The 576,716-nt window shown below is 34.8% G+C and overlaps 1 protein-coding gene across 1 annotated transcript; it reads right to left on the bottom strand.

Moving 5' to 3' along the window:
• Positions 1–211,020: 211,020 nt before the first annotated feature.
• Positions 211,021–478,701, bottom strand: LOC145687581 (putative receptor-type tyrosine-protein phosphatase mosPTP-1). Its single transcript, XM_081761045.1, has 3 exons — positions 477,927–478,701; positions 211,119–211,457; positions 211,021–211,058 (listed from the first exon to the last, which is right to left on the bottom strand). The coding sequence occupies exons 1-3, from the start codon at positions 478,003–478,005 to the stop codon at positions 211,021–211,023; spliced, it is 456 nt and encodes a 151-aa protein (XP_081617171.1). The 5' UTR covers positions 478,006–478,701.
• Positions 478,702–576,716: the final 98,015 nt, after the last annotated feature.

Here is a 576,716-nt window from a genome sequence, read left to right as displayed (position 1 = left end):
CACACAATCCGAACTTTTCTGAAAGAAGAATTGAATTTTCAACCATAGAAATTACATTACTGCCAAGTTCTTGCAATAGTATCAGTAGAAGATTGTCGCAAACATACCCAACCGTTTATTATTATTATTATTATTATTATTATTATTATTATTATTATTATTATTATTATTATTATTATTGTTTAAATAGTTGATAATGGTGGTGTATATCTATCAGTTTAGCAATGCATAACAATTCTACCATTCTAAGAAAGAAAATGTTTTCCGGTTCATAAAGAAATTGTTAAGTATTTTTAAGAAGTTATAAACAATTTTAAATAGGGATTTAATTAACGCTGATCTTGTATATTGAACTTTATGATTAGTTATAAATTAGTATTAAAGAGTACCTGTAGTATCTACACAAATTAATCAATATTTTCTCATGAAGTGAATAAAATTTGGAATTGATATTACGACGCATTTGACATCATGTATACTACGCATCATCCATGTTCATAATATATATGTTGTAAATATAAAATGACGTAGTTGTTATTCATATTGTAAGAGTTTTTGGTAGGTAGAGCTAGGTTAATAAAATCGAGGTCCGAAATCGACTCTCACTACTGGTTTTATTTTACACAATTCTCTAATATAACAGTATTTACAGAAAATACTACGAAAGTGCTTTTCCTCTAATTTATCAGACACAAATTAGGTAGTCCTTGAGATTAAGGTCATGGACAGGATCTCCCGAGCCCTGAAGCAGGGTAAGCAACTGTGCTAAAAATCCGAACAGGGCCTCGAAGTAGGCTAAGCCAGCAGGAAAGGAATAGTCAAGACTAGAGGATTTGGGGGTAGGTTACTATTAATTTTGTATCCAAGGCAAGCAGTAGGAGGGACACCAGAGAATTGGTAATGGTCCGTTGGTTGCCATTCAATTTATAGACGTCCAGAGCAGCGGTGGCACTGCTGCTGTCCTGTCGTCATGTGCTTTGTAGGAGGTGCCAGTGGTCCGTCGTCTGCTCCTCGTAGTATTTCCACGTGGTGTGTAGTAAATCCATGCGATGATGATTACAAACAAGATTATCATTTTTTGTATACATAAGCACGCGGTACATTAAAATATACATTATCATAACTTAAAACCTAAACACAACGTATCAATAACATAAGAACACTGAAAAAAGTATGGACAATAGGAAGTATGTTAACATTATGCAACTTAAAATAAGACATATATACGACAGCAACAAAGGAAGTCGAATTAGCAATTTTCTGAGGACATTTTTCTCCTAAAACGAGTAAGTCCCTAAATCATTCTATACTGAGATACACCGTTTATAACATTGGAAAGCGACACTCCAAGTTCCCTTTAAATGTTCTAAGAAAATTTGTGGACAGTGGTGTTGCCACATCTTTGTACATTTTCATATCAGTTTATGCACGAAAGAAGTGATCTGTCATTCACTTGCGCCTGCTTAGCCAAAGCACTTTACCACACGACAGCGTGGTGTCACAATCTGTGTTTAATTGACCTCGCTCTTATGTCATTGATTGTGTTCTACACTTTCAGGTCAATCTACAGCCGTGGTGGCGGTATAGTTGGTAAAGAGTTTCTCTACCAAGTGGGCGATTCAGATTCGATCCGTGATGAAAATGCGACTTCTTTTGTAGTTCTACCCTTGCTAAAATCTGGAGCAGGGATCACTCGCCGTCTGCAAATGGGTACCCGGATAAATCTGGAGTAAAGGAGGCTGAACGATGGCCCTGTCTACTTTACTTCATATATGACCGACGTCTCGAAAGTGCAGAGCCTTATCTCCAATCAACCCTTGGACTTCGTTTGGTATGCCCTGAAAAAAATCTCAAGTTTATGTTAACTCTCTGTTCACAAATTGAACAGCTCGGGTTATTATAATGGTCATTGCTACTTCCGAATAAATTTAATTATTATGTGAAATGGTTTGCGATCCAATAACACAAGAGTACGCATGTAGTGTGATTTCGGAAATGCTCCTGCAGATGACAGACGAATCTTGGTATACATGTCATTGGTACATGTCATTGCATTGAATTGCATGGTAATGGTCAACATTCTTCTCAAATTTAATCGAAAGTTGCAAATGTAACCTAATATTATGTTCGCCCAAGCCACTCAATTTAACTGTGTGAAAAAAAGCATGTTATGAGATCACGTTATTCACAAAGTGAACTACTTGCATTCATATTTTGTTTCCTCAGGCGCATATAAGCTGCAAATGCGGAGTTATTTCTCATTCTTGTACTTGACATATCTAAAATATAAACACCCGTTGTTTCTTTCGACGCTATCTTACGCAACCAACGCTGAACAAAACTTTATGATTAATCCTAAAATTAAAAAAAAAAAAATGAAATTATTTTTCAGACATAAAACTTGAAATGGAATATATTATTTATCACTTTGTACAGACTCTGCCAAAGGGTTGTAAGAAATAAAAGTAAGTTCATAGCTGAAAGCAAATGTCAAGCACCAAACATATAGCGCAGTAATCTTCTTGTTATGAAAGTTAAGCCATGAAACTTAGGGTTTCCGTCATTATTGCTCATAAAACAAGCTATAGTGTATAAGTAGTCGCAATGAAGCAACGACCCACTTCACTGGCAATTACTTATACGAGATCCTAATGCTGATTAACGCGAAACTAGAGAACTCGGACAAAACATTACTGCGTTACTCCTCTTGTGCTTCCATCTTTCGTACATTTACATGCATGCCCTAACAAACCATCTGTTACCACACACCCTCATGCATTCCCCTCCAATAAACTGCGTCCACAACTACAGGAATCCAATTCATAATTAATGGTTTTGCGTGCACTGCTGGTGATGCCAACACCAGACCTACAAGCCTGGGGGATTTTCAGCAACTAATGTCTACAATTAAAGTGCGTGCTTTGCTGTTCTTGACGGGTGTAAACAAATCTAGTAATGAGAAATCTCACAATAATATTAATACTTACGTGCGTAATCCTGGAGGTAACATGATTTTTTTTCTCTTTATTTTAATATCGATTCAGTTGTGTAGCAAAAGCATGCTAAATAGCTTCCTCGTGGTTCTATAGTTAGCGTACGCGTCTTTGTCGAGTGAGATCGGGATCAGATCCCTGTGGTAGATCACTGAGTTCGGATTATCAAAAATTTCGGATTACTAAGAAATGCTAAAAATACTACCCGAAAGCTTAAAACACGTACATAAATTTACTAACAGTAGTTATCACTGCCCATCACTTCTCTGTAGAAAAATGTAGCCTTCTCTGCGATAATGTCGCCACTTAGCATGCTATTTTTGGCCTTCTTCTGCACTATCCATATGCAAAGTGTTTGTTCAACATCGACATTTTCAGCCGATCTCAAAGTTTGTCGCTTTCCCGGACCACATTCCGCACGAGAACAGTGAGAGATTATCTATCTTACATTTGATGTCAAAAACTGTCGATTTTCCAACACCGTATTCTGAAGCAAGTTTTCCTAAGTTTTCTCTATGGTAAAGTCGCTTGATAATCTCGCACTTGTCTTCTGAGTAACATGTTTCCTTTTCGACAACATCCTGGCAACGCACGTCTGAATCCACTCAACTACCGTACGAATTGTACACCCCTGAATATGGACTGACCTGACTAATCTCGACAGCTTTGTTTGCAATTGTTTACGGTTGCATTGTTGTGACATGAAAATCTAAAAAAACAGCACAGACGACGACTAAAGGTCGTTCGGAGTACCGTTCATGCGGGTTAACGATTTTTTTTTTTTTTTTTTTTTTTTTTACTGTAATAACAGCCTATGATTATGCTCAAATACTGAGGAAGACGATTATATTCAGGGTTAGGATTTTTAGACATACACTTCTATTATTGAACCGAAAGCAGTCTGTCGGAAACTGCCTGATGCGACACATGTTATCTTCAGTTGAGAATCTAATTAATTCTACAGTACTTGATGTTCTTTTGCCACTTTTTGGGTCCTTTATCTCTTTATTTCCTTAACCAGTTCACAAACTTTTTTTCCCGTCTTTCCTCTTCTTTCGCTGGTAATTTCGAACACGTTCTATTGATTGAGCGTTCTGTTTTTTGTGTGATAATCTTGACGAGATCGAACATTTTTCGCTCTTTCTGAATCCAAATAATGCAGGTGCTCATTACCCAGAAGAGATTTGTGATGTGTTTGCTTGTTTCCTAATTGAAGTTTAATGTTTCATTTTGGCGCCGATGCTACATGATATGTGAAAATTTACCATTTTTCTTTTGCTTGTTTATTCATAAGTGAAATGAAATAATGAAATGCATCTTCCCACAATCATAGATAATGTTATTGTGCAACAGAAAATACGAGCCTGAAGAATTTTCAGTGTTGCTATTCATAGGAATTACAGGGTCGCCAGAATAACAACGTTCCTAAAATCTAAGTTAAGGCAGCTATTAGATGAACGATCTCAACTGCATTTGGTTGCGTATCATGTTGTTTTGGTTTCTTGTGAACTACTTTTTTAAATAACATCATTATTTAGTTTTAATAATTGTATGTTAAAACTATTTTGTTTATTACAAACTAAATAAAACTATTATTTAAAAAGTAATTCACATGAAACCAAAACAACATGATAGGCAACCAAATGCAGTTGAGATCGTTCATCTAATAGCTGCCTTAACTTAGATTTTAGGAACGTTGTTATTCTGGCGACACTGTAATTCCTATGGATAGCAACACTGAAAATTCTTCAGGCTCATATTTTCTGTTGCACAATAACATTATCTATGATTGAGGCAAGTTGCATTTCATTATCTCCTTTCACTTATAAAAAAAAGAACAAGCAAAAGAAAAATTGTAAATTCTGTTTTATTTTTAGTAAGGCAAGGTCTTAAGGTGGAACTCGAACCATCGTAATGTGTTTATTTTATCAAGGTTCTTCATACGGAAGTAGAACCTGAGACCCCGTGGACCATAACGCACGCGAGCTACTCACTATATCAGAGGGAAGAAGACTTCATATATTTGCACACATTAACTACTTTGAATCTACGGCTACAAACATATCACAGTTGTCAGCAACATATTCTGAGTTGTTATTTCTCGTTAGATACTAATTTTTTCCCAAGTCTTTGTGTATGAGGAAAAATAATAGTATCTACAAAGACGTTTCGTCTGCAAATAGAAAAAGACGAAAAAGCTTACATATAATGAGTGTGTAGTTCATACGTATTTTCAATTCGATTAAAAAAGCATTTGTCAAACCAGGAAGGAGTACATTTTAGATGAACGACGGTGACTTTTTGATATATTATATCTAACTGTATTACCTCTGTCAATGAGATTTGCTGATGACATAGCACTGATAGCTGAGAACAAAGAAGACTTGCACAAATCACTTTCAAACTTGAACGACCAACTGAAAAGAACATGCACAATGCAGATAAATAAAAATAAAACCAAAGTGATAAAGTGCACAAAAGCAGGACAGGGTCACACGTATGGCTAGAGGGAGAGAAAACCATAGGCATTAAGATGTTCCCCTATTTAGGAAGTCTAATATCCTCTGACGGAAGAAGTGCAAAGAACGTAAGTTCAATTATAGCACAGGCTAAACATATATCCAGTAGGAAAAGAGGACTGCTGGCATCAAGAATATGCGATTTTTTTAAGAATCTGGTATGGAACGTGTCGTTTTACGGATCAGAGACATGGATATTGAGAAAAGCTGAAATATCCAAACTGGAAGCATTTGAAATATGGTGTTGACGCAGAATTCTGCGCATATCATGGACCGAAAGGAAAAGGGACGAAGACGTACTAAAAGAAGCTAATGAAGGACGACATATCACGAAGATAATAGAGAAAAGAAGAAACAGTATGCTTGGCCATTTTATTCGGCACTCCGATAGGATCACCGTGTTTATAGAGGGATAAGCAGAAGGAAAACAGGAAGAGGAAGACCAAGGATATAATACCTAGATACAGTTACGAAGAAGAGGCCTTATCAAAGTATAAACTAGCTTTCACAAGGGAGATAAAAGTTTTAAAATTTCCATGTTGCTCGCCAAGCTATGGTCGAGGTGAGAAAGAAGACATATGTGATTACAATTATAAACTGTAAATAAACATTTTCATTTCTATAACAGAGGGTATTATCGTCAATTAATAAATATCAGATATGATGTTAATATAAATGGAATTTTAAGAGATAGGGTAAAACAATAAATTAGTTTATTGTTTTCTTAGGAAACTCTCAAATAATGTATTTTTCTTTTCAATTAACTTGATCTATAATGCTTATGTATATTATTTTATTAACTTATAGTCTAGTAAAGCTGATATTTATACTATTTCAAAATCATCCCTATCGCATTTGGTTTGATGTAATGAAAAGCATGTTTCCGCAAAATTACCTGTCACAATCTAAAAGGGCGACAACAAATATCGAATTCACCAAGTTTCTTGGAACGTAGCATCGTTTATAGTAGAGTATCGTGACAGGTATTGCGTGATAATCGATCCAGGACTGCCTTCCATGCGTGTGTTACTTATAATTGACGCGATCATAGAGTCAAGGTAGCTAACATGCTAAACTCGCGTGAGGTACATGTTTTAAAAAATTATGGTTCTATTTTGTCCCACGAAAGAGATTATTGTTTCTTTCCTCTTTCTTTTTTTTACTTGCTTCTCTGGTTCCTGAGCATCTTCTTTCGTTCATGTTCTTGCAGAGTTCGTCTCAGGCATGAAATAATTAACATCGTATTACAGGCAGTGCTCTTGATTGGAATACTCAATAATGAATGTGTATATCTTGCTCATAATCACGTTCTACGAACGTGATATCCATGTTCGCTGAAGGTCAATTCAAATTTAGTACGTGTAATATTAATAATAATAATAAAAAATAAATTTACATGATTGTAGTTTTTATTGCATGGAAACTCAAAACATATTTTGCGTTAACATAATTATAATTATACTAAGATTCCTTGCTTGGTTCAGTTGCATATAAGAACTTTCCGCTTAACTCCTTGTTTCTGGAAGATACAACTTTAGGACCTAGTTCACTATTTCCTGAAAACAGTTCTTTTGCAGATAAATATTAGAGTAGTCGTGATAAATATATCACGACTTTAAAACAAAACGCTTTTTGTTAATATTAGTTACAGGTTGACAAGTAACATCCATACTCACACATTTAATACGAGTTTTGTACTATTAAATAAGATAATTGTCAGTTGTTTTTCATACATTATGGCAATAAATTAACTTTTAAGATCTATACTTCAGAAAAAAAAAATATTCTATTGTAATTTACAACTTGGATGAACAAGTTATTTCAGTATGAATCCAATAATAAATTAAAACAGAATATTGAGCTTAAAATGAAATATTTTGATAAATAGTATACATCAGAACTACAAATATTTTAATTAAATAAGTAAATAAATAAATATACAATAAAAGTTGAAAGTAATATACAGTGAATACTGTATACACATTTTAATGTATATTATGTTTTTCTTGTTTGTTTTTTTGTCAGAAAATGACATATTGAGTACATGACCGGTTATATACTAGAAGCAAGAAGATGAAAAAATAAGTGAGATTTGTGGTTGGTTTCCAAACCATCGGTAAAACATCGAATATCTATCCCACACAACAATCTATCAACGGATTCGCTTCGCTTACCTGCTAATCGATGGCTGCGTTTTACAACACCAACACTTTCATAGATGTGCTAGCCAACATAGAGCTAGATTCTTCTCAATTATCGATCACTAAAACGAAAGGCGTTTAAATGCCACTTCCGCATAGTCCTTTGTAGTTGTCTGGCAGCAGAAACCAATATGCTGAAGTAGGTTTTCACTCTATTTCTGCTTTATATACTCCCTTTGGTTCAAATACAGCACGGCGACTTGGTTAAGTGGTTGTATCTATATACATTCGCTCGTTTGTAACTGTATGTAAACTGGATCATTTTGCTAGCTGCAATTGGTGACGTTATATTTCCTTAAAATTTAATTATATAATTTCCTGAATATTTTCTGCATGCATAATGAAAAGCAATAAGAACAATGAATTCCAAATGCAGTAGCATAAAACTGACAAAATAAATCACGTATAATTTATAATGTATGTAATCCACATCCAACAACCGATACATTTTACGATGTGTTTTACGTGCTTTATTTGATGCACAATTTCTGTAACAGAATGTAAAGTTTGTTTTAAACACACTTGGTGCCACATCACCGAGTCCAACAGAGTTATTTGGCAATGATTGGCGGATGCCACCGACATCGATCTGAGTCATTGAATCTGCTGTTGTATAATCCATGTAGTATGAAGCAAGCACCTGAAATAACTTTTACATTGTGATGTCAAAGTTGCAATGATACTTAATTGAATTCACCTATTAAAATCATATTCAAATGTCCTACTGTAAGGATATGAAGGTAAATTCCCGACCCGCTGTTACCTCTATAAGGAAAAATAAAGTGAATTCAAGAAACATGTGCACAGCAAAATACACAACTCTTGTTTCTCTTGACTGGCTACACTTCGCGAGTCCTTGTCGTCATATGGGTTAAATTGTCTTAATTATGTGCAGTTGACATTCTTTCTAAAATGAAGCAACCCAATTACGCTGACAATACTCCTGTTAAACATCCGTAATTTATTTGATGTATACTATAGAGAAAGACGACTTCAAGAAGTTATTGACCATTCTTATGAGACAAAGTTGTTAAGAATCACAAATATACACTTATACAATAAATCATTGTTTATACACATTATTTCATACGAAAGGTTGTGCACATAACAATTTATAGCAGACAATGATACATGCGCTTGTTCACCATAGAAACATATAGAACATGCTTATTTTATTTTCTTACAATACACTGTATTTGTATAAAGAGCACGAGTCCTCAGTTATTTATACATGAGAGCTTTATTTTAACACATAAAAGAGTTCCCAATACTATATTGCTAGTTTTGATAGGAATACTAGGTTAAGGAATTAAAAGTTGATTACCAGGTGTTCATATTCTTTCGGGATCCGTTACTCAACTTAGCATCTGCAGAGGACTCGACCGAATTAATAAAAAATACAATAAATCAAATTATATATACGAAAACCCAATGCACATTTTAAAGCATTAAATATGTTCAAGCCTGAATCAAATATAGTCTTCATATATATACGCTTTTTAGTCTGCGAATAAACGGCGTTCTATTATATATAATTATTACCTTCAAAATGCGTTTTAAAGAAAAAAAATCGAATGTTGAAAAGAAGATTGTGTTCTGGATTTGAGTAACAAAAATAAATACTGAAGAGGATGAAAAATAGCAGTGTATGCGTAGGAAACAATGCCAGATGAAATAGTAGATGGGAAACAAATGAATAAAATATAATGTACATATATTGGATTATATTGAAGATGACTAGCCCTGTTCTTTTATAGCAAATGAAAGAGATTGATGGAAGAAGGTGGCACAGATGAAGCCTCTCAACTTCAGGGAAGAACTGTCAATGATGGCAGAATCCTGTTGATGGTGATTATGAAAAATTTACAAACACATATTTGAAATTGTAAATCTTTATATCTAATACTGTTAATGTTTCCTCCTCTTCTTCTTTTTTAGTAAATGAATTTCATTTAACAGTGAAACTATATTAGACTATCAAATTATGATGATTTAACGTAAAAACAAAGTGAAAGAACTTTCACTTCCTTGACATCGCAGTGGCTCAGTGATATAGTGCTCACCTTTGGTGCACGGGGTCCCAGGTTCAATTCGAATTCGTGGCAAGTGAACTTCGCGGTAGATAAAAAATCGTGTATGTGAGTTTACTCGGAGCTATGTTGTTTCCCACCATTTTCTTCATCAAACCATTATCACCATCTCTCTCAGGTTCGGACGCATTTGAATTGTGTCGTCTGTTTAAACTGTTAAGAGTTGTTTCACCCATGCCGGGAGTAAGGTATTGGGACAAGTGGAATGCAATTCGATCATGTGCAAAAGAGTTGCTAACTATCGGACGAGGAACATACGAAATTACAAAGCTTTCCTAAACGTGATTAACAATGACCTTATTTTATGACATTTATAATGTTAAGCTATACAACTACGCTGGCTTAATAAAGTAACTTTTTTTCTGAACATTCCTTCTTGGCTGCAAACGTATTGTATTAAATATGTAACTGGAAAACGTAATTGAATAAATTCATCTTCTTCAAGACGTAATAATGGAGAATAATATTTTTAATGATCAGCATACGCTTTAAATTAACATTTTGAATTATTACATGTACTACATACATCTATAGTTTGCGTTTACAAAATAATAGGCGCACATAAGTTCAAAAATTATCTAGCAGACACACTTGCATCACAAAAGTTGTATAAAGTAATGCAAGACAATTGCACAGTACTGGCTATAATAATAATAATAATAATAATAATAATAATAATAATAATAATAATAATAATAATAATAATAATAATAATAAAAACAATAACACTAATAATAGACCTCCCCGTTGGTCCAGCGGCTAGGAACAAGCAACAAGTAATTGGACTTGCTACTTACCAATTATTTTGCAAATTTTCCTGTCTAAAGTAAGGGAATATTGCAAATTATTGGAGTGCTTGTAAAGAATTGTTTCCGGTTAAATTACAGACTTTGAGTGGAAGAAATGAAAAGTCATAAAATTATATTCACGTGCAAATCGATGCAAGAATTGTTTCGTTCCCATTTCAAAGTAGCGTGCATGGTTTCAAGTACTAAATTAACTTCAATTGTCTTTGCCATGCACACGAGTGGACAACCTGCAGAAAGCTACTTGAGTTTAATGTGCACAATTCTCTGTTTTGTGTTTGGAACTTTATATATATATATATATATATATATATATATATATATATATATATATATATATATATGATCAACAAACAAAAATAAACAGCTTTGCAATCACAAATGAACAATTTCGTAATTTCGTTGTCATAGCGATGCTCTTTATGTTGTTTAATAATTTCGAGTTTTTCAGGGCATTTTGCTTTTGACTGACGTTTTCTTTTTTTTTTCATGTGTACTTTAACATGGAATAATTCAATTACGTACTAAATTGGTGAAAATGTGTGATGTAAACAACATCAACAATAATGCAAAACAACATTATAAATAATTTACTGATAATCATTTCACAATCACTCACGATATATCTACATTTAAACATGCAGAAGCATATTCTGATCATTATATGCCTAATATTAAAGATACAAGAAACACAGTAATGTAACTTATATATAATAAGCTATTTCCTTTATTTCGATACAGGGTCTCTCAGTGAAGAATACGCATATTACAGTAGCAGTGCTCTGAAACTACAATACATACAATTGAACGTTAGCAATAGCAATGGGCAGTTATTCAAGCACCATTACTACATTGATAATTTCATTTTTCACGGTCAACTAAGCACAATAACGAATATTATTGCATCCTTCCCAAAACACGCAATTTCAGATTCATTACAGTATGATTCAGCGAAACTCAGAAATATTACTGTAAATTTGTTGAAGTATTAAAATAAACATGATGTCCAATGTCTGCATAATTAAGGGTAACTTCCTAGAATCACATTTTATTTATTGGTGGATGATCTAATGCAAATATGGAGGATGACAAAAAGTTGCTTCAGGCCACGTACGTAATAGAAAAGACGTAGTGCGACTGCGGCGACAAAACTGCGATTATGGAAAAATGTCGTTGGCTTCTTTCGAAAAAAAGGCAGGAGAAACAGAAAGACAGCTTATCCACCAAACATTCGCAAGAAAGAAACAAATGAACACGGAGCTGTAAATAGTGTGCCAAATTTCTACGTTACATTATACTAACGAGTTAATTACCTCTTTTTGTTTATTTATCAAACTCTGAAGCCAAGCTATATTGGAATTAGCAACTGATAACAGCGCGAAAGGAAGAGGAAAGAAATCGGTCATTTAAAGATATCATTGCAGTATTGGACTGGGAGAACTGAGGGGGAAACTCTGGTTGGCCGGCAAACGGGTTCGAACCCGGAACCTGATTACGAAACAAAATATTCAACACTTAAAAAGAATCATCCCAAGCGGGACCCTTGTCTCCATATTAGTTTAACTAATATTATTTAAGTTCCTACTTAATCCAATAGTACGACAGGGACACGAACGCAGAAACCGTGACGACTATTCAAAGCGTTAATGCTACTCAGAAGGAATGAAGTGTCGATGAGTTTCACCTCATGATCGTCAAGCTAACGTTTTAGAGTGCTCAATTAGTCCACACCATCTCTAGCCTTATGGTAGACTGGATAATAGTGCCTAGACCACCGATTAGCAACGCCATTGTTTATAACTTTCTAGAACAATTCTGAATTCAAAGAGCATTTCATTTTCCTAATAATGCATGCCAAAACCGAGTATGGTAGACTTTTATACTGGATCGAACCCAATGTCTTATGCACAAATTGCTAGGCTACATAGCAGCATCCAAATATATTTTGTGTCAATCATTTTATGAATATATTCAATAAATCCAAACTCTTAATTTTATATACATATATTTTATAACGCAACACGACAAAAATTGTTTATCGATTTAAAACTTTTATTTTTACAATTATTAAATTAATTTATCATCCGCTTTAGAATCACGATCCGCTAAGACTATTCACTCTTTTGTATCACTGAATAATATCGTGTGTTGCGCCGTTTACAGTAATTAATATACGTCAATGACATGCACATAACCTATTTTCTGTAAATATACGTGAGAACAATGTCTCTGATATGAGTCTTTCGCTGCTGCTCACGAGAACACGGGAACTTGCCTAAAAGCAGATCGATCGAGTTCGTGTGACAGTGAGCCAGGCTTCCAAAGCTTTTTATAACTACTTCCTTGTCTCGAACTGAAAACGAGGTTCTGCTATTATCAAACGGGGGATCTATTACGAACGCCTAAGACAAGAAACGTGTTATTCTTGTTACGGAATTCCCACTAATAGCAATGAAAACTATGTCGAAAGTACCACGATCAGAACCTGTAGTTTCTAATGACACATAACTTCTAACTACAGTACGAGAAAAAAAAAGAGAGAGAGAGGGTGTGAGCGGGGTAATAACGAAAAAAAAAAATAATTTTATTTTGTACGCATTCCATGGATGTAAAAAAATATCTAAACATATAGCCGTTATCTTCAGAAAATTTTAAACTTATCCCACTAGTTTTACTGTTACAACTTACGAACATGATGCAATTCCTCTGTATTATATGAATCTTTATCTTTCATCTCTCTCTCTTTTTTTGAAAAGAAAACATGCATGAAATAAAACTTTTTCAAAGAAAAAATACAAAGTTCAACAATTTCTTCACTTTTTCCAAGTACTGTAGTTCAAGGTACCGCAAGAGTCAATAAAAATTGTTTTGTTCTTTCGTAGATTCAGAAGTTTCAACATATCTAATAAAATAATTTATTGTTCGAATAAAGGCTTTGATATAAATATATCCATATGCAAATATAAAATTTTATGCACTTCATTTAACCTTTTAACAAAACCTTATATCATAAATGTGTGTTCTAGCTTTGCAAACTGTACATACATTGGGGAGAGCCTCGTAATTTTGGTTTACTTTAGGTATGTGGAACTCTGAACGCACAGAAAGAGGACTGTCACAGAGGACATGAGCTGTGCAAAATATTCCTTTTTATTTATTTATTTACTAGCATTTCCCAATACAATCCCAATATATGTACTGCTAAAATCTGTTAATCGTGTGATCAAAAGAAAATTATGAACACAAGAATATTATAATCAAAATATTTACTTGCCAATTTAACATAGAACTTTACCCTTTATTTCCACACAAGTTATTCAATACTAGGTGCTACATATAATTTATGCAGTGGCTGCTTCCGAATATGAATGAACAAGCCTACTCCTCTTACTCTTCAGATTTAAACCACTTCGTGTGTGAAAAACAGCCCTCACACACATTATATGTGCTACCAAATAACAACATCTTTCTCCTGCAGAAATCAAATATGTTTGGATGATTTATCTTTCGAGTGACTCACGATGGTTTGATGGCGGTAGAGAGTTCACCTCTCGTGTGAGAGATCTTTGGTTTTCTGGATTTTCTAGTTTCTTCCAGTATTATCATTCCTCAATATTTCCGAAATTATTTGTATTAATTTGTCATTCTTCTTAGAATGTATGAAATCATGGAATGTAAAGTGAAACACTGTAGTTCATTCCCATTTTCATCTGTGGAATGAACACATGCGTTTTGCTGCATGGTTTCATGCTCTCACGTGGGAAACGGAAACTATCATTGTGGTTGTTATTAACAGCTCTGCTAAGTAAAAAACGTATTATGCCGAATATTCGAAATTGGGAAACATTTTCAATGCAGTTTTCCAGAATAAATAGAGGAAATAATGTTGCAATGGGTGACTTCACGGACCGAACGATAGGTTTTGCTGGTCAGATAATATTCAAAAAATAACTATTAACTTGGCTTATTCTCCACTTCTTGATTACCCATATTTCTACATAATTTCAGAATTTATTGCACCACCACTTTGAAGAAACACATATTCCTATGAGTTACAAGATAATGTCACGAAACAGTCAACAAAATGTTCAACTTTACTTTGATAAATTGTTTTCCTACTTTATCAAACCGTTTAACTTTCTGAGAAGAGAACTGATGTTCAGTAATAGACCACCCACTTCTACTGCATATATTGTATCCTTACTTTCTTATTCTTTGGTTCTTCAATTACCATTCGCTTCATTAGTTTTATCTATTGCACAAATAGTCGGATGCCTATGTTTAATTTATCTAAGCTATTTTTCATAGTATTTTCATTTTTTTTTTAAATAACTTGGTTTATCTGTACAGACCAAAACTTTCATGTATCAAACCACAAATAATCATGTTATAAAACTCAAAAAACTGGAAGAAGTTGAATTTATTTCGGGAGGAGATATTTTATATGCATAACACGTCTAAAGATTATGTTTAAAAAAATGGTGAATCAATTGTTCTGTGTATGTAAGATAGCAATTTAGGTTGAATATAGTTTTCGAATGTGAGAAAGTAATTTTAGTAGGTCTCGAGATAGTACACAAAACACATATGTACTATATATATATATATATATATATATATATATATATATATATATATATATATATATATATATATATATATATATAGATTGTATATTGTTGTATATAATATAAACTATTATTACTCTTCAAGTTGACTAGACGACTTCAAAGTTTGAAATTTAAGGTTGTATCTGTTTTCTAAAGTTAACAATAACTAATTATTAAAATATGCAAATAACAAGAAAATATTATCATTATTATTATTTTTTTTAATAATAATTTTTCTCAGTCAAGTAATGCGTATGAATGAAGCAGAAACGTCAAGTTCCTAACTGAAACTTTGGTGTAAATAAATGTACTGATACATTACATCAAATAATGTTTATACGTGCGCTTGATGGCTTTACGTTTGTAGTTAATATATTCCCTAACTTCGTATTTACTTTCTCATAGCATGCACTAACAATTTTGATAAAATACAGCAATAGACTCAAAAATATAACGATATAAGAAACGATGTATATCTTATCAGGTAACACTTTATTTGAATTAACTTTGTATGGTTCTTATAAAACTTTTTATTTGTGCTCGTTACATTTATAAATGTGCATAGGCTACGGAAAAGAAAAATCTACAATACCACCAGCACTCGTCCAACGATCACAATATGGATTAAATATATGGTCGCCCAATATTACTAATACTATTACTGCTACTACTACGTTGATAATAATAATGTCTAGGCAAAAACAATTACTTCTCTATGAACTTTCAAAAGTCCAAAATAGCCCTTGATTGTTCCTATACTCAATCTACACTTTAAAGAAATCACGTCTCATATAACATCGCTACTGAAAGGGATGGCAAACTCAAAATAAAATGAAATAAAATAAAAGTTACTAAATGTATAAGGATATTTACTTCGGTCAAACATTGAAATTTCATGAACGTAAAAGCACCATGTTCTACTAGAATCATATTTTATCATAAGGATTCATATTCTAGGAGAACTTAAAGCTAGTTTGAAGCGAATTATGAGTGCGTAACCATTTAAAATTTTACTTCAATTTGTGGATCTAAATTGAAGTTAATCATCTGCAAATGCTTAAGCATATTTCTAAAAGAAAAGTACTGGCCACAAGTGAGATGAATTGAAAGTTGATTACCATTGTTGGAACAAAATAGTTCATCTATTTTTTTTTTATTTTATAGTCTAATAAATCCAGTAATTCCTGCTAACCGTTAGTAGATCTTATATGCATTAAGCTGATTTGAACAAATGTGTTAATGTATTGTTATTGCTGTAATTGTTCAGTTCTCCTTCTTCTTACGAAGCTATGCAAGGAGGAAAGCATATATATATATATATATATATATATATATATATATATATATATATATATATATATATATATATATATATATATATGCGTTTAAATTTCATTTCATCCTTTCAATTCCAGCATTGCCACTTTCGACGCGAAATACTTCTCGTTGATGGGTTCGTGTTACCTATTCAGGTGGCTGATGATGTATCCATTGTGTTCCATAATTGAGTTGCTCCGGTTTCGTATGACTCAGTAAGTTCGTGAGAATAAGTAAGTACATATATAGTAGTGTGTGTTTGTAGCCTTCTCCAGGCCATTGATCACCAAGAAACTTCCAAGCTCCTTAGCTGCCCTTCCGGGAGTGACTGCAGTACAAATTTCAAAATGCAAGTCTTCTGCAGCTGGAATTTCTCTTAAATGTGTTTGTTTTACATCCATTTTCTACCAACTTTCATGCTGCACTTCTACTTGTTTGCTTATGTAAAGTTAAAAAAAATGTTTACGACATACCGATGTTTCTATATACATTAACTTCATGTTATGTCTTTATGCATTCATTATTGGCTAAGTAATTCAGCAAATGCCACGAAAAAAGCAGTAGGTGGCTACCTGTTGGAGCTGAGTGGTCATTTATATTTAGTATTGTAAGTAGGTATATGTGAATTTAACTACAGATTTATTTTCTGTTTGCCCTTTTTGGACAAATAGTTGGCTTACAGTGTTTACCTGCGTTGACATCACCTGGTTCTACATTGTTTCGGCTATCTACATTGAAGACAAACTGGACAAGTAGTTCGAATCAATCCTTAAATAGTAAGTGTTGTTTCATTATGGCTAGTATTGAACAATAAACTGATGTTTTTGCTAGTTTTTAGGTGTAAGAATGCGTTATATGAAGTGCACTTATCAAACACTAGAAGACGATCAGTTTCCTTCATCATCAACCGCAGCACCGCTTGTAAAAAAAAAAAAAAAAAAAAAAAAAATCATGCATCAAAAAATTGCAATGAAACATTAAATACGGGAAGAATTGCAATATTGTAAAACCAAATGTAAACCATACAAAAAGCAGATAATGGGAAAATTTATTAGGACAGAAAAATAATAACCGGTAAACAAGCACGTGATAGTATGCTGAACATCAAAATAATAAGCAAATAAAAAGAATGTTACCTAACAGATATCACAATACCAAACACAACAAACCCGTAGAAAGCAGGTAAGGAAAACAAGCAGAAAAAATGCAAACTAGTTCAAAACATAAAACAACAGTGGAAGACCAAAAATGTGAGGATAATGCCAATAGTAATATTAGAAACGGGAGTGCCCGCCATGCACTGAAAAATGCTTTTGAAACCATTTGAATTGAAGAAAATATAATAAGAATGATACAGAAAAGCGTAATATTGGACACATGCAAAATTGTAATGAACTTGCTGCAAACCACAGAATAAAAAGAAAGCAGAGGAAAATAATGTACTTGGATGATCTGCATATTAATATATCGCATTATCAGATGATATGTGCATAAAATTCATAATAATAATAAAATAAATTAACAGATTAATTAATTTCCAAATAGCAACTGAACTTAACTAATACATATGGTGTTGTCATCCTTCTTAAACTATTTTTCTTAATCATTAGGACACTTCATAGGTATACAAGTTTCAATCTAGAACCATAGTTTTGATGCTCACAAGGTCACGGAAGTCGTTAAATGTTTTATGGGATATAACAAGAAGTTTAATACGCTTGAAACGTTTGATGTTGATGTGTGGAAAATGAAATTTACACCACATTGATCCGTCACGATGTTCTCTAAAAGGAAGTGGCTCATTGACTATCGCAAAAGATTGAACTGGGAAGATAACAATTTACGACAAAGAGTAAGTTATTGTTACTATAGCATAATAAAACACAACGAAAAATAAGATTATTATTCTAAGATTAAAATAATAGCTATAATAACAAACGAATATCAGAAAGTCGTTTGACTACGAATACACTAGAAGTAATTTATTATATGTTGGGAAATACATTCTAACAAAATTTAATCGTGTTAGTTATTTAAAGCTGCAATATAGTAGATGTCATGAATATAAACAATATTGGAGTTATCTGAAATTAAATTTCTTCATAAGGTTTGTGTAATACCTTAACTAATTTGTACACGCGGTTGCAGTTAGCAGGGAATAATTAACCTTTAAATTTATTTCTAAATCCTGTAAATAACGACAAACTTCCTGTGACACGTAAATTAATGGAGAAAGCATTTACCATCATCATTTATGATGATCATATCTTTAACATGAGGTAGAGTTTTTACTAATCCTATCTCTCTCGTAACGTTATATTTGGGCTTTAAAAATGCTAAGAGATCACGTAGGGCTCAAGAGAAAGCAGACGTTTCTTCCTCTTTGTAGAACAATCACGTTCAAAGCGAATACGAAAAGAATGTAACTTTTCTAAAGGAACACCGTGCACAGAGACCAGAGTTTAGAAAAAAAATGCGGTAATAAAACACGATGTACCCTACTTCAACTCCTCTTCGAATTTCCGTTATAGTATTAAATTTTAGATTTTCTGTTGAGTGAATGGGTAAAAGAAGGAAAACAACACTTAAATAGTTTATGTAACTAGAAATGTGAAACTTGACTGTGGACAAGGCGCATCATCATAAATGTATCACATTACTAGATATAAAATTATATTAGAGAAAGTAACTTAATTAATGTCGTTCCTTGGCCTAAATTTACTCCGGCACCTAGTCTATTGCTTTCATTTATGTATTTTAAAAATAAATTGAATCAATAGTTAACTTGCATAACCAGTTTTAAAGATTAGAGTTACAATAGGGTTATTAAGTTTACTACGAGAGATATAACTGCCACCATTATCCATGTGATTTCTACTGCCAACGTGTTGCCATTATAACAAATGATTTCCAATTGTATAGCAAAAAAGCCATTATCACCTACATGGTGCACTCTGTGTAAGATACGTTCCAAGTCGAGACATAATCAAAAATTTTCATTAGCATACATTTTAAATGTTAATTGTGTAATGCTTTAATGTTATTAGGTGACTAAAAGATTGCAATGCAAAATAATTTCATTTATTTAACAACAATCTAAAACGAAAATGTCCGGTATCTAAATTCCTCATATAATGCGTTTCATTGCGTAAAGTAAGAATTTTAGTTTGGACCTTAGTTTCGTATTTGATCTTATCAAAACAAATGAATAATTCATGTGAATATGTCTACGCGAGTGGAATATGTCAATGCATAAATTAATCAAAATTAATCATAACTGATACATAAAATATTACGCACTAAAATGAATGCAGCGAATAAAAAGTGCCACTTGATACATTTTCAACTATCGTGGTTATTTTACTGCATTTGCATGAATCATATGTAACGCTCTTGGTGGCAATTCCATCATTGTATGACGATTGTGGCTATCTGCACAGACGTAATTATTTAATTGGTTACACACATGCCAAACAACCAACATTTTATGCAATATGTAATTTCCATATACCTCCAAATTGCCTGCACAGTTTAAAAAAAAAAATAATGCTAACGTTTATTTTCAATAGTTTGGCTATATAATGCGTGCTTTCATTAGAATCTCCCGAAACCCGAATCTCCCACAAAAATGACGAGAACCACTCTTGTTGTATCATATATTGTACACAAAGATTTATGTGGCACTTTATGCGATTAAGAAGCGTTATTTCAAATCAAAGAAGAGGAAAGGAAAATTCAGCAATAGTAAAATATGCATTTCGAGAAGACTTATAGTGTTATTATTACTTGAACTCAATATTCAAAAATCAACACAAGCGTTAAACATTTTGAAACTTATTAATATATAAATGATCATACCAGTAATAAGGAAAGTTTTAGCAAATTAGAAAAGAGCTATTCAAAATGCTATAATGCACTGGATAGTTCGATATGTCCTACGTGATAGCATATCGTCCGACTAATGTTAAGAAATAAATATTTACATACGAGGCGTTGGATGGCGAAGTGGCGTAATTCATACCAAGCCATAGGCTAAATGATGGCACCACAAAGAATTGATTTGTTCCCCTTTTTGTATATCAATTCTAATAGTAAGTCTCAGCATATCACAATGTCTGAAAACTGACTTACGCCACTTTGCCATCGAACGCTTCATATATATTTGCATGTTTGCAAATATATTCTCGAAGCTCGTGCACGGTCTTAATTAATCTGATTAAAAATCCGAATTTTCTTGAGGACGTTTAGATAAAAAAAAAAACTTATGAAAAAAGCAACAATTTTGACCAAATTGGAAAAAAAAATAGTAAAATAAATAAACAAATAATAAAACAAGCGAGTTTCGGATGCATTAAATAAACAACGGAAGACTTGCAAACTATAGGAATCCATTTTTCTGAACATAAACTGACACTTTATTTTACTTCAGCTTTAGGTAGATGGGTAAGTGTGGAAACCAAATTTATTCTAGAACACTGAAACTATATCGCAAAATAATTTCTTGTTATTTCTTAATTATTTTTGATCTGTGGCTATCCAATGTTGAAACAAGAGGCTGATATTCCTATCACTCTTAGCTTCGATAGAGGGATAATAGTGGAGACGAATAACATTGGAACATTAAATATGCTTAAAATAAAATTTGTTCACTATCTGTTACTGTTTATCTTCTACAGTATTGAATACTGAAACCGAAAATGATAAATTTATGTCACTTCCCGTTTCAGTAGAGGGATCGTTGTGTGGGAAGAGGATTAAAAAAACGACAAATCCTTATAACAAAAAGAAAGTGTTGCTATGTATTAACGTGTTGCTATGTATTAACGTATACTGAAACTGGACGGAAGCGGTACTAGATTTCTACTACTGCCGGTTTCAACAAACGGATAGAAGTGGTGGTGAAATACACTTTTTTTGGTACAGCCAACTCGCATTTAAAAGAATCTCGCTATTTATGACCGTTTTCGCTCTGTTACCTGTCAGCAGAAGGACGGTCGGAATATAGGTTCATTATATAAGATTTTTTTTTTTGTTTTAATTATCATGTATAGCAATATTAAAATTATAAAAGCTGTTCGAACGAAAGCTTTGAACATCATAGGTGTACAGTAGATAAACAGTACTACAATTATTTCAACTTTGAACTTAAGAGTAGTTGCACAGGTGCAAAAAAAAAAAAAAATCTTTTAAGAGTGCGTATTGAGCAATCCAAAGTTTACTGAGCAAAGCTATGTACTGTTCTAATCAATAAATCAAACTATACAACACGCAATGTTTTCTTCATAAAAAATAAAAATAAAACAGTATCTAACATTAAGAAGAAAAAAAAACTTACTTCTCTCTTGAAAAATGTCTCCTTCGATTGATTTCAATGACCCTCTTTTCAGACGTTATAGATAAGCCATGTTTTATTTTTTTTTATTTATACTTCCTTTGCTTCTAGGCTTGTATTTTTATCCTAGTGCTTTTTTCCCTTTGCTCTGCGCTCTCGTTTCCTGCTCTAAATCTCCGGTATAATATGAAGGCAAATCAATGTAAACACAAACAAGACATGGAGTCCGCTTTCAGATATTTTCTGCGAAGCCGATGGTAAAGAAAGAGATCTTTTTGATACACTCCTACGAATATGAAACCCTTAAGCTGAAACCGAAAACTCGAACGAGCGAATACTGTACAGATACAATGTACAACCCAGACAGATACATAGATAGAAAAAATCTTGATATTTCTATTATATTATACGATATTGAATTACGGAATACGATTCTTGGACAAACTGTTCATTTTACTTTTATTTATTTCTTTATTATTTGTGTATATATGTATATAACAAATAATAGACTAATGTTAAGATCCGTCTGTTCAAGTCAATGATCATCCCTTGCAAGCTTGATTAATCGTCTCCCTATACGATTTGTTAGAGAATTATTTTAATAATCAATAATAATAATAATACACTTTAATAATATAATGAGAACAGCTGAATCAAAATTCCGCACTTTGTCATATAATTCAATGATACTTAAAAAATGCAATTTAATGAAATTAGAAAACAAAAGAAAATATGCTCGGTAAATATGAAATGAGTGAATTAAAAAAAAAATGTAAACAATAAGTCAGGGTATATTCTGAATTCCATTGTGAAGTCAAGGATATATATATATATTACCATAAGTATATAAAAATTATGTGTATATTACACATCCGGAGTTGTTTAAAACGCGTTTTCTGTTGGTTGGTTGAAATACTGTTTTAAAACTTGTACAGTACAATATACCGGAACTTTTAATTGATTGTTTTCGGATAACTTCACTAACAGTTAAGTATATTTTCCACAAGCTTTGCATCAAGCATTTTTTTCTATCTTCAAGTGATTCGAGTGTAACATATATTCTCAAGTAGCATGATATGTTTCAATAGTAATATAAATCTAACTTAAGCAAAGCATTCTAACGAAGCTTATATTATTATTATTATTATTATTATTATTATTATTATTATTATTATCGGGTGAAATCATGGTATATAACTTTATCTCCTCTTTTACAATTTTGGACCAGCTAAATACACAAAATTTAAAGTTTGCTACTTACATTGATATACTAAAACATTTGAAGATATGTTGTCACTTGTTATTGGCAGTAGTATCTAAATAATCTGCCCATAATAATGATAATAATGATAATGTAACTATTAATAGCAGCTTAAAATCGTTATTTCTGAAATTTTATCAAAAATATTTTTTAAAGAAATCTGATTTTCTGAGGTGTGACTCGCTTCGTCATATGTGAATTCGTTTGTGCTTTTCTGTAATAATAATAATAATAATAATAATAATAATAATAATAATAATAATAATAATAATAATAATAATAATAATAAACATTGACACACGCAGCATTTAAAATAACGGACACAAACTCTTGGTTAAGTTACCTAATAGCACATTCTTAATTAATATGCGAAAATTATATATATATATATATATATATATATATATATATATATATATATATATATATATATATATATATAATTCGGTAAACATTTCTGCAGTATATTACAATTAATGTAAAATGTACACTTTAAGAACGTAAGCCATAGATCTCATTCCCATTACCTTCTTATTTCTAAGACAAATATGTATCTGCAGAGAGAATATAAACATATTTGGCGTAGCTTTCAAGTATTAATTAATAGGAATTCATTGTGCGTCGCATCAAGTTTAATAGCTGTGTAGGAAAAGGTGTAAAATATTTGAGTAAAATAAGTGAAATAATAAAACCGCGTTTTAAAATATGTGACAGAACACGCAGACAAAATATGTTTAATTTATATATTTTCCAATTCAGTGCAAACACATTAAAGTGTAAATCTAAAATCGATATTAGTTGTAAAATAAAAATCAGTTACATGCATTAATATGACAATCATAAAGTTTAGAATCTCAGGCGAAATTCTTCATTACCAAGTATCCAAGACAACAAATTTCAATTTTCCATATGTTTTCCTCAGCAGCAGGTTAAGTTTAGTTGATTTTGAGTTTAGCGTCCCTTTCAGCAGCGAGGCTATATGAGACGGGACCTACTGATTGACGTGGAATCCGAACCACATATCCTCAGCTGCTAGTTTCAAGAATTACCAATATATTACCAAATATATCACACCAAGAACGTAACATTTCTGCTGCTTATAAAATGATTATCCAACTATATAAAAACAACTAGCATTTTCTTAATATTTCAATATTCAGAATTTCATTTGACATCCATGTTTCCATTTATATAGGTAATTAAGTCGTCCTTCAAACTACGAATTAAATTTTGTTTAATGACACATCCGAAGCTACCATTATGGTGCGTTTTTATATATTCGAGATTTTATTTTCTCATTTCCTTACTTCTTCTTCTTCTTCTTCTTCTTCTTAATTATTATTATTATTATTATTATTATTATTATTATTATTATTATTATTATTATTATTATTCAGTCAAAGTAGAGATAAGCTACGTGCACAATCTCAAGATCGATACTTTTCTTGATCGATCGTACCCATGGCAGATGAGTGTCGTCGATGTTTTACTTGGCAGATCCTCATTACTTTTTCATATCCAGTGTCAGTGCATGCGTACCTTCCTCATTTATGCGACACGCGTAGAGGCATCCTATTTCATATATCCCCTACGAATGTAACAAGGTTCCACGGAGCGACAAGGTATTTTTCAGCTTTCCTTTCTTGATTTACATACGCGAATCAAGGTGTCGCTGCTGGCGTCTGTATACATAAACACTTTCTCTTTTTCCGGCAAAGTATAGCATACAGTGATTCTTCTATTCTTTTAGTTCTGAAAACGAATTTTATCCTTGAAAATTGTGAACTGATGGAAATCAAACATTAGATCACACAAGCACTTTCTCTTAAGGATATATTCCTTTAAGAAGAGTTTCAGGATATAGTCTACTCATAATATTCGCGGATGTATGAAATATTATTTTATAGAAACATAAAATAAACATTTATACATGTAACATGCATAACATTACACAGTTCTGATTTAACTGCTAAATATACTCCTGCTGGCAACATACCTGAATGTTTTGAGTTTTAAGAGTTCCTTTTAGCACAGAGGTGATATGAAACGTGGATCTACAGTTTAAGGTGGAGCCCAAACCACTGTGAAGCGTTCAGATTTGAAAGATCTCCCACCAGGAATTGAACCTGGGACCCCATTAGCTACCCACTAGACCAACTGGGAAATCTGAGAAGACAATGGGTCACATATAAACAATGTTTGCCACCCTGCGATGCGTTATTCTCCATATACGGAATGCAATAATTATACACCAATAATATTTAAGAAACCATGTTAAAGATAAAGCTACTACACTCATTGAGCAACTCGGCGGTCTATGGGAGCATTCGAATCCCATACTAATCTGTAGGTTCAAGTCTTATATAACTTCACTGCTGAAAGGGCTAAATTCAACATTAAGTCTAATTCGCTGATCAATACAACTTAACTTTAGAATATACGTAGAACATTATTATATTCACTATATTTTATGTTTTGATTTACCCTTAGAAGAGTTTGATGTTATAAGAACAGATTATTGTGACACACATCTAATATATGTAAACTAAAGAGTTTGTTTCTCTATATGTCTGTGTGCGGCCTGGGTTCCAGACGAGTGGACCAAGAGTTATCAAATTTGAGTCACAGGTACCTTAGTCCAGGCCCCAGACCAAGACGAAGTGTTTCTTTTTTTTTTCATTAAATTTCGAACCAGAGTGGTCTCAGGGGGCGTTCACTACATGTAAAAGTAGTAAAAAATGACCGATATTAGTGTCTAATTTATCGTTTTCGCGGTCGCTGAGGTCAATTGTGACACTTCCATTAGCAAAGACTTTCAAATTCAGCTACCATTGTATGCAGGCCAGGGTTCACCTGCGGGGCGGAGGCTACCGAAACATGTAAAAATAATCCAAAATGACCGATATTAGTGCCAAATCTGTAGTTTTCACGATCGCTGAAATAAATGGTGTTACTCCAACAGGCATTGGCTTCCAAATACAGTCCCCATGCGAAGAGCAGATATTTCAGCTGGTACAAAATAAAATAGGTATTTATTTACAATTTTCTGATGGACATTAAACCAACTGCGGGACTATAATTTGTGAACGGTTCTGGTCGACCAGATGACACATATTGTCACACCATATAGTGTACAATACGTAGACAGCACATAGACTTCAAACATTTGTTTTGTATTTCTGACCAATCACTTTATATTCTATCAACTTGCGAATTTGTTTCCACGATGCTTCTCGGATGGATAATGCAATAATTAGAACTGTAATAAGTTGATATTAGAGGGTAGCATCGAATATGAAATTTTAATGCATGTGTTGATAGATTCAATATAGAAGAAAGCAATAATACGATATGAATATTTTGCATTGCAAATATTCAACAAGATCATTCCGAACTGATGCATTAGGACCTTACTCTTCATTGAATACAAAGTTTTTTTTTTTGGTATGACAATATGCAGGCAACACACCACAAGCAATTAAATTGCATTACACTACCCTTTCATAAGTATCCCAGCATATATATATATATAATGAAGATATATCGCTTCAGTGAGGAAGGCAGGGACAGGCATGCTTATATGATGAGTACATGAGCTATGAGTTGGTCTATTGATTATTAAAAGCGCAAAAGACATTTGGGAGACGAAGGAGGGTAGGTGAGTGAGGAAACAGGAATTTAAGCTATTCGGGGAGAAATGTTCCCTCAAGCATCTCGATTCTCTAGTGCTTCGGTACGCTCAGAAGAAATTGACTTCTTTCATTGACATCAATAGCATAGCCGAGAAGTTCACCAGCATCAGTTCGTTTGCGTCACGAATCATAACGAGAGAACAAGGCCTAAAGCGAAGTAACTTCTTACTTCTGAAAGAAACTCAGATAAGTAACCTCAACGTACTCGTTACTTCATATATATAACTACGACTAAAGCTATATAATATTCTGTAGAATCCATTGATTTGCTATTTCGTGAACATTTGAAAAGAACATTTTTTTCTTCAAAAAATAACAAATTTGGCTTTATATAAAAGTATGCGTCTGAGATACTCTATATTGCCAACCAATCATTGTGTCAGAAATTGTGAAAGGTTTAGATACAGTATTTCGTAGCATATAGTAGTTACTGTATAGAAACCTTTCACAATTTCTTATATAATGATTGGTTGGTATTATAGATTGGTTGGTAATAATGATTGGTTGGTAACATTACTTGCTATTCCCTACTGTTTATATTATATGGCAATAAGTATCGAAACCGGAAATGGTTAATTTAAACCATTTACGGTTTGAATAAAAGGTTAACAGATGGGAAAGAACATAATCTTGGGACGCTCTATATATTCCAATAAAACATATGTGGATATCTCTTACCGTTTTTGCTCTATGAAAATCCGTATTGCAACCGGAAGCAGTACAAAATTTGATTCGAACGATATCCGTTATTTAAATAACGAATTATTATTCACGTAATTGTTCGAATATTGAAAAGGAAAATTCGAACAAGAGATGAAAAATATTCAAATATGTATTCAAATAAAATATTCGAATAACTTTAACAAAACTTGTTTTTATTTACTGCATATACAATTAATAAACAGCCCCATCTGTTGTTACTATTACTGTGATTTCAAAATTATGTTATCAATTTTGCTATTTCGTTTGTTTGTTCTCGTACTATGATAAGTATTGAGCCACACTATACATATATTTTTAGATAGTATATTGTACGGTTGACTTCAGTTTGGTACGTCCATATACTCTATTTTCTTTTTCAACCATTTGTATATTTTCAATTCTTTGAGACCATATATTTGCTTGAAGCTAGTTAAAAAATGAAGTTTGAAATAATTTTCAAACTTAGAATACAAGAAGGGTAATTATGATACAGTAAAGTAGTACAATCAACACACATTTCTTCTTAGTTCTACCACAAATTTTCCACTTTACACAACTAATTGGATTTCGCTGTCTTAAATCAAACAATGCATAAACTTTAGCATATGCATATACTTACAACTGAGTAAGTTGTCTTTGAATTTTTCAAGAGACTATTATATATTGTTCAAGAATCCCTTCATTACACATTCATGCAGCAATAATCTTAACATTTTAAATTCAAGCACTACAATGCTGTATTTATTTTGTTTACGCTCGTGGAAGAAAAATGAAATCACTTTGAGGTAATTCTAGCTTTTCAATTAATGGAGTTGTTAGATATTTAGTGAAGACAATATGCTAACTAAGCGTAGAGCTGGTAGGTCATTATCATCAGGGCATTTATTTGGGGTATCTTTCCAGCTCGGAGATTAGTTGGAACGCAGAACTTTGCCTTACATAGAATGCGAACAATATGAACTTATAATCGGAGCCGTATAGAGATAAAGGCGAAGCTACAATCAATTCTCGGGACTCATGTTACACACACTTGTATTAAATATTGAGATAAGTAGACAACCGCATATGAGTTTTTGACTTTGTGGACTAAACTGCGTCCAGAGAAACAATATCAGCTATGTATCGCCAAATGTCTCTGAATATTTCAGCAAAAAAAAAAAAAAAGAAAAAAAAAACGAAAATGGAAGCGCATAATAAAGTGAAGTTGTTGAAAGCATATGGATGAAGTATAGACCTATATACAGCCTACTTTCACTAATCCGATATGTATCAGACCATATGGTGCTGGATTCCCGAAATTGCCGGATAACCGGAAGGTTTCATACACTCGCTAGTCCGGTAGCATCGGCCCATCTAGATACATAATGACTGTTCCGCCCTCAAGAATTCCATCATAAAACACCGAATTGCTGGATGAACCGAAGTAGGCACGCCCGGATTATAGAGCATGTACTATACTTAAAACTTGGTAGTATATATATCTTAAAGAGGTCCAGTCACAAGTACTGCAATAATAATAAATTGCTAAATATCAAAATAGACAATCACTATGGTATGTTGATAGATGACGAAGCACAGTTATACAGTATAACTATTTCAACTTGAGTCAACCGTATACTTTCTAAATCATGTGGCATATATTGAATAAATAGGAGTAAAATTACAAGGGGTTGAAAATCAACATTTTTTTTGAAAAGCATTATTAAAAAAAGTATTTAGATACATAATGTAACTAAGCATTTGTTTGGTTTTCAATATACGAATAAATCATTTTGTCATTTAAAGATACTTGATATCCGAACCCGTTCCGAATATATTACAGATATTGGCAAAGTTTCTGTCAGTGCCAAAATTGTGAAAATTTACTATAATTATAACTACCAGAAGCTATTGTTACAATGGTGCAGAAGCAAAGGAAAACGTCAATGATATAAACATTTTCCACAAATGCATCATTTAAGCAATTTTACAAATTTTATCAATGCTTAACGTACCTCCCGAACGGGTTAAGATATCAAATCGCTGTAAACGGCAACATAATTTATTTGTCCACTTAAAACAGAATAAATATTTAGACACACTAATGATCTAAGCACATTTTCGACGTAAAACCTTTAAAAAATCAACCTCTTGTAATCATAAATATTTACTCAAAATACGTCATATGATTACCATGGTATCCCACGCTAAGGTACTTTGGATATGTGTTAGCCCGTATGTCTCAGTTTAATTAATGTGATAATGTAAATTTAAAAGTGTGAGACACTGCATCATCCCTAGCTTCCAACACTGAATAATAAACGTGTTATTGTAAGTTTTCGCTTAGCATGATTATTTGACATGTGGAATGAAATGGTTGGTATCTGAAATAATAATAATAATAATAATAATAATAATAATAATAATAATAATAATAATAATAATAATAATAATAATAATAATAACAATAATAATAATAATAATAATAATAATAATTTTGCCACTAATTTCCATCTGTTCAGATTGTGACGTTTGTCGAACGATTTCAATATGTTCACACAAAATTTACGCTTTAGATTAGAATGTTGCACTATTGTCTACTGAAACCACTCATATAACTCTGTTATTACATGTGTGAAACTCTCATGCATTTTCATTTTACCAAATTATCTTCTAAGGATGATACTGTTTACGTGACAAAATTAGGGAGACAGACAGGTGACTTACGACTATCTCTTGTGCAGCCTTCGTGTTGATCGTTTCGGACGAATTATCACCTTCGCAACCACAAAAAAATACTCATGGCACACAAAGTTGCACTTCGTAGTCGTTCGCTGTCTGTGGCCTTGAGTCGTGCAATGACTATCGAAATGAGGTGGTAGGATGGTGTTACCTGATTTTGATGTTGCCTGTTATACTATGCTGCTACTTCCAGTTGCTTCATTCCAGCTGCATGAAGGAAAACCATTTTAAATTTTCCCTGCAATGAATGAATTTTAGTTCCTGAAAACACACGTATCACAAAGACAACCGATAGACGAAAACTACGTTTAACTATTCCAGAGAGGTAGCATTGGACAAGACACGGACGGGCAATCGCATTGCATAGACACACAATACCAATTGATTCATAATTTGTTCACCACTGCACTGTGATGATAACGATTAAACTTTATAAGACGCGTAACCTTTGCACACACTGCGACCTTTCCAAATTTGTTCAATTGTCTCACAGATTACCATTTAATCGGATTTACCGGCCCTCAGTTTCTTCTTGAGTTTGAAACTAAAATGTTACGATCCACTGCTCTGACGGTAATTTCCCATTACCTTGAGGAATGTTAAATGTTTTGAAACAAAATAGTGACCAGTAGTTCAGGTGAATGAGTCCTCCATGCGAATATCCATTGTACTGAACAGATGTAGAAAGTGATGCGGATGTAGAGCTCCCAACTTTCTTAACCTTGGTCATATTGAAGGTGTGTGGTAGAAGTGTTGCTAAGCCCTTCTTTCATTCTCCAGGCTTGCTCGGAGGTGCACATATTATTTAGAGTCTGAGTGGGCATATACTCAGTAGATGCAGAGACGACGTATAATTTATCCGGTTCCGATCACCCCGTTAATGTAACTCACGTTCCTCACCTTGCAGCCATATGCCTGGGCACCGAGACCGGCGCTGACAACATATTTATTCATGAACGTATTAAATGGTCAAGATATGCCAAGCTGCTAGTTTTAGTTTATATCAGATACAAACTCAGGTGGTTCCTAAAGAAGATAACAACTTTCATTTTTTTTTATCCTTGACCGGAATTGATTCCTTGGGATAACACTAAAATTTGGTTGATAAGCATACAATTTGATGCAGAGTGAAATGTCGAAAACTTCATGTTTCTTTCTATCATTGATCCCAAGATAGCGGAGGTGTAACAGAGGATGTATGACATACATCCATATATAAACAATAGCAATAGCGTAGTGTAGGGACCGATAATAAAATAGCATTTTTATTTACTCATTCATTTATTTATTTGCAATTCAAATACATTAGTTTCAGGAACATGTAATTTCGATGTCAGTACATTGTTTCATGCTTGACGGAATTCCAGTAATACCTGTAGTAAGGGTACTATACTTTTAATGCTACTATAATGAAAGTAATATTATTAGTAGCAGTAGTACGTAGCAATATAATATAATAGTTACAATAATACGTAGTAGTAACTGTATTGTTTTAACGAATTTATAAATATTTCTTTTTCCAAACCATTTTTCAATTTGCTACTGAAATTCATTGTTCTACGTCCGCCTGTCCCTGCACCCCATGAGGATAATAACGACAACCAAGATTTGTAGTATTATTGTATCTTCCCTGCGACATAATCATTGATTGTTTTACGTTCAATGACTGTGTGAACTACTTCTACTGTAACACTATGACTGGCAAATAGGGATGCACACAAGACAGTATTTCATACTGTCCTCTTTTCGAAAATGTGCTGTAAAAGTGATGTCCCGACTTGAAAACATGTGAGTTATATTTCTCTATCGGAGAAGCTATGTCTCGACTCGAATTTTGTCAGGAAAATCGTATCTCATTTCGTCTCGTGCGCATCGCTATTTTATTTTCCAATTACCACTGGGGAGATTATCAGTGTACAGCCAAAACCGCTGTTCCTATTTAAAAAAAAATCAGTATTTAAATTGATAATCTATAATTTAAAACAACTTTGTTCACTTTACATTTTTTATCTGTACTTATAACAAAGTTGGTGTAAGGCAGGGGGCTTTTGTTACAACCTGTATATATATAATTGTCTGATGTTGAACGCGAGCGTGTGACAGTAGCTCTCACGTAGCCAACTAATATTGTTGTCCACGATACGCGAGTTAGGAAAATCTCGTCTCGAAAACGTACTCTCAATACTCTTTCTGGTTTCGAAAAGTGTATATTTATGTTTTAGAAGACACCTTTCTCGTTCCCTACATTATCAAGAAAATCCTGTATCGTTTAGTCTCATGAGAAACACCACCGAGTATTCTTGCACTTGGTCTTGCGTTTGAGCCCTATATAATTGCAAGCGATTCGAATTAATGCTATATATTTAGTGTTCCTGGTGAAAAGAGCGTTACATATAAACTAACAAGAAACACACAAATAATACAAGGTTTATCAAAGGTCCAGAGCCACAGGCTAACCTCGTTACGAACAAAGGTACGAAAAAAATGGAAAGATATGGCAGTTCTCAGTCCAAAACAGTGGATTTTTTTTCAATCGCATCAGCCGTTTGGGCCCCACACTAGTAAATTTTTGTATGCTAAACGATAATAATAATAATAATAATAATAATAATAATAATAATAATAATAATAATAATAACGTTGTCAGAGCAGGAAATTATTTTTTCTCTTTCAACTACTTACTTTCAGCAACTTCCATCCGTCGTTTCTTTATTTTTTGTACCTTTACTCATAATAGAGTTCACCTATGACCCCTCATTTTTGATACCTCTAGTGCATGTAGGAATATTATAAAGTCGTGTTGGGGAATATAATTAATTAGTTTGTGTGTGCCCCTTGAACTCGATGTGATTTTTTCCAGATATAGATTTCTTTATCACTATGATGGAGATGGGAATTTAAACACTCCAGTTGACATATTATAATTTTTTCAGTGCCTGAACAGGAAATCGTTTATTGCAAGACTTCTATGATAAGTACGAACTCCAAATATAGGATAGTTTAACGACGTTTTTCTTCCTCTTTTTAAAGTGCCGTTTCTATTATGATGGTAAATTGTAAAAATATTGTTAAATACTTCCTATCAATAACGTGTTGCTATTATTGGCATACATATCTATATATATGTGTGTGTGTGTGCTGGATAATGATCTTGAAAAACAATGCTTACAGAAAATATGAAACATGTCTATATAATTATTCTATTTCTAATTCTTCCACATAAACTTTTAAAACTGGAGGCAAATACCCCAGGTTCATTGTACTTTTAGTAAGGAGCTTCACTTGCGCGGAAGGCAACTGCTTTTCACTCCTCAATTTGATACTGTATGTTTCAAGAGGTGAAGCTCTATTGATATTGGTGGATAAGTTTCCCCTAACCAAACGTTACTTGGCACTTCTTTTTTAGGGTCTCATTTAATGCGATACATTTCTACAAATATAAAATTACTTAATGGAAAGACGTGAAAGCAAACGCAAGTAAGTAACTTTTCGGAATATCTTCTGAGTTAAGAAATTAAATCCTACGCTACTGTATACATATTAGGAAAAACAAATATCCTTGATATTTAGAAATAAGTCTTTGCAGGAGATGTTGACAACAAGTTTAATGAAATTATTTTTGTTGGCATGAACAGAACAAATATGAACTAGAAACTAAGTGAAAGTGCTTTTGATGAATGCGTTGTATTTGCTAGAATGTTGAGAAAGGAAATAATCTTTCATTGATACACGCTGTTAGTAAAACAAATAAATACAAATAACCGTCATAGATCGCTAATTAACGGTCAACAACACTGTACTATTCAAAACAAAAGTAGTATTTATGTTACAAAGTGTCCAAATATGCAATATATATGGTACTATTTCTGTTCTCTCCCTACTAACGTTATTGTCAACGAAGTTTAAGTATGATGTTTAAGTTGCAACACCAAAATACTATAGCAACAGCTTATCCTTAATAATAATAAAAAAGAGCTAGCGACAAAATATGTTTGCCCATCAGAAGCAATATTTACATGTTTACATTGATGCTACTAAAATTTTGAATAATTGATAATTTGAAAATATGAACAATAAGACATGAGTATTTTATTTTCGAATACTGGAATAATTTATTAGATAATTGTTCGAACAATTAAATATATAATTATTCGAACAAATATTATGATAATTATTAATGCAATTATTCAAATAATTAAATGCTGGATACGCATTTTCGAATAATGATACATTACAATGTTCACATTGCTTTTTACTTCTAGGACTAATGCTCACACAGGATTGCACTCAACTATTAGCTGGTGACCGATTGGAGTCCAAGAACACTGCTCGCGAGATTGGAGAGATAGATTTGTATGCATAGAAAGAAGTGATTCCCCCCCAAAAAAAATGCCATCTTTTGATGAACATTTCTGCAGGTACAGCTGATTCATTAACAAAACCTAATAAACTTAACACTGCTATGATTTTTACTCTCAACTCGGACTTATTTTTTCGTAATTCTAGCAGTATGCAAAAGTAATTTACATTGCTTTGTAGCAACTGCTGGCATTGTACGTACTAGGTATGGCCAAGTTAGAAATTTTTACTTTCCGGAATCCGGAATGTAAAATCGGAGAAATTCCGGATTTCGGTAAAAGTCAGGAATTCGGGAAAAATCGGATTTCAGAAAATTTCCGATTTCGGAAAATTTTGGCCATCCCTACATTGTAATAGCCATGAATTCACGAATAAGATGTCACAAAACCATCGAATGCACTACCGACATTCTTGTTTGGTTGTTACCAGTATTTTTTTTAAATCAACATCAGAGTACCTAACAGCTCTCTCTCCCCTCCGTGTGATTTACTAAGAAGGGCATCAGCTAACTGTGACGTCAGAGATCATTAAGTTAGAAATGAATGCCACATATCTGCATTTGTCAATAACTTTAGAACGAATTAATAAATTTGAATGCTGTACTTTGTATCGTATAAAGTGTTATTTATATCAAAGAAAACTTTAGTGAATTATACATACTTGTTTTGAAGGCATGACCACCCAAAGAGTAGGGTAAATGGGCAATTATTCCTCTGGATTTTCGCAGTGAGTTCATTTAATGGAAATACGTCTCAAATGTATTATATTTGCTTACTCACACACTATGAATTCAATATATTTAAATTAAACTCCACAGTATTAAATCAGATTTACTATAATTAATGAAGTTGCATACAAAATGCGCATGTTTTACATGATTTATTATTTGCATGCACGCTTGAATGTCGGTCTTTTACCCAGGGGCGTCATTTACGGGGGGGGGGGCAGGGAGGGGCATTTGCCCGCCTGAGTTTGAGATGTATATAGTTTTTATCAATAGAATAGTAGTAAGTCAGTGAAAAACGCAAAATTTTACTTATATCAAGGTGTCTTCCCCCCCAAGCAAAATCTGAAATGACGCTCCTGCTTTTACCCTCTTCCTTTAACAATCCTTGGGAACACAACTGATTGAAGTTATTAATAAAAGTTTGTGGACGGCGTGTATACCCATTTTTGCCGGTGCCTAAAAATGAATGAATGAATGAATGAATGAATGGGGATCAATGGGGACGTCGGCAACGAGAGCCTAAAATGAAATAAAATCTTGTTTTACGTCCCACGTTTGTGCTCGCTGGGCTAAGAAGACGGTGATGATGAAAAATGAATGAAACGGTGGAATGAAGAAAGCGAGAGGAAATGGGAAAACCCCGAGAAAACCCACACACACAGTGTTTGTTCACCACAAAATTCACTTCGCGGGAGCTGGGATCGAACCAGAGGTGAACGCTCTATCAACGACCAACCGAAGCCCCTGCAGGTGACTAAATTTTCTGCTTTCATTAGTTTTTATGCTATGATTCTAAAATAGGGCATTAAACACGGAGTTTCTTTAGATTGTTTTGCATATAGACATGGTATATAATATAACTGCGCATACGATATGCGAAATAATTTAAACATTTTTGATATCATGATTATTACTTTCTTTTGTTTTTCCTTATTTGTTTAGGCTGTCCAATAAAAAAGGTGATCTCCATGAATCGAACCCGAAACCATGTGTTCAAAACAAGTATTACAATCGTCATACTATTATTGAACCACTTTCTGTATCTTGTTTGAAATTTCTACTTCCCAAGCATTTTCATGAACGGTACTCAAGTTCCTATGGCGCTATGAACCCTGCAAACACCTACTCTGTAACCTGATCGGGATACTAAAAGTGGAACATTAAAGAATCAACTATGAGTGACTGTCGCTTTGGTAGTGACACGAAACTCTAACGATCTATAAGCCAAACAAACAATGAATGTGATTATTACTAGCGCTCTGTTGTATGCGACTTTCAATAGAAGGATATATTACGTAGATCTAATTTCTTTCCATGAATATATAAACTCATAAAACCATAATTGATATTGTAGGCTAACCTATTTAATGCTACCATGTTATTGTGAAAACCGATGTGGATTTCATTTTTGATTAAATTTTAAGGTTTAGCATACATGAATGTACATAAAAGTATATTCAATAAGAAACAATTTACTTTGAAAATTGCTATTATAAGCCATAAAAATGCAAAATATAAAGCACCTTCTTATGAACTATGAAACTATATGGATTTATGGTTGGTTTTTCAATTTGAAACTTGTTCAGAACCTTCTTGTGTCACAGGCTTAATCAAAATCTTGCTTCAATAATAGAGACTTACAAAATTAAGGATTACAAACTGTCAGAAGTCATTTTAAGCTTTCCTCCACTTTATCCCAACATCATTTCATCACTTTTATACGAACCAAGGAAATTCTTGCGCCCTTTAGCGCTTCAAAGAATATTGCAGGGATGCTCTAAGAAAAGTCAGCTTCAAGGTTTTCAGAATGTCGCATCTAGCAAACAATAGAAGATGTAAGTCAAGTCTCTTGGATGTGAAAGTGTGGGGGATCACTCCTCAGATCCTTCGAGTGAACGACCGGAAGACAGAATAAGAAGAAGCTGACAGTAGAGCAGATCTTTCGGGTGAGGATTTAGAAAACCGGAAGGCAAGCGAGGTTGGTCTCCACAAACTCTTTCAAATCACTCAAGACGTTACTTAAAGAAGATGACTCCTCATCTGGAGTGGAAATACAACGGAGTGAGACAGAGTGAGCGCTGACTTGTTAGTTGAAGAAAAGGGAATGATGGGGAATCTGCCTTAACAACTACGCCCAGGAAAATTAAAGTCGAGTATCAACTAAAGGAAAGGATTGGAACTGATTGTTTTCAAGGCATTTGTCAAGATTTTGTAACAATTGGGAGACTAAAGAGAGTTATCCACAGGAACTCTCATCTATTTAATGAAAAGGTTGGCTTGTTTCCTAAATTACTATTTTGAAGTAGATAGTCTTATAATTCAAAGTGTTTTCTTTTTAAATTTATTTTGATGCTATAAATTATACGAAGTTGATTGAAAACCACCCGTACAAGAAAGTTTTTCGAAATAAGATAATTAAATATTTAAATATAATTAATATACGTGTTTGTCAATAGTTAAAAGAAAGAAAAGAAAAAAAATAGGCAATATATGACATAATTTCTCAAACATTTTTATTTCAACTAATGGCGACTTACATTATCCAGATTGTCCTAGGGACAAAAAATATAATGAATATATTATAATGTGTTTGGATGATGGATCTAGATCATGTGTCTAAATAACGTATCCGATGAATTCAATGCTAATTGCTAAAATAGTAATACACAATAGTAATAACAAGTGTTTACTTTGTTCAGGTTTTACTTTATTAGAGGAGCTAGAGTGTAGAGCATTCTCATACAATGACTCGAACATATTACATCAGTTTATTTATATATATTTTTAAAAAGCTTAACATTAACATTTTGCTAGTTTCAATAGAAGAAAATAATTAACTGAAGGTTGAAATATAAAGAAAAAGACACATGAATGTGCAATTTCTAAACTGTTTTATTAAAAAAAAAAAAAAAAAAAAAAGCTCAAGTATACTGCATGATAAGCAATTCAATTGTATTCCATTTTTAGGTCTCTTTCGGACTATTGTTGTATATAAGAGGGTCATAAGAGTAGACTTCAATACCCACTTGTGGTCCGTGGATCATAGTCTGAGAAACGCTGGAATATAATTATACAGAAACCAGCGTGAAACTGTAGTTCATAAAGTCGGATTCATCTTTAATACCTTACTGAATAGAGAGCACATTCAATATAAATAGATGAAAATTAATACATTGCATTTCTCACACAAAAATACACGTATTTCACATATCTATATATGACGATCAACCAACTGCTTCGAGCTTCCACGAGCATTCACTAAGAGAGCATTATAATTCGTTCCGCCCAATATCACTCTCCTGGAATTGTCATTTCACTCTTTAAAAATATATATTTTTTTAATCCGTGTATAATACTACCTCTATCTTCATTGAAAAGTAATGGAGTAGGCAGTAGTAAACTATCTTCCCTACAGGAATTATCTAGTAGTGGTGATTCCACAATGCAACTTAAGTTTGAAACACCGAACATAACAAACAATATTCCGAGAAACGTAATATAGAAACAACGAATTCATTCACAGAGCAACCCAACAGTAATGACAAAACAAATATATTAATTACAATACCATGTAATATCTGCTGTCAAAATACATCTAGAAAATAATCCAATTCTAGCCAAGTCACTCGATCTGAGTGACACAAAACATGTTCCACAAACTGGAAACAATAATACCAAATTAGCCAGTTATGCAGTTTATAAACTACATGATAAATTATATGACTTACAATATGAATTTGTCTCACGTTGCATTGCTTTAAATTATGTAAGCCAAGCTATCATGTTCACTAAAGACGCAATACATTTTCTGCAGTGAAAAAGTTAATTTCCATTTATGTTAACACCTGTCACCATCGAGTAGCAAAACATGCTACTAAAGAACCTTTGCTTCGTAACAAAAGCAGAACTATTGACAGTGGGTAAATAGCAATTATTTATCTCTAATGTAATAAAAGTGATTCTTTAGATAACTCTATGTTCATTATCATCTCCCATGTAAATTAAATTTTAATTACTCTATGGGATACGAAACTGTTTAAAATTATATTACTTACTCACATTGGGATATCACCTGTTACGGTTTTGTACTTAGAGCCTCATATTCATGTTAAATTAGGAATAATATCTAAGCTGGACTATGTTCCAGAAAATGATGATAAACTAATTGAGAGATAAACTTGGATAATTTTGCTACTTTTAGGAAACAAACATAATGATGACCATGTTAGTGTAAATTATTTTCTGAGAAAATACACAAGGCATGTTACAGAAAACAATATCAAAATAAACTATGACATATATGCTACAATCAAATGATTTAAGCTAAAGCTGGACGTCTTCATACTGATAATGCAAAGATACCGAAGCTATCTAATTTAGTTCTCTTACAATACATTCTGCTTTCATTTAGCAACAAACTTTTCTGTTTTGGGATTTTACCTTAGTTACACCCTTTTAACGAAGTAATGCTTGTCCACACGATCAGTAGAACAACGACAGGATAGAATTTCAACGCGGCTCAATAACTGAATCATTTCTGGAATTATTGATTTTCAGTTCCAGATTTATTATTTTTTCCCTAACACTTTATTTATGTGATGCAACGCACTGTCCAAGAAGCGAGTGCGACGATAACACGTTATGTTGATGCTTAAGTACGAGATTTCAAATTGAAGATAATATCATTACTTATTCAGTGCCACTGACTGCACAACTCATACTAAAGTTCTAGGTAATTACCAGATGAGGTGATCGCATGCAAGATAAATATTAAATTATCTTTATCCCTATATTCAATATCCGGAGATGATATCAGAGATCAATGTTAATAAGACTTCTTAACAGAAATACTGTAAAATACTGGTGTGTTTGCTCCTAACGAGATTCACTACCACATTTCATGAACTCAATATCTCATCAAGTTTAATTAAAATGTTGGTTTCCATGCTTATTCCTGGATCTAAGCCTCTTATGTTTTTCTCAATTTGCCGAGTATATGCTCTTCCCACCCGAAACCGCAAGACCGTAGCTCATCATATATACAATGTAGTTAAGTTTATCCACACCAAAGAAATGCCTGGCTCACTGGGCTGCAAAAAATAATGAAATTTAGTGCAAGCGATATCTCATCACACGAAAGGACACGAAAATTTCCAGCTTCTCTTCTGAGAAAATATGGACGAAACTCAATTTAACACTATATATTACTAAGAATAAACACACTGCAACAACTAAATTAGTGGAAACACACATAGTAAATAATAAAAAGTGGAACCTACTTTAAATTGATCGTTACAAATAATGATTTTACATGGACCTTGAACTTGACACTACACGAACTCACACACTGTATAATGAAAATAAACTGCACACAGTCTGGGATACCGAGTGCAATATATTCAAAATGATATAACAAAGGAAAATATGTGCTAATACATAATTATAAAACAGTTATTTACATTAGTATAACTTGCTTAAACATACAATTATAAGGTCTCTATTGCAGAATCTAAAACGAAAATTAATAGAACGTTAGACAATTTAGAAAAAAAAATAGAACCCTACTCAGACAACGAAATAGCACACACACACACACACACACACACACACACACACATATATATATATATATATATATATATATATATATATATATAGGGTGTTTCAAAACAACACCGACAACTTTTGGGAGGTGATTCCTGACCCCAACATACTACAAAAAGTATAGACCAACCTGGGTGCACAAATGCTTCCTTTCGGAGTTATAGGCTGCCTACAACATAAAAAAAAAAACATAACTTTAAAGGTCCATAGCTCCAAAACTATGGGAGTTGCCGTAGTCGGGTCAAGAGGTATCGTTGCCATATTCGCGTTAATGTTATCTCTCCAAGACCTAGGTCGTAACCTTATCTCCTGTCACCCCATACTTTATTCTGGCTGAGGGATGTACATGTCACACACTATTTACATTGCTAAGTTCAGATTCGGCCATCCTGACAGTGGTCAGGTTTTCCCTCAGTACCACAAGGCCTATGTCTGAATGGTATACTTACTGAGATGGACCTGGATTAGCCCCTACATATCTCAATTCTCATTCCTACCGGCGTAGTGTTTTGGTGCCCACATGAACCCAAACTTGTTCGAGTTCTTGCTAGTGTTGCTAAGAGACGAGAACGTTTCCTGTCTCGTCTTATTTCAAAACCGAGACGAGACAACGAGACAAGACTGACCTACTATTCTCGTTTACTTGGTCCACTCGTACAACACATGTTCGAGTTCTTGCACCCTATTTTCATCTTTGTGAAATAAATGTTATGAAGCATGTACTTGAAATACAAAAGCAAATAAATAAATAAACGGTGTAGATTAGGAAAGCAGTTCGTGTTTAGTATTCAGGTAAAGTCTGTTAATTCGCAAAAAGAAATAATGAGGATATGTAGGTAGAAAACCTGCGAGGCTCTAACTTTACAATAGAGAACCCACTAGAAATAAACTACTGTGCGTTTCTTTTTTTTTAATCAGCTCATAGCATTTTCGACAATGTATTTTCTAAACAATTTTCCAGTAAAGGTTAACCCTAAGAGGACATAAATGTTATGTCTATAAAAACAGTGTTTTCTTGTCAAAATTCCATGCAAACGGCATAAAACTTATTATTCAGTTATTTCTCGTAAAACTTATTTATTATCCAGTTATTCCTAGAGTGTTATCAACAAATTGCGTACAATTGCATAAGACATATATAAACTTAGCTATATATAGTGAAAGCCACACGTCTGAAAACCACGCATCAAACTTTGCAAGCTGGTCATTGCAAGCTATTATTGAACCTACTACGGTTTACGCTAAGGTGAAGCTGGTGGGCTATAGTCGAAATACGTCCATAGGGAGGAAGCAAATTTGCGATGGTACGTATACGCGTAAGCAAATTAAGGGTTCACTCGAGCAGACAGTTCTACCAAATGGAAAATTTATAGGTAAAATAAGACCTGAAATATTTTCCATGAAGGAATCAACAAAAAAATCAAAATTGACATAGCTTTCCCATATAACGCAAGTAACACAGGCTGGAAGCAAAGCACCAGAACAGCATACAACTGGTGATGACGAGACGAAGCAAAGAAACCAGTGAAGTCTTACCACAGTTGCTATTCCACAAGATCAGGCGTTTGGAGGTCACACACTTTCTCGTATATTAGGTTTACGTTTTTTCAAATGTTTTGCTGATAATATTGGCGAGAAACAGTTTGTATCATCACTAAAGACGTCAGTGGACAGAGTTACAGCTGGACGAAGCACTAAATCCTGGGTCGTGCCATACTTAGTAGAAAGAAGACCTGTCGCTGGATCATGAAGTACTACTGTCGTATATGAAACGAGAGATGAGGGTGGTGTTCCTGGGGGTCGGGGGAGCATGGCACCCCGTCAACAAAATCACTGGAATCTGAGGATTGCTTAGCTGTTAATGTTTAAGCGGATGAGTCAATTGATGAGCGTCGGGATTTGTAGCACTAACAGTGGATGTCAAGGGCACAGGTCGTTCGGGTGCATTGTGTGTAGTTTTCGTAACTTGACGCAGATCTGTCACTACGGATGTGTCCCCTTCCAGCCGCATGGATCGGGCAGGACGTCGCCGCTGTTTACACATGGAGATAAGATGGTCGAGTGATCCACAAGCGTGGCAAGTTTGTAACTGTCCTGGATAGGAGTAATCGAGTAGGGATATGTTTTCTTTAACGTCATCGAAAAAAAAAATCCTGTTACCACTATAAAGGTGTGTAGGGAGCACAGTTTTGGGTTGCATCTATCTAGGCGTTCTCACAACTACAAATGGCCTGGACCCCAAGAAATGGAATTAAAGCACTTACGGGGGGGGGGTACTTTTGTAAGTGGCTCTACATTGATCTTTTGCACTCAATTTAACAGTTCTATAACAAACATACGAAAATATTGAATACAAATTGAATTTAGTTTTTTTTTTGTGCCATAATAAGTCTCAATACATATTATCACGCAAGAATAATACAATATATTAACAAATATGGTCATTTCTATACTCGAACAGTACATAATAGTATTCCGAATAGTACAGCGCGTGTGCTTTGGTTCGCGTGGTCTTGGGCTCAGGGGTAAAAGTACGACTGAAAAGGTAGGGGGGCTGTAGGTAGTGGTATGACGTCACGCCGTCTCCCTGCCTATTGTTGCCCTTTGTAATTTCTTAGCAATTGGGAGGACATCGTACATTTTTTTGGTGGTGGGGGACGGCGTTCCCCCGCACTTTTACCCCTGCCTGGGCTTGATTTTCGATGAATTGTATTCTAAGCTGCAGGTACACATCTCACATAGCTTAAATGATACACTAAACTTAGATTAAAGAAACAAAATGTAAGCTGTTCACTAGCGGCGAGCAGCCTCCCAGAAATAATAATAATAATAATAATAATAATAATAATAATAATAATAATAATAATAATAATAATAATAATAATAATAATAATAATAATAATAATAATATTATTATTATTATTATTATTATTATTATTATTATATACGCTCATTTTAACCTCTACTTAATAAATATGTTTGAAGAAATTTTATGAATGACAATTTTGATCTTCATTTTCTAATTTATTAACTAGTTTCAGTTACATAAACAACTGCTAAATGTCATACAACTTGTATCAGCAAGACTGGAGACACAATTGCGTTTAATGATCACTTCCTGTACCTACAAATATACTATGCAAGCATTTTCATTCAAAAAATAATACTAAAAGAAATAAAAGGAAAAAAAATGAAATAAATATTATGGTGACACACAGAGTAAAAATTTTGACTTTTTTAAAAAACTCAATCATAATTTCGAACATAATATATTTAGTAATTTCTAATTTCAGTTTAAAATCAACTGCATACAAACCTTATGAGACATTATTCAGACGAAGTCCTCCGAGAGAAAGCACCAACTTTATGTGTGCGTTTGATACCCAGAAGTGTGAGAGGCGTGTCGCCACGTTTGGCCTAATCCTCGTTTCGCCTAACCAATTATCTGACACTTTTATGACAGATAAATGATAAGATTTTTGTCCGCCATTTTAGGCGAAAAAAGGATCCTCGTTTGGCCTAATCCTCGTTACGCCTAAAATGGCGAACAATAAGAAAAAATCGTGGAAATTCAACTAGAATGAAATTATATAAGAGAAAATTCCCTAGTATATAAAGAATTAAGAAATGCAAAATATATAGATTAATATTATATTAACTATTTTCGAGGAGTTAGGATTACCAAAACTTCTTTATGTATTTACTAGGACCATGGATATATACGAATATATATGAGTAGGTGAATAGCAAAACCCGTTAAATTCACATTTTAAAATTTGTGACAAATCGAGAAAAACTGTTTAAACACATCATAACTGTAAAATAACATTAGAAACTAGAGAACATTAAAAAATTAAGAATAATGTGAGTGTTGGTCTGTCGAAAGCTGTATAATCACACTAATCTGTGTATTGCGTTATTGAAGAAAATAGTTTGGATTTAACAGGTTTTGCGTATGTAAATGGAAATAACAACTTTTGCATCTGGACGAGCGGCCATTTTTGTTGAGGCTCAAGATACAAAACCTATCAAAAAGAAAGGGAATCAGAGTCAGAAATCAGTATTATGCCTACTAAAATATTGGGGGGAGGGGAATGTATTATCAACTATACATTGCACAAGATTGACACAAATGAATATGGATACATAAATGCTACGTTAATTTTGTTCTAAATTGAAAACAATGGGTCCAAATGTGCAAAAAATTGTATTATGTAACCTCCTCTCTATCATCATCTACTAAATGGAAATCCATATCGTCGTCGTCCTCTGGTGCATCACCATTTTCTTGGTTTTCTATTCCTCAAAAACCTCTTTGTAAACGTGAGCTTTGAGCTGCTTTCAATCGTCAAACCCTTCGTAACTACAAGCGGAGTTAATTACACCTATCCGTATATTTTCTAAACTGAATGACTATATTTTGGAAGAGTTTGTAACCTTTTATGGACTAACGTAGGGTGAATATTAATTTGCCAATTATCCCAATATATGAATTTGAAATATAACAAAACAAAATGTGCAAATTTTGAGTTTGAGCAAAACAGTGGCAGAAAGAGAATCAGAAATGGTAAATAAGTGGCAAAATTTTTTAACATGTTGTACCAGAAGCATGTTATAATTTTGAATGATAATTGACACAATACATTTTAAGAAAGAGGTTCTGCCGAAGCTGAAGAGACCGTTTAGAGGAGAACCTAATCCAACAATGTTCTGTTCAAAGTAAAGAGTTACCCTGAAATACAAAACAAACGAGTTTTAACCATAGATAGTCCACTCACCTTGTCTTTTTGGCTACATTTCGTTTCCAGTTTTTCATGTGTCTTGTACGTTTTCTAGACAATTTTGGTGTTGTCTGATAACAAAATTATGATCATCGCTGCTTAGAGTATCGTTTTCTTTCGATTTTGCGCGCATTTGTCTAGTAATTATTAAAGAAAAGCAAATAAGCACAGAAAAGTTTACGAACAGTTAGGTTAAGAGACGTATAGTGTCTCCATTTTCATTCCAGGGTGCGCAGTGGCTCAGTAGTAGAGTGTTCACCTCCAGTGCTTGGGGTCCCTGGTTCGATCCCAGCTCGCGCCATGTGGACTTTGTGGTGGACAAACACCGTGCACGTGGGTTTTCTCGGGGTTCTCCCGTTTCCTCCCACTTTCTTCATTCCACCATTTCATTCATTTCTCATCATCACCGTCTCCTTTAGCCTAACCGGCATAACCGTGGGACGTAAAACTAAAGATTTCATTTTCTTTTTTTTTTTTCAATTTTCAGTCCCAAAAAAAAAAAATAATAATGAAAGCACACACTTCAAATTCTGCCAAATAAAATTTCGAATGATTTACGAAGAGTTGCAATAAATATTCAGATTATTAAACTAATCCTATACATTACGAAACCTCAAATTGTTTCAAATATTGAATTAACCGGGTTTGATTCTGCTTTTCTCATTAGGTTATTTGCAGATTTGGGATTTAACAGTTTATGAAACTAAATATGGAAGAGGGATGTTTAATGTTTTACACTGGCAACAGAATGCCAGTGTGAGTGGACCATAAAAACGAGTAGCATGGTGCGATGCATGGTTGACAAAAACCATGTTAAAAAAAAAACAATAAACTCGTTTTTTTTTTTTTTTTTTTTTTTGGTTTTTTGTTTAATTAATTTGCTTTATGTATTTATATCACATATGGAGAGAAATAAGTTTGTTTCATCTTGGTGTTGTTATGCAACAACCGGGTTATGCTGGAAGAGGTCACATAAGCTTAAAGCGAAATCAAACCGCTTCTGGGCTTACATCCGAGAGAAATTGTCCTCCATTTGAACTCGAAACCGGGACTAATTGACCACAAATGCTATATGTCTGCCGACTCACTCATACAGAATTACATTGGACAATTTCAAAATGCTGCAGAGTACAGAAGAGCTAATCTAGTCCAAGTTAGTTCATTACGACTTTTATTAGTCCAAGATAGAGAAATACAACGAGGAGAAGAAGAAATAGACTTAATTTGCATATCTGTGAGAAAAGTGAATAAAGATACGAATTATTTGAGTCCACTTTGGCTCTGACCCATTTATACATAAATAAATAGCAAAGATACTTCTGATTTCAATAAATGCCTCTCGTGGGATTTGTATGAACCCTCCTCTCCCCAAAAAACTACAGCATTTCGATGTATTTTATCAATAGTAAACATTATGAAAACGAAACAATATTTAGAATTTTTCTTTGATTGAAATTGCATAACACTAATAACAAACTATTAAAAAATCACAAAAGAAGCATTCATAAACTTATAAAAAAATACAAAAGTTGCTTTTGTAGTATAATCTTTTTGAGTAATGAATGGGAAATTTAGGTCTGAATATAATACGAATAATATACGGGAATGAAACGTGATAACTCATAAATGTGTTATACGGGAATGAAACGTGATAACTCATAAATGTGTGTTCATCAAGATTTTACGAACACTTACACTTTTACGAACATTTTTCGTTTTTTTGGTTTAAACCAGTTTTTTTTTTTTTAACAGCTCGTTTAAACCAGCAAACCCTGTGCGATGAGTCTCGATTTCAATCTCATCACGCCGACAGTGGTCTATAATTTGGTGCCAGCCCAACGAAATTATGTCAGGTTGGAATTGTAGAAGATAACGGAGACCATGTTCATTTATAGTGTTTTTCTGTAAGCAATGTTTTGGACCTTTGATACCTACTATTCACCCGCATTGTATCGACGTACGAAGATCACCAGAGTCAACTATATCTTTATTTCTGTCATACGAGTGGAAATGGAGTGTACCAGCAGGCTAACTACCCTCGTAACAGATCCCGGTTGGCCACTATCTGTTTGGAGGAGCATTCAACTTTTTCCTGCTGAAACAACCACCGAGAAGCCCGGATTTCAATCTCATTGTGCATCTCAGAGACTTATGCTATGGACATTCCCGGTAGTATGTGAAACGAGTGGAAATTGAACTCAAGTTGTAATTTCAAAAGTAATAATAAGAAATGAAATATATTTTTCTTCTTTCTTTGTCAGTAACACATTGAGATGTTTGAATTGTGGAATTATCCAAAGAGCAATTTGTCAGCGGAGCGATTTGTCACAAATCACTCATTGCGATCACAATTGTCCATGGTTAAGTTATGAACAAATTTAGGGATCTTTTGTCAGATCTAGCTCGAAATAGTTACAAATTTCATACGAATTGTAATTACAATAGAATCACAATCGGATCTCTTATAATGCATTAACAGTTTCAAAAAAGCGTTGAAACTGGAAGGAAATCGTCTGAAAGATCAGCAAAACCTACAATAAAATAACTTTTGCACCTACATAGGAAGAAACACACAAACTATATTTCCTTTAACGTACCGATTAGCAGTACCATTTGACAATATCAGATATTTGGAAACAAACTGCAAACTAAAAGTTACTTTTGAACAGCACTCACCTTTAAACAAAATTAATAACACGTGTAAATTTTTGTGTTTCTCTCATCTCAAATGTAGTCACTATACACCCTGTGGGGGCATTAATATTCTCAAAATGGAACGGAAAAGTAACTGTACAATTTTCGAAACATTTTTCCGAAAGCAAATAGTCCTATTACAAATTAGTTATGGGAAAACTAATTTGTATTTCTCAGTTCTTCACATAGTAGGAAATATTTGTTTTTCAAAAAATTTCCCTTCAGTTTTATCTCCGCGATTTTTTTTATAGTCCACCATTTTAGGCAAAACGAGGATTAGGCCAAACGAGTATCCTTATTTCGCCTAAAATGGCGGACATAAAGCTTATCTTTTATCTGTCATAAAAGTGTCAGATAATTGGTTAGGCGAAACGAGGATTAGGCCAAACGATGCAAGATCGTGAGAGGTTAGGATCTCATATAACACAGTCGCTCTCATCTTATATAGCCCCAAATGTTAGGATAGGATATTATATTCCAAGGAAGCAAAACAAACAAACAAACAAAAAAATGAAGAAGATCTTGCCACGTACTGTACATGCTAATAGCCTCTCGTTTGTAAGATACTATTTTGAGTACACCATTTTCAGTTCATATTATATATATATGGTCGGATTTAGGGGGATGCGTCGGAGCACGTAAACCCCTTCTTTGTACATATACACTATCTAAAATGTGAAACTAGCTGTGAAAAAAGCAATACTTTCCGAAACTTTCTGCCATCATGTTTCCGTTTGGGGTTAAAAGAGAGCAGAGCTTTACAAAAGCAATAGTTTAAGTCAATTTTCTAAAGCTTGAAGGAAAAAGATTGACGAAGCAAAATAATGTAACATTTCTCAAGTAAGGAAGAAAAGGTGAGCCAGGAGGAGAGAACATTTTTTTTTTCCTGCATAACACTTGCGACCCTCTTTAAAATAGTCCTCCCTCCGTTCTATGCATCAGCATTGTCAGGAGTAAAGAATATTGTCACGTCACTTTGAGGAGTTTCAGTGTGATTGGTTATTTTGAGAATTGTTGGTGCACCCCCTCATACAATAATGGATCCGGCCCTATATATATATATATATATATATATATATATATATATATATATATATATATATATATATATATATATATAATAGCATAAACATGTTTCGTGCTACTCTGTGGAACATGCATTATTGAGTGCCATAACACAATAAAACTATCTAGCCTCGCATTGCAATGCCATCGCATTTGAACTGGAAAATACTTTTCTTTTAAATAGTTCCTCATAGAGAAATCACACGGATTTATATCTAGGCTCAAAGCTGGCCAAAATAAATATCCATTATATTGGAACGAATATTGACTGAAAGTCGCACTTCCCCCCAAAAAAAAAGTGTTCAAAAGGTCCGATACAATATTAGCTATACGAAGGGTAGTTCCAACTTGCATCAATCATCGAGTGTCAATCAGAAGATAAGTTGAGAGTAGTTGGGGTGAAAAAGCATTTTGAATTATACCATTATACCATCGAGTTAACTGCATCGTCAAAAATGAAAGAAATAAGAAAATAGAAAAGAATGAAAATATAAAACAACAGCCTTAATTGTTTTTTTTTTTGTAAAGCTACCCATGGTTTAACAGTGTACCTAGGCTGTTCTTTTTGTGAACAAGTTTTTTTTTTTTTTTTTTGGTCTAAAGTCGAGTTCTATGCATAAGAAAACAGGCCTTGTCTGAAAATAATGTCGTGTAAAAAAGATCGTATTTTCCTATTGACAAATTAGCTGTATTTTCCATTTATTATGTTCGGATAATACAGTATAATAATACATTATAATACAGTATAATGCAGTTTGTGTAATACAATAATTTTATACTGATGTAGTTTGAAATATTTGAACTGATTGGCAGAAAATATTCATTTCCTATGAAATACATCGTGTAGGCTTCCCTGGTGCACTTGCCATGTAAATTCAATGAGCAAGAATGTTTTCCAGGGTCAGGATTGGGGCAAAGCGAAAATGTACCTCTTTTCTCAGCTCTCGCACGTACAGTACAGAAGGGGGTAGTGTTTCCTCCCGAAACCCATCGAGTTTTCAAATCAGTTCGAACGAAATATTGGTTGAGTACTTTTAATGGTTCTCATTTATGTGTATAGCAGGAAAATCTTAACTTGCTGTACTGTAGAAAAAATGAAAGTGGTAAGTCATGGCTACTTGCTGACATAAATATACCTTTGCTTGACCATGTCTAGTGATAAGCACCTCACCGATATTTTCAAGAACGACTGAACGTGCTTGTTTACTGCTAAGCGTCTACTACATTTTCTTTTTTTTCTTTATTTTTTTTAATGTTTCATCTAAATTTCAAAGTGTCGATTATTCGTGAATCATCCTGTATAACATGAATCGCCGATGATAGCAAGAGAGCAATACTGTACGAAGAGTCATCTTTCTCCTTGTTTTCAACAACAGGCCGTGTTTATGAATGATAAACGAAGTAATGCATCCTATGGATCTCCTATGTTAAATATGGTGGCGCAGTTTTACAAGATGATATCGCGCAAATGCAAAGCCGTATCTGTTCAGGTATGGCTCGTGGACTATGAGAATAAACTTGAACATATCCTTTGTCTTTCTCAATCTCCCTACTTCAACACTACTCAAAAAAATATGACCAATTTTAAAGCTGAAACATATGTCCTCCTCAATCATGATTGATAGAACTAACTTACATACTACATTCTCCACTGTTAAAGTTGAAATAATTCACGGGTTATATCTATCAATTCAGCAGCAAATAATCTTGCATACGAGATGAAAAATACATTTTTAATTCGAAACGAAACGAAACAGATTATATTTGTCGTCTCGTTTTCGAGACAAGATGATACTTTTTACGAGCCTCGTGGGTAACACTAATTCACCCTCCCAAGTTTAAGATCTCAAACACTATTTTGCTGCTGCGTGATGCATAGTATGAAAAATATAAATTGATAAATGTGTGTAATGTTAAAATGAAGAGCATTTATCAGCGTTTAAAGATACGCAATACATTACACAATACACTCGGATAATAAGTACGGTTTTAATGTTGTTACTTCACTCCCACCCTTGACCTTTCGCTACGCAAAATAATTAAGATAACTTCTAAATGTAATGAAGAAAAACATCACAAAACACATAAACAAGACAGGAAACATCGATAATGTATTTTTAAAACATACGAGACGACACAACTTTTGCCTCGTCTCATGGGACACACCACCAAGTAATACAAATTGCACTGCAGGCGAATCCTGTATTAACAAGTTGAATTTTGTTAAGATGTTCCATTATTTTGACAACAATATATACATATATATATATATATATATATATATATATATATATATATATATATATATATATATATATATATATATATATATGTGTGTGTGTGTGTGTGTGTGTGTGTGTGCGTGTGCTAAGAGCTATCAGAGAAACGAAAGCACTCATCACTGGATTTTTTTCCTTTCATTTTCGAAAGTCAAAGTAGATGCAGACCTTAAAGTTAGGAAAATTCAATTCCACATTCAAAGCATTAGACCTTACATCTCTCCAATAACTCTCAAAATGTGCCTCTCTTTCTTTCGATACCCGGAAGAAAATTCATGCAAAGCAAAAGTAAGATTCTATTCCGTTCCTTGTCTGTCTTCTTAGACAACAAAGCTTATGAAAAAATGAATGGAGGAAGAAGTGAAATGAGGAAACTCTACGGAGAAGCTCCACCACTACAGCTAGTAACCAAGCCGGAAACTACGTTTACAATATGGCGGTGAAGAATAAATCAATTTTAATTAATGACGCCCGGCTCCCAGCGTTAGGATTCTCCTCGTTTGTTCCAGGTCTTGACTGGCAGTCTGGCTAAAAAGCTTTCTGTTGTACTGGCAGTGTGAGGGAATCGTTGTCGTCAGGGCATTACCAACTTCAATCCTCAGAACGTCGTTTAGAATCAGAAAAGAACTCTCGCTTATCGCATGCAAATCTTGAACATAGACGCAAAAGTTAGCACAATCTTACATTAAGACATTTTTAGGTATTAGTTCAACGTATCAACGTTAATGTTATTCCTGGGAAATCTGCGTATGGATGAAGTGTTTTCTTTCCCTTTTAAATGAAGTATGGTAACTTTACTAGTATGGTAATTCATTGTGTAAACACATTCAACAATTGTTTTAGTCAACCATATAAGCTTTCTGATATTAGAATTGTTTCCGGCACCGTAACAGTACGGACAATTCAGTAATATTTTTTTTCTATCCCTTCCTTTATCGAGTGTGTTAAAAATGATTTGTTTATTTTTTGAAGTTTGCTTTTAGAAGAATTGTTTGTATTGATTCTATTTCAAATTGTTTACTGCACTTAACACGCCACTATTATACGTATATGCCAGTCATAAACTATAGAAATTTGCTAACGAATTATATACCTCATATATGATATAGTTTATTTTCGAGGATTGCTACTACTAATTTAGGTATTCTGCCAAACAACAACAACAACATATATATTAAAAATATATATATATATATATATATATATATATATATATATAGATATAGATAGATAGATAGATAGATATATATATATATATATATATATATATATATATATATATATATATATATATATATATATATAGATATAGATATAGATATATATATATTAAATCCCAACTATATATAAATCTGCATGAACTGATATAAACTAAAGAGGTACCTCCGGTTGACATGGAAAGTTGAAATGTGTAATGATCGAGCTTTCCGGGACTAACACACACAGAAAAAATGGATATTTTTAATTGTTAGGTTGTCTAAAGGGAGGATGAAGAAGTTCCCCATGCTATTTAAGCGGACTCTTTCTCTGGACCTATAATCTGATGTTTTAGGTATGCACTTGTAATTTGAATAAAAATTTGAAATTCGGTATACTTGTACGTTTTCGTTAGGGTTACCTAAGTAAATCACCGAAATTGATTTCCAACTGTAGAATGGTTTTATGGGAAAGTGAAAAATCTTCCCCATGTTATTTATATGGGACACATCTCACACCCCAAACTTGATGGGCACTTCCTGTAGGGCTACAATGATAAAATTCGACATGATAGTAGCTTTTCGTGACTAACCTTTGCCAAAAGTGATTTTTTTTTATTTTGTATGGGGTCTAAAGGAGCGATGAAGCAATTACTTATGTTATCTTAAAAAGAGCCTAGAGCCGCTTTTGGAGTCATAATCTCATATTTTAGATACTTGGAATTGGAATAGAAACTTGAAATTCGGCATGCTTATACGTTTTTGTTAGGGTTACCCAAGTAAATAATCAAATATAAAAATTTCCGGGAGTAGAGTGGTATTATGGGGAACTGAAAAAAAAAAAATCTTTCCCGTGTTATTTATATGGGATATCTATATCCTTAAATGTTTAGGCACTTCTGGCAGGATTAGAATGATGAAATTTCGTATGGCTGTAGTCTTTTGAGACTAACCGACAGAAAACGTGCCAAAATTTAATATTTTTAATTTTTAAGGGGTCTAAAAGAAGATTAAGAAATCACCATTTTATTTAAATTGTCGTTTTCTTGGGATACAAGATTTTATCTTTTAGATAGTTAAAATACGAAAAAGAAATTTGAAACATGGTAGAATTGTGGCTTTAAGAAGTGCGATACCATAGACCGAGTAAACGCGACGGTCTGGGGCCAAGCTCCTTAACTGACGAGATTACGGAAATCTCAAGAGAAAAATGCACGAAATTTACTCTTGAAACAAAGGCTGATATGTAAGACACGCGAGACCATAGTCGGAGCAAATGCAGGGGCCTTGGGACTGATCCTTATTTAGCCAAAGGCTAGTATAATATACAGGGTGTAACATAAATTGGTCAAAAGCGACGAAGTGATGGCGGACATCCAAATAAGTAAAAATGTTCCTAAAAACATGGGTCCGATTTCGCTTCGTTTCCGAGATACAGAGTGTTCAAATATCGAGTCCCTCCAATGGCTCACTATGGAAAAGTGAATGGAAATGCTCAATATTATAGGAGCAATACAATCAAGTGGAATTATGAATGTGCAAATACATTTACACTAACATAGAAAATGAAACTAATCAACATTTAAGGTTATTGGGTTGTCAGTGTTGCCAACTTGGTACAGAATGTTATGTTTTTAAATAGCACTAGACGTCGACACGTTATCATATAATTGCTGACATCAAAATGTTCCTAATCATGGGGCAGATTCCGCTTCGTTTTCGAAAGACAAGCCGTCCAAGTGTATTTCATGTATTAATATAAGAAACAATAACTGCACAATATGTTCGTCAGCGAAGTACCGTAAGAAAAGAAAACTGATAATAGCTTTGTTGTACTTCCAAGTATTATATGGATTTTGTAGGGTCACTTATGAGACAATAATTGAGGCTGTCTCGTCTGGAAAGGAGTCGTGGAAATGATGTCTCACATCGAAATTTTCGTTTCTATTGAAAGAGCTCTGTCTCGTCTCGCAATTTGTCAGACAATCTATCTATCTATCTATCTATCTATCTATATATATATCTATATATATATCTATATATATATATATATATATATATATATATATATATATATATATATATGACCAATCTCATCTCGTGAACATCCTTAGTTGTTAGATCGTGATGCCAGACGGTTGGAAAATCTTGATCGTAGCCTGGGGTGATATATTCCAAGTTCAAAGTACTTTTTTTTTTTAGGTAGATCTAGAAGTCATTCCTGTTATGTTGAACTACCAGGTTCGTTAAGCCACAGAATTACTTAGTTGTGTAAACTATCATATTAAAAACATAAGAAATAGATAATATGAGCAAGATAACTTCCTTAGAGTAAAAAATAACTTTCTTGGAAGTGGCTAACGGAATACCGAATAAAAACGTGATGCATTAAACCCTTATCCAGGCAACCGGGGCCTCCCAGGCCCAGTAGCTTCATTTTTCTAAAATTTCTCAATAATTATACATATTTCGAAGACATAAAATACTAAATTCTTCTGTCTTTCGTCGAAGTTAAAATCATGAACATATCGAGTTGGTAAAGCTATTTTTTTTAATTTGAAAATCTTTTCCTGACGTAACCGGGCAACCGGGGCCTAGGAGGCCCCGTATAACTTTAGTGAAATTCCTGTCAAATATTAGATCAAATTCCTGTCAAATATTAGATTGTCACATAATTATATATTGAACGCGTGACTATTGTAACCTTTAGTCGGAACAGTATGCGGCAACAGACATTGAATTTTGAGTGTTCTGCACTTAAAATATATACTGGGCCTGACAGGCCCCGGTTGCCCGTTTACGTTACAAAAATGTCTTGCCCGGATAAGGGTTAAAATTACATAATTGCATCAGCATGATAGCCAAAATATATGCTACGTTTACGTTTTATTATTAGTAGCTTTTTCCCCAAACATTTGACTCCTCTGTTAAGCATACCAAAATATTTGCCTAAATGTTTATATAACCCGTAACTATTGAATGCTTTGTAGTTTGCAGAATATGGTTGCAATTAGTGTGACGGACAGACGAAAATGTATTCACTTTTTGTATTAGACCCATTCCATGAAAAGATGAGCATGAATATTGTTGCATACCATACAAGAGCTTACGAAGAAAATAAACAGTTCGCTTGGACAAAAGTTACGAAAAAAATATTTACGGAAATTATTGTATAATTGGAATCGCCCGAAAGACTAGACAATACACAGGCCTAACATTCATTAAGGATGGTTGGAATTTAGGATCTTTTTTTTTTTAGTATTAAGGCTACAAAATACTTAAACTTACAGTTTAATATGAAACTGGAACCACCATAATGCGTTCAAATTTTCAAGGCTCTTGTATCCAAGACCTCATGTAGAAATTGCTCGAGCACTAGCTAATAGGTCAGCGGGCAAGGTTAAACAGAATTTCTGGAAGAAGCATCACTTTTACGACAACTTTTGATACTTTAAAATTAATATTCAATAGTATTACGTCACATTTGTTGATTGATATAACCTTTTGTTTTATAAACGTCTAAAATCATCCAGTTGCAGAGGTACTTCAAGAAAATTAATGAGAAAATAATTTTAAAAATTAATCACTATTTAAACTGATCATTATAATTGGTAAATCATAGCTTAAATGCGTAATTGTTCTACAAGTGTTTTTTTTTCTCGATAAATACTACTTCAAATTAAATTCATGAACTAACAATACCATTCAATCTCTGAAAACATTATAGCAAAATAAAATCTACTCACTTAATTCAAATAAACTCATACTTTGTTGTTGTGCAATACAGTTATAGTTGTTCTCTCATTCTATAGAACAAATATAGAAGTAGGAAAGGGACAAAAAATTAAAAATAAATAAAACATATATACAAAAAAACTACAAAATATAAAGTAATTTTTCTAATGGATACAATAATAATACAACACACTGAAAACAAACGTATGACACAATGAATGTGAATAGCAATTGATGCCGTCAACGTTCTTCCATTCTGGTTTTGTTTTTGTTTTTGAAATTTATCCAAGTATTGTAATTGAAAAACGTTGGTTGCGGTACATAACCCTGAAATAAGATTTAAAATGTTTGGATTATATATAATGATGTTTGGATTATATATAATATATAACCTCTACATCTGGGTATATACATAGTCATTGATTGACTGCATCTATTGTACCTGTTATAACACAGACATTTGAGTAAGTCATTCACAAATCTCGTTAGTCCTTTTCTTGAACAAATTTGTAAGACAAACGTCCTCCTCAACATTATTTGCGTAAAAAAAAAAAAAAAAAAAAAAAAAAAACACTTAAATGTATAACATATGCTCTTTGTAGAAATTAAGCTCACCAAAACAATATAGTCCATATGTTGTAATACTGATTGTTACGCTTTCAGAATAAAGCTAGTACTTCTACCGAAGTTATATTCTACTTGATAAAGGGGGGATTTCCTCGTTAGGGCAGAACATTTTCATTAAATGATGGAACTTTATAGCTCTCTGAAAGTTACAGCTTTTATATATATATATTACAAAATACACAAAGTTTCATGAACAACAATAGTATTAGAGTCATCAAGACGAAGAATGGGAAAGGCTATTCTGCCTAAGTAATTACTGTTTGACCTGGAATTTTGACAGCCACTCAAGGCTCAAACAAAGTAAAATAACAAAAGGTTTCCTGTCATTTTCTCTTGAACTAATCAAATGCCACGATGTAAGTAAATGTTATCTTATGAGGGAATATCACCGGTTCTAAGCAATTTAGTTCAAAGTGATAAGTAATTATGAGACAGGTTTGCAAGTTCTATGCTAACCAGATTATCACAAGGGACACTCATGGAGAACTGTGAAATGCTGAAATTGGTGCAGGAACGGGGGAGGACAACATAACACAAATTGTCTGTAGACATAGCTAAAATCACACTCAAATCGTAAGACAACAAGAAGAAGATTTGAATTATTAAATAGTAATTTCCAGTTTGTATTTCTGCCAATACAACTGAGCTCCGGTTATCAAAAACCTCTATCGTCGCTGCCAGACTACTTGTTGATTTTTTCCTGGCACAACACATAAAATGCATAGTCCAAATAGAAGTAATTCTAAGTACCAAATTATAAAGTGTAATTAATTATTCTGTATGATCTTTTGCTTTCTCATAGAATTCTTAATATCTTTTTGATTAGGGCTTCTCAACCAAGTTGTCACCACGACCGCTCATTCATCGCACCAAAACCATCAGCCCCCTAGGTAATACGAGGTTTGTAATAAGCTTTTGATTCTTGCTGTTTATTGTAGGTGAAGACTACTGTACTCACAACAGACTCAAGTTTCGCACTAGCCTTCATTTTGAATAATATTTCAACAAGCAGTTCTTGTTATATTTACTTTTTCCTTTCTTATTTCAATATGCAGTTTTTTTTAACCTTTAACTCCTCTATATTCCAATTGTTCTAAACGGTTGTTTATTCGTTTATTATTATTTAACACATACTTGAAGTAATTATCGAAATGTAATATGTTCACCAACATAAGAAATTCAAATAGATCCAAATTACGTTTATCCTTTTCACCAGCCTTCACGTCCCATGTATTCTCTCACGATTACACTACAGGTCATGACCCCCAGGTTTAAAAATCTAGATTTAGGTAAATCCCGAAAATATACCTTTTAAAATTTAATATTAAGTGTCAATCAGAAACACATTAATTACTTGGAAAAAGAGAAAAGTATTGAAACTGCTCTCAATAATTTATCATAGTTGGAATAGTGGCAAGAAGGCAATGGCTTTTGAAGCCATGTTCAAGTTCAAACATAACGAAATACAAATAGTTTTAATGTACTAGTTATGAGAGGAGTTATAACCATTTGGACACAATTTTAAACTTAATGGATATAAGAAAGGGAACAAGAGTTTCACAGATATCGCGAGAAAACCAGCAATGAAAAATAAAAATCGGATGGATATTACTATTAGTTTCTTTATTTCTTTTCCTTTTTTAAGTTCCATTGAAGTCAAGCATTTTCTTTCCTATACCAAAAGTATGTAGACCACTAGCATATGTTTCTCTTCTTCCTGGTTTTCCTTGTACTTTCTTCCCCTACTCGTTCTGAATATATTTTCCCTCAGTGTCATGCTTTTTTGCTCAATTATTTCAAATTATTTTATGTTTTTTATATGTTATTCCTAGCACCTTATCATAGGGTGTTATTTCGTTTCACTCAGACGATGTCCAAGTTCTCCCATATATAAAATTCCCTCTAGCATTTCCTCATTTACTACAATTTATAGTCATTGACTCATATATATATATATCCTTCAGTACTTCAATTTCATAACAGTCTTTTTCTTACACTTCCATCAAAATATACTAGTATAATGTTCAAAAGTCTTCCTTAGAATAATAAACACTATTTTTCTCCAAAAATAATTTCATCAATTGAATTCGTGACTGGAAGATGATAATATTAAAAAAATAAGCAAATAAACAAAGGATGACATTCAGCGATAACAATTTTGATATAACAAAATATCTAATCTATCCAATATATATACAGTGGCGGATCCAGGATATGATCATGGGAGGGGCTAAACCATAGTTTGCTGCTTTATCCAGTGTAAAGCAGGATTGAAGTCCAATTTATCAGCGTATACCTGAGCATGAAGGAAACAGATGTTCTAGCCCCTATAGCCCTTCCTTGAATCCTCTCCTCTCTCTCTCTCTCTCTCTCTCTCTCTCTCTCTCTCTATATATATATATATATATATATATATATATATATATATATATATATATATATATACAGGGTGGGCCATTTTAATTAATCCACGGAAATATCTGAAAAATGATAAAACATAGAAGAAATGTTTCAAGTACACGTCATATATTGCTAAGAGGGAAAACCAATTCCGCCAAAAGTACCCCTCCCCGCCCCCCCTAAATGGGGGTAATGGGGGGTAACTTTGAAATGTCAAATAGGAACATGGGTCGAGTAATACCTCGTTCGAAAGGTCTTGGAAAACTAAGTAACGCTGTACCAAAATATGTTCCATATTGTGCACCGGTTTCAAAATGGCCGCCATAATATAGTTCGGAAACTCCAGTACCCGTAGTGTGAAAACCATGGAAGGTAAATGAATGGAACAAAATTGAAATACGTAAATATCATAGGGCATATCAAATGATTTAATCCCTGTGATCCCAGTGGCCTCCCTAAAGGGGTTTTGGGGACTAACTTCAAAATTTCAAATAGTAACATGAGTCGAGTGGTACCTCGTTCGATAAATCTTGCAAAATCTAACATATTGCAGGAGGAAACGATTGATGTGAAATGACAGTGTTCTCAAAAGGCCGCCGAAACATAGTATCCGTTTCAGAGAAAAGGTTTAGTACCCGTAGTATGAAAGCGATTGGAGATAAATCAACAAAAGAAAAACTGGAGTAGCTAACTGACGTAAGGCACATCGAGAGGTGTTGTCGGGGTGACTCCAAGAGCCAACTGAAAGGTATCCGGGGCCAACTTGAAAATTTCAAATAGCAGCTTGAAGCGAGTAACATCACGTTATAGACAAATTAATATCAAACAGCTTCTGTAAGAAAATTTTCGACATGAGACACCGTTTTCAAAATGATCGCAAAGACATGGTGACTGTGTCTAAGAAAACGTCTAGTGCCCATAGTATGAATACGGTTAGACATAAATGAAAATAACGAAAATTAAATAGGAAAACCACGGAGGCGTTCCAAGGCTCGAGAATAATACAACAGAGATAAGAATATTAGAGTAAAATTGCCATAATGTATAGAGAGAAATCCAAGTCCTGCAAAATAATCTCTCCCTGCGCTCTGTATGTGAGTGGGGTGGAAAGTAAAGTGAAAATTCAAACGAGAACTCTACTTTAATTCGTAAATTAAGGCTAACCTTACAAATAGGTATGGTGTGGTTGAAACATTTGTTTGTAAGGATGACGCTGTAGTGACTTAAAAATGAGAAACTTTTATGCAATGCGTGCTGGTTATTCAGAAAGCATTTCGGGGATATACGTACACACCGTTTCGTCCCTCAAGCTTACAATATGACATGAATGCTAATAGTTAATCAAAATGTAACTGTGGCCATCCGCGTTAACTTAGTGCACCAATTCTCTATGCATGAAGTCTGCTTTCCAAACAGCATTGGGTAGGTCAAGCGTACGCCCGAACCGTTGTCCGGTCGGACATTGAAATTTTGAAGTTAGCACACAAGACCGCTTCAGAGAGGCCACTGGGATCACAGGGATTAAATCATTTGATATGCCCTATGATATTTACGTATTTCAATTTTGTTCCATTCATTTACCTTCCATGGTTTTCATACTACGGGTACTGGAGTTTCCGAACCATATCATGGCGGCCATTTTGAAACTGGTGCACAATATCAAACATCTTTTGGTACAGCGTTACTTAGTTTTCCAAGACCTTTCGAACGAGGTATTACTCGACCCATGTTCCCATTTGACATTTCAAAGTTACCCCCCGTTACCCCCATTTAAGGGGGGCGGGGAGGGGTACTTTTGGCGGAATTGGTTTTCCCCCTTAGCAATATATAACGTGTACTTCAAAAATTTCTTCTATGTTTTATCATTTTTCATATATTTCCGTGGATTAATTAAAATGGCCCACCCTGTATATATTGTTGATTATACATATTTGTGTAAGCAACATTATTTCCGATAAGTGCTTTTGTTTGCGTTTTCCAAAGGTAAGGTGATGGGGGATGCTATGTTTTCCCCATGTACTGATTCAATTATTATATGTTACATTGAACAAGTATTTCCAGTATACAGGGGTTGGACAAAAATCTAAGAAAAAAACACTTCATACAGGACACGTAAGTTTGGCCCTCTACTGTAAAACACGTGTTACGGTTGCCGATCATTTTTTGTTTTCAATGTGTCATGTGGACCATCCTCTTCCCTCAGCAGTATTCAGTTCACATGTGAGTGTCGTAGTGTGAAAGTGTTGCGGTAAAATGTGCAACCTCACAGACTTCCAAAGAGGAATGATCGTTGGTGTACTTCTGGTTGGAGCTTCAGTGGCAACAATGGCTAACATTGTAGGGGTATCGAAACACACTGTGTCCAATGTCAAGAGGGCATACACAATTCATGGGCAAACGACGTCTGCAAAGCACAACAGTGGTCGAAAGAAAATCTTGTCAGATAGGGATCGGAGGGCATTAAAAAGGATTATAGCAGCTAAAAAAGACCACTGCAATGAAAATTACGTCTGAACTCAATTCCGGCCTAGAGAGCCCGGTTTCATCGAAAATAGTGCGACGAGAACTTCATAAAATGAAAATTCATGGCAGGGCCGCTATCGCCAAACCCCTGGTCACAGCAGTAAATGCGAAGAGGCGTATCCAGTGGTGCAAGAACCACAAGACATAGATAGACTCGTGCAGTGGAAACACGTAATGTGGTCCGATGGCTCGACCTTCACCTTGCTTCCAACAACCGGTCGTGTTTACGTATAAAGAACGCCGTCGCAGGCCTATGATACAGACGGTCTGCTCCCAACAGTAAAGCATAGGGGTGGTTCTGTTTCAGTATGGGCAGTGATATCGTGGTTTTCTGCAGATCCCATCATAACCCTGGATGGAATGATGAATGCTAAGACGTATGAGGCCATTCTGGGGGACCAGGTTCTACCCTTGGCCCAAATATTGTTCCCTGATGGTGGTGGAATCTACCAAGATGAATTGGCACCCTGACACGCTGCAAAAACGATGAAAACATGGTTTGAGAAGCATGACCAGGAGCTCTTATACCTCCCCTGGGTCCTACAATCACCAAATTTTACATCATTGAGCCATTTTGGTCTGAGTTAGAAAGGCGTGTTCGGTCTCATTACCCTCCAACAGCATCCGTTAAGGAACTGGAGCATGTTTTGGAGGAAAAAAAATGGTACAAAATTCCACACATCACGATTCAGAAGCTGTATAAGTCCATTTCATGTTGGATCCAAGCTGTTTTGCACGCAAAAGGAGGCCCCACACCATACTAGGTATGATTTTCACACGTTTGCAAACGTTTTAGATTTATTTGGCCAACCCTTGTATATATTTCTTTATTACGTCCAAAATATGTCCCTTCTTCACCTTTTCTCCATTTTGTGTTCAATATATATATGATCGTAGATTGGGAATAGATCATTCTTCCATTCTTCCTCTACATTACTTATAATCTTAACTGGAATATCGTTTTCCACGCTACATTTTGTTAACAACGTTGTTGAAATTACTTATCAATATTGCAAACCTTTCTCATCCTATTTTATTCCTCGTCGAGTTCTGTGGTGGTTATACGGTCAGCGTACGTACATTGGGCGCGGTAAACCCGGGTTCGATTATCTGTGGGAGCCTATATGTTTCGGATCCCACGTTAAACTCTAGGTTCATGCCTTGTGTAGTTTTGGTGTCGAGTAGAACGTTAAATGTCTTCTTGACACTTTCGAAACTTTTTTTTTTTTTTTTTTTTTGTAAAATCCATCCTTCCAATTCTTCAGTTTTTAATTTGTGGTTTTCTACTTTGTATTCTACTTCAATTTTTGTAACTCATTATTCACTTCAGACAATATAAATGAAGTGATAAAATATATAATCAAGATGAGTTATTCCGCGTTACTAAAACTATTTCAAATACTGTTTATCATCATATTTTTTTTTTCTAGTGAAAATTTGGAGATCCATTTTTTTTCATGCGCTTATTGAACCACGTACTCATTATGATTGATGAGTTTTTGTTGATGACATTTGATCAACTATTTCCTTTCGTATGTCTTTCTCTAGGATAATATTTACCGACTGTATTACTTGATTTTCTTTTCTAAAAACAGCACATATAAAATAACGAGAATTATACCTGTCATACTTTATTTATTTTGATCTGTTTCATCGTTCATTCTATTTTCTCGTAAGGTTTAATTATGGTCGCATATATTATTAATTGCATCCAATAAATTTTGAGTACATATTTTATCTTGCCAGTAAACGTTAGTGATGCTTGTAACCATTGTGATGCTAAGTATATATATTTATTGTGAATGCGCTCGATTGGCTAATATTCACAATATATAATTTATTCGGTAAATACATCAAAAACAAACATCTTGAGAAATATCTCGGAATTTTTTTTACTTTGTATATCAGTGTGTGCTTGCTAGTAATTTCTTAATTTACAATATTCGTGTTTGTAATTTTATTTTTTGTTCGGAAAACGAAATACGCGTACTGCCTTTCTCCGTTCTCTAGCGTTGCTACAAACTATTTCTCCACTGATATTTTCTAAGAATTTGTCGTCACAGTTGAAAAGCAGAGGCATTACTTCTCTCATGATAAACATTCTTATGTCAACTAGCCATTATCATGACATATGCACATGCTTAAAAAATGGACTATCCACTTAAACGAGGAAAAAAGGTTCTTAGCGAGAATTACAGTGTTTTTGCACGCAACATTTTCACATGTGAAACGGTTCATTATTTAGTTAGATACAAATTATATATGTTAACACGTTCTAGTTATTACAATAAGAATGAAATATGAGTACGTATTCTTTCCTTTAAAGTTAGAAGCTAAACAGAAACTGTTTAGATCAATTATTTCTCAAGAGAACGCAATGAGTATGTGGAAAACGACATGCAATTCTTCCTTCCTACCAAAGTAAATATACCGTCACACCACACGGACTGTTTGCTTTACTGAATCGTCTATGTAACATTACACATGCAAAGCACAAAGAACAGAATAAAATGCTCTCGTTTCTGATAAAGCACATATGAGTGATAGTTGCTGAGTCCTCTACTGTCACTTTCGAACAACAATATACTATATTCGCCATAATATAATCATTATAAATTAAAATATATACTTGAATAGAGTAACTCATATTTCATAACGTTGTTTTCAGATAGGTTTAATCTTTTCTTTCAGACCACAGTATGAATGTCCTGAGCAAAAAGGTATGTTGAAATCATAACTGGCGTGTTTCAGTTTGAAGTCGTCTCTCGAGTGACGAAACGTTTCGTCTTGACATTCAGTTCCTAAATGATTCAAGACTTCTTTCTATATATATATATATATATATATATATATATATATATATATATATATATATATATATATATATATATATATATATATATAACGAAACATTGTTTCTACATTTTGTATCTTTCATTAGCATTTCTTCGCGTAACTTATGTTTTAGTTACACATTTAAAAAGAAATACATTTTTTAATGTTAGTTGTCAATTGAAATGGAACGCACCCGATAAATAACATGAAAAAACAAAAAAACAAAAAAAACAACAACAACAAAAATACGATGCAAGGAAAGAAAATCATTGAAACAATAAAACGAAGAGATACTACTTACTTCCCTTGAAACTAGGAAATATATCAAACACATTATTATTTATCTCAAATAAACTTCATACGTACTTTACGAATATAGCCTAAATTAACTAAACATATTATCACGAACAATTTCGTGATATCAGTAAGTAATTTCTTCATCTTATCCAACACGATAGGGTGAAAATGAAAGAAACTTCTAATAAGGATGTTCACCACTCTTTGGATAATCAAACAATAATGCACTATACAGGGTGTATCAAAACAACACCGACAAAGTCTGGGAGATGATTCCAGACACCAAGATAAGACAAAAAAGTATAGATGAACGTGGGTCCACAAATGCTTCCTTTCGGAGTTATGGGCTGCCGAAAATATGAAAAAAAAATGAATTTTAAAAGTTCATAGCTCCAAAACTATGAGACCTACCGTAGTCGGTTCAAGACTTCACTTAAGAATTAATATGTACCCTATCCCAAAATCCATCTTTCAGAATCCTGTGGTACGTCCACACCATTTTTATAGAGGTAGTTGGTGAGTACTTCGAATTGTATGACCGTAGCCAAACTCCCTCTATAAAAAAATGTTGTATGAGTATCTTAGGATTCTCAAACATAGGTTTTTAGATAGGGCACATACTAGTTCCTAAGTGAAGGCTTGACTGATTACGGTAGAGCCCGTAGTTTTGGAGCCATGGACATTTAAATTTCATTTTTTTTCATGTTTTCAGCAGCCTATGACAACTCCGATAGGAGGCATTTGTGCACCCAGATTGGTCTATACTTTTCATCTTATCTTCGTGTCAGGAATCACTTCCCAAACGTTGCCGGTGTTGTTCTGAAACATCCTGCATACAATCTGCTATTTAACGGTTCATATTCTTCTTATACTGCACATGAGTTAACAAGAGAAAACAAACTGTCCAAGTATAATAATTAAAAAAATAATAATATCAGATTGTCAATAAACGATATATATACACTGAACGCTACAAGAAATTTTTCTCAAAATCAATGCATGATAATTCACATTCAACAATGTCATTTTATTCATCTCAATATGATCTATTGATTTGTATATGCATATCTTTTCTTGAAGAATATCTCACAGATAAACATAATTAAAACTAATCGTAAAATTGAGGTTGTCGTTAGCAAGAGAAAAAAGAAAAAGAAAAACGGTTGCGATCGAAAGTATGTGTCGTTCCAATATCTTGTTATATTGGCAGTGAGAACTTGAAATTTCCACCCTTTTATATAAAAACATAGAAAAAAAAATATTTAAAATTTAAACGCAGCATTCAGATAAAATGTATACTGTAAGTTAAACTTTAAGTTCATAATAAAATAAAACTTTAAGTTCAGATCTGCAACAGTTCTGAATTATTTCGCTAAATAAGTAGGCTCAAATCTGCTGCCATCTATGTTCACATTTATGCTTTATATATAAATACCGCAATTTGCTATGCCTCATGGTTACCGGAATATGAGGAAGTAAAGAGCGACATTATAGGTACGTGGGACTAGAGTACTAGACAGCACAATTTAAAATAATAATAATAATAATAATAATAATAATAATAATAATAATAATAATAATAATAATAATAATAAAATTCTGTCCTTTATTCAAAGTGAATGCAAAAAGAAGAAGAAGACGCTAACAACACGAACACTACCTTGCCGCGGAAAGTTAAAAGGTCAACGTCACGTGGTTTTTGAGAGCAACTGAATATCGAACGCGAGCTGTCTTTTACTTCAATTTAAAGAAAAATGTCTGGCAAGTGAAGCTAGGGTTGCTTGAACTGCAGCTTGTGATAAACAAGAATAAGCTTTTGTGTAAAATCGAAAGCAAAATAAAATCAAATAAAAGCGACATGCAAGCTTGCAGTAAGCAAGCATGCTATCTGGGCTTCCTTATGCTCTGTCGTCAAAGTGATACGATAAAAAAGAGAAAAAAATCCCAGTGCTAAACCTCATCTATGTTGAAAATTTGATCGAGATCGGTTGGGTGATTCAAGAGTTATTAAGTATTGTTTATTTTTTTTCTGTCTCGCGTCCTCCACCTCCCCTAAGTTCTACCGTCAAAGCGAATATCTAAAAGCACTCCCATGTCAGAACCGCATGTACCTCAAAAAATTGATCGAGATCGGTCGGGCGGCTCAAGAGATTAAGAGTCACAAACATAGTCACTTTCTGTTTTATAATATAGGATTATAGAGTAGCCTTTGGATAGCTGGGGACTCCACCCCCATTCTCCCGCCTTTTGTCGGCCTACGGCCTAGGCTTTCATGTATCCACCTTTACATCAAGAGTAAATATATTGCATTTGCTCTTAAAATTTCCTGAATTTGGCCCAGCTGGGGGGGGGCTTCACCCCTAACCCCCGCGTTTACTCGACCTACGGCCTCACGCCTCTTAAACTCACAATTGTATCAAATTTCAAGTTTCTTTTCGTATTACAACTATTCAAAATATATGATGTAGTCAGGAGAACACCCATTTAAATATCATAGGAATTTCTTCATCCCATCTTAAGAAGCTTTAAAAACTAAAATCATTCACTCTTGGCAATTTTCCTGTGGGTTAGTCAGTGGTGCCCACCCCCCTTATGTCCAAGACGCACCCCCCCAATTGTCTATCCGTAGGTGTTCTTCCATGAAAAAATCTTCTTTTCGATTTATTTTACCCCCCCAATCAAACATATTTATATAGATTTTAACCCCCCAAATATTTCAATGACGCAGTTTGCGTCATAGCCCCCCCTTGTGGGCACCCCTGGGTTAGTTCCGGAAAGCTACAATCACACCAAATTTCAACTTTCCATGTCAACCGGAATTACCCCTTTATTTTATGTCAGTTCATGTAGTTTTTATATATAGTTAAGATATGACAAGAATTGTGGCATTGGTTGCGGAAGTGCTTGCTGATCAGTACAGTAGCGAGTAGGACAAAATAACCTGAATCATCTGTAAAGAAAGCACATCTCATCTCCTAAATCTGAACAAAATTTGCCACAAAATATATATATTCCAAACCAATGTTGAAATGTTGCACTGTATCTATAGTAATAAAATGTTATCAGTAAGAAAAACAAACAGGAAGCATTTTGAAATAAGATAAAGGCCAAAGTGAGCGTGGCGAAATAAGATAAGCAAAAATGAAATGAAATGAAATGAAATGTCTAAGTTTTACGTCCTACGGTTATGCCGGTTAGGCTAAAGGAGTCGGTGATGATGAGAGGTGAGTGAAACGGTGGAATGAAGAAAGTGGAAGGAAACGGGAGAACCCCGAGAAAACCCACGAGCACGGTGTTTGTCTACCACAAAGTCCACACGACGCGAGCTCGGATCGAACCAGGGACCCCAAGCTCCGGAGGTGAACGCTCTACCACTGAGCCACCGCACGAAATAAGAGTCATTAAAATTGTCAATATGATAAAGTTTGTTTTAAAGGTTGAACACTCATGCTCTTGGACAAGCGTAGTCATGGTAAAAGTAAAAATATATGAACCCTTGTTATATGACGCTCTTCGGCTCTTTAAATCCTCGATTAAAGCTATATGGTCCTTGATCGACTATTTCATATACATAGCAATGCAGTTACAACATTTTTTGTGTGTAAATTCAGTGTCATTTTCTCCAATTTTAACGTTTTTTTTTTTCAAGATTAAGGCCATACATATTATAAGGCCAATGTATTATATACCTGATCCAAATCACATTTGTCATCAATGAGCGTTCAGCCAAGGACTGTGCAGATAACAAATACTTGTGCTAGTAATTCATAATTCGAGAGCCTCTAATTGATCTTTCTGCTGTTCCTGATAATACGGTTTATTAAAGTGGCTTCATTGTGTGATTCACTCTCCATATTAACTATTTATGTATAGCACATTCTGAAAACAACACACATGCAATACAGAATGTACACAACAAAGTCAACGCAAATGGCAATGAGGATATGAAAATATTGAAAGTCACCATCTATCTCAATTATACATTGCATTCACACTCAATTTGCCGCTACAAATATAAAATAAGCCCAAAGAGTAAAGAATAATGCACAATAGGTAAGAGCACTCGAACTAATCAGCACGGTGGAAAATAAACTGCGAACATAGAAAAACTATAACAAAATACTTTGGTTTGAGTAATATTTACCTGTACCTTGGGCAGAAAGTACTCATACATGTGCACTATACTTAGTAGAATGTTCATTTCATATTAACAAAAGAAGAATGTTTTTAATATATGTAAGTGATTATTATGGGATAGTTGTTGATATGGACATGTTTTATGGTTACCTAGTCAGTGAGTTTGTGTGCTTGAAAAGTTAAGAAAATGATATTATAAGTTATATCAAATAATAAATCAGTTTAGCACCGTTCATAGACTTTGTCATTCTTATTAAAAAGGTGAGATTAATGGTACATAATTATCAAAGCTAATATTTTCATGCCAAAGAAATACTACCACTTCGAATTTTTATCTCAGCAAACGAACCAGGTTTACGACTATCTTTTTGATAAGTCGTTGTAAAAATTTTGGTGCCGAAACCCGGGACTTTGTAAATTCAATTCCCGAAGAAGAGTAAGGTTGAATTTACTTTTATACTACAGTTAATGAATACGAACTTAACCATATTGCGAAGTGGTAAAGTGATCATAAGAAAAATGGACAACGAAACAATGCAGCAGGAATCAAATACTAGTGACAAAGGTGAAACTAGTGTAACACCAGGATTGACATCGGAGGATCGATTCTTATTAGCTTTACAGCGACAATTAATGCAGATGTCTACCGAGATAAAGCAGACCATAGAACAGAAGTTCAACGAATTTAACAAGACCATGGAACAGAAGTTCAACGAATCTAACCAGACCATGGAACAGAAGTTCAACGAATCTAACAAGACCATGGAACAGAAGATAGAATTGAGGTTTGACGAAGCTCACAAGCAATATGAAGAAAGTTGTCCGGAGAGTACTGATGAGCGAAACATAGATGGTGTGACGACACAGCACGTCATGGATAGGAACTATCACTCAACAAGAACAAGGAATGAGAAAAAGAAGGTAAAGTTAAGTGTTAAGATGAGTGAAATTCGAGCTATGAGCAAATTCAGTGGTAAGTGTAATGAAAATGACTTTTTGCTGGCAAATAGAGATGCCACTCTTAGAAATCAACACTTCAATCCTCGATTGCACAAATCTGTTGTAGAGTTTGTTGTAAATGTCTACAACGAATTAAAAGTTGTTAATCCATTACAATCGGAATCGAGAATAATAGCATCGATTCGAAATTTGCTTCCATTTAAATTGCAACAGATCTTATTTTCCACACAGTGTATGAGTTTCAGCCATTTATTGATGCTTGTCCAATGCTACGAAACTCAATACCATGCTATGAATCAACAAGCCGGAATGGGTAAAATTAAGAATAATTCAGATCATTTGGTGCCTGTTCGGAATTTAGATATCCGAAGTGTGAATGATATGAAACCTAACCTAAGCCGAGTATACTCTAGCAATCAAAATGAGCAAAATAGACAAGGTTATGTAGGGAATCCGCCTAACCTAATTAATCGTAGCAATTCATATGTTAGACCATATAGTCAAAATAGGTTTAAAAATAGACGTAATGTATGGCGAAATTCTAGAAATACAGCGAACTATGTGGATAGACGTAATTGGAGATCAAGAGATGGCACTTCATATCAAAATCAAAATCACGATGAAAGACATGTACAACATAATGTAGAACCTAATCATGATTGTGTGGTACAATGCACTTTATTAGATTCATATGCAAGTACGAATGTAACATGATTACCGTCAATGAAATTAGGTTAAACCCATATTAGTTATAGATTCTTGTGAATTTTCATTTTAAAGTTTATGTGTTAATATCAATAATGAAAACGATTCTTAAAAATACTTGAAATGCTTAAATAGAGTTTTAAGTAGACTGGAAAATTGATTTTCAAATGATTTTTATTCTTTCTTGTTAATGTGAAGAATCATAATTCGATTCATAAATGATTAAAAGCAAAGATTATTTATATTAGATTGATTTGTGTTGAAAACTTAATTGTCAAAGATTATGTTAAGTAGAAGATCTATTCTATAAAATTAATTATTCAACGACTACCTTGAATGAAATTCTTCTTTATTATAACATCTTAGTGCTACGATGTATACCTTTAAATGCAACATCTAACTTATTTATTATATAATGCGCTCGAACTATTTGTAACCCACGTTTGTCCTTTACGATTTTTGAAATCGCACCCGTCGACGACTAATTAAATAAGCGACGATATTTTTTTAATAAGAAAATGTAATAATAATATAATGGATAATAATGAAATAAATATAATTAATGTAATTAAAGATAAATATTGATGAAATGAAAGATTTGTTTAATGTATATGTGAAATGTAATGAATAGATATAAAAGGTGCGATCAAAATATGATGGACATATGCTATGTAAGAACACTAATGTAAACGGATCAGTGGTTCTTGAAGATAAAAGCCAAGCAAACTCATGACTTTTATATTCAGTCCCTTTGTCGAGCGACATTTTTATATAACAAAATACTTTGGTTTGAGTAATATTTACCTGTACCTTGGGCAGAAAGTACTCATACATGTGCACTATACTTAGTAGAATGTTCATTTCATATTAACAAAAGAAGAATGTTTTTAATATATGTAAGTGATTATTATGGGATAGTTGTTGATATGGACATGTTTTATGGTTACCTAGTCAGTGAGTTTGTGTGCTTGAAAAGTTAAGAAAATGATATTATAAGTTATATCAAATAATAAATCAGTTTAGCACCGTTCATAGACTTTGTCATTCTTATTAAAAAGGTGAGATTAATGGTACATAATTATCAAAGCTAATATTTTCATGCCAAAGAAATACTACCACTTCGAATTTTTATCTCAGCAAACGAACCAGGTTTACGACTATCTTTTTGATAAGTCGTTGTAAAACATATCTAAATCAAAATCCAAAAGCCGTAGAAGAAATTACTCACAAAATCCCTCAAATGAAGTGTTCATAATCATACTGAGATTTCCACCATAACTTCCATGGACATTTCAAATAGCAACCGAAACAACGTAAAGACAATTTTCCCATTTAGAACTCAACATACTAAGATCTACTTCCGGTAAGATGCCCATCATACGCATATATAAAGAAAACACATAGCCATACTTATCGATAAACTGCTAAACTACATTAACCTACACAGACAGTCTAAGAACATATGAATTGATGGTCAGCAGAACACTAGCTATTCCAACACGTATATCCAGGTGTAAAATGTCAAGACAGCCAGAGCCCATGATCTGTCAGTTTGATGGATCCTCATCGATTTGTTGACACACAAAAAAAAAAAAGTTTAACTAAGCTACAACACAATTTTAAATAGAGCGCTGGCTAAAATAACAAAATCTAGATACCCTCCAATCCCCGTAATAAGCAAATAGACAATATGACTAACTGCTTGACTGAATTCAAGCACTGCTCATATAAATTATCCTGATAGTAGGTTTACTTTCATGCTCACTAGTTGAATGATGCCCTGCTTACTACTACTACTACTACTACTACTACTATTATTATTATTATTATTATTATTATTATTGAAATGAAATTAAATGAAATCTTAAGTTTTACGTCCCACGGTTATGCCAGCTAGGCTAAAGGAGACGGTGATTATGATAAATGAATGAAATGGTGGAACGAAGAAAGTGGGAGCGAACGGAAGAACCCCGAGAAAACCCACACAAATGGTATTTGCCCACCACAAAGTTCACTTGGCGGGAGAAATATTATTATTAATATTTTAGTAGTAGTAGTAGTAGTAGTAGCAGCATTAGTAGTAGTAGTAGTAGTAGTAGTAGTAAAATTTTGAACATATCAATACATACTGTATTTCAAGTTTATTCTTAGATTGTTCGCTTCGAGACTTGTTTGTTTCTTTATATGATCGTTTGCAACTAACGCAGTACTCACAGTGCCTAGATTATTGAGAGGAATATACGAATTACACTTTTAATGTCCGAACTTTTTCTCTGTACGGAAGAGTGCCAAATTAGCAAGTGTTTCATTACTAACGAACGGACATGAACGTATCATCCGGACATCCGAATCAAGCCTAGTCCACTCAGTAAACATAACACATATATGTTCATGCTCAAAAAATTAGGTGCCATGGACAACGGAGTAAATCCCTAGGGCCCATTAACCCTGTTAATATAAAAAAAATCGTAGATTCGCAGTGAAATTCCTACTGCATCAACATTGTTCATCCAAAATCCATGACTTATAGCTCATTTTCTTCAGCATGAAACAAGCTTTCCAGAGGTGCTATGTACTGTGGCACATAACGTACTTTGACATTCAAGTACGGTATGTGAGAATGTCGAGAAAATTTCCTCCACAAATCCTTGCCATCAATTTTGGACCCTTCTGGAGTGGTCTAGGTTAAAAGCACACAATCCAAATGCATCTCAAAAAATACTAAAGGGAATAAGAAATGTGTGTTCCAAGTTTTGTATTGATAGACGGAACATATATGAGGGACAATTTGTATACCACTATCCGTTTTCTCCTATAGATATTCGGTCTATCAATACAAAATTTGGTGCACACATTTCTTATCCCATATAGTATTTTTTCGAGATACATTTGGATTCTGTTATTTTACACGAGACCACCCCAGAGGGGTCCAAAGTTGATGAGAGGGATTTCTCGAGGAATTTCTCCAACATTCTCCCAATTTTCTCTGTTCAAGTACGTTATGGACCCAATGCATAACACATTTGTCAAACTTAATTCAAGCTAAAAAAAAAAAAGAACTATAACGCATGACTTTCCAATGTACAATGTCGATGCAATAGCTATTTCACTATTAGTCTACGATTTTCTTTATAGTAACATAGCTAATGGGCCCCTAGGACTTACTCCGTTGTTCATAGCACCCAGTTTTTTGTAAATGAACATATTTTATGTATATCGAAAGGACTAGGTTTGATTCGGATGTCCGGATGACACTTTCATGTCCGCTCCTTGTGAGATTTGGGTACTTCCGTGTTCATATTGACTTTACTTTCGTGATACTGCAAATATACTTTCGTATAATTTAAAACATAGGCACTATATATATATAGCTACAAATTCTATATAATATAATACAAATTGAACACAAATGCATTTACAATACAGTACATGAACATATACACAACATTTTGTATTGTTTACTCAACGCGAGTATTTTGAAACGCATGCAACTAACATTTTAATTTTGCATATTGTTGATATAGCTTCACAATACAGTTCCCATGAAAACAACACACTTAAAAATGTGTGTATGGTCAATTTAGAAAGACTGGTAATTATATTATTAAAATGCCATCCAAACCACTACCCGCATTTAAATCCGAATTGATATTGCACCTCCATCACTCTTTCAAGTTGTAATCACACGCAAATCGAAAACAAAGATTTTGTTTTCTTTTCAGAGAGATTTAGAACTTTCAGTGAATTTGACTACAACTAATGCATTGTTTATACATTTGTCTTGGCACCAGCGTTCATCATTTGGCAGCTATGATCGTTAACTTAATTCTTTGCAAGTTGCGTAAGATATAAACAAAAGATGAAATGCTTTCTCTTTCTAAGTATAATGTGTATTTTACTCACAAATCGTACACGATAAATACAAAACAAATTGAAACGATAAGTACTAACAAATTTAACACTATCAAGTAGTTGAAAACACAATCGAATCATTTCAACCGAAATAAATGAGAATTTCACGTAAAAATGATTTCACTTCTTTTGCAACCGAATGACTCCTTATAGCCCCCTCCCAGGAAGAAAAAAAGGAAAGGTTATATGTAGCAAAATAAAATGGAGTGATAACAAAATAATAATAATAATAATAATAATAATAATAATAATAATAATAATAATAATAATAAAAGCCAACTTCACTTAAATATTTTGCCGAGGTAACTTTTTCCTCTATTGATATGAGAAAATTATTAAACATGACGGTAATTGGCACTAAAATTGCATAGCAGTGTTTGAGGGAAACTCAATTTTCTGAACTTATATTACGGTTTGTCTTCTCTCTAGGCAACCTCGTCTTCCATTTTCTCTTTCAATGTCTCGGCAAAGGAACTGTGGAATACTTCATCACGTTTCTTATATTGATTTATATATATATATATATATTATTTGTAGAAAAAAGAACAATTGTTTATTTCTTTTTTACTTCTTCAGCAGTCAGCCTGTTTGTTGATAGTTCATTTTCTCTCGATCATTACTCGAATGATGCCTTAAATGATTTTTATGTATATTTTCCATTTTGACATTTCAATCCACTTTGCTTAGATGATGTTCATTTCAAATATTATAAAATAAGATGTAGTTTTGTTTTCGTCGTTCTAGCATATCGTTGTTATACATTTTCAGAAAAACGGTAAAAGAAACCACATATTTTTACTTTGTGGCCCATTAGTAGAAGCGATCCATCCATTTGATACCAAAACCTGGACAATGAAAATGTGATTTGTGTGTGTGTGTGTATGCGTGTGTGTGGCATATATCTCCTTTGCAGTATGCAACTCAAATGCTCACATACGTCAAGTTGGTTGTATAAATTTTAACTCTGACTATTTTATTTTTATTTGTTTTCAAGAGCACGAGTTTACATTCATAATGAGTTGCATTAGATCCCAACTTGAATTTCAACCGAAAATGTAATCAAAATAATGTATACCCTACACTGAGAAGAAAAAAACAATAGTGACTAGTATAAATATAAAGTACATTTCAGCAAAAATGCATAGCTTCGTATTGAGAACTTGGAACATCAACGAAAATACATTGATTATTTATCTTCCCTTCTATGTGCACATTTCCCTTCTTTCAGGGACAGAGAATTGTCACTGCCACTGTCTCATGAATAAGACAAGGAAGCCGGAATACGTGAAGATTCAACATATGTTCTGTAATGTCCCCACTAATTTTAAAGTCATTTAGTTGGGAAAAATGTTTTTATGCCCCATATAATGTGATTATGGTTAATAAGTTTTCTTATAAGCTTTGTGTAACACTTTCCTTACTAATCTATTGTTCATGTTCAACTGTATTCCAAATTTAAAACTTGTACGATTGGGTGTGTAGGTGAGAATACGATCGCAATAATAATAATAATTATAATAATAATAATAATCATAATAATGCGTAGTGAACAGTGGATAACGAAGTTTCATTTCCCGATCTATACTACCGAGTGCCAGAGCTAGGATTCATTCTAAGGGTCATGTTATTCCCAGACCCCTGTGTAACTTGAAACTGCATTTAGTTTCCTAAATACTCCACCTTAACCGAATTCTAAAGATTTAGTGCATTATATATACAGAGTGGTAAGAAACTATTTGAACAAACCTCGGGAGCTGATTCCTGACACGGAAACGAGCAGGAAAATCATCTGGAACTTTGGTCAGTGAGGGATAGAGGGATAGTGAGGGAAAAAGAAAACGCGACGTAGAGAATACGTTTCAGAACATGACACTCGAAGTCATACCTGCTCGATTGGAAAATGTATGTTTCAAATCTCCGCAAGATGTGTGTAAGGGATTCCCCAAGGTAACCTAAGGATCTCCTATTACCTGGCAAGTAGTTTACGTTCCTTTGAGGAATACGTTAATGATGATAATGATGATCTGCCCTCTAAACTTGAAATTCCCAATTTCCATTAATGCTTTCTTCATTTTAAGTAAAAATCAGTGTAAATATTGAATAATTGGGAGTGACATACTACATTATTGCCTAGTTCCTCTTCCAATCTCCAAACTATTAGTTTTTTCTCCTTTATTCAAGCGTAACTTCATTTGTTGTCCTATGTATACGCTGCATATAAGTCGTCGGTATCTCCAATTGACCCCAATTTATTTAAGTATTTGTACATGTTTCGTCCAATTGACCAGATTCTGACATAATTCTTATCAATTCAATAGCATCTCTGGTGTCCTTTCTTTTCTGGTATATAAATTCATCTTCCTCTAGCATCTCTTTTATCTTACTTTCCAGCCGCGTTTTCAATATGCGTGCAATAATCTTTGCAGTGTGGGAAATAAGGCTAATAGTTCTGTGATCACTGCACTTCCTTGCGTGTTTATTATTATTATTATTATTATTATTATTATTATTATTATTATTATTATTATTATTATTATTATTATTATTATTATTATTTATTGGGTAATGCAATCATTGTAATATTCAAGGAAATATTTGGCTCATCCTCTACTGAGGTAGATATTATTAATGAGTAATGTCAGTGCTTTCATTGTATTGTCTCCGACCGCAAATTTGCTAGCATGTCGTCGTTTCTTGTGACCTTTCTCTTTCGCATGTCTTTGATTGCTTGTACTACTTCACTTTTCAATATGCTGGGTCATTTTTCTTCAGCATCCACCTCTTCCTCTCCTTCAATTGCAATAGCTTTGGGGCGGTTATTCTGATCACACAGATCTATTATGTCTTCCTCCCAAATTATTTAATGGTCAGTGATTACATGGTCCTATTGATATTCGATTCCAAACGTGCGTATACTTTTGAAGAAATAATGGAACCGGTGATTACTTCTCCTTTACGTTTAGGGTGTATTTTTTAGGTGTTTACCTTTTTTAAAAATGTGAATCCAAGATGTAAAGGTGAGGGGTATCCAGGTTACAGGGGTTCAAATAAGTAGAAATAATAGCTCATTTTTTTTTCTGATTCCAAAACAAAGAATGTTCATGTTGAAGTGTTTCCCTGTATATGTGATTGTGTGTCGAATTATTATTATTATTTTTCTACATAGCTAGTTTTAAACGGGATTGCATCAGGCTTCCTTATCCTGGCCTTATTGATCTTAAATGAGCCTTGTCCAGGGCAACCAAGAATATCACAACATCTGTCTAAACTTATATTAAGTGCACTGTAGTATCATTCGCCTGATTAAATTTAGAAAACCCCAGTGGCCGAAAGATCATTGGAAGTAACATAACATGTGCAGATATAATGCCAGTAATAAAGAGAACATCGCATTTTAAGTGTTAAATGTTAATGGACTATGTTAAATCACTTTAATTTTAATTTTCTGGAAACCGCCACTTTAAGTAAATTAGATCTCTCATTTCTTTATAAGCACGTAATTTTTCCGGAAAGATTAACCATTTATTTTGATTGCTATGTACATCATATTAATTTGTACGAAATACAATTATTGATAATAATGTAAGTTCTGTTAGTTAGTAACTGAGATCAATATTGCAGCGCAATTAAAACAACAATTTCTTAAGTTCCTCAGGTAGCAATTTCGCAATAATAGATAGCAACGACCTCCAAAATATTCATAAAACGTTTTTAAAGTAGAATGTTTATCGTGAATTTGAAAGAAACACTAATATACTTTTTTTAGTATGTCTGGAAACAGGTATGACTTCAAAACGATTATTGATGCGAAAATAAGCCACAATATGAACTAGGCTGCCACTGCAAGCAACAACAGTTGCATATGCATCCGTTCAAACCAGAGTGAAGCAGATGGGTCCGCGCGGGGAACGGGCAAAAAGCGACGTAGGGTATACACGTAAAAGAAGAAATTACAGTCGTTACTAATATTAGGATTAAATACGTCTATCTCTTCTACTAAAGCTGGAAGTGGTAGAAAAAATACTAGAACATCCAGTTTCAATATTAACCGAGAAAATATAACGTTATGTAATTTAAACTCTTTCAAGTAATGTAACGTGACACTGTTACGTGTTTCTTTGTTTGTTTGTTTTTGCCCATATTACATTGTGATATTTTGTCGTTTGTCGTGGATGGTGAAATCATCTCTTCCTTTCCCGGTACGATACACAACATTTTTGGTCTTAACCGAGCCCTGAGGCAATTTAACATCTACTGGTTAGACCTAAGACTTAATGAGCTGCAGTATGGCAACTTGGACATTACGACAACAATGACCGTATGCTGAGTTTTTATCATCCAACTAAATGCTGTTATGCACGATACTTGCTATCAAGCACCCACGCAGGAATTTATTTTGGGTAGGATTCAATGCTTTCGAGGAGTCCAAATTGAACAGGAGGAGAAATTGTGTGAAAATTTGTAAAATTTACCCTAAAATTAGACTAACTTTAGATAAACGTTGGGGTTTCGAGAGGTATGTGTCCTCAGAACCAAACTCTGCTTACGTCTCTACTTGTTTTAATATATTTTGGAGGTATTATCTGCATCTTTCAAATATATTTTTTTTCCTGTGCATGGTCTTGATGGGAATGGAAAATTCACCGACTAAGGTAACGGAATAATGGATACTAAAGGACCTACCGTAGTCGGGTCAAGACCTCACTTAGGAGCTAATATGTACGCTAACTAAAAATAGATATTTCAAATCCTGCGGCACTCACGCAACAATTTTTGTAGAGTAAGTTTGGCTACGGACATATAATTTGAAGTACTCATCAACTACCTATATAAAAATTGTCGCGTGAGTATCGCAGGATTCTGAATTATGTATTTTTGGATAGCGTACATATTAGTTCCTCAGTGAAGTCTTGATCCGACTACAGTAGGCCCCATAATATCGGAGCTGTGGACCTTTACAATTATTTTTTGTGTATGTCCTCTGTACTTTTTGTCTTATCTTGGTGTCAGGAATCACCTCCCAAACGTTGTCGGTGTTGTTTCGAAGCACCCTATATAGGGCCGCCGCTTACGAGAATTGCTAAACGGATCTTAAAAATAAAATCTACTTGTACTGCATAAACAAGACTTACAATTCTTCAGAATTATCAGTTTCAATTTCTAGATGCGAGATATATCACTATCTTCTCGTCTTTCTTTATTGTTTGTTACTCTCAGCCCTTACTAAACCTAGTACATGCTTCCTTTTACATGAACAATGCCTTCTTAGCCTGAAGTGCACAAATGAATTTGCAATGAAGGAATGACCATTCATTGTTTTAAATATTATTTTGCTTAGTTCTCTCTCTTATTCATAATTATAGTATTGCCATCCTGCTCCTAATTCCCAACTTCCAATTATCATATATTTATTGTGTGAGACTCCTGGTTTGATCTCACCTTGAAGGACCATCGAACCAACAATAAGCCTGAGTGATATTCCGTACGCCGAGATCCCACGGTTGTGAACTGTAAATTAGAGCACCTGCACTTTAAAAAAAAGTGCCACTGCAACGAAATATTTATGTGGATTGCCATTTTTTTCGTGTTTCTCACATACAATTGAAATTTAGCATGACATTTATAGCATTAATATAAGTATTTAGAAAGATATTTTACTATTATTACCAGTATTATATTTCATGGTACATTAAAAAAAAGAAAGAAAGAAACTTCAAAATGTTCAAAGGGGTTCGAGATGGCAACTGCTGCGTAAGTTATATAACGCTAAGACACATATATACATACACATCTCTCAAGCTGTATTTTTTCTTGGAGCATGATATAGCCTTACATAAGTATCAGCGTCTACCAGACTAAATGAAAGTTGTACGAATAATGACAACTCATTCATCAATCCAGTAGGAAATAGCCAATAAAGGCTGAAACATACTCGAAATAATTTTCAATATGACTGTTGTGTAATAACCTACATAAGTCATATTTACGCATCTGCTGGGAAGGAACTTGGAACTGATGACTCGAAGTAAACGCTTGATGAGAGTTCGTAGAGCAAAACTAATGGTTCAAAGTTGAGCTACGATGTTGCCTCAGAGTTAAGATTTTGATTATCCATAACTGCTGAAAGAGGCTCCGTAGTATAATACTTTGATCTGTAGAATAATGTTGTGTGATCTGTGAACGTCATTTTCTGAACACACACACACACACACACACACACACACACACACACACATATATATATATATATATATATATATATATATATATATATATATATATATATATATATATATATATATATATATAACACTTTAGACTGAGTGGTTAATATGTGCAAAGCCCTGTTTGATAAGTTTGCCCTGTTTTAACTTACTGAAATATGCACTGAAAGAATTGAAGCTGATTGATAAACAAATAAATTGTAGAGACGAATCTTAAACTTCTGCTGGCGACTATACACACAATATATATATATATATATATATATATATATATATATATATATATATATATATATAACGGAAACAAATATTACAGTAGAGGCTCCTAGATTGAGCTCTTCCTAGTAAGCTCTTAACCCTGGTTCTAATCATGGTTATCTTCATGACTCTCTCTCACGGAGATGTTTATGTACCTCACACACTGTTATCGTAACTAGAATCAGAATGTGTCATCATGAAATGCCTACACCAAAGATCCGTTTCAAGAAGAGGCTTTTTTCATCTCAGCGTCAATCAGCTCTACGGGCTCTTGATGACATCGTTTGCTGGTGCTCATTACTCAACACACGCACACACAGTAACGTAGTTCAACCGGAAATTGCAGAGATTGAATGGCCTTTGCCTCTTTCAAGAAACTTGTTAGAAGTACTTCCAAGAAAAAAAGAAATGTGACTATTATCAATTATACAATATAGGTTGTCCTAAAACTCAGGCGTTTCAACGAAGATAAAAATGTTTAAAGAGTATCCTGATTCATCAGGAACTGATGCTTAAATATAAGAATGTTCGACACTGTCCTGATGTATATACAGAGTGTCTCAAAAATCCCCTGACATAGAGTAATTCTGTTATTATCAGAGTAACAGCAAAATATAAGAGGGTAAACCTTCTCCAAATACGATATTTTTAGTCTAAACAGAAGGGTTAAAAAATCGAACAAGCCGTTTGCGCTGTACACTCTTTATGCGACCAAACTTAAATGAAAATGCAACTTTGCTATTTACCTGGACCCAGAACAAGTGAATGAAGTTAATGTCTTTTACACTAACGTACCGATAGCCAGCCCCTATTTCAAACCAGTACCGGACTGGACACGTTGGCTACTTGGGGATCGCTAAAGTCCTGAGGCCTCATGGGCCCCACAGGAATCACGAGGTGCATGAGCTGTGGGGCTTGGTCTTAATTTCGCGATCGCAAATGCTTTGTTGAGTATTCCTATCAAAAAAGTTGCGGAAGCGTAAATTCGTTTTTACGAAAAAAGTCTTCTCGGGTCCCCCTTGCTCATATTAGTACGACCCCGCGAGCCACTAAAACTTTGTACTTAGCAAAGGTCCCCTCTATTCCGTACAGAAAACATGATTTTGTCACTTATGTTTTGCAATTGACTTGTTAAGTTTATATATATGGACCTTTATGTACCCGCGCCAAGGGCCTTCAACTTGGCCAGTCCGAAACTGTTTCAAACATGCCAACATTTGCCATACTCTTACAAAATGTATCCACCTCCCCCAACCCTTGTATTAATGACAACGTTGCTTTTTCTTTTAGCATTGGACGCATAAAGAGTGCACAGCCATAATGATTCGTCCATTATTTTTGAAGTTCCTTCACTTTACATTGAAAACATCATATTTGTAGACGGTTTTCCTCTTATAAATTTTTGTGGCTCGGATAATAACAGATATAGGCTATGTCCAGGGACTTTTGAGACACCCTATATATATATATATATATATATATATAATGATTTTTCTACGGAATCTGATTGGGAAATGCATTAATTTTGCAAATAATATAGCTCAAAATGCAGTAAGCTTAACTCTCTTTCAGAAAATTTGTGTTGACTTAAATACAAGCAAACGAATATTTTATTTTTACAGCACACAAACTTGCTTTAATATACTAAAGCAATCAGATATCGTTCTAAATTACAATTTTGAATATTTTTTGAAGTTATTATTTAGTGCATTAAGCCATTTTTTAAACATAATTATAATCTAAAACCTCAGAGTGATTATTTTTATATTGTGTGTCTGTAGTGGTAATAAATAAAAATCTGCAGCTACACATACAAAATCTTATTTTAAAAAATGTCATTTTTTAACGTACAGTTTTTTCTTCCTCTTATAATGTATTTCACTTCCAATAACAGGAAAATAATTGTAGTTGCTCATCATTTGAGGGTCTAATCTACTTTGATGTGCGTCTTTCCTTTCCTGCATACCAGGATAGTAAGCGTAACATTGTTCACGAATATTCCTTAGGAAATGAAATTCTAGTGCCGAAATCCAGTAAACTGCATGGCTTCAGTTAATACTCAAACAACTAAGACTGATGCTTAGTGAGATTCAGATATCTCATTTAGTTGCTCAGTCCAGAAAAGTAGATTTTAAAAAAAGAAGGTATGAGAGTAGTTAATTCACCTGTCCTACAGGATATAATTCTTCTAGCGTTGAATCAGGACTAAATCTGGAGTTCAGATCATGATGTATTTTTATAGCGCATGGAACGTTGGGATATTCAATATTAGGTTTTACTATTTTAGAATGTTTCCTCTCTTTTTTTCTTGTTAGGTAGTAATATTATTATTATTATTATTATTATTATTATTATTATTATTATTATTATTATTATTATTATTATTATTATTATTATTATTATGCAGAAAATATATAATTTCTCCTATACACTTGCAATTATTTTCAAACCCTAAAATTAAGAGTTTTTTACAATAACAATAATAATATTAAAAATCTATGTTACCTAATTTTGTTGTCGAGGGTCATAACATAATAACATATTAATATTCGCTAGTGTGACGTACCCCTTACCGTGTTTTATATAGTTTAAATAGTTACGCATCATTGAAAGCGCTTTTTTTATTTACTTACTTTTTTTAGTTGCCTATAATACTACTTTTCTTAGTTGTTGAATCACATAAGGTATAGACAATTTACTTTCGTCAGAACTATTCATCAGACTATTCGTCAGAATACTTCCTTGGGGTAGAGATTGACGCACTTGTTGACACCGTATATCCACATTTTCATGTACATTCATTAATTTATATATTAATGTAATTAATTAAATAAGTGTGGTAACAGATACAAACAATTATGTGGAAATACCAGCTCTATAAAAAAATAAATAATAAAAAAAAAAAATTCCAGTATAAAATGAATTTTAAAAGTTTACTATAAAACGTTGAGTCATGAAGCATGTTCGTGTCCATATTCGTTAATAGGATGCAACGTTGACTTACTTTGATTTCATTTCTATGGCAAGAACCTTGTTGACTAGTATTATCAAAGTATTTGTGAAATATGAATGTTGAAGAAAACGGGATATCAACGACAAAAAAGAACAGAAGCACGATATTGTTTATAACAAATATATATGACGTGCAATTGAACCAACCATCCCTCACACGAGGGGTGAGGCAATATACCTCCCTTATTAAAACTATGCGTTGAGAAAAAAAACATATACATATTCCTCGTAGATATGTGATAACCTACGCGCACCTTTGGCGTGGGAGACCCAGGTTTAGTTCTTAGCGGGAGCTCGTGTGGTTCGAATTCCACGTTAAACTGTAGATCCATGTCTCATATAGTCTCACTGATGAACGGGACGCTAAATTCAAACCAACTCCATGCGAAATAATTGTTGAAGATATATATATATATAGAGCGAGAGAGAGAGATAGATAGATATAGATAATTAACTCTATTCCCGACGATGTGATTTGCAGTGGTCTGCTCCGTAAATCGTGATCAGAGGTATTGTGCTGAAATAGTGTATTCCAGGCATTGCACTCTCGGTTGAAATAGGCATATTGTGATATAGTATTTCAATAAATTATATATATTGTTTAATATGCCTTGAATTGAATATTCTGCAAACTTGGTTAGAAATGTCAATGCCATTAAAATACAACATGGAAATAGGTTGTATTTTGTTGAATCTTGATTTAATCATATCTCGGAAGCTACTTATCTCAATGAATTTGAAGCACATCATTAATAATAATAAAAAATTATGTAGATAGATTGACTTAAGTTTTGTTTAATTAAAACAACATATTATTTCTCCTCCATTTAGCAACGACGACAAACTTCGTGGTGAAGAGTTATATGGACACTAGTTATCTATTCCAGAAGTTTGACTTGTCCAAACCCTCTGATCATTCTTTTCATCTTCTCGTGTTCTGTTTCCCCCTGCCTTCTTCCCTTTGTTGAGTTGCTGCTTCCACACAAACAAACTGTCTGTGCCACAGACATTTGTGATTTCAGAAAGACCACAAACGCTAAATGATGGTGCTTTGTATTTTACACACATTTTCTCTCTTACTCACTCACTTACTTCTTTTTCTCTATCTAGCGCTGGTGTGCTTATTTTGATTGGATACTAGTATCCACAACTCGACGTTTATAGCTTTATTGCCAAATTGGTTTCGAACACTTTGCATGTAGTTTCTTCGACATTCGTCCTCTCCGATCTCTTCAAAACCAACTCGAGGAGAACCAATCAGATTTTGCTAACATGGAATGATGAGTCAGAAAGCTTTAATGTGGCGCCAGGCCGAATCCTTTCTATTCTCGCTTTCCACTCTTTGTTTCCCCACCATGCCCGTGCATCGATTTTCCTCAGTTACTTCAGGTCCATCGGCAAAGAGATTCAATCTGATACCGAGTTATTTTTCACGGTTCGTGATATTGTAGTTGTGTTGCCAGCCGAAGCACGCTTGTTAGGCCAAGAGACCCTCTACATATCTTTCAAACTAGATTTTTACACGACAGCGATAATGTTTAAAATAAAAGAAGAAAAAAAAAAGTTAACCGAAGTAAATTTTAACTCTTGGGAAATGATTTCTCTCCCGATTCTTAAAGTCAATACCTATATACAGTCATTTATCGAGCAAAAGAGCACATCTCTGCTATTGCAATTTTTCACGATAACGGGTGGTCAAGTATCATATATGACTCAGTGTCTATTTCACTGCAGGGCCATCTATTACTGAAACAGAAAAAAAATACATGTATATTGTTTGCTTGAAAATATAAATGGATCTTCTGTGTAAAATCCACTGATGTATATCTTGTTTTATCATTTTGTTTTTGTATGCATTTAGTAAGGTACAATGCTACATAGCAACCAGTACAATTCGCCTATCAATTACAAACATGAAGTCCTGATTCAAATTACTAACATAACAATCCCTATGACAAACACATCAGAGTTAAAATCAGTCATGTTTAGTATGTTTAACAACATTATGATGCTAAAAGCAACTAAAGCAGAAGTTATTTCACACTCACAAATCATCGTAATTATTGCAAAAAAAAGTTTGATGAAATTGTACATTCAATTTTTATACTCAACTCAAGGGAACAATCGACACAAATAGCGATCAAGGAGAGAAAGCAATGAACAACGTTGTTCATGTAATGATCACAGATATATTATCTTACTTGCATTGATATACTATTATTGAGGTAAAGCGATTTGCAGTAAGTATATAAATAACTAACAGACAACTAACGTCAACAAACGTCGCAAAACAAATTCAACAAACATGAGTTTGTATTGATACTGTGCATTTTGTCCGAAAAATTCTGAAAAATCAGTCACGTGCTCAGTCTTTTGAAAATTAATGTATATATTTTTAAAAAATGGTGACAAAGTTATTGTGGTAAAATAGTGCTGCACCCCTGGAGATTGGAAAGGAGTAAAACTTGTAAATTATCAAAAATGGCCGATATTAGTGTCAGATCCATAAATTGCGGGGTCACCGATATGAATAATACTATTTATGATGCAGTTTGCGTCTAAATTCAGCCTTTATCGATAGACGAGTTGAAAAATAAAATGTCCAGAGGTGGCCTCGCGTAGCGTAGTCCCTAACGCTCTAGCCTTCGGTTCGATTCCCGGTGGGGGCACTCGGTCGAAAAAGTGTAAAGCGCTTTTTCAGACCAGCCATCCTGAATGCGGTTTTCCTGGGTTTTCCTCATTCACACCAGGCAAATGCCGGGGTGGTATCTAACTTATAGGTCCCAGGACGCTTCCTTCATTCCCCTATCATTTCTTCCTTCCTTTTCCCCGAATTGTGTGCTCGCCGAGGGACGTCATCTCTCAAACGTAAATGGTTAAATGGCCTTAGATGATAAAAGCCCAGAAATCTAAATCCTAAATCCCTAAAATGTCCAAAATGACCGAGACTGGTGTCGAATGTATAGTTGTCAGGGTCGATAACCGATCAATTCGTAATTTTATATGGCTTTCTTTTCGGAGGGGCTTTCAATACACAGAGGATTAAAATAGTGCTCCGTGAAGATTAGTAGCACACACTGAGCACAATCGGAGTTAGCTTCCGGAAGAGGGAATTTCCCTCCCGGAGTGTCTAGTATATACACACATTTATCTACTGTAAATTGTACTCAATCAGTTGTCTCCATACGAACTATGCTAAACTGGTTAGTACACATCTTGATAAAATGTATGTACAGTATTACAACAAAACAATATATTGTTCTAGCAAGTTATTTCTTACATTTATTTTATTACTTTATACATTATTTGATATGCACAAGCAGGTTTCATTCATGTACCTTCTAATATTCATAGAAACTTTGTTACTGACTTTGTAAGTTGTATCGAATGTTATGAATATATATATATATATATATATATATATATATATATATATATATATATATATATATATATATATATATATATATATTCGGGTGGTCCTTAATTTTCGATTTCCGAATTTCTTTGCTCCCAACTCCTAAATTGATTCCATGTAGGACTAGATTAACCCATGAAAAAAATTGCTCAATTGAAAAATATTTAGCCAACCCCCGAGCGACTTAAACACCTGATTACATATACAATGTATAGTATATGGCAAAAGTTTGGAATATACTCTTGTAAATTTGAAACGACTGGATGAAAAGGGATCATATTTTGGATAAAGATAATGGAGGTAGATCCACACCTGAAACTGAGTAGTACCATGATGGCAGCTATCTTGGATTCAGACCCAAAATTTTAAATAGAAACAGGGTTGAGTGACATATCGTTTTCGGGCAGCTTTTCACCACAAATACACATGTGTCTTTATTTTTAACTTATCTCTGATCGTGTAATAGTTATTACCTTTGGAATATAAATGCGCGTGTGCGTATTTTCTGTAACGATGCTAGAATGCACTAATGTCGAAAGTATTAAGGTGTGGGTACTCCAGCTGTAAGTAGCATAGAAAAGGTTGACAGACTAGCGATATTTGTAACTTTTAACGGCAAAGAATAATTATTGAGTATCACTGAAGTACCATCATCTGCAGGAGAAGCACAAGCAACAGCTTTTTTAACGAAGCAGTGAAGAAATGGGGCGTAGAACACAAAATGCAAGCGTTATGCTTCGCTACAACTGCAGGCTACACCGGCAGAATAAATGTCGCTTGTACAAACCTTAAGAAGAAGTTTGATCGTGATTTACTGTACCTACCGTGCCTACATCACCATTTCAGCCTGATGTGGTTTGCAAGATTTATGCGATTCTGGTCATCCATCGACAAAAGTAATCACCTAACTGGGTTAGATGTTGTTACGGAAGATGTCCGTGTCAGTATGCTGAAATTTATACAACAGATACGACAGAAACGCCACAAAGGCTATGATGTTTCTCTATGGTGTTTATCTTGTTGATCTATGAGATGGCTATGATCATCCTAGGCAGCACCTTCCACAAGGAGTTTCATTTCGCATTCCTGGAGCTGTAAGCCATGTTCGGTGGATGGCAAAAGTTATGCATCACACACCCGGTGGAAGAGTGTTACAACTAAAAAATGGAAATTTTGAATTATCATCGCTCAAAAGAGAATTGAGAGAAGCGAGCTCTACCTGGCGGTATTTCGCAGAAACGTAACTAAACAAATTAAACCCTAGTCGGCAGAAATACCAGTATTTTAGGAAGTGATTTTCATAGAGTAACAAGCTTTAAGAGTTGTGTTCACATAAACGTGTAGTTTTGACTTGCAACAGTCTTCCACCGGGTGTGCGATATGTGGATTCCGATATCAATTTGAACTGACGAGAAAATAGAATAAATGAATCAAGAGGTTATGTATTTTCCTTGTCCGAATTTATTCGCACTTTTTTTTAACAGAAATTAATCGAATATAAAGAAGTAGAACCAGAAATTAGTAATTGTAATGGGAAAAGATTCGCTAACTATTTATGGTATTTGCCACCAAAAACTGCAGCATTCACATTGTTTAATGATGAAGTACCGCAACACGTAACGAAAAAGGTGTTTCTAATATAACGGAGAGTACATAATAATTTGATGTACAAAATCAAAAAATGAAATGAAATCTTTGAGTTTTACATCCCGCGGTTATGCCGGTTAGGCTAAAGGAGACGGTGATGATGAGTAATGAATGAAATGGTGGAATGAAGAAAGTGGGAGGAAACGGGAGAACCCCGAGAAAACCCACGAGCACGGTGTTTGTCCACCACAAAGTTCACTTGGCGGGGGCTGGGATCGAACCCGGGACCCCAAGCACCAGAGGTGAACGCTCTACCACTGAGCCACCGTGCCCCCCGTACAAAATCAAGTAAAGCGATAGTTTATAAATAGTGGAGAATTCAACAGTTTTAAAGAAAAAGAATTCTCGGACTTCGTTTCAGCAGATTTTCTATAGATACAAATTTTCTAGAAACATGCCATCTACTTGGAAACAAGATGCCAACTTTCAATGTGTGTTTGGGGTATTGAAAGAAATTAATTATGTTGGTGAACGATGTGGCAGAGAGAGGTGTGAAACTGATAAAATAATACGGGAGCATTCTAAGGACGTGAAAGAAAAAAAAAACAATAAATATACTGCAGATGGTCAGTGAACGCAGGAAAGAGTATCCAGGTGATAAAAAATGGTTTAATTAGGTAAAATAATTAGTTAACCACAACCTTCAGCTTTTATTATTATTGCCATTTTAAAGCTTTATTAAGTATGTATTTTTACGTACTTCATGTAAATAATTTTAACGTAGGCTGATGTGCATTGGGACGGAATGTGCTATTATACAATAACATATATAATTGTTTTCTTAATACTTTTATGCGCCTCTTTTTAAATACTTTTGTAAAATTTGAGAAAAGACAATACTGAAAGATATGAAACTGTTATTGTAAAGATAATGACCATTATATGGTCAAAGATAGGTCGAAAACAAAGACCGATGTGTATTTGTGGTAAAAAGCTACTCTGCAACTATGTCACACAATCCCATTTCTATTTAAAATTTTGGGTCTGAATCCAAAATGGCGGACTTCAGGATGGCCGCCATTGTTTTACTACTCAGTTTTAGGTGTGGATTTATCTCCTCTACATTTATCGAAAATATGATCCCTTTCCCTTCAGCCGTTTCAAAGTTACAAGGGTCTATTCCAAATTTTTGCCATATACTATGTATTTATTATAAATGCATTCAAAAGTTTAGGTCACTTGGGGGTCGGATAAATATTTTTCAATTGAGTCCGTTTTTTCGTAGATTAATTTGGTTCCATATGAAACCAATTTAGGTGTTGAGAGCAAAGAAATTCGAAACAAAAATTTTCTCCATATAATTAAGGACCATCTTTATATATAGGCCTATATATAGTTTTGCACTACTTTGTATTCATTAAGATCAACTTTCTACGGACCATACGCATATAAATAAAATACTAGCAATATTTAGTCGTCCTCCTATCAGATGGGATAATAGGAACGCCTTAACCATATCATGGAATTTAGTAAGAAGGAAATATTACATAATTCCCTGAATTTCCAATAAAACTGATTCGCGGTGGAAACTCTTTTAGGTATGTTTCATCTGACTCATACGTACGCATAGTTAAACTGGCGTGTTACACCACCATAGCTGTCAGAGTGAGACGTCAGGAGCACCGGAACAGCTATATTAACACTCAACTTAATCACAGCCAACTCCAGATGGCGATGTAATATATCAGATTAACTACTCCAAGTTAACCAATTTTACTTCTTAAAAAAGAGAAAATAAAGCTTCAAGAATTAGGGTCCTGCAGGTGAGACAGATAAAGAGATATTTCCCTAAACCACGCACGCAAATGTCTCGGATCAAGCGTAACTGTAAGGATAAGCGTTGGACAGAGATTCGTGACAGAAACAAAGGAAAATATAAATTACCATTGTGTGTTGTTCACAGATAATGCGTAGTATTTAAGCTATAATTTTTGTTAGTAAGACGTGCAAGATTTCAAGTGCTTGATAACTTGTACAATAAAAGTGATAAAGAGTAAGAAATGTGGTTAGAACAGTCTCGAAATGGAACATTTTTGAAACCTAAATAACACACAACAGGACACAGGTAAACTAGCCACTTCCGTTCATATATCTAGCCACGGTGTGAAGAATGCATTGCATTTTATAGCTATTTCATTTTCTGAACAGCACACACACATGCATACACTATATATATAACTCCACCCCCAAGACGAAAAAAAAAGCACAATATGAATCTATTGTGATCATTATACTATCTAACAAACTCACCACTAGTTAAACCTGGTCTGGAAGAAAGTATCCAGATCCAAGCATATTTTTATTGAAGTACTTCCGTATCCAATAAGTAATCTCAGGATGTCCAAGGAACCTTTTCAAAATCCCTTTTATAGCAATGCATTAATGTGGGAAGAATGTAGCACTCATACTTATGAAGCCCATTACATATACAGCACAAGCATCAAATGCCACAAAATCGAGAAGGATTTCATATAAGACATATATCGATAATACAATATGACCATCCAAAATAAATATATAATAATAATAATAATAACAACAACAACAACAACAACAACAACAACAACAACAACAATAATAATAATAATAATAATAATAATAATAATAATAATAATAATAATAATAATAATAATAATAATAATAATACTTATATCTGTTAGCTTAATAAAAAAAAATGCCTTGTCATTAGCGAAGCAGTCAAAACTATTGAGTTCAATTGATCAAAAGTTGAATAAAAGTCACAAGGGACTTACTTATCAAACTATGTTTTGTAAAATGATAATTTTAATCAAAAGAAACCTCGCAACTACGAGTATATTACGCACATTATTACCACTACGAGCGTAATATTAAAAGATGCTTCGCTAAGTCGCTTCATGCACTAAACAAATACAAAGTCTGAAGAATTGCTTCCTAAAGTATATAGCAATAAATAAGTGAATAATAAAATAAAATCATTGAGTTAATTTTCCCGCACTGCAATACATATTTTAGTAATTGTCTTTCTGCTTTATTTGCTTTGGAACTTAACGTGCCTTTCCAGAATTGTGTTTACATGAGATATTAGCCTACAGTTTCAACGTAGAATTCCAATTCCACACACCCGATCAGGAATCGATCGCGGTTCAGCCGAGCCAGATGATGGAACTTCAACCATTTTGTAGTATAATTATGAAAATACCAGAATATGAGATGATAAAATACTAATAGCCTATAGTAACTTCTCTGCAGCTACAGTTTACAAGTTCACTCACGGACAAAACATGTTCTCTACGAAGTGATGAAATATATTATTTATTTATTTATTTATTTATTTATTATGTATCACATACAAACTATAATATTCATTCATGTCTCTTTTACGCATATCATTGATGGGGTATGAGAACACACACACACACACACAAAAAAAAAACTGCTCTGGTATTCTTAACACTTTTCTACGTGTGTATTATTTAAATCTTTAGATTCAAATTTATACCACAAAATTGTTTAAAAGTACAACGCATACACCAATGATACAAATAAGCTTATTGAATAGACACAATCATGAACAATACTCCCATTGTTTTCAGGGAAAATAATTTTGAAATTGCACAGTCATGCTAAGAAAATAAAATAATAATAAAAAAACGTTTGATTTCAAAGCTCTATAGTACTATAAAACACAACACAAAGAAAAGCATTATTATTTGCTCAACGAGATATTTTTTCCTAGTTTTTGTAGAAGCTCCGGACATAAGTGGAGATATTATGAAAAGAAACTGTGTGTTAGCATTGATTTTTTTTTTTTAATTTTATCTATTTGCTAATCATTTTTAAAGCATGATTATGTCTTTGCTATAATAAGTATGCAAGTGAAAACTCCATCTAATAATTATTTCCATTTTATACACTATCTTTTATTAACAATTTCAAAACAATTTACCAATTTCAGTATAATTTTAGATAATGCACACATAATTGCGTACTTATCTTCAGTCCAACAAAACACTTCTGAAAAGCATAAATTGAATGCGATAGGAGTACACAATCATAGAATCATACGCACCACAAACAACATACAGATAGAGAGAGAGAGATGGGCAAACATTATTTCTAGAAATTCACGAAACAGAGAAATTAATTTGTACCGTCAAACGCTGTCTTATATGTATTTCTATCCATTTTTAAGGTAATTCTTTAGAGAAAACGCTCACTGAAGCAACTAGTAATCACTATTGGTTTACAGTCGGAAATGCATCTGTGTTTGGAATCATGCAAACGTGTAGACTACTGTCAATGACCACGATGAGTAGTTTCAGAAAAAAAAAAAGTTTTTTTTTTTTTTTTTTTGTAATTAACCACGAAAAGAGAACCCAATTGTATTATGTGCGTGCAGTCGTCAGTAATATACGCATATATTCATGTGGATAATGACTATGGAACGAATAAATCAATTTGAATAGTTTTCTTTCCCATAAAAAAGAAACATGCAATTGTTTAAACGTCTGCAAAATATTAAGTTCTCTATCACACTGACTGCTGTTTTTCATATAGCAGTACTTCTCCTTTAAAAGATCGACATTTTAATCCACTAGGATCATACATATTTCACGTCCTGAATTAATTTCGCCTTCATCTCTGAATGTAAAATTCGTTTTGTTTTTAACCTGTCGTGATCCTCGAGTGGAAAATGTGATGGACGGATAGGAGAGGACCCTCAATACTTGCAGTTTCCAAAGCTTACTGTAAACCGTTGTGTTGGGTTTTCTGCCCTAGTGTAAGCGATGTATTACGTAGATCAAAGCTATGATGCCAGGTCGCTTCTGAGTGCTGACATTTTTGGCATGTTGCACTTCCAAGTGAGGCTGGTGATATTTTTCGTTAAGCATTAGTTGTAGAGGATAGACCTATATTATTCATATAATATATGCGTATATTAATTAAAACAAGAATCGATTATGATTTTGATTGCTAGGATAGCCGGCTATCTAACAACAAAGAACAGAATATATCATTCATACAACTGTAAAATATTTACATATACATTATTTGATACTTCGTTGAAGTGCGATTGGTTACTGGAACTTTTATTCTTACGTAATGCTGAAATTAAGTAGAACGATAACAACTATTCAAGATAAGATAAGATATGACTTTTAAAAAATCAGATACTTCATATTTCATATATAATTAAAAAATAAATAAAATCTTTAAGTTTACCGTCCCACGTTTATGCTGGTTAGGCTAAAGGAGACGGTGATAATGAGAGATGAGTGAAGAAAGTGGAAGGAAACGAGAGAACCCCGAGAAAATTCACGAGCACGGTGTTTGTCCACCAAAAAATATACACGGCGCGAGCTGGGATCGAACCAGGGACTCCAAGCACCGGAGGTGAACGCTCTACCACTTAGCCACCGCGCCCCCTTATTTTCAAAATGATATTAAATATAATAGTCTACAATTGTTTTGTTTTCAAATAACGATTACAATAAATACCGGTACTACATCTATATTGCACACATCCGTCTAATACATATCATATCCATAACTAAAAGAAAAAGGAAAATCCTAGCAAGTTACTGAAGATAAAATTTACGTAGTGTGGTGCCTTTCAATTGATGGAAAATAGTTTAAATAGAGTTTGTAATGAAAATTTAGTTCCAGGCTTTTATACGAGTTTTAGGTTATATCTTGTGAGACCACTTAAATACATATTGCTAGCGTAAATGTGCTTATTTTACAGGGTGCGACACGTAAAACCGGCCCGTTGTAATATTCATTATTGGGCCCATATTCTTTGAGACGACAGTGAACAGTGACGTGTATATGGGAATCCTGGAGGAGTTTTATACACACTTGACCGAAGAGGAGCGTCAGTTATGTTACTTTCAGCAGGACGGTGCAACATGCCACACATCAGCTGCATCATTGTCCCTTGTGCATGAGATGTTTACACCAGAGAGGACAATCAGCAAAGGCTTGTGGCCTCCTCGGTCACCAGACTTGTCCACGTGTGACTTTTACTTATGGGGACTGTTAAAGGGAAGAGTATACGAAACAAATCCACACACAATTGAAGAACTCAAGACCAGGATCCAGGATGTCACCAATAGCATTACAACACAAGAACTGACAAGGGTATATATGAATCTCCTCAATCGTGCTCACATGTGTGTTGAAGTGGGCGGAGGACACTTTCAGCACCGGCTGTGAAGGCTGCTGTGAAGGTGAGTAGTCATATTCAATACATTACATTTCATTTTATGTGTTCACTTTACGGGCCGGTTTTACGTGCCGCACTCTCTATATTATTATTATTATTGTTATTATTATTATTATTATTATTATTATTATTATTATTATTATTAGTAGTAGTAGTAGTAGTAGTAGTAGTAGTAGTAGTAGTAGTAGTAGCAGCAGCAGCAGTAGTAGTAGTATTTGTGTACATAAAATTATAATGCCTTTTTAAAGACCAATGTATCGTTTTAACAAAACAGAAGTTATTTTCAGTGCAACGTATATGTATATTTATAAACTACAAACCCCGCGTACTCAACCAATGAACTACTACACAACAAAAGGTTGCAACAAAATGACTGACGAGAAATAAAAGTTACAGCTTATCAATACGAAATATGACATATACCCTTATTCAGGCCCGTAGCCAGCCTCCAAATTTAGGGGGAGCTAAATGTAAATTAGGGTGGGGGCACACAGAGAGAGACACAGATTATACAATATATATATATATATATATATATATATATATATATATATATATATAATGTCTGTCCCTGTGTGTGATGATGAATAATTTCTTATGCTCTTAAAACTAAAACTACAGCGTGAAGGACTTATTATTAACATTTTCCCCTATAGCGTTAGTACAACTGTACCTGAAAGCTAGAATACTGTGTGTCTCCTTTTTATTTTATTTGTTATGGCAACAAAATATTTCTTCCGTTTTCTCATCTTCAAGGAAATAAAAAAAAAAAATATTTGTTAAAAAAATAGTTGGCCGAACGAACCAATCATTAAAATTTCCAAAGAATTAGTACAGGAAATACGTTTTTTTTAATTTTTGATGACTGAAAAAATATTTGTGAAACTTGAAAACATCTAGAGAGTAATGAGATTTAATACTATCTTCAAATCGATTCTACAGAGAAGGGTCTCAGAATCTTAAATCAATATTTTGAAATACATGTGGCCTAAACAAATATATGCATATTGGAAAAGTGAAATTAACATTTTACCTGTATTATTATTTACATCTCCTTAGATATGAAACTTTATATTTCTTTAAATATCACTCGCTTTATTTTACACTTGTACTTCTAAACATTTTTTGATCTTTTTTTTTTTTATGGTGATGTTCGAAAGAAATAATTATATGTTTATGGGTTTTTGCTATCTACAAATTTATAAATTTCATAAGATTAGGAAACACAAACACAACACGCATATATACACTCCTCATGTTGGCACACTATAATAGAAACAAGTTGTACATTTGAACAATCACTAACAACACTATCACAGTATAAGTCTCCTTGTTTTGGATGCTGCCAATCTTAAAACAATTGTGTCCAGATCGAGGTTTCTGGTAATGTCCTTGTAACTCAGCAAAACAAGATCGGCACGGTGCAGTTAATGTACAACTCCTTTTGAAAAAATGCCCTAACAAAGAAGGAATTCCTCTCACCTGAAGTAGTTCTATATAAAGGTTGACCGGCTTCAGGGCAGAAATTTAGTAAAGAAAATATTCAAATTTACAAACGTATAATTTCTAATTGCTTTCTTTTTAGTAACTGAAAAAATACTTTTTGCATAACAGCTGTGAGTTCCATTTTATCACAACACATTTCAATTTTTAGACGTCGTGGACCACGTAGCCAAGTCACGCGGACCCCTGGGGTCCGCGGACTCCAGTTTGAGAACCACTGTTTTAGACTCTTTGGAACATACTATCAAAAATCATTTAGGATGATTGCTACTAAAGTCATGTTTAAGTAAAAATAATCTGTTATGATCTGGTACTCGAGCATTCAAATAAGAAATAACTCCAAAAAAGTTCCCTGTTCTAGCGCAGTTACCTTCTTTCTCGAAACGAAATTGATAAGAGAAGTAACAGTTCATTAAATTTTCTTTGTATAGTACAATTCATATCAAAGTATACATGAAATTCTTCTTTACATTGTACAAATAAGAATTCGAGATCAGTTGCTCCCGTAGGTACTAAAATGTTTAAGTTAAGAACTAATTACTTAAAGAGCTATTTACTTATTTCTATTGAAGATATATCTTCTTCAAAATGAATCTACCTTAACAAATTGTTACTTTCGTGGGCTACCCCGTAGCCTCATGGGTACAGCGCTCGCCTTCGGCTCGTCTGGTTTCGGGTTCAAACCGTACTGGGAGTCCTCGGATTCAAACCGATAGTGATTTGGATGTTACTTTAAGCTATAGGTCCCGTTTCTTTATAGCCTCTTTGCTGAAGAGAGACACTAAACTCCCCAACGCACCCTGTTTTAAGTCAAAGGTGAAATTTCAAATTTATAAAGCATTATACATATTATCATCTAATAAGGTTCAATTTTTAATTGAACATTCTGTTTTTCCTATAAGTGCAACTACTACCTCCGTTTAGTCCACTGCATTTTTTGTTTACATACCAGAAGATTGCAAGGTATTCATTTACAAAATAGTAACTTTGCATGATTAGGCTTACGTCTAATGATCTGCTTGAACATTTGATTCTGGCACCAAAAATTGGCAACAATTATTAAATTATTTTAATATAAGTATCTAATTATTTACCCCCGATAAAGATTAAGTGAATCGAACTTATCTTTAGTTTAAAGATATATTATGCTAAGTTATTTAACAAATAGTCAAGTTGCTGCTACACTACAATTCTCATTTTTCAAGTGAACTTCGGTGCATCTTCAGAAACCAGCATCGACCAACTTTCAATTACAACCACACGTTCAACTCACAACATAACAAGAGTAAATACAATTCAGAAAAGGAAACTTTTCTTACTCCGTTATCACGTGACATAAAACGTAGTAAAAATCCCCCACTCCTCTCTCTCTCCATGTCCAATATACATAAAACAAACCCATACACCTGTGTGATTTAGAGCGAAACAGTTGTGACCCCTTGTTGAGGGATGCTGTCTTTTCAATCTCTCGCATATTAACCGAAAGCCAATGACTCACAGCAAAAGGATGTTTTCAGTTGCAAATTCCAAAAAGAACAGGAAGAAGTAAACTCTTCGTCCGCAGATTAAGGTAAAAGTATGTTGTTTCTGAACACAAATACATGTTTGCCGATAGAATAACCATAAATTATTTTTCTCCTGCAGCGAAGGTCGTTTGCACATGGAGTATTATTTGGAAATACAATTTCTTCCAACATTTCAGTCAGTGTTCGAATTAAACTTTCGAACGAGAGGGGGATGCTTATGTATTGTTGCTGTAAATGTAGAAGGCGAAAATTTATGTTACTTCTGTGATACGAGCCGGACATAAATTTTTACCGAAGGGGAATTTACCCGGCATCCCCCGTTAATTCGAACTATAATTTTAGTTAGGGGGGCTGCAAAAAATTTAGGGGGGGCTGAGCCCGCCCTAGCCCCCCCGTAACTACGGGCCTGCCCTTATTTGAAATGTTGAAATGGTCTAAATGTGGTGTTTTTACCTTTTTTTTTTTTTTTTAAGATCTTGGCGTAAGCAGAATCGAGTTGATAACTTCACTTCAGGTGTATGGGTGTATGTATACGGCACATTATTTCTTAGTAATTACTAGCGGAATCTGAACCAAATTTCCACGACAAATAACCCATGACCACTTCAATAATAAAAAAAAAATGTTATATTTGGTGAGCAGGCTTGGCCAAGGACAAGACTGACTTGGGTCGGCTAGACTTGACTCGCCCTGTGTGTAGTACTTTATTTTTCAGTAACTACGTCTATATCTGAAGGAAAAAGATCGCTATACTTTGTATCCAAGCTTGTTCGGCCCTTGTACGCGGTACTTTATTTCCCTGTGCTATTGGCCGGATCTGAACCAAATTTGGAAAACACGTAGCCCATGGTCTATCCTATATTTTATTGTCAGGCTCGGCTCATCTCGTATTATGTAACTTGATTTATTTTTCGGTAAATACTGGCCAGATCTTTTTTTTCTACAAAATTCGGTGGACAAGTAGCCCATCGTCCAGAAACTAAAGATCACTATATTTGGTGGAGGGAGTCAACTCAACAACAGAGACTGTGTCTCACATCCTTGCACGCTGGGAGCTTATGGGTTCAGGAGTTTGATTCAACAACCAAAGTTCTTTAATATATTTATCATGCATGTACGTGTGTCTGTTCGTTCAGGAGACAAAACATTTCAAAAAATAATTGACGGGTCACCGTAATTTTTGGCCAGGACATAAATGTCCAAATTTGGAATCGAGTTTGTTAATGGAGGTGATCCTTACATTTGATTCCAAGATATGGACAGTCAGAAGTATGTTCCCCAAACACCGTGCACGTGGGTTTTCTCAGGGCTCTCCCGTCTCCTCCCACTTTCTTCATTCCACCATTTTATTAATTTCTCATCTTCACCGTCTCATTTAGCCTAACCAGCATAACCGTGGGACGTAAAACATGTTCCTCCACGTATCTAAATGACCCTTTGTAGTATGGAACCCAGCCGTACATATATGTCAATTTGGTTTTGTAGCATTGAAATTAAACTTCTTCACATGATGCAAGCCGCAGTGGCTCAGTGGTAGAGCGTTCGCCTCTGGTGCATGGGGCCCCGAGTTCAAACCCTGCTCCCACCAAGTGAACTATGTGCTGGACAAACACCGTGTGCGTGGGTTTCCTCGGGGTTCTCCCGTTTACTCCCACTTTATTCATTCCACCATTTCATTCATTGCTCATCATCACCGTCTCCTTTAACCCAGCCGGCATAACCGTGGGACGTAAGCGTCAAAAATTTCATTTCATTTTTCTTTCAAATGATCAGCACCTGAAACTGTTAAACTTATTAAAAAATGTATTTACCTAAATTGTCGTGATGTAAGAACAATTCTCCCGGGAAAACTTTCAAAACAGGGGGTGGGTGAAAGCGGTACTTCCAACATATTGGTGGTCCACATTCAGCAGGATTGGAGAATGCTCCAGGTCTCCCGGACCACCCCCTGGCATCATCGCTGGTCGTAATAATAGCGACAATTATTGAAGTAAATTGTTTTATTGTCATAACTTGAAACATAGCCTATATTTGTTTGTTTATTTATTGAAGTTCAGTATCTCTTCTCTCTGCACCGAGGCTTCGTGAGACGTGGACCTAGAGTAAAATGCATTCATATTTCAGTGCTTCCCAACCGGAAATCGAAACGGATTCCTCGCACACCTAAGGTTCATGTGTTAGCCACTAGACCAGCAGGGAGGGCTCCAGTGAATATGCTCACTACACGCTAGTGTGAGTGTTATACAGCCTCTTAAATTTGTCAATATTGTATTGTTAGCTGGAAATGTTATAAGACACTGTTTTAAGATGATAATATTGGCGTTGATTTTGGAAGGTGAATGCAATATTGTTCGGATTATTTCATTAAAAGAAAGTTCACATTCAAAGCAACATACAATGTAGGTTCTGCAAGTGATTTGTAAATATAAGATTGTTCATGTCGGTGAGGACTAGAACACTTTTTTTTTTTTTTTTATGGTAATTTGCTCTCAGAGTGCAGCTGAAAACGTCCGTATCAAGTTTGTTAGGTTTGATTTGTATTGAAATTCAGACTGGTCAATTAATTAGAAGAAAAGTGTAAAATAAAATTGTGCGATATCCTAAAATTGTTACATATGCAAATACAACATGTTTTGTTCAACTTGAAGAGTACGGACTATGCTGAACAATAGTATAGTAACAAATATAATGTTTATTGCTACCTCCAATAAAAAATAGCGTATATTGTGTTTATCCGCCATAAAGCTCATTCAATCTCAGACGGAATTTAAGGCTAGTAAATTCCGTGAACTAGTAAATAACGCATGAACCAGTAAATAATATATTACAACTTATACACAAATCTGTGCACTTACTATTATAAACACAATTCATGCATTACTTGCTATTTTGTCAATAAGAAAAAAAAAGACGGCTTGATATTAGAAAGCTCACTTCCAGTTTCAGTTCGACTCATGGTCGTGTACTTCTGTGGTAACAACATTACGGTCGTACGTTTTCTTTGATAATTATTCTGTTGCATGCAATTAACCTCACTTCAACAATTGTGTAATCATCGGCTTGTACTTATCGTTCGTCTCCGCTTACTTACAGGACCTATCGTGGTACATTAGCTAATATGTCAACTTACTCTTCAGTCAGCAATTTTGCATTATATGTGTATTCCAAAATTAAGTGATTACTTGATTTTATGCTAAGTCGATGATAAAATGGGGATTCGAACCACTACTTAATGAAGTGAAGCATAAGATCAGCTGCACCGAAAACTCCTAAGTTTGAACAGAAGCATGCATTATATAGGTGTATACTTTGGAATCGTGACAATATATATATCACATGTGTGTTTCTAAATTTATGATTAGACAATTATCAAACATGATCAGCGCATAATTCAGGATTTAACTGTAAGTATCAACTCAGTTTCTATCAGCGCACGCGTTGCAAATGTAGGATATAAGCTAAACAAATGAATGGAGTTCTGCTAGAAGACTTTATATGGCGCATTCCCAATGTCTTCATTTATTTTCTTCCATGCTTTACATTTCAAACAATCGTAAAGCTACTGAATTGTGTGCTATAGACATACAAAATTCTGGACTGTTGCAGGCTCAACTCCTTCAGTAACCCTAGGAAGGTAGTTTTGAAAATGTAACAAAAAACAAATGTGTCATAAATTTGAACTGATGTCCTTTTAACAAAACTCGACTCAAACGCAAAACCCATTTCATTACTACTTTTTTTTTCTGGACTTCTTGGAAAGAGTAGAACGAATCCCGCGTAACTTTTCCTACACTAGGGAAAATAGTCATATTCGTGCTACATATAGACAGATGTAGGTACCAAGCATACATCAAGCATACAAACACATACATTTGATATGTGATTGTAAAATAAATGCGTAAATAAATCCCAATTGCACCACTCTAGACTTCTGTGGGACGTATGGTTCCCACTTGGAGCAAAAAAGTTAAAAGTTTATTTACTTAGGTGTACTTAGAATATAAATATATCAATATATACAAACACTGCCTGATCATTTAAGCTGGAAAATCAAAAGATTGCCTGATTAATTAAGGATTAAATGAGTGGTCCGGGGAAAGATAATGGTATTCGCGACTTCCGGCAAAATTGAGTCATTAGGTAGAATACGTTGGGGCCGAACCACAGAGCAGTATGTAGGTTGTTTAATTTCTGAATTATACATGCAGAAGGCAGGGTAATCTTGTTTAGCATGTGCCATTGTATTGCATTGCATCGGGATGTTGAACTTGCAGTTCCAGTTTTCACGAAAATTAGAAAATGGTGCATGCAATCGCCTTTCACCAAGTCTCTAAAATACAGTTGGTATGGTCCTAAAAAGTTGCTGAAACAAAGAGTATTCAAAGATTAAATACGAAAAGAAAATAAAGTAGTATTTTCCGTACACTCCTCAGACGATACGTTGTCTGTACAGAAGTTATGTCTACACGTAGTGCAAATAAAGACATTTCACCAGTTAAATACAGGCTCAAAAGAAGAAGCAGATTTAAAATAGTTATTTGTATTGAACGACAGTATATATATATATATATATATATATATATATATATATATATATATATATATATATATATATATGCATCACTAGATAGAGAAATATTCAATGTCTTAACCCCTACCTAGCAGGACCATTTAATGCCTACACCCCCGACATGGTTATTTTACGAAAAAAGTAGCGACACCCCAAGGGAATTCGTTTTGTGGGTTGAAGTATAAACATGGTGTTCACGTTGAATGCATGAAATAGATTTTTGGCTTTATCTATCTTCCTTCATTAAAAATAAACATTTGAAATCTGCTCCTTATTTTTGAATAATTCTACAGCAAACACAACAAGAAATTCTAATATTCGAAGCTGGGCTCGATCTGTTTCATTTGAATAAGGTTATCAATAAAGAAATATTATCGCAATTTGAACTTGTAAGTAAAAAAAAAAAAAAAAAAAAAAAAAGTTGAATAATTATAATTTGAATATTTATTTCAATATGATGATAGACAAACCCCGATATTTTGCCATGCTATTATTGAATTTTTACAATTACACAATTCTAGTAAAAAGTAATAAATTTAAGAACCAATCAATGTTTATAAATTCTGGAACGATCATGTTAATTATGGTAAATATCGTAAGTGTTTAATTATTATAAATATGAAGCTTCAATGAATTTGCACTAATGACTTCCACTACCATTAATGTATATGATAAAATGCTAAAATTTCGCTCCTTGGGTTTGACATTACTATTTGCAATGCGAGAGAGATAAATACTGACTGCACAGCTTGACACTTGATGTTCAACTTTGTCCTTACGTAAACAAAATACACATAGAACCAAACTTTGTGCAATGATATAATTTTTATGAAATCCACATGGACAGACTTTTGATTGCGATACAAACACATACACACTGCTCAGTGTACGAAGAGTAGGGCGTACATGTGAGTTGTGGAAACACGAAAAGTGAGGTCACTAATTACCTATCAGGACAACTACAAACGGCCCGCAGCTGGGGACCAACATCTATTAACACGAACAGCATTAACAGAACGCTTTCTCGAGTTACATATAGATGTAACGTACAGATTATTAGAAGCCCTTCCAATGACAAAAAAAGTTGAAAATTAAACCCGAATGAAAAAAAGAGAGCTAGATAACATGAAATGAAATATGTTTGAAAGCATCAAACAGAAATCGGAACGGACCGAAGTTAGAGAAAGGTGTTTCAAACATAATCCTGATTATACCTTCGCACGTAAATAAATACAATCAAGGTACAAAAACGAAAGCTTCATAGTTCGTTAATTATTTTTAAAATATTTAATGCAAGTTAATATTTTTGAGACAAACTTGAACACAATAAGTAATACAAGGCTGAAGAAAACTATATATACTGCAATGAAAACTATGAACACGGTACTGAGTAATACATATATATCTTAAGAGGTGTTTAAAACCTGGTTCAAGAAGGTAGGCTGAGATGATTTGGACATGTAAACAAAACTTAGGAATACTTAGTTCATCGAGTGGATGCTATAGAACTGAATGGAAAACGAACATAGAGAGATTATGTGAAGAACAATATGATGCAGTGTGGTGTTACAGCGGATATATAGATATATGGAAAACAGCGATCCGGAAAGTCGACTACAAGTAACTGGGAAAAAAAGATGCAGAACAATTTGTTTAGAACCTTCTTCTAACCCTGGTTTAGAAAGGCAAAAATGTAGATGAGGATATAACTGACTGTGAGTATACAGTTACTATGTATGATAAAGTATTGGTATCTAAGGAACTTACATCCATCTCTAAATTCGCTTTCCAGCTTCAACTAACTATTTATTAATAATATAACGTTCCGAGCCAGCATCGTTGCGTGTATATATATATTAGGGATGGCCAAAATTTTCCGGAATCCGGATTCCGGAAATTTTGTTTTCCGGAATCGGAAAATTTACTTTCCGGAATTCGGAAAAATCCCGGATTTCGGAAAAATTCCGGAATTCGGAAAAAATTCGGAATTCGGAAAAATTCCGGAATTCAGAAAAATTCCGGAATTCAGGAAAAATCCGGAATTCGGAAAAATTCCGACATTCGGAAAAAATCCGGAATTTTTCCGATTTTACTTTCCGGATTCCGGAAAGTAAAAATTCTGGAATTGGCAATCCCTAGCTAGTAGCTGTTAAAAGAGAAACACAATAATGAATATATATACTGTATTAGTTTTTTGTAGTTGAATATGTCTTTATCACTTACGTAGACAATTGCTGCTGCAGTTATTTAGTACTTTATGAGAAAGGTCTTATTTTCACACACAAAAAAGTCGCCGGTATGTCTCAAACATTATCGCGTTCCCACCTGAAGCTGCTCCAAAGCACTGAAAACTACTTTTTAACCAGGCGAAAGGCAGTGAAGGAAAAGAAATCTCAACAATTATTCTAATAACATTCGCTTATTGTCAACATACCTACAGTGAGCGCAGAAAGTGTTCGTACACCGTGCATACTTTATATTGAAAACAGCTAGCATGAGAACGGGAGGTGGAAAATATATATATAACCAGAATTAAGACTACACATTCATACATTTTATTTCTATATACAAGGGAAAGGCCAAACAAACACAATCACTGTTTTGTTCAGAAGAAAAGAGAGAATTCCTTTTTTGTAAACGCAAAAAGTCACCGTACACTTATGCTTGAATCAATGCTTATAAAGTATATTACGTTATTTAACATTTTGTGGGATTACCCTGTGCGTTAATGATTGTCTGTAGTCTTCGTGGCATTGATTTTACCTGTATTAGTTCGTAGTTCTGTAGCTTCGGGACTGATTATGTCCCATTCTTCTTGAAAGCTCTTCTCAGGCCTTCTTTAGTAGAGAAGCTGTGCCTTCTGATTCTTGTCTCCAGAACAGACCATAGATGTTCTATGGGGTTCATGTCTGGAGATTGGGAAGGTGTGCGAAGCTGTTTCAAGGTATTATAGAGTAGCCACAATCGAGTATTTTCCGCTGTATGTTTGGAGTTGTTGCCTTGCTGAACAATAAATTGTTTTCTGCGCACTAGTATGGAGATTTTCCTTTAATATGTTAATATACACTTTGTGGATCATCACTCCATCGATAAGGTGGAGACGACCCACTCCTGAGGCACTCATACAACCCCAGACGAGCACGGACTTACTTTAGGGATGAGATTTTGAGGATTCATCTGTGTATTCACCTTGCGCCATACCATACGCCTCCCATTGGACTCGATAAAATTAAATTTACTTTCGTCCGAAAATATGACCCTATTCCAGAAAGAAGCCTGATCCCTTATCTTTATACTCTTTTTCAAACTTTAGTCTCTTTATACGATTTGTCTGGTTCACCCAGAACATTTTCCTGGCTATCCGACCATGATACCCTGCAAATATTCCGCACTGTACTGGCTGATACTTTAATACCGCGTGTTTCCAGATCCGTTGCCAATTGCACAGCACTACTTTTTGGAACCTTTTTTCTTTCCTTAATAATGTAACGTTTATCTTCTTCACTCAACACCTTGGTCTTCCAGTTTTTTTTTTTTTTTTTTTTTTTTTGTTTTGTTTTGTTTCGCACAGTGATAGAAACATTATTATATACATCGCAATTATTGTTTGTACTGTTGAACGAAGCCTGTCTGCAAGGTTTGCTATCTTTCTCAAAGACTTACCCTTCTTATGCAATTTAATAATTACTTTTCTTGTCTCCTCATTTGTTTCTGTTCGGTTGCTTCCCATTTTGACAGCCCACCGTGCAGTTTTTTCACTCCTATTCACAACTAAACTCATTCTGTTACTCATCATGCTATACAGAGGTGTATACTCAGGTGAATACTAGTGAACCCCAGTTGTGGTATCTTTGTTTGGTATTCGTACGTCAGATGTACGATCACTTTTTGCGTCTACTCTATACACTTTCTACGGAATTTATTTACTTTCTGACCATTAAACTTGTCTTTGTGGTTCTTTATTGATATATTCATAAAGCTTAGTTTTCATTATTCATATTGTGTGTGTTATTACACTTCTTAAATTTTCTGTTTCTTTTTCGCAGGCATTCTCGTTTCAATAGCATAGGTGTACGAACACTTTCTGCGCTCACTGTATGTACAGTAAATACAAATTTATAAGTTTTGACTTTACGAAGTATACAATGTAATTGTTCAATAATTAACATAAGCAGGCATTCATTAATTTATATTAATATAATAATTAATAAAACTAATAGGCGGGTGATTGATGACTCAGTGGTAGAGTTTACATCTATGGTATTCTAACCCAGGACATGTGGGTTTTCGATGGCTAATTTTGTGTTCGAAAATTTTCCCGGTGGTAGGCCTACTCTTGGTTCCCTTTCTTATATTTGTTCCATCATCACTCATTAACGAATTTAGTTTATCAAAACTCTATAGCCATATATTCATTCTGTCCGTCAGTGAAACAAACAGTCTCAAGAACTATCTGATGGATTACCATCAATTTTGGCCACTATGTACAGAGTCAATAGTTAAGAATCGAGTTCCCTGATGAATGTAATTTTCAAACCGGAAGCGGTACAAATCAACCATTTCCGATTTAACGTTAATTATATAGTAAATATGGTAATAGATAGCGAGAAGCGGTTTCCAGTAATCGACATATATAACATTCATGTAGATAGAATGTTACCCAATTTGTGCATCTGCTGAAAATAATGAGCTTAGGTATTTAGAGATCATTTTCCGCTTTAGAAAATGTGTGCTTGGTAAAAAAATGTAGAGAATTAGCTGAGTCAGGCACGTAGCTAGAATATGGTAATAGGAAGGGGGGGTCTGTCACGAAATACTGTGGTTATTTACCAGGGGCTCAATCATTCTAAACTATTTTATTGGCAACATATATTGGTTCGTTTAGCCAATATTTCTAATGGGGGGATGATATGAAATACTGTGGTTACACACCAGGGGCTCGATCAATCTAAATATTTTACTGACAACATACCCATATTGATTGGTTAGGACAATAAAATGAGGATATATTAGTAAGTATTTTAATAAGAAGCCATGAAGAAATCTCGAGTAAAAGAATATAAAAAAGTATTGAAAAAGATATAGTCTTCCGAGGTCATTCGAACGGTGTCGAGAATTTTGCGGCTTGTAAATTTGCGCCCTACCTCAAGAACAGGGAAAATTGCGCCTGCGATGTGCCTCCACTGGGAAGTTTGAGCCCTGCGAAATAAAAGAACCTATTTGAGCTTACGCATTTGCTCGGAAGGGATGACATTACAGCATAAACAATCCTCCTCCCACAACCATGCCATTTGTGATTTATTTTCATTGTGCCTATATAAGGGGAGAATAAACTTCAATATAAGCCAAAAGAACACAACGGATCAACGCAATCACTGCTTCTTCCAGAGATGATTTTGGGAGAACACTGGCCTCCCCAGAGCTCTCAGAGTGCCCCCTCCGAGGAGACCAAAATAATACGTCTATAATATAATAATAAATAGAATAGTACCAGCAGTAACCCCCCTCCGGAATACTAAGTGTGCCCCCCGGAACATTTTTTCTGAAAGAACGACTGAACGCAATTGTGTGTTTGAAGTGTAATTCCAGCAAGTAAACACACTGTACATAGTTTTCTTGATAATATTACTGAACTGATTTTACATTCACTTTACATTTTCTTTTCTATATTTTGTGTCCTGAAAAGCCAAACAACTCGCAAGGATTGTAAACAGATATATTTGGGTAGAGCCAAACAGCCTTTTGTAGATTATATTATATTCTTTGATTATATTAATAAATAATTATATATCAGTCATTTATACTTTTATTGTAAATTTTGTAGTATAATGAAAAATTGTATTTGTATGGATTGCCCTTTAGTGAACTAAAATTGTATTTTTTTCATTTGTTCGGAATATTATAACGGATGGAGTAACTCACTGAGACGATGAGAAGCAAGCCTAGTTCAAGTATGAGTGGAAGTTACTTTACACAATACAAAAATAAGTTGAATTGTAGGGCGCTAATATCCCAGTGCAAATATATAGCCGGCGCATTTTCCCCTCTTTTTGGGGTAGGGCGCAAACATCCCAGTGCAAATATATTGCGAGCGCATTTTTTTCCTATTTTTGTGGTAGGGCGCAAATTTCCCGGGCGCAAAATTCTCGCATTCAAGGAAAATATAATGTCCGTAAAGTTGACAAGCCACTTATGTCAGACTCCAATTTCGACTTTAAACGTCGCTAGTGCTACGTTAGTGTTCGATAGTGACGCAAATCGTTAGTACTCCACAGATAACGTGTGCTTTTTAAATAATGGATATAAGTCTTTTAACTGCATGCCAACACGCCCACTTCTAAGAATCATCTCAAAAATGAGGTTAATCGTTAGAGCAAGTAAGTGTTCATTAGTGCCATTAACATTAACGTTAATGCCTCCATCGTACGGCCCTTTGAGTAATAATAACATTACGCTCTTTGCTAGTCTCAATGCGTCCCTATATTCTCGCCAACATTCTGACGTGCCCAAGTTAGTTACTTTTTTTTTTTTGCAACTATTGTTTATCTGTTATTGTTTATTGTTTATGGCTAGTCTGCAGAGTAGTCCTTACATTAATATGCCATTGTCCTTGATAATCATTGCGTATTTACAAGCAGTTTGTTATTACTGTTAGAAGATATCAAAAAACAACAGATAAAATCTACTACTTAACGGTTCATATTTTTCTTTTACAGTACATAAACGATTAATAATAATAATAATAATAATAATAATAATAATAATAATAATAATAATAATAAGACTATTCCAGCATAAAAGTTATCAATTGCATCACACTGGCAACAAGCGACGCATATTTTAACTTCATAAAAATTCGTTTCTCACGATTTTCTGGAAAACTACGTATGATAACATCTTCATTATATCAAGTTGTTTATCTCAGTGTGATATATGTCTTACCTCTGGACAATATCACAGTAAAACAAAAATTAAATATTAGGAGTACATCGTACGTTTGGACTACATCTCATTAACCATGGGAAGATTGAGTAGTGTATACTTTAAGATGTAAGTTTCAGCTTAACTTGCATCATACATTCTTAGGAGTACAAAAAGGAAATTTGTTCATTTGCATTTGAACAAAATTCTTAGGATTACAAAAAGAAAAAATATTTTTTCCAAATTCCGGAATTTTTCTGAATTCCGGATTTTTTCCGAATTCCGGAATTTTTCCGAAATTCGGAATTTTTTCGAATTCCGGAATTTTTCCGAATTCCGGAATTTTTCCAAAATCCGGAATTTTTCCAAAATCCGGATTTTTTCCGAAATCTGGAATTTTTCCGAAATCCGGAATTTTTCGATTTTACTTTCCGGATTCCGGAAAGTAAAAATTCCGGAATTGGCCATCCCTAATATATATATACATATATATATATATATATATATATATATATATATATATATATACACGTTCTATGCAGACTGACGGAGAAAACTTCCACCAGGAATCAAACCCAGGATTATATACAAGCTATGCTATTGCGACTACTGCAATATTCAATTAATTAATACATCAGAATATAACTCATGCATTGAGGTACAGCATACATTTTAATTTATATTTTGCCTTTATATCAACGAAATAGCGACAACTTTAAATTGTATGGGAATAATTATTTCATTGTACTACATTTTTAAATAATGCACATACAAGTATTATTTGCATTTTAAGGCTGTGGGGAAAGCATCTTTTTTTTTACATTGGTATTTTTTTTTCTTACAGTGTAATGTTACAAAGTCTCTTTTCACATGCTTAGAGGAACTTGAAAATAAGTCATAAACAAAATGTTATCGTTGATAACGATCACTTTCTATTAATTTAATAAGGCTTTGTACTTTTCTAGTATATATGCTTTAGCTAAAAGAAGTGCATGCTTATAAAGTCATTTAGCTCTTTTGCAAAATAATTATATATTATTGTATTCGCATACATTAATCGATTTACGAAATATTATATATACGAGCACTTACAGAATACAATTGAATAAATAATATATATATATATATATATATATATATATATATATATATATATAGATAGATAGATAGATAGATACATATATAGATATAAGTAGTGATTATAGTAGTGTAAACTCGAGCACAATAGAAACTCATATTAAGGGTAAAATAAATATGTGACATACTCTTCACTACATCCTTCAACTTAGAAATGCTAGAAGCAATGTTTAAAAAAAATCAGGCAAACAATGTTAAAATCTGAACTTTAAGTACATTTCACTATAAAGGAAATCAGTTTTGATACCGAAAATTGTACTTAGAACGGGATTTGGATGCAGAGTTTCCATACCATGACGAATTATTGTCATATAGTCATTCAGGGGATGACCGACAGTTGGGGAATACCGACACTTCTAATCTTAAAGCTCTGTCAATTCTACCTGGAGGTGAAAGAGTTGGCTTAATCAGTACTAAGTGAAACTGTGGGGTGTATGGAATGTATATCTGTAAATGTTTAAAAATGAGTAGAATAATTTGACGAGAAAGGTCTAAGTTTATGCGGTAAGGTGTGCGAGATATGTGAGAAGTGAAGGGTCACTTTGAGTATGTTTTGTTAAGCTCTTGTTTAGAAGTAAAATTGTATATTTCAGCACTCATAGTGGACAACATACATTTGAAAGTTGTGCAATCACAGGTAGCTGGTTCATCAGCGTGCAGTGTTCTAACTTGCAAAAAAAAAAGAATATATATATATATATAGTTAAGTGCAACATATACATTCGGGGTACTTTCGACACTCACATTTGGGTCACTTTCAACAAATGTTTTCCCTCCCTTTCGTTGTGATTTGTAATAACTATATATCAAAAATACTACATTAGTACTAACATATATAAAATAAAATATATGTGCCCCTTTTCCATTGCATGAGATGCTCCTGGAATTTGAACATAATGCCAATAGCCATAGATGCCGTAAAGAATGCAATGCTTCTTGTTACTGCTTCAAGAGTTTTGTAGTTCCTCGGATACGTTACGTGACAGATTATTGAAAGTTAACTGCAAGAAACATTTTGGTGAGCATACAACATTTACTGAAGAAGACGAACACGCACTAGAAGAAAAGTTAATTATATTAGACGGGTATGGGTTCATCCAAGAAAATGAGATGTGGTACTGTAAAGCGAGAGACAATAGTGCCGAACTTTTAACATATGCACAGAAAAATAGTAAGATAGAAAAATCAAAATGTAGTGACACATAAAAGAATGTAGACCTAAAAAGGTTACAAAACACAGTAACAAAAGTGAGAAAACTCAAAAAGAAAATTATTGTCATATCTGCCGAGGTTAGTTTACGGCAAAAACAATTTCGCTGATGAGTTCAATGTACAGAATATTTTTATAGGTTTAACGAGGACTGTATTCTTCATCCAGACGTCTCATTCTTTGTGTGCCAACAATGCGAAATCTCAGACAAATATGAGAACAATGTTTGTTATTTTCTATATATAAAGCTAACGCTAATATTTTAATCTATAACCACACTTTCGGTAACATATGATTAACATAAATTAACAAATACTTTATCATGAAGTACATGCTTTTTTTCTGCTCTCTGCACTACCTGACACTTAGTACATTATTTAAAAAAAAATATTGTTTCATATATTTCTTGTAACTGGACACATTTTGTGATTATTCTTTCCCTCATTTGTAATTCAGTAGTATTTTAAAAATATTTTCAGGAGCAGTAAATAAAGGTATTATACATTCCTAAACTTATAGATTCCCGTGTTTGTTTAAACTCCATGAACTACTTTACGTACGCTGTGGAATTATTATTGACACTATCATAGTACATAAGGTTTTAATGTTGATGTCGGTATTACACCAACAACTTGTCGGTCTTCCCCACAGCGTTGGGGACGCCCGACATTTCTTCATCGTTCATTTCGATTGTGCCTCCACAGCCACACATTGCCTTTGCGTAACCTATATTGCGTGTGCAAACTAGTTGAAATAATATACTCAATCATGACGTATGGCAAGATAGCCCTCCCAATTTAGAAAATTGAAACAATGACAAACAATGACTAGGTCATTCGTTTGCACTACGTTTGTACCGTTTGTACCGAAAATATTTTCGTTTGTACCATTTTCCTTATAGGGTTACTTGAGAGGTCGAATGGGGGGCTATCTTGGCGCCAAGATAGCCCCCCGTATCACAGCACAAAAAAATGGAATACACCATTCGAAAGCAAATCGTTTGTACCGTTTGTACCGAAAAAGGTTTTGTTTGTACCCTGATAGTTTTCGAGAAACAGGGGATGATATTTGGCGGGGCTATTTTGGCGCCAAGATAGCCCCCCGTATCACAGCACAAAAATTTGAAATACACCATTCGAAAGCAAATCGTTAGTACCGTTTGTACCGAAAAAAGTTTTGTTTGTACTCTGACAGTTTTCGAGAAACAGGGGATGATATTTGGGGCGGGGGCTATCTTCGCGCCAAGATAGTCCCCCCGTATCACAGCACAAAAATTTGGAATATACCATTCGAAAGCAAATCGTTTGTACCGTTTGTACCGAAAAAAGTTTTGTTTGTACCCTGATAGTTTTCGAGAAAAAGGGGATGATATTTTGGGCGGGGGGATATCTTGGCACGATGATAGCCCTCCGTATCACAGCACAAAAAATTGAAATACACCATTCGAAAGCAAATCGTATGTACCGTTTGTACCGAAAAAAGTTTTGTTTGTACCCTGATAGTTTTCGAGAAACAGGGGTTTGGTATGTTGGGGAGGGAGGCTATCTTGGCGCCAAGATAGCCCCACAGGTATCACAGCAAAAAAAAAAAAAAATGAAATGCACTATTCGAAAGCTAATCGTTTGTACTGTTTGTACCGAAAAAAAATTTTTGTTTGTACGCTGATAGTTTTCGAGAAACAGGGGATGAGATTTGGGGGCTATCTTGTACGCAAGATATGCCCCCTAATGTGTACTTTTTCCTCCCAAATGCCATTCACTCTTTCTTGAAAATTAACAGGGTACAAACAAAACGTTTTTCGGTACAAACGGTACAAACGATTTGCTTTCGAATGGTGTATTCCAATTTTTTGTGCTGTGATACGGGGGGCCTATCTTGGCGCCAAGATAGCCTCCCACCCAAAAATATCTCTCCCCTGTTTTTCGAAAACTATCGGAGTACAAACAAAACTTTTTTCGGTACAAACGGTACAAATGATTTGCTTTCGAATGGTGTATTAATTTTTTTTGCTGTGATACTGGCGGGGGGCTATCTTGGCGCCAAGTTAGCCCCCCGCCCAAAATATCATCCCCTGTTTCTCGAAAACTATCAGAGTACAAACAAAACGTTTTTCGGTACAAACGGTACAAACGATTTGCTTTCGAATGGTGTATTCCAATTTTTTGTGCTGTGATACAGGGGGGCTATCTTGGCGCCAAGATAGCCCCCCGCCCCAAATATCATCCCCTGTTTTTCGAAAACTATCGGAGTACAAACAAAACTTTTTTCGGTACAAACGGTACAAATGATTTGCTTTCGAATGGTGTATTAATTTTTTTTGCTGTGATACTGGCGGGGGGCTATCTTGGCGCCAAGTTAGCCCCCCGCCCAAAATATCATCCCCTGTTTCTCGAAAACTATCAGAGTACAAACAAAACGTTTTTCGGTACAAACGGTACAAACGATTTGCTTTCGAATGGTGTATTCCATTTTTTTGTGCTGTGATACGGGGGGGCTATCTTGGCGCCAAGATATCCCCCGCCCCAAATATCATCCCTTATTTTTCGAAAACTATCAGAGTACAAACAAAACTTTTTTCGGTACAAACGGTACAAACGATTTGCTTTCGAATGATGTATTCCAATTTTTTGTGCTGTGATACGGGGGGGCTATCTTGGCGCCAAGATAGCCCCCCCAATATCATCCCCTGTTTCTCGAAAACTATCAGAGCACAAACAAAACGTTTTTCGGTACAAACGGTACTAACGATTTGCTTTCGAATGGTGTATTTCAAATTTTTGTGCTGTGATACGGGGGGGCTATGTTGGCGCCAAGATAGCCCTCCCAAATAAATCCCTTGTTTCTCGAAAACTATCAGGGTACAAACAAAACCTTTTTCGGTACAAACGGTACAAACGATTTGTTTTCGAATGGTGTATTCCAATTTTTTGTGCTGTGATACGGGGGGGCTATCTTGGCGCCAAGATAGCCCCCGCAGTTGACCTCTCAAGTAACCCTATAAGGAAAATGGTACAAACGAAAATATTTTTGGTACAAACGGTACAAACGTAGTGCATACGAATGACCTAGTCATTGTTTCAATTTTCTAAAGTGGGGGGCTATCTTGCCATACGTTAATCATGGGCTATAATTTGTTTCTTTAATAATTCATTGCTTTGCACATTGCTTTTGTGTAACCTGTATCGTATCTGCCAACTAGCTGAAATAATATACTTAATCTTGGGTTATAATTCGTTTCTTCAATAATCATTACAATCTTGTAGTAACGTTAATGTCCTTGGGGTGTCGGTGTTGTCCCAAATGACCATATAAATAATAAATTGATTGAATTATTTTAGGTAGTTAACACTTAAGTAAGAAGTTTCAATTTAATGCCTTATAAAGGATTACACTTGAGAGACCATGCAACATTTTTGTTAAAACATAGAAAATGCAAATATAAAAATATAAATGCACACAGATTTCTGCTGAGTGTGTGCATATGTTAAACTCGAAGAAAATTGAAAGTAGGATCAATATATATATATATATATATATATATATATATATATATATATATATATATATATATATATATATATATATATATATAATGGAAAAATGATAACCAGTAATCACAAAGAAATGTAACAAAGCTTCATTTGTCCTTGTGCCTGGAAAATATCCTTTGTACTCCTAATATGATTATGAAACATTTAAGTTTAGAAATTATGCAATTTATTCTTAAGACATAAATGATGTCTCGAAACATTTTTTTTTTAAATTACTCAGTTAAAACAGTGCGACTTGTCAGTTCCAATTTGAAATGTTTCAGCCCAACTCAAGATATGTCAGCATACTTCAAACTGAATCTTTACGTTTCACGATAATCTTCGAAGATTTCACATCACATAATATATTAATCTATGTATCTACATATCTACTTATAAATATGTCTATCTATGTGTGTGCTTGTATACGTATATGTATATAAAACATACAACAATGAAACTTTGATTTATAACTTTCTGTCATGCACGAAGTTATGCATACTTTGTTTTAACCACGAATAGCAACTTTAGATGTATAGTAATATTCGACCAGATTGCTTTAACGCATAGTAGTAGACTATATATATATATATATATATATATATATATATATATATATATATATATATATATATATATATATATATATATATAGAGAGAGAGAGAGAGAGAGAGAGAGAGAGAGAGAGGAAAGTTTGGTATTGTGGAATATTGTTTTTATTTTCAGTGATACAAGGGACATGAAGTATGCTGTGGTGCTCACACGTTACATTCTCTGAGTTTGACCAAGCATTTTCAAAATAATGATAGAATTTAAGGTCATGCAAAAGTGGAGGGTAATGTGGAATAGTATTCCACATTATCCTCCACCCGTTCCAAATGAATATTGATATTACAATCTATATTTTCATGACTACTGAGATAGAACATCGACAAAGCAAGTATGGGACGTAAACTGGTGCGTTTGTTCAAAAGGAGTACATATGAACATGCAATGTAAAAACTGAGCTTGAAAACAGAAGAAAACAATACTCAAAACAATAAACGAATTGTGAAGAAGAACACGTACAATACTGCATGGTGTGTGGAATTTACGAGCAGTTATCACAAATGAAGTTCACTCTGTTTCCTCCAGTGCACTCAGTATGACACCATTGATTACACGAGAGACACTGAATCCATTGCTCACCTGAACTATCTTCGGAAATTTTCCCATAGCAGTAAGCGCATTGAGCATTTGTACTTTTGGTAGGATCACTATCATGACAGTCATCGGGCTCTTCATTCCGAGTTGCAAATGAGACTTCTCGCTGTTCGGATGGAGATAACAAATGTCTGCCCCTCAATGGACCTTTAGTAGGCTTAAGACTCGTCTGTTATTTCCTCCTACAAGGTGATGATGTTATCACTAAGGCCCGGATTTTTATGTTTTTACATATTTTTTCCTTTGTATGTACGCTGGTGAAAATATGAAATGTTCGCAAATTACGAAGTAAGAAGCCATATAAACCAAAATCACTTTACATATTTTTACATATTTTGAAGTCTGTTACATATTTTCCGTCTACTGTACATATTTTTAAATAAATTCAGTTTTCTGGCTCCTTTTCGCTAATTTTCTTTAAATAATACGCAAATAAAAATAGGCCTATATATGTAATAGTAACACAAAAAGTACTTTATTTAAATATCTGTATTTTTTCTCTCACTTTGTTCAACCGATTTGCATTGAGGGAAAGCTGGGTTAAACCAAATCGTACACTCTACAATATGAAAAAAAAAAAAAACGTCGTCAGTTACCGCTTCCAATCCTGAAAAAAAAATCTGTTTTCTTATATATAAATAAAGAAAACAATATAAGGATTTTTGTGCTTATCGCCTTTGCAAGCAGACGCCACTCGGTTGAGTGCCGACAAAACAAACTAAAACGCATACAGTTGGCTGGCTTTCTTACCTTTTTTTGTATGTGCAACCTCTACGGAAATACAAGAAACTCAACTTTGTGCAGGGAGAAACAGGTGCGAAAATTGCCCGAAAGTTCCAGTCAGTTTTGAAGAGGAATCCAGGATACCTAACATTGAGGACTGCATGCAGGATATTGGATGGAGAAGGAACGGAGGCACCTGAGGAAACCAGTCCTGGAAAATGTCATTTGCTGAAGTTCGCGCCTGTCATTTCCTGCGACGTGGAAAGGTCTTTCTCAGCCTATAAAGGGATCCTGACTGACCAACGACTCTCTTTAGCTCCTGAACAATTGGAAAAATATGTAGTGGTTCATTGAGCATCAGCAAAGTAAGCGCTTTTTTTTCTAAGATTTTTTTTCATCATATACAATAATGTGGTTTTCATTTTTTCTGAGACAATTTCATTTGTTACTAGTAAAAGCTTGAAGTATCTGTGGCAAGTTAGAGATTTTTTCGAATACCATCATATAAAATACTTAGTGGTTCATGGTGCGCTCCGAAAGTAAGCGCTCGTTATTTTAAATATTTTTTTCTCTTTTGATATTCAATAATGATTTTCATTTCTCCGCGAGACAGTTTTATTTGTTCTTAGTGAAAATTTGAACGTATCAGTGACAAGTTAGTGACAAAGTTTTTCCATTGCGTAAAATTATTTAGTGGTTCATTGTTCGTCCCAAAAGTAAGTGCCTTTTGTTTAAATAAATATTTTTTTTGTGTTTATATGTTCAATAATGTGATTTTTTAACTTCTTTATACATATTTTCATTTGTTTCTTCTGAAAATTTGTACGTATCTGTAGGAAGTTATTTACACTTGTTAAGCTTTTATTACATAAATATGTTACAGTATATTAATTAGCTAAGAAAATAGCACAGACACAAAATAAACACGAAAAAATATTTTTACATATTTTCATATTTTTAACATATTTCTTACATATTTCATTGATGTTTGCTACATATTAATGTACATATTTCGGTACTTTGGACTACATAAAAATCCGGGCCTTAGTTATCACAGCTGCTTCTGACTTGGGTCTGCTTCGAGTTCAGCTGCGTCTCGTTAATGAGGGTGCCGGTGAAATAGCTTGTGGCGAAACTGAAAAAAACTCGCTTGGATGTGTCCCTATGTGTGTTAACGCAAATGAATTGTATAGAACGACAGGAAGATTTGTTCGTGGCGTAGATGGAATGTCAAGGGAAACTGCTCCTGAGGTAGATGGAATGGCCCCAGAAACTATTGTTGGAAGCTGGCGGGAATCTTCGAACGGCTGTTTTGCCATACTTGTCATAAAGGGTCATCTCATTTACTTGTTAGGGTGCCACTATTGCTAATCTATGACTGAAGAAATCACAAATTAATTGATTTCAGTTTATTTACTTAAAGAACAATATAATAAATCATGCATACAATGAAAATGCCAAAATATTCGCTCCCGGTGCTGAAAGGAAAAATTAACGGGTAACGTGGAATAGTATTCCACATTGTCTTCCCTACAAGTATTCCACTATGTCTGATCTCCGCCATTTTGGTATTTTAATCCCACACTTTCAACTGATTGGCAGAATCCACATCAAACATTATTGCTTTCTTAAGCCCGGACAGAGTAGTGCAGGATACTTTCTTTAGACGTCACCCACTACCACCGTTGCAACACTGGTATTCCTCATTACCCGACTTCTCTCTCTCTCTCTCTCTGTATATATATATATATATATATATATATATATATATATATATATATATATATATATATATATATATATATATATATATATATAGAGAGAGAGAGAGAGAGAGAGAGATAAAACTTGAAGCATCATATATATAACTACAGATTGTAATAAATGAATACATTCAAAGACAGAACTTGCTCCTCGAACTCTAAATCCTTATCAAAAAATGCATTATTCCCTACATCTTAATGTTCTGACTGAATTTATAACTTAACATTGATATCGAAACAGAGGCGAAACTGTTAATACGGCAATTAATTCATATTATATTCACAAAAGTAATTCTTGAAACACTGAATTTGTGTCAACAAAATTTAAATAAATAAAAGCAAGCTTTTCGAAATTTCATGCCATCTTTGTTCTATGGAGACAAGTATTGAAATCGGAAGTATTTGCAAATTTCAACAAATTCTAGTTTCAACAGAGGTTGTGGACGATGAGAGTATATTGTCTTGAGATTCTGAACCGATTCTCTAAAACTGCTTCTGGCTACTATTACCGTTCTTGTTCCATGTCTATCAAATATGAAACCGGAAATTGTTCATTTTGGTGCTTAGGATTGGAACAGAGGGTTAACGAATGATATGTGTCTTTTCTTGGGACGCTGAATCGATTAAAAAAAATCGTATCTCTTACAGTTTTTGATTTGTGGAAATCAACATAAAAAACAAATGTACTATTAAATTTTAACTACTTCTGTTTTGCGTAGAGTTCTGTGGTTGTGACAGCAGCTGATTTGAGACGCAAAAACGGTTGAAAGAAAAAAAAAAGGATTGTTGCTGAACTTTGAAACTGGGAATGATTGATTTCTACAAGTTTTGGTTTGAATAGAGGTTTAACAGATGAGATGAAACTCATTATTGGAACGCTGAGCTGACTGTAACAGATACTCACTATATCGTACCGTTTTTACTCTGATACCTGTCGACAGATAGGCTGCGGACGTACAAAATTGTTCTATAAGATTTCTGGGTCTTATGCATAACACAATTTTAAAGTCTAACATGAAGACCACGAGATCGCAAGTCGTGCTGATAGCGTACAGAGCAAGTTTTAGGAGTCCCAATTTTACGGAAATTACAGCTTGACATCCAAATTTGGTTATGGGCTTTTCCTAAGCGAAAATCAATAAACCCACTTAAATTAAGTGCTTCTTTGCCATTGGCAAATCTTTTTCTTTGCTTCTTTCCCTCTTTTCTGCTAAGGAACTAATATTATAAGACGAAAATTGAACAGAAATAAGAGGGAAATGCATATACATATGAGGATTCGTATACATCTCGACGACATATAATTTGCTTCTATAAGACTACTCCTAAGTGACCATGAAGACGTAGAAAAAAATCTCAGGAAGATTTGGTGAATATATGGGACACAAAAAGAAACATCAAAATGAATAGTACATCAAAGTATAAGATAGAAAAGAAAGTAATATTATGAAATCTTTGAAAAGGAAAATTAAGCCGATAAAAAAGTGCAATTTATTTTCTCAACGACAACATTATATGAAGGGATATATATATATATATATATATATATATATATATATATATATATATATATATATATATATATATATATATATATATATATATATATAAACATTTTTCCCCCTACGACTATATAGCAGCAGCTAATATTTTGTAGTCAGTATTTGAAACATATAGGAACAAGTTTACAAAAATGCATCAAACCAGTGATAATACGATATGAATTTTTTTTTTACTAAACTTAAAAAAAAAAAAAAACTTGGTTCGCCTCATTTAAGCCCGGTTCAAGGCAAACCAATGTCATCCGTAGTCCTAGAAAAAATACCTTGTCACAGGCATACAAGGTATACCAAAAGTACAGTGCCCTAAGCCAACGCTATTATAAATAATGATAAGAAAAAAAAAAAAAACAATAAAGTTGACGGGAATATGTGGTTTTAAATCTAAAGTGGTGGAATTATTTCCAACCACCAACGTTTGCCGGGCTTCACACTAGTAAGACGTGCCTATGCTAAATGAAAGAAAGAACGTTGCCAGTTCAGTAGGATGTTTCATTAGACCCTCACCATAACAATAATACAGCATTCTTGGGAAACGGAATAATATTGACGTCGGTTGACCGAACTTTTCTTCCCTTGGTCCCTCGCTCGGGCGCCATGGTTCAGGGGTGCAAAGGAACGCCCCTCACAATTTTGGCAAGGATATAATTTGGGCACCACACTGGTAAGGCACCATATATTAAATTAAAAAGCTACGCTCACATTTCAGCGGACTTCTTGAACATAAGTGGTCGCAAATATGAGACGGGAAACATGGACAGTGTTACGTGAGGAAACGAAATCAGCTCGAATACGTAATAGCAGGTCATAACTTGGCCTAATTTTGAACCCAATAGTCCTTGGCCCCATGTGTTTTTTTACCCACGGGAACGAGATGGACCACCCAAACTTACAGAGGTGCTATTCTATAATACTAACACGTTAGTTTTGGCAATTCCAAAATTTAATGGGGTTTTCTAGGCACCCTCTGAAATTTAGGGGCTGAGTTAAGGTACCCTTGTCAAAACTTATATAGGGTGGTCTTATACAACGGAGGCCACAGCCCATTTGCAGAACCCATGGCCCCTGAGCCAGGAAACCTTGCGCACAAAAGTTAGGTCAAGTCACGCTCATACTACTACGGGGGGATGCGGTGGCTCAGTGGTAGAGCGTTCATCTCTGGTGTTTGGGGTCCAAGGTTCGATCCCAGCCCCCGCCAAGTGAACTTTGTGGTGGACAAACACCGTGTGCGTGGGTTTCCTCGGGGTTCTCTCGTTTCCTCCCACTTTCTTCATTCCAACATTTTATTCATTACTCATCATCACCGTCTCCTTTAGCCTAACCGGCATAACCGTGAGACGTAAAACTCAAAGATTTCATTTCATTTTTCATACTACTACGGATTCCAGACGTTTTAGTTCACTCACATAACCATGTCACGTTTCCCATACAATATTTGCAAACACTTTTCTCCTATTCGAACAATCTGTTAAACGAAAATGTCGCTTTTTAATTTAATACATTGTATTATACCAGTGGGGTGTCCAAACGGCTGCTGCGATTGAAAAGTAAATCGTCTATTTTTCGCATGATTGTAGCCTTCCGGGACTAACCCACAGTAGTTTTCAAGGGATCTAAAGGGGAATGAAGAAATTCTCATGTTATTTAAATTGATGTTTTCTTGGGATACAAAATCTTCTCTTTTAGATAATTAAGATAGGAAAAGAAACATGAAACTTGGTAGAATTGTGGGCTTAAGAGGTGCGAGTAAATCTGTGGGACAAGGAACGAAGCCCCCAGCTGGATCAAATTCGGGAAATGTTAAAAGCAAATGCACGAAATTCACTCCTGATGCAAAGGCTGACACATAAGAGACGAGAGGCCGTAGGCTGAGTCAACACGGGGTCTAGGGGCGTACCCCCAGCTGGCCAAAGGCTAGTTAACTATACTAAAAGTAAAGCTATAAGTAAATGCAACTTTAAATTCAGCCTTGCAACTATTTTGTATGTAATTCACAAGGTACTTTACTTAGAACGTTTTGTGGCGAAGGAACGCTTTTTCTAGTGTCAGTATTACTTATTTTTTTTTAATTTCAAAAAATGGTTTATGTACTAAATACTATGAACTGAGAGTAATTCATGTCCGTGTCCGTGTTTAAGGGTGTCGATTAAAAGGAAGATTTTGTCTCGTAAGGAAGATATACTTTCGCCTGTACAGGAAAATACAAAAGAATATTATGGAGACATCCATTATTGAGAATTATTTATCAAAGGAGGTTTCATTGTATTTGTTTCCTTCGCTTGTGACAACTTTGTATTCGATTTAAAATATTTTTTTTTTCGAGTGCATAACTAGTGATCAATTGGCCACAGTGGGTATCTGTTAATTAAGCAGAATCCTTGTGTATGTACAGAAAATTAAAATGAAGGGGAGTGGTATCAAGCGGAAGATTACAATAATATCCAACCTGTTACATATTTCCCTGCTGAAGGGAAGAGAACATTAAGTGCACCTGTTAAACATGCCATTATGACATCGCTGTCACATTCCTTTTATCTATGTTTCTTGTTTTAATTGCAATGATGCCAACCTCATTCTTAACACACAATCGTGCCTCAACAAAAATAATCCCAGCTAAGATAAACGACAGTGTTTTTAGACGAGAGGGGAAAAAAGTTTATTCTTGTGTCACAGAATATCATTAACTATTACAAACAAGGACAGAAAGATAAAAAAGCGGTAAAATAAGAGGTGAAAAAAGTTGTCTTAACCAGTGAAGAAAAACTGAAAGTTATTTTTCTTTAATTTAATGAAAACAAAAATGATTAAAGCCAACGCACACTTACAAGTATTAACATTTGTAGTTGTGCACACTATATCATTACAAATACAGCATATATATAATTGTATACACCAAGTAGAAAGTGCTTTCCATAACGATAATACTAATAATATGAATTAAAGCTTTAGAGAAAAAAGGCTATATACATATTTGCAGAGAATTAATCATGAACTTCTTCACATTTTCATAACATAATGATTTGCAGATCAAGATGCAGACAATTAAATGTTCACCAAGTTTTGGAAATATTATGTATGTCTCTATACAATAAGAAACAAATATCGGAGATCGTCATCTACTGTTTTTATAAGGTTGGGCCGCGGTGGCTCAATGGTAAAGCGTTGACCTCTGGTGCATGGGGTCCGTGATTTGATCTCAGCTCGCGCCAAGTGAATTTTGTGGTGGACAAACACTCTGTACATAGGTTTCCTCGGGATTCTCCCTTTCCTCCTACTTTTTTCATTTCATTTATTTCACCACCGTCTCCCTTAGCCTAGCCGGCATAACCGTAGGACGTAAAACGGAAGATTTGTTTAAATAATAATATAATGCGTTGTTAATATTTGCTGGGAATCTAAATGGATTCATGAATCTTCTCGGCATTTGGACATTTCTTTTATTTGTTTGCTTTATTTCATTCTTTTTTTTTTCAATATAGTGTCATGGCTTTGGAAAATTCCCAATAATATAGTTCATAAGGATCTCGTTTTCTCTGTAAGAGGTAAGATTTGATTACCGCAATATGCTATCATTTTCTTATGTAAATAAAACAGTGTAATGGCCATTTTGGTTAAAAGAAGGAACTAGTTTCAAGCGGAACATGAAATATGCAAAATAAATTCTGAATAATTATTTATTTGGTATATCCACTGAGTATTTAATGCTTACATTAAATATTGAGATATAAATGTGTTTTGGTGCTCTGTTTGTTTGCGCTTACATGAAAAAAAAAAAAACATTGAAAAATATTACAATTCCTTTCGTTTCATTAGTTTTATCCCCGTAGTAACTAAATCCAGCAGAGCTCAAGGAAGCTTTTTTTTTTCTAATGTATATTTTCTTCGGAATAACCTTAATATGAATTATACACTGTATTTACCACTTTTCTTTCAGTTCCAATACTATTACCATTACTACTAAAGCAGGAAAACTACTACTACTACTACTACTACTACTACTACTACTACTACTACTACTACTACTACTACTACTACTAATAATAATAATAATAATAATAATAATAATAATAACGATAATAATAATTCCTCTCGGATATCATGTTGTTCGGATTCAACATTAATAAAAATTTATTTGAATAAGCCTGTTATTGCATCACATTGATCAATATACATAATAAAAGTAAGTGTGGTTTGTTCGTGCGTGCCACAAAGGCTCCGAAATCAAGACCCGGAACCCCATGAGAGTTATATGGTATTGTAGCTCTGTATCTTCCATCGATGAAGAAGGTTTCGGTTTGGACCAGCAGGGGCCCTAGAGGGAGAAAACGCCCTAGCAACGGTGTTACTATGCAAAAAAAAAAAAGTTAAATTTTAACAACAATGCGTGCCTTTCTTTATTTTCGATTTCAATATTGCTTTTCTTTCTACGCAAAACGTTATTGATCGAATGTTCTAGAACTATCAACAATCTTGGAAAAATGTTACAGACTCTTGTATGAGTTTCCCAAAAGTTCGAGAATGTTCTAGAATTTTCAGGATGCTCTAGAACCTTCTAGAATGGTCCATAATATTCTTAGGTTCGAAAATGTTCTAGAATGTGCAACATTATGAAGGTACACATTAAGAATACGGGGTCATTTTTATTAAAGCTTGCAGGTAGCATTATCATTATCCTCAGGTTCTCCTCAACCTATGGAATATTTTGAAAGGGAAATAGTGGGATTATGTCTAGATGATGGGAGTCAGACAACATAACCTACCTTAACCTAACCTAACCGAATCTGAGCTACTACTACTACTATTTGTACTACTACTAGCACTACTTGCTTCTACTACTAACTACCACTGTTTGTACTACCACTACTACTAGCACTGACAACAAAAACTACTACTACTATTGGTTCTACTATTACTACTGCTACCACCATTACTATCAACTACTACTATTACTATTTGTATTACTACTACTACTTCTACTAATGGCTGCCTCCCATATCTAAACACAATTATCTCTGTGGCGCCCCCTGAAGTTTACCTGTTCCAGTTTGAGTATCGCCATGCACCAACACAAGAAGAGTCTGTATAGAGTGGCGACACTATTTCCACAAAGAAACGTGTTTCAGAGTTACGGTAAGAATTACTTATTCAGAAGCATAATTAACTAAAATTACAGATTACTGAGAAACAACTTTTCTGGGAGGTACATTGACAGGAAATTAAATAGGGTCTACATGTCAGTTTCATCTTCAAATTATTAATGCTCTTTGGCACCAGCGTGCTCAAATAGCACTAAATAAAGTTAACAGGCAACGATGGACCGGAGTCTGAGCCATTACATTTATTTACAAATTTGTTTAAAATAAGATATAATGTCTACAGACATCGTTGAAAATGCAATGATGGTTTCAGAATTATCACAAAGTACCTAAAATACCCGTTCCTTGCACAAGGAAAATACGTTTATAGGAAATGAGTTACTCTCTATAAAGTAGAAATTAAATATATGCCAGATAAGTTTTTAAAATATAAGATCGAATCAGGGAAAAGTAAAATTGACAGACAGTTAATTGTATGCCAGTGATATATTTAAAACGTAACAAGTGAAAGTAAATTGTTAAATGTAAAACTTAGTGATCAGTGCATTAAATGGAATTTAAAAGTGTTAAGTAATAATAACGTTAAACAGAATGCCGAAACATAAAAGAGGAGGCAATCTTGTCAATTGTGACTCTAAAAGAAGGAAGCAGAAATAACAGCGAAGAAATGAAACAGATGAGCAGCACGAAGCACGTTTAGCATCAGAACGGAAGAGAATGAATACATCAAGAAAGAGCTAAACATATGCACAACGAGAAAAAAATAAAGGAGAAGATCGAGTGAGACACGCAGCAAGCAGACACAGATAAACTGCTGAAGAAATAAGATTACAAAACGAACTAAGTAGAATTACAATGAGTGTAGTTCGTGAAAGACAACGATCGCAGGCGCATGAACACAACATTAGTGTTCAAAATTATATCTTATAAACATAATTATCCCGTGCGAAGAACGGCCATTTCAGCTAGTGCTTAATAGATGTCACTGTATGTGCTATCACTAGCGTTAATATCTGTCGCTACCTGTGGGATTGTTGTATATAAATACATTCTTAAGCAATTGCATGGAATTATTGAGTTTGGGGTGGTTGCTGCTCAAACTCAACAATTAAATAAAAGGGTGTACGGAGAAAAATGGGCTGATTGCAACTTTTGCCAAAAAACTGATATGAATGCTACATGTTGGTGCTAGTTTGTACTTCTAAATGCACTATGGATATTGAAAAAAAAGTGACTCCTTGCAGAGAAACTTACACAAAAAAAAGCTGTATAAGGAAAAAAGGCGCCCACCAACATTATAAATTGCTTCTTCTGACAAAAATGGAGTGTTGATTTGCCCCTTCCTTCCGTTTACCCTTCTGTAAACAATTATAACGTACAATTAAACACGATTTTAACCAATAGTGCACACCAGGCCGAAGGCTTGGATGGAACTAATAATAATACTACTACTACTACTACTACTAATAATAATAATAATAATAATAATAATAATAATAATAATAATCAGATTTTGATATCGTTCAATATCATTACTGGCTACATAGTTACGTTAAAAGCATTATATATATATATATATATATATATATATATATATATATATATATATATATATATATATATATATAACATGACGTTATGTAACATAAATAACATGTGTTAACATCGATTCGTGAGATTTAATTTTTTTAACTCTCATATTTTAGTTTAAAAAAACAGAATACAAAACAAAAAGCAATTACTTCTCAAGGTTAATCAAATAAGTGGGGGAACTCACTGTCCCCTTTGCATGATGATACATTCTTTTTTCTCTCTCTCTCTCTCTCTCTCTTTATGTGTTCCTCAAACCCTCTTCTCTTAAAACACAGAGCAGGAAAGAAAGAAAGATCGTCTTTGCTTTAAGTTTTACTTACATCACGATCGAAATTCCAGGTTCCGAAAAAAAAAAAAAAAAAAAGGAACACTAAAATCTCTGAAGCGAATCCAGCGACTTTCCTTCAGCAGGCGAAAAGCAAAGTCTCGCATTCAACCCGAGACTCCGTTCTGGGATTTGAATTCACTTAAATAAATTACTTACGTTTCAGGTGTTTATTTTCACTTTCCTACGGTTGTACACTACAATCGGCTTAAGAAAAATGAATTCCCCTTGACACAGTTTATAGCGCCAGTATCTTGCGATTCGGTTTGGGATACGTTTGGGTTCAATTTGTTGTAAATTAAAGACAATGTGGTTGTGTTAAAAATACATTGTTTCCAAATTAATTGAAACATAATAATGTGTTAACAGAACAGGTGTATATATATATATAATCATGCTGGAAAATGTCCTCATTCGTAAACCATTTTCACTGAACAATAGTTTAATTAGTCCGTAAGTGCATATTGCTGTACCAACTTAAAATTCAATGTTTATGAAAAAGAAAAACGATTTGTAGTTATGAGTTTAATAGTGTTAGTTTGTTATACTAATCTCTTGTAGAGAGTGTATTGTTAGTAAGCGATTAATTAAACTAATAGACATAAAATAGTTATGCATGTGAGTCAATTTGCAATATATTTGTGAATAAGGACATATAGTAGCTACAGATTTATGAATATATAGACTAAATATAGTTACCATGTAGGGTTGCGCAAGAGACAATACGACACACCGTTTTTGGGATAAGATTCGAGACGAGACAGAGCTCTTCCAATATATACGAATGCATTTTTCGAGACGATATATCAATTTCACGACATATTTTTGTGATCTCACGACACAACTTCAAATATTTTCGCGTGCGCATTCCTGTTGCTACGTTGGACTTTGCCATGAGGAAATTGACTGTCGTGAGACTCCAAGTTACTCCAGCAAATAGCTGGCCAAACGTATGAATTTTATTAATATGGTTGATTGACTGAATATATGTAGGACGCGTCAAAAGTCGCAAGGGAACAAGCGAACAACTGAGTATGACAAGTGATATTGGATAAAGGGCCGTAACTTTTGGAATGTATGTCGTGGATTAAAGTCGAATGTTTTAAAAGGGAAGAGGGACATGTTGCATATTAAATAACACTAGCTCGAGCTTATAAACGCTTTTTTTTTTGTCAATGTTGGACAGTTCGGGGTTGTAAAGGACCAAAGGTGGAGAATGACAACCTCTCTCTATTGCAGGTGATCTAAACTGGGTTACATTGACACTGTCAAAATTTCCCTTTGTTGCGGGTGATCTAAATGGGTTACATTGAAACCGACATAATTTATGTTTATGATCTAAAATGAATCACATTGACACTGATAGAATCTATTTTGTTGCAGGTGTTCTAAAATGGATCTGAGAAAGGCATAGAAGGTGGATATCATCCTTATATTCTGGGAACGCAGCTACCGAGGAATTGCAGATGACTACAACAGATGGCACCTAGAAAGAGGGCCGGTATACTACAACACCGCCACGCACGCGACATTACATTTTACATCCAATTTGTTGAGAAGCGGAAGTGACGTTTGAGTATGATGTCATACCCATGAGATAAAAAGATACGTAAAATTCGAAAAACGTCTGAGAAAAGTAGCCGCCTATATAAAAATGTCCCTTATGCATGAGTCCTTCTTCGTTAATTTACCTGTAAAATAATAAAAAAATAGTATCCTCATATATTTTTTAATCTCCATTTGAGGTGTTCGGTTAGCTGGAACTTATGTATCCTTCTAGAATGTGTTGTGACCTTACGCTCATCGATAACGTGTGTCCACCTTGTACTAGTCTTAGTCGATTGATTTACAGTTTGCTGTTCGTTTCAGTCTCCAAGCCATATGAGACGTGAACCTATAATTTAATGAGGGATCTGAGCTATATGAACTGGTGGCGTGTTGTTTGCCACAGTGTTGTTTGCCACGACTCGATTTTTGTGTTGTTTGCCACGATTTTGCGACAATCTTTGCATTCTGATCTTATCAGATCTGATTATCGTGAAGATACACATACCATTGGAGTGAAAGGAAGAATTACCAGGCACTTTCGTTTTTGATTCCATGGGACAAGTGGTAAGTGTTCTCGCCTTCGGAACGAGAGAGGTTTCATTAGACTCGCTGCTGAAAGAGAACATTAAGCTCCAAACAAATGAACACAAAATATCATTAATATCACAATAGCTTAGTAAATTGATAGTTCTATAATTGGATTTTCTCTTTTAACGGATTTCTTAATATCATCTCCTGTTACATAATGTTCTGTTTTTCGTTATGCTACGCGACTAAAGAACTGGATGTTATATCATTAAAAAAATGAAATGAAATATGTCCGTTTTACGTCATACACTGAAAAAAAAGGACTAGGATTTCCGTGTGGATACATCGTATTTACGCGGGTACGCTCCTTAAGTAATGCAATTTCATGTATAAAAGTACAGCAGGTGGGAACACCATGCCAACTCTGGAGTTCGGCGTCGAACTAGACTCGCTGTGATTGGATAATTTCATTCACATGATTGATTTCGTGTTAAAAACTATTATTCTCGTAAGGTAGGGAGTCACAGATTTAGAAAGAACCAAGAGGGGACACTCGTAGGAAGGTAGTAACAACATTATATACCTAAGTTACCACCGTCGGAATGGGTATGGCGTTAATTCTAGATTTGAAATGGAGGTCCCAGAATACAAAATTTTCGCTGGACGGTGGTGTAGATCGTACTACTGATGAAACAACATTACTTAATGTGGTGACGCGCGTAACCTGGTAAAAACAGCATTTACATGCCGACTGGATTATGCATTTTTTTCCGTGTACGATTATGCCGTGTAAACTAAATTATATGATGTTGATGATGATGATGAGAATGAATAAAAATAGTGTATTACATAAAGTGGGAGGAAACAGGGGAACCACGAGAAAACTCACGCACACGGTATTTGCCGACCACAAAGCCCACTTCGCGCGAGCTGAAATCTGACCAGAGATCCTGATAGTAGGCTATGAAACAACAGCAAGCAAATATATGTAGAAAACCTCAATAAAAAAACAAATGTAAACGGAAGATCACACTTCAAACTGATGAAATGGAAATATGTCCTGGCATTACTATCAACGCGTAACAATATTCTTCTGAATTTTTCAAACTATGCTTAAATATAAATATATCTCAATTGAAGAAATGCAATGAAATCTTTGAGTTTTACGTCCCATGCTTATTCCGGTTAGGCTAAAGAAGATGGTGAAGATGAGAAATGAATAAAATGGTGGGATGAAAAAGTGGGAGGAAAAGGAAGAAACCCGAGAAAACCCACGAACACGGTATTTGTCCAGCACAAAGTTCACACGGCACGGCTGGGCTCGAATCAGGGACCCAAAGCAATGGAGGTGAACGCTCTACCACTGAGCACCGCGCCCCTATATCTCAATAGAATTAGCCTATAAAACTCATTAAAACATAAATTAATAAGCAATCGAAAAAAATGAAAATGAAATGAAATCTTTGACTTTTACGTCCCAAGGTTATGCCGGTTAGGCTAAAGGAGACGGTGATTATGAGAGATGAGTGAAATGGTGGAATGAAGAAAGCAGGAGGAAACGGGAGAACCCCGAGAAAAACCACGAGCAAGTTGTTTGTCCACCATAAAGTCCACACGGTTCCAGCTGGATCGAACCAGTGACCCCAAGACCGGAGGTGAACGCTCTACCACTGAGCCACTTCAGGAATTAACCCGGGACCCCTTCACCAAACGCGCATCGTTAGCCACTAGATTAGCACATAACCTACTCCGTAATGCTATATGATAGTCAAATCTCTTTAAGCCTAGGAACACACATCTGTATCATAGTACACCAAACATAGCCTAATATGAACTAATCTAATCTACATAAGTCTCAACTAACGTTATGTTTTGTAAGCTGGCAAGGGTTAACGGGATTTGTGCTGGGATGTGATGTAAAATCTATATTAATTTCAAACAGATGTTTCTTAGGCATTCTTCGGATGTAAAATTTAAATATTTAATTTCATTCTTTTTGTGCAGTGTTCGAAGTGGGAATAAACAATCAGTGCCGGTATGTTTTATTACGATTTTGACTCGACATACCGGCTATCTAAATGTTGAAATGCAGTGAGGGTATGTTGCCTGAAAGATTGCATTTATATTTACATAATGACTGAAAACCATTGAAAAAAATTCTCTGTAGAAATGGGATAGGGGTTATGGAGAGACTTTCAACTCCCGCCAAAAACTCTCTGAAACAAATAAAAAAAAAACAATCCAATTATGTTCTATTATAGAAAACACGAAAATGCTCAAACACCGAATGAGAATAAGAATAATCTCTTGCTGGAGAACTCTCCGTCCGCCCACTCGTATTAACCTCCCCCAGAAAATCCGCCCCGCAGAGCAGACAACCCAAAATCGGCACATGCCCAAAACGGCATTTATTTGCATTAACTTGTTTCGCTACCACTTGATGCCATATGGCGTCATTCATAGCTATTGCTGTGTGCCATTAACGCCATTTGGCGTCAACAGGTAGTTCTCATTGTAGACATTCTCTGTAAAATAGCACACAGGTATTAGAAGTCTGTACGGGCTCGGTCCGAGCCTTCGGGTCTATAAAGCATATATCACTTCGAACCCGGGCCGCGCACAGGCAGTACATTTATAAATATACAGACATATTTCTCGGGCCTAACTTTGTAAATATACTGTACAACAATATTTATTGGGCAGTTCTTTCTGGGAAAATTTTAAAGCACAACTGCATAATTAAACTTGTAATTGATGTAAATAAAAATACAATTTTGCGTTAACGAATAAGTTTCTGTAATTCCTGCTTATTTCGGATTCAATGGATTATCACACAAGCTCAGGCCGGACTCGGACCTAAATGCTAAAACATATTTCGAACTCGGGTCGGGCCTCAAATTATAAATTCACGGGCCGGCCGGGGCCAGGCTAAAAATTCCGGCCCGTGGAGACCTCTAGCAGACATAGAGCTTTTATATTCTGGTGGCACAAAGGATTGGCTTGGTCATTTTCTGTAGTGTGCTTGATTGTCGCTAGATGTAGCTAGTTTGTTGCAAAAGGCTAAATGTTGCAAAAAGTGTAGGAGGCAGATTGGGTTTTGGATACTGAAATCAAGGTGACAGCGTTAGAGTGCAGACAAGAAGACACACGCGTATACATGCCATTGGAATGTGGAGTAAGGCAATCGTCCGTGATCCGAATATTGCAAACTATCAGTGGTATACTTACAAGCTTCACATGCTACACAAACTTAACGAGAATGACCCTGATCGGCGGTAGGAGTTCTGCATGTGTGCCACCGAACAGGAACAAAATCCCACGCTTCCCAACTTTATCCTGTTCAACGATGGTTTGTGCTTCACTTTGGACGGGGAAGTCATTCGACATAACTGTCGATACAGGTGTGATGCAAATCCGCACTGAGTTGACCCGAGTAGAGAACACAGACCAGAAAAGGTAATGATGTGTTGTGGCATATTTGACACCCGCATCATTGGGCTATTTTTCATTAACAATACCTTAACGCCGCAACAGTACCTGCTGCTGCTGCTGCAGGACCTTGTATTTCCTTCCATACTGAATGCTGATAGTAGTGTTCCACCTTGTTTTCAGCATGATGGAGTTTCCCACACTATGGAGTTCATGTATATGAATGGATAGATGCACAACTTCCAGTGAAATGGATTGGTCGCCTAGATCCCCTAACACCCCTTAATTTTTATCGCTCGGAATATCTTAAGCAGATTGTGTATGCTGAGAGAATCCGCTGTTTGAGATGATAAGGCTGTCCAAGGATTCTAACTCACTCTTTATACTATTTATGCTCAATCATAATTTCAGTATTGGTGCTTTGATGATGATGATGAATTGATTTTAGTTTAGCGTCCCTTTAAGCAGCGAGGCTATATTAGACGTGGACCTACTGATTAACGTGGAATCCGAACCACATGAGCTCCCGCCGGGAATCGAACCCGGGTCTTCCACGCCAAAGGCGCGTAAGCTAACCACTTAGCCACGAGGGAACTCGATTATTATTATTATTATTATTATTATTATTATTATTATTATTATTATTATTATTATTATTATTATTATTCCAAAGCATGTTGTTGTCTGCGCAAACTTTATAAGAATTTAATGATAGTTTTCGCAACTAGATCATGAAACTCTTCAATGCCTGACAGTGTTCATACAGTAATTGTGTGCATCATCACACATAAATTCGATAAAATCGTGTCGACTTTTATGATTCGTTTGGTTCAAAAGTGCAGAAACAGTGGTAAGCTCTTCATCATGTAACCAACGTAACACGATAATAGGAATGGGGAAAGTGTAAGTGTAGGATATGAATACGGAGAATGTTTGTGGACCAATCACAGTGACATCACCGTCTAGAATTTTACGCCCATAACATGTTATACATCAGTTTACTAGCAATTTATTTGTAGATATTGAATGACACTACTATTTTTGCTCTAGCGGTAGTCATTACGAAGTAATAATTACTTATTTTTTGGTATCGCTGTTGGTGACTTACTGCCTCCAACCATGCAAAAAGCATCAATGTCGTACTGACCTCAGGATAATGAAAGAGCAGAGTGATTCCTATAAACGATTTTAGCCGCGCCATTATACTGAAAGGACTCCCATCAGCAATGATATTGTGCTAAAGTTTTTGAAGAAACTGAAAAAAAAATCGGATCTGAGACAGATTGACCCAACACTGGTAGACCACACATTGCAACAGATGAGGCAACAAATTGTGGCATTGTTGACATCTATCAGTAAAAAGTCGAAAAAGATGCACGTGTAGTGTATCCCGTGAAATAAGTATTAGACACACATCATGTCATGAATAACACCCTTACACGCTGCAACTTTACACCACCTTACAGACAATGATCCAGATCGTCGTCTTGAATCTGCTCAATGGACTACAGAGAAGCTACGACATTTTTTTTTTTTTCTGATGAGAAAATGTTACGTGTCGGACAAAGTTAACGAACGGAACGTGCGGTACTGGTTTGACAGTAATCCCGGCAACGCGATAGTGTAATGCGGAGGGCACGCTTTGTGGACCCGTGCTTTATCGACGGGACCCTAACTGCGATGCGTTATCAGCAGGGGCGGATTACGGCTTTGGGGGTCCTGGAGCTGACTATTTCAAGGGGACCCCTATGTTACGAAAAATTTCACCACACATTTTCTTGGCTCCCTTCCAGAGCCTCATAAGCTTATCGAAACACTGAGAACTATGTTGTAATATTTAATGTGCTCCAAGTTTACAATAATTAGTTTAACTATTCATTATTAACAGTTAAATGTTCATATACTCTAATGCACCTCACAAATGCCTAATACAAGCCAAATGTTCAACAGTCCCTGCAAAATAATAATAATAATAATAATAATAATAATAATAATAATAATAATAATAATAATAATAATAATAATAATAACAACATAGTAAAAGGAGAAAAAAATATATACAAATAGGTAAAGCTGTACAAGGCTATATTGTTATAAACGTTTTCTTCCTATATTTTTGCTCTGCAAATGATTCTTTATGTCATTAAACGACATTGAAGTGACAGTGATATATCAAAGAAATTGTAACAAGAAGCGAATACTTCGGTTTGTAATAGAGGCCCCAAAATAGCTCACTCCCTCACAAAATAAGTACCGCCAAGACATTTGTGGAAGAAGACTTAACTCCAGCGATACCGCGAGCAGGGAAAAATAGCATAGGTCTGAAGCCTATAATATAGCAAGTTGATTCCTATATTCTAGTATTAAAGAGAGGGATATTTAGGGGCCCTCTAAGGCTGGGGCCGTGGAGCCTAGGCTTCATTGGCTCCACCCTTTATCCGCTTCTGGTTATCAGCGCATATTAAAAGACATCTTGCTGTCGGAGGATGGGTCTTTCCCTAAGCTCTTCCAGGATGACGGCGCTCCATTCCATCACAGTACCTCTTTCCGCGACAGTACCTCGATCAGCAGTCTGCTAATACGTGCATATATTGCTCGGCAAGGTCATGTGGAATAGCCACATCGTTCCCCTGGCATGATCTCACTGGAATACTACGTTTGGAACCATGTAAACTATGTTCTGTATATGGTAACGAACGAATTGTCGACATGCGTTCCAGCATTACAACTGGCACATTACGAAAGGTTTTACTTGACGGGGAACTCAGAATGCATGTGATAATTGGACGAAATAATACTGCAACAGTGAATGGTCCTTGTCGTATGCCTAGCCTCTATTGTTGGTGACCAACAAGGTAACACTCATAACGTCGTAACAGGTAGAGCTAGAGCACAAATACGTAAAATCCAATTACGTAAACGACAATTACGTAACATTCAAGATTACAGACGTCATTGCGATGTGGCCTCAAACATTTCTCTACGTTCCCATTCTTCACATATTTTGTTTTTACGGTTAGAACTAGTTTCCATACTAATTTTATGGGAGTGCTAATTTGTTTGGCTTGTCATAGACTTCATTATGTGTACGTGTTGTGTGCTGAAATAACGGCGATAACGAAGATAACCATCTCGTGGAAGATCTAAAAAAAGAATCAAGAAAACATCGAGTAAATACAGGGCGCAAAACAGAGGAACTTACTGTATATTCACAACAGATTGATTTTTTTCTACTGTGGGTGTATTTTGATAAGTTTTGCTTCCTCGTTGAATATTTTTTGACGTCTTCATAGTTTTCGAAGGCTATGCAGGAACTGTTTAAAAGTGCAGGAACTGGCAGCTTATTTTCAGTTTGTTTTCCATAGACAGGTGTGTGTGATGGACTTTCTATCCGTATTTTTGTTTGAGTTTATTTTGTTTGATTCTGGTGTTTTCACATATTTATGATGCAACTATCAGAAGTTGAATACTTTTTGAGTCACGGTATACTGCTCAAATATCGTTGAAGACAGGGCGCGATGGCTCATACGTTCGTGAAATTTTCGTGCAAGTAACATCGTATTTCGCTCGCTGACCGTTTATGTTGTAACACACAATAAGTTGCGAAATTAGTTTGCGTACTGTGTTCATTCTCAATGAGATATTTATGTTTTTCTTAGTGTTTCGGATATATAATATATATATATATATTCGAAGTGACTTTTGTGGTCGTGGTACGACGAAAATTCAACATGAGTTGTTTGCGTGAGACTACCTTACGCATCAATTTTGGTCAAGTAAGTCAGAAGCCTACTTCAATTTTTATCCATGAATGGATACGAAACACATTCAAATTAACAATTGATCAAATCCATAGTATAGAACTGGACTACATAAGAAAACAACTGTATATTAAACTAGTCAACAAGGTGCTGTGTGAACGAATTCTTGCTTCAACTAATGGTGAGGTCAAATCAAACGATAGTGACAATGAACATTTACTTCTTATTGATCTCTCTGACAACAGTTTTACATTCGTTAAAGTGTCTTTGTGCCCCACGGAACTTAGTAACCAACTGTTAACTCGAGTTTTTTTCTCATTGTGGTGAAATACAGTCAATCATAGACGGACAGTATTCTGCGGACCATGTGTATGTCGCCCGTACTAGACGTAAATTAATTCAAATGAAGGCTAAACAAAATATTCCTTCATTTATTACAGTGTGTGGTTTAAGACTATTTTGTAGTTACTCAGAACAAATCCAAACTTGCGCGTTCTGCAATTCACAGGACCATTTTATCAAGAGTGTCCCCGCAAAAAAGTTCCACAATTCAAAGTTAATCCGCAAGTTAGAAGCTTCCAACCGCCACCGCTCCGTATACCTCATAATCTTCCGCACGAAAAAGATGCTTTGCATACTGATAACTCCACGGAATTTCCTCTGCTTACTTCTGCTCGCCCTGGTGCTTCTTCAAGTCATGATGTTCCAGCAGTTGAAACATCCCACGATCCTGATATTCGCCCCGACCCACCTATGGAAGAAGTTCGTTCTACTGATCTGGAAGTTCTTGCCCCTTTGGACACTGCTGCAGTACCCTCATCTAATTCTGATCCCAAGGCCCAGGAAAATTTCCAGGAAGGACAGTTTGCTCAGGTAGGTGACCAACCGTCAGTTCAGAATTTAAAAGTTGATCCGAGTGCTCTCATGGACCATGATAATCAATCTGACGTGCACTTTGTAGCAGACTCAAACATCGCCATTGACAGGAATGCACTACCCCTTACCAGTGAATCTGCTAGTGAATCTGATCTCAGTGCCACTGTATACGAAAAACGTAAACTTTCCAAACTAAAGACAAATGTTAGTGGAGTTTCAAAAAATTCTAAACGAGGCCGTACTTCCGATGTTGCCCAAGTTTCAGGTGCCCGAACCCGGGCCACTTTGAAAAAGTTGAAAGCTGGTACCCCCGTTGGGACGACTTATAATTATCTTCCTTGTTACATTGTGGTCTATATTTCAGCCATTTATGCAGTGTTTACCATTTCGCTTCACTCTTTTTTTATGTTTATTGTTATGTATAGTTTAGTTTCACCACCATTAACTTAAATGGATTTACATCTCCTGTTAAACAAGAAGCATTAAGAGACTTTATTTACAAAGCAGATATTGATGTGTTGTTCGCTCAAGAAGTGGCCCTTCAAGATTATGGTTCTCTTTCAAACCATACGTGCTATTCTCGTTTTACGGATAATGGGCTAGGTACAGCTATCATCTACCGTAGTTATCTATAGTTTAAGGCCGTTACTGATCACCCAAATGAACGAATCTCCGGTGGGATGCTTCAACGCATCAAATTATGTGATATATACGTGTCGTATGGGTCTCACAAAAAGCGAGAGAGAAAGGTATTCTTCAATATGCACAGGCTCTATTTAATGGTACCAACCCTTGTATATTAAGTGGAGATTATAATTCCGTTTTACAGCCTATTGACCAGACTCCAAACTTTAACTTCTCTCCTGAACTCCAGCGAATAGTAGACACACATAATCTGGTTGGTGTGGTGTCACTTTCGACCCACTGCTCCAGGTCACTCATTTCATACATCAAAATCATCCAGTCGCTTGTATAGTGTCAACGTAAGTCGCTCACTAATTGCACAAGTACGAGATGTTACCCTCTAACATGTCTGTTTTAGTGATCACTATGCTCTTATTATGAGAATAACCCTACCAGTGTCATTTTTTTTTTTTTTAGAAATAATCCCCTGGCATTCTAACACTTATATTCTTAAGGTACCTGAATATCAGCATTTAATTCGAGGGGAATGGTGGATCTTGTTTCCGTCAATATCACGCTATCAGGACAAACTTTTGTATTTTTGGGACAAGCGAGTTAAACCTAGATTTCGATCCATAAGTAAGCAATATTGTATCCAAAGGAACCAGGCATATAATACTCCATACAACTATTACTCGTGCCTACTCAAAGAATACATGCAAGAGCAATTGCAAGGCCACATGGTCAGGCCTCAAATACAATAAATCAAAGCCCATATATTGTCATTGCATAAACAATGAATGCGTGTTTTTTTTTTTTTTTTTTTTTGTTCGCAGCAAAATTGTCCCGGCTGATGACACGGAACAGACCAGCATTGTACAAATTAAAAAAAAGCGACACAGAGGCAAACAAAAGTTGATCTCATCCATTAAGAGCAAGGATGACCAAATTTATGAAGGTTTGTAAGTACTCCCCCAATTTGTTCAGAAATATGTATATATATAAAAAAACTGTATTCAGCACCTCAGGTAACGAATGTGGATGAATCTCTTTTAGACTTTATCCATTCAATACTAAATGTTAATGCTTAAGAGTATCTAAACAGTTCCTTTATCATCGATGAAGTTGAGACCTTCATTAGATTAGGAAAACGTGGCAAATCTACTGGAACTGACTCTCTTCGTTTAGAATTGTATCTTAGTTTCATTGACATTCTTGCTCCCTTACTCACGGATCTCTTCAATGAATATCGAGAACATTTTACTTTTCTAGAATCTCGCTCTACGGGTATTACTGTTTTAATACCTGTAAATGCCTAACTCTACGTCTATTGATAATTACCGCCCAATCAGTCTTTTATGTGCAGATTTAAAAATCTTAACCATATGTCTAGCGCTTCGTATGAACCATTATATGGGAGAGTTACTTAGTTCCTGTCAATACGGTCGTGGACGCCATGCGTTACTTTATGAAGCTTTAACTAACATAAGATATTTTATAGCCTATCACGACACTGCCCCCCCCACTCATGTGATCATTCTATCCACCGTTTTTCACAATCTTTTGACAGGGTATCACACGACTATCTCTTTAAAGTCCTACACAAATTTGGATTTAATGGCACTTTTCTGTCCATGCTTCAGGGAGTGTATCACAACAGAATTACGAAATTAAAAATTAATGATGGTTTAAGCTCCGTTATCCCTTTGCGTACTGGAATTATTCAAGATGACACCATATCAAATATTCTATTCACTCTCTCAATCGCGCCTCTAATATACGCGGCGCACACCAAACTCAATGGCATCAAAATTTACCACGCTTCTATTTCAGTTACGAGCTACTAAGATTATGTACACTTCTATGTGAACAGTATTTCCAGTCTCGATTCTTTTAGACGCGTATCAAAGTATTTCAGGAGCAAGATTAACTAAACAAAAAACAAAGCTCCTCTATATGCATCCAACATACCAGGATCAATACAGTGCGTAATACACGGCTGTTAATTTCGTCAAAATCCTGGGTATTGAATGGTTCAATAACATAAAACAAACCATTACTTTCAATTATGATATACTAGTACACAAACTACGCGGTCTTCTAATACGACATAAAGTTCGCAATATGAACATGATCAGTAGAAATTTCTTTCTCAAACAAATAAAATTTTCAGCCTTCTGTGGTTGGTTTGACCTATTTTTCCACTCCCTCTACAAACATACAAATTCCTCACGAGTTAAGCTTTGTTCTTTCTGTGGCATAATAAAATGCTTCGCGTTTCTCGTGAGCAACTCGTGCTACCTCCAGCACAAGACGGAATCGCATTTCAAGACATATTGCTCCAAGCTCAGACACTACTATTGAAACGAACCATCTGCATGTTCGCGAACGATAAGAATAGTGTATCTAGTAATGTTATATCTGCTTGTTTAGCTTGTGTCAACCACGAAACAGCTATTAATATTTTTTTTTTCTTGGGGCCATAAATTCCCACACCTGCGAAAACCAGTTCTTGATATAGCCTATGGGCTGATTACCCGAAGCAACTTATACCTCATGCCTGTTAGAGCAATTTATCGCGTTGTGTGCAGACACAACATTTCGTTTCTCCTCATATTCAATTGAAAGAGCCACAACTTCACTGGCCTTATATTTGGCGAAATATTAACGCTTCTTTCTTAACTACTCAACTGAAATCGATCTGGTATTACATTGTAAACAACAAATACGAGAAGCTAGACCTGCTCTTTAACTTAGGAATAGTGGATCTCAATATATGTTTTCACTGCAATAACAAAGATACTCTTGCGCATCGCTTACAATTTTGTCCAGATATTAAAAATATCTGGCAGCATTTTAGCCTACTTATAAGTAAAGCCACATTGTCACGTTACAAGAACTTGTAGCTGTCATAAAAAAATATTGAAACCCGATCTTTCTATTTACTCTTTACATGTTACAACTTCTTGAAGGCAAGAAAGGTTTCTCCACTAATGCAGCACTGCACTCTAGTGGACATACAGTGAACCTCCTCATTAAAAACGTGTATTTTAGCGCACTTCCCCTCCCTGCCCAAAAGAATCCGTTGTTTCGGAAGCGGCGAAGTTGTTTTTTTTTCTTTTTATGTCAGTGGGAGGGCGATAGCAGGTAGCAAGCAAGGCGTCCCAAAAAGTTTCGCATCGTTCAACTCCTTGCAATATGAAAAAAAAAAAACGTTTTATGACCCTTTCTAGACTATTTATACACGGTAAAATATGGTGGTGTTTCAAGATTTTTTTTTTTTCAAAATGAAAGCTTCAAGTTCTTCTAACGTGACAATGTGACTTAAGATTTGTCGCTCGTCTCCTTTAGCCTAATTGGTGTAAACGTGGGACGTAAAACTTATAGGATTTCATTCCATTTTTTTCAAATATTATTATTCTGATAAACTTATAATTTTCGATCATGTACGTATGACTTTAAGGCGAAGTTTTAAATACATATATTGAATATTTTTTTTTCAATTCGCAACATTATTAGTAACCATCATGCACTACTTTTGCACTAACACTAAAAGTTCCACAATTTTATGAAGTATGTGTAGCCCGCATACAGCGATTTCAACAATGTTCCTTGTCTGGGTTATATGTACACAAATGATCACAGTTCCGTTCCAATATGATATAGAATTTGGTAGATATCAACAAAAACAATAATAAACCATAACAAGAAGTCCACAGGAATGCTCTCTTATTCTCGTAATCAAGTTAGTCAATAGCAGTAGACAATTCAATATTAGGCAGCTGACATATTGGAGTGCAAGCTAAATTTAGTGAAAGCAAGCTAAAACAGAAAAAAAATCGAATATATATAAGAAAGGTACAACAATAAACTTCCTGTTGTATATTCAAAGGGATTAGTTCCTCAAAGAAGGGTCACATTGGATGAAAAAAGACACATTTGTAGCAAATTGTTCTCTCAGTCGAAGTTTGTTTTTAGATTTACCTTATACAATTTCATACAACTGACTTACTTCGCAAAAGGAACTAAACAAAAATGAAAACAGAAAAAAAATAAAAAACTGAGTCAGCAAAGATGATTCGAATTTTCTAACATCAAATTTAGTCCCTCTTCTACTGGATTACGCCCGAAGATAAGAAAGACGGAAAAAGGAACAGGGAAACAAAAGAAAGCAGTGCACGAGTAGACCTATGCTTCATGTATGAATAATGCGAAATCCGGTTCCTTTGAAAAGCTAAGTTGGCAAGTTGAATGGGTAAACCCCCGTCCTCTCATTCTTCCTAATGGCAGCTCATTTTTTCTCTTCTTATTCTTTTCTTAGGGCATTCGATGAAATATTAACCTAGATAGGTCAGCATCGTATTCTGATATATGTCTTCGGATCCTATCGCGTAATAGGAGAGAAAGTTCTTTCAAAAGCAAAATTACAACCGGACCTTGAAGTCAGTTACCCATTTGGGTTCGATTCTTTATATATCGAAGCATTTCGAGTGTAAGGAAGTATTTCAGGAGAGAAACTATTAAATTATATTGACTTCTTAATTGCATTCATAAACCAACCATACGTTGTTAGTGCAAGTTAGGTTTCAAACAAACAAATAATTAAAAAAAAAAACTCTTACTGGGTCAAACTTTCTGGGTTCAATAAGCTTTAATTAAATTTGTTATGCATACACATTCAATTCATATATGGAATTATGACATTTATATGTTTATTTTCATTAAATGTCGTCTTGTTATCATATATGAGGATGAGATATTTAACGCATATTGGTAGGTATATACGGTAAAAAGTTTCACTGCCGTGGAAGCATAACTTTTTTACTGGATTGTGCCACGTTACCAGCCAATCCTCTACGTATCAGAGATAGGCATCCTTATTAATTTTGCTCTCACGAGTGCCGCCCTCACTGTCACTTAGTACATAATTGTGAGGGCAAGTGAGGTGAGATATCGTTTGACTGTGAGGATGTAAATTCTGTTTCGAGGGCGAGTCCGAGTGAGGGCATACATATTATTTGAGCGCGTGAATGAGAAAACATGGTTGAAAGTTAGATTAAATTAGATGTGTTACGTTCGTATGATCGTTATGTAGTGTATGGAAATATACAAATTGTACAGGACATGTAAGTCGAATACATAAAAGAAAAAAAATCTAATCGTTATATTGTGATGATAAATATATTTTAATAAATGACAAACCTACATGTATATTGAATCCAAATTGACGTCTTGTACTGTTAAATAGAGTAGTATATCTGCTCAGTTAATATATTTTTCAGTTTACGTGAAAACAAAATGTTATGCTGTATGATCTCTTTTTTGTTTACTTTATTTGGGAGTCGGTTACATTATGAGTGCTATTTGAGTGAGGGTATCAATATTATTAAATGATGAGTACATGTCAATAGGAGTGAGTTGGGTGTAAGCGAGGATATCAATAATATCTGAGTATGGATGTTGCTGAAAACATCAATAATATTTGAAAATGGGGCTTACGAGTGTGTGTGTGTGTGTGTGTGTGTATATATGTGCATGTGCGTGTGTGTGCCAGGATTAGTGAAAAAATAAGATATTATTATTATTATTATTATTATTATTATTATTATTATTATTATTATTATTATTATTATTATTATTATTATTATTATTATTATTATAGTTTAAGGTCACTGGATAGTGCATTGGCACATATTGAGACGATATTTATGATAATGAGTGCAACAGTGGAATGGAATATGCAGTATTTGCAAGTAGTAAAATTACTGCATTAACAGGAATCAGAAAATATAATAAATGATGTAATATAAATAAAAGAAAGAAAAAACACCGACAAGACCATAACAACTTTAATGTAATATTTTGCTATTCCATGTCTTTAATAAAAGAAAACCCACCACTCTCCCGCAACTTCCTACAAATACTTCATTTCTCTCCTTTGTGTACAGCTTTGGCGTGGATTTAAAGCATTAGTCTTATTGATGAATGTGCCTTGAACTATTGTGTATTCTGCCCTCCCCTTTTTTTCTGTCCTTGTTTCCCTTGTTTTCCATTTGTTATTCTTCCCAGCGCTAGATTAAGCTGCGACTTTTCTCTTAAGAATAATGGCAGAATAACAATGCCTCCTCTGGTCATTTTCCTTTTTCATAACTATTTTATTTATTCCGAGAAACCACTCTTGAGACGATCCAGAAACGAATTATATGCATCTTTGCAACGTTCAGTACAATAATGGAATATTATTGCAGGCAGACATTTTGAGGATAGTAATCTAAATGTATGTAAAATCAAGTATAATCATTATAAATTCTGCAAATTTTGCATTATTCCTATAGTGTTCCTAAAAAAAGTGGCAATCTCGTAAAAAATAACGTAAAGGAAGTCAGTGATAATAATGTTGTATAGTATATGATCATGAGTGAATTATGCAATATAACAGTGTTTCTCAACCGGTGTGTTGCAAAATTTTGTAAAGTAATGCACCGACTAGAAACATATTCGAGACAAACTGTACCTGTCAACACCTCCAACGGTAGCAACAATGCCCAGTAATATATATAGTCACTACTTTATGGAAATTTATAGTCGTATACTATTATTAGTGTCTTATCAAGTGGGAGTACGGCGTTTAACTCACTTGCACAAGATATGCAAAAACAAATATTTGCTGTAATAAGATATACAGTATATACAAAAATCATGTTTGCTTTAAAATAATATAAAATGGAATGCTTGAATTCTCTCCTGACTAAACTGTGTACATCACTGACTAATTTAGTTTATACTAGCATCAATTACCCGCTTCGCTGGGTAAAATAAAGAACAAAAATAGTAATATGTTACGATAGTCAGTCAGTTTTTGCTATTAATAGAGCACTCCTTGATATTGGCCATTTATGAAGATTTTTAAACACAAACAAACTATTTGCTGAGCAAAACAATATATTCACATAATAAACTACATACGTGTTACAGTTTCGCCAACTAACACTTTGGCTTCATCAGACACTATGAGATACAGGAGAAATGTAGTCTTATATACAAACAACACCTGAGATATTTTGCTTCTGATTGGCTCCTGGCAGCAGCCAATCCCCTTCAAGTATTCCGATTTGTATATTCCTATACTGACTCTTTCTATCTGTTGTAAATTACACACAAACAAAACAGGAGTGACGATCTTAGCACAACTAATCTAAACTAAGAATAAATTAACATAAATAATTAAATAATTATATATCTATCTATCTATCTATCTATATATATCTATATATATATATATATATATATATATATATATATATATAGATAGATAGATAGATAGATAGATAGATAGATAGATAACTAATATTGACTAATAAGTACATAAACACCTGTAACACAATCAATATATATACAAAAACCATAATATATATGTGTATTCAATTCTCATACTTTAAGCTTCATTAACAACCTATTCCAATGTTGGTCGATGATCAGTCGTGAGTTCCACTTCATGACTTTATTACCCTCCATTTCTATAAATCGTGTCTCCTTCCATTTCCTAAGTATGCTTCTTTCCTCTTGGCCTAGAATGTTTATATATTCCCTTTCCTCCCCATGTTGCGGGAAAAAGAATCGGAAGTGTCATTGTTCATCTCAGCATCCCAGAAAAATATGAATTCGACACTGATATTGGTCGTTTTGATTATACACAGCTAGTGTTGTAAATAAAAAATACGTTCGTATTTTTCCAGAAATTTGCGTTTTTTTTTAAAGAAAACAAAACGTTTCGTCTCGTTTTTTTTCTTAATTTCGTTTTCTTTTTTTTTTTTCAAATGGTCATTTATAATGCATCTTACGTCTATTTAAGTATGAAATATTTTTATGTACGCAATGTCACCGTAAAATGCAACATAAATTAAACGCTAGATACTGATAGGCTAGAAATATTTTACAATTTATATGAACAGCATACCTACTAACAATTCGGGTTTCAGCAGTTTTCATCAATATCAACTAAGAAATAAAAGTAGAAATGACATTTTATTTTTTTCGTGAAAGCAGGCCTTTAGTAAGTACGAAAATAATGTCACGAACAGTATAAAATTCAAATAACTTGTCTAAAGGTAAAAACTAATACTAATTTGCCTACTAGTATTTTTCTAAATATCATATTATATATATATATATATATATATATATATATATATATATATATATATATATATATATATATATATATATATATATAATATTCAGAGCCGGCTCTACCATATGTGCAACACGTGCGTTTGCATGGAGAGGAAAGTTTGGAGGGTCCGGCAAAATCTGTCGTAAGTATATTGTTTAAATTAAATATTTCTTGTTGGAAATAGACTTCATGATGATGGTAGTTACATTTACTAAGCTGACCTTCTATTTGAATACAACATTCATAAATTATGTTTAGGTCGCATTAGTTAAATGTCACATGGACAATGCTAAAGCAAATGGTCAAATAAATCCGAACATAAATTGCTTAATTTTTGTCAAATGCAAGAATCCAATTCTCGAATAGTAGCGAATATCTATACCATTTATTTAGTTATCACAGTTTTGATATGACAACTAGTCTTGTTCTTGTCACAAACTAGTTCCTCATCATTTAAGATAGAAACAAGTTTTTTTATGTTAACAGATGTAGAACAAAAATTGAGAAATAAAGATAAAATAGCTAGTTGCACTGGCATTTCAAACTCATACATTGAGATTGAAGCTCGATATTGAATTCTATAAAAAAAATGAATACTATCTTTCCTTTGCAGGTGTATTTGCTTTATCTTTCGCTAGCATAATATAGTAAAATTTAAAGGAAAAAAAAAACAGACACAACAATATTTTATTTTTAATAAGTATTTAAGCTTTTCTGAATGCGACTGCACTTACCCTCCCCTTCGGTGATCATGCTGGATACTTAAAATGCATACTTAAAATCATGACTTTTAAGATATATTCTTTCTGGAGAAAGGGGAGGCGGCAAATTGTGCCATTGCACGGGGCGGCAAATTGCCTAGGGCCAGCCCTGATGATATGTATATACAAGGCATTAATATTGGATGACACAATTTGAAGTAATCCAGGGTTTTTCAAAATTAATATTAGGGTTTTGAAACTTCGTAATATCTGTTAGAATTAACTCACAATTATAAATATTATATCAAATGAAAGAGCAACTCAAACAGTTTTGTACGCATGGATGCACATGCATCGTTTCTTGTGTCTGTCGTTAGAAAGAGCAAGTAGCAAAGATGGAGACTAGAGAGCAGAAAGCTTTTTGTGTTTAATAAAGACTGAATCTGTAATTATAGTGCAACTGCCTGTGTCAGAGCCGTGCCGTGGTGGGACGAGCGGGACGACGGCCCCTGGCGACGAAGAAAGGGGGGAGAAAAAAGGAAAACAGATAGACAAATTGCTTAGAATATATGTGTGAAGGCACCGTCGTATAATCTCGCCCCGGGCGCTGATTTTCCTGCATTGCCCTGGTCTGTTTGAAGAATATTAAGAAGACGCTTGCAACTGCGTTCTTATCGTTTTCAGTTGCTACAGGTCTAAAGCCTACAGACTAATGTTTACGTGCCAATTTCACAAGTGATTTCACAAGTGAAATATTGCTGCATAACAATGAAGATTTTTTTTTTTTTGATCGTGTCGTCTTCAGTGATAAATCGATATTTCACCTAATATGAACACTCATAATGTTCGCATCTGGCGGTCAGCAAATCTTCAAGAGATGGTACAATTGAAACGAGACTCCCCTAAATTGAATGTGTTTTGTGCCATAAGGCGAAAATTTATGGGCCTTTCTCGCCTATCCACTATATGTGTGCCGTGTGACGAATGAATCTCACATCGAACACTTGTAGCAAAGACTGTTTGAGGTACTCTTTTACTTGATGTATTGCTTATATTTGTACGTAAAATTTAATAAGTACTAAGAAGACTTAAATCCTCGATATTCATTTCGAAACACCCTGCATTTCTCACCAACAGTGTTGGAAATAAGATGTAAAAAGGAGAGAAAATTTTCCCTATAAAGTTACTGTTTACAACAACGATATTATCAGTCGAGACTATAACTACTACAACAACACGAGTTAGTAGTCAAAAAAATGTAATCAAATGTACACTCGTAACCCTTTCGGACCCAGGTGGTCATGGCCACAGGTGTCTTTTTTAATCCGCTTCTGTGTGGACACTAATTAAGATATCGGGATATTATTTTTGCCAAATATGGTTGGACGATAGTTTATCACATTAATTTCTTTTTCTTCTGGGTGTCGAATTTCATTCTCAAATCTCACCCCAGTCAAAAATTCGAGAATTTTCGAATGTCCTTTACTTCTTTTTTTCCCTGTAGCTTCTTTCGTTGTAGAGAGCTTAATACTTGCCAGGTAGATGCCTCGGATGGATACCTAATTGTTTACATCAATAGGACGGGCCTGTGCGCTGTGTTGCCAATTAGAGAAATTAAAATTTCCCTAAATTTATGCAAAAGAATCGAAATTTTTGTTTATAAATCCGTACTTGTACGTCCGAGTGCAAGTCAACTTATGTCAGTCGAAGATTTGTCCTTACAGAAATAACGCAGGTACAGATCGCTACAATGAGGTAACTGGGGGGCGCACGAAAAATTCGTATTTAAGTTCTAACCCTTGATTTTTCTAGGTTTTCCCTACTTTTCTGTTTACCGTAATATATTTTTGGTAATTAGAAGCTTTGTTCCATCACTATACTTAAATATCGCCATGATACGTGTAGGATATATTAGTGGTGTACCAATGTTTAATTTAAGATAGTTTGCGTCTGTCTGATAGCAGTGTTGCAGGCTACAGAAAAAATTAATTCCAGATTTTAGGGGGAAATTTTGGGAAAATTATAGGTTTTGTCTCTATTATTTCCCTCTTGTTGCCTACATCGGAACAAATGTATCAGTATCTGAAAGTCTTGTCTTTCCCTACACAACGCACTATAGAAAGTTTTAATAGGATAATTGAATTTTGAATTGAATTTCAGTTTAGCGTCCCTTTCAGCAGCGAGGCTATATGAGACGTGGACCTACTGATTAACGTGGAATCCGAACCACATGAGCTCCCGCCGGGAATCGAACCCGGGTCTCCCGCGCCAAAGGCGCGTATGCTAACCGCTTAGCCAGGGAGGAGCTCCCAAAGTTTTAATAGGATAATTAGGGGAAGTACAGTTGAGGTTTGCAGTAGACCTTGTTATCTAATTGGAAACATAACTGTGGTTTTCTTTTTTAGGTAGAATGAGATACTATTATTATTAACATGTTTACTTTATTAGATATCGTTACAATACTTGTAGGATGGATTAGAGGGGCGCCAAAGTTTATTTTAAGATAGTTTGTATGAGTCTGATTGTAGCGTTGCCAGCTGCAGAAAATTTTAATTCCAGATTTACTGGGCAAATTTAGGAAAAAATCCATTTTTTGTTTATATTATTTGCCTCTTGTTGGCTATATTCGAACAAACGTACAAGTGTCTAAAATCCTCGCCCTTAGCGCACACAGCGCACCACAAAAAGTTTCTCTAGAATAAGTAGGGGAAGTACAGTTGAGGTTTGCCATGTTCTGTAAATTGTATGAAAATGGTTAATTTCTGACGTAGAATGATATATATATATATATATATATATATATATATATATATATATATATAAATTTTGTGCTTACTTTGTTAAATATCGCCACAATACCTGTAGAATATATTCTTGAGGTGCAAATATATATTTTCAGATAGTTTTCTTCTGTATGATGGCAGTGTTTTCAGCAAAAACAATTAATTCCCAATTTTAGATGAAACAATCAGAAACATTCCCTTTTCCCCCTATTATTTCCCTCTTGGTGGCCACATTGAAACAAATGTACCACTACCTGAAAGCTTCCTGTTTGGCGTACAGAACGAATCATAAAACGTTTCAATAGGATAATTAGAGAAGCTGCAGCTCCGGCATATCTGTTGATTTTTGCTTCTGAGGTGTAAAAAGTGTCAAAACTTCATGTGCATGATGACAGAGATTTTTTTCTTTCCCTTTTGAATGGAAGCCAGCGACCTCAGGATATCACTGTACCTTGTCAACACACCAGATAATTTTCAGATGACTTGAACCCATATGGCAGCAGTGGTGCTAGATACAAAAAAAAATTAAAAAAATGAAATTATGTTACGGAATGTTTTGTAAATTTTCACCCCTACATTTCCCTCAATAATTTCCTACCTGTTGGCAACACTGCAATGCAACTTCCACCAAAAAATAGTCGCATCCACTTTCTAAAAAACAAGGCCTAAACCATATCAATCGAATGAATAGTTTTTGAGCAATAAGTCAGTAACTGAAAATGTAGGAAAACGACAAAAAATGACCTGGGTCCGAAATGAAGAATCACACAATTTTGCTCGTATATGTACAAGGAAACAAACGATTTGTAAGTTACGAGTGCTTCGACTCAACCCGAACCTTATATATGTTGAAAGCTAGATCAAGATAGGTCTGGTAGTTCAAGAGTTATTAAGTTTTATTTATTTTTTTATATATATATTTCTCCCCTCCCCTCCCAAAGCTCTACCGTTAAAGTGATATGACAAAAACCACCTCAGGTCCGAATCTCATCTATGTTGAAAATTTGGTTAAGATCGGTCTGGTGGTTTAAACGTGATGAAGTCACTAAGACAGTCATTTTTATTTTTATATTTATTGATTTTTGTATATCTCCCCCTCCACCTCCTACCCTACGTGGCTTCGTCAAAGTGAAATGATTAAAATCATGCCAGTCCTAAATCTTATCTACATTGAAAATTTGATCAAGATCGGTCGGTTTCTTCAAGAGTTATTAAGTTGTATTTATTTTTATGTCCCCTCCACCCCCTAACCCAAGTTTTACCGTCAAAGTAAATAGAAAAAAAAAAAACTCCCAGGCCAGAACTGCATCTACGTTGAAAATTTGATCGAGATCGGTCGGGCGGTTCAAGAGATTAAGAGTCACAAACGTAGTCACTTTCAATTTCATAATATAGATTATTTTAATAATAAAAAACAAGTTTTTCACAATATTGTAAGCGTACACTAAAATATGTACTCAGTCGAGAAAGGTTTAGAACCACTGTCATAACGTACTGTTTGTCAATATTAATTCGTGAGCTCCCTCATGATTTTTTTTTTATAAAAGGAATACATGGGTTCATTTCCTGGCGAAGAATCATGTGATTCGGATTCTAGGTTAAGCTGTAAGCCCATGTTTCCTATAGCATGGGTGGTTAACGGGATACTAAATTCCAACTCAGCCAAGGATATACGAGGGGGGACCCAAAAGAAACTGGATTGAAAGAGCGCTGCCGTTCCTAGGCGTAGTAGAGTGTTCTCCTGCTAGGTGAGTTTAGTAGAGACCTTCCCAGATCAGTTGGCCAAGCGGCGTCTGCGTAGGAGGTTAACGTTTGATCGTATTATTGTTTTTTTCTAAACTGTTCTCGTTTGCCGCCTGCGAAATCGTTATGGCAGATTCAAAGGAACAAGGAATGCGTTTGCTTCCTACTTGGAAAATTGGAAACGAAAACTTACCAAATGTTTGAACAGGCTTTCAAGAAGGATTCTATGAACAGCACACACGCTTTTAAGTGTTTTGGGCGCTTTAAGTGTGGTGAGATGAGTGTTGAAGATCATACTCGTTCTGGGTGCTCTTCATCATTTCGAAACGACGAAAATATCGAACAAATCTGCCCCAAAATCAGCGGGGATCATCGTTTCATGATCGATTATATTTCAAAACAGGCAGGAGTGAGTTGGAGCTCGTGCCAGTGTGAGGTTTTGCAAATGAGACATGCTGCCGCTAAGTTTGTTTCTCGCCTATTCAATTTTGTAAAAATGAAAGAATTGTGTAAAAAAAAAAAACTAATAAATTATATTTTTTTTAGAACGAAAGTCCGGTTTCCATTGGGTCCTCCCTCCCAAAATTCTGCCTGAAATGTTCCCCGGGCAAAATTTCGGTAAGACAAATGATCCCGAAATAAGACACAAACATGACATTTCTCAACAAAAATTTACGTGACCGCTGCATAAATGGCTATCCATTATTTTGATATAATAATAATAATAATAATAATAATAATAATAATAATAATAATAATAATAATAATAATAATAATAATAATAATAATAATAATAATAATAATAAATACAATAACTAGTTGCATGCGATTATGGTGGAAGATAGCCGCATACAGACATTTTAATATACCGATTTCATCACCTTGCATTTTAACAAAACTGTTGCATTATTTTTCACACCTTGCTTTGGTTTGTCTGCGGTAAAGAGACAGAAAAGTAAGGTTGATTGCTAATTGAGACAGGACAAGAGCTGTTTGTTACCCCCTCTCCCCTTCACTCTTGCCAACAGCAAGTAATCCATCATGGTGCGTGTGGAGAGGGTCAGGTCACGTCAACCTGTCACTTGGCCCCGTTCTGGACCAACGAAACCATACAGTTTTCCGGCATGCCACGAGTTCAAGTGATGACAGGATATCCACACATATAGCACACAAAATATCGTTTAAGCAAGCAAGAAAAAAAAAAATACTCTTCAAGGCAACCATATAATTTTCCTCGTAATTTCAAAAGAATGCATATATTTTGTGTAAAAATTAAAAGAAGAAAAAAAAAAACATGAAACGATCACGCAACTCTCGATGCAATTTTGTTATTCAATTTTGTATCTCAAAATATTACAATATTTATTTCCTGATACATTATCAGCGACACGTTTTTTTTTCTGATAGGTTAATAATAATAATAATAATAATAATAATAATAATAATAATAATAATAATAATAATAATAATAATAATAATCATAAATTCCAAGGTAGCAGAGTAGTTAACAAGCATTCACTTAGTTTAAAATTTGACTCTCGGCAGATGCCAAGTTTTCTTTTTTTTTTCTGGCTTAGCATCTTGAGGAAATGAAGGACTACTTAATATACGACAAACGTTTGATTAGTAAACCCATAAAAAATGCACTATGAACCAATGTGTTGACTATGCATTTTCTAGTTGAATAGCCACATAAAATATCAGTGATTTTATTTATTTATTTTATGTGAACGAACATATATATTTACACATCCTTACGAAAGGAATGTTATACTATTGTTGTTAGCAAAGAAGAGTATTTGTTTGTAGATAGTACGACAAATGGCAATAACATTTCAGTCATATTTTCACAACTGTAGTATTTGCGCACATGCATTTTCATACCCAAGAAACCTGGGGTCACATTTCGTAATGGTTTACGTCCATGCAACGCAAAATCTGAGTTTGTATTTGCGATACTAAGCATAACAGTCATAATTGATGTCCATATGCTTTGCATTGTGTTACACTCCGCAAATTTTGCAAAGGCTGGTAATGTTCTCTGGTAGCGCACCTCTCTTTAAAAGTTATTTTTGCTCAATAGTATTTGCAAGGAAGATCTCAACCAGGTAACGAAAAAAAAATAATTTATACTTACGGTAAACAATACATGGATGTGACTGGTAGATTGGATATGATATTAGCGTCCCGTTCAGCACCGATGCTATATCAGACGTGGACCAACATTTTAAAGTAGGATCTGAACTTCATGGGACACATCCGAAAATTCAACCCTAGTCTCCGTCACCGAAGTTTGAATGCAAGAGCCTTTCTATTTTAAGTGTGTCCCTGCTGGCGCTGCTGTCGATGTGTGTTCTTCTGTACCTCCCTCGAAAGAGGAGGGACAGGTTGGTGTGACCTAGATCCTTGAATGGTTGTATGCGGACAGGGTTGCAACATTGAATTACTTTGCGGACTTCACTGTACACTGCCTTGTTAGCCATACTATGTAGCCTACGATCTTCACTAGCAAAGGCCAAACGACTGGATGAGAAATTGTCAACAGAGCCGAGACCATTCACTTCTTTTCCCAAAGCAAAGGTTTGCAACGTAAGAGGGCGGCGGGCAAGGAGACGAAGTATGTTTCACATACTTTCCGAGGGCACACTTCAAATAGAAAGGCTCTAGCCATATAGTCCCGAGGGAGTGCAATACGAATGTGGCATGAAGGACCTTCAAACTAAGATAAGTAACCAGGTGTTTTCATTTTTATCTTTTTTTTTAATTATTTAATCTCCCATGAGTATGTCCCAAGGCTTAAGGAGACGGTGATGATGAGAATGATGATGATGGTGAAATGAAAAACGTGAGAATACAGAAACGGAAGAACATCGAAAAAATTTACGCACACAATGTTTGTCTACCACAAATCATACTTGGCGAAGCTAGGATTAAACAAAGCCCCCCCCCCTACACACGGGACAAGCGAGTGCTGCGCCACTGAGTTACCGTTCCTTCAAAAAGTAAATATCCTGGTAATTTGAAGTGAAATTAAATTTCTAGTTTCATATCCCACATTTAAGCTCTGTAGCCTAAAGGAGAAGTGATATTAATTAAAAAAAAAAAAAAAAAACGACTACGGAATATTTGATAGAATGATAATGTAGGAAGAAACGGGATAATTCCAAGAAAACTCACGGATAAAATGCTGACCACCTCAAACTCAAGTGTCCTGTGATCAAACCAGACACTCCTTGCAGTAGAGGTGAGAGTTATACCACTGAGTCATTGTGCAATATATAAGGTATTGCAAAATGCACGCTACAACGCTTGGGAGATAATTCTACTTATGTAAACAATAAATAAATCAGAAAACATTTGCTTGAAATAACTTTGTTTGAGTGATACAGACTGCTAAAAGGAGAGAATATTATATTTTGAACTAAATATAGCCAAAGCTGCTAGCTATTGAATAGAGGCATCATACTATCGTCTTATCCAAAAATGCGTGATTAAGAACATTTTACTACTGGCACAACGTATTCCTCCACAACAAATGTAGAATTCCTGAATATCCAACTAGGAAAGGTACGTTCGACTCATGATGTATGGACGATGTCCACGTAGTTAAAACAATTTGTTGACAGAGCATCGATATCTTGAACAGAACCAATATAATGAAGTATTTGTTGTTATTGTTGATGTGCACAATTGCATAACTACAATACGTAATGGCTGTATCAGATAAAATGAAATTAAATCAAATCTTTAGTTTAACGTCCCACAAACATATTGTGGGCTAAATTAGCCATGCTGTCAATGAAAAAAATGAAATCTTTGAGTTTTACGTCCCACGGTTATGCCGGTTAGGCTAAAGGGGACGGTGTTTATGAGAAATGAAGAAAGTGGGAGGAAACGGGAGAATCCCGAGAAAACCCACGCACACGGTATTTGTCCACCACAGAGTTCACTTGGCGGGAGCAGGGTTTGAACCCGGGACCCCATGCACCAGAGGTGAACGCTCTACCACTGAGCCAACGCGGCCCCCTCTCAATGAAAGTTAGTGATTATGGTAACATGGGCGGAATTAGAATACGAGAGGGAACGGGAGTCCCCTGCCCCCAAAAATCTAGTACCATATTTATGTTGTATTAGAAGAGAAGAAAGGAGGCATCAGAAAAAAAAGAAGGGATTAGGTTGCAGTTATATAATAAGATGTAGTTTATATATCAGAATCTCTCAAAAATTCACAATGTGAGGACTCGCTTAAGGTGTGAAATTTTGTTCATAACCTCTTAATTAAAAATAAGGTAATGCGTCTTGCAAGCAGTCTTCGAAATGGAATCTAAGGGGAAAAGATGGGGCATTTCTACAATAACGAGTTTTATGTTATTATTATTATTATTATTATTATTATTATTATTATTATTATTATTATTATTATTATTATTATTACTTCACAAAATGCAATATGTGATTATTTACCTTAGTTATAGACTGTATATACATTCTTAAACACAAATAATGGGTCGCGTGTTTCAGCATTTTGAAAAATTCCGCTCTTTGGGGAAGGAAACGTGCTTATTACTATCATTACCAAACTGTCATTTCTATATTGAGAAAGTGACTATTACGGTTATTGGCTGAAGCTTAAGATCTGAAAATCGTTAAATAAACTGGAAGTCGGTTCAATACTTCACTTAGGAAATAATATGTGCACTGTCCAAAAAATCCATGTTTCAGAATCCTAAGGTACTCATGCGACAATTTTTATAGAGGGAGTTCGGCTGCGGGAACATAATCTGAGGTACTAATCAACTACCTCTACAAGTTGTTTGCGGAAGTACTGCAGGCTTGTGGAACATGAATATTTGAATAGGGCACATACTAGTCCCTAGATTAATTCTTGACTCGACCACAGTGTGTCCCATAGTTTGGAACTATGGACCTTTAAATTTCATTTTTTTTGTGTGTGTGTTTTATGCAGCCTATAACCCCGAAAGGAAGCATATGTACACCTAGGTCGTTCTATACTTTGTGTGTGTGTGTGTTATCTTGGTGTCAGGAATCACCTCCCAAACGTTGTCGGTGTTGTTTTGAACTGCCCTGTATATACTTCTGCTAATGGGAGGTAAGATGAATTAAAATGTATTGCCCTGAACATATTATGCCGCCCAAATACGAAAATTTAATGAGATTAAACTCGGCATATAAGCTTCTGAATTAAAATATTGGTACATGCAGCATCGTTTTTTTTTTTTTTTTTTTAATTATCATTTTAAGAGGAAAGAGGTATATTGTATTATTTCAGCCTTGCGATCGCATTGAAACCGATGTTGTCTGTTGTTTGCGATCGTACCACAGAAATTAGCTTAAAACTTTGAAATTAATTTTGGAACAAACTTAGCATCTACCTAGATCTCGGTTTCAATCACAATTTTGATTAGAGAGCGTATCTTAAAGAGAATGGGTTTCAAAATTAATATATATATATATATATATATATATATATATATATATATATATATATATATATATATATATATATATATATATATATATATATATATTGGGATCATCACACTAAACTTCTCGCTCAATTTTATTAAATTAAATCACGTAATGCTATGATTATGACTGAAACACTAACTAGTGAAATGTGAACAAAATTATAGGAAAAATTCTCGAAGGAAACTTTTACTGAAGAAAAATCATCCCCAAGTAAACCACCCCTAGTGAATAATAAATAATGTACGCAATATTATGGGCTATTGATGAAATATTTATTTATCAAATATGATGAAAATCGTTTGCGTGGCTTTCGAATAAAATTTTCGTAAAGAAATTCACACCCAAGAATAAACAACCCCTTGTTGACTGATTCATGAAAAATGTTATATCGCACATTGTGGTGTTAATGGAATATTTCATCAATAAATGTGAACATGATTGACTGAGACTTTTATTTATTTATTTATAAAGAAACTCGTCCGAAACCTCACCCTGAAGAGAGAACTAATACTTGCGGATTATTTTCAGGATAAAGAAAATAATTCAACCTTATTAGGTTGTTAATGAAAATTTATTTACGAAGTGTGAATAAAATTGCATGAGTTGTTTTTGAATCGACCGAAAAAATATCATTCCTAAGAATAAACCACGTCTAGCGTATTTTGAAAGTACAAATGATGTATGCAACTTTGTTAGCTTAGTAACGAGTTTGTTTATTTATTTATGCATTTTATGAAATATGAAGAACATCGCCTAAGACTATTTTCAATAGAGTTGATTTGAAGTTTAGCGTCCCGTTCTGCAGCGAGGCTATATGATACAAGAACTACTGATTAATGTGGAATCAGAACCACATAAACACTCATCGGGAATAGTCTCTTTTCAGAAAACGGTTCAAAAAGAGAGAGAGAGAAAAAAAACTCGCTTCCAAGAGCAAATTGTGAATATTTTCAGATTGCATATTGCAGCCTTACTAACGAATTATTATTATTATTATTATTATTATTATTATTATTATTATTATTATTATTATTATTATTATTATTATTATTATTAGTAGTAGTAGTAGTAGTAGTAGTAGTAGTAGTAGTAGTAGTAGTAGTATTTGTGAAATACGAACAAAATCGCTTGAGTTGTCCTTAAGAAAATAGTTTTGAAAGAACTCATCCGTAAGATGAAACTTACCTTTTTTTGACTTTGTATTCACAGAAATGGCTTACACTACAATACTGAGATGCCAATTGAATGTTGATATATCAACTTTAAACAAAATCGTTAGAGTTGTTATCGAGAAAATCACAATTTCATGTTTTCAAACTTTTGTAAACTATCCTTAGAGTTAGTTTTGGTGGTAGGAAGATAATTCGAAAAACGTCTTTAGGGAAACTAAGTTTAAAATTTGGTGCGGGTATACTGAATGGCATCTTCCAGGCCTGTAAACACATTGACACTGAGGCGAACAGGTGGATAGAGGAACATACGAACAGACAAGCAGACATCGAAAGTCAATTTCTCGATAGGTATTTTTCGTGTAAATCTGCTATAATCTTAAAAAAATATATCGTGAATGTAAGCAATGGGATACAATAAAATTGATTCATTGTAGTTTTTGTGATGTCTTGTACCGGGTGGCAATACGCTTGTATTTATATACAAGCTGCAGAGCAATGAATGTTATTCCAGTTAAGTGCTGAAATAAGATGTTTAAAGAAATATCGTGATATCACAGGAATACCAAAATACTCTTACGAGTTTGCCTGACATTCACTTCGTTACACATCAAGTTGCATGTGCATTTAACTTGTATACATGTTAAAAAAGTCATGCTTTTTTGTACTCAAGAATGATCAATATGTATCTTTTTGTGTTCTTATTTGCACTAATTTTACAAAATAAATAAATTTGCCAATTTATCACTATATTACTTCATTTTACCATATTTTATTAAAGTTGACAAATATTTTGCTATATAGGGCGTTTAAAGCACAATGAAATAAATTTCAATTATCAAAGATGTGAGTCAAAGATATATAAAGTTTGCACAGTACTCCAAAGTACATGGAAAGTTATTGTTTAACATTATAAGGGTTATTAACAACACCTGGACATAACACCTTTAGGCTTTAAATTGAGATTCAGATATAAATTTTTAATGTGAAATATGTTCGAAATGAGCAAAATTTCCTTCATTCACCTGTGCACTGAACGCGCCTTATTCACACCGAGAATACATTTCTTAGTAATAGCGGTTTGAAATGTTAATCAGTGAGGAAATACAAGTTAATAATGAAAACACATTTCCGAAACGTAAGAAAGTGCACTTGAACATTTCTGAAGGTAACTTAATGTTTAAGAAACTGTTTTTAAGACCGTATAGCGAAGAGTTCACAGTGATTTCCTGATGCATGCAACGGTATGAAACTAGTTCCAAATCCACCGTCGACAACCGTCCAGAAGAGGAACGTAAAAATCAATCTTCCTCATTCATCTGAACTTGTATCTTCAAATTCCAATGCAATGAAGTGTAAATGTACTGTACTTGTTTGTGTTTTCCTTGTCTGAGAACACCACAAAACGTAGTCAACAAATTCTTCGTTTCTAAACATCAAACTAAGAAGTGCTATTGCTGTTCCTTTTATTTATTTTTTTTATTTTATTTTTTTTTTCACTTTTACTGTCATCTGTCCAACGAGTTACGGAAACAAAGCAAAGCGAACAGAAATCCTTTTCAAGCAGAAGTAGTGTCAGATTAGGATTTTATGCAGCTAAGAACTTTTTTTCTTTTTTCACTTTGTTCCGAATGTGTAACATGAAATGCGCTCTTCATGTGGGGAGAAATGCGCTGAGTGCCTTCAATTCGATGGATTCTGAGCTCTCTTCTCCAGGGATAAAATCTACATACAACAACAGCTAGAAGCTCGAAACCTCGATACAACGCGTACGAAGAAAAATGGAAACTGTAGAGGTATTTTTATCTCATTCTTTCTGACAACAATGATAGGACGCGGAAAGAAACACGCATCTTCAGCGTCTTTTGTTTCAATCTCCCTCCACGTAGTGGATCTCACACCTTACTAGGGAAGTCACTTCGGCAAAGCGTTTTCAATAGAATGATATCCAACTTTCTCTGACATCTTGCTTACTGCTTCACGTGTTCCCGTGATCAAGGTAATCTTGAACTGATTTTTTAAAAATAAAACAATATATGATTTTTGTATAAATGATTAATGGTTGTCTAACAGTTCGTCTTTTTTTTTTTTTTTTTTAAAGTTCATATAAATATAATACGACATTCTTAATCAGAAAATTTCACTGATAAGTTGGCACTTACATCTAAATCGCATAACAAAAATGCCGTATAATACGTATAAAAGGTACAGACCACTGTACTAATCTTTCTTCGTGTCATTCCTTAAACCATTACTTCTGCTACGCTATAGAGCTGTTAATGGAATATTTATTAATAATAGATTAACAAGATTGTCCGAATCACTGTAGATAAAATATCCCGAAAGAAACTCACTACCAAGAGTAAACTACATCTACTTTTGTTTCTGTCATGTGTAAAATTTACCCCACATAGTACGGTTAATAATGAAATGCTTATTCACGGCATACAAACAAAATTACATTAGTCTGTTTTGAGAATATTCTCTGAAAAAAAAATCTACTACAATAGTAAATTACCCCATCTGGATTGTTTTTGATGAGAAATGGTTTATACTGTATTGGAATGTGTCAATGAATGCATTTATTAAAAAAAAAAAAAAAATACCTGACGCCGTGGAGTGGCATTTGAGTTCAATGTCCAGTTCAGCAGCAAGGCTATATGAGACGAGATCTACTGATTAATGTGGAATCCGAACCACATGAGCTCCCGTCGGGTATAGAACCAAGATCTCCCACGCCAAAGGCGCGTACGCCAACGACTTGGCCACGAAGGAGCTCTACCTGACGTCGTATAACGACCGATTCCCAGGTAATCAAGGCGTTCTACTGTTCCCATTAATAACTACTTACTAATTATCCCTTTAGAAAAATCAATCATTCAACGACTATAAAACTAAGCATTTTGCAGACCAAATATGCATATGCACTCAGTTGTAACGTATATGCAACATACAACTTTTGAGTAAAGCGTGTTTAAAAGTAATTATGGATTGTTAATACATATTTCTCAAAATTTTATTGTAAATTTTAAATATTACTGTAATAGTGCATTGAATTATCACAATCTGTGATATTAAAATTAAATGTTATAAAATTAGATATACTACTTAAAATGTTATATTTGTGCGAACATTTAAAAGCGTCTTTTTTAAATAGTTTGCATCTATAGCATTACAAAAATTTGTTGATAGGCGTAGTTACAAGTTTTTTTGTTTGGGGGGGGATTACACAATTTTACGCAGCGTTGCAAACTTCAATGCTTTCTGATTTTCACATCAACTGAAAATATTATATGTAATTAGATGATGTACTTATCTAACAAGGGACATCACCCAGTTGTCCGGCTCCGATTTCAATGAAATTTTTGTTGCTGATAGAGGACATGTATTCATTACTTGTGATGGCAGAAATTTTTGCCATCGTGCATGTTTTATATTTTTAAATAATTTTTAAAGGTTGTGATGTGGTTAATAGAGATTACTGCAGAACTCCCTTACTGCACTTTGTAAACGGAGTGTTAATGAAAGAACAACCATGTAAATACGTATAGGGTCTACGGGGAAGTCGTATGGTACGTATGACCTTGACGGCAGCCATCTTGAAATCCGCCATTTTGAATTAAGGTCAAGTTTTTTAAATGTGAATAGGGTAATATGATACATGATTTCGGGCAAGAATTTAATCTGGAAGACAATGGTGAAGTTAGTTTTAAAATGCGCTCATTTGGTAAAAAGTTACAGGCATATTAATTGTTTATACTTACTATGTGCCTAAGTCCCTTACCTCTGCTTCTATCCCGCGTATTAATGATAATAAGTGGATAAAGGTTTCTGTAATACATATTAAGCCTAGAGGGAAGTGATACGATAAGAGTATCATTGACGGCAGCCATCTTGAAATCCGCCATTTTGAATTAAAGCGAAGTTTTGAAAAATGAAAACCATAGCATGTGGCACAAAATTTTAATAGTAAATTTTCCCCAAAAGTCAATGGTATGCTTATTTTTGTTCTATAGTTAATCAGTATGAATTTATGACTCTTCTAATGTGCACGAAACGTCCATTATTCGATCTTTCAAATTGGCAACACTCCTAATTTGCATCGCATGTTTTAAGATTCCAACTGGCACTTTGCAATTGTTTCCATGGCTCATGTTTTCTAAATTTATTACATTTTTTTAAGTGTGGCGATTTGTCAGTTCATGAATAGTGTTGGGATATGCATCCAGCAATCTTTCTGAATTTTGAAGATTTGCCATGTAATTTATTAATTTCATAGGCGATATAATTATTTATTTCATAGGCAATATAATACAGGTGAAAATTAGGAGTGTTTCCAATTTGAAAGATCGAATATTGGACGTTTCGTGCACAATAGAAGAGTCATAAATTCATACTGATTAACTATAGAACAAAAATAAGCATACCATTGACTTTTGGGGAAAATTTACTATTAAAATTTTGTGCCACATGCTATGGTTTTCATTTTTCAAAACTTCACTTTAATTCAAAATGGCGGATTTCAAGATGGCTGCCGTCAAGGACATACGTACCATACGACTTCCCCCTAGGCCCTATACGTATCTACATGGTTGTTCTTTCATTAATACTCCATTTAGAAAGGGTAGTAAGGGAGTTCTGCAGTAATCTCTATTAACCACATCACAACCTTTAAAAATTAATAAAAAATAGAAAACATGCACGATGGCAAAAATTTCTGTCATCACAAGTAATAAATACATGTCCTCTATCAGCAATAAAAATTTCATTGAAATCGGAGCCGGACAATTGGGTGATGTCCCTTGTAAGCAGTTTTTTTTTTTTTTTTTTTTTGTAATAAAGATTTGTGAAAATGCCAAACTTTCAATCTTGTACAAGTTTGTTCGCACTCATTCTAAATCCGTTATGTTATGATAATAATATTTCGTATATGTGTTGTCCCGTCTGCCTCATTTACGTTATCACTGACGTACAGACCACCAAAATTTTGATTTTATGATACTGTAGGTTCTCGGTTTGTAACACTGTATGAAGAGTGCGTTTTTCTTATTTTCATTTACATGTAAATTTGAAATGTTTAATAATCTGACATAGTGTTATTAAAATAACTTTATGGCGGGTTGGCAACATTGTTAACCTTGTGTTGTCACACAATACTCCAAACAATGCAACGCTGCCTATAACTGTATAGTACAAAATTTTAGTGTTTGTCATCAGTTAGTTTAACAGTTACAAGGTTGTGTCAATATTAATGACCCCCCTCCCTCTCTCTCTCTCTCTCTCTCTCTCTCTCTCTCTCTATATATATATATATATATATATATATATATATATATATATATCAAGTATCTGATGTACGCTAACTGCACCGAAAATATCAGCAGATCAAGAAGTACCGCAGCCAAAGAAGCATTCAACAAGAAAAGATCACTCCTAACTAAAAGTCTTAATATTGGACTAATAATAAGTTGATCAGGTGCGATACATGGCATTTTGGACTGTACTATGGTTTTAGATACTTAGGCATTACGGAAGTAGAGAATATATATTTAGAGAGCTTCGAAATGTGGCGTTGGAGGAAAATGGACAGAGAGAGCAACAAACGAAGCTATTAAAAAAAGTACAGGAGAAAAGAGGACGCTTTTAGCCAGTATCCTTCATAGGAAGGCCAATTGGATTACACACATTTCGCGAAGAAGTTGTCTTCTTCGCACCGCCAAGAAGAAAATCTGCAAGGAAAGCGAAAAATAATAATAAGAAGAGCAAAACCGATCGATGATTTGAATAATGGAAGAAAATATTGGTATCTTTTAAGAGGAAGCTAAAGATCAAGAAACGTGGAATACATATTTCGAGAAAAAAAATGCTCACTGGTCCGAGGACCTACCGAAATGCGAAATACTTAATAAGAGTAATAAGAAGTGAAATCTTTAAATTTTATGTCCCACGGTTATGACGGCTAGGCTAAAGGAGACGGTGGTGATGAGAAATGAATGAAATGGTGGAATGAGTACGAGGAAACCTACGCATACCGTGTCTGTCCACCACAAAGCTCACTTGGCGAGAGCTTGCATCGAATCCAGAATCCCATGATCCAGAGTTGAACACTCTACCACTGAACCACCGCGGCTCCAATAATAACACTGCTTTGAATTTTCAGAAAAAAAAAATCCGATGATTTTGGTTTGAGTGGCGTTTTCTTATAATTTTGAGGCGCTGATTACGAATATAACATCAACTTTCCTCCATCACGTCACGTTTCCCTGGAAGTGCGGAGGCATGTTCATATCAATACTTGCAAACTGTATTATAATATAGAATACATAACATACAGGGTGGCACAAAGTAGGTATACAGTCCCGTACTGATCGGTCACGACATTTTATATAATTTACTTATTGTTATCCGTACAGGTATTGATTTAATTTCTAACTTATTTGTTCTTAATTTATTTTCACTTATACCTTAAACTCGAAACAAACCAAAGCAAATGAATTCATTATATTAATAAAATGTCTTTCTTCATCGATGCTGGTCTGTATACCTACTTTTGGGCCACTCTGTATATTCTTCATGTGCATACAGTGGCTTCAAAATGACAAAAGTAACTAAATACACACAAGTGCAAACACATACGATAGTTTACCCAAATATGTACAATCATAAACAAAATTAAGCATAGGTTGGAAGTACACTGGCGTCCAAAAATATAGCATAATTACGAAAAATGGGAAAACGTGGGAACACATAATGGGAACAGCGGAATACAGCCGTCATAAAACAGTGCGATCAGAACTGACTTTGCCACACAGAATAAAGCGTGCTGAAATTTATGTAAGGGCTGCTGAATGGAGGGAAGAGAAATGCCCGAAGAAAAGCTGATAAAAGCACATCACACCACAGTCGATTGATGAGTCGTGTGCAAAGCAGACATGTTGCCAATAGTGTTAGTGTGTCGTGAAGGCTTCAACATACCACAAGGACCCATATTAGACCCTGTCTTGCGGGACAGGATAATCGGACGCCTGGAAGCTGAGCAAATACAAACGGAGGTGTCCAGAACACTGAATGTAACACAAAGTGTGATCTCACGGCTGTGGCACAGTTTCAAACCACCGGCAACATCGCACGTGCACCAATTCCGGGTCGCCCAAGAGTCACAACCCCTCGACAGGACTGGTATTTGTCGGTAAGAGCACGTCGGAATCAGTCGATGTCAGCACAGCAATTATCATCAGAGCTTGCGGCTGCTACAGGAGCACGTGTTTCAAGAAAAAATGTGTACCGGCGACTGCATGAGGTTGGTCTTTACGCAAGACGCCCCATCGTATGTGTCTCTCTCTCTCGTGTGCAGATCAGAGCCCGCTTGAGTTGGAGCCAAGAACACAGGCACTGGGCCATGGAAGAGTGGGGTCACGTTCTGTTCTCCGATGAGTCGCGATTCAGCTTGCAGTCAGATTCTCGACGGACACTGATATGGAGAGAACAGGTGACGCGCTACAACCCACAGAACATCATTGAAAGGGACCAATTTGCTGGTGGGGGTGTGATGGTTTGGGCAGGCATTATGCTGAATGGCCGTACTGACCGACATGTCTTTCAAGGCGGGAGTTTGACTGGCCGGAGTTACCGTGATGAGGTGCTGGAACCGTATGTGAGACGGTTTCGGGGTGCAGTTGGACCATCATTCATATTCATGGATGACAACGCACGTTGTCATCGGCCAGGTGTGGTGGAAGATTTTTTTTTTTTTGAGGAGGAAGATATTCGACGCACGCCGTGGCCTGCACGGTCCCCAGACATGAATCCAATAGAACACGTCTGGGATGCATTGGGAAGTTAGATTGCAGCCCGACAGCCCCCACCACGAACGATTCCGGACCTGTGTACTGCCCTTCGGACGGAGTGGTCAAGGATACCGATGGACCTCATGAACGAAGTGATATAAACCATGGAACGACGTTGTGCAGCATGTGTAGTCACGCAGGGTGACCACACGCCTTACTGATGCTCTTGACCCACCACAAACTCATTTGTCTTCACGCCACACACATTGGGTTAATTGCAACTATGGTGAGTTTTGTCAAATAACGGTGTTGGGACTGTGTCTTGTATGTCTTCTTCTTCCCTTGCACACATTTTTCACGCAGGTGTCCACGTTTTGGATGCCTATCATCAGTCAGGTCCATGTGGACTAGGATTATGCTATCTTTGGGCTGTGGACTAGGATTATGCTATCATTTTGGACACCAGTGTATAAGAAATGATAACTTCAACCTATACTTAATATTGTTTTTGCCTGTAAGATTAATCATGCAAAAGCCTGCTACTTATGAAACAATTTCCTTCATTTTGTCATTTGTCCAAGAGTTACAACGCCCGTATTTGCTCCTTTTCAGTAGCCATCAGTACTCGGCCATCATATTACCTGTCCAACCACCTTGATAACTCTCTAATATTCTTTAAGTCTTGGTGAATATATATAATGTATGTATGTATGTATGTATGTATGTGTGTGTGTGTGTGTGTGTGTGTGTGTTTCCTGCGCTTTCGGCATCTAGGGTCACGCTAGCCCGTCACGTTTGAGGGATGATGTCCCTCGGCGAACACACTATACGGAGAAAGGGAAGGAAAGAATCGTCCTGGGGTCTATATGTTAGGTCTCGCACCGGCGTTTGATTGATGTAAATAAGGAAAATCCAGGAAAACTTCACGGCTGGCCTAAAAAAGCTTTTTCCACTTTTTCGACCGAGTGCCCAAACAGTGATTTGAACTTGGGACCGCTTGCACTGAAAGCGAGCGCATTAGCGACTGCGCTACGCGGGACCACGTGTGTGCTTCTTTATAATGACAACTAAATTTGCATAATCTACAAGTTATATTTAACTTAGGGTTTTCACTCCAGGGACAGCTCGACCCGGATTAGAATCCCGGCAGCTGCTCACGTGGATCAGATTCCACATTAATCACTAGGTCCACGTCTCATAGTCTCGCTGCTGAAAGGAATGCTAAGTTAAAATCAACTCAACTCTAGGGACTGCTCTAGATCATTGTGTTATAGTCTACATGCCAAAGTGTGTACTTCATATGTTAAACGCATGTTTATATTCAGACACGTAAATATGATGTAAGAAATATCGAACTTTCTCAACTACAATATACATATGTGTACATCAAAATCAGTGCAACTATTTTATGCACTTAGCTGTATCATGTTTTGTATGACACACATATACTTTTATATCACTTCCTGTTCTTTTTGGTCTGGCTGTGTAATAGACAAGACAATTAGACGTTCTTAACACATTGACTGCCACAATGTAACTAAACATTTATCTTTCTATGAAATGCTAATTAAATGTACAGTTCATTTATATAATATCAACGAATTAAAGCTGAGTCTTTTTTTTTTTTTAATTTATTTTTAGCTGTACGCCACGGCTGTTTAACAGCTATATAGTTTTGATTGTACTGTGTACGAATTTTTTTGCACATAAGGGACAAAATAAGGATATTGCTTGTGCATGGAATAGCATACACGCAGCTAAGAAGCAGGACATATGCATGACAGACAATGCATTAATTTGTTTAAACTCTAAAACCTCTGATTGGCGGGCATCGATGATAAATGATCATATGCTCATAAGAGAGAGGTATCCGTTACAAAGAAGTTACACTATTTTAGATTATTGAAAGCTTATTTAGTAATTGTATGCATTACGTGGTAATTAAATTTGTATTAAGTAGATAAAGCACAACAATGATGACGGTTTATGGATTTGTTGGGGGGAGTGCATTAGTTGTCGGCTGTGTACATCCTTCAGGCAATAGTATATGCTCGTAATTTGTTGCACGGCTTACTGCACTGTATCACTAAATTATTTTGAAACTGATGAAATTATATCTTAAATGCGAATGAACTGAATATAATTGTTGCCCGTTGTGAAGAAGTTACTAACGAGTTTTAAAAATAGTTGACTGTCAGTGTCCATATCTGATAATGTCCGTAATAAGGGAAGGTTCACTATCATGACTTTTTTTTTTTTTTTTTTTTGCCAGGACAAAAATTATATATGTCCATATTATGAATATGTCCGTCAAGAAACGTTTCACTGCATTACTCTAATCCGCTCTCTTCTCTCCTTGTGTATGCAGAGGAGACATAATAGTGTTTAAACTAGTGTTTGTGATACATATTGTGCTAAATAGAGTCGTAAAATAAGCCAAATAAGCAATATGGTTGCCTGGTCCGGCGAACTTGCAAATCCTACATTATAGTGGAACATTCTACAATTACTCTCACATTACTCCTACACGAAAAGACAAAAAAAAGTGATGAAAAAAAGACCAGAAAACAATCAACTGTGACTTTTAATTAAAATTCCGTCCAGACATTTACTTAGTGACTGAGGTAAAATCATTGGAAAATAGCTGCATGAAGGCCAAATCGGAAATCAAAGCGAGCTGTGGTATGATGGTGCAGAAGTAGCTTAGAAGTCTCTCTCTCTCTCTCTCTCTCTCTCTCTGTGCCATTATGTTCGTTGAAAAACAAGGATTGGGATCATCTGGTCAGGTTTAGAGTAGATGGTATAAGCTTTGCTTGCTACATTAGTGTCCCTCATTTGTGAGACTCGATCCCTATGCGCTAATCTTGCTCATTCGACTGAGATAGTGGCAGAAATCGTGGTTACGTCATCTAACCAACAAGGCGATGGTAATGGATATCGGGATAAATGACAGGAACTCCAAGTCCTGGGATCAATGTCCGAAAGGGCTTTAGGTTTCTACCTTACTTTGCTCCCAATCGATTCCGATACCAGAGGTAGAGTGATGAGAAATGTCACCGTTCTCGATCTGACAGGCAGTTCGTCACTCTGTGAGGAGAACGAGCAACCTTTCATTTTTTCCTTGTTCCCCACAGCATTGCTTTCATTAAAAAAGAAGGAAAAAAACTACTGAAAGTAATACTTACATCAAAGGAAGCACGTTGCTTCAGGCTGCCCATTACTCTAATAAACGTAATTGGTTGTGATGTTTAAAAAGGGAGAAACAAATAGAGAGCGCTGAAAGCGATCCAATGTTAGTATCATGTAGAAACAATAAAATAAAGCTTTTATATTAGCTGGAAGCATTGCTCATGCTATGAATGCCGTTCAACTCAAAGTTTTTAATAACATGAGCCAATGACAATGTATAGAATAAGTGAAACTGCTTACCTACAGAACATACATTGTGTTTTAACATTGGATGCGAAACGTTCAGCCATTCAATTAGGGCATCAATGACATCAAATACTGCTTCTTCATATAGCCGAACGAAATATTTATACAAGTTGTAATATATAGTTAGAATCCAACATCGGCCACACTGATAATAACTTGATTTATGTTTAAACATTAAAGTGAAAATGTAAATACTATCTCAAATATTAGTGTGATATCTTAAGAACTGTATACATAATTAGCTAAAATGCCCGTTCTTTGAAGAAGAAGAAGACGTTTATGAAAAACATATGAACTCCCTGCCCCATTAGGACAAGAATTTCAGTGAAATTGTAATTATGAAAAATCCTTTTTTTCGCATAAATGTTGAACTTATCGACCTGCTTAAGATACGCCCGATTTAATTCCAAATTCCGGATTTTTTTTTTTTTTTTTTTTTTTTTACGAAATACGGAAAGTGAAATTTCCGGATGGCGGAAAAATTTGGTCATCCTCAGTATATTCCAATGTGACGAAACATACGAAAATGACCTCCTCCCCTTAAAACCAAATTTTGGGAAAAGTTGAATCAGGTACTCGCGTATTTGTAATGAGGAGTTTATATACATATTTGCATCTTCCTAACTTGTGGAGCTCAGGATATGCTCTAGCTTTCGCATTAATTTTGAACCAGACATTCCTTTACGATACGCTCCTTAATCAAAGTGGTGATTAAACCTACCTTGAGATAAATACTGAGTATGTTCCAAATTTTAATTCGAAGTTTCCAGCCTTTTTACTGTGATGCGATCATAAACAACATACGACATTACTTTCAATGAGGAGGGAAAAAACTACTATAAAATTAATATCTCCTCTGAAAGTGGCAATTCATAGTACTACTACTACTACTAATACTACTACTACTACTACTACTACTACTACTACTACTACTACTACTAATAATAATAATAATAATAATAATAATAATAATAATAATAACAATAATAATAATAACAATAATAATAACATGTCACGTGACCGTCTCTATTTTAATGAAGATTTCATATGTCGAGCTCTATATCTCTAAATTCAGGGATTTATGTAGCACTCTATCCTGGGCAAAACATTGAATACCCTTTTCCTTCCGTAGCATACCGGTACGAATTAAAAAACATAAAAAATAGATTAAAAAATAATTTAAGAATCGTAGTAATTGCTCTTGTAACAAAATGAGTTTTCTGTCGAAATCTCATGTTTGTATATATCAATAAGGTCTCAACTTTCAATGAACCACTTACACTCTTCCATACGCATCTACCATAACACAGAAGGTTTAAACTTTGATTATCTGTTAGTTACCTTATGAAGAAACTTATACGCCACAACGGGGCAAATTTCCAACTCACAATATTAAATAAGCGTCACATAAAACCAACCAATTCCTTCTCCTAGTTAAGTGCTTCAGTGTGTGTACTATGTACGGGTAAATTAAATAATGACATATTTTGATTCGTCATTTATGAGACGTTCACGATATTGGTGGGTGGCAAAATTGAAAGCATGGTGATCCTGCTATTATTTGAAAACTAGCTACACTATAAGGTGATTTAGTTTGGAATTTATTAAGCATTGATGGACGTCACAAAACATGCATATAACACTCTATGTTTTTATTTCTTTCTGTTCACAAATCAATAAGAAATCCCTGGTGCAGGATTATCGTTCGTAAAAGAGCCACCCTACTTAAATGAAACTGTTCAGCGAGGGGAAAAAATAATTTTTTGAGTGCACACTGAATTTAATAAAGCACGATCATTACAATTAATTTTGGGTTCAATGAAAAGTTACATACTGCTGTAAACTGAACACTGCGCATATATATATATATGTGTGTGTGTGTGTATGTGTGTGTGTGTGTGTGTGTCGCATAGTACTAAAACCACACTATTTAATCAACAACAATTTTCATGTGTAGGGATTGTTTCCAGTGTCCGTTTTCAGGGGTTTATTTCAAATTCTAACAAACTAGAGGATGAATACGGTTATGTTTTTTTTCTATACTTCTGACGCACTTGTCAATACAGACCGCTAACTACACTTTGTTACTTATGTACATGCTCGATGAAAGTCAGCCTGTCACGCTGAGTTGAATGTTGATTGATTAGCTAGTATAAATTCCTGACACAGCGGTAGATAGATCAACCTATACTACAAGGCTACGAAAGATTGAAAGTGGCAGTGTTTCCTTACAAAAAAAAAAAAAAAAAGAAAAAGAAAAGAAAAAGAAAAAAAAAAAAGAAAAAAAAGTGCTCTGAAAACACATGTCACAGATTCAAGCTTGCAGAGTCTACTATTTGATGGTTTAAATATTATGTGAGTCTTTAGCTTTATTATTTAAATAACGAATGCTTATCTCCTGGAGTTTTGTGTATTGTTGCTAACTTAAGATTAAGTGTTTAAGAAAAATACATAGCATTTGTAGTTTGTTAGTTTAAAGTGTCATTCTTGTTTTGAAATATTTAAATTGTTGCCTTGAGTAAATGGTTTTTAACCATTGTATTACAATGTGTGTAGAATGAACTAGTGGTTGTACTAAACTGTCTCTATTTAGTTCCAGATCTTACCTAACACATGTCCTGATTTATATTAAATTGATATTGACTTGCAATCAATTTTTAATAACTAAATGGTCTTGAAAATAGCGTGGTATAACTAAACTTCATTAGTGCCAAACAAGCAGAATAATCATTGTGAACTGATGGGTAATATTTTCCGAACCTGGGATTGATTTCTCGATATCATTACGATATTACACTATACAAAAAGTACTACAGTGTGTTCGACTACGCATAGTAATTTTCAGCATCTCAATTTATACCACTATCATATAGTTTATTGCTACAATCGTGAATTAAACATAAAAGATAAAACGTACTGTTACGCGATGGATGGTGTCAATGTCTGCTTTTCTTCATTTTTTTTTCCAAGTTATATTTCCTTCCGACAAGCCCATTTCGTGTGTGAATATTGATAGGCCAACAAATATATTTGGCATTATTTCTGCTCTTGTCTTCCCTAATTTATTAATATTCCACTAGTACGGATTAAGCAGCAATGGGAACCTCGACATTCCAGCATAACTCTGGAACGCCAGAAGCAAGTTCAACCGAACTTGGTACGTACATTATTTACAGATTATGTGGGTAAGACCCCTGTAGCACACACAGAATATTGGGAAGGGGTAATTTATAAAAATGACCGAAAATGAACATTTCGAATTCATTTTTTTGGGAATCGCTGAGGTAATCAGTGAAATTCCCTATGCCGTTTAAATACAAGTTCAGTCCCTATGTGTACCTATTGCGGGAAGGATGAGATACAAACTGATCAAAAACAACCGATATTAGTGTGGAATCAACAGTTTTAGGGGTTGCAAACCTAATTGATAAGAGTATCGATGCTGTTTACGTCCAAGTTGAGCAAACACTGGAGCAAGTATCCCTGGAACCGCTAATATGTGTGGAAAGGGTTAACATGTAAATATAATTTAAAATAATTATTAGTGGTGAATTAATAGTTTACAGTATATTAGTTTAATAGTGACACTTCTGATGCTATTCAAGCCCCGTTCAGACAACATTAGCATCGTTATAAAGAGATGACAAGAAAATAATAGAAAACAACATATACTACTCTCGAATTCATAGTTTTTCGGATCACTGAGATCAATGATCACACCGATCAATAATTTGATACTGATAAATTCCCAATTCAGCCTTATCGGCATCAGGAGTGAGAAAGAGTGAAAAATGAAATATCTAAAATGACTGACATTGCTGCCGAATCCATAGTTTTTCCTTCTTTTTCTATCTGTTCATTTCTGATTAGCTAAGCTGTTAAGTGACAAAGCCGATGACATTTAAACTCAAGTTTAAACAATAGCTGGCAACTTAGCTGCCTCGGGAATTTACAGAGGCAACGCCGAAAAAAAATGTATTCTACTCGTATTTTCATGTTTTGACAGAGGCAACGCTGAAACCGTTGGATGTTGTTATTTATATCACTAAGTTCCTTATTTTCTGACAGGACTAAGGGGAATGGAGTTATTCTACGATATTTATTCTACTATTTCAAGGGTATTCAAATATTTGCCATATGCCTATTATCCCCGTGGCAAGAGCCCAATTTCAGGTAGTATATACAGTATATATATATATATACTGATGATGATATAAATTTGTCCCGTTATACTTGGCCGATTTCAACCTCTCAAACAATGAAATAATCATTAAATAAAATATAAAACATATTGTATCAAAACAGCAAAAATAAATAAATAAATACATAAATAAAGATAATTGATTGTCTCGAAGGGTCGATATTATAATAAATCATATTTTCTAACTGTCGAATATACTGGAAAAGAAAGTTCAACATTTCCATGCAATGGAATGCAATGTTACAGGCCAAAAGAAAATTTACTTTGCCATCTGAATGTAAATTTCCGAAATTAAACTATTTGCATAGCGTTTAATAACTCAATTTTAGAGGAGGTGGCACTTACCATTGTATTCCCCCGAGCCGCTCAATTACTGCCAAAGTTATCATGAAAATAAAGTTTCGTTAATATATCATATGAACATGTCAAATTTAGTTGAAGGCAGATTTTAAATATTTTTATAAAACGAATTTCACTCTGAAATAAGCACTTCAAAAGGAAATGCCAAGTTTCATTAAAACATAAATATTAAGGAACTTATCGTAGAACATGCATATATACTAAGGTGCTCCCTATTTTTGGAGTTCCTTTTTTCAGCGACCTTAAATTTTGAATGCATTTAGGCTTGTACAATATGAGACAAAAGTACCTTGTAAGTTTAGAACGGCTAAAGACAGACACAATATTTTGATAAGGGTAATGAAGAAAGAACGAATCTATTATAGTACAATGTGTTCATTGCGTCATCTTGGATCAGCCTCCAAAATGTTTAATAGTACGAGGTCCTGTGACATTTTTGGGGTGTTTTCCCACAAACACGAGTCTGACGTTATTCCAATCCTATCTCTAATAATTTAATAGTTATTCTCTTCACGATGTATGCTTATTAGCGTACAATTGTCTTCCCAAATTGCATGGCACATTCTTTGTCTCGTTCTGTATATTGTAAATGCATTCGATTAATATCATTCAATTGAACTATTTCTCATGGGTTGTTTTGGTTTGAAATTGAACCATTGCAGGAGGTAAGACAAAAAAAGAAAGAAAAAAAAAACGGAAGTCGAATAATAAGTACAACTATAATATACGAGGCGTATTTCAAAAGTAAGGTCCGTTTAATGATTTAAAAAAAAGAAAAAAAATGCTCGTGCGGAACAGGATTTATTGCCTAAAATTGGTGGCTACATAGCTACTTCACTTTTCTACATAATCACCATGCAGTTCCAAATATTTTCGTAACGCTGCAGTTCCGTAAACTATCTGCATAGAAGTTTGCCGCTTGAGATTGGAACCAGGTGGCAAAGGCAGTCTTGAGATCCTCGTCGTTTTCAAACCGTTGTCCACCAATCCACCGTTTCCATTCAAAAAGATGAAATAATTACTGGGGGCAAGGTCGGGACTGTACGGAGGGTGATCAAATAGGTCCCAACGAAACTCTTGAGTCATCTTTACGACGGAAGCCGTGTACGGACGTGTGTTGTTGTGAAACAAAGATGATTTCGGACGACAGTTTCCCGCGGCATCGATTTTGAATCTCACATCGCAGTTTGGTGAGCGTGTCGCAGTACACGTCAGCTGTAACTGTTGTCCCACGTTCCAAAGTATCAACCAACAGGTCACTCTTGTCGTTTCAAAAGGCGGTAGCCACCAGTTTGCGACTCGAGTGCGGCGATTGCTTAAAATGTCTTTATTTTTTTTTTTTTATTATTATTATTATTATTATTATTATTATTATTATTATTATTATTATTATTATTATTATTATTATTATTTGGTTTGGGGGAAGCTGAATGGCGCCACTGCATGGACTGTTGTTTGAAGAAAAATGAAATGAAATCTTTGAGTTTTACGTCCCACGGTGACTGTTGTTTGGATTCGGCGTTGGTGTACGAGATCTACATCTCGTTGTCCGTCACAATATGGGAAAACAAATCATATCCTTGTTGTCGATAACGATCCAAACACTGTCGGGCACTGTACATTAGTTGTTCTTTCTGCTGGTCCGTTAGCATTTTCGGCATCCACCTTGCACTCAATTTGCAATATCAAAACATTTCTGTGACAATCCTGTAGATGGTGGTTCGTGCAACGTGGGGAAGGTCATTAGCTAGAGCACTGATCGTCAATCGCCGATCAATTCGCAGGATTTGGTTCACTTGCTCCACGAGGTCATCGGTCTGAACACTAGGCCTGCCACTCCGGTCTTCATCGTGCACGTTGGTGCGGCCATTTTGAAACTGATAACACCATTTCTGAACCTTTTCTGCACTGATTGCTGTAGGTCCATACACTAGGCACAAATCCCGATGGGTATCAGCAGCATAACTTCCTTTTGCAAGTAACAATCGTATACACTTCACGCACTTCACAAGTAGCGAGAGAAACAACTCTCGCGGTCATTTTGATCTGCCTTCCACGGCTGCCAAACTCCTACTGACTCAATATAACCATTGTGGTGGCTTCGTGAATTGTCCTTCGTTGGCGCTGCATGCATGAAATTCTGTTCCGGCCTACCCTCATTTCACTATAAGTTGACAGCCTTTACTTTTCGAATACGCCTCGTATGTATGCATGCTAAGTCTAAACATGTTTATGCTTAACTCAATAGTGTTATAACAAAACGATTTTCCACTAAGTTATACATTATATCAATGTAAAGATGTACTAAGGAAATTATTTTCCATGATAGCTTTCGTTAAAATAAACGAACAAATATAAATTTCTTTGATGTTTCTTAACCACTCATATTGTTTGGGATTGAAACTAATGCAAATACGAAGGGTGAATTTACCTTATCTTCAAATAAATATTCAAAATAAATTTTGTAAAGGAAAAAAAAAAACTGTGTTTACGTTAGTTTTTCTTGAGACTGCAATTAGTCTCATTATCTGAACCTGAAATTACTCAAGGTAAGGTATGAATAACCCCACCGTATAAAAAGTATACCAATAAATTTCCTTTTAAAAATAGTACATTTTATCTAATATATGTTGTTCTTTCTTTGAGGCTTCGCAATTGAGTTCATCGACTAGAGTCAACATTTTCAAGGAAATGAATTCTTCCGATCGATAACAAGTGTACCATATAGGGGAGAGTTCCCGAAGTTGGACCGGTTCCTAGATTGGACCGCCTTATATTTTGAAAAGTAGATATATTTGAAATATAAGAGATAGCTACACTGTTTGCAGATAAGGGAAGGAACACTTTGTTTACAGTTTCTCGCCACCTGCACGCAGTAAAGTTGAGAACGGCGAACGTGTATGTTATGCAGATCTGTTAGTGCTGGGATCGCAAGTGAACTTACATCATTAACAGGTAACTATCAAGGTTTTAAACTATACACGCGTCAAATGTGTTGTATTAACTACAAAGTAATGCATGTGCTGTAATATTTCAATGTAATAGAAAATTGGAGAACACGTCTTTTTGTTTCATCGTAGCAGTTGCCCAGTTTGAACCAGTATGTGTTGCCTGGATTGGACCGGTTCATTGTAGACAAACATTTTAAAATAATTTCGTGTAGAGTCTAAGAATAATTTAAAATAAATTGTATTACCTTGGGTAACTGCAAATATATTAAAGACGTGTTTCTCCATTATTTCAGCTCAAGAATGGCCCAAAGAGGACAATATGGGCATTGGACGGAAGAGGAATTACAAATGGCCATTGCTGCTTTTCGAAATGGAGATTATGGTTTAAATGAATGCAGCAGAGTATATGGAGTTCCTAAAGCCACGATTAGACGGCATGCTCTTCAGAAAAATAGTATCGTTAATAGAACCAAGGGACTAGGAAGGCAGGCTACCTTCAACCCAGACATGGAGAGGACTCTTGTGGAGCACATGATAGCATTAGAAGAGTGTTTCTTTGGACTGACGATTGCAGAAGTTCGGCGATTAGCGTTTGACTTAGCAGAAAAATGTGGTGTTTCTCACACGTTCAATCGGGAGAAAGGTTTGGCTGGAGAAAAGTGGTTCTATGGATTTATGAAAAGAAATCCTGACCTTTCTGTGCGCCGACCAGAAGCTACCTCATTACAAAGAGCAAAGGGATTTAACAGAGAAAATGTAGGACATTTTTTGATCTTTTGGAATGCAATGTGGACCAATTCCAAATCACAGCAGAGAGAATTTACAACGTGGATGAATCAGGATTCACTACTGTCCAGAAACATCTACCGAAAATAGTTGCTAAAAAAGGAAAACGTCAGGTAGGTGCTGATACAACTGGCGAGCGCGGAGTGAATACTAGAATGGTATGTGCAGTGAGTGCGGCAGGTGTCTATATACCCCCCATGATAATATTTAAAGCCAAAAAGTGGAATAGTGATTTTGAGATTGATGCCCCTGCAGGAAGCATTGTCAAGATTTCGGATACAGGATACATAAACTCTGATTTGTTTGTGGTATGGCTTGAACATTTTAGAAAGAATACAAACTGCAATAAAGAAAATAAAGTTTTTCTTTTGCTTGATGGACATACCACACATAGCAAGAACCTAGCGGCTTGGGAATTTGTAAGAGATAACGGCATTATTTTAGTGCAGCTATCTGGTCATACTACGCACCGTTTGCAACCGCTTGATGTTGCATTCTTTAGACCCATGCAAACGTATTTCGTCTAAACTCAACAGAAGTTCTTAAACACCTACAAAGGACATCAAATCAAACAATCAAATATCCCAGCTCTTTTGAATGAAGCATACGACAGAGCAGCTACAGTCGCTAATGCCCACAGTGCATTTCGTGCAGGGGGGATTTGGCCGGTTAATCGTCACGTTTTTGCAGACCATCTATTTGCTCCATCCAATACTTTCTATTCTGATGGCAGTTCTCAACCAGGATGTGGGTTTCCCAAAGAAGATCGTACAAAACAACAAAGGAAGTTATCAGCCATGCGAAGTTTAGAGTCAGAGCTCGAATCAGAGGACGATAGTGATGATGACAAGGATTATGTGCCACCTACGAAGAAACTAAAGAACTTCAAAAAGACCTTATTACAGATATCCCCTTTACCAAAGGCAATAGATCAACCAGGACCAGCCGGATCGCGAAGAGGCCAAAGTAAAGCACAGAAGGCTGTTGTAATCACAAGTAGTGCTTACAAACTAGAGCTTGAAGATTCAGCCGCGAGAAGAAACAAGATGATACAGAGGAAGAAGCAGTTGTTTCGAATCAATGAGAAGCAAAGCAGTTGGTTTTGCTCCCTATGTAAGAAAAACAGGCAAGAAGATATGATTCAGTGCTAGAAATGCCGCCGTTGGATCCACACTCGTTGTGCAAAGGTGAAACAAAGTAAAAAAAATATACTATTGTTCAACATGTAACGTTCCTCCCACTTCTTAAATACGCAAAGCAGATGCAACTTTTCATTTTGCACACAATAGCAAATTGTGTTAAGACTTATTTCAGTTTCGTATTTGAGCAGTGAATATTATTTTCATTTTTTTTTATTTCTTCATTACGTAAGGGTTCTGTAAAGGTAATAAATTTATCCTAACATTTATATTAATTGCACAAGTACTTCTGCGTTTCAATTGTCAAGTATTTTCTTTCTTGTTTGAGAGTAAATTTATTTTATTCGTTAAAGTCTCTGCGAGGTCCATTCTAAGAAATGCGTGGTTCAACGTAGGAAACTAGTTTCCTTAAATGGACCGATGTCAATAATTTAATGTTTTTGTAATAAATATGTCAATAATGAGTTTTTTTGTTACAGTATTCACATCATTTTAAAGCAGATACAATATATTTTGAAATTAAAACATCATTCTCTTATTTAATTGTGTATTGTCTAGTTTATATGGTAAATAGTGGTAACTGGTTCAAACTAGGAAACTCTCCCCTATATTTCCTATATTTACCCGATTATTATGGAAGATGGTACTGTCTTATTTGAGGGTTCTCAGCAGTAAAATCCTAAAAATACATAAATAAATAACACTTTCGCTCACTTCCACATTGCATGGTATCAATAGTTAAACCTTAAACGGTTGAAATGTGTTTTCTATTATGTTGGGTTGTAGTAAATTTCTGGATTGACGTTTTACGCTGATTTGAAACCTTCATCATTGGTTCTTGCTAAAGTGTTTGTTGCTCTTACAAGCAAAGGTGAATATGGCCTATAAAGTTAGTTCGGCATGTTTTCATGTGAGTAAGGGAAACGGAGTTATCCCGTTTACATGCGAGAATTGAGGTAACAGAAAAACAGGGATTTTAGTTTTTATGATTTCACTTGGCTATTTCTCCTTATTTACAAGTCACAAAATACTCCCTTCACTCATATGAAATGGCAGTGAATTCGTGTTGAATGATACTGGAGAATTTATTTGTTATTTAATCGGAAAGGTGTTTTGATAGGATTCACCTTATCCAACAACTCCCATACATTTATCTGAGCCAATTTTGTTTATTTCTCACATATTGACAAGGTTTTCTTCTTTATCTTTAATGCGCCCACAAAACAAAACCAATCTAGAAATAAAAGCTTAACATCATGAAGGATCCTATAACTCTAAGTACAACATACATACGTCCTCTCACGACTCATTTCTAGTATAATAAACTTAAGTGTTCTAGTTACTTACATTTCCTTGTTATAGAGACTCACTGTAGTCGAGTTTAAAATGCGTATACTTGTTGAAATATAATCTTTTGGAAGCTGAAAGTAACTTCAAATGCACAGTGTACTGAATTATGCAAATTAACATACGCAAAATGTGGACTGGGTTATGTGAGGTAAACAAGTTATGAGTTGGGAAATTTAATTGAACATTTATTAGAAGGAACGACGAAATCACTTAACTAATATATCAATAATTATTTCCAGTTTTCTATTCTCATTCCATTGATTATTAAGTTGGCTACCCATTCAAAAATTTCGGTTTGTTCACAACAAGCAACCCCAGAGCAGTCACACCCGCGATCCACTTAACCTGTTGTCTTAGATAGATCCAGGACCCACAGTGACCTGGTCAGTCCCGTGATCCAGAGAAAAGTAGTTTGAACCTTACATATTCGAAGACAATGAAACATCAAAATAAGATGGAGAATATGTCCACTTTTTAATGCAATTCGATCAAGTATAATTATTTCTCTCCTCAATACAATTATCTTTCTTAATCTATGTGTGTATGTATGTAAAAACACTACACTGGAAAATAACTACAAGTTACAGCGGAATACGACTGAGTGATAATCAATCAAGTATAGCCTAGTTCAAAAATATTGACCACCCACCTTGATTTAAAATAACATATTCTGGCAATTGCACGACAAAAAATTCGAATACTTCGAGTTTAAATATAGATTTCAACTGGTGAAAAAAAAATCACATTTGTTGAATTTGATTCCAACTGTGGGTTAGAACACCTATCTTTCCAAAGAGAGTTAGGTGCACATATTTCCCGAACAAAATTGAAGAAAGACATGCTAAACTCTTAAAAGTATATTATACAAGTATTCAATTAGGAAGAAAAAGGAAAATAATTAAAAAAAATAAGAAAACAATTCTACGACACATAGACAATTCTTTTTAAGTTTATGAGAAACTCACATACGCGTACTCCACAAACTCTGCCACAACTAGAACAGCATGTATTGGAAAGGGAAAGATAATCACCGCAGTTTATTTTTATTTGTAGAACTTTTTTTAATCAGTTTCTGGCCGAAATCTTTTTTTTTTTTTAATTTACAAACTTCGGTGTTACCATATTTCTAGAAAGGTAACCGTTCTACTGAGGGAAAAGATTTCTGAGAAAAATTAGTGGTCGCTGGTCGGGAGAAGCGATGTTTCTAATACACGGTCTTATGGATATCTTCAGTTCCATTAAAAATCAGTCGAGATGAGAGATAATCATTCAGATACGTCTCACTAAACATTTGTTTCATGGTATATTTTTTATGTATAATTTAATATAATGCATTTTAACTTTTTTCTAGACCACGAAGCAACGTCTCTAATGGAGGTACAGTCTAATTCAAGCTAATTATTTAAAATGGAGAACAATTCATTATTTTCTATCGACAAATGCTACGAGAAGTTTGAACTAACGTGATCCTTTTAGTATACAAGTATATTTTCATTATATAATCTTTCTCTACGAAATGTAACAGGTAGAATGTTAGCACTAATAAGTGTTCAGCTGTTATAACTGTCTGAATGATTTCGAAAAGAAAATGCTAATACGATTTTCTTTATGGGATATTCACCTCATTCAGTACGGTGTTCGTTGGAAAAGTGAAACGAACCGTGAAGCACGTTTTCTTCCTTATGCTATTTGAGTTGAATCTTGAAAAGTTCTTAACATCCTTTACAAGAGATATTTGTTTCTTTAACGGATTAGTTACTTTTAGAATCCCACACAAGTTTGGTTCAATTGTGTTTCAAAATATTGTAGATCAATCAGAGAGACAGAGAATGGAAGATAACAAAACATATAAGGGTCAGTTCTTTAATAAATTAATTCCTAAGTACTGTTTGATCATAGTTTAATTTTCGATTGTTACTTTGAATTGAAGAAAACTAATCAAATATTTTCAACTTACTCATTTAAGGGGAAAAATAGAGTTATCCTTTGAAGTGTAGCTATATGTAACTCATACAGATTTTCTCGTATAGGGCCTACGTATACGAGATTGGCTAAGATTGCTCCACACATTATTGAGTTACGCTGGAATTTGTTTTCATAAACCGACATCCATATATATATATATATATATATATATATATATATATATATATATATATATATATAATAATTCGCTTAGTGGAGTTCAAATTCGGAAATTTACGACTGCGAATATACAGTATTAATCGTAAATATGTATGTACTATCTTGATATACTAGGTTAATATTTACCAAAATTACTACTGGCATACTTAAAACTGAAATTAAAGTATTAGATTTGCAGGCTAAAATGTAGAATTTTAAAACCACCTTCAAAAGTTTAAAATTTAAGCCGAAATATTTAATTTATTTTTAAACCGTAAATTGCACAGGGTTTCAAACAACTTTGATAAATTAATTTTCATCGAATATGCCCCCGTGTAATACAAGCTCCCATGTTTTCATACGCTTAAGAATATTTTCTTTAAAAAAAACAAGTTTACATATTTTTGAATGTCAACTTTTCTTTAGAACAAATATAATGTTTGAAAATTAAAAAGTAACTATTATTTCTTCAAATAATGAAGATTCAGTTCACGGAGCTTTATTTGTTGATATTTTTAAAAGCATGCTCTTTCTTAATATATTCTAATTAACTGTTTAATCCTCTCTCTTTCACTTGAACATTATGTGAAGGAAGCTCTTTAACAGATGACAAGAACCACAATTGGATATACGTGCTTAAGCAAAGGCATGTTTCGCTTATTCCATCAGAAGAACAATTTGATCTAAAGTACTTTGGGAGCTGGTCAAGTTGTGGCCTGGAAGATGGTCCCAAAGCGAGCCACGGAGTGGATGGGTAATTAACCCTGTTAATTCTGCAGCATACAACGAAGTTCTTTCCGCTCCAAGAACACAGGCTCAGGAAGGCATGTAACATCAGAAGAACACGCCCGAAATGTTTTTAAAAGGTTACTTTTTTAAATCAAAAAGTATTCAAAAATGTTAAAAGAATTAAAAAAAAAAACAAAAAAAACTCTACAATGGGATGAAAAATAATCACACAATGTATACTTGCATTAAAGAGAGAGAATACGTTAAACTACACCCATGTATCTATTCTTACTGATTTAGTCGTTAGCTTGCATGCCTTTCGCGCACGATATCTCAAGTTCGATTCTCGGTGGGAGAGTATCGAATACGCGACCGTAGCACAGCTTGATACAGATGACACTTTAACATTGAAGTATCGTCTTATATAACATCACTGATGGCAAAGAACATAAATGGAAACCAATCAGTGTGTATATATTATAGCAATAGTCAACAAACACACACACACACATACACACACACACACACACACATATATATATATATATATATATATATATATATATATATATATATATATATATATATATATATATATATATATATATATATAGAGAGAGAGAGAGAGAGAGAGAGAGAGAGAGAGAGAGAGAGAGAGAGATTAAGCATGATTCCTAGTGGGCAGATAATTGTCGCAACTTCTAATTGAATGATATGAATTTGACCATTTGTGCCTATTGATTCCAAGCAATGTAAATTAACTTTGCCCCATCTTAAAATATAATAATAATAATAATAATAATAATAATAATAATAATAATAATAATAATAATAATAATAAGTATTTATTGATAGAAGTGACCACAGCCAAAGCCATAAGTAGTCACAAATATACAAATAATATACAATGGAGGTTTACATCATAGTAAATACAAGATACAACAAACTAAACAAAATAAAAAAAAAGAAATGGTATATGAACATATTTCATTCAAATACAAAATTGTATGTTATACGTGAACTTAATACAAGCTTAGATAACAAAGTAAAATTTTGATTATTATGTCCATTCACATGTCTATTAAATTGGAAACTGCGATGTAATGAATAACAAAGCAAAAAATAAAAAAAAGAATGAACACTAATAAATTAAAGCACAATTTCATAAGATTATATATAACAAATAACATGATTAGATAAAAATAAACGTACGTCAAACGAAAGACATTTGGAATATCATAGACTATATACCAGACGGAACAATAGTGTATTGATATATTTACTTTATAATACATTCTAAATATTGTATTTTTTTTAATAAAACAAAATTTGTATTGAATAGTTCGATTCTTAGAATTTTTGTTTGTTTATATTCTCCACACTAATAGATAGTGGAGTACCAATTAATTTGTTATTAGATAAAATAGATCGATAGTCCCTGGAGTTATGCCAAGAACTCTCATATATGGATGTTCAATTAGGTTGACCCTAGAATTATTACATCTTGAATAATAATAATTGAGTTTTGTTTCGTAGTTATGAAACTACGGTTACTTTCCCAGCTGTGCGAATTCAATATAGCTATAACGTCAAGATGCAGTACAAGGAGAGTGAGACATAGAACATGTAAAGTAGAGAATCTCTACTATACCCGATCTTAATAGAGAAATACACAATAAGACAGTATATATTCTTAAGACGCCCAATCGATTCAAAAATATAAGGTACGGGCCACCACACTAAACACAGTTATGTTATGCTGCAGCTACTATTAATGAAACACTTTCCTGTGAAATACGATCATATATACTACGTTTTCGGAAACTTCACCTAAAGAAAGTTTATTACAAGTGTAAATTATCCTTCGCAGATATCTTCATAAGACCTAGTTTATGCAACATGATAGAGTTGTTAGTGAAATTGAAATGTATATTTATGAAATGCTTTAAAAAAGTTTTGAGGAATTCGTAAAAAAAAATGCTCCTCATATACTTTCAGAACAAATCAGTTATGCCATGTTGTTACGCTATTAATGAAATATGAACAAAATCGCCCAAAAAAACAATGCACCCCAATAATAAACTACTCGTACACAATTTCAAGAAAGATAAGTCATTTCATATATTAAAGTTATTAATGCTTTATTTATTTATGAAATATCTTAATTTCAGCAAAATCACCAGAGTCGTTTCTGAGAAAATCTTTCGATAGAAATAACAACAAAGTAAAAAAGAAAAAAAAACGCATATCGTATACATATATTAGCCCTTCTAAATTTTCCCCACACAAATAATATGCCACAATACAGGGCTGCTAATGAAATGTTGATATATGAAATATAAACAAAGTCGTTAAAGTTGTTTTGGAAAAAGACTACAATAAAAAATAAACCATCCTCTAAAGTACTCTTAATTTTGAGGGTAGGAACAACAAAAATAAAAAAAAAAACATCTAGGGGATAATTTAAGAATTTTAATCTAAAATTTCCTGCGGATACGTTGAACTTTACAACCTCTAGGTGAGTGAATACATTTAGGCTGAGACGAACGGACAGACGGACAGCCAGCCATAAATCCAAAAACGTTTTTTCGGCTTGCAGCACATGCAAATCCGTCGGAATCTCGAATTTAATTTCTTTTGACGATCAGAACACCTCTCTCGTTGTCGCTCGAGTTTTCTTTCTTTCTTTTTTTTTAATGCTTAACACTGTGTATTACCGTTTTTCTCCTCACTGTAATCAATATTGAAAGCCGAAATCGTTGGTTGTTTCCACTTGCAGTTTAAATAGATGGTTAATGTAGGCGACGGAACCTATTCTTGTGATGCTGAATCAATTCTGAAATGCCGCTTCCAAATATATCTTACCGTTTTTCAGTGGCGGCTGGTACTATAAAGTATGTTGCATGGTTGTGCAACCGGATATTTCTTTAATACTAAAGATATTTTTAAGTATTAAAGTAGTGTATCAGTAAAAAATAAACCTTTGCTCTTGAGTGCAAAACAGTATTGATGTATTTCTAAAAAAATAAATAAATAAATAAATAAATAAAACTGAAAGAAAGAGAGTGATATGCAAATCCAGTGGCAGCAAGCGTTGCCACTGGAAACAGTAACATTGAGCATATGGCAGCGAGCTCCTATCTCTTAGCATGAGGAAGTGGATTTATTCTTGCATCGCTGCTATCCTCCCGTATTACGCGTTTCCAGTTGCTATTTTGTTGCAACTGGTATATAGTCAGCTTCTGTAGTAGTTACGAATTCCTCCGTTTGACAGCGCTTGACTCAATTGATAGGTTGAGTGAGGTATAGACGCTTGGAAGAAAGAAGCTATTCACCAAACAGAAACTCGCAAATAGCAAATACGCGTCTGGTGGTAGCAGGGGCGGATCCAAGCTGAATATTTGGGGGAGGGCAGTCGTTCAAAGTCAATAGATTTTATTTTACATTTATAACACAAAGGTAAAAATTCTTGGGATAGATTTTATTTTTAAAATATAATATATATATATATATATATATATATATATCCTATTCTGGGGGGAAGGGAGCGATCGAGACTCGAAGAAGAGAATGTCTTACCACTGGTCTAATTCCTAGCTGTGTGTCGCTCGTGCACATGATCCCGTGCTCAATTTCCGGCGGAGAGCATAAAAAAATAATCCCAAATTATTCACTTTCAATATTCATCTGTCTTCTTTAGCCTAAATTGCTGGAATGTTAAACTATTATTTTTTTTTCATTTTCGAAGGAAAAAAATCTTATATTTTATGCTTCTTTATAATAGAACAACAGACAAAAATACGTTGTTACTGAAAATGAACTCTTTGTCCCTTATATTCATACAAAGAAATGCTAACAAAATGCATATTGTCGGAGGAGAGAGGTGTTTCTGTACCTTAAAGAAAATAAAGCGGAAAATATTTGCAGTAGCGATGCTTTCTATTCAGAAAAACTTGGCGAGCAGCATTTCAGATTTCAATGAAGTCATAGAAGAATTTGAAGCTCGAAAAGAGCGAAGAAAGACCTTCCATTCTAAAATAATGCATAGTTTACTTAATTAAATAATTTTGTTTAACTGTGTGCATGAATATATGCAATTTTCTTGCTTTTTTCTTATTTTTGGGTTAACGATATTATTCATGGCTTACAGCACATGCTATATATTCGATTTATCTCTTGTTCAATAACATGAATGTATAAGTTTTTGTATATAAATAGTGTATAAACGTACATTGATAGTGGTTGTTTGAAAAAAGAATAATTTATATATTAAATCAATATTAGAGAATACACTTTAATCAATAAATATACAAATGGAGTTTATAAGGACTTTAGTCTTCATATTTCCTGAATATTTTTTTGGCTAAGACTCAAGAATGCTGGGGGAGGGGAAAACTTGCGCGTAACTACATACCTTTGATATTGCAACATTGCAACCGGTACTTCTACTGGCCACGAACCGCTACTGCCGTTTTTGCACAATGAAAAGAAATATTGAAATCAGAAGAACTTGCAAATTTGAATTATTTCCGGTATTACTGGAGTGTAACAGGCGCGTATAGGATGTTTTATTGCGACGGTTTATCTATTCCATAAATCTGTTTTTCGTTATATATTGCTTCCGTTTTTATATTTTTTTTTTGGTTAATAACAATCAATTTCAAAACTGGAAATGATTGACTTTTAAAACAGCCATTTTCAAAATAGATTTATTTTTGGGACGCTGAGTCGATTCCGGAAAACCACTTGTCGAGATATATATATATATATATATATATATATATATATATATATATATATATATATATATATATATATTATTGATAATAATCATCATAATAGTAATAATAATAATGCCTATCTTGACAACACTTGTTTCTTGTATTGTTATAAATGTTTTACAGTATCGAAATACCGAAATAGTAGCTATAATATCAAAGCTAGCTAAACAAGAAGAAATACATAAATTAAGTGCGCGCATTATATAATTAATCCATTATTGTGCTGTATCTCACCTCCATAAAATATTGCTTATTTTTTCCACTTCTAATAGCTGCTAAATATAAAATTTTATATTTATTATTTTTAAAGAACATAGATGCTTTTATCGTAAGCTATTTCATCTCATAGTGAATTGTTGTTACACAAATGGGGAGGTATATTTCAATTTCCCATCTATTTATTACTAACACATATATCTGAGAAATCAGAGATTTCTAAAAACATGGATAAGTCCCACATCTGATCATGCGCATGGACATATTGGGAATTGCTGTGGTATCCATTTTTTTTCATTATATTTTCTTGTACTTGTTTAACCTCAACCTCACATTAGAAGTTGAGCTAATATCTGCTTAAGGATACAAAATTACTACATGCAACTGGTATAAAGTGAAACGAGCCAATTAATAGTTGTGCAGATATAGCATACACACCATTTTATTTATTCATTTATTTGTTTAAACCAATATTACACACACACACACACACCTACACACACACACACACACACACATATATATATATATATATATATATATATATATATATATATATATATATATATATGATTTCCTTGTTAACAAAAACAATACCCGTACTATGACATACGAGATAGTAGAGAATGCATATTATTTTCAAGAAATTATCTAATAATATTACGTAACAACACAACTACTTTATAATAATAATAATAATAATAATAGTGGCGTAAACAGACCATCAAAGTATATCTCATAACTTTCCTACGAGGTAATTGTAAATATATACTTTTAAAGTATTTATTTAGAACGAAAAAAAAATACTGTTTCTTCTCTTCAGTGCCTAACAATTTCCATTAAAAATATTTCTTTCTGTCTGCACCAGAGAGCTTCGAGAAATTCTACGTGCAGAATGGCCTGAGACGAGATAGTACATTATATATATATATATATATATATATATATAAGGTTATTATGAAATATTTCACTATCTTCACTTGACAAGTGAGAAGGTGTAGCATAAATAACATCTGACATTTCAATATATTTATCTGCAGGTTGTACGTCATTCACGAAGAAACTAAAGAAAGTAACTACAGAAGAATGGAACAGGTGTCGGTTTTGTGGTAAAAAGAGAAGCCCCGTGTGCCTTTGATTGATGCAAGTGTGCTGTACAATAAATATATGTACATTAGTGATGAGATATTAGGTTTCTCACCGTACAGAAATACATTCTTGGTTCTTTCGTTTTAGAATATGAATACAACAAGAGTTAGTAATGGAAAACACGCTGTGTTTGTATCTACTAGGCTAGTCTTTGGTTGTGCATTTTCATAATTGAAATTTATCATGTCATTTGATAGCCATTACTTATTTCTCACAATTCGCATTGTGAATAAACTTTATTACTCTCAATAAGAACTTCGATAAAGATGTCTCAGTGATGATTTACTGAATTAAACAAATACACAAAACAAATAAAATAAAGCATAAGTATTGACGTTCCAATGATTTTCAGATTTTTAATGTCACGATTATTTTACGGTAGAGCCAGTTTGGTTTGATCTTTAAGTTTATTTCCTAAGTAAACGTTTCCTAAGTAGACTATTTCTGACACACATATTTGAACTTCCTCTACCGCCCTTAGAATACGTTATTCGGAAAACTAATTTCTCAAAAAAAAAAAAAAAAAAAAAAAAAAAAAGGCCGTGTCACAATCATGGTCTGGATGATGTAGGAGAAGTTAGCTGTCAAACGTTTTTACATTTCGAATATATATGTAAGGTTATCAAGTTAAAATAAAGGATATCATTTCAAAAGCTGCGAACGCAAATGCATTTACAGTTGAACTTTGAATAGCCAATTGTATGTCCTGCTAGCAGTTGCTGATAAACTATTTAAAATTACAGTGCTCTGCAAAACAGATTTAATTTTAAAATAGTAGAAAGAGAGAAATAAGATATTTCAAGAACAAAAAGCTCATTGAAACAGATTAAAAAAAGAACAAATACGACAATAGGTGCAGCATTTCAATTTGTATGTTAAGTGGCTCAAGCACCAGTTCTTACCCATCTTTCCGCTCGTTAGACAAGATAAAAAACTACTTATATACAATCAATAAAAAATGACGGAAGCAAATATGCATAATGCTACCTGCTCCGTAAAAGAAAACACCTTGAACGTTGTGGCTCAGTAACCATAACTAGAACGATCATTATTGTAGTATAAAGTGGCCATACCTCAGTGCGTTAATTAGAAATTAATGTTTGCGGATTCTTGGGAACATTAGAGACAACTGCTGTCCTCACAATATGCAATAATTCAACGCAAAAGGGGCTTGGACAGCAATAAGCATTGTGAACTTTGAACTCATAAGCACATAATATCCATCTCTTCATGGTTATTACGTAATTAAGTAAAATGTTGTGTCTATGAGGGAAGTTACGTGCCTTTCTGCATTGTCCCCTTTTATTCTTTCATTTACTTATTTATTGATTTTTACATTTAGCTACCCAATCATGTATCACTTCAAAAAGCCTATAAGTTACCAAAAGTGTTTTTTTCTTCTTTATAAAACACAATTTAACTTTTAACTTTACTCTCGGAAATACTATTGGCACATATTGGTACTGAGAGTAAGTGATGTTTTGAGATTGCCCTTTGAAAGAACCAACTCCAGAGGATTATTCCTATGTACACACAAGCAGATGTTAATATGGATCATGAAAACTACTTTGCAATATCCTGTGATACCATTGTGACTTTGGAAAACAATTTATTACCTTACTTCAGTAAGTATAGTACATATTTTTTTTTATATTTATATACGCACGTTCATAAATTTCTTTACAACGTATTGAAATTTAACTTCACACATGTTTGTTCACTGGTAGATCATTATGTTTAATGCATGCGAAAGAAAGAAAGATAAATAATAACATAACTCAGATTTTCTTGTACTTCTTCTTTATCCGTATGTTTATTTTCATTATTATTATTATTATTATTATTATTATTATTATTATTATTATTATTATTATTATTATTATTATTATTAAACTTTTAGGAAATCCTTTTCAAGACGACAGTAAGCTAAAATCTTGAGCCTCGTTAACCTTTAGACAAATTCGTTCCTGATCGTATCTTCGGATATACGAAAACACTCCGTATACATTTGTAAAAATTAATACAGTTTTTTTTTATGATTTTGACTCTCTTTCTAAACATTCTTTTGAATAGTGGTTAACGTCTAAATGTACCTAAACTTCTGATGTGTCTAATTGATATACGTTGAGAAAAGATTTTCGAATGTAGCTACGATATTTACGACATTATCGCCACTCAAGCTCCCTGGTGGCTAAGCGCTTAGCATACTCGCTTTTTGCGTGAGAGACCCATGTTTGATTCCTAGCAAGAGCTCATGTGGTTTGAGTACCACGTTAAAATGCAGGTTCACATCTCATATAGTCTTGCTGACATGGGCCCTAAAACTCAAATAAAATAAAATTACCGGCACCTAAGTGGATGACACTTATTAACCTGTTTTAGATATTTCTCGACACTTGGCCAGACATATCCATTTTTTTTTTTTCGATGGGACTTTTTAAACAAAAAAATAGCATTTGCCATAATGTAATTATACATAATAAAGTAAATTTTAAATAAAATGAAATGAAGACTTAGGATCAAAATAGGGAGCCCACACACAACAATCGCACATTTTACTGCTGAGCCACTGAGCCTTACAGTGGTTAACTGAATCGCAGAATGCTACAATGCCCTTTTGTTTCCAGTAGTGTCCTTGTATTAAATCCTTAAATTTAAGGTAATTTAAGCCAGCGAACAGTGCTCACGATTTTGGACATACCTGCAAAGTGGATTACCATTTGTATACTCTTAACATGACCTTATCATTAGCTCAAACTAAAGTTATGGACTAAATTGCATTAGCTTCGTCGTGATTACTTATATCACGGTAAACGAAACACAATGTATTCTAAACTAACTAACGTTGAAATTCCATGAACCACTTACAGGTCTTGTTGCTTTAAAGGGTGATTTTTATTCAATCTTAATATTTCGCATTTTAGGCGGTTTACAATTATAAACGGAGGCGTTTGTCGATCTATGCTCATTTTTATTTATTTACTTATTTTCAATTTCATTTGATATAAGTAATCACTTCCTGGATATTGGTCACTGAATTTCTAAACTTGCTGTGCCGCTTAAAATATAGCAATCATGCTGCGTTTCCCAACCGTGTCCCAGATGTGTTGCAAAATATAACCTAATTTTGTTTATGAAGTGTTTGGCAAGAAGTATTTTAAATACGTCCTAATAGAACACTGTTTTGATTTAACTATTTTCATATACGCGCAGAATATTTTTAAACACTTGCTGACCATTTTCCCCACTAAATGCGTTATGAAAATGTTTAAACTTTGTTTTATTTTCATTTTTTACAATGTAAAACTTGAATACCTACCTCTGAAAAGAAAACAAATATACAGGAATGTGATTGTTGTTCAAAAATGTATTTTCAAGCCAATGGAAATGTTCTGTGATTAATTTTTAAACAAGAGATTGAGAGTTCAATATTTGAGTTGATTTTTTATTTATTTTTTTTTTCAAGTCATTCAGGTAAATGTTCAGATCACACATTTACTGGTACCTTACCACCGTATACTTCTTGATCATCCAATGGATTCAAAATTACGACACTTACAGCTTGAAAACCAAATTTTCGTACTTTTATTGCACAGATAGTTACACAATTTAATAGTGTTATTTACTGGGCATTCCAAAATATGTTATAAGTTTATATTATTTTAATGCCAGAGCTGAGATAAAACTATTTAATACGCTGAAGTTGCAGTGTATGCATTACTACTACTACTATTACTATTTGCTACTACTAACAATATAATTCCCTGTGATATCCTTGTGGTTAAATTTACTAATATTAGTGGTAATGTAAGGTGGAATCATTTAAACCACATAATCCACTATCCCAAGGATACATGGGTGTTATGAATGCAACAGCTCTGTCACTGCCTTCATAAACATTGCAATATGACGACACGATGTACGCGAAAGTAAATTTCTGCAACATTGCAAAAACATAAATCTCATAACAGAGTGCAAAAGTATGTTATCTAGCCCCCTAGAGGGAAATTTCGGTGAGACAGTACTTCGTTACAATGATAAATACATATGCATACAATGCATCATTGGCTCAATTATTGACTCTCCCATCTTGTCTAACATACTCTGGATATTACTAAACGCCCTTCCCACCTCAATAAAAGGGCGAATGTATGAAAGTTTTCTTACTCTGATTTTCATGTTAAATTTGGTTAGAGATCATAAAAGTATTCAGTTTCAGCGCATCCATTATAACGAACAGTAAGCTGAGAAGCATCACCCACATTTGGTAGCGAACATGTATTACTGATACGATGACAGAACAATGCAATTTTATGGCCTCCATGGGAACGCACGTTCATTAACAATGGAATTCGTCAATTCGCATGGGCATCCATATTCAATCCACACACACTCATGCAAACCAAAAATAATAAGTTTGAAATAAACGCGCATGCTTGTATGATTATTCTTCTACTAAGCACGTTCGTTCAAAAATAATTATGTGTGTTTGAGCTTGGAAACCTTACACTCGCTAAACGAGTGTGCAAACACTTAATCAAAGAACAAGACGGAGACTTTTTTTTTTAAGCCGAAGTGGTTTGGAGTTGACTTTTTCTTCCCTTTCTATTAGCTTAGTGTAGACAGTTAATAGAGGTCTTAAAGTGATTAAAAATAGTCATGAATTTCTTAATGGTTCAGAACGGCCAACACACTAAAACTTCAACACGTTGCTTAAGTGGTATATTTACACAGTCTCGCTCGGCGATCTTCACAAAAAGACAATTAAACTGTGTCAAGAAACAAGAATTAGTAATTTTATTGAGAGTATTAGATCTTAATGATTTACGTATCTCATAACGTTTCTTTAAAAAAAAACATCCAATTATGGCAGCAATTCAACAGAAACTGCATAAATGCTATGTTACAACGTTTCACTTCGTCTATAGCATCTACATAACTGCATCAAAATCAAAATCATTAGAAATTATTACTTAATAACTTCTAGACAGTTTCTAAATTTGCTGAATATATTGTAGAAGTCAGTCACATATCAAATATATATATATATATATATATATATATATATATATATATATATATATATATATATATATATATATATAGTTTAACTATTTTTCTAACTTGATAGTCCAGTATCAAATTAGTGAACTGCATTGTCTCATATATTGTTATCAATATAATATGATAATATTAATGCCTCATAGTAAACACGAATAACATAAACATGATTCAAGCACTAACGAAACCACGTTATTCACGTGAAAATGCAATGTGCGGATCCATTTTTCAAAGCCTGAGACAAAGGTGGGTACCACTCTAGTTTTAAAAGGTTCACTAGTTGGTACATTATCTCTATATTGTAGTTGTATTTTAAGATTTTTTTAACAATAGTTATGAGTAACGCAGACATAGTACAAGGGATAATTCATGACCACTGACATGGTACAAGGGAACATTTAAATACTAGTATCAACAAAACTTTTCAGGAAAGGTTTGAGTTTACGGCAAAACAACAGTCTCAATTTTTAATTATGCATGCTAATGTTCGTTCCGTTTTACCTAAAATAGATTAAATACGTTTACTAATGTTAGAACCACAGTGTGCTATTTTTATAGTTAGTGAAACGTGGCTTGACAATGCAACTGATACAAGGCTCATTAATATACCTGGCTACTCCGTTCTTCGGCAAGACAGAGAGCATCATGCTGGAGGAATTTTAAGGTATTATCTTGAAAATTTGGATGTAAAACTGTTTGAGATACCTAACACAGATCAAGTAGAATGCCTTACGGTAATGGTGAAAATAAATTCGCTACGCATAATTACCGTATCAATGTATAGACCACCAAATATCCCCTACACCAAATTGTATATTCTTGAGGATCTGATTACACATGTATATCCACAAGTTGATTGTCTTTATATACTAGGTGACCTTAATTGTGATCAGATCTATCTTGACAAAGCCGAAACAAAATATTTGAACCGTATCCTGGATATGTTTGGGCTTGTCCAACTCATTAAAGAACCAACCAGAATAACAGAGTTCGGTGAATAATTACTCGATCTCATTACTGATAAAATTGACATGATAGCATCAAGTGGCGTTAGTCCACCCATTGGATCATCCGATCACTGGGTGACACATGCTATCCTGAACATTAAAAAAAAAAACGCCAAGAAAGTCATTTGATATTATTCGTTATCGCAACTTTAATATATTTAATCACGACGCATTTCTACAAAATGCTGAAGCCTTGAACTGGAAACAAATTGAATATCAGGAATCTATAAATGTTAAAGTTATTTTTTCAGACTCCTTTAAAACATCTGTTTGATCAGTACGCTAAAGCTTTGAATAACAAATTGCCTTATGTGTCTACTAATACAAAGCTGCTAATGAAAATACGCGATAGTGCGCTCCGCAGGTTCAAACGCACTAAGTTGCAGAACACTGGGATGAGTACAAAGAGCTCCGTAATTTTACTACGGCAGTTATTCAACAAGAAAAGATTGCGTATTTTTACTTTCGTATAAATAACGCTAAAACAATAAAGACACTTGGCGGACGTTACATAATTTGGGAATAGGTGGAAAAAGTTCATCGTCAACCTCCCTGAAGAACTAAATTGCCCTGATGTCATAAATCGTCGTATTGCTAGGGTTTCCGATATCTCAGTAACAAGTAACGATACATTTGATAAACAAATAAATCGGTACAGTTCACTGAAACACACTGCTTGTGGAACTCCTTTCATGTTAAGACCTGTTCATGAACCTGAAGTTAGAAGAGCAATTGTTAACATTAAATCCAATGCAGCGGGCTTTGATGAAATAACCCCACATATGCTTAAAATAGCTTTACCTGTTATTACATCTCTCTTAACTAATATTGTGAACTACTCTTTATCGAATGGTAAATTCCCTGATCCCTGGAAACTAGCTAAAATTCTGCCACTACCAAAGAAGTCTTGTATTAAATCAACTAGTGACCTTTGGCCAATAAGTATATTGCCAGTTCTTTCAAAGGTAATTGAAAAGTTAGTGCTTCAGAAAATGATTTCATATATTGATAGCTCTGGCATACTTCCATGCGAACAATCTGGGTTTCGTAAATTTCACAGCACTTCTACTGCTTTGTTAGGTATTAAAGACAATGTGCTTCATGAACTAAATGACAAATATGTGGTCATACTAGTCTTATTAGACCTCTGAAAGGCATTTGACCTTGTACAGCATGGTGTTCTTTGCAAAAATGAAATACTATAACTTTTCAGTAAACACCATAAAATGGTTCGAATCCTATCTACATAAGATAAGACAGCAAGTTACCTTACGTAGTTCCTCTCATTATAAAATTTCTGAAGCTGCTGTGTTTGATAGAGGTGTTCCACAAGGCTCAATTTTAGGGCCAGTTTTGTTCACCTTATACACTGCAGATCTGGTATTTGTTGTACAGCATTCAAAGATGTGCTGTTACGCAGACGACACTTAATTGTTTATAAAAGCCTTGCCTCAGGACTTGCACAAGTTGTTCGACTCATTAATCAAGATCTTAAGGCTATCAGTAACTGGTGTATTGATAACGGTCTTATTATTAATCCCTTAAAATGTACTTATACTATTCTAGGTTCCGCTAATCAACTTAATAAAATTGCTTCTTACAAATTAGAATTACAAGTAATGGACTCAAACATGCGTTAAAAGTCTTGCAATACAAATTGACGATAAACTTTCTATGAATAATCACGTTTCTAATCAGTGTTCAAAAGCTCTAGGAATACTAAGAAACTTGTATAAAATACGAGACTCTCTGTCCAAAGATACCAAGCTACTCCTGACACAAACGCTGATACTGTCTTTGATTATTGTGATGTTGCGTATGGCCCACTTCTAACAAAAAACAATGCCATCCTGATCCAAAAGGTACAAAATTAATGCATTCGCTTCTGTTACAACATACGAAAATTTGATCATATTTTTTCATATTCTGAACAGCAATAGCATGCTAACAATGTCCAGAAGACAACATTTGCATTATTGCTCTCTCGTTTTTTTTTTTTTTTTTTTTTTTTTTTTTTAAAAAAGCAGGTCCCGCGTATTTGTACAAGAAACTCACTGCTAGGTCAACTACACCAAAATAAATACGTTTGATATCCCACACCATAGACTCAAGCAAACCACTGCGGCATTTTCAGTATTAGCACCAATGTCATGGAATGCTGTACCAAATATAGTAAAAGAAGCTAAAACATTTAATTCTTTCAAGAAAATGTTAAAAATTTATTTACTCAGTCAACAAAATTTAAGTTCAGGTACCCATGATTTGTATTCTATCGCTTGAACCACGTAAATGAAATCAGATTTGACTTGGTACATATTCTCTATTAAATAATCATGCATTGTAAAAATATTTCATCACCCTCCTCCCTGCATTGTGAATCAGAAGCATAGCTTATTTTGTCTCTATGTTATTGATCGGTATGTGTTTGTTTTATGTTTGTATTTGTATGTTTTTCTTTCTTTCTTCAGTGGTGCCCACCCCCCTTATGTCCATGACGCACCCCCCAATTGTCTATCCATAGGTGTTCTTCCATGAAAAAAATCTTTTCGATTAATTTTACAACCCCCTCAAACATATTTATATAGGTTTTTAACCCCCTCCGAATATTTCAATGACGCAGTTTGCGTCATAGCCGCCCCCCTTGTGGGCACCCCTGCTTTCTTCACTTGTCGTACTTGTGCATGTGTGTGTACGTATGCGTTATGTTAAAAGTACCACTTTTTTCTTTTCTTCTTTATCATCTTACTGTATATCTGTTTTTTTTTTTTTTTTTTTTTTTTTTTTGTATATAACCGTATCTTTTGACTCAATTGATTGTATGTTTTTGTATAACTCAATGTATTTCCTTGACAAGGGTTAGGTGGTAGAGCAGCAATATGCTGAACCTGGCCCGCTCGAATAAAGCCTTTTTCAATTCAATTCAATTCAATTCAATTCAAGAGTTCCGTAATTCAGAACTTTAAATTCATTGATTATTAGAACATACGTGGGTACAAAGGCGCCGATTCCAGGGGGCGGGGGCCTGGGACCTCATAGCTCATGTGGGCCCCCGCCTTATATTTATGAATATACAATATTTGAAATAATTTGAATGCAATTTGTCTTAAAAAATCTCATATATGCCTTTTGCATCTCAATGCCCCCCCCCCCAAATTTACAGATAAATCGGCGCCCTTGCGTTGGTAAGTCAAAATTATTCGCAATGTATTTATAACTTTTCTTACATTGCTACCTCTGTCCTCGTTTTTATTTTGTCATGGTACGAAAAATTGATTCTAATTCCTCCATTTGTCTTCCTTTTGTTGTAGATAGATCATGGTCGTTCCATTACAAGTTTGCACCAAAGAGGAACAACGAGCAGTGATCCGGTTTTGTGGCCAGAAAGTATATCAAATGCCACATTTCATCAGAGACTTTCGGTACAGTATGTCTTGTCACAACGAAGTGTCTATGAATAGATTTAATCATCCAAATCATCCTTCCTCATACATAACAATTGTATGACCATTTTTTTTTAATCCATTCGTAGACACTACGTAGCGGCAAAATACTGTTCCCGTATTGTGTCGAAAGTCTACTATTTTTTGCGGCCCCTGATACACTTTCCGACCACAAAAACTGGATCACTGTTCGTTGTTCCTCTTTGGTGCACACTTTTGATGCAGCGGTCATGATCTATCTACAACAAAAGGAGGACAAATGGAGGAATTAGCACCAAACTCTCATAGCATGACTACAACAGCACAAAAGTAAAATAAGGAGGAAAAAGGTCAATATGAACAATATACAAAACGTTGTAGCTATATTGAGGATAATTTTTGACCTATCCTCGTAGTATTTTGAACATTAAAATTCGTAGCTTGATTTACTAATACAGTAAAACCTGTCTTCAACGGACCCTTTATTAAACGGAAAATTGTCTTAAACGGAAATATTTCACGGTCCCATGAATTTTGGAGAACAAAACGTGTAAAATCCCTTCATTAAGCGGAAACTGTGTTACGCGGACAACGGAAAGAAAAATAAACATTTAACGGAAAATTCTGAGTTCCGGACTACAGCGTTTAGAAGATGTTTAGGCATTCTGTGAGACATATACATTACACTGTCTGCGATAAAATGTTCGTTCATTTGTTAAATATTTCTGGATAGTGTTGACCTTCCCCAACCACTACTCATATTCACCCCCATAAATTGTTCTTAATCCCCGCAACTTAATCAAGAATCATACGGAATGTCGGAAAGAAGAAAATGAGATAGAGGAAGAAGACTAATGCGATACCGAGTTCCAAGAAGAGTGTAGAATAAATGCATATCAAGATTCTCTCATAAGTTTAAAGGAACTGCAAAAATTTGCCTTACGAAAAAAATGATTCTGATTCACTTAGTATAATTTCTCAGGCTAAAGTGTATGCGGAAAGTCAAGCAGCCAAGCAGCAATGTACACAGAAAACCCTGCTTAGCTATTAGAAAAATAAAGAAAACGTGTGCATAGCATATTTTGTATTCATTTTAATTTTTTGTGTGTTTATTCGTAGAAGAAAGAATTACTGTAATCGAACAATGTACTTACATCAATATATTTTCTCAGTGTGCCCCTTTATAAGCATGTATTTTTTTTAAAGAAAGGAAATGTCTACCTCCACTAAACGGAAACCTGACTTTAACGGAAATTTTTGCAAGTCCCGCTCGATTTCGCTAAAGACAGGTTTCACTCTATTTGTTTGTTTTTACTGTGCTATATTATTATTATTATTATTATTATTATTATTATTATTATTATTATTATTATTATTATTATTATTATTATTCAGTTGGATGCAAATTATTGTCATTTATGTTAAAAGTAAAATAACAAAATTATTTCATTTTATTCAGTAATATATGTCACATGGCTGGTACACACTGTCTTGATGTTTCAGTTTACTTTGTGCTTTGTAGAACCGCTCCTTTACGAAATTCAAAATATGATTTTGCGAACCTAGAGTTTAATTTACGAGCGGAGACGTCTAAGAATTGACAGAGGGGAAGGCATAACTTAAACAAATATCAGTATTACACTATAAATTGGACCATCTTACAGCAAAAAAAAAAAAAAAAAAAAAAAAACCTTTTACATTATTCAGAGTTATTAACTTTTATTATCTCATCAGTATATTTCTGAGTTAGTTTTTATTATGTGTTAAATCATGTTTACGTATTTATTTATTTATGCGAATTTCCGCGTGCTACTGATACGATTGCTACGATAAAATATTTCATCAATGAAACTTGCTTTACAATTTTTAAGAGAAAAACGAGCTCCACCTTATAATGGTAACAACTCATCTAGCTATATTTTCTGATAATGGAAAGGTAGTTTTCAGAACTAAAATGAACACGAAATGAGACATTTGAGTTTAACGTCCCATGAATGTGCCCTTTAGCCTAAAGAAACGGATCATTAAAATAAGTGAATAGTTACATAATTATTGGCGCAATAATAATGTCGAAGGAAAAGAGAGTTTTCCGGAAAAAATACGGACATTATGGTGTCCAATATAAATTTACTTGATGGGTATTGAAGCAGGTACTCCACACACGAAGGTAAACACTGAGCCGCCATACCCCCGGCGGCAATGGGGAAACACTAAAATTATATAAACAAATTACTCCCAACATAGTTCTTTTATTTTCATCATATTGAAAGTTCTATAGATATTTTTCTGTGACGTGGCAGTGTGATTTTCTTTTATTGTTAGTGTCATGTTTAATTTATGACTTCTCGTACTCCATCAGCAAACAGCTCATAATTCTATCAGAAAACTACACTTATGCTCGCGTGACTAATAAAAACCTCACCGAGTAGCCTTTGCATGCTCTACCTTGGAAATATATAACAAATAAAAGCAAATTTGAAGCAAAAATGCAGTGAATAACTCTTTGAATTTCTTATGAAATTGGTTTCAGAATTGAGATTTCATGACGAACCATATATTTTTTTTTCTAAAACACTGTCGAAAACAAGGAACAAAAACGAATGTGTCTTCTACTGAACTGTACAAAATAAGCAAAATAAAGGCCAACCTTTACAAATACGAACAATTGTTGTAAAAATAATTCAATCACATATACACTTGTGATTGCGCATATACCAATTTTATGCGTGTTAGTGGGTAAATCATATTATATAAAATCAGGAAATATATCACACCAATGTTAATTGAGTAATTCGTTTACTTCATTTCAAGATTATTATTATGTTTGTACGTATTTCTTTATTATTATTATTATTATTATTATTATTATTATTATTATTATTATTATTATTATTATTATTATTTTGTTGTGTAACATTCATAACAAATCGTCAAACTTAAGAGACTGATGTTAAAACCCTGTCCAAAAAGAAATTGAATATATACCGTGTATTCTGAAACTCGTGCTTCTGTTCAGTTGGGAGTGATGTTTGAGGGTAAAAGAAGATGTGTCTCGTAAAATCATAATGGTGTATCACATTTTCTAACTTTCGCGTAAACTGGGGAGAAGGTTGACCATTCCCATGGAATTCAATGCATTGACACATACCAAACAAGCCAAAATTAAACTTAAAAAAAAAAAAAAAAACTACTGTTATATTGTTCAATCCCAACCATTGCACCTAATGACAAATTTTACCGGAGACGGCGTTTACCATTGTGTTCGCCCGATCCGCTCATATAAAAAGATATTTTCCTTCCAATTAAGGATATAAAATGAGAAAATAAATAAATAAACAAACAAAAATGTATGGGTCACCGTACGAAACATTTTCCACTCCAATTTCTTAAACTCACGTCTTGCTACAGTTATTAATTCAATGTTTAATTATGAAGTATGTACAATAGGGTGAAGCGATTAGTTTTTTTTCGAAATGCGAATTTGGATAGAAAGCAAAAGTTGCATCATATCATAATACTTTACCATAGAACATTTCAGCTCTCTGAAATAATTTTTAGCCGCGGCGCAAGGGGCCTTAAGTTTGCGAGTTTGTAAATCAATTTCCACTTACTACGTAAGTATTTGGAAGATCTTCGCTGGAAGCAGACAGTAAGTTTTAGTGTAGATAGAGAGCAAAAGATGCATCCTGAATCAGTAGATAACAACAATAACTTTTGTCACTAAAATTATTTTAGCTGGGGCGCAGTTGCCTGAAATTTGGGAATAATTAGATGAAAAGTGATCAACTACAGAAGGCGTATAAGCAGTTTGCTAGTTTGCCATTAAGAAGTTTTTTTTTTTTCTATTTAGTAACAGTCTTTTTCTGGCATAATGAACTTGTTGGTGGTACTGTCACTAGTATAATAGTTTGGTGCGTGGAGATAAGAGGGTACAGAACGAAATCAGGGCGCGCGCTCGTGGAGGTGCTAAAGTCTTGTGCAACTGTTTGGCAGCCTGACGATTTTTATTTGTGTGTTGTACGAGTGCTTGGGACACGTGTTTCTTTGCTACGTTAGTGATTTGATTAGTTTTGCGCTTTCGCAGTTACTGATGGGTTTATTATTTACCACTGTATTGCAACCTAGCATCTGGTGGTTTTGTTTTGTGCTATAAAGAATAAAGATGTCAAAAATCAACCAGGTAGAATATGTCAAGAGCAAAAGAGATGTTTCGTAGTGCAAAAAATCGCGACTGGAGAACGCTTTCAACTTACGAGGACGTTGTGGTATGCTATTTATTTACGCGTCAGCAGCTGAAGGGGCGGAAGTAAAGAACCAGCAGTTAATTTGATTTCCAGGAAGGTGGCGGAAAAGGTGCAAGACATTTGGTAACGTGTTTCAATTCCTGTTGTTTCGCTCGGCCGTGTATCTATAGTGATCAACAGTTACCATAGGAAACTGAAAAATATTTTTAAAATTGGCAGTAAGAGGGAACATGAAAGAAGAAATAAATTACAAGAATTGAAGAAACAGGACAATAAACAGTTTGATATAGCAGTTAGCAAGTGCTTAGATTTCACGGTGTGTTGTTGTACAAGACACTCAAGATGCCTGAATTGGAGAGAGTGTTTTATCAGACCAAAGATAAGTAGAAAAATGGTAATCGGTAGTATTGATGTTGCTTGGACAAAGAAAGAGAAGAAAGGAAAGCCAAAAAGCAACTGGGGTCAAACTTTCAACCAAAGCAGTACCAGTTGCATTATTGAATCTTTAGACTCCTCGTCATCTTTGGAAACAAGAAACGAAGGCAATAAAGAACTAGGGATGGGCAAAACAGGTTTTTATAAAAACCGAAAACCGGTTTCTATAAAAACCGAAACCCGCAAAACCGAACTTTCGGTTTTCTTCAAAACCGGTTCGGTTTTTCACCGAAACCGATTTCGGTTTTCTCCAAAACCGGTTCGGTTTTCACCAAACTGGTTTCGGTGAAAACTTACCGAAAACACATAAAACTATTTCTGTGGAAATGGATTCGTTTTCCGGGGAACAACGAAACACCATTCTGGTCAGAAATAGAACAAATTTTGAAAAAAAAACGGAATCGGTTTTGAAGAAAACCGAAACCGGACTAGGTAAAAAAACGAACCAGTTTTGGAGAAAAACGATAACCGGTTTCGGTGAAAAACCGAACCGGTTTTGGAGAAAACGGTAACCGGTTTCGGTGAAAAACCCAACCGGTTTTGAAGAAAACCGAAACCGTTTTTTTCTAAAAACCGGTTTTTGTGCCCACCACTATAAAGAACACGCTAAAGCTGGATGATATCCTGATTTTAGTTGGAATTATCCTTTAAAGACAAGAAAGCAATCACAGATTAGATGTATGGAAATGAGAACATTCCTCCCAACATTAGCAAAAGTAAAGGAGAAAACCGGCGTGACTGGAAGAAAAATTGCAGCTATTGCTACTGAAGTTCTGAAATATTTTAATATTGTGAGTCCAGAGCAGCTGCAAGACATAATTCATAGAAGTAAAATACAAAGAGAGGTTGCGAAAAATCGTAAAAGTGTAAGAACTAAAGTGAATGTTAATAAAAGGAAACCTCGTACCATATATTTTGATAAGAAGAAAGGCCAAACACTCGTAATGTCCGGCTCCGGAAGTCATAGAGATATGAAGAGGAAAGGACATTATTCTGTCCTTGAAGAGCCGGGTAACAAATTTCTCAGCCATGCCTCTTTGACCGTTTCAGCATCAACAAAGAATATTGCTAGTTCCATCTGCCGCGAATTACAAGAGAATAATGTGGACTTATCATATATGGTAGTTATCGCCTCCGATGGTACTAATACTAATGTTGGGTAAAAATGATGATGATTAGAGTGCTCGAAAGCCATTTAGAGAAGCCCTTGCAGTGGTGCATACGTTTATTGCATATCAGTGAACTGCTACTTCGTCATTTACTGAAAGAAATCAAGGATGTAACTATTTGTACTTTTTCTGGTCCTATAAGTAGATCATTGAAACAAATCCAGTGTGCAGCTTCGGAAAGATTGTTTTTTTCAGAACTCCCTACATACCTAACGTGCGTCATCTCAGTTATGATCAAAGATATTTGTATGGAATATGTCAGTCTGTCATAAGAGGAGGCTGTGATAAAAACCTAGCAGATAAGAAACCTAGGAAACTTGCGCATGTTCGCTGGTTAACAATGGCTCGCGTCTATATATATCAACGCCAAATTCTTCAGTGGAGCTCTAAACTCTCGTTAAGTTCGTAGTAAAAGTATATGCACCAGTGTGGTTCAGCATAAAACTCAAACCTCTTGTCAAATACGGAGCTAAACATTTGTTCTTAACCATACGACTTTCGCGATGTTCGCAAGGACTATAGAAGACTTCTGTCAATAAAGTAATTTCCAGAAATGCATTCTATGCGAATCCTAAAAATATTATTATCACCATGATTGGTGACTACAGATCAGCTACGCGAATCCTTGCTGCTGATAAAATCCTCCAATTCAGGAAACAATGTTAACGTTGTGAAACTCGTTCCTTCCAAGTGCCACTATTAAACTTCACACAGAAATGATAAACTAAAATAGGTGTAAGAACAGAACTGCCAATACTGACTCATATTACAGATGATAAACTGCGAGAAGTTTGTTCTTGAGAAAGTATTCTACAAGTGTTGATATCCCTGAGTTTCCATGTTATACACAAGCAGTGGAAAGATTATTGGAAATACTTAGTGAAGGTTCTTCGTCAGTATGTGGGCCACGAGAGATTTCTTTATTCGTTTCAAATTGACTTGAGAAAATACATGACTACTTTTCAGATAAAGTCGCAGTATTTTGCTTGAAGATGTGAATGAAATTGAAGAGAAGGCTGATATATATATATATATATATATATATATATATATATATATATATATATATATATATATATATATATATATATAGCAAATAAAACTAGCGCAAAGAAAACTAGCCCTAGGAAATTTGCGCATTCTTGCTGGTTAACAATGGCTTGCAGACTTTTGCGTCTATATATATCAACGCCAAATTCTTCAAAGGAGCTCAAAACTCTCGCAAAGTTCGTAGTAAAAGTATATGCACCAGTATAGTTCAGAATAAAACTGAAACCTCTTGCCAAATAAGGAGCAAAAATTTCTTCTTGACATGCATTGTATGCGAATCCTGAAAATATTCTTATTACCATGATTGATAACGAAAGATCAGCTATGCGAATCCTTGCTGCCGATAAAATCCTCTAATCTAGAAAACAATGTAAACGTTCTGAAATTCGTTCCTTCGAAGTGCCACTATTAAACTTCGAGGCTAGTAATTACACAGAAGCGATAAACTGAAATGAGTGTAACAACAGAACCGCTGATACTGACTCATATGACAGATGACAAATTGCGAGAAATTTGTTCTTCAGAAAATACCTAGGTATACTTGTTGATATCTCCATGTCATACGCAAGCAGGGGAAAGATTAGTGAAAATAGTTAGTGAAGCTTTGTCAGTATATGGGCCACCAGAAATTTTTTATTCGTTCCAAAGTTGACTTGAGAAAATACATGACTACAGTATTTTGCTTGAAGACGTGAATGTAATTTATGAAACATTCAACCTAATGGTGGTGGTTGGGTGGGATGGAACTCGAGGGCAGCCACCACCTCGTGGTGACTTCTGGGTTGATGTAGCCTGTAACGTAGAATATGAACTTCGATAACCTTAGAAATCCATTTGGACAGGACAACGAATCTTAACACCTTCAAATTATAGTCTCCTTCAAGCGAAGAGTCGCCTAATAATTACGCAAATGAACAATAATCGTGTATTTATTTTTTAATATATAAAACGTATGGCCCATTGTGCCCCTGCTAAAGACTATTTTAGAGAATTGAAATTTCTGGTGGTAGAGTGCTACAATATGATGCAACTTTTGCCCTATATCCGAATTCGAATTTTTAAAAAAAATATAAAAAAATGAGCTCTTTTCACTAATTAAAAAATCTATCAAACTTAAGGCCCATTGCGCCCCGGCTAAAAATTATTTTAGAGAAATTAAATTTAGCATGGTAAAGTACTACGATATGAAACAACTTTTTCCCCCTATCCAAAATAGAATTTCGAAAAAAAATGTCCCCTTTCCCCTCCGCCCTAATGTACAAGGTCCTATTCGTTTCTGAGAAAAACGAAAAAAAAAAAAAAAAAAACTCATCCCAAGAGTAAACTATCCTTTATGAACTTTCTTCAGGACAAAAGATTTATGTAATGTTCCCAGAATAACGATGAAATATTGATTTATGAAATATGGAAAAAACGACTATTGGTTTTAGAAAATCATCCGAAAAAAACTGCACATTTTTGTTGATTTCCTTTCTGAACAAACAAGTTATGTCACAATGTCAGGTTGCTAATGAAATATTTATTTACGCAATATGAACAAAATCGACTGAGTCATTTCTTTAAAAGAAAACTGTCCGCGAGGAAATCACTCAAAAGAGTGAACTACACTTTGTGATATTCTTTTTTAAAGATAAAGAAGCTATGTCATATTGTCAGGTTGGTAATGAAACAGTTATGTATGAAATACAAAGATGTGTGAGTCGCTTTTGAGAAATTCGTTCAAAAAACAACTCGCCTCGAGGGAAAACTACTTTTTTTTTCGTTTCTGAAGAAAAGATTTGTATTACAGTATAGGTTTGTAAATTAAGTACTAATGTATGAAATTTAAACAAAGTTGTTAAGAGATGTTTTCCAGCAAATCACAAATAGCAATTTTCTCTCTTGAGTGAACTACTCTTAGTTCTGACAAGTAAACCTTACGTTTGGGTGAATCGAGTTGCTGACTGAGATACATATGAGAAAGTAGTACTAAATGTGGTCAGTATTTCAGTGAAGTTGTAGGTGCGAAGCTCCAGGGGTTTAGGAGATACAGCTACCAGAACATCACATGGAAGTATAGAATATTCTTCATACAGTTGGAGGTAAAAGCCCTGTAAGACCTCTTGCAACGACAAAAGGGGAATAACAAATATATGGGTACATATTAGGACTAGGGGGAAGTCATATAGTAAGGGTATACCTGACGGCGGCCATCTTGAAATCCGCCATTTTGAATTAAGGTAAAGTTTTTAAAATAGGAATAGGGTCATGTGATACATGATTTAAGGCTCAAATTTAATCAGAAGAACAATGGTGACGTTAATTTTGATTTACGCGCAATTGGTAAAAAGTTACAGGGAAATTAAATATTGTTGCAGCATATGTATTAGTCCTTTACCCCACCTTGTAAATTTTGTGTTAATGATAATAATTAAATAAAAAGCAGGTGGATAAATATTAGGTCTATGGTAAGAGTTGAATTGATGGTTGCCATGTTCAAATCCGCCATTTTGAATCAGACAAAAGTTTTAAACAAAACGCATAACATTGACACCTTATTAATACCAAATTTTAACATAAATCCAACGGTATAACAATATTTGCTTTATCATTAACCAGCATTCTAGCCCGAAGTCATCTACTGCATTACTCTATTCCCATTTAATTTTGTGCTGGTTAATAATAAAGCAAAAAATTGTTGTACCGTTAGATTTTTGGTAAAATTTGGTATTAATAAGGTATCACTGTTATGCGTTTTGTTTAAAACTTTTGTCTGATTCAAAATGGCGGATTTGAACATGGCCGCCATCAAGGCAACTCTTACCATAGACCTAATATTTATCCACCTGCTTTTTATTTAATTAGTATCATTAACACAAAATTTACAAGGTGGGGAAAAGGACTAATACATATGCTGCAACAATATTTAATTTCCCTGTAACTTTTTACCAATTGCGCGTAAATCAAAATTAACGTCACCATTGTTCTTCTGATTAAATTTGAGCCTTAAATCATGTATCACATGACCCTATTCCTATTTTAAAAACTTTACCTTAATTCAAAATGGCGGATTTCAAGATGGCCGCCGTCAGGTATACCCTTACTATATGACTTCCCCCTAGTCCTAATATGTACCCATATATTTGTTATTCCCCTTTTGTCGTTGCAAGAGGTCTTACAGGGCTTTTACCTCCAACTGTATGAAGAATATTCTATACTTCCATGTGATGTTCTGGTAGCTGTATCTCCTAAACCCCTGGAGCTTCGCACCTACAACTTCACTGAAATACTGACCACATTTAGTACTACTTTCTCATATGTATCTCAGTCAGCAACTCGATTCACCCAAACGTAAGGTTTACTTGTGAGAGTATCAAGTAAATTACACAAATCTCCTAGATAATCTTATGGAATACTTAAGTTTGAAAATTGGCACGAATACGTCGAACACTATGGTCTCTAGGCACATGGACATTTTTACATGGGGGGAACTAACGGTCAATTACACAAAATAACTTTTTCGACATGTAGAGGTCATGTAAATCCATACGTGTAAACCCATTGGAATATGGAATTCGATTTATAACGATCGATCACCACTTATTTTCCCTATTGCCGCTCGAAAATAAAAGAAATGAATGAATTATTTTTCGCGTACTGATTCATTTTAAATGTGGGTACATTTTAAGCACCAATCTCACGAACCTGACTAATTTATTGCGAATGTCACTGTTACAAAGGGAAAAAATAGAAGAAGCGTCCTCTTATCTATTGCAAATTAACCCTGCTCTACACTAACCCTGCACGATGATATTAATTGGTTAGTTTGGAATTTAATCCGCCTCTTCAAACTCAAAAACTCTATGATAAGCGAACTGCAGCTTACTGTAGGGTTCAAATCATATGAACATCGGTTGGTATTTGATCCAGATCCCGCACAAAGATGATGTATACACTAACCATATAAACGTGACAGACATTTCGGAAAAGTGAGTTTATTTGCCTTAATACATAAATTAAGCAGAAGTTGTACGAGTAATAACAACCCATTCTTCAATCGAGAATTGAATGGGCAATGAAGAATGCTCAAAAACAGACAACTAGCCCATTAAGATGACCGAAACAATTTCCAGATATCTCCAAAATAGCCGCTGTATCATTACTCGTTTAAGTAACTTTTACTCTGTTTATACATACATAAAACACACGCGCACACTCCCATCTAGCCACGCACACAATTTCAGATATAACAAGTTGGACATTTGGTTGATTATTCTAGTGAATGAGTGGCATTTTAGCACCACATAGACGTCAGTTTAACTTCTTGAATATTCATCTTTCTTTGAATATGGATCTACAAAATTAAATTCAAATGCACACACAAACATGAATAACAAAACATTCCCGTACTTACCTTCAACGATGAGCTTAACAATTGATTCGGGCTTTGGCCTATTATTAACAAGACAACTGTATTCTCCACTGTCATCAGCAGTAACCGGATGGAAATGAAGTGCATAAGTGTCAGGTAACAGAGTCATTCTGTTTCTGTTCTCCCAGACTGTGGTGCTTTCGCTCGAATATTCGACAAGTTTCACTTCCGACCCCGTACTTAAAACTGATCTTTGAGCGCAGCCTTTGCACCGCCATTCTAGCATCAACACTAAGGAATGTTCAGTCACACCTGGGCAAGGAATCGTTACGTTTGAACCCGCCTCTGTGTATACGTTCTCCACCGAAACGGCTGTTACATCTGCAAGGAAGAAAATATGAATAAAATCAATGACAATTTTAATTATCATGAATATTATTAACTATTTGTACATAGTTAAAAGTCCATTATTTTAATTTAACTAAAAAAGTTGGAAAATTAGTTATAACATTATATTTCTTGTCATGCAGCGTGACAAATGCACTCTATCAAACAATTATTTACATTATTCATTGCATCGAATGTTTTATCCTCGATTTCGAAGTTAATCTAAAACTCTAAAGAGGATCGCAGTCACTATTTACATGCTACAACTGCATGTTAAAAAATTTTGGGGCAATTCTCATTTTGGGGGGGAATCCTTCCCTAACATAAATAGATAAGCTACTGAAGCCAGATTTTTATATATAATTATAAAGCTGGGTTCATATTCATTCATTAACTGAATAGATTTATGTGGAGCACATCTACAGTTTTGGGAACAAACAAAAATATAAGGAACATAATTCCTGAGATTCATTAAATATGACAGTCCAACAATAATCACAATATTTTCAAAATAACTGAAGTGTCCCTTTACTTAGATAAAGAATGACACTGTAGATACAATTTAAGTTCACATTCAGCCCCGATTAGCACCCAAAGATGGAACTATGACGTGTAAAAGTAACTGAAAATGGCTGATACTGGTCTTGAATTCATAGTTTTTGGGATCGCTGAAATGAATTCTGATTGTCTCAATGCCGTTTAAGTCCAAGTTAATCCCCATTTGCTGAGGGTAGGGTGGGAGAGGGAAAAACATAATGTAAAAAATGACTGAGATTTGTGTCGAATTCATAGTTTTCGGGTTCGGGAAAACGTCTGGCTTGTTTGAAATGACTACTGCAAGATAGTTAGTACCCACTTGGAAGTGTTTTCTTAATTCATATCAATTTGATTAAATACATACTCTGTGCTGGTACGGTGTTTCAATATTTATAATAAAAGTAAAGTATTTTCAGTATTTTTTTCATTACACTTTCATTGAAAATAAATATTCTAAGGGACAGTGTATTTCAACTACTATAACCGTAAAACTAAGCCCTGGCCTGTTTCCTTCCTCATCATTTTCTCACGATTGTTAAATTTTCCAGTATAAAAAGACCATGGCAGCTTTAATTTTATGTCTTCTGCTCTAGTATGATTTTTTAAATGTTTATTATGTCAGGTTTTCTTGCATGACCGGAAGTCAAATCCATGTTTTAATTAAAACATCGAACTAATATAAGTATGCATATAATAGTCAATTGATATACTCGGATCATGTTCCGAAGAAATATGGACCAATATGTGTTCGTTCCCAGCAACTGTCAGCCAATATATAAAACTGCCCTTTGAAGTATACGTCATAGAAAAATATAATTTTAAGTTCACTTAGTTCTATTTCACTAGTGGATTAGTTACTGTTTTATTCATTTATTGATTGCAAAAGATCTATTAGTTAAAAGGGGATCCGAATCACACTCGGTATGTTTTATCCAAAACAAATATCGAACCCAAGATGGAGCACGGAATCGCACATACAGAAAGAAAGAGCGTTAACGTGGGCATGATAGCTACAGCTCACAGATGATGAGAAGAACCCTAGCAGAAGTAATGTGACCTAGGTATGGGCTTGCCTACTTTTCGCGCGGGGGTTTTAAATGACATCATGGAATAGCACACATATAACTTTACTCGGAGTAGCAGATGACATCTAAGTATAGACCACACCTCAAAAACCGAAAATGGAATTGACCGTGTCATTGAACTTTCCCCGCTTCCCCTGTTTTAGGGTTCTTCTCGTTATCTGTGAGCTGTACAACTCTCTTCTACTGTGTCATTTGCTATGTGCTGTCGTCAACAAAAGTTAACTCATTTTCTGTGCATAAGCGATCTTTTTTTGTCAAATAGTGTATTATTTTCTTTTTCTTTTGTTGATGACTTAAAATGCATAAACACTTTGTTATTATTATTATTATTATTATTATTATTATTATTATTATTATTATTATTATTATTATTATTATTATTATTATTATTATTACTCTAGTAATGTCTTACTGCTCATATACCGTAGTATACACATAAAGTCAGCAGGTACTCTTTGCTTGAATTGCAAAATCCAAGACAGAACTCACAGACCTTATTTACGTGTATTTATTTTTCTCCACAAAAAATAGAGAAAGAAAGAGAGACTAGTCATACTTTTTTTTTTTGCTATTTTTAATCTATTATTATTTCACATTCACATTTCTCGAAAGATAAACTTGTTTACTCTTATACTTTTCGCTACCATAATATTTTCGTACTTCCAATGTTTACAATATTTTGATAGTTCTCGATATATTGACTAAGTTCCGATATGTTGTGGAAATCGATTTTTGATATCAAAATACAGATACTGTACAATTTTGTGGAATTCGAGACAATAAAAGAGTGTGTCCATGGTTTAGAACCGCATTGCGTACTGAAACCGGACCACACCTACAGAAAATACAAATGCATACACGCATATCTAGAAATTATCAAGTACATGCAGTTCAGTCAGTGGCGTACGCAGAGGAGGGTTTCAGGTTTTAACCACCGTCAACAAGGTATTATTTAAAAAAAACGCATTTATGATATTAAAATTACACACAAAATTCCTCAAAAGATATGCATTAGGGAACTAAAACCTCAGTTATGAAATTATATGCACGCCACTGAGTTCAATTAATCTTGATACTAAGGACTTCAGTATTTTACAATCAAAACTGATAATAATTCGCTTCAACTAATGTAAGCAATATTTATTTCTTACATATAATGCGTTATATGTTTTCAAAATATTACTCTTTCTGTTTTTATAGTAAACTGGGAGGTTTGTATTGTGCAGGCATATCATATGAAATATATATATATATATATATGGAGGCACGGTGGCTCAGTAGTAGAGCGAGTACACCTCATTCGAGGGGTTCCTGTTTCGGTTTCCACGGGGTATTCTCATTTCGAACCACATTCTCATTTTACCAATTATTCCATCATCATTCATTTGCTTTAATCATCGTCTCCCTGGGAGCCAAGAGCATATTTGTGGGACGTAAAACTGAAATATTAGTTTTTTTTTCCACTATCAATCTGATTCTTATGAATAATTTGACCCTCAGAGTTCATTGTCAACAACAACAACAACAAAAAGGAACTAAAAATACAGAAAACATTTTCCAAAATAACTACATGCTATGTAACTGAGTACATTAAGAGAGTAATGGGTTATGCAATGGTTCAGCCTGTTCCGCAAATATATTAATTAATATTATTGTTTGCGGACGTCGTAAACAAAACGAAACAAAAACTCATAAATGTCTCATGTAAAACAACATATATTTACTTCAGAGCAATGTAATATTTTATGGATAACATAATATATTTTATAACGCATAAATCCGTTCATAAACCACAAGAAAATAAATAAAACAAATAATTTTATGATAATAGCATAAATTGTAGCAAGTAAAACAAAGTAAGGAAAATACACTTAGACCCTAAACTTATATGCAACTATGTACGCTGATATTATGAAGCAATATGCACCTTATTACAGAATTATTTATGAAATATTTCGCACACACACACACACACAAGAAGAAAACACACTTCAACAGCAATATATTAAATCTACTTTGAAAAGTATTATATATATATATATATATATATATATATATATATATATATATGTGTGTGTGTGTGTGTGTGTGTGTGTGCGTTGCACAATACTAATTGCACAAGAAGCAACACCTAATATTATATTTTGATTTATTTCTTACTTAATTTACATAAATACTGGAAGTATATAAATTGAGTTATTTCAATGTCAGAGGAGCATATTAATAGATTTTCATATGGAGAAATTGCATGTATGTAGTCTCGGCTGCGTAAAGGAGGCCCGTATGTCTAAATAATCGAATACGAAATATATTTACATAAAAATGTCTACTTTTTTTCAGAAAAAGTGTGAAGCACCAGAGAGTATCGAACTACCGTATACTTATTTCTTAACAAATCCTATATAAAAATGACAATAGGTGCACAAATACTTCAATATTGAGCTAACCGAGTTTGTTCTAACTATTCTGTAGACCTGGAATCAACTGTCTTACGAAAAATCGTTAGATGGTTACGATCATCAAGTAAAATTACATTTGTATGCATTTTTTTCTTTTTCTTTTTCTTTTTTTTTTCTAAATCTACGGGCTAGTTAACTATCAATGTTTAGTTATGCAGAATACAGTCACATACTTGATGGAATTGTGTTATTTGAACTCCCGATTGGTTGGCTTTCTTGATTAATTAAAAGTTTTTTGTTAAAGAAACAATAAATACAGAAATGATGTAATCCAATCGTGATTGGTAACTCCTGTACACAAAAAGGAATCAAGCCACACTATTTGCGATATTTTTCAGATCTTATTTAAAGAAAAAGCTATAAACTAACTTATGTGCAGTTTTGATCATACAACATTTAAAAGATTGAAGTGTTGCTTTTCTTTAGTTTTGTTTAACATGACAGTACAATTAATGTTGCTGGTTCACAAATTACAGCAACACTCCTAAGTATTGATAATGGAACATGGAATATCATTTATTAAACATAGAAAACCATCAAAGTAACGTGCATGCACGCTATCTGAACACACTATGACCTTTTCACTTTCGATCTTTAGTCATTGTTCGTGTCAACAGTTAGGAAAACGATAACGAGTGTCATCGATAGCTCCTTCTCTCCCCCAACGAATACTATTCCCCTCCATCACTTTGGGATGCATATGTATGTACGTTTGTATGTCTGCTTCCGACAGTCATACACATGTTACACTCGTATTACCCCTCGCATTCATGTGGCATGGTGCGCCGAAAAGCATCAGGATATCCTGTGTGGGACGATCAATGACCAATGCGGAAATATTTAACATAGTGTTCATGAAAATTTCAGCAAACGTTGCGACTTACGCAAGAACAGTGAAGTTCCCTATACCGGAGAATACACTTGAAATGAGTTTAATAAACGGGCAATTACATTCTGTTTCTGCAGAATTATATTAAGCGCATCCAGTGTTAACTAGTTGAAGTGAAATGTGAATAATAGTTCCTTACTGTGACATATGAATATTGAAAAGTTCAGCTTTAGATCTCACACATTCAGTTTTAAAACAACATATATGCTGCTCATTTGGTTGATTAGAGTTTAATCTATCTTTCCAGCACCCGCACTATACAAGATAGGGCTTAGTGTTTAAACTGGGATCCAGACTGCTATTGAATTATTATCCAAGCGGAAATCGATCGCCAAACTAGCAACACAAAATGCATACGCCATAGCTAGTCCGATACGAATGGGTACTCACAGCATAATGTTCTAGGCATATATATCGATTCCATACATACATGCAAATACAATTTTAAAAAGTAGGGCACACGGTGGATCAGTGGTAGAGCGCTTACCTCTGGTGTGTGAAGTCCCTGATTCGATCCCCGGTCAATTAAGTTTGTGATGGACAACATGTCCGTGGGTTTTCTCGGGGTACTCCCGTTTCCTTGCACTTTCTCATTCCGCCATTTTTCCATTTTAATTCACTTGCTTTGACCATCGTCTCCTTTAGCTGAAATGTCATAAACGTAAGACGTTATACTGAAAAATTCCATTTCTTGAAGACAAACATGTATTGCTAATTAGTTTTGCATCGTCCATTAGTTTCATTTTTTTTTTTTTTTTTTTAATTTCTGTGGTTCTTTCTTGAAGACAAAACATTTTTTGCTAAATAAATAATATAATCCAGTTATGAACTTTAAGGGGTTATGATACGCATTTCAACCGATCGACACATCACAGGGAAAACCAACACAGACACAAGTCCGAACTGCTGATTAACCACCAAACACCGACATACACTGAAGGATTATCTTAACTAGACCTATATATAAAACTACATGAGCTGACAAATTATTGAGCACTTCCTGTAGGGATACAATGATTAAATTTGGCATGGCTGTACCTTTCCGGAACTAACCGACAGGAAAATTGCCAAAAGTGAATATATATATATATATATATATATATATATATATATATATATATATATATATATATATATATATATATATATATATATATATATATATATATATATATATATATATATAATTTTTAGGGGGTCTAAAGAGGGGATGAAGAATTTCCCCATGCTATTTAAATGGGCCTTTTTTAGGACTTATAATTTAATACAGTGAAACCTCCCTTAACGGACACCTCTATGATAGGGACAGATTTTTTGTCCCGGCAAAAATTTATGTTCTCTTACGGAACAAAACCCTCCCTTTTACGTACACTCTGAGATACGGACGCAGACAGTCCTTTTTTCCCCAAACGTTTCAACAACCTCTTCATAACGGACAGGAATTATTCTCAGTTCTGCGATATATTACAGTAGACAGAAAAGTCTTTTCCCAACAGGTGTATCTATCATGAGTCTAGACCGGTGAACCATCAAACAGAAAAGCTTCAAGCTGAAATTGAAATTATTTTTTCTGCCCTCAATACACTACTTTCTGTTGGAAATCATAGAAAACCTTCAATAAGTAATAACACTCATGTAGGGTCAGCCGTGTGGCCAAGAATTCTATACGAAAAATATTCCCTTCCCTAACAAATTTAGTCCTTTTTCCTCTGGGCCTTGATTTTTTTCCCGACAATTTCATAGATAACAAAACAAACGCTGTTTGCTTTACAGTAACATTTTCAACGAACAATATTTCCTCTTACTTTTCCAAAAAAAGTAACATTTTTCTTTTACTTATGATACTGGAACAAGTCTGGGTTGGAGTTTTCCAGGCATCCTTTTTCACTTTTCCTAAGAGGATATTCTTTGTGACTGGGGCTGAGTCAATAAACATATGTAATCACAATAACTTGCTTTTTCATCCATTCCGCCAGTACACATACATACATACACACATTTCTTTTTTTTTTTCTGCAACCGTACTAAGAATTTTCAGAGGACACTTGCTAATGAGTTTAACCGGTTAGTTGATTCCTAACGCATCTTTTGAGAAGGTCCTGAGAATTTGAAATATATTAAAAACGCTTTCCCTTCCACTTTCCCCTCCTATGTAGGAATAAAATTATTACCATACACGCATTATCTTTTGCAATATACGAATATATTAACACATCCCCAGCAATAATACTATTTAACAGAAATCAATTTCTTCTTCATCCCTCCCAGTAATTCAAATACATACCAAATAGAGTATTTTCATATTGAATTTTACGTAGTTATGCTCATACATAATGTATTTACTGTATATTACTGCATACAGTTACCGTTTCGAGAAATTAAATTACTGTAACCTCTCTGTAACGTACACCTCTCAGTAACGGACACCTCTCAGTAACGGACAAAAAATCATGTCCCATTGGTGTCCTTTATTGAGAGGTTTCACTGTATTTTAGGTACTTAGAACTGGAATAAAAACTTGAAATTCGGTATGCTTGTACATTTTTGTTAGCACTACCTAAGTAAATCAGTAAAAATAAAAATATCCAACTTTAGAGTGGTTTTATAGGGAACTAAAAAATCTTTCTCATGTTATTTATATGGAACACTTCTACACCCCCAAATTATTGAGCACTTTCTGTAGGGTTACAATGATTAAATTTGACATGATTGTAGATTTTCGAGACTAACCGACAGAAAAATTGCCAAAAATGAATATTTTTAATTTTTAGGGGATCTAGAGAAGAGGTGAAGAAATTCCCCATGCTATTTAAATGGGCCTCTTTTTGGACCTATAATCTCATATTTTAGGTACTTGGAATTGAAATAAAAACTTGAAATTTGGTATGCTTGTACGTTTTTGTTAGCGTTAACTAAGTAAATCGCTAAAATACAAATTTCCAACTGTAGAGTGGTTTTATGAGGAACTGAAAAATCTTCCCATGCTATTTACATGGGAAATCTTCTACACCCCAAAATGTTTACGGACTTCCGACAGGACTAGAATGATGAAATTTCGTAAGAGTGTAGCCTTCCGAGACTAACGTACAGGAAAATTGCCAAAAGTGAATATTCTTTAATTTTTAAGGGGTCTAAAGGGGGGAGAAGAAATCCCCATGTTATTTAAATGGGCGTTTTCTTAGGATACAAAATATTATCTTTTGCATAGTTGAAATACGAAAAAAAAAAAACTTGAAATTTGGTAGAATTGTGGATTTAAGAGATGCGAGGCCGTAGGCCGAGCAAACGCGGGGGCCTAGGGGCGGAGCCCCCAGCTAGCCAAAGGCTAGTTTAGAATTATATGAGCGGCTCAAGGAAAGACGTAAACGCCACTTCCGGTGAAGATGAGTTACTAGGTGGAATAGGTTGGGGATCGGGACACATAACATTGATTTGCTTGTTTAATTTAGCGTCCTTTTCAGGAGTGAGACTATATGAGACATTTAACTACTTATTAACGTGGAATACGAACCGTATGAGCTCCCGGCGGAAATTGAGCCCGGCTTCCCCACAGCAAAGGCGCGTACGATAACCGTTTAGCCACGAGAGAGCCCTCGGAACACAGAACAGCATGCAAAAATATTAATTTCGGAAACTATAGATGGAAAGTGAAGCTTGTTTTTGTGTCATTAAATTGCGTTCATGACAATGCTGAACGTTATTTTCCTCGAAATTTAGAAAATGTAGCATGCTATTGTCTTCCACCGAGCCGCTCATATATGCAATTGAAGAAACTTGTTGCAAGTGGCATATCAATGATGGCAAAATTCTTACAAAGGTTATTATGACGGAAGTTATTATTATTGTTGTCATTATATTATTATTATTATTATTATTATTATTATTATTATTATTATTATTATTATTATTATTATTATTATTATTATTATTATTATTAAAATAATGTAAAGCCGAGGTCGATGGAGGGTTTTCTTGAGTCGAATCACAGACAATGACTGAATTCAAAGTTTATGGTTTTCCCATCTTTAAAAATTAGAAGCTAATATTCATTAGTTAATACTTACGTGCCAACTTATATTACTGATGTACAGACATTTTCTGATTTTAATAAATATCCGTTGATAAATATGTATGAAATCCACAGCGACTGTGATTCACGTATTGATTTTAAAAAAAAATATTTTGTTATGTAGATATTTTTCTTATTACTTTCCTCTTAAGAAAATGTTCACCCGTCTCCGTTTCTCAGTTATCTGGACAAATCCACAAAATGTGTTATTTTTCTCAAGATGGTTCTGCCATCCAATTTTATAAATATAACACTGTTGAGGTTTTATTCTTTTATTTTCCCCCTATCAGTTCATAAATGCGTTAAAACATGACGTTACAAGTTTCTTTGGCAATGTTTCATTTTCAAGAAAAGGAAGATCGATGCTACTTCTACAGTCGTAACATTTCCTAAAACTAGCAAACCGTAAAGTGGGGTCTGAAAGGCTTTTTAAAACATCCTTAATCTTACCGATTTAAGATGGCTGTGTTGGAGAAGGAAGTGCCGCGCTTGCGTTTTCAACCGATTGCTGTGATGTGCTTTATTTTTCTTCTTACTTTTTAAAGGTGTTTTGTGAAGCTGCAGTAGCACAGGATGAGTTTTCTCGTTAATCATCTTGGGTGTCAGCAGACAGCCTGGCTGACTGACGCCTGATTTCTATCGAGTAGTTGAGCAGAGAGAGAGGAGCAAAGAGTTGGGTCCTGTTTGCCCTCTGCAGCTTGCGCGACGAAATCTCACCAAGGAATTCACGGAGGTTGGTCTACTTGAGATCGCTCAACAGTCACTACCTCGAGATCGAAGAAAATGCCCATAGTAGCTTGTAAGGAGACATGTAAAGAATACAATCATAATCAGCCTGATACTAAGATTCTTTTTTTTTACTTTGTTCGTTTGCAAAAAAAAAAAAAAAAAAATGTTGGTTACTGTTGCTCCTGGGAATGATAAACACAATTTTCTAAATGTTTTTTTATCTAAATTTATGTTGGGATCTCCTTTGACGTTTAGGAGTATACGATAAGGAAGTACGTGCGTTAGGAGTTGAAGCTTCATTCATGTTAGAATAGATTTGATGTGAAGTCAATTTTCCCAAAATTCTTCACTCCGTCTCCGCCATTGATTGTCAGGGAAAGTATTTGATTAATAAACCTTATTTTATACATACATAAATTTGAGCTAATTCAGGTTCATGTCACTAGTAATATTGAGGTATGTAATGATCGCTTTTTTTCAGTCCGATTTTTTTTAAAGTCTAAAATAAATATTTAGTTTATTCCATCATTCGTTTGTAAATCAATGCTGATACTGTTTACAAACTATGTAAGAAAGGTCATTCCTCTCTTCCTAAGACCCTCCTCGAAAAACAAAGCATAATTTTCATTGAATATACATAAGTCAACATCTGAAATTTAAGAAATAACACGCTGCGTTTAGCGAATATTTATAAATGTTGTTATAAAAAAAACTAATATCTCCCCAGTATCCTCTGTAACCTTAGATGTTTTTATGTTAGGTTTAAAACATCGAAATAGGCTTAAACACAAACTATTTGCTGAGCAAAACAATATATTCACATTAAAAAAAAGAATACTTACGTGTTAATGTGAATATATTGTTTTGATCAGCAAATAGTTTGTTTGTGTTTAAGTATATACAAAGCAAAGCTTCTACTTATGGAAAATATTAAATTGGCTACAAATACCGTACATAAATATAAGATAATAAAAACAGTTTTGTCGCTTTTTCACCCACCACTTTTGAACGTCGATATGTCACCTAACACGTACCTGGAAAATCAGAAATAGTCTCCATCAACATAGACGACCTTCTGCCAACGTTCTGGAAGGCCATGGACTCCATCGCGCTGAACTTGGTGGGCCGTGAAGCGATGGAGGTATCAAGTGCATTTTGGACCTCTACTTGGGATTAGAATTGGCGTCATGGTGATTGTCCAAGAAACTGAAAAGGTGATAGTCGTACGGTGCACTACCTTGGGGAGTATAGTGGATGCAATTGTGTTTCCCAGCCAAGGCGTAGAATGGTGTCCCGGATCATCGTAGCCATGTGGGGCTTCGTGTTGTCCTTTGCGATTTATAAATGCTAGCTGCAGAGTTTTGAGTTTTTCTTGAATATGGCTCAACTGCTGAAAGTACACAGTTGCATTAATGTTCTTACTAACTGGTAGCAGTTCCCGATGCATGATGCCGCGAGCACTCCACCAAACACACAGGAAGACTTTCTTCTGGTGCATTGCTGGTTTCGGTCGTTTTAGAACCGGTTCAAGGGATGTTAACCAATGATGACGACGCCGTGGAACTTCGTACATGATCCACTTCTCATCACATGTCCCGAAATGGCTCTTTCCTCGGACGAGACAGCAAAGAAACACGGTGTCCGCTCGCGTTGCCTTCTGGTCCGGAGTCAAATCATGTGGGACCCATCGACCCAACTTCTAGTGCTTCCCAAGTTGATGGAGGTGCTGCCGACTGGATTCTCCACTCGCACTGAATTGTAGTTCCAGTTCCTCACATGTCTGACCACTTCGTCTCAATTGCTGCCTGAATATCTTCATTTTGTACATGTGTTGGTCTTCCGGCAAGTGGTACGTCTTCGAGGGTTTCGTCACCGTCCTTAAACGTGTTAAACTATCACTGCCCTGTTCGCGTAGTCACGATGCCCTCACCGAAGGCTTGGCATGTCTTCTGTCCCGCTATGTTCAAGAACTTCGTCTTAAAAAGTTCGTTACTGAATTTTCTATGTCTGTGAATCACTCTTATTTGAGATTTTCCATTTCAATTTTGAACCCTCCATTCGATAGGGCATCAAAAAACTATCTGAGAAAGTGATGGAATATTTCGTGTCACTCTTACCGTTTCAGATATTAGCAAAAAAAAATCCGGATTCCGAAGATATTAGGAGCAATATATCATGAACCATAAGTTATAGAGAGATGATATTGACATTGGTCAATACCTAGGAGAATGGTGAACATTTTTGTATTAAATAGTAACTAGTGGCCACTGGCCAACTGGACACCGATCTCTAGATATAGGCCAAAAAGATCGTATTTCGGGAGATTTAAGGAGCCATATCTCGGGAACCTTAAGTCATAGAGAGATGATATTTTGAGTTGCGAGAAACAGAAGAAGGTGCAGATTTACTTTTACATGTAGAAACAATCACATTTATCCTTCCCGCTCTATCCCTCCTTTCTTTTAAGTTCTTTCTGGCAATGCTCTTGGGACATTATCAGCTGCATTTTTTTAGGTTTGTTTTTGTGGTGACTGAAAATCATAAGAATTGAAAGAGAGACTGATAATAAAAATACTTAACTTCCATTATTCTCAATAAGGAACCTCTAAAAAATTTAATGTAAGGTAAATTTACTAGACTAGTATACAAATTCTTGCATCCGAAGAAAACTCATGTCAAAAGTAAACTATTCTTGTGAATATTTTCATACAGAACATCCGGTTTGAAAATAATAATAATAATAATAATAATAATAATAATAATAATAATAATAATAATAATAATAATAATAATAATAATAATAAACTCATTCCTAAGAATAAAATACCCCTTGTTGATTGTTTCATGAAATATGACTTGTCCTATGCAATATGAACAAAATTGTCTGACACTTTTGAAAAAATCACCGCCTGCAAAATAATAATAATAATAATAATAATAATAATAATAATAATAATAATAATAATAATAATAATAATAATAATAATAATAATAATAAACTATCCCTTGTGGAATATTTCAGGAGTAATTACTTATGTCACATTATCAGATTAATAATGATATATTTATTTATGAAATATAGACAAAATCTTCTCCCTCTCTCTCTTTTTTTTTAAGAAAATCACACGAATGGATGAATCGGCATGAGACATCCTTTGCAAATGTCTATGACCACATACTGATCTGATATTTTATGAATAAATGATATATGCCATATTGTCTGGTTAGAAATGAAATATAAAATAAGAACAAAATCGCCTGTGTCACTTTTGAGAAAATCACTTGAGAAAACACCACCAAGAGCAGACTACCCCTTATAGATATCTTTCAGAATAAACGAACTATGTTATATTGTCAAGTTAGTAACGCAATATTTATTTATGTCATGTGAACAAAATCGCTTGTTTTTTTTTCTTTACTTTCTTTCTTGCTTTTTTTTTAAATCGCCAAGTAACATATCACTCCCAAAAGTAAAATATTCCTTGTGAATATTTTAAGACAAATCTGGTTCGCAATATTGTCAGGTAGCTAACGAAATATTTATTTATGCAATATGATCAAAATCACCTACATCGTTTCCGAGAAAATCGTTCAAAAAAAAAAAAAAAACTTACCTCTAACACTAAACTACCCCTTATGGATTTTTCCCAGACAAATTACTGATACCACAATATATGGGCTGCTAATTAAATATGATAAAAGAAATTTAAAGAGTACTGTTAGAGCCTTTTGGAGAAAATTGCAATTTTCACTTCCAATAAACCACCTTAATTTTGGGGATACAAAATAAATCAAAAAGGTCCCCCACAAAATATTGTAGAAAAGTTTAAAATATAGTGTTGGTACGCTAAACGGTACACCATCTAGGCAAGTGAAAACATTTACATCGGGACGAACGGGCGCACAAGAATAGACGGGCATATATTGAAAAATTACTTTTTCAGTATAGGAGCTATAAAATATTAAATCCTTTGAAATCTCGAATTAGATTTTTTTTTCTTTTTACAATCATCATGTTTTCCTCTCTTGTATCATCCGAAAGTTACAAAAGAAAAAAAAACTACGTGTAAGATAAAGTAAGTTAGGTCAAAGAAGGAACTTCTGTAAAATTATTATAAATAATTATTAACTGTTTTTTTTTGTTTTATTTTATTTCTTTCCGAACAATGCTACTAATGTAAACGGAGAAAACAAACTGAAATCCTAGCTACATTGAAAAGTCAGACGAAAGTTTTCTAATAAAAATGAGTATTATTCTCTAAGTCTCACGAAATGAAAAACTCCACTTAAATGTATTTTCCGTATTTCTTCACTGAAAAAGAAGAGAAAGGAAGGAAGGTACTGTGAGAAATAAATCACAGAAAGGACACCCATTTTCGTCCAGAAACTAATCTCGAGATTAAATCAAGTCCAACAATTTAGTATCTTATTACGAAAGGCAGAGAAGGACTACATACACAGTAAAATGACTATTTAGAGCGGTTAAATCCTGGTATTAATCAAGGTTGGGTGAGTCAGGTTGGGTGGTGTTGCCATGGGGATGCCCTGCTATCAGTACTCGGCCAGGCAACGAAAATCCCTCAGAAGAAGCTCTTCGCGGTTAGGCCTCCGTTTGACAAAACCTAAAAGTGGCTTTTTTCTTCTGTTTTTATTTCAGCTACATACTGTATACGCTTTGCTTCGTTTTAACCTCTTGAGTTCTAATACTCGTTTCGCTTGGCATATAATTTATGAATTGAGAACTCCGCACAGATGAACTCGATGCTACCGAAGAGGAAAGGGTGTTATAGGATGGCTAATGCTTAGTACCATTACCCCAGGTCTATTGTTTCGCTACACATAACTAATGCACTTTTGTAAATGTTACCTCTATATCCACTACAATCTAACACCAACTCAAAACGCACGCTCTTTCCACCTATTTGCTTATAAACTAATAATCCTGAGTTCCCTTTCGTTGGATTGCACAGCTGTAGCTGGCTTCAATTTGAAATATGCTCTAACGATGTTTGGGAAACGAATCCAAGATGAGTGTTCTCTTCAGAATATACCAATAAATACTTAATCAAAACACGAGTGTGATTCCGAACACGTTGGATCATTCCAAAGCAACAAGTTCAGAGAAAAGCCAATCAAGATACGTCAAACTACATGAAAATCTACTACTTGGACAGCAATTGATTGAAAAACTGGACTGTGCGAACCTTCTTTGACCACTCACCACATCCGTGTAGCCTGATTTCTTACGCAAATTTTTTGCAGCAGAACATCTGACACAGACCAAACAGCACTGTTTTAGAAGTCAAAATAAAATCGAAAATGTTATATGATTACGTACGTTCCGAGGACTCAACGAGTCGCTGGGGAATCAAAATTTCACTATGTGGTAACATCACAGATTAACTTCGAAACATTATTATTACTCTACGAATCCATCAAGTAGTTATATTGATTGCTACAGTAATAAGTGATGCTAGTGTCAAACTATATCGACTTTAACTGGCATCTGGAAAGAATCGATATAACTATTGTATTGATAGATCTTGGGAAATCTACTCTGTGTTTCTCTTTATCTGCGACGTAGCCACACAGTGAAATTCAGTCTCCAGACGAGAACCTAAAAGATATATATATATATATGTCGGGTGTTCAGAAAGTAACTATGCGTTGCCATGGTGTTGTGTGCAAAGTCATGACAAAAACGTGTGCAACTGTGTCCTCAAGTACAAGGGAATCACTTCCAGCATCTCTTATAACTTCCATGACATTAAAGTTTAGCTTCGAGTTAATTGAGTTATTTTCAGTTGTTTAAAGTGGTTTATGGAAAATAAAATACGGCAAGTTATGAACTGCAAAGTTACTTTCTTAACACTCTGTGTATATATTTTTCATTTTGACTTGTAGAATAGTGCCATGTGGTCCGTGGGCGCCACTTTTAGAAAACCATATATATATATATATATATATATATATATATATATATATATATATATATATATATATATATATATATATATATATATATATATATATATATCTTTTGGATGGACCAGAACAAGTCTGTATACTAACAATATGTCAATTTGAACTTACTGTTTAGGTAACAGTACTGTGAGCAGTATGCTGTGTGTACGCAGTACTTTCAGCCAAGAAGTCCTTCTCACTGGCCTTGTGGCTAACGCGTGCGAATTTGGTGCACGTGGTTCCAGGTAAGTTTTCCGGTGGAAGAGCATTTAACGGCTGTTTGGATTACACCTTAAAACATAGATCCACACCTCATATAGAATTGGTACTGAAAAGGGTCGGTAAACTTCGACGAAGAAAATCAGCTGCTTTAATGGCAACCATGTGTCAGGCTCTAATACATGACCAAGAATGAGTTGAATATATGTTTTTACATGAGCCACTGGTAAAATCCAAATACGTAAGCTATTTGAAAACCTAACTTTTTTGTCTTAAACACAGCGGTCAACAACGTTCAAGTTATTATTATTATTATTATTATTATTATTATTATTATTATTATTATTATTATTATTATTATTATACAAGTTAAGTATATGCTGTGCAAGTTACCTTTATTTGATATGCTCAAGGAAGTGTGACTGAAACGACGCTTACTATATCTTGGTTCGCCGATTTGAATTGCTTCTGCTATCAAGAACCAAGCAGTTGGAAGTATTTCAAAATGCATCCTAACTTTTCCAGTTTTCCAACATTTTGTTTATCCGCTTCCGAGCCATTAGATCTTCGAATAGCGCAAACCAGGACTTTATATCACATCAGAAGAACTCGCAGGATTTTGTGGATGGTCCCCTTACTTGGATAAAACTGAAACGTTCAAAGAATACTAAAAGAGATCTGCTTTGAGAGAACCAGAACTGTCCTTAGTGATTGTTTAAAGAATATTATGCTGCCTGCCACCTTCTATGTTTTGTGTTATACATTTGTATTTTGTTAGCTGGTCTATGCTCTTTCAGGGTGAGGGTTTGTACAGTATGGTAGATAAATGTCGCAACCTCTTGTATTGATCAGCACTGATAAAATTATAACTACAAAATTACCAAACTATAAAATGTTGTTAATAATTTGGATACCTATTACCTATGTTCAATACAATTATATATACAACTGAAATCGACCATGTTTGTGTCTTCATTACTTTCGAACCACGAGATCGATCTCGATCACATTTGCCACCAGATGAGGTTCCGGTCTGGGATGGTTTCTATCATTTCATTTTCACGGTGCAACTTAGGGGAGGAGAATATTTAAAAATGATCGAAAATGACCGATATTAGTGCCGAATTCATAGTTTTCGGTGTCGCTGAGATGAATAGTGACACTTCAGACACAGTTTAAATCACAACTCAGCACTTTGTGTCCAAAATGAAATGCATTGTTCCGGTAGTTCTGTTAATAACCTATAAATACAGCAAATTCCACATCTTAATCTTGTTGTACAGCTATGAATAAATAATTACCGCATTACAATTTAAGTACTTCTGAATGCCACTGCAAATCATAAATCACCTCTTCCAAGAATATGTTCAGTGTCAGATTACACCATTTAGATGTTTATTCTCATTAATTTTGTAACTCTGATTAGAATTAATTAGTCAGTTGTATATCAGTAATTGATGCAAATAATCATCAATGCATTTTTTGCACATTTAACGAAGTTAAATGATAGGAAGGAAATAGCGTAGATAATACACTGTAAATATTTAGTTCATTCCATTGGTTTGGCGTTTAACGTCGCTTTCAGAACAAGTATTATGCAAGATGTGGACCTAATAGTGAACAGAAAATCCGGATCGCACAAGAAAGTACAGGGATTTTAACCTGAGTCTCTAATATCAAAAGAACGTTTGCTCACCACGTAGACATGAAAAATATCATATATAAATCGCTCATTTAGATTGTAGAAGAATACATACTGCAAGCAAATGGATTAACTTGGAAACACAACAAACCGGATTAATTGCATTAAACAAAATGACTGCGTAAAATGTGCAGAGCCCAGATAGTCAATGGCGTTATCTGGATAGTGATGTGCAATTTCCAATTGCTTGGGAAAATTGTCGCATACATGCTATTACTGTGAAACTAACCATACTTCTCAAATAGTACCATTGTAGCCCCGTGTAGAGCAGTTGCTAACGCTCTCGGTTTCAGGTTTGATTCCCGGTGGAGGCACTCAGATGAGAAAGTGTAAAAAGCTTTTTTTTCCAGGCCAGCCATCGAGATGAGGTTTTCCTGCACTTTGCCACCAAGCAGGGGTGTTATTTAGGGGGAGGGAGGGAAATTGCCTCTCCTGAGTGTGATATATATATATATATATATATATATATATATATATATATATATATATATATATATATATATAGGGGATAAAACAATCTAAACACACTTCATACAGGACACGTAAGTTTGGCCCTCCACTGTACAACACTAGTTGCGGTTGCCGATCGTTTTTTTTTATTTAAATATGTCATGCGGACCATCCTCTTCCGTCAGCAGTAACCAGTTCACCTGTGAGTGTCGTGGTGTGAAAATGGTGCGTTAAAATGGGCGACCTGACAGACTTCCAAAGAGGTATAATCGTTTGTGCCCGTCTGGTTGAAGCTTCAGTGGCAACAGTGGCGAACAATGTGGGGGTATGGCACTGTGTCCAATGTCACGAGGGCATACACAATTCATGGGCAAGCGACGTCTGCAAAGCATAGCAGTGGTCCAGAGACAATCCCGTCAGATAAGGATCGGATGACATTAAAACGGATTATAACAGCTAAAAAGAAGACCACTGCAATGAAAATTACGTCTGAACTCAATTCCGGCCTACAGAACCCGGTTTCATCGAAAAAAGTGCGACGAGAACTTCATAAAATGAAAATTTATGGCAGGGCCTCTATCGCAAAACCCCTGGTCACAGCAGTAAATGCGAAGAGGTGTATCCAGTGGTGCAAGGACCACAACGCGTGGACTCATGAGCAGTGGAAACACGTAATGTGGTCCGATGAATCAACCTTCAACTTGCTTCTAACAACCGATCGTGTTTACGCATGGAGAACACCGTCGGAGGCCTATGGTACAGACTGTCTGTTCCCAACTGTAAAGCATAGGGGTGATTCTGTTACAGTATGGACAATTATATCGTGGTTTTCTGCAGGTCCCATCATAGCCCTGCATGGAACCATGCATGCTAAGGCGCATAAGGCCTTTTTTGGGGACCAGATTCTACCCTTGAACCAAATATTGTTCCCTGACGGTGATGGCATCTACCAAGATGATTTGGTACCCTGTCACGCTCCTAAAACGGTGAAATCATGGTTTGAGGAGCATGAGCAGGAGCTCTCACACCTCCCCTGGGTCCCACAATCACCAGATCTGAACATCATTGAGCCCTTGTGGTCTGAGTTAGAAAGGCGTGTTTGGTCTCATTACCCTCCACCAGGACCCCTTAAGAAACTGGAGCATGTTTTGGAGGAACAATGGTACAAAATTCCACACACTACGATTCAGGAGCTGTATACGCCCATTCCGCGTCGGATCCAAGCTGTTTTGGACGCAAAAGGAGGCCCCACACGATATTAGGTATGACTTTCACACTTTTGCAAACGTTTTAGAATTTTTGTCTAACCCCTATCTCTCTCTCTCTCTCTCTCTCTCTCTCTCTCTCTCTCTCTCTCTATATATATATATATATATATATATATATATATATATATATATATATATATATATTACCAATATAATAGTAATAAATCAGTGAGAAAAAACGCGAAATATTACTTATAGTAAGGGGTCTTGCATCCTCCCAAGCAAAATCTGAAATGACGCTCCTGACACCAGGCAAATGCCTAAGGGTGACACTTAACATGTAGGTCCCAGACTGCTTCTTTCCTTGCCAATCCTATCTTCATTCAATTTCCTGGATAGTGTGCTCACCGAGGAAAGTCATCCCTCAAACGTGACGGGCTAACATGGTAATATATGCCGAAAGTCCAGAAATATATATATAAAAAAAAATAAATCTTAAATGAAAGAATAGTATTATAATAATAAACTTATATAATTTTAGATTTGATGTTAATCATGATTATCTATCTATCTATCTATCTATCTATCTATCTATCTATATATATATATATATATATATATATGGAATAATTATGTTTCCATAATACAAATAATAAATCAACTTATAGCCTAAATTAGACGTTATGATTTTGTTTCTACACTAATGCCATATGTGCGGCAATGCTATAGAGTTGGAACATGTGCATTCCTGTCCAAAATAGCATTATTCATCTGGGTTAAAAAACACATATTTGTTTTCATGAAGTGCTTAAAAAACATTTTACGAATTTTTGGTATAAACAAAATTATGTATTCCTTTATCTTCCTCTATGCATAATAAAAAACATAAAACGTATAAATTTCTGACATTTAGCACTATTCCTAGTCAATTTTATGTTGGTTCACATACCAAGTCACCCTTGAGATTATAAGAGACCTATTGATACTTTATTCCTCAATTTATATTGTTTAGATTATAGTGGATATCTATCTATCTTTCGAGATATATACTTGTATATATATATATATATATATATATATATATATGAATATACCAGCATAAAGTGAAAATTTATTCTTCTTTTCGACCTTCATTTGATATTTCCCTGAAAAGTCAATGGCACTGTATATATTTGGCATCTCGGCAGAACATAATGATATGCACCACTCCGGTGAAATTGAGTTGTTAGATAGAATATGCTGGCATCGAACCACAAAACAGCATATGTGTAGCTTAATTTGGAAATATAGCTGCAAATAGCAGGGAAAGCTTGTTTAGTAAGTGTCATTGCATTAAATTGCATAGAAATGTTGAACCTTCTTTCTTAGTTTACTCACGTTAGATCATGTGATATATCATTATGTTCCCCGAACCGCTCATATATATCATGTGATCAGAATCAAACTTGACATGATGGCTGACTCTGGCCTCCTGTATACGTTTGTGAAATATTATGGTATCCAGATTTTTGGCTCCTAAAGTTAAAAGTGAAATAAATAAATAAATAAATAAATAAATGATTTATTTTTTTTACGATTACGCGTAAGTATTAATAGTCAGCTTCGCTACAGCCAGAAAACTAAATGAGTACTATCAGTAATATTATATATTGCAGAAAAATATTATTCATTGATTTGCAGGGTTTCTCAACTTGGGGTTCGCGACCCTTAAGTGGTCACGAGAGGGCTTCGTGTGGTCTCGAAGATAAGCGCAAGATGTATATATACAGTAATTAGAATCGAATACTGGGGAAATATATATTTTTTTAAATATTGTTTTGAATTTTGTTCTGACAGACATATTTTGTTATTTTTATATACTCTTAAGAACAACAAAAAATAGGTCTACTGAACATTTTCAACAGGTGCAGAGTTGTTTAAAAATCAATTTAAATGAAATAGGTAGGATATGCAACTAATGAGGACTGCATTTTGATATACCAGAAGAAATACATATGCAACAAATCCGGCTTATTGAAACAGAATTAAAATTGAAAGCTTATGGAATACCTGAACATGGTGTGATTTCAGTAGTATGGCAACACATGTCTCAATCTTCGTGACGCACATTATCCCGTCACTTAAAATACTCAATAACATTTAACAATTGTCCGTTTTTTTTGTTTTTTTTTTAACGAAATTAGAGATCATTTTATTTTATTTTTTTTTATAATATGACCCAAAATTAAGAGAGATGAGAAGTTTTAAAATTTTCAAACGACTTCTATTTTGAAATAGTATGACGGACCGGATTCGATATTTGTAATGTGAATGAATTGACCAAATTTGGTCTTAATCCGTTTGCTTTTAGGGAAGTTATTGTATCCACTATATGTACAAAAAATGAATTCTACTCTTACAGAAATGCATAAATATAGTGAGATCTCCGCAATTGGTATGTTAAAAATCTCACACAAGTTTATTACAAACCAGAAATTATAAGGAGGTCGCTGGCAAGAATATGTGATAAAAAGGGGGTAGCAATAGAAATTATGATGAGAACCACTGTTTTAATGCATATCAATCTCAAGTTTGATTATGTATATAAGAAATATCAGTCTTGGGAACGTTAACAAGATATAAATAAAATGCCCAGAAATAGCAATTATGCACTGTACGGTAACCAAGACAAAAGAACTATATTTAATCTAAAATGAGTAAACATTATCTAGAAGGAAATAAAACAACCCTTCTATCTTCTTCGATTTCCGGAAAGCTTTTTGAAATCTGTATGTTACGTGACGATTTTGAATAAAAGAATAAGGGGGGGAGGGGAGAAGAAATACAAGTATTTCTCAAACTCGCTATCAAAACCGTGAGTTCAACAGTATAGTAGGTAGATACCAATGAAACGCACGACACAACAAATACTGGAAGCTTCAGGGGCAACTAAATATAGTGTGTTGTGTAATTCCGACAAAGAAGTCATGACCTCTTCCATCAAGTCAGTGATCGAATCTTGTGAATGTTTTCCGACAATATCCACAATGTGATATATTTTCGAAAGGTTTTGATATTGTTATGCTTTGTTTCGTTTAGTATTTTCCTCTCTTTTCTTGTGCTTTCAATACTCTCCGCCTCAAAGTTAAGCTTGCTTGCATGGATGCAGGCAAAGAATAGAAACCTGGTTTGAGAGATGCAGTTACTTTCTTGACAGCATCATCCATCACAAAACGCTACGACTTTCCTATTACGAACAGCAATATTCGGCAACAGACCTGAAAGATGGAGGGTTAGATGGGGAAAGACTGAGATATTGATCAAACAGCCAATACTCACATAGCTGTCAATTGAGAAAAATCGAATACAAGAAGTTTAAGATGTTTCGAGGTCACTTTGGTAGCAGTCGGGTCATATAAATAAAATGATATTTGATACGAAGATTTATGTGTCGTCTTTTCGCTTAAGGTAAAAAAACTTTGTTAAGTGTCCAACAACTGCGAAAAACAGCAGAATGGGGTAATAATAATACTAAAATGTAGAAAATTCTTTCAGGTTGTCATGAGTCCAGCGTCCGATCTGAGAGACCTTATATAAATATTCAAACATAAACACTGTCAAAAGGAAAAATGAAAGAAATTTGTCTTTAATGTATACTATAATGTACTTTAATGTATATATATAAGCGAAAATCGAAAATATAATTTACGTCACGCGTATTAAATACAACTCAACTAATAAAACGAAAGCGCATTCATCACGCATGATTTGTTTTCGTTTCTTTGAGAGAATAAAAAAATGTCAAATTGAATAATAACGTACAGCGTCTATATATTATTAAGCAGCACGTTTACATTCACATAGCCAAGTGCAAAAAAAGTATATATGGGTGGTTATAAAAAGTATTTAAATTGCATTGAGGGACATATCTAATACTAAATATAGTGCTCCTACTTATCTAACAAATAAGATCACTACTGCGTTGCTACATCTCAAAACACATTCACAGTAAACTATGCACGATGATTACCTACCGCTGTGTTCGGTAACGTTAATTATATATATATAGTCATTGCATGATTATTTAGAATGTTTCAAAGTGCACTCAGTAAATTGAGAACGAATACAATTTTGTTTTAAATAGAGTTCTCCAAAACTGCGCACATTGCACTGCCTTTGGGAACTAAAGAGTAGTATGTCTTAACAAAAAAATAGATAAAATTACAACTTATTTATAGAACAAAATTACATCATACATGGTTCCAGTTTAATTTCAGTCAGGTAACGCAGTTGTCAAATAAGTAACAACAACATACTTTCCGCATTACATTGGAAACGTCTCTAGAAATACTCCAAGCAACTTTCGTATTAATTACGTTGTGAGAACGGAATTACCTCATGGACTGCAAACGTTCGATTGATTGTAAGATGGGTAGTCTAATGAAGACAAGTCCCATGGTATGTGAATTGGTAACATTGGCCCTTGTTACGGGTACCGACATGGGGGGGACCCCGTAAAGTACAGCCCCAGCTCTTATGTGCACACTAGTCGTTTATTGAAATTATCGGAAGCAATGCATTCGATGCGTATGTTCGTTGAACATCAGAAATAGAGACAAGCAAAGAACAACAGAGACACTGCGGTGCACTCACTGACTACTGAAAGAGTTTGAGGACGCAACATTTATCATGGCTGCTGTGTACGACGAACACGTCCACGTGCTCTGGAATTGTCTTAGCGATTCCGAGAAGGATGTGCACCATTGTAAGATGACGCTAGGCTAGACAGAGACAATTGCATACTCTTGATTGTGTTTGTGCTAGGGTAGAAGTCCCATCCAAGCAAACCGAATACTGCGGAATAATTTCGACCACCGTGGAATAATTTCGAGGATACTAGTTTGCATCAGACGATGACGTGTGCGAGTGGACCAAGATGTAGTTCTATCATCAGCCCAAAGCTTCTTCAAACATGATGTTGATTATAGTATAATCTCCCTGTGAGATCAATCCATTAAAAACTGCAAATAGTCCTATTGAAGTAATACAAGTTTATTGGAGCGTTTTGGCATCTGACCAGTTATGATTTGATTATCTCTCATAAGTAAATAAATTGAAATGGTAAAGTTATGGTGGTACTTACAAGTACTTACAATTTTGGAAGTATGTACATTATATTTAACATAGCGATCGATTAATTACAGGATGAAAGATGTATAACGAAACTTAAGCTAACTCGAACTTCAGCTTGAAACGAAAAAAAAGAAGAAGAAGATAAGCAGCGATACCTTCTGCACGTAATGTGAGAGGCAATTTCCTATTATGAATTAATCGATTATCAGCACATAAGGTAAGAGAAATAGGAAATTTGTCATTAGGCTCTAAGATGTTACATTTTAAGAAAAAAGGGGAAAAAATCGCAATCCATTCAGGTAAACTGGAGAAAGTTGGAAAATCTACTCTCCAACTGAATAAACAGTCTCAACGTGCGAAATCTCACACTACAATCAGCAACACCATAACACCGGAACTAGGTAACGTGCTTATCGCTCTGAAAAGAAGATTATCCAGCAAACGATTACAACAAAACGGAAGAAAAGAAGAAAATAATACAAAAGTATTTCTCAGGTAAGATTTTGTTATTATTATTATTATTATTATTATTATTATTATTATTATTATTATTATTATTATTATTATTATTATTATGCAATAATTGTAATTCGTTTGAATTTATTTCCTTACTCTGTTCTAACGAAGAAGTAAGAGACATCTCGTTAGCATTTCAAAATTCCTCTAATAGCCCACAAGATGAAATAATAAGTCAATTTTAAACTTTCATGAACCCATGCACAAGCGCAAGAAATACATAGGGTTAGCCTGAGACCACAACTCAATGCTGACAAGAGGCTGACTTCGCCGCGAATAAATGAATTTAGTCCAAGGCTTTATCACAATTCTCCAGACCAGATTTAAAAGGAAAAGGAAAAAAAAAAGAAACGGAAAGACCGAAGTTTCGCATTAAGCCGTAGCTTCACACAAGAATAATAATAAAAAATAATAAAAAATAGCTTGTTCTCAAAATATCACGCCTAGTTTGATTTTTTTTTAAATATACTTTCTATTAGATATAACGCATTACTCGTTGCAATGTTACTATCATTACTTGTACAATGTTTGTAAAGTAGATTACTAGTTATATCCATGCGATTCAAGGATTTAGTACTAAATATGATAGTAGGTACATACATTTCCACATGTGTGTATGCATTATTATTATTTAAGAAAACATATATCTGATTCTTTGAAGTATAGATCCTGTTTACCCTCTAAGATCAAATTCATTCGAAATGTGAATCTTCATCTTATGGATCTTCGCAATGCTCCTAATAACTTATTTGAACTTTAGTACATGTACATATTGCCTGCCATAAGTAACATAAATTTATGCACTGTACGAAATGTCTTCGAAGCAACAATTCATCATATTTAACATAATGTTGTATGAAATAAATTTCCTACTTCCCAATGTTCAACGTTATTACACTTTTGAAAATGTATCTTTATTGCAAATACAAAAAAAAAAAAAAAAATGTTTCTCAAATTTAGAAGAATGATTCATTTCATAGCAATATGCACAGGCCTAATTGCATTGAGACATCCATAGCTACATTCAAACGACTTCTTAATGGAGAAACAAAATACAAAGGGAAAAAAATATATTAATACAACAGCACTGGCATTGTATTATCTGTTTTTTTTTAAATTATTATTTTTATATATTTTGCAGTCTACACTCCAAAATTATCATTGCACATTATGTTAGTAATTTACAAAAAAAAAATAAAATGAAAAGAAATAGAAGAAATGAAGTGAAAATATTAATCTGACAGTGAGATACGAAACTACACGTACTCTGGCCGAAAATCATATTCTAATTTTCCGTACCAGTGGAGGTAATGTTACGTTATTCTTCATCTAGCCATAACAAAGGTATATATATATATATATATATATATATATATATATATATATATATATATATACAGGGTGGTTCACTAATGTTGGACAGCCCTGAATAAATCGTAAACCAGAAGAGATATTAGCAAGAATGTGGTGGATCCAGATACTTGCGGAAGGAGGACGTCTTATGAGGTATCACACAATGTTACCAGCTCAACAGTGTTGCCAGCACAGTACAAAGTTGCATTTTTTAATGGATCATATAGGAGTTTATGCCATCAAAAGAATTGGTACACCATGTGAATACCAACAAGCGAAACCACACTTGTCAGTGTTGCCAAATAAGGAAGTTCTAAAGCTTCAAAGATCAAGAAATTAAAGTGTCCGTAGAGCAAAACTAGCAAAAAGGCAAGAAAAATAATACTACGGAATGGAAAGGAGTAACCAAAAGAGTAAACCAGATAATGCACAGCAACCAGTGAGTAGCAGGGTTGCCGCAGCAAAGGGGAGAAAAATGAAAATGTTGCAGTTGCCATAAGAGGAAAAATGTTCATATGACGTAGTGCTGGAAACACCATAGAAAATCTATGTAAGCTTCAAGAATCCGAATAGCGTTTGTTCGAAAGCGATATCTCTAACCATTCCCAAGATACACCAAAGGTGTGCCTGGTTTGCAACACTGCATAATAATTCCCTCGCCCTCCAAACTATAGGAACGAGTAATGAAAATGACACACCCAACAAAATGTAGGAACTACACTGGTCTAATTGTCAAATAGAAGGCAATTATACCTTTATGTTTACAAGAACATATGATGAAGTGTGGGATTTTCCCCTTAACTCGCATGGGACACGGAGACATCATTGTCACGCATCGTCCGTGACAATATGCACATTATGGCACACAAACCAGATCAGCTGCTGCTGTGATGTAGTGGTTAACGATTCAGGCTACGACGTAGGTCGTTGGTTCGATCCCGTTCAGGGCTACTATTCTTGTTCTTTCAACAAGCACTATAAATACGTTGCATAGAGGTGATTTACTATGAAACGTTTTAGTGACGTTCCCTGGCTTCGCGTTAGGATGTAGTTGATTGCACACATAAGAATTCCAAAGTATACAAAGAATAATAATTACATGGTTGTAGCAGTGAACCATGGTTTTGAATAATAATAATAATAATAATAATAATAATAATAATAATAATAATAATAATAATAATAATAATAATAATAATAATAATAATAATAATAATAATAATAATAGTGGTAGTAACAGTAGTACGGAAACTTGAAGTAATATTTTTTTTCACATATTCAAAGTTTCGGACCTAAAAGTAGCACGTTACTTTCGAAGTAAAGTAACACTTACTTTCTTGGGGCAAGTAACGCGTTACATTTTAGTAAAGTTACTTGTAACGCGTTACATTTCTGCAAAGTAAATTACACAACACTGGGAACTAGAGACTCTGTAGTACGATCCATGAGCACGTTGTATGCACGAGGGGTAGAAAGAGATAGAACCGAATCCTGGAACATCAAGAAAAATGTTTGCAACGTGTAATGCAATGAGAAGTTCCACTGGATGAATGCTGGCGTGATACCTTGAGCAAAGACCCATGTCCCATTCAGTGTTCTGATATACTAGTAACTCCCTATAAACAAACCATGCCGTTTGTAACACTGGTGACTCTTATCACAACCGGTTACATACAATTGACAATTAAAACACTGTTCACATTACGCCTATTCAGTGGAGCTCTGCATTCATTTCTTATATCCAACATTTGACCTCAATCCCTCTACTCGTTTTAAAATTAGCATGGTATTTCTAGACATTTTCTACGTTCTATTTCCGCAATTTGCCCTTATGTATCTCACACTATCTATACAGCCTGCCACTAAACACTCTCTTTTTCTATGTTTCTTTAGATACTGGATCCAGTGTTAGCAATCATCTTCACCAATTGAATTTACCAATCGAAATAGTCCCCTGTCTGTGTTAGTGTGCACCCATATGGCAAGGGGTTCCACTTTGGGTCTATGATCAACAGAGTTCGTGCTGAAGAACATTGTACCTATTGTTCTTATTTGAGTTTAATTTTATTTTCATTATTATTATTATTATTATTATTATTATTATTATTATTATTATTATTATTATTATTGCGGGAGATACTCCCATTTTCTCGTAAATCCTCATTAGGTCAATTCTTCTAAAATCATTACGTGCTATTAATGTATGTCTCACACATACTATGACTGTGAGTCCTGAACATGTAGATGTAATGATTATGCTTAATTTGCTTTTATCCACTAAACTCAGCCTCAAATCTAGTTCTGTAACCACGTACAACACACCAAAAATCCTTCGCCATCTTGATTTTGTTCAAAATTTTGTTTGATGGTATTTCGACGGCATTCTGTTATTTGGTGGTACGTTCTGCTATGAATCGCACCCTCTGTTGTAACGGAATATCCGGGACCTCACACTTTCTCTGGGGGACTCCCTTGCACCGCCACTGAAAGATTCAGAGTCATGTATTTTTGGATATAGCAGATTGCAAATCTAAGACGATAACATGCCATCTCTGCTCAGTAGCTAATAGTTTTTGAGATATTCGCCCCCCAAAGTTCATTTTCCCACGGTTTTGGACAGTCCTAGCTTCGAAAAAATTCACTTTTGACCAGGGGTCCATACGGACTTTCCCCCCTTGTTTTGATGTGCGGAATCATCTGTTTCAGGTGGTTGGTCTAGTTCATTTGGATCTGAAGTTTATGACAGCACGCTCTATATCTCTGCACATTTCGTTTGTTAGTGCAGAATATATACTGTATAACCAACATATTACTCCCCACATTTCATATTTATGTCTTTCTAAATCAAAGTCTACTATATCTTAATTCAATCAACTTCACCGATTACCCTGGGGTCGCAGTGGCTCAGTGGTAGGCGTTCACCTCTGGTGCATGGGATTCCAGGTTCGATCCCAGCTCGCGCTAACTGAACCTTGTAGTGGACAAATTCCGTGCGCTAGGGTTCTCTGGGGTTCCTCCGTTTCCTCTAAATTTATTCACTTCACCATTCCATTCATTTCTCATAATCACCGCCTCCTTAAGCCTAGCCGGCATAACGTGGGACGTAAAAGTTAAAGATTTCATTTTTTATTATTTTTGTCCACCGATTACCCGATGGGGGACGCTGATTTTGGAACAACCTTCCGGGTAATGACGAAACTTTGATTAAAAGAATAGCTAAACTTGATAATGTTTATTTTTTTTAATGACAATAGGCGGATGAAGCTGTAAAATCGAAAAACATTTGGCATATACACGCTTAGTCTCCAACCATTATTTGTAGTTTAAGAAACAAAGATAATGCGAAATAGTTATGTAGAGGCATTCATGGATAACTAAAGTTGTTTAATTAGTTTAACGTCCCATGATTATGCACAAAGACTAAGATAGATTGTGATAATGAGTTGGGCGATATTAATGGTGGAATAAAGAAAATAGGAAGAAATGGGAGAACCCCGAGAAAACTCACGCACACAGTGCTTCTTCATCACAAAGTTCACTTGTCGGGAGCTTGGATCGAACTAAATACACTATGAATCAGAAGAGAGTGTAGAGCCAAAATACAGGCAGATCCAATAAGTTTCGCATATGATTTTAAGATATAATCTTAACAACAATAGTTGTCCCGTTTGGAAATTCAGTATTTAGTGTAGGTACTTTCAGGGGGTTTAACTAATCGATATTTTATGCTCATGACTGGCTCGTTTTGCACGATAGATGATAATAACATACATTAATACTATATCCAACTCGCTACTGACATCCTAATTAAACATAAATCAATCACTCAATCGATACTAATATATCCAAGTATGTTACATATTACATGACAATCAACTATGTTGTATGTTACATATGACAACATATGCTAACATTATATCACAGTGATTGGTCATTACATACATTTATACTTACCCATCAAAGTCGAACCTCCGACTCAGAGCACCAAAAAAGCCCGTTGATACTTGCTATTAAACAATATAAATATTTATTCTTCCTTACAGTTATGGATCAGTAGTTGGAACATAGTATAGTATTTCAACAGTTTGGAAGTTGAGGACAAATTCAAATAATCAATTAAAATATACTGTTTAGCTGAATGAATATAAAAAATGGAAACGGATGATGAGAGAATTTGCGAGATAGTTCCAAGTGGGAAAAATCCAATCATAAGATGTATGGACTAGTGCGCACACAAGTTTCCAGGTATTTGGATAAAACCTACAACCCATAATCTTAATATCCAAGTTTATTTATTTATTTATTTGTGTTATATGATTAATAGTCTCTAATTTTCTATTAAAAGATTGAGTTATAAATATTGCAATATACATGCATGTATTGCCTTATAATGAAGGCGGGTTGGCATTTAAAGTATAGTCCCTCGTGTTGGACTGTTTGCAGACACCTTCTTCTCAGTTCATCGGTTCCATGTCGATTCCATATCTTGTTATTAGAGGCAAGTAAATCAGCACTTTTTTTTATCCGCATCCTGCTGGTTGGCGAAGTATCTTGAGTGTATATATATATATATATACTCAAAATATATAGTAATACGAGGGAAAAAGGTCAGAACTATATGTCAGATGTGCTACAAGTTTGATACGATCTGCATTTTTTCTTTGTGTTATCCTGTTGCAGCACAGTGCAGGTTACATCAGATCCAACTATTCGAATATATGTTGGCATTGACCGTAGGAACGAACACCAAGTGAAATACTCATGGTAGTTTCATCACACACAGAGCACGACTTTATGCTCGAATCGGCCCTGTTCTACGACTGGTTCTGGAAGTTAGCCCTGCTCAACCGCTGTTTTTAAACGTTCGGAGTAAAAAAAAAAAATCGTTGCACGTGGCAATCTCTTTCAGATAGTGCACGTCACCCAAATTTTGATAGCAGCTGTTGGCACTAATCCACTCTCCCCTGAACTGTAATTGGGGTCAATTATTGTGGCACAATGAGGCAACTCCTATTGGCTTCGTAAAAGTGACCCACTACAGTGGGCTGTGACATGGCGAATTGGTTTCACCATCATCGTTTCCTGGTGGATGGATTTCCTCAATGGCGTGTCTACGACCTCAGAATATGGTTACCCTGGAGTGAGAATTGCATATAAAACATATTTACCACCTGCAAGAAATTTCTGGAACCAATGGGTTGTACTGTGGTTCACTGGATATTTATTCTTCTTTCACATGACAAATGTCTTGGGTTGCTGCCGTAACGTTATGCCGGAATTGGAACTCATACAGTAAGAGTTGTTCATCGGACGTTATTGAGTATTCGTCGTCACTGCCAGTAAAAACTGACTGAAGCTACTCGCGGAGTGGCAGCATTAGTGTTAAAGAATCCACTGGCCACACTACCTGTTGGGCCACTTTACCCTTGTATTTATGTTCAATTGCGGCAAACACACTTGCCTGCTATTTGGGTGGTGGAAATGTTGCAAAATTTATAATTCAACCTTGTACATTACGCTATTCTATGATTTCGATGAAGTTATATTCATATACGAACTACGGCGTTTCTTATATACATTATATAAACGATATTTAACTTGACTGATAGTAATAACAAGCTTTATTTATACCCTAGTGCTAGGAACAGCAATCAGCCAAACTCTGACCAAATTATGAACTAGTGTGTAGGTGATTTGCAGTTAATCGTCCCTTTCATCACGGGAATATAGGAGACGTTAATATGCAACCTAACCTGTGATTAAAAATACATGACCCCTTCCGGTAGTCGAACCCAGATCTCCCATGCCAAAGGTGTGTACTCTAACTATATAGCCACAAGGAGATCACCATAAATTAGTATGTTCGAAAGTACAATAAGTAAGAAAAATAAAAGAAAAAGGATAATAATATTAGCTTACTTATAGCCTCGAATCAATCATAACTTAGAGTTTGACCTCCTATAATATATACAGTTGTTGGGGCCGTGGTGGCTCAGTGGTAGAGCGTTCACCTCTGGTGCCAGGGGTCTCGGGTTCAAATCCTGCTCCCGGCAAGTGAACTTTGTGGTGGATAAACACCGTGTGCGTGGGTTTTCTCGGGGTTCTCCCGTTTCCTCCCACTTTCTTCATTCCACCATTTCATTCATTACTCATAATCACCGTCTCCTTTAGCATAACCGTGGGACGTAAAACTCAAAATTTCATTTTATTTCATATACATTGTTTCGTGTAAATACATGAAAGTATAGTTATCGTAACACTAATTTTGTTAATATTATTTTTTTCAGTTGTACTTTCTTAGCAATCTACCTGAAGTAGATCTACGATGACTATACGAAATTTATTATATTGTCCAAACCTTGTGCATATTAATACTGCTGCTACTACTACTATATTACTACTACTACTACTACTATTATTAATAATAATAATAATAATAATAATAATAATAATAATAATAATAATAATAATTTGGAAATGTATTTATTATCCAAAACAGATTTAAAAACTTGACTTTCACGTTGGAATTTGCACGCAGAATTGGAGGTCTGACAACACGAAATAAGTACGATTTTCTACTATGCATCTCCCTTCACTATTTTTTTTCTGTTTTCATTATTCATTCCGAGCACAACCATGCGACCTACAGGCTATTTGTAGTCAGCCAGCGGAGCTTGGCATGGTTTTCGTGGTATCAAAGAATAAATTGGAAATATTATCAGAAAACCAGGAGGAAAAATCCGCATTTCGTGTATCCCTAGTCTTTTAGATGTAATAAAAGAGTGATACAAATTCTCTGCTTTGCAACGGATGGGAATTTTCTTTGGCTTTTCCATCTTTCCTTTCCAAGAGGAAAACAAGTGCTTTCATGAAAAACTAATGAAGCTTAGGCTTCTTTCATTATGTGTTAACGTGTTGAATCTTAACAAGCAATCAGACGTCCAAAGAGTGTATACTCGTTTACAGCCATTGGCATCAATTCCCACAGGCGTGGAACCAAAATGTAGGTGTGTGTCTATGTATGTGTCTAGTAGGCATTGATTTCTGCGAGAGTTTTAACAGGAGACGAATCATGATAGAATTCATGCACTTCTAAAAATGGCTCCCTAACTCTTTGTACCGTTCAGCCAAATTCATAACTGTATTTCATAGGGTGGAATGTCCTTGTTTAGCAACTTCTTGAGGAACTGAGAACTTAATGTGTTGTTTATGGATTTAATTTTTACGGACACTGTACTGGAATTGCTCTATTCACTTGAAATTTAAATGACTTGAAGGAAGTAATTCGATTTTGAACGAAACAGTACACTTTAGAAAAATGTTTCCGCCAATAAAAGCAAGCAATACCCTCCCTGTTGGCCTAGTGGCTAGCTCACGTGCTTTTAGTGTTCGCCGTTTCGGATTCAATTTCCAATACGAAAGCATTGACCGTGTGCGTGTTTTTTTTCGGGGTTCTCCCGTTTTCTCCCACTTCCATCATTCCACCATTTCATTCATTTCTCATAATCACTGTCTCATTTAACCTAGCCGGCATAACCGTGGGACGTAAAACTTAAAAAAAAAGAAAAGAAAAAAGCATTGGAACTTGAACTTACTATCATGATCGGATTACACTCTTACTTATAGATTTATATCTCATATAGCCTTTGTGTTGAAAAGAGATTCTAAACTAGAATAAAGAAATAATCATTTATCTAAGTTGTGTATCCGCGTTTACGTTCAAAAATGTCTACACGCCTTGGAGTAGTTTGTTGGGTATAAGCTAGCGTCTGTTTCAAAACTGAGGCTACGTTAGACATAAATTCACAGTTTAACGTGGGACCTGAACAACATGATTTTCTACCCACAAATTGAACTTGTCTCTCCCACGTCATAGACGCATACTTGCTTGTATTTGTGTTATATATTTATATACGAAAAAGCACCAATAACCTAGTTGTTTCACTAATACACAGGCATTTATTTAAAACCATTTTAGTGTTTTATAGCAGTATGACTTGTGATTGTTTCAACATGAACTCATCACTGACAGAATTATTTAAAACAATGTAGAGTGATTTTGAAGTAGAACTAATCGTCAACATATAGCAGCATAGTTCACATATCGTTCTAATGCATTTTGAAGAGAATGACGATATTCGTAACAACTCAGTCACTTTCAAGATATAGGTGTTAGATTTTCGCCTCAAAACAGATTGTTTATTTTTATTGTTGATATTATTCTTTTAGGAAAAGAAGAACATGAATATAACTTTTTTGTGTGTATAATGTATTTCTACTTGAAAATAGTATTTTTCTCCAGCCTTTCAGAGGATTACGCCCTCTCATTGATGTTATTATTATACAAAATATAATTTTGAAAAGTATGAGATAGGCTAATGGAAGTTTCGTTATTGACAGCAGTATTTGCATTCCTGCTTATAAGGAAGTTATATCTTCATCATTTTTGTCTTTATGCATTTTCATTAATTGTATGTTCATGTTGAAGTACACAAAATGAACTGTGCAATGTAAATGCCAAAAAAGCGAATATATTTTCAGTTTGGTTTGAGTTTATACCACAGAGCTTAATATTATTTGTGTTTGCAATTTAATATCAGGTGTGATCCACACACGCCTCCAATTGGACTCAGACCAAAACCAGGCAAATAGGTACGGCATTTGACTACTCGAGTATATGTATACATGCACCGAACTAGAAACATTTCATATTTCACAAACAAGTACTACATCACTGAATCACGGTGGTCTTATCGACATACGGCTCCCTCCATTCATGTGTGCCAAATAAAACAGAATGTGGATGTTCCTCTTTATATGTTTTGCGCAAAACAGACAGGAGAGGAAAAAAATAAATTTGATTCTGTTCACTTTAAAACGAAGACAATTTCGTACCTCTTTCCAATAAACTGAAATGAATGACACTTTCCGCTATTGCCGTTGCTTATTCGGAAACAGGGAGAACAAAATTGTCTATTACTCGAAAATGAATCACACTCACAGATCTGGAAGTGATTTTTTTTTTTTTAGCGGTAAAATGAGCAAATCTACGTTCATCTTTCCCCTTCGTAGGTATCTGTTCAATGCAATGTTGAGTTCGTTTTCAAAAGATAAGGAGGGAGTTGCTGATATATTGAAGATGAGTCTGTTATATGATGCAATAAACACTCAAGGTAAACGGGGGGAAACTGCAGCTTCCTCTGATGTTGAATCAAGATCAATTCATTCCCTCTGTGTCTCTCACACGACTTCTGAATGAGCATCGGTCCCCTTCTCTCATCTACAAAAGCCCGTGCTGACAAGATAATTCCATTCGATCCTAGGGCAAATGGTAACCGCACTTCTAAAGCAGACAATCCAAATATATCAGTTGGTTATAGGATCAACAACATCCCTTTTTTCTATGCCTAGGTACTTCTTTTACAAACTTTCGGTTTTCTTCTTTCAAATATAGTGCATACTACGCAAATGTAATGCATACAATTTCACAATATGCAAAGATACAATATAGAAACAAACACACACACACGCATATATATATATATATATATATATATATATATATATATATATATATATATATATATATATATATATATAAAATAGTGAGTTGTGAAGTGCATATTTGTAGAGCTCAAATGTCTGATGTTCTAAGCCGACATTCTCTCGTTAGGACTGCAGCGAAAATCAGAAACATTAATTGAATCTGTATCATACCAAGACTTGACGACATGTTATTTGAAGTTTCTTGCTAAAGTAACAATTACTTGGTGTATTGGATTAAGGCTCAAACCATACTTTGCTCAGTCTTTCTGATGGAAGGTTTGATTCAAGGAACTTCAATAAAAATAGATGATATTGGGTTCAAAAATCGTGATTTCTAATAATACACACCAATAATCAAGAAAATAAGTTACACGACAATTTTAAAAGTAAATTTGTTTTGTTTAACAAACTTAGTCACTTTTCTCAGTGTATATATTAGGATTACACTAATGGGTCTTATAAAGTTGCAGCGGCGTACACAGAAGTTCCTTAAAAGTGAGTTCTAGCTACCAAGTTCATATAATTCAAATTGTTTGTATATACATATTAATACGACATATGCGTATTTTTGTATATCTTCTTGCTCCAGGAAAGTTAGAACCCCGAAAGTAGTATGTCCTTGGCGACGATGAGTCACTCGCTTTTACTATGTTATATAATAGTATAGATATAGCTGAAGTGCTAATTAAATTACATGTATGTATTCAACAAAACATGCTGTAGCTCTACTCGCATCTGCAGGATATTAATGCTAAAGTCTTTTATTCTACAATATATAACTTTTATTTAAAAAAAACAATCATAAACAGTTTTCTTCTTCAGTAAATTCAGAAACGAGATCTGTCAGTAAATATTTGCTGACTTTTCATCCTGACATTCCCTATCACCTGGTAAAAAAAAAAAAAAAAAAATTACAAAGTTATTTCTTAAATATGCTGTGTCATTTATTTATTTATTTATTTATTTATTTATTTATTTATTTATTTACTTATTTACTTATTTGATATTTTCAAAGAATTATATTTTTTTTTCATTTTTGTTTAAATGTAAATTATACTAATTGTCGCGGACAAACGGAAGTCGTTTTTAAATATATTTTTAAATTAATTAAAAGCATTATTCTATAATTTAATTAAAATATAAATTGTTCTCTCTACCCTTTTAAAATAGCTTTTTTTCTTTCTTTAGGTGAAATACCTCATAAAACTGCCTTTAAAAATATGTTTCACTTGTTAGTAAATCATTTTCTTGTATGCATCTGTATACTTGTTGACAAACATTACGCTGACCATTAATGGACAATAAGGACACAGTAAAATACATTGACTCAAGATTTTATATGCTTAAGGTCAAGACAACACGTTTTAACGATCAAATATATTTCTGTTTGCTTTGTACAAATGGGCAATTTCTTCCTGCTCCTCAATCAATATGTTGATTTTAACGCCGACACTGTCGATAACATGTAGGGTAACGGTGAGGAGGAAAGAGAGAAGAAAATGTATACTGTGTAAACATGAGGTGATAAATAAATGATGTGGAACGATTGACATCGAACAACTTCTCTTTCATTGCATTGAGGAGTGTCTACCAACGGGACTCGCACGATATGATTAAATTAAACGAGTCAAAGCGACAGCTTTTTGTAGGTAGCTGCTAAACAAGTCAGTTTATTTTAAAGCATAGCAGTGCATGGACAGCAGGTTGATTGCTGCTTTTCTTTTCTCTGGAGCAATCAATGTTTAAATCAGATGAATTTATTATTATTTGTACTGGCAATCATATTATTTATTCCACATACGTTAAATTGAAATTGTTAATTTTTAATAAGTAGGCATATTTTGTTAAATAAATTAAATCCAGATGGATGTGTTGATTTAAATTTAGACATATCGACAAGATGATTTATTATTATTATTATTATTATTATTATTATTATTATTATTATTATTATTATTATTATTATTATTATTATTATTATTATTAAGTATTCTGCCTTTCGGCAGGTTCTGGGACTAATGAGGATTTTTTTTTTTCAATTTTAGATTTTGTCCTGGAAATGTTTCTTCCAGTTTTGTCGATCTTCAGCTTTCTCTTTTAACTCCCAATATTTTCTCCTATCTTTCAAATCATCGATCAGCTGTGTTCTTCTTCTTCCTATTCCTTGCTTCCCTTCCATCTTTCCTTCTATAGTGGTGTGAAGATGACAATTTCTTCGCAAGACCTGTCCAATCCAATTGGCCTTTCTACGAAGTATGGTGACTAGAAATGTCCTCTTTTCTTCTATCCGTTTTAAAACATCTTCGTTTGTTGCTCTCTCTGTCCATTTTATCTTCTCCATCTTCCTCCAACACCACATTTCGAAGCTCTCCAAATGCTTTATCTCTAACTTCCGTAATGTCCAACTCTCTGAACCATACACTCCAATGCTCCATATATAGCACCTGACCAACTTCTTCTTAAGTCCAATATTGAGCCTGCTAGTTAAGAGTGATATTTTCTTATTGAATGCTTCTTTAGCTATGGCAATTCTTGACCTAATCTCTTTGGTGCAGTAAGCGTCCCTCGTCAAAATACTTCCCAGATACTTAAAATTATCGACCTCTTCAAGTTATCTTTGTTCTACTCTGATTCGTAAGGGCATGTTTCGACGGGATATTCTCATGGCTTTCGACTTTTCGATGTTAATTTCCATTCCATACACTTTTCCAGTGTCAACTATTTTGTCAATGATCTCCTGTAGTCCTCCTTCGGTTTTAGCTATTATAACTGTATCATCTGCATACCTGATCTTGTTAATGATCTGCCCTCCAATCTTGAAATCTCCAATTCCCATTAATGCTTCCTTCTTTAAACATTCACTGTAAATGTTGAATAATTGGGGCGACAAACTACATCCTTGTCTGACTCCTCTTCCAACCTCCACACTATTGTTTTCTCCTTTATGCAAGCGCAACTTCACTCGTTGTTCTATGTACAGGTTTCGAATGAGTCGTCGATCTCTCCAGTTGACTCCAAATTCTTTAAGTATTTTCAGAAGTTTCGTCCAATTGACTCGATCGAAAGCTTTTCGCCAGTCAATGAAGCACAAACACAACTCTTCCTTTGCATCAATAATTCTTTATGATATAATTCTCATCAATCCAATAGCATCTCTGGTGCCTTTTCCTTTCTAGACTCCAAACTGATCTTCTTCCAACCTCTCATCTATCTTACTTTCCAGCCGCCTGTTCAGTATGCGTGCAATGATATTTCCAGTGTGGGGAATCAGGCTAATGGTTCTGTAATTGCTGCACTTCTTTGCTTGCTTTTTCTTGGGCAATGCAATCATTATAACGCCAAGAAAATCATTTGGCCATTCTCCACTCAGGTAGATCTTGTTAATAAGTGAAGTCAGTGCTTTCATTGCGTTGTCTCCTAACCCCTTGAGCAAATCTACTGGTATGTCGTCTTCTCCAGTGGCCTTTCTCCTTATCATGTCTTTGATTACTTATACTACTTCACTTTTCAATATACTGGGTTCTTTTTCAGAATCATCCACCTCTTCCTCTTCTTCGATCGCAATATCTTTGGGGTGCTTCTTCTGATCATACAGATCTTTTATGTATTCCTCCCAAATTCTAGGATTCTTTGATAGTCAGTGGTTACGTTACCTTCTTGATCTTCGATGCCGAACGTTTGTATACTTTTGTTAGCTTTCCTTCCTATTTGTTGTGCTTTCTGGTACATCAGATCATATCTGTCGCGCCGTTGAAGTTTCATTATTTCTTCACATAAATGTTCCATGTACTTTTCTTTGGCTTTGCCTGTCTCTCTTCTCAATTCATTATTCATCCTTCTGTATTCCCTGATGTCCGTGTTTTTCGCCCTTATGAGTTCTTCCATCTTCTTAAGCATTGCTTCAGTTATCCATGCTTTTCTCGGTGCTCTTTCAATCCTACCAATGTTATTGTGGAGTGTGTCAAGTAGAACTTTTCCCAACCATTCTCTATATTGTCAACCACATCGCTCATTGCACATCATTTTTCTTCAATGTCTTCTCTCACATCATCATCGATATTTCTTAGTCGCTCTAATTTCCATTTTTGATTTCTCTTCCCATTTTTCTTGATCGAATTTAACCAGGTTTGCACTTCCGCCACCAGGAGATTGTGATCCGACTCAATGTCCGCTCCTGGCAATGTCTTTACGTCTCGTACACTATTACTGAAGCGTTACTTCACAAGAACATAATCGATTTGGTAGCGTTTTCTATTTCCTGGACTTTTCCACGTGTACAGCTTGTTTTTTTTCTTTTCTTAAACCACATGTTCATGACCAACAGATCATGTTCCCTACATAAATCGATAAGCGTTTGACCTCGTTCGTTTTTTCTACCTAGTCCAAACGGTTCTACTACCTTATTCGCAGCTCCTTCTCCTACTACGCTGTTGAAGTCTCCCATTACTACGGCGTTGACCTTACCTCTTCCTTCCTGATGCAATATGTCACTAATCTTATCGTACATTACTTCTACTTCATTATCATTATGACCGGTTTTTTTGGCATATATACTAGTATTATCACAATATCCACTGGTTTCACATGTAGTTTTACAAACATCAAGTGGTCACTGCAGTATTCCACTTTGGTTACACTTCTTGCTACTTCGTTCTTCATTACTATCACGACTCCATTCTCGCCCTTATTGCCACCCGAATAGTATATTCTGTAATTTCCCGATATTATCTCATCTTTCCCTGGCCATCTCACTTCACTCAAGCCCACTATGTCCACTTTACATTTGCCCATTTCCATTTTTTATATTTTCAAGTTTTCCCTCACGTCCTAGTATTCGTACGTTCCAGGTTCCTGTGCTGAAATTAAAGTTATTATTATTTTCTCCCCTGATGATTCTTCCCGGAGCAGTCCCCACCCGGAGATCCGAACGGGGCACTATTTTACCTCCGGAATTTTTTACCTCAGGAAGAACCATCATATTTATTTATTCTCCTCCTTCGTCCCTTCTGGGAAAAATATAATGAGGTAGTATTTTCATTTCCTTTCCCCATCCCCATGGCGTTGACCATCTAGTGGTTCATCCTCCTTTTAGGACAGTTTCCCGTCCTAAGGACAAGAAGGTACCCTGACCCGCTCATCCGCCCTCCGAGAAGGCCGTTGACACTTGGTAGAAGCTGACTCCTTATCCCGTGTTCCATAATTCAGGAACTACAAATCTGCGCAGGAAACTGTTTTACATGCTTACTAAATAAATCGAGGTCTATCAAATTATTCCACGTTTGATCAATTTTGGAGTTTTTTTTTTTTTTTTTTTTAGATGACATACAATACATACCATTATTGTGAATCAGAGATACTCGGGAGTATATAGCTTATCTCTGGTGCTAGGGTAACCCTGATTCAATCCCAAGCGAAATGGATTTGTAGCGGACAGCACAGTGTGAGTATTTTTTTTAAAACTTTTCCCGTATCCTATGATCATTCATTTTCATGACTTATTTGTCTCTATTGACCTAACTATAATAATTGATAAACGTAAATCTAGACAGTTCATTTTATCTTATGTTTTTTTTTATTTCATTTAAATAAAAGTCAAGTGAAGGATGATTTAAAAAAATGTCCGTTGTTCGAGGACTATATCACATTGAAATACGACGATTAATACTTATATACTAATATAAACTTCAATATATAAATAGTATGCATTATAAACGCCATACAACTCTGCCAGTTGTCACTTACAAGGACTGAAAAAAAAATCGGGTCTTCAAGATATATTCTGCAATATGATTCCACGACTGCAAAACATATTCAGTGATTCGTTATTACTTAGCAATCCTTTTTCAACATCAATATTGTACGCTACATGGTTCCTTCCGTAGTTTTACCTAAGATTTGAACCACACGCACCTCCACCGGAGTTGAATACACGACAATTCGCACAAAAAGCACGAGATAATGTATCTATTTGACTTTTCGTTCTAGTTCCTTAGCAAACGTGTATGCACAGATACAGGGTTAAAAAAAAAAAAAAAGTGTGAGGCCGACTATTTCATAATCTGTAGAAGTTAGGTTCGTGTACCTCAACTACGTATATTTCTATCATCAGAAATGTATAATAAAACACGCGTAATATTATGAATGGCGCAACTGAGAACGATATCGAACATAAATAGTGGATAAATCCATATTTCTTTTGTATTATTTTAAATATTATATAAACATTAGTGAATGGCAGTGACACTTAATCATATCCTCAGAGACTGGAAACAAAATTGTTAGGTTGCAAACAAGTGATTGAAAAACAAAATAAAAGTACATACAGAAAATGTATAAAGCTAACCCTATTCAACTAAGGCATGATAAAACACTGCTTTGTACTTTTGATATAGTTTAGATAATATATTAATGAATGAAAGGGGGAAATATGTGAAGAGGTGGCTTATATATATAAAAAATACTCTACGGATAAAATCTGGCTCATATTCAGTAGGAAGTTCCGCAAAACATCTAATAGGAATGCATTGCAGAGCACGTGCAAAGTGACCCACTTAACTTTGTATGCAAACAGAAAAGAAATCAGCGTATGCTGGCTGGGAACTGTTGGGACTCCAAATACTGTATCGTAGTCATGAATACAAATACACTTGAGTACATAGTTGCATCACATTTATAGTACAGCAGGGAGCTATTATACTTCGTTAGACATTTTTCAAGTGGATGACCTAACTAGAGATGTGGTGTTCAGAATAAAAATAATAATGACGTCAAAAAGATATAAATAGAGAATGAATAATCTAAAAAAAAAAAAAACGAGATGGCTTATATATGTACTTGCAGACACTTTGGTCTTTGATCACCAAGCCACAAGAAACTACCTTCCCCGTGGTTCATTAATCCCTATGACCCCTACTATAATAGCAGCCCTTATCACTTTTCTTTTGATTTCAAACAGTTCTGTAGACCACGACATTCATGAACCCTCAGTGACAACTATTGCTTTAAGAATAGAGACGGTCACATATCAAATCTCTACATATTTTAAGTCATTCTATCACAGCCCTCACAATATTACATGGAAACAAAATAAGCCTCTACAGAGAAGCAAATTCATTGTCATGTGGTACAGAGGATGTCCATATTTAATGTTTCCTGCTTTGCTCGTATTAAGGAAAGTTTATCATACTAGGAGAGGTACATTCAAAACCGTTTACTTTAATGTGGTTGAAAAGCCTGAGGATGCGCTTCTCAAGCGCAAATAATGGATGGTGAAAGTGGTTTGAATCTTGGATTGCTGAGAGACTTCATTATGATGGAAACTCTACGAGAAACAGAGTAGGAGGATTACAGAAAGAGTGAGAGGCATGACCCCCGAAAAAAGAAATCAAGTCTCTATGCAATTTTCTCTTCGCTGAGGCCATTCTCTCAGCACTGGATCACTCAAGGGAAATGTGAACACATTAAGCAGATCTCAGCAGGTTATTTGTTTCTAAACTTCGAAAATTCAGAGTGGATGAATACTTGTGAGACTATGCTAAAAGAGTTACATTCTCATTCTTAGAGAAATGAAAGGGAAAGTAAAAGAAAATGACACTATGTTTTTATCTTCAGACATATTCTACTACTCCAACAGATGGAGAAACGACACAGAAATGAAGGCAAATGATGAATATGATTGATGATGAATGCTTCTAAAACGAAACTCAGGAAGAGAGAAAACACACTTGTGAAACACAGTGCACGATTTGCGACAAGATATGTACTTCATTAGAAGCAGCAGCAAACTCAAGCCTTAGGATCCTATGTATCCTAATGAGGCTAAAAGTGCTAGTAGAGCGAGGACATGATTTGTATTACAAGAAAAAAAAGGGGGAAGAAGAAGCGGAAAGAAATAAAAAAAAGAGTGGTTATGTTAGGGGATATAAATGCACACAGACAATAATTTGGAAGAAAGATCTTATAGGGGAGAGAACGGGGTAGGTCGAATTGAGGATGAATAAGAATGGCGGTAGCAAACGAAGGGACGCTGGAGGGCAAAAAAGAACAAAGAGTAAAACTGAAATGAAGGGAAGCTGCCACGGGAGTGACGCTCAAAGGATAGAAAGAAAAGGAGGATCGTGCAAACACACGAGGAAGATTACTTATTAGATACACCTCTTTATAACCACACAGTGCTCCCTACATGTACACACACAGAAAGAGAGAATGCTAGGGAGGGACACTAATAGAAAGACCAGATTAAAGTGTTCTGAGCTAAGTGTGTATGGACATTACAGTTATGAAACTACATTAGAAGTGTACAGGCTGATTAATGATTTTTTCTAAGTAACATTAAAATTATCGTCCAATTAAGCTTAATTGAAAAATGCGATTACCCTTCGAGATTCATTCGGTATGACATCAAAATAAAATTTATGAACTAACGATTTAGTTTAGTCATGACATATGAACTCTGACTCAGTTATCAAAAAAAAAAAAAAAAAAAAAAAAGGAAAAAGAAACGAAAGGAAAAGAAGAAAAATAAATAAATAAATAAAGATGTATATGTAGTGAAGCACTTGCAGTTTTACAATTTTAGAAATTCTTGGATTTGTATTTACTGTAGTGTTCCCGTGTATACAGGGTGTTTCAAAGCAACACCAAAAACGTTTGAGAGATGATTCATAACACCAAGATAGACAAAAAGCATAGACCATCCTGGGTTTACAAATGCTTTCTTTCGATGTTATAGGCTGCCGAAAACATAAACAAAAAAAAAAATCAAATTGAAAGCTCCATAGCTCCAAAGCTATGGGACCTATCGTAGTCGGATCAAAATTTCACACACAAACTAATATGTGTGCTATCCAAAAATACATATTTGAGAAGCCTAATATACTCACGAAGCATTTTTTTTTCAGAGGGAGTTTGGCTACGGACATATAGTTTGAAGTACTCTCCAACTACCTCTGTAAAAATTATTTCGGAAGTACCACGGGATTCCGAAACTTATATATTTGGATATGGCCCGTACTAGTTCCTAAGTGAAGTCTTCACCCGACTACGGTAGGTCCCATAGTTTTGGAGATATTGAACTTTAAAGTTTTTCTTCTCATGTTTTAGGCAGCCTATAACTCCGAAAGAAAGAACTTGTGCACCCGGGATGGTCCATACTTTTTGTTCTATCTTGGTATCACAAATCACCTCCAGTGTGCTATCGGTGTTGCTTTGAAACACCCTGTATATTTTATTATTCCCATTCTCCTCTCATTTCCTTCTGCTAAGAGAATATCAATTAATACTCTTCCTTTCTCTATTCTGTCAATATGATCTACCTACTGCAAACACTTGAATTTTATGCGCGTTACTACTGTGTATAAGCAAATATGCAACCCTTGTATAATTCATTATTATATATGTTCGGTATGCGTTTTCATATATTGTCAACGTTTCATATAAATTTTTAAGCACTTTTCACTTTCATTCGGAGCTTTCCGGCAGTTGTATTTACTCCTTATGCTTTTATATATATATATATATATATATATATATATATATATATATATATATATATATATATATATATATAGGGTGGTAGGAAACTCCATCGACAAAATTCGGGACTTGATTCCCGACACCGAAACAAGAAAAAGGTCATTTTGCACTTTTCTCTAGGACACACAGTTCCGGAGCTACATGATGCCGAAAACGTGACAAAATACATTTTAGAGCGTTATATATCCTCTATTTCAAAAGATAGAGGCAATGCGGCATGCTCACCTCAAAGGAACGAAACCTGCTCTATTCAAAGATGGGTATATGGCAATCGTGAAATCAGTGCACAAGGGATTCCCCAAAGGAGGTAGAGACTCGCGGATAAAGCATTAGGTAAAAATACGTCAAAATAGGCGTGAATGGATAGGTTTCCCACCTGGTAACCATAATTTAGTTGTACCATGCCGTGATCTCAAACAGAAACGAAATCGTGGACACGTCATATTCACTATGTGTGGTTGCATAAGGGTTTTCACCACAGCGAAAATTAAACTACCGCTAATTTTATAGTTTTTCTGTAATATGTTCAAAATGAATACAAATATTGGGAAAGCAAAAACATAGTGCGCTAGATATTATGTCTCTGCAAGTGATACCGTCACCACAACTCACTTATTTGCTTTCCATTTGCAACTGCCGAAAGATTTAGCATTTTTTTTTTTTTTTTGCGGCACACCCAAAGAAAATATGTGAGTTGTGATAACGGTATCACATGCAGAATATTATCTAGTGCACTATGTGTTTGTTTTTCCCATAATGTTATTTGTTTCCAAGATATTATACATATTGTAGAGATATTGGATTTCCCTAATATTTTTAATATTCAGTATATAAACAAATCAAGATTTAAAAACGATATTATTTTTTATTTTTTTTTTCTTTCTTTATTTTCTGTGGATGATGAGAGACAGACACAACTTGGAATAATAAGACAGTCAGCAAACATTTCAAAATTCTCTTTAGTAGACGATTCCTCATTCTTCATTCTTGGTAAATTTATGTAACTTATGTAATCTGATGTAACCAAAGCGTTCTGTAACTGTTGACAAATTATTAAATAAGTCGAGAATTCCATTTACCTTGCACTTTCCTGAATCCTACACGTGCGTACTTTGGATGTTTTTCCGTAATTTCGTCGGCCATCTTCCTACTTTGTTTCATATAAAAACGTCCCAGGACCCGGAAGAGGGGAGTAGCACTCGAGAAGCGGTGAAGTACACGAGGAGCGGTAAAGTTCACGAGGAGCGAGTGTGAGCAACGACAGGAGAGACCTATACCAAGTTCCTCGCCAATTCGACACAGAAGCCGAGACATGGAGACCACCAGTCGACGACCAGGAACGGAGGTACGGAATACACATCCAAGGTCCTAAACGTCCAAACAACCTTCCTTTTCTTTCTTCCTAAACAAACTCTCGACTCTCTTTTTTTTTTTTTAAAATATTTGTTTTTATTTATTTCTACCCACATGCCCTATAAACTAAAAACGCTCGTCGTCTTCTCAGTTACCTCTCAATTCTACCAGTGAGCTATATTTCCCAAGTTAACGATAATAGTTTCCTTTCTTTCTTCAAAACGACGACGAAAGCATTCCTACCGAATGCACAAGCGTAAGATGATGGAGATGCTGATCTTTTTTCTCGCATCAGCGTAAGAAGGTGATCAATGCTAGTTGTCTTTCAAACTTCTAAACTGTTTTCTCTTCATTTTTTAGGCTTTTTAGAATCACCTCCAACTTCCCCGCCACCAACCCTCTATGAAACTAGTTTTGTTCTCTTTTGTTTTTTATTTTTTGAGCAATCTTTCTTATGCTATTCTATAATTACCTTTCTTTTTCTCTCCTTTTCGGAGAGTGGTGGAGCCCCAATACCTCTTGTGTATGTTTTATGTGTTGTATTTAGTTTTTAGTGTAGGTATAGCATATTTAAGGTCTTGACTTGTGCCCAATAGTTTTATTACTTGTGTTATATGTTGCGAAGACTAGCGGACGAATTTTTGATACCTTTAGAGGATATTTTTAACTTAAGTGATACTGTCTATTTCGATCCCGCGGCCTGTTCGTCTCCTAAATCGACTAAATTTACACGTAATTATTTAGAGCAACTTAAAAAGAAGCTAGAATTTTCGGAATCATTTTCGGATATTTCTCCTGATTCTTTAGACGTAACTGTTCGTGGTTCTAGTTCTAGCAGTATGGCAACAGGAGGAAACGATCCACCTCCGTCCATGCACGGCACGATTGTGAAACCAGAGCCTTTTTATGCCCGGTTGGGTGACGATGTAAACACGTACATCAGACGCTATGAGACCATCGCTAGCATTAATTCATGGGATGGTATGAGACGAAAATTGGTGCTGGGGAGCCTACTCCGTGGCCCCGCTAAAAACTGGTTTGCTGGCATAGAAAGAAAGCCAGAATTTGCCCAAATGACTTACGACCAGTTCAAGCAAGCTTTTATAAACGCTTTTAAGGACAATTTGGTGCCACAATTATCTGAAGCTCAGATGCGAGCCCGTGATCAGAATGAATCAGAATCCGTTCTAGAGTACGTTTATGCGAAGCAGGATTTGATTTTACGCGCAGACCCGACTGCCAATGAAAAGAAACAATTACAATTTATTGTGGAAGGACTTTTACCCGATTACTTTAAAGTTGTAGTACGAAAGGAGTACAACACGGTCAGTGACCTTCTGAACGACCTAATTATCGAGGAAAGGACTAAATTGTTATTGAAGCGTAAGGAATTAGAGAAATTCTTGAAAAAGAATTCTGCTGTTTTGCAGTCGTCTTTATTTTCTCCGACTAGCATAGATGCTAATACTCAGAATAATGCTGAAGTAAGGGTTCAAAGTTCGATTACTGCTCAACCGTATAATACACAGTCAGCATACTTGCAAAACCAGCAGACTCAACAGAACCAACCGGTAATCGACCCGTTGACTGACATACAGCAACAACTGTCAAAGTTGACGCTGCAGATTTCAGCCTTAGCTCCTTCAACAAATTGTGAAAGAAGCGATGATTTTCAATATAGGAAAAAGCAGTTTAATCAGCCGAAAAATGTAGGTCAGGATTACCAAGGAAAACGGAACGGTAATCAAAACAACAGAAGTCAGAATAATAATGCTGATACTAATAAAAAGTCCAGCAGTGATTTTGCGTCCTCAAGTAATAGTAATTCTTCGCCAGGTCAGGGTTCGACTCCGGATAGAGGCCAAATTATTTGTTACAAATGCAAATTACCGAATCATATTGCGAGATATTGTCGTATGCCTTCTTTAAACACGCAGACAGAGTAGATGGTCGGGACGAATCTACTCAAGGTTCCGTTATAGTCCCTATAGTGTCCTTTAACGAATTGCCTCATGTGTCAGCTTTAATGAACGGGAAAGTCGTAGAACTGATGATTGACAGCGGCAGCCAGATCAGTTGTCTGGGGGAAAATTTGGTCCCGGAAAATGCTAAACGTTTCCGTATTAATACTAGACTTCGGGGAGTAACAGGGAAGTTTATACAAGTTTCTGAGATAGCTTTATTAAAATTTAGGATTGGTAAAAACTGGTTTACTCATGTATTCAGAGTTATTCCAAATTTTGATTATGGGCCTTTGATTGGCGCCGATTTTTTGGAAAAGCACAGGGCTGTTTTAGATTACAATAAGCAAAATTTAACTCTTTTTCGATTCGGACGCCCTCCTTCAAAAACGTTACCTCCGAGGAATTTAGAAGTCAATTTGTCAAAAGTCTTAACATCCAGGCTTGCGCAGGGATCTCGGGCTATTTTTAGAGTATTGGAAAACACGATTTTACCACCTCGCTCGCATACTCTGGTGAAGCTACGCAGTTGTTGGGATATTTTGGGGAAGAAGTTATTATTGTCGCCCTCTCGCCGGATAGAAGAAATACTGGACATTTTTATTCCATGTGCGATAGTGAATGGAGGATGCCCCGTGGTGTATGTTACGAATCCCACCATTAAGGAGATCAAACTGCGACAAGGTACACATATTGGGGATGCTGAAGATTTTGAGGAGGTCCCAGAGGAGCCTGAGGAGAGGAGTTTTTCGTCGGTAGAAGAGGACCTACCGTCCCCGGAGAAGATGGAGCTGTCCAGGCGACTTTGTGACCCTAGTCGTGTCGACGTCAACCCCGAGCTACCTCCAGAAGACAAAGAAAGATTCTACAGTCTCATACGAGAATTTCCTGATGTTTGGAGTTGGTCTGAGGAGGACATAGGACTCGCACGAGGTTACCGTCATGAAATTCGTCTATCCGATCCCACACCCGTGAATAAGACGCCCTACTCAGTGCCCTATCATCTCCGTGGAATACTCAAGCAGCAGTTAGACACGATGCTTCGTCAAGGGATTCTGAGGGAAAAAATCTCGCCCTGGAACCACCCCATCTTGCTGATTAGGAAGCGTAATAATCAGTTCCGATTCGTAAGTGATCTGAGGGGTCTAAATCAGCAGTCCCATCCTTCGAACTTTGCGACACCGTCGGTGGATGACATAATCAATCGTATGGCAGGACATCTCCTTTATACTTCGAGTGATTTGACCAAAGGATTCTTCCAAATTCCGATTACAGAGGAGTCGAAAGAGTGTACAGGCTTCTCGATACCAGGCATGTCAAGTTATCAATATTGTGTCCTACCTATGGGACACATTTCTTCCGCAGCAGCGCTTAATAGACTGGTCAAATTGACGTTAGCAGGCGTTCCAAGTACAAATATTATGCATTATGTGGACGACTTCTACATTATCGCGTCATCTGTAGACGAGATGGTGCATTGGTGCAAGGTCCTTTTTGAAAAACTTAGAGAACGGGGACTAAAATTGTCTCCCGAGAAGACAAAGATCGCACATTATTCTTTGATAGTGTTGGGACATCGTTTATCAAAATTTGGAGTACAAGTGTCAGATCGAATGTTAGCCACGATTCAGAATTTCCAACGTCCACGCACGAAGAAGAATTTAAAAAGTTTTTTAGGGGTGTGCTCCTTTTTGCGAAGGTATGTTAAGGATTTCTCGGAAATCGCTTATCCTCTTCAAACTCTGCTTCGAAAAGACCAAGATTTTAAGTGGGGAACCCAGCAACAAGAATCTTTTGAAGCTCTGAAAAAAGCAATTTTGGAAGCCCCAACATTGATGGCATACAAACCAGAGAGGGATCTACATATCTACACCGATGCGTGTAAGAAGGGCCTCGCAGCTGTAGCAAAACAACCTATTTCAGACGATCCTGAAGCTGAACTAGTACCGATCGCATATGCCAGTCGAGCAGTTGGACCTTCAGAAAAAAATTTGTCAGTGTACCATTTGGAACTCTTGGCTCTGCTGTATGCACTGCGATCTTTCAGATATTTCGTGGTGGGTCGACATTTCTATCTTCATACGGACTCCAAAGCTATTACGTTTCTTCGCCACAGTAAGAACCTGACAGGTAAATTAGCACGCTGGATGTCTGAGATTGATTGTTACGATTTTACGATCGCCCACGTGAAAGGTACCGACAACATAGAAGCCGACAGTTTGAGTCGCTTTGTTAAGCATAGTCGCGACAAGGAAGATGAAGAAGAGAGTGCCTCTGACCCGAGAATTTTCCTAATCGAAGACATGGACCTCATTGATATCGCAAAAGAACAGCGAGAAGATGCAGTACTGAAGAAAATTATTGATCACTTGGAGGATCAAGCAGAAAAGGATCCAGCCTATGAAAGGCAGGCATCGTATTTTGTTTTGAAGAATAATGTAGCATACAAAGTGAATAAGACACCATTCGGTAAAGTCTATTTGTTAGCAGTACCATCGAAATTGCGAGACATTGTATTTGAGAAACTGCATTGTGGGAAACTGGGTGCGTGCCATGGTGGATTTTCGAAAACATACAACCTTTTATTAAAGTCTGTCTATTTCCCCAATATGAAAAAATTTGTGTATGATAAGTGCCAATCTTGTGTAACTTGTCAATTGCTAAAAAAGAGGAGTGGAAAACAGTTCGGTAGTCTTCAGACACATCCTAGCGTTCATCCTTTCTTTAGAATCTATGTGGATCTTGGTGGGACCTACCCTAGTAATAATATCTTACGCCACAAATTTCTAATTATAGTCATAGATGAAGGAACTCGTTTTTGTATTACTGGTTCTCTACCAGATGCTTCTGCAGCTTCTGTTAGTGCTTTCATATATGACAACGTCATATTGAAGTATGGGATACCAACTCAAATCTGTTGTGATAGAGGTGTTGCATTTACCAGTCAATTATTTAAGGAGTTATGTAAAATACTGGGGACTCAAATACATTTCGCTGACGTTCAAGGGCATTTTTCTATTGGGAGTGTAGAAATCGCAGTAAGAAATATAGAACAGCAATTGAAGATCGCCTTAGACAAAACTGACCAATCACGTTGGATTGAACTTCTACCAGAAGTAACCTTTGCCTATAACGTCACGTGCAATTTGAGCATGAAGTATTCTCCTTTCGAACTCCTCCACGGCTTTTCTCCTCGGTTGTTGCATTCCGCCATGTTGGGTACGGAATGTCAATTTTCAGAAAACGAAGACAGATTGGAACGAATGAAGTATATACGCGAAAAAGCCCAAGAAAATTTGTACAACCGACATCTGACGTCCAAGAAGTCTTACGACAAGAAGCGAATACAACAAGAATTCAAGCAGGGTGAAGCGGTTTGGATTTTTGATCTGTCTAGAAAACGAGGACAATGTGCTGCTTTCTCGGGAAAGTATTTTGGACCTGGTCAAATTGTGTCCAAAAAACATGACAACAGCTATTATGTTAAGTTTCGAACACCTAGAGGACAGATTAAGATAGACTCATTTTCTATAGACCGGCTTAAGAAGTATTATCCACCTGAGAAGGGAATATCTAAGGACTTGCAAAAGTTAGAGAATCAGGACGCACAAATATTGGGTGAAGGAGTCCAGGAAAAGGATTTTCAGCAGCAGGAGGAGTCCACTTCTTTTTTGATGGAGTATCAGGAAGAGGAAAGCACGGGGGAAGCGGATTCATTGTTCATTCGAGATGTGAAATTGATGACCGAAATTCCGTCGTGGGACGAGACCGGACCCGACACCAAATCGATGGCTGATGTTGAAAAACCGAAGTTTGCCGTCAACGAGGAAATTAACCGGAAAGTGGCTTTGTATTATGGGTCTATTACGTCACTGGCAGGACAAGCGATCGTAAATTCATCCAACACCCAGTTGCAACCAAGAGGAGGTGTAGACTTGATGGTACAGTCTTTGGCGGGAAGTGAAATGAGGCAGGAGTGCAAGAAAATTGGTCACTTGAACCCAGGTAATGCCGTATTAACCTCAGGATATAATCTACCTGTAGATTATGTTATACATGTATCTGCACCCGATGATAAAAATGCTAAGCGCCTAAAGATGTGTTATGAGAAATCCCTACAGTTGGCTATGGACAATGACATAACGACCATTGCCTTTCCAAATATAGCTACAGGAGTATTTAACTACCCGAAATTAGAGGCTGCAAGAATTGCTTTGAACGTAGTAAGGGAATATCTCGAGGAGTACCTCGATTATTTTGAAAAAATAATTTTTGTTCAATTCGATAAACAAAATCAAATTATTTACGAAAAAGTGATGCACGAATATTTCCCGAAATGAGTTTTTTGTCCTTTACAAGAGCATAAAATTTATATAATGTACTTAACCTAGAGATTAGTTTATTACTGGCCTAACAGGGAGTTATTTCTATGTTAATTTGCAGTATGTTAGTACAACCTTTTACCACCAAAAAAAAAAAAATCCTGTGTCCATTATTCTGTTAAAGTGCAGGTCCAGAGGAAGTATTAAACCATCTCTCAAAAACAGTTTTTGCTATGACTTGTCTACCTCCATTGTTGAAAATAAAATTAGGTGAAGTACTGAGATGAACTAGTAGGCATTCCACTTACCTAGAAAAGAAGGAAACATTGAAATTAGTAACGCAATTTAACAGGAACATATATACTTAGGCTAACAGAGATAATAATCAATAGAACATGTGAAAATTTTAAATTTCTCATTATATTTAATTTGTGTTTCAGATAACCTATTTTGTTTTAAGCTGCATTATCCTATCTTTCTCTTTCCCACATGTGACGTCTAATAACACCGAATTCCAAATAACATCTGGTTTATTTTTCCGTAAACTCCCAAATGTTATTTTGTACCAACACTCATTACCGATATCTTTTAATTTGACATTTTCCTTTCCGCATGATGTTAAGGTTTCTTCTCTTTTTGAAGCTCTGCTTTGCAACGAAAATGACACTCTAGCTCCAGATGTCTGCGAAGCTGCAAAAGACTTACATGATCTGAAAGTCCACATTAACGATTATTTTTTAAAGCCTCCAAATCCACGATTTCATCGATTATCAACCAGATCTCCACGTGCACTGTTAGGGTTCATTGGGAAAGCATTGAATTGGTGTTGTGACGTAGCTGACAGTTCTTCTATTGATTCGATAAATAAGAAGGAATTTCATTTGGAACAAACTGTACTGGGTTTACAAAAACAATTGTTAAAAAACAATTTATATATTCAAAACACAACTTCAGAATTTTTAAGTTTTCAAGATCAGATACAGGATAATTTTCAAAAAATTAGAAACTTTTCGGCAAAAATATTGGATCAAGAACATGATCTGGGAGATCATCTTAATAAGCTTGCAAATCGAGTACATAAAGAGGTCATTTCGTTCATTCAAGAATTTTATTCGATTTCAACGCAGTTTGTACAGTTTCTACAAATTTTTAAATATGATCTGACAATTCAGATGTGTACAGATGCTAGGCTGAACCCTAATATAATTCCTTATAAAGTGTTGCACGCACATTTATCTGAATTTGAGAATATCATTTTGAAAAATGGATATAAGTTAGCCATAGATAAGTCGTTATTGGAGATGTATTATTCTATTAATGTTTTGACTTGTTCAATCACCGACACGTACATTTATCTACAGATGAAAATTCCGATCGTTGAAATACAGCCTTCGTTTGAGTTATATGATGTGCAGCCACTTCCGTTTGCTGTATACAACCAAACTTGTACCGTTGATATCCAGCCTTTAGTTATGGTAGTTCAAGATAAAAAAGATCTTATACCAATAACAGGAACAAGCCTACTTGCTTGTCATTATAGCCAATCAAAGTTATGTAAGATACCTACACACACTGTGACACGTTCTCGTTTAATAAATTGTGCTCACGCAGCTTTCGTTGCCAGTACAGTCAGGGAAATATTACACAACTGTGACCATACGTGCTATGATTCGAAAGAGGCACAGATTATAGACATTGGATCGCATGAGTTTGTTTTAATACACCCACCAGAATTTCTAACTTTGAAGACTAGAGAAAATGTGTCTACCATTCGAGTTCCAGAAGAAGCCAGATTATACGGAGCCCTTAAAATTCGAATACCATGCAATACTAAATTAATTGTGGAGAGAAATCTTTTCGTCAGATCGGATTTTCCGTGTCTCGACAATGATCTTACAGAACCTGTATTTTTACATCTTTTTCCGAGCCAGCTAGTCTCTAATGATCTGATGCTATTACGATCTACGTATAAAGGGAATGAATTTTTTAATGTTTCATCTTTACTTAACGATGTTTGGAGTTCTTCAATCCGACATATGAATATATCAGCATTTACGATAATTGACCAGACGCCCATTAAGATGCCTATCTATAAGCATGAATATTTTATACCAGGAATTATTATTATTTGGAATATCATCATCACTCTTCTACTTATTTATTTGCTAAGAGAACATGGGATTTTCAATTTTATATGGTTTTGTAGAAAATGTAGTGCGTCTACGGAATTTTCTTTGCAAGAATTGAGCTACTTTTTAGACATTGTGCAAACCGTTATTGCAATTGTAAGTCTAATTTTGCTCTATAGAGTTATGAAAAGTTTAATGAAAAAAATTGGTGATGATACGCCACTGCAGATGAAGAGTTTTGAGAATAGATGTAACGAGAGGATTGAAGAAAGAGATCAAGAACCTGAAGTGACCCCAGAAAAGTTCACCACTTCGAACAGAAATGAGGATGCACATTCAGTGTCAGAATTGAGTTTACCTCCTCCTCCGGAAGAATTGATAGTTAATGACGGAAGTTTTGGTACAGAGATTATAGTACCACCTTCTACCGTCCTGGAATTAAGGAATTCTAACGTAAAATCTTCGTACATTTCCAACTACATAGTGTATTCTTAAAAGCGGATACGGAAACTGAGACGTCGAGTAATTCACGCATTTTGTGAAACAGCATCTAGAAGAAGATATTAGAACGTATATACGCACGACCATATAAAATTGAGAATCATTACCGGACATACCTATTTTTATGAATTTAGAGACCTTCTTCCCCCCCACAATTTTTATTTCCAACATAATTTTACTAACACAATCGAGTATTGGGCGATAAAACCCAATCCAACCTCTAGTTACCTTAAATTCCCAACCTAATCAGGAAATGGGTTAGGTTTATGTTGGAAATAATGAGCCCCCCGGCCCCCTTTAGAATATGATATTAAGGAAATTGTATTTAAGATTTTAATAGGAAATTGTTTAGATATTTTGGGCATTTGGTCAGATCATGAATATGAAGTACTTATACTAATACTAATTCTTTCTTTTTCTTCTTTTTTTATGTTTCTCTATTGTCCTAATTTTTCTGATGCCTCCTACCCACCTCTACTGAAATACTACGATCACTCTCAGACTTTCATAAAAATCACCCTCACAGTCCTCAAATAACGACACTTCCTTTATTTATCTTCCCTGATTTTTTTTTTTTTTTTTTACGATACCTTGATATTCTTACCTGAGTTGCCAACCCTGTTTCTCACCGGAAGTAAGTCTTCGGACAATAACCTTACCGCATTTCACTCTAATTTTCCTTACTTTCAAATCTTCTCCACAATTCCATTATTTCGTAAAACCAACCCCCCCGAGACGCCACTGGATTCACGTTTAGGTACCTTGACTTTGAAATCGCCTTTCAAAAGCCTAATAATTGTTATCTTAATCAAATCTTACTTTCCCAATATCATTATCCTTGTTTTTGAACTCTTGTGCCCCCCCCCCCCCAAATTAAAAACAGCCATTATAACTTGTCATTCGTTTTGCTTTTATCCTTCTGTTTGTAAACAAACATCGGCCATTACTATACCGAGAGCCTTTGCGAAAACTCCCATCCCTCCGTCATAGCGTCATGGCAGCCATCTTGAAAATTTTCATGTTTACATTTTCCCACGGCTTAGAGACTGTGTTCCTTTGCCATATTTTCGCTACAATTCCTATTTCTTTATATTATAACATCTATAATTTCACTTTTTGCCCCTTCTGATACACACCCTTTCTTAATCTTCATCCTAGATACACATATACAGAGTCACATGTTTCTGATAACTTCAATCACTATTCCTTTTTTCCTTTAATATTTTTTTTTATATAAAAAAAATTTATCTCCCCACAACCCCTTTCCGTACCTCAATGCAGCATTACACCACTAAGAAGAAGAGGATTTATGGACATCAAGAGATATCGACGCTCAGATTTGAACCTCACGATTTGCCCACCAACCGACGCAAGGAATGATATGTTGCTGAACGTTTTTTTCTCTCACTTTTTGTTCACACTAATTTTTTTGATGCACGTAAAACTCACCTTATCACACGTCACGGACATAAATACTGCAAATATAAATATATTATAATTATACATCTTCAAGAAGCTCACAGCCACACCCCATCACGCCCAGCGTCATCTATCCAGCCAAGCCGATAACATCTGCCATCTGGTGACAGCTACTTCAACTTCACTACGTCCTTTGCATATGGTCAACGACCAAGCTGGAGTAGATTATCTTGCAGCTGAGACTCTGCCGATTCAGCATTCTACAGTTTCAAGTTCAATGTTATAAACAAGACCATGTGCTTCAGTATCTTAACGATTACGTCAACTATTTAAATGGGAGAAAAGACAGGAACTATCCAAGACATTGAAAGATGATGCTTTCAAATTGACAAATTAACTTTCTTGTGTGTTTATTCTTCAAATATTGATTGATTGATTGGTTTAGTGCTACATTTTATTATCTGTTAACGCTAGTGATTTAAGTGTTTTTTTTTAGTGATGTGTGATTAATTATTTTTTTATATGTATTTAACATACATAAAGATATACAGTGCGTTCAATAAGTAATTGGACCTGAAACGACAGCGTTCCTCTTTTCGTCGTTCAGTAAGATTTAGTGGCGGGAATGTAGAGATATTGGATTTCCCTAATATTTTTAATATTCAGTATATAAACAAATCAAGATTTAAAAACGATATTATTTTTTATTTTTTTTTCTTTCTTTATTTTCTGTGGATGATGAGAGACAGACACAACTTGGAATAATAAGACAGTCAGCAAACATTTCAAAATTCTCTTTAGTAGACGATTCCTCATTCTTCATTCTTGGTAAATTTATGTAACTTATGTAATCTGATGTAACCAAAGCGTTCTGTAACTGTTGACAAATTATTAAATAAGTCGAGAATTCCATTTACCTTGCACTTTCCTGAATCCTACACGTGCGTACTTTGGATGTTTTTCCGTAATTTCGTCGGCCATCTTCCTACTTTGTTTCATATAAAAACGTCCCAGGACCCGGAAGAGGGGAGTAGCACTCGAGAAGCGGTGAAGTACACGAGGAGCGGTAAAGTTCACGAGGAGCGAGTGTGAGCAACGACAGGAGAGACCTATACCAAGTTCCTCGCCAATTCGACACAGAAGCCGAGACATGGAGACCACCAGTCGACGACCAGGAACGGAGGTACGGAATACACATCCAAGGTCCTAAACGTCCAAACAACCTTCCTTTTCTTTCTTCCTAAACAAACTCTCGACTCTCTTTTTTTTTTTTTTAAATATTTGTTTTTATTTATTTCTACCCACATGCCCTATAAACTAAAAACGCTCGTCGTCTTCTCAGTTACCTCTCAATTCTACCAGTGAGCTATATTTCCCAAGTTAATGATAATAGTTTCCTTTCTTTCTTCAAAACGACGACGAAAGCATTCCTACCGAATGCACAAGCGTAAGAATATATATAAAAAGCTTTAAAATTAGCGGTAGTTTCATTTTGCTGTGGTGAAGATCCATAACCAACAGGTACTGATGGTAACCAACGATGCAGTGGTATTAATTATTCTATGCTATTTCCAGGAATACTATGTTATTTCCATGATATAAGCCGGCGATAAGCTTTTACGTGAGGGTGATTTCCCCTGCACTCCCTCGTTTATTCGAACACTGCTGACAGCGAAACATTGACTATTTTAGGGAACGTTGCACGGTCACAAACAGAGGGCCATATCTACCATACGGCTAAACCACACTACATACGTACTTCGTTGATTTGCCTCGAGAGGACCGCCAAGTTGCCAGTCCAGGTCATTCCGATGCAAAAGGAATTAGCACTGAAGAAACACTGAGTGCGCAACCAACAAACAATACATCACCACTGAACAGACCCACCTTGTCTGTTAAAGTCATCCGTGCAGTTGAAGTGGGCAGCTACTATGTTGTGTGTTGTGAATCACGTTCATAGTGTAGTGTGTTGTGGCAATAGGCCATCACACCAATCAGGAACAGGCCGAGATGATTTTTGTGTATGGAGAAGCACTTGGAAATGGTAGGCAGGCAGCCCGATTATACAACGATCGATATCCCAATAGACGCCAACTGCATCACACAACATTTGCAACGCTGTTTCGTCCTTTGTGTGAGACAGGAACGTTTCACCCTGCCATGTATGATACGGAAAGACCACGTGAGGAACGCACTCTGCATGTAGGGGTGTTCGATAAGGCTGAGGACCTATCGAACTTCGAGAGTGAAAATTTATCGAATTGTCATCGGTTACTCGAAACCGTTCGAGCATTTGAAATTAACGAAGTTTCGGGTATTATCGAAATTTCGAGTATTATCGAAGTTTCGGGTATTATCGAAAGTTCGGGTATTATCGACATTTCGAGTATTATCGAAGTTTCGGGTATTATCGACATTTCGAGTATTATCAAAGTTTCGGGTAGTATCGAAAGTTCGAGTATTATCGAAGTTTCGGGTAGTATCGAAATTTCGAGTATTATCGAAGTTTCGGGTATTATCAAAAGTAGTGATGGGCAGTTCTGTTTCTTTACCTCACCTAACCACCAGCTTCACCTTCTTGAAGCCAAACTAGTCAAACACCTTTTTTTTTTTTCATCTGATAAGTTATTGCAAAGTTGTATTTGTGAGGAGGAAGGAAAGCGTACAGCGAGGGATTGCTTTTTCGTCCGACACACACACACACACACACACCTACACACATACACACACGCACACATAGGAAGTTCAATTTCTTCCTGAATTTTATCTCTTGTTTGTTATTTGCTGACAGATATTGTATATTGTATCAATATTGTCAGACATACAGTCTTAAACGTACAAATAGGGTAATTTGCTCTTCATACGGTATAGTATACGCCCACCACCTCAACCATATTAATCGCGTACGGTGTTGCTAAAATGTAGCAAAATTTTATTTTTAAGCCAAATGTGTTATCTTCTGTCGTGTTTGCTTTCTGTTAATGGCCACTAGTTCACACATTGCCGCAATCAGATATGTTGATGCTTTGGGCGCAAACTTCCCCTTTAGCCTTTCAGTGAAATAAATGTTAGTCAAATCAGTGGTGATTTCAGGGGGTTGTTCAGGAGGAATATTCCCCCACAAACATATCTCTGATCATGTTCACCGTGACTTACCAGTATTTTTGCTACTTTCACCCTCCGTGTATTCAAAATCTCCCGGGGCAGGATTACCATAATTTCTGTATATTTTTAAGAATGTTGTGTGTTTATTGAGAAGTTAAGAAAAGTCTAATCTCAAGTTCCAAAAATGCTTATGCTCATTTTCTATAGTTAAAATATATTTTTATATTATTGTCTTAATTATTTTCCTGAGTAAAGTATTCTTGCGAAGAACACCTTATCGCTATTATATATATGTATATTATAAATTATATATATATATATATATATATTATAAATATCAGCACAAGACTGAAATACAAGCCAAGCACTTGACCAAACATAGCGAAATTTCCCAGTCTTCCATTTCCCCTAACATTTCGGGCATTAGTTAATCTCAGACAATTTTCCGGACACAGGCTTGAATCTAGGACGTATGGTAAGCCTACCGGGGGAAACCTTGAAATCATTACTAAGTTTAATGAAGATGAAAAACGGAAATAAATCTATTTCCCCGACAGTGAATATACAGTGTAGGATATGTTCTATACAGTCGGTACATTATGATGAATCCACACACTAACTGATCCAGAAGTGTCGTTTGGTGGAGGCAGATTGCTTCCTGGACGAATAATGTAGGTTTTTAAAACGTAAGAGTTTTGCATCAATTCAGAATAACGTGGTGCATTATTTTATACAGAGTGTTTCAAAACAACACCGCCAACGTTTGGAAGGCGATTTCTGGGATAGGTTTGCCATATTACCTGATTTTAGCGGATACCACCAGATTTTCAGGTCTTATATTCGTCTCCCGCTTAACCATCTCTTAATCACGTAAAACCTCTCGCTTTTTTAGATTGGAGAAAAATCTAAGACGACTTTGTTGATAAAGTGTTGTTATATTCAACGTAAATCGCTACATTTCTTTGTCAATCTCAATCGCGAATGGGCAGATGACAGAAACAAGATGAACGTAGAAACTGCCAAATTATTACTACTGGTTTTGTACAATATGAAAGACTATCATGCGTAGAATTTTATGATAAGATTTTATGCAATCGAGATTTTTTTTTAAAAGTTAAAGGGAATGAAAAATGTAAAAACTTTTGGCATAATCATACACATTTTGGTTCAACCCACGAATACTAATATATGATCTCATGGGTGCGTATTTCTTTGATAACATTATATCAAGTTCAACCAAACAAGTCTATGTTGTTACGTAATCTATATGTTCAACTAGTTTTTATATATTCAGAGATGATTGCAAATTGAACTACGGTATCCTTAGCATTTTGTTTAGATTAGATTCATTATTAGTATTTTTCTTTTAAAAATTTTATACTGTATTTCATATATTATGAAACTGTGGTAATTTCGTATGTTAGCATGATTTCAAGTAGCAATCTTTGAAAATGATTAGAAATTTTATAAGAGATGGACCAAGACTCCTAAATATGTTTTAGCTTTCTTACGATAAAAGTTTAGAAATTATTTTGTATTTCTTAGAGAGAAAACCGTATGAGCATCTGCCATATATCGCTTGCTTTTTTAAAAAAAACAACTTGTCTTAAAGATATCCTTATAAGAAATATATTACTGTAATACTTACTCTACAATTCGAGACTTACATTTGTTGAACTTAATAAAACATTAAAGGCAAAAACTAAATTTGCTTTACTTTAGTTTTGTTAGAAAAGTACATTGGAAATGTCACTTAACACAGAAATCACTAAAAAATGTCAGAAGGATCGTTAGTATTTGTAATACACAAGTTCACATCAGTACTTACGGTTTAGAATCCCCCGCTTTTCTAATTTCAAAATATGGCAACCCAAAGTTATCGTCGGATGCCACATACAGACAGACAGGACGGCCTCTAATAGGGAGCTTTGTACCCAAAATTCTCAAGGTTTGTTTCACGAGAATCTCAAATACTCGAAGTCATCCGAGCGCCAGATAGTAAATTTTTCGAAACGGGAGTTTGATAAGTCTTCAGCCTTATCGAATTTCCTTACCTCTACCTATATCAGTAGCTGTCTCTATACAGAACTTTAAATTAAACCCTCGAAATCAATGTAAAATTATTTTTCTGCCTGCCCCGTTATTGGTGCAATCGGCAAAGTGACTATTAGTAGACTAATGTCGTCTTGGATTCCAATTCCATTCGGGTGATGCACGTTTTCTTTTCCTTTTTCTCTCTTCTGACAGACTGCTTAAACCTTGTACAGATCTGTGGGGAAAAAACTTTTCCTTCACTTCATTGCTAAGGAGAGAAGTTTTAAAATGAACTCCCTGCATATATGTAATACATATTATATACAAATATGATAACTTCGAATGCATTGTTTCTTCCGAACACTCCGATAATCCCAAACTTTTCAAAATATTCAAGCGACTCGACAAATGCGATCATATTGATATACTTCTGTATTTGCTGCTTTCAAACAATACGAGACTCTCGAACAGTTCGAGTGTCTTGAAGTTCTCTAATGTTTGTTACATTTCGAGTGCCTCGAACACTTCGAGAGTCCCGAACATTTCGGGAGTCTCGAACATTTCGAGAGTCTCGATCATTTCGAGAGTCCCGAACATTTCGAGAGTCTCGAATATTTCGGGAGTCTCGAAAGTTCGATAATTCGATAAAATTAAAATTCTTTATCGATGGAACGGTTTTGAAATTTTATCGAATTGTTATCGATTATTCGATTATCGGAACAGCCCTATCTGCATGCCGAAGAATGTATTTTGCGACATGTGCTCGATGACCCGAGTGTAACTTCCAGGGACCTTGCCCGTCAGCATAATGTTAGTCATGAGAGAGTGTTGTCGATCCTTCATACCAACATTTTTTTTTACCCCTATCATTTGCAACGGGTACAGGGTCTATCGCCAGGGGATTTTCCTCCCAGGCTGAACTTTTGTAATCTGGTTCTCCATTTGGTGGCAACAACTGTCGGGTTTCTCTCCTCCATTTTTTCACAGATGAAGCCCAATTTGGAAGGGATGGTATCCAGAATTTTCGTAATAGTCATCTGTGGTCTGTGGATAACCCACATGGAATGGTACAGGCCCGCCACCAGCAATAGTTTCGTATCAACGTTTTGGCAGGGATTCTGGGTGACCATCTCATTGGACCAGTTGTTCTTCCACAACGACTCGCTGGGCCTATATATTTGAACTTCTTGCGCGAGATACTTCCTAAACTTCTGGAGGATGTGCCGTTGGTCTTACGACAACGTATGTGGTATATGCTCAATAGTGACCCGGCGCATTTCTGTCGCCCCGTGCGTGATTTATTGAATATTGTTTTCCCGGGCAAGTGGATCGGCAGTGGCGGTCCTATGTCATGGCCTGTCAGGTCGCCGGATTTAAACCCTCTGGATTTCTATTTATGGGGGCATCTCAAAACTGTTGTTTATGCTACTCCGGTACCTGATATCCAAACGTTAGAACAACGCGTCCGAGCCGCTTGTGACGCTTTGAGGGAAGAACTAGACACGTTTCGACGTGTGCGCCGGTCTGTGCGACGACGTCTCAATGCCTGTGTTCAGAGTGGTGGACGTCATTTTGAGCATATTATTTAGTCTTGCCAAAGGTAAGACTGTTGTAAGACTTCTGAAACCTTTAGTGTCATTCTTTGTGATACTTATTCATCACGGAAACCAGTACGGGCTGTAGTGTATCATCCTTGAAAATACAGTCCATGTTTGCCTTTACGCATGCTTATTTTTGTCCATGTCTCCCATGCCGCAGTTGCCTACTCGGTACGGCCTGCAGCGATTCTCAGCCCTGCAATGTCTGCGTACTCTGCTTATTGCGGAACCGCTGCACCAACACCCATGTCTGGCGGTGTTCCCTTGAATTGGTCCCCGACGCTGCAATGGGGAATCCCCACTTTTCCAGCTCTCACCCCAGAGTTCGTACGTAAGCCATACGTAACACGTCATAGTACATACGCCTGTGACCTACAGTCTTGTTATGCAATTACACATATCTAATATGACGTGTCCATCAATTCGTCTCTGTTTGAGATCTCGACATGGTTACAATTAATTATGGTTACCAGGTGGGAAACCTACACATTCACGCCTATTTCGACGTATCTTTACCTGACAATTTATCCGGGAGTTTCCACGCTCCTTTAGGGAATCCCTTGTTCACTGATTTCACGATTGCGACATACCCATCTTTGAATAGAGCAGGTTTCGTTCCTTTGAAGTGAGCATGCCGCATTGCCTCTATATTTCGAAATAGATGAGATATAACGCTCTAAAGTGTATTTTGCCACGTTTTCGGCATCATGTAGCTCCGGAACTGTGTCCTAGAGAAAATTGCAAAATGTTTTTTTTTTTTTTTTTTCCCTTGTTTCGGTGTCGGGAATCAAGTCCCGAATTTTGTCGGTGGAGTTTCCTACCACCCTGTATATATATATATATATATATATATATATATATACCTCTTTGAGAAGAAGATACCATTAATAACTCGCCATTCTTTCACATTTACACAATAGACACGCATATGCTATTATTATTATTATTATTATTATTATTATTATTATTATTATTATTATTATTATTATTATTATTAGTATTAGTATTAGTATTAGTATTATTATTATTATTGTTATTGTTATAGGATGCTACTTTATTGAAACATGGGTTTTGACAGTGTGTGGAGTTAGAACCATACATTATATGAAATGTACCAAAATTACTCATAATAAAACAAGCAAACAAACAAAAAAATTGTGCAGAAGTCCATTAGTTAATTTACGTTTATATGGGCACAAATGATTAAACAAAGTGAATAAAGACAACTTCGAAGAAAAATTAAGATTAATCTCAGATACTTTTATGCAATAGTACAGTTATAAATTCGCAACAGTTTTCATCAAATTAGAGAACAAAGCGAACGATTTGGTTTGATTATTTTAATGTGTGGCATGATATATTTATTTTTAAAAAAATCAATATGTGTATTTCATTTTTTCATTATAAGCATTTTTAATCTGTTGTGAGTATTAAACAAAAGGTTGTTAAACACATGTCATACGAACCCGATTTGGGAAAGCGAGATATCATTTCGGGTTTAGACCCCATTTGCTCCCCTCTTCGTTGCTAGGCGCTTCTGCAAAGTACATTGTATATTATGTTTACAATTATAACTATTCTCTTGACTTCAGTGCTCGTCTCTTTTTGACATTATTGTGCTTCTAAGATAGACATATGCATTGACTTCCGAATTTGTGTGAATCGATATTAAGATGTGGTTTAAGTCTTTTCCGGACTATTTTGTTCTCAGACACAACCGTTTTTTTTTTAAAAAAAAACTTATTTTCTTCTCGTGACGTTAGTGCTATTTGTTGGTTGTTCCAGAGATGAAAAAAACAGGAGGGTTTTCAAATGTTTTTTTTTCCTATGAAACTATGCGATTTTTCTTTTGAAACAAGCGAGATCTTTTGCTGTTTTTTGACTCTTTTTTATTTTATTAGTTCAAGTAATATTTTTTCTTCCTGTAGTGCTTTTTTCAATTAAAACAGCCTTTACAACATTCATTACTTATTTGTTATTATATGTTCAATACGCGGTTGTCTATCTTTATTGATTTTCTGAGTCATATTTCATTGGTGTTCAGCAAGCGCAAACTATGCAACCCAAAATAACCAGATATGTTATGTTGGTTGCCTAATCAACTTACAAAGTGCTTGAAAGTTATACATTTCGATATGCATTCTGCTATAACAATATATTTTCTTTATGCGTTTACTTCTGCAGTATCAAATTGCTGGGTAGATGTCATGATTGTATTAGAATAGTGAAAACAGAGTCTAGTGTCAATATCAGCAAAAACAATGTGGTTTGGATGTTAAGAGAAGGAAAGAAAAGGTTTAGTGAAGAAAATGCAAGTAACAAATATGCACCTTTTGTGCTTTCCGTATGTTTTTGACGCTCTCTGAGACTCTCTGTCCAACCTATGCCACTAGACGAAAACTGTGTAGTAGAAAACAAGAGATGGAGTGGGTCAAGTTTCCTGAGTGGGTCAGTGGGTCGTGGGTCAACAGCATGTTACCCACTGCGACCCAACACCCACCATGACCCACCGCAACCCACCAGCCACCGTGACCCACAGAAACCCACCACCTACCGTGACCCACTGTGACCCACCACTCATCATGACCCACTGCGACCCACCGATTCAGTCTGATCTACCGACCCACTCTGCTCACTGCATTGTAGACAGTATTTTCTGAAAAAAAAATGGTAAATTTGTCTTCGTTTTACTTTCAAGACCTTCATTTCCCTTCCTTTCCACTTGTTTCTGTCTACTTATCTGAGGTGAGTATATCTAACCAAATGATAAAATAACTTCAAGCACTTTTGAATATTGGTATTTGTGATTGTAATAATAGCAATAGGGCTTATACGACTACTTGGCTTTCAAACCTGTGAGTTTTTAGAGGAGCTAACTACTGGAAAAAATACATTTTTGAATCGCTGTAATATATAGAGTAAATTATTATATAAAAAGTTGAATATAGCTGTGTGTGCCTGATCATCATGGTCAAATTGCAAAGTCAAATGAAATTACATTTGGTATATAGTTAGGCCTTAACCCAAACTGGAATGTTATATTGCTTTTATTATAATACATAATGTCCTAAGGAAGTAGTGATTGTCCGATTTTTTGCGAAAAAAAAATTAGTATCTCGCAAGCCGTTAATTTTACGGAGCTAAAACTCAGTGTATAACTCATTATTGGAAATAAACAGAATGTGTCCTAGCATTTTTAAAATTTTCCTCTATGGATGGGGGCACTAATTATGGGGGGGAAATAATTATACAATAATAATTTAATTGTAATTCATCGTAATTTGGCCCATGGCAAACAGCAGTGTGGTAATTGAAGGGGAAGAAGGAGGAAAATTCATATTCCCCTTTGAACACTCTCCAGGAACCTCGTTCCATTTCGCTTTCTAAAGGGGAGGAAACTTAGTAATGGCATCAAACCTTCATGTGTAATTACAAAAATTAAATTTATAAACAAATAAGAAATCGTCAGTTTATCAGGCGTTAATTGACAATTTATGCACAAAAATTCCCTATTGAAGGTGTGGTAGATGAAGTTTCTGTTATCCATGAGTCGACATTGCCAACTGACATGGTCGATATGGGAAAGATGTATGGTGATAGAGAGAAGATACTTCTTGCTGAGTATTTCAAAACTGAGCGAGAAAAAATCGTTATCAGACTTAAGTCTAACAAGCAGATTGTCGATGAGGAGTTGCAGAATCGGGTAGAAGTATTATCAATTTTCACGACAGAGTGCGAACGGGGATTTCCCCTTATGAATTTACGGATGACTGATATTAGAAATAGACAAAGTGCTGAAACATTGTCTAACTTGTTGTTTATCAATGTTAATGGCCCACCGCTAGACAAGCTCAAAGTAGACGAGCTAGTTATTTCTTGGCTGAAGGATGGATATTATTCAGCAGCGGATGATTTACCACGAAAAAGTTCTGGAGGCCAAAAGGAAATAAACCCGATTTCAGATTTTTTTTTTTAAAGGTGGCAAATTACGAGTTATGGAAAATGTATTACTAATGGCTTATTTGTCTTATTCAACTTTGCATGCATTTTTTATGTCTCTTCTTTGCTTTAGGTAAACTACTTTGAATAAATATTCATAATAATTGCACTTATGCATATTTGTAAGTTAAGTTTAATGTGATACTTTAGTGATTACAGAAATTACAATTATGAGCATACTTTATGGAGATGCTCTCACAGAGGGTACTCGAGCATCTTTACACACTATGAAAAACTGATTTTTCAAGTCTTTTGTGAGAAAAATACTGTGAACTGAGAAACCATAACCTTTTCCATGTTGTACAGGGGTATTTTCCTGTGAATAGAATTTTCTTTTGGAATGCTTTGAAAAATTAACGCTTGCAAGAATACTTTCTTAGGACAAGTATATGTTAGGCACACACTAATTTCCCCCCACCTCGAAGTGCTTCAATTTCCTCACTGATAAACATTTTAACATTTGATATTGTAAAGGTCAGATCCACCGTTATTGTAACAGAGTGGTGCTTGAGCGATTGACTAGAAATTCAAACTCCAATTCAGTACAGAAGAAGCCGTGTATCGTGTTCAGAGGTGATGACAATGGATTTTGGTGAGTCAGAGTAGGTCACAGTGGATTAGAGTGGGTCATGGTGGGTGGTGGGTCAGAATGGGTCATATTGGGTGGTGGATCACGGTGGGTGGTGGGTCAGTGGGTCGTGGGTCAAGTTTTCATTGACACACGCCAACTCTGGTAGAAAACTTAACTCCATTGATACCATGACATCGGCTTGCGCTATTCGCTAATTTACACATTTAAAGAATGTCAATATTATTGTTGTCGATTCAATATGGTGCTAATTGGCATCAACATGTATTTTAGGGTTAATTAATAACCTAACAATATGGTATAAGTTAAATGTTCTGAAGTAACATACGAATAGTTTATTCTTTCTTTTTCCGGGGTTTTCTCATAAAAATAAAGATCAGGTGATTTCGGTCGTAATTCATAAATGAATATTTCATTAATAACCTGAAAATACGGCACAACTCGCTTGTATTAAATGTAATCCACGATAATCACTCTTGGGTGATTTTTTCGGATTATTTTTTGAAAATGAACTTAGGCAATTTTGTTTTCAAATTTCATTAAAAAAAAAAAAAGTTTCATTAATAACTGTGCAACACAGAATAAAGTATTTCCTACGAAAAGAAAGTCCATAAAGAGTGGTTTTCGGGTAATCTTTTCTCCGGAAAGAAATGTTATAATATTCTCCATATTTCACGAAAAATATTGTTAGTAACTGCAGTATAACATAGTTTAAGTGATTTGGGAGATAAATTGTGCAGTGGACCGTACCTTTTTATTTTAATAATGTTCATATACAGTTGATATCCACTTTTCCTTACACTGTGCTCCTGTATATTGAATGGTTTGTAGTTAGTGAATTTTAATGAGTTTCTTTTTTTTTTTCTAAATTGTTTCCAGTATTTTAAAATATACGAAATAAAACAAATACTTTAATATAACTTTCATGATTAAACTTCATTAGATGAATTGTTCTTAATGCACTTTTATCTAATAAAATTGCAATTGCAATATGCATTGATATGGACATAATATGGAGTACAAAATAATAATTATTGTAAAAAAAAAAAAAAATAAAAGTGTCGTGAAATTCCTGCAAGACGTGGTCAAGCTTTAGTCGCAAACTTAGATAAACAAGGAACTTAATGCGTGGAATATAGAACAGTTCTGATCACTGAACGAGTCAAGTCATATTAAGACAAAGCACGTCATGTATTTCTTGGTATTCGACTTATCACGCAACCTTAAAAAAGTCCATTTAGGAGGTAGTTATATTGTGTGAATGACGGTGAAGAAATATACTATATTCATATTCTTTCAGAAAAGGGTGATACCATTATAAGAATACTGCGTAAACTAATTAAACATAAGTACACTATGATCATTCCACACTGAAATACTGAAATATAAATTACTCTAACATATATATATATATATATATATATATATATATATATATATATATATATATATATATATATATATCCTGAATTGAGGGGGAAAAATAAACCAATAATTGCCCATTGAAGTATGTTTTGAATGAAGTATAATGTTTATAGTACACAGTTCATATTGTCCCTGACACGTATTGATGGATTGTGTCTAAGACTTCGGGATTGTTGGAACCACCCGAATGTCATAAACAATTACTAATAACAGCGTCATCTCATACTCACTATTTTCTAAGCGGTTAGTGAACGCGTCTTTGGCATGGGAGAGCCGCGTTCGATTCCCGGTGGGAACTCATGTGGTTCGGATTCCACGTTAATCAGTAGGTACACGTCTCATTTAGTATCGCTACTTAACGGAATTTTAAACTCAAAATCAACTCAACTATTTTCTTAAATCTTGGTATCAAAGATGTTCAAACTATAATAATTAACACAATCATAAGTGAAATATTCCACAAAAATGCATAAAAGATAGCCTAAATAAAATAATAGCTAATATATATATATATATATATATATATATATATATATATATATATATATATATATATATATATGAATTAATTCGTGCGGTTGGTACGCACACATTGAAGCTGTGGTACAAACACAAAATACATAAATACCTTAAGAAAAATATTGTCCATCGCTAGCCACCACTTTCGCCCATCTGTCAGGCAATGTACGGATTCCGTGGCGAAAGAAGTCCTCATCCTTGGAAGCGATCCAGTCAGAGACCCATGTTTCGATATCTTCTGAAGAAGTAAACCGCTGTCCAATCAAATCGTTGTTCATGCAATCGAACAAGTAGTAGTCCGAAGGAGCAACGTCTGGTGAATACGGCGGGTGGGGTAAAACTTCCCATCCGACATTTTCTAAATAGGTTTTGACCGGTTTTGCGACATGTGGGCGAGCGTTATCATGTTGAACAATAAGTTTATCATGTCTGTTCTCCCATTCTGGTCGTGTTCTGGCCAGAGCTTGCTTCAAACGCATTAATTGTCGTCGATAACGTTCTCCATTCATAGTTTCACCCGGTTGCAGCAGCTCATAGTACACCACACCTTTCATATCCCACCATATGCACAGCATAACTTTTGCACAGTGAATATCTCGTTTTGGTTGTGATGGACCTGGTTCACCTGGTTTCACCCAGGCCTTTTTTCGTTTAGGGTTCTCGTAATGGATCCACTTCTCATCACCCGTAATAATTCGATGCAGAAACCCCTTTCTGCTCTGTCGTTGAAGCAGCAATTCGCAAATGGTTTTTCGTCTTTCAACGTCTCTGTCTTTAAATTCATGTGGAACCCAATGTGACATCCTTTGAATCATTCCCATGGCTTTCAAGCGTTTGGAGACTGTCGTTTGATCAACGCCTAATGCTGCTGCAAGTTGTTCCTGCGTTTGACACGAATCCTGCTCGAGCAATGCTGTCAATTCTTCGTCTTGAAATTTTTTTGGCTGTCCAGCTCGCTCTTGGTCTGCCAAGCCGAAATCACCACTTCTAAACCGTGCAAACCACATATGACACGTTCGCTCAGCTAGAGCATGGTCACCATACACTTCCACCAAAATACGATGACTTTCAGTCGCACTTTTCTGCATGTTAAAGTAATGCAGCAGGACACCCCGCAAAAACACTTTATCAGGCACAAATTGCGCCATGTTCACTTAACTACAAACTGGTGTTGTTGACGCTTTAATCCACTGCCCTATACTACGAACGATACGCGATGACAGGGGTTTGCAACACATGTGTGGATACACGGAACTGTGGGACGCTCCGTTCGTTGCGCCATCTCTTGTCCACCCGCACGAATTAATTCCTAGACCAAATATAATACCAAGATTATCATTTAAAAAGTGGGGTATTGGGACTAGAAGAAAGTATGAGTACATGGATAACTAATGCAAACCAAAACTGACCATGGAAAGCAGGCAAAACGATACAACTTAACAGTTTTAATATGCAAGAACCAAATTATATTGAGTCCATGATTTAAATGGTTGTGCTCTTTATATAAGGGAGATTATAAGTGAAAATGCATAAGTACGCAAAGCTAAAGCAACAATAAATAAACAAATACAATGAAGAAGGCCTATAAATACAGTGAATGTGCGGCATCAAACCCATATGGTCCAATGTGGTATCGAAAGTGAAACAAAGAGTTCAATTGATGTTTCACGATTATGCCCTTCAGGCTAAATAATAAGAAGGACCAACATGTCATGAATGACCTAACTAAAGGGGACAAGGATACTCAGGCTCCCTTTGAACATTGCTGATCCACCTATAATACCGAAACTGTTGTCGATGAAAGGTTATTTCAATTCTCAGAGGTAACCAATTAGCAACATAGTCCAGTTACGCCAACGTAGGTCATACGCATTGTTTTGACGAACAATCTACTGTGGATTCTTCATTTTATATATATAAAAAATAGAAAAAAAAGAACGAACCATAAATTTCATAGCAGGTCTCTGAATGGAAATGTTACATCTTTTTTTTTTCTATCAAAAAAAATAAAATAAATATATGTAACGCAAGCAGAAAGAATTAGTAAAATACATGAATATTCCTACATTTTGCAGAAAATACATCAATTTGATTCCCGGTAAGAGAATGAACGATTCGAATCTAACAGTAAGTGTAGCTCAATATCATGTGTACATTCAGTGTTCAAGTGGGTTGTTGAGCTTCAAAACAACTAAAACAACATGTTGCAAATATAAACAGAAAGGAAACTTCTCAATAAAGTATGCATCTATGAGCAAAATATTGGCAGTTGTTCATTATGCAATATATATATATATATATATATATATATATATATATATAGAGAGAGAGAGAGAGAGAGAGAGAGAGGAGAGACTGGTTCTTTATGCAGATATTTGATGACTGTGAACAATTAATTTATAATGAAGGATAATGGTAATAAGGGATAGAGCGACACTATATACAGAGAGAGGTAGATGAATAGAGAGGATCTGAGAAAAAAGAACGGCATTACCAAAATGTCCACATCTGCATGAGCAATCAATTAAATACAACAGTGAACACGATGTGCAGCTATATGGATCTGCATTGCGATCAAGCACATACGCATTCAAAGAGAATGCAAAGTGCTTTACCAATACTAGTCAACATCACAGGTTTCACGTCCCCCATGATTGATGCACAAACTGACAATTTTCAACCTACGCAAGCACAATCCAGAAAACAATAGGCAAGTCGTAGGGGGAAATGAATTTCATATTAGACACCTCCCAGCTGTAGTGTATCGCTAATAGAGAACATGCCGATACAATATTAAAATAGGATGCAAAACGAAAGAAAGAAAATCAAAATGGCATTTCAATGAGCCACATCCACTGCTCAAAAGAAAGAAATAATAATAATAATAGCAATAAAAATATACTCATAAAAGTAATAATAAAACAAATGCTTTGCTAAAGTAATTTTCTTTTCATCTGGCTTGCATATCAATTTTTGTTTCTTAGCAATTCACGCATTCCTATATTTATGTCGTTCACGTTTGCTAATTGGATCCAATTAAGTCGCTTTGCTTCATTTCGAATAATTATTGTCAAAATTAAATTTGATCACTTCTACGTAACCCCAATGACTAAAAACGACTCTCTAATATACACTAAGTTAATTTCTTGTTAATATAGTGACAAGTAAAAGCGCCAAGTTCATAGTTTATATTTGTTCAATTCTCTAACATAAGTGTGCTAGAATATTACAGACCAATTCATTTATCAACTTGTACATCACCTTTTGCATTTAGTATAGCAAACAAAAAAACTCCTCTGTCTGTAACAATAATATGCGAATTTCAAAACATTTAAGGGTTATAGGTTTATTTGTTAAGACATTATGCAATTGTTGTTTTCTTTCGCCATTAGTTCTATCTTGTAATTTATGTTTTGCTAGAGATCCGAACGGATGCTGTCGATAGTGAAATAAATTGTGAAAGCTCAGCAGAAATCATAAGAAATGCATTTGTCATGAATGTATAGGTATGCTTAGTTTAGCAATTCATATATAAACTATGAGAAAGTATATATGTATTTTTTTTCAAAGTTGTAGGATTTGAATTCCAATGGTTCAAGTTGTAAATGTGAAATGTTTTGTAAATAGACTTTATTTTGTAAAAAAAAAAATAAAATAAAAAAAATAATGTACATGGTATAATTTTTTACATAACTAGCTATTGCATAATAGATAGTAGTAAGAGTTTCAAATTGATAAATTCAAATACATTCAAATGTGTTCTACCGTCGAACTTAACATCAAACTCGTGTCTGTAGATATGATGATACGAGGACATTAGTTTGAGAACCAGAACATAAGCTAAATTGACACGATAAACTATTACTTCAGTCGTATCGTTGATAAACTAGTATTTATTGTTTGCACATGTTTGTCTACAAGAGAAATTATCTATTATCTTCAGCATTGTACGCGCAATTTTCGTAGAGAGGGTTGGTCTAGTTTCCGCACAAATCAACATGCAATCATTGAATTACCGCATCACATGAATGGCTAAAAAAATTGATTCCGGTTCACTCAAGATGTTATGGCATTTACATAGCATCGTGGCGACATGTGGTAAGGTATACTTCAATGGAAAGGCAACAAACTGTAAGGTAGCCACACCAACAATAATAACACTGAGAGTATATGCGCTAATCACATAGCAATATGATCAACGCATAAAAGCTAGCAGTCAATGATGTAAGAGCTCTCACCTAGATATAATGTTGCTCATGAGATGAGTCGAGTCAGAATGTCCATTTCGTCATACGAGACGGGACAAAGCTCTTCCGATAAAAATTGATCACTTTGCTAGATGAATCATTTTCATGACATCTTTTCCACAGGGAACAGCCTCAACTCCTGGCTCATAAGCAACTTTAGGCTTATTATTATTATTATTATTATTATTATTATTATTATTATTATTATTATTATTATTATTATTATTATTATTATTATTATTATTATTATTATTATTATTATTGCATCACATCTTCTCTACTGGGACAGGAGAACATCCCCCGGCGACTTACTTTCCTTCCATTTTAGAATTCTATTCAGATCACTTGTGCTTTAGGCCTGATCATTGTATTTTATTTCGGGAGACCCTGGTTCGATTTTAGAGTTGGCAAAGCAATTGTAGTTCAGATATTATGACGAACTGTCTTCCACCCAGAAATTTCAAGGAAAATCATAGTAAATTTCAAATGACAAAAGCAAATCGAGCTTTAACATTTGTTTTCTTAACAATGCAATATCTTTACTGCTAGGCTAAAAAAAGGCTATTTTACTTGGTGGTGTGAGGTTCACACATTGAAATAATTGATATATTCGTGCTTTCAGAGACGGAATTTATCTCCATCTTAATTCAAGACGCTCGACAACTATCTGGCAAATGTTTCTTCAACTGAAAATGCTGCAATCCCACTGAACATCAAATATCCAAAACTAATTAATATCCAAGGCTAATATATATATATATATATATATATATATATATATATATATATATATATATATATATATATATATATATATATTAAGAAAGAACTTAAATAAAGATCGATCTAAGTGGTGCAAAATATCTAGGTCAATACGTCATTTCATAAAGACAACAACCTGTAGCGCATAAGGTGTTGTCTCCGAACATTCTGTCTGTTTATCTGTAATGAAATTGTTTAGTACAAAGAACAAGTTGTAACCGCTATTATGATCATTTTGTTTATTTTATAGGAGAGCATACTTTGATATGTTGTCACATAATTTGTACCACCTACTTTAGTCAGATACAGCAACCAATTTGTCATGTTCAGTCTTCCAAGAGTCATGCAAGCGTCTACACGCACCATTAAACAACAACAAAAAAAAGTCAATTGATAAACGACAAAACAAGAACACACATGCTAGTAATTTTGGAGCACACTACACAGAAGTGCTTTTGGTATATGGTCTGTGGAAAATATTGAACAGTATTTTGAAGATATGCGGTATAGAGATAATTATAATTTTCTATTATGCGTGCTTCATACCATGGACATTTAATCTGCAGTGATTTCATAATATTACGTAACACACTGCAAATCATATTTAAGTCTCATAGTTGAACTCTGCTTCCAGCACAAATGACAATTTATAATTCAGCATACCATGTTAACGCTAACGCAATGAATTTTTAAAGTCAATCTACAAAAGATGACGTACGCGTATACAGATATACGTCACTAAATACACTTTCTAAAACAGCTAAACGTTATAGAATTATTTCCATATTCTGAATGTAAAGACTGATATGGAATAAATAAATCGCTTAAATAGTACCGTATTAAATGTGTTTTACTGTATTACTTGTTTACTGTTGAGACCTCTGCATGTTTGGATATGTGTGCAAATTAACGTCTCGTAGACTCATCGATATTTTATGTGAATGTAAAAGAGCATTTTCTAACTGCAACTAGGCAAATCATGACATTACATCTTCAAGCAACTGTACAATATATAGCTTAATATCACATAATTCTATTTATATTACCTCTCTCTCTCTCTCTCTCTCTCTCTATATATATATATATATATATATATATATATATATATATATATATATATATATATATATATATATATATATATATACGCCGGGTGTTCAAAAAATTGCACCCACTGACCACAGAGCACTATTCAGCAGGTCAAACTAAAACAAAAACGTTATATGACGGTATGCCTTCCGGGGCCTCCTTCAGTCCCTATGGGGAATCAAAATGTTACAATGTTGCAACGTCGCAGATTAACTTGGAACAATTAGCATTACTCTACGAATACATCAAGCAGTTAAATCGATTGTTACACATTTCTCGACTTCTTTTATGAACGCTCTTTTTTTTCTTTTTTTTTATGAGAGTAACATATTTTATATCATCTTGCTGCATCTTTGATTTGACAAGTTTTGTGAAGTTCAAATAATCAATTACAATGCTGACAGGTACGGTGAACTTCTGTATCTATAAAACACTAAATTATGCACAACGGAGAAAGGGGAAAAATAAATAGATTCCAGTACTGTAAGAGAACTCAACAAAAAGAAAAGATGGAATAATTTTAACATTCCGCTTTTCTTAACGAAGACAAATGAACGCTCGCTCGTCATCAAGAGGGGAAAACTAATAGCTTAGCAGGCTTTCTGTATTATAGCCTTCAACAATTGATTATAATGCAAGAAACAGTAATTTATGGAGTTACATATTCAACACTAACTTTTGCTTTGCTCGGCGACACTGAAGAAATATAGAAAGCTCTTTCAAGATCACCTTAACATATTCAGAGTGAAAAAGTTTTCCGTTCTAGAAAGAAAGTTCAGAATCTTCAAAATCCTTCTACAATTCTTAGGTAAGGAACTTCTTAACATCTTTTGAATATACATTACAGAACTTGAGAGTTTAGCGCAATATTCGCATTGCTAAAATCACAGAAACACAGCTAGATTCTCAGAATATAAACTATTTTCTTTTCTTTATTTTATATAATTCTCTCTTTCGTAATTTTGCTTTGTATATTGAAAACGAATATTATTTAGTACTAGAACTCTTGAAGATTATTCATCATGGAGCATTCGTTGAAAACGCTTTTATATACGTCTTTCTTATTTACTTCATTTGCAAATGAAGAAAGATTTAGTCTGACATCTGTGCCTGATTAGCGCATGAGGAGACTACAAATGAATTGAAATTATTTTATATAAGCCATGAATATTGGATATCAAGAGCATAATCAGAAACATTCGCATACGAAAACCAGAGAGTAATTGATTATTATTATTATTATTATTATTATTATTATTATTATTATTATTATTATTATTATTATTATTAAATTGTATTCATTCAAAAAAAATGAAGCGTGTTCCACCAATTTCTTACATACCATTTCCGTTTCATCTAAAGAAATGCTTGGTCGTTTGTGGAAGTAATAATAATAATAATAATAATAATAATAATAATAATAATAATAATAATAATAATAATAATAATAATAATAATTTAGTTAATTAATTAATTAATAAAAAATGCTAGTTACAAACTAGTCCAGGCTAATCTTTTATAATATCAATAAGCAATACGTTTGTTTTCTTTTCCATTCCAATCATAACAGAACATACTTATAGAAAGCATAAACCATATTTTTTAGTAAGTTTGAATGTAATGTATTTTTTTTTAACATTGCACTATCTCAAAAGTGTGTTAATTCGTTTTCGTAACTAACAACAATAAGAAAGAAATAGCATAGAATAAAAGGAAAACACAATAATCAACAATTGTGCATTCGCTATGCGAATTACCGGTAAGGACGACATAAACTTGTGTGTAAAATGTACTGGTCAACCCCAGTTAGCTTTCCTCGTAGATCAATAGACTTATTACAATATAACTAAGTTGCAATTTTGCGTTATGCTTAGAATTGTACATGAATTCTTAAAGTGTTCGGTTGTAAATATAAAACACTTAAAAGTGAGATAGGAGCTGACTTTTCACAAGTTTGCTTACGGAAGCTATCACATTATAATGTGCATGAAAAGTAGAACACAAATAAGTTCAAGTTCAATAGAAACCCATTATTTTTTTTCTTTTTTTTTTTTTTCAAATGCTCCTTAGTTGTTGCACGAAAACTAAATCACACTGCTTTGAATTCAAATGAAAACTGAAGCTTCTAGTTTTACGTCCCAGAATTTTGTCCCATAGGCAAAAGAAGACGAAAGTTTAATGAAAATTGATGATTATGAAATAATTGAGAGCATAAAAATGTGGGAGGAAACGGTTAACTCCAAGCTAACCAACGGACACGATGTTGTCCACTATAAACACACATGACTTGGATTTGAATAATGAACATCTCGTATCCGAGATGAGGCTGACTCTGCCACTGAATCACCATACCGCCCAAATTCCTTAAATTTAGTTCAGAATGCAATATTAGTTCTTACTTCTTCCACAATGGAGAAAGAAATCCCACTCTAGGCGTATGTAAAGACTCGGGTATGCAATTTATTCGCACAACCAAAATAGAAATGGATTACTCAAATTATATCTAAATGCGTCAGCATTGCAAACACATGTTTTTGACAGGGTTCTCGAGTCAATTATTTGTCTATATGTCAGCTTTATGTTGACGTTCTCAGGCAAGCCTAAACACTTTAATTTCGGGAGATCATTTGCCAAACAGCATGCATAAATGTATTGGCAGTGTTAATATTTTAACCTCATTAGCAGTTACTGTTTCAGTATATAACATTTAGAGGGAAGTATTAGACTGAATACTGCATGGACAGAACAATATCTCTCAGGTATGTATAATTCGTCAAAGGAACGTAAATATACGATGCAAAATGTACGTGAACAATAATGAGATAATTAGCGAAATTTTCACATAAATTATCAAATTGTTAAAAATAAATAGCATCCCAAAAGAGCACTAGTACCTACCGTAAGTTCAAATGACCCAGAAACAACGCACAGGTTTACCAAACGACAGTTGAGCTCCGTATTACTAAAACTAAATGTATGTCATTTGTTTGAACCAGAACGTCTCGAAGATTTGTTTAGGCAATTAATGGATAGATAAAAGTCTAAATTGACAAATGCAATTTGTGTGAGCACTTCCCATATATCACTGTTTTACTATTTGGTTAAAGCGAGTTTACATCATACTCCAAGTTCTTCCCACATGCATGGCGGATTATTGTTATAATAAATGAAATGAATTGTCAACAGCTCAGACATATTGCAAGAATAAACGATTATGGATGAATATAATTCCTTCACTGGATACCAACAGACAAGAAATGACCTAGAAAACGTCCAAATACAAGACAGTATGACAAAACCAAGAAATAGTGCGGAATAGTGTCAAAGAAGAATTACCAACCAATGTATATGGTTGCGAAGGATAGTTGGAGATGCATTCATCCAACCAGTAACGCACGCAGAAGTTTGTCAAGCGGGAGGGTTCAACCTTCCAAGTTAATACCTAGGTATATTTTTAGGTATCTGTCTACATATATTAATAATTTAAACTATAATGATGATGATAATAATAATAATAATAATAATAATAATAATAATAATAATAATAATAATAATAATAATAATGATGATGATGATAATAATAATAATAATACGCAAAGTTTTGTTCAAGGAAGGTTAAGCCCAAAATTTTCCCTTGTGTATGCCACTACATCCAACACTGATAAATAATGATTGACTAGGATGTACTTCTGTATAGTTTTATTCTTCCAGTTTTGACGATTTGCTTCTAATGTAAACACTTAACTTACAAATCTTACTTCGTACAACATCATTGACCGTGTGCGCCAACGAAGTTCAAACGAGCGTTCATGTGAACAAGTTTGAAACTGAACTTCCAAACTTCAAAATAGTTCAAGAAATTTTGTTCCCTCAGTGAAAATCTAAGTTCAGAGCTGTAGACTAACCGAGATGAGCAAAGCTCAACCCCGAAAATCGGTCATTTCAGATCAATATTGAAACCAGAAGTTGTAGTGAATTTCAACCAATACTTGTTGTATTAGAATGTTATGAACAAAGAAGTAATGCATTCTTTGGACGCTTAATCAGTTGAACAAAACTACTTATCTCTATCTATTACCCTCTCTGGTCTACAGGGATCAACGTTAAAACCGGAATTTGGGCATTTCTGATCCCAGTGTCGGATCACGAAATGAACTCGGTTTCTAACTTTTGACCCTCTACATTCTAATCTAATTTGGGTAGTTCTCGAGATTTTTCCACCCTGAGGGACAGGCATGATAAATATCTAAAGAAGTTTTGGTAAACCAAATTCAAATAGATATATGTATAGATGTGTGTGTGATTAAAAAATTAAAACAGTTATGGCACTGTTAATAGATCTGTTCTTCCTAAAAGCGAATTAATTAGCTATTAAGATGTTTCATCTTTCCAGAAAAGGTACTAATCTGTTATACATACATTTTTCTCCAAAAGTTTGTAAAAGGCATGTCGAATAGAGACAGGGCGACAGTTTCTTGGGTCAGTGGTTGGTTGCCTTTTGCGCATAAGTCTTGTTTTTGAAGTTTAAGATCTTGAAATTTCCCTGCTTCATCAGATAAATCCAATCCCATTTAACTCAAAGATATAATGAAATATTCGATACATGTTTTAAGCAATAATATGGAACATTATTTGGCTCAAACGAGTTTTTCGTTTTCATTCTATTTTCTTTTTGCATAACTGACCTGATTTCAGACTCTGCAGTGTGTCCTAAGTATACACAACTTTAACATGTATACACAACTTTATGCTAAGTGCTGGATACTATTTGAATATAACTAAAGAATATTTGATAAGTAGAACATTTATTGACTATATTTGCAATATAGTATTTATTTGTTATTTCCTGATCATTGCGAATTATTGTTTATTCGAATTATTATGTGCACATTTTTATTGTTTGAATATTAAAATATTCATTTACTTTGATGCTGTTCGTATATTTGACAATTGCATAAAACTGTTTCTTTTTCATCAGTAACTATGCCACGTGTTATCTAGTTATATTCTGTTTTATTATTATTATTATTATTATTATTATTATTATTATTATTATTATTATTATTATTATTATTATTATTATTATTATTATTATTAACACATTTCCGATATTTTGATATAAAGGTTATATACTTATTTGCACTGTATTATGGTCGGTCAGGCAAACGCTTAAATAAACAACACCTCATATCATCCAGACCCTATCATCGTTCTCGACATTCAAGTATAATTATTTAATTTCACTATGACTAACTGCATTACACGTTGTGTGTAAATAGAAATTGTTGGTTATGATCTAGGAATTTTTCTCTAAAAAAAATACTCATTAATATTTCGTTAAGGAAAGGAACTACACTTTTCGTGTATGAGCAAGTGAAATTAAATTAGACTTTCATAACTCAGTTTTACGACAAATGCTCATTTAAATGGCCGTAATTAGTGCGTGACCTCTCATCACGTAAATGCATTTTGATGAAAACGAAAATTGAAATGAAATGGCGATTAGTAAATATGAAATAGATGTTCACATAAGAAGGCATACTTGTTCGGATAATGTTTCGAATCTTTTTGGGAAGAAATATAATATAAAATGTGCTGCAAAAAGAGGAGATTATTAACATTTATTGTTAGGTGCTATTGAGTTCTTCAGCTTAAATTAAGGGAACAATTGCTAGCAACGATTTATATAAATATGCCGGTAACTTCTAAGTTTTTAAATGATAATTACGATATTCATTTTCAGTAACTGACGGATATAGCTGTTATTTATATTTGACATTTAAAAATAATGAAATGAAACGTTTAGCACTTTGTGAGATATTTATGACAAAGCAAGAAGCGAGGTAATAACTTGCGTGTCCAAGTACACCTTAATTGTGGGCAATTTAACTGTTGACGAGATACGTCAAAAATTATTACGGTTAAGCGTTCGTTCCACTGTTTTCGTGATGTAAAAATTGGCATTAAACATGTTTCAAATTATTATAATGTCTGTGTGTGGTACGTACAATAAGCTCATTAATGCATTTCCCTTTACTTAAATCTAAGTGAGCCATTACACATTATATACTTAATTAGTTTCGAATTTCAGCGACAATGCACTGGTGCATATCTTATTCTCAAAATGTTTATGACAAAATCATAAAATATTATCTAAAGGATTTCAATAGCTGTTATAAGGATTTCATTCCCACGTATTGGTATATATATACAGTGAAACCTCTACTAACGGACACCTCTATAAAGCGGACACCTCCCATAACGGACAAATTTTGTAATCCCCAAACACTGTTATAGGAAAAAGCATATTGGCAAACCTCTCTAAAGCGGACACTCCCTAGTACGGACACGGACAGTCTTTACTGTATTTTATAGGTATTATTTACCTCCATATTACGGACACTTTCTCTGCAAACAAGTTGAAAATTATAGTATGAATACATTTTTTGTAACGCATACGTGTATCTGCAATGAAGGACATGAGAGTGTGACAAAATTTACCTCCTCAACTGTCTGCTCAGCAACCCAGAGGAAAGGTGTCCGTTTAACAACACTCTCATGTCCTTTGCTTGCATTTCACTTTCACCCAACCTGTTTTAGACATAAAAGTGATTGACAGTTGCCACCGTTTGGGATGACAAGTCATTTTACTGTCCCGCTGGAATCTAACCAAGCAGAAGAGAAGTTTGGTATTTTTTGACCGAGGTAGGCATATTGTCTCAAAAAAGTCATTACTGGACTGCAAGTGACTCACAAATTAAAGCAACATACCGAAAACGTAGTAAGTAGCGATAAGTGTAAAATACAGAGAATTATAACATCTTATTTCCATGTTCTGCCTCTAACATAGAGTATTGAATGGCGCAATATAATGCAGGTACAGTAACGTTTGGTAATATTCATAAACACATGATTCATGCAAAAGTATTTTTTTTTCTAATTGCATAGTACTTTGTACTAATTTACGTAAAAAGATATTGACCCTCTCTAAGGCGGACACCTCTCTATAGCGGACAATTTTTGATTCCCCACGGCTGTCCGCTTTAGAGAGGTTTCACTGTATATATATATATATATATATATATATATATATATATATATATATATATATATATATATATATATATATTAAAAATGGAAAGATACAGTAGCATATCAAGATTATGGAGAAGCCATCCTGGGTTTCAGAACGGGATTGCAGAAACATCTTATATAGTATGACGTATGCTTTACCTTTTCTTTTATTGTATGATGCGGATAGCTGTAATTAGCCACACTCATTTTAGTATTTTAGAATATTTAGGATATGTTCCGGGTCTCCCCTCTTAACATGATAAACTGCTACTTCTAAACATATGTTTTTTTATGGTATATATATTCATTAAACATTATATTAAATAAAATGATTCAATAAATTCATTTTTTTTTAATATAATTAGGCTGTACCGAAAATTCGGCGCTTTTCGTTCACATAGTGTGAATTTGGCTTTATCTTGGATACTTTATGTGTTAAGCGAGGATGGGCATAAGTGCATCCCCAGAGTGGAACGCGTGAAATGCATTCTTTGGCAGGGTAGAAAGCATCAAATTAACATTTTTTTAATTATTTAGAGTAAATCTACTAGTTTTGGACGTAGTAAAACGATTTCGTTAGGCCCTGACTTTGGGAGAAATATCAAGGGTCAACTTTGGTAAAACTAATTTTGGGAATATAATTTCACCTGATAGGTACCATGCAGTTGGGTAGAACTTCCGTTTCTGATAAAAACATTCAGCTAGATCATAACTTAGGGAAGGAAGCGAAAATTTAGGATAATTCATTCCGAGCCTAATTATTTCGCCTCGCAATTTCCATAAAATGGGAGGCGAATCTTTCGTTGTCAGTGCTAGAAAAAATATGTAAATAGATCTCTCGGTCAGAAAAAAAATAAGTTGTTCTGGAGCGAATTTAGCAGTACTACCTGGACCTTTAATGAACTCGAACATACAACGAGTTCCTTGTGTCAGAAACAAAAATGTATACGGTCGAATATTTTAATTTACCTTCGTATATTCCTGTGTGAGTGATAAATGCATTTTTTTTGTTTAATTTTGTAACTACCCTGATTGTTTCCAAGCTATGTGAATTTATCGTGGGAAACATTGCGTTCGATTTTTTTTTCATTCCTCCACACTTCATAATTTAACCTTTGGAAGAAACACGATAAAAACCCCAACCTGAACAAACCTGATTCGCAGTCGATATATCAGATATTACTATAATTTATGTTCATGCCGACATAACTGAAGTAATGGGGTATATTCACAGACCATCTTACGTGGAAGCAAAATGATCAGAAACTTTTTTTTTTTTTTTTTTACACAAGTCACTCAGTACTTATACGCACGACTTAATTGATCCACAATCGTTAAGTTGAATTTGTAATCTGCCTCTTATAGCCTACAGAGCATAAGCTTAAAACGTTGAACTATTTCATTAAAATACACAATTCTATGGTATCAGTTTCTAAGATTTCTCACATACCTTCAATGAACCTAATTACATGCAAAGAGCACACGAATTATTTTACCAAGTAAACCTAGAAACTTTGCAAATACAAACTCTATATATATTCATAAGGTTGATACAAGTATGTCTGTATTTAAAATCCAAATAACCATACCCAAATATGAATTATTTTCTTTTTAATTTACGTTAGAATTTTAGCAATTAAGTGTGCAAAACTGATTTTCATGTATACACGTGGAACACACTGATCTTTTCCTAATAACACGTCAGCATGCAAACTACTGTATAAACAATATCCTCTCTTTTTTTTTAATACCACGAGAAAAAACTATTGGACATCCAACATTCAAACAAAACGAAAACAAAGTCATTACAAATATTATACACTTATAAATCGAGCAATTCCCTTTTATTAAAAGTACACATCAGAACTTTAAAAAAAATGTTAGTCATTAGTTGGTGGATCATCTTCCACAGAAACTCTAATTAGTTCCGGGAAAAGTAGGATGATTATTAATTTAGATTCCATAGCTTCCTCCAGGTATATATATATAATACATACCTGGAAAACTTACAACACGTGTCCATTATTTCCGCTAGCACTATTGACTTATAATAAAATGAACTTTACACCTAAATATCAATATAATTTTCCTTTAAAGAAAAAAAATCTCTCAAGAGACAAAAGCACGATTTTTGCATCAACTTCTACTTTCCACAACCAGGTAAAGTAATCTGGGCCGCTTTTGAAATTCATATTTAATGCGACATTTATGAGTTGCACATCTCGTGTTCCGACCCAGAACATCCGAAACTTCGTTAGCTTCTAGTCCATCTTTCGACCTCTCTCTATATTTTGCGGTCTTCTTTTCTTTCTTTTTCTTCCCTTCTCCTTTATATTCTACAAAGAGATGAGTTGAAAATAACCTCTTCTGTTATCCTGTGTGCTCCTGAAGAAGGTGAATACTTACAGTTAAGAAATTATATTTAACAACAAGTTTGTAGGAAGCAAAATGATAAATCATATTGGCAAATTTCCGCTATTCATAAAGCATAGTTATAGTTCAATTATGATACAATTTTTCTCGTTCGACAAAAAAAAAAAATGCTTTTACAAATGAATCGGTTTGAAACGCATGAATAAAGTTCGAAGAAATTAGCGGGTTAGCTCCCGAAGGGATATATATATATATATATATATATATATATATATATATATATATATATATATATATATATATATATATATATATATATATATATATAAATGTAGCTGCATGACATGCAAAAGCATCAACATGTGCTTTATTTCAAATGAATATATTACTTGTTTCTACGTATTCATATATTTTGCTTTTGCTTTTTTTCTGTTCATTTTTCTTTGAAAAAATAACATGAAATAATTAAAAAGACTTCCCACGGAAACGCGCTTTAATCTAAAGAAGACGGATAGTTATTCAAAGTACAATTCAGGTACAATTAGTTGAATGACAATGTAGAATGGAGCGGTAGTGCATCGATGAAATCTACGAACACAAAAGTATTCACCACAAAAACTCGGAGCAGGCAGTAATCCGCATGCTTGAATGAGCGATCTCTTTAGGTAGTGGCGCGCGCTTAGCGTATTTTGTCATTAGTTGTATTTTTCTTTTTTTGCTTAAATTTTTAGATTTTGATCATACATAAAGATGGATCCAAAATGATCTCAGTATGCCTTAACAATGCATTAATTACCATAATATATAGCATCTATTGTGGACGATTTTATTTGGAAAGAATCAATTGTAATTCGTCTCACCTTTAGTGTTGCTAACTCACATGAAAAAAAAAATCATTGGAGAATCGTTGTCAAACCATTTTGTCGTTTGAGAAAGATGGACTGAAATGCTCATTATATCACACACGCATACACCTCTACTTGTTGCTCTTATTTAAGATACTAAATTATTTATATTTTATTCCACATGAGGAAGTAGCCAAAATTTGGAAAACAAGAAAGAACAAAAATAAATTTAAAATGATATAAAAATATTTTGCTGATTCATTACGAAATGTAGTGCAGTGTACGAAAGTACAATAATTCGTGTATCACCTTTTAAAACGCGATCAGGTTAAATGAGCATTTAAGAGATGTGAAAGCTGAATGTCTGATGTCAGAATTGTCAAAATATCCAAATAAATCATAAATATGTAAACATTTTATAATATGGATAAAAAGCATCATAAGTTATGTACCCTCATTCATCGGGAACAGCGAAATTCATATTTAATATATTACATGCATGTTAGATTGTTTGTTCTTTTATAGAATGAAACCGTTTCTTAGAATTTGATGGATGAGTTTTCGATAGAGTCGTCATAGCCTCGCGACTGATAATTGGTATATGGTATCATATTTTCTTTTGGATATCAAATGAAAGGATAAGATGATATGATCGAAAACACACTTTATGTTGTGTTTTTGTTATGCATAACAAATCAAATACAGGAATACATTGCATATTCAATAAGTAAATGATCAATAGTTTTCAACTTCTTAAAGGATGGTCAATTGCTTCTTTCAAACATTAACTCGTCTCTAATAATAATAATAAAAATAGAAATAGCTTATGTTGAATGGAGACCGTAAGTACAGGTTCACATTTTTTTTTTAAATCTCCTAGTGACCTCCCTTGCTGCTACATAATTATAGTGCTCGCATTCGACGCGGGAGACCCGGGTTCGATTTCGAGCAGGAACTCATGTGTCATTATAGCAAGTTACGCTTTCGGTCAACGTCTCATAAAGCCTTGCTGTTGAAAAATACGCTAAACTACAATTCATCCGCCCAAACACAGATCTTTTAGTGGGACCACTAAGCCATCAGAGCGTAACTTTCCAAAACATTATGTTGAGTTGCAGCTAGTAGAAATGTTAGAGTTTGTTGTGGGAAACTGTAGCTTTTGGGTCATTAATGTGAACTATTTGATAAGCAGAAGACGAAAATAATTATGGCCAGTTACGATTAGTTGTAATTTACAATCGCAGAGAAATTCAACCTATGGGTCTGCCTTTCTTCCTGTTGATGCATGTCTACGTTTATATACTAGTTCAAAGATTCAGGACAGAAAGAAATGGGTCCTGCTATTACAATCCCATGTCATTTCAATTTTAATTTTCTTGCTTCATTCCTTCAATGTATTATTATTATTATTATTATTATTATTATTATTATTATTATTATTATTATTATTATTATTATTATTATTATTATTATTATTATTATTATTATTATTATTATGTGTAAAGACAAGATTATGTATGAACATTTTTTTTTGTTTAATCCCTTACGTTGTAGACTGCATTGTTTGCAAAGGCTGCATAGCTTGACGAAAAAGAATTTAGCTTAAACATTTCACAATTTTGACATCATGTTCGTTCAATGTTGCAGTTTACCATCCGTGAGTAGACATTTTCTAAGAGAATGAGTATAGGGCTCAGATGGCATTACAGTTTCCTTCTGACGATAATTCAATTTCTCCTGTGACAACGCCCCTTCTTATTCGCATGCCTTACATTTATAAAAGATCGATGCCAAGCTTCAAAGTTCTCAATTTCACAAAATAAAGTCTTTCTTTTTAATGCATATGATACAAACGGCTATGCTTACACAAAGCTCACCGTTAAGCATTAGCACTTTGGAGCTGGTAGACTAAATAACACAACAAAATATATTTTTGAAAGTAGAATTTATAAATAATAATAATAATAATAAAAACTAATAGTTGTTGAACATATTTAAGATATACATTTTGAGCTATTCGCACACCATTCCACAGATGAAATACTATAGTGAAATACAATAAGAAAATGTCTATCATATTATTTTCGATTAGGTGTTATTTTTGTTGCGAGATCTAGTGCGTACGCAAAGAGGAGCTTCTTTTCTGGGTTTAACCCCGTACACGACACAAGGAAAATAGTTTTAACTTATAAGTAAGGTATGAAAATAACTACCTCAAAACGATATGAACTTGAACCCCAGTTGATGAAATTCTGTGTACGCCACTGGTTAGGTCTCTCTCTCTCTCTTTTTTTTTTCAAATTTGGGATGTTTCGTGTGTAAGCACACAAGGGTATACACCACGCTGAGACATAGATATATGATGAAACTTATCATAAACGATCAAACTTTACAGTTGACGTGAGCATGCAAAGCACCCTCCCGTATTTGAATGCGGAATTAACTAATTTTCCAATAAAACATTGACGTGTATAACTTCCAGCCTTTTTTCAGTAGTATGAATAAGGATTGCTTTGTTCCTTCGTTTCCTTCCCTTTACATACAAAATTTACCACGGTTGTTGGCGTAGTCTTGCAACCCGTCTCTCTTGGAGGAGATATAGTGTGGTTGGGGACAACGTGCACTGCGAGCGTTGATGCTGCACAATAGTGCACTGCTCTGGATTCAAGCCCTTCTCCACTTTCGCACTCACGTTAGCAGTACGTTTCGGGCTACATAACCTTGATGTTCCAAAAGGACACACAAACCCAACCAACAGAATAAACACGCACAGCAGACTTATCTTGTCATTGCGACATAAATTTAAGAACTATTGGAGTTTAACTTTTCTTCAAGTGAATCAAATTCAAGCATTTACAAACATACGGGAGAAAATGCTTAATCAATATTTAAAATAGTTTATATATATACGAAAATAAGCTGGTAGGGACTCTAGATAGATGAAGTAACCTTTGATTAGCAGTGGGCTCCGCCCCCAGACCCCCATTTTTAATCGACTACCTGCCTTGTATATCTTATGTATCAGCCTTTGCATCAACAATGAATTCCGTGCACTTGCTCTTCATACTTCTTGAATTCGCCCCTACACACCTGCCTTTAATGAGCCTACAGCCTCACACTTCTTAAATTCACAATTCTACCGAATTTCAAGTTTCTTTTCGAATCTCAATTGTCTAAAAGATAAGCTTTTGTATTTTTTTAAAAAAAAACGCTCATTTAAATAGAATGATATTTTATTCATCCCCCTTTAGAACCCTTAACATAGAATGAGAATCTCTTCATCCCTCTTTAGAACCCTTAAAAATTTATATATATATATATATATATATATATATATATATATATATATATATATATATATATATATATATATATATATATATTCATTTTTGTAATTTTCCTATAGGTTAGTCTCGGAAGGCTACAATCATGCCAAATTTCATCATTCTAATCCTGTCGAAAGTGCCTAAACGTTTTGGGGCGTGGAAGACGTCTCTTATAAATAACATGGGAAATATTTTTCAGTTCCCTATAAAACCACTCTGCAGTTGTGAATATTTATGTTTGATGATTTACTTAAGTAACGATAACAAAAACGTACAATCATATCAAATCTCACGTTTTTATTCAAATTACAAGTACCTAAAATGTAAGATTATAAGTCCGAGAAAGCAGCATTTTAACAGAATGGGTAACTTCTTCATCGACCCTTTAGACTCTCTAAGAATTACAAATATTCACTTTTGGCAATGCTTCTGTCGGTTAGTCCCGAAAAACTACAGTCATGTCAAATTTAATCATTGGAGCCCTGCAAGAAATGTCCAATAGTTTTGGGGTGTAAACTGTTTTCCGCATAAATAACATGGGCAAGATTTTTCAGCTCCTCATAAAACCACTCTAAGTTATTATTATTTTTGTTTTTACTTTTAGTAATTTACTTAGGTAATGCTAACAGAAACGTACAAGCATACCTCATTTCAGGGTTTTATTCCGATTCCAAGTACCTAAAACACGAGATTATATGTTCAAAGAAATGCTTATATAAATAACATACGTAACTTCTTCATCGCCCCTTTAGACTCTCTATGAATTAAAAATATTCACTTTTGCCATTTTTTTTTCTGTCGGTTAGTCCCGAAACACTACAATCGTGCCAAATTTCAACTTTCCACGTCAACCGTAAGTACATCTTTATTTTATGTCTGTTCTTGTAGTTTTATATTAATTAGGGTAGGATATGGTAGGGTAGATAGATACACCAGGGTTATTCAAATTTATCTTCCACATTACAGATTTTAATAACTCACGTTTTTAAAAGCATGCATTCATTAAACGTTTCAAATTGCAGATACATTCAAAATATTTTAGTGTCTGGCGAAAAAGATGCATTAGTTGCGCAGCTCGTTGCTAGGGTGACAGTGACACAAGATGACAGTAGATGAATACAGAAAAGCTTTTGATGTGCTAAATTTTCATAGTAGCAAGTCTGTTATTAGTGTCCAAAGAAGTTTTTGAACTAAGTTTGGAGGAAAAAAAAAGAAACAAGCTAACGAGCACAGTATTCATAAATGGTACTTCAATTTTAAAGCAAGAGATGGTCCAGCTGCCCATCGGTAAATGCGGAAACATTGGAGAGTGTTGGGACCAGTTCCACCATAAGTATATAGAAATCAACGGTGAAAGCAAGCAGAGAATTGCAAATATCGCAGCTTGCCATGTGGAGAATTATCCTTAAGCGACTGAAAATTTATGCACGACGATCGACATTGTTGCATGCCTTGAATCCTAGCGACAAAGAGAAGAAACTTGAGCGATGCAAAACCTGATGTAAGCTGATAAATTCCTGGAATAGTTAGTGTTTAATAAAGAAATCACTTTCCACATTTTTGGTACAGTGAACAAACAAAATATGCGAGTTTGGGTTTTGGAAAACTGTCATGTGTATGAGTGAATGTGTTTCGCGGGGTAGGCCAAGGGGAAGAATACGGCTATTTTTCTTTGATGGGGATACTGTCACAGGACTTTCGTACCTGCACATGATGCAGATATGGCTATTCCCACAGCTAGCAGAGGAACATCATGGTTTTGTTTTTCAATGGGATAGGGCACCACCACATTTTGATAGATACATAGGAAGTGAGCTAACAAAAATGGATTGGACGTGCAGGTCATAGAGACGAAGAGCTTCTTTCTTGGCCTCCACGTTCCCCTGACCTTAATCCGTGCAACTTCTTTCAGTGGGATTTTGCGAAGGAAAAATATACAAGCCATCCCTACTGGCCACTATAAATCTTCAAGCACGCATTACAGACGCTGTGTTATCCGTTGATCGCGAAATGTTAAGACGTGTTTGGAAGGAATTAGACTACAAACTTGATGTGTGTCGGGTAACAATAACAGATATGCAAAATATATATATACATATATATACATATATATATATATATATATATATATATATATATATATATATATATATATATATATATATATATATTGATAGATTTCTTTATTTGATACCAATTTCACCTTTTGGAGAGCTCTCATATTCAGCGTTAATATTAGAGAAATTGACAGAAACATGATAACTGTTTATGTCTTACTCATTGGCAGCTTGTGAAAGAGGCACATCGTTAAATACAATTTTATCACTACAATATATATATATATTTTTAAAAGTACCTAATGTCCTATTTTCTGTGTACAATAACTAGGACAGTAGGTAAGTTTGTTTTCTTCAACTTGTAGCAATGACATTGTAAAGTTTACCCATGATACTTCCCTCATGAGTTCACACTATTCGAGATCGTGCTACAATCTCAAAATATTCTGAAGTTCATTTCATTTTGGTAAACAGTAGCCCCTTTCCTATTTCACCCTCTCTTTCATTATATTCATGCATGAGATATATGTATTCTTATATTCAATGCCTCTAGACATCCTCAGTTCCCATGTTAATTCACACCAGTGGACATAAATTACATATTTCAGCGAACAACATCCGTTGCACTTCGCTGATACTTCTTTTTGTCATGTTACCTGCGGCTATTTTGTTTCATGCGAATTTCTACCACCTACTTCACCTTCAAATGGCCTTCCTTCTTGTCTCAACACTTCTTATATAGTTCTCATGGAAGTCTCCTGGATCCCATTTTCCTGAAGCTGGGAGCCGAAACTGGTCGCAAGTGGATCGTATAGCAGACTTGGAAAAATGAAGTGAGACTGGGGGATTGATATATATACATAGTAATAGGAATCGCACGATAAGGAAGTCTTTTTTTTTTGGGGGGGTCGCTATGGGAGAAATGTGAGGGCCAATGAACGATGTTTTTTGGTTGCCTACTCTTTCCCTGGTTTTAGCTGTCTTGGTTGTCAACGCTATGCCACAACAGTAGAAAAGTATTTCTTCACATCTCGAAGACAGAAACGGAAAGAAAAGAAAATAAAATGGGACAGCTTCAACGACTAACTTCATCTAGAAGCTTTACTGCCGATTCAGACGCTATCTCTCCAATGGTCGCCAGCTGAGATAGTGGTAAGTTAAAAAAAAAAGTGTTGAAGAATACAGCTAGTCGTGCTCCTTCGTGTTGGTAAACAATATTACTTGGTATATATATATATATATATATATATATATATATATATATATAAAATCTTCTTAGGAAAGATTTCTTTGGTGTTACTATCCTGGTGAAAAATATAATACTGTAGAAAAAAAAATCAATACTGTAATAATGCTCCGTATAAATATTTTATTTACTCTTGGTCAACTTAGAAACTGCTCTTGCATATATTTATATATTTGAAGAGATAAGTTTTTGCTTGGCGTTTCAGTGAAATGCAAGTTGTCTTTGTATTTATAATCCATTCTTAACATAAAATATTACAATATAGGCATTGCATCAATACTCATCAACTAAAGTAACAATCATAAACATATATATGCTTGAATTAATATTGAACTTAGTACTAACTAACTACGCCTATGGCCTATGGAACCCAGAGATTCAATGCCATGTTCACGAGAGCTCTCCATTAAATTCTGCCCTTAGCCAATGGAATCCAGTTTCTACTTTAAATCCTTATTTCTGCCAGATCCACCTTAATATTGTCCTTCCATTTGCACCTAGATCTTCCTAATAATCGTTTTTCAACTGGGACTTATTTACTACAATACTTTTTTCAATATTCTTTAAGCAAAGAAATAATTAATCACAAAAAAAAAAAAAAACTCTTTAAAATGCTTTTGATAAATCACATGAAGAGGGTAGCTTGTTTGTTAGCATTATAATTTTCACGAGTGTGCAATCTAGTAAACATAATTCTCATTGTATGTATTTGCACACAAATTCGCAACCAGCTAATAAACAAGATAATTTCAATGAAACAGTAGAACGATGATAACAACATAAATATCTATAAGTTTTACGTACTCTGGCTTGACTATTTAGAAGTAACTACATCAGAAACAATAACAAATTCAAATTCATAAAACAGAACAACAACAGCGGGAAAAAATACTTTGCACTACTGTGATTTAACCGAGTCTACCTGAAACACATCATTTTCCCTGAACACTAATGCTGAACATCATTATATTAAAGAATGGTTCTACCATGGATAGCCATGTTGGACATGAACGGATTGTAATAAAACGAAAAGTTATATCACTCTCCAACGTTTATGTTTTGCATGCATGATGTAGCTTCGCATAAAATTTTACTAGCTCATAATCAACATGTTTAAGAAAACAAGACGTTTAGCCAATGACTAGTTTGTTCAGCATTGAGGTCATTTGTGTTTGAGTATGAGGTGAGAAGGGAATTCTAGGCTTAGACTGAAGGAACAGGAAAAAAAAAAGTTGAAAAAAGAAATTAGGAAGGCATGTTATGTTTTAGTAGCTTCATAGCACACATTGCACATTATTCTTCTTCCTTTAAATCTTCATTTGTCAGTGTTCTGTAATGTAATACGATTTTTTTTCTTATGAGAGACTGCTTATATGGCAGTGGAACTACCAGCAGATGCACTTGGAGATTTACTTTAGCATATGCATTTGCTATACGAGGTAGTTTAGCTGGGATTCTATACATATATAGTACATTAGTTTATTTGACAGTTTGAGCTAAGTCGAGAGTTTTAATGAGGAATTTATTTATTTATTTCAATATCAGTTCAGTAGCAGAGTTTTGTTAAATTTAGTGATATAAATGTTGAGGTTAACATACCGTTAGAATCCCATATTTTGCACTTAGTTTGTTATAATCGCTTGTCATCAGCGGTGAGATGGAACAATCATATTTCTGTTACAACTATTACGTTTGTCTTTTCGGACTGTAAACAGTGAAGATTCAAAACTTAGAGCAGAGTGAATTGTGTTACGTATATTTTTAATTTCTTCGTCTGTAAGATTAGTATTTTTGATGGTTTGTTTCAGTAGAAAAAAAAAAGTAATTAATATAATTATTTCATTTATATGGACTAAGTGCTTTCTTACATGATTAGCAACATTGATACCAATATATTTTGTACTTCTCCTTGAATGAATATAAATACTTTTGACATTGATAAATTTGTTCAAATATGTGTTTGACTCTGAAAATTTGAATATATTATTTGTAATTGCATTTTATTTGACTTAGTAACTTATATGACTTGAAAAAATATAGTACCAGGTGATGAACTGATTTACTTGTTTTTTTTTTCTGTTTCTAATCTGAACTGATATAATCCTCATTTGCATTTTGATATTATTAGACAGAATTGGCGTACCATTTCCATATAAAACATATAGTGCATATATCATGGTGAATCCTTGCAATAAATTTAAAAAATATATATATATTGGAAGATGAATTGTTATTTATTTTACTGCTATTACTTATCAAAGAAATCATCATTCAAATAGTAGTTGCAAAGTTAATTAAAGGCAATTTGAAGTTCAGGTGGCCATGCCATACAAATCAGAATGCTCCAGTGGGGTTATATATATATAACAACTATTTTATGTGTTTTTCCGCATATTATTACAATATTATTAGATTGTTGAATTGCATTGATTGTTGTATTTAGAAATTATTGTTATTATTATTATTATTATTATTATTATTATTATTATTATTATTACTATTATTATGTTTAACATTAACTGCTTGTGTAATCGATGTTAATTTTGGTAACTAACACTCCTTCTCCTCAATTTTTAAAGTAATGTAATTAATCCACTCATAGTATATATTGATGTTCGTTTTCCTAGCTTTAATTTTAGTATTGTGCATGATTATGTCCAATATACACCATGTATAAGTGTATATTATGTGCATAGTTTGGTTGAGTTTAATTCAGCTTATTTGGCTACACAGATTACTGCATCTCATTCCGTGCGAGTGGTTGTATTGTTCCTAGGAGTAATCTCTTCATCTTTAAGAATTCTTGTATTTCAATTGCCATAATATATTGCAGTAAGAAATCATTATTTGTTGGATGAACGCGTTATATGTTTTCGTCTAATAAATCGTAGTTGTGGTTGACTAAGTTGTCATAATCGAACTATATGTTCACATATATCTATTTGTTGGAGCCTGCGATTCTGATGTGTTGTAATGTGCTGAAGCAATGATATTTAGAGCAAAAAAAAAAATCACTTTTTATAGGGAAAAAAATCCACACTGGTCATACCAACATTTATCACGTTAGTTGGGGTTCTTTGACACACTTTACCAAATAACTTATCAGATGATCCCGCTTCTAGCTAAGCTACGGGAAATAAACGTTATACACTAGTACATTTCTCCAATATTCTCACACTAACAACGTGCAAAACAACGATTATTCGTTCTTTCCAATCTCAACGTTGAGACGGGTAAGTTTATGATAACATTTATGACGAAGAATAAACATGCACGTTTACTAAATTTTCGTGGTTAGACATCTAAAATAGCAATTCATGCATGCCTCTAAATTTGACTAATGCAAATGTAAAAATAAAAGAATATGACGTGTGAACTACTTCAATTAATTCAACCATATCCTAGCAAATAGTTATCTTGACAAGAAAGCGTAGAAGTTTTACGTGTATAATAAACTCATACATCAACGTAATGTAAGACATTTGTACGTGCACTTCTGGATGTTGTGTATGTATTTAGATTTTCTTGAAGTTTCTCATGAAGATAACCAATTCTGCAAAAGAGTAAACAAACTCATTAGCTTTGTTCCGCAATGAGAAATTCACGGTGAAAACTAGTTGAAACACCTATGAGATGAAAGAGATATAAAGGTGGTATGAGGTTTAGTCCTTGTTGGCTCGCTTTATTCTAATATAGTGACGAAGTAACTTTGCAAATGAGTTTCCACTGACTTTTACAAGAAAAAACAATGATGTCAACACGAATTTATATAGTGTTATCAACTTTGTTGTGATTTTACACCTACATAATTTCTACAAGTGTCGTGAGTTGAAGTTTCACGAAAAGGAGGAATCACCACCCCTTGTAATTTGTTTATTATACATTTCAACATAAATAAAGGCAAATGATCTGGCCGCTGACGACCCCACTAAATCCCCAATCAATCAACGTTGATATATATTTGTTATTATTATTATTATTATTATTATTATTATTATTATTATTATTATTATTATTATTATTATTATTATTATTATTATTATTATTATTATTATTATTGAGAACATTATTTCAGAATATATTTTCAAACAAAAATATATCTATACGGTAATAGCGGTGTTTGTGAACAAAAAAAAAAACTTCAGATCCAAATTAAAAGTGACTATATTTGTGATTATTATTCTCTTGAACCACCTAACCCAGCGTTTACCAACCGGTGTGCCGCGGCACACTGGTGTGCCGTGAATGGGCTGCTGGTGTGCCGCGAGGAATCGAAACAAAATTATTAATTTTATAGCAATCAAATTGCAAAACGTAGGGAAAATTGTATATTTGTATTTCACATTACTATGCACCTCTACTATGAATCTACAATTTTAAGTTGCATACCGGGTTACTGTTCTGTACATTTCTAATGTTCAAGAAAGTATGTGTTATAATTGTTATGATCATTCTTGCTTCTTTATTGTTGCAGACTATTTCGTAACTTCAAAATTTAAAATATCATTCAATCCATTCGACAAATTACCTATATTTGTGTTTTAAAAGTAAAAGATTTGTTTGTTCGTTATTTAGTGATATTCCTTCTTAGTAAAATGTTGGATACAGTTTTTAAGCAGAAAGCGTATTTTTAGAAACCTGAGTCCAATATTTCATTGCAATTGTTTTCTGTTTTTAAATTAGAATGAAAAATAAGCATAGTGATTTACCAAGGGGGAAAAACAGTGAAAGAGCTTTCTTCTCTGGAAGGAGATCAATAATCACAGAAAAAAAAATACAACTGTGCTTTATTTTTAAAATAATAATATCTATGTGTGTGCCGCGAGAATCCAGGTAACACCCGTAGTGTGCCGCAAGTTGAAAAAGGTTGGGAAACGCTGACCAAACCGATATCCATCAAATTTCTGACGTAGATGCAATTCTAGCCTGGGAGTGTTTTTAGCTATTCACTTTGACAATAGAACTTAGGGGAGGGGGAGGCAGGCGAATTAAAAAAAAAATACAACTTAATAATTCTTGAACCAAACGACAAATCTCGAACAAATTTTCAACATAGATGACGTTCGTGCCTGGGACGGAACAACGTAGGGGATGGGGAGGAAGGGGAGATATACAAAAATCTATAAATATAAAAATAACAGTGACTATAAAAGTGAATATAACAATAAAAGACAAGACGGCTTTTCTATTCTTGAACCAAACTAAAAATAAAAGACGGCTTTTCTATTCTTGAACCAAACGACAAACGTCGATGGATCCGTAGGGGAAGAACGTAGGGGATGGAGAGAAGGGGGAGATATACAAAAATCTATAAATATAAAAATAACAGTGACTATAAAAGTGAATATAAAAATAAAAGACGGCTTTTCTATTCTTGAACCAAACAACAAATCTCGATCAAATTTTCAACATAGATGACGTTCGTGCCTGGGACGGAACAAAGTAGGGGATGGGGAGGAGGGGGAGATATACAAAAATCTATAAATATAAAAATAACAGTGACTATAAAAGTGAATATATATATAAAAAAAATACGGCTTTTCTATTCTTGAACCAAACGACAAATCTCGATCAAATTTTCAACATAGATGACGTTCGTGCCTGGGACGGAACAACGTAGGGGATGGGGAGGAGAGGGAGATATACAAAAAATATATAAATATAAAAATAACAGTGACTATAAAAGTGAATATAACTATAAAATAAATATAAAAATAAATGTTCCTGAGTTAATAACTCTTGAACCACCTGATCGATCTCAATCAAATTTTCACCCTAGATGAAGTTCGAACATGAGAAGTTTTATATTATTATTATTATTATTATTATTATTATTATTATTATTATTATTATTATTATTATTATTATTATTATTATTATTATTATTATTATTATTATTATTATTTCATTTTGACGGTAGAACTTAGGGAAGGTGAGGGAGGAGGTTAAATATATGAAAATGAGTAAAACTTTATAGCTCTTGAACCACCTGACAGATCTCGATGAAATTTTCAACAAACATAAATACATTTAATATTGTATCATATTCAATCATTCAGACAACAATAGTGTCATGCGCTTGCGCAGGACATGCGGGTTTGCTAGTTTTAATTTATTCTACTAATAAAAAAATGATTTAAAAATTAGTAAAAAAAATATTCAACATATATTAAATCATGTGTAGTAGTTAAAATCAGAATGTATGAATTTATGATTAAATTAAATTAAACCTCAAAAAAGAATAGCAAATTAAGGAAGTAATCATAGGAATAAAAAGAAAATGTTAGACATAAGTGTAAATTGATTACGCGTTTGCTTAAATAACATTTACCAACATATTTATTAGGATTAGGAATAAGATTTCTGAGCTTTCAGCATTTATGGCCATGCTAGCTCGTGGGTGTGAGATATAACGTCTTTCGGCTATCGCACTATATGAGGAAGGGAAAGAAGAAATGATTCGGGAAGGGAGAAAGCGCCGTCAGACCTGTACGTTAGGTGCCATGCCAGTATTTGCTAGGCTTGAATGAGGAGAAAATCCAGAAAAAAACATCACGCAGGATGGCTGGCCTGAAAGAAGTTTTTACATTTTTTCGACCGAGTGTCCCCATCTGGAATCAAACCCGGGATGTCTCACACCAAAGACAAAGCGTTAGCGGGGCCACACCAACATATCTGTGTGTAAGTTTCAGTAGCGTACACAGGATTTCATATCCTTTCCCAATTCCCAAGTTCATATCGTTTTAGGACTATCTTAATATGATAAATATCTATTTTTTTTTTTCATTATGTCCTTCTCGAGAAGCACGAAACCTCTTTTATGTGTACATTACTGTCAGAGTTACCAACAAGGGGAGATGAGACGATATCGTAACTACCCGGGACGATATCAAATCAATATATATCAAGTTTTGTGCGTGCTATTACTTATAGTGGTTCAAAAATGTACGCTACAATAGTGAGAAGTTTATTCCCTTCCCCATTTAAAATGATAAGGTAATAATAATAATAATAATAATAATAATAATAATAATAATAATAATAATAATAATAATAAAGTTAAGACAAACATCTGCAGAAATTTGTTGCCTGGCATGATACCAATAGCAATTATTGTTGAAACAGTAAGTTTTATGCAATGAATCAGATTGCAGAATTTTTTTTTTTTTTGAGACAGTCATATTGAATTCCTACAGATAAGTATTATACACATATACAGGGACGTAAATAAGTGCCCCATACCCCGCATTGCGGGGGCCTCAAGCCATAAGGAGCCCCAAATCAGAAAGTTGGACGTAGAGAAGGGGACCCACTCCACGCTGTCTGCGGGGAGGCCCCTAAACCTTTAGTTACGCCACTGCAATATCCACATACCAGTGCCATTTAATTTCTGCAAAAGTTTGGAACGAAAATTGTGTATCGTATGCATAAAATCCAAGATGATAGGCTTCACGACGATATACATCATTTAGATTTGTCCTCAAGCGTTTCCATCCATCCCAGTTCCGAACCAACATTGTTAATTTCGTTATATTTCACAGCTTTTACTACTTATTAGGGTGTTTCCAAGAGTTTGAACCACCCTAGAAAAAATGAAAAATAGATATGGCACAAACTTCCCTCAAATTTGAAGTATCATTATCTCAAATGATTGCGATTCTTAATTTGCTTAGCTTTTGTGTGAAGTTGAAAAAAAAATGTATGAAGTATATTACACTAACAACATCAGCATAAACTGGTCCTTATTGATGGTCCTAAAGACTTGGAAAGTTATTTGGGGAAACATCGCAGTTGAAGGTACACATTCACCAGAAGGCCATTGTATCATTTATCCACCCATGTTAAAGAAAAAGAAAAGGTGAAATTTTCAGCTGGCTCTCCTGAAATGTTCATGATTTTGAGCTGTACCACTTTTCCATTAAAACTAATAGCTAACTCCAGTAAAATCTAATTTAAACCTTTAATAAGTTTTCAATATAACCGTTTGCTAATACTAACATTTCCACATAAACTGAACAGAGAGCCTAAATTGGCGAGCATATTTAACCAGCATATATATGTAATACATATGTCCAGTGAATACATACATATTGACTCGGTCCCATTTGGAGTAACTACAGTACATACGCGTTTTCACAATTCATACGCGTACGTACTTTTCTTTGTTTATTTAATTTCTTAACTAAACTAAGTGACCTGTCTCTTCGATACATGCAAACTTCTTACACATTTTCTCAGATGACAATGCATTGATTTAACAAACCAAGGTGATGTCACCAGTAATAAAAGTAAAATAAAAAAATAATAATAATAAATTAAAAAAAAAGTTGAACATAAGCAATATATTGTTCTGCATGCGAGTCTGCAAACGAACAAGGTAGCAAAACGGCTCATTTAAATTTGGTCGAAAGCCAGGAGTTTTATAACATTTTATCATGTAAGGTCGCGTGATTCTCAGCGAGAAGGGAAGTGACAACGTTAATTTCATTTACGAAGTAAATATTCCTAACTTGTCCGTTGTCACAGAAGCAGAAGTCGCTTCACACTTCTTCTGTATATGGATCATAAATTAGCAGCTCCCTAGATGTGATTATTTTCAACATATCACTTGCATAATGTTTGCACAACAACCAAAAAGCTTGTAACTTCCTAACACCACTAAATTGTATCGTAACTTATTTATGAAATACCGTCAGATAATGTTAGAATGCCATCTCAGAATAAAGTATAATACTATGACTAATGATTTTGTTGAGCTTCGTTTTAGAGCTAGCAATTAAGAGAGTTTTTTTTTAAATTTATTTATTGCTTTCGATCCATTCTTCTTCGCACCACTTTTACTGTAATTCAATTTTACAACAATGGTTTAACTATAATGGTTTTCAACCCAATAATTTAAACGTTTAAGAAGAAGGGGTGCAGCGGAACAATTGAATACCAATAACATACTTCAATTTGAAATAGGAACTCAACAAAGTTGTTGTCTTTCAGAAATGTTATTCGCAGTGTGCCAATTATATTAACGATATTGAAAGGATAAAATAAAGAACGAAAGGAGACAAAGGTATGAGCGTGCAATAATTCAAACTGAGACAAAACGCCCTATCCTTCTTCATCACATACACACATACAGGATGTTTCACAATAACACCGACAACGTTTGGGAGGTGATTCCTGACACCAAAGTAAGACAAAAGTATAGACCAATCTGGGTGCATAAATGCTTCCTTTCGGAGTTATAGGCTGCTGAAAACATGAAAAAAAAATAAATAAACGTCCACAGCTCCAAAACTATGGGAACCACTGTAGTCGGTCAAGACTTTAGTTAGAAAATAATACGAGCCCTATCCAAATATCCATGTTTCAGAATCGCACTTCCGCAACAAGTTTTATAGAGGTAGTTGGTGAGTACTTCAGATTATATGCCCGTCACCAAACTGCCTCTATAAAAATTGTGTGTCGCCGTAAAAGATTTTATATAATCATCTTTGCTAAATACTAGTCCATTGTACAAAAATAATTTGCAATATTAGGACAATGTATAAGATATATGAGCATTTGACTTTCACAAATATATTCTATATAAATCGATTATCATTATACATGTATTAATCGCACTAGTACTCAACAAACTGTACATCCCGTTAAACCGTTCAAGGCCTTAAATATCAAATCTGCGTATATTTGTATATGAAATATTTGCTGTATTTAGTTGCTGACTTTCTCTTTATTGTCACAACATTCATATTTATTGCGTTAAGTCACTAATTTTTACCCAGAGTTCGTCCAATTCCCTGTGATAATTATCACTCTATGAACTAGTTTGTTTGGATTTTTATTTATTTATTTTTTTTTAAATATTAACACTTTCACAACAGTTTGTTTTCAGATAGTACCTAGGCTCTAAAAAAAGAAAGAAAGAAAGAAAACTTTAGCGAAAGCATTTTTTACTAGATGATATTTTTAATACGCTCTTATTATCCTAATGAAATGAGGGAAACTGCCACGTTAAGGATTTATTTTCACCCGAAACACAAACTTCAAAAATCATTTTCATTGCAGCAGTCTTTCACAAATAATGCAAATAGAAGATAAAGCAAGGAAGCATCATTTTTAATACAATCTAAAATATTTCTGGTATCTGCTCTTGACTTCATTTATATTATTACGCATTCGTGTTATCATCATTACACAAACAAGAGGGATGTATTGTTTGTTGGCCCATCTAAAGGTAGTATACCCATGGTCATCAACCAGTGAATAGGCCGGGCTGGGTGGAAGCAGCCGCGTATCATATCATGGGAATCTCCAGGGAGCGGCTTGTTGCAATCTCTCAACGGTTCCAAGCCGTCGCTTCCACTCCACGCCTGCTTTTCAAGCTGGTCCCCAGCGTTTCGTGTCACACGACATTCTGTAGATGAAATTGTAGCTATGAGACAAAATATTTCACAGCTACGAAACACATATGTAAACCACCAGAGTGAAATACAACTCATTTTGGAGGATGACAAATACAGACGATGATAACATCTCTGGAAGCAAAATTATTCTTCAATTATTACGTTACAATGATTCTTGGCTGATATGAAAAATACATTTGAAAGGGATTAAAATAAATACGTGGAAGAGTGAGAAAATACACTGAATTCGTTTCCTGTAAAATATGCAATTCTCAAAGTATCACTAGATTGAATTGAATTGACTTTGAGTTTAACGTCCCGTTCAGCAACAAGGCTATATGAGACGTGGACCTACTGATTAACGTGGAATCCGAAGCAGATGAGCTCCCGCCGGGAACCGAAATCGGGTCCCCCACGCCAAAGGCGGAAAGTATCACTAGAGTTCTATAGATAATAATAATAATAATAATAATAATAATAATAATAATAATAATAATAATAATAATAATAATAATAATAATAATAATAATACAGCCCTTATCTTAATAATAAGCACAAAGCACGTTGATATCCATTTTCAAATAATTAAATTGAAGCAATACAGTTTAAGATGCAATGAAGTAGTCACAATGCATTACTGTAGACATACACAAATATTAACTCATTGCATTCCAGGTGTCATTTCAATATTTACGTGCTGTAATACCGGCTTCATTTACTATTAAAAGACTGTTATGACTGTTATAGCCTATAGGACATAATTACTGTGCGTGCGTGAGGAGAGCATTCACATTACTTATATATATATAACATTTATTAACATTGTGGAACATTTGGACTGAAAAGTGACAATCCTGATGTTGCGTCTGGTTGGCAACACTGGCCGGAGATCAAAGACAGAGTTCTTCCTTTTCTTATCTCTAAATAAATCTTGAAGTTGCTAATTGTTTGTCATCAAAACAAACACATGTATGTTGTAATTGAATGCTCCCTTAGGCCTGCCATTTACTGAGACAACACATTTTGTGTGTGTGTGTGTGTGTGTATTTTCTGTCAATAAGGTGCTGTCACCTAAAGAAATATAGCAGAAATAACTCTTGATTTGCATCCATTAACAAGCTTCATCATCTCCAGGATTAATACGATCGTTAGTAATGAATTCGTTTTCATGACATCCACATGAATGTCAGTGGTACGAAAGGAGTTAATGCTCAAATTTAAAAACAATGAACGGTCCTTGCAATATTTTCAAACAACTAAATTGAAACAACGCAGTTTTTGAGTTGCAATTACATCGTCACAAAAGTTTCAAATCTGTGAATTGCCTGCATACCAACTGCATCTATTAGCGTCATACAGTGAGGCAACACACTGTATTTGTCCTTCAAAAATAAGGTTCTTCTGGGTGCATTTTTAAAATGTTTTATACAATTGCATGAGATCTAAATATTTTATATTTTGTCTTGGTTGATGCGGTGTATAAATCTTAAATTTGCACTTCTTACGGACTTTCTGAAATGAGTAATAAGTAACCAAAGGCCAGAGCGTTAGCGATTACACTACGCGGAGGCACCACTAACCACTAATAGCAGTAAATAGACATATATACTCTTCAACACACACAATTTCCTTATCGAAAATATTAAATTACTGCGTGCGCAAAACCCTTATAAGTTGGTATAGTCTTGCGTGGGATTTCGAAGTATGGTATCCCGTATCCGGGGACGCGGCAGAAGTCCTAAATGGCAGAAGTCCTAAAATGCAGAAGTTCTAAACGGCATTAGACCTAAAATGGACAAGTCCTAAAAATTATTTCGCGGCACAAGTCCTAAATGGCAGAAGTCCTAAAGTGCAGAAGTCCTAAAGTGCAGAAGTCCTAAAATGCAGAAGTCCTAAAGTGCAGAAGTCCTAAAATGCAGAAGTCCTAAAAGGCAGAAGTCCTAAAAATCATACCGAGGCAGAAGTCCTAAAGTGCAGAAGTCCTAAAAATCTCTTGTGGCGCTACCATCGCGTCCGTAAGAAGAATACTGTCAATCTGTTAGTCAAGTTTTAGATATACTGTTTCATATTACAGAGCCTTAGTTCTTACAAGTTATTTGTATAAATACATATTCTATCGTTCTGAAATAATAAATAAATAAATAAATAAATAAATAAATGAAGCCTATTGTCCTTTCTTACTCTTTCCATGATATATTTCTATGTTGACAAAATTTTAACTTTCTACCAAATGTGATTCCCAGATCTTTCATAATGTCTGTTTTTCTCTATTTCCACACCATTGACTTCATATTAGTAACATAATTTTGTGTTTTAGTTATGTACGTCATAAATTTTGCTTTCCTTGTGTTGTTTTGAAGTAAATTATTTTTACACATATATTTCTTGTACAGAAGTCTTTCTGTAGCAAATAATTGTCATATTCGTAATTAACTACTCCTGGGATACGGCTGTTTCGGTGTAGGGCGTTTTGGTGCAGGGCGTTTCGGTGTACGGATTGCTCGGTGTAAGGACGTTCGCCGGTTAAGGTCAGGCTGGTTCGGTGTAAAAGTTCTAATGTTTACACCGAAACGTCCACTCTTCAAAATGAAAATTATTCGTTAGGGAGAAATAAATTCACGAAGTAGAATATATAAATTAATAAATAAAATAAAAATTAAATGTTTCTGTAATTGGCAAGGGTTACTTATTTATAGTGAGTCCCCTCGCTTCACTCTATGTCAGAACTTCTTATATCCTCAAATGTTATAATTATTAATTGATTGGGAAAACGTTTTACGGTAATGATATATAGTAAAAAAGTGTGTGATGCATAAACATTGTGTACACCACACACACCTTATTACGGCAATAACTGTGCACAAATCGCAAAATGCTGCACAATCTTTGAAAGAAAATTTTCAAACACAGATGTTTTTTCTTCCAATAACCGCTTTTATATCATGCATACCCAATAAGATTAGCAAATCTAGGAAAAGAAAACTGATTATGAATTAGTGATGAGATCTTAATTATATTATTACGGAGATGTAAATTCATGTTATAGTTGTAGAGAAGGACAGTGTCAGAAAAATGTCTCAAGAAAAATTTTAACGGCCTAAAGAACACAACAAGAGGCTGAATCCTACCAGTTGTTCCTGCAGAAATTGTTTCTATTATGAGTTACTCTTTTGTTCTTAAACGTGTTTAATAATTACAGCAAATGAAGGATGTTTATAATAGAATGTGAAAGAATACAGTTTTAAAAGAATTAAACTACGTCAACATGTTAAAATAATTAAAAGAACCTAATTAATTAGCCACTTTGTACTCTCATTTGCTTAACTGGAATAACCGAGGCCTAAAGGAAAAGAGTTTTCTGCCCAAATCTTATAAGCAGTGGAATATTTTAATATTATAGAAATTGACCCTCCTTCCCCTTAGAAGTGTAATTTTCAAGATACTGAAACATATAGTATTTTATTACTTTTAGTTAAAAGTTCAAATACCGAGTTTCACGCATCTAGCTTAAACAAATCCTTCCTTAATTTATTTACATATTTTCTGAGTAAGTAATGGGGAATTCGAACATTAAAAAAGTGCTCCCTTTGCTATTTCCTTTTTATGTGTTCAACTTTCAGTTTTTTTAACAGGAAAGATTATATGCCAAGTTTCATTTTACTAGCTTCAGAAACTTGCGAGATACACTACCCTTTAAAAAAAATCTTGCCCCACCCGTTTTACGATACTTATTTCCAAAAATTCTTTCTTATGTCCTGCTTTCATAAGAAAATTATATTTTATAATTAAAATTTAACGACTCTACTTGTAGTAGTATGCCCAAAAAATCACTCATCTTTACTCTTTTATATAAGAGTACAGAAGATAAATACAGTCAAACAAATGGATTTCCATGAACAGTTTCCGATTTCTTATAACTACCTGATTCGTACATTTCCCACAAGCTGTGATTTTAAATTTACGCTCTGTCAAGGTCCAGGTTTCAAAAAGGAACTAACTGGAAATATAATAATATTATGTATTTGTGTACATGTGTAATATGTATAAATTTATTGTCTTATTGAAGCTTTCGTAATCTGGAAATAAACTTTTGATTTGCTTTTAATATATAAAAATCATGCTCCCCTAGAAAAATTTGCAGGCTACACCCCTAAATGACTATGTAGTAATTTCTGCAAAAATGGCACAGGACCTAAAATTTAGGTCTAATGCCTATATTTTTAGGACTTGTGCCATTTAAGACTTATTAATGTCACCCACTGTATTGCATAATAAATGTTCTTTGCTCAATTTTAAATTTATTGCGTTCTTTATGTATACAGTTGGTATTTAATGTTCACTCGTGAAATGTCTAGTGTGCTTTTGTCCTAATTAAGTAAACTTTGGTGGATTTTTGTCCTACTCTTAATAAAATACGCTCCGCACAGTATATATTGCAATTCTGAATGTTTGCTTGGTTTCAGAAGTCTGGTAAAATATTCTTTTTAAACATTTTTTTTATTATTTATATATTTATTTATTCTTGTTTTAGGAATTTGTCTTGGGATTCTCGTATCTCCATTCGAAAGAAACGAATTTCTTAACAAATTACGTAATTAATTCTTAGAATGAAATAGGTTGTATTATGTAATTCGTGTATAAGTGCAGAACAGATAGTGATAAGAACGATCTTAGTAGTACAAATATAGCTGTTACTGTTGGAATTAGATACGTTCGTAACATTATTGCCAACTAGTTGCTGCATCGTCCCAATTTCGTGTGGTGGTGGCGAATTTCAGAACTAAAGCAAGTGAATGATAAAGGCACACGTCCTAAATGGCAGAAGTCCTAAACGGCAGAAGTCCTAAAAGGCAGAAGTCCTAAAGTGCAGAAGTCCTAAAATGCAGAAGTCCTAAAGTGCAGAAGTCCTAAAATGCAGAAGTCCTAAAGTGCAGAAGTCCTAAAATGCAGAAGTCCTAAAGTGCAGAAGTCCTAAAATTTAGGTCTAGTGCCCATATTTTTAGGACTTCTGCACTTTAGGACTTCTGGATGTCACCCTGGTATCCTTCTTTGTCTTAGTCTTGGTCTTGGTCTTGCATGCAAGACCAATACCAAAACTCTTGTGTTCATCACTATCTAGCACGAGTGTACCTAGCAATTCAAAAGAAACCACCGGAACCTGCCAACAGAAAAGGTGTTGTATATCATGTTGACAATGTCAGACCGCATAAATATTTAACGACCCATTAGAAATTGAGAGAACTTGGCTGGAAAATATGAATACATCCCCGTATAGCCCAGACTAGCACCGTCAGACTATAATTCATTTCAGTCTTTGCAGAATCCTCTGAATTGTGTTAAATTAGTTTTAAAAGTGTCTTGGACAATCCAAGTTTGTGTGTGTGTGTGACCTGAAACCACGTAAGTTTGTTTAGCGATAAGATTATGGTGTTGCTGGAAAAATGTGGTGTTCCATTTTATTGTTTTAGTACATATTCGGATTCACGACGTATTGTTCAAATCATAATAATTTTATCATCAATTTTGACCTCAAAGGGCTCAGTACATTTTGTACAACCTGGTATTTAATTTTCAATAACGTAGAAATCTTGAATGGAAATAGAAAAATTAAAATGTTAAGTGTGTAGAGTTTCTGAAGTTTGCCGAAACTAAATTGTAAATTTCACTCTTTATTTATAATTTCACGGTTTGTTTCTATCAATAATGTGTGCCTCTTTTGCTTGTTTATCATGCCGCGCAGGTTGTAAAACACACTTTCAGATGCTGAAAAGGACGCTAAACTCCAAATCAACGACAAAGAAAATACAGTGTGCAATTCGAAAAGGAAAGGAAAACGTCAAGACTATTCAAAATAAGGAAGGGCCCCGGTGGCTCAGTGGTAGAGCGTTCACCTCTAGTGCAAACACCGTGCACCCTCTACGGGTTCAAACCCTGTTCCCTCCAAATAAACTTTGTGGTAGGCAAACACCGTGTGCGTGGGTTTTCTCGGGGTTATCCCGTTTCCTTTCACTTTTTTCACTGCACCATGTCATTCCTCTTTCATCATAACTGTATCTTTTAGCCTAGCCGGCCTAATCGTGGGACGTAAGACTCAAAAATTTCATTTCATTTTCAAATTAATGAACTTGGGTTTATGAGTTATTAAAATATTATAATTTGCTGATCCCTATCGGACATTAATGTTTTGTTTCATTAAAGAATTTGAATATGTTATAACAACTTTGATGTTAGTGTGATCAAATCACGTGTCTTTTTGAATAGAAATCAGTTAGTAACGATCACTAGAAGAATCCGCCCACTAAGAATATATGCATTCGTAGTCTCCACTAGACATGTCGGTTATTACATCATTATTGTTAGGTGTTTCTGCAAACATGTGGCTCAGGAAAAAAGAAGAATACTAAAATAACTTCTATAGCATCTGGTATACGTCATTTGGATTTATCAACGTGAGTCCAATGCAGAGGCTTATTAAAGTCCCAAACAGAAGATAGGCCACAAGATCTGAAAGGTAAGAAAGAGGTGGAGTTTTCTTCCAACGACAGATGGGCTGCGGTCGACGATTGGGAATAAATAGAGTTCTCCTGAAATCTCTCAGCCAAACTCCAACTTCATTACTCCTATCTTCAACCCATCGCAAAACGACTAAATCACATGGCGGGAACAAAAAAGCTGCCAGCTGGCCTAGGGAGAGTGGAAGGGAACTAAAAGAAAAAAATCCACGAAGTAAGGTTTGGAAGTCTTTTGAAAGTTATCCGCTGGAACTTCACAAACGATCGCATTTCGTATCTCACAACGAGCGGAACTCCACCCACAGACAGGACTCATGGTTCATTTGACTCCGGTCCAAATTGCCCATTCTTTAAAGTAAATGTTGATTCAAACATGTTACCTTTCTCCTGTTAGTGATACAATCAAATAGAATGTCCAACAGGCTCTACTGCAGAAGTTTTAATTTTTTGATTCCTGACATATCGCCACATCCGACCTGTATTTCCAAGGAAAACAACCATTTATATCAATGAGCCCATTTTTCTTTACCCTTGTGACAGAATCTTTTCGTTTGGTCAAAACTTCGTAAAACTCCCATCTATCCATCAGGCAATAACCCGGAAATTCTTCTGCAAGAAACGAGCAGTTTAAGTTTTCTTATTGCCTACCAAAGAGACTGATTTTACCAATTTACCATGACTGAAGGCTTTTACTGAGTGTTCTATTAGGTTCAATCTAGCAAGTTTGATTGTACTGTACAAAGTAAATAAAAAATGAAGAGTTCCCACTTTTATATTCAGGCGCACACCACGAATTGAAACTAGACTGTGGTTAGCATAGGTTTTGAAAACATTAAGACCTCAGTCTGCTACCTGTCTGAGGAATAATGCCTCTCCGCGATTTGTTTTCTTGAAGTAAGAAGGTGTGGTGTGTTGAAACGATTTACGAGATCTCGCCTGATTCCTACAAACCATTAAATGCTAATCGATATGGCCAACTCTGTTGAAACTGGAAAGCCGAAGTCATAGGGATTTATAAATAAGCTTGTGTTTATCTGATACTGGGTACTAAAAAAATAAATAAATAAATAAATAATAATAAAAAAAAACAATAATAAGGCAAATTTGTTTCTACTTCTGAGAAGTGTATCGTCCTTGGTACAAAATAAGCTATTATTTCATTGTAAGTTATCTTACCGATAGCATATAAGAGGCTTTGGTGTATATTATATATATATATATATATAGGGTGTTTCAAAATATCACCAACAACGTTTGAGAGGTGATTCCTGACACCAAAATAAGCAAAAAGTATAGAGCATCCTGGGTGCGCAAATGCTTCCTTTCGGAGTTATAAGCTGCCGAAAACATGAAAAAAAATGAACTTTAAAGGACCATAGCTCCAAAACTATGGCACTTGCCGTAGTCGGGTCGAGACATCACTTAGGAACTAATATGTGCACTATCCAAAAATCCGTGTTTCAGAATCCTAAGGTACTCACATATCAATTTTTATAAGGGGAGTTTAGCTATGGGCGTATAATTTGAAGTACTCTCCAACTACCTCTATAAAAATTGTTTCGGAAGTATCACAGGATTCTGAATCTTAGATATCTGGCTAGGGTACATACTACCTTTTAAGTGATGTCTTGACCCTACTACGGTAGGTCCGATAGTTTTGAAGCCATGAACCTTCATGGTTCATTTTTTTTTCATGTTTTCGGCAGCCTGTAACTCCGAAAGGAAGCATTTGTGCACCCATGATGGTCTATACTTCTTGTCTTTCTTTGGTGTCAGGAATCACCTCCCGAAAGTTGTCGGTGTTGTTTTGAAATATTATATCTATCTATCTATCTATCTATCTATCTATCTATCTATCTATCTATCTATCTATCTATCTATCTATCTATCTATCTATCTATCTATCTATCTATCTATCTATCTATCTATATCTATATATATACTCTGCATATGCATATCAAGCAAGCTTCACCTGCCATTTGCAAACATATTTCCGAAAGTAAACTACTCGCATGTCACATCACACATCGCATAATGCACAGTAAGAAACCAGCATGAATGCATACTTTATTTTCTTTCTTTATTCATTTTTTTCGAATGTAAATGATTTTGTTCATCAACTGTCCTGCTGGTTTTCGGAAATTAACTGTCACTGTAAGTATAATACAGAGGTTGATGCATTTATATTGAGCCGAATTTGAATGTACCGCTTACTTAGGAAATTCCATGTTTCCACCATCGGTTGGGCTCGGTTTGCAGGGAACCTCTACTGACTATTGTCCGGAATCGTAGTTTCCAATGCAGGAGACTGCGTTGCAGCTGGACTATGGGTATTGCTTCCCAGTTCTCTTTAAGGCTTCCCATATACCGGAAACGGCGCGGACTCAACGATGGTACACGCGCCGCTTAAGGAGTCCGAAAGCACAATAGTCCATTGGGATGGCATCTAGACTCTTGACAGGGATATATTAAAGATGAATTGCCCATATTCCAGTTTACTATCCATGCGTCGTATAGCGATAGAATTCCTGCGATGTTTTCGCCGCGTGGCTGAATGCTTTGCCTTGGTAAACTTCCACCTGGTTCACCTCTTGTCTGTAAAATGCTAGGATTTGATGCTGGTACATTTCAGTCAAACAATGAGTCTGTTAGTACGCAACATTAATTTTGAGGTTTTGCTTCTCCTATGAAACGTAGTTTGCACCTGTACGAGCAACCTGAAACAATCATGAACCCTTTTGGGGAACACTCTGCACAGTAGCGGAATAATGTAGTTTGGCCCTTGGCGTCAACAAGTCTGTACATAATGGCACCAACTTTACTACAATCTGTGAGGTAAACTCCACGCCTCATCAAGTGTAACAACAAACTTCTTCCGATCGCCTGCGTCGATATACTCATACAGCCTCCTGAAATCCATTTTTCGCTCACTCACACGACACCGTTTCATGTTGAGCACATTGCTCTTGAGAACGATCATGAAGTGTAAATCTTTCTGAATAGTGTGGTTGATTGTTGCATGCGATGGACGGCATTTGCTGGTCATCACACGCATGGATTTTCGGAGGTAGTCATACGCCCTATCACACGCAATAGAAGCAAAGTCTTCTTTACATAATGCTACTTTCAGCTGATCACACAGGCCCAGGACGCTGTGTCGCATATTTCCGTATAATACGACGCATAATGGCACGACGTACAAGAAAATTACACACTTGACATATTTCTACGATACACGACACCGTGAACTTAGCGTCGAAAAAAGCCAGAATGAATCCTTCCCATAAGCTTTCGATTTCGGCGTCATCATACTATGCTAGACCACACTGCTCTTCTATGTGGCTAACGAGATACTGTTGTTTGCCTCGTACAATCTCGAAATAGGTTAGGCATGCGCGGTACATTTGGGCATTTACTTCGGCTCAATATAAATGAATTAATCCCTGTACTTATCTGATTAACTGCAATTGTGATACTTCTGAACCACAGTACTCTGTACTGTTTAGTGAATTATTATTTATTTTCGTAATTTATTACCACTTTATTGTCGTTTTGTTACATATATGCAACGAACTTAAAATGTTCGTTACTGAATTTTTTACGTCTGTCTGCTGTCCGTCCGTCTGTCTGTTATTTGCGATTTTTTTTTTTAATTTTGAACCCTGCATTTGATAAAGCATCAAAAAGTATAAGAGAAAGTGATTAAATTTTTCGCGTCACTCTTACCATTCCCGAGATATTGGCCAAAAAATGGCCGATTTCCAGAGATTTAAGGAGCCATATCTCGAGAACCGTAAGTCATACATAGATCATATTGGTGTTGGGTAATACCTGAAAGGGTGGTAAATATGCTGGTACCAAAAAGTAAAAGGTGGCCACTATCCAACTGGCCATTGGTTTGGCCAATGGCCAGTTGGCTAGTTAAAACCAATTATTATCGGAACAGAAATGTTTTACATTATATTATGGATTGATTAACACTAATATAATCTCTATATGACTTACTATTCCCGTAATATTGGCCAAAAATGGCCAATTTCAAGATATTTAAAAAGCCATAGCTCGGGAACCATAAGTTGTAGAGAGATGATATTGATGTTGATCAATACCTAAGATAATGGTAAATATTTTCGTACCGAATAGTAACCGGTGGCCACTGTTCAACTAGCCACTGGTATGGCCAATGGCAAGTTCGCTAGTGGCCACCCATTATTATCGGTACCAAAATGTTTATCATACTCTTAAGTATGCACTAACACCAATAGCACATCTCTATGATTTACCGTTCCCGTCATATTGGCCAAAAAAGCCATTTTCAAGATATTTAACGAGCCATAGCTCGGGAACCATAAGCGGTAGAGAGATTATATTGATGTTGATCAATACCTAAGAGAATGGCAAATATTTTGGTACCAAAAAGTAACCGGTGGCCACTGTCGAACTGGCCACTGGTTTGGCCAAAGGTCAGTTGGATAATGGCCATCAATTAACATCGGTACGAAAATGTTTCACATTCTACTAGGGATTGATTAATACCAATATCATCTCCATATGACTTACTGTTCCCGTGATATTGGCCAAAAGATTCGGGAGATTTCGGGAGATTTAAGGAGCCACATCACGGGAACCGTAAGTCACATAGAGATCATATTGGTGTTGGTTGATCAATACCTAAGAGAATGGTGAATATTTTGGTACCAAATAGTAACCGGTGGCCACTGATTAACTGTCTACTGCCCAACTGGCCAGATATTGGCCAAAAAGTTCGAATTTATATATATTTAAGTAGCCATATCTCGAGAACTGTAAGTCATAGAGAGATTATATTTTGCTAATTTTTGCGAGAAAGAGAATAAGATGCGGATAAAATGATTTACTTTTACATCTACAACAATGACATGGTACCGAGACCGAGACTAAGTCTCAGTCTCGTCTCGGCCTCGTCTCGAATGATCAAGACCGGGACAGACTTTTATATACGGAGACGAGACCGAGACCAAGATAGACTTTTATATACCGAGACCGGGACAGACCTCTATAAATCGAGACGAGACGTAGGTCAGTCCCGCAAGTCTCGGTCTCGTCTCCAATATTGATATTGATAGTTATTAAAATTGCCGTTTCTCAAAATTTGTTTCGTTGCTGTGTTAGAAGATTATATCGGAAAGGTTGGCTGATGTACAGTGGCGTATTTAGGGGGTGCCCATCGGGCTCAAATACCTCCGGAAATAAATTTGTGAATATTTTTTTTTCGCATTGCACGTAAGACACAAATGTTTTTTACTCGTTTTTCAAGCCTCACCTCAAATCCACTGCTGATGTATGTAGCCTTCTCTCTCTCGCGCGCTGTATCTCTCTCTCTCTCTCTCTCTCTCTCTCTCTCTATATATATATATATATATATATATATATATATATATATATGGTGGTAGTAACTCTACCGACAAACTTTGGGAAGTGATTCCTTATATGAAATGAAAGAAAAAAGTTCTAATAAACATGGGGCAAAAACGACTCCTTTAAGAGTTATGAACCGCGTAATATTCACGTTTTGAAACGCTTTGCCTTACAAACTACAGGACCCATCCCAAGCGGTTTAAGGAATTACAAAGGACCTAGTATGCGCTCTATCTAAATATCTATGTTCGACCGTGGCCCGTTATCGACGAAACGAACTGTAAAAATGAATTTGAGGTATAGGGATATTCCTTTAAGTACTAATACCGCGTTCATTTCGCCGATAACGGAGGATTGTAAAACATGGAAATTTAGATAGATCGCATACTAGTTTCTGTGTATTTTTTCTTAAACCGCTTGGGTTAGGTCCTATAGTTTCTAAATCAGGGCGTTTGGAAACATGATTTTTCGAATTTTTGGCGGTTCAGAACTCTGAAAGGAGAGGTTTTTCGAACTATGTTTATCAGAACTCTTTTTATTGGATTTCATATAGTGGAGTTACCTGTATATATATATATATATATATATATATATATATATATATATATATATATATATATATATATATATATATATAATATTAAAAATGCTGAAATTTTGTACCATGCGTAAAATGTTGAAGGGAAATTCTCCTAGATTCTCTGCAATACCAATAGATAAACAAGCAGTGTTGCTAACGCAACGTAAAATTGTATTTTCTAAAATTGCACTATGTAAAGTATTTCTATTTTAGATATTAAATTAAACCACAATACCACATACATTTTTTAGTGTAACAACGGACAATACAGTATCACTAACATAAACATTTGGAGATCTCTAATAACTCAAATGGCATGGACGGTGCAATGCGCATCAATTGTGTCTTAGCGTCAAATACTATGATCATAGTATAATGTATTTCGAATGAATGTAAAAACAAATTTACAAGAAATGGAAAATTTGACTTTTTCTAAAGACTACTTCGAAAAGTTAATGGCATATCACGTCCTATCATGTAGATGCTTCCAAAAGACTTAAATGATCATAATGCCATTTACAACAATTATTATTTCAAACCGTTTTCGAGACACCAAACACATAAGTTGTGATTGTTAATTTGCTTAAAATGGCGTTTTTTTTTTAATAATGATTGGTGCTTTCCTTTTCTTCTATAACATTACAACAATAGTTTTTGATAGTTTTAACTACAACAAATCGCAGTTACATTATTTTTAAGCAGTGTTGCTCCTTTAAATAAATTGCTAAATATTATTCTAAATATAGTGCAAATAATGTAGTTAACTGCAAAATATTTTTAAATTATTCGTAATTTGTTTTATGGTGCAAGAATGTTTTCAAAAGACGATGTTTTTCATAGTCTTTGGGCTACTTATTATATTAATGTCAAAGTTTTCGTTCCAGCAATACATGTGAATGCACATGGTAACTGAAATTAAATGTATATGATAACTTTGCAGTAACACTAGTTGTTCCTCCTAAGCCTTAGGCCTGGCGTACACTTTAGATTAATACCATGCTTATTTAAAAAAGTTCTAATTACATCCTAATTTCATTTCACTTGTTTTAATTTGACCACCAATCAACTCAAACTCGATTCATACCATAGAGCTATATGCAAATGTTCAAGGACTTAAAGTTAGTAATACACATTGCGTTTATTTTTGATTTGTTTGCTTTCAGTTTAACGTCCGACGGTTATGCTAGGGTAGCTAAAGGAGACGTGGAGCTATTGATTATAGCGAAATCTCAACCAGTTCTGTCGTTCAACTTTATCCCCACCGGGAATTGAACTCGGGACCACGCAAACCGAAGTCAAGCGTGCTAGCAGCTTGACCAAATGGGTGTCCTCACATTATGCTGATTTAAATCATTGAGTCATTTGCCAGATCCGAAGATCAAAAACTAGCGTGTCTGTGCTCCAAAAGTAGGGGATTTGAACTATTTGCAACCTAAAAATATATAGAAATGAATTATTTGACACTAATGACTGGTACTAGTGAAATAATTTTAACATGGGCTGGAAAATGTGCTGGACATATTGCAAGAAGTAATTATTATTGATGGACGAAAACAATTCTAGACTGGATACCACGAGACAAAAACAGCCTAGGAAACGTCCGCATACAAGAAGGTATGACGAAATCAAGAACTACTAGGATATAACCAGAAGAAGAATTGCCTAAGGTAGATAGTTGTGAAGAAGACTTGGGAAGACCTTCATCCAGCAATGGACTGATAATGGCTGATTATGATGAGTTTATTATATCTGGACTTCAGATGTAAACTAAACCAAGTTATAGTTTCGTAATTTTACAGGAGAAGCGAAAAACCGGTTCCTTAAGTAAGAGCTATGGTACTGTTTTTCAAACCATACTAGGCCTAAATAGTTACAAAGTAGTAGGATGCTTTTAGACTCATTATCACAGAACTAGAAAGAACATAGTCTATTAAAAAAGAGTATTCTTAACTCAATTTCGACCAAAAAGTGACTTAGCATAGTCTACCTCTGAAGTCCATATATATATATATATATATATATATATATATATATATATATATATATATATATATATATATATATATATATATATAACTTTTACTAGATAAGGTAAGGTAACAGTGGATCCAAATTTCACGAAAGTCATACACGAAAAAAAAATACTATTCAATCATTCATGTTGCAGCAAAACTACGAAAATTAATACAAAAGAAAACCAGGAAGTTAAGAATTACTTGTCTTGTCGAAAGAGAAAATAGATATAAATAGCTTGAATTACCTATATACTTACATAATATGTATGTACATGTTTCGCAAGTGATTGTCAATCAATATAAAATTTCAACGTAATGAACGCACGATTAGTTTTCTCGAATCAAGATCACATGCACCGCTGGGAGCTGAAGAATAAACTTAGTGTATGTTACGCCACTGGGTATATGCTTATGCAATGCATTAAGACCTTATGAACTTCTATAAGAAACAGAATGTACTTGAGACGCGAACTATGCGAAACATCGGACTTTGAATGCAACTTGTTTGGTGATCCTACCCGAGACCACACATAGCAAAGATGAGTGTCATAGCTTCTACTACAAGGTTCAGGAAGTTCGTGTCATAAAATGTCAATTAAACACGGAGATGTGAAATGGTATAGAGCATTTGATCAATTTGAAACAAAATATATTGTAGTTATAATTTGTCCTATTTGTTAAGATATTAAACGTTATATTCTGTTTTTAAACGACAGTCAAAGCAGAATGAATTGGATAATAAATGAGAAATTGTAAAATTTCAATTTCGGTACGATTAAATACATTGGTTCTGCTATGTATTACATTCGTTAGGATGTATTGAACAATTCTGATTCAAAGAAAGGAAATAAACTACTGTTAAGTATTGGAGTTAATTTAATAGAGTTTAATTGTATAGGCAGTGCCGAGGCTATATGAGACAAAGTCTATTGTTGGAAGTGAAATATGGGTTACTATTAGGGTGTTATCCCAGGTATGATATACCTACTGATGATTGAACCTGGAACACACACATAGAAAGCATTAACGCTAGCAAATTAACTATGAAGATGTACACTATACCTTAATTCTAAGTCAAGAATGAAGGGAAAAGATAAGCGGAAGCGACAGACTACACGATGTTAACACTTTCAAGATTTTTAATTTCTTACTATTTATTTCGATACTTTAGAAACGATACAAAGACGAGACCGAGACTTGGCCCTCGAGACCGAGACCGAGATCGAGACAAACATCTGTTGACCAAGATTAGACCAAGACGGCGATTTTTGACTGGAGACGAGACCGAGACCACTATTTATCAACCAAGACGAGACCGGGACGGTACAAAGTTTCGTCTCGTCTCGTCTGAATACCACCATTAAATGATACTTATCCTTCCCTCTCCATCTCTCTATTCTTTTTAAGTTCGTTCTTGCAATACTCTTGGAGCATTCTTAACTGGTTTATTCTGATTTCTTCGCAATATTTAAAATATTAAAAACTAAAAATAAGTCATTTAGATTAACGTTCCATGATTATCTTATGTATGAAAAAGAGACAGATGGCGAATGATGAGAGTGGCGAAAGTGATTAAAGAAAAAATCGGCCCGGCCCGTTGCCACAACGGTTTGCGTCAATGAAACGAAAGTCTTAGTTTGCGGTAGAAGTTATAGTTGATTTTTGGAAGTTTTGCGTTGCGTTATGCTTTGCAATGCAAAATGATGAGATTATAAAGTGGTAGAAAACAGTAAAACTCCGAGAAAACCCATGAACACAACATTATTCACCACAAATGCAAATAATTAATTAATTATGCACTAGCTCTTATGCTTATAGAAATGTGTTTGTATAGCTTTACACAGTTGATAGTGGTAAGTTATACATTTGTTAACTAGGCACTACCAAACATAGTGAACAGTATTTTGTTTTTATTTTGCGACAATCTAATGTTACAAATGATACAATAAATAAAGAAATATGTGCAAGCTTTGACACATGATAGGAATGTTTTCATATAAAATGCTTCTTATAATCACCACCACTGAATTAAAAACTGAAGCTTTCCTGGTGTCGTGATGAATATAGTTGTTCTCGCGCAATCAGCCAAGTTGAATTCTTCGTCGTTCAACGTTTCGAAAACTAACAGCATTATTCTCGAAACGTTGGACGTCGTAGAATTCGCCTGGCTGAATGCCCGAAAACAATTATACTAATCACCACTACTGTTGTAAATACATTCAGTGCATTACAGTATAGTATGCACTTATCATGCCATCAGCATTCCACAATGACATTTCAGTATGCAGAAACCTTCCTGATACATTTGGATGGATTTCAACATCTTGGTGCTATTCTGCTTGTGCTGTGTGCCGAAATAATGAATCAGGTATTTGCATAACTTCCTGGAAACATATTTGCTACTTCCGGTGCCAACATAATTGTCCCGGTCCAAATAACTTGGTTTCTAGGTGTGTGCATATGTGTTTTCTATGTTTGAATATTATACGTTTAATTTTCTGCGGATGCTTGCTAAATGTCGAAAAACATTAGCGTTTCCGTGGTGAGCCACAGCTAGTTCAGATCCAAAGCGGAGCATTGGTTTAATAAATGGTTTTGTCATTAGTTGGTACCTGATTGTATAATGTCTGATACGCAATTCAAGGAAACTTGGAAAACAAAACAAATACGATCAAAATATGTTACAAATGCAGTATATTCAGATTTAAATGGACATTCTTCATACATGAGGTGATTCTTATGTCCTACTACTTACGCAACTAAAACACGCAATTCATGTATGTTGCCTCATTTCAAGCAGAGGAAGAATTATAGCAAGTTGGTTTAGTCAGTGTATCAATATTAGTATTATGGCTTCACTTCTTGCATACGTAAATTTGAATAAGTATTTTCAAGCACTAGCACTATTGACTAATCCATATGTAAATAAAACTCGCCCGAAACTGTATAATTGGCATAACCATAGGCCTCATCAGTATAGATCAATAATATTATAGTGACTGCGACAACTCGTGAAGCCTGTGCTCTACATCAATCATGCAACTGCTTTGCCTCATGTGTGATGCATGAGAAGAATTCGGAACGATTTGTTCAGCTGTCTTCCGATGAGAAAAATGAAACAACAGAAGTTCACCGACAGTATTGCCAAACTTAGTAGACATGTCGAACGTGCGACAAGAAAAAAATCGCTTCAAGAACTATAACACAAACACTAACAATTATTCGAATTAAACGATAACAATAATACACGCAGCAACAACAGAAATAAACAAAACTAAACTTAGTGGCAATCCGACAACACTATAACCTCAAGAGATGTTCTCTGTACAGCGTGAGAGGCGACACTAACAAAATTTATTGGGTGGAGGTTGAAGAACGGGACACACCCTGGCGTTCTACCGAATAGTGAAATTGGTAGATCTAGGTCAAGCTTCATGACTCATCACCATCACTATAGTACTAGTACAATTATTAATATTAAAAAAAAGACGTAATACGAAAAGTTTGTTTTTCCAATAAGAAGTTAGAATAGTAGCCTTCTCTGCTGGTCTAGTGTCTTTGATGCGGTCCCGAAGTTGATTCCTTGTGGGACAGCATTGCAATTTGAACACATTACTGTGGTTGAGATTCCAACTGAAACTGTAGATTCCATGTCTGATAAATAACATTGGCGCTATAAAGCGACGCTCAACTTCAATAAAAAAAAAAAAAAAAAAAAAAAACTATGGATATGTGAACGTTTGGTCTCGCTATCTTAACCGAACACTTAAAAGTAATTTACCCCTTTAATCAGTACTTAACTTTACAATCAGCAAACATAAAACGAAATGTAGCCGTGTGTTCATGCAGTTACTTAAAATGAGATTCCTTTCGGTTTGTTTCCTTAATTTTGTATCTAAGGAGTGCTGGAAGAAGACAGCAAGCATCCTCCCCTATGGGTCTCAAGTCACGCAAGCCGAAGGACGCGTAGAATACTTTCAGAGACCCAAGAGGCAATTTCTTGAAATCTCGCGAAAACGTCTTTCAAGTTTGTCGTCGGTTTCCTCGTTTCCCTCTCGTGTTCCAGAGTAAGATGAGATAGTAGAGAGGAAATATAAATAAAGCAGTTATCAAGGAGGAAAAGGTGGAAGAGAAGCAAATCTTGGAATCCACGATTATTTCCAAATGAGTCATGATTGACAAAGATGTGAACAATGCTCACGAGACTAGAAGATTTTCAATATATTTCAATTTCTTGGTTTTGTTAAGCTCTTTCCCCCCTTCTTTATCACAGTTACAACTTCTTACTATTTGAGTTGAATTCGGCAATTTCCCATTACATTTCTTCTAATTGGTGAAAGCTTTGTTTTATTTCAATCCTGCAGGTTTTCCAAGGAAACCGTCCTGTCATGATAAGGAGAAATAAATTGATTCTAAAAGGGGAACAATGACCTTTTCATCTCGTCTGAACTTATTATCTCTAGCTGGGAGCAACCCCATTACAGGTTCTCGTTGATTCTTTTCTTTAGTCTTATTTTTCTTTCCTTTTTAATTTCATGTCTTCTTTCACCAACAGAGCTCTGATATGGAAACAATTACACAGCTATTGCAGCGTTGTTTCAACTCCAGATCTTGCGTACCAATTGTTTTAAAACCTTTTTTTTTCAACCTACTTATCTCACTTAGCTTTCTTAATCCCCAATCTCTACTTGTTCTCTTTTTGTCTTTCCAGACGAAGAACGAAGATTTTTTTTTTAATCCATTGGACGATTAACGAGATTACTTGAACAATAGATTTCTGATACATGTTTAGCTCCATCTATCATGTCATTAAATTTTATTATACAGCAGCGGAAAAGTTTCGAAACTGTATAGGGACGTGCCAAGTAGAACAATGGACAAAATAGTGAATTATGATGAAATGCAGATGAAAAGGCCTGTATGCAGTTTGAATAAGTATGTGTGCGTGGTACTAAGGTAGGAAGAAAGAAAATTTAAACAAACAAAAAAAAGGGGGGGCGGATTTTATGACGCGTTTTGCAACGTTCTAATAAGACCGTACTAAGGTACTTAGGCAAATTATCGACACGGCTGGAAACTACCTTCAGACTCCCTCTACGTCACTGCTAATTACTTCCTCGCCTGCCATTCTACGACATGGACAGAGAAAGCGAACCAGGGAGATCCCAATTTCCTCTTCTTCAAAGATGTCAGCCGTGTATAATACCAAAGTCAGACGAAGATAAAAGAACACAGCAGGGAAGGATACAAGGTTTAATTTTCTTTCAACTTCGTTCTGCTCTATAGACGGAAGGACTATTCTCGTCTTTGTGATATCAATGTACAGAATTTGCTTAGTAGGTGTCATTAATACTAAGGCAATCAATTACTAACACTAACGAGAAAATGTATTTCTATTATTTGAAGAGAATTTGCACGCATGGTTTTCGTATTATGGTGGGTACGGTTAATTTGTCGTGGAACAGTTCCTTTTCAATATGCATTTACCTTAATATTTGAGACAACAAAAGACAAGTCATTTATCATACAGCATTTAACATTTTCTGTTCTAGTTTGAGTTAACTTTTCTCTTTCAGTATACACACCCATCATGTGCAGTGCATATTGAAACAAACTACTAGTAAAGTTCAGAAATCAACCAGTTCATGTTTACATGAAAATCTGCATTAGCGGACGGAAAGTGATAAATGTAAACATCCATTCTCTATTAACTGACAGTTTCACAAAGAAACATTTGTTTTTAATAATTTCAGTTTTATTTTCCGCGATATTATACGGTGAATCCATCAAGGTTTCACATAACATTACGAAAACATTTCAGTAATACAATCTGGTATATGGATGAAAGTTTCTTTTTTACGGAAGTTGGGGAGGTAAATTTAAGGTTCTCGGGAGTCGCAGCCCTGAGCCACGTCTGAATCCATCACAGTAAAGTGCAAGGTTTGTTGGATCCCAGAATATTTCAAACGTCTGCTAAAGTTCATGTGACATACCGTACCGTTTCACTCCTATTGGTACAAATGCAAGCATATGCTTCTATCAGTGTTTTCAAAGCCAATCACAGGCAAGCACATTGTTCAGGACGACCGCTATGTGGTTTGGGCTACATTGCAGTGACCAATTGTTCTGCTTTCGAAGTATATTGTGTTTGTTCTTTCCATGATCTTGGGCAACATCCTACTTAATCACCTGCCTGTATCGGCGCAAATAAGACAATTTCAAACTTTGCAAAACACAAGCAACATATTCAATAAGAAAGCTTTCATTTTTAGAGAATTAAACGAATCGAAATATATGCTACCCGTCTGTTAAAAAAAAAAAAAAAATCCGATTTTCCTTGTGTCAACGATTATAGGGATGACAAAGTAAACAAAATGAAAGTATTAAACACACAATGATTATCCACTTTAAAGGTACACAAAACAACGTGGAATTGAAACGTTAACTTTGTGTTCAGGAGGCAACCAATTTACAAATAAGCATCTCTCATTCTTCATGTGCAACTTTTAATCAACGTTTACAATGTCTATATTTTTGTTGTCGTTTATTTCCAGTGTTAAGTAAAATAATAGTGGAAACAGAAAAAAGTAACATTGGGTAGTTCTTAACCTAAGCGTTAGATATAAGGCTACTCTTTGACATATGTTTCTTTAAACAAAAATCCACTAAAATATGAATTAGGACATTGAGCCCGAACCGTCTATTATATTATAATTGTAATTCCATATCATAGTTAATAAATTAAAATAGTTATTTTTTTAAAAAAAATGTATGTCTTTGTAGAGCAGGATATGTTTATTATTTATTTTATTTTGTTTTATTGTATTTTATTTTTGTCTATTTACACGCCTCGCCAATTACTTCTTTATCATCTTACGCTTATTGTAATTTCATCTCATGCTGTACAATGTGAAAAAATATTTGACCGTCTAAGTAGCTGCAGTTAAATTCAAAGGGAAGACGAAATACGCACCAAAGAAATTAATCACGCATGGTTTTTGTCCCCTCTTTTTAAAGCTATTCACGCTTTCAAATAGCTGAAGAGGGTTAGAAAATGGCGCGAGGAACAACCCTGCACGGACTTTGTTTCAATGATGCTTATCCGATTTATCCTGTATTGATAATAGGGTTATTGGTTTTACGGTGAACCGCGGAGAACGGTTTTACACAGCCTTGCTTGCATATAACCAGTCTACCTACTAATGATTTGAACATCAGTATTAATTATGTTTCAACTTGTATGCTACGGTAATTTATGTCTACAGAATCAGTATTATGATCTAGTTTTTTTTTTCCCCTTTGTGAATCTTAAAATTATTAAATATAATAGTGTTAAAACAAAATCATCTTAAATAACAATTAACAACACTTTTTAACAATTATGGTCTAACAAGAATCTAAAAAAATACAATTATATTTTCTGCAGTTATTTTTTTCTTGATAATCGCTGATCCTCAACATTATGAGTAACACTACAAGAGTTTTACAAGATATATATCCCTGTATGTTTTGGAACAAAATAATATTATCATTAATGATTTAAAGAATCAGGAAAACAATCTATATGCATATCTCAGAAAGACATCAAATTATTTTTTTACCTCAAATGCTTTGACACTGATGAACTGAGTTATTCGCAATAAACAACTAATTAACTGAAGTTTTCGAATTGTGAAGACACGTTGTATCTTGTAGCTAAGACAACATTACTTGTAGGGCTCAATTCACGGATAAATTGGGATACAGTTCATCAGAACGAAAATAAACGGGTATTAATATGATAGCGTTTCTGGGTTCAGATATATATATATATATAATTTTGTATTACAGAGAAATGCGGTACTTTAAATATATCAGTAGAAAATTGTGCGTAGCATGCGGTAGACTTGGAAGCACTTATCAACACGCGTACATAATATTAGTTTTGAGATATTAGGCAACATGTAGAGTTGCTACCAAAACTGTATATACTTCTCCTGTATATATTTTCTCGTCATCCGCTTGGATTAGAGTCCCTTGTAGATACGTGGTTGGCATGCGCACCTTTGAAATTGTAGATCTACGTTCGATTTTTGGTGCGTGCTTGCGGGTCTACGTTTCATACATCATCAGCGCTGAAAAGGAACGATGAACTACAAACCAACACAACAATCAATAGCTCAGATCAAATTCATCAAAATCGGTGATATTATTCGACATAAAGGAAAATTTCCGTACCGTACTAAAAAACTACTCAAACTGGTCAATTACTTTGAAGTTAGTTATTAGCAAACTAACGTGTTATTGGGATATATGCACTTTTCAGGATTTAAATTTGTCGAAATGACTACCATTTAGTTTGCATCCCCAAATATAATTGAAGCGAAGCGTGTATACGTGCATGCTATCGTGTTAATATTTAGAATAAATAAACAAACAAATAAATACATATTAAATTTATTTTTTTAAATATTAGAACATAAAACATGAGAAGAGATGAACAAGACAGAGGGTGATATGTATGCAATGTAAATATAACAGAAGTTAACATTTTACTCAGCTTTTCATATTACAGGATTTATTCTCACATGAAGAGCCATTATTCTGCTTACAGTTCCTTCCCCAAGCTAGTTCTTTCATTTTTTTTCAGTCCTCGCTAAAAGCAGAGCATTCTTGTATCGCCTTTATTCCGGGTTTAATTAGACGGTAAATTTTGCCTCCCGAGACTCGTGCCAGCCAGACCAATGGATTCGAGTAATTCATGGCAGGGGTTGGTTGGCAAAGAGATCTTTCTGACGCAGCTTTAGTGGCGGGAGCAATGGGCGACTGAGTCTGTACGAAAGTCTATTTTGTGGGACCAGGGTGGAGTAATTGTTGACAAAATAAATGAGGAAATTCCGGCTTTCAATGAAGGGGAGAACACAAGTGTCTTTTTCTTTAGTGTTTACTCTCTTCTAGTGGTGTTGTCTATTTCTTACACATCCCAAAACACAGACCCTTTACATTTATTCGAATCTAAAAACATAAATTATCTTGCTGGTGTGCGCATTTGTTTCTAAAATGTACGATGAAAACAGTAATGCAATAGATGAAAAACGAACATAAAACCGTATTTCTTTTTCTTAATATATCTACAGCACAGCCCTTCTACAGAATGTCCAAGATAGACGTATTGCGCAGTAAGGTTTATGCAACCTTGGTCCTTAACACCTCATGGAAATCCATACGTGATATAATTCAATATTAGACTTGTAATAGAAATGTTAACGGGTAAGCTAAAATACACTTGTGTTTGTCGTAGCTCCTCCTCCTCGAGTTTCCGCGTGGTTATATCGTTAGAATAATAACATTTTACTCTGGATAACCGACTCTTGATTCTTGGGGTCTCGCGATCGATTTTCGGTGGAAGAACCTCAAAATTTAATTGTATCTAACCAATTATATTAAAGCACGCATATTCAAAATTAAACATACTGAATTATAAAATAAAATATTCAAAATATTAATGGAATAAAATTAACTGCTACAAAAATTACGAAGTCAAATTTCGTACTTGTAAGTGCTATTACTTCTCTAAAGAACATCGGACTTCCTAGATTACCTGTATTAATAGAGTTTAACGTGCCCGGCACTTAGAGATGACAAAACTCAGAAGTCATGTCTATCTTCCGATGTCCGGTAGATTAATTCAGTGTTCTTATTTCTATATGGCAATTTTTCTTTGTTTTTCCTATGCAAAGAATAAATAAATGATAGAAAATGACCCACATAAGCAAAATCTTGTGTGTGGGCCTGATTCTCGTATTTCTTAACTCGTTTTCTTACCGCAACATATAAGGTTTATAATTATTTATTTTAGTTAACAATATTTAAAAAAAATACTTTTTGATTCTTTTAACCACTGTAAAATTAATCTTTCAATACCTTGAAATTGCTTTCATCTTTGATTCGGAGTGGGAGTTCATTACAGATCTTCGGAGCTCTATAATCTGTTTGATATTGAGTTGCAGATTTACTCGTTGCTTTAATATCTACTTTTTTTTTTGTCACATTTCTGGTTATACATAAGCTTTATTTCCTCTCATTTGTTTCAATTATTTTAACAAAATAAATTATGCAAATATAATTTTGAAAGTGGTAACACTGGAAATTGGTCATAGAGTCCATCTAGTCTACTGTCAAGTATTTTTAACATAGTCTTACAATACTATTTTGCTGAGCCATCAAAGGTTTTAAATTAGTAAGATAAGCAGTACCCCAAATTTTTATGTCATATGTAAGTATACTATTGATAAGAGCATATTTTTTTCTAATATACAGTACGTAATATTTTTATGCTTACAATGCATCATAATTGCACATATTTATATAATAATTTCCTTAGTATTGTGGCGATATGTGTAATGTGAGAATACCATTTTAGATGCTTATCAATAAGTATACATAAGTATTTTACTTTATTTTCATTAATAAGAGGAAACAGTTACATTTTTCACTATTTTGACAATAATGCAATTTTAGTGACATGTTTTCCGGATGTTCTGTTAAAGTTGGTGAAAATATTACATATATTTTTTTTATAGTATTTAATACTAATTGATGGTTATCAAGTCATTGTTTTACTTTCTGTTTTAGTTTTCTCGAATGCATCTGTCCATGTTTTACCAGTAAATATAAGTGAGGTGTCATCAGCAAATGATTGTACATTTTAAAATTACACAAATCATTTATATAAATTAAAAATTATATTGGACCTAATACAGTTCCTTAGGGAACTCCCTCTTTTACATATAAACAATTGCTTTGAAAATTACCAATTTGAACTGCCTGCGTTCTGTCTTTCAAATAACTGCTAAACTAATATTGCGACACACCCTTATTACACATATTTCTAGTTTATTTAAGACAATTTTGTGTGATATTGCATCGAATGCTTTAACTAGGTCTAGGGGAATGGCAATTACTTTATCAGCTTTATCAACATTTTTACAAACAATCTCTATTAAATAGTATACCGCATCTGACGTACTTTTACCTTTCTGAAATCCATATTGATTTGAAGAAAATAATTTATTTTGTTCAATAAAATTAATTAATCTTTCTCTTTATGTATCTTTCTAACAGTTTGCCACAGTTGCTGAAAATTGATATAGGTCTATAGTTATTACGATCAGCATTTGATCCTTTATATATATATATATATATATATATATATATATATATATATATATATATATATATATATATATATATATATATATATATATATATATATATGTGTGTGTGTGTGTGTGTTTTATTACAGCAGTCTTGAAATAATTATGCAATACACCTGTTTCCAAGCTTAGGTTAAATATATACTGCAAAGGTTTTAATATATTTGATTTCGTATGTTTCAATACACTTGCTGATAATCCGTCTATACCAGATTTTGTTTTTGGTGATAATTCATTTATGAAGCGTTCAATTAGTTGTTCAGTGATTGAAGTAATATATATTATTTTAGTTTGGGGTGCCGCGGTGGCTCAGTGGTAGAGCGTTGACCTCTAGTGCTTGGGGTCCCGGGCTCGATCCCAGCCCCGCCAGGTGAGCTTTGTGGTGGACAAACACCGTGTGCGCGGGTTTCCTCGGTGTTCTCCAGTTTCCTCCGACTTTCTTGATTACACCGTTTCATTCATTAATCATCATCACCGTCTTATTTACCCTAACCTGCATAGTCGTGGGACGTAAAACTCAAAGATTTCATTTCATTTATTTTTTTTTATTTGTTCGGGAATTCAAATTAATATTTCTTTCATAATCAATATCTTTGTTAGCATTTATTTGCCAATACTGAAAAAATGCTGATTAAAACTTTCGACTGTTAACATTGGATCACGTTCAAACGTTACTAGACACTTTGTAGTGTTTGGTTCATTTATTTCTACATATTTTTCTGCCACTTTTACCTACAATGAGTTATTACATTTGTGTGTGTGTGTGTTTCAGTAGTTCGGATTCCACATTAATCTGTAGGTCCATGTCTTACATAGCATCGCTACTAAAAAGAGGACGATAAACTCGAAACGACTAAATAACTGGCTTTGATTCCCAATGGAAGCTCATGTACTTTGAGATCCACGCCAAATTGTAGGTTCTCTTCTCATGGAGACCCGGCTTTTTATTTCCTTTAAGGCAATCAACTAGTTTCTTCTACCAATTTCTTCTAACTAGTGGGAGTAAAAAGTTTTACAGAAATATCAATATATAAATTATAACTCATATTTCGGTTCATCTCATAACTAGATCCATTGCATTAATACCAGATATTCAGTATTCATACTATATGCCTATGAATATCTAAATGCACTTTAGGTACTTCATGATTATATGACAAGCGTTTTTCATCTGTAGTACAGGATTATCGGGTTCGATACTAGGTGGAGTTTGCGTGACTCGGATGGTACATTAAATTGTAATCTCGTATTTAATATGGAATCAGTGTTGAACACGAACTCTATATAAACTAACGAATTAAGAGCACAGAGAGTATTTTGAGGCATGTGAAAGCAAGTAAAAGCTAATATCATGGTTCATATTATAACCAGTTTTGCAATGTGCTATGTAAGTATCCAACAGTATATCGGGTGTTCTAAAAATGGTGCCCACGGATCACAAAACACTTTTCTACAAGTCAAAATAAAGCTAGTATATATACTTTTCGGGTCCTCCCTTGGAAACGCGAATTGCACTATGTGGCAACGTCGCAGATAAAGAACCATAGATTAGATCAACCAACCAATCAAATAATTACATCGATTCTGTGCATATGACAGTTAAATTCGATAGACGTCGACACTAATGCCACTTATTAGCGTAACAATTGATATAACTGCTTGATGGATGCGGATAGTACTGCTAATGGTTCTAAATTAATCTGCGACGTTGCCACATAGTGAAATTTTGTTTCCCCATAGCGGCTGAAGGGAATTTCATCATATAACAATCTCGATTTATTTTGATCTGTAGAATAGTGTTCTGTGGTCCATGGGGGCCATTTTAGAACACCTGATATGCATAGGTAAGCATTTTGAATAATACAGAATTAGTATAAATGATGGACCCATTTTTTTTAAAATCGTAGTAATTAAAGTACAAATCCAAAATGAACAATCTTTATACCAATGGAAAGAGGAAGGCTAAAAGTTTCGGTGGGCAATAATGGTTCCCGAAGCGGCCGACAGAGTTCGCGCGGCAATAGGTCGCCATTCGTTTCCCTCTCAGTTTTGAGTGAGATGGCTACCGTGAACACAAGGTTGTCTGCATTCTTGAGTTCGCAAGAAGTGAGTCATAAATTGTAGTGCCCATGTAATTACTTCTTATCGGGTTATGTTAAGGAAGCTGTTTACGTCCCACTTCTACCAATAACTCTGGACGATCTGCGAAACCGTATCACAGCTGCCGTGCACTCAGTAACAGTAGATACACTTCCTCGTGTGTGGGACGAGTTCAGCTACCGCATAGATGTTTGCCGTGCAGCAGACGGTGGGCACATTGAACATTTATAAAGTATTGCAAAAAATAAGAAAAAAAAAACTTTGAAACTTCCACTTTCCATTGGTATAAATATTGTTCAATTTTGATTTGTACTTTAATAAATACACATCCTTAAAAATGGGTCCATCATTTATAATAACCCTGTATTTATTTTAATGAACGTTTCACCGTCGATAAATTAAATCTTAAAATTTCCATTAGAAGTCAAATGCATGAGAAACATCGAATGTTCAATGAACATCTAAAGAATAGCAATATCTAGTGAAGCTACCTTAAAAGTTTATTGGACATTATTTATGGCACTATATGGACATCCAACAAATGCATTAGAAATAATGGATACCTAATTACCAACATATACTTTCGGCCTTCTCTGTTTTAATAATAATAATAATAATAATAATAATAATAGAAATAATAGTAATAATAATAATAATAATAATAATAATAATAATAATAATAATAATAATAATAATAATAATAATAATAATAATAATGCCAGTGCATCACGCTAATTCGTAGTAGTAAATACTCGCATTAATATATTTCGCTAGACAAGGACTGCAGCAATATTTAGATGTGAACATTAACATTTGTGTAAGCGCAAATTAGTTGGTGGGCAAAATCAAAATAAATTAAATAAATGTATAAATGAAAAGAATTAGAGTCCTCAATAAAGCCCACATCTAAGCTGTAGTACACAATGTGCCGTAGTCTTCGACACAACAACAACAACAACAACAACAACAACAACTACTACTACTACTACTACTACTACTACTACTACTACTACTACTACTACTACTACTAATAATAATAATAATAATAATAATAATAATAATAAGAAGAAGAAGAAGAAGAAGAAGAATAAGAATAAGAAGAAGAAGAAGAAGAATGGCAGATTTTAGTACTGAACACTGAAGCTATTTCTAAAGATTTTTTTCTGAAGAATTAGGGGAAGACAATAAGTTTATGATTAATTAATATTGAAAGCAACGTCAGCATGCAGTGCGGAACTGCACACAAACACACAGACACACGCATTTTTTGGTGGTAAATCATATACCTAGTATTGCACTTATCTGAACCACCTGATACTAAACGAAAAAAAAAAAGAACTACAACCATCTATGAAGTGCTCTGCTTTCGCTCACTATTATAGTGAATTCTGCAAAAAAAAAAAAAAAATCTAATTATGGACACGCTGTAATTTGTAACTTTGAATTATTCAAAACACATCAGAGATCCTTTGAACTGCAAATGCGGTACCTTATTGTACTTCTTCTTTCTCCACAATCAACAATAAATCAATGGGGTTCTATCATTGAAGGCTCGTCCGCAACTTAAGCTGTGACTGCATCTTAGAGACTTTCTGCTCCCACAACAATTTGCATTAATGAGAAAGTTGGAGAAGCACGCCAGAGGAACGATACGATAGAAAACTTTCCTTCTAGATTTTCTTTAAAAATACATCATGTTTGCATTAGATTTCTGCGCTGTCTTACTTAAACCAACAATTATTCTTTGTATGTTTAATGTGCATTCTAGAATAGTTATTTTACGAGATTTAGCTTTTACGTTTCCACAAATTTTGAAATAAGTTCGTATTTGTGATTACAGATCTTGAAATAAAACATAAGGCGAATTTCTAATGAATTCACATATTTTTGTACGAATTTTAAATCAGCCATAACAAACTGACGGAAAAGTGTCAGCAGTTGCCTTGTAAGAGTTAGATTAAATAATGTCGCTTATATTTGTTGTATTGGACTCTTTACAACCGTTAAATCATTTTATATACACGTATACGTATATGCAAGGTCCATACGTAGGTACTATTGTGATGAACTTCCGTAGAAATATCCATTGTGCCATATTATAGTATATATGAACATATACAGCATAACAAAATTTTCAATTCTTGGTATTTACTGGCAAAAAAGTAAATCCTTTTAAAGTTGAAAGGCCACGTATAATAAGGAGGCTCTGAATCGAAATTCCAGATTTGATTTGTTCTTATGCAACTGCAAGGTTGTAAAGAATGACGCATACTTTTAACACGGGCTTCGAACCACGATTGTGGTTTGAATTCATTGCAGTTGTCAGAAGCTCATAACATCATTTAAAATCAACCCTCACGGTATAAGCCGTTTTCAACCACATTATCTCGTCCCCAAGAGCTGCGGATCGAAGTACGGTGAGTAAGCTTCAAAATTCCGTCTATTGGGAAAGGTCGGAGTGATCAGGCAGAATGAACTTCCAAGTGGTTGTCCAATGTATGTGAGAAACGACTAAATCGAAAAAAAAAAAAAGTGGACCAATTGATTGCAAGGATTATGAATTTCTCTAGGATTCACCTTCTTTAAAAGCTGTTAAAAACTTAATCACTATACGTGGCTTTGCCTGCGTTGACTCTTGATTCTATTTCAGAGGCTATTTTAACAGACGCTGAGTAGTAGAATGAGTGGGATACCTGGTTCGATCTCTGTCCAATAAACTTATAGGGGACATGTCGTGTCCGTGGTTTTCTCTGGCTACTCCCGTTTCATTCCACGTTCTCATTCCACAAATTATGTTATCACCATTATTCAAATTACTTCATCATCGTGTCTCTCAGCATGAAGGGCATAATTGCATGACGGTAAACTGAAAGATTTCATTCCATTTTTACTTCAAACGAACGAGTAGGGGAAACTGAATGACCTTATTTCGTCAGTGCAGTCGGTTTCTGAAGAAACGTATCGAACTACTTATCAAACAAACAAAAAGGGTTATAGATTTTGAAAGAAAAAAAATGAATATTATTTATTAAGAAAAGAATGGTCGCGAATTATGATTTGGTATAACATCTGCACTAGCTTTGTTTCTATCCATAATTGCCAATAAATAATCAAATCTGGCCAAAGCATTAACTAATTATTAATAATTTCTTGTACTACAATTTCGGTAATTTACTATAGCCTGTATCACACATGATGTTTTGTCTCTGCCAAGAAGAATTGTGAAATACATTTCCAGAATATCAGCTATTTCAGAACAATGAAAAAATATATTCTGAGAAACAGTAAATACAATATGATGGCATAAGAAATAATTTAACACAGTGGTTTCAACACAACAAACTCAATGTAAACATATACAACACTAAAGCAGTAAAAGATCATCATGTAAAAAAAAGTAACAAGCACAAAATTAAAATTGATAATTATATTATTAATTTTCAAACCAATATATCACTTTCAGGTTTGCCAATAAATGAAAAGCTAAATGAAACACTCAGAGCCAATTGCAGCAAATTAAAGTACGGCACGAACAGTCTACTCGAGTTACACATTAGATATTGAGTAATATTTTGGAGGAACTGTACAGCAAGTAAATGCATATTTGTATTTTTTTTTTAAGTTGCATCTAAATTTATCGTTGGTGCAAAGCCAAGGTAATCGTATAAAGAAATATGAAAAACAAAGAAAAAAAGATGCAATATTCATCCATTATAATGAATATATAATGTATATCACATTTTAATCTTTGCCAAAGAAAACAGTAGAAAAAAATAATAAAGACATTCATAGCTCCCCCATTATACATTTTATACGATCAAGGTTCCAGATTTATATGGGAATTAGAGTATATAACAAATTACCCACCAAAATTAAGGAAGTAGAAACTACGCGGAAATTTGGAAAACTGATCAAAGATTGCTTTCCTCTTGTTTTAATTCGGTAACTAAATACCTTAATAAGAAAATACATATACTGTGAAGCAGATTGTTAGTTCGTGTAGTATACGAAAATACTGTTAATTATCTGTACTTGTAGCAATGTTGCAAGTATGTACTACGTAAATATTAAGATCCGAACCATACCTAGTGTACACATATATAGTATATATATATATATATATATATATATATATATATATATATATATATATATATATATATATATATATATAGTACTTAATGTATGCAGAAAAATGAACACAAAATACAAATACAAATACACAATTAAGTTTTCATAGCCATTTGTAGAAGTAGTTTTTGTACACAAAGTTGCTTTCGGTGCCTATCAATATAACAAATAGTGATAATTCTTTTAACTGAGAACAGGAAATAATATATGTAGAAATATTTCACGAATTCTTTGAAATATTGTTAAATAACACTTTGTTATAGTACCCGTGTTGGAAAACAAAATTCTAGTGGGTAATAGCATAAACACTATGCTGAATAAAAGAAGTAAAAATATCAAATAGATGCAACTAGTATTATTCGAATATTAATTAGTTGAGAAACATACAACGAGCATACAAACTAGAACGAAAGACATCCTAGAACGAAACACACTATAATGAAAGACATCTAATGAATACGATAGTTTAAATCTCTTGTATCCATGATAACCAATTAATTATGAAGGAAAACGCAATATGAATATAAGGTAAGCTACGGTAGAGCAGGATAGGGTTATGAAGATAGCTTTGATGCGAATTGCTACTTATTGCTGTTTGATCCTAGTAGCCTTTTCTGGAATCAAAGCTGATCTTCGACCCCCCGTACGGTTTATTACCAGCCCTGACTGAATTGTACAAAACTGGTCCAATACTGAATCAGAAAAGTCAATGTTTCTCCCCTAACTAACCCTCTCTCTAAGTTACAATGATTATTCATTAATTTGAGTTGTGTTGCGGACTTCATGATCGTTGTCCATCACACGTGGAGACGTGTTAAGTCTCCCTACATCTAACCCACGGAGAATGGAATCTTCCATATCTGCTGATAGTGCATGGGATGATGCTCTCCAAACTTGTGTCTCAGTTGGATGACGAAGTGTACTTCGAAGGACGAGGTTTGTAACTTTTCCGAGTGATCAACAAGGCGTCGGTACGTTTGGTCATTTAATCTGTAACGTATCGATAGCTTGTTAGTTTACATAAACTCGTTTAATTCGCCACAGTACGGGTTATAATGAACTCAGGGACCTCTGTGTGGCGTATCGATGATAATAAAATTTGATGTGGGAAGTAAAAGAAAAAAAAATGTGATGAATAATAAAGAATCTGGACATTTACATCAAAGGTTGGTAGAAGGAAACTTGCTGAGACCCATTTTTATTGGAATGTGTTAGAAAGTAGGAAGTTACATTATGCATCTGTCGGATGCTTGAAGTTACATAAACCTTCATTGATGAAAATTGTTGACGCCCGACGCCTAATTCGAAGATTAATGTCATGGGATCATTGTTTCAAAGGGAAAAGGAAATTAACATTACTCACACGAAGTAAGAAACTGACTTGGACCTATCCTGGCCTCAAACCATCGATTTAGGAACATCTCATACATGGTTCCGGAACTCATAAAAATACATTAATTTCATATTGGTAGTTCAATTTTGAAATATGAACTTTGATGTTAAAATTATACTTCCTTATACGCGTAAAATAAAGAAGTTCGATAATTATGGACAATCGAGTTGGAATTTAAGAATGCTCAATGAAACTTAATTCAGCTCTCTTTGACATTCAATATTGTTCCAAACAGAGAATTGCATTGGGAAATGAAAGACAGGCGACGTAAATAATGTAGTCTCACTGAACAGGTAAAAAAAGAATGTATGTTTCTGTCATGCACATGTAAAATATAACTACAATCACGCTTTTATACAGCTCAAAACTGCCCACGGACAAATTTTCAAGCCATTTCTTTCCATTTAATGAATACATCTAGTCGTGTGAGCACGCATGCACTAAAAAGGTAACACGCAAATATACGGTTTAACTAAAACAACATCAATGCTTACTTGACCAGTTCATGTTAGAATGTAAATCTTGTCCACACATGAATACAATTAATTATTTAGCAATCAATAACACAAACTACATGAAAAGTTGACTATGATCATGTGTCTAATTGCAACTTTGTATGTGTTAACAGTTATATTTAATCCGACATCAGAGAAGCTATCTTAAAAATATATTGTGGTGTATGTAAAAACAAAGTTACGAACGATTATGGATTAATGACTTCCAATTAACTTAAGTAATGCATTGTTATATACGAGTCTGGTCTTAGCTATATGTAATAAACTAAGCATTACAATATGCATATGACTTTAAACTTCAAGAGTCGAAGATAATAAAGAAAGATAATTAATTGATATTAAATCTTCCCGAAAGAATAATGTATCACTCAATGTCCTCAATGAGCTCGATATAGCTTGGCTACATTATGGTGATGAATTAAACTGATTTTCATATTGTTACTTTGTTTACCCGAATTTCAGGAAATTATTTAACTACATTCTAATGAAAATTTGGATGAGCATTATTACATAATTACGCTATCCATGAGCGATCGAATTCAACTTACTAGTGTATGTATACAGGATGGACCATTTATCTTGATAATGCCTTGTAGCATTCAACGAATTTAAAAAAAAAAAAAATGAAATATTGCACCATGTAAATGTCGGCAAAGAAACATTGACATATTACGTGATACCGCAAGGTTAACAATATAACCAACACAACATAAAGTTGTAGTTTTTAATAGTACTATGTACAGTTATTACATATTTCAAATTTGTATGTTAAAGGAAAACTTACTACGTTACATTCATTCAGCGCTGCAAATTAAGTGAACTATAGGATCACAAATACCCAAATTTTAGTGGATTCTATAGCAGTAATAACGCAAATCTAACGTAAGGGACAATGCACATCGAAAGTGTACAATACAATGATCATGCAGTGGTGGGTTTCGAATGAATACAAACACAGTTATAAGGAATTGGATTTGTATTTTCTTTTTTTAAAGACTTTATTTCGAATATCTGCTAAGTTAAACACCTCATCCAATTGCTTAGGTGATTTTCAATGTGATACTTATCTAAACATTTTTCCTAAATAAAGTCGTTTGAAAAAAAAATCATTGTAACCTTGTTTCTACTTGATCAAAATACATCATACGGTGACCATAGTAGGTTGCCTTGCAGTCTTGACGTTCCAGTCGCTGCTCGGCTCGAGACGCTGTAGGTCATGAGTTCTTTCTCGCTGGTGGCCGTCTCTATAGTCTCCCTCTTAGGATCTAGACTCTGGACTAGAAGTCTCCCTTGCAGGCCGTCAGGAACTGAATGCACTGAGAAAAATAAGCGGTAACCTAGTGGAGGTTAATGGACAATTTGGCTGCTAGAACCAGTTAATAATTTGCAACATCCCTTCTGAGACAAAAAAGGGTAATTTTACATAGTCACCGGTAATCAATCGAAAAAGGTCACTGAAAAATGCGTAGAAACAATCTAGTGTTTGGTTGTTATTAACCTATAAAGTAGGTTAGAAGAAGGTAACCAATTTAAGAAGGCTCTGTTGTTATCAATCGATTTTCACACAAGGTAAATTTAACCCTCCAGAACTTGTTTACTGGTAACACTGCATTACTAGAAGCACAGACAGCAACGTTGCAATTTGCAATTTTAAGAACGAAAAGTTTTCACAATTGTAAATGCATTCGCAGGAATAGGAAAACAGTTATTAAAATACGCATTCTACATGAATTAATAGAGAAATGGGAAGGAAAGTTTATTTACGAAGGTTTATGCATTTTCTGACATTTAAATGTAAATAATTCTGAGAAACATCATTCTAGTACAAATGATCACACTACATGGTAGCACTATTAACCATGCAACTGCCGTTAAATAATCCATACTTTTGTAACAATAATTTCGTTATGATTACAGGAAACATAATACGTTGCTTTACGGTACAAATGCCGAAAAACATTTATAGATTTGCTTATAGGAAAGAGTAACAACCAAACATATTATCACTGCAAGTGGTTACATACTTCTTTTACGAGTTGCTTACAAGGGTAACACGTAAAAACAAGGTGACAAGGATAAAGCCGACGCTTTTGCAACATATCTCCAGGGAATCTTTACTCCGTTACCACCTGCATACTCTCAGCGTCTTCATCCGTTCGGGAAACGTAATTTTGACACATTTCGTCTTCAACCTGATATCTATCACACTCTCTCGGACAAGACTGCTCTTACTAAACCAATTACAGTAACGGATATCACTCGAACTGTTCAGAACAAGAAAAATACTGCACCTTGTTTCGATGGGATTACTTATCGACATATTAAAGAAGCGCCTTATCAGTTGCTTTACCTTCTTTCTCTCATTTATACATTCATCCTTCGGACAAGCTTAGTTCCTTGTGAGTGGAAGACTTCCAAAACACTGATGTTCCTAAAACCACACAAACCACCAAATACTGTTTCTTCTTACTGGCCTGTTCAACTTACTTCTGTGTATGGCAAAATTCTTGAAAGAATCCTTGTCCGACGCCTTCATTCTTATCTAACAGAACGTAGTATAATCCCTCTACATCAGGCTGGTTTCCGTCCCGGTTTAGTATCAATGATCAGTTATTTCGTCTGTTTAATATTATTACCAATCAGTTTAATACACAATTTCCATCTTGTCTAGTGCTCTTGGACCTGGAAAAGGCATTCGACTTGCCATATCATACATCAGGTTTATATATAATTTTCTTCACAACCGTATTGCCTATGTCGCTCTTAATGACACTCTCTCGCACCCGATATTTATTCTCTCTGGAGTACCACAAGGGTCTGCCTTATCACATTTGCTTTATCTTCTATATGAAGCGGATATGCCACCATTGCCGCCAAACACACATATTTTTCAGCATGCAGACGATACTGCATTTTTTTACATTAGGCCGAACTATTCATCGTATAAGTACTGAAATTAATGCAGTAATTCAAACGTTTCTTACCTGGTGTACGAAGTGGTGTCTGAAACTCAACCCAGATAAAAACACAAGCAATAGTCTTTCTCCCGCCAAAACGCAAATCACGGGTACATCGAAATCCTTCACTATTGAATATCCAAGTAGATAACATGCGGGTTCATCCAGCAAAACATGTAGCATATCTGGGAATTATTTTTGACTACCACCTCACCTGGCGCCCTCACCTTCAGAATGTAATACAGAAAGCATATAACTGGATTAACCTCCTCAAACGCCTCACGGGTACTACTTGGGGACCACGAGCTAATACCGTTTTTAACACCTACAAAGTATTCTTACGACCAGTCCTGACCTATGGATTCACTGCATGGATATCCACACTCCAGCGTCATTAATAAAAACTGAAAATACTAGAACGACATGCCATACGAATAGCCTACAGAATAAAACTTCCTAGTCCTACTCAAGATCTTTACGAAATTGCCTTTTCCACATCTTCTGTTTCATCTTGAAGCTTTACGGACGAAGTATATAACTAACAGATTCGAGTCCCGGCATCCCTTACTCCTCACCACAATGCAAGCAGACATCCCGTTCAATCGACCTCGCAAATTACTGGATACACCTTTGTCGCTACTCTTTGCACTTTACCGCTATACCCTACCTCCCGATCATCCGGATTTAGACGCAGTTGCATCTTTTTTCATCATCCGTCGTTCTTCATTATATAGCACTTTCATTCTCTGCACAATAAGAACCTCATATGTTAACAGTGATAACGTTTGTCTTCATCACGTCCAGAGTTGGACAGAAGATAACATTCATTTGTTACACTATCGCGTATGTGTTGTGTTGTGAGAGTGCACTTCTTGTTCCTCTTTTCATTTACTTCTCCCATTTTTTTATTTTTTTCAAACAATGAGAAAATAAAATAGAACCTGAATAAAATGATGTTTAAATCCCTTTTAATGAAAATAAAATAGAACATTCTGCTCCTACTTTACGAACATCTCATAGCCCATCAAATTATAACTGAGCTCCAATGAATTATCTGCATAATCTCTTACCGCACAGAAGGCACAACCTTCTAACGGTTGCTGGCATAGGGAAAAGAAGCACATAACTACTACTGAACCACAAGTTTATGCAGTTGTTTTCTATTTTAATATTGTACTTCTTGATGTTATCACATTATTAGAAATGTGTTGGATAATATAATGCAAATTATGGTAACTACTTTGGTTAGAAAGTTGATGCATACCGTTTCGTTAACCGAGCAGTAGATTGCTCTAGTATGCTAACTAGGCTACCGTTTACATGTTATGATTGATAGTGGTAACTACGTGATCGGTTGGCGTACCCCTTTGAGTTATTACACTCTAACCTAGCAATATTACCCTTTAACGCATGGTTGTAATCATCTCTCGTTAACATTTTTCGCTTGATTGCTGGGACACACGACTTTGTTGTCCATATATTGACAAACTAACTTGGTTACTGTCCACTTTTCTCTGGTTTACTAGTAACCTCTTGTTTTTTTGCGTGCGTCTTTTGAGAGATGGACTGGACGCTGGTAAACTTAGCTTCGTGGACTTCCGGCGTCGAACTCTACATCGTTAGTGCAGGGCGGCATACACTCACCAATATTGAATAAAGAATGGACAACTGAATTTTCTAATTCATAGTTTCTATACGGAGTGTTTTCCGTGTATACTAGGATGAATGTTCAATTATAACCAGGAGAAAGTATGTTCTTGTAGGGCATCCGCGTGTCTGTTGTTGAATTTAGACTGGTTGCTTTCCTTGAATAGCTCGTCTATTCTGAAATAACAATACTGTCCGGATGTCTTTCTCTTTTCTTTAAGAAATATCAGTTTCTTAATAATAAAATTATCTTGAATAAACGTGTAATTCAGCCTATTTCGGCTGTATGTTCGCTACATTTTCCCTGAGATACTCAACTTTGCCATCCAACAGGTTATGGTTTCAAGTTCACGGAAATGACTTAACCTTATTGTTAAAAAAAATGAGTTATGCCACTTTGCCATCCAACGCCTCAAATATATCAATTAATCCCTGTGTGAATATTTGTAAACTTAAGAAAGAAACACAAGACATAGTAACGTATTATGCAAAACAACCGAAAATGCTGCCGTGGCAAGTAATACTACTACTAGACCCAGGGTTATCAAAAGTATTAAAAAGAACCAGCGAGTGAAAGCATTAAAAAGAAATCAAGTCACAAAAAGTAATTACTGTAATCAATTTTAATCTAATATGGATCCAGTACGGTGGAATCCGTTTTTAACCGATGCCGAAACAGTAAAGGTGTACTGTAGAGACCAACAGCTATTTTGTTCTAATGCAACCCTTAATGCCGGAAATTTTCACTAATTTTAATACATGTACAAATGTAATAATAATAATAATAATAATAATAATAATAATAATAATAATAATAATAATAATAATAATAATACGTAGTAGTAATAGTAGTAGTAATAGTAATAACAGTGAGTGAATTCTATATTGTCATTACTTTACTAAAATTATGATGGACTAATATAACTAAAAATTGTGGCTTAGGCGTATTTCTAGAAAATAAGAGGTGGTAAGTGTTGCTGTTACACAAGGGGACAGATCATCTTGGACTGTCCATCCCCATATATTGTGTTAATGCTTCACTAGCATGATTAAAATAGTTTTAGGTTTCCATATAAATAAAAATTTCAAGGAAGTCATCCATTTGTAATATAGCTTATAAAAAATACAGTGTAATCTTATTTATACTAACTTACAATAGTATTTGATAAAATATTTGAATCATCTGAAAACAAAATAATACCTTCATTTTTGATATGTGTCGATCTGAGTTAGATCCTTGGTACGAAATTCAGTCTTTATTAGAATGTACAACATAATTGTTAGACGTATAACTGAGTGAGTGGTTGAAACATTAGTAAAAGGACATGAAAAGTTGATAAAACCGCACTAGAGTTCTCACTATATACTCCTGCAAATTCATGTCATGCAGTTTCCTTCTACTCTTTTCTGAAATTGATTTGTGAGCACAGGCCTGTGAGTGCAAGCATACAAACACACACACACACACACACACACACACAAAGAAAAACTTACACATACAAAACACAGGTTTTCCGCTTCACCCGCATTAATTTCGCTTCAGTTTAATCTTGATGAAAAGGTTTTCGCCTATTAAAGAATGAGGCTAGCCATCTTGTTTACTCGTGGCACGGTTTGACGTGACGCCTGGCCACCAACTCAACCAGGTTACTCTTACATGCGGGACGACCAACCTAGCATAGAGCTGTCTGGAATATTTTCTCGAAGTTTTGTAGATCCAAACTTCAGAAGGAAAATGTGCTTTAAAAGATACGGTCTCTGCTTCTCTGAATACCTAAATATTATCTTCTCACTTCTAAACTAGATGACAAACACTAACGTGACATGAATTGAAACGATATATATATATATATATATATATATATATATATATATATATATATAAAAATTTTGTTTACACAGAGAATACATTTTTGAAGTTTGTAACTTTGAAATTCAAAGTTAACTAAAGTCATTATAAGTCCGAACACAAGCCTGTTCTTTATAAGGAATAAAACAAACGCTTAATCCTTATGCTGTATCTACATAATGGCTTGTTTTAGAAAAAAAGAAAAAAAAAGACTAATTAGCATGTGCTAATAGGAAACTTCCGGTAAAGGACACATTTCGGCTTTGCTTATTATTTGATATACTCATTGATATTAATTACTGTGTTATTGTGATTAATTTCTATGCTAACAAGTAGGTGTTATCCATCTGAAGCGATAAAGCTTTATATTGATAAACAAGAGTGGCTCCCTACTTTGATTTCATCCTTAAATAATTTTATGTAATTAATACTAAGAAAGCACAAAAGAGTGTAGGCGTACCATTTAGATTTCCAATCTAACATATACACAAGTGCTGGAAGTCTTAATGAACGGCTATGTCCGACTGTATATATATGTCTGCCGACAGGTAAGTAGTAACCAACTGCTTTCGATTCCAACGTTGGTCTCCATAATTACAAAACAATAATTTAAGTGACAATTAGTTTCGTTTAATCGATTCAGTCTCAAGAGAACATACCTCCATTACCTGCAACAGCCTACCAAGCGAAAATGATTGGAATTTGTTTTCACATCAGGTTTCAATACTTACTTTTATACAGTAAAAATGATCAGATATATCAAAAATATTTTTTACATATTGAAATTCGGAATAATGTATTTTAAATAGCTGTTCAAACCGAAGGTGGTGAAAATTTACGATTCCTGGTTACAACACTGATTGCATAATGCATAAAACGGATATACATAGTTTCAAACAGTTTTTGATATGGGTTCAGTCCACAAGAATGTGTCACCTCTCATTTCATTTAGTTATTGCAACCGAAAGTGGTAGATATCAATTAGCTCTTCTGGTTGCAATATTAATGTGCATAAAACAAAAGTATTAGGCGGTAGGAAGAAATGACTTCTTGATGTAGATTAAGCATCCGAGGAATGCGTTTGATCTTATTCCTCTGTTCAAGTAGTTATAGACGTACTATTTCAAGTTTAAGTACTGAATTCGCGTAGAGTGGAGGTCTACCGTTGTTTCGTATCATCGACTCGGAGGCAATGGATAATAAAGATTTTTTTTGGGGGGATACTCATTTCAAAGGGATGGAGTTCATAATTTTCTAAGAATCATGCTTTTCGTGAATCCCTAGCTTAGAAAGATGAAGCTATACCCTTCTATTTCAAGTGTGCCCCTGCTGGCTCTGCTGTCGATGGATATTTTCCCATACCTTCCTCAAAAGGGGAGGGACAATTTGCTATGGCCAAGATCCTTCAACAGTTGCATGCAGACAGGATTGCCATTCCGAATTATTTCCTGCGCTTCGCTGTGCACTGTCTTGTTAGCCATTCTAAGTAGCCTACTATCTTCATTCGCCAAGACCAAACGACTGAATGACAAATTGGCAACGCAGCCGAGGTAATTCACTTCTTTCCCCAGAGCAAACGGAATGTTTCCTCCATAAGGGGTTGGAGGGAGTGGGACCGAAGTATGTTTCACAAATTTTCCGAGCGCATACTTGAAATAGAAAGGCTCTAGTTACATTAGCTCCTTATTGAAACAATATAATATATATTTCAGCGTTTCCGAAAACCCACTCCAAAAGGGAAAGCGAGGAGCATTTATGAAATGCTCAATTAGATAATGCCGAATGCGATGATTTGCTTGAAATAAAGATTCTAAAGTCAGTATATAGACTTTAAATTAAACGTAAGGAAAGATGTATTTCAGCACCTCTGAAATTTCTGCTCCTAGTGGAAAAACTGGGATAATTTCATTTGCATTGAAATTTTATTTTATTTATTATTCACCAACTGAGAATATTTAGGTTCTTCTATCAGGGGTTCCTCGACGACCACCTCTTCCGTCACCAAGGTCTATCCGATGTCTCCCTCTTCCACCTCATATCTGGTCCCAGTTTCCGGTTATTCTTCCCATGGGAACAACTGTTTTCCAGGAGAAACTAGGATCCTTTTCCCTCGCTTCCGTCCGTTCGTTCTCGCTCTGGTGATTGGCTCCGCTCTGGAATCGTGAAGAAACTGCAGGAGACTTGCATCTATGTCTTTCTCGATCTGTATTCTGTCGGGCTCTTACGGTAACTTTGAGAGGGGAGCTTTAACGGTTAGTGGAACCAGATCTATCGCGCGGAATCCTGCCTTCATGTTCTCGCCTACGGTGGGAGCCAGGGAATCTATGAGTCGGAACAGTAGACAGGGAATTGTTCCTTGGGAGTCGATCCGTTTTATCGGGTCTCTTTCCGCCATGAACTCAGTACGGTTCTCCACTTCTTTGGTTTCCTATACACACTTACGTCCAGAAGCTGGAGCAGATGCGTCCAGAAACAACGCCGCTCACAGAAAAGAATAATCACTCATATCAAAGTAGCCCCGCTCCATGTCAAAGTAGTCCCCAGTGTCAAAGTAGCCCCGTATTACGGTAGTATGTGGCCTATCCAAATATAAAAATTTCATAATCCTGTGGTACTTCCGCAACAATTGTTATAGAGGTGATTACTTCAAGTTATACGACCGTAGCAAGACTCCCTCTGCAAATATTACTACGTGAGTACCTTAAGATTCTGAAACGTGTATTCTTAGATAGTGTACATATTAATTCCTAAGTGAAGTCTTGACCCGACTACGGTAGATCTAATAGTTTTCGAGCTATGGAACTCGAAAGATAATTTTTTCATGTTTTCGGCAGCTTATAACACCGAAAGGAAGCATTTGTGCACCCAGTTTGGTCTATACTTTTTGTGTTATCTTGGTGTCAGGAATCACCTCCCAAACGTTGACGGTGTTGTTTTGAAACACACACACACACACAAGTTGCAGCTTTTTCGAAAATGTCATTCCTGGAAGGATAGGAGGAACAACATCTGCGATTATGTGTAGGAGTAAAAATTAAGACAACATTAGTATATCTGGGAAAGTGACATTTGGATAACAATTTCCTTTTGTTAAAACCTTGAAGTCAGGAAAATTAAACTCGGCATAATAATATCCTAATTACTATATATATATATATATATATATATATATATATATATATATATATATATATATATATATATATATATATATAGATAGATAGATAGATAGATAGATATAGATATAGATATAGATATATATATATATAGATATATATATATATAATGCTTATTTCGTCTTATAATATTATATTTTTAAACATTACAGCACATGTCTGCTTATTTTTATACTCCTCCACTCAAAGCGGTATTATCTGTTGTTTGTGATCTCAAAATGTTAAATACCTCTGTGCTAGTAGGGGTTTCAGAACAAATAAATCGCACAGCAGAGAACAAACACAATTTCTTGAGTTTTCAGATGATACAGGACATCGTTTTTGACAACAATATAAAATATACGCTTACATGATGGCAAACTGTATTTGTTATTTCAAGTACTGTATTCAGTTGAGGGCACTTTCTACCACTTTTGATGCTCCATAAATTTATGTTGCATAAAACACGTACAATTCAAAAACCTTATATTTATTGCCATGAAACATAACAACAGTAAAATATGTTCTGCAAACTATTTCAAGGAATGAAAAAAAATGAAAAGATATAGAAAAACATGCAATCCAATGTTCGGTTTGAGTGACTAATTTTATATAAATGAATTAAGCATTTGTAGGGTACAAATAAATACGTTCCAGCGCAACAAAATTTCAAACTACACTGATGACCAGTTACTAAGACAAAAACGTACATTTTCACGCGCGCACACGCACACACCAACACAAGACTAAGTTCGGTAAATGGGGGCGTTAACAAGCTTGATTTTTTTTTATTATTTGTTGTTTGTATAATACTACATGTGGTAGTAATATATAACTTACTGTGTAAAATATGGGCGTATAAGATAAAACATCTTTTATTCGGTATTTAAATGTTTCTGCATCAACAATTTGTGTTCCATATTGATTTTGATCACTTCACTTATTAAAGCAAATGCTTTGGAAAGTAGAATACTTCTTAATGCGGAAGTATTAAGGAAAATAAAATGCATTATATACATATTATGAAGTAAAGACAACAAAGTAATGAGGCATTGAAGGACAGATCCTCTATATAAACCGCTTCCAGAGAGTGTAAATGAAAAGAGTGGGGCGGACGAAGCAGCAAAGTCTTTAATTTGAAAATCACGGAAAGCAAGAAAGTGAACAACGAGAAACACAATCTGAAGACAGCTGACAGATTGTCGCTGCTTATTAGACACGTAAAAGCGCCGAGGAACGAGAAACTTACCTCTGCTTGATATTATACAATTGAGAAAGCAGAAAAGAAATGCTTTTTTTCTGAAACTATGGGACTTTTTTTTCGTGTAAACAAATAATGTCACGATTTAAATTTAAGTTTCCATTTGCTTTATTTCACTCTTATAAAATGTGTTAGGCGTCAAAGTGATGCCCCGTAATTTTACGAAAGAAAGAAACTAAAGAATGAAAACGCAGTCTGTTTTTTTGACTTTTCTACACACATGTAAAATGAAAACATGAATATTTACACTAAAAAGTAAAACAAATATTAGGCTGAGCGAGCACAATTCTTTAAACGAGTGCTGGATGTTTTTTAAACTGTATTCTCAGAGTTGATTTAAAATGTTTTGGCGAAATATTTCACAATAATAGTGTTTCTGATGTAGATTGAGTTTAGATTGATCTAGAGAGAGAGGTGGTTGTGGTCAGTCGAGCCCTTGAAGGTTACCTGCCGAAAAACTACTCCAATATTACTTTAAGACTATCTGAATTTTGATAGTGGGCATACTCTAAAGCAAGATAGCTATAATGAGTTATATACTTGCACATTTGTGTTCAAAACCTGCTCACTATACTTCATATGAATATAATGAAAGTAGTCCATCTCTTTTCTGACAGAACCAAACAGGGATGTGTAGACTCATCTAACCTGCCTATAAACAATACTTAGGGTGCATATGATTTCTTTATGATAGGTCCCTTAGACAAGCCATACTTTAATCTTTCCAAGATAATTTAAGAGTGAAATGACCAAACCTTGTCCTTCATTCTGGCTTTGATGTGGGCAGTTTGATGAAAGATGTTTTGACCTGTTATGTTTCATAAGAAAAGCGGTGCTGAAAAATTGTCGAACAAGCAGCATTCGGATGCTTAGCACATTTTGAATAGTGAGTCATTTGCCAATTTTAGTAAAAATAAAGTAAGATGAACGCAATGCATTTGCTACATTACAGAAAGAAAGGAATTTATTTTATGTCGAAATCTAATACTTAAATCAGCGATCTCAGCCTTAACTTTGTAAGTGCCGTTACACTGAGCAAAACTGAGCCTAATGATTAACATTAAGTATAAGAAACTAATAAATCAAAGATTATACTGCCCGTCTGTATGAGGAAATTAAATTAGATTTATGTAAGTTGCCTTTTACAAAAAAAAAAAAAAAATGTTAAATATCTTCCACATGAAATATTTTACATGTTATATTTAACTTGAAAATATGCTATTATTATTATTATTATTATTATTATTATTATTATTATTATTATTATTATTATTATTATTATTATCCCAATTATAATCCGTTCTAATCTCACTTCATTTCTCTTCTACACTTTCTATGACATCTCTTGGAATATAATTTCGTTCGGAAGTTGCTACTTCTTTTCAATTTTAATTATTTCAAACGCTATTCGTAAGAACGACAAGTAAATACATTTTCAATAAATTATATAATATTTTGCGTACAACAGTAGCGTATTCTAGATTGGCATGCATACACTTTTTGAATGAATATAAACTCAAAATTTATTAAGATAGTAAGCCTAAGTTACACAATCCAATTGAAAACACGGTCCATTTTCATTTTATGAGATGCACGAGGGATGTCTATACCATGTTTAAAAATGGTATATATATATATATATATATATATATATATATATATATATATATATCACAATACTGGACAAAAAATAAATGACCAAATTCACCATTAAAACTAATGATGATTTTGGTCGTATACTTTGGTCCCTCACTTTATACAGATGTAATACTATTGTATGCACATTATTCTCGGTAGCCTTGCATAATGTTGTTTGCGACGTTGTAGCTCATTAAAAACATTTTCAGACCAGTTGGTGCACATTCAAATAGGTAATGTGTTTTCAGAGCATTATACTTCCAATTATACTATACATGGCTATCCTGACTCAATCATTTTTTATTAGTACTTCGTGTGTTTTCATGACGATGGGTCAGCTCCAATCTTATTATTTGATCACGTGATCCTGCACATAAAGGAAGATGATACAATTTGAACACTCAAAACTATAATAACCAAGTATTTTCCTTTTGTACGCAAAATATGTGTATTTGCGTAAAATGTTACCTTCATACTCGATCTTCAGAACAAATAAGAAAAATCGTAGTTTTATTCATAACGAAGTTCGTTCATTTGAAGTGCTATTCAGATCAAAATTATATATTCAGTGTCCCCTGTTGTGTAACTGTTGATCAACTCTTCTCTATATTTATTCCAACCATTTTGAAAAGAAACTTAGCTTCAAGGGAGCGTTGTTAAGAGGAACGAATATAGATATAGATAAAACATATTCCACCCTTCACTAAAACGAACATTGATCTGTGTGAAAGATTTAAAAGCTACTTCACACAGAGACTAATAAAGTCCGGTGAGTGCATAATCTGTGCCGCGAACATAAATCCACAGGACTTGCCATTTCAATCCTTTGCTTCTTCGCTAAATCCTCATCTTATTTCCCAATCTTATCCTATCACCTATCTTTCCCCATCCAGACCTTTTTCGTTAAGGTAACCATGGGAACAAACTCTGTCACAAGAAGTCCCGAAGTCGGTGGTGCTACGTCAGGAATTCTTCGGCACTGCTAAAAAAATAGTGAAAGAAGGAGAAAGAAAGTTGAATTTGAAGAGAAAGAGGGGGGTCAAACTTTCTTTACTTCTTTCCCTGTGTTTTATTGCACTTTTACTGCGTCGCACTTAAGCGAAAGTTAATTGAATGAGTGCAAGTTGTGAGATAAAAGTTCAATAAAATTTGGGTGTGCTGCGTACGATTGAAGGTAGAAGAAAAGCTTTCCTTGTTACGATAGCGAATCTTATATAAGAAAGAACGAGAGGGAATGTAAAATAACGAGATAAAGGGAAGAGATAAAGAGAAAGATAAATGAAAGAAGGAACACGCTTATACACACACGCACACAGGCGGAACAAGAGAAAAAGTAACTATCCGGACCTTGCCTGTCCAACAAGGCCTTCAAGAATAGCTAGCTATCCATGCCTTTTAATGTTAAAGAGTTAAAGAGATTTTGCGAGATTCAAGTTCAGTATTTCTATTATCATTAGCTTTAACGCGCCGTATTATTACACTCAAGCGGACGGAATTAAACTGATGTTGACTTTATAAGTAGTTAGAACAAGGGGGCAAAGATTAAACACGAGAAAAAGAAAAAAAAATAAGCATGAACATTGAGAGAGAGAGAAATAAGAAGTTCCACAGTGATTTGAGAGGACGTGACGTACTTGAAGTTTCACAAAACATGACGGCAAAGTCTACGTTTTGAATGCATACACACATATATTTTGTAATGCTTAAATAATTTGTCAAGTGACTTGTCATCAATGATATGTTAAAAAAAAAAAACAAAAAAAACGCACGAATGGATCCATTAGTCATGACATCGAATGTGAAATTATGGTAATTTAAACACGAAGCATCGTTCGTGATATGCATAGAATTAGGGACTCGTATCTACCCACGAAAAAAAAAAAGAAAGAATAATATACGTTCGACACCAGTTGAACACTACAGAAACGTTGAGGTACCTACGGAACCAACAAATGTATGTATTGTCCTATAATAGTAGTGAGTGCATCAGAAATTATTGCAGGATCTCATTTGGAAGTATTCATCGATAACGAGGTTAGGCCACATAAAATAAAATATTCTTGTCGGGTAAGAAATCGCTGTTCGTTGCTAATAATATTACAGAAGCGTAAATGTATATACGCCATTACAAATATTTTTTTTTATGCATTTGAAGAAAACGTCGGAGTAATCTCGTGTTTCGCACACAAACATTTTGACAGCAATCTAAGTAAAACCCAATTCTCTGCTAGAGTGCAAAATCAGTTTACTACAGCCATATTCCAGAAACATCCAACCTACCAGTTACGTGCTTTGTTAACTAGTATAAAGGTTCTAATTTCAAATATTTAGCGTTGTTGTTTTCTAACTGAGCCTCTTCTACTTTACGCGTTTGATACACAGTAGAACACAAAGTTGTTTTTTGTTGAACACTTTTAATGAATTAAATGCACAGCTATAAAAGAGTGTTAGTGTTATGTTAGTGTTATGATAGTGTTATGATACAGAACAATAACATGCGCACCCTTGGCGCGGAAAGCCCATGCTTGACTGTCGGCGGTGGTTCCTGTTTTTTTTTTTTTTTTTTTTTTTCAGATTCCATGTTAAGCTGTAGCTTTGAGTCTAATATAAATTCAAATTAAAAAAAAAAGACAGAAAGAAAGAACGTTAAAAATTGCATCCGACCAATTCAGCGCAACAATTATATTTGAAAAGGTTTGTCTTTTCTTTTACTAAATGGAATTTAGCAGTGCATTTACTGCTGTTACAATCATCAATGGTAAGCTGGGAACATCACAATGTGTCAGTTTTGTTCTTCTTTCTTGCAAATAACTTGTGCAGTACTGCATCTCTACAAAATGTTAAGAAAGCACTAGCTGAACTTGCGCTCTCTACACAGCGCATCATTCGCATATGAGCATAAATCTCCTTCTCATTCCTCACAACATACGTATATGTCCCTTTACAGACACAAGTGAAAGATGACTTGATAAAAAATCGGCAAGGGGTATCACAAAGGGGAAATGTTATCGATTATTTTTTCTCAATATCTCGCACCGCTTGCAAGACTTGAGTCTACTTCCGGTTGGAGTTTCTAATTCATGTGTGATCAGTGTTTTCTTTCTTCTTGCATGCAGTATGTAATAAGCAAATACATTACATATACAATTAATTATAATGTCAGTTATATATGGTGTTCATTGGACAAAACACTCAAAAATAAAGATTTATCTTACACGTGTTAGACTCGAGAAATGGTTATCCTACCTTTTTCATTATTATTTGGTCATGAAACAAGCGCCTGAGACACATACAACCCCAATATACAACAATGTCGTGTTGGAATGTATAACACATAGGATATGATGCCTTTTTTTTTAATTTCAACGCTTCCAGTGTACCCTAAGAAATGTAATAAAGAACAATGGCCATTTTTTTTATATTCAACTAGAACTGGACAATCTACGCAAAATTTCCCATCGATCAGTAAAAACGTCATCTTTCTGAGTTTCCTGTAGTTTCCGAGATCTCATTGTCGGAAGGATTGACCTCAAACATATAAACGTCCTCAACATACAGTTTAAAGAACTCGGAAGATGGAAGAACAATTCACATGCATTGATTTTAGAGGAGGCTTGTTAAAATACAAAGGCTTTGAACAATTATTTTATATTATAAACTTTATGATAAAGATATAGTTAACTAATTTAGACTATTTAAAGTACAAATAATTAAAATGTTTGTCTCTGTTAAACGTGAAATCACACATAACCGTAAATTAAAGATTTGAAAGCCACAGTTATAGGTTGTAGCTCAGGCGCTTTTAATTGCTGTTGTAGCATTTTAATATATATATAAGTATCAAAACAAGTACAAAAATGTGAATAACATGAACAATTTGATTGGCTTACGAGGTCCCTCGTGACTACGAGATGGTTAACGTACTGCCTTAGGCATGGACATCCCTGGTTCGATTCCCAGTCGGAGTTCGTGTGGTTCGGAACCCATATTAAACTGTAAATCAACATCCCATATAGCCTCATTCCTGAAAGGGATGTTATACAGGGTGGCCAAAAGTAGGTATACAGTACCATACTGATCAGCTCACAATATTTTATATAATTTCTCATTGTTATCCATCAGGTAGACTTAGTTTCTTTATTATTTTCTTAATGTCTTTTTTACTTATACCTTAAGCTCAGAAGAGCCGAAACAAAGCAACCCATAAACTAGAATGTTATACTTGATCAATGCGGGAGTGTATACCTACTTTTGAGCCACCCTGTACTTTAATACAACACATTTATTGACCTACTTAAATATGCAATTCTCGATTATTATCTAAACGATAGACGATTACGCCGTTATTTTGATTTAATATTAATAGTATTAACAAACAATGGAATAATTTTGTGTGTTAAAGAACTTTTGAAACAGATAATATGAAAGAAAAATATATTTTCGTAATCGAAATTAGGTAAGATCGTTGTGCTTACTACAAAACAAACATTATATGTACCAAATAAAGATTGATGCACTTTACTGAGTAAAATCAATTTAATTTTCCGACAAGCGACCCACTAGTGACTTTAATAATGTTATAAAAAAAGAGTGTTACTGTATATTAAATAGTAATGAACATAGTATATTCTCGAGATCAAATAATAAGAAGCAAGACGGAAAGTGTAACATTACTGAATGTAATATGTTGTATCTTATATACTGAAATGTGTATGGTTGTCTAACAGATTGTGCAATGGGCAAAATCTACCTACCGACAGTCAAACTTGAATATACATAGAAGTGTTCTTGCAAATAACAGAACTAAATAAATATTCACGAACTTTAACATTTGCACTTTTTTGTACAGCTTGTAGGACTGTTATCATCCTTTACAGCCACACTAATTAGCACAGACGCTGTTGTATTACGAATCACGCTCTCTATGAAACATGGTGAATGATGCAGTAAAATCTGCTTCCCGTTGAGGATTACACGGATATTCAGTAAGCTTAATACAACAGTCCGCTTTGCTACGAGAAGGAAGATTACGTTTAGAAGACATTTTGAAGCACACAGAGATGTACACACAAGACTCAGGGGCAAACAGATATACTTGACGATAAGAGGGGAGACCTTCTAAAACACTTGTGTACATTTGAAATGCAGCATGTACTCCTACTAACATCACTTGAGCGGAAAGTCTGGAGGAAACAGAAAGGAACCATTTGATGTCATGAATTTCTTTTACCATATATTTTAAATAAGCATAAAAGTAGCACTGGTATAATAAAAACAAGCAAACTTAATGAGCGTCACTCAAAATATATTAACAACGTAGTAAATACGATCGTGCATGCGGTAATTAACTTACCATGAACATATTTAAGGATACTTTTCTTACTGTTCACTCTACACACACATAAACAAATGAATGGAGTTGAAGCACAGAATTACAAATGTCAAATACCGTAAACTATTAAATATATAAAATTAAAGCTTGACGGAAGTCCAATTTTGCGCAAATAAACATCGAGCAGTGTATCATCATTTATAAACTGTTTTACCTCTTTAAAGAAGGTTGTTTAAATATTGTTTGATTATGCCTACCTTTGTTGTTTGATTATTATGCCTACAGAATCCTTTCAAATATTCTGTTAGCAAGATTGACCCCATACGCAGATGAAATTATTGGAGATTATCAGTGCGGATTTAGACGAAATCGATCAACTATCGACCAAATATTTACCATTCGCCAAATACTCGAAAAGAAGTGGGAATACAATACCCCGGTACATCAACTATTTATTGATTTTAGAAAGGCTTACGACTCGGTTAGGAGAGAAACATTATACAACGTTCTTACAGAACTTGGAATACCGAGAAAGCTAATTAGATTAATTAAGATATGTTTAAGTGAATCCCAAAGTAAAGTCCGGGTAGGAAAATTTTTGTCCACGAGCTTCCACGTCGAAAATGGCCTGAAACAAGGAGATGCGTTGTCGCCATTATTATTTAACTTTGTGCTGGAATATGCCATAAGGAAAATCAAAGTTAGCAACCAGGGCCTAGAGTTGAACGGCATTCACCAGGTTATGGCATATGCTGATGATGTAAATTTAATAGGGGATGATAGGAGAACAGTAGAAATAAATGCAGAAATATTATTAAACGCTTGCAGGGACATGGGTTTAGAAGTAAATGCAGAGAAAACTAAATACATGGAAGTGCGTCGGGACCGTAATACGGCAAATTGTGGAGGCGTTAAAATATTAAATAATACTTTTGATAAAGTGGATACTTTCAAATATTTAGGATCAATATTAACAGACGAAAATCATATTCACGAAGAAATTAAATGTCGACTAAAAGCAGGGAATTCGTGTTACTATTCGGTTCAAAATCTCTTGTCGTCGCGAATTCTGTCGAGGAATTTGAAGCTTAAAATATATAAAACGATAATCATGCCTGTTGTTCTGTATGGATGCGAAACATGGTCGCTTACTCTGAGGGAAGAACATAGACTGAAAGTATTTGAGAACAGGATCCTGAGAAGAATATTCGGACCCAAGAGGAACGAGAATGGGGAATGGCGGAAGCTTCATAACGAGGAACTATATAGTTTATACGGTTTACCCAACATTGTTAGGGTCGTCAAGTCTAGGAGGCTTAGGTGGGCAGGTCATGTAGCTAGAATGGAAGAAAGTAGAAACGCTTTCAAAGTCTTGACTGGTAAACCCATAGGAAAACGACCATTGGGAAGACCTAGGCGCAGATGGGAGGATAATATTAAGATGGATCTCGCAGAGATAGGAATACAAAGTAGAAACTGGATCCAATTAGCTAAGGATAGAAGTCAGTGGAGAGCTTTTGTGAACGCGGCACTGAACCTCCGGGTTCCATAGGCCAGAGAGTTAGTTAGTTAGTTATGCCTACCTTTGGCACAAAGTATCCTTAATTATTTTCAGGTTTTAAGTATTGAATATATAAGTGGATTTAGGACCAATTAAAAGTGAATTAAGTATAAAGGGTGGCCCAAAAGTGGGTATGCACCCCTACATTGATCAAGTTTAACATTCTAGCTTATAACTGTATTTGTTCGGCTGTTCCGAGCTTAAGATATAACTAGAAACACATTAAGAACAAATAATAAAGAAACTAAGTCTACCTGATGGATAGCAATACAAAACTTTATAAAAAGCAACGACTTGATTAGTACGGGACTGTATACCCACTTTTGGACCACCCTGTACATTACATTTTAGACGATGCACTATATACAGTATATCAGTTATAACATACAGTGTATAGTATATAGTATACTGTATCAGTCATAAATATACATCTCAACCTTCAACCTTCATCTGCCAGTGAGGCTGACATTGGACTTAACGGCACTGAGAGGGTCGCTACTCATTTCAACGACTCCAAAAATGATTGATTGCACACTAAATCGGTTGTTTTGGATCATTTCTACATATCACCCCTTCCAATTACCATTCGTTGGAAGGTTTCCTCCCATAGCATTATTTTCTCCACATATTAATTCCAATTGGTGGGCCTGTTGTTCTCTACACTTGGTCGTAAATGTCATCAGGTTCGTCACATAACTTATCGACTTCGAAAACTATGGGTTCGATACTAATCTCGGTCATTTGAAATCTCGGCCATTTTCAGTCTTTCTCACTCATATACCGAGCCAAACTTGGACTTTAATAGTATCTGGAGTGTGACTATTCATATCAACAACACCGAAAACTATGGATTAGACACTAATATAACCCATTTCTGACCACTTTATATCACCCCTACTCCTCCTAGGTGTTCTAAACGGTTTGATTTTTTTTTTCTTAAGGGCATACGAATTGCCATCTATCAACTTCGGGATCCCGTAAACTAGGGATTCAACATTAGTAACGGTAGTTATTAATTGTTTTTACATGCCACTATTTTCCAATTCCAGCGGTGCTTATAGGGTCTGAACTTGCACTCAAATTACATCAGAAGTGTCGCATTTCATCTCAATGACCCCGGAAACTACGGATTCAACAGGAATATTGGTCGTTTTCAATCATCTTTAATTTATCTTCTTCTCGCTCTCCTACATCGTATAATCACATACTATTACCTGACCAGGATATTTGTGCGTTATTTAAGGGAGGGCGCTGCTGTTGTATTTACATCAGTTTCTTGGTAAGCGCGGTGGGACAGGGGAGCGGAGAGCAACAATCTGCAGTGTATCCAACGATTTTTAAAAGTTGCAGTTTACATGTTATAAGTAACGGTTAAGAGTGTGGCGATGAAAGATTATCAGTTTCTTTCTGACCGGACTTTTGCAGCACATCCGAAAACGATCTCATTCCAAAATAATTTTGTTACTCAAGACACTGCTTAGACAATCGAAAGGAGATCACATGATCCATCTTGGTCGCAATTTCGAAGACATCTTATCTCAAAACTACACAATAGAACTTGCTTTAAGCAATGAAAGACCAGTTGCCAAAGTACAACTTTGATTCACAGAGATTATTTTCGAGGTTTTGTTAATAGGAGAAGAAGGAATTCTTTACGCTCGAATGTTATGAAGTTCTTAGTGTTTTTTTGTACAACGCTAAGGTTAGTTTATTCGCGTTTTGCAAAATTAATATGGAGGGTGTAAGTACTTTTTTTGGAGGTCCCTCAAAATGTTCTGGAAATAACGTACATAACTTTTGAAACTGTTTGTCTTAACTTGAACATAGGTCTGTGCATGAATGGGTTTATTATGAATGGAACAAAAAGAACTGTACAAAACACTTGAATAGATTAATTACAAGTAATCCGGTTAGAAACACTGTTGCTTGTATTTTAGTTCCAAAACCGGCCGCCTGCACTCGTTCGCTGGCCAGGTACTACAAGATTGTTTTCCATACTATAGGTAGTATGTACTGTGTGAAGCTTGGTTTAAATTACTCCAGGCGTTCCAGAGTTACGTTGGAGCATACATATTTTTGTCTTTGATATTATTTTCTTTTTTAATGTCAACTCATTCTTGATTAGTTCTGAATTATTGTCCAAATCCGAAAATGTTTGTGTGTGAATTGATGGTCGCTTTAGAACCTTTTTTAGCTGTCCCATACCACGTCTATCTACTCACAATTTCTGAGACACCTGTGCAAGTACAAAGTTGTATTCTTTCATCGCAGAATAAGGTGTAGGAGATCTATTCTTATCGGTTTAAGCGTTTCTAACCATGTGTTTATATAAGATTTTATGTACTAATCATATTTATTAAATTCATTAATATTTACTATCTCCCTCCTCCCTACAAAATTCCGCGAATGTTTAAGTTATAAATTAGCTAATGAAACACCTTGTGGTTTATTTATTCATTGTTAAAAAATGCAAGTTTTATTTTTGATGGTAAATTTAATTAGCACGCGAAAGGGATGATATATACTTAGATAGCCTGGAACATTCAAATTGGACATGAACTTGGAATATATATATAATGAAGAAGACGGAGATACGAGGAAGACATGAAAAGAAGTGGAATTACGAAAACAAGCTAAAGCATTGTCAGCCATGTCAAAATAATGAATGGAAGCGAATGATGACGGTTGAAAACAGCTGAAACAGCTGAGCTGTCTCGTGAGGCCATCCTTTGCTAACTATTGCACGCTGTAAACTGAAACAACAAAGAATAAACAGGAATTTTATTACCAGCTTTTCTTTCATCCGAACAAGCTTCGTTTGCTTTTTCTTCTGCCTTTTGTAATGTTGGCTCAGAACTCAATTTGACACGAGTCTTATTTGTAAGAGTGGTCCATTCAGACGACACACACGTGCTCATTCAAAACCAGATTTCTGGCCGATTACTACAAAGAGAAATGACTGCACTTTGTGAAATGCAAATCTCACATATATGTATATTTACACTCAACTTCTGAAGTACAAACGCATATTTGCACACGCATCTAATTTTCCTTATACACCTCTCTTTTTCTATTCTATTGACCTTACCGTGTCCTTGATTAATATATATATATATATATATATATATATATATATATATATATATATCAAGGGAGGGGCTAAACAATATTTTGCCGTTTTATCAGTGTAAAGCAGGATTGAAGCCCATTTTATCCAGTGTATACCTGAGCGTCAAGGGGGGGGGGCTATAGCTACTATAGCCCTCCCCTTGGATCCGCCACTGTATATATATATATATATATAGATAGATAGATAGATAGATAGATAGAGAGACGAATTCTACAGGAAAAAAATATAAATTTACGGCATTCACAAGAAGTAGATAAACATATAACAATAGGATAAACATGCAAGTGATAATTTGAATGACTGGCTATTCATCGATTTACGTTGGGAACTTAAACTTTCAGAACTTCAAGAAATTGCGATAGTTAAATCCTGTTGTCAAAATTTTGCGTAGAATGAAGAGTAACCGATCTTTTCTTCTGTTATCATGGAAAACAATGCTCAGAAGGGAACATCTTATATTGATAGTAGCATTGCACAATCAAACAATACGCAATCGATAGAGGAGTCAAGAAAAGTGAGAAATCCAAAATTTTACGGGCCGACACCCAGAAACATGGGAGATACAGAGGAAACAAGAATCTAGAATCGTGTGAAGATAGCAATGCGAAAAATACGCTGACGCAGAAAGAACTTCAAAATGATTAAAGTAATCAAAATTACATCTACACAACAGTATAGTAAGCAGATGTTGTACCCACGGACATGCTCAACAACATCGTATGTAATGCAGTGTTGCCAACTGAGTACAAAATGAAGTTTTGTTAAATGACACGGAACACAAATTATAACATTTAGAAAATATCATTATGAGTAGAACCATACCTATGAAGTATTGATGTACAGTGTTGCCAACGTTTGGGAATAGGTCTATATGAATTCGTATTTGAATCTTGGATCATTTCAGCTTATATGATGTGTTTTGGTTCTATTCTGACATTTTCCTTTGGCGAAATGCTTCGACACTCTGCTTCATCCTTATTCTTGTACTTCAGTTATTATATTCTTGTTTGTGGTCTCACATTTTGGTTTTAACTAGTTAGAATCGTGTACTGTATGTACGCTTCTACATGCGAGATTAATATAGAATTTCATATAGGTCCATCTTCAAACTTTGACAACACAGTACATCACGACTTCACATGTATAATTCTACATTCAAGTAGATTTGCTAGATGTTATAGTTTGTGTTCCGTGCCATTTAACAAAACTTCATTTTTTACTCAGTTGGCAACACTGCATTACATATGATGTTATTGAGCGTGTGTGTGTTTACAATGTTTGCTTACTATACTGTTGTGTAAATGCCATTTTCATTACTTCAGTCATTTTGTAGTTCTTTCTGTGTCAGCGTATATTTTGCATTGCTATCTTCATATGATTCTATATCCTTCTTTCCCCTGTATCTCCTGTGTTTCTGGGTGTCGGCCCGTAAAACTTTGGATTTATCACTTTTCTTGACTTATCTATCTATTGCGTATTGTTTGATTGGGCAATGCTACTATCAATATAAGATGTTCCCTTGTCAGTTGTTTAATTAAATATTTATGTGTTTCAAATTTATATAGGAGAATATATGATCAGATTGTTTCCTTACAGGGCTTACATGAAACGAACAATACTAAACATTTTTGTCTATCATGCAGATAATTTGGTGATATATAACTAAATAGTTAATATGCACATTAAATTACAGTAAATTTTATGTAGTAACAATATTTATTGCGTTGAGTCAAGACCGCCTAGCCTATAAGTAATTTACTTATATCACCTTTACACAACTAAATAATAATAATAATGTTCTTTACTACTAAGTTATTATAACAATAGCATGATATAGTATCTCTCAGTGTTTGTGTTAATTTATCAAAATTCTCCTACTGTTTCATGAATTATGAAAAGCTGATAACTAGGTAAGTCAGTAAAATTATTTCAGAATTTGCACGTTTAATAACAGTATGAAAATTAAGTTGCACAGTTGTCGCAGACTTGGATTCTTCAAACCAAAACACATACAGCTAACACGCTCGGGACCTGTAAAGGCAGCCATCGTTGCTGGAAGTACCGCTAGCGCTGGGGGTGGCTTGTTTCTGAACTAGTGTACTACCAGGCCCGTAGCCAGCCCAAAAAATTAGGGGGGACGGTAGAAGTTAGGGGGGGGCGATCCAATCATATTACTCTTCATCACCATATTATAGTTCATTTGCAAGCCTACCGTGAAATTTTATGGGGGCCAGCCAAAATTTAGGGGGGCGGTCCCCTCTTGCCCCCCCCGTGGATACGGGCCTGTGTACTACGCGAGTCAAACCTTGATGTATTTTGCTACAAAATAACATCAAAACCATGTCTGCAATATAAATGAATAAATTAATATGAGTTTTGAAAGTTGTAAAGTAATCTACACTGTATTGTACATTGAAGGTCTTGAACATCATTATTAATTTATATAATAACCTTTTGTAGATACGCTTCGGCTTACTTTCTGCATTTGTTTATATTTTCCGTTTTCTTAAACATTTACTTTAAAAAAAATAAAAAAAAATAGGTGAGCTTAGAGAATAATCTGAAGTAATTGAGATTGAGCTTGCATGCGCGCAAACACACAGATAAAGTAAAGCACGTGGATGTAATAATATTAACCTTATGATGCCCACACGGGGTCCGTGGCGACCCCAGGCTTCATTATGGCTCAGAAGATCTCTTTCTAAGAGGTTTTCAATTCGCTCATAACAATTTACTTGTTGTACGCTTTTGGATATAGAAATTATAAGAATTATTGAAAACCAAACGTATTTAGCACCCTGGAATTCATGCGGACCCTACGGTTTTCCATCTCTCATATGGCGGAGACAGATAAATGAAGCTTGCTTATTGGTAGTTCCTAACAATGATAATCTAAATAATAATAAAAAAACAGTAGTAACAACCTAAATTAACATAAATGTGTATTCCTCTGTTGTATTATTTAAAAATTGTCAGAAAATGGTAGTACTATATTTATCTTATTATTCTATTACAATTTCGATGTCTTGCTTGTTGGATGCTAACATGCACTTTTTTTTTTTTTTTTTTTTTGAAATGAATGCATTGATTTTAAGAAAATGTTCACTCTTTGTATGATATTTGAGAGAAAATTATTTAATTATGTTTGTGTATCAAATTTGCTGGTGTATTTATTACTCAAATACATAGAAAACAGTGTTTGATTAATGAAGCACAGATGTGCCGCCACAACACTAGACGTTGGCAGCAAATGCCAAGGAATTCGGGGGTTCGAAATCAGCAGCATTAAGCATTCAAAATGAATCAAGTGTCTTCAAAGTTGTTCTAACTCCAGAATAACAAATCTAATTGAGTGGGAAACAAACCGAAGAGTTCAAATCTACGTTCAGAAGGCAAAGAGGCAGAACTCAGGAAGTGGTCGACTGGAAAGACAGTGACGAAACTGAAATACATATGCGTTCATATGACTTCATTATTTTGGCCAAAGTAGGCAGAAGAAAGGAACACTTGAATGAATTATAATCAAGTGATAATGGCATTGATGTTACTGAATCATTCGAAGTGTCCCCTCAGCTTGTCCATTTTGCAACATTCAAACTCGCCAAAAGAAACTGGAAGTAGACAAGATGGCAGCATTCCTTAACTCTGGGAAATGTTCATTCTGAATTTGCAAGACATGTAGAGACCTGGAATTATCTTGACTGTGGATGAGTAGCTAGTATCTACAAGTGGCAAATGTTATTTTCGTTTTTACATTCCAGTAAGCCCGGAAAATACAGGGTGTTTGAAAAAGAACTCCCTAGCTTTGAGTATAAAAATTGGGAAATGAATGAAAACTTACATCAATGAGTACATATCATGAAAGATAATTCCTTCAAGTTTTGTTTTATGTTGGTAGAATTCAAAGTGGGATCCATTTGTGGCCCTGCACACGTCGAGACGATATTCCACTTGAAAGACTTTAGCCAACGACGGATAGTTTTTGCTGTAGGTGGTTCACCACCATAGTGACCTCTAAAATTACGTTGCACTGTTATAACCGACTTAGTTTTCACAAGCCAAATAACACACTGTGCTTTATGTTGAAGAGTACACATTGTTGCTGAGCTGCTCTGCACTGCACTCCAACCTAGACTAAACATAAGAAACAGAGGAAAAACAGCACTGATGCCGTCTCAAGGTCAAACAGACCTGCCAACACCAGGGGAGAAAAAACTTGAAGAGTTGATGAATCAAACACCGTAAACTAGAGTAGTGTATGTCGCTTTGTACAAATTTTAGAACACGTTAAAACTAGGGAGCTCTTTTACAAACACACTCTACAGTATAAAAATTTACTGGATGTACGATTCTGAAACATATCCATTCAAAGAAGAACTATATGTTGGTCAGCAAGTAAAGCATGAAGGAGCATGAAGTGACTTGTAAAATCATGGTTAGATAAAGGAATCAATATAACCATAGAATTGTCTCACAAGCACCTTGCTCGCCGCGAGTTGCTTCTTCAGAGAACAACAGTTGTTTGTACAGTGGTGGACACTTCTAAATGGTACACCTTAGCCGTAAATCTCCATATGGCTGTACCATTTAGAAGTGTCCACCGCTGTACAATGAGAAAGCGCAGAAGGGACATCCCTAGGAAAACGATTGAAATCCGCTAGCGATAAGAAAATACGTACATATTAATAAAACTTAAAGTAAGGTAAACGCACCGGATTTCGACAGGTTAAGGATCTTTTTCAAAATCAATTGTCTATTGTGGCCATAATATTTGTCGGTGTTGGCCCATTTTTTTCCCTTGAACTGTACAGTCCCTACTAATACTAAAAGTCACTCCAAGGCTCAAATGTTAATGTTAGAAATTCTTATGAAACCGGAACTCGCCAATGGAACCCGAATTCGACACACTTCACCTGGTTTCGACAGTTGCGGTACCTGAATTCGACCCCTTCAATTGTATCCATGTAAAACATTAAGTCGGCATTATTAGTAGTAGTAATCTCTTCTCAGCTCCAAATATTGTTTTTTTTATTATGCAGAAATTATCAGACGGGCAAAAGAACACAACTTAAATTTTCTGAACTGAGTAGTTACTTCGATGCAGGAACCCGATTTCGACTTTCCATATCGAACTGAGATTACAACTATCGGAGAATTATGCAACAAATAGCTTTATGAAAGACTTTGAACATACTTGTACGTTTAGATGTTCAGTTAAAATTATATTTGCACTACTGAGCATAAATTCGACAACCTTGTCGAAATGCGGTTCACGTTACAAATAAAGGCTCGTGTTTTCGACAACCCCCCGTTCATGTTACATCACAACCTTTGTCCTCACAGAAGAAAACTAAACTCACTGATTGAATCTCCTTTACAACATTAAAGTACCACTATTTGCTTGAAGCAAACCTAACTTTAATAAAAGTCTTACGAAAATAACCTGCCGTCTTATGATTTTCTTAAGATTATGCGTTTTTTCTCGAAGAGTGTATCACACACACAACAATGTACTTCTTTTCTCCATGCGTATAACTCATCTATTGTAACCGCACTTTTGACACGAGAAAAGACACTCCCATAATGTTGCCACTTCTATTCACGATCGCAGGGATGACATCTTACGCTTATTTCACAACATTTAAGCACAGATATGTCGAATTCCGGTGCCTGTCGAATTCAGGCGCGTTTACCTTATAAGACGTAAAAAAAAAAAAAGAAGCAGAATGTATCGTAGTACACGAACTTTACACAATATAAACTACGGTATATAATCTATACAAACTATGTTATAGCAAATAAATGCAAGCAACTGTATTTAACAAGATAACAACAATACAAGCTAATGTGAAAATTGTCTAATAACACTATTATTGATTGGGATCCGCACGGACCCCAGGTTCGCATTAACGTAAACTTTGAAGAGCTGGCATCAAAAGGATAGTGTTTCAGTATAAGTTTTTGTTAAATATTGATAAAGTAATTATAGGCAATCCATACTTTTTCCCATTACTTTCAAGAACATTTTATTGACAGCGAGTTTCATATTTTTGAAGTGTTGATCAATAAATATGTACGAGATGACATGGAATGTCATGGTTACTTTTATTTATGCATTTATTTGTTTATGTGTTTTGTGGTTTTCAACAATGGAAATAGAGATTTATAGAAACAAGCACGACATTTCTGTTCAGAATAAACCAAGAAAAACATGTATTTTAAAAAAAATCACTTTCTACTTTTTTTATTCTTCTACATTCTTCCCTGGCAAACATTAATTACATCCAGCAAATATGAATTTTCTCCCAAGCTTAGTTCGTTCCATGTCATATATACATTACTTAACGCACCTCACAGGTCACATCTCAATTCAATATACATCAAGTACGCAAATTTGAACAAAAATATTCTAGTTAAAATTGAATTTCTCCACAAATTAAATTGATATTGTTCTAATTGATTCTCGAATAATCACAAATCTTAACCATACTTGATTATTAAGTAATCAAAACTAAAACCAACAATATATTCAGATTTTTATCTACACTATATATTGGACTGTTGACAGTTTCGTCCATCAGAAACTTAAATACGCACACATACAAAATAATTTTTCGCTTTTCCTCTTTTGTAGACACTGTGTAATACTGAACTACCTCAAAAAATATCGATAGACTTATTGAATATATGACAAGGCCAGCATTAATTAAATCATTGTACCTAGAATATGAATATGATCATGGCAAAATTCGATTTATTTGCAGTTACCTGGCAGATTTGTACAAAAAAAAGTTAAAGAAGGAATTCTATAAACGTATCACACAAAAACTCAATCAAATAATAATGTTAAATAGTTTATGTTATGTTGCTTACCTATGGCAATATGACAATATTTTAACATATTACAAATACGTCTGAATGTTTACGTGAATATTTCAAGCTCAGTGTCACTAGTATTTGACTCCCTGTGGGATTACATCTGGATCAGATGGCCTATCAAAGTCCAAGTTGATGTCTCACATACCCAAAACGAATCACAATAAATTAAGTTTTACAAGAGAAATAAAATATTGTGCAATTAAGTTGATTCTGAATAATTATATTATCATGTATTTGCCATTGAATTAAGGTCAGCCTGCCACTATCAAGGAACTAAGGCTTAATGCAAGTCCTTGAAATGTTCACAAATTAATTAGAATTAGGTATAGGGCAACATATATTACAAGAATCAGCAAATCTTCGAGTAAAAATATGTGCACGTAGTTTTTTTTTTTTTTTTGTTAGAGGAAAACTGCAATAATGATTACACATTGTATACTTCGTCACAGAAGTTTAGATTTCAGCTGAATAGATCTACTCAACTTATTGCATAGTATCAATTCTAGCAACCGAAAGCCGAAATATTTCTGAAGTAGTGTTAAACTATCCATGTTTGAAAAAAGTGGTTCCGTAATAATAATAATAATAATAATAATAATAATAATAATAATAATAATAATAATAATAATAATAATAATAATAATAATAATAATAATATATTTGTCATTATTACTTTCTGTGGCCGATGTTTATCCAATCTTTCTAGTTTCTAGTTCCACTAGGCAAAGAGAACCTCTTTGACATACAACGCATTCCAATCTTAGAAATAATTGAAATGTATGCTAGGATATTCAATTGAGATGATATTGATTTTGATACACAAATCACAGTCGTTTAAAGATTTCAAAATCCATTAAGTAAACAAAAGTTGCACAATTTATTTGCATAAGTTTCTATACCTTACACAAACTGTTGTTGCAATATTGTCAACACCCCTTTGTTTTCGTAACAACAGAACTATATATCTACTTGCTCCAGTGTTCTTACAACTGATCATTGCGAGAATATGAGCTTAATTTGCATTATTATTATTTTTTTCAAGAATTGTATTAACACTCAACATGAATGTTCATCATCACATCTCCTTTCTTCACTGCGAAGTGCAAAGAAATGTTTAACATTGTAGGTTATTGAACTAATCTTTCTATTTTAGGAACTACATGATTTTCATTTCTATTACTATTATCGTTATTATTATTTAAATATAACAGAACATTCAGCATTCAATTTTATATAGTCACATAAAAATCAAAAAATAAAACTTACCATTATATGCAGATGGTAATCAGTAAAATGGAAACACCTGTAGTTGGCAACACGTCAGACGTATGGGTCGGCAGTGGTGTCGTGGCGCCAGCAGCGCCGGGCCGCTGGTGATGGTGTGTTAGGTCGGTCTCCATACTACGTCAGGCGCAGTGGAACAGCAGTGTCCAGTGGCTACAACAGACGGAGGTAGTGTAAAATGGGAGACCCCTCATATTTTCAAAGAGGGCAAATTGTTGGTGCGCGGTTATGTGGAGTGAGTGTGACGGCAGTGACTACTGTGTTAGGTGTTTCGCGTGGGACAGTATCGAAGGTGATGACGGCCTACAAAACACGCGGGAAAATCACATCGGGGAAGCGGAACAGTGGGCGGAAGAAAATCATGAGTTACAGGTCACGTCGGGTATTAAAGCGCATTGTCACGTAGGACCGTCGTGCCACTGCGGAGCAAGTGACGGAGTAACTCAATCAGCACCTTCCCCACCCTGTTTTGACAACCACAGTCCGCCGGGAATTACATGACATGAACTTACGGGGTCGTGTTGCACGGGCCAAACCGCTCATCTGCGACCATAACGCTTTCGCACGACGTAAATGGTGCCGCGACCATGCAACTTGGACTGTTGAGGACTAGAAACGTGTGATGTGGTCGGATGAGTCATCCTTCACCCTATTCCCAACCACGGGCCGTGTTTATGTGTGGAGAACGCCCAAATAAGCTTATGATCTGCAGTGTCTCCGCCCAATTGTGAAACATGGCGGCGGCTCGGTGATGCTGTGGGCCGCCATATCACGGTTTTCATTGGGTCGTGTGGTCACACTTAGCGGACGAATCACTGCCAACGATTATGTCGCAATTTTAGGAGACCACTTGCATCCTATGATCCGGATGTTGTTCCCGGACTTTGTACCTAATTTTTAGTAAGTATCTTCTTTGCATTAGGTAAACTACTTTGAATAAATGTTCATAATAATTGCAATTATGCATATTTGTAACTTAAATTTAACGTGGTTTTAGTGATTACATAAATTACAATCATGAGCATGATTTATGGAAATTAAGGATGCGCACGATACAAGATTTGAGGCTGTCTCGTCTCGAATATGTGCTGTAAAAGTGATGTCTCGACTCGAAAAATGTATACTTTTCTATTGGAACAGCTGTGTCTCGACTCGAAATTTATCAGGAAAATTCTGTCTCGACTCGTCTCGTGCGCATCCCTACTGGAAATGCTCTCACATAGGGTACCCGAGCACCTTTATACCCTATGAACAACTGATTTTTCAAGTCTTTTGTGAGAAAAATACTGTGAACTGAGAAACCATAACCTTTTCCATATTGTACAGGGGCATTTTCCTGCGAGTAGAAGTTTATTGTGGAATGCGTTCAGAAATTAATACTTGCAAGAATACTCTCTTAGTACAAGTATATTTTAGGCATTCACTAATCCCCCCCACCTCAGACTGTTTCAATTTCCTCACTGACAAACACTTTATCATATTATATCGTAAAGGTCAGATCCATCGTTATTGTAACACAGTGGTACTTCAGCGATTGACTAGAAATTCAAACTCCGATTAGTGAGAATTTCACAATATGGTTTTATTACAAGTGTAAACTCTTTAGTCAGTTCAGAAGAGACCGTGGATCGTGTTCAGAGTTGATGACGATGGATTTTGGTGAGTCAGAGTAGATCAAAGTGGATGAGAGTGGTTCATTGTTGGTGGTGGGTCACGGTGGGTCAAAGTGGGTCACCGTGGGTGGTAGGTCATGGTGGGTCGTGAGTCAGAGTGGGTCATGGTGGGTGGTGGGTCAGTGGGTCGTGGGTCACGTTGGGTGGTGGGTCACGTTGGGTGGTGGGTTAGTGGGTCGTGGGTCAAGTTTTCATTGACCCACGCCAACTCTGCTCAACACCTCTCCTGGCGCACCCAATCCCCAGATCTCAATATAATTGAACATCTGTGGTCCGTCTTGGAAACACGACTCCGGCGACGATTTCCACCTCCATCCTCTCTCACAGAACTGGCCGATGCCCTGCACGAGAAATGGTGTAAAATTCCACTTGCTACCATTCACGACCTCTATACCTCCAACCCACGTCGCATCAAGGCTGTTCTGAAGGCGAAAGGTGGCCCGACACCATATTAATCTGGTAAGTTGCAATTTCGTTCAGGTGTTTCCATTTTTCTGATCACCATCTTTATATATATATATATATATATATATATATAAAACAGTCTTGCTTCGAGAAAGTTTTCATCCAGGATGCTTGGAATAACTGATTTTTTGTTCGTTTGTTTGTTTGATAGTTGTAGCTTAACGTTGCTTTTCACCACAGTAGTATAGATTTAGTGAGGTATCCATCAAAGAGATGCCGCGCCTTGATAAGAGATAGCACATATCTACTGTTTAACTATGGATAAGGGGACTATCGAAGGAGGTGATGAAATAGGGTCAGGTTTTTTTTTTCCTGGAGATAGATGACGAATGGAAAGGTTGAATGACCACTACGAAGGTCACAGTGGATGCTCCCTGGAAATGGTCCCTGTGCAGGACCACAATGGATGACCCCTGAAGACTGCCCCCATGTAGGACCCATAGCCCCTATGCAGGACCCATAGCCCCTACGCTTCAATAGAAGCTACCTATTAAAAAGCAAATAAAAGGAAATGGTCCCTGCTTGCAGGGACAGTGAATGACAGCAGGCCTCATGGCCCCTGGAAATGACCCCAACCCATGGCCCCTGAAGATTGCCCCCTGTGCAGGAACCATGGCCCCTGTGCAGGACCTATACGAACAGTATGTGAGCATATATAATTGATTAGAAGCTACATGCTAAAAAGGTGGGAGTAGATAAAAGGAAATGGTTCCCTTCCCTGGCCCCTGGAAATGACTCCCAGGACCCATGGCCCCTATGCAGGACCCACACGAACAGTAAGTGAGCATATATAATTCATTAGAAGCTAACTGTTAAAAAGATGTGAGAAATCTAAAATAAGCCCCTCCCCCTCCTACAAGTATACTATGAAAAGGGTAATATTTATTATAGCATTTTTCTTACTTGCGAGTTGAAGACTGATGTACATAGACATCCTTCCTTGAGAGCCGATGAAATTGAAATGAACGAGAGAAAATTCGTTTGGCGTGGCTTTAGTGACGTCAAGATTAACTTTGTACCGTATGAGAATGATAAAAGTGATTATAGACTTTACTTATTTACATGAATTACAGATTACTGGCAATCATCTACAAACATTTGTATGATTTGAACTTAATGAGAACTCTGAATAACAATCACGTGCAAGGTTAAAAACCTTTATTATTGACAAGCATGAGTGATATCTAACAGAGTTAATCATAGATGGATCACGAGTTTATGTGTCTAAGTTTAAATGATATTGACGATAGAGAAACCGATAATGACGAGAACTGATGGGTTATTGAACGCTTGCTTGCAATCATTTACAAACATATGTATGATTTGAACTTAATCAGAACTTTGAATAACAATCACGTGCAAGGTTAAAAACCTTTATTATTGACAACCATGAGTGATATCTAACAGAGTTAATCACAGATGGATCACGAGTTTATGTGTCTAAGTTTAAATGATATTGACGATAGAGAAACCGATAATCACGAGAACTGATGGGTTATTGAACGCTTGCCCTATTACAAACTGAACTTGTATTTGTAAATATATATATAAACAATTTGGAAACGTTATTACTTAGAGATAACCAGAGAACGGCGAAAACATTTATTTTGTTATTACAATCTAATACGAGAAAATAAACTGTAACTTTAGAGATTAATGCCCCGAACTGAACAATTATTATTGTACGGATTCAATGTTCACAGTGAGAACATTGACCATGCCCCGCCTATATGCAATAAAGTACATGGACTTATGGGTAAAAAAAATGGTTCCGCCTATACTAAATAAAGTACTTATATATAAATCCCTTTGCTCCCTTTTTCTATATATTATAATTGTTGCTACTGAGAGTGCCTTTTATAATAATTAATTGTGTGATTTTACGTGTGTGTGTTTGCGATTTTTAAAAAGTTTGGACGACCAGCGAAAACTAAGTTATTATTGTAGTTGATATATATATTCACACATATTCACTGACGCGCCTTTTGTACATTAATATTTAAACCTAGGGCTAACGAACAAATGTAAAATTGTAATTCACTTTAAAAGTATAACACATAATCGTTAACGTGCCACCACAGGCATTTAAATTGAAACGTGAGAAAAAAGTGATTAATTGTAAAATATTTTTAGCATTATTGCCGCACCTATGTTTAAAATGCTATTCATGTTGCGCGCTTACACAAAGATTTATTTTTTAATTATAGCAAGCATTTACGGAAATAATTTTAAAATGCAATTGCACCTAACACATATTGGTTACGCCTTTGTTATAATTGCACGTACGCGAAAGCGAAATAAAAATTACTGTGTTCACCTAACACATGTTGGTTGCACTTTTTAAAATAGCATGTACGCGAACATAAAATAAAAATTAATGTGTGCACCTAGCACATGTTGGTTGTACTTTTTAAAATTGCACGAACGCGAAAGCGAAATAAAAATCAGTGTGTTCACCTAGCACATACTGGTTGTACTTTTTAAAATTGCACGTACGCGAACATAAAATAAAAATTAATGTGTTCACCTAGCACATACTGGTTGCACTTTTTAAAATTGTATGTACGCCCACCAACTTACATTTGAGAACGCGTTATAAAATAGTTCGTGCTATATAACTTTTGCGGACAAATTAGTTGCCTAGCACAAAAATTAAATTGCCTATTTATTATTAAGCTAAGCTAAGATGGCTATACTCGCTAACGCGCCTTTACTTGAAAACCACATTTTTTTTACTATGCTATTGTAACGTAACCGTTGCTAACGCGCCTTTACTTGAAAACCATATGGTTCCTTAATAAACTAACCTAAGCTGGATATACCTGCTAACGCCACCTATGGTATTGTGACCGTCGGTAACGCGCCTTTATTTTAATGGAGCATTATTCACTTTTGATAATAATGTATAAAATAATTATTATTTTGTTTTAACTTGTTGCTACGCGTTTGCTAATACTGAATAATTGCTTGGAAATGCACACCGGCTTTGCCCTTCCCCTGAACCACATGGTTGCGCGACGGTTTTACCCTGCCCTAAACCACTTGGTTGCGCGACGGTTTTACCCTGCCCTAAACCACTTGGTTGCGCGACGGTTTTACCCTGCCCTAAACCACTTGGTTGCGCGTATGCTTTACCCTGCCCCGCCCACATAAATGCACGCACGCACGTTTTTTTTTCACGAATGGACTTTTACTGCTACACGTTTAAAACTAATAATTGTAATTAATGCACGCATGCTTCTGTATAAATGTAGATACGTTTTTCCACATGGAAATCGAATGTTACGCATTAACATTAATAATAAATATAAGCATACTTCCGTATAAATGCACGCACGCATGGGCACTAATTGTTACGCTTTTAAAATTAATCACTGCTATATTTTTATGCATCTACATTAACAAATACGCAATATAATTGATTTTAAAACACGGAAAACAACATTAGCTTGCGATCGGCTAACATTCACATGGGTGAAATAGTGTAGACTACCATCATTTGCTTAACGCACATAAGAACGAATATATTTTGATAAGTATTCATAAAATAAATGTAGAAAAAAACATTATCAATTTGAAATATTTTATTTCTAGTACGTACTAAATAATTTAATGCTAAAAATGATATTAAACTTACCTTTATATATAATCTTCTTTAATTACATCACGAATCCACTTTTGAACTTTACGTATTCTAAGAAGCGCGTGGACAGGAAGTGACTCAACTTCCTGTAGCAGTGTTGGTAAATCTTAATACTTGGTGTTTAGTTAGAGAATGGTAATGGAAGATTTTTGATTTAAAGAGATTAATAAATAAGAAATTATTATGAAATGGGGAATTGTTTATGGTATACTTTATTTACAAGTGCGGAAAAAGTATATGTATTGCCTAGTTTGTAAAATAAAAATAAATGAAAATGCTTTAGGTCATTTTGTATTGTAGCTTGTAGAAATATGAGCCGATTCACTACCCTTTATGATATTTAGACTGCAAAACACAGATTATAATGTAACACATTTGCTTATTTTATGGATTTTGCGATGGATTATTTACGCAAACTAGAATGCGAAGACAATTTAGTAAGACATATTGTGTTAGTAACAGACAACTTACTAAGACACATTGTATTAGTCAAAGACTATGCAGTAAGACACAATGTGTTAATGAAAGACTATTTAGGTGGTAATCAGGGGTTAGTTACGGAAGACTAAAGATAATCAAGGGGTAGCTACGGAATACTAAAGATGGTCAGCGACTATTTAGGGGCTAATTAGGGTATACTAAAGATAATCAAGGGGTAGTTACGGAATACTAAATATGGTCAGCGACTATTTAGGGGATAATTAAAGGCTAGTTAGCCCATAGTAAGGATAATCACGGAATAATCAGGGGATATTAAGAATGCTTAAAGGGTAAGTAGCCCATAGTAAGAATATTAAAGGAATAATTAGGGGATATCAAGAATAATTAAAGGGTAGTTAGCCCTTACTAAAGATATTCAAGGACTATTAGGGGATACTTAAAGGGTAGCTAGCCCATACTAAGGATATTTAAGGACTATTAGGGGATACTAAAGGTAATCAAGGGGGTATACTAAGAATATTCACGGACTATTTAGGGGAAAGCTTAATTATAGAGTGTGGAATGAGGACTTTTTTTGCAATACTTAGTTTGAGAATAAATATTGCGGTGGGGGCGCTGTACAGAATGACGGCCTTTTGTTTTGGTATAGTTAGATTGAGAATAAATATTGCGGTGGGGCGCAGTACAGAATGAGGGCCTTTTCTTTTGGTATATTTAGTTTGAGAATGAATATTGCTGTAGACTGCAGTACAGAATGAGGGCCTTTTGTTTTGGTATAGTTAGATTGAGAATAAATATTGCGGTGGGGCGCAGTACAGAATGAGGACCTTTTCTATTGGTATATTTAGTTTGAGAATGAATATTGCTGTAGGCTGCAGTACAGAATGAGGGCCTTTTGTTTTGCTATATTAAGTTTGAGAATAAATATTACGATGGGCTTTAGGATATTTTACAATTGGAACAAGGCTACATAGATGTGTACTGTTAATGCAAACGCATACAAAATGGAAATTGCAAAAAAAAAATGCGTAGAAACCTGTTATTTTATGAACCCGTTTGCAAACGACTTAATAGTATACTGAATGCTTTTGAATAAGGCCGCTAGGTGGCAATACTTACCACATGATTGCGTCAAAACATGCGTAAACTTGTTTAATGTAATGACATATATATATAATAATATCTATTCCGTTTTAATATCATTTTATTGTACACCGTTGGACGTAACGTGTTGTTTACCCCTGACTTATTACTAGTGCTAATAGTAGTACTGAATTGAAAATTATAACATTTAGTAAAAAATATTATTACTGTTTTACAGTGTGTGTGGACCCTGCAGTTGCAGAATAAACATTAGCGAGGTCATTTTTAACAAGAACAACTAAGAATTAGAAGGTGAGTGTATTTCATAATTATTATTATTAATATATTTATTGAAAGCAATTAGTAACCAAGACTTTTTTAAAACCAATTTAATGAACATTTGTTTAGCTGAGCTTGTTTTTAACCATTAATTATTTAACCAACAGTTAGTAAACAAGACTTTTTAAAACCAAGTTCTTAAACATTTCTTTAGCTGAGCTTGTTTTTTTTAACCAGTAATTAATAAACAAATTTCTTTTATAGTTTTTTCAAAGCAAGTTATTGATTATTGCCTGTTTTGCTAGATTTTTTTTATTACATAGAACTCAAAATCTTTTCTTTTTTTTTTGTTTTAGATGGATTTCCTGTGTTCAACTGGTGAGTTCAATATGATTGATGAACTTTTCCTGCATGAAGTTTTACGCGGGCTTGATGACTATTCTCGTGTCTTCAGTACGTGGAAGGCGATAATGGAGCTGCAGCGATTAGGTCATCGAGCCAGTGTAAGATGTGAGGCTTTATTACACGCTCTTCGTGCTTTAGAAGGTAATGACCTTATACTTTTAAATCATTGCGTTTCAGCCGCCGATGTGCTTGAGTTATTTGTACATGGATTTTTTCGTAATAAGGAGTTTTACAATTATGCTCAAGACAGATTTATGTATTTAATGGCATGCGGAGAAGGGCAAATAGATAGAATAAATAATACAGAGTTATCCAACTTTTTTGATTTTGGTTCGCGATTTGTTTTGGATGAATCTTTAATTCCATCTGAATTACCCATAACTGTGACCCCTCAAGAAAATTGTAACTTGAGTGATGAAGACTTGGCATTTTTAGATGGAGTAAATCTAAATTCCGATGAAGAACAAGAAGTGAGGAGATTGGTTAAAAATGTGGACGATGCTGTGGTTAAACCCACGCAACAAGTCCAGGGACAAAATCCTGTATACAATCACCCTTGTGTACAGGATAATCATGGTTATGGGGACCAATCTGATCCTCAACCTGGACCCTCACATGCTCCTGACCCCGTGTTTGTTGGATATGGAAGCATTAATGGGAAAAGTACAAATAGTACTGAATGTAGTACTAGTGGTAGTACTAGTAGTAGTGGTAGTGGAAATAATAATGAGGGGAAAAATCAGAGTAATAATAACTTCGAAGTAGTAAGAGAGAGCAGAAAACGGTTTCGTAAGTTTCATCTTACGGGCCATGAAATTGCGGTTAGACCGGTGGATAATGAAAGACGTATTGATAATCCACAGGCCTATATTGAAAGCTTATTTAATTTTGCATTAGAACATGTGTTATCTAATGCTCGCCCCACAGATTATATTGGACTGTACATTGATAGTAGCAATAGTAGAAATAACAAGTCTGTATATGTTCCATTTAGAAGAAAACCCAATTTTTCTGCTCAAACTGTCCTTTCCTCAGTTGAACGAGTTTTAAATTCAAATGAGGATTTCCTTTTGGGGTATGAGGTATTGTTTCGCTTCCATGTAGCGGAGAGTATGCATGGAAACGGAAGAAATGCAGCAAGTGCTGTTGAAAAGTATTCCAAACATCAAGATTATTTGGAAAAGCGTTTAATACGCATAGAAAACAATAATATGTACTGCCTTCCCATGGCAATTGTGTGGTGGATTACAAAGCACACCGCAAGTATCGAAAGTTTATATAAATTAAAAACAAGAGATTATGATACATGGGTTCTTAAAGCAGAAGTTCTCTGCGAAATGGCAGGAGTTGACGTTAAAGCAAAGGGTGGATGTGATTTTAAAGACCTGGATTTGATACAGTCATATTTAAGTGGTGAGTATCAAATTGTGGTGTATGAGGAAGATGAAAATAATGACCGGGAATATATAGTACGTTACCCGGGAGAGTATGCAGAGAATAAAATCTTTATTTTCTATAGGAGAGGTGACACTGTTGGCCATTTTGAACCCATTCCATACATTAAAAAATTACTTGGTAAATTGAAGTATTGCTATTATTGTTTGCAAGCATATAATGGGTTAGCATATAAACATAAGTGTGAAACTCAGTGTTCTCTTTGTGAATGCAAACACGAACGAAATTATAATACTAATAAAATTAAATGTAATGCGTGCAATAGAGAGTTTGCTGAGGGTACATGTTTTCAGAATCATAAGAAATGTAATAAAAGCGGGAAATCTGTGTGTGATAATGTTAAGGTCTGCAATAATTGCGGTATCATCTTTGATAACAGGCGTCGAAAATCAAACCATGTGTGTGGTGAACATTTTTGCACGACTTGTCGTAAGCATGTTGATATTACTCACACATGTTTTGTACAACGACAAGAGCCTGTACATACTGATAGGTTTATGTACATTGCATATGATATAGAAACGATGTTAAAGGCACCAAATGCGCGCGGTGAAAGGGAACATGTGGTAGTACTTGTATGCTGTAAGCATATTTGCCACAACTGTATGAATAAAGGTATCGATGAGTCCTGTAAAACATGTGGTGATAATAATGGAAATCGTTCGTTTTCTTTTAAGACAATGACGGACTTTATTAACCATGTTTTGGCAGACCGACCTGACTTTAGACGTATAATTTGTATTGCACATAATGCTAGCAGATATGATGGTCTTTTCTGCCTTAGAAATCTAATAGAAGAGCAGCATCTTATTCCTAATGTGGTAATTCAGGGTCAGAAAATTTTTAATATTAATATTGGTAATCGAATTTTCTTTAAAGATTTTTATTTATTTATTGGTTGTAAATTATCTAGACTTCCCAAAACTTTAGGCCTGCGCGGAAATTTAAGAAAGGGAGATTTCCCATATTTATTTAACACCGAGGAAAATCAAAATTATGTTGGTCCCTATCCCCCACTTGAATTCTATGACCCTGAAGGACGAAGCACTGAAGAAAAACAAGAATTAATAGCCTGGCACCAAGAACGTGCGGCAAGTGGCGAGGAGTTTAACCTCGAAAAGGAAATGCTGTCTTATTGCGAAAACGATGTTAGAATTCTAGCAGAAGCGATCATCAAATTTAGTGACATTATCGAGGAGAAAACGAATGGTTTGCAATGTTTCATGACATCATCCACCATTGCAGGTCTTGCAATGCGTACATATCGTACTTTGTACTTACCTGAAAATACTATTCCCGTAATTCCCGCGTTGGGTTTCCATCATAAGACAAAGTATAGTACTAAAGCTATGCAATGGCTTATGTATATGGAAAAACAATTAGGGATAGAAATCCAGCATGCTAGGAGAGGTGGGGAAAAGTATGTTGGTAGGTACCAAGTTGATGGATGGCATGAGGGACTCAACGCTGCCTTCGAATTTTATGGTTGTTACTGGCACTCGTGCCCGCGTTGTTACCCTTTCAACCGTAACGACATTTTACATGATGCTCAAGACTCATGCAATACAATGGAAAAAAGATATGAACAAACAATGCTCCGCCGGAGGTTAAAAGGTTAAAACGTTTAGGTATAAACCTATACGAAATCTGGGAATGTTTTTGGGATGAAAAGGTAAAGACGGATAAGGACGTACAAAGGTTTATTAAAGAACGTTGTACTAGCCTGCCTGATTTCCTTATTCCCAAGAATTGTTACAATGGTGGACGCACTGAAGTGTTCAAATCTTTTGTGAATTGCACGGGTAATGAGAAGTTATGTTACGCTGATATAACTTCGTTATATCCATATGTGATGTCACGTAAGCCTATGCCCGTTAAATCACCTAAGATACATACGGGGCCGGACTTTCCAGATGTGGAAAGTATTCATGGTGTAGTAAAATGCACTATTTTGCCCCCGAAAAACTTGTATTTTCCAATTATTCCGTATGTGGCTGGAGGCCGATTACTTTTTGGTTTATGCCGGACATGTATGGAAGAGGAAAACACTGATGATTGTACTCATAGTGACAATGAGTGTGCTATTACAGGTACGTTTTGTACTCCAGAGTTACACCTGGCTCTTCAAAAAGGGTACAAAATACTCGATATACATGAAATATGGGAATTCGAACTCATGGATCCTGAAGAGGGGAATTCAGGTGGTTTGTTCGGAACTTATGTGAATTCCTTTCTTCAGATGAAGCAGGAAGCCTCTGGTTTTCCTGCTTATTGTAAAAATGAAGGAGACAAGCAAAAATATATCGAGGACTATTATGCCCATGAAGGCATACAGTTAAATTATGATAACATTAGGACGAACCCGGGATTGAGGCAATGTGCAAAACTTTACCTCAATTCATTATATGGCAAATGGGGACAGCGCACTGATATGTCACATAGTGTAATCGTTAGTGACGAAGTTACGTTCCTTAGGTATTTAACGTCGGCAAGGTATGAAATTCAAAGTGTGGTCCCAATTAATGATGATCATTTAATTATCACATATAGAGATAATGAAACTGAAAATGTCCCACTGGAATTTTCAAACGTTATATTAGCTGCCTTTATTACTTCGTGGGCTAGACTTGAACTATATAAATTACTAACGACTGTAGGACCAGACAGAGCCATTTACTGTGACACTGACAGTATTATGTATATACAGAAAAAAGATGAGGAACCTTTGTTACCACTTGGAAACTATCTGGGTGATCTAACAGATGAAATTCCAGAAGGTTGGGAATTTACAACCTTCTATGGTCTAGGTGCGAAAAATTATTGTTATAGGCTAATTAATGCCAATGGGGATGTTCGGCACATACTCAAAATTAGGGGGATAACACTAAACGATAGGACCTCTCAAAAAATTAACTTTGAGAGTTTCTATAAATTAGTGTCTGGACAATTAGAGTCCACAGTAATAGAAAACCCAAATAGTATTGTGCGTAAACCAGGGTTCCGTATCTTTAGTCGTACAGAGACTAAGACACACCGTGAGGTAAATAAAAAACGTAAACGTGTTGACGAAGATGACGTGACTGACGATATACCAATAACAAAACGTGCGACTTTACCTTACGGATATAGGCCCACGAACGAGTAAATGTGACTTGTGTGAATGTTTTTTTCTTTTTTAACCAGTTCGTTTTTTTTTATGGAAACTCTGCTTTTATATTCTTTTGTTTCTTTGGAAACTCCCTGTTAAAATTTCCAGTGGAAAGTCGTTAATTATTTGTTGGACTGCTTCTTATAGAAGTGCATTGTTAATTATTTTTTCCTTCGCTTCTTATAGAAGCTCGTTGTTAATTATTTTATTGTTCTTTCGCTTCATTAGAAGCTTATTGTTAATTATTTATTTGTTTGCTTCTTATAGAAGTTCAGGACAATCGTTGATTGTTTTCTTACAAACCTCTATCTCTTTTCTTTTTTAAATGTGTGAGTGTATATAAAGCAAAAGCTCTATTGCATGCATTCATTTGAGTACAACATGTTAAAGTTTCAACATCCCTCTACCATTTTAATTGCGGGTCCATCAAGGGCAGGAAAAACATGTTTTGTAAATCGATTACTTAATGAACGTGATCAAATGTTTAGTATAAAATTTAATGATATTGTTTGGTGTTATGGTGCAGTAATACCAAACCTGGATGCACATGCAAAAATACGTTTTGTACAGGGAATACCTGACATGAATAATTTTGAAATTAAAGAAAATTCATTATTAATACTTGATGATTTAATGTCAGAAACTAATGGCGATGTTGCTAATTTATTTACAAAGTATGCACATCATAAAAAGTTGACTGTTATATTTATTATTCAAAATTTATTTCCAAAAGGAAAACATGCACGTGATATTAGTTTAAATGCACATTATATTATAGTATTTAAAAATCCTCGTGATAAATTACAAATACAATATTTAGCAAGGCAAATTATGCCTCGATATAGAAAGGAAATTGTGAATGTATTCGAAGAGGTAACACGTGAGCCTCACACTTATTTGTTATTTGACCTAACCCAAAAAACAAACGATGCATTGCGAATACGTACAAATATTTTTCCTAATGAAATCATGCATGTATACGCCAACATAAAAGACATGCATACAGAAATTTTTATTTAGTTGCTATCAAGATGTTGAAGGTAAAACAACACTACAACACTCTCCGTGCTCTGTGCAAATGCAAAAATACAAAACGAAAACAAATTTTACAAAATGCTTCAGGGGATTTAATAAGAACAATTTCTCAAGTAGCTAAAAACACAATAAAAGGAAACATCCCTTTAAATCCTCGTCAGAAGCAACGATTACGTAGACATAAAAAGATCTTGCGCGCTTTATCTCAGCAGCGTACTGCATTAAAGAAAAAGAAGAGGTTGTTACTACAAAAAGGTGGTGCACTTTTACCATTAATTTTGGGACCACTTCTAGCAGCAGTAGGCAGTAGTATTTTTAGTCGATAATTATGTCAGAATTACGTAAAATGATTTTAGTTCCTGAAAATGCAATACATGAAATTCAGTCCAATCTTAAATCAATAGATTCACATCAATCACGTTTAGATGAAGAAATGAATAATATTTTAAAACGTCATGATATTAGTGTACAACAAAAATGGAAATTATATCAACAAGCTTTGCATCGTTACTTACAGTATACATCTTCTTCTTCTTCACATAAACCTATTACATTACCTGTTATTCAAGATGAACAAAAAGAAGAAGAAAAATTATCATCACTTGCTTTGCAACAGGATAACAATACTTCTATTTTACCATTTGTATCAGACATTTTACATTCAGTACCAAAAACACTACGTAGGAAAACAGATCTATTATTAAAGCAGTTAACAAATTCTGATAAAATTCAGTGGGATAAGTCTGGCATAGTCCGTATCCAAGGAAAAACAATACCTGGTTCAAATATTATAGATTTAGTAAATGATGTTGTTCGTACAAGAAAATATTCAAGAAATCCTATAGGTATTTATGAATTTAAAAATTTATTAGAAGATCTTAATGTTCCTAAAGAATTTATTGGTACACCAGCATCAAAACTGAATACTAGTAGTAGTAGACAACGTATTCGTAAAATAAGAAAATCATCCAGTCCTAAAGCAGTATCTAATTTATTTAAACATTGGAAAGAATATAGTATGTAAAAAAATGACAAAATTATCAAAAATATATTATGATTATTCAAATCCTAATTCTTTATCAAGTATACAAACATTACATCGTAAAACAAAATTATCTAAAAAGAAAATTAAAAATTGGTTAGCTTCTCAAGATGCATATACATTGCATGCACCAATTCGTAAAGTTTTTCAACGGAAAAAGTATTATGTTAGTGCACCAAATGAAACATTACAAATGGATTTGGCAGATATGCAAAACATTGCAAAGTATAATAATAATTATAAGTATATATTATGTTGTATTGATATTTTTTCACGTTATGCATATTGTGTCCCCTTAAAAACAAAGAAAGGTCCTGAAATGGTAAAAGCAATAAGAAAAATTTTAAAAAATTTCAAGTTACCCGTGTTTAATGTCCAAACCGATTTAGGTACAGAATTTTATAATCGTCATGTAAAACAATTGTTTAAAGAATATGAAATTAATCATTATAGTGTTCATTCCGAAATTAAATGTGCTTTAGCAGAACGTTTTATAAGAACGATAAAAGAAAAATTGTATCGTTATTTTACTGCAAAAAATACTTATCGTTATATTAATGTCTTAGATCAAATTGTCAATAATTATAACCATTCATATCATTCAAGTATTAAAATGGCGACTGCAGAAGTAAATGATTCCAATGTGAATCAAGTGTGGAAAACATTATACGGAAATACAATAAATAAAAAGAATACAAGTTGTAAATTTAGTCCGGGTGATTATGTTCGTGTTAGTAAGTATAAACATGTATTGGAAAAAGGATATTTACCTAAATGGTCACAAGAAATATTTATTGTTGATAAATGTATTAAATCTAATCCTGTGACTTATAAATTAAAAGATTGGAATGGAGAAGAAATTAAAGGAATATTTTATGCACAAGAATTACAAAAAGTAATTATAAATTCAAAAAAACTTATCTTATTGAAAAAGTATTAAAACGTAAAAATGGGTGGATGTATGTAAAATGGTTGGGATATCCGTCAAGTATGAATTCATGGATTAGATCCGATTCTATTCAGTCTTCAAAATGAATTCAAACCTTACACATGACTTTTACGTTACTCTTCCTTCAAATGCCAGTAGTAAACTTTTTAATAATAATACAACAGCTTCATTTCGCGTTAAATTAGCACAACCTATTGATTTAAGTGATGGGGAATGGGGTGTTGCATTAACACAAATTAATATTCCGTGGAGTTTTTATAATGTTGGTGAAAATGAAGAAATAATAATTACTACTGTTATCAATGATAAAGTTGAACGCCATCATGTTCGTGTAACACCGGGATATTATTCGTCTATCGAATCTATTCTTGAGTTAATTCCTGAAAATGTTCGTATGTTACAATATTTACAAAATAAAAATCAAATTGTAATTAAACATTCTTTAAAATTAGAAGATCAGTGTATGATTGGTATTACACCAGGATTACAACATATTTTTGGATTTATTAATGAAAATACACACGATATTAAAAATGTAGTATACACAAAAATTAGAAATGTTGATTTATTATTATCACGTGGTAAATTTCCATGTAATTTAGATTATAATATTCCCAATTCAATTAATGTATGTGTTGATATTGTAAAACATCAACAAAATATTGGACCGTTAGTTCGAAAACTTAGTGTATATAATGTACAACACGGTAATGTAAAATCTTTTGTGTTTCATACACCCCATTATGTTAAAGTTGAAAAGAAATATTTTGATACAATAGAAGTAAACTTAAAAGATGAACACGGTTTAAAATTACCATTTCGTTTTCGAACTTCAAACATGACACTTCACTTTAAACGAAAATGATTTCTGAAAGTATTGATGATAGCTTTTACATTACATTAGTTTCAAATGCTAGTACAAATGTATATCCTACAAATAATCCAACACATTTTATTAATCAGTTGAAAAATAATATACGATTATCAAAATCCGATTGGTACGTAGGGTTAAGTGAAGTACATATTCCATTAACATGTTATAACGTCACCGAAGGTGAAAATGTTGTATGGTACAAATTTAAAAATGCAGACCCTATGAAAAGTAAAGTTGTTGTTGGATATTATCCATCCATTCATCATTTAATAGATGAATTAAATACAATATCAAGATTTATACGGTTTAGCTTTTCAAATATTGTACGTGTTGAATGCGATGAACGTGTAGAATCTGTTACATTGTCACCTACATTAGCTTTACAATTAGGTTTTTCTGAAAAATCAGATCTTGTAAAAGAACGTCGTGGATTCAAACAACCATACGTAGATATTGGATATCCACATCAAATTTTTATTTATACCGACATTATACAATATCAATTTTTAGGTGATACAAAAGCTCCGTTACTACGTATAGCAACAATTTCAAATATTAAATATGGAAAAGTTCAAACAATTACCTTTGAAGATATTCATTATATGCCACTTGCAAAATTTTGTTTTAATACAATTGAAATACTATTAAAAGATCATGCAGGGCGAAATTTGCCATTCCGATCTGGGACACTGACCGTAACACTTCATTTTAAACGCTCTCCTGTTAAATAATAATAATAATAAAATGAGATCTAGACGAGTTACTTTACATCGTGGACGTGGAATACCATATTTTTCAGGACCTGTATATCAAAGGGGACATGGTATAGGGAGTTTCTTTAAAGGGTTATTTCGTTTTGCATTACCATTTCTTAAACAAGGTGCAAAAACTGTAGGACGTCAAGCATTGCAAACCGGTATACAAGTTGCGGGTGATGTATTGGAAAATAAACCATTTAAAGAAGCGGTTCGTGCACGTGTAAAAGAAGCTGGTAATAATTTAAAGACAAAAGCTATTAATAAAGTTGGACAGTTGCTAACTGGTAGTGGTAAGAGACGGTCACGCAAAAGAAAGGCTCCTGCAATTGTAAATTTTGGACCACCAACAAAACGTAAACATATAAACGATATCTTTTCATAATGTCGCTCCTAAATTCCGATAGTTCTGAATGCTGTACCAATGAATTTGATTTCTTTTCAATACCAATGACACAAACAGCTATTGAAGCAACTATAAATGCTGAATATCGACCTATTTCTACATTAACATCAGAAGGACCAATTGAATTTGTTATTCCTGGAGAAACAGGAGAATTTATTCATCCAGCATATCTATATCTTTATGTACGTTGTAAAATTACAAAAGATGATGGTAAAAATTTAGTTAACGATGATGTTGTAGCACCAGTAAATAATTTCCTACATTCATTATTTAGTCAAATTGATATTTCGTTAAATGATAAATTAATTAGTTCTTCATCAGGATCTTATCCTTATCGTGCATACATTGAAACTTTATTAAATTATTCTCATGATGCTTCTCAAACACATTTAGCATGTGCTATGTGGCATAAAGATACTGCAAAAAATTTTAATAAATTAGATAATACAAATGATGGTTTTCAAAAGCGTACCAATAAAATAAAAAATAGTAAATCTTTTGAAATGTACGGACGTCTTCATACTGATATTGTAAGTTTAGATCGTATGCTTCCTAATAAAGTAAGTTTACGTGTAAAATTACATCGTAGTAAAGATAACTTTTGTTTAATGTCTCCTGAAAATACAAGTTACAAAGTTGCACTTGAGGAAGTTATTCTACATGTACGTCGTATTGATGTTGCTGCAGATTTAGCTATGCAATTAAATACACGAATGGTTTCAGAAACGGCCAAGTTACCTCTCACAAGAGTAGAAACAAGATCTTATACTATTCCTGCACAAGTCAAGTCATATAACCTTGATAATCTCTTTCTGGGTAATGTTCCTAAAGGTCTGGTTATTGGTTTCATTTCCAACACAGCCTTCAATGGTAAATCACATCTTAATCCATATGAGTTCCGGAACTTTAACGTTAACAAACTGCAATTACATGTTGGATCAAAATCATTCCCTCCCAATCCCCTTACGCCTGATTTTAATAATGATTTATACCTTCTAAGTTACTATACTCTGATATCAGGTACTGGTATATATTATCAAAATTATTCACATACTGTTACTCTTGAAGAATATCCTAATGGATATACTCTGTATGCATTTATTCTATCTCCATCTGGAACTTTAGATGACAACACTTGGGATGTAGTTCGTGATTCTCCTGTAAATTTAAAAGTATCATTTTCAGAAACTTTAACTGAACCAATTACATGTATTGTCTATGCGCAATTTGATTCGTTAGCACAAATAGACAAAGATAGAAATATTTATACTGATAACACCTTTTAATTTATTCAGTTGAGTAGAATGAGGGTTGTTGTACACTTCTCCGCATTCCATAATAATGATGAGGAATTTATTGTAAAGGAATTAGCAATTGTAAATCCTGACGTTCCGTTTTTACAAAATTGGATATTTAAACCACCATATCCATTAAATAAGCTGTCTGAGCCAATCACAAATACAAACAAATATCTAAGTGAAAATGTATATGGCATTACCTGGCACGAAGGCGATGTAGAGTATTCACTTCTTAAGGAAATAATTCAATCATATTGTTCAAATACCACCAGTATTTACACGTATGGATTAACTAGAAAGTGTTTTCTTGAGGAAATTCTGCAAAGAAATGTTACAAATTTGGAAGAAATAGACTGTCCAAAGTATACTGCATTAAGTTTTCACGTTCACAAGTGTGCACATAATAAACATCGTTTTGGACAATATAGGTGCAGTATTCATGAAGCATTACTATATAGTGAATATGTAAAAGTGTATGATTATGTTTTACATGTAAAAAACAGTGATAATTACATACCTACTATAATTAAGAAAAATAATAATCATGTATAGTGACGAATTGTTAAAAGTGTTAGTGACTGATAAAGTGACTGGTGCAAGTGTTACCGGGATTTATCCTATTGATAAACTTCCTGTAATGGTAGAACCACCTGCAGCACTTGTTATTAATCTTGATACATCCAATTCAAGTGGATCACACTGGGTCGCAGTGTACATTAATGGGAAAAAACATGGATTCTATTTTGACAGTCTTGCTATGGACATTCCCAAGGAAATAAAAAAAAATTTATCCAAAAATACTAAATTATATTTTACAAACAGTGAACAATATCAGCACGATGATTCTGTGTTATGCGGATACTTTGTATTATATTTTTTGCATCATATTATTCGCACTCAATCATTTGAAAAGTGTTTAAAATTGTTTAACAACAAAAATTTAAAAAAGAATGATGATATTGTTTATAAACATGTAAACAACATTTTAAAAAGAAAACACAAGTATTTTTTTTATTTTTTTATTATTGTATATATTTTTTACAATAAAAATTTTTAAACTATATTCATGCATTTAATTTACAAATCCTCGTTACAATCTTGATAATGCATTAGTTAATGCTGTTGATCTTTCATATTTCCACCAGTAATTCAACTGTTGTGCGTTACGATATGCACATCCTGATTTCTTTACAACATTTTTGTGAAAAGAACAATATTCATTAAATGTATTTCCACACAAATCATTTAATGCTGGACATTGTTTTGTTTCTAAATCAATAACATTATCTAATGCAAATATTCTCTTAATCCAAAGAGATTTTTCTAAACCTTTACAATAAAAGGTTGAATTCATAGCACATAATTGATATACAAGGTTACGTATGAATGATACAGTATATCCTGTTTTACTATCCCAGTTCAATCCGTGTAAATTCAATGTCAGCCAATCAATTTGTTTTTGGCAACCTAATGACAATAAATTATATTCTATTGGTGATTTTACCAAGCTATGAAAATTTACTGTATCATCACATGCGCTAAGACAAAACTCACGAATAATAAATTCGTTATCAGACATTTTAAAACCTTGAATATCAATAATGTATTGATTTACGCAAGGTGAAATTTCATTTGTGCGCTGAATGAAATATGGTATAATTTGTCCAACAAATTCTGTATTTTTTAAAAGATCACAAGTTTTACGCGTAAAGCATATAAATGAGATTTCACTATGTTCTTGTTCATACAATTCAAAAAGTTCACCAAGAGTTTTATCAAGAGATAAATACTTTGCTGCAAATGATCCAATATCATGAAGAGTACTTGATTTGCAATCCAGAGGATTATTCTCACGTAAGTATAGATTTATTGTTTTTAATACACAATTCACATTAATATTTTTAGCACTACATAACACACATAAAACACTCACACTATTCGGATACATTTTTCCTTCTGTCTTTTCTTAATAGAACCTCTAGTAATTCCGGAAAATAGTCTATATCATTTAATAGTTCCAAATATGCTTCATAAAATTTTTCTCTTGTTAGTATTCCAATAATGTGGGTGTTGGCATACAGGTAAAACACATCATCTTCAACACTAGGGCTTGCTATAACACTCCAAGCACGAACTTCCAATGATTTTGGGGGTAATTTCATACAATCATGTGCATACACATGATACGATCCTTCTCTACAACCATCACATATTAACGTGTCGTTAAATTTCCATTTTTCAATAGCTTTCTTTATACATTCTCGGTCCACATTTTGACTATTACAAGAACAGTCTAAACTCCAAAATCTTGATGAAAAAGATGGTGATGATGCTGGGGTTTCTGAAACTGTTGATACTGATGAATCTATTTCATCAATATCAAATTCTTCATCTGAAGATGATTCATATATTTCTGTTTCAGCATCAGATAATGATGCTTCAATATTGCAGTGGTCCTTCTTTTCATACGACTGCATTATGTGTCTTTATATATTTTCTCTCTTAGGACGTGTATTTAAAGTACTTTCAAATTCATCACGTGTTCATCTTATGCCTAATCAAATGTGGTTAGTCATCAATCACATGCTACTTAATCATACGATTGTAGCCTCAAATTACTTATCACATGATGTTTAGTCATGTATCAACGGTCAAAATTACACATCGTCACATGATGTTTCGTCGTTCCACAAGTTTATCTAATCGTACAAAGGTCAATTCATCCGGGTTTTCAAAGCGCGCAAAACCTCAGTTCATGTCTTAAGTTCTTCGGTGATGGATGTGCAAAAACAAGACTCCGTCTTTAGTACAGACACCAAGTATGGCTAAATAATGAAATAAAGTTATTTCCTATTTTCCCCAGTTCAATTCCTGTGTCCACATAAATATAATTTCATATTTTTTAAAATTCATTAAACAGAAAAGGGTGTCCCTATACAGGGGTCATTTCCTTTTATCTGCTCACGTGCTGTTCGTATGGAACATGCATAGGGAACATGGGTCCTAGGGGTCAATTCCAAGGGGCCATGGGTCCTGCACAGGGTGCAATCTTCAGGGGTCATCCATTGTGGTCCTGCACAGGGACCATCCACTGTGACCTTCGTAGTGGTCATTCAACCTTTCCTTTCGTCATCTATCATTGTGAAACACATAACGTGTTACTTATCAATCAATTAACCTTTCCCCTTTCCTAATCCTATTGCATCACCTCCTTCGATACTCCCCCCCTTATCCTTAATTAAACAAGCGATAAACTATCTCTTATCAAGGCGCGGCATCTCTTTTACGGTCATGATACTAAATCAATACTACTCACCACCGAGGATATGTGATGCGTGAATCTAGACTTTAAGGTGAGATCCGAAAAAAAAGGTAACGTGATAAATGCTCCCCCACTTGATAACAAACTCGGGACTGCACGCAAGCATCTAGACCAGAGGGCAGGACTACATAAAGTAACTGATAGCTTTGACTAAAGCTGTACAAAAATTTTCGAATAAGGATATACAAAATCTCAAATTCGGATTTTATGTATGTGCCAGGGACTAGCCTAATTGCATATTTATGATTACTGAATTCCAAAAAAAATCTAGTTAACTTCAGAATTTCTTCAGACTTAGAAAAAAATATATATTAATGTCGCACGATTATGGACCGAGGCTGAAGGAGACACTGATGATGAGATGGATGATGCTGGTGGAATGATGAAAGTGGAAACATGGAAAAATACTGATAAGACCCACACACACTTGGTGGGAACTGGGATTGAACAAGGTACCTCACCCACTAAAGCTGAGCACTCTACCTACTTAGTTACCGTGTTCCCTTCAACGTTTTCGAAGCGTGGGTGTATAAAAGAATAAAACATGGTTGTGTCCTTCGGCAAACGAGCAAGGAAGCAGTAAGATAGTGTAGGCGAAAAAAAAAACATTTTTCAGATGTAATTAAAAATAGGAAGAGAAGCTGGCACGCTGGCTGATAAGAAATTATATCATGAAGAACGTGATGGAAAGTATGGTAAAATGAAAAGAAACATAATAAGAATGAAAAGAAACAAGTGTGGGTAGAATTGAGGGATGCTATTACGACAGGAAATGAATACACCACAAAGGAGGATATTTGCTGAGGATAGTGGTGCATAGGTGCCTCCCAGATTGCGGTAAATGAGCTGGTAGTGATGCCAAGATAGATATGATGATAATTACAGTGGGAGGGCTAGAAAGTGTATATCTAATCAATGCGACATATATAATATCTAAATTTATTTAACGTTATATTAGCGACTTTTTGTGGGTGCACGTATATTAAATATACTCACCAGACGAATTTGTCACTTGGTTGAGTCATATTTGTTAAGTTTAACCTAACACAATCGAGGAGTTTGATGCAACAAGGGCGTAAGTCTGAAACATGTTGAAGAAAACCTATGTTGAAAGTTTAAGTTTTTTTTTTTTTGTTTGTTTGTTTTTACATAAAACAATATAATATGCAGAATTTTATTCCGATATTGAATTGAAATGCTACCAGGAGGCTAAACAAGCATAGCAAAAAACACAAGTGCGTTTGATGCAAAGAGGGCGTATACTGGCTTACGCCCTTATCACATTAAACTCCTCAATTTAACAAATAAGCAGTGCATAAGTATTCCTCATAACCTTGCTATGCTTGCATATACTAAGGACAATAATTTCAATTATAAACTTCCATGTTCAGAGCCAGTAGCTCAGCTAGGTGGGTCACCTGGCACAATCCCCCCTCCCTTAGTGCAGTGATACGGTACATTTAATATAATATATACAGATATAAAATATATTTTCATTGTTTTCTAGATTAAAAAGAATTTATAAAAAAACAAGTGTATGAATACTTAGTAAACTTAATACTGTACTAGCGTTTAGCGTTTGGTTAAGAATAAAACAGGTTTGTACGTATAATTGTCATATCATCATGTACGCGACACATCAGCAAAGTAATAGTGGAATAGCATATGAGGTAGCTTGAGAGAAGTATTCACAAATATGTACGGTTCACTAGGGCGTAATCGCCGCTTGCCGGATAATGCAAATAAGACATGCAAAATAATTTGAATACGCGAAGAAAAATTAAATTTTTCGAACTGTAATTTATTCTTTAGTAATAATAATAAAAAAGCTTGCTACGAATGGTTAAAAAAAAAAGTCTTATTTGTCCTGGGACTTCTATCTCCGGAAGTAAATTCATCAGCATCTCTCTCAATTTGAACACAATGTAAACCACATTGCATCAAATGTAATTATGCGCATTCATCATTCAGCACAGGTAGTGATGCACAAGTCAAACAATGATGCTACTTTTAGCTTGCATTAATAATGTAATCAGTTACGCTGTCCCATTACCGAGGGCATTTGTTTCACTTACATATTCTTCACTGGTTTCCATTAATGGTCATGTGAGACTTCACAATCTGTCACCCCTCTTCATTACAACTCTCCCTCTACTAATTTGTATCGTGTGTTTCTACCGCGGAGCTCTGCACATGAAGATTGTTTCTTTTTTTTTTTTTTTTTTTAACAAACTGAACAGTTATAGAAAATCAAAAGCTGATACTTTAAAATTGTCTCTATTAAGTTGCCTATTATAAGAAAAAGAACATTAATGCATGCGTATGCTAATACAATCGGTAAGGCATTTACTACCAAACCGGGTAGCCCAGGTTCGGTACCCGGTGGAAGTTTATATCATTCTACCCTCATTTTAGTACAACTCTGAGTTTTACCCAAACTTCCTAAAATTGATTCGTGAAGCAATCTGGGAGATAAAGGAGCCAGGGAATGGTGTTGACTACATTACCTCCTTCGTTATTGAAGCTGCTGAGACGTAAATATATCTATGATCTATCCCGAATGCGGAACGACTTTTACTTTAGGCCGGCTGTATATTAACAAGATGACAGAACATCCGAGCTGAGGCTTAGTAGTGTGGGCCATGCAACAAAGCTTCGTACTGCGTATTCACTTGAACACATGCTAGGCAAAGGCCTCAGTTAATGTACTCAGGGTACTCCATATCATCTGTCTACCTCTCCCTCAGATTTGTTGGTATTCCAACTAATCAATATATGTGGCCGCTGAGGGGTGCAATGGCTCAACGGTAGAACGCTCACCTCTGGTGCATGGGGTATTTGGTTCGATCCCAGCCAAGTAAGTTTGTGGTGGACAACATCGTGTCCGTGGATTTTTTCGGGGTGCTTCTGTGTTTTCCTACAATATCATTCATTCCACCAATTATTCCAATCATTCACTTGCCTTAATCAACCGTCTCTTTTATCCTAAAGGGCATAACAGTTAATCATAATTCATTAAATTGAAAGAGTTTCATTATACAGCCGGCTTTACTAGTAATAGTGCAGGACCTTCGCATAAAATAAATAAAATTGAAGGGGATGTTCGAAATATATATACTATTTTCTGGAATTGTGATAAATCAATCACTCTTTATTTCGCTCATACCTTATGCAATTCCTTCCGATATAATGTATTATCATGTCTAAGACAGTTTCTCTTCTCTTAAGAAAAATCCTAGTGATTTACCTTTACGTTTACATTTATATAAACTTTTTTTTTTTCATTATCCTCAACACCACGTTCGAGAGCTCAAGGAGGATATAAAGTGGCATTGGTTGCTTGAATTAAAGTTTTGCATTCCTTTCAGCACCGATACTTTATGAGACGTGGATATGTAACTTAACGTGGAATCCCAACCATATCTGAGAACTGAACTCAGGTCTCTTATCACAAAGGCGCCTACATTAATCATATTGCTACGAGGAACCTCTCGGTTGTTCTAACATTTTAGTATTTTATTTTAGTAAATTTATAGTCATTAACTCAAACTTTACATAATGATAAGTACAATAATAATATTTGCTAGTTCCGCACCAGAATATACTTGAAAATAATACTTGAACGAATAGTAAGAAAATGGCGTAGGCCTTAATGTCATTTTATATATACGACTGAACGTTAAATGAAAACTAACTCCATGGCGTTTACAATAATAATAATAATAATAATAATAATAATAATAATAATAATAATAATAATAATAATAATAATAATAATAATAATAATAATAATAATAATAATAATATGACAGATAAAATGAACATTGCGTTGAAAACGAACGGAAAACTAAGAATTTAACTAACAGTAGCATCTCTACAAGAACAAAATCTACAAAACTTAGGGCAAAGAACAAAGAATGACTAATCGCAATATCATCGCATGCTTTTTATGTCTAGAACACTTGCATGGAGAACAAAACGAAATTCATGCTTCCCTTGCTCGGTTTTCCAGGTCACAAATAATCACCCAGTGCAACTTCGTTTTCGAGACTCCGCACTGGGTGATTTTACATGCAGACAAAAACAAGAACTTTATTTTTTTCCGCCAGCAAAATTTCAACGAAACCAGGATTATCGGGACTAAAATGCATTTCAAAAGAACATGAATCCTCACTAAGTGAAAATAAAGGATGAAAAGGAAGGAAGGCAGTAAACCAGAGCAATATATTTGTGTTGGATACATACGTCAAGTATAGAGTAAGAACCATATATTAGAGTTTGTCTTCAAGTTTTTAATACTTTTGTACGTTTGAACTATATTACGAGACCAAAACACATAAACTGACAATATATTGTTCATATTCAACCATGAAGATGAACATTAGTAGTCACCTATTTGCGTATGAAATACAGAGATGCAAACGTCTCGATTTACAACCTAAGTTGAAGAAGCTCTGTTTAGATTTGTTGAGATATGATTCCTCATGAGAAATGCAAACAAATTATCACTTGTTTTGTTTGTTGAGTGTTCAATGTCTTTTTAAATACAATATTATATGGAATTTGAGCTTACAGTTTATCTGAGATATATGTATTTATTTTCAGCCATCATCAAAGCCGGATCAGAGATTCCAACCTCGTATGTTACATTCCTGTCGTGCGGTAGGAAAATATGAAACCGTAAGCATGAAGTTTTCTTACTCTCAAAGTGGCATAAATGAAATTAATTGCAGTGTTTATTTCTCGAGAAGATCCATGCTTAGTTTCTCTAAATGTTTTGCAAGATAATATCAAAGATAAGTGGAAACAAGTTGAACTATTGTGGACCACTAAAAAGCACTGATACAACATACATACTGCACATGAAAGAGCGTTGCACTCATATGCACTTAGATATTAAACACGTAATTCCACTTTCAGAACCAACCAAACGTTTGCAGTAATTTTGCTTGTGCAATACTACACTTGTTCCTTAGATTTTGCTACGTCTGCTTATTAGGTTTGTAGCTATTAAATAAAATGTTATAATCTTAAATTTTGCTAACATTGCTTTTGTTAATACTTTAACAGTTACATTGACTGATTATTGTTTAATGGGGACGTCAGACTCAATACTATTTGTACGCAGCAGTTACATTTTGAAAAATATGTAATCAACTTACATCATTTATTAACCGTTATTATTTTTTATTTTACACTTATCTCACTCATAGGAAAATTCTATACAAGAATTGAAACATGTGCATAATTGTCTAAAAATAAGTGTTGCTCACATGGATTGCACATCTGTGATTCTGTTATTGGCGGTTCGTGATGGAAGTCACACCAGCCAAAATTAAAATGTTTTATCTTCAATCTAAGAAAAAATGAAAGCTTACTTAATGTAATAATCCTTATGAATTAATTATTAAATCTTAGATGCGTTTTCGTCCTTTAGTTTGAAACGATAACATTTCATTTTTTTTTATCAACGTGACTTCCCGCACGTGCTACCACAGTGTTTCACAATAATTTTGCAAGTGATATACTGATATTTTCCCTTTTCATATTCTAATATTGTGATGAATTTTATGTTATTTCCAAAACTGAAGAAAAAAATGGATTAAGTAAGACGCTCTCTTTAAGATTAAAACAGATTTATGCAAATCTCCAACTGTGACCCGGCGCATTCGTTACGAGCTCGTTTGTATTCAAAAGATCAAGTAGAATGGTTCCTTAATTTTCCCGCGTCGTGCCTTTTACACATTTTACACGGCCGCGAAAATAGAAGGAGGCAAATTTCATGAAAAGCTCAACGTAAATTTGCCATTTTCAACTATACTTTCTCATCAACGACAGAAGCAAGCCAACAAAGAAGTTGAACTGCTACCCGTTTCCGCGAATATCATATAAAATATGTTGCCTCCATACTTGCAGTAGTGCAGCTTTGTGCCTTTGCCAACCTTTTGCGACTTCAGTGAAACAGAAATAAAGGGAAAACTAAGACACCTTTCCAAGTTGTCTAGTTAACTAGTCTAGCAAAACGGAAACAAAAAAATAACATCCGCTACATAAGTCAGATTTCATGAATCTCTTTTCATATTATTTTCGTCTTTTTACTTTTTTCTCCTATATAGTAGGAAGCCATCTAAGCATTGTGTCTTGCACAAAAAATACAAAAAAAAAATAAAATAATAATAATAAATAAAAATAGATCGCAATTACAGTTGCAATCACAACACAATGGAAATCGAAATTCGCAATTAGATTAATTTTATTTTAATAAACTTTTTTTTTTTTTAAATGAAAATCAAGTAAGTTAATGAGCAGCAGCGGAAAGGATTTGTTTTTGCATAGACCTATTTGACTGTGATTAGCAGTTGCGTATGTAGAGGGGGTTTTATGGGTTTTAACTTCCCCTAAGATAAAAACATTCTGAAAAGATATGAACTTAAAAGTTGAACCCCCTCGAAATTCTGCGTACGCGACTGGTGAAAGGTGTACTGTCGTATATAAGTAAACGTTCTTTAAGAGAAGGGTATCACAGCACATTGAATGCCTAAATAAAAAATAATTAACGGTATTAAAACATTGTTTTCGGTGAGCTACACAGAATTCCTGCATTTCCATGCAAAGCTGTACTGAAATCTGTTTACTCATCCCATTATATATATCTGCTGGATGCTGTGCAACTATATTACCGATTACTTCTTGGAATCATTTAAATTTTAATCTATCATCTCTGGGTTGTTATGCTAATCACTATTAAAAAGTCACAGAAGACATTATTTTATATATACGAAGACCATTGAAATGAAACATTTGATGCATTGTCTGAATTTCCGCTTATACAATCAATTCCAGTGACCAATAAAACTGTGAGAAGTAAATATACCACTAGTTATAATGCAACCAGCCTTTACCCAGTTTGGAAATTCGCTCTTACATCCCCGTATCTACTGGACCTACGATCTCCTACCTTACATTTCAATCTAGTATCCCGTTCTTCACATGGTAAAAATATGTTTATATGGCTTTGTTCTTTCCGAAAGATTGAAACATCTTTCTCCCTTAGAATACAGACGTCAATCAAAGTGAAAAATATAAACCCACGTTATAAAATAATGAAATAATATAATACAAAATAAAAATATAAATAATAAAGTGCAGCCCAGAATACTCTATCTAAATCAGAAGTTGTTGAAATTCATTACTACTTCCGGTTTCAATACTGATTTTAATAGAGCAAAAAACTGTAAGATATATCGAGATGCAGTGATTTTTTTTTTCTTTTTGCAATCGATTCAGCTTCCAAGAATAGGATCCATCTCCTCCCTTAACCATCAGTTGAATCTGGAAATGGTTCTTCTAATCATTTCCAGTTTCAACAATTATTCCCACAGAACGAAAATTGTAACAAATAGCAACAAGTTAACACTATCAAGAGTACATACTGTCACAACCAGCTTAGATATATCGAGATGCTGTTCTTTTCGCAATAATTTCAGCTACCAAAGAATGCGTTCCACTTCCTTAGTTAACCATCTATTCAATCCGGAAATGGTTCAAATTAACTATTTCCGGTTTTAACCTTTATCGACATAGAACAAGAACAGTAAAGCATAACGAATAATGACTCATATATATATATATATATATATATATATAAATAAAATATGTGCCCTATCCAAATATTCATGTTTCAGAATCATGCGGTACTTCCGCAACAATTTTTATAGAGGTAGTTGGTGAGTACTTCAAATTATGTGTTCGTAGCCAAGCTACCTCTATATATATAAAAAAAAATGTTACGTGAGTGCCTTAGGACTCTAAAACATGAAATTTTGGGCAGCGCACATATCGGTTCCAAAATGAAGTCCTGATCAGACAACAGTAGATCTCGTAGTATTGGAGCTATGGACCTTTAGAGTTATTAAAAAAAAAATCTTTTCGGCACTCTATAACTCCGAAAGGAAGCATTTGTGCACCCATATTATTCTATACTTTTCGTCCTACCTTTGTATTAGGAATCAACTCCCATTCTTTCTACTTTTTGCCCTTCCTTCTAGGGGAAATGTAAAAGTAAATGTTAAAAGGAAGTATTTAAATATTATAAATGAAAAGTCTATGCCAAATCGCATGCGTATTTATCTATAAAGATGTCGAGATTGGGTCATCCTGCTATAACAATAACAATTTTACTGTTATCTTCCCTTTTTTCTTCTTCCCTATTTTTTTCTTTTCTTCTCTCTAATTATTTTAGAAAGTGTTAATTATCTAATTATTTAAAAAATAATATCTCGTTTCTAATTATTATAAGTGTGTAGTATACAGGGTGATTCAAAACAACACTGTCAACGTTTAGGAGGTGATTCCTGACACCAATATAACACGAAAAATATAGACCAACCTGGGTGTACATATCTTCCTTTCGGAGATATAGGCTGTCAAAAACATAAAAAAAAAAACACTTTAAAGTCTGTAACTCCCATATTGCGGGACCTACCACAGTCGGGTCAAGACTTTATTTAGTAACTATTATGTGTCTTATCCAAGTATTCAAGCTTCAGAATCCTACTCTTCTTCCGCAGAAAAAAAATAGAGGTAGCCAGTGAGCACTTCAAATTATATGCCCGTAGCCAAACAGCCTTTGCAAAAATTGTTGCGTGAGTACCTTATGATTGTGGAACATTTAGATTATAATAGCGCACATATTTGTTCCTAAGTGAAGTCTTGACCCAACTACAGTAGGTCTCATAATTTTGGAGCTATGATCATTTAAAGTTATTCATTTCATGTTTTTGGCAGCGCATAACTCCGAAAGGAGGCATTTGCGCACCCTGGTTGGTCTATACTTTACGCCTTATTTCTGTGTCAGGAATCACCTCACAAACGTTGTCGGTGTTGTTTCGAAACTCCCTGTATATACCAATTTTCGTGTATCTTTCCTTCAAAATTCGGAGATATGGACCTTTTACTATAATAATCGTCACTCTTTTTTTGCCTCCTAACTCGCCAATTTTTTTTTTTTTTTCGAAATCGTTCCTTAGTGATACTTTACGTCAGGAATCACATGAACTATCAAAATTTCATGTTTTCCGCTTAAAATGGCTTTGAAATGGATTAATCAGTAACTCACTCATTTAGAACTACTTCTTACTAATATTCACAGTTTCATGAGATCCTTGTCGGATAGGCATCCATTTGTCAGCTCTGTTCTGATGACCTCCTCATTTATATTTAATGTTGGGGAATCACTCTACAACACTAATAGCTTTTGTTACATTTTTTTTTCAAGCAGGAAAAATAATATTTAGAACAAGAACTAAAAAATGAAAAGCAAAAAAAAGAAAAAAAAAACTTGAGTGAAAATGTGTGTGTGTGTGTGTGAGAGAGAGAGAGAGAGAGAGAGAGAGAGAGGACGGAGAGAGAAAGAGAGAAGGAGAGAGAGAGAGAGAATGAGAAAGAGCGGGAGAATGAGAAAGAGAGAGTGACTGAGTGAGTGAGATTTTTTTTTTTTGTTTCACCTTTATGGTTTCTTAAGTCCTTAATTTTTTGAACTTCTCATTTTTTTCTTTGAAATTGATATCGCATGGATAAATTTACGGATTTTCACTTTTTCTTTACTTGGATTATTATTATTATTATTATTATTATTATTATTATTATTATTATTATTATTATTATTATTATTATTATTATTATTCTGTACTTACAGCTATTCTATCAAAATATGAACGGCTTAAATACAAAAGAAAGCTATTTATAGATTAAATAAACTGCTCTAACTATGATTTTTATTGTCTAACTGAAACGTGGTTAAAAGAAACAAACCAACATTTTGTACAGCTCTCAAAAAATTATAACGTCGTACGAAATAATAGAAACTTTACACTAGTAAATCAAACAAAGGGTGGAGGCTGTATGATCATAATAAGAAACGAATACTCGTATGAAGTAATAAATCCTCCAGATGAAATATTGATGTTATTATAATTAAAGTTTTAATCCCTGAAAATAAACCATTATTGTTGTGCTTGCACTACTTTCCACCAGATTTACCGTTGACGAATTTTACTAATTATTATGGCTGTCTATGTACGTTTCTACTCACAAAAAACCGTAATTTTATAATTTTAGGTGATTTTAACGTATGTGGAATAGATTGGGCTACCGGAAATATAAATAATTATTATATTAAGAAAAAAGCTGAAAAAATAGTTGATTTATGTAATGTTCTCCAGTTAAATAAGTTGAATAGATCATATGACTCCTTTAAAAAGGAGTATTAGGCCTACTGTTAACCAATATGAAAAATAATTCAATAATATTTGAAATTTCACCGTTAACAAAAATTGAACATTTCCATCCACCTTTTCTATTTGAATGGAAAATAACAAAATAATAATAATTATGACTTTGGGAACACCTCAAATCAAGCCAGAATTTATGATTTTAAAAATGTTGATTTTCTAGGTGTATATAATGGAATTAAGGAAATGGATCAGATAGATACAAAGAGTAGTAATATTAATGAATTGACCAATATATTGTATAACAATATATATGATGTGCTAGATAATTGTGTACTTAAGAAACCAATTAGCAATAGGCCTAAATACAAATACCCTGGATGAACAAGGAGCTGATATCATTAATTAATAAGAAAAACAAATATTTTGTTAAAGCAAGACAAACAAATAGTAATACATGGTATCAAAGATACTCCGATTTACGGAAAATTGTCAATAAGAAATACTTTGAGGCGAGAAAATCATATTATATGAGTCTGGAAAACAGCGTTGTCAATAACAGTATGTTTTTCTGAAAAATATTTAAAAATTCTTATGGCAAGCAAATACCAACTGAAATGAAACACAATGACAAATCAGTCACAGAATTAAATGATGTTGATGAATTATTTAAAGATGTTTTTAGTGAAAATTTTAATTTAGAATTAGGACATTACCCAGATAGCCAGGTTATGAACTCTCCTTCGCTCATTAGCAACAATGACGTCATAGATATACCAAATATCACTGAGCCTGATGTTTTTCATGCAATCAAAGTTATTAAGGCGAGCACAGCTCCTGGTCCTGACAATATCCCCTATTATATAATTAAAGCCTGTAGTACCGAATTGTCAACTGTTTTAACAAATATACATTGTACCAGTACACAAAACAGGTGATCGTAGAATTATATAAAAAAAATATATATAGTCCAATAGTACTAGTCAATGCATTTTGCAAGATTTTTGAAATTATAATAAACAAACATTTATATTTTAATGCAAAAAAATAATTGAATTTCACCATGGATTTTATAAAGGGAAATCGGTTGTAACAAATCATGTACATTTTACTGATTTTACACATTTAGGACTTAAGAATATATTAGAAGTAGACACTATATATATAGATATGTCAAAAGCTTTTGATTCCATAGAGCATGAACTTCTTATTGATAAATTAAGAAACATAGGTATATCTCCATTGTACATTCGCTAGTTTGTAAGCTATCTAGCAAACAGAACGTTTAAAGTAAAAATTGGTCAAATAACCTCTAGTTACGGTTATATAAAGAATGGCATACCTCAGGGATCTCCTCTGGTATCCCATCTTTTTTCAATGTGTATTAATGATTTGTCTGAGGAAATTAAATACTCAAATATTTTGTTGTATACCGATGATTTAAAATTATTTAGAATAGTAAATAGTGAGTATGATAACTACTTACTACAGGAAGATCTAGATACAGTTAGTACATGGTGTAAAAGTAACTTATTGAAAATAAATTGTGAGAAAACTAAATATTCTAAGTTAATTTGACAAGGAATTATTAAGTGGATACTTTTTTTAAGGAGCACATTTCACCTATTTCTTTCTTTCATTATTTTTTTGTTTAATTTTTCATTATTTCGAATATCTAGATTTTTTGTTTTGTTTTCATGTTGTTTCACTTTCATTCATTCTACATTCACTTTGCTTTGATAAATTTACGTTATATGCCCAGTGTTGGTAAAAGGGTTGTGTTTGTTGTCGGTGGATGCAAAGAGTTTTGTGTTATTTACTGGTTTCTGCTGGTAATTTATTTAGACTGTTAAAATATTCTTCATCCTCTATAATTTCTGGCTTAGTATAATTTCCTATGATTCTCATCAACTCTTCATCTTGTGGAATTTGTGTACATTTTAATACAACGTGTCACAGAACTGCTTCTCCTCCGCATTCGCATTCTGCGTTTGCAGCTATTCCTATTTTATGTAAATAAGTTTTGTACGAGCTATGTCTGGTCAGGGAGCGTATGCATCGCCATGTAGATTGTATATGCGTCATCTCTAGGCGTCTAAGTTACATACTCTCCTTCCAATTTCTGCAAGGGCCCATCGTTATTGGCAGAGCTTTAACGTTTCATTTTCTATTGCTTCCTTAGAGTTTGGCTGCATTAATATTGTTTATTTCTTTTACATAGTAATTTGCATTAGCCAATAATTTCTGGCCCATTTTGTGATATATATATATATATATATATATATATATATATATATATATATATATATATATATATGTGTGTGTGTGTGTGTGTGTGTGTTTCGTTTCATTAAATATGGAAAGGATATGATTGGCGTAGCTAGCCTGCAAAACAGGGTAAAAACAAAATAAATTATTTACAAATTCTGGATTGTTAAATAATTACGAAGAAAGTAATGCAATAGAAGTTTCACGTAGAGTATTGTGCCAGCACTGTTTAAAGGCGAAACGTGGAAACTGCAAGAAGATGAATAGGAAACTATTGGAGGTGTTAATACATGCGCGAAGTAAAAAGAAAAAAATGCTGGGAGGAGAAAGGAAGACCACGACGAAATGTTATGATGATTAGAGAAGAAAATATATCATTTAGATAAATTGTGTTCTGAATGACATGGAATAATGTGGTGTAAAGAAAAAAAAAAGAGGTAGATGAAGAAGACTAAATTGGACGACATTAGAATGATAACATCTTCACTAATTAAGAGGTTAAATGAGAATCTCAGTACATCCCTCTGCGACATGTAACTTACCAATACTTTCATGATAGTTTCGGCGATAATTTTGGTGTGCATTCTATAATCCTGCGCAACACAAGTGGAAATAATAATAATACAAAAAAATGCATGAAAAAACATAATTTTATGCACAACAAATTGTCCACGGTGTTTGGATGAATTGCTTTATCACAAAAAATTTTTCAATGAGAATTCATTGATACTGCACAGAGTACCGTACTGAGAGAATTAAATCTTTATTATCTTCTTTTGCAACACTGCGGGCTAGAATGTATAACTTAACAAACAGAAGTGCGTGAATGGCAACAAAGATTGAACAATTTGAATACTAGCAATAATTATATTACGTTCAGTTTAACTGTTGTGGCCTCCAGTCTGGATTTTATTCATTTTCACCATGTCCGACAGGCTTTTAAATTATCTTTGAGGGGTCCGGCATTTAGTTAGATTTATACACAATAATTTAAATAGATTTTTTAAAGATATGTTGCCAGTTTTTAAATAATGAATTCTGAAGACTATAGACTACTTATGGTTTCCTCATTCTAATGTGCATGTATTTAGAACAAAAATTGTTTTATTATATAAAATAATAAAATAATTATGATGTAGATGTCAACACTTTGATAGTTTCAGCATTGAACAGTCTGAAATACAGACCAGATAAGACGTTTATGGTTTTAAAATTAAAATGATCTTAGAATTCACTCTCGGAAATCAGTTTGAAAGAAAGCGTAATTTATTGTTAGAAAATGCAGAAGATTTTTTATAAAGCGTACATAGATTACCTACAAAAATCGATAAACCCTTTAAAAGAATTGCAGTGTTTCCAATAGATTGAGCTTAACAACATTAAAGACAAAGAAAATTATTTATTTTTAATCAACACTCACTGGACAAAATTAAATAATTCATGACTTCTTCTTCTTTTTTAATGAAGCACTCTGTATTTTCTGAAATAACATCCGCATTAGATAAAAAAAAATCAAAATTAGCATGGAATAAACCGAAAGCAATTGAAATAGAAACATAATTTTTCGCTAAGATTTCATCGTACGTGTATGCTAATCCAGAAAATCTTTTACAAAACACACTTTGCGGCTTAACTCTGTCACGCAGAAGAAAGCATTCTTAAAATATAATACGAACTAATTCATTATCATTGATTGCTCCACAAATGAAAGACATATATTAATCACCAGTATATAGCTGTCACTTAACAAATCAAGCTTTATCTCCATCATCACATAAGCAACGAACAGTGTGTAAAAACGTTAATAGAAATAAATTCTTCAATGTTAGTGATATTTATTACAATAACTTGTCTACATTGAGATATAACTTTTTTTCCCTTTTGTAACTGTTTATTTGCATTTAGGTCGCGCATTTATTTTCCAAGAAAAATCATTGATATACCGTATTTAGTCAATATTTGACCGGAAACTTGACGGTGAGAAGAAAATAGATCGCTTGGCGATTTACAATCGTGTTAGCGTATGTCTGCTTCATCTACGCGATAAAGAGGACACAATAATTCCTCTTATAGAGAAAATAATTGGATCAAAGTTCAGAAAGAAAACCATTTCTTCGTCAAATATGCTGATGTCAACATTTTGCCTGTTCGATGTTTGTTTTAGTGTTTCTTTTCATAGAGCGCAATTCATTACAGTACTTGGGATTCAAACTGCATTTGTTCATATAAAAATTTGAGTCCGGAACGACGTATATATATATATATATATATATATATATATATATATATATATATATATATATATATATATAAACAAATTTGTTGTTCACTTGGCTACTCAGAAGTCTCTAAAGGGTCACGGTGGATCAGTTGTAAAACGCTCATTTCTCCTGCAAGGTCCCTAGTTTGACTCCAGGTCATGTGGGTTTATACCTAGGTAGAGGACAACAATCTCTCTTTTGAACTTCCCCGGAAGTCTCTCATTCTCTCTCCTACATTCCCATTCTACCAAAGGGGGGCGCGGTTTCTCAGTGGTAGATTGTTCACCTCCGGTGCTTGGGGTCCCTTGTTCGATCCCAGCTCGCGCCGTGTGGACTTTGTTGTGGACAAACAGGTGATCGTGGGTTTTCTCGGGGTTCTCCCGTTTCCTCCCACTTTCTTCATTCCACCATTTCACTCATTTCTCATTATAACCGTCTCCTTTAGCCTAACCGGCATAACCGTGGGACGTTAAACTTAAAGATTTCATTTCATTTTTTTTTCATTCTACCAAACTCTCATATTCATTCGCTTTCATTAAAGACCGTTTCTCTTAACCTAAAGAACACAACCATGGGACAAAACTGGAAAGATTTATTTAATTTTCATTTGCAAAATTATCTACGCTCAACCTTACATAATGTTCAAGAACAGCACAACATTTATGGTGTCATTTTATGGTTGAACTGGGCTAACGTGTACGTGGTCCTGGGTTCGACTGTCGGTGGAGATGGTTGCCCGGGAAAAGTGGTTCGGATTCACCTTAAACAATAGGTACCTCGGCATTGAAAAGGACATTAAAATCTAAATAAACCAACCAACAAATATTTGTATTTCTCATATATCTCTATTGTCGCATAGTAATTGAATATTTCTATTACAAAACTTAAATTGCAAAACTAACTAAATTGTTGTTTGCGATAGTAAAAAATACAAGCTTCCAAGTTAACTACAAATATGCGTGTGCTTGATTTTACACGGAAATTGAGTCGAGTCGAGTCGATTTTGAGTATAACGTCCTTTTCAGCAGCGATACTATATGAGACGGGACCTACTGATTAGCGTAGAATCCGAACAACATGAGCTCCCGCCGGGAATCGAACCCGGGTCTCCTACACCAAAGGAGCGTACGATAGCTGTTTAGCCACGAAGGAACTCTACATGGAAATTGAGTCCGCTTAACAAGTTAAATTTATTTGAAATAATGTTTTATTCCTTTAAAGAAAAAAAAAGCAAAACAATAATAGTTATTTCGTTAGGAATTGAAAATGTACTACTAGTTTTCATGTTTATGTAATACTTACTGTCAAATGACACCCCTTCATTGTTATCCGAATCTTGAATCCAAATACTAGCCAACGTTGATGTTATTCGCACAAACAAATCAGAAATGTTTACCATCACCAAGATCTAAAACAAATTTTACACATTTGAGATCTTTACACTATTGTCACTTAATTGTTCTGTATATTCATGAAGCCACATTTACGTTGTCGAACATAATGCAAACAAAGAAAAGCGAAGAATAAATCACAAACACAAACATAATAAAGAACGATATCAAATTATGTCTTCTACAGAAGACAATATGTAGCACTCAATGCTGAAGGAGACTGCTTGCTGGCTGTCTTGGCATGGGCCATTCTCAAAACCCCCTACGTCAACAGAGTATAGAAACATTTTCGTTGTTGTCTTGAAGCGTCTATTTTAAGTGGGTTGGGCTGGAGGCATTAGGTGATGTTCGTCACTGAGAGGATACCAAAGCAGTGTCAGTCGCTCGGGCAAAACTCACTCGTATGGAAAGAAAGTTTCAAGAGTTTTAAAGAAAGAAATGTCGTCGACTCTTTTGCTGGCTGACAACAAAACTCATACGACTTCTTTCCTTCCTTAAAACACACTCTTCTAACCTTTGCTGATCAAGTAGGAACACCAAAATTCACGAGAATGTGGTGGAAAGAGAAAATAGTGGAAGAAAAGAGTTTCGAAACTTATCTTTTCCTCTTATTTATAGGAAAAACTACAGACTTGAAAACTAACATTTTCTCAAAAGTTTTCCAGTACACTTTTGTCTGCCTCTTGTGATGAATGAGTGGTGAAGCCAAACTGGGAGGTAAACAACCTTTAAGGCTGATTGTGCGATGCTCCCTCATCTTCTGTGTTACCACTTCCTTACTCTACAAGAGAATCCTCTTTTATTTCCCCTTAAGTTTCTGATCATTTGGACCGTTTCCAAATCCTTCACGTCTAAAACCATTTTCAATCACCTCAATTTGAGGAAACTGTTAGTCTTCTTTGGAATGTATGCATGGGACTTTAGGAATCACTTTTAAGGGTTTTTACCAAGCCACTACGAAGCCATACATTTCTTGTCCGTAGCCCATGTTTTACGACACTCGTCACCCACTAAAATGGCATAACGCTCATTCAGCACGTTTTTGTCTTTGTGTCAGAACAACTTCTACAGTTAACCTGTAGAAACACAGGCTCTCAGTTGATGTATTCTGACAGCAAGAACATCTGAAATTCAACCTCTTTTATTTTTCTCGATTTCTTATGAAATTTAGGTTGAATAAGAACATTCTAGGACATATCTAAGAAAAGCTCAGTGAACACATTTGATGAGCAATTGAGAGCTCGCGGAAATTATAGCAAACAATGTATTATTATTATTATTATTATTATTATTATTATTATTATTATTATTATTATTATTATTATTATTATTATTACTTAGGAATCTAATTTTGACTAAAATGAAAACGCGCCACATTTTACATTCTTAGTTTTATTTATTGATGTTTATTGAAGTTCAGTGTCCCTTTGTTTGCCAATGCTATGTGAGACGTGGATTTATAGTTTAAGTTGGACTCTGAATACGGCAATACGTTTAATATTTTACTACCACCGGGACCATGTGCACCGATGGGGCATGTGCTAAAAGCTATATTTTGCGAATGCTCACCTTATTATTATATATATATATATTTTTTTTTTAAAATTTAATTCGTGTATTTCTTTGTGCTATCCTTAATAATATTCAGGATTCGATCCCGGTGCTCTTTTACTGCTTCCTTTGAGTACACATAATGTACAGCAAAATGCTTTCGCACTCACATAAACTGATGTGCAGTAGCAGCAAGAAGTCTGTATCCACTTAAAAAAAATAAATAAAAAGAACTGGTATGTGTGGAACAACTTTTTTTATAACTTAAGAAAAAAAAACAACATATATTTCGAATACAGAGATAAATATTCAAAATGCTGTCTTCATTAGAAAAGAAAAAATATAGATTACATTATACAGGTAAGCATAAGTGGCGGCTCTTGAGGGGAGTCACATAGGTAAACGATATATACAATCTAAGAGAAGAAAATTTACACAATGTACTAATTCCTGTGTAGACTTATAACTTTCTGAAGCTGTATGAGGCTTTTTCCCCTTATCTTGTATACATACAATTTAATTATTTTGTATAGATGTGAATTTCCTCATGTGAGTTCCCTCAATGTGAACTGTTTGGTATCTGACTTCCCTTGCTACGTTTTGCAATTCATTTCCCGGTGGTAACTCAAGTAATTTGAACCATACATATGATTCATTGTTTTAGCGATGGAAATATGTGTTAAACTGAAAGAAAAAAATGCTCTGCCGTGACCAAATGTAGAATAATAGTAATCGACACGTTTTGATAACAGCTGCAGACGTTCGAGGATATTTACAAATAAAAGAAAATCAATTATAAAAGAAATAAACAAGGGATATAAAGCGAAACGAGTAGAAACTTACTCCATAAAGCTAGAAGACTATCATCTGAAAGAAGTGGTATTTTAAACAATGGAGATTGAATCCAGAGGCCTCAAAGTATGAGCTGGACCTCTAACTTCCCACAATTAGTGGAAAATGAAAACCACATGCTTCAATTAGTTAATATTGTACTATTTAGAAAGATAATTTCGTTCTACTATTACAACAACTATTTCAGTACGAGTAATTGGAAGTTTGCTCCTTTCGGGATAGGCTACGAGGATCCTCGTGCTGATGTGGAAGTAAAGACGCCACAGTCTCTTAACTTCGGCACTCATGAATATTACGTAGTCAATACCACGTGTCGGCTTATTTTTACTTTCCTTGCTTGTCCCGGGTAATCATTTTAAACAGTTTGAGTTAACCTTACATCTTTATTGAAGCTAGGGCAGACCGAAAAAAAATACCATCCGTGCTAGGGATCAAACCAAGACCGCCCAGTTGGAAGCTAGACGCCTTACTAATTTCACTACCGCAGCTCTTTATTTAGCTACTCATGTTTTTTTCTCATCACCTCCACTAGCCTACGCATCAAAATGTGATAGTAAGACTTTTTGTAAGCAGAATATTTTTGAAAGTTTTCCAGCTCTAGGTATATGTTCATAGTCTACATTTTCATTGTATTAAATGCATGAAATTTGTTCTAATCTTACAAAATAGTGTTAAGCAAGTGAAATTAAAGAAAGAAAAAAAATGGTTTTGTATTTTAACACTAAGCGTTTCGAATTGTGAAATGAGTGATACATTAGTGCAATTCTGTTTGATGTTTCATTACATGGAAATGAGAAAATGAACTATTTCTTGTAATTACACAGAAATTGTAATTCGTGTAAAATATATCACCAAGTAAGTTCTCGGAAATGAACTGAAGGTAATACACAAGCGTGTTTAAATCAACATTGTACCTATCAACGTTGAACAAATATAAATAATTCCATATCTAGACTGTAGATAAACACTAGCTTCAGCTAGTATCAAATGATCATGTAATTTCTAATTTCCTTCCTTTCCCATCTGTTTCATAAATAACTACAGAACATAATATTTGCTCGCAACGGTTTGCTTTGCAAAAGATATACCTACATTAAAAAAAAAAAAAAAAAAAAGCTATAACTTCGGGAAGCAACCACTAAACTACAAACCATATTGTCACATGGTGTAGATGAGATTTTGCAGGCAGATCTTATTAAATGTATTCAAAGAAAATGGATTGCCTTATGTTCAAAATCACTATTTTACACATTATTGTGTGAGTTGAAACATGACTTGCATATTTACAACTAAAATTTAAAATGTACCATGACACAAGTAGCAAGGAACATTGGTTAATTACAAATATTAATTATCGTGAACAAAATAAGGCTTGGTTTTATTTTAACAAATCCTAATTTTAAATAAAAGCTTAATGAAAATGCTACACAGACGTATTAGAAACGATAGTTCATGCGCCCAGTTATCCTAATTTTTGTGATGATGCTTAATATTATGGATAGTATTTTCTCACCTTATACCTTGGTCATAGTGTACATACAGGAATATCAGATAAGTCTTGAGTAATTTCGTCAGTTTATAACGGATAAAGTTATCAGATTTGGTAATATGAATTGTAAGACATAATATTTACACGTGAAGTACTGTTTTGATTTTCATCCTACGTTAAGCTGTAAACACACGTCTCACGTAACATTGTTATTGAAAACGAATGACAAACTAGTAGCAAAATAATTTCACTTATAAGATATGTGATTCGTTTTCCGAACCTGTACGGGGCGTAGTGGGATAGGAAAAGTGATATTTAGCTAAACGTTGACATTCAGCTAATTTCAACACAAAACAAAACAAAACAAAACAAAACAAAACAAACAAACAAAAAAAACTGCATAATTTGCCTGCCTCTCAAATTCAGTTGGTTTTGCTAGTTTCATTCGTTGGGAGCGCAGCATGTTCGTCAGTTCGATGCTCACTTGAAAACTATAACGCACTCTTGTGCAAAATTTAATAGATATGTTACAATTAGTTCGGTGAAAGATTTCGGTATAGAAGGCAGCAAATTGTGAAAGAAAATCAGCAAGAATCAAATAAAATGCATCTTGCTATAACATGCATTCTAAATAATTATCTTCACATATTTCCACGCTTTACTGGTATGACCTTGGTAATTGGTTACGAAAATTCGTGTCAAATTGTAGAATTTGATGACGATGCTAATGCGATTTTAAAATAACAAGTCTTCCAGTTTATCAAATCACATACGTATATAATAAGAGCTCTAAATCGCACAATTGTTCTGGATTCCTTTTGAGAATAAGGCATTCCTAATAATATCATTCTTGCACACACATTTAGATTACTATACTATATAAATTTTAAGGAAAAGTACCAACGGAATATTATAGTTACTATTATGTTCTCAATGTATCAATTAGTTGTGTAATAGAGTAGATAATAATAATAATAATAATAATAATAATAATAATAATAATAATAATAATAATAATAATAATAATAATAATAATAATACATTATTTTTATAAGTATCAGGGACAATTGATTATTTCTATTTGTTTACTCTAAAAAAAATCAGTTTTATATCATACGTTTATGCCATCTAGGCTAAAGGAGACATGAAAGTGAAAATTAATGAAATGGTGAAATAAATAATTAGAGGAGAAACGGGAGAAACACGACAAAATCCACACACCAGTGTTTGTCCAGCATACAACCCATTTGGCGCAAGCTGGAATCAAACCAGACACCTTGTGAACAAGATGTCTACACTCCACCACTGAGTCACCCCTGGCTCAGTCAATACACACATACGCAGCACTTATACTTTAAATTGGACTTCTACATAGATGTTCATATTTATATTGCCAACAAAAGGTAACGGTCGCATTGTTTGGATTGCATACTAATAACATGACATCTATGAGTATAAGTTTATACATATAGTCATGCCGGTATTATTTTTTTTTTCAATCCTAAACTGCTTTGTAACAATGAAAATTATAACAGCGAATTTTGCTCACAATCCAATAACCTGCATAGGTGCTGGATTGCACCGCATACTTATGTATAGAAATTAATATTGCTTACCGAAAATGCTCAGATTTAAGGCGGACACTCATGTCTTAATCTTATAAGACAGTCTTTCTCAATTGATATTCCGCGGACCCATAAGGGTTCGTGCAACAAAATTATGGGTTATTGACATTATTTATATCTCATAATGTACTAAATATGTAAATAGTATCCTGGACCCCTCTTATACAAGTACAGTTTCTTGTATGCTTATAACATAAATAAATGTTTGTTTATCTCAACCTACCTCTCAACTACTAGTACTACTGCTACGCAGATACAGAAAACTTAAAAGTGTAGGGTCCATACCAAGGTTGAAAAAAAGAGAACAAAACATGTGTTTAAAACATGAAAAATATGTTTAAAATGTTTTAAAGATGTTTTAAAACACACACGAAAAAAAACGTGTTTTAAACATTTTGAACAGTTTAAAACGTGATTTTAAATATATATTTCAAAATTGTGTAGTAACTTATTTGTTAAGATTTCTTGCCCTTTACTAGCAACAAGTGATGTTATTCTAATTTTTCAACAACCGGTTCTGTATATTATATATATAATCTGTATATATATATATATATATATATATATACAGATTATATATATAATATATATATATATATATTATATATATAATATATATATATATATATATATATATATATATATATATATATATATTATATATATATATATATTATATATATATATATATATATATATATATATATATATATATATATATATATATATATATATATATATATATATATATATATATATATATATATATATATATTACTGGATACCGCAAGTGACAAGAAGTGACCTACACATCATTCTAATAGAAGGTGGTGTGATAAAATTAGGTACTGCTGCAAATATCTAGGAAACAAATTATCCAACGTAGATGGTTGTAAAAAATATTGGAAAGACCTTAATATACCAATGGATCAGCAAGTGTAGATGATGTGTATGCGTTTCAAATACACGTAAATCACCCTCATCACTACACTCATGTGATCACAGTTTCCATTTTTGATATCTGAGCATTTGAGATTAAGAAATAAACCGCTTATACTTTTTTTCTACGGAATCATTTGCTTAACCCTTTAGCTGTGAGAATTTTTAAAAAACAAAGACAGCTAAATTAAAATTTACTGTTCCTGGGTATAACTGGGTAAAATTTACTATTATTTCTGGTTATAACAAACTGTTCTGCAAACTCGAAATATTTAACAACCGGTTCTAGCGAAGCGGTCGCAACCGGCTGAATAGCACCACTGCTTACAACCAACTTGTTTAATTTTATCCCGGTTAAGACTACATTGTGTTGGGTACAGAATATTTCAGTATAGATTAGTAATTCTCAACTTATTTCATATCACGATCCCTTTTTATTACACCCTCTTGTCAGTAGCTCTCATAAGTACTTACTTGGTTGTAATAAGCTTTTTAGGCAGATTTTAAAATCTATTTACTATGGAGATTTCACACAGTCTATCGATATACATAATGAAATAAAAGTCCTGAGCACCCTTGTGTGTTGAGAACTGGTTGAGGGTGGATGATGAAACTTGAAAGTGGTCTGATACATCAGGAAGTGCTATGGCAAGTATCATTGCGGTCATCTTTGATTCCAATTCAAAATTTCAAATGTAAAGGGAGTCATTTTACATGTTTTAAGGCTAGAAGTTTACCAGAAATACGCTTGTGCGGTTATTTAGCCCTAAGAGAAGTCATTTTGGGGTTACTCTTTCTGAATGTTTCTTAGTTATGTCCTTAGGGGCTAAACTCAAGTTTCGTGGAGGCGGGTGAGATTTCAGTTGCAAAATTTGATTACTATTTCAGAACAGTGATGCTAATCAAATTATTTTAAAACAGTAAATTTTCGAAAAGTAACATTTGAAGCACGCTTCACGTTGTGTTTAGAATATTTTCTGCAAGCCTATGTAATTGTTTTTTTTTTTTTTTTTTTCAAGCCAATAATTTATTGAAGAAAAGTAACATTTCGGACGTTCAGAGCACAATGGATTCAAGTCCATTTTCAATCAGGTTCAGTTTTGCTCAGAAAATGAATTCTATTTCAAAACGTAATATCTTCGCAGTCAAGAGTCCGAAACAAATTAAACTAAATCCACGTGAAAGGGCGTGGGATAGTTTCATATGACTGCCATTAGACTGGGGCGTCAGTGGGGGAAAGAGGGCAGCCTACCATGAATCTCAGATTTTGGGGACAGTAAGGCAGTTTTATACACCTTTTGATAAGCAAAGCCCAACAGAACAAGTTTGGTGTCTTTACACCGAATAAATACGGATGAAATATAGATGATCAAACTGGAAAGTTGATTAGGCCCAATTTCCAGAATTTTAAGTAGGCCCGAAACTCGAAAGTAGTGAAACCTTTGGAATCCTAGGCCAAAAAAATATACAAGAGAGAAATTTAGGCCTATATTTCCTTACGGTCAATAGATATGGTGATCAAATTCCGTATTTGTTCGGTATAAGGACTTCATTTTTTTCTGTGGACTTTGCTCAGGAAATCTGCATTACGCTCCCAACATCTGAAATTCAGGGAAGGGTGCGGATGATATCTAAACGGACGCCCCTCTCCAGCGGCAATCATATAAAACTCTAGATTGCACATTGTCACATAGTTTTTCTTTCTTTCATTTCGGATTCTTTCTTTCTCTAAAGTATGTATGTATGGAAACTGAGAACCAGCATGTACTGTGTTAACGAATGCCTGCGATATTTCAGAAACACAATTTAGCAGAGAACCCTTTGTTTTCTGAATACAACACACAAACTTTTTTTTCCATGATAAATATTTTATTTATTTTTTTAACATCAGTTCTATAAGTAGTCTAACCTTCGACTACGACACTTTCTCGGAAGGTAACTGATAAGCATTTAAACATTACAAGAAACGTTAAATACAAGGAAAAAAGAGGCAAAATAAATTGTAGATCACCACATTGACCTGCTGTAGCCACAATAAATCAAAACATTCACATGGAAAGAAAATAGACTTTTAAGTGAGAAGCAATCAGGCCCGTAGCCACCCTGATTTCTTAGGGGGCCAGAAGAGAATACTGAGGGTCAATTATTAAGACATGACACAACACCATAAAATTGCATACTTATTTTTTATTTACAAAATCTGTAACAGCTATGGTTTATTTTATCATAATATCCTGTATTGATAATATTACAGAACACAAATTCAAGATTGAGAACATTGACCATTAACATACAAAGATTAAAAAAAAAAAAAAATGGGATGCAATACAATTGAGGTGCTTGGAGCAATATCGTGCTATGGTAAACGTATATAAGGAACGTTATTGTACGTCGCATTTAAAGTAAACAAAAGCTAATTAACTGAATGTTAGAATGAGCACACGTTCCATTAATCAGGTTTGTTCCATTTGCAGAAAACAAAATATTATAAACAGAATATTTTGACATAGACTTTTTTGTCACAACAAAACACACCAATTATTTTTTATTGTATAATGGCATCATTATATGTTCATTAAAATTTATTTATGTTTCTATCTAAATATTAATAATAATAATAATAATAATAACTATTGGCTTTCAAATTCTCATTTTGTAGAATGACAACTTGTTCGTTTGTTTGTTAAAATTTAGCATTTTTTTTTTCAGTGCCGAGGCTATAAAAAACGCGAAGCTTGCCCTTTAAAGTTGAATAAGAACCACCACATTGCTCTCGATTTCAAGAATTCCACGGGTATCAAACCACGAGATCACATTCAAACATGTGCGCTCTATTCACTAGACCAGCGGTAAGGGCTATTTTGTAGTATTGTTTACAAACTATTAATTTCTCGTAAGCCTTTACTGCAGCTTTTTGTTTGTATAAACTCCTAACAATGATGAGATAAAAAATACTGAGAGCAAAGCACTTGCATTTATTAATAGAAAAAAATAAAAGAGAATATTATTATATATGTACAGTATAATCGAACGTATTTTTTTGTTTAATTTTTGTGTGCCTAATACGAGCTCTTTGCGAGGTACTTTGTTTCATATTAATTAAAATTGAAGTATTTATTTTCTAAACATTAGAACAAAACTATGTTACATCAACTTTAGATTATATCAATACAAAATAGAAGTATATGTTTTATTGAACGTCTGCACTCAATTTTCTACCTTCTAAAATAAGAGAGACATTACAGTTTATTTATATTCACAACTAACGTTGTGGACTATGGTACTGTTGTTTGGAAGTACACCTGGTATTCTTGGATGCTTGTCGTGGTTGTAATAACATGTCATGGTTTCAGATTCTTGAAAAGGGTAAAGGCAGTTGAAGATGTTTGGTGTACCTAGCAAAGAAACATGTAATTTTACACATAAATGGGTCGAATTCGCAAAGCTGAATTTAATTTGGTAGTTATAATAGCAATAATTTCACTGGTATTGTGTCAGTTTGAAAATTCTCTTCATCGTGTTTTTTACAAAGTGGGCAAAAATAGTTTAGAGGGGGCTGTGCCCCCTCTAGCCCTTCCCTGGCTACGGGCCTGGAAGCACTTTTTGACCATTTTCTTTCTATGGCAGATTTTTTTTACAAAAATAAAATAAAATAAAAATAAACATATGTTTAAAACAAGTCTTAAAAACGTACGTGTTTAAAACAAAATGTTTAAGATGTATATAAAAATTGTTTTAAATAAAACCAATTGTTTAAAACAATTTTAATCATTTGTTTTAAACAAAACAATCATGGCCCATACCTTAATAATAATAATAATAATAATAATAATAATAATAATAATAATAATAATAATAATAATAATAATAATAATAATAATAATAATAATAATAATAATAATAGTTCTTGAACTCCGAAGTAATTGAAAACTACTGTTCTAAGACAATGCACCCACAATGTTAGAGCTAGCAAAAGCAATGAGAATGAAAACCGTCAGAATTGCTTTCAGTTTATAGCTTCATCATAATTATAAACCATCAAGCTCTCAGGTGAGTTTTCCTTTTATTTTACTATTGTTTAACATAGTCGTATAAAGTTGTTTTTTTTTTCTTTTTTACAGATAATACACTTAGGTGAAAAATAAGGCTCTATTCTTAATGTTCTACAAATATACTAAAACTATTATTTCTGTCAGTTTCATCTGCATGCACATTCTTCACCAGTAGCAAGTTTTATAACCTAAGTTACGAGGTTGTACGAAGGCAGTTTCTGTAAGACGGGTTTTGTTAACATTTCCCGTTCTTTTTATACTATTAACTTATGGACAATTTCATCTAAAAAGTATTATCTTACTCTCAGACGTCTATATAGTTCATTTGGTTTTCACGTCGGTTTTAGCAGCCGACCACTATGTCCACGCTACTAGATCGCGAAAAAAAGTGACAAAGTTCACAGCAAATCATCACGGTGACATTACGAATGGAAAAATCAGCAACAAAATGTCAAGAGGAAATATCATAGCATAATGTGGTTACTTTATGCAAGTGATGACATGGTTTTGTACACTCTTAACTCTATATGTTTCTACAGGAGGTCGTAAGGTTCAACAAGCATGAGCTGAAATATGTCGATAATAAATTGTAAGCTTCTTTTCTATGGCATAAAAAAGCTTACTCATAAAAACGTGAATCAATTTCCACGCGCTAAAATTTAAATAATATAATCCAATGCTGAGTCGGCAATGATTTTAAAGTTATCACAAATATTCATTCAACGAAGTAACAACCGACCTGCATGTTTACGAAACAATTTAGTAACGGCATGTATCACATGCGTAGGCCAATGCCCCTTGCTGATTCAGCGCAGAGCAGACAGTTCATTGTCATGAAAGTACAAGCTTTATTATTACACGCGCTACTTTATGGATATTATCACTTTGATAGATAATACAAAATAATTAACAGAATGATCATTCCTGAAATAAAACTTTAATTTAATGTCCCAGAATTATGTCTATTAGGCTAACGAAGACGTATAATTACATAAAGTTAATAATTTTGAAATTATTTGTGCTATCACGCCAGGAATCGCACCCGGGACAACATGCACAGAAAGGTGCACGCGGTAGCCACTTGACTAAAGGAAAGAGCAATGCTTACTTTTGAACTATATATTAAAGCACAAGTCACAACACTGGGATGTAGGGATGATATAACATTCCTATAAGTTTCTTCAAACAAGTTCATTCCGTTTTTCTTTCATTCCATGTTGTCATTTAATTGCTCACTTCCGAGTTTATGTCTGATGGATTCGGCATTATAATGTAGAGCAGACATGAACGATGTTGAAGTGATTTTTTAAACAATGTTGCACAAAAAGTAGTGATTCAATAGTAGAGTGCATACCTCTGGTGCGAAAGGTCCCGGGCTCGACTCCAGGTCATGCGAGTTTATGGATGAAACGTGATATCCGTGGGTTTTCTCAAGGTTTTTCCGTTTCATCCCGCATTATTACTGCACCAATTATTTCACAATCACTCACTTTCTAATCGTGTCCCCTTTAGTCTAAAGGGCATAACCATGAAATGTTAAAAAAAAAATATATTTATTTCTTTTAAATTCTGAGTCACACTCTGACAAATGATATCATGTGCTACACGATGTCATAGAAAAAAATAAACCATATCACGTAGGGTTGAACCTCCTCGAGAGCTCTTTCGTGGCTAAGCGGTTAATGTACACGCCTTTGACGTGAGAGACCAGAGTTCAATTCATGGCGGAAGCTCATGAGACTCGGATTCTACGTTAGTCAGTAGGTCTACGTCTCATATAGCATCGCTGCTGAATGAGACGTTAAAGACCTCACCGATAAACATCAGATTTAATAAGACATGTGTCGAGTTTGTGAACATTGCGTATTGCAGGGAAATTATAATTATATTGGCGATAGTTCACTACCAGAAGAGCCACCCCTACTCAATTTGTTTAATTGGAGTACCAGGCGAAGAATGTTCTGAGGAAAGGCAGTAATTCTCCAGTAGCCAAGTTAGCGGAAATCATAGCGATTGGTAGGGCAACTTGGATATTAATCCCAAGCGTAGTTCGAATAACTTCAATAGCGAAAGACTGAGGGGTGGAAGGCAACGGGAAACATCAACTCTAGTTTTCCCTAGTTTGCCGACAACATGAATATAACTTACGTGCAATGGTCTTTTGCAGATAAAAATATAGTTTCGGAGGTAAAATATCCCATTTGGATCTCCAGGGAGATTTTGTCTTGGGAAGAACTATTGGACGAGATAGTAAAAATGGGTGGAAATAGAGAAAGAAAAAGAACTAACAACAAAATATTTAGGATACGGACGTAGAACGTATATACCACATTACAAGGATAGGTGTTAGAAAATCTTAAAGAATAAATTAAACATTATAATCTGGTTTTGATTGGAGTTTGCGAAATTAGATGAACAGGTAATGAAAAGTTAAACAACGAAGGATATAGGATGTTTACTCAAGTAATGAAAGGGACAGTCATAATGGTGTTGGCTTAATTCTCGGTAAGCGCTTAAAAGAGAATGTTATGAAAGTAAATTTTCCTAATGATAGAGTTATGGTGTTAAGATTTAAAGATAAAGATAAGAATCTACACTGAGAAAACAAATCGTATGTGGCGTACGTAAAAAAACGCAAATTGCACGCGTGTAAAACCTGTAGTATTTGGACTTAACGTACTGCAAACGTATAACTGAAAACACATGTTGTATAATACTTTCCGTATAAGTGTTCTATCTGTGCGTACTTTCTGTATGGAACAATATAGGCGGTCAGGATCTCACACACAAATGGACGTATATAATATATATCTGGCGTATATAACATATGTATATGCATGTAATACACGGAAGATAGTTAGATGTCAGACATCCTGCAACGGCATGATGTAACATCTAAGGGCAGTGAGTGTTCCGTACTGATTTCTGTAGTAAGCAAAATGTTTCCGTATATTCGTACAATATAGCGCTGTCCGGATAACTATATTTTCTCAGTGTAATGGTGATACATACATACGCACCGATGACTTCGCATACAATTAAAGAAGTAGAAGAAAATTATGAGACTATATATGTGGGGGTGTATGCGTAATTCTAATGTAAGATGTAAACGCAGTTGTGAAGAAAAACAATAGTGTCGTAGGCAAACATGGTTAAGGTGAAATAAATGAAAGGAGAAAAAGACTTGTCAATTTCTCTAGATAAAACTCACTAGTAATTAAGAATATTTGGTCCAGTCAGCACAAAAAAATGTATACATGGACATTTTCAATTGCCCGAATATGCCAAATAGATTATGCTGAATGAGACGTATCTGGACAGGTATCTGACTTGTTTGAGGAGCGTAAAGATCTTTCCTGGGGACGACATTTTCTCTGACCGAAGTGTATATTCAACTGGAAAATGTGAGCAGAAGAAAAGCATGCAACAAGATGTTTAATAATGTAAAGTTGAACAATGAGGAAATAATAACTTTTTTCGCTGAAAAATTTGAAGAAATGTACTCAAATGAGGAAAGAATAGGTGAAGACAGTAACATACAGTGGGAGCATATTACACTTCGAATGCAGCAGGCCTGCTGAACAAGTAGTAGGTTACTGTGAGCAAGAAAGGGCTAAGAAACACTGGGTTACATAACATATGTTACAGGTAATGAGGAAAAGGAGGGTGAGGAAATAAGTTGATACAGAAAAGAGCAGAAAGATATAAAAGTATTTAAATAATCTAAAGTATTTAAACAATGAGTTACGAAGAGAAACAGGCAGAGCACGGAAGGGTTTCAGAAAAGATAATGCGAGGAAATAGAAAAAAAAATAAGAGTTGCAGAATATGAGGAAACGTATAAGAAGATGCAATCTATGGAACAGGAGAGGTAAGGACATAAAACATGCAATTTGACTATTAGTGGTAAGAAGAGAAAGTTTTATATAAAAAATGGAAAGAGGTGCATATTGTATTTATTGATGTAGGAAATCATTTTGACCCCGTGAATTAGGAATTGTTGTTGGGAGTTCTAAAGTACGTCAGGTTTTAATGAAAATACCCATAAGAAACTTACATACGAACTAGCAAATATACTAAATGCTAGAATATGTGAATGAATGACCGAGGAGAGTACAATTGGAAGGGAAATTTGGCAGGATTTGCCTCTCTCCAACATTATTTAAGATATATCTAAAAGAGAAAGTGAAAAGAGCCTAATACATGAAGACCGCACTTCATTAGGGGGTAGAATGATTATGTGTATACAGTTTGCACATGATATGGTACTCGCTGCTGAATCAGAAAAGGAAACCAATAAGATGTTATAACATTTGAGGAAGGGTGGGGAAGAATAGAGGATGAAAATAAAGGTTAGAAACACGATAGCCATGGCGATTTGAACGAAGTGGTCGGTGTTAAATATAGAAGTATGAGGGGAGAAATAGAACAGATGACTAGTTTTTGAAATCTGAATAGTATTACTAGCGATGGTATTAAGTGTGCACGTGAAATGAAAGCAAATATAGGAATGTCGAAAGAAGCCTTTAGGAGGAAGAAAAGTCTATTCTGTAGGATCTCGAATAAATAATTAAGAAAAAAAAAACACTCATAAAATGCTTCAAGTTGAGTATTTCACTGTATCCACAGAAGCATGTACATTATGAAAAAGTAATGAAACACACTGGTAATTTTCCAAATATTGGTGTAGAGAAGAATGCAGAAAATTAGTTGAGTCGAACGGAAAACGAATGAGAGGATGTTAGAAATGGTGAAGTAGAGAAGAACAATTGTATATATTATTGAAAAAAAAATGATTTGGACATTGGCTAAGACGGAAGTGTATCATGATAGATGTGCTAGAGACTATGATGACAGAAAATAGAGGGAGAGAACGAAGGAAGCTACAATTGATGGAGAGTATCAAAACAAAAAAAAAACAAAAAAAATCACACGTGAAAACGAAGAGGTTAGATGAAGACCGTAGAGCATGGAAGCTTCTCAATTGCGAAAAGTGAACTTTCACTAATGGTAGAATACCTATGATGATGAGTATGATAGAGTTGAAGCTTCACGTGCTACCAGATGTCATTTCACCAAATATTAACTCCAACACAAGAAGTCCTTCCTTCTGTGCACTAGTACTTAGCAATGGCCGTATACTCGTTATTCGGATGTATACTTACGATATAGCAGTATACAAGTAAGCAAATATTTTTTAATATATGAATCGAACTGTCTGCTTGCCAAAATTATTCGCATAATAAATAAATTACACTTACGAAGTCAGAAGGAATGAATGAAAAATATTTAATTTTAGACTAGTAATTTTGGTTACGTCTTTCACTAAGGATTAAAAATTGCTAAACATGTGGATCAATGACTAGCGACAATGATTTAATTCAGCTACATTATTAGAAAGGTGAATTTTGTGCTTTGAAATGAGAATTGTAAGATGTTTTATAATATATATATATATATATATATATATATATATATATATATATATATATATATATATATATATATATATATATATATATATAGTTATGTTATGTGTGACACATTATAAGTAATTCTGAAAACTTGGGAGTGTCCGATGAATTAGAACCATTTAGATCGAGAAAGGGTCAAGAAAATAATACTTTGAAAGGGGCTGTGTGTCAGATGGATATACTGATAGCTAAAGTATTAGGAACAGTAAATATCATCCAGATGAATGGATCAAGTGGTCTAAGGTATTAGGCTCGCAATCACAATATGTTTATGTTACTGGTTCGAATTCCGCTCAGGACATGAATGTTGTATTTCACCATTCCTTTCATCATCATATTTCACCTTCTCTTTACCCTAAAGGACAGAATCGTAGTTATAATAAATAAATAAATGCGTACATAAATAAACAATAATCACATGTATCTATTGTTCTTTAAACTCAATATACTGTTAATCACTATTTGCAGGACCGTTAATAAAAATGTGTTCTACTAATATGTACATTACTGAAAACATTGTGGTCTAGTTTCTGTACCCTAAATCTTTAAAACGGTTAACAATTTGCTATTTTTAAAGATAAAGTTGAACGCATTTCATGAATTTTCATAAAACACCTGGTCCAACTAATAACAACTGATCTTATATGTACGTTCTAAAGTAGTCATGTCACAACATTTTTTTAAAGACAATGTGTGCTTCAAAAGGTTCAATCTATTTTTCTATGCACTTTTTTTCTACTGACGAATTTATACTGCTCTGTTGCAAGCCCCTGCATAAGACGAATAATGCAGTGGAGAATGTTATACTGTAATAATATTAACTACATTTAACATACGAACTCTAATAAGCTGCTGATATTTGATACATCTTTGGTAGCTAAAGTGTGAAACTAGTCACATTGCTTCCTGAATTTAATCGAAACATATGTGTGCAGTTTATATTTAGAAAGAAGCACAATCATGTATTTTCACTAGGAATCAAAACAGATAAATCGTTATGGGATAAGCCCACCAAACGGTTTCACTGACCGCACTGGTCCCGAAATCCAATAGCATTCTTTGTTCAGTTTTTGGGTGGGGAGTAGAGCGGTCGACAAAATTACTATTGATTTCGCATTTCAAGGCAAATCCAATCGGTCCTATCCAAATGTAAGATGCTACGACAATGCCAAATTGAACAATTGAACCGACGATGAAATGCACAGAGGGTTGCAAGTAAATCATAAAACGTAATGTTGAGTTTATCAAATAGCAATATATATGTAATGTTTCTAAAACCGTCTGACGGCAATTTTGTATCATTTTTCTCATGATGCATAACTAAACTGAATTAAATTAATTATTTTTCATGGGTAATCTGTAATTTTGTGATCATCATTACGGAGACACAAATCAGAAACACAAATCAGAATTTATTTCCAGATGTATATTCTTAAAAATAAATAAACGAATAAATAAATGCATGTCAAGTACAATTTGTTTGATACATTTCAGTCACCATTTGTGAATCAGTGTAATCAAAACATTCTTCATAATCAAATAATATAACAACGTTTGTCGGATGCGTATTAGTTATTCTAGCAGAATCAGTATATATATATATATATATATATATATATATATATATATATATATACCAACTAAAAGAAACACCAGGAAAATAAATACAAGTAAATTTATCTAGGAATTACTGCATGATGTGAAAGAATTAGCGTTCTAATATTGGAGAACTTTTATTACGCCAACGAAGTAATGTGAAACAAGCGGCTTATATAGCTGTTTCATTTTGTTATTGAACATAAACAATACATCGCTTTTAAAATACATATGGGGACATCTGTATTCGTGTTACCTAGGAACATCAATTTAGATACACAAAATTCCTTTTAATAACGTTTCTTAAGTAGAAACTCCGAAGAATTTCAACCTTGAGTATCCAGCATTCCTCAAATACTAACCGCCGCGCACAAATTCTTCATCAATTTTCGACATATCTTTTGTCTTCCACCTCTACCGTAGCCTGTATTCTTCCTGATATAATACACTTTAGTTCAAGACTCCTTTTCGTTTTTTTTTTTTTTTTTCATGTTCCAATAAATTTCAAACATGTTGATATTCTTTTTATTACCAGTTAGAAGGTTATTAATTTTATTAAACATACTTTTTTGTTATTATTATATCTTCCCTAATGTTTCCAACAACAAAAACAACAAATGATTCTACGTGTTTCTAACCGCCTACATTTTCAATTTCAAGTTTCTTCATTGCATACTATCTGCCTGTCACTGTGAATTATATATTTTTTTAAATAAACAGGTGATTGTGCAATTGAGCTTTTAAAAACTGAACCCTTCTAATAGTTTTGTGTTTTAAATTAACGTAAAATAAAAATTTCAATATATAACAATTATTACACAGATAAATTTCAAAAGCATACCGTAGTGCTATTTTGCATGATATATAAGCAAAATGTCTCCTTACTTAAGTAAAAAAAAAAAAAAATGTAATGCTACTATAGTTGCTTCCGAGAATGGGTGTAGTCTAATAACATATTTTCAAAATGCCTAATGTATAGATGGGCCAAGTTGTTGGTAATGTAATGTAATTACAAAAGCTAATATATAATTTAAGAGATAAAACAATGTTTTCTAGGTAGTTAATTCTACTACAATTTATTAACAAAAGGCTTTTCAAAACGAAACGAAATCGCTCAATTAATCATACATAAATAAGTGTTCATTTTTACTTGTGGAATTTATTTAATTTAAATTTATTCAAGTTTCTAATATCCATGAGATTACTAGATATAACATAATGCAATCTAAAAAAAACACATGAAAAGAGACACATTGGATGAGGTACATAGATTATTTTATTTCGTTACCGATATTGTGTTTTTTGAGTTTATCATGTAGGAATGAACATATACTGTTTAAGTAAATATATTATTAATTTTCCTTGAAACATATAATAGACATCGATCATCCATTTTTGGAGTAATTGGTCGCCCATTGCGATCAACATGTTGGATATCAACATTGTGGGAGAAAAATGAAGTGTCACAGTTTACGAAATTCGCTTGTTTCGCACATTTCTGATTCAGCTGTCGAATGGCGTGAGGCCTCATCCGCTTCAAGGTACACCCTGAGATTTAGGACACTAATGTCACCTCGTGAGCAAAATGCTCACTACTTCTTAGACTAATTGATATTAAAGGGTGGCCCAAAAGTAGGTACACAGACCAGCATTGATCAAGCATGACATTATAGTTTATTAATATAAATTTATTTGCTTTCGTTTGTTCCAAGCTTAAGGCATAAAAAGAAAATGTATTAGTAACAAATAATGAAGAATATAAGTCAATATTTGTATGGGTAACAATAAGTAAATAATATAAAATGTCATGACTGGTCAGTACAGAACTGTGTACCTACTTTTGGACACCCTGAGACATTATAGGCCTTACGTAGAGTCGTTCTGAAGTGTGATTAATGCCATACTAAAGATTTCGACTAGCATATGTTTAGTGCAGTAGTCAGGCCTGTAGTATCACGCTAATCATACGTCAAAACGACTCATCATAAGGCTCAGGAATACAAGGGTCGTTTATTTATTATTATTACTGTTAGTACACATATCATCAATATTATCAGTTCAAAACTGAATTCATCAAACTGAATTTTGTATAGGGTATTTTGTAGATTTTGCCATTAGTTTGAATTTGTATTTAGCCCAACACAACAATGCACACCTGCAAAAATCCTAATGTGCAAATAATAATAATAATAATAATAGTAATAATAATAATAATAATAATAATAATAATAATAATAATAATAATAATAATAATAATAATAATGCAAAATTACTAGACTTTTCTTTTCACAAAATCGATTCACGAAAGATGTCTGAAAGAAGTATGGAGTTTCTCTTAACAAAACAAGAAGGTGATTGTGGTAAGTAGAAAGGCTAACAAGAAATAAAAGAAGTTGTAAGAAAGAACCAAGTCGATCGTCAGTTATTTGGAGGCAATAACGTTTGTTAAGTAATCAGCATAGGAACTCAATTATTATTCTTTATACATTTCTTACTTTCGCCTCTCCCACTTACCAGGAAGGCATCTGGTATGATCCTGTCAAGAGGCAGCGAAGCATGACTCAAAACATCGGGGCTATCTTGAAAAGCTCATCAGCAGGCTCTCTCTCGAAAAACCCATCAAAACTATCCAAGCAAAGCGAGATGAGAAAAGAAAATGGGGGAAGAGCTGAACCAAGAATTGTTGGAGTCAATGCTCCAGAGTCCAAACTACCTAGCAAAAAGGTATGGATGTTCGCTAGCAGTTAAAAATGAAAGCGAACACACATCTTATTATTCCATACACAGTGAAGGTGTTTTCGCTCTCCCGCTGCTGATTGCACTCAGCTTGAGATGGAACATGAAGAGAAGAAACATGTACATTAATGATAATAATAATTTTAAAAAATAGAGAATGGTTAATGTATATTGGTTACACGAAACTGGAACGTAGAAATTATGTTTTGACTTCCTACTACGATAACAGGATTGAAGCTACAGTTTGCTACAGTCGGCAATTCTCTTCCAGCAGTCTGATTAAAATCACACGGCAATGTACATTAATGTGAAGTAAAGTTAAACATAGTTCATACATTTTTTGTATTTTAGTGCTACTTCATATTCAAGTTGAATCAAAACTATTACGCAGATTTATATATATAATATTGAATTCCCGTGCTTAACGTACTTGAATCTCATTTAACTAGAGGTAGACCTACACTTGCACAAGTTATGAACAGTGGTTTTCATGACAGTCTGCAAGTAATTAGCATTTGTAGTACCGCGTATAAAAGTAACATGAAATGTTCACCAAAGTACTATGGCTTTGATTGTTATATTATGTTCCTTAAACATTTGAAATATTATGGTAGAACTTTTTCTTTTAACGGAGAAACAGACTATATGCTATATGAATATAACATGTTATTATGTTTTACTTCATGCTAGTCAAGTTAAAATTTTCCGAAAAAAAAATGAAAATTTGTGATTCGAATTATTTTCTTGTTATTATTTGAATATTTGAATATCCAAGTATTCATTTTCAATATCCGAACAATTGTTAGCTCTCCGACTAATTTGTTGAACAATTATCATCATCCAGATTTATTATCTAAACAGTTACTCGAATAACGAATATTGAAAGAATTCATTACTATATTCAAATAATTATTAACATTTTAATTGATTTATTTTCTTTCTTATTCTTTTTTCTTTCTTTTTTTGTTTGGCGTCCCTTTCAGTAGCGATACAAGACACGTAGATTTACAGCTTAACGTGAATTTCGAACCACATGAGCTCCCGTCAGGAATCAAACCCGAGCTTCCCGTTCCAAATTACTTGATTTTTAACAACACTAATTAATATAATATCACATTAGAATTATTATTATCAACTGAATGTTAGCTCCCTTAACTTAGTGAAGCCTACTTATGATTAGAAAACTGAACCTCCAAACTCCGAACTGTTTTTAAGATTTATGAACAACTAATGGAATCAGTTCAAAAGCTTCAGTATTAAGGAAATTCATGCTTCGTATACAGTACATCTATAAATATTTCAGTGAAGTTAGCCATGATGCAAGCATAGCTAGTACTGAATATACTAAATCCGAAGTCTGAATTATTTTTTTTTAAGGCAGTTATTATACGAGGCCCCAGGTTTGACCTCTTTAAAGATTACCTTGTTCAATACTTTTTTTTTTTCTGGGATGGTTAAGTTATGGCAAGCATAGACTAAAAACATTGTCTCTCTAGACGCGCTTTCCGGAGACAGATGGTTTATTATTATTACTCTTATTACTAAGTGGGTTTTTTGTCGCTCTTCGTAATTTAGCATTGTCTTAGGAGCGCATCTAAAGAAGAATCCCCATTTCAAAAAATAAAATAAAATAAAATAAAATAAAATGCCAATGCTATGGAAAAAAGACTTCGGAATAGAAAGTTAGGGAAAAAAATAGAATTCTGAAGAAGTTACAATAGTATTCAAATATAAACTATATTTATATAATTGCACTGAAGTGTTATATCAGTGATTTTTGGTAGACTTGAAACTGAACTCAGCTCTCGCCCATCTGCAATTATACATGGTTTGTTTTCAAAATGTATTAGTTTGGTTGATTTGGAGTTTGGCATAAATTTCAGCACTGACATTATATCGCACTTGGACCTACAGCTTAAGGTGTGATCGGGAACTTATGACACACTGAGAATCGAACCCAAATCTTCCGCTCCAAAGGCGGAAGTTACAAATCATCAGTAGTGCTCTCAAAGTTATCATGGATCAACATTTCATAAGCCTTTGTCATTTTCATTTCTCAAATATTTTGCAAAATATACGTATTTTATCAGAACTCCCGTACCGAATTCGTAAATTAGGTTGTAGTATGTGCTTATATTCGTTGCCTGCTGAAGGAAATTTGACAATATATACATACATAAATGCATAACAGTGTACGAGTAGCTCAATCAACAAGTTGTTTATATCTAACAAATTTCTGAGTTCAGCTGTAGTAACACGGGCATATTCTTTTTGTTTCCCTCCTTTAATTTCACAAATGCTATCAAGTTAACTCATTAACACAATTGACAACAAGCACATTATTTTTTTGGTTCAAATCAACTCAATCCATATTAGCATTTTAAAAAAAAGTAATTCGTGTCATTATTTGTGTTCCACTTTATAGAACTTTTTTTTTTGTCTCCAAAGGACCATCATAACAAACTAAACCTTGCAGAACGTTAATAGTCGTAGCACCCTTCAGTCTTCCTCAACCCACCCATGTCATAGCACAAATGTAAATCAAAAAAAAAAAGCAGAAGAAGAATACACTAATAAGAAAGTTATTATACATTACTTCCTAAATTAAAAACAAAAATCAAAGTTAACTTATAACAACATTTTTAGGTCTCAAGTAGTTTATGACGATTTGCACATGCACTTGCAAATTGCAATCTTACAACGCCACGCAAAATATTTTCTGAAAGGAAATCGCGGGTTTAACTACTCTATAGGTTTGCTATTCTATTTCTACTACAGAGTTGCAGTTTGTAATTTGTTCTCGTGTAACCGAGACATAAATTTGTAAAATATACGTCTAGTGGCAATGTTCAGGTTAATATTGCTGGTTGTATAGTTTTGCGAATATAGCCTTGGGTAGACGTAATTGATGTACGCTCGGATTCAAACCGCCACACCCTACCTGTGTACAGTTGTATTCTAAATAAGTATTGCAACCCATAGTTGCTGACACTTTCTAACGCGGATACCATTTGATAGTTGACAGTAACTTTCACGACATAAATATATGATCTTCCAAATGATTCTCCTCTCTTCTGCAATGTACGTAACTAAATTTTTTTTCTTTAAGGTAGGATCCCAGATTTAATTTCAGTCACTATTAGCTTACATATGATGATTCAGCGTTAAAACTGAACACCGAAAACGAATATATGAATACATTTTCCAGTATTACTTCATGGTCGGATGTTAATTTCCGTACACACTAATTCTTAGGTAAATCACAAATGTTGACGTCAAAATGAGAATCAACAGACTGTGTAAAACTAGGCAAAACAAAAAAATAAATAAATATTTTTTTTTTTAAATAGCATTTGAAATTATTAATTTTAAATGGGTATGTATGACCTAATTAATCGACACAGTGAATGGTGGAAGTTGATCTTGGTATGCATATCCTGCCAAATGTGCTTTTACTTTTAAAATATGTACGATTTCCATCATTCAATTATGAACCACTACCTTTTTTGCTTACATTATGTGTTATAAATATTAAACAATTTTAATGCAAAAATAAAAAGACGTCTTCAGTCATTATACTAAAGGTATTTGTTCCCGTCATACTATACAGAGTTTAAGCGAAATTCTGTTACGAAAAGTAATGCATAAATACTTTGTAAATGCATAATTTATATACAAGCTATTAAGAAATGTTTTCCTTCACTACCAATCTCAGAGCGTATGGTTATAGCCTCCCTGCATAACATATATTCATCTTCTAAGCTTCAAATGCTAAAGAAACAATATTTTGTTTGCAATTATTTATGGCGAGAGGAAATATTGCATGTAATGGCAATAGCTATAACCCTCTTGAGCAAAACTACTTTCAACACAAAATCAGGCAACGCAATTTATCCCACAGACCGAATTACCTTTTTAGAAGAATTTCAGAGTAAGAACATAGATTATAATAGTCGGGAGATAATGAAAATGTGAGACCAAACATATACGAACTTAACGAAAACTGACTTTACCTACCAAGTTATAATAATGCCTTTAAAACATGAAATATAGTAAAGCTTTTTATTTTTTATTAAACAAAATTAACTTTTGTACTATCAAATTATTTTCCACAAAATTGCAAATGTCATTCTACTCTAAATAAGAAACATATTTAACACGAAATTTACAACGAGTCAGTGAATATGCTTAGAAATTTCATAATCATAATTTGATTGGCTTAAGTACTACATAAGGAGTACGTAGACAAGTTCATAAACACTCATACGCACATTCTGCAGTCAGAAGCTCTATGTTAAGATGCGAGATCTTCCCATCTGCTGCGTATTCTTAAATACATAATACAACTCTTAACAATCTCAATGACGTTTACTGTAATAATTGGACTCACTGCACGAGAAGTTCGTCACGTTTCAGGTCAATGACGCGAAAACGTGATATAAGGAGGGTGATCACGAAGATTAAACTAATGATAACATCATGAATCTTCAAGGCGGCTTCGAATTCAACTGCAACGCTTAGCACCATCTCACTTATCTTTTTAGTTTGCAAGAATTACATCTCTAAACCGCACACAAGAATGTGTCAAACGCACAAGCTGACAGTAATTGCTAACGAACATTATCAGATCAGGAGAAGAGGGGGTTCGATCAGATGAGCTTGTTCATTAAAGATGTGAGAAATGTTTGTGCAATTCGTAAATTGTAATCGTGACGAATGTTTGCTCTAGCAGTGGCGTAAGAAATAAAAACAGAAGAAAAGGGAAACGAACCCAGACTCGACAAATGACTATATAGCTTTAAGAAAAGTATAAAGAAACAATATATGTATGAATTATGTTCTTCTATATCCTCATAAATTATTCTAGCTACTCGATTCCACTTAGTTATGAGGATGAGATGCATATGCCTTTCTATGCTTCATATCACACACAGTTCTATTATTTACTTCCACAATGCATCCCAAATAATATTCAATATACCTTCTAAAAAATGAATATATATCTTATGTTTATTTGCCAGTTTACACAAGCTTTCTCGTTATGAATAATATCGTATTTGATACACCAAGTTCTGTTCCGATATCTGAAGTGAATATACAACGTTTCTAATCTCACGCTAGAATATACACTTCTCTCTCATCAAGCTTGAAGTATTCAAATTGAACGCTAAGCTGCCAACAAACAAACAAACCAAAAAGAAAGAAATCAAAATTAATTGTTACAGGACATGTTTCAGCCACATTTGTATTTATTTTCTTCTCTTTCTTTTTTTTTCGCTTACGAACTTTTAATTAGTTCACGAAATTCATCAAACGTATCGTGTAAAAACATTGCACTGTAGGGCAATGGTTTCCAATCTTAACTGACAGCACATTTTATTGTACACGACATTACTACACACTTACTTATTTATTATTTTTTTATTATTAATAATGCATGTTATAATAGTATAAACTTATAAATTTCAAAGAAAGAGTGACATTAGGCAGTTCTGAGGACTGTAGCTGCCGATAAAGGCGTTAACTGGCACAGTCTGTCCTAATACTGATCTTAACGCATTATTAAATGATTGTGGTTTCTTTCTTTCTTTTTCTTTATTCTAAAATTTTATGACACACCTATGGGGCTGTGAGTTACACCGGTTGGGAATTACTTCTGTAAGGAACAAAAAACGTGCATATTACAGGGATCAGTGGTGCGGTCCTGTAATTCAGTTCTTTCCAAGGTAACATACCCCATGCCGTAAGCGTCGGTGGTACACTAGCGACATTTCGCCAAAAATTGGTGGCCCCGTAGCGACAATCCTTGGTGGTCCCACTTCCGTTTTGAAAATTATACCACCAGTGGCAGAGGCGCGACGAAACACCAACGAACCACAAAATTCTCCCACAAAATATGTTAAATTGCATGTATGCATGATTTGTGTACATTAAGGTGAGTCTAGAAAACACTTTTGCAAAGTATAAAAAAAAAAAAAAATGATTGCTAGGCGCATTCACTTCAGATATTATATATATTTTTTTTTTAAGATCACCGATCATACCTCAGTTTCCTGAGTAACCCGAGTTTTCTCGTATACAAGTCCTCTTTGACATTTACCAAATTCTACAGGGACACGAACACATGCATATCCAGAACAGTTAAAATTCCAAAGGCTCCTCCACTAGGATTCGAACCCAGGGCCCCGTACCAAAGGTGGGCGTGCTAGCCACTAAACCAGCGGAGAGGGCTTGACTCAGTCACGGAGGTGATAAAGAAAACGTCACTTTTAGATGATAAATCGCTGAGGTCTTTTTAATTTGGTTAATCAGAGTGCTTCTGTGACAGTGTGTATTCGACGATAACCTTTTGGGATCAGATAAAATCCACTCGCCATGTAATTTGATGACAAAATGACACACGCCTATTTAGCTTATTTCATGCTCTCCCATATTCACTTTCAATTTATCGGTGACAGTTGTCGTGTAAATTCATACAATTATACGTGCTCATCTCAAAACTTTTCACTTCATGATGTAGAAGCAGGGGTTACTCTTGACCCCTGGATCTCACTTTAGAAACAATTCGTCAGAAAAGTAGTATATAATAATAACCACATGCACATCACTGGCGATAGTTCGTGTTGCTCCCTTTGCGATTCTCCGTGACGAATCAAACGAGAGAGGACCAAAGTGAAGTCCTCGCTGCTACACGGTGGTAACTTCAACACCATGATTCGAGATATCTATTTCGAATCCCTGCAGCCAGGGGCACCCTAGTGACAATCCTTCAACGCGTCGATATAGCGGCGATCGGCATTTACCGGCAAGTGGGCCACTAGGTGTTGGCGACGTTTATAGCATGGGGATGTGTGGGGAGGAATGACTAATACTGTAGTGATGTCCTACGCACTCATCAACTGCACCATATTCAATCTCCAGTCGTGGTTCGGAATTCACGTTAAGAGTACGACCTATTCTTGATGTCCCATAAGAGCGTAAAATTGTAAAACTATGTACTACTATAATTACGATGAAAATGAACGTGGAATGTTCAGCATGCTGGCAGGTGGAAAAAATGATACAACGAAGATACAATGAGAAGTTTTTTGCGAAAATTCGGGAGAGGCAAACAATCTATCTATATATTATAATGCTACGGTTATACACTGACCAGCCAAAACCCTATGACTAGTTACCTAATATCTGGTATGCCGCAGGACATAAGCAATGTGGTTTGTCATGTAGTCAGAAAGGCATTGGTAGATGTTTCTGGAGGCATGGCACACCAAACCTGAACGCACAAATCACTTAATTCCTGAAAATTTCGCGCAGGGAGACAATGATGTCTGATTTCAAGTTCAATGTTATTCCAAATCTGTTTAGTTGGGCTAAGATCAGGTGAGCTTGGTGACCATTACAGCAATTGTAATTCACAACTGTGCTCCTCGAACTATTGCACTACAACATTGACCTTGTGACAAAGAGTGTTGTTCTGCTCAAAGATGCCATCGCTAGTTGGAAAACTGGCCGCATCAGGAAGCTTACCGACCGGCAATGAAGTGCTGACGACTAGGGGTCATCACAATGCATTTCACACGCATTGCTCGGGTCATGTATAACCACACGAAGTTCTCCCAAATCATAATGGGGATTACTACTGTGCACGTCTCTAGCAGCTTTTTTCCTGGGAGGAGAGTGATTTTTACATGTCGATTCATGTGATGAAGGTAATATCGTGATTCATCGAACCACGTAATGTTGGTCGTTGCTCGGCGACCCAACAACGATTTGAAGATGTCCATTTCAGTCTTAATATTCAATGACGTGTGGTTAACATTGCTATAGTTGCTATACATACGCTTCGGAATGTTGTATCTAACATTCTACAGTGAACTGTGTGCTCAGACGCACTTGCGATTTGTGCACTGGTAATGTCGACTGCTATTGCACCACGCGACGTTAGATATTTTTGAGACGTGTGGACTTTCCAATTCTTATTCTTTGATGCTAGTTTCACTGTCCTAATTCCAGGTTTGGAAAATACTAACCACGAGAGGTAGCGAACACCCAAGATGTTGCATTGTTCCAGAGATGCTCGTTTTAAGCACTCTGGTCATCGCATAATCCATTTTCTATCAAATTTTATTTCATCGCCAGTCTTCCATTCTACACTCAAGCACCACATCGACTTATCGAGCAAGATTCCTGTCACCACATGGCGAGCGGTTTTGCTGCTAGGGATGCGCACGAGATGAGTCGAGACAGAATTTTCCTGACAAAATTCGAGTCGAGACACAACTCTTCCAATAGAGAAGAATACATTTTTCGAGTCGAGACACTACTTTTACAGCACATTTTCGAGAAGAGACAGCCTCAAATCTTGTCTCGTGCACATCTCTATTTGCTGTCTCGTGATTTACGCTAGTCCAGCGACTTTGTTCAAAAAGTAGTGGGTGGTCATAGTGATGTGTCCAGCAATTGTATATAGATCTGAAATACCATGTTCACAAAGTAAAATAGTGGTTTAATAGACACTATTAATAAAACATGTGTTCTCATTTTTGTAGATGAATTATTAAATAATAATAATAATAATAATAATAATAATAATAATAATAATAATAATAATAATAATAATAATAATAATAATAATAATAATTATTATTATTATTATTATTATTATTATTATTATTATTATTATTATAATTAGTGGATCCCTAAACATAGTCTACAAATATATTATTGCGTTATTTATTTTCGAAGGCCAGTCATGTTCATCGAGAAAAAAATAATAAAGTACGAGGAGCATTGCAGAGAAATATATTATAGGGAATACTTGAAAAGGGATCATTGTTTCAGGATAGCCAGTATAATATTTTAAATCAAGTCCACCTACAACTCAAGAAACGTTTGTACTAAACAGATCAAGTATAACAGAGTGCATTGACGATACACGCTGTAGATATAATTTGAACAAATGCTTTACATTTTAGCATTCGAAGTATTTTTCCGTTACGTCGTACACACTAAGCATTAGAGCTTTCGATGCAAGACAACAATACAAGGACTAAAGTCATAATCATTGCAACTGAAAAGTGAATGGCAATTTACCGGAAGTGAATAAGACATTTTTAGAATAAAGCTTAGTCAGTCAGCTCTTTCAAAGGAAATCGTCAGAAATAGTCAGCATATTGCATTCAATGAACTGGGAAAGGAGAAATCTGCATACATGAAATTGCTTAGTTGTAACAACTACTTTAAGAGAGGCAGTGGTACAAATAAATGCAATACTACTAATTAAACTTGAATATTTTAAATAAGTCTCTTAGTTGGTACCAAATTGTCCCCCCAAAAGAGAATGCATTGGATTAACAGAAAAATGGCGTTCGTCTTACAATGAATCATTCTCAACTATAGTCTAATTCAATGACAAGACAAGCATTCTGATAAATTACACGATTCACTATCGACCATTACCTAATGAAACTACCTGATTTTCCTGCAATTGATTCGATACAATTGGTTTGCTGCAACTGTGGAATAACAAATACGGTCAGCATGCTGGCATATCTCTGCAAAGTGACAGACCCGGTTAGTAGCCCGTTTGGACTATTGTCCTCAAAGAAGTATGGTTCGAGGATAAACTGGCCAGTAACCCCACACCACACAATAGCTATAGGTGAATGTAATGGCACTTCATGCATTTCATATGGGTTTTTTGCTACCTCATATACGGCAGTTGTGGGTGTTAATATTCCAGTGAAGGTAAAAGTTTACCTCATTACTCCATAGAATATTCCTTGGCCAATCATTGTCCACTTCCATGAGTGCACGAAATGTCAATGCAAATGCCGCACGAGCACCGCCAACTGCGAGACACAAGTGATGTTTTATTGTTACCTTGTAAGGATACCATTGCAGTAGTGTGCACAAAATTTCCCACACAGTTGAATAGAATACGCCCAGCTGTTTTGACACTGTCTTCGCATCTGCCACGCCACTGTTGCAGATTTATCCATGACGGCAGTAGCAACATTTTGAACATCCTGCGTCACACTATTACGACCTCGTCCTGGTCTCAACCCTTGCATGCCGGTCTCCTCAAACTTTTTCACCATTTATTGTAACGCACATGGTGTAATGACACCACGACACAACCCCTTTCGTCGATGATAATCACGAATGGCACAAGCACTATTGTTTATACTAAAACTTTACTAACAAGGCTCTTCCTGACAACGTTCTTCTAGGTTGAAAATTTCGTATGATAGTTCAAAATGCCTATATATATATATATATATATATATATATATATATATATATATATATATATATATATATATATATATATATATATATATATATATATAAACTTTTCATGTAATCAGAGTTTGTCGCAGAGACATAATAATTCCAACGCATCTATGAAGTAACAATACATCGTTAGAACGCTAATACACTGAAGCTACATTGCGTTTAATGCACGAATTTGCATTTTTAATGTCCGTTTGGGATTTTCCAAAATCGAAATATTCATTTAGAATCATATCTACTTTTTCCCCTTCAGTCAAGTAAAACGATCTGGATTCAGAAATATCAGAAAGTTAGTGACAAAATCCGTTTCGCCAACTGTATTACAAATATAGAAATGTATATTAGGCTGAAATAGTGTGTTGATCTATCGACTCACATGAGACCACCAAAGTCAAGCATGTACGGTTCCAGTCAACGGTTGGTGGGTAGTTGCTGGGGAAAAGCGTACAGTTTGACAGTATGCTGTCTATCCAACATTATAAACGCATTTAGAAGCTGCTTGACTGAAAAGAGTAGCGGATATCAATGAATAAAACAGGCAACAATTACCGGAATTACGATATGCTGACCACATATTCCCAACTTAAAATCAAATGTGAATGATTGAAGTCTGTTAGACTTTCCTACCAGGGAGTATAATTTAGGTTCAAATGTGCATTCAGACAGATTTACTGTTATCATGTGTTAAGCTAGCCGAAACACACAATAACACATATATCGTATAAGAAAAAACAAATCTCTTCACTAGAGTGTGGGACACAATCTATGTGGACTAGGTGAATTAAACGAAGACTGTGACGCAGCGTTGCTGCGTAGTAAAGGGGTGTGGCTAAGGAGACGCACTACAATATGAGGAGGTGAAAAGTGGCATATACATTTCGTTCTCTGTTTCAACAAGGAAGACAAAGAAATGGCAATGCCGCAGCCCTGTCATTCACTAACATATTCTAAAGGAAACTCGGAGAACCACCTTCAAACATCATCAGCGCTGACCCTTTGCATAATATTTTATTTCGATAATAGCATATTCTATAATAATATATTCGGTAATAGTATATATTAAATAACGATACTAGGGAGTCGTTTTTTAAAAATAAAAATAGGAATAAAAATACCTAAAATATATAAAGAGCAAACACTTTAAATACAATATTAACAATAATCTTGGTTCGGCCATTATATTATTAATCGAACCATTAAGTATCGTCATCTGCACCTATCTTCCATATTAAACTACACAACCGCACAAACCAAAACATATAAACAACAGCGGTCATTACAGTTTGAAGCCAGCAACATCTACCTAAAATATATAAACATGTGTGAAATAAATTATTCTTAGATATATATAAAATTGTGTGTACTGAATAGAAAGTTAAAAAGAAAAGTAAAATCAAGTAACTATTAGTTTGAAACCAGACGAAACATAAATCAATTTAAAAAATCAATATAAGCTAATGTATAGAGAAAATATCAAACATAATACAATTTCATGTGCATTGGTCATGTTCGGAAGTATTAAATGCATAACTTTATATTTGTATATTCGCTTCAGTGGGCTGGATCTTTCTATCTTCTTATACTATCCACAGACAAGAATAATGAACAAGTTAGTCCGAAAATGAAAATGATTGAATGAAATTTAACCATGAACATCAAGCTATGTATAAACCATAGAAAAGGAACGTTTATTTAATCAGCATGCAATCTTATGCATGAGAAAATTCTATAATTTTCGTTTTTATGGACTGTTTTCTAAATAAAAATAAAATAACACAAAATAAATAAAAATCAGTGACACTATACATCGTACGAGTTCAACCGAATTCATCTGGTATGAATTGAACTTGGCAAGATGTCAGATCTTGAAGTATTATGTAAACTTGTAAAATATTGTGATGTTTTCCTATGTTATGGACTGTCGGATTTGGGGTTTGAGTTTAGTTAAATTTGCACGAAATAATTTTAATAAATATTTATTAAAATAAAAGGAAAAAAATCACCACAACTGAGACACATATGCTTGTTCACCATAATGTAAAGTCGATAACGCTTTAGGACTTAGTACAAAGAAAAGTTTGATATAATTCTTGGGTACGAAAAGTATCACACTAAGCTAACTGAGAAATTTAAAATGGAACCATTTACTTTTATTGCAACACTGAAGTTTTCAGCAAGATGTTATGAAGAGTTTAATCTAACCATAAGGATTATAACTTGGATATGTATAGTCAGAACTGTTGGTGTTGGTTCTCTTGACCAGAGTTCAATGCTTTTTGTTTTTTCATTCACCTAGTTCCCCTGTTGCATCTCGACACTGGGAGAACGCCACACGGCCAATAACATGTTGCTCTTCTCAAATAGTCATCCATATAAATACTGACCGGAACCAATATTCCTTAAATTTGGTGAACTCTTTGCATCGATAAATCTACGGGGTACAGCTAAATCTTGATAGATTGAGTACTTTTAGTATAATAAGTATACTACTCTTAGTATACTCATTTTTAGCATACTAAGAATACTCATCATCTCAGGTATTCTGCCAATATTGGCTGTCTACTTGCTGTAACTGAGAAGCTTCCATGATCCACGGTCTTGCTCTTACCTCTTCGTCTTCATGTATATTTTTTTTCTGTTTTGATGCTGTCTATTAATTACAATCTCCTTCGCCCTCTCCCTCTTTTTTTCCTGCCACCATACTCTCTAGCACGTCCCTCATGATATAGTTCATTTTTTTAGTCAATGTCCTAACCAGTTTCTCTTTCTATTAGTAATACTATCCAAAAATGTGATTTCCTCCTTTACCATTTCAAACACCCTCCCATTCGTTTCCGCTCAACCAAGCTAATTCTCCTTATTCTTCTCCACGTCCACATTTTGAAAGCTTCCACACTCACATATTTGCGTAACGCTCATGTTTGTCTCCCATACAGTACAATACTCCACGTGAAGCATTTTATGAGTGTTTTTCTCAACTCTTTATTCAAGCTCCCACAAAATATTATTTTCTTCCTCTCAAAGGTTTCTCCCGCCATTCCTACCCTTGCTTTTATTTCACCTTCTCACTTCATATCATCACTAATAATACTATTCAGGTATCGAAAACTAGATATATATGTCATATTTTCTGCCCTCATGTTTCTATGTTTGACAAAGGCCACTTAGTTCCAATCACCATGAATTTTGTCTTCCTCACATCTATGTTCATCCCTTATTCTTCAAACCCCTTTCTCAAGTTTTCTGACATCTTATTGACTTTCTCTTCAAATTCCGCAAAACAAGCTCCATACCATCTGTAAACCGTATACACCTAATTATTTTACTTCCTACTGAAATACCGTCTTCAATATGTAGGCCCTTTTTCACTATTTCTCCTAGACAGGTGATTAGTATTGTTAGCGAGAGACAACATTACTGTTGAACTCCTCTACCAATTGTTCTCTCCTCTGTCATTTTATCATCTATTTCAACGCTTGTTTCTGGTTCATATACAAGTTTTCTTACGAGTCTTCGATTTTTTTTTTCATTCCAACTCAATCTTCTTCAGAACTTCCAACAATTTCCAATTCACACACTCAAAAGTATTTTTTAAGTCAATATACATTTTACTTTCTTCTATAAACCTTTCCCCGATCACACATAATAATGCAATTGCATCTATTATGACCTTACTTCCCTGAATTCGAACTGTTTCTTCTTAACTTTTTCATTTGAAGGGTAAGGGGAAAAGGAGGAATGTCACAAAACTTCATTTTCGAGAAAACGGCGTTTTTATGTTTTAAACCGCGTAAAACGAATAGGGTAGTCAAATCTTTTGCCCCTTTTTACATGGACATTTCGACATCTACGCATGCAAGGCATATACTGTCAAATAGTACCAAGAGTCACCAACAGATAGGATAAAGCACCCGATAAAGCACATACATGGACATTTCTTGTTTTTTTTTCCAACTTACATTTCATTTATTCTTCCATACAACATTCTGTTCAGAATTCGAAGCAAATTTTTTGCTGCATGAAACATGACACTAGTAGTTCTATACTCTTCATATTTCAATGGGTTCGATTTTTTATCCGTCAGCATTATGACCTTCGTTAGGAAGTATTTTGGCCATTCTCCTGTTTCATGTATTTCGTTGCATACTAAGGAACAAACTTTTCTTGCTCTTGTATTCCGTTATCTTAATGAATTCGATTGGTATACTATCTATTCTGGTTGCCTTTTCATTCCTTACCTCTGATATAACTTTTTCAAACTCATCCCGAAAAATACTAAATCCTTCATATAGATCACATGGTTTATCATCATCACACACTTAATTTTCTACTTCATTATATAGACCACATGGTATATCCCTACTATCTTATAAGTTCTCAAAATATCCTTCCCATGCTCCCAAGATTTCATTCATGTTGCTGACTACTTTCCCATTCTTATTCTCTACTGCCATCGTAATATCCCCTTGTCTCCTCCGAAGTTCCATAGATTTCACCTCCTTGTACGTTTTATCATGTTTCCCAACTCTTTCTAATTCTTCTATGTACTCGCATTTTTTTCTAAAACCCTTTCCCCACTCTGCATATTTTCCTTCGTAACTCATTGTTTAACTTTCTGTACATATTTCTGCCATCTTCTATACCAACCTATTACCACATCTTATTTTTCCTCATTTCTTGCAACATCTGTTTTGTAACACATGGTGAAATAGTCGTTTTATGTTCAAGTTAACCTACTACTTCTTCTGCAGCCTACTGTATGCAGTTTAATACGCTCTCACCGTATGTTACTAACCGCCGAATCCTTTCCTCCTTTGAGTATGTTTCTTAAAATTTCTCAACGATAACACTTGTTACTTCCTCATTTTTCAACTTTTCAGTACCAATATCTTGTTCCCTACTTTTCTTCTGCTTATTTCTAGTCTTTTTTCTTGTTTCTTTCAGTTGAACATCCCCTTCGACCAGCACAAAGTTATGATCGGAGAAAATGTCAGCCCTGTCCTGAATCATAACATAATATATCTGATATTTTCCGATGTCTATTGGAGATTCCCATGTATATCTTATTCTGTTCTGCTGTTTGAACCACGTGCTTCCAATTATGAATTCCGTCTACAGAAATTTACCAATCACTCTCCTCTTTTATTTCCCCCACCTAAAACATAGTTGTTTATTACATTACTTTCCTTTCTTTCTCCCACAACTGCATTGAAATCTCCCATTATAATTGCACAGGCAACCCTCTTTTCTTTGTATAATTTATTATATTTTCTCATAGTTTTCCTCTACTTCTTAAATTGTATATACCTACGAAGTCGTCGCTCCATGTATCTGTATCACTACTAGGTCCTTCTCTTTTCCTTTAATTCTTAAAATCATAACTCTATCACCAGCTCATTCTACTTTTACTACCTTCTCCTTTAAGCAATTACTAAGAATTATTCCTACACCATTATGGCCACTCCTTTCATTGTTAGAGTAAAACGTTCTACATCCTTAGCCGTTCAATATGCAGTTAGTTAGCTTTCCACCTAACATCACAAACTCCTATCAAACTTATATATGTTTTTGTTTCGTTTTCTCTTTAAGATTTTATAACTTCCTCCCTATAATATGGTACGCACGTTCCACGAAACAAATGAATAACTAAAAATTACGTGTTACTACACTAAACTTCCTCTTTCCGATTTATTAAATTAAATTATGTTATGCTCAGTAATTTATCCAGAATTTTCAACTTAGAGGGGTGTTCAAAAAATCTGGAGGACGCATCTTGCATTGTTTTTATTTTTTTCCTGTTTATTTATTTATTTATTTATTTATTTATTTATTTTACAAATTTTAAAATTTGTTATTGTAACGAACGATTGCATTGGATTTCCTTCCTCAGCCACAGCCAATTAGGTCGACTTTCTCATGCTTGGTGTAAAGTTGAGTTGAAATCGTTGGCAATCGATTGATCAAACGTTGTTATGACTATCATAGCCGTGTAAAGGTTGATTTCCATTCAATCTTGCGTTGCGTGCTTTGCTTGAGAAATTATCTGGTCAAAGTAAGTTATTTTATTTTATTGTCACTTAAAAACAAGAATTCCAAATCTTAAAAAAAAATAGCAAGGTTTTTAATGGTGTATTCCCGTTCTGCCGAAAGTCCCTCCAGCACTTTGTAGAAAATATTTTAAATTGACCTTATCTTTAGGCAGAATCGGAATTCCCGTTCTGCCTAACCTTTCACGACGACTAATTCTGTCCAGGGAGGGATTTTTTTAAGAGAATTTTTCTTTAGTAATTTTAACATATTATGTGAGAAGAATAACTATTTATTAAAGTTGTATCATAAATTTCAGATGGTATTCTACTTGCTCTTCTCGGAAAAATGACTAGATACAGTGATGTTGTTAACAGTGCTATTCACATCTATTTCAGTAAAAATGAATGTGATTTTAAAAAAATCCGTTTGACATTGTAGCTAAAACCAAGATAAAACAAACTTACTTCGATCTAGTATTGTCATTTCACAACAACATTTTATTAAGTTTTTCAGTAATCCACCTCCAACAACATGCTAAGGTTCACAATCAGGGGCAGCTTTAGGATTTTAATTTCTGGTAGGCCTACTCCCTCGCGTATGGATACATGTGCACATTTGATTGATTAATGACAATAGGAAATTACTTTTACAGTAGTGGTTGATGCTGTTTATTGAATAACTATTTACCATTAATATAAAAAAATGGAAAACATATTTACTCTTTGTTCTATATTTTAGTGGTTATAAATTTTTCGAAGTTTCTGGATAGGCCTGTACCTACCCAGCCTACCGGTAAAACCACCACTGCTCACAGTACGTAAAAGGTGTCACAGTTCACATCCTCAAGACATGTTTGGTAATATATTAACCCTCGGATGCATGTCGCTTTTTTCTACACTTTTACATATGTGGGGTCAATTTGACCCCACGCAATATTTGGTTGATAATAATATAACATAGTATGCATGTTAGGTTAATTAGATTACGTTAGGTTTGGTTAAGTTAGGTAATGCGGAGGTATGTTAAGTTTGTTTAGATTAGGTTACATTAGGCAAGGTATATAGTTCAGGTTATCGCGTTTTATTCATTAATATAAGGAATAAACCAATTACAAATATTGTTCAGATATTTTAACTGTTTTCCTCTTCCTCGCTTTCCGAATAGTTAAAAATAGTTCACTCTTCTTCATATTAATATGAGTAACAGTTCACTTACACTTATCCGAGCTGCAATTCAGCACCATAATCTTACTTGAAACAAAAGATTTCTTGAGCAAGGAAAACAACACTAAATATGAAGAAAGTACCCATGTTTTGGCTTTGTCACATCAATACACATCACTGACATTCAGAACACACTACTAACACACTACTGTGAAATTTGCACACATACTTCTCACATCTGCTGCAACGCTGTGATGTCTTCCTGTCCTCTTCCCTTGTACAGATCTGACATCTTACTCTCTTGTTCGAAGATGTAGGAGCCAATGCCTTTGTTTCCCTCTCTACACCGCAGAGTTTCATCGCATCAATCACTGGTTTCTTTAGGTTCAAACTGTGGCACCTCAGCCTGATGTGAGGAAGAATCAGTTCGTTCGCCAACTCAGTTAGAAAGACACGGCGCTTGTGACTGATCCCTGAATGATAATCCGGATGTTGTGATAAGTAGCATGTGTATGCATTGAGAGCGCCTACGTTGATTACATTATAAAAGAGGGCCATTGGCCAGCGACGCGTCTGTCTCCTACAGGTGTATGTTTGAACCAATTTGTCCATGGCGTCAACTCCACTCTTTGTTTGGTTGTAAAATTTTATGATTTCTGGCTTCTTCTTGGAATCTTCCTCATCCACGCCTGTGTCATGATGCATGGTGCTGAGTAGAATGACGTTCTTATTCTTTTTCGGTACGTAGCTTACTAGGGTAACATCTTTATGGAAGACGAATTGTGATGTGCTAGGCTGTCTTGACTTAACATTGACCAGCGCAGGTGGAATTTCACGTCTGTTTTTCTTTATTGTACCAACAATAGTTACATTTTGTACCAACAGTTCCTTAGCTAAATCATAACTTGTGAAAAACTGATCAGTTGTGATATTACTGCCGGAGTTCCGCAGCGTGTAGCACAATGTCTTCACGACGTTGCTGGCGAGGTTAGTTTGAACTGGTTCCCCTGGCTGTCGTCCCAAGTACACTAAACCGTCTTTTGCGTAAAAGTTCTCAGCATCACACAACCAGAAGATCTTAATGCCGTATTTACCTGGTTTACTTGGCATATACTGCACAAACTTGCATCTCCCACGGAAAGGCACTAACTGTTCATCAATCGTGAGGAAAACTCCGGGAACCATAACTTTTCGACAATTTTCTATGAAAAGTGTCCAGATATATCGAAATTCAGCCATGTGATCAGTTTCCAGACGCAAAGCGCGGGTTCGCTTGTCATCGAACCGGAGCAGTCTTCTGATATCTTCGAAACGATTCACGCCAAAAGTTGCTTTGTATTTCGGATTAGCGAATTTGCTGAGAAAAAGTTCGCGAATAGGAACATCCCAACTTCTCTCAGTACCTGCGATAAGAAGGATGCCAATAAAAGCCTGAAGCTCTTCTAATGTTAGGTCAGTCCACTTTTTCACTGATTTCACTGCCACTCTTCTTCCTTCTAAATTCGTGCACTGCACAATTTCCTCCAAAATGTTACGGGAAATGAACAAATCAAAGGCATCTTTGGGTGACGTCAAGACAAAGCCCCGCGGGAGACCTTGTACATTCCTTACGATGTTGTGTCTAGCAGTCTGGTGAACACCGGGTGGTTTGCTTTTCCACTCAATTCCATTCTTCGAAATCATACCGAAAGACGCTTGCTCATCCCTTGCATCTTCTTCTTCTTCTTCATCATCATCACCACCATTATCCATTTCAAAATCACTGTCTTCCCTCGGAATGTTTTCCTCCTCTGAAACTCCATCATCTTCGTCAAAACTGTCCAAGTTGCTGGCAACACCATTATCATCCTCCTCCGTAAGCAGTTCGTTTATTTCATTTAGAGACAATCCTCTTTTTGTCATTACTGTCTATGGCACTTTCAGTCTAATAAACAGGATTTTATAAAATCACGTAAAAGCAATAAGCATGCACTTGTTCAAACCTAAAATGCGGCGTTCTTTCACACACGGTGTGCAATTGTTTCTGCAACACAAACAAACATGAGAGCGGAGCACTGTAGAAATGTCGTCCGACTATACACGCGGTCTGTCAACAACAACTGATTGCAGTGTTGTCAGGTTACAGTGGAAAAAAATATTTTCAAATAAGATAAAACAACCTTTTATTCGCGACAAATTTTTACTATACTTGCAGCAATATGCGAATTTATGGAAATTTTACAAGAGCATAAGTTTATTCCCAGAGAAAATAAGATCTCGAAATCAAAACTTATAAAAAATATCCAGTTTTACAAAAAGATTCATCATCATCCCTCGATAATTCGAATGATGATGATTGTTGTTCTGCCCTAAGGCAGGTCTTTGACCCGAAGGTCCCTGGGCAAGATGAGCCCATGGTGGTTTTTCATTGCCTTCCATGGGATGATGATGACGTCCTAAGGACGGGACCTACAGTTTAACGTGGGATCCGAATCACATGTGTCCCCACCGGGAATCGAACCCGGGACCCCTTGATTACAAGGCGGTGAGAGTAACCACTTATCCACCGGGGAATACTGATTTTAAAAGATTTTCTCTACTTTGGGTATAGCTGAACATTATATCCAGGCCAAACTTTTTATTTTGAACGTTTCTAAACTATTTTGAAACTGGGGTCAAATTGACCCCACATATGTAATAGATGGGTAATGATAAAAAATGGTAAAAAAAATAAATAATAATAACTTGCAAAACAAATGTGTTTACATTCTTTTGTAGTTGAAGCATCCTGCTTAGATGTCACAGAACATCAGGATTTTTCAGTGAGATTTCCTTGTAATACTAGGAAATAAAAGCATGTTGGGGTCAAAATGACCCCACACATGCATCCGAGGGTTAAGCAAACAATGCAAACGGATGTGTAATACAACCCTTATCCCCTATTATCTGGCTTTTTGATTTGGTTGAAGCTACAAAAACATACAAATATTTCAATATCGATATTGATATTTTGTATTGCTGCTATTTACATTGACAATATAAATATGAAAATATAAGTATATATGATACTACTGCATATAGTATAGAATCATGTATATAAGACAAATCAGCTGATAAGGTGATGCCGGAAAAGGAATTGTGATTTAGAACAATAACATTGTTTCGAACTCCCTGATGGCTAAGCGGTTACCGTACGCGTCTTTGGCGTGGGAGACCCGGGTTCAGTTCTCGACGGGAGCTCATGTGGTTCGGATTCCACGTTAATCAGTAGGACCACGTCTCATATAGCCTCGCTGCTGAAAGGGACGCTAAACTAAAATCAACTCAACTCAACTAACATTGTTTCTTAAAAGTCACCTTATGCATCCTCTTGCGTTGTTTACTTAATATATGGCCAAACATGTATTGAGGATGCAAATTGTGGCACCTTTTACGTACTGCAACTCTTAGTATGTTAAATATTAACTACTGAAGAAGCGAATACGATCTTGATGTGAAATAAGTTGATATTATACCGAATTAAGTTTATTTTATATTCGTTTCAGTTACAATGTCAAACGGCTTTCTTGCAGCTGAGTCAATCAGTTTTCCATTTGCCCGCAGGCATTTTTTTTTTAATCGCATTCATCTTTATCAAAGCAGATGTGAATAACACTTCTGATAAAGAACAGTATCCTCGTCATTCTTCCAAGGAGAACAAGAAAAGTAACATCTAAAATTTGCGATGAAACTTGAAGAATTAGGTATTCTTCTTACAGCCTCTGTTAGAATTACCAAACAGATTATTACGAACGCAGGACGAAATTCAAGAGGACAAACTCCAAGCAAAATTTAGACAAGCAGACTAAGTTCAAGCGAGAGAATCATAGGCGCATATTAATAAAAGAATGATTATTTTTTCTTCAACTGTTATGCATGTAAAATGCTATCTGAAATTCTTCACTTTACGGAAATAGCATTTAAAAAGAATGCTGAAAACCCAGTAAAAGACTTCAGATTGTTATAGTAATTATACATTTCACATTTTGATCTTTGTTAAAGAACATCTTGATCAGTATTTCAGAATTAAAATAAATATTTACACATTACTCAAAATAAAATAAAAAAAAACTGCTCTACGCTACTACACAAGAACATTTTTCTTTTAATCAAATAGCATCACAGTTACTCTTCGTAACTAAAATGAATGGTCTTACTGTAATATGCTAAACGCATTTCAAATGTATTAAAGCTATAATAAATAGGAATACTCAGAACTTTTCATATGCGAATGTTTGAAATTAATTAATGCTAATCTGCCATTTTATTATAACATTTTTACGTTTTATTGATTTTTCAGCATTTTAAAAGAAAACAAAAGAAATTTCAGTTAGGGATGCTCACGAGACGAGTCAAGACAAGATTTTCGTAACAAAATTCGAGTCGAGACACGGCTCTTCCAATAGAGAAACATACATGTTTCGAGTCGAGACACCACTTTTACAGCACATTTTCGAGACGAGACAGCCATAAATCTTGTCTCGTGCGCATCCCTAATTTCAGTATATATATATATATATATATATATATATATATATATATATATATATATATATATATATATATATATATATATATATATATAAACATTTTAGAATATATGACAATTGAAGGGAAACAATAATCATATAGGACGTGCATTGGTATATCCAATAAGTACTTCTGTTATTTTGTCCTCGTCAGAATCTTCCATGCATTTTGACCGCTTGGATTTAGTTCCCGCCCTTATTACTACATTCATTTTATACATGAGTTCCGATCTGCATACAAACACAGTTTTCGGTACTGCATTTCACTAAAAATTTCCTCCTGGCATATAATTTCCTTTCTCCAAAGATTATACAGAACGATAAGATCATTTAAAATATTTTCTACAAAGTCCTGGAGGGCTTCAGACAGAACGAGAATGAAACTTTTTTTTTTTTTTTTTTAACGTTGCACCTTCCTAGTTTGCAGGATGTAACTTGTTGATTTCCGGTGTTGTCCGAAAATTTTAGGAGGGTGCTGGGGCAGTTAGGGGATGTAGATAAATCTCCGGTTATGCTGCAATTATAACCGGAATATTTATCCGTGAAAAACGAACAAAATTATAAACATTTTCGAAGGAAACTTTAACCGAGGAAAACTGATCCCCAAAAGAAAGATATTCCTTCTGGATAGTTTTATAAGAAATAATTTACGCAAAATTATTTACACCTCCTGTTGATTGCTTCCTGAGTTGTGAGATACCGTGTATTTTGAAGTTCTGTTTTGTGGTTAGCAATGAAATATTTGTTTATGAGATATGAAAAAAAAAAGTCTCTCAAGAATCGTTTTTGAGAACATCACCCAAGAAAGAACGAAAACCAAACGAAAATCAAACTTTTTTTTTACGATAAATAAACAATATTACTAATATTGTAATGGAATATTTGGTGATTAAATAGGAACGAAATCACCTTAATCTCTTTTTAAGAAAATGACTCTGATCAAAATAGCACCCCAAGAGTAAACAATCCATTGCGAATGTCTTGAGGACTAGTGAATTATGCCATATTATCATGTTTCCAACGAAATAACTGTTTATGAAATAACAAAATCGCTATATTTTTTTTTCTCAGAAAATTGTTTCTAGAAGAACTCAACATTAGAGTAAACTGCTTGTTCTGGATATTTCTCGCAGAGAAATTATTGATACCACAGTATAGGGTTGTTAATTAAATATTGATAATTAAAATTAAAAAAAAGAATGTCAGAGTCGTTTTTGAGAAAATCGCATTTTTTTTCAGTTTTCACACTTCAGTAAACTGCTTTTAGTTTTGGGGTAGGAAGAAAATTCGACAAACAACACTAGGAAACCTTGTAAAAAAGGAACAAAAGAAAAAAAAATAAGGTTAAAATTCAGTGCAGATACGTTGAACGGTACAGCCTCTAGACGATTGAGTATGTTTACATATAAACGAACGGACGACGAACAGACATACATCGAAAAATCACTTTTATGGTTTGTAGGTGCCACGAAACGTGTAAATCCACTGAAACCTAGAATTCTATTCTTGTTTCACGAACGCCATATTTCTGTTCTACCATCCTTGCTCGAAATTAGAGGTGCATTTAAAAAAAATGCTCGATCAGTTCTTGTGTTTAGGCCTTACAAAGAGAAATGTCTTGAGGAAGCAGATATGGAATTTTCTTTTAAAATATATCATAGACATTTCAGATATAAATTGTATTCAATATCAACCTTGGGATTTCGAATGCGGAGAGTTTTGATTCTCAATTTTCGCTTGAATATAACTTCCCTGAGCGATTACAAAATAAATTATATAATTATGTAACAAATATATTTTCTCCAACTATCAGTTTCGTATACTACCATTCTATTTAATGTAGTACAATACAATATCATTAGTTCAGAGTTTACCTAGTACTATATTAGACTATCCTGTGTAACAATGATCCACCTTGCAACAACTTCTAAAACGTATGGCCAGCAGATTTCAGGTTGAGTATTATTACTTTTATGGTTTGTAGGTATACTTACAATACAATATTGATATTGTAATTGCGTTTACAATATTGCTATTGTAATAATGCGGTGGAAAGAGATGTGGTATTTTCTATCTAAAGCACGAAACGCTTTGTTACATTAATCTGACCATCTGTCAATGTTTTCTGAGTATGCGCGTATACTACAGTGCATCAATAACGCAATGGTATGATTTTGAATAATAAAAATAACAATAATAATAAACAGTTGCTACAATATTATAAGTTATCCATGTTTTAATTTTCCAATTCAATTTCACATTATTCCTGAACAAATGATATTCCAAGCTACTCTATTGCTCTGGATATTGTGCAGTTGTCAGTATAGTATAATATTTATGAAAATGAATCCCTGGCAAAGTGCATCACTTAGCCCATTCGAACAGATGTTCTAATCCCTAGATTAAATCGAAATCAATGCATTAATGTAATGGTCATATCGAATAATAAGCATAAAACGAAAATAGGCCGCGAAAACGAATGTCCCCACACTTAGTGTTTTTTTTTTTTTTTTCAACCCCTCATTTAAGAATGAATTCAGAATTATTGTCAACACATGGGAAGCAGATGTTCCGTTGTTACACATTTCTGTCTACAGTTCAGTGTATTCCACTAAATTTTTGAGATATCACAAATGTTCTTTCGTAGCCCCAACGCGCTCTATTGTGTGCTCGGCTGAATAGTTTTGTAACATAGAATGGAAATACAACACATTGGATAATGTGCAATGTCATGCGTATTGCAGAAGTATTCAACAGAATACGAACTGGATATAATGCTAGTTTTCTTCTTTTTCAGACCTCGAGTATTAACAACATTTGTTTTATATGGTGTTGATTTATCGAGCGCTCAAACAAGAGAATCAATATTATACTTGATGCAATTTAAATACACCCAAAATGAAAGTACACTTCTAAACAATGATACCATCAGTGATATTTCCGATTTGTCCCCTTGTAAGGGATATTTCAACATACGGTGGGTGAAAAGTACTACAAAACACTGGCAATCCACATTAACTACCATCGAATATATGATCCCGGGGTAAATGTTGTAAGCCCAGGGAAATATTCCTGGGCCCCTCCCTGAAATCGTCACTGAATACAATACAATGCCGTACGTCAAAATGTAAAACAGTGTCTTAATGGTATAACACTTATTTCAGCCGAAATGTCCCAACTTTGATCTCAGGTTATGTGAGTTTATCATGGAAATTATTTCCTTATAAGTTTTCTTGGAGTTCTCCCACTTCCTCCCTCAATTCTATTTTAGGAATTCTCCCCCAATTAACTCTAGTTATAGCCTCTGGGATGCAGTCAAATGATCGCGAGGTGAAATCCACTTTGGAAAAATGAAATGCAATTTTAGTTTAACGTCCCACGAATAATAGACGGAAACCATACTAACGAAGAAATTAAATTTCGACTAAAAGCAGGGAATTCGTGTTATTATTCAGTTCAAAACTTCTTGGCGCTAATTCTGTCGAGGAATTTGAAGCTTAAAATATATAAAACGATAACCATGCCTCTTGTGGGCCGCGGTAGCTCAGTGGTAGAGCGTTCACCTCTGGTGCTTGGGATCCCGGGTTCGATCCCAGCCCCCGCCAAGTGAACTTTGTGGTGGACAAACACCGTGTGCGTGGGTTTTCTCGGGGTTCTCCCGTTTCCTCCCACTTTCTTCATTCCACCATTTCATTAATCACTCATCATCACCGTATCCTTTAACCTAACCGGCATAACCGTGGGACGCAAAACTCAAAGATTTCATTTCATTTTAATTGCCATGCTTCTTGTTCTGTAGGGTTGCGAAAAGTGGCCGCTTACTCTAACGGAAGAACATACACTGAAGGTATTTGAGAACAAGATGCTCAGACGAATATTCGGACCCAAGAGGAACGGGAATGGGGAATGCCGGAAACTTCATAAAGAAGAAGTAAACAACATGTATATGGTTTATCAAACATTTTTACGGTCATCAAATCTAGGAGGCTCAGGTGGGCAGGTCATGTAGCAAGGATGGAAGAAAGTAGAAACGCTTTCAAAAACTTAACTGGAAGAGCAATCAGAAAACGACCATTAGGAAGACCTAGGCACAGATTGGATGGCAGTATTAAGACGGATCTCGCAGAAATAGGAATACAAAGTAGAAACTGGATCCAATTGACTAAGGATAGAAGTCAGTGGAGAGCTTTAGTGAACAAGGCATTAAACCTCCGGATTCCATAGACCATAGAGTTAGTTAGTCCCACAATTATGCCATTTAGGCTAAATGAGATGGATGATTAATGAAAGGGAATTATTGCCAAATTCAATTTTATGTTTCCTACCGGGTATCGAACCCAGGATTACATGCACTAAATACATTTGCGCTATTCACTGAACCAGCGGGGATGAGAAAATGATTTCGACGATTGGTTTGTTGGAATTTAACACTGATGCTGGACGACAGTGTAAGTTGCAATCCGAACCATAGTAGTATGTTTAAATTCCAAGGCATCGGGAATAAACCCCGTGTACCACAGGCGCGCACGCTAGGGATTGGACCAGCTCGGAGGGTTCATCATTGATTCAAGGCCCACTGAAGAGACGTTCTTAACTGTTCTTGATGTATCTGTGTCCGTGTTCATGTTTGGTCTGATAATAATTCAAAATGTAAGGAGGAACATTGAATATTTCAGTTTAACATCCCAAGATTGTGCCCTTTAGGCTAAGAACGATGGAAGAATCTTCGGAATGATAATGTGCGTGTAAAACAGAGTACGTGAAAAACCCACAGACATGATGCTGTCTACCACACACTTACATGATCTGCGATCCAACAAGGGACCCCATGGACCAGTGACAAGCGCTTTACATCTGATCCACTGTGCCAGAACATACGCCATTGATGAATATGGCCCTGCGTACGATTCGTGTTTCCAGAGCACTGAACGTGTTACAGAGTTCCTGGGCACGACTCCGTACCAGCCTTTGGAAAAATTGCGGAGGGTAATACAACGCAAAGAGTACAAGAAATAAATAAAGAAAGGAAGAAATAAAGAAAAATGTAGACTCATGTCCAAAATTATTGTCGCATGTCTATAAATATGTTGTTGTAGGAATATAATTTCATAACGGATTCGCCCAGTATTTCTTACAATGTTAGTATGTGTATAATTGGCAAATACATGACTGTGGCAAATTTCGCGTCAAAAGAGCAGCAAATAAGAACAATAAAACGAAAATAAAACTGTCTTGTCCATTTAGCACTATTTTGTTTTACTCATTCTAATTTTCATATTTATAATTCTTTTCCCATGAAATTTACCACAAATATACATTTTCCGATTATACATATAGTATCAGTATTAGAAGTACCCTCCAAAGTCATTATCAAATTATTTTCTTACAAGAAGACAGTTATAGATATGCGACAATCATTTTGGACATGAGTGTACATTTATAACTGATATGACTTTATCGGAATTCAAGGCGCAGATTTTCTGCTGAGTTGACGCAAACAGTTACATAATGGGACCCTCGGATTCATATTCCACTTTAAACTCTAGGTTATAGCCTCAGTGCTGAAAAATAGAAGCTAAACTTACAGAAATGTTCACTACATGTATTTATTATTCAACTCATTCAGCCTTAGGGTAACGGTGGCTCAGTAGTATAGCGGTGTGAGGGTTCCTGTTTCGATCCATGACAATGTCAGTTTGTGGTCCCGTTCGATCACGCATTCTCATTCCACCAGTTTTATCATAATTAATCAGTTCCATGATTTTTTTAGCATGTCATAATCGAGCATAACTGTGATATTAAAACAAAATAGTTCATTTTAAGATAGTGCACGACAAGGTTTGTTCGTTTGGAGGCTAGTGCCTATTTTCACACGAGACAAGGAAACAACATGAGCTCTCACGACAAATAAAAACTATATGGAAGACGAAATGCAAGTTACTTATGTTCTAGCTGAAAGATATCCTCGTGAACAAAATACATTAAAGTTTCCATGCCGACAAACTATCTATTAAAATGCTACATCAGCAATGAAAATGCCTGAACTCCAACTTCTGACTTGGTATTTCAAACCTTTGGGTTACTGTTATTTGTGATTTCACGTTTAACCAAGACAAATATTTTAAAGTATGTGTACTTTAAATAAATCATTTAAATACACCTTTTTTTTTTAATATAAAGCTTATGTTTTAAAATCATTGTTCAAAGAATTTGTATTTTAATAAGCCTTCTCCAAAATCAATGCAAATGAATTGTGCTGCCGTCTTTGAAGTTCTTTTAAACTATATGTTTGTGGACGCTTATATGTTTGTGGCCAATCCTTTCAACAATGAGATCTCGGAGACTATAGGCTCTAGAAAGATGACATTTTCACTGATCGATTGCAAATTTTGCATAGATTGTACAGTTGTAATTGAACATTAAAAAACATGGCCATTATTTTTTATTGCATATTTACGGGTACACTGGAAGTGTTTAAATTAAAAAAAAAAAAGACTAAATCACCATATCCTATGCATTATATATTCCAACACCACATAGTTGTATATAGGGCTTGTATATGTTTCATGCTTTTGTTTCATGGCCAAATCCTATTGAAAAAAGAAGGATAACAATGTTTCCAGTTTAAGATGAATCTTTATTTTTGAAGTGTTTTACCCAATGAACATCATATATAACTGACATTATAATTAATTGTGTATGTAATATATTGGCTTATTACATACGGCATGCAAGAAGAAGGAAAACACTGATCATACATGAATTAGAAACTTCAACCGGAAGTAGGCTAAAATCTTGCAAACGTTGCGAAATATTGAAAAAAAAAATCGAAAAATCCTCTTCTTTATAGTAGTTTTTTGCCGATTTTTATCACGACATCGTTAGCTTTTGTCTGTAAAGGGACATGTACATATATTGTCAGGAATGACAAGGAGATTCATGCTCATATGTGAATGATGCGCTGTGTAGAGAGCGCAGGTTCAGCTAATATAGTTTGTTTGCAGTTTCCCGTTAGTTTTAGTACCAATGCTATATATGTTGTAGTTAACGTGGGATGCAAAGCACATGAACTACCTAAGACGGAACACGGTGATATATATATATATATATATATATATATATATATATATATATATATATATATATAAACTTTTGTTTTACTACCCAACACCTTACTAAGGATTAAATCCAGTCTGATCGGTACGTATTTAGAAACAGTTTCCTACTTATACTTCACAAATAGCGGTTATATATATATAAGCATTACATTAAGGTAATTTATTAAGAACGTATTTATTTATTTATGCATACATTAATGATCATCTGAAAGATTTAAAATAGCGTTTCCATGTGTAAGAAAGCACTTAACCAACTGTCAACTTTGATAATAGTTATTGAAGAGTAAATGATATATATATATATATATATATATATATATATATATATATATATATATATATATATATATATATATATATATCAGTCAAATGTGAGAAAGCACTTTCAATATGTTATTATTATTTCTTTGGAGTGAATCATTAAGGTCGACTTCGAAGAGGAAGCAGGGCTTCTGAAATTCAGTGAATTAGAATTTTGTACCAATATTTTATTTATTTATTTATTTATTTATTTATTTATTTTTTTTGAGCCTGAAGCCACCCTAGTATTGGGTATGATATCTCGATAATACAGTAGAGAGTAAATTGTACTAAGCTTTTTCTCTAGCAATCTTAGCACCATACAAAGATGAAACAGTGAATATATATATATATATATATATATATATATATATATGTCCAATTATATATTAAGCAAATTTATGAGGATTACAAGCTATCTAGTTTTACTGCACACATTAATACCTAGAAATGCAATTTACATATAATTTATTGCAATCAAGGTTACTGGTTTTTTTTTTTTTTTTTTTTTTTTTTTTTTGAGTTTAACAGGATACTTAAATCAAATGACATTTTCAGCACCGATCTGTCTCGGATATTCACTAGTAGTTTCAACGAAATACTTCAAACACCGATAATTATTGTATATTAATGGTGTTTAACCATTTAACTGGTGAGCAAAATATGCCATAAAGATTAACATTCAAAAGTCGATATATATATATATGTGTGTGTGTGTGTGTGTGTGTGTGTGTACTAGATCGTGCGAATGTTAAGTATATTTTATTTTGTGTAGGGGAGATGATGAATGCTAGAGAATATGCATTATATAATGGTGTTTGTTAGTTATCATCACTAATACAATTTGAAAAGCTTGAAGGATTATTTCATCTCACTTATAATACCTAAGTTTCACATCATTAGCTCAATACAATGCAAACATTTACATGATTGTCTTTAGAAGATACGCATAAATAGGTCACACAACAAACGACTTAATAGTTATAATAGGTTCATCAAAGGATCGCTAACATTTCCAAGCTCAACTGCATCTATGTCGATTCAAATTAATTATCTGACGGTGCAGTCTGCCTATTACTGATCCATTATTCAATTGATTTTTTGTAACACTAAACTGCCACTTACCCATACCACGCAACGAATTGTAATCCATATAATTGTTCATTACAATCGGGGATCTGTTATAAATATAGCACATACGGGAAATCGAGTTTCACGTGGTTAGTCTAGATGTATATGGTGTCAGAAGTCAATTGTAAGATTATTATCATATTGTTTTTACGTCACTGAAATAAATGCAATAAAAATACGCAAACAATGTATAGAACTGATATTTTATTCAGAAGTGAGGCTATAACGAAATACTTTTGAATACAATATATTAACCTAATTACATACTTACACTGACACGTGTCTTGATCCTGAGATATACAGTAGACGCCGGTGAATGAAAAAAGTTCCGCGATCACGGATTTTAGACTAAAAACACTGTAAGTTGGGTTGTAGTTTACGTCCTTTTAGCGTCGAAGCTGTATGAGACGTCAACTTTGAGTTTAAAGTGGAATCCCAGCAAATATAATGCTTTCAAATTTGAATGTTCTCTCACCGGGAATGAAACCCACGACTCCATACTCCAGAGGCAGGCACGCTAGCCACTAGATCAGCGGGAGGGCTAAAATATAATGATAATAAATGCAAATCCATTATGGTGAAAATCATTGTTAAAAGTATGCTAGTGAGATAATACAGGAGAACAAAAGGAATGGGCATAGGATATATGAGGACATATGGCATAGGACAATATTTCATCCATTATTTCTTGTAAATAATAACGATTTCGAACGACATATGGCATAGGACAATATTTCATCCATTATTTCTTGTAAATAATAACGATTTCGTACTATTTTTTGTCGCCATGTGAAAGAGCACATCATGCGCCGTCAATAATAAAAAAATCTCAATTTCGGAAAAAAGTTGGACATAGAACATTTGCACTCTAAGGACGCGAGTAGCTCACCACCAGCTCATTCAATGTCCGGAATGGTATACGGACAAAATCTCGCGGCCGAAACATCGCCGCCCAGAATCTCGCCGGCCAAAACCTCGCGGGACAAAATCTCGCCGGGCCAAAACCTCGCGTGGCCAAAACCTCGCCGGCCAAAACCTCGCGGGACAAAATCTCGCCGGGCCAAAACCTCGCGTGGCCAAAACCTCGCCGCCCAAAACCTCGCGGGACAAAATCTCGCCAGGCCAAAACCTCGCGTGGCCAAAACCTCGCCGCCCAAAACCTCGCGTGGCCAAAACCTCGCCGCCCAAAACCTCGCGGGACCAAATCTCGCCGGGCCAAAACCTCGCCGTGCCAAAACCTCGCCGTGAATGAAACTTTTCTTTAAAATTAACCCAATGTGTTTCCTAATATTCAATTCCACATTACAAATAATAATAATAATAATAATAATAATAATAATAATAATAATAATAATAATAATAATAATAATAATAATAATAATATACAAAACATCGGGCTTTCTCGGGTTATTCCCGTTTCCTCCCACTTTCTTTATTCGATCATTTCCTTCATCCTTGTCATCTACTCTCCTTTAACCTATAGGACATAATCAAGGGACGTCGTAAAAACTCATATATTGTTTCATATTTTCAAAAATATTATTAGATTTTTGTTAAAATTTTAAGTTTTTGGATGTTCCAAAGTTCACGAAACTAACCTTGTTAGTTGTCATTACTTTCCTTATGCAGACTTTCTTTCCCTATAACCAGTTTAAAAACATCCTGTCGCCCTACCTTCACATTGTAATCCTGTAATACAGAAATAGAATTTTCATATGGTATTGCGGGACTTGGTCAAATACCCGTGATACTTCTTCTGAAACAGCGTCTTTTATACCGTCATCCTTATCATCTGTTGGAACATTTACATTTTGGTCAGGCGAGATTTTGGGTATGGCGATATTTTGGGGCGCGAGGTTTTGGCCCGGCGAGATTTTGGCCCGCGAGGTTTTGGGTGGCGAGGTTTTGGCCAGGCGAGGTTTTGGCCCCGCGAGATTTTGGCCCGCGAGGTTTTGGGCGGCGAGGTTTTGGCCAGGCGGGGTTTTGGCCCGGCGAGATTTTGGCCCGCGATGTTTTGGGCGGCGAGGTTTTGGCCAGGCGAGGTTTCGGCCTGGCGAGATTTTGGGCCGCGAGGTTTTGGGAGGCGAGGTTTTGGCCAGGCGAGGTTTTGGTCCGCGAGGTTGTCGCCGCGAGGTTCTGGCCGCGAGGTTTTGTACCCAAACCGTCCGGAATTAAACCAGGAATCTTTCATACCATAGTTGATTGCGCTCTACCACGGTAAAATAATGGTCCTACCTTTCAATATAAGTGATTAGATCTTCAAACATAAACTAGGTAGTAAATTGATTTATGTTATAGTATCGGACAAGAGTATCACATGAATCAATACACACACATGAAGTGTTTGGAATGTAAACTATGAAAACGAACATCTAATACTACATATTTATGTGGAAAACAGCATGACCATTTTTTGTTTGTTTCAGTGACACTCAGTACGACAAAAATAGGAAACATGACACTCACATGTGCGTAGGTGAAACGGAAGTATCATATTAGCCAACCAAATATGATATTTATTATACATCATTTGACACATTTTCCTTCTCGGCCGTCATTCAATACCTTTTAAAATTTCATACAAAAATGTTTTAGAACACACACGCAATGTATACGAAAATTAAATTTATAGTTTAATGTCCCGCACTTAGTAGTAGACGGTTGACTACTGAAAGTAAATTGCTGTGAATTGAGATAGGCGAATGTTCGAGGAAATTGGAGAACTTCGAGAAAGCCCACTGCACACGCAATATATACAGTTTATAAAATAAATAACTACTTCTTACACATTGTGGGACATCACACGGAAAATAGTTAGTACTTGCGTATATTTGCTCCTCGCTCTCGTCACCATTATAATTACTTGCCACTAGCATACATAATACAGTAGGTTAACTAAACACTATTGTATAAAACTGACTAGAGAACCGAGATACTGCTCATTGCGAATATACATTCGTAATGTGTTGTCATTAATGGAAGTAAGCGCATACAGATTAATAGTTTAAGTGTGTACTTGATAATCAGGAGGTCTCTGTTCCTGCATATTTCAAGATTGTGTCATCTCGTCAGACGAATGGCGAGGTTTGCTTTTAAATACATAACACAGTCAAATATTCTTTTGTTGCAGTTGTATTAGTTGTAGATTATCTTGGATACTTCTGAGATACTATTAAGAACGAAAGAAATAAAGAAGAAAAAACAAATTAAACAGATTTCTTGAACATTTACATTTTTTTTTCAGAATCTCAGAATATACGTTAAAAAAGTAAACCAACTTTATGCCCTAAATAAGTACCGTTTCGATAAACTTCACAAAGTAGGTCCGAATTCGATGTCGGGCGAAATTTTCACTCTTACTATCTTTTAAAAACTTAAACGTTAATAACTATCGTTTAAAATGCATTATTTATTCAATTATTTTTAAAGGTCATACGGTGTGTTTGTAGTACTTGAACATAAACATTACGCTATTGCATGTAACCTAACTTTGATATAATTATTTCTCGCCTGCTGGCAAATAATGCATAGTTCTAATTTGGCTACACAATTACATTATGTTTACATAAATGATCCATTTATATATGCATATGCGCATACATGTATCTTAAGTGTGTATTCAGAACATTCTACATGAAATGCCCAATATCCTGAAAATTTAATCAAATAAAAATAAATTTAATGCTTGACTGTAATACAACATACCGGCACATGATTTCAAGACAATCACAAATGAAATGAATTGTCTAGGGTTACGTTCCACGGGCATGTCCTCTAAAGGAGGGAGATGGTCACTGTAGTGAATGACGGTGAAATAATTGGTGGAATGAAAATGTGGGAAGAAACGGGAAACCCACGGACACGATGTTGACCACTATAAACTCTCATGACCTGAGATCGATCCAGGAACTAGCACCAGAGGTGGAAAACAAGTATAACATTTGAATATGAGCGAGAGAAAATTACTGAAGTTCCAATGTGCAAACTTCATTCAGCACAACGAAGTATTATACTTTATAATACTTATACTATCACACTATAAACTAAGGCATTGGTATTGTCCAACTACTATATAAAGACGGTTTAAGCAATTTCTATCATCGTCCAAATGACAAATCAATAATTCAGGGTAAGAATACCGCTCTCACTACATGTATCCTCTCCAAGTGGAACTCGCCGACATCTACGTTTTTTAGCCGCCCGTTTGTCCTCGCCTGATGCCGATCCGCGGGACAATGCTTTGCGGTTAAATGTTTTATCTGGGTAGTGATTGCATAGTGAGTGATTCATAACTCGAAGCAAACAATTTTCACTTGATATTGTCAAAGTTTCAATGATACTAATTTTATGAAGAATCTTCTCTTATTATAGGTTAAAACAATGAAAAAATATAAATAATTTTAAAATTTGAAACAAAAACTACGTCATTTGTTTCCAAGAAATTTGCTAATCTCCCTTTGTATATTGTTCTTATTATTTCTTCCAAAATATGCACAATCATAAACGCCTACCACTGTACTACAAACTGTACACGAACTAGTATCCGTGTCATCTCTACAACTGACTACAAATTCCAAACTATTATATTTGAATTCACTGTAATATCGAGGCAAAATAGCTTTATATATGTAATTATGATCTAATGCTAGATAGTGTTCGTTTCATACTTAATATGTGTCAATAATATAACATTACATGATAAATTTCCATAGTAAATATTCTTATTATATGATTTAAAATCAGTTGTTTATTCTTTTTGCAAATTACTTCATACTCTACTAACACTAATTGTAATCATTTATTACCAAAAGTATCGACTCATATCCTCCACACAACAACTACAATTTATACTCTTCAACCTAGTACTTCTTAAAGCAAATGTAGATGCGTAGCGGTCAAGTAAACGATTGGTTAGCGTCCATGCTCCGTTTCAAGTTCGATCTCATGTGAGGCAGTGTGGGTCGGATGTCTTGCTAGGTTGTAGCTTCACGACTCATATAACATCGGTGCTGGAAGCGAATACTGAACCAAGAACTCTCCAAGCAAAAATTTGTATATATAATAAAAGTGTAATCTTCTTGTAAGGCATATAAAACCTTTAGCGAAAAGAATAGGAACGTTCAAAGTAGAAAACTATCCGCATTTCTTTTCCAATGGTTAATAAATCATTGGAAAATAAATGAAGATAAATGCATTAAAACCAGTTTTATGCGGCCATTGTGCATGAGCACAATGAATATTGCAAATTGTACATACGTATGGTATGAGCAAACCGTGAAAGAGAGTTTTTTTTTTGTCACAAGGAGCCCTGGTTTGAATACTACAGCCGTTTATCTTGATTGTTTACTTCATATTTCTTGGCAGTCACAATCAGAGTTAATTGTATAGGTTGGACTAGTTCACTACGAAAACTATGTTTTCACTTCTTATTGTGTATGCTATTGGGGGGAAATGGACTAACAGTAACTAAATCTGATTTATTATGGATGTATAGTTTACATGAGACAAAAATTGCCTACATCATGCATGAACCCAACCTCTTGTTCTAAAGTAATTCGTAACTAAATATAATTTCAACTGACATACGTATCAGGCCATTTGCTTTCAATATTGCCAGTAATTTGTGCAATAGATGCGATGGTAATCTTCCTTCCAGGATCAATTTTTCGCTTTCAATAGACAAGAAAGGACCAACCACATTTAACATGAAGTGAACATTTTACAAATTATGTATGTATTCAATAAAGAAAAAAAGACGTCAACCCTTTCTACGAATTAAGATTTAATACAGGAACGAACTACCTCGTGGATAAATGATTAGCGTACAAACTTTTGGTGAAGGAGTCACGATGGGAGCATATGCGAGTCAAATCCACGTTAAAACTGTAGGTCCGCATCTCATATAGCGTCGGTGCTGAAAGGGACGCTAAACTCCAAATAAGTCAACCAATCGACAGCAATACCAACACAATGTCTGATATTGTGTGTAAACTATTGAATCACGTGTTGTATTTTTAATGGAAACGATTTTGTGTCACAGTGTCATCCAATTTTGAAAATTATTCTAATGATTAATATTGGTCACATAGGCCGAAATATGAAAGGTGTATATGTGCATGCATATGTGTGTAATAAAATAATATTGTTTCCTGTCATGTTGATTATTATTATTATTATTATTATTATTATTATTATTATTATTATTATTATTATTATTATTATTATTATTATTATTATTATTATTACGTATTCTGCCTGTTGGCAGATCCTGGAACTTATTATTATTTATTTATATCTGAGCTTTCGTTTTGGAATTGTTTCCTAAGTGATTATCGATATTCAGCTTTATCTTTTAATTCTCAATATGTTATTATTTTTGTTCCTTTCAAAATCATCGATCACGTTTGTTCTCGTCTTCCTATTCCTCGCTATGAATTTATAGTCGTTAGGGAACTGTGAATATTTTTTGTTGTTATTTTTTTTTTCACAATATATATACATGTGCTAAACATTATATTTATTGCCTTGTAGTCCTACAATGTGATGCTGATTGAAAAAAAAAAACAGTAATCTCAAGTTAACTTGAAGTCATTAAGTAAATTAAATAATCATCATCCGCTCAGGTAGTTGGCGCAGGGCTTGAGTTCAATGACCTTCCCATCCCAAATACGAAGACTCCGATGTTCGATCCTAGATTCCGCCGAACCTTCTGGTGAACGACCGGTCCATGTGAAAATGCTAGCATCCTATTCTTGCTAACCAAACACTCAATACGTATTTGAGAACGTTCGATATTCATTCCCCTATTCATTTTGATTTTGAATTCACTTTGCATTTTATTGAAAACCGCTCGCACACAAAATCAATCGAAATAAATTGCGTATATTCACTATTCTATACAAAACGAGTCCCGATTTCAAATCTTGGACCGCATGAACGAAAGTCATGCCGCTGCCTACTGATTCATTACGAAATGAAGAATTATTTTAAATCAGAGTACTCACGCCCAAGTTTCTTTTTTCGAGTAGAATTACAAGATTTTATTATAGTGTACGTTTACCGAAAGTACGACACTTCTTTCACTTCTTTAACAGTAACGATCTACACGTTCACTCGGCAGGTGCAGATAAAGTTTTACTGTTACTGTAGCATTCTGTGCTCTAAATCCGACTTGTAAAATGTAATACTTTTAGATAATTTACCGAAACAACAAGATCAAGCGTCAGTTAAAATTATCATTATTACATCAACATAGTCATTTAGATCAATTGCGGCTTTCATACGCATAGCTAAATAATTTTGTAAAGAAGAGTGCATGAAACGCGAAAGATAAATGCTAATCACATAGAAGTTATTGTGAATTAATTTGGCTCAAATAATAATAGTAACAAATTACGATATTTTTTCATAATCTTTCAAACAACTAGGAAGCGCATATAATGTTTGCACTTCTTGCAAATATGTTTAAATGTGCTGCTGTTGTTTTTATATATTCGTAAATCAAGATGAAATCGTAACTATTTCACAATGACGCACAATGTAATAAGGTATCATTCTCCACTTCTTGTGCGATTCAAACCCAGGGACATCTTAGAAATAATATTCAAGTGCAAAAAATAAATAAATAAAATAAAATAAATAACTCACAAACATACTTCATTTGCAGTTAAACATTGGTTGTAGGCTACTAAAGCCAATTCTGAGTTACGACAAAAATCAAACACGCGTTGTAAACAATAATTACAGCACTAGAGTTGTCTCATGATTGTATAGTTAGCGTACGCACATCTGAAACGGGAGTTCCGAGCTTGATTCCTGACTGGAGCTTATGTGGTTCGAATTATGCGTTAAGCTATATGTTCACGCCACATATAGCCCCGCTGTTGAAAGGGACGCTAAGTTCTAATGCAACAACTATAATTACAAAACAATATGTATAGGCTTGTGTATGTTTACGCCCTGAATATCAAACGATAAAGCTTGCTAACCTAAATTTGCAATTTCGATGCTGAGAAATTAAGAATTAAGAAACTGCAAGTTTTTTTCTCTATTTTCTCCTCATCATTCATAAAAAAGTGATATACCCAGACACTAATTGCTCACGCCGTGCTTAAATAATTAAACAGTCAATATATATTTCGATCGTTGACCTAATTTATGAAATATATACGAGGTTAAAATAGAGTTGATTAATTTAAATGCATATTCATTGTATTGTCAAAGTTAACTATTATTTATACATAATGAAAAAAAAGAGCATTCGGTCTTAATGAATTACACACTATGTAATATGTCGATTCACTTTTTCTACGCGTGATAGTAGGGAACAAGGGTGGATGGATTTCTCACAGTAATAAAATACAGCCTTAAAATAATATGCACATGGCATTAATGTGAAAACGCTTGTAAGAGGCCTATTTAGAAAAAATCTCTTACAATACGAGGAATCTCAGAAAAAGAAAAATAAAATATAAACACAATTGTAAGTGATTAAACAGACAAACGCTAATATTATTTATCAGTACATATGCTAATCTTTTTTAAATAATAATATTGTGAGAACCCTATTTGTATTGTGTACAAATTATAAAACTGTTTCGCGTCTGCTCGTAAGTAACACATGTGGTATCAAGGCGGTGTACATTCAAGTAGGAAAACCAATTATTGTGACAAGACACTCTGCGGTTTGAACTTGGCATGATATACGAGAACGCAATGGGTTGGGAGTTTGCCAGAAACACGAAGATGAGTCACAGAGAGACAACGGGGTACACGCCCATCTCAAGAGCGTTTCCCGACAACATAAACACAATCGCTTTCATCACGTTTTTGCAACCTGTTCTAAGTAAAGACATGTACTTACCGAAAACACGTCCAGCGGTCACCTCAAAATAAACAAGAACGAAACACAGAGCTGCGATTCCATACATTGTCAGGAACATCGACTTGAGAAAAATAAATCGTTCATGCCAAATAAAAACAGGCTTTGCAAAATGTTCGTTGGTAGAGCTTTTTTGACACCAGCATTTCTGATAAGTCACGCCTTCTACCTAATTCAGAACTTATATTTTCAAAAGTCAATACCATAATAATAACACGGCTTCCATACACACACAAACACACACAAAAAATTCACACACACAAGTTTGAGCTTCACCAAATTTCACAAATTTGGGGGAGGGGGAGTATGTTTTCTTTTTTATAACATGTATAGGGAATAGCATATACTTTATTATTATTATTATTATTATTATTATTATTATTATCTTGGTGATTTGTAGTGGGGTATATAAAATAATAACACTTCTTCCCTACAAAAATATACGGAATGTCACTGTTCGTCTTTCGACAACGTTTTTAAGTCACACAAAACACAGCGAAAGAGTTAGTTTACTTTTGTTATTCGGAGTTTACATCATTTTCCCGGTAAGTGTTTAAAACAGATCGACTGCTACTGTAAGTTTATAGCACGCCGGCGGGAGCGCGGGGAATATGTTGAAAGTTGTGCTCGCCTTGATTCTATGAGAAGACGCTCACTCGCTCCGACCTGCACCACACATGGTCGTCCTACTACTAGCTTCAAACTCAACGCGCGCCAGTCGTCTGCAAGTTGGTTGCCTCTGGAGCCCTCGTGCGGCGCTTTGGCCAAACGCGAAACGCCCGCCTGCCTACAAGCCCACCGAGAGCTCAGTGGCAACCAGTAGCCACCTGGCCCGCAGCATTACCTTCGCCACCGAAGACATCGCGAACACAAACGCGAGGAAATGATTTACAGAAGACATAAATTTTAAACATTCTCCGTAGACATACACATCGTCTGCGGAGCGGTGGGATATTCTCAATGAGTGACACATTCACTTCTCGTATCAAATGTCACATGGAATCACGATCGGCGAAATCATGATTTTCCCCCTCTGGTACGAAGCTAACATGACAAAAACTTGCATGTCGTAAAAAGGATGCTTCAGGGTTCATATTCGATCCTTGGATAGTACTGGGTCTTATCCTTCTTTTTAAGGAGATCAAAATATATAATCTGATCAAAGTTCAATGTATAAGTTCGAGCAACCATTTCCTCGTGTTGTAGTTCAAGAAGGGGTTTTATTAGATGGTGTATGTAAGCACGTTTTCCTTCATCAAATAAATACTTTTTTTTATATATAAAACCAAGCTCATCACATATTAATTCAGATGCTCCTCAAATACTTAAAAATAGTAAACAAACGCCTAAACTTGTAAGAATTAAGCTAGGAATTGCGTACTCCAATCCTACGTGTACTGTTGGCTACACTGGATTATTTGATTTAGAACTTCCCTAAATATGTTTTAACAAAAAATGCATTATTTTCAACAACAAAACACAGCTGAATTGACCAAACTGTGTTAAAATAAACCAAGTAGCAAGTCAAACTTTCACAACTAATATATGCATAAATAAACAAGTCGGTCCCTTATACAGTATAATCCACTAAGAACAGTTATCTATAACGAATATCACTTAGTATTTGCTTGGTGAACACAAATTCTGAAGCTGAATTTGAAAACACATTTGTTTGTGTTTTGATCGTGTCGAAAACACATTTCTTGCGTTCACCTTTAACAAATTGAAAGTGCAACTCAAAAAAAATGAAATGAAATGAAATCTTTGAGTTTCACGTCCCACGTTTATGCCGGTTAGGCTAAAGGAGACGGTGATAATGAGAGATGAGTGAAATGGTGGAATGAATATAGTGGGAGGAAACGGGAGAACCCCGAGAAAACCCACGGGCACGGTGTTTGTCCACCACAAAGTTCACTTGGCGGGGGCTGGGATTGAACCCGGGACCCCAAGCACCAGAGGTGAACGCTCTACCACTGAGCCACCGCGCCCCCCGAAAGTGCATCTCAAGTTTATATTCATATTGTTTCGTTTCGTGAAAATAAGAAACCTATTAACCATTACTTTTTATTCCTTTAGCTGTGTTGAGCTCCCTGGTGGCTAAGCGGTTAGCGTACGCGCTTTTGGCGTAGAAGACCTGAGTTCGATTCCCGGCGGGGGCTCATGTGGTTTGGATCCCACGTTGAGCTGAAGATGCACGTCTCATATAGCCTCGTTGCTGAAGGGGACGCTAAAATTAAATAATCAGTTAATCAATCAATATTTGGTTGTAATATAGTGTAGCATTTCTGTTCCGAACCGATGCTCCATGAAAAGTAACCCATGATTTATCATTTCGTTCGAAACAAATAGGGTCTATTCCTATCAAAAATTAAACCCGAATTTACATAACACAATAAAAAAAAAAATCTAGACATGCAAAAATAATCTAGAACGACCCATGTTAGTGTGTAATCTATGGTTTTCGGGCTTTGTGAGATAAATAATAACACTCGCGATGCCGTTGAATCGCAAATGCATCCTCCTTTGACAAGAGGGTGAGGGGTGCGTGGGAAGTGATTGATATATAAAAATAATCGAAAACCACTAATAGTAATGTCCACTCCAAGTTTTTGGAGTCTGTGAGATTAATGGTGACACTCTCGGCGTCCTTTGAGTCTAAATTCATCTCCCTCTGGCATGGGAGGGGGGTTGGATGGGAAGGGGTGTCATGTAAAAACAATAAGAAATTACCAATATTAGTATCTAATCCATAACTTCAGAAGCCGCTTAGATGAATAGTGATACTCACGATGCCATTAAGAAAACAAACATTCTCCATTGACATTGGGGTGAGGGGTGGGTTGGAGAGTGCATGCCATGTAAAAACAATTGAAAATGATAAATATTAATGTTTTAATCCAGTGTTTTCGGTGTTGCAGAGATGAATAATAACACTACCAATGAAGTTTAGGTTCAATTGATTTTGAGTTTAACGTTGCTTTCAGCCGTGAGGGTATATGAAACGTAGACCTACTGATTAACGTGGAATGCGAGCCACATGAGCTCCCGCTGGGACTAAAACCCGGGTCTCCCACACCAAAGGCGTGTACGCTAATAGCTTAGCTCCGGGGGAGTTTTAGTTCCAAGTTCAGCCCTTACGGAAATGGGGGTAAGAAATAATGAGAGTTGGGGGTGATAAAGGGTAATATAGCGGTTTTCGTAAACTTAAATTGAAATATGCATCCTAAGGAGGGAGGGTTCAAACACTTTTCACAAGCCATTTTCCCGTACAAAAACGAATATTTCAGGTAGGTACACATTTACGAACTGGGAATGAGTTTGTCAATTCATTAAGACACATAAAGAAGAATAAGCACTAAATAGAACACATGCACGCATAGATGTAAACACTGTATAAGTCGAGTCTAGCACTGACTTGTGTTACAAGGATATTAACTTGTGTTATAAGGATAATTGAAAAAAAAAATGGAGCACGGTGGCTCCGTGTTCACATAGCACACGGACGTCCACGAGGCGTCCGAGATTGATCCGCAGTGAACAACGGGACTAGTGCTCTCAAACGGGTCGGGTCGGGTCAGGTCAGCTCGGGTCGGGTCAGTCGGGTCAGCTCGGGTCGGGTTATCGGGTCGGGTCAGTCGGGTCAGCTCGGGTCGGGTCAGTCGGGTCGGGTCAGTCGGGTCGGGTTGTCGGGTCGGGTCAGTCGGGTCAGCTCGGGTCGGGTTGTCAGGTCGGGTCAATCGGGTCAGCTCGGGTCGGGTTATCGGGTCGGGTTGTCGGGTCGGGTTGTCGGGTCGGGTTGTCGGGTCGGGTCAATCGGGTCAGCTCGGGTCGGGTTATCGGGTCGGGTCAGTCGGGTCGGGTTGTCGGGTCAGTCGGGTCGGGTTGTCGGGTCGGGTCAGTCGGGTCAGTTCACTTTGGTCAACTAAGTTTAGGTTGAGCTTAAACTCGGCTGGAGTCGAAAACTGCTGTTTTACACTAGCTGCCTAATTAAAAATAGCAATTTTCAATTGATTTTATAGAAACCATAAATCTATTTTGAACACTTGCAGCTAGTGTTTTTATGGTAAATGCTTATTTTTGTACTTGTGTGTACTTTAATTTTTAAATGTGGAAGATTGATTTTACCAATCGACTGTAATATTAATATCAATCGATTGTAATATTAATATCTACGCCAATATGGAGTCTGGATTTAGAACAAAACTAGAAGTTGTATAAGCAAGGCCAAAAGAAAGATTGGATATGGACGACCAAGCCCAAGCAGGGCCGCGGTAGCTCAGTGGTAGAGAATTCATCTCTGGTGCATGGTGTCCATGGTTCGATCCCAGCTTGTGTTAAGTAGGCTTTGTGGTGGAGAAACGCCGTGTAGTGGGTTTTCTCTGGGTTCTCCTGTTTCCTCCCACTTTCTTCATTCCACCATTTCATTCATTTCTCATGGTCACCATATCCCTTAGCCTCAAAGCAGAATCGAGGGACCTTAAACTTAGGGGTGTAGCCAAGGGGGGGCCATCGGGTCCAGGCCCCCCAAATGGTTTCCTGCCCCCCCCCCAAATGACCAGCTTTAAAAACATCATAGTAAAATAATCTCGCTTCCTTCATTTAAAAGTAACAAAGTTATTGACAATTAATAATTTACGGTAAAATAGTATGGAGAAATATTGTTTTTCCATACCGATCGAACAATATGATACATTTTTTGTGACAGCAGATTACACAATTTACTGCGATTTATATTTGACAGTTTAAAGACAAACATTTTAACAAGGTATTATAAATACAGCCATAAAACAAAGGTACTAAACTGATTTGTAAGTACATTATATTTTTATATGCTTTAACAAGTATTTTAAAAGACAGAGAATGGAAAATTTGGTGAGAAACAATGTTTTTATTCAGTTTGGATTTCATTCGCTCTCTTTTATTTCTACTCAGTGTAATAAAATAATGTTTTTTTTTTTTTTTTTTTTAGTCACGAATAATAAATAAATATTTTTGTCAGGAAACTATAAAGAAATTAAGTGAAATTTAAAGAAAATCAATCTCGTGTACATAGGTTCTGTATACAAGGTCTTAAATTTAAATAAAAAGGTAACCAAGAAAAGTTTTGTTGCTTTTTCACCCACCACCTTCGAACATCGATACGTCACCTAACCTGGAAGATCAAAAATAGTCCCCATCAACATCGACGACCTTCTGAAAACGTTCTGGAAGGCCATGGAATTCATCGCGGTAGAAGTTGGTGGGCCGTGAAACGAAGAAAGTATGAGGTGCATTTTGGACTTTTACTAGGGATTTGAATTGGCGGCCTCTAAGGTGATTGTCCAAAGAATGGAACAGGTAATAATCGGACGGTGCAATACCCGGGGAATATAGTGGTTGCAATATTGTTTCCCATCCAAGGCGGAGAATGGTGTCCTGAGTCATCCTAGCCTAGCGTTGTCCCGTAAACGAGGACCCATTTGCAATTCAGAAGTGATGGCTCCAGAGTTTTGAGTTTTTGTTGAGCACAGCTCAACTGCTGACACTACACAGTTGCATTGATACTCTGACCAGCTGGTAGCAGTTCCCGATGCACGATGCACCAAACACACAGAAGGACCTTCTTCTGGTACAGTGCTGGTTTCGGCTGTTTTGAAATCGGTTCATGGGATGCTAACCAATGATGACGGCGCCGTGGAGCTTCGTATAGGACCCACTTTTTATCCCATGTCAACGCCCTGTCCAGAAATGGCTCCGAAACAGTAAATAAACCCATGCGACTGCCGCGTTGCCTTCTGGCCCGGAGTCAAAACATGTGAGACCCAACTTGTAGTGCTTCCCAACTTGATGGATGTGCTGCCGAATGGTTTCTCCACACACTGAATTGTAGTCCCAGTTCCTCTTTGTACGTACATGTGTTGGTCTTCTGGCATGTGGTTTTTTCGGGTGTTTGGTCATCGTCCTTAAACTGGTTAAACCATCGCTGCACTGTCCGCGTCGTCACGACACCCTCAACAAAGGCCTGGCATATTTTCTGTCCCGCTACAGCGGCGTTTGACCTCCATTTGAACTCGTTCAGCATACATGCTCTTATGACGCTCTGTGGATGTCCCATGTTCCCTCTGTCTTTACGCAAGTTCACTGTGTATCTGAATTGCCACAACCAGGTAGTATGTTGGATATACCCACACTAACAACTGACGTTCGCCTTATCTCCACTCGCATTCAACTCACGGTGTGAGGTCCAATTGAACACAGACCTCCACGAAAAGGGACAGAACTTTCTGGTTATCTTTATAGTTATGCACAAAAGTATAGCGTTTGGTCCCGGGCAGTAGTTCTTGATTAAGCATAATAAAAACTATCTTGAATATAATTTATGGATAATAATAATAATAATAATAATAATAATAATAATAATAATAATAATAATAATAATAAATAAGATAAAATTGTGTTTTTAGTTTTCCAGAAGGAAACCAAAATTTTCCTTTCTTTTAGGCCTGAAAAACACTAGCAGCAACACATTTTTTGCTTTGTACATTGTAGCCGCCCCCCCCCCTCAAAACGACGGGCCCTTCCTACACGAACCTGCTGGCTACACCCCTGCTTAAAGTGAATATTTCATTTTATTTCACCAAACCCAAGGACATCGATACAAGAACAAGATAAAGATTGGATATGCAAGACGAATTGCATAGTAATCTTGCTCTTGGCCTTGTTTTGGTAATCACCAAGTAGCGATGAGCGTATTTTCTAGCTTTCCGTATTGTATGAAATACCATAATCAAAATCACACTTGGTCTTCATTTGTACCGATGAGGTGAGCATTCTTGGCTCTTGTATAGCATGAAAGATCACCAAGACTACGAAATACAGGACCAAGACTTGACTGCAAGACAAAGAATAAGACGCAGTATTGATGACCAAGACCTAGGGAGCGAATTGTTTGAATTTAATTTGTTGGGCTGAAAGTGATGAAATAAAATTAGTACTTTATAATTAAATATCAACCTGTATTTTTAAATTCATATTATGTATCTTCTTACTTGCAACTATATATACTGTAAAATACGTTTTAATTACCGAGAAAGAAAAATCAAAGTGGTACGGGTCCCGGAATCATTAAAACCTATTTTGGAATGAAAGTTGAAGGGTTGGAAAAGTCACAGGTGTTCTCCTGTTTCCTCAACCCTTATCATTCTAGTTAAACGATTTCCTTTTGTCTCCGCCAAGAGACTCTTGCTACTGCCTTTCGAGAAGACGCCCTGCCGTCCCAGCAGGTGAGAACACTGACCTTGAAGAAAAATTTCGTCACATAGAACTAAAGAAAAAAAAATAAAATAAAAATAAATAAATAAATAAATAAAAAAATAAAAATAAAAATAAATTTCTCCCACGTCGGACATCGGTATCAGTTATAAAAAGAAATAACCAAAGCTCAAAAGTGCCAAATATTCATTAAGATGCATATACAAATCCCCGCTTGATCTAGCTAGTGGTTAACGTGTAAGACTTCGGTACACGTGGTCCGGGTTCAATTCCCAATGGGAGTGCATTTTGGTGTTCACCCAGTGTTGTGACCATAGTGCTCTCAAACGGATCGGGTTGACCCGACCCGACCCGTGACCAGACCCGACCCGACTCGGATCGGGTCAGCTCGGGTCGGGTTACGGGTCGGGTCGGGTCAGGTCAACTCGGGTCGGGTTATCGGGTCGGGTCACTCGGGTCGGGTTGTCGGGTCGGGTCAGTCGGGTCAGGTCGGGTCGGGTTGTCGGGTCGGGTCAGTCGGGTCAGCTCGGGTCGGGTTATCGGGTCGGGTCAATCGGGTCGGGTTGTCGGTTCGGGTCAATCGGGTCAGCTCGGGTCGGGTTATCGGGTCGGGTCAGTCGGGTCAGCTCGGGTCGGGTTGTCGGGTCGGGTTGTCGGGTCGGGTCAATCAGGTCGGATCACGGTTCGGGTCAGTCGGGTCGGGTCGGGTCATCGGGTCGGGTCAGTCAATTCGGGTCACGGGTCGGGTCGGGTCGGTCTTCAACCCGACCCGACCCGGCCCGTTGAGAGCACTAAACGGGACATCCCGGGATCATCCGAAGTTGCTCTCGGGACATCCATAGGACCTCCGCGGTATATCCAAATGTCCCTGAAAACGGGATATCCAACGGGACCTCAAAGGGATGTCCTTGGTATGTCCAGCATGGGATTTCCCTGGGATCTCTTGTTCCATCCGGGACTTCCCGTGGACATCCTACGTGAGATTGAGAATCCTTAGGACGTCCCATGTATTACGTCCATGGGATGTCTACTCATTATCCCAATAATCCTGGGAACTACATGGGATAATTTGGATGAAAATGGGACGAGCTAGAAAGGGCATGTCCTTTCTGGGTGGTGTCAGTGAGGTGTATTCGTGCGGTCTAAGACATTAGGATGACTTAAAGAGCGATCACCTCTTGCGCGAGGGGTTCCTGGTTTGATCCCGGGTCATGTGAGTTTGTGGTTGACAACATCATTCCCGTGTTTTCTCGAAGTTATTACGTTTCTATTCACGTTCTCATTTCACTAGTTTCTTTCATAAACATTCAATTTCGTTTGCGATCAGTCTCAATTAGGTTATAGAGCATAACTGCTGGAAATAAAACTAAAATATTTTATTTACAGTTGAATAAGTACACCAGATTACTGTACATGCTTTTGCGTTTTTTTTTTTTTTTTACTTTTACTTAAGAAAAAGGTTTACGTCTAAAAAATATCGTCTATTCTAACCAGATGTGGTAGAAATTCAAATTTTAGCATTTTAAAACTAATCACCGTAACTGAAAGCGGTGATATATAAGCGAAGCAGATGTTTTCGCAAGAATAAGTTCCATGTCCGATTTTATCTTAAGGGGATATCTACCCATCATGAGAGGCTTCCGAATCTCCACAAGGTAACATGTAAAATTTAATTCATAAATATATTACAACATACTGCACTTAGAAACTTACAATTTTCTGTATGAATGCCAAAGAGCAATACAAAGGAGATGGGTATCTCAATTTTAAACTTAATGACTTAGATTAATTGTAATAATTACTTCCGTAATGAGTGGATCACTACTGCAGGTAGAGGATCAAAAGACCACTTTCATCCTTCATAAATGATTACGGGGGACATTCTTCGAAGGATATATGCTGGGGAGGAATGCATTGTGGCAATTTGAGGAGCGAAACTCGTGTCTATGACCTCCATTTTTTTATTATCACTTACAACTTGAGCGGCCTTCTTCCCACCCCTACCTCCACTTCCCTACTGATTTCCTACAACTTTACGACGGCAACTATCTGAACTTACTTTTTCGACGGAAGATAATGATCTTTGAAACCTCAGCATCGAACATCGTGTCTTCCTGTTTTGCCGATTCCTGTTTCGCCGAATCCTTTGTGTACTAAATCATCGTGCATCTGGCCAGGCGGCCATGTTCGGCGAATCAGTAATTCATGTTTGGTCGAAAACTAGTTAATGGGAATTTATGTTCGGAAGGATATTTTTTTCCACAGCAAAGTCTATTTTTTTTTTATATATATATAGCTTGATTTGTGTCGTGTTGCCAATTTTCATGAAAGGTTAGGTTGATTGAGGGAACAAAACATGACATTTAGTGTTAAGCGTAGAAAATATTTTATTTTATTTTCTACAAGATTTTAAATTAAAGGTAAGAACTTTTGATAAATTGTTTTTCTTTATTAACTGTATTTAAGACGACGAGAGAAGAAAGGGGGATCAATAATGACTTTATTATTCCATAATTTCAGTATTTCCTTGACAAGATAAAATGATTATGTGGTTAAAAATATTCTTGTGATTGTTGTCCACGAGCATTAAGCTTTCAAGATTCTGTAAGGGCATAAAATTAATCACAGAAGAATGAAATGTAGACCCTATATTTTTTTTTTCTAATGCATATATTAATCCTCATTCATTGTATTGGCGTAGCCAAAAACAATATATATATATATATATATATATATATATATATATATATATAGGCCTAAGTATTATTGATAATTTTTAATTTAATCTTGCTTTAAATGGCAATTTAATAAAATAAACAAATCTTCATTCCAGCACTTAGTACAGATAAGAGGGTTCCAGGCCCGAAAGAAAAAAAAAAGCGGTACTGAATTGTACAGAAAAGTTGCATTTTCAGTTCATTTCTTAGAGAATACATCGGCAACGAACTTCTGTAATATATATATATATATATATATATCTATATATATATATATATATATATATATATATATATATATATATATATATATATATATATATATATATATATATATATATATATATATATATATATAGATATATATACCTTGTCCGAGAATTATCTATACAACTTTACGACGCTATATTTAAAGAAGTTAAGGTGATATTTACATGCGGTTTGTTGCATTCAATGCAGAAAGTCAGTTTTTTTTTTTTTTTTTTTTCAGGCGGTTTTGTGCATTCAATGCAGAAAGTCTTACAGGTTCTTCTTTTGCCTTTTACAGGTTAGCAAACAATAAATGAAGATAATGAAGATGGGGACACCACAAGAAAAAGCACAGTGTGTTGCCTGGTACATAGAAACGAAGTCGGAGACAGGTGCAGCCGAATGTAAGGACCAAGTATGCACGTGATCCTCCAACCAGAGCTACAATTAAAGCTTGGTATAAACAATTCATGGAAACGGGAAGTGTTCTGCACCAGAAAGGAGCTGAAAGACCAAGTACCAGTCAGGAAGATGTGGAAAGAGTGGAACAGGCCTTTGTGCGTAGTCCAACAAAATCTGTTCACAAAGCGGCGAGAGAATTGAATATGCCCAGGGCTACGGTTCATGATGTTCTTCATAAACGGCTGAAGCTGCACGCTTACAAGGTGCAACTCCTTCAGGCCTTATTGCCAACCGACAAACCCAGACGTACTGACTTTGTTTGTTACATGCTGAACCGCATTGAGCACTATAACCAGTTTCTGCAAAATATTTGTTTCAGTGACGAGGCAACATTCCATGTGTCTGGGAAGTTGAACGGGCACAATGTTCGCATATGGGGATCCGAGAACCCTCATGTAACACGTGAGATGGAGCGCGATAGCCCTAAGGTAAATGTCTGGTGTGGGTTAATGCATAATCGCATTATTGGACCCTTCTTTTTCGCTGAAAATTCAATCACAGGTCAAGTCTATCTGGATTTGCTCCAGCTTTATGTGATTCCTCAGTTGGAGGATCTGCAACCAAACATTCTGTTTCAACGCGATGGAGCTCCGCCACACTGGTCTTTAGAAGTTCGAGAATACCTGGATGAGGTGTTTCCCAATAGGTGGATTGGTCGCGACGGTCCGATATCATGGCCTCCGCGGTCGACGGATCTGACACAAATGGACTTCTTCCTGTGGGAATACCATAAGGACATCGTCTTCGCTACGAAGGTAGCAAATCTTGAATAGCTAAAGCAGCGTATCGTTGCTGCTTTTCAGTCAGTAACTGACGATTTGCTGCAGCGCACATGGGCTATAATTGATTTTCGTCTGGATGTGCTTCGTATCACACATGGTGCCCACATAGAGGTGTACTGAACAGGAAAAAAAAAAACTTTAAGACTTTCTGTATTGAATACAAAAAACCGCATGCAAATATCACATTAACTTCTTTCAATATAACGAAGTAAATTTGTATAGATAATTATTGGACACCCTGTATATATATTGCAGTCATTTCTTAAATACGGCGTCTAACTATAAAAGAAATCGCCTTTTTTAAGTGTGTTTTAGGTGAGGAACATTTCTTTACAACGCTACACTACTGCAGAAAACCTCATATCAGAAAATTAGTGAAAACTTCTATGTATTTTTTGTTGTTGTTGTTGTTGTTGTTGTTGTTCGCCATCCTCTAGAAAATATGTTTGTTAGCTAGCAATATCTTATGATAAATTTCAAAATGGCGGAAATTGGAACTTTTCAAAAATTCGTAATTTTTGCTATTATTAACCTATTCCGCAATATATATAAAAGCGACTATGTTATCAAATTTTCAACCTAAAAGTGTTTCGGGCCTGGGATGGTTTTTGATGGGTATACACAATATCTCAGTCGTGCATTAAAATCATAATGATTCCATGCCTTTTCTGGCACATTTGTGTCAAAAGATTTAAGAAAATTAATGGAAATATCCAGTCAGAGATGTACACAAGGGGGTGACCTGATGCCACTGGTGTCATTCATTTTGGAGAGTTTTTTTTTTTCTTTTTTAATTTAAAATATTTAAAATTGCCTCATTTCACGCAAAGGCAAAAAAAGTTAACAAAAACTAGTTACTAAGTCAATTACTACGGTACATTGTTATACTAAAAAGCAAAAATGGTTACAGTAAATCTAAAGATGCGGCTTTCTGCATGTGTTGTATGCTATTTGCATCGCCAATAAATCAGATTGTATGGACTACAACGGGATACAAAGGATGGATACAGAAAACGCTTCTAGAGATATAGAGCCCCCCGAAATATCAAAACGTCATTTGAAATGTCAAATTGCAAGAATAGAATAACTCGAATTGATTCAAGTTTATGGTGCAAAATAATGAACTTGTAAATTACACAGGGCTGATATGAGAACCATCTGAATGTTGTTTTCATTTTGATAGTTTGTCTTTTTGTTTTCTGCAATAGTCCGCCATCATGCTAACACTTCACCTACCCTGGTCTATGCTCCAAACCTCTCATATTCTAGTAAACTCTCTCATCTTGCTTCTCACTTACTTGATTAAGATTTTCTAGAATGTAATCCAGATGTCAATGCAAGACATGTATCTTAATACTCATGTCGCACCCAAGTTCTTGAAATTTCAACAATATAGCTTCTACAATGTTCTTATAATCTGGATTTTTGTAGTTACCGAGAACATTATGTTACACTTTTCAATGCCACCCAGGCATCTCTCTCAGCTGGATTCATTGTTGCTTTAAAATCTCTGTTTTCCATAAGTTTTCGTTTATCGGGGTCAATAAATGTGCCTTCTTTCACTTTTCTATAGGACAAGAAAGGAAATGTATAATATATAAACTTGAAACATTGTCCCTGTTTCTTAAGTGCTTTCACAAATTGTTTAATGAATTCCAACTTATTGCCAAGATGTGGAATTAATATTTTGTCCTAACGAACTAAACGTTCATGTGCAGTGGTCGTAGTGAAACGGTATGTGGTGGTATGCCATACAGCCTCTGTTTATCCAGTGATGAAGGCATAACGTCTCTGGTTTTTCAATGATTAAAACATACCTTCACTGGAAAGCAGAAGCTAAATACCTTGAATAAATCCATTTTTATACGCAATATATGACAAATAGCTTTGCACGAAAATATATTTTATTTCTTATGTATAAATAATTTCTAAGTTGACAACGCCAACATTTTTCTGTCATCTTTTTCCTATCTTTTGTTTTTAAAACGAGGTGCCTTGAAAGATGTTCACATAGTTTATATTTTGATGTGCCATATTGAATTGCTTCTTTGTTATGTATATGTGTGTGTCTCCTTGCCTTAATGCATGTGGATGCTGTGTTTCGAGTATGGGTGCATTTAGGGTTGTCTGCTGTGGAGGAGGACCTTCTGGGGGTTTCAAATATCCCACAGTCGAGGGGGGATCTTGAATTCTCCCAGTAAATTGTTAATATTCTCTTTCGGTTTTTGAGCATTTCCTTGTATAATTCTCTATAATACAATATTTGTATTCAAAAATTATATATATATTTTTTATTTTCCTCAGAAAGTTGTACGCGGGAGATCAAAACTTCTCCGTCCCCCCCCTCCCCGCCAATTACTACAGTAGCTCTCCAATGGTTTTTAATCGTTATGTATATAGAAATGCAATCTTTTAGGCCACTGATTTTAAAACTTTCCGATAACGCGGACCACCTCTTCATTCAGAAAGTGATTCGCATATCCCCTTACAATGCTATCAGAAATTTCACATGCTATACTAATTAGAATTACCACTGATAAGGAAAATAATACAATAAATAATTTATTCGTAAAATACATGATTATTTACTAGTGAACGAAATTTCTATTGAAAATGCAGTAACTTTCAAGACTGAAAATCATTTTTCTTTTTTAAAAACGGTAATCCACTTGATAAACAATGTTCTCAAATGTGGGGTCAATATTGTGAGGAATGAATTTCTTTGTTATTTTTCCACAATTGCATTGGAATTTGGAATAAGTTTTGTCACCACCAATATTAGGTCCGGTTCCACATTAAGACGATTTCGCTTTAAGGTTTTACTACTGCAAGGACCAGAAAAAGGTCCGCTGACATAAGTAAATGGTAGGGAAAGGCATCAAATATTGCAATACCTTTATAGACAACTATTCATATTCACAGCGCACACGTAATCAAAAGCTACTAAGATCATTTTCTTTGCAAACATTTTTCCATGAAGTAGGCTATAGTAAGATAGTTCCAATAGGATCTGTTCTTGTTCTGTGTTAGACAGATTCATACCTTGTATGTCATGGATTTCCACATTAGTGTAAGAATTTTCATTCCAATCATTACCAGGTTGTGGAGCAGGGAAATATTCTCGAAAATTTCAGCTAATACACTCAAGTGTCCTACAAGTGTATGGTGCACTTCAGCAAAAGTACCCTAACAAAGAAGGTATTTATCTCTCTTGAAGTAGTCCTATATAACGGTTGACCGGCTTCAAGGCAGACATTTAGTAAAGTAGGAAAACATTAAAATTTACAAACGTAGTTATAATTTCTAATTGCTTTCTTTTTAGTAACTGAAAAATACTTCTTGCATAACAGCTGTGAGTTCCATTTAATTGCGGAAATGGGAATCGCGACATTTCAATTTTTAGGTGTTGCGGATCCCACTTTGAAAACTACTGTTTTACGCAGCTTACCCTCACGGAATTTCAACATTTAGATGTCCGGTATGTCCAGTCAAATTCGTAATAAAAACGCAGCACCTCTGCTTTTTCCACTTCGAATACTGTTCATGTGCAATATTTTTAGATCCTGGATTCCAAAGTACCCATAATGGCCATTCCCTTCTTACCCAATGCTCACTTCTTGCCCTACTCAGAGATGGAGTGGGTAAGTGGGTCGGTGGGTCAAGTTTTCTGAGTGGGTCAGTGGGTCGTGGGTCAAGAACATGTGACCCACCACCTACCGTGACCTACCACCCACCGTGACCCACTGCGACCCACCACCCACCGTGACCCACTGTGACCCACCACCCACCATGACCCACTGCGACCCACCACCCACCGAGAACCACTGCGACCCACCGACTCAGTATGATTTACCGACCCTCTCTGCTCACTGTATTGTAGAGAGTATCTTCTGAAGACTGGTAAATTTGTTCACCGTTTTACTTTCAAGACCTTCATTTCCCTTTCTTTTCCACTTGTTTCTGTCTACTTACCTGAGGTGAGTATATCTAAGTGAAAAAAAAAAAACTTCATGCACTTTTGGATATCGATATGTTTAATAGTAATAATAGCAATAGGACTTACACTACAACTTGGCTTTTTAGACCTGTGGGTTTTTAGAGCTAACTACTGGAAAAAAATACATTTTTGAATCACTGTAATATATAAATTATTTATAAAAAAAAATTGAATGTAACTATGTGTGTCTGATCATCACGGTCAAATTGCAAAGTCAAATGAATATATAGTTATGCCTTAATCCAAATTGGGATGTTATATTGCTTTTATTATAATGCATAATATCCTAAGGAGGTAGTGAGGATCCGAATTTTTGCGAAAAAAAAATGAGTATCTCGTAAGCCGTTAAACTTACGGAGCTGAAATTCGGTGTATTAACTCTTTATTGAAAATAAACGGAATGTGCCCTAGCATTTTTTAAAATTCTCCTTTATGTGGGGGGGAGGACTTTCTATATATGGAAAATTGGTAGTGAGTTGGTTTGTAAAAATGATCGAAAACGATCGATGCTATTTCAGAAAAAAATAATCAGAAACAAAAAATACAATGCTTGGCTTCATATATCCATTGCTTTCTACTATAATAATTGCTGAAGCTTATGTTTATTATATGGAGCGCTTACAGCACAGGACAATCAACCCATAAAGTTGTGAGAAAAAAGTAGCCATACAATTTGCACTGTAAGCTTAATTACACGGAAATTTTAAGTTTGGATTGTACGCATAATTATATGGAAATTTTTACACTTTTTTCCCCTTTACGTTGGTCTACTTACTTTGATTTGGAACTTAGAAATTTCATTCTTTTTTCCACTGAAAAGTATTGATAATTCAACAAGGAAATAGCTATACCAGTGGTGCCCACCCCCCTCATGTCCATGACGCACCCCCCCTCAATTGCCTATCCGTAAATGTTCTTCCATGAAAAAAAAAATTTTTGATTAATTTTTACACCCTCTCAAACATATTTATATAGATTTTTAGCCCCCCCTAGATATTTCAATGACGCAGTTTGCGTCATAGCCCCCCCTTGTGGGCACCCCTGGCTATACTATGATAATTTAATTGAATCGACTTCAGGTTTGTTTTAAGGTAGAAAATTACGAGTTACGGAAAATGTGTACTTGTATTACTAATGGCTTATTTGTGTTATTAAACTTTGTACCTACTTTTTAGTAAGTCTCTTCTTTGTTTTAGGTAAACTACTTTGAATAAATGTTCATAATAATTGCAATTATGCATATTTGTAACTTAAATTTAACGTGGTGTTTTAGTGATTACACAAATTACAATTATGAGCATACTTTATGGAGATGCTCTCACATAGGGTACCCGAGCACCTTTATAACCTATGAACAACTGATTTTTCAAATCTTTTGTGATAAAAAATACTGTGAACTGAGAAACCATAACCTTTTCCATATTGTACAGGGATATTTTCCTGCGAATAGAAGTTTATTGTGGAATGCGTTCAGAAATTTAGGCACACACTAATTTTCCCCACCTCGAACTGTTTCAATTTCCTCATTGACAAACACTTTACCATTTTATATCGTAAAGGTCAGATCCACTGTTATTGTAACAGAGTGGTGTGCTTGGGCGATTGACTAGAAATTCAAATTTCGATTAGTGACAATTTCACAGTCTTGTTTTATTACAAGTGTAAACTCTTTAGTCAGTTCAGAAGAGGCCGTGGATCGTGTTCAGAGTTGATGACGATGGATTTTGGTGAGTCAGAGTAGGTCAAAGTGGATGAGACTGGTTCATGGTGGGTGGTGGGTCACGGCGGGTGGTGGATTAGAGTGGGTCATCGTGGGTGGTAGGTCATGATGGGTCAGAGTGGGTCATGGTGGGAGGTGGGTCAGAGTGGGTCGCGGTGGGTCGTGGGTCAGAGTGGGTCATGGTGGGTGGTGGGTCAGTGGGTCAAGTTTTCATTGACCCACGCCCACTCTGGCCCTACTATCCCACTCGCAAATGAAACATAGCATCTTGGTATATCCAGATTACACTATGTCTGGCTTTCTTTACACTGATAAGAACCACCATCCACAGTTTCTGGACTTCGAAATAGGGCCTATTGAAATTTAGCTTTTTCCCGATTTTGAACGGCACTAGCTCTGAAACTATGCACTTTTCGCCATAGGTCCATATGAACTTGTTGTCTTATTTTGATATGAGGAATTACCTCTTACAGTTTGTCGGTATAGTTCATTAACACCCTATATATATATATATATATATATATATATATATATATATATATATATATATATATATATATATATATATATATATATATATATATTCAGAACAAATGAATTATTATATGACGTTCTAATTCCCAATTAATCCTTTATTTCTCTTGTGACATATCAAATGTAAAATTACTTTATAAATAAATTACAACTACATGCATTGTTTATAGCTTATTAAAGCAATCCAGAGAGATCAATAAATAATACTATTTATGTTTTTTCTCATGCCCCTTATTTTAAATATATATAGTATATTTTCAATGAGTTCAATTCTTCTTTTCACTGGTTTTCAATGGAATGAGCTAGAATAATACACAACAATGGTAGGGAAAGCTTTGGTTCACTCAGCTTATAAAATATATATATATATGGTTTGATTCAATGAATGATGTATTTAAAAGAAAGAAATAAATGAACTCATGACTGTCTATGATAAGCACGCACAGCTGTGATTACAAACCAATTTATTTGTGTGGAATAGTAGTCGAAAACCTACATCACGTATTAGCGTTGATTTCTTAAGCACCATTTGTGCAGTAATGACAAAAATCCATATGGTTCGCAAAAGTTTAAAATTAGCCATACATATCCTGGCAGTACCGTTTTCGTATTATTTCACGGCCGCCCAGTCATTTTCTTGACCTTTTTCTTTAATATTGGTCAATAATTAATCATTATTCATAGGTAATAATCTATATACATGTAGCAGTAACACGGATGCAACTAATTTGGATTTACATTGATTCGTCTTGATCGATATTATGTATCGATACCCGCAGTGATTTATTCAGAAGGCGAGAAATTCATACTAGAAACATTTGTGTGTCTTATACAATAAATTTTGTCATGCTGTCGATAGATGTTGATAAATTTATTTTGTAAATCAATATCTTGTTTCTACCTTTTCAATGTCTCAATCTTTCCACCTTTCTTGGTGTTTGGGCAATACTTTATATCGATTGAAATTAAAAATAAAACAAAGTACTTATGTGTGACTATGACTGCAGAACAGTACATTCTTACCTCACAGGCAATTTTTAGGTATTGCGCTTAATATTTTCTAATCTTTCCTTCAAGGGTTTTTTTTTTTTTTTTATTATTCTTTGTGTAGGAAGTGAAACCAATGGATGTTCTGATTTAGTCAAAATAGTCAGTCGTCTCTTTCGAATATATATTTTTTTCCAGTTCTTGGTTTAAATTATATAGTTCAAGGTTTCAAAATACAATGTGATTCTAAGAACATTTTGCATGCATTCCTATATATACAGGGTAGAACAAAAAGATAATGTAAACAATTCAGGGGTGGATTCCTTATGAATAGACAAGCAAGAAAGTCCAAATGACCATACGTCAGGAAATGCATCGTTACAGAGTTATGGCAATTGAACCGTATGATGCTGTGAAATAGCCACATTCTGGTCGAGTCGAGTCGAGATTCGAGACATGTCTCGACTCGTGCGCATCCCTATGGTCGCCCCTTAATGTGACTCAATCTAAACCTTAATTGCTTACCCGTTAATTAACCTAGGAATATAATTATGGTATCAATGTCTTGAAGGATGAAGCTTTCGACTAATATGTATTTCATGTATGTGTGGATACCAAGACGGACAGGGGAGGGAAACAAACTATTTTGCATCACGTATTTACCCTGCCCGTCTGCCATAGTACCCTCTACTTACACAACATACTTATCAGTTGAAAGCTTCATCCTTGAGGAACACATTTGTGCTAAAATTATTTTCCTAGCTTAATTAAGTGGTGAGCTAATGAAGTTTAAATTGAGTCACATTAAGGGGCGACCATAGGTATGCGCACGAGTCGAGACATGTCTCGAATCTCGACTCGACTCGACTCAAATTCGAGTCGAGATTCGTGTCGAGACACACTTTGTAAAATTCGAGACGATTTGAGACAAACGTACTTCTCAACTCCGATTTTCGAGACGAGACAACTCGTAAAAATCTGGACTCGACTCGAATGTCTCGAAAATCTTTCTATAATTTTTAATATTATTTTGAAGAAAGTACTCTCTCAGAAAAACACGGCACGAGAATTTCGGAAACTGCAGGACTTGTCAGGTGTTCTAGGAGTGCTGTGGTGAGTGTCTTCAACAAGGAAAAACGATGTCCAATCGTCGAGATGTTGGGCACCCCCCACCTCATTACATATTACAGTCGGACGTTGTAGGCTGAGCAGACTGGTAAAACAGGACAGGCAGCGAACTGTGTCGGAACTAAGATCAGAGTTTAATGCTGGGCCAAGTACAAGTGTGTCTCATCTAGTGTTGTAAAATTTCCGGAAATTTTGAACCTGTTGGTAAAAAACCGTTTTTCTTTTCGATTTCTGTAAGAAAAAATTGGAAACATTAAAAAAAAAAATATTTGTATTAGTTTAATTTTACTAGTAATGAAATCGTTTTCTTTTTCAAAAGCGTGAAAAATATAAGTTCAAAAATTTCAATATTGCCAATATTAAAATATAGCAATTGAAAATAAAACTATTACAATTATTATCTGTATTAAAATACTAGATTTATGCGTATATGTGTATCCCCACAGAAAAGTTTGTATGTTTGTTTCCAGTTATTTCGACAATGAGATATTGAACCCACAAGCGCTAGAAACGTGCCCTTTTCATTGGTCGATTCCAAATTTTGTGTAAATTGTCCAGTTCTAATGAATATAAAATAAAAACATGGCCATTACTTCTTTATTAAATTTTAAAGAGTACGCTGTAAGTACTGATTTTTTTTTAAAGTAAAGCTTCATACCCTACGAGTTATATATTTCAACATCATATAGTTGTATATAGGGGTTGTATATCTCTTAGGTGTTTGTTTCATGATAATGGCCAAGTGACAAGAAAACGAAGGACAACCATTTTTCCAGTCTAAGATGAATCTTTATTGTTTTACTAAATATATTTGTTTTTAACGAACTCCGTATATACCTGACATAATTAATTGCTTGTGTAATTTATTTACTTATTACATAATGCATGCGAAGAGAAAGATAACACTGGTCAGATATGAATTAGAATTTCCAACTACAAGTCGGCTCAAATCTTACAAACGGTTTCGAGATATTGAAAAAAATAGTCGAAAAAATCCCCTTTAAGATACTTTATGTGAATGATGCACTATGTAGAGAGCGCAGGTTCAGCTAGTTGAAAATTAATATTCTGCACTTATTTCTCTTATGTCCTTTATTCGTGGATGTGCATTAATTACAGGAGTTACAGTTACAGTTGCATACAGTTGTATGCATTAATTACAGTTACATACAAACCTACCAACATGAAGTGTTCTGTTGCAACAAGTAGGTCTTTTGAATAAAACTGAGTTCTCAATATGCTCTTTGGTTTGGTGAAGTTTTGTTAATTTTAACCAAATTATTTCTTGATAGAAAGAGCAGTAGGCAAATTTCACTAATACTCATGCACTAAAACATATAATTACTATTATTTAACACTGCGTTGGTCGCGCCCTCCACACTTACGTGAATGGTCGCGCGTTCTACTATTGTAGAACACCAGAATTTTTCTGTACTGTTATTATTTTTAGCAATATTTTGTCTTGGGTATGTTAGTTATAGTATTATACATGTATTAAAATATTTTTAAATTATTATTGTTGATTAACACAATAATATTGACAAAAATAAACATTTGGTACATCTTATTTCAAATATAACAATGTGGAGCAGAAGATGAAATAAGTGTTTAGGTGTAAGTGTTGAAATAACAATATAAACTTTCTTCTATGATAGATCATACAGGTATATTGATGTACTTTTTCTGAATGATTGTCTACTCTAAGCAATAGTCACATACGCTTTCCTCGTGGTATGGAGACATCCATAATTCTCTATAAGTTTTTTCTTGTTGACTTGGGATAACAACCACAATTGAAACATTTTTCTACCACGGAACCTCTGTCTTGTGGTAATGAAACTGCTTAGCTGAAGCTCAGCCGAAATCTTCCTCTGCCTTGAAGCTCTTTAGGCAAAGATTCCATGGCTAAACTTTGGCTTATTGCTAGTTTTTGCATCTCAAAAGCTAGATCCTGTAGGAAATTATTGCGTCTGACATTCTCATCCTTCTTATTTCTCTAAATATATTTAGAGCATTAACACCAGCTACGTTTCATGATCAATTCATAACCAATTAGTCATAAAAATTATGCCTTGTGGACCAAGCCTAAGAAAAGATGGGAGTTCGTGAGTTTCTTGGCATTATGGGATCTACATACCAGCGAGAATGTTCTACATTTTTATCTTTACAATACAAAACGCACGTGTCTCGAGAGAAGGTTGTGTATCAGGACACATGACTTCAACACTGGCTTGTACTGGAATGTTTTCTTCTTCTTCCGGTATTTTGTCTTGCTCATTTTCGGTATCACTGCACTCAACTGTTTCTTCAACAAAATCTTCCTAGAGCTTATCCATGTCTTCAATCCCAAATACACTTTCAGAGTCACTTTCTGTCTCTTCTAACCAAAGACGCGCCTGTTCTCTGTCATACTCTGACATTTCAAATATATACATACACGTATTCCGCAAAAATAACGAGAAAATGTAAAACGAAATAAATCACTAATACGAAACAAACCTTTACGCCAATAGTCGCGCGATCTACAATAGTAGAACACTAAGAAATCATGTTAACAAATCGGAGCAGGTGCAAGAACAAGCGCTGAGAATAGGCAAAAATGTACAGAAGGTTGGCGGAGAAAGGTACATAACCGCTCATGCTCGAGTGTGTTACCAATTGCTCAGGGTTCTAAAAATAAAACACCTGTTCTACAATAGTAGAACGCGCGACCACTGCAGTGTTAATATTTTAATATACACACTTATATAAACTTTATGTACAAAATTCTGTATGTAAACAAATACATGTTTTCTACTGCGACAGATTATCTATTACAATCAAAATGAAAGTGACTATGTTTCTAGCTTAATAACTCTTCAATCATCGGACCGACCTCTATAAAGTTTTCAACATAAATGAGGTTCAGGATAGTTTTTATAATTGTATTTTGAAGGTGCAACTTGAGGGAAGGGGAGAGTGGAAAACGACATATAAGTGTCGAATCCACAATTTTCGAGGTCTCTGAAATGAATAATGACACTATCGGTGCCATTTAAATCAAAATTCAGCCCCACAATTTGGCGGAAGGGAAATATATATATATATATATATATATATATATATATATATATATATATATATATATATATATATATATGTGTGTGTGTGTGTGCGTGTGTGTGTGTGTGTGTGTCAATTTTTCTGTCGGTACGAAACGGTGCATCATACTGGCACATTTAATGGTAGCGGAATATTTCCTTTTCTGTCTTAAAAATGGGTTGACAAGAAACTTTAAAAAATACCAAATACTAAATGTATAGGCTTATTGAAAATCAGAGTTTTTTGTTTGTTTGCTTGTTTGTTGTCGTTTTCCTTTTTTCTTTCAAGAGAAACAGCTGCGAATCTTTGTTCCTTCTTGAATCCAGTTAATATTATAAAGGGATCTTTCCCTCGTTGGTATGTCTTCGAGCTTCCCTTTGTTCATTCCTTTTTCGCACAGTAATATAAACCATAAAGGCTCTGAACCGACCATATTTTTTTTTCTGAAAAAAACTGATGTCTCCCAACAAATTTGTCTGTCGGTAATTCAATGGCCATTAGAGATGGAAAGTTGAGGGTTTAATTCCTGAGATAAATAAAGCAACAAAGCAAAAGTGGACGGTGAGCAAAAGTCAGACTCTATTTTTCAGTAAATGGAAATGTGCATTCAAGATGCAGCATTCTATTATCTATACAAGCCGGCTACGAGTATTTTGTTTTGGCCACGGATGCAGTCCAAATTACCCTTTCCTCCTACCAATTTTACAATTTAGGATCTAGCTTCTTAGGGATGTGTAGCCTACCGAAGGACCACACAGATGTTATCGAAACTATTGTGCTATTGTTTCTTTGTATTCTTTGGCAGAAACTTCTTTGGATATTCGAAGCCACTCACGTTGAGAAAAGCAATTTAGTAAACCAAGCTTTCTTTCTAAATTTTTAGTTTTTTTTTTTCGCATTGAGAAGGAACTTCAACTCGTCGCGTTCTCGAGTTTGTGCTCAATTACAGGTGGAAAAGATTGAAGTTCTGACCACAGCGGCTCAAGAGATCCTGTGAATCTGAACATTTTGCAAACGGCTTCGGTTTCGAGGACAGTGAAACGTCGTGAGATGAGTTTTCAGCAATGAAGTATCTTTTATTTAGTTGGTCGTTTGATTTGTTGCGTGGTGTGGCTGACAAGAATGCTGTAAATATTTTCGAATTATGAAAATGTTAATTGAATCTTAAACGTACGTATGTGTGTGTAGTGTGTAGAGGAACGTCGAGTAGTTATCTCCAGATATGACAAAAATATAGTGGCTTTTTTTAAAATTTCCAAGGACCATGTGAGTACCTTTCTTATCCTATGAACCATGTTTTAAAATATTATATGTATTTTCGTAATCTACGTTGCTGTCTGGAATAGGTTATAAAACGTAGATATTTCAACGGGTACGAACGCAGAGGGTGGAATTTGGGGGTCCGGACCCCTCGAAATCTTTATTTTTGTGCAAATTTAGTCTAATTCTAGGGGCAAGTTTACAAATTTTCATATAATTTATCATCAAATTGAACTTGGACCCCCCCCGAATACCGTTGATACTTCCAAAATAAATAGAGGGCGCGGTGTCTCAGTGGTAGAGCGTTCACCTCCGGTGCTTGCGGTCCCTGGTTCGACCTCAGCTAGCGCCGTGTGGACTTTGTGATGGACAAACACCGTGAGTTTTCTCGGGATTCTCCCGTTCCCTTCCACTTTCTTCATTCCACCATGTCATTCATTTCTTAATTATCACCGTCACCTTTAGCCTAACCAGCATAACTGTGGGACGTAAAACTTAAAATTATATTTTATGAAAATGCTGTTCTATTCAAAAGTATAGGGTTTGAAGTCTGAACATTGGGAGTTAATTGTGCTATATATTCTGCTCATTATTATTTTTATTATCATTATTATTATTATTATTATTATTATTATTATTATTATTATTATTATCATTACCCTGAAAGATATGCAGTCAACTTTCCAACTTTTTAACAATTGTGAACGTGAGGTTCAATGTACCGGCATCTTTATTATTAAAAAAAAACACTATATATATATATATATATATATATATATATATATATATATATATATATATATATATATATATATATATATATATTTGGTCTAGGAATTAATTCGTGCGGGTGGACAAGAGATGGCGCAACGAACGGAGCGTCCCACAGTTCCGTGTATCCACACATGTGTTCCAAACCCCTGTCATCGCGTATCGTTCGTAGTATAGGGCAGTGGATTAAAGCGTCAACAACACCAGTTTGTAGTTAAGTGAACATGGCGCAATTTGTGCCTGATAAAGTGTTTTTGCGGGGTGTCCTGCTGCATTACTTTAACATGCAGAAAAGTGCGACTGAAAGTCCTCGTATTTTGGTGGATGTGTATGGTGACCATGCTCTAGCTGAGCGAACGTGTCAGAAGTGGTTTGCACGGTTTAGAAGTGGTGGTTTCGGCTTGGCAGACCAAGAGCGAGCTGGACAGCCAAAACAATTTCAAGACGAAGAATTGACAGCATTGCTCGAGCAGGATTCGTGTCAAACACAGGAACAACTTGCAGCAGCATTAGGCGTTGATCAAACAACAGTCTCCAAACGCTTGAAAGCCATGGGAATGATTCAAAAGATGTCACATTGGGTTCCACATGAATTGAAAGACAGAGACGTTGAAAGACGAAAAACCATTTGCGAATTGCTGCTTCAACGACAGAGCAGAAAGGGGTTTCTGCATCGAATTATTACGGGTGATGAGAAGTGGATCCATTACGAGATCCCTAAACTAAAAAAGGCCTGGGTGAAACCAGGTGAACCAGGTCCATCACAACCAAAACGAGATATTCACTGTGCAAAGGTTATGCTGTGCATATGGTGGGATATGAAAGGTGTGGTGTTCTATGAGCTGCTGCAACCGGGTGAAACTATGAATGGAGAACGTTATCGACGACAATTAATGCGTTTGAAGCAAGCTCTGGCCAGAACACGACCAGAATGGGAGAACAGACATGATAAACTTATTGTTCAACATGATAACGCTCGCCCACATGTCGCAAAACCGGTTAAAACCTATTTAGAAAATGTCGGATGGGAAGTTTTACCGCACCCGCCGTATTCACCAGACGTTGCTCCTTCGGACTACTACTTGTTCGATTGCATGAACAACGATTTGATTGGACAGCGGCTTACTTCTTCAGAAGATATCGAAACATGGGTCTCTGACTGGATCGCTTCCAAGGATGAGGACTTCTTTCGCCACGGAATCCGTACATTGCCTGACAAATGGGCGAAAGTGGTGGCTAGCGATGGACAATATTTTTCTTAAGGTATTTATGTATTTTGTGTTTGTACTACAGCTTCAATGTGTGCGTACCAACCGCACGAATTAATTCCTAGACCAAATAGATAGATAGATAGAGATAGAGATAAAGAGAGAAAATAAGATAGATATAGATATATACATGATCGAAAATGGCGGTCGAATCAATACTTTTCGTGGTCGCTGAGATGAACAGAAGATGCCGTTTAAATCCACAAATTCAGTCCCATTAGTACTCTTAGGAGGGGACTGGAACAGGTAAAGGTAATTGAAAATTACCGACATTAGTGTCGAATTAATAGTTTCGGGACTCGATAAGTTCATCGGTGACAGTTTTGGTGCCATTTATGTCCAAAATGAAACGTATTCTCCCCGTGCAAGCTATTCGGCTAGTCTGAAATAATAACGAAAATAAGTTCCACATATTCAACCCTTTAATATATTTCTCGCTACTCAAATTTACTATTTTGTGCAGTATATGTATGCATGTGTAAATAAGATCATATTTCTTTTCGAGTTATTCGAAAAACATACAAATAATAAAGAGCAGATTTTACCAGAAATCCGAAAACTAAAAAAAAAAAAAAAAAGTAAAATTAAAACCTGTTGCATTAAGTATGTTTCCTATTAGCAAGATACGTTGTATAATTCTGCAAACATGTTACAGCAAGTAAGATTACTAGCATCAGACGAATAAATAGTTTTTATTTTATTTTTTTACGGTTTTTGCTAATATTTCCGAACACATTATTTTTTTATTAATGGTTTCAAATTATTATTATTATTATTATTATTATTATTATTATTATTATTATTATTATTATTATTATTATTATTATTATTATTATTTTGGAAATTTTATCAATCTCAATAAAATTTTCAACATAGATGAGGTTCGGGATGTTTTTTTTATTATTTCACTTTGAATGTGCAACTCGAGGTAAGGAGAGAGGATAAAATGGCAGATATTAGTGTCGAATCGATAGTTTTTGGGGTCTCTGAAATGAACAGTGATACTTCCGGCCGTTTAAATCCAAATTCAGTCCCATTAGTACTGTAATGAGGAATGGCGACATGTAAAGATAATTGAAAATTACGAACATCAATGTCGAATTCATAGTTTTGAGGCTCCATAAGTTCATTGGTGACAGTTTTAGTGTCCCTTGTGTCCAAAATGAAACGTATTCCCCCCGTAGGAAAAACGGGTATTATGCTAGTCTGTAACAATAACGAACGGTAGTTTCACATACTTAACCCTTTAATATATTTCTCGCTGCTCATATTTTCTCACTTGTGCGGTATGTGTGTGTGTATGTAAATAAGATCATCTCTGTTTTTGATTTATTTGAAAAATATACAAAGAATAAAGAGAGATTCTACCAGAAATCAGAAAACTAAAAAGTAGAGTTAAATATGGTTGCTTTAAGTATTTTTCCGTTAGCAAAATACATTTTATATACACTAGGACGTCGATAATCCAAATGCGGTCCCTAGGAGCTTTTTACATTTTGTCTTAATATAACGCTAGCGATAAACAAACAATAGTGTGTCCGTCGACGTTGTGTGAAATCAGTATTTTTACAAAAGTTCATTCATACGAAATTGTTTATCATACATATATGTATATTTTTATTTTCTCTTAGCCCAATAAGTGACTTCCAAGATCAGTGTAATTTAGTGTACGAGCACGTTCTTCAGAGACATTAAATGTAAGTAGCCTTTCGTACGGTATTGTAATTACTGTATGTACTGAATAACCACTGTATCGATAGAAGAACGTACAGTATATGCAAGCCTAAATGGCATTTTCTTGGTCATTTTCGAAAATCCGAACTACCTGTGGTCCCAATTAGTTCGGATTTTCGACTTCCTACTGTATATGCTGCAGACATGTTATAGCAAGTAAGATGACTAGCATCAGGTCAAGAAATAGTTTTTAAATTATATTTTCCTGTTTTTTGCCAATATTTCCGGACATTTTCTTTTCTAATGAATTCAAAATTTCCGGAAATTTTCATAGAAAAAGGAAGACATCTCTATAAAATACATGTTTGATTTAACATATTAACTAATATGATTCTGGCCCTGCTATTTTAACACTTGCCTACCATCAAGGGGGAACTTCATAAGATTGCTCAAGATAATTTTCATGCGTCTATACTAATCAAGCTAACTAGGATTATATTTTAGTTTCTTTTGTAGTCATAACTCCGTTCTATCACGATGCTAACTTTGAAATGTTTGGATGATTTGTGCACAAAATTCCTCTATTCTAATACAAGAAACATAAGTACTGAATTATCTTAACTCTAAACTAGTAAATACAAAATAGATTTAATTTTGAAAGTATAATATAATACAATATTCGAAATTTCAATTTTACCCATTTTTTTTCAAGTTCGGGAAAACCGTAAAAACTGTTTTTTTTTTTAACCCAAAATTTCTTTTTTTCCAGGCCTTCAAAACACTTGTCTGAACATATAGTGGACTGAATACTCCTAACAATGGGCCTCTGCAGCCGACGACCCATTCATTTGCGAATGTTAACACCATGATATTGGCAACTACGACTGAAATGAATACGTGACCATCGCCACTGGACCTTGGGATAGTGGCAGAGCGTTGCATTGTCAGATAATTCCCGATACCTTCTTCATCATGACGATGTGAGGGTGCGAATCAGTTGTATTCCAAGGGAACAGCCCCTTGACACCTGTACTGCGGGACGAAGACAAGCTGGCTGCGGCTTATTTATTATCTGGGGAACATTCACGTGAACATCCATGTGTCTAGTGGAGCTCGAGCAAGGCACTATGACGGCCAAGGCGTATCGCACACTGCTTGCGGACTAAGCACACCCCTTCACGACGACCATGTTTCCCAACGGTAATAACAGTTTTCGACAAGATAATGCACCATGTCACAAGGCCAGGAGTGTAATGGGGTGGTTCGAGGAGCGCAGAAGCGAGTTCCGAGTGATGTTCTGGTCCCCCAACTCCCCGGATCTGAACCCAATCAAACACATCTGGGATATAATTGAACGTGACGTCAGGGCGCATCGCCCCCTCCCCGGAATTTATGGGGATTAGGTGACCTGTGTGTGCATATGTGGTGTCAACACTCTCCAGAGACCTACCAAGAATCATTGCGTACATGCCAAGACGTGTTGCCGTTGTTATCCGTGCCAAAGGTCGACATAATGACAATTAGGTAGGTAGACATAATGGTCTGGCTGATGTGTGCGTATATTTTAACTCGTATATTTTGTCTCGACTCGAATTCGAGTCGAGTTGAGACAGAGACTGTTGAGTCGAGACAAGAGTCGAGACAGAGACATATTTTCAGGTCGAGACACGAGTCGAGACAACATTTTCTCGAGACGAGTCGAGACAGGTTTAAATCTTGACTCGACTCGACTCGTGCGCATCCCTAGGCGACCAGAATGAGACTATTTCACAGCATCATATGACTCAATGGCTGTAACTCTGTAACGACATTTTCGGAGAGAGGCGAAAAGACTACTATTGTAGGACGACAAACAAGCGTTCCCTTCAGGTTCCTACATCAAACTTGGGACTTCATCCCGAGACTCAGTTCGTGGCTCGGCCTACCGGGTAATTTGAATGCGTCACAAACCAATCAAGGCTTGGTTAAAAGACTTGAAACCGTTTGCCTGGATAGTCGTCCCAGCCTTACTTTAAGCCTTCTGCATGGGTGCATTGGCTTTGGAGGGGACGAACAGGGCAATCGCATGCACGGAAGGAGACGATATTCTAGAAAAGGTTGAGAACCACTGGACTCCTCGACCGCGGGTTGAAAAACTTGGCTTTCAAAAAGGAACAATGACAGCCACACTCGAACGGTTCAAGGTCATTGCATGATCACAAAAAGGGCTATAGCTCCTATCCGTATAAAGCACACTGCACACGTACTTTCTTATTTGCCGCGAGAGGGTTCCAGGTTGCCGGTCCAGTTTACTGCGATGCACAAGGAGTTAGTAATGAAGAGACACAGAGCGCACAACCAATAAGCAATAAATTGCCGAGAGCAGACGCACCTTGTTGAAGTCATTCGTGCAATTGAAGCGTGTAATTACTACGTTGAATGTTGTGCATCATTTGCATACTGTGATGTGTTGTGTCGTCGATTACACCAATCAGGGACAAGCTGAGACGTTTTTTTTGTGTGTGTGTGTGTATGAGAAAGCACATGGAAATGGTTTGCAGGCAACACGTTTATACAACGAATAATATCCGAATATGAATAAACCGAATAGACAACCACATCATACAACGTTTGCAGTGCGGGAACATTTCTCCCTAAAATGTATGACACGGCCACACCACGTGGGTAACACACTCTGCATGCGGAAGAACGTATTTTACGACATGTGCGCAATGACCCGAGTGAAAGTTGCAGGGAGCTTGCCCGTTGGCATAATGTCATCTCTAAGAGGGTGTTGTCGAACCTGTATGGCAACAATTTTTACCCCTTCATTTGCAACGGGTACATGGTCCATCGCCGGGGGTTCCCGTCCAGTACTCAGGTTCTCCATTTGGTGCCAACACCAGTCGGGTTTCTCTCCTCCATTTTTTACACCTATAAAGCCCAATTTGGTAGGGATGGTATCCACAATTACCATCATAGGCAACTGTGATTTGTGGGTAATCCACATGAAATGGTACACGCGGGTCACCAGCATCAGTTTCGTATCAACGTGTGGACGTGGATTCTGGAAGACCATCTTACTGGACCAGTTGTTCTTCACCAACGACTCATCGGGCCTATTTATCTCGACTTCTTCCCACACTTCTGGATGATGCATTATTGGTCCTACGACAACGTATGTGATACATGCACGATGGTACCCCAGCACATTTCTGTAATCCAGTTCGGGAATATTTGAAAAGGTTATTCCCGGGCTATTGTATCGGCCGTGGCGGCCCTATGTCATGGGCTACCTGGTCACCGGATTTAAAACATCTGGATTTTTACATATAAGGCCATCTTAAAACTTGTTTATGCAACCCCAGTGCCTGATATCCACACGTTGGAACAACGCGTCTAATCCGCTTGTGACGCTTTGCGGGAAGAGCCAGCAACGTTTCAACAAGTGCGGCAGTCCGTGCGATTACGTATGAACGTCTATGTTCAGAGTGTTGGACGTCATTTTGAGCATCTGCTTTAGTGTTGCTACAGGTACGCTTGTTATAAAACTTCAGTAACCTTTAGTATCATTCTATATGATAGTTATCCATCACAGATACAAGCGTGAGCTGTGCTGCAACTATAGCAAATACAGTCCATGTTTGCATGTATGTATGCGTATTTTTTTGTCGATTTCCTCCACGCCTCAGTTGCCTACTCGGTCGGCCCTATTGCGATTCTCGTCCCTGTAATGTATGCGTACTCAGCTTGTTGCGCTACTGTTGCAACAACACAACACGTCCTGCTCCAGGACTCTGGACTGGGGGATCCCCATTTTCCAGCTCTCATCCCACCGTTCGTATGTAGGCCCTACGTCACAAATCATCGTACATACGTCTGCGACAATTTGCACTGCCATGTCTGCTTTTATGACTCCACGTCTTTCTGTGTGGAGTCCCCATGCGCAGTTCCCTCTGCGCCATTCGGTTTGCACCATCGTTCCCCTTGTGTCTGATTCCCATTCTTTTGGTTTGAACCGACGTCAATCCCTCTCTCCGTTCGAAAGATATTCTACTTTGCCGACGGCGTGCGGCGCTCTTTCGCCCGGTTCCTATTGGACCATGCCGCATTTGTCGACCTATGTTCATATAGGTTTATTTCTTTGTGTTCAGTTGTGGAATCACCTCCCGACGTGTCTTCTCTCCACGTCATATCCACCACTTCATTGTTGGTCACCTGGTGGTTAAACAACACACACCAGGAATGACGATATCCACCATTTCGTATCTGTTTGAGACCTCGACATGGCATACAGAATTTATGGTTGTCAGGTGGGAAACATATCCCTTCACGCGTATTTTAACGAGTCTGTCCTTGGCATATTCTCCAGAAATCCCTTTGGCACGGATTTCACGATTGGGACATAAGCATTTTTTTTTATTTTTTTTTTGCATAGAGCAGTCTTGATTTCTTTGAGAGGACCATGCAGTCTTAGCTCTCTGTATCACTCACGCTAGTGGCGCTATAGCGGTCTAGGGTTTGTTTTCTCTCGTTTTCGGCAGCCTATAACTCCGAAACCAATCACTTTTGACCTCAGGTTCATATGGACGTTTCTTTCTTATTTTGATATGAAAAATCACGTAGTCTTTCGGTGGAATTCCCAACCAACCTGTATATATATATATATATATATATATATATATATATATATATATATATATATATATATATATACAGGGTGGGCCACAAATCCCTTACCACCCCTTGTAAAATCCGTGTTCTTGGAAAATAGAAAACAACAACGATGTAGTAACGTAGTAGGCTGGGATAGGTGCTGACTGCCACGGGTGTTGACTGCCACAGCCAATTATTGGTGCTGACTGCCACGACTGTCGCTGATTGCAAATATGAAGGTGCTGACTGCCACGACGGCGTGCTGACTGCCACGAGCCTGGGAGAAACTGTATTTGGAAAGAGAGGAATTAATCCCTCATACTAAATTTATAATTATTAATTAATTTAGTAGGGATTAATTTAGTAACCATCACAGCAAATCTATGTGTCATCCTATAAGTTACAAAGTTGCTCACTAAGTGGAACGGCATACACTTGGATGTTTATAAAGGGATTGTTTTTCTGTTATATGTACAATTTGCACATTTCGTTGTTTATATTAATTGTTTTATTGTATTATTTAATGGATATGATGGTCTGAAGCCAGCTGACAAGGGAAGTTTGGGAGAAGCACTCGCCTGCAGAGAAATAAGCATGTCATTTGAAGGACCAATTTATGCTGATTACAACAGGTAATAAAACTCCTGTACGTTGAGAACTGTTCGGGATATTCAGCTTGGAAATTTATATGAGCAAATGAGTGGATGCATGTTTCAATGCGTTAAGTATTCTCATCCATGGGGAAGCCTGATGGTTTGAACTTGCTATTGCTTGATCACCGGGGTCCATTCACAGACAAATTGTCCATTACAAGTTGCATGACGGATGGCAAAGACCTAATGGTTGAGAAGATACCAAACAATTGCACACGATTTGTGCAACCATTTGATGTGTTTTGATTCCGATCAATCAAAGATTATGGCAGGAGATTTGTATATACATAGTATGAATCTTCTTCATCTGGACGTTATAATGTACCAACGAAACAATGAAATAAAGTTCGTGTCCATACGAATCACTTCCGATCACCGCGATACATTGGGTTGTTTCAGTTTGCGTTCTGCAAGGCAGGTTACGAACAAATTATAGGCCTATAATTTTTTAATCACTTGTCGAATTTGATTTTTGCTTTGGTTCTCGAACTGTTCTCTTGACGGATGCAACACAATTGCACATTTAAAGTGTTCATGATGCAAGGGGGTATTTTGCCTGCGTCATTTCTTCATAAAACAGAAGAACAACAGTGATCAATTTTCATCTCTAACCTATGATTATTGTGAACAATGTAATGACTAATTGTATCTAACAAACCCGTTAGTTATTGCGAAACACTTTTTTTTTCTGTTACTTCCGATAGCTTTCAATTCGTATGTCAATATTCGTTACTAATTATGTTACCTAACGCGTATAAATGCGTATATCCTCATTTTCTCATATAAACTTCCAAGTTGAATATCTCGAACCGTTCTCAATTGTACAGAAATTTTATTAGCTTGTTATAATCAGCATGAATTGGGACTTCATATGGCATGCTTAGTTTCTCTGTAGGCGAGTGTTTTATCCTGAACTTCCCTTGTGAGGTACAGCCAGCAGTTCTTTTTTGATGGAACTTTAAAGAGCTGCCCGAAACAATTTGCACAGCTGTACACAGTTCATGCTGACATAGAGAGTTCAAGTGAGAACACATAAATCGTACCAATTTTGTACACACCGCTCCCTGACAAAACTGAAAATACACTCAGGTCCAAAATTATTGTCGTATATCTATAACTGTCTTCTTGTAAGAATATAATTTGATAATTTTGCAGAGTACTTTTAATACTTATATTATGTGTATAATCAGGAAATTTATATTTGCGATAAATTTCATACGAAAAGAATTATAAATACGAAAATCATAATAAGTAAAATAAAATGTAACTAAATTGACAAGAAAATTTTATTTTTGTTTTATTGTTCTTATTTACTGCTCTTTTGACATGAAATTCACCACATATTTGTCTTTGCCGATTATACACATTCTAATATTACAAGAAATACCGGGCGAATTCGTTATCAAATTATATTACTAGAACAACATATTTATAATCATGTGACAATAATTTTGGACATGAGTGTACATACAGAGACCTGTTTACCTTTGTTAGGTGTTGGTCTGAACAACACGATCCTAAGGATCATATATTTTCTTTCATGCTTCTTGGCACCCGGTAATGTTACGTCTAGCAACTTTCTCTAAGGCTCGTGGCAGTCAGCACCTTGATATTGGCAATCAGCGCCAGTCGTGGCAATCAACACCAAGAATTGGCTGTGGCAGTCAGCACCCCACCGTAGGCTGAGGGGGAAGTCGGCTTGTGATGGAGGCAAATATAGTGTCCATCTTGAAAGCCCTCTTCTTGAATTCACGTCAAGTCTTTTAAATGAGAACATGGTCATGCGCCCACCATCTTGAATTCACGTCAAGATTTTTAAATGGGAACATGGTCATGTGGTACATCATTTTAGACTAGAATTTGAACGTAAAGACAATGGTGAAATCGGTTTGTTGGCATCTTAATGTGTTCAAAAGTTACAGACATTTCAAATTGCTAATTTTAAAGTACTGTTTTTGTTGTTGCAGGTGAGTAATTATGCCGCTAACGACAGTAGAGAGATGAAGGAGTTGACCAGAGCATGGGGAGAAATGAGAGCAAGGGCTGTAGCAGCTGAATCCAATGCCAGGCAACCTGATCGACATCCTGTGTCCCATGTTAGGGTCGCCCAACTCTTCCAGAAGTTCATGGATACTGTTTCCATAGCAGATAAACCAAGGTGTTGAAGATCAACGGCCAAAACAGATGAAGCCACATCAGTAGCAGTGCTGGCACATTTGCTACATCACCACACCGCAGTACCCGTCGTCTGTCCATGGAATGTGGTGTCAGCCGTATATTCATCAGACGTGTCTTACAGAAAAGCAAGTGGCATCCGTACAAATTGCAACTTCAACATGATCTATCTGAAGATGACCCTGATTCGTGTGGAATTCTTCAACTGGGCCCCTTGCACAGTTGCAAATAGATCCCATATTCCACATACAAATTTTATTTTCCGATGAGGCCAATTTTTATGTCACTGGAGAAGTGAATAAGCAAAACTGTTGCTACTGGTCCCCGACAAATCCTCACTGGATTGACCCTTGCAAAATGATAGGTACAGGTAAATTAATGGTGTGGTGTGGTCTATGGGGCACCAAATTTTTTGGTCCATTAATCATTCCTGGTACCCTCATTGTTGAACCGTATTTGGATATGTTGCGGGATCTCATCCTCTCTTTCATATTGTCCGAGGACGGCACATTTCCACACTTTTTTTTCAGCAGGATGGTGCCCCTCCGTATTACGGATTACAGATCCGTACCTATTTGAATGAACAATTTCCTGGACTTTGGATTGGGCTCTGTGATCCCATTCAATGGCCAGCATGATCACCAGATCTGACGCCCTTGGATTTTTATCTGTGGGGTCACCTGAAGGCAAAGGTATACGACGAAAAATCCGGGATCTTGAACACCTGGAAGAGCGTATATTTGCAACCTGTGCCGATATTTCACCAGAAACTCTTTTAAGGTTCATACACAATTGGGTTGAACGACTTACCTTGTGCATAACTCGAGATGGGGGCCACGTAGAGCATGTGTTCCGCCATGCGTGACAGGTAAAATTAGCAATTTGAAATGCCTGTAACTTTTGAACAAATTAAGATATGAACAAACCAATTTCACCATTGTGTTTGTCTGTAAATTCTAGCCTAAAATGATGTGCCGGTGGACCATGTTTCCATTTAAAAACCTTTTCGTGAAATCAAGATGGCGGCTTTCAAGATATATATAAGTGAAGTTAACGTGATGTTGTGTACGTGTTTTTCTTTAATTATTTCTCATTAATTTATGTATACAGGATAGTCCAAACGTATGAACCCACCCTAATAAAATCAAAACAGTTCCGAATTAGGAATACAAAAAAGTGATGACAACCAGTGTGCGAATTAGATAACCTATATTGGGGGGGATAAAATTAGGCCAAAGGACATAGTCTGAAGGTTCAAATTTCAAAATGAGACAATAAATGCCATACCCCCATATATATATATATATATATATATATATATATATATATATATATATATATATATATATATATATATATATATATATACGTGTGTGTGTGTGTGTATGTGTCTGTGTGTGTATGTGTGTGTGTGGCATGTGTAATAAATAAGAGATTTATTAATTTAACAAATCTATCGACAATAACTATGCACATATATATTGTGTGACATACACACACCCCACTAAACCTTTCTGAACGTGTTTTAATGTTGTACTCACTCTTGTCCCCGTAGCTCTCTAAGGTTTATTTAGTTAATAATTCGGCTCGAGCGATAGCCATGATCACAAGCATATGTTAATTTTTCCACTCATATTGAAAGCTGCCACTTTGCATTAATACATACAGGTTGCGAAAAGAAACCTACTTCAGTCTTGTGAAAACCACTAAAATTATCAGTTAAACCGGACATTTTTTAATTTTTTTTTTAAAGAAAATCTAGATATTAGCCTATCAAATAAGAAATGTATTGTTGCTGGTCCCGATTTCTCACATCAAGGTCAAATCGAAGGCCAAATATTTAAAATATTTCAATTCAAATTTCGAGCTTGTGCTTCTACTTCCCGCTAAAGCTGTGCTCATCACGACTTTTTTTTCTCCAAATATCGATTCCATGATGGGCACGGAAAGTCAACACTTAAAAATTACTTTACTGTTAGGTTGAAGATGAGTTGATTCACTATGGGCTACGTTATTCAAATAAAGTAAAACATTACACTGAAGTTTTTCAGACAACATTAATTGCGTGGACAGCAAACTGTACAGCGAAAAGATGGAAAAATGAAGGGTTAACTTTTAAAAAACCCGCTCCAGTTGAAATGCTTATACAGACACGGACAATGACACGGAGAACCAGTCGTATTAACAAATGCTGAAACAAATCTTGAATTATTCGCTTATTCACCTAAAAATCACCTTCACTAACATGTCTGCTCACTAGGAGCGTATCCCCCAGCGCGTACGTTAACATATACTTACGAGAGAATACCTATATCTCAGATTTTGAGTACAGTTTCAAAAGTTCATTTCTGTAAACTGTAAAAGCAATGATTACTATGCTAATTATCACAAATTAAATGCAACTTTTGAGTTGCATACACACAACCTACTAGGGAATGAAGACCATGTGCTAAGAAAGAGTACTGGAAAATGAAATAACATGTTATAACAAAAATTAAAATAAGATGATAATCGATACAAATATAGAGGATGAATATGACATATCCGAACTTCGCCAAGTATGGTAGAAGAAGCTATTTGTTTACTTCTTCTTGGCCAACCGCTAAGAACATTTATAAATCTATATGTGGCTTTGTTATACGCAATTAGTACATTCAAATTCACAAACGATGACGAACTGAAGGGTACGAAGGTACAGTTGCAAGTAACAACCGTAGTCATAATAATATAGTTCTACTAAACAACGTTGAAAATAGTGGGTAATTAGGTGGTAAGTAGAAATGACCAAAACTGAACAGTTTACATCGATCATTTCTAAATACAGCTAGAAGATTAAATTTACAAGAAATAACAAAAATCAGTGAAATTTGGAGTTATACTAAGCATAGTTTGAGAGGGAAAGCGAGCATCCCCGGTGGGGATACTTCAGCTGACTTATTTGGGGGGAACAAAATGTGATTGAGGGGGAAAATCCCCCTCATCCCCCCGGTGATTCGCACCCTGATGACAACAAACGAGGGGGAAGATCGTTTGAGACGAATGGCACTATCAGCTGCCATCTTAAAATTGTGTCGAAAACTTTTTTTTTTTAAATGGGAACCCTATCGTGTGATACATCAGATAGGACTTTTTATTTTAAATAAGCCCAGTGATGAAACGTTTTTGGCTCTACGACAAACCGTTGCCAAACTTTAACCGATTTTCTACACTTACCTGGAGATGACACTGCGAACAATGTGTGACCCAGTGACCTTTGATAGAATGTTCCATCCTTCCCGAGCAATCGTGAAATGCATCGTCTGCAGACAGTCATCCATTAACTTGATCATTACCATGTCCTCAGGAATGCTGACACACGCGCCAATAATCCTGCGTTGAAGATGGTTAATGTCCTTGATCTTGGTAGCGTATACAACGTATTTCACGTAGACCCACATATAGGATAAATCCAATGGAGTGAGGTCTGGGGAACGCAGTGGCCATTCCACACTTCCTCGTCAGCCTATCTATGTCTTTGGGAATTTCTCATGGAGGTAGTCACGAGCACATAATTCGAAATAAAAGGTGCCCTGTCATGTTGATAGAACAAATGAAAATGCGACGGATGGTAGGAGCTCTTCCTCAAGCATGTTACGGTAGGTAATTGTATTTAAATTGCCCTCGATGAAGAATGGGCCCACAACACGGGTACCCCATACACCGCACCAGACCATCACCTTCTCAGAGCCAATGACCCGAGAATCGTCGTAACAGTGTGAATTGTCGCGCCAATATAGGTAATTTCGCTTGTTCACCTCGCACAACACCCAACCACACACACATGCACACACAATGTCCTTTTCCGAAAACAGCACGTCATATGCAAATCGAGGATTCTGTCTGACTTCTTCCGTGCCCCATTCACGTAATTCGACTCGGCGATCTGGATCACCCTCGGTTAGATGTTGGAATAGCTGTATATTGTATGGATGCCACTTATGAACAGATACGATTCGCAGAATAGACGTACGGCATATACCACATTATTGGGCTTTGCGACGGGTACTGGGTGTAGGACTTTTTGCTAATGATGCCAACATAGCAGTAGATGTAGCTTCATCCCTTCCTGTGCGAGGCCTGCCTGCTTTTGGTTTGTTTTCCAGCGACCCGATCTCCTTAAATTTCGCTAGAACTTTCCGCGCTGCACTATGGAAAATGGGATCCTGTCCTGGGTGACGAGCGTTGAAATTCTCTGCGATGTCTGCTGGTGCGCTCCCCTGAGATCAACACGATATATATCTGCTCATACATTGTAAGTGTCATTCCACGTTACGCCAAACGAAAATCGGTTAAAACTTTGCAATGGTTGGTCGTAGAGCTAAAAACATTTCATCACTTGATTTCTGGAAACATTTCAGTCCAATTTGATGAATCACACGGTAGGGTTCCCAATTGAAAGAGAAGTTCCCGCCATTTGAAGATGGTGGATTATAAGATGGCGGCCGATGGTGCTATATGTCTCAAAAGATTTTTCCCCTCGTCTGATATCATCAACTTTTTCTTTTTTCCCAAGTCTGAACCGTTTGGATTGTATTAGGGTGTTTCCACACTTTTAAACTACCCTGTATTTTTCGTAATATTTTAAAAGTAAATGACAAAATTTACTGTTCTTGTGTCAACAGTTAATGTTTAAATAACAAACTAGCATAATGTAAGAATGACACCATATATATATATATATATATATATATATATATATATATATATATATATATATATATATATATATATATATATATATATATGCTAAACCTGCTGTACACATTATATCTGCGATCAAAAGCTATTTTTTTTTTATCTATACAAAAATGTTTTTAAAAGACGTTTAGCTCTCATACCATTTTGTTTAACTTGGTATTACGTATTTGCTATTGGCACAGTAATGTTATTTTCATTCTTTATTTTTCATCAAAGAAAGCACCTGCAAGATAACAACAACGATAATAATAATAATAATAATAATAATAATAATAATAATAATAATAATAATAATAATAATAATAATAATAACCGTCTTTCTGTGGCAAGAATGGATTAATTGTACTTACTTTGATTTTAATGAAAATTAAATTTAGATTCCAGAAATGTAGATTCACTTAGGGAGTTACAGAGGGAACTAAGTTCGTAAGGCTTGGATCTACTGTACTGCAATAAAATAACATTATTATAATATCGCTATGTAACCTTGTAAACCAATGGTTCCTTACTGATGTGTTACGTGCTTCTATAAGCGTGTTGCGAAATTCTAGAATATATGCGTATATACTCATTCCTGGGCGTTACTGACGTCTTTGGTCTTAAGTCTGACACATGTGAGGGATGACGTGCCTTTGCGAGCACACTATCCGGGAAAGGGTTAGAAGGAAGAAAGTAATGTCGAAGAAACGAAGCGACCTGCGACATTTTTGTTAGGTGCCATCCCCATCATTTGCCTGGTGTGAATGAGGAAATCCCAGGAATTGCGTCACTCAGGATGGCTGGCCTGAATATATATATATATATATATATATATATATATATATATATATATATATATATATATATATATATATATATATATATATATATATTTCCGACCGAGTATCCCTATCGGTTATCGAATCCGAGACCGAATTTTAGAATTTAATGAACCAGTTAATAGAATCAGTTTTGTGACGGACTGTACCAGTAAACCCTCCAACAGCAGCAACAATACACTTTACGTCACAGACTTACTACTTTATACAAAATTATAGTTTTATAGCATTATAATTGACGTTAGCCAGAGGGATCTCGGAGTTTTAACTGTTTGATCAGGATGTTATATATATATATATATATATATATATATATATATATATATGAACAAACTCCATGGCTCTGGATAAGTAGAGTAACAAATAAAACAAAGTTATGACCAGAGCAGAATGAAATATATTAAAAACTATACTTACAATGTGTTACAGTTTCAAGGACCTAACGAGTGTATGTGTCTGTTGAAGAGGACGTTAGGGCCTTGAAACTGTAACACACTGTAAGTATAGTTTTTAATATATTTCATTCTGCTCTGGTCAGAACTGTGTTTTATTTGTTAATATATATGTTCGCTATGTTAAGCTGTATACACAAGAATCATGTGTGTCCTGAAGGTATATGATTTCAGTGTTTAATCCCATTCTTGATGAAACTCTGCATAAGCCAACGACTACTAAAATTTATATAATTTTAATAGAAACTCAAACAAGTGTGTCGCGATTTCGTAGGTGTAAAGTATGTCTTCAGCCAAAGAAAGTTGGAAACTACTGCTAGGCATACTTCACTTATTCATACATTTTTCAATGTTTGTCATTAGTTTGGAACAAAAGTCATTGGCTTGGTTTCTCTTCAATGTGTGTTTGTGTTCTGACATTTCTAACAATCATCATACATCGCAACACTGAAATGCATCAACAACGAAGTAATGAGTTTCAATAGACAAATAAATATTGATTTACAACGTGTTAATGAACAATAGTTTGTTTAGTGCGAGGTGTTAGCAAAATGGTAATACGTCCAAATTAATCGAGATTGTTCCTTTTTGAGAACACAAAACTTTTCCCAGATTAATGAGAGCATAATAGTATTTCAGCCCAGAGTTTTCTCACTACAAAACACCATAATTAAATGTTATTGTGAAATGTAGTAGCTATACTTTCATTATATAAAACTGCTTCTTGTGTTTTCAATTGTAAAATAAATATTGTTTTGTTTTACATTTTCATTTTGTGGTGATGTTAATTCTTACTAAAAATCGCTTGTTAATCCCCTTTAGGATCTTATGGTACAATTTGTAGCATACAGGTGTTTCATGGTGCATTGCGTTATAACTCTCCTATTTGAGCTTTTTCGTTCTTTTTGTTTGTTTGTTTGTTTTTCAAGTCCAGAGGCATTGTAGAACACATTACGTATGGTTTTACACCTTCCTGCGTCGAGACATAGGAGGTGATGACGTCATAACTGTAAACAATATATTTTATGTTATTAGACATATGTTAATTATTTTTTGAACGTAGAAAATTGCAACTTTGCACAAACGTTTAGTCCACCGAGTATTATTTGTCAGATTTTTTTCAGGTTTCTGTGTTAGCAGACGGGGGGTTCAGAGGGGCAAAAATAAAAAGAAATATATTTTTACCAAAAAAAAAATCCCTTTTTCACCATTTTTACGCCTCAGATACATGATCTAGACACGTAAATGGAACAGTCTGAAAGGCAGTTCCATTCTAAATGCTGTGCGAACCATGATCCTAGGGTAATTAGGGCTGTCTCAGGGAATTTTTACAAAATATGCTTCTGCATACGGGAATATGGGGTATTGTCGGTATACTTTTTTGGCGGGCTTACTTTTGCACCTAGAAGATTGAAATTTTGCACAGAGATTCAGTACACCAACTAGTATGTATCAGATATTTTTTCAGATCTCTGCGTTAAAATATGGGGGTCCAGAGGGGCAAAACCCCCGTTGCAAAAAGTTATTTTAAGCAAAAAATCCCTTTCTTCGGGATTTTCCTGCCTTAGATACATGATGGAGACATGTGAATGGTACCGTCTGAAAAGCAGTTCTATTCTGAAGAGAATGATTGGCAGATTATAATCCTGGGGTAACTAGGGATGTCTCAGGATTTTTTTTTAAAACCTGAGATCAGGGTCTTTTGGGGTAAGCTGGGGCATTGTGGGGATTCTTGATAAAATTTCTCCCGCCCTTACTGTTCAAGATAGAAGCTTGGAATTTAGCACACACATTTAGTCTAGGAAGTAGTATTTTTAGGATTTTTTGAGATCTCTACATTCACACAGGGCCGTCCCAGAGGGGCCCAAAATATGAAAAAAATCCGCCCCGAAATTTTCCTTTGACGTCACTTTTTCCCTCTCCTGGTATATGGTATGGGCATGTATGTGATACCGTTTGAAGGCCTGCTTTACTCTGAAGAGAATGAGGTATAAACCATGATCCTAGGACAAATACTGACGATGCAGTAGCTGCTTGACTGAAAGTCTAAAAAATACCCCAACAACCCAAAATCCTAAAAGGGTTTACAAAATAAGCTTAAGCCGCAACTTAGTATGTGTGTGTGTGTGTGTGTGTTCCTTCTTAGCTATTGAAATTATAGTTACCCTAAACACTCCTCAGATACTAATTATGTAATAATTCAAAAATTACAACTATGATGTAATTCTTTCCAGGTTAGATTTCTAGATGGAAATTTGAAAAGTAATGAAGATCCCAAGTAGTAAACTAAGCTGTCTTGAGGTTTATATTTTTTTTTCTTTTTAAGATATGAGGTACTTAAATCGCCCCAATTGGTATTAAATGGTTACTATTTATAGTTTTTTTTTTGTTTAAATATGAATGTACTAACAAGAAACAAGGACTGAAGAATGTAGTCCAGAAACTTCTAGCTTATCTTTATGGAATTAATAGTGTGTCATTTCTCATTTAGCATTAGGTGCACGAAAAAGTTAATGTATCGTGGATGGTGTAGGCTATGTCTCTCATGAAGTTTCCCCATCGGGACTCTCGCACTTAATGATATTTAACTTGTGGTTATTCCCTAAAGTCATGAGTCAAAGTGAAACGGTGAAAAATCTGGGCTTTATCAGAATCGGTAACAAAAAAAAAAAAAAAAAAAAAAAAAAAAAAAAAAAAAAAACAAGATGTGAAATTATTTGAATGTATTTCTGAACGAAATTAAAATGTTCGTTACGGAATTATATATTTTTGTGTGCCTGTCTGTCTGTTATTAGTTTCTTCTTCTTCTTTTGAGTCCTCCATTGGATAGAGCATCAAAACCTATCTGAGAAAGTGATTGAATTTTTTTCGTGTCACTCTTACCGTTCCAGAGAGATTGGGCAAGAAAGTTCCGATTTCGGGAGATTTAAGGAATCATATCTCCGGAAAGTCATAGAGAAATGATATTGATGTTGATCAATAGTCAAGACGATGGGAAACATTTTGGTACTAAAGAGTAACCGGTGGCCACTGACCAACTGGCAACCGTTCTCAGATATTGGCCAAAAAGTTCGGATTTGGTTTATTTTTAGTTTGTATTCTATACGTGCTCTTTCAAAGTGGAAATACTTCGTTTTAGTTGTAGACAATTGATATTGCTTGTAATTTTCTGCTTTTGAAACAAGATTCTGAATTCAATAAAAATGTTCACGTCCATAATAAAGAAATGTTATAAAATATTATTATTATTATTAGTATTATTATTATTATTATTATTATTATTCACCTTTTGTTTTTGAATTTGAAGTAATTAAAAGTAATAATAACAATCAAGACAATATCTCTAACCAAACAAAAGTTTTGATTTTAAGAATGATTTGATTTTATACACCTAAGAACCTCTTAGGTGTATATCAGGGTGTCAAGGCAATGAATGAATCGAATGAAGATACAAGTGATATTAATACTATGACCAACAGTTTCTATGATAGTATATATAATGTTCTATATATTTATGTACCTAAGAAAGTAGTCATTAATAAACCCAAGTTTAAAGACCCCTGGATGAATAGGGAACTGAAAACTTTAATAAATAAGAAAACTAAATGTTTCGTCAAAGCAAGGCAAACCAATGACAGTATGTGGTACCAAAGGTATTCTACATTACGTAAAATTATATATATATATAAAAATAAATATATCTACAAGCGAGAAAAACCTATTATTTTAGTTTAGAAAACAGCATTGTTAGTGACAATAAGGTCTTCTGGAAAGTATTTAAAAACTCAGATAACAAAAAATTACCTAAGGAAATTAAATATAATGATACATTGTGAGCTAGTGGTCTACTATGCCACGCTTAATTGCATGCATGGAGAGCATGCCCGCGACCGTTCGGTCTACTTAATGGACGGGTTCCGCAAGAATGTAATGCACCCCGCCCGTAATTCCACAATATACGGTATTGTTGATCGTGCACGAAATGCACCGTCAGAATTTGTCCCCTAATTCTGACTCGCCGAAGCGATGTAACCCCCATTCTCTGAGGGAGTGGGATACGCCCACTTCGCGGCCAGACCGACAGGTTGAGGCAGACTGCTAGCGAGTCAGTTCTACCATGCTCTGCAGGCATGGCGCCCGAGCGTTATAAGGCAAGCTCACCTCCCGCCCGTGTTCACCGTTACCCAGATTCCTGGGATTGGCTCCCACAAGCTACCGAATCCCACGGTATGACCACATCCCGGCAGAGTCAAACCCAATACCGGGGCCCCAGGCAATGCCCGAGGGGGCTTGTTCAATCCCGGCCCTGCCTACCTCTATCGTTTAACTGGCAACCGCCTTGTCGTGTAGAGGTACCACGCACACGTCGAGATACTCCCGTATCTCATCCGGGACACAATGGTACGTGTTGAGTCACGATTTGAGTTTGGTGCCGGCCCTTATCCCACAGAGTTTCCTCCCTTTGGCAGGATCAGAACCGTTACCCAGATTCCTGGGAGTGGCCCCTCCCCCACCTCCGTTTGGTCCCCCTGCAGGCAGGAGTCCAACACTCCCCTCCCCGGTAGGGTCGTCCGAACAATACGGGACTTCCTCTAATTACGGTAGAGGTACACCTAGTGACGGACAGTGGGAATATTCCCGGTGGGAAGGAATTTAAAAAATGGGAATATTATCGTTTTTTTCCCTGGCCTATACATTCCCGGGAAGGAATTTATTTCCATTTTTATTAACTTTATCTTTCAAATTATAAGAACCATATGAAAAATTACTTTAGTTTAATGTATTATGATTTACTTTTAGGTTTTAAAGAATTTGGAGGTTAAAAACTTGAATATTCTTTGACTATACTTTATATAACTAAAAGTCTGACTTTTTAAGTTTCATTTCCATTTGCACTAAAACGTAAGGTAATTGTAATAATAACACTAATATTGGGGGCCAAAACTAGCAAAAAGTAGGATGATTTACGGAAGATATGAGTTGATAGTGGTATTCAAGTAGTCAAGAAACTATCGAACACAATTTTCTTTAGGGCAGTAGGGGATTTGTACAAACCGTAAAGGTAAATGGAAGTGATTTATGTGAGAAAAGAAAGTGAATTGTTGGTAATGAAGACAGAAAACAACGTGCCATGCGGGGCTCTAACCCGCCTTCACTCGCTAACGCTTGCTCTGTGGTGCTGTCTGAATTTAATGTTGGTAACGTAATTTAACGTATCAAACCATAAAACAACCGCATCGGAATAGAATATCGGAAAACAGTACGTGCAAAATCTGGCCCCCCAATGCTAAACAATAGCCAAAATTAGAAAAGTACTAATTTACAAATGGTGAAAAGGAATCATTTTGTAAAGTAATGTAGAATTATATAGAAATAGAGATGAAGTACTATTATTAAACCCTGAACCACCGGTAGTAATAGACGTCGCTCCGTCACAACTCTCTGACTCGAATTTCTGAAGAGGTACTCGGACTTCTCTTACATGTGAATTAATGCATGAAATTTCGAGAAATAGGTAGGAAGAAAGGTCGTGTATGGCAATGTTACTTGCTAAATTATAAAGATAAACCAATATCTTGCAAATTTTGTGAACATAAATGCATATTCCCAAATGTTGATAAATTGGTGAGACATGTATCTTACGGCAGTTACCCAATCTAATTTGTTTATAACATTTAAAAATTTAATATGTTTGTAATATCAGTAGTAGAGTCAAATATAGAAAATCAACTTACTTATAAATTTAAACTGTTTACCGGTGTAAAAATATGTGGACATACTGTACCATTTTTCCACATATTTACTTTCATAAAGCATATTGTAAGTAAATATACATTTATGCGTATTATATAAACACAATAAAATATTAATAAAGCAACAATACCGTTCAGAATATACATTTTAAATAATTCCTGGAGACAAATGTAATAATATACTGTGATAAAAAAACGAATTTAACTTCAAAATCTTAATATAGTAATCGAATGCACTTTTCTTTGTGATTGTACATACATTCCTGGGAAAATTCCCATTTTGGGAATCTTTCCGGGAATATTCCCTGGGAATCTTCCCGAAAAATATCTTACCGGGAATTTACCCATCACTAGGTACACCGTACATTACCAGAGCCAATGACTGATGTAGACCGTTTGCTCAAGGCAGACATTGTCATTTGGGAGCCGTGTCTCCCCTGGTAGGGCCGCCTAAACAATACGGGGCTACCTATCATTAACGTGTTTAGGTACCACGTACACGTTGTAACGAGGCTACCTGTCCGAATCCCAATGGTACGTGTAAGCCACCATTAGAAGGGACACCCACACCCTTCCTTCGGTAGGGTCGTCCAAACAATACGGAACTACCTCTTCTTACGAGAGAGGTGAACCGTACATTACCAGACCCAATGGCTGATGTAAACTGTCTACCTTTAAAGACAATGGCCATTTGGGAGCGGCGGCTCCCCTGGTAGGGTCGTGGCTCCTGCATCCAGCTCACACTACTGGGACGAAGGAGGGACTCACTTCCTCAGCGCTCCTGAGGTACGAGTATGCGTTAGGATACTAGGTATCTCATCCCGGACCCAAGAGAACGCATTACACTCTCTTTGAGGGCAGTACCTACATCATCCTCCCGGTAAGGCGTTGGATCCGCCCACCCAGGGCACGCCAACTACCCACTCTTTTTAGCGTGTTGGGATACCACGCAGCCTTATCTCCCGGACCCAAGGGCACGGCTTAGTTGCCCATTTCTGGGGATACTCAAGGGCTCACCCCGAAGCCGAAGCTACCTACCCCACTGAGGACGTGATGGGGTCACACGTACTCTCCCAGACCCAATGGCACAAGTTAGTCGCCCATTTCAGAGGATGCTCCCCGAAAGCTCACCTCTGCCGGTAGGTTGTTGACACCGCGTGCCGTTCGCTGCCGTATGGTAGTTAAAGTACCGGCAGCGCGCTGGGTACCAGTGTCACCCTATCTCCCCCGCATAGGTACAGCTCCCGACACAACAGTTCGAGAGCGACCAAATCACGGGGGGCCCTCCCCATTTCTCAGCACGGCTTGGGACCGGCCACGGCGGAGTTGATATAATGATGCAGTAGCTACTGCACAGACTGATGTTGTGGAGCTGTTTAAAGACATATTCAGTGAAAACTTTAATTTGGGACTAAGCCATGCAAATGGCCATAACATGTATTCTACATTACCTATTTGTAGAGGATATGTAATTAATATACCTAATATTTCTGAATCGGATGTCCTTAGTGCAATTAAACAGATCAATGGAAGTACATCTCCTGGTCCAGATAACATACCGTACTATATATTAAAAACATGTGGTACTCAGTTATCATCTATTCTAGCAAATATATTCAATGAATCACTTGGATGTGGAGAGTTTCCATCGACATGGAAACAAGTATATATTGTATCTGTACATAAACCAGAAGATAAAAATAATATGAAAAATTATAGGCCAATCACATTAGTTAATGCATTTAGTAAGATATTTGAAATAATGATACACAACCATATATACTTTAATGTAATAAATAAATAAATAAATAAACTGAATTTCAGCATGGATTTTATAAAGGCAGATCAATTGTTACGAATCTTGTATATTTTAGAGATTTTACGTACTTAGCTCTTAAAAATAGACTACAGGTTGGCACTATATATATTGATATGTCAAAGGCTTTCGACTTTATAGAACATGGACTTCTAGTTCGTAAATTATCCAATGTTGGCCTATCTTCTCAGTATATTTGATGGTTCCAAAGTTATTTATCAAACAGAGAATATAGAGTGAAAATTGGTCATGTAACTTCCAGTATTAGCTGTATAAAGAATGGTATACCTCAGGGATCGCCTTTAGGACCACATCTTTTTTTCATTATTTATTAATGACCTGACGGAAAATGTTAAATTCTCAAATATATTATTGTATGCTGATGATTTGAAGTTATTTAGAATAGTGAATAGCGAATACGATAACTACTTACTCCAAAAATACTTGGATAGTATTAGTATATGGTGTAAAAATAATCTACTGAAAATAAACTGTAATAAAACTAAGTTTATTTCATATACCAATAAGACGCAATACTATGTTAGCAAATATGTCATAGATGGAATATCTCTGCAGAAAGTTGAAAAGATTAAAGATTTAGGCATAACATTTGACATGAATATCAAATTCAACTATCATATTAATGGCATAGTACATAGAACACGAAATACTATAGGGTTTGTATTTAGGCAGTGGCCTAAGTTTAAAAATGCAAACACACATGTTTATCTATTTAAGGCACTTGTAAGACCCAAATTAGAATTTGGTGCAATTATATGGAATAATATATCCACAACATTATGTAGCAAAATTGAATCGGTTTAAAAATGTTTCATTAGGCTATTTTGTAGAAATATGAAAAAAAAAAAATACTACTCTCATAGTTATGATTACTGGAACGAATACTGGGGGTTGCAAGAATTACATGTAAGAAGAAAAATGACAGAGAAAAACTTTATTCAGAAAATTTTAGATAATAGATATAGTAGCGAATACTGCCTACGTAATATAGGTATAAGAGTACCAACATATAATCTTAGAAAAGCATCGGAAATGGTTCCCATGAATAAAAATTCTATAGTCTTAAGAAAACTGACAAGTTATTTTAATATATTATAGGGATATTTGTATTTATTAAACAGAGGTACAGATTTTATTAGGTATGCATATTTTACACAGTATATCTGTATGTTTGACGGTATCCTTGTTTTAAGGACAATTTGAAGAAAATTGGTTAACTATTTTAATGAATAATGAAGTAATTATGTTTATTCAGACATGATACAAGCCATAAAATTATGTATATATTATAACATAGACAATGACTTCCTATCGTCGAAACAAATGTATTGTTAATATTAAGAGGAATGTAAGATGTGTGTTATAACCCTTAGTTTTATGACTAAATGCTGTATTTTTGCTATCTGGCTGTTCATGGTACTAAAATAAATACATTATTATTATTATTATTATTATTATTATTATTATTATTATTATTATTATTATTATTATTATTATTATTATTATTATTAAGTGTAGCCTAATGTTAGTGCATATTTGCTTAGTTTACAACATCGTGGGCACAGTAAACGGTGATGGAATAGAGTTTTATGTAATGATTCAGCACTGAGAGAAAATTGTAAAACTACTTCTCTAAGGAGTCAGCAAAGTTATTAAAAATTGAATTGCAATCACGTCGTGGTTCGATGTAGTGGCCACATATCACTCAATTAAAATCTGTCAGGTAGGCCTAGAAATCTAGTAAGAATAGCGTTGGAGGTCGGTGTCCTGATCAAATAACCTCAAGTAAAGCCATGCAGTACTCCTAGTAATCCACTAACAATAACGTTGCAGTCAATGTACTGACCACAGACACTCAATTAAAAGTCGTCCAGTAGGTCATAGTTCTAGGCTGTAATGTTCTGCATTATTATTATTATTATTATTATTATTATTATTATTATTATTATTATTATTATTATTATTATTATTATTATTATTATTATTATTATTATTATTATGCGGGTGTTACTGGTCAACGTGTTGCTTAGTTACTGTATTATAAATTAATATGTTTTATATGGAATAAATACTTGCGTATTTTTATATAATAATTAGAACCTTATTTACATCTGTTACAATCTTTACTTAACGACAGCAAAACAAATGCATGTTCAGCGTAATCAGTTTCCACTCTTAAATAGAGACGGTGAGGCGAACGTAATAACTCACGCGCACATTTAACACTTGTAGGAATGTTCTCCGGACAGATCAGGGTAAATTCCTGAACTGAAACAAGTACCATAAGAAAGTATGTTGTCAAAGCAGTCACTGGCTATTCGGTAGAGTTCTGTCTTTCAAACTCTCGAATTACGAGTTCAAGTTTAGGTCACGTAGAGAGTTTTCAACGAACTTAAAACGTTAGTTACTGAATCCTCTATGTATGCATGTGCATGTGTCTCTTATTTGCGAATTTTTCAATTTTGAGCTCTCAATTCGGTTCAGCATAAGAAACTATCTCAAGTAAGTTATGATTTTTTTTTCGCGTTAGTCTTACCGTTCCCGAGATATTATCCAAAAATGTTTTGATTTCGGGAGATTTAAGGAGCTATGTCTCAGGTACCGTAAGTCATAGAGAGATATTTTGCGTTTTTTTTTTTTTAATTTTGATCCCTCCACTCTGAGCATATTCTAAGTAAAACAACACATCGTAGAATGTTTTAACAGCTAAAAACAAATGTAAAAAAGCTAGTAGGCAAGGAATAATCAAGGGCAATAGAGCCTCCCTCCCCCTTGACTCTCAGGTATACACTAGATAAAATGGACTTGAATCCTGTTTTACACTGGATACAGCGGCAAACTATGGTTTAGCCCCTCCCTTGACCATATCCTGGATCCGCCACTGTATACACTGTATATATATAATTTTTCTTCTTGCAATGGTCGTGGAACATTCTCAACTGGTTTTACCTATATTAGTAGGACCAATACGAAATTGGCCCAGTCACCTTTTTCTGCCCTAACTTTTGAATGAGACCAGAAATAATTATCAGAATTGGATACTAATTAGCACCAATTCCTGACACTATTTTATTTTCGATTCTCAAAGAGATCAGAACTAATTATGGGATTAGGACACTTATTAGCACTAATTCGGCACTCTCACTTCTTTTTGTTTCGGAGAAAGTGATTAGGCTAGTGCGAAGTTAGTTCTGCAAATTTTACTATCCACACTTCTCAACAAGATCAACAGTATTTCTGGAATTCGACCACTAATTATCAATAATTCAACACTAATTGCTGACGTCAAATATATTCAAATCGGTGAAAGTGTTTGGACCAACTGCATGCACGTCTTTTTTTCATCTTTATGGTAATGATATGAGGTAGATTTCAATCACGATCAGTTTTACTGAAATTTCTGCTCCAACTCGAGTATAGTGTTATTTACTTTCTGTACTTTCAAGCGACAAAAGAAGATAATAAATAGTGATAGTGAAACAAAATGATTTCATGATTTCAACGAATTTACGCATTCCGAAGCCCATATATACCGAAAAAATGATTTTTCGACATTTGTCCGTTTGTCTCTCCATCCGATCGTTTTGATATACAGTCGCCTAGAGGCCATACCGTTTAACGCATACAGACCAAATGCTAAACTTACGGATTTAATGTGATTCTATATTTTTTTGTCATTCTTTCCATTTTTATCATTAATTTCCCAGAATATCCACCTACTGCAAGGCTGAAAGAGATATGACCTACTGGTCCGGTACTTACGAAACGGGCTGTGTTAACCAGCTTATATGCAGCAAGTGAATTTGTATTTTTTTAAAAAAATCAATTGCTGAATGAATCAAACATCTTTCAATAAAAAAAAAGAATGAAGAGGAATGAACTAGATTGTTTAACCTGAAACTGTCAGCTCAGATGGTCTCTTAATATGCCGGTGCTAACATGTAGGGAAAAAAATATCTACCGAAGTTTGGAGATGATAGAAAGCTACAAGTACAATGCAGCACATAGCAACAGTTATATCTAAATTTAGGTAACAGTGATAAAATGTATTTTAAGAATTTGAAAATGAATAATAAAAAAATATAATTAATTTACAAAATAATGACAAGATATCTAAAAATAAATTTTAAAAAAATGATTTTTTTAGGAACTAAAACAAATGTTTCTAATCCTTTCAATAGGAATATCTTAGTAACTTAATCCTGGTGTGCTAATTACAATTTGATTTCAATGTTAGATTATATTCACGAAATCTGAAGGATTTCGGCTTCTAGTTTGTATTATTACTATTATTGTTATTATTGTTATTCTTATTACAACATACTTCAAAAAGAGAGCACCTCCAGGAAAATATTATTTTGACAATTTAGGACGGTTGCATTAAAAAAATAACGGAAATTGATTCTAGATACATCAGGAAACTTACTTTCTGTTTTCATCATTTGTATAACCTAAAACAACCTAATAGCCAACAATTATAATTTAAACGAATATAAACGTACTCATTAAGCACAAATGCTATCTATGAAATATTATCTTAAAAAGAAAATGGCTAAGATAAAAGGTAGGTAATTAATTTTGAATTGATAAAGTTAAAAACAAAAGTCGTGACTTGCTAGCAAGATGAGAACTATCAAAATATTGAAGAGGAGATAGAACAGATGTTCACTTATGAAACCTCAACGTTTACGCATTTTTCTATCAGGTAAGTATATGAGTAAAAACCTTCATACACATTCAGCATTAGAAACTAATTTAAGCCCATAAAAAAAACAAGAAAAAAAAGAAACATTAAATAATTTGTGTCATATTTTTGATAATAATATTTAGTTATTTTGCACACACTGATACATACACAAAATACAACACAGAATACACTCCAAAACATACACACACACACACATATATATATATATATATATATATATATATATATATGCAGATATTATATAGGTAGCCATATGGATAGCCATGCTTATAATTAGGGTAGTGAATCTAATATTTGTCCAAGTAGTGGATGAAATGTCGAGATTTGAATTTTTAGATACGTTAAATATATATTATTTATCTCGTAGTAATGATAATTATACTGGATAATTTTTGTTTCTCTGAATATTTCTTTCTCGAAGGATATGCCTAAGTCTGAAACTTCTAAGCTAATCCAATATAATATGAGTCACATAGTAGTTAATAATTTGGTGCCTTAATATTTCATTATACTTATTAATACTATATCACTGGATCTACACTATATAAGCTACAGTTTGACATAGCAACTTCAAACTAAATATTCCTTTCATTGTAACACGTGTTCGGCATCCAACAATGATGTTGTTCACAGCTTAATAACTTAGAGATCATACAATTCCGTATATATATATATATATATATATATATATATATATATATATATATATATATATATATATATATATATCGTTAATAAAATCACCATATTATTAGCAACATTAATGATCAGTATATTTATGCTACAATTACATACTTCTGCAATTACACACTTTTCTCTATGTATATTCAATAATTTAAATTCTATATTTTTGCAACTCTGAATGATTAAAACGAATATAAAGCAATTGATAAATTTATCCTGCAGTAAAATGTTGCAATGCTGACCTGAAATATGCAACTATTGTTATTTGGTAACTCTTTTACACTAACCAGATAATTGTGTCTCTAAATATATGATATTTCGTTAATTAATCATAGAATAAACTCTATGTATATAAGGCTCTAGAGCGCGTGACACACAGGGGGTGTGTTACGTTTTTAACACATAACCGGTGTTGAGCCGTGCCGTAAGCGTTAATAAACAACAAAATTACTCCTCCGAAATATGTTAAATCGCTTATATGCGTAATGTGTTTACATTATGCTGAGCCTAAAAAAGCACTTTAAACAAGTAAAAAAATGTACTCCAGTGGCGGGGGGAGGGCACGAAGCCCCAACCTTCCAATTACTACCGGCTTGCTCTTCCGACTTGGCCACGGAGGCGATGAAGAAAACGTCGCTTGTATAGGGATAAATCGCTGAGGTCTTTTGAATTTGGCTAATCAGAGTGCTCCTTTAAGCCGCGTATATTCGACGATAACCGTTCGGGATAAGATAAAATCTGCTCGCCATGTAGACCTAATTTTATAACAAAATGACGACTGTCTATTTACTTTATTCTTTAGTTCTTCCATATTCGCTTTCAAATGATCGGCGCCAGTTGCCATCTAATAAAGTTGATGCGTTTGTTCCTTCTAGTACACAATCGCTTAGAAAAGGAAGCAATAAATGCACCAAATGTGGGAGATGAATTTAGAACACCTAAATGGCACATGCCTAGCACATCTTGTTCTGTTAGGGTTTCTTCACAAACATTATGTAAAACAATCGAAAACACATAGCGCGGTTTGCATTTTGAAATTTTGCGTATGCCTGGATTTGTTTAAGTATTTCTTTCTACTGTGTTTGTCTGTAGCTTCAATTCATAACATGTATAATTAGATGCCCAACATATTTGACAATCATGCAGAAAACAACGCCGAAGATTCTACATTTGTGTTAATTGAACACACAGGCTGTGCCATTTCAACTACCGGCATTTGACACACAACTCCAAATGGAGAGTGAGTTGTTCTAACCACTTGTTTGTGTTATATTTTAACACAATCGAGTTAACACATAGGCATGTCGTTGAAATAACACAACGATTTTTTTATAGTATACATAGAACAAAAATAAATAATTAAACAAAATGTAACATATAGCAATAAGCGGTTTTTGCAATCAATATAGAGACTCAAGAGAGCAAAACGTCATCACCCGCAACACTTTACCAGAATCAAAAGTAGTTGAAATTTACTATTACTTCTCTTTTCAATACTTATTCCCATTGAGTAAAATCAGTAAGAGTTATCGAGAATTGTCTTCTGACACATACTCAGCGTTCCAAGAATAAGTTTTGATTCGATTTTATTTATCTGTTAAAATCGGAAGTGGTAAAACATTATTATTCCAGTTTTTATTTCTGATCGTATAATGGATAAAATGGAAATATAGAGATTTTTTTTTTAATATGGATTCCGTACAGCAATAAAATGTTTCATCCCAGATTTTATTCATTTATTGCAAACGGAAATCATATACATGAATTACCACTTACGGTTCCAATATTATTATAATTAGAGCAGAAATAGTAAGGTATAACAAGTAGCGACTTAAAAAAAAAAGATTCAGCGTCTAAGAAACATGTCTTTGTCTTTGACCATATCCATATATTGCAATAAGAAGTTACAGATGTGCTACTTCAAGTTTCAGTATTGAATTAACACATTTCGGAGCAGAGATGGCGTGTGTCAATGGAAACTTGACCCATGACTCCCTGATACACCACGCACCGTGACCCACTACCCATCGTAACCCACAGTGACCCACTCTCAACCACCACCACCCGATATTGAAGGGTTGGTTGGAAGAATCAGGTAAGTCCACTTTTACAAATATTTCTTCAGCTGCCTCCTTCTTGCTCCAACTTCACGATGAACACTGTATGTAGGTACTTTTTTGTTTTGTTTTGCATTATAACACTGAATATAACCGCCGTACCTACATTATTATAGCGCACAATGTATAGTATTGCTTTTCTACTGGGACATGTAAAAATTTCAAATTTGCTAAAAAAAAAAAATGACCTACCTAGTTCTTGCATTTAATTCTTCAATTATCCACTCTGACCAACTAACCACCAAAACCCACCGTCTTAAACTCTGTCTCATGATTCACGCCCTCCTCTAAACTGACTAAAGAGTTTAGTCTTGTAATAAAACAAGGCTGTGAAATTTTCACTAATGAGAATATTAATTCGAATGCAGCAGTATTTATTCGAATATAAACTATCAACGTATTTATCTACTTGTCTTACATGAAGATTATTTTATAAATACAGTATTATTTTGTACATACAAATATGATCTTGCATACTTGAATGGATGCCAAACAGGGACGGCTTTAGGATTTTAATTTTTGGTAGGCCCGCTCCCGATAGATATACACATTTGATTAATTGATGACAGCAATAAATTATTTCTACATTATTGTTAAATAATTATTTACCATTGATATAAATTTTCACTTAATTGTATCTTCTAGCGTTAATATACAGAAAGGTAACCAAGAAAGTTATGTTGCTTTTTTCACCCCCCATCTTCAAACAGATATGTATGTCACCTAAGATGTACCTGAAAGATTAAAAAACAAAAACAAAAAAAATAGTTCCCAAGAGCATCGACGACCTTGTGCCAACGTCTTGGAAGGCCATAGATTCCTTCACGGTAGAACCTGGTGGGTCGTGAAGCGAAGAATATATCAAGTGCATTTTACACCTCTACTAGAGATTTAAACTAGCATCCGCTAAGGTGATTGTCTAAGGAATGGAACAGGTGATAATCGCACGGTGCAATGTCCGGGGAGTATGGCGGATACAATAGTGTTTTCCATCCAAGGCGTAAAATGGTATTCCTGGTCATCCTAGTCACGTGAGACTTAGGTTTGACCTGTAACAGGAGGACCCCTTTGCTATTCAGAAGTGCTGGCTCCAGAGTTTTGTGTTTCTCTTGAAGACGGCTCAACTGCTGACAGTACACAGTAGCATTGATGCTCTGATCAGCTGGTAGCAGTTATCGATGTACGATGCCGTGAGCAGGCCACCAAGCACACAGGAGGACCTTATTCTGGTGCAGTGCTGCTTTCGGCTGTTTTGGAACTTGTTCATGGGATACTAACCAATGATGACGGCGCCGTAGAGCTTCGTAGAGGAGCAACTTCTCATTACATGCCAACACTCTGTCCAGAAATGGCTCCTTCCTTAGACGAGACAGCAAAGAAACACAGGTGTCTGCTCGCATTGGCTTATGGCTTGGAGAAAAAAAACATGTGGGACCCATAGATCCTGCTTGTAGTGCTTCCCAAGTTGATGGAAATGCTCCCGAATGGTTTCTCCGCTCATACTGAACTGTAGTCCCAGTTTATCATATATGTGGCCACTGTTAGCCTCAATTGTTGCCTGAAAATCTTCATTTTGTACATGTGTTGGTCTTCCGGCACATGGTGCGTCTTCGAGTGTTTCTTCATAGTCCATACACTTGTTATACCACCGCTGCACTGTGCGCGTAGTCACTACACCATCACCAAAGACCTGGCATATTTTTCGCCCCGTTGCAGTGGCGTTTGACCACAGTTTGAACTTGCACAGCACATGCTCTGTGGAGGTCTCACGTTCACTATATTTTTGGGCAAGTTCTCGGTGTAACTAAATTGCCACAACCAGATAGTATGTTGGGTATACCCACGCCAACAACTGGCCTTTGCCGTATCTCCATTCGCATTCAACTCACGGTATGAGGGTCAATTGAACACAGACCTCCACCAACATAACTTTCTTGATTACCTTTATATTTCAAAATTTGAAGTAGGCCAGTGCCTACCCGTCCTACCCGCTAAAGCCGCCACTGGTGCCGAAGATGAAAAAGCCGCAAACGTGTTTATATATGCTAGTGGTTGCAATTTTGAAATGCATTGTGCAATTGAAAATTATTGTAAATCATGTATAACGTAAAGCAGGGATTGTTGTAATCCCAATAGAAGAACGTTCTAGGTGTATTGTTTGTTTTCATTTCAATTTTCAGAAGACAAATGTGTTTTATGTTATAGAGTGTAAGCATGACCTTCCTTTCTTTAAGAACTTGTCTCTTTTTTGATATTGATATATGTAAAACAATTGGCTAAATGGTTGAGTGAAACTTGTGGAAAGCAAAATTGCAAGATATCGAACATTATATATATATATATATATATATATATATATATATATATATATATATATATATATATATATATATATATATATATATATATATATATGCAAATTGCGTCATTGAAATATTTGGAGGGTTAAAAATATATATAAATATGTTTGAGGGGGTGTAAAAATTAATCAAAAATATTTTTTTCATAGAAGAACACCTACGGATAGACAATTGAGGAGGGTGCGTCATGGACATGAGGGGGTGGGCACCAATATTGCGCCAGTTTCTGCATTATAGAAAAATTGCATGCAAATATTGGTATAAATTGGAATAACTCCAAAACAAAGGTACTTTTGATGTCCATTATCCTGTCCATCTCCGTTGTGCTGCCTGTGTCATAGAGGCTTCCAAACTTTGGATTGTTTGTGATACGGTAACATCCTTAGTTTGCAACACTGAGTAACAAAGGTAATATTTTAAGTTTTCATTTGACATGCAGATTTTAAATCTGTAATAATCTGACGTAGTGCCCTTAACAAACTTAATACTGGGTTAGCAACACTGTTTGTTGGGTGTTTATGTTTAATACTTGCGAAGATGTAACCCTCGTTATAGTTGCGTTGTACAAAGTTTCGCTTTTCTCCCTCTTTTGGTTTCTATAGATAACATGCATTGCTTTTTATAAACACAAATTAAATTATCCATACTCACATCTTAGAGGTATAATAATAATAATAATAATAATAATAATAATAATAATAATAATAATAATAATAATAATAATAATAATAATAATAATAATAATAATAGTAATAATAATAATAATCCGAAAATACTGCATTTTAATTCTATAGTTGCACACTATAGACATTAGTTACTTAAGAAACATGCAATATATACAAAGAAGATATAACGATAAAAAATAACAGAGATAAAGGCAAAGTAATATATGTCTTGTATTATTATTGTGTCTATCTATTTGGTGTATTTACACAATGGTCACATATATGTGTATACTATGTACAGTAAGGATCAAGGATATAGCCTAACTCGAGGAAATTGACATTAGTTTTATTGATGGTCGTAAAAGATAAATCACACTCTAATGGATTAGTTTTATAGAAGCTTCTACATGAAGACAAGACGTAAACATTTCCTTTAAAAATCAAATTTATGGGTAGTTTCTAACCATATAGGAAGCTTTCTTATAAAATAAATAAATAAATAAAAAATAGGAATAAACTACTATATTATTATAACAAAATGCACGTTTATTGTCATTTTTCATGCTATTTTTAATCAACTTAAAAAAAAAAGGAGGTTATCATCAACTCACATATATTGCATCTATGAGCGTAATTTTGACATAGATGCAGCAAGTTTGATCATTTCTTCTTTTTTTTATTTAAAAGAAAATTATTTTCTCGGTAGATACACATATTATTCATTAGGATGTAATAAAGTGTCCGCCAGAAAAAAAAATGTATATGCTGTTTAAGAATGCATATACAGGTAGATATACAGATATATTAATATATATATGCAGGGTGACAAGTAATATAATGTTTGGCATATCCTGCCAGGAATATAGTGTCATGTAGCCAGATACGTGTTGTTTTGTTGGATTAGTGTGATCTTGTACATGTTTTTTCTCTGCTTCCGTACGAGGAATTTTTTTTTTTTTATTATTATTATTTCAGAATGGTAACCAAACGCTGGGCAACGTTGGAACTGTTTCAAGGAAAGCGTCAATATGAAAATTTTCGTTTCCTTGTGTTCCAAAAACGATTATCTCAGAGGCAGTTCGCGATTTCAGAAGCTCGGTTATGAAGGCGACCGTCCCGTAGAAGAAGAAAATGCACCATGATCACGTCCAAGAACCGCAAGATCATCAAAAACGAGCGCAACGAAGTCCGAGGGTCTCCGTGAGGAAAATGGCTCGTGAGGCAGGGATCAACGGCGAATCGGTGCGGCAAATGGCTAAAAGGGAGCTCAATCTGAAGGCTAAAAGCTCTTAAAAGTTCAATTGCTCGCGGAAAAAATAAAACAAGCGCGAGTGACTCGAACGATACTACCTTCTCAAGCGTCGGGCCGCAGGTCAGCGATGGGAGCGCATTCTCTTCACCGACGAGAAGCTGTTCATCGTGGAGCAGGCGCAGAACCACCGAAAATACAGGTCCGCAGTGGCTTCCGGCACCTCAGCCATCGTCGAACACCGCCAAAATCCCAGCCGGTCATGGCCGGGGGCGCAATTTGCGCAAGCGGCAGACTCATCTTGTGTTCGTGGGTCAAGAGTGAAGATCAACCACTAGGTGTACCGACGCGACATTCTCGAGACCGTGGTACTTCCGTGTGCCAAGCGACACTTTGGTGGTAAGGAGTGAACTTTCCACCAGGACTGTGCTCCGCCCCTTAGTGCGAAACGGACGAAAGACTGGTGCAGAACCCATTTTCCGGACTTCATGTGGTGTGAGGAATGGACGTCCTACTCGCCGCATCTCAACTCATAGACTACGGTGTATGATCTATTTTGAAGGCCAGGGCATGCACTACACGCCACAACAGATTTGACTGACTGAAGCAATCCCTGCGCTGTGAGTGGAACCGATTTTCGCCCTAGGACCTACGGCCCATCGCCAAACATTTGAAAGCATGTTTGGCCCTCTCTATCGCCGAAAGGACAGCCACATCGGACGATATGAGATTCGTCTGTAGTGAAACATCACATTCAAATTCAAGCTAATTGGGACAAACCCACTTGTATATGCATATAATCGTATATAGCATGATCGAAACAACTTGATGACTGAGAGAATGAAATCACTTGAAATTATTGAAATGAAAAAAAAAAAAAAAAAAATTAAATTATTTTATATCACAGTATTGCGAGCGGTGATGATATTTAATGAGAAAAGCAAAAAAAGCTCATACTCACCGCAAAATATATACAGGGTGGTCCATTTTAATCTTTCCAAGGAAATATCTCGAAAACAGTTGAACATAAATGAACTGAATAAAAACTCAAATAAAACGTACCATGGGGCAAATCGAACGGTGATGTCTCGGTGGCCCCCATGTCGCTCTTTAAGGGAAACTGGGGCTCAACTTTAAAATTTTAAATGTTAAATGGGACGAGTGACACCTTGTTCGATAGATCTGTTAAAACTAAAAAGCGATGTGGCAAAAGATTTGTCATATGCAATAGGTAAGGTTTGTCTGAAACACTTGGGCGTACACGTGATTCGTACTGTAATGAACCAATATTATGCAGACGACTTTTGAGCAAAACCAACGTTTGTACGCATTGTTCTAAAATAACATTGTTCGACAAATTGGTTTTTCATTTCACTTGATTCATTTTTGCACAAATTATTGGCTGCAATCAAAATGGAAGGTACCATTTAAGAGGAAGTTTACCTACTTTTTTCCATTACATACATCTATCTCTTGTAAAAACACATTTCAGATAATTTTGTTGTGTAAATACAATTTGCAAGAGCTAAGGTTCTCATTTGTAATTTCACCGTTCGTTCTCGTCCCGCTTCACCCACTTACTGAGAAAATTGGAACAATGATTTTCTAGGAATTAGATTTCCTCCTTTGCATTATGGCACTTTTACGCTAATGATCTTCTCTTTTGCAACATTTTCGAGCCGTGAAATGATGAATACCTTGTGTGATTTCCTATAGGAGTTTTATTCTGTTCATCCGTAATTATCTTCAACCGTTTTCATATTAGCGGTACTGAACGTTTTAGCTGGTACAAGCACCATGTCTTGGCGGTCATTTTGAAAACGGTGACCCATATTAACAATATTTCACCACAACGCTGTTTAGTGTATGAAGATCTATCGAAAGAGGTATCATTTGGTCCACATTTTCGTTTAAAATTTCTACGTTGGGCCTGGGCCCCCACGAAGTGCTACAGGGTGTCCACATAATTGCATAACCCAATCTATGGAACTACAAAACTTTTGAACCAGAACTGCGAACGAAATGAAACTTCCACCCAGAGAAGGCAAGTTCTTGCAAATATTTTTGGCATATAAATCATTGGTTAGGGTTCATAGTTCATCCTCTCAAATGTAAGAAGCATGTCAATGTGATCTTTTCTTTCACGAAATTCGAAAAATTACGACATAAGACAGTTTTTGTTTATTTCCTAGCAAATGAGAATTCTAATGAGCAGGATGGAAAAAAAATGTATCGTTCTGAAAGAACAACGACACATTCGCACCAAATGTAGACATCCTATGCCCGTGATGTTGGTGTTTCGCAAAAGAAAAACATGTTTTCTGATATTATGGTGTAATATGCTGACGGTGCCAGATTTCCTGAACTTCATAAGGGTCTAACGACAACTTTCAGAGATAGGTCATGGATCTCTTCAACAGCTGACAGTGTTTGATATCGTAATTAACCGACTTCATCGTGTACATGTCCAAGCGTAATTCCGTAACACGTAGACCAATTGATATACACTGAGTAGTCCAAAAGCACGGAAACACCCCTATTAAGTAGTAAACGCTACAAAATCGCCTAAGTAACAACGTAGTTGGAGAATAGGGATGGAAAGGGTATTTGAAGACACATTACAATGATGTTTAACATCTTAAAATCTGAGATCTACAATTTGTCAACAATCTTAAATGGAAACAATGGCATATCAATGTCATTATTTAAGTAAATTGATGACACTGTTATTATTATTATTATTATTATTATTATTATTATTATTATTATTATTATTATTATTATTATTATTATTATTATTATTATTTTGCTCTAGCACGACTTTCATGTTATCTCGTTAAATGAAACAGCTCCTGATTCAAGCATTAGTGTGTCATTAACTTGTTCTGCAGCAACTGATTTTCGAGATCATCTCTTATGCATCGCCTTGTACTCGCTTTGTGCCATTCTGTGTGCCTCTTTCCAGGTTTTGTGCGCCAAAGGAAGTGGACCAAAGTAGCTATCAAAAAGAGATAATACATAAATGGTGTTTCGCTACCATCGAATTTAGCAATCGTACTTTTTTGATGGTTTTGTGCTCGTTTCATTTCGTCTTCTGCGTATATTTCAACGTTTGTGGACCACCTGTGTTAGGACAAAAAATACTTCCAACGTCACCAAGAATGCATTGTTATTTATGTCTGTATTGCATTGTGTTCGTTTTGTGCCTATTTGTACGTTTTATATGCCAAAAAATGGGTAAAAATGGGCGCAACAGCTTAATGCTATTCCGACCAATGAATTTTGAGATAGTTTCTATTGCAACTTTATGCGCCATTGCAAGTCGGACAAAATCTCAAATTCGGCCGAAGACATTTTTTTTTTCCACTACCGTATAATTTCGAGATAATTTCTTTTGCATTGTGTTATGCTGGTTTTGTTCCGTCTTGTATGCATATTTCTACGTTTTGTGTGTCACTAGAAGTTGACCAGAAAAATATCAAAATTGTTCAAAAAATAATTCTTTCCCTCCACAATAAAATACCCATATTATGCATAACTGTTTTATTTGGGCTTCCATGTCACAGGAAGAGTGAACAAACAAAATGTTCACATTTGCGGAACTGAGAAGGCTCACCAAATCTGTGAAATTGTGCGTGATTCACCGAAGACGAATGTGTTTTGTGCAATTTCATCTTCAAAAGTTTATGGTCCGTACTTCTTTGACGAAGAAACTGTGACAGGACAAACATTTCAGCAAATGCTTACTATGTGGCTTATGTCACAGCTCGAACATGACAGTGCAAACTTCATCTATCTATTGGATGGAGCTCCATGTCACTTTCATCACAATGTCAGAAATTTCCTCAACAACAGACAGCCACACCACTGGATTGGGCGGTCAGGTAAAAATAATCATCAGCTTCTACGTTGGCTACCAAGATCACCGGACTTAACCCCTGCGATTTTTGTTTTTGTGGGGACATCTAAAAGTCATTGTCTACAAACCCCCTCTACTCCAAGATGTGAATGAACTGAAAGAGCGCATCACTGCTGCAGTGCAAACTGTTGATGCAAACATGTTGATACGGGTCTGGGCGGAATTGGAATACCGAATAGATGTGTGCAGGGTAACAAAAAGGGCCCACATAGAACATTTGTGATGTACTATTTTCATTTTTTTATCACAAAAACTTGGAGAGTTTTAGCATTTAACTGTAAGATTTGGAGCTATTTGGATGCTTAATAAAAAAATTATTAGGAGTTGTAATCGTTCACATCATTTTGAATCACGCTGTATATATATATATATATATATATATATATATATATATATATATATATATATATATATAATGCTAATCAAACTTCTGAAACTTCATTTTTATATATACAGTAAAAGAAAATGTTAACCAACAGGTATGTTTCTGTATTCTTTGAACATTATCTATGACTTGAATCTATTTCTTTTTAATTGTATTGAGTATATCCCCTATTTATCTTCATTATTTTGAGTTACATTTTAGTGACTATTTTACTGTCTTTTTCAAATTTAAGTGCGTTTTTGCCTGCCTATTTTCCAATTTTTTAATACGTAAACATCCGGTCTCTAGTTACTACTCTATTGTTAAGCACCAATTTTGTTTCCATGTAGTGAATTCTATAATTTAAAAAGCGCATTTGCAACATCTAATGACTCTTTTGCTCAGTTCAGGACTATCTGTAAAATAAAGAAGAAACAAAAACTGAAGTTGCTGTGGCCGTAAGTGTACGTGATGCAACCACAATATTCCAAATGTAGTTTTGGTTGCCTAAATACCAGGTTATCATAAAATCAGTATCTCTGTTAAAAGAACTCTGGAGACGTAAGCACTTGACAAAATGCAACCAAACCTGGTGGGAGCACATTTGGGAACATGCAGAAGCGATTGGTGTAGAAAATAAAATTAGTTCCAATTTTCGCCACCAGAGGTAATTGTGGCGCTGTACAACATCAAGTAAGTGCAACGTGGAAGAAAAACGACACTAATTATGCTAAATGACAAGAAAGGGTGTAATTACTTCTCCTGTGGATTTCGTGGCATTGATTTCCAATGCCATTAATACCCCATGGTCAGTGGCGGATTTACGGAGGAGGGGCCCTTTGAGCTGAAGCGTCCCTTTAAAATTCTTGGATATCTTACAAAAACGAAGTTAAATGTTAGTCTTTCCTGTGCTCATAAAATGCAAGCTCCCTCCAAAATTCCAGGGACAAAATAGTGTCAAATCTCGCCTGCAGAGGTTATTGTGTTTCTGTTGAGTGTTAAGTACGGTGAGTGTGGTATGGAAGACAAATGATAATTTTGATATTCGATGAGAGAAAGGCCATAATTATGTCCCCCGTGTGACGCGTGGTATTGATTTGTACTCCTATTACTAACCTCATGGTGTAGTGATGTGTTATGGGATGATGATGTAGGGTTCTGCCCAAAGGCAGGTATTTGACGTGAAGGTCCCTGAGCAAGAAAAATGCATGGTGACTACTGCCGTATGAGATGATGATGACATTCTAAGGACGGGACCTACAGGTTAACATGGGATCCGATTCACGTGTGTGTTCACAGGAAATCGAACCGGACCCCTTGGACACACGGCAAAGAGTGTGGAAAGAAAAAAGAATCAAACATCAGATCACCATCAATTCACTTCTGGCACATAGTGGCGCTCAAACCCGTATCACTGAAACACTTACAAGAGTGACTAAGCACCTGGAGAGGTAATTACATCATTTTAAAAATCATTTAACATCACCAGTGTCGTTCTTCTTCCACGCTGCACTTACATGACTTTGTACAGCGCCACAATTACCTCTGGTGGCGAGAACTGGAATTTTTTCTACACCAATCGCATCTGCATGTTCCAAATATGCTCCTACCAAGTTTGGTTGAATTATGTGGAGTGGTTACGTCTCCAGAGATCTCTGAACAGCGATACTTATTTTATGATAACCTTTTATATTTTTAAAGTGCCTGGAAGTTAAACATTTCCATACACGTAATTTATTTTCTGCCTAAATTTAATCTTGCAGGAAGGAAAATCCTACCATAAACACAAAAACAGATTATTTTCTTCTTGTTTGGAATAAACTCATGTTTCTACTTCGTTCTCCTTTTGTTAAACCGTGTCAAAATTTTGGAAATAAGACATTTGTTGTGGTTTAATCGTTCCCCCTCTCGAATTTTAGCAATTTCAATTCATACTATATACATCATAGTTATAATGAAAAAAAATTAATTTATTCTTAAATTTTACGTAAATGATAATTTTGTTCAACAAAGTCCACTAATTTTCAAAATAATTCTTACTGACCCTATTAAACTATTTCTTGTCGTTGTATGTTAATCTAATAGTTACATAAATAATTATTTGAAACTTTATATATACACTATGTGACCAAAAGTGTCCATACACCGCTGAAAATGACTTACAAGTTCGTGGCGCCCTCCATCGGTACTGCTGGAATTCAATATGGTGTTGGCCCACCCTTACCCTTGATGACAGCTTCCACTCTCGCAGGCATACTTTCAATCATGCCTGGAAGGTTTCTTGGGGAATGACAGCCCATTCTTAACGGAGTGCTGAACTGAGGAGAGGTATCGATGTAGGTCGGTGAGGCTTGGCACGAAGTCGGCGTTCTAAAACATCTCAAAGGTGTTCCATAGGATTCAACACAGGACTCTGTGAAGGTCAGTCCATTACAGGGAAGTTATGGTCGCGTAACCACTCTACCACAGGCTGTGCAATATGAACAGGTGCTCGATCGTGTTGAAAGATACAATCGCCATTCCCGAATTGCTCTTCAACAGTGGGAAGCAAGGAAGTTCTTAAAAACATCAATGTAGGACTGCTCTGTGAGAGTGCCACGGAAAACAACAAAGGAATTAAGCCCCTCCAAAAAACACGACCACACCATAACACCACCATCTCCCAATTTTACTTTTGGCACTACACACTCTGACATATGACGTTCACCGGGCATTCAGCATACCCACACCCTGCCATCGGATCGCCACATTGTGTACCGTGATTCGTCGCTCCACACAACGTTTTTCCACTGTTCAATCATCCAATGTTTACGCTCTTTGCGCGAAGCGAGGCGTCGTTTGGCATTTGCATGTGTGATGTGTGGCTTATGAGCATCCGCTCGACCATGAAATCCAAGTTTTCTCTCCTCACGTCTAACTGTCATAGTACTTGGAGTGGATCATGATGCAGTTTGGAATTCCTGTGTGATGGCCTGGATAGATGTCTGCCTATTACACTTTATGACCCTCTTTAACTATCGGCGGTCTCTGTCAGTCAACGGACGAGGTCGGCGTGCACGCTTTTGTGCTGTACGTATCCATTCGTTTCCACTTCACTATCACATCAGACACAGTGGACATAGGGATGTGGAAATCTCACGTACAGAGTTCTGACACAAGTGACACCCAATCGCCTGGCCATGTTCGAAGTCCGTGATTTACGCGGAGTGCCCCATTTTGCTTTTTAACGATGTCTAATGACTATTTAGGTCGCCTAATATGAAAAACGTATATTTTTGAGGGTATCCGGACACTTTAGATCACATTATATATATATATATATATATATATATATATATATATATATATATATATATATATATATATATATACAGGGTGTTAGGTAACTCCACCGACAAACTTTGGGAGGCGGTTCCTTATACGAAATGAAAGAAAAGAAAGCCTCCCAAAAGCCTCCCAAAGTTTGTCGGTGGAGTTACCTACCACCCTGTATATATACGGTATGCACTGATTTGCATTTTATTCTTTTCTATTTTATTCTTCGATTTTTCAAGTTTGTTTAAATCCATTGCATCTCTGGTAGGTTGCAACTGTTTGCTCCTGAGAATCTAATTTCAATGCATCTCCGTGGTTTCTGCTTTATCCGTTATTCGGATATGAGTTTCACAGAAATGGAAGATGCAAAGTAGTTTTTACGTGTCGCTTCGCGGAAATTTATTACTGCAACAGCATCATTTTCGTAAAACAAACATACAACTTTTCAGCGTGGACAACCATGCAAATATATCTACCTCGTCAAGCCTGTTATGCACCTAGAACGTATAACAACTAGCAACACTAATGAGCTTCAGTGTGCTAGACAATGTATACTATCAATGTATGGCACAAGGGAATATATCATATTTAGCAATTTTCTAAAAAAAAAAAAAAAAAAAAAATGAACATATACATCTATGCCTTACATCTGAATATCCGCTGATTTATGTAATAAAACTAATTCAGACTTGTTATTGAATTATGTACAGCAATTACTTTCCCTGAATCAGATAATTCAAATCACACCTATAACAAAAATAATCATAATTATTATTAATATTATTTAGAACTACTATACGAGCCAGATATATGACATGAATAAATCAAGATAACATGGGGTAGAAGATTTTTACATAGAATACGAGACACTGACTACTATGGCTAATTTAGAGAATGAAGGTTGTATATATTTTTTTTTCACACGTCATAAGTATGTAACAATATATTATATTCGTTATATACAGTATATATTTAAATATACAAAACTTATTGATAATTTGGGAAGCCTAAAATCATCAGTGCGCACTCATCGTCGAGTTCCTCGAGGAGCAAGACATGCAGTGGCTGAAGAACTTATTGAAATTCTCCAGAATATTGCAACTTGAAATAATATTGAAGATTGGACCGAACTTCTAATATTCCCGTACATTACACTTTGTATGCCTACCCAATCCGAAAAAGAAAGAAAAAAAAACTCTAATCTCACCACATGGGTGAAGCAAAGAGTTCAATTCTGGTCAAACAGCTCTCACGACAATAGAACGAACTCAAACAAGTTTACGACCAACAAAGACAAACACAACAGAAGTCTTAACAAATTACCTAACGAGATCTGCATTAAACATATCGAAAATAAACTCGCTGATGGCGACATACATGGTGCTGTCAGACTTCTCATTTCTGAGGATTATTTTGCTCCATCACATCCTAATAGTTTAAGATCCTTAAACAAAAAGAAAAAAAAAAAAAACATCCTCCACACTCTTATACATTTACTGCACCCAATTTAGCAGATCATATTACAGTTAATAAAGTTTTGTCCAGAGAGTTTCTAAAAGTGCTCAAATCCTTCCCTTCTGGTTCAGCTGGAGGAATTGGCAGCATGCGCCCTTCAGTTCTCGAGGACTTATTAGTAGTTCTTTACAATATTCCTGACTCTATGAAGATCGCCTTACCAAGATCAGTTGCGAGTTTCTCTCTATGATTTTGTCAGGACGCGTACCCGTAGAAATAAAGCCAATTTTCTTTGGAGCTTTTCTTATTGCATTGAAAAAGAAATGTTGAGAGATTAGACCAATTGCCATAGGAAACACATGGAGAAGACTTTATTCTAAAATAATATGTGAGAGAATTACAAGTCAGTTACTTCAACGCCTTTCTCCAGACCAACTAGGAGTAGGCATTCAACATGGGGCTGAAGTTGCAGCTCATGCTGCACGTATGTATTACTCCCACCCTCATCAAAAGCATAAAGCCTTCCTAAAGATTGATTTTAAAAATGCTTTTAGCGAAATAGACCGGAATGCAATGTTCACTGCCGTTAAGGACAATTTTCCATCCATCTATCCTTACGTAATCCAGAGTTATGTTCAAGCCAGTTATTTATTATACGGTTTAGGCATTATCTTATCCCAAAGAGGAGTTCTGCAAGGAGCCCCTTTAGGTACTGCATTATTTGCCTTAACGCTACAACCAATCGCCAAAACTATAAATACAGGTTTAAATAAATGGTACTTGGACGATGGCACCTGAGCGTCAAGGGGGGGCTATAGTCCAGTAGCCCCCCCCCCCTTGGATCTGCCCTTGTATGCATATATAGTCCTAATGACATGATTCCTTTCATACAAATCATTTTCTAAGGCAAATCTCTTGGCAGAAAGAGATCCGTCCTGCGAATCCTCACGAACCTCATTCAAGCTGGTTTAGGCCAACTGTCATCCGGGGAACCTAAAATATCCCCCTTCATGTCAATGTCATGTTTACTACTAGTACATATGTTGTCATGTCATGTCATACTATAGTATTTAGTGTTCAGAAACGTGCCTTCATTTTGAACACTATTTTAAAACAAATTAATTTAAAAAAAAGTGCAGCAAATCCATGGAAATGTTCGGTAAGAGTGCTCCAACTGTAAGTTCAATACAGAAAATTGTCAATAAATTAAGTGAGGGAGGCTTTATATCTAACGGGAAACACCGACGTAGGAGGACTGTGCTAACACAAGAGACAGTGACCAATCTTAGCTAGATAATGACAAAATCTGCCCACAAACCTTTATGTCGCCTAAGTCAGGAGACGCAAATATCCGTAGAATCAGTCCATACAGAGAAGAATGTTCAAATTACGCCTATACTGAACTCAAGTTTTTCAAGAATTAAAACAAATTAGCTACTATAATATTGTGCATTATTGTTAATGGTTGAATGACTTCATTGAAAATAACACTACTATGTTGAATATATTTTTTTTTTTCGATGAAGTATAATTTCACCTGAATGGTTACGTGTCTTAGCAAAACTATCGAACATGGGGCTCTGAAAATCACTTTCTTTCGTGGATACCCTCCTCCATCTTCAGAAAATTGGCGTTTGGTGTGCATATCCAGGAGGCGAGTGGTAGGGCTATTTTTTTCTTTTTTTAACGCAATAGATTGTGAACTTACCAAACATTAAAATGCAGATTGTTGCAATCTTGGAACCAGGAACGTTGGTGTTTTTTTTTTCAGCACGACGGAGCAATCCACATACTTCCAACGAGACCATGGCCATATTAAGAAATGTATTTTGTATTTTTACACAGGATTATTTCAAAGAGACTTTGACCTGACAGATTCACATATCTCTCAAGTCCGGATTATTTCTTGTGGGGGGCTGAAGCAAAAATCATACAGACAGTACTCGTACAGTTTCAAGAGCTGATGCACATCACTGTGGATATTAAAAATATAACTTTAGAAATTCTCCACAATGTTGCACGAAATAAAGAAAGAAAAAAAAAAACGTGTTAACATGTGTATTCAAAAACAAGTTCATCATTCTCAATTTTTTTATATTGCATATATATATATATATATATATATATATATTGCATGTATATATACAGGGTGGTAGGTAACTCCACCGACAAACTTTGGGAGGTGATTCCTTATATGAAATGAAAGAAAAAAAAGTACTTATAAACATAGGTCGAGAAATGTCTCATTTCGGTGTTATGAACCGCCGAAAATTAGAAAAATCATGTTCCGGGATGCCCTGCCTTAGAAACTATAGGACCTATAACAAGCGGTTTAAGGAATTACACAGAAACTAGTATGCGAACTATCTAAATATCATTTTTTTTAACCATCCTCCGTTATCTGCGAAACGAACGCGTTATTAGTATTTAAAGGAGTATCCCTATACCTCAATTTATTTTCTACAGTTCATTTCGCCGATAACGAAGGATTGTAAAACATGGATATTTAGAAGTTCGCATACTAGTTCCTTTGTAATTCCTTAAACCGCTTGGGATCTGTCCTATATTTTCTAAGGCAGAGCGTTTCGAAACGTGAATTTTCGAATTTTCGGCAGTTCATAACTCTGAAAGGAGACGTTTTTCGCCCCATGTTCATTAAAACTTTTTTCTTTCATTTCATATAAGGAAAAAACTCCAAAGTCACCTACCACCCTGTATTTGGATACATATTTTAACCATATTTATCCCTGCACTTTTTACTAATAGAATAGTTGAGTTGATTTTGAGTTTAACGTCCCGTTCAGCAGCGAGGCTATATGAGACGTGGACCTACTGATTAACGTGGAATCCGAACCACATGAGCTCCCACCGGGAATCAAACCCGGGCCTCCCACACCAAAGGCGCGTACGCTAACCGCTTAGTCACGGATGAGCTCTACTAATAGAAGAGATCACGCTTTTAGCTACAGTAGTATGGCATAGGTGTTGATCACTGAGTCACTTCTACTGTTTTATGCGTGCTAGATAAGTATAACTAACTTGTGTTTTGCTCATGACACAGTGGAATGATTGGAATTAGCTTTACATATGATGATACAATCCACTAATACCTGCATTATTATTTTTTTTATTCTACAATAGTTGATAAAAAAATGCTGTTTTTATTTCAAATTCAAAAATAATGGTTTTATTTTAAATTCAAATTGAAAAATAAATAAAAAAACATAACAAAATAAGTGTAATACATATAATTACAGAACGAGTTTGTGACTTTTTTGCTGTTGCTGTTGTTTATAAATCGAATAAACTTATTGCGATTTCAACGGCAGTTTATTGTTTTGCCAAAACCACTGTTTACTGAAATAACAACTTGCTTTGTGCAGAAAGGGATTTTGTTTAAACACATAGCTAAATCCTAATTTTATTTTTTTTTCTTGTAGGCCGAAAATCCATGAAGGTAGCATAACACATTTGTAATTTATGTGTATGCTTAAGTACTATTTCTTTGGAAAGTGTAAGTGTTAGACCACCCTGCGGCTAGAGCATAACTTCACAATAGGTTTCTCATGGACCTAGTCATAGGTAGCATGGAAAGTAATTGTTTCTTCTCCGATAAAACTCATATGTCAAAGTTGATTTTCGGACTTTTCAATGTAATAAGTTAGAATGCAATCCCATATCTAACCCGAATAGTTTGCATTATCTCTTTAAAAAGGGGGAGATGTGAACTCTTCACTGTAGATAATAAAATTTAAGATTATACTATTATCGACTGTCGTGTAGTTTAACGCAAATTCTAGTAGCGAGGCTGTACGGGACGTGGACCTGCAGCTTAGCATGGACTCTCACACATAATTTAATATTTACTTTGTACGCTGGAGACGCAGATGTTAACCGTATGCGATGTAGCGTTTAAAATCATAAACACTTACGGGTGACATCCAGAAGTCCTAAAGTGCAGAAGTCCTAAAAATATGGGCACTAGACCTAAATTTTAGGACTTCTGCACTTTAGGACTTCTGCATTTTAGGACTTCTGCACTTTAGGACTTCTGCATTTTAGGACTTCTGCACTTTAGGACTTCTGCCTTTTAGGACTTCTGCCGTTTAGGACTTCTGCCGCGATATGATTTTTAGGACTTGTGCCTTTTAGGACTTCTGCCTTTTAGGACTTCTGCCATTTAGGACTTGTGCCTTTATCATTCACTTGCTTGAGTTCTGAAATTCGCCACCACCACACGAAATTGGGACGATGCAGCAACTAGTTGGCAATAATGTTACGAACGTATCTAATTCCAACAGTAACAGCTATATTTGTACTACTAAGATCGTTATTATCACTATCTGTTCTGCACTTATACACGAATTACATAATACAACCTATTTCATTCTAAGAATTAATTACATAATTTGTTAAGAAATTCGTTTCTTTCGAATGGAGATACGAGAATCCCAATACAAATTCCTAAAACAAAAATAAATAAATAAATAAATAATAAAAAAATGTTTAAAAAGCATATTTTACCAGACTTCTGAAACCAAGCAAACATTCAGAATTGCATTTTATACTGTGTGGAGCGTATTTTATTAAGAGTAGGACAAAAATCCACCAAAGTTTACTTAATTAGGACAAAAGCTCACTAGACATTTCACGAGTGAACATTAAATACCAACTGTATACATAAAAAACGCAGTAAATATAAAATTGAGCAAAGAACATTTATTATGCAATACAGTGGGTGACATTAATAAGTCTTAAATGGCACAAGTCCTAAAAATATAGGCATTAGACCTAAATTTTAGGTCCTGTGCCATTTTTGCAGAAATTACTACATAGTCATTTAGGGGTGTAGCCTGCAAATTTTTCTAGGGGAGCATGATTTTTATATATTAAAAGCAAATCAAAAGTTTATTTCCAGATTACGAAAGCTTCAATAAGACAATAAATTTATACATATTACACATGTACACAAATACATAATATTATTATATTTCCAGTTAGTTCCTTTTTGAAACCTGGACCTTGACAGAGCGTAAATTTAAAATAACAGCTTGTGGAAAATGTACGAATCAGGTGGTTATAAGAAATCGGAAACTGTTCATGGAAATCCATTTGTTTGACTGTATTTATCTTCTGTACTCTTATATAAAAGAGTAAAGATGAGTGATTTTTTGGGCATACTACTACAAGTAGAGTCGTTAAATTTTAATTATAAAATATAATTTTCTTATGAAAGCAGGACATAAGAAAGATTTTTTGGAAATAAGTATCGTAAAATGGGTGGGGCAAGATTTTTTTAAAGGGTAGTGTATCTCGCAAGTTTCTGAAGCTAGTAAAATGAAACTTGGCATATAATCTTTCCTGCTAAAAAAAAAAAAAAAAAAAAAAAAAACTGAAAATTGAACACATAAAAAGGAAAGAGCAAAGGGAGCACTTTTTTATGTTCGAATTCCCCATTACTTACTCAGAAAATATGTAAATAAATTAAGGAAGGATTTGTTTAAGCTAGATGCGTAAAACTCGGTATTTGAACTTTTGACTAAAAGTAATAAAATACTATATGTTTCAGTATCTTGAAAATTACACTTCTAAGGGGAAGGAGGGTCAATTTCTATAATATTAAAATATCCCACTGCTTATAAGATTTGGGCAGAAAACTCTTTTCCTTTAGGCCTCGGTTATTCCAGTTAAGCAAATGAGAGTACAAAGTGGCTAATTAATTAGGTTCTTTTAATTATTTTAACATGTTGACGTAGTTTAATTCTTTTAAAACTGTATTCTTTAACATTCTATTATAAACATCCTTCATTTGCTGTAATTATTAAACACGTTTAAGAACAAAAGAGTAACTCATAATAGAAACAATTTCTGCAGGAACAACTGGTAGGATTCAGCCTCTTGTTGTGTTCTTTAATCCGTTAAAAATTTTCTTGAGACATTTTTCTGACACTGTCCTTCTCTACAACTATAACATGAATTTACATCTCCGTAATAATATAATTAAGATCTCATCACTAATTCATAATCAGTTTTCTTTTCCTAGATTTGCTAATCTTATTGGGTATGCATGATATAAAAGCGGTTATTGGAAGAAAAACCATCTGTGCTTGAAAATTTTCTTTCAAAGATTGTGCAGCATTTTGCGATTTGTGCACAGTTATTGCCGTAATAAGGTGTGTGTAGTGTACACAATATTTATGCATCACACACTTTTTTACTATATATCATTACCGTAAAACGTTTTCCCAATCAATTAATAATTATAACATTTGAGGATATAAGAAGTTCTGACATAGAGTGAAGCGAGGGGACTCACTATAAATAAGTAACCCTTGCCAATTACAGAAACATTTAATTCTTATTTTATTTATTAATTTATATATTCTACTTCGTGAATTTATTTCTCCCTAACGAATAATTTTCATTTTGAAGAGTGGACGTTTCGCTGTAAACATTATAACTTTTACACCGAACAAGCCTCACACCTAAACGTCCTTACACCGAGCAATCCGTACACCGAAACGCCCTGCACCAAAACGTCCTACACCGAAACAGCCGTATCCCAGGAGTAGTTAATTACGAATATGACAATTATTTGCTACAGAAAGACTTCTGTACAAGAAATATATGTGTAAAAATAATTTACTTCAAAACAACACAAGGAAAGCAAAATTTATGACGTACATAACTAAAACACAATATTATATTACTAATATGAAGTCAATGGTGTGGAAATAGAGAAAAACAGACATTATGAAAGATCTGGGAATCACATTTGGTAGAAAGTTAAAATTTTGTCAACATAGAAATATATCATGGAAAGAGTAAGAAAGTACAATAGGCTTCATTTATTTATTTATTTATTTATTATTTCAGAACGATAGAATATGTATTTATACAAATAACTTGTAAGAACTAAGGCTCTGTAATATGAAACAGTATATCTAAAACTTGACTAACAGATTGACATTATTCTTCTTACGGACGCGATGGTAGCGCCGCAAGAGATTTTTAGGACTTCTGCCTTTTAGGACTTCTGCATTTTAGGACTTCTGCACTTTAGGACTTCTGCATTTTAGGACTTCTGCACTTTAGGACTTCTGCACTTTAGGACTTCTGCCATTTAGGACTTGTGCCGCGAAATAATTTTTAGGACTTGTGCATTTTAGGTCTAATGCCGTTTAGGACTTCTGCATTTTAGGACTTCTGCCATTTAGGACTTCTGCCTCGTCCCCACACTTACGTCTACAAGTACTAATTTCTTTCAGTGCTCACTGTGTTAATGTCCACGCCAGATTGTTACTATGTACGGTGCTCTTGTGTTCATTCCTTCAGCAAAGTATTGCTTTCATAGCGGGTTGTTTCATTGGTGCAATAATTTCGTCATGTAAAATGTCTTTTTCCCGTAATTCGACAACGCGACACGTTCAAACGCATTTGACGTTTCTTGTTGATTTGTCCATGCTCCAATTCTGAGTGATGAACTAATAATGCAGCATTCTTAAAGCAAACTTAGTCATGCTAATTGACGTTGAGTCTGTTATACAGAGTTAAGTAAAAATTGACTGTATAAAGTTACTCCCTCCAATTTAAATAACATTTTTTTTTCGCCTGGAACCTAAATTCAATCCCCACTTAGAGTTTGAGCATTTTAAATCTTATGTTTAGTTATAGATCGACAAGTTAACATAATACGATGTTCTATAGAAGTTCGAAAGTCAAACAAACAAACAAATAAATAAATACATTAAAAATTGTAATACTGAATAAAAAGTTCTAGATAGTGTTGCCTTAAGAAGTTGCTGTCTGATAAGTTTTTCTAAGCACTAAAGTTGTAAATTCTGTATTTTATGTTTATAAAATTCACTATAACTTATCATTGTTTCATTTTTTATAATTTTTACTAGTCCAACAATTAATAAATACGGTCAGAATTTATATGTGAAAACACATCTTTCTCAAATACGTACAAGCTCAAAACAAAGTTTATTTTCCCCACTAAAAATTTGTAAGTGTAAATTACAAATTTTATTTCGCATCAAAATACATATTTTGCGAAAAAAAGTTGTAAATAAATATTTTGAACATCTTGGTAATGAATACATATTTTAAATAATTTTCCTTTATTTTATTTTAAATTTCACAACGTTTTTTTTCTTTTTTTTTACTTTCTCTCGAAATAAATTAACACCGGGGAAAATGTAGGCTACATAAACCTGTCCATTGTATTTATAAGCAATTTCTCACCTGCAAAAACAGCGTCGTCATAAATTCTGCTTATCAACGCTGGGGTAACTTGTGCCGAACAAAAAGCTTCTGAAGGACAGCGCTTTTTATTAAAGTGCCAAATGAGATTGTTTTCGTAAAATTGCCAACTACTATTGAACTTTTCAAAGAAACAAATCACGATCTTCCACTTCCACTAACAACCGCAATCGCGAAGCGGAGTACCTGGCGTAATGTAGTACTATGTTATGTAGAGAATTTTGAAGCATTTTTATCTGTAGTAACTAAACTAAACCCATACAATACTTCATCAGTTGAAATTGATCAAAATTTAGTAAGCGACAGTGACTTGTCCTTCATATCTGCCAATTTCGGTTTCTTGACTCACCCTATAAAGAAACTAGAAACTACGTAAAATTTATTGAGTACTTCTGTTAAATAGGTACAGGAAATACAGTGCATTGACAGTAAGCTGAATGTTCTTCCTGATTTGAAAGCTGAATTCGTAAGAAAAAAAAAAGATTTATATAAGAAAAACATTGGGTATAGAACTCTATGTAAAATATCTGAAGTATTGGAAGGCCAAAACATAAGTGAAGTTAATGGTGTGAATATTCGTGATATACCTCTTTTCAAATAAGCGAGGTCAATATTGTGAGATGTATCACGTCCCTTTTCTCAGTATAAGGCATTATTCCGCGACAGTAGGCACGGCTTAACGATGGACAACTTGGAAAAGACGTTAGTAATTCACTGCAATGCCCATGAAATTTCGGACCTATTGGTGAGTACAAACATTTATTTTTCTTACGTCGGATGTTTTATCATGCATTTCCTTGTTACTTTTGGAAAATACTTTTAAATTTTAGCAAATATTTTTTTCTACTTTAACACATAAAATAAATATTTTACAATTTTTAGCACATAAAATTCCGGGCCCTAGTAATAAATTTATATGAGCTTAGCTCTATTTTTATATTTATGTTTTAGTGGAATATTAGTACTTGTTTGAAAGCATTACAACAATTTATTTAATATTTAAAGTACCAAATGGGCCATCAGGTAATCTATCTAATATTCATTGCTTAGTTTTTCCTAAGTTCCAATTTTTCTCTTTTATAGAAACTTATAACTTCTTAGTGATTTTCAATGGCAATAATTCAGGGCTCAGTATGCAATTTTACTGTATTTGTCTCTGTATTACCTTCCATGAACTGTTAAGTTTGTCATATTCACAGGTTGTTAGTATTCTAGTATCCTGCAGCCACAATTTGTCGGTGTTTCTGTAAGAGTTGAATTGACACACACATATATGTCCTTATCTTTTTTTTTGTTGTTTGTTTTGTGTTATGATTTGTTTTGGAAAATAGATAGTTTCGACCTATTCTTGGTGAATTTAGTGTCATTTGTTTTCTCTGATCTTAAATTTACTAATTATGATACTAGATCCAAAACGACCCGGGGGACAAATATATAATCTTAAGCAATAACAAAATACGTAAGTGGGTCGTTTTAGAGCTGGGGAGAGTCTTAAATCGGTTAATGCATTTTTTTAATACAAAATTGTATTTTTTTTGTTTTCGGTTAAAAACAACTTTAGAAACAAAAAAAAACTTAAATTCTTATTCCACAGCAACTAATTCTCATTTAATATTTTATTTTTTTAAGCTTTTCTTTAAGGGTTCAACTAATTTATTATTTTGCATTAGATGGTCTAATGCAATTATTCAGAAAAAAATGGGAGAGAGTAATTTTATACATTCAAGTTTTACTTAATTCCGTATAACATAATCCATAGCAATTAGTATTACTAAGCTTACTATAAACAATGCTGCATTATTAGCTGTGAATAGTTATATCCAAATCTCAAAATTATTATGGTTGTATTATTTTGTATGTATAAAAATTCAATTGAGACAACCATTTATTCAACGTTTTCAATTTATTAGTTTGTTCAGAAGAAACGTTAACTCTAACATTTTTTTCTTAGCATAGTGAAGGCCCTAAGGTACAGTCTGTTCAGTGCAACATGGAGCTTTTTACTAGTGTGGAAGACAAAACGATTTTTAACTTTATTGTTATTTTTTTGTTTCTTTATTTTAGTGTAATTCCATTAGGAAAACGCTGTTTAATGGAAAATGATGGGGACATCAAGCTAATTAATAACTTGTATAGTACATGTTTACAGTCAAATATTTAGTTAGTGTCAGAGGAAAATTAATTCAATACTTGTTTTCTCTGATCTTAAATTGACTAATTATGATACTAGATCCAAAACGACCCGGGGGACAAATATATAATCTTAAGCAATAACAAAATACGTAAGTGGGTCGTTTTAGAGCTGGGGAGAGTCTCAAATCAGTTAATGCATTTTTTTTAAATACAAAATTGTATTTTTTTTTGTTTTCGGTTAAAAACAACTTTAGAAACAAAAAAAAACTTAAATTCTTATTCCACAGCAACTAATTCTCATTTAATAGTTTATTTTTTTTAAGCTTTTCTTTAAGGGTTCAACTAATTTATTATTTTGCATTAGATGGTCTAATGCAATTATTCAGAAAAAAATGGGAAAGAGTAATTTCATACATTCAAGTTTTAATTAATTCCGTATAACATAATCCATAGCAATTAGTATTACTAAGCTTACTATAAACAATGCTGCATTATTAGCTGTGAATAAATATATCCAAATCTCAAAATTATTATGGTTGTATTATTTTGTATGTATAAAAATTCAATTGAGACAACCATTTATTCAACGTTTTCAATTTATTAGTTTGTTCAGAAGAAACGTTAACTCTAACATTTTTTTCTTAGCATAGTGAAGGCCCTAAGGTACAGTCTGTTCAGTGTAACATGGAGCTTTTTACTAGTGTGGAAGACAAAACGATTTTTAACTTTATTGTTATTTTTTTGTTTCTTTATTTTAATGTAATTCCATTAGGAAAACGCTGTTTAATGGAAAATGATGGGAACATCAAGCTAATTAATAACTTGTATAGTACATGTTTACAGTCAAATATTTAGTTAGTGTCAGAGGAAAATTAATTCAATACTTAATTTTCACATTTGCGTTCAATTTAGTATTGAAGCTATATCAAGTGTCAACCTGTAACTGAACCTAAGACTTAAACAACTAAACGTATGTCCATTAACCATATAACTATGAGTCTTACTTAGTGACCGCAGAGGCAGTTACATTTTAAAATGTCCTTTTTTATTTTCCCATCATTTTTGCCCATAACGAACTTATAGTTTTGACACAAACGAAATATCACTACAATGTGTTATTTAAAAGGTATATTTTTCTTGATTATACAGAACAAAAAAAATGAAAATGTAGTAGCATAACATAATGGACCGCCCAAATTTCAAAATAATTCTCCGTTGTTTATTATGCTAGTACAAATATTTTCTCGGTGTTACAAAATAATACAATATTCAAATTTAAAAATTGACACCTAAATTTATTTCCTTGCGATTTTGAAAAGCAGAACATTTTTTGGTGGCAAAGAAGGTACAAAATTCTGAGCTAGTAAAAATGACCATTCTTCGGTTATTAAAAAATGCATTTTTGTTTCTGGTTGGTAGAAAAATATACAAAATAGCACAAAATTCAAGTTTGAAAATGTTCCATAGGATCTAAATTAGCCACTTAAATTTTAAAATAATTTTCTTTTCTTTCGTTAAATGGTACAACTATTTTCATGCTGTTAAAAACATACAAAAATAGTATAAACTTTTGACTTGTGCACATTTTGAATTTGAAAATGTCACACCATAACTAGGTGGACCTTCTTAATTTATTTTAATAGTACATTTTGTTTTCATGTTGGTTAGTACAAAATGTACACGCATAGTACAAAATTCAAATTTTAAAAGTATTGCACAACAGCTAAATAAGTTACAAGATTTTAAAATAATTCGCCTTCGTTTATTTAAAAGGTACAAATATTTTCATGATGTTATAAAATCATAGAAAAATAGTATAAACTTACAATTTATTTAAATTTTGAATTTGGAAATTTAAGTAAATGGCCCTTCTTCGTGTATTTGAATGGTAGAATTTTTCTTTGATGGCTGATACAAAATGTACAAACATAATGCAAAATTCAAATTTCAATATATTGTCCCACAACTCAATAGGCCGCCCAGATATATTCCTTCGTTTATTCAAATGGTATAAAAACATACAAAATCCTGAGTTAGTTGAAATGGACCTTCGTCGCTTTTTTTAAATAATGCATTTTTTCTGGTTACTACAAAAATATGCACAACATAGTACAACATTCAAATTTGAAAATGTTGCACCACAACTAAATAGGCCACCAAAATTTTAAAATAATTATCTTTTGTTCGTTTAAATGATACAAATTGTCTTGGTGGTACAAAAGGGTACAACATTTTGAGCTAGTTAAAATTCAACTTTAAAAATGACGCACTCCAGGTATTTGAAGTGGTTTAACTTTGAAATTGCTCTCCTTCGTTTATTAAATAATTCAATTTTTGGAAGTGCAAAAAGGTACAAAGAATATAAAATTCCAAGAGGCTTACATTGGGTACATTTTTTTTCTGATTGGTAGAAAATGTACAAAATATAACACAGTTCTAAGTTAGTTAAAACTAAAATTTGAAAATGTTAGACTAGAACTAAATGGGCCCACATTAACACAACTTCCAATTACGGGAACGTTTAGGGACGTAAGTTGTATTGGCTGCTATGTAGATTTTATGATCATCGTTTTATAGAAAGATGGTCCACAGCTTTTATAAACTGGCCTACTGTGTGGGTTACATCAAATACAGAAGGTCATAGTTTTTCAATGCCCTCATACAAATATGAAAACTGAAACTCTATATGTTGTACCATTTACTCTGACCTATATAAAAGTATCCAAAAGAGGGTCTATAGGGTATATATTGTAGGGGTTAAAATATGTCATAGTCTTTTATAATGGTTATATAATTCCTGCTGTGTTAAATATGGCATGCTATATATGGGTCGTTAGAAGAGTCATAATCTTTCTTGTGTAATTTCTACTATAATAATAAAATGAGCTGCTATGTTAAAAGAGAACACAAATGTCGTTCGTATGGCATCACTCTAGATGGTCGCCTTTTCTGCTATGGTAAATAGAATTAGACAAAAGTGTTATTTTCTTATGAGGGTTAACTTGAGGTAGTGTTTCCTGTCTTTATTCCGAAAACTGCGAACACAATTTTCTTACGTTGTATCGTTTACGAGCTATACACGGTTAAATACTTAACTTTTGTCATTTAGATCATAACTATTGTGGTATGTGGTAGTCAATGTTCCATTGCTACATGTAAAAACATAATTTCAATACGTTGTACTGTATATAAGTTACATATGGTTAAATATTACGATTTTTATAAAAGGGTGCATCTCACAAAACTATAAGATCTAGCTAAAACAAATGCAATAATTACAATTAGCATGTTTGAAACCCATATATACCAAGTTTCATGTAAATCAGTTTAACTGTTTTTGTATAACTGTTTTTCCCTCATAAAGTATACGATTTAATACAAACCAATATAATACTCGTAAACAGATGTTCAAAAACTCTTATTTGTCCAAGTTCTATGCAAATCAGTTATTTTTTTATAAAATGGGGTATATCACATAAACTGTAAAACCTAGGTAAAAACAAATATAATATTATTGATTAACATGTTCGAAAACTCCTATATACCAAGTTTCATGCAAATCGGTTATATTTTGTATAAAGGAGTGTATCCCACATAAACAGTGAGAACTAGGCAGAAAAATAATATTCGTAATCAGCATGTTCGGAAACCGTATCGAATCAGTATAACAAATTTCAGGCAAAAGACATATCCCACACAAACTATGAGACCTAGACAAGAACAAATGTAATATTCGTAATCAACGTGTTCGAAAACCCATATATACCGAGTTCCATGCAAATTGGTAACTTTTTTTTTATATATATATATAAAAGGGAGTATCCAACATAAACTAACATTATATTCTTGTTTGGTACGGTTCATGGAAACCCTGTGTAAAATATATGTTAAAAATGGCTTCTTAAAAGGAAAACATGGTACGGTAAATATGAGATGAAAAAGGTTGTATGTTTCCGTATATTTTCCTATATTAAATAGGGGTTAGAAAATGTGCTTCTGCGCGTAAAGAGTTGAAAAGATAGTCATAACCTTACATAGGGGTCGGAATATGTTTTTTTTTTATTCTACTGCTATGTCGTAGCTCTGTAATTTCAGCTAGTCTGAGCCATTTATGTGTGTGGTCAAATGCATGAAAAAAGGGTCGTGAAAGAGAACCAGTTTTACCATACCTGTTCAATACTCCTTAGAAGGTTTAAAATATGGCTAGTTGGAATATGGGTTTACGAGATTCTGCTTGAGGTCATAGCCTTTCAGGATTATCTGTAAAATTGGGGTTGCAAATATGTGGCAGACTTACGTGTTCTAATCTCCTATTTTAAATGGGAATTAATAAAGTCGTCATAACAAAATGTGGCACACCTTATCGTTCGTATGGGTTGAAAATATGCCGTAGCCTAGACTATGTAATCTCCACTATGTCAACCCTTTCAGGCCTACATCCCTTTGTCTACATCATATTTCAAGATTAATATAATTGCTATGGAGGATTCAAAATGGCTAGGTTTTCATGTCAGTATTCTATGAATTTATCAAAATAACTTTCCGTTATTTCTTTGGTGTTTTCAACTGTTGTCAGGAAGCTACGCACATTTCTTGTAGAATACTTGCAGGGGTATCACGATGGACGAAGCTGAGCCACGTAGGCTGTTTTATTCTTGGCGAAACAAACTATTTGCAATAAATCCTCCTTCTGCTTTTGTGATGTGTTTTGAGTTTCTAAACTATGTAGATCACAACGATGTTTTCGATTAATGCCATTTTCTATTTTACATACGTAGTTCAACCCTAGTGCACGCAAAATGTTTCATCCATAATTCTCTAAATATGCCATCAGCAAACAAATTGACGGTTGTATTTCATTTGTTAAGTCAAAACATAATAAGACAAAATAAAAATAAAATCTGGGAGTAAACCAAAAAAAAATCAGGTCTGAAAGGGTTAAATAGAGGTTGAAATATGTGTCCATACTCTAATGCTATGCCGTCGCTTTTCTTGTGTAAGCTCTACTGGATGTTAGATAGAGGTTGGACTAGAAGAGAACGAGTTAACCGTACCTAGTCAAATATCTGCTATATTAAATAAGGGTTGGAGTATGTGCTCATAGTCTTATGTATTCTCTGGTATGTTAAATAGGGGTTGAAAAGGAGAACTTAAAGGAGAACGCATGCACCGCATTATTTTCTGGTATGCTACTTACGTTACTTCTGGTATGATTTTATTGTTGCTTCCAATGATGATATTTAATTTAGTTTATTCAATTTTCAAAAGGACATCTTTCTCTTGGGTTGGCAACACTGCTCATCCAGTGATGTTCTTCAATATACTGGCAGATGTCGTCCTCTCTCTAGCTGCTTTGTGCAAAGTTTCGTTTATCTGTCTCTTTTATTTTCTCGGTTATCGTGGTTGGAAATTCTAAATTAATGTGGAAACTTCATTTCATGACTTTGTCAAGTCGGCACGGGTTAACCTTCTCGTAGGGAGCTACTATTTCACTAATGCGTGTTTACGGTCAAATATAATACATTTGGGGGGGAGCGTATCGCGACACAAAATTACCCAAAATAAGGGACACAAAATTATGTAGGGAATAGATGGGCAATGGCGATCACCTAAGAAAAATGGGTTGTTACGCAGTCTCATTTGCGAAATATAATGAAACAAATTTGTAAATACATACTCCAGTCCTTCTACAGTAAGTGTGTAAAATAAAAAGAGGATCATTCTTTCAGTTCGGGAAAACGATGAACAAGAAAACGCAAGTTGCTACTTTGGTCGTCTTCCCAACACATGTTGGTAATGTCGATCACAATACCAACTTAATAAACACCCATATTTCCATAGGCAGTTCATGTCTATTTTGGCTAAACTGAGCCTCTGAAAGACTGAGAAAAGTGAACTGAATGTTTTACTGACGTTTTTCTTTAAACACACGTTGCAGATATATCAACGTGGTGAGTCCATAGCAGTACAGCCAGCATGCACTCACGATCTACAAAGGTATTCACAAAGGTTACAGCATTACCAAAGCTCGTCGTCACGCCCAAATTCATCACATAAAGTTCATTTTTCTGACCAACTGGTAGATAACCATCACTGTTGTCTTCGCAATTGTTAGCACCTCCTAAGCCATCTTCCTTTGGCATTGCGTTGACAGTGATTTCAGTTGACATTAGAACTAGTTGATCGATGTTCGTCAATCTGATGATCCTCGGAACCATGTAATTGAAAGTCTTCATCTGTTAAGATAGTGATGGGATCGAAAGGCCAAATCCTTTCGTGCCTTTGGCTACGCTGGTAACAACGATAAGCCCTACACAACAGTCACCGGAAAACTTCAGGTTCAATGCGTTGGCCTTGTGTCTCTTAATTTCTAGATCACACTTTTGACTAGAAATTCTTCAAAGTACTAAGCTCCACTTCGCCTTATCACTTTTTCCTTTATAGTTTCCAACCATCTGCAATTACGAAAGAAAGAAAGAGTTCTAAATATAGAGCAAAAATAAAAAGAACAGAAAAAGTCAATGCTACAATCACACATGACGGGCGATAGGCCTAATCGGATGATAATTAGAGCGAAAATGAACATTTTTCCGTTTAATGTGCTAAAAAAAATGGAATTACAATTGACCACTGTATTTTGTTTTCAGTAATTATCAATTCCAAGTAAATTCTATGTTTCAGAGTTTCAGTGTTTATCTCAAGTAGGATTATCTATCTCAGGTCTAGCTTTCTTTATAATTTTTGGCTAGAGTAGTATTCCCAACATTGCGCCATTTTGAAAATTGAGATGGTTATACTGTAAAACGTAGTTTATTTGGTAGATATAACTTTTTGTACTTACCGTGAGTTGAAATATGCAGATCCTTATAAGAAAATCGACAAAAAAAAATCAACACACTGTAGACTTCAGTCTTTTCTGACAACTTTCTCGACAATACACCAGAAACTTTGCTACAGGAGGCAGATGGCAGCACTAATTTGACTTCTCCTCGGGTCACGCAAGAGGTCAAAGTGGGCTGATCGCCATTCACAATTGATCGTTATTCCCTTCCTCTCCCATATATATATATATATATATATATATATATATATATATATATATATATATATATATAGGACCGACTAGGCAATTTGCCACCCCCTTTCTCCAGAAAATAACAAATACTTAGTACGCTATCCCATCATAATTTTATTTACTGTAGCGTTATTGAAAATACAGAATTCACTCAATAATAGTATATTACTAAAAATAAACTGTAGCGTCGTTGAGAACGTATAAAATACATCACGTTTGTCGGGAAATGAGTTTAAACTACACACACACACATATATTATATATATATATATATATATATATATATATATATATATATATATATATATACACTATGTGATCAAAGGTATCCGGACACCTGGCTGAAAATGACTTACAAGTTCGTGGCACCCTCCATTCGGTACTACCGGAATTCAATATGGTGTTGGCCCACCCTTTGCCTTCATGACAGCTTCCACTCTCGCAGGCATACTTTCAATCAGGTGCTGGAAGGTTTCTTGGGGAATGGGAGACAGCCCATTCTTCACGGAGTGCTGAACTGAGGATATATATCGATGTAGGTCGGTGAGGCCTGGCACGAAGTCGGCGTTCCAAAACATCCCAAAGGTGTTCTATAGGATTCAGGTCAGGACTCTGTGCAGGCCAGTCCATTACAGGGATGTTATGGTCGTGTAACCACTCTGCCACAGGCTGTGCAATATGAACAGGTGCTCGATCGTGTTGAAAGATTTAATCGCCATTCCCGAATTGCTCTCCAACAGTGGGAAGCAAGAAGGTGCTTAAAAACGTCAATGTAGGACTGCGCTGTGAGAGTGCCACGAAAAACAACAAAGGATTTAAGCCTCCTCCAAGAAAAGCACGACCGCACCATAACACCACAATCTCCGAATTTTACTGTTGGCACTGCAGACTCTGACAGATGACGTTCACCGGGCATTCGTCATACCCACACCCTGCCATCGGATCGCCACATTGTGTACCGTGATTCGTCGCTCCACACAACGTTTTTCCACTGTTCAATCGTCCAATGTTTACGCTCCTTACACCAAGCGATGCGTCGTTTGGCATTTACATGCGTGATGTGTGGCTTATGAGCATCCGCTCGACCATGAAATCCAAGTTTTCTCTCCTCACGCATAACTGTCATAGTACTTGGAGTGGATCATGATGCAGTTTGGAATTCATGTGTGATGGTCTGGATAGATGTCTGCCTATTACACTTTACGGCCCTCTTCAACTGTCGGCGGTATTTGTCAGACAACAGACGAGGTCGGCTTGTACGCTTGTGTGCTGTACGTGTCTCTTCACGTTTCCACTTCCCTATCACATCAGACACAGTGGACCTAGGGATGTTTAGGATTGTACACTGAGAAAAAAAATGTAGGTGGCATACTTAAAAACGTAGGTTACATTCGTAATTCCTGTAGTTTCTGGACTTAACGTACAACCGTATATAACATCCTGCAGCAAACGTATAGCTGAAAAAGTATGTATTATACGTACTGTCTGCACAAGTGCAATGACGTCATTCGTGTGACGTTATCTGCAGTAACAAGTATATACGGAGGTAATATCTAGCTTTGTGACGTCAGGGTCGTATGTAGCATGTGGGGTAATAATGACGACATACACTGACTATCAGGACGGAGCATGATTTCAAGAAGTATGCAATATACGTTCTGTACGTATGTTTCTTGCGTTCAACCCCGAGACAGCATCTATATTGTACTTGTGCCCCATACGTACGACTAGATACAGTATACGTATTGTACGTATGTATTATACAGATTTTCCTTATGTCGCACACAGCTTGTCCAGATACAGCATACAGAATATCCGTATGCACCATACAGAGTGCATATATGTAGCTTACAGACTGTCTGCATGCAGCATATAGATTATACGTATGTCGCGTACAGGTTGGCCATATGTAATGTATAGATTGGATGTATATAGCTAATAGGTTGTCCATATGAAATATACAGATTTTACCTGTATCGAATACGTATTGCCTTCTTGTAATGTATGGATCGGACATATGCAGGATCTAGAGTGTACGTATAGTGCACCATTATTAAAGTGCTGCAACATACTGCAAAGTGCATGATACATTCTTACTGTAATGTTGTCAAATATTGTTTTACTCTGTATGAAAACAAAAATAGCTTAAAATATGGTTGATCTCCTTTGTGCCAATAATAATAAAATTAACAATACTACACTTTTCAAATCTTAGTTTGGAGCAGTGAAACTGTCCAAAGAAATGTATTTACCTGCAGGGTGTCCTATAAGTTTGGGCTTCCTGCTAATTCGTTGGAAAGCTACTGCAAAGTCAAGTGTTGAAAAGTGACACAATTGTTAATTTTAAAATTATGGGCACAAAGCAGGGGCGGATCCAGGACGGACTTCTGGGGGGGGGGCGGTCGGCGGTAATACTGCTACTTTTAAGAGCTCCAAACTTGTTATGGATGGGTTTATTTATATATAAAATAAGAAAGTTTCCTCTTGTAAGGGGGGGGGCGATCGCCCCGATCGCCCCCCTCTGGATCCGCCCCTGGCACAAAGGAGGTTAACCATATATTAAACTATTTTCGTTTCCATACAGAGTAAATCAATATGTGATATATTACTGTAAGAATTTATCATATGGTTTGCAGTTAGTTAGTTGCAGCACCTCAATAATAATGCAAGATGCACAGCCTTATACAATCCTATATTCAAACTCAAACAAGATTTACGTACAATCATTTATTAAGCTGTTATCATCCATTGCTTGTACGATATAAAGATTATTTTACCTCATTCTTTTCCTTAATAGTATCTTCTACTAAAGTGCAGTTGTTAAAACAAGAGGCCTGAATAGAATTTTCCAGAAATAACTTCTCTGTACATTTTAATTAACAGTTTTTTTTTTTTTTTTTTAATGTCGCAATAATTAAAAGTGTGGTGTCAGCCGGAAACGCATTCGCTTACAATATTATTCCTACTCAGTACTCGCCATTAAAAATGAAACACCAAGAAGGAGACTGGGTAGATGCGCCAAAGTTCCCAGGCCGATACCTAATAGTAAGTGCAGAATACTCTTAAACGTTCGCTGTATTCGCTGTGTGACAACGTGGTGACAGCGGAGGCGTTGTGCAGCCATCGACTAAACATATTTATTCTTCCCTGCTATAGACATTCTGCAAATTTGGACTTTCCTGGATGCATCCTTCTTAGTGCAACATTTTAAGGAAAGAGCAATTTAACAGTCTCATACATTGCTTAAAGAAAGAGCAATGATTCTCAGAATTACTCGGAAGATATATATACACAATAATTTAAAACGGTTATTTCAAACTTTGCAATTCAAAGCACGAAAAGAACTATAGATAAAGGAACACTGATTTTAGCCAAATAGTAATTAGTAAACTCAATCACACTCAGTACCATTAGTTGCTTGGTGTTATCCGTAAGTCAGAGATCACGGTATCTCATTTCGTGTAGATTTTTGCATTTGTTTAACGCTAAAAATGTATTTTATCGCTAATTGAACCCAGTACCATATATATACCGACAGGACGTACCTTAGTCACAAGGTGACATGAGTGAAACACTAAACTATTCGATTGACACCTGCGGCCTTGTCAACACTAGAGAAAGTTACAAAGTGATTAAGTAAATACGGAACATAGTTCATACAAAGTATAGCGATGTATGAAGTCTCCGTTTCATACGACTTGGATAAAGGATACATCTGAAATAGCAACAAAGAAATATATAATGATTTCTCTGGATAATTTGGATTAGTCCAGAATTCGAACACACACACGCTGGTAAGTCCAACATTTTTTTTTTTTTTTAACTTCTTTCTTCGGATTCCCAATAAAGTTGACTACAGAAAAGCTGAGTTATAGATTCTGTATTAAAACAACACCTTCGCTAGACATGTTCAGTATACACATTGTCTTACATACAGAACAATACATTAGTTATTAATGCATGTCTGAAATAATAGTGCTTCGTATAGAATTTTACTTCATCCAATCGCAATAGCACAAAGATAAAAAATATTGCTAGGGATAATGTTCTTATTACAGAGAAAAAAAATTAAAATGACTTAACATTAACAATCATTTTCTTTAAACAGAGATAATATTTTATTATAATTTATGGAAGAAAGAAATAATTTGTAGTACAGTATCTTTATTAGGGTTATATATTCGTACAAAATAATGTAAGTACAACTGAGTCTGTCTTCAGAAAGGGCGTACTTTTAGCCACAACCTACACTGCTTCTTTTGACTGTCTTTCAAGCAGAATCCTGGTTTGATGCACGAAATACCTGCAACAAAAATCAGAAAATATTTAAAATGTTATATTCAGTGTGCTTAATTTGGTTGTACTTAACAATACAAAGTATCTTAACATTTTTGAGATTAAATGGACAAAATATGTTCGGTCAGGTATGGACTTTTGGGTTGCACGTAGAAAAACTATGAAGTGTTTATTGATGCTGAACAACAACTCAAAATGTATTACCATTCAAAAGTAAGTGGGTACCTCAATGGTGTTCGGGCTACCATGGGGTACCTAATGTCTGTATTTTTAGATATATGAAAATATATGTCTCTAAAATGTAAGGAACTGACATCTGTTTACCGAAAACCTCAACTCGGTAAGCCTTATGGATATCGAGATATGGGAAAATAAAGAGCGACACTACAGAACTTTGGAGTTTGCGTACTAGATGGTGCAGTTTCGGAAACGTTACGAGGGCTTACAACAACCTCAAAAGTAGTTTCAATTAAATACACTACACACACGCCCTGATGGGGGTTTTCGGGTACCATGATATTCCCAGAACTCTCATTTCTAAATATTCTAAAATATGTCTTAATAACGTTTTAAAGAACGTTAGAGGTGTGTGTTTACCGAAACCGCAAGTCGGTACGCCTAACAGTTACCGAAATATGGTGAAATAAAAAGCGACACCATAGGTACGTGGAGCTTGCATATTAGACAGTACAATTTAGAAAATTAATTAAAATATGACTATCAAGATATTGTCAAATAAACGGAGGATCCATATAGTTATGGGGTTTTCGTGTTAGGTGGTAAAATTTCCGAAACCGGTCATGTAAAGTTAATAAGCATCAGTAGCAATTTCATCTTAAAATAATTAGGTATTTCCATGGAGTTTAAGAACATCATGGGGTCTACCAAGATTAAATTTTAAAAGTTTTGTAAAATATATTTTGACATTTGTAAAGAGTATTAGAAATATGTATTTACCTAAAAGTTCCAGCTAGTACATCTAGCAGCTAGAGAGACACCATACAATAAAAGCGTATTAGATCTTGAAATTTCAGAAAACAATTATTGATCCTAACAAAAGTTAAATAAGATGGTACTTATATGGGTTAAGTGAGAACCTCAGACTCGTCAGTACAATTTCGATCGAAAGATTAATTCAGCTCTAAATTTTCTTTGGACAATTCCAAGCGTTCATCGGGCTCTGAAATAAAGTGAACATTTTTTGTCAATATCTAATATAGCAAGCGAGATATAAGGAATAATGTATTTTATGACGTCGTAAAAATAGAGACCCACATGGATTTGTACTTTTGAGTATTTGCTGTAAGAAGAAGAAATTTCAGAAAACAACCGTATATACCTTAATAGACAATTAAATGGGCGGGGGCACAGTGGCTTAGTGGTAGAGTGCTTACCTCTGGTGTATTGGGTTCTTGGTTCGATCCACGGCCAAGTCAGTTTGTAGTGGACATCGTATTCGTGGGTTTTCTCGGGGTACTCTCCTCCCACCTTTGCATTCCATCAATTCTGTCAACAACATTCACTTGCTTTAATCATAATCTCCCTGAGACTAGAATGCATAATCGTGGGTCGCTACACTGAAATATTTCCTTTTATTTAATTTTAAAATTAAATAGGGAGTTAAGTATGATCGTATTTCTATGGGTTAAGTGAATACTTCAATAGTTTCTGCAAAAAAAAAAAAAAAAGATTAGTTAAATACCCTACCACTAAGCTACTGTGTCCCCGCCCACTGAATTGTCTATTAAGGTATATACAGTAGTTTTCTGAATTTTTTTCTTTTAGGAAAGACCCAAAAGTACAAATCCATAAAGATCTCTATTTTCACGTCATAAAATATATAATTCCTTATATCTTATTTACTATCTTAGATATTGACAGCGAATTTTCATTCTTTTGCACAGCTCGATGAACCCTTGGAATTGCCTGAAGAAAACCTAGGACTGAACTAATCTTTCGATCGAAATTGTACTGAGGTACTGATTTAACCCATAGAAGTACCATCTTATTTAATTTTGTTGCGACCAATAATTGTTTCCGAAATTTCAAGCTTTTATTTCACAGTGTTTCTCCAGATGTTAGATGTACTAGCTGGAAGTTTTGGGTAAATACATATTTCAAATACTGTTTACAAATGTCAGATTATATTTTCAAAAGCTTTTAAAATTTAATTTTGGTAGACTCCATGATGTTCTAACACCCCATGAAGATATCTAATTACTTTAAAATGAAATTGCTACTGGTGTTTATTAACTTTCCATGACCGATTTCGGAAATTTTAGCATCTAACACGAAAACCCCTTAACTGTGTTGGTCCTCCCTTTATTTGACATCATCTTGATAGCCGTTAGTCATATTTTAATTCAATTTCCGAATTGTAGCGTCAAGTATGCAAGCCCCACATACCTATAGTTTATTCCCTCCCCCCTAAAAAAAATCAGTTCTTTACATTTTAGAGACATGTATTTCCATATATCTAAAATGCAGAAATTAGGTACCGCATTGGAACCCCATTGGAGTACTCACTTACTTTTGCATAGCAAGGTAAAAACGCCAGTGGTTCTCACTTTAAGTTTGAAAACATACTATTTTGTCTCTTCTCTGAGCATCGTGAATCTGTCGGAGCTGTACCATAGTTGGAAAGACTCACTGATCCTTCCTATAGTGACCATGTAGTCAGAATTCAAAAAGGAGTAGCCCTTGAAGGAAAAACAATATTTTAAAATCCTTGCACCAGTAGTCGTCACCTTAAAATCAAAATGTTCCAGTAGTAGTCAGGATTTTCTACCAGTGTTCATCACTCAAATAACTTGACAATTTATTCAAAAACGCACTGTGTATCAGTTTAGGGTTGAGAATACAATATAAAGTAGTAAGCTTAATAACTTTTCATCACTTTTAGCACTCAAGAAAGAAAATAAAAACGTTTTTACATACTTTTTTAAAGCAATTTCAGAAAGAAAAATGTTAACTGAATACAAAAGTTAACTGTATATCACTTCCACGTTAAGAGTACAATATTAAATACTATGTTTAATAACTATACGTCACTTTAAACTCTCGAGAATGAACATAAACAATTGTACATACATTTTAAAAACAATCTGAGAAACAAAATAAGTTAACTGAATTCAAAATTTAATTATACATCACCTTAAGCTTAAGAATACACTATAAAATGCTGAGATTAATAAAAAATGAAATCTTTAAGTTTAACGTCCCACGGTTATGCCGGTTAGGATAAGGAGACGGTGATAATGAGAAATGAGTGAAATGGTGGAATGAACAAAGTGGGAGGAAACGGGAGAACCCCGAGAAAACCCACGAGCAAGGTGTTTGTCCACCACAAAGTCCACACGGCGCGAGTTGGGATCGAACCAGGGACCCCAAGCACCGGAGGTGAACGCTCTACCACTGAGCCACCGCCCCCCCTGAGATTAATAACAATGCATTACTGAAGAATGAAAACAAAAATGTTTTAGCTACCTATATTGTATTTACATGTTATTTCTCAATAACATTTTTTTTTTTTTGATAACTCATGATCAAGTCTAGGGATGCGCAAGAGAAAAGATTTGAGGTTGTCTCCTCTCGAAAAGGTGCCGCGAAAGTTGTCTCGTCTCGAAAACTGGATCCGTTTCTATTGGAAAAGCTCTATCTTGTCTCGAATTTCGTAACAAAAATTGTCTCGTCTTGTCTCGTGCGCATCCCTAATCAGGTCCATAGCCAAAAACTTCATTTCGGAGGGTGCTCGATAGGGCTTTGGGATATCCGAATTTAGATATAGATAATCGATGTCGACAAACTATCGAAACTTGTTCGAAATATCGAAAAATACAGCAATATCGAAATATAAACAATATCAAAAATCGAAAATATAGAAATATGAAAGAGATCAAAAATATGGATATATCGAACAAAAATGGATATATGATCTTGGAATACGATTTGGTGGAATAATGAGGGAGAAAAATAATCATTGATTAAATATTAAATTGAAAAGAAATAAGAGCCTGACGCTCAAATACTTATCTATCCGGCACCCATCTTGATCCCCATAAAATATCATGAAGTGCTTCATTGATTCTAAACCCAATAATAGTAATTTAACAATAAACACAATATATAATTTACTACGCACCTTGAAATGTAGAAATTAATGATTGTAATCCCCAGCTTTCCAATAGACCTTTGATTTCTCCAAATGAAGATTCGGATATCTTGTTTCTTCTCAAGCAATAATGGGTTACAATAATCAGTTGCAGTCCAAAGCCAAGTCACTAAGTTAAGCATAAAAATAAAATAATTCATTAGTTAGATGCATACAAAATCCTACGCATGTAAATCCGAATCTACTTGTATTAAATTGTAAATTTAAACAAACTAAATTATACTACAGTTATAGTGACATCAAACATACATTAAATAAGGTATACAGGGTGTCTCAAAAGTCCCCTGACATAGGGTAACTCTGTTATTATCAGAGTTACAACAGAATGTAGGAGGGAAAAGCATATCCAATTATGATGTTTTCAATCTAAAGTGAAGGAATTTTTAAAATCGGATGACCCGTTTGCGCTGTACACTCTCTATGCGCCCAATGTGAAATGAAAATGCAACGTTACCATTTACCTGGACCCACAACAGAAGTGAGTGAAGTTACTGTCTTTTACGCTAACATGTCGATGGCCAGCCCCCGTTTCAAACAGTAACTTCATTCACTTATGTCGTGGGTCCAGGTAAATGACAAAGTTGCATTTTCATTTAAAATTGGGTGCATAAAGAGTATACAGCACATTCATCTTGTCCGATTTTTTAAAAAAAGTGTTCACTTTAGATTGAAAACGTCATATTTCGAGATATTTTTCCTCTTACATTTTGTCGTAACTCTGATAATAACAGAGTTACCCTATGTCAGGGAACGTTTGAGACATCCTGTATACATCATAAGAGGTTCCTTTCTTAATTCTACACGGATGTGGTTTCATTGAATGTGAGGTGGGTGATACACATTAGGCCTTTTGGGAGTACGTCACACGGACGACCGTAATTTTGTGTTCAAAATTTTTATGAACTGGTGGGATATGTGATACATATGGCCACGGGCTAGAATTTTCTCAGTATGTCAAATATGCAATCAGATTTCATGCAGCTTAATTTGGTGAAAAGCTATTGCCAATTGAACGTTACATTTACCTCTTTCTTGCAGATGTTAAACCATGCCGTTAGCACGTGAGGAATGGATCGAAATAATCAAACTGTGGGGCGGGAGGAGTATATGTGCAGTGGTTGCCGATTGCAGAGTCATCCACAATGTGACTCTGTGTCACATGTTTCAGTGTCACAGTAATTAACTAAATTTGAGAAGACGGGCACATTCGTGAACATACATCGTAGCGGTTCAAACTCGCGGGACCTTGTTCCTTCCCCATTTTGAACCGGTACATGAAAATGCCATTTACTCCATGTTTGCCTGCGCCGATTTTGAAAATTCCTTCACTAATCGATTTCTCCCGTTGAGTACTACAAGAACCAGTTAAAATCTCGCGGGCCCTTTATTCTTCCCCATTTCGAACCGGTACATGAAAGTGCGATTTTTTTTCATGCTTGCCTGCGCCGATTTTGAAAATTCCTTCACTAGTCGATTTCTCTCGACGAGTACTACAAGAATCAGTTAAAATCTCGCGGTCCTTTTTTCTTCCCATTTTGAACCGGTACCTGAAAATGCGATTTTCTTCATGTTTGCCTGTGCCGATTTTGAAAATTATTTCAGTAATCTATTTCTGTCTTCGAGTACTACAAGAATCAGTTAAAATCTCGCGGGCCCTTTTTTCTTCCCCATTTTGAACCGGTACATGAAAATGCGATTTTCTTCATGCTTGCCTGCGCCGATTTTGAACATTCCTTCACTAATCGATTTCTCTCGTCGAGTACTACAAGAATCAGTTAAAATCTCGCGGTCCTTTTTTCTTCCCCATTTTGAACCGGTACATGAAAATGCAATTTTCTTCATGCTTGCCTGCGCCGATTTTGAAAATTCCTTCACTAGTCGATTTCTCTCGACGAGTACTACAAGAATCAGTTAAAATCTCGCGGGCCCTTTTTTCTTCCCATTTTGAACCGGTACCTGAAAATGCGATTTTCTTCATGTTTGCCTGTGCCGATTTTGAAAATTCTTTCAGTAATCTATTTCTGTCGTCGAGTACTACAAGAATCAGTTAAAATCTCGCGGGCCCTTTTTTCTTCCCCATTTTGAACCGGTACATGAAAGTCGGATTTTTTTTCATGCTTGCCTGCGCCGATTTTGAACATTCCTTCACTAATCGATTTCTCTCGTCGAGTACTACAAGAATCAGTTAAAATCTCGCGGTCCTTTTTTCTTCTCATTTTGAACCGGTACCTGAAAATGCGATTTTCTTCATGTTTGTCTGTGCTGATTTTGAAAATTCTTTCAGTAATCTATTTCTGTCGTCGAGTACTACAAGAATCAGTTAAAATCTCGCGGGCCCTTTTTTCTTCCCCAAGCCAATATTTTTGTATATTTTGAATGTATTCAAGTATGGAACAAAAGTATTATATAATTCCCTTAGTAGGTTTCTCAACTTCATATTTTTCAACTTAAATTTTATTTATTTTAATTATTTATTTTCTTGTGACTCAATATTTAATTGCAATCGTTCATTGGGGAGAAGGGTGGCCATTCTCAAATATATAAATATAGTATTCTTAAAATTTATGTGTTCTCGTACTATTAGTTTCTTCCACTAGACCTGGAAATTGAAAAATTAATACCTGGAAAACCTGCAAAATTCAGGGAAATTGAGTTCCATATTTATGTATGAACACTGCTATTTACATTTTTTTTTTCGAATAGGGAGAACTGTACGAAAGGGTGGTTTGAGAATAGTATAACAGTAGGTTTCTGGGAGTGTTGTTCGAAATGAAATCTTTAAGTTTTACGTCCCACTATTATGCTGGCTAGGCTCAAGATGACGGGGTGTTGTTCGGTGGGGGTCAATGTTGCCAATTTTGGGTAAAGTCGCTAAATAAGGGGAATTCGACCTCAACGATAGCGCAGGGTGACCATAAAATTTTCAGTTAAAAACGGGACAGGTTCTTGCAACACTAGACTTTTAGATCTACCTTTGTTCTTATCAGTGCCTTGATATCAGAGTTCCCCCTCTCTCTCTTCGTTACAGAGCGGGTACTTATGAAAAAGGAAAGAC

This window comes from Thermobia domestica, chromosome 6 (genome assembly GCF_964235325.1).
Source record: "Thermobia domestica chromosome 6, izTheDome1.hap1.1, whole genome shotgun sequence".
NCBI classification, from domain to species: domain Eukaryota; kingdom Metazoa; phylum Arthropoda; class Insecta; order Zygentoma; family Lepismatidae; genus Thermobia; species Thermobia domestica.
The sequence above is the reverse complement of the archived record's forward strand: the minus strand, read 5'-3'. Positions and strand labels throughout refer to the sequence as shown.

Excerpts from the sequence above, each read along its gene's own strand:
- LOC145687581 (XM_081761045.1), bottom strand. The coding sequence starts at position 478,005 with ATGTTCCTGACAATGTATGGAATCGCAGCTCTGTGTTTCGTTCTTGTT. Across the intron at positions 211,458-477,926 it reads GACCGCTGGACGTGTTTTCG|ATGTAACAGCCGTTTCGGTG; the intron begins GTAAGTACATGT and ends TCTTCCTTGCAG. Across the intron at positions 211,059-211,118 it reads TGTTAAGCTCATCGTTGAAG|ATCCATATTCAAAGAAAGAT; the intron begins GTAAGTACGGGA and ends TTAATTTTGTAG.